At 39.4% G+C, this 576,716-nt stretch overlaps 4 protein-coding genes across 5 annotated transcripts in view; all 4 read left to right on the forward strand.

Annotated features, from left to right (window-relative positions):
- CLDN12 (claudin 12) overlaps positions 1–925 on the forward strand; it is an 8,414-nt gene extending 7,489 nt beyond the window's left edge. Inside the window, exon 3 of the mRNA XM_058801971.1 lies at positions 1–925. This exon is cut by the window's left edge and continues 3,014 nt beyond it. The gene's annotated coding sequence lies outside the window, so the exon portion shown is untranslated.
- A 12,925-nt stretch (positions 926–13,850) lies between these two features.
- On the forward strand, positions 13,851–35,610 carry LOC131559667 (pituitary tumor-transforming gene 1 protein-interacting protein-like). Its single transcript, XM_058808087.1, has 7 exons — positions 13,851–14,025; positions 14,849–14,901; positions 16,673–16,781; positions 19,363–19,477; positions 22,986–23,051; positions 27,488–27,534; positions 34,048–35,610. Exons 1-7 carry the CDS (start codon positions 13,911–13,913, stop codon positions 34,095–34,097), a joined length of 555 nt encoding a protein of 184 aa, XP_058664070.1. The 5' UTR covers positions 13,851–13,910; the 3' UTR covers positions 34,098–35,610.
- A 17,641-nt stretch (positions 35,611–53,251) lies between these two features.
- CDK14 (cyclin dependent kinase 14) lies at positions 53,252–364,108 on the forward strand. 2 transcript variants are annotated; one of them, XM_058806840.1, is made up of 16 exons: positions 53,521–53,572; positions 60,286–60,317; positions 79,762–79,917; positions 136,461–136,706; positions 146,545–146,639; positions 157,406–157,485; positions 184,669–184,763; positions 199,762–199,824; positions 212,201–212,324; positions 231,546–231,666; positions 242,654–242,747; positions 263,961–264,024; positions 275,707–275,755; positions 297,057–297,196; positions 301,234–301,380; positions 359,884–364,108. In XM_058806840.1, exons 4-15 carry the CDS (start codon positions 136,476–136,478, stop codon positions 301,347–301,349), a joined length of 1,272 nt encoding a protein of 423 aa, XP_058662823.1. In that variant the 5' UTR covers positions 53,521–53,572; positions 60,286–60,317; positions 79,762–79,917; positions 136,461–136,475; the 3' UTR covers positions 301,350–301,380; positions 359,884–364,108. The 2 variants fall into 2 exon arrangements, with proteins under 2 accessions (XP_058662815.1, XP_058662823.1); XM_058806832.1 differs by lacking the exon at positions 79,762–79,917 and having other exon boundaries at positions 53,252–53,572.
- Positions 364,109–397,672: 33,564 nt separating this feature from the next.
- On the forward strand, positions 397,673–400,001 carry FZD1 (frizzled class receptor 1). Its single transcript, XM_058803410.1, has one exon. It carries the CDS (start codon positions 397,913–397,915, stop codon positions 399,662–399,664), a length of 1,752 nt encoding a protein of 583 aa, XP_058659393.1. The 5' UTR covers positions 397,673–397,912; the 3' UTR covers positions 399,665–400,001.
- The last annotated feature ends 176,715 nt before the right edge of the window (positions 400,002–576,716 follow it).

The raw sequence follows: 576,716 nt of genomic DNA on the forward strand, positions 1-576,716 counted from the left end.
ATGTGTTGGCCAGTAAATGTTACAGTCAGCATCTGATACACTCTTTGAGCCTGAATTTGTGAAGTATTTTGATCATTTTTAAGAATTGATGAATGTGTCTCTTGGTGACTTAAAAGGAGCTGAATTTTCAGCGTCTCCAGAACAAGAATAACAGCCTGGCAAACTGTTGCTTTTTACAAGAATATAAGTTTAGCCAGTGTTGTTCTTCTCTGTGCACTTTAATAGCAGATGCCTCTGACAGCTCTTTTGTATTCTGACTTTGATTTTTATGCACAGAACTTTTAATTAGTATTTGCTGCTGCCTAAGCTGATAACTTGTTGGTTTGAAAATTGTGTCTTTCCAAAAGCCAGAGATGAATGAGTTATGAAAAGAAGGGCTCCAGAAGATAATTGTTTCCAGCATAGGTTTCAGTTAGCAAGAAGACTCTTTCATCATGTTCTATCACCGAAGCATAGCTGGTTTTCTTTCATCAATGCTGTTAATATGTTTCTGCTGAATCCTAAGTGAAGTTACCTGGAAGTGCTGTGCTGTATTTCCTTTGTTACAGGGAGACATGGCCAACCTGTGACACTTGAGCTGAGTGCCACTCCAACTTCCTTTTTTTTGCTAAGGTTGCCATCGTGCCCAGCACCAGGGCTGGGGAGTGACAGGCCTCCCTGGACTGGGAGGGAGCACATGTCCTGCAGGTATGCCTGCCAGGGAACAGCCTTTGGGGAGCAGTTAGCACCCCTGCCTCTGACCAGCTGCACCTTCCTGGGCACTGCTGTGTGCAGGACAAGCACTTGGGGTCTGAACAGAAAGATTTTTATTGTACCTTGTGCAGTAAAGGTTGGGTGCTCTGGATTACAGGAACCTGTCTTTTTTCAAGTAGTTCCTGTCCAACTTCTTTAAATTGTGTTAAGTGTTGGTTCTTTTTATGTGAAACAGATGATATGTATTTTTAATAAAAGAGTCTCATACAGATGCAGTGTATTTTGATTAATTTTGTTGAAAACAGTAGCTGCTAGAATATGAAAGACTTTATCTTTCAATATTGATCACCAGATCAGGTGACCACTGTGGATCACCAGAGTATTTTGAACCTTAACTGGTTTAAAATGTGTGTACTGCATTTTAGCTGCCTAATTTTATAGAACTCCTGCTTTGAGCGAAACAAAACAATTTTTTTAAGCATCACAAAACCCAAACCAGCCCTTCTGAAAAGGGAGGATAAGCCAAACTCCTGCCCTCCCATCTGCTGTGCAGGATGTGCTGTCAGCTCGAGGATGTGCTGCCTCCTGACCTGTGAAAGTCATTTGGGCATCCCAGGGACTCATGGCACTCTGGAAGGATGGTAGTGGTTCTTGATGCTTCACTTCTGTTGTGTGCTGCTCCTGGCTACTACAGCTCAGCAGGTTACAGTGACTCAGTACTGAGCTGTGGAATCCTCTGAATCCTTCCCCCTCAGGGAAATCCCCAGGGCATTGGAAAGATACCATAGAGCTTTCCCCACTAGGTGGACAGAAAGGACTTCCCCATGGAGTCTTGCACAACACCTTGATTCACCCCATTCCTTTCCCCATATATCTCACATTCTCATAGTTTCTCCTTTCCCTGTTTGCTCACTGGTTGTGGTATCCCTGGTGGCAGCCCCATCTTCCCTGTAGGCTGATGCCCTTTGCCCAGGCCCTTGTGCCACCCTGGTGCTCTCAAACCCTTGGCCACTGACCCCACACTTCACCTTGTGCACCCCACATGGCTTTGTCCTAGAGGTGTTTTGTCCCTGGTTCCCTTTGGCGTGGTGGATGCAATAAACCTCGCTGGATCTGGCCATACCAAAGGCCCTTCTGCCTCTCTTCACTGAGCTAGCCATGGTGAGTGTGGGCTTGAGTGCCCTGCCTGAACCCTTCCCCAGGCAGCTTTTCCACAGGAGATGCTTACTGGGGAATAGCTATAGGTAAAACAGCGACCACTGCTACACTGAGCCCTTCCCCATTGTTAAGGGCAAAATACAAAATCCCTTTGAGCATTAAAAATGCTGATACCATAGTTCAAGTTCACAAAACATGAATTATTTTGCAGAATACAGTGACACTTAGTGCTGGTAATTCCTCAGGATTTCTAGTCTTCCCAGCTGGCATTCTAGGAGATTTGGGTTTTATCTGTTTTGGGAAATAGATTGTATGAGAACTGTTCTTGTGCAGTAGGCACAGTAAAAAGCAGTTGTCTCAGTACCACAGCTCATCTGAGGGGGTGGAAAAATAATTTTATAATCTCTGCTTCAGTGGGTTGATTTCCTTCTTTGCTGTCACTTTCAGACAGGCCTCCTCTATCTTTGATCTGGTATAAACCCAGGGCTGGTTGGATGTTGGCGTAAATACCAGAACGCAGAGAACTCAGTTTCTCCCAAAATGTGGGAGTGACTCATTTTTTTCATATTAAAATTCCTATAAAACTACCCTACCTATTTGTGCTCATTGGAAACAAATGTCTTGGCAGCTTTTTCCCTTGTTTTATTTCACAGGACTTGAGTTCACGTGTGTGGTTCATTAGGTGTGTAATGTTACTTACTTATCCTTCATGTACCTACTGAGCAGCAGTGCACCTCAGAAGCAGCATAAGCTTTCCTGTAAGATTTTTGTTCCATTGCTGCATCATTATTCATCAAGAGGGACATACAGAGGCCTCAATGGAGGGTAAGAAGTTTTTACTGTTTTCAAAAATGCTTTTTATCTCTGTACCAAAGAGTCAATTTGGTTACTCAGGCTGGGCAGTATGGGGCCCTTGTCTTCTGGGTGTGGCAGATGCAAGGAGATGTAAAGGCTGAGAAAGGGCAATAGAAATTATGGTGAGCTGTAGTGTATGAGTTACTGATTGTTTTGAGGAGAGACCAGACAACTGGACTTCCAAAAGCTGTTGTTGTCCTAGTTTCTGTTCTAACAAAGAGAAAAATATGTAATGAAAGCTCTAAGTATTTGAATAAGCTTTATGTGACATCCAAGACTCCTAGAGGAATACAAGCAAACCTGCAAAAACACAGCATGCAAGTACTGCCCAGGCAGGATGGGGACCAGACATTGACCCAAGTGCTCAGTAGCACTTCTTAGCTATATGCCATGCCTGCTGTGTAGCCATCACTGGCAAGGCTGACATTTCAGCACCAAAGCTTGGTGCTCTCCAGTCTCTCTGTGATCTTACCACCCCATATTACAGCCCATCCACCAGTCAGAGGGTCTGTAACCATTGATACTGCTGTAGTTTTCTTGCCAAAGCCACAATATATTTGTAAGCAAATGTGTAAGATCAGGTTCAAATTCACATTGGAGTTTAAATAAATACTAGCAGTTATGTAAAAAATAAGTTGTTTCCTAAAACAGGTCCTGGATCTATCTTACATTACTGAAGACCCTTTGTGACTGATTATTCAAGAGGCTGCAGCATGTGATTTTTTTGATGGGCTTAAGCAGATGTAAGTATAGTCTGCTACCAGGAGATGAAATCATGTCTTATTGCTCCTTTTGCTGGTTATCTTTTCTGCTTATTTAGTTTTCAGCCCCCCAGGTGGCTAATCTGGTCTGCCTCCTGGTCACAAGCTCTCCTGCCAACACGAAGGAGGCAGTGGGAGTATGTGAGTGGAAGAAGGGCGAGATGGCAGTCTTAGGTTGATTCTTCATGAAGCCTTACTTTGATACCTTTGTTTTCTCACTGAGTGAGCAATTTGCATAAGAAAGATTCTGTTAATTTGAAAATTTTTCAAGGTGGTTTGATTTTATCAATCCTAGAAGTCGTTTAAAAATGCTGCATTTGGAGAAAAACACAGAACATTTATTAGCCAGACCAAAAAAAAAATCATGTTTCAAAACATCTCAAAGTTTGTTCCTTTGTTTCTTTCATTTCATCCTAATTCACTCAGAAAAGCAGTATGGCAAGAAAAAAAGGTAATGAAGCACAAAAAGGAGTTGACTTCTATTGAATTTGAAGATCACACTGCTTTAGACTATGTATGTTTGCAGAAACTGATGATGATATTAGTAAGAAAAGAGCTAATTTTTAGTAGATTAATAGTGCCAGATAGTAAGGTATTTACATTAGTTTATAGCTAGATGTGAATAGCTTAGTGTTATCTCTAGGACTCAGCACCATGGATTGCTATCATTTCACTGTTTTGACTCTAATCCAGTCAGCAACAATAAAATGCTCAGGTTTTTTCTACTGTTTTGCCATGGTGTTCTGTAGACAGGCTGAATTTCCTGGCAAAACTGTTGTCTCGGGAAGCAGCTGGAAGGAATTGCATTCTCACAAAATGGGCTTAGTGGAGGGCATCTTTTCTATAGTACTGTTTCAGGTAAGTGAGATTGCACAAATTTAGCTGCCTTATGTTGCTGCCTATTCTGTTTGATTCAATTGTACATCTCCCAGGGAAGGCCTTGAGAACAAAAGTCCAATCATAAAAAAAAACACATTCACCTTTCTGCTCTTTGTTAGGCTTGTGGTGGGGGCACATTCAGATCTAACTTGTTACCTGCAACTCTGACCAAATGCTGTTGACCTCCACAGCTGCAGAGGTGAGGACATTTCCCTTGCAAATACAAGGGAGAGTCAGCTGAAAAGCTGGGAAGGAGCTGGCTCTGCAAGCTTCATGGCACACTGTGACACTGGCAGCCACAACACGAGGTTTCTGTGCTGTGGCTGAGCTGAGATGCTGGTGGGGCTTTCAGCAGTTCCTGTGTCAGCTGTTATGGAGCTCATCATTCATTAAGCTGCAGCAGTCCCAGTTAGTTTGCATGTGTGGCTGCACCTCAGTTAGCCAGGAGTTATGAGAACCCTGAGAACCGCTAATCTTGGCAGCTGATGCCTGCAAGCCTCACTTGAGCGGTCCTCTGGGAGCTGTCATTCTCTCAGGCTCTCAGCACTAATCTGCTTAGAGCTGCTACAGAAGATCTTGAACACTTGGCAGAGCAGAATTTGCTCAGAGTGAATTTCACTATTCATGGTAAGATTCAAACACATCACAAACACTTTTTGCTTTGAAACTCACTAAAAGAACTCAAAAAGGTCTTATTAGACAAAAAACATGAAAACAACATGATTTGATAAAATATGACTCTGAGCTTCTTGTGTGTGCATACAAAAGTACTAAACCCTGCAGCTTTTGACTCTCCAGTCAGCCAAGTAGATTACTATTTCTAGAGAAAAAAAGTTGCCTTTCAGTTTCTGTCCCTAGAAAATTGTCCTTTTCTTCTAACAGCTTTTCTGTACACCAGTCATCCAAGTTGATTACCATTTCTAGAGAAAGGAGGTTGCCTTTGACAGTTTCTGTCCCTAGAAAATTGTCCTTTTCTTCTAACAGCCTTTCTGTACACCATACCTGTCTTTGTTTCATGGATGGCTTCACTCCCTAAAGAATTTCGGAGTCCTTCTCCTGCTTTCCTAGCATGGGCAAGTCAGTTCTCTAGGTCCAGAAGTCCACAGCAGCCCTCCAGGAACCATTTTTTACAAGACAATATCTCAGGTGACATCTCATTATTTTTGTAGGGCCCCAAAAATGGCATATGGGACTGCAGAAGCTCCTGTATGGTCTGTCAAAGATAAGCCTAGATCTGCTTGAAAATTATTGTAAGTTAGCAAACTAAAATTGGTCATGTTTCCTGGGTTGGTTCTGGAAAATATTTTTCTTACAGCTATTTTTACAGTGTTTTGCATTTCATCTTGATATTAGTCTTTACTGAAATACTTCAACACATTTTCTGGGGTTTATTTCTGGCTCTGGTGTCACATCTTTCTAAAGATGTAACATCTTTCTAAAACTTATGATTAAACATAAATTCCTAATGGTAGGGTGTGGGATCTCAGCACCTCAGGACTGATGTGCAGAGTGACCGAGACCACCCTTTTGGGGCTCGGGAGTCCTGGAATGTTGCCAGAAGTGTCTGGTGGCTGGACTTTGATCCTACACAGGAAACGACACCTGTATGAGGATGGGAGGATTTCACTGGGTAAATGGTGAAGGGATAAGTTAATTAGAGGTGAAACACAGGGTTTAAGATTTCTGTACAGGGGGATCTAAAGAAGTAAGATGGAGGAATTGGGGCGTGTCCTGTCCTTTTTCTTCTTGGCCTCCATCTTCTGTGGTGATGTTGGCACTTTGGGATTGGTTATTACTAGAAGTGCACTGGTTAATAAGGGTAAAAGGTATTGGGGAAAATTGATAAATATTGTATACGTAATTTTGAGTATAAAGATAGGTGACTGCCCCTGGGGCTCGCAGTGTGCTCATGGCTGGCTGCTGTGCAGACCTCTGTTGGGCTGAGAGAAAATCTTTTAGATAAACAATTAATAAACACCGAGACCGAGAAAAGATCTGGAGCCTCTTCTCGTCCTTTGAAGCGCGGGCTGTCCAAGGCCACCCCGGGCCTTTCCAGGTCATTTAAACAGCCAAGAAACCGACAATAGGGAGCTATCAATTTGTTTTCCTGAGTTCTTAAAGTTTCTTCTAAGCCTTTAAATTATTATTACATTTCCTGAAAATACTGTCTGTCTCCAACTACTGTGTCTGTTGTGTCTCTTATCACTTGTCCAAAGTGCACAACTCTGGCTGGACATAAGAAGGTAAAATGTAGGAGAAGGCAGGATTTCCTTTTCCATTGGCAGAGGCATGGAGGAAAATATCAGAAATTTGGACATAGAGTTTAAATTGGAAATTTCCACTCAGTATATGACCCCTCTATAAACAAGTCTGTCACTCACTGCCTAGAATGAAATTATCTGTAAATCAAAATAAGGATTTGATCACAGTTGTGTTGAAAATATCTGAGATGTAAAGGCAGACATTTGTACACTCCCAGATTCCCAACATTACAGTTCAGTATCACAAGCAAGGAGATTTGGACAGGATGCTGTGTTCATGGGAGCATTTGTAAAGCTGCAACTTTCTAAAACAGTAGTTATCTGCTTTGGTTAATACAGGTAAAACTAAGCAGGGTAATCAGCAGTATCTTCTCTGTACCCTGATTTCTTCATAGCAGCAACATATAAGTACTTGCTACAGTCAAATTTCCAGATGAGGTAATTTGGGGATATGTGCTGGAATTATACATTCCCATTTTTAAATAAGGCTGGGAATTTTATATTGCATATGACAGAAGGGATTCCTTTTCTGTGATGGTGTAGAATTGGTATTACATGAAATTCCTGGGCAATAATTAGAAACAGATACTATTTCTTAATTGGTCTAAATTAAAGTGATGGAGAGTGGAAGATAGCCCAAAGACACAACAGGATGTTTTGGTATTAGGATTCTTGAATTACTTAAGTTGATCCAAGAAGCAAATTATATTAACACTGTGTTAAAAAAAAAAAAAAAGAACAGAGATATATGAGATCTCAGTACAAGTTTTTGCAAGCTATATGGCATTCTGAACCACATCCAAGTCTACAGCAGGGGAAAGGAAAGTTGAAGTGCTGACAAGGCAGGAAATACACAGTATTAAGGAAAAGATCCAATGTCCAAGTGAAACAGTCTGTTAACTCATATGATATAGATTGTGAAATGCCAAGAGAAAATCTGGTCCTCTCACAGTTTATAAAATGGACTAAATAAGAGCAGCTGTGTAGGTAAATAATTATCCCATACTTTGGCATTAAAATGTTGGCTGATTTTTGCCAGTTTTTTGACAATGGAACTCTTTCACATGCAAGATAAGTCCTGGGAAATACCAGCCAAAGGATATTATCTGTCAGTTTGTTAAACCAATAATGGAGTTAGTAATTTCTGGAATGCAACAGAACCCTGCTTTTGTTGGGCTGTTGTTTTGTAACTCTCCCCTTCACCTTATCCCAAGTAACTGTTGCACTACAATGTCTCTCTTGCCCAGGTATGACTGAGGCAAGACAAAATAAAGAAAAGCCAATGGTAAATACAAAACATGCAATTAAGTATCATTACATTAATTAATTCTGGGAAAAAGTGCAGAATCTTGGAAACAGATTTCTCAAGAGAGCAAGAGCAATTTAAAAGAGCATGACCTGCATGGCATTATATCCATGTTCCCAGGAAAAACCTGTGCTCAGTTAAATCTCAAGACAGACCAATCACAAGCTGCCTATCTTACTTCATAGCTGGATGCTGTTCTGCAAGGTTTTAATTACAGAGGTGCTGTGACAAAAGCTTTGGTATCCAAGTTTAGTGTGAGATAAATGGATGAAATTCAAGCTGTCCTTTAGTTGTAATTGTGGTGTAGCTGGGTCCTAGGGGTGTCCCTGTGTGCACACTCAGTGCCCCCAACTCTTTAATTCCCTGGGTGCTCCAGGAATTCCTCAGCTAGTCCCTGCACAGAAGAGACACACAGCTGAGCAAAGGCAAGGTGACAGACTTGGCTCCTCCTCAGCTCCACAATAAAAGGATCTGTCTAACTATTGCAAAAGATTTTCAGGTGAGGAATTCAGACAGTCCTGAGGGTTCCTCCCTAGCAGCTCCTGCTGGTTCCAAGACAATTTTATACACCTCCTGGGTGAAGAATCTGGCCCTTTCAGACCCTCCTGGTGGTTCCTGCTGCAGAACTGCTGGGATTGCATGCAGGTAGGATGCATGCAAATTTTAGAAACTGTTCTTGTAAATACACAGACATGGTCACACAGGGCAGTCCTTTGGCACATAGTTAATACAGCAAGATGCTTTAGTTGAAAGTACTCTATGACAATGGACAATGTACGTGCTGAAGCAGTCTCACAGGATCAGAAGCCAGCTGGCATGAGAGACAATTGAGAATTGAGCAGAGAAGCAGTTCAGGGAGTCTCCCCTGACCCAGCAACTCCTGTCACTACCCAGACTGCAACCAACCCTCCTGTTTGGGAGATCTCAGCAATAGCCTATGCCAAGGCCCCAGACACTGTTTTTCTTGAAAACTCTGTCCATTTTTAATGCAACACTGCTCAGCCAGAAAGCAAATCAGCCCTGCCATTGAAGAAATGCTGCTTTTAACAAGTAGTCTTTGTCTAAATATGTCCAATGCTTTTCAAAATAAATTAGTTAGCCCTGCTAGGAGGGATCAGTTTGGTACTTTATATATTAGAAAATTCATTACTCTTTTTTGAAATATTAGTGAGGACTAAATGTTAACAGCTGTTTATGCACTGCCAGATTTGACTGCAGTGCATTTTAGTTTGAAATAAAAGTTTGAAGCACTTGGCTTGTCATTTTGGTGATAGTAATATTACAATAGAGACTATAATTAACTAACAAAAGACTATAATTCAATTTGACTGAAATTCAGTACTATTAACCATTTTGCAGAAGAGTGCACATAAAGTTATTCTCAACTATTCCTTAAAAAACCACTTTATGTCAGAAAAACATGTAGGTCAGAAAGCAAGAATTATCACTATATGCCTTTTTTGACGAGACTAGTATTTTTATCTCTCAGTATGACCACAAGATAATTGAGTAATTATGCAGATATGCAGATACTCTTCTAAAAGTATGTTTATTCCCTAAACATTTTGTGTGGTCACCTGAGTAATGTGCAATGAAAATCAGGGAACATCAGCTGCTACCAGCACCCTTAGCAGAGACACTGAACTGCTCCTGTGTATTCCTCTAGGCTATCTCTTTGCAAGCAAAAACTCACTGAGGGTGCAAGTCTTACTTCCATAACAGCAAAACCCCACATCAGCTGAGGAGACTGACTTTCTGTAACTGTCCCAGCAGTGCTCAGTTGATCATATCTGAATTGAATAATACTATTTAAAAGCCAGTCTCTGGTTTAATCCCAGGGTTTGTCTGAAAGCTGAAACTGGGCTGTTGCATTTCTAGGAAATCCACAAAAACCTTGAATAAACCACACTGCTCTGATCTCTGCAAATACCTGCTATCTGTGTTTTTGCAGGACCAGAGCTTGGTTGTTTATGATACTTCCCACTTCTAATTATTAGCACCTCCAAGAGATCTGTTTCACCAAAGATTGTTTATGGAAGATTGGTTATTGTATGACATTGGATAAGTGGACATTGACCTGGATGATCTAATTTTCTGTATCTGACCTAGAGAGGTAGTCTGTACTCATAGTTGCACATTTTGCTCTGTAAAATGGTATTATTAATATTTTTAAGAAGACAGTTGTAGAAACCATTTTAATAAAATCTGAATAGACTCTTAAGGAAGACTATATGAAGGTGCATGTCCTTACTCAGCAGATCTGCCCCCTGTAGGTATTTAATCACTTACTACCTTAACAAAGTACTAGATCTCACACAAACCCTCTCACATGGCTTCAACAATGTCCTGAAGCCTTTATATGAAGCCATCAGACATTTAAGCTGGTCCTGGAATTGAGAAAACAAACAAACAAATAAAAGCCCATGGAGTACAATTCCTCTGCTGTGCCAGCACAAGAATTTGGTCCCCTGCTCAGTGAACCCATAGAGCATCCCTGATCTCACTGAAAAAGTAACTTCCAGTTGCATCAGTTCTCTATAGGACTACAGATACATTTTTGTTGCACGTACCACAGCACTTTTCATCTATAAGAACAAGTATTCAGGGAGAGAGAAGTACAGACTGCTTTTTGTGGGAACACTGATATAATTACAAACCAAATTGCAACCTGAACATACATTCATGGTGCAGCCAGTCACAAACCAAAAAAAGCTTTTTGAACAACATATTGCTGCAGTAAAAGTCTTTTACCAAGGTCTGTGTTCATAAGTCCAACACAGAGAAAACCCCAGTGACATTCTAATCACTTTTGTGACTCATCAGCTGAATTATTTACACATACTGCAATCAGGCAAGCTGGGTAAACTCTGCCACAGTAATGAAGTACTACTGCCACTAAGGGAATCAACTGAACACACCCAGGTTTTGTAACCCATATGTCACCTTTGAGATTGTTAGCACTTGTGATAACAGAAAATAAACAAGCTAAAAAAAGAAGACAAGATTCTGTCAGCCCAATCTGTTCCTTGTTCAGATACCCAGTGAATGGCTCATTAAGCTGCTCTCTCACAACGATGGAGCAGAGATGAGGCAAAGGGGCCAGAGGTGATGCTGAAAATGCATGAGTAGAAACACTGTTCAAAACCCCAGGCAAAATCTATAGAGCTGGAAAAAAAAAATTATCATTTGAAATATGTATAGAATTACAAAATAATCAAAATCTGTTTTAAGTTCTGAGATTTTTTTTTGCAATCTTAATATATACTGACTTGTTCCAAAGTCAGTTTCTTGGTAGATCACTTTTTCTTGTCATCTACACTCCATTTCCTGGCAATTTATGTCTGCTGAGGGAGTGGCTACCTAACCAAGAGAAAAAGTGTTTCATTACTGTAGGAATAGTTATTGGGAGAGAATTACCACAGCTGTTCATAAATTTTATTAATGGGTTTTTTTCCCCCAAAGGCATAATAAAACTAAAGCTGAGAAGATGGATGTATCCATACTTCTGAAGAGCTCTCAGCAAATTCTGTTTTCCCCTCCTCTCCCACTTGGCTGCAGCTAAATACTTCTTCTAACATAACTGTAATAGAGGCAACTCAATGAAAAATCCCAAATTCTGGAAAGCTTGGAATTTGAGCTGTTTTATGAGAAGTCACTCTTCACTGAATACATAAAAGCATCCAAAAATAAGATTTAAAAAAAAAAACAAAAGGATTTCCCCTCTGTCTCAAACATAATTCAGTGCAATCAGGTGGAATATAACATAGGCTTTGAAGAAAAAGAAAATTAGTAAGAACAGCTCTATAAAGACATTTCAAGGCCACTTTTAACTCAGTATCTCACCTAAAATAGCAGTCAGCAACAAATGCCTGAGGAAGACTGTCAGAACAAAGCAATCATATAATGCATCTTCCTCAGCAATTGCACACAACTTCAAGGAGTATGGTTCAAGGACTTTCTGAACCAGAGGTGTCTGGATACTTAATGACTGTTAACAAACATATTTATGGAAAAAAATCCAAATGTTGGGCCTAATCTAAACTTTTAATGTCCTCAATATCCAGAGTTTCACAATTTAAGGTGCTTTATTTTCTTCTAAGAACATTTTTCAGTCTTCTACATGATAATTGTCTTCAATGCTCTCTAGTTCTTCTATTAAAAAAAAAGCCCTTCTGTGTTCATTTTTTCTGTGCCTTTCAGACTTGATACACCTCTGGCATATGCCTCCCTAGCTAGAGTCTATTGAATTATTACTTGTAAACAGTTCCTTATCTTTGGCTGTCTTTGTCTGTCACCTGTGTCTCTCTACTATCTCAAGAGCCCGTTCCAAGTGAGTTCAAGAAATAAGAAAAAGAGTTTTTCAGACCATAAAGATTTATAGATTGCATATGTGGTAAAACCTGGTCTTCAGATGTCCCTGCTCATTGCAGAGTAGTGGCAATAGATGACCTTTAAAGGCTCCTTCCAACCCCAGCCATTCAAGGATTCTGCCAGCTGAAGCACACTGAAGTCATAATAATATTGTCCTATATTTAACCTCAGGTAAAAAAAATCTTTGTCTTCAAAGACATATCCCTCACTTTAGCTTTATTTTTCTAATATCCCTGAAGACCAAGAAGCAGGGACTCTAGTGCTGCTGGCAAAAATCTGAACATAACATAGACAAAATTAAATGTAAACAACTTTTTAATGCACTGGTTGAAACAATTTAAGGGAAGGGCACCTAACTCAGGTTTGATCTCTTCAGTTTTACACATTGACCTAAGCCACCAGACATACTAGCAGTTATCCTAATTCCCTCTGATTTTTTCCTGGAGCTACTCATCTCTTACCATGTAGGACTTTAGGGAGATTAATCTCTGCAGTAAGGTGAATCAGGTGTCTAAAAACAGACAGGATGGCAAGGTCAAGCACTGTGAAAAACATTCCTCTTGTTTCTTGTTAAGACTGAAGGATATTTACAAAAGCCTCTCTACCAGATCCACAAACCAATTGCAGTACTTTCTATAGCAACAATGGCCTTATTACACAAGAGTCATAAAAATGGTGCAAATAGAAGAGGAGTGTTTGAGAAGGGAGATCACAAGCAGCTGGAATCACTACTGACTGAACAATGCCATTCTTGGAAGGAATGTTTACTTCCTGCTTGAAGCAGAGTCTGAGCACTAACAAAACCTGCACTGGCACTTCAGCTGTTGATTGACAAATATCAAACTTCCAATTCCTGAATAAGTCACAGAGAAGCCAATGAAGTTCAGCAGTAGGATTGTTTGACTAAAGCAAGGTTTCTGTCACAGCATGGCAAATCACTTCATTGGTCACTAAGGACTCCGTTTGGTGCCTAGCCGCATCTAAGGCCCACTGAGATGCCCAAAATGTCTTATGGGTCCTCACCCTGCCATCTCAGAGGGTTTGGGGTCTTTCTTTTCTTCCTGTGTTGTATCTTGCAGACTCATCTGGGTGTTCTGTATATCCCTGGCACTTGAAAGAGTGTTAAATGCTTCCCAAGCCCTGAGAAGTGTGTCACCATGCAAGACCAACAACTCACTAGTCTTTTAAAATGGGAAGGTCATGGCAAATTTTCTATTTGCCTCTATCTCTTTATTAATTTCTCTGGCCAGCCCTTGTGGATGCCTTTGTTGTCTCAGTTGGCTCTGGCAGCCTTAGTTCCTCACTAAGGAACGAAACCAGGAGCCAGGAGGCAGGGCACAGGATCCTCGCCACCTCCTTGCCCTCTCACCACCCTTGCAAAAGGGCGTCACACCACACAAAGAGAGCGGAAAAGGCCCCGTGTATGTCAGATCCCGCCCTCCAGTGACTGCACAGCCCAGCCGCTCACCCTGTGCCCCGGGAGCAAGGAAGGCGCGGCCCAGCCGAGCCCCGCCCGCTTCCAGCAGGGCCGCGCCCCGGCCCGAGCCCGCTCCGCCCCGGGGCTGGCGGCGGCTGCGCGGGGCCGGGTCCCGGAGCCAGCGGGTTCTGTCCGCTGCCGTCCCGGCCATGGAGGCGGTGTGGCGGTGGCCGCTGTGGCTGCAGGGCCTGTCGCTGCTGTGGGGCCGCGCCATGGCGGGGCTGGAGCAGATCAGCACCACGGTTCCGCCGGCGCCGGCGCAGGGTAAGGAGGGGCGGGCGGCGCGGCGTCGCTCCCTTCGCTTCCCGTCCGTGCGGCCTTCCCGGACGGGCCTGGCCGGGCAGAGCGGCGCGGCGGCGGACACGGGCTCGGGCTCGCCCCGAGGCCTGCAAAGGCCCAACGGCGCCATGAGGAGAGCTCGGGGCTTGCCGTGGTGCTGTCCCCGAGCGCCATGAGGAGAGCTCGGGGCTTGCCGTGGTGCTGTGTCCGGAGCGGAGCGGTCCCGTGGGCCGGGAGGGAACAGCCCGCTCCCGGCCGAAGGACGGGCTGATGGCGCTGGGGTTTGCCCGCCTGTGGGGCCCTTAGGGTGTCCCGTCCTTGGCACAGACAGACAGCAGTCCCAGAATCGCAGGATGGGGCAGATTGGAAAGTACTACAGTGGTCTCCTGGTCCAACGTCCCTTGCTCAAGCAGGGTGATCCTAGAGCACACATTCGCCAGGGTTTGTTCAGCCCTGGGTGATGGTGAGGAGTGTGGCTCAGGAGAAGCTGACGGAGGTGCTCATCCCTTCCTGTTCTGCTGGAATCATTTATCTCTTCGCTGCTTTTGGCAGGCAGCCGGTGAAACTTCTCTGATTTAGTTGCCACCAACAGATGTGACCACAAAGGTGTGTGTCAGGTTGGCTGACATCAAATGTGGGCATCTCAAGTGCACCTGTTTTTACTGAGATTTCATTTTTTCAGTCAAAATTATTGTTTGTATCTAGGATTAGGGGGGAAAAAAAGCTTAAATATTGTGATAATTGCTTGACCTTTTGGAATAAAAATAAGTGTATAATCTCTGTATTTTGGTTTTGTTTGTTTTTCTAGCATGTTCAGCGTTTTCCCTGAAGTCCTGTGAAGAATGTCTAAAAAATGTTTCGGTAAGGTTTTTAACATCTTTTTTGATTGATAAGAATTTCCACTTTATATTAAATAAAACTGTTAGGCTTTCTTAGCTGTTTGTTTCTCATTTAACTGATAGAATCAACTGATGTGTTGCTTCCCATCTGTCACAGGTGATGCCAGCAAGCTTTCACTTAGCCAGGGTTGCTCCATGCTTTGGTCACTCAGGTGTTTCTGTGCTGTGTCTGGAGAGGACACACCGAGTCCAGGCTTCCAGTGTCAGTGTGTGCTCAGGGCTTTCATAGCTCAGCTGAGCAGGTTGATCTTGCTGCTGCCTCAGACTCATCCTCATTTTGTGCGTAGCACTTTGTTAAATGTCCGTCGAGTAAACTCAGTCTTAGGCAGTTAAAATGCCTTGCTTTTCTTGTGTTGTGCTAATGATGCACAACATTTATTTGCTAATCAATGCAAATCAATGGAAGTGCCTTTCTCTAAAGATGCTGCAAGAAGTTCCTGTAACTGAGGCAGAGTGTGCTGGTCCCTCCCCTGACTCTGTGCTGAAGACTGCCGGGCTAAGCCACTGTTGGTAGCAAAGTGTATTTCCAATGATATTGTGATAAGGCAGACGTTTAAATGTTAGAATTTGTGTTTCTTTTCTTTGCTGAAGACTTGTTTAGCTCTACAAAAGTATTGTGATAAGCATGCAGAAGGCATTAGTCCCTGCAGAGCAGAAGTGTGAGATTATTTCAAATTCAATCTTTAGATGTCACAGAAAAGAAACATTTCAGGAGTCTTAAAGTTGCTTATAAGTTTCCATTACTGGAAAACCTTTTCACCAGGGAAGATTAAAACATATCTGAACTTACCTGCTTGTTTTGTGCACATTTGGCTTTTCAAGAAAGCAGCATCTGCTACAAATTGTTTCCTTTGTATTTAATGTTTTGTAATCCATTAAGAGCAAGATAACAGGCTTTGTGTAATTGAGGATGTATGACAGAGATGTTCTTAATAGTACTGTTAGATAAAGCATAGTTCCTGGCTGAACTCTTTTTATAATGAATCCTAAAAAAAACATGTCCTGTCAGAGATTCCTATTGCTGGTATTCAAACCTATTTCACTGTTTGGGTTGTGTGGTAAATGACTTCTGAATAAGTATTTATTTTGACAGATGAGAACCAGAACCTAAGCTTGATGCTTAGAGACGGCTTCAGAAGCAGAAACGTTGTGCTGAATTTTATCTATAATACATATAAAACATGAAATTGTAAAAATATCCAGATATGTGAACATGTGCAATTAAGGTACACAGAGTACTCTGCAACTCAGACTGGATGAGACTGTATCATTCATTACCTTGCAGAAAAAGTTCCTGTAGACTTTAAAGAATTCTTTACTATTTTCTTTTTGTTGATAATCAAATGCAAGGCTGAAGTAATATTATAGGTGTGTTTTTATTCCTTAAAGATATGAGGTGTTTTAAAATTCTGAACAGTCTTCAGTCTGATTTTGTATTTGTTAATTCCAGTAATTTTAAACCCAAAGCCATTTTACCCTTAAGTATGCAGAGTACCTCAATATGTTTCCAAATATTTTCAAGCTAGTATTACTTGTAAGTACAAAATGTTCTTATTCACTATTCAGTTTAGGTTTTACTGAGAAATTGCACAAGCACTTCTGTAGAAGACAAAGCACTTCCATTTCTCCAGTGTTACATTCACATAAGAAATCTATCTTTGGAGTGGTGCACTCAATTGTTAACTGTTTTTGAAGATTAATAATTTGGGCTTTTTCTTGTTTCTTTTGCACAGTGCCTTTGGTGTTACACCAACAGCACATGCATTGATTACCCTGTGAGAAGTATTTTCCCACCGTCTTCATTGTGCTCTCTCTCAGATGCTCGATGGGGAGTTTGCTGGAGTAGGTACTAATTTTACTTTTGCTGTAGAGAATTGTTTATAAGTATGATTAAAGTCAGCTTGCTGGAGCTGTTTCCTGATAATTTATTTGGAGGTGCAGGGTGAGGAGGCAGTGGTTATGCTTTGAAGCCATAGCACCAATCAGTGTAGGTATGGTGATGGAATGGCTTTAAAACATTTTTACTTTCTTTAAGATTTCTGAAAGCATTGGATGATTTGTCTAGATCCACACTTGTATTATATTCCAATGGCAGCAGTGGACCAATACCACAGGAATAGAGTCACACAGAAATTCTTGAACGCTGTTTTTGCTTAAACAACTGAAATAACAATGTAATTGATGGGTACCAAAGGCAATGTAGATAAGGTTAAGAAGGAGCATGCATGGTGCCACTGTGGGTTGTAATCCTGCATGGTGTAATTGTTCTTCAGTTTCCATTTGCTGTGCATGTTTTACTACAAAATACACAACTGAGCACATGCTGCCATCAGGGTGAAATATTTGGAGGACTGGAACAGAGAACACCTAAGGCATGAGAAAGCTGCTTGTGTGAAGCAGGAGTACAGCTTAGTCCAGCAGAGCAAACACTTGCTGCTTTCTGTGTGTTTGTGCATGGACAGCAGGAGGCTAAAGGACAAAAACAAGTGGGGGTGAACTGTCAGTGACAATGCTGACTGGAGAAAGTTACCGTGCTTAGGGCAGAGAGATTTTGCAGTAGTCTGTATTAGGGTAGCAGAAGTAGGAGATTGCTGTTAAAGTGGAGCATGCAAGTTTCTGAGCACTACCACTTAATGCCTGCTGCAGAGTGACTAGATGAAAAAGTACAGGTGAACTTCATCAATTCTGTGTTCTTAGAGAAGGGCTTTGTGCTTTGTTTTCTGAGAACAGGCATTTGTACTTAAACTTTTGTTGGAGTTTTTTAGACTATGATAAGAATATAATTTCAGTGATAAAACTCACTTTTAAGAAAACTGGGCTTTTATTATGACATTTTAGCAGACTTTTTTCTGGAAGTGTGGAGGGCTCACTCCTGCCAGTATCTGAGTACTTCACACATCTGCTTGCTTCCTCCCTCTCTCCCATGGCCCCAGTGGGATGGAGGAAGAAAAAGCAACAAGAGCAGAAAACCTCCTTGATAGAGATAAGGGCAGTTTAAAAAGGGAAGGAAAAGGAGGGAGAGGAAAAAAACCACAATTTTTTTAACCCCCCCTCACAGGCAGACATGCTCAGCCAGTTCTCAAACAATGAGTGCCCGTTGGAATTGGCTTTCCCTTTGGAAGCCAGTTCTGCCCTCTACTTTCCTGTCCTTTACCTCAGATTTTTTTCCCTGACCATGACATTGTCTGGTGGCCAGTTTGGCTCAAGCATTCTGTCTGCATCCCCTCCTGACCTCTCTCACTCTCTTGCCTGTGGTCCAGCCCTACTCACTGGGGGGAACAAAGGGAAGGGGGCAGGGGACAGGTGGGAAGATATTTTGGTGCTCTTCAAGCCTGTTCAGCAGCAGCTGAAACATTGGTGTGTTACCAGCATGTTTGAGCCAGAAATCCAAACCCAGCATCAAACGAGCTGCTGTGAAGTAAGTTAACACTCTCAAACACACCAGGTAGAGAAACAAGTTCTTTTCTACTGATACTCATGGTGGTCTTGGCAGTTTACTGCTGCTGTGGAAATGGCTTCTATGTTTTGTGCCATTTGTGTTTCTAGATTGACTGTAGCTTAAACACAGAATGAAAACTTCATAATGGAGCACATTCTCAGTAAAAAAAAAGTAGAAAAAAAACCCAAACCAGAACAACAAAAACGCTCTCAAATATGCATTTCCTTAATAGGTTTTTTACAAATTTCAAGCAGCAATATGCAATAGGGTTATATGGTCTTATTGAGACTGTCCCTGACAAACACAGCAGGAAAATTAATTAACTTGTGAAGGTGGTGTTGATTTTTTTTTTCTTCAAGCAAATAAAATTAAGAGATGAATGTTGTTCACCATTGCTGAAAATGAAGGTGAGTAGTGCAGCTTTCAAAGTCAAAAACAAATTACTGGCTTCCAGTTACAATTTTATATGAATTACATGTGTTGACAGATTATTAATCATAGTGAAGTGAAGAACAGTGTAATACAAAGTAGCTTAATTGTGTTGGGTGTTTTCCTGAATAGTAAGCAAATGAAATAGGTACTGTTGCCAGGAGTGTAGACTGAAAACTGATGGTCTTTTCCTTCACTTTAATAGGTCCAAAAAAACATTTTTTGCTTCAGTTAAGTACTATACTTTTGAAAAAAAAAAATGTTTAAAGCAATTTTTTTGAAAAATTCTTGCTTTATGGGATAAAGTGTATTTGTTTGTAACCTGTAGGGAAGTAGCAGATTGAGAAATGTGGTTTTACTAAATGTCTGTTCAGTGTAGATTATGCATAATAGCAAAGTTTTAATGTGGTATACTGCATTTTATCTGGGGTAGCTCAACAGAATTGTGTTTTGCATATAGGGATGAAAAAGCATGTGGGAAGGAAGGGAAGAGTTATCAGAAAGATGAATGTTACTGATGGAGTCTAACAAGCTGAATATATTCATGTTTTTCAGTAAACTTTGAGGCTTTACTGATTGCTATGGCTGTGGTAGCTGGGCTCATTCTGGTGTCCCTCACAGTCTGCTGCTGTTACTGCTGTTACTGCAGAAGGCGTTCCAGGAGGAGGAGGTAAACGTGCATTTGTTTTCTTTACCAACACTGGTCCTGCCCTTCCCTATCTACCTACAAGTTTTACTCTCCTTTACTTACACTAAGAATATTTTCATTTGGAAGCAGTTTTGATCACTTTGCTTTATTTGTTTGAGAAAGATAGCAAGATAAGAGATATTTAGTGACAAGTAGTATGACACTGGAAATGATGCTGGAATGACACTGAAGTGATTTTTCTAGTGGTAACAGCGCTGATGTGTCTGACTTCAGGTAAGCTGTTGCTTTACACTTCTACATTTTACACTTTCTTCTTAACATTGGACATAAAATCTCTCAGTGACCAGGTAAATCCTTGCTTCTTCTGATAATGGTGTAAATAATTTCTTTCAAGGCAGGCTCATGGTACAGCAAAAAGGGACCAGGTGAGTAGAAAGTAACTGAGCAACAATGTCCTATATGGCACTTGGTATCCATCTTTCAGAGTTGCTCTAGGATCTGTCAGCAGTCCCTATATAAGGGATTAGCTGTCTTTGCCAATTCAAAAAGATATTCTACATGTAAGATAATACTTCTTTGCTCTAAGATACTAAGAATAATTTACTTATTTTCAAGGAAAGTAGTGCTGCAAAAGTTAAATGTTCTTGAGATCTTGGAGAACTTGTAAAATTATTTTTTAAACTGGTGTCTCTGAGTAGCTAATATTCTTAAAAGGAGGGAAGCAGTTGATGAGTAGGTAAAATAGTACTGCAGTGTGAAGTGGGACAGCACAACATGCTTCCCTTTATCAGTTAAATTTTTAAAGCTTTCTGGACAGTGTAGTTTCAGCTACCTCTGCTCTTTTTGTCTTTCAGTACTTGTATGAATAAAAGTGGGGACCTTATTTCTTGGTTTGAAATTATTCCTATAAATTTTTACAATACCTTTGACTTGTTCCTGTTTGAGATTTGGTTTTGGTTTTTTTAAAAGAACTTATGTAACTGAACATTGTTTAGTGCTGACCTTAAAGCCAGAAAAATATGGTACATCTGTGGCTTTAAAGAAATGAGAAAATAATTGTAAATAACATCTCATTCCTTTCTTTCTTCCCTGAGAAAGAAGCTTGTACCTGTTTGTTGGTAGGCTGGTATAGCAAATCTGCCCAAGTGCAAAAATGAATACTCTTTAGCCCTGTGCTGATAAGCCCTGGAGATGTAAAGAACAGGTTTATATATTACATGAGATCTGCCAGCATCCTCTGCAGAACAACTGAGTAGGCCCCTGTAGCTGACATGTCAGCAAATAAAGCTTGAATCCTGTGAAAAGAGATACTTGTGCTGGACTTCAGTTTTAGTAGCTAAGTTGTCCATCAGTACTGTAACATCTAATTCTAAAAATAGAGGGTTAGTTAAGAGTCATCTTATGGCAATATTCCAATGGTGTCAAGCTTAATCTTGTGACCCTTAGAGGATTTAAAGGTCTTGTCAATCTGGGGTCCAGCTTATTTCAGGAGGAGTCAGAATGTGTTATTACACTCAAGCCTGGTACATTATTTGCTTTAAGCCCAGTGGTTCTCAGCAGGAATTCTTTTGCTCTCTTCTTCCTTATTTTTGGGGACTCATTTTCCACAAATAAACTTTTTTTTTTTTTTTTTTTTTTTTTTTTTTTTTTTTTTTTTTGTGAATGGGAGGAAGGAAGGGTTGTGGAAATGTAGTACTAGATCTGTTTAGCTGATTCCTTTTGAGGTCTGAGCTCTAAGGTGTAACCTTGTTTTGCAGAAGTATCAGTGTTTCTTTAGGGAATTCTTAAGCTGGGGGTGTTTAGATGTTTGAGAAGCCTGAACTTAGGTTTTCCTTGAACACAGAGAATACTTCAGTGCATCAGCCCCCACATCAGTAATGTAGTTGGCTCATCTGTGTCCATCCTACCACAGGAATTCTAGGAATATTGGTGCATAGTTTTTGTTTTTTATCCTGTGATTTTGGACTTCTTAGAGTCTGGTTCCTTGTACTTGACAGTTCTATGAACAGCTATTATTTGTGAAACTACTAAATAGACTCTCAGGAACTTCTGTTGTCAACCATGTTTGTATTTGTATAATCTCAAACTTTCTGAATTTGGAAGAACAATTCATTCCAAGTATCCAGAAATCAGAATACTGTTTAATTACAGGGAAGAAATGTATTTTCTGAATCATATATCAACATTTGATTTGTTTGATGCTTTCATATTTTGCAACACCAATTGTGAAGATTATTGCATAGTTATAAGACATGAGGTCTCCAGTAAAGCAGTTTTACAGAAGGGTGCCCAAGAATGGGAGCTTTTAGTCATGCTGGACATGCTGATGTGGAGACTTGATTAGTTTTCTAAAAGAGTCTAACATTGTTTTCAAATAAAAGTGACCTGTTTGTGTTTCCTGCTCCCCCAAGTTTTTTTTAATTCTTTAGGTGGAAAAAGCTGGGACTAAGAAATTTGTTTGTGAAACATTGCATGGATTCTTAAGTACTGGCTTGTATTGAAATAAATAAAATATTGAGACAGATATATGGACTGTTTTGAGCACATGAAGGAATTGAGTTCATATTTCCAGAGCTGAATGTGTCTGAATTTTGTGTATTGAAGTGTTTGACATGCTGTAATTAACCACTGGATGTCACTCTTTCTTAACTTGGGTCTTGGTGGCTGCAGATGAGTGGTAATGCTGCTCAGGTATATTAATATTGTAAATATTCATCTCAGACATCTTCAGAACTTTATTCCCTTCTGGAAGGTGATTAGCACCTGGCAGTTGTCCATTTACTAATTACTAATTAGCAAGCATGGCAGTTGTCCATTTACTAACCCTGAAGAATGATCATAAATTCTGTCACGGAAGAACTAATAGAAAAATTGTTTGACATTTGCTTTAGAGTCCTACAAGTCTTACAGGGTCTGTCTAATGGTTAAGTGAAACTGAGCTTTCTGCAAGGCAGGACACAGAGCTAAAGTGCAGCAGAGAATTCAGTAGAGAAATCTGCACAAGCACAGCTCAGATGTACTGTGTAGGTTCAGCATTTCCCAGAGTCACACAGCTGATGCTCAGGTAAATCCTTGCTCATTCCAGAACAGACTCATTTCCTGGGGGCAGCTTGAGATTGGATGGTAATGGTTGTTGGAAAGATAAATTGTTCTGGCATCAAAGGCTTATGAGCCATCAATCATCTTCCAAAGGACAACAATGGACTTAACTGTGCACATGCAGAACAGTGACTGTTAAATGGGGTGTGACACATGGGGAAAAGGGCAGCTAGGAATCCTGCTTCTGGAACAGTCCACATCCTCTTCCTAAGAAGCTGTAAATAGTTCTGTGGAGGCTGAAGGACATATTACTGCAATGAGTACAGCATTTGGATATTATAAAATGTGAAAGGATAATTACACAAACTTGTAAATGAAACTTACTCAGCTGTGAAATTTCACATGGCTATGAAGTACTAAATAGTGATAGCTTAGCAATAAAGTTGCTTTTTCCTCCCCTTATGCTTCCCTTCCCTTATTTTTCTAACAGACTAGAGGAAGAAGAGGAGCAGATAGCTAGGAAGAGAGAGGAGAGAAGGCTACAGTCTCTTCAGAGGTAAGTCTTGACAGCTTGATATATAGCTCTACACTTCCTGATGATGTAGGAGTATTCTGCCTTTCTAAGAAATACATGGAGTACTAAACAAAGAGGCATTGTGATGTTAGGCATGACAGTGTCAGGTTTACAAAACAGCTTTATTATGAGATTGGTGAACCTGATTAGGAGCTGTATTGCTGTAAATGAACAGAGAGCAAACAAGTTGATGCTCAGTGTGGCAGGTACTATGAGTGATCTGTGCATCATTGCAAGTGTTGGCAAACATTATCCAAGAGGAGAACAGATGCAAATTTGTTTTTATAAACATCTGAATTTGTGAGCTGAAAGTGTCAGACTTGAATGTACATGAAAGGGTAAGAAATAGGTGTCCAATTCAGGAAGTATGCTCACTCACAGTTTCTCAGATAAGTTATGTTGAATATTTGCAATGGATCAGAAAAAAAGGGGAATTCTCTGCTTGTTAATCCCGTTATAACTAGTCACAGCACAGTAGGCCAAGTGCTAGTATGAATGTGCTGTTTCTCCTATAATACTTTTGTTTCTTTCTAAAGAGGAGGGATCCAGTGAGGAATATCAACAGTTTTTGTATGCCAAAACCACTTGCCTTGTGGTGAAATGTACATCTTTAATTATGCTGCTTTGTTCAGCTAAGACAGCACTTACCTGTGTTTGTTATAAAGCATAGACTTCTGACTTTGTGCATAAAGGGATGATTGTGTTCTGTAACCTTTCCACTGTGATTTGTGTATCAGCTTGGTACAGTTAATCTGTAGGAAGTCTGATGCATCTGGAGTGTAAGGTGTGCTGTGCACACACCAAGCAAGTAGTGCAACCTAGAGCTAATATCAGCTCCATTCTTGAATTTAGCTTAGGAGCAAAGATCACTGGGAGCAGGCTGCTCTGCCAGAATGATTCCTGCAGCCTTATTTAGAGCAGCATTCCTATTTCCCAGCTTGTCTCAGGAGTGTGTCTGTGAAACAGAAACTGCTTTAATTGCAGGAGCTTAGCAGCAGCCCTGGGGTGTTTCCATGTTCTGAACATGCACACCAATTGTGTGTGTGGCTGGGGGTCATGGGAAAACACGAGGACTAAGCCACTTGCAGCACCTAGAGCACCTCACCCTACCCACTGCCTGCTTCTCTAAGACCTTTGGAGAATGAATTGCTACTGGCAGGCTGTAGAACAAATTAATATTCTCAACAACCCATTTTTTACAAGCAGCCTGCAGAGGAAAACACTGCCTTGTCCTGTGTAGTCCTTCCTTTCTACTGTGAAGTTCTCACATAGTTTATGAAAATAGCTGAATAGATGTTCAGTTAAATATCAGATAAATGTTCAGATAAATATGGGAGGAAAATAGGCGCAGCATTGACCTTGTGTCTGTCTGGCTTTGTTTTTTTCTTGTCATCTTACATGTTGTTTGTCTTTTCTGTGGGATACAGCTACTTCAAATACAGCTTATATCAGCTGATGTATGGTTCATATCAGTTGGCAGTGGAAGGTGAAGAGGACTAGCCTGAGCTTCATTTCATGATTCCATTAGTGAATGGTAAAAACAAAGCTAGGAGGCCCAAGTTCTATAGTGTTCCATGGAAATATTTTTTTGTGGAAGGTTTAAGATGATTTGCAGCACCTAGTATTTTCTGTCTTTCAGGTACACTGTAAAAGTCTGCTTTTTAAGTTTAATACTTGTTTGCATTGAAATTCAGTTAATTATGGATACTTTAGTGTCTCTTTGGAAGATGCCTGTTAAAATGAAAAGTAAAGTTTGTTATGTTGGCTGTCTGCTTATTTACACAAGGCTGAAAGCAGCTGTCAGTTCAGTGAGAGGGTTGAAAATTACTGGTGATGGTTTGAGTTTGCACTTATAGTGAGGGGCATGAAGGATGTCTGAACAGGTATCTTATTGCATAGCTTTAGTCCTTTATTTGACTTCATAATCTCTAACATGAAAAATCATTTTTAAGTATGGCATTGAGTAGCGAGTCTTTTTCTATACACTCAATTATTTACAGCTTCAAATACGTGGTATATTTTTAGGTTAGATTTATATAATTTATAAATAATTATTTATTTTAGAAGTTTATAAACAAATGCTAAGCAATAAGATCTAGTGCCAAGTATAAATTGATAGAAGGAAGAACAAGGAGAGAGGCCAGGGAAAGAAAGGATGGCAGTTTATTTGTGAAGAACCAAGTATGGAAAATTATTATGTGAATTGTTAGTATTGGGAAAAATACTTCCTCAGCTTATAGCAGTGGGGACAGCTTGCATGGGAAGCCAAGACTTCAGCATGTATAAGATGGAGTAATAGCAGCAGTGTTAAGAAACAACAACTCGGAAGACTGAAGTGACTTGAGCTGATCATCATGTGAGATGTGGGTGGTACAGTAACTCTGGGTGGCTGATGCAGGGACTGCCTGTTCAGAGCTGTGTCTGGTTCCTCTGGGTTGATGTGTACCTAAGCCTTATTTACTGAGCAAGGATTTACTTGTGGGTGAAGTGATGCCTGTCAGTTTGAATGTTTCACTGATATTAATGGTTTTACCCTTCAAACTTAATTAGGTGTTTGGTGGTTTGTTTTGAATAGCCTAGGGAAGTATCCCTAACCTTTCTGAGGTTTAAAGTCTACACAGCTTGATTTTGCACCATCCCCTTCTTAAGCAGGTGCTTGCTGAATTCAGAACTGATTCACACTGGCTGCTGAAGTGTACTGAGCTACTGCAGCAATGAGTCTTCATTACTTCAGACAGGATATGCAAAACAAGGAAGAAATGCCATTAGTACCGCCTGTAATAAACTTGGTTTGAACTCACAAACTATACAGTAGAAGGATTTAGCTTTATGTTGGAGAAGGCTGCCTTAAGCAGAATTTCTCTATTCTCTTCCTGAGATCCCTTGTCCCATATAATATCTTCCTGTTATGTACCACAGAAAGCAGAAATCCTGTTATCAGCTTACCTTCAATGGGTAAATCTGTCTCCTCTTTTTTCTGTTCTCTTCAATGTCTCAATCCTGACTTTCTTCTTCTACGTGAATTTCATTACCCGACTCTCCAGCCTCTGTCAGTGCATTTTGGCCAGGTTGCTTTGTTTACTGTGCTGCCTGGGCTTAATAATGCAGGGGGATGTAAGGGACATGGGTGTCTCTGGGAAACAGTAGTGGAAGCTTTTGAGTCTGTCTGTCTTGTTTGGTTTTTCTCATTGTGCTTTATCTGCCTGCTTTCCCAGAAGTGCAATTGCTGGAAAAGGCCACTTCAGCCCTCAGCTCTGTAGGAAGCAGGATAATTGCTTCTGAGGACACACAGGGGCTGATTAGCAGTAGGAATTGTTTGGAGGTGGAATATGCATAGGGCAGATGGGATCTTTGGTGAATTAAGCTGTCAGTGCTTAACAGCTTTCTGCTGAATACGTGCAAATTGGAATCCGGCAGAAGTCACAACTTGTCTAACTGGGTTGAATTTTGACAGGGGATAGCAAAGGGTGCATATTTTTTTTTAAGTTTTTGTTAGAGGGACTTTTATTTCCCAAATTCCATTTCTTGTTTCCTCAAGGTATATAGATCCTGGCTCATACTCATTAAGCAGTTATGGTTTTTGTTTGTTTTTTAAAATAAGCAAAATAGATCCTTCCTTTGTAATATAGGAAAACTATCTGATAAAAGATGGAATTTTTTCCATTTAAACATATTTTTCCCCCTTCACCTTTGCAAAAGGGAGGGAGAAATCGACTCCTCAGACAGTTGGTGTATATGAATAATTTAAGTTTGGCAATATTAGATACAGCCTTAAAAACAGTCTTATGGTCAGACAACATAAAACCCAATTTATATTTAGCATAAAATTTTAATTTATTCTCTGCATGGATGCCATGCAGGATTTTAGAAAGTAGTAGTTTTCACTTACACTTGCTGTACATCTTAAGCAAAATAGTAATGCACCTTTTTATCCTTTTAGAATTATTATATTGAATTAGTGTTTCAAAGTATGTTCTGTGCAAAACTAAGTTTTACAATTATGCTCCCTGCTTGAAAGCATTAAGGAGTGTTCCATTTTAGTGTAGTGCCTTTTTCTTATGTATAGATGAACACCTCAGTGTGAATGTGTGCATGTATGTGGATGCTTTACTTCTATATAGAAAAGTGTTTCTTTTTATTGTCATACATCTTATGTTCGCACTAAATTCTGTTAATAAGAATTTATGGTAAGTCTTATAGACACAGTGTATGTAAATACTTACAGATGAAGTGTAAATAGAAAGATAATATATATATATAATAAATATATAACTGCTAAGTGTGATTTTTTTAAAAATTGTTATGTGATTACTAATGCTAATGTAAAAAATGCTGATGTCCTTTTTGGATGTAATTATAGTTTGCTTACAGCTCAAAAGATGTTCTGAATGTTCTTCTGATGCCTTTATTTCTTGTAGGAAACATGAAAGAAAAATGAAGCACGATGAAATACGTAAGAAGTATGGTATGTGTCATCTTGTTTTGATCCTCTGCCTAAGTTGATTCCTTTTTCCTAATGATGGATAAAATTCACAGCAGAAATTAGCTGCTTTATGAGCAGCAGAAGTAACCAAGCCCAGTTTTCTGCTGATGCCTGTCTTCTGACACCTGATTTTAGCATGTTTATGCTCCTGTTCTCTTCCTACACTAACTGTCCAACTGGGCAAGAAGACAGTGTGCTTGGGATGGGCACTTAAATAAATTGGTTAAAATAAGTGTTTTGTTCTGTCTGTTCCTAAGTAAGAAGACTGAGTTTGGGGGCTTTTTTGTTTGTTATTGAATGTGATAAATCAGCCTACTTGAACTTTGCTGCTGGAGTCATGGCTATTGAAGGAAGAGAGACTGACTAGTAGACAGCAAGCTTTTTAAATCAAGCTTGAAAAAGAAGGGTGGAGGATGCAGCCTAATGTAGGGATAAATTATTTTTTTCTTTGTTTTCAAGTGGAGCTATCCAGTTGTAGAATATCACATCACAAGACTGTAGGACCTGCTGTGTTGTGTAGGAGGCTCTTATTATGTAGGCTTGTCAGTTCTTGCACTTTTCATTTGATTTGTTCATAGGGTTAACAGTACTGTGTATTCAGAGACAGATCTGCTAAAACTCTGCTGCATTTTTTATGATGCAAATTGCACTAATGTCAGAGAAGGTGTTTCTAGGGGTCTGAACAATCACTCAAAGCTGTTAATTTTCATCCTCTTGTTAAATGATTGACAGAGTCTAGGAATGCCTTCATGAATCTGCAGCCTGCCCTTTGCCTGATGCAGAAGTGATACAGACAAACTCTGTAGGGAATTCTCTGCCTGGAGAACATTTGTAAAAGAATGATCCTTTGCTGGAATGGAGGAAAACTACACTGTGAAGCTTGAGCTACTGAGGAAAGAATGTTGTAGAAACTGGAAGTAATTTTTGTTAAACATCAGTCAAGGAAGTTGTTCTGTGGTATTTTACAGGTTAATTAACCCTGTATCTCAACCACAGTTCAGTTTCAAGAGTTGTTTGAATGGTTGACAACAATAGTCCAGATGTGAAAAAAGCAAACAAAATCCAAGCACAACATGAAACAGTACAGGCTTTTTGTGATTGTTTCTCCTTAGAAGAGACCTGACAGTCAATCTCAGCAAGTTGGAATCACTGGGAAAGATCTGGTGAAGCACTTAGGGCAATGGCTGTGTCCCCACAGTAACTTGTAGCACTCAGTGCAGATGGACCTTTGCATCTCTGGATGCAGCCCAGATGCAGTCCTGGGTGCAGAATTGCAGTTCCCATATCAGAGCCCTGCTCTGGGGTTCAGGGATGTGAAAGCTGCATCAGTTATGTTCTGCTTGTGGAACCAGTTCACTTGTCTCGGCATGGCCCTACATTTTACTGAAGACAGCTCTCTGTTCAGTGCTCTACTTCCAGAGCCTTGTGGGGTGCTTTGCTGGATCTTGTTGAAGTACTTGAGTTCCCTGAAATTTAAAACTGTATAATGAAATGCCTTGAGAATACAGACATCAAATTCAATAAATCAAGTATTGCTTGTAGCTATACTGTCCACAGTCATAGGAGAGCTAGTGTCATTTGCCTCCACTATCAATGAATAAATGAGAAACAAGTTCATACACTCATTGTGTTAATGGAAAGTGTTCCTTCTGGTAAGAAGTCAGACATACTCACTTCTTTCTGCACTTAGGTTTTTCAATGCACCTTACCTGCTCAAGATTGCAATTGGACTATAAAACTTAAATTTTATTAGCAAATTTCCATATAAAGTTTATTGACAGGTTTCCTGTATTGCCAAAACAAATATTAATTTATATTATCAGGTATATCAATTTAAGGCCTGGAATCTCATGGTTAATTTTTGTTTTATAGAAAAAATTTAACTTTCACATAATGTAATTAGCACATCCTTAAAGGATGTGTGTAATTGAGGAAAAACTAAATACAAAATATGTATAAATTTTGAAATTAAAAAATATAATTGCTGTTGAATGTAAGGGTTGCATTCTGATAATAGACAAATGGTGGTCAGAATAATTCCATGAGACTTGGGTCTCTCTTTTGTCTCATTTTTTACTGTCTAGAAAATACAGATGTTAGCATATTAAACATAATCTAATAAAAATTGCTGCAGATAATTATGGAGGCACTAGATTATTTTGCACCCTTACAGACTGCAGAGAGGATTCTCAGTTAAGCAGGCATGGCTGAGTGGCAGAATGACAATGACTTGGTTAACCTGACTGTAGATACAGATGATGATGCCCAACATTTCAGTATTTGGTTGGCTTTAAGGGTATGCCTTTTCCCATTTCATCCCCAGCTTTCCATACCCCATTTAAATGGTAATTACACATTTATAATGCACTGCAGGTGTCACTCTAGCCACAATCCTCTGGGAGCATTGGAAGCAATAGAGAGCTTTAGCAGCCAGGAGTACGCACTTTCAATTTTCTTTGTTGCACAATTTGATAGTATTTTTCATTTGCTCACATATATGAATGCAATATGATTACACAAATTATATGTTGACTCTTAGGAAAAATTTAAAGTAGAATTCGGAGTACTTTGCAGCTTGTGTAGTACACAAAGGAACTACAATTTAATTCCTGCTGCATTTGCTTCCATTGTGTATTCACTATAGCATTAGTGAGAAGCTGCTTTATTATTTATTTATTTGAGGATTTTGCAAAGTATTGGTGGAAGGATTTTTTTCATTTAATTTTTGCAAAATGATAATAATTTCATTGCTTTAGTTCTGCAAAGATTTTGATTAGCTATTTTAATGGTATGTAATCCTCTCTTGTTTATTCTATGTAAGGCTTTGGTTTTTATATTCAGTAGTTTATGACAGTAAATGTTTCTTCTGTTCAAGGTAGATACTTTGCCTTCACCTTCTTTAGTGTTCTGAATGCAAGGCAGGAGAACCTTACATTGCCAAACACTGAAAGCTATTTAGTTTATTTGTTAAGAATACAGTTGTTAATATGGGGGTCTAGAAATAAAGAGGAAAAGTTTAATAAGGGGTGAAAACATGCAGCAAACTAGGTTGGTTTTTTTGTTTTCAGCTATGCACAGTCTCTTACAAGTATTTCAGTTGTTAATTCTCTTTTTGGGCAGTGTTGATACATGATGAGAGTCAGATCTCAATGACTGGGAACATGTATAGTTAGTATACAATATAAATGAATATGCTGGAAAGAGGTATTAATTTCTTTTGACCATTGTTTTGTCATTTCATATTTACTAACATGCTTCATTATTTCCTGTAACCTGATGAAAGATACTTGACTACTATACCTTTCAAATTTTTGAGTGTTTCATAGATATGCTAAATAGCTCAAATACTAACCTCAAAATGAGGGTAAATAGAAGTAAGAACTCTTAAGTGACCTGTGTGCCAATATTCAAGTTCACCAGTGACATGCAATGGACTTGATTGCAAACAAGGCTCCTGAAGATGCAAACATCTGGTTTCTCTGAACCCCTGAGGGTAAATGACAACTTGGGTAGTGGCTCTCATGTCAGACAGGAAACAGTGGAGAGACAACTCCTGTCTGGTTCCAGGCAGCACCAGAGCTTCAGCTGAACCAAACGTGCTGCCCCATAGCATGGGCTGCCAGCCCCTCAGAGTGGCACTGACAGGGCAGCTGTGGCAGCTGACAGAAGGTTTTTGTCATGCTCCTTTTATTGTATGTCTCCCCATATAGTTTTTGTCCACTTACTGGAGCCTGATACTTCTTCAGCAAGAGTTGGTGCAAGTGATGAGCTGCTGTCTCACTCCTCTTACATAAAGTAATCTTATGATGTACTTAAAATTATGAGGATAAAAGAAATTTAACTGCTGGATACAGGCTTTAGAGCAAGGCTGAAAGCAAAGTGTATCAGGTATTGTAACCCCTGGTTATCCTCATTTGGAAGGAGGGCTTGCCATTTCTTTTGGAGTCCCTTTTTCCTGGGACATCAATTTCTCAAGTCAGAGCCAAAAATATTCACACTAGATTGACCCATAGTTCTTAAAGCCAATTTAGTTTCAGTATTTTGTGATGAAATAGGTGAGAGTACTTTTAGTTAGGCATATTAATTCCTGATTGGTGTTGATTAGATCTGTTCATTCCTAAACATAATTCAGTAAAATTAAAGCAAGTAAAGTACTACTGGGAATGGCATATGGAGTGAGAAGTAAAAATGACACATTCACTTGAAATATGAGGATTAGTTTTCTAAAATGGCTTTTAGCTGAGTGTTTTGGGACAGAGGAAGAGGAGAGTATATTCACTCCTCAGAGAAAAGTCTGCAGGCTGCGTTCATTTCGTCAGGGAATATGGTAGCACCTCTTGCCACTTTGTGGAAAGCTTCTTGAAGTTAGGTGCATTTATTTGTAAATGGAGCTTAATGAGTGCAGGGAGTTTATGCAATGGCAATTGTAGTAATAGTGGTAATTACCAGTATTGGTGCTATTTTTGGTAAATGTGTTTTGTGTTTCAAAGGACTGAAATACGGGAGTACTGCAAATTTTTTTTTTAAATTGGACTACTCAGTTGTGTTTCAGGTAACTAAATCTATGAGGAGCCATATATCCTACCTGCCAAAGTATTAACAAGTCTGGAGGAAGGGTGGGAGTGGTAACGATCTGGGATTAAATAAATGTTTCTTCTCTCTTTGAGCTGGGGTGAAATTAATGCAGGAATATTACCTGAAGGCACTGAAGGTTGAATGGCAGGCCAAGGATAAGAGAGGATTTTTTATTGTGTATTAGTTTACTTGACAGCTAGAATAGACATAGTGGACATCACAACTGCTTGTTTAAATGCATGAAAGGTAATACTAAAATCTGAGAAGTGACCACATTCTAGAAGCTTAAAAATATATAAATTTCAAAATCTGAAAATATTGTAGTTAATTTTTGGCAATTATATCATCTAAGCACATTCTTTGTAAGCAAATACTTAATTTTTTTTCCCCAAAAACAATTATAGAAATGGATAGAACCTCTGATACAAGGTACTATACCAGGCAAATAGACTATGTGTCATGTTACCTGGCTGAAGCTTTTAAGATGTTACTGGCTTACTCCTTGGACAAGTAAGGGTCATATATATGAGGGATAGTTTGGATATTAACATTTTGCAAGTTGACTGCTTGTAATCTTGTTTATTTGAGTGATTATAGGACTTTTCATATTTATTCTTTATTCCAAATATTTACTGTTCCCTATTAGGTAGTTAGTGGCAGTAACTGGTACAGTAATCAGCCCTGAGCAGTTGTGCTGCTTGACTGGCATCTTAAAATAACCTGGCAGTTCAAAGGAAGCTCACCAGCTGCACAAGGTAGGCAATAGTGTAGTCTGCCTCCAGCACCATTAGGTTTTGACTTCCAGATAAAACTGTCAATGTTCAATATCTGTGTGCAGGTACGTGTGGAAAGAGGGATGGTGTGAAAAGGACTGAGAGTTCTTACAAGGTTTGGCAGTGACTAGAAATATTTTTTTTCATTATTGTGAATCTGAACATTTGTGATTTGGAGTTGCTGGGCTGCCCTGTTCTCTGTCTCCACACCTAGACAAATGAGCTGTGGAAGAGTCCTTGTTACACATCAGTATAAAAACCTTGGCAGAAAAGGTAGCAATAGTGTTCTGTCCTTTCACAACATAAGGTCAGCCTCTACACTGTTATAGGACTCCTTTATTTTCAGTCTCCTGCCTACCCCAGGTTTAAAGTGTGGTTTAAAGTCTCTTTGAAATTATTTTCTTTGTGGAACAGCGACTGCTCAGCTGACCTATACAGAGGATGCTCTGCATATCCAGGCACTCAGCATAATTGGATGGCTTTGCAGTGCTTGCTGTGACAGTATTCTGGTATAAAGTCATTAAGAATCTTTGTGAGGGAAGCATGCTGGAACTTGGATTAAGTGATGCTCTCGTTCTGGTCCCTGGTGATTTTAGTGCACATAAGAAGTGATCTTCATTTTTTCTTAGAGATTATTGTCCTGTTGCAGATAAGCTGTAAGTGGCTGAATGTGACAGATGGTTGGGTATAATTGAAGTAGAACTAAGTCAAAGTAGCAACATCTTACATTTTAAAAGGATGATGATCTTATAGTCACTTGCATTTATAAACTGGCCGCTCGGATTCTGTTCTTCTTGAGACATCTCTATACCTGGATTTTTTTTCAACTTGACTCTCACAAGTGCATTTTTTGGGGTATTATACCTCACAGATGAGAAATTGTTTTTCTATAATAATTTTTCATAGAAAAATGTTCTCTCCCTGCTAAATCATGAAATACTTATTCGTTGTTCTTATTGTCTGAGAAATAAGAGTGGTTAAGAGCACTTCCAATTTATTATAATACTTGACTGTGGGTAATAGAGCAGCTATTACAAGAATTGCCTTTTGGATTTGTTACATGCAGTTACCAATAGCAGTGAAGTCAGTAACTCAGAGTTTTTCTGTAAAAAGAAAATGATAACTGTAGTCCCATTTTGTTTTACAGGTCTTCTCCAGGATTCTGATAACCCTTACAGCAGATTTGAGAATGAATGAAGATGGGCACCTTCCACAAGAGCTGTACTCCAGAATCCAGGAAGACAGTTTGTTTTCATTAGCCCTTTGTGCTCTTTCACTTTTGTTTTTTTCTCTCCAAAGTGTTTTTTCCTAGTTGTAAAACTAGAAGCAGCTAAAGACTTTCTGAAATAACATGTTTCTATCTCCTACATGTATGAAACTAGTTTTCTATAAATGTTTTTTGTTGTTGAAATGTTCACTGAAGTTTATCATTCCTCTTCCTAAAATGTATATTTTATTACTTGACTTAGATGGTTAATAGTCACAATAGTGTGATTTTGAGTTCAGTCTTAACTGCTACTTAAAGCAGTTGTTCTCATGTTCCTAAATAGAGATTTTATATATATATATATATATATATATATATATAACAAAAAGCAACATGGAAGTACAGCTCCACATAGCAGAAGTAGTTGATGAAAAATACATCATGCATATTCTTGTGGGTGGAGATTCTTTTGCCTGGAAAAGCATCTTCCAATAGTGTAATGTGTAAGGGCTGACAGAGAAGAGCATATTTGTCTTTTAATAATTAAATTCAGTTGTGGGAATGTTAATATGTACTTCAAATACAGTTAGCAAAATTGGAGAAAGGTTGATCTTGAAACAAGCATAGTTAGGTGTTCCTAAATTTAAGAAACATCAGCCTGTGTGAGCACTTTCTTCTGCAAACTAAATGTATATTGAAAACGAAATAGTATAAAGTTGCCCAGATTCTGCAGTTTACCAGGGCTGACCCTGGCCAGCAGCTGAAGCACTGCCCAGCTGCTTCCTCCCTCCCTTGGGGGGATGCAGGAGAGAATGGGAACAGCAAAGGGTTGAGATAAAGGCACAGTAAGAGAAGGAAAGGAGAGTAGAGGGAACAAATTCTGCCAAGGCAATTGGCACCTCCTAGAAGCAGACCTCTGCCCAGCCTCCCCTCCAGTTGTCTTGGTGAGCCTGGAATAGTTTGGGTCAGTTTTGACCAGCTGTGCCAATTGTGTCCTCTCCCAGCTTCTTGCTCCCCCCGGCCTAGTTGCTGGAGCAAGCAGAGTGGGGGGAAATGAAACCTTGATGCTGTGCAAGCAATGCTCAGCAAAAGCCAAAGCACTGGTGTGTTACCAGCACTATTGTTGCCACAAATCCAAAGCAAAGCAGCACCATAAGGGCTGCTATGAAGAAAGTTACCTCAGTCCCTGCCAGAGCCAGTACAATAAGAAGGCAGTATTTTTTTTAACCTTTTATTGTTCTTTTGATATTTCCATAATGTGATTTATTTCCTGTCTTACTTTTCATAGAGGTATTTCCTGGAGCACTTTTAGTAGCTTACCAGTATGATGTGACAAGCAAAGAGCTCTTCTGTCCCCCCAGTCTAATTGTATGTTCCTGTTTATTCTGCACACTTTAAAGCAACTCCCTTGCTGTGTATTATCTATTAAACAAATGTACAGTATTGAAGATGTTTGTGTTATTTTTGTCCACCTTCCTAAAATAAACTCTCCAACATCTTGAATATGATTCTGTTTACTTCTGTTGTTCCATACCATTTTAAATTAACTTGGTTTAAAAGAAGTTTCTAAGTATGACTTTGGAGAAGGAAAAAAATGCATTTTTGCTGGTTGTCTGTGGCAGGAATTAGATCGTGCTTGTGGGTGAGGATGTAAATTGCCATTCCTTGCAGTGTCTAAGAACCTGCTTCTGCTTAGGTTTAGTAAATAACACTTATCACTGGTTTTGGTGCAGTGTTCTTTCACTGGCTTTACCTCTTCAAACTGTTTCTCTGTACAGTTTCTGAGAAATTTATATAAAAATAGGTTTCCTACTTTTTGAATCTGTATTGTAATTACTATTAATGAAATACTGGTCTGTTTGTTTTTTCTTTTTTCTTTAACTCACATTTAGTGCTTTATTAGTAGGCACTGTGTTTAATTTCATGTTTCTTTGTCTGTCAGCTATTGTCAAACCTGAAGTATTATTCAAATGCCTGTCTTAGAAGAATGATGGTCTGTGATAAGAGTGAGTTGATAGTGTGGAAATGAAACATGCTGATGGTTTTCCCTGGAGATAACTTTTGCAAAAATGATGAAGGTCTGTCTGCTGTCTCATGACCAAGTAGTGACATTCCTGACTTAATAGAAAAGCATTTCTCTTCAGCACCTGCTAAAGTGCATGAAGGGCTGTTGTGTATTCTATCAAAAAGGGGAGGAGGGACAACCTTTCTTACAATTTCAAAGGTGGTCAAGTACTCAGAGAACCAAAATAGTTGTGGCAGTTGTGGACATGAAAAGGTAATGACTGTGGTCAAATTTACCTTATGTTTAGCCTTTATACAAAATGTTAAGCTGGACACCCAATATGGTACATTTTTGCTTACACAGTTAATACTACCAATTTAATGAGACTGTTGTGGACACCAGCTTTAGAGCTTAATAGAAAATGCAAAAATCCTCACAAAATCCCTGGACTTTTCAGATTATTTAACCTTTCTTTTCTGTGTTCATTGGAGCAAATAATTGGATGGAAAATAGCCTTATTATATTAATTAGCTTCTCTGTTTTTCTGTATGTCACTATTTCTTTCTGTGTCTTACCACAAGAAGGGTTATTTGCCTTTGTATTCAGTGTAGCCACAATTGGGAAAACAGCTATAGAAAGGTATCATTGTATCTTTGTTTCTTAGGTGTATGAACAAAGGCATTTATCATCTTGGGTGTGAGCTTCCCCTCCTCCACACTTTTTCAATAAAAGAAACAGAAGGTATGCAACATAATAACAAATTATAAGTAGGGAAACGGCATAACCTGGGCCTGAGAGTTGTGTCTCTGTTCATTGTGATTTTCTGATTTCCCCTTCATTCACAATCTATTCCCTTTCCTCTATTTACAGTTTTAGTGGTTATTGCTTGTTAATTTTAGTAGTGAAGGTATTGCTGTCTGAAAAAAAATTAAAATTTGTGTTTATCTTTCCACAGAGTACAGCTTCCAGTACTCAAAACTCAGGTGGGACAGGTTTAAGACTGATATTGCTGGGTGTAATATTTATGTAAGTGAAGAAAATTTTAGAAAATTGAAGCACGTTGTTTTTACTTGTCATAGGACAGGAACATTTTTGCCACTTCAGAAATCTTGGATTTGTTGATGACTCCATTTAGTTGTCTGTAACATGTCTTTCTTAATTGTTACTTAATTATTAAGTAGATGTACAAAAGTCATTTTGGAAAATGGTCAATTATTTTTTCTGAGGGTACCGTTACTTCAGACTCCCATACACAGAGTTCACCATATATCCTTTCAAAGTTTCTTGTTATGCCCAGCAGGTGCACAAGGAGTGGCTCTGGGCTGTGTGCCTGTGGCTTGCAACCCTAGGATGCCCCAGGTGAGCTGCTGGACATGCAGTTCTCTAGATTTGAGCCAGTCCAGAGGGAAATGGGGCAGAAACAGCTAGGATGCTTTTCTTGCTGTCTTTCTGAGTGACAGGGGCCACACAGCAACAGAGAGGATGAAAGGCACTTTGAGAAAAAGTGATGAGGAGAGGGGAAGTCAGTAGTCTGGGGAGACAGTGAAGCTGGCAGGAATTGCATGTGGCTGCTCCCACAGTGCCTGCCTGAATCTGGGCTTTATCATCTTTGGTTTTGGGGTTCTAATCAGCCAGCATCTCAGACTGCCCCTGTGCTGCAAACCATGAGCTGGGGAGGTGACACGGGTGGAAGCTTTTCAAGGCTCACACAGGCTCTCATCTTTCCAAATGCAGCAGGACCAAGCTTGCTGCTGATTGATTCATCCTTTCTGTGGGTGCTAGCACAACCACTTGAAGGACAGAGAGGAAGGAACTTGTCAAAATTATGTAGAAAGTGGCATGTCAGGACTGAAGTATAAATATCTCCAGAGTACTCCTAAAGTTGTGTTTCTGCTTGCTGGCACTTGACAGAATCCTCTGAGACCCTTCCTCAAAAGCTCCTTCGCCCAAAACTTAAAAGAAAGGGTCATGATTCTGATAACCTTCAAACAACATTGGAAACTTTAATTTATTTTAATGGCTTCACACGGTTTATACTCAATATCTGGCTGAGCAAGTACATTTAGTCTTTATTGTGACATCATTAAAGCTTTGGACTTGGCATGAGAGGATTAAATGTTTAAATGTGTAGAAGTGTACATTGGCTCTGAAACCCAGAGCTCTGTTTTGTCAACTCAGTGTTAGCTTCCTGGCTAGGCCTTGTCATGTGTGAGTTCAAGTGTTTGTCCTCAACAACACACCTTAGATATCAAGAAAAACAAACTCTGCTTTCTTTTCTCATGCTGAGTTCCTACAAGAGATGTTAAATGTCAGAGATGAGAACAAAATTCTTTGTTCCACTTTGACTCCTCGTTCCTGTTTTAAGCTGTGGTGAAGGATATGTGCAAGTAGTGAATGAGCCAAACCATCCACAAATGGGAAGAGTTGTGAAAGGAGGCAGAAGGGAAATAGTGGAAAAACACTAAAGCAGTGATCAACAAATGGTGTTCTCTTTTGCACAACTCTGATTAGATTTGCATTTTTGTATTTTATTATGTCCTGTCATCTTTAATAGAAATGAAAATATGCGACTACACTGTATTGCTACATCAGAAATTCCCAGGTTGATTCACTTGCTGCATCAATAACCAGGCTTAGTGTTTGTTTATAGGAAGGCTGTCTGAAAAGCACAAACTTTCCTTTTCCCTATCTTACATAGTTTAGAGAGAAAATAGTTAGTGGTATCCTAAGTCAACTTTCATGAAGCAGGAAGGTCAGAAGGTAAGTCTAGATCTAAAGAGACCTGCAGGTGGATTTCAGCAGCTTAACAATTTATCAGTTTTCTGACTGAATGTCTCGACCATCAGTATGTATTATTAATCAAATGGAGTGACTTTTCTCTTGCTGATATAGCAATTGCTTTTAAACAAGAAAAAGTAATAGAGGGCAGAGTTTCTGAGCTGTCACTTTGAGTTGAGTGCTGGCATGGCAGATAAATGGGTGATAGACTAAGCAAAGTCACTTTGAGAACCCTGTAAGCTTGAATCTGTTTGTGTATTAACATGTTGAAGTAAGATGCAGAAAGAAGATAAAGATATTTACAGTTGGTCCAGAGACTTGGCAGCTGTTTGTTGTTGTTGGTTTTTGCTTTCTTCTTTTCTTTTTAATGTGACCTTCAGTCCAATCTCTGCAAGGAGTTGTCAAGTAGCAACATGGCAAAAAGGATTAGGAAATATTTAATTACCCCAAGTTGATGTGGATTTTCATACCACTCTTTCTGTCACAGTTGCTAGGCTCAATACTCCTCTGACCTGCATCCCAAGGGCAACCTTTCATGTACCCCCAAAGGTCACCTGGCTTGAAATAGTATCTGGCACTTGGTGTTCTCAGAGCAGCCCTAGTTACTCATTTCCCATGCATCAATTCAGGAATCACACACACTTTTGCCCTCAAGGAGAGTCCTTTAAGTTCCCATTACTTGGTTTCATTATTTCTTTCTCCTTTTTATGAGCATCACAATTCTTTTTACCAGATGACCTAAGTTCTTAGTCCTGGCAAAAGAGGGTTTGTAACATTTCAAGGTAGTAGTCTCCATGATGACTAATTTTGCCTCTTATATTGCGGTACCATCACTTTCTTTAATGCTGCTTTCTTCTTCACATATATTCTCAAAATTCCAATAACCAAGATCACCACAGTGTGAATTCAGATCAGTTACCCTGGACAATTGAGCCTGCTGTGGCAGAGTCAGCATGGCATCTGCAAAGGGAAATCCTGCTTCCCAGACCTCCTGGCTTGTAAGAAGGTGATAGTGAGCACACAGGGAAAATCCATTTGACTCCTAATAATGTTTTTTACCACCACTGAGTAACTTATTTTAAAAGAGATGGTTTGTGACAGAGCTGAAATTGTAGCAACAAACCAGTACAGTGCTTTGATGCTGTATTTGAACAGCACACGGCCTTTGTTTTTATGATGTTTGATGCTTTATTTGAGCAGCAGGACCAAGGCTCAACCTCAGCTCATTCCTGGGACACGGTTGTTGGTATGGCTGCGTTGCTTTCATTGCAGTTGCAAAGCAAGAGGAGGCACGTGGAATTTGCATGGCACCATCTTGTCATGGCTGCATTTCCTGGCAAGCTGGTGAAGAGATGGCTCATTCAGGGCTCCCCTCAGATGCAATACCATGTGCAGAGTGGAAAAGCATTTCCATTCTTCAGTACACACCAGTGGAGATCAGATGGATTAGGAGAACCAATTTCTTTCTGGTTTTTAGTATAACTTCTTTCTGGGTCTCAGTGATATCCCCAAGTTTTCCCTCAAGGGTTACTGTTGGTCTGATGGAATTTTAGCAAAGAAAGATCCAAATGTCAGCACAGCAGTGTCATCCTCCTGAGTGTCTCTTGCTGCTGCAAGGGAGCTTCACACCTGAATAACAAAGACATTTAGAGAGTAGTTTTATAATAATTTCAAACAGACTGAACATCTGTCCTGGGTTGCTAAAATCATGACTAGCTGGTGCTCTGAGTAGCTCCTGCTGAAACACAGACTTCATGTTGGTGTTCAGTTCTGTCCTCAAAATGAGGGTAATTCACAGGACTAAAACTGGGTGTAGGTTGAGGCATGGTGAATTTGAGTCAGTGGGATCAGACAGACTATGACTTCTAAGGGGAAAATACCCAAATTATCCTGAGGTAATCAGGATCCAAGCCCATCTCTAGTTCCCCTTTTATCAAAATGCCATTCCCATCTGTGAAGAAAATAATATGGAAAAAAAAAGCCCCATGTTTCTAATAACAAACAGATCAACATAGGAATAGATTTCTAAGGCAGAACCCATCAGCTGTGATGACTCTTGCCTTTATTATATGTCCATGTTCTAGGAATATCAGGAGTACCAGCTTCATCAGACTGCGATGTGCTTGAAATTAGCAAAATAAGTGAATATTTTCCCCTGGAGCTTACCAAATATTCATATGGGTCCCTGTGTCAGAGAAGAGACTGTTTAGTGCTCCAGCATGGGGCTATGAAAGTGGAAAAGGAGAATTCAAGATTATCCCAATGCTTAATGCTGATGAGTTTGTCGCCTCATCCAAAATAGAATACAATGGTTAGCCAAAGCTGCCCAGGCTGAAGGTATTCCAAAATGGGCAATAAAATGGTTGTATGCAGGAAATCGTCTAGCACAAGGGGATTTGAGCCTCAAAATTGAAATAGTAGTGAGGGATGGTACAAACCCATCTTCACAGAGAAATTTAGAGAATCCTTTTTCCCATGGGTTAGGTTTTGACCAGATACATTTTGGTCAGAGGCTTTGCTCTGGGCTGCAGTGACATGCCTGACACTTGACTCTGGGTTTTGTCACTCTGTAGGTAAAACTGTGACTGTCTTTTTAGCTCATTTCTTTTCACTTGCACTAGTTCAGTCACTCACCCTGCATTTTGATTAGTGGCATGAAACCCCTAATCGCCCAATTAGAATGTGTAATGACACTGTAAAAATCCCTATTAAACTGAACAGAGGAATATTTTAAAAAGCTTGTAATAGTAGTCACTGGATGTGATAGTAGGAGAGGGAGGATAGATACATGAGGTTTATTACATGCAGATAACATGGTACTTTCCAAATTGAACTTCAAAGGACTATGCTGAGTTTATTAATGTAATTTCTTGTATGAAGAATTATCAGAATATAATGAATAAATTAAAAGTGCTATCTATATAGTACATTATTTGTGTAGTTTTTCAGACTGGAATTAAAAAGAACACAAAGAATTACAAGAATTTAGGCTCTTGTTTTCACATTAACATGGTATTTAAAATGCTTCTAGATACTTTGTGAAACTGTGTTATAAATCAGATTTAAAGAGAGGGAGATAGAAATCTCTCTGCTTTCATTTGGAAGAGTACAGGAAGTCAGTGATGTTTTCAGACATATATTGCTGAATTTGGCAGCACAAACACTACAGCCCTCTCCCTCAGAGGGTAAATAGGGAGTTCAGAAACCATTGGGGGAGTAAGGAAATAAATAATTGAAACACTTTGACTCCTGTTGCTCACCTACACTCGAAGGTGAGTTTTGCCCTCTATGAACCTTGAGCCAGTGTTCTGTATTTGCCACTGCTGGGGCAGGCACACAAGCCTGGGTGCCAGATCACAACAGCCATGCAGGGATGCTCCAGCTCCCTGCCCGTGGCCTGGCTGCACTACCAGAGTGCTCAGACAGTGGAAGAAAAGCACAGTGCTGGATTAATTTTTATTCATGAGGAAAGCTTTTTTTTTTTTTTTTCCAGAAGAACAGATTTTTAAACTTTGGAAAACATGGATAGACTCTGCAAATAGACAAATGTGTCAGTCATGTATTTAATGCCCTCAGGCTAGACACCAGCAAATCTGGTGATCAGACAGTCCCGGGGTGGACTTGTATCCTGAATATGATGGAATTGTTCTACAGTGTTGGTTTTGATCAGTGCATCGGTTAGCACTTCTCTTAAATGAGAATCACAGGGGAACTGTCATTTGAATGAGTACATAATTAGATCACATTGTGAAGCAAGAAAAGGAGCCATAAAACTGTCTTTTATTAAAAATTTCCTTCCTGACATTCTTTTCAGTACACCAAATAAATTAAAAATATATTTTTCCTTTTATTCCCTAGTTGCATTATCTGATGAACTCTTATTCTAAAATACAGATACATGGCTTCAGCCAAATTAAGACAGACAAAAACACACTTAATGAAGGAGAATACTGAAGCAGCAAGGAGCATAACTTGGAAACTGGGATTTGCAGCAAAAAAAGTATCAGTTATCTTTTAAAATCATTTTGAACACAGTAAGGCAAGTCTTCTCTTCAAGTTATTCTCTGAAGATCTATGATACAAAAGTGCACTCATTTACTCATCATGAAAGCTGCTCAGCTGGGTGGAAGGCTAGAAGCAGCCTGAGCTCTTTGTCATTACTGGGACCAATGTTCTTGTTGACATCAAACACAGACCATGAATCACAGCAGCTGAGCTGTTTATTTTGAAAGATAGATAATCTTTGGATAACACTGCACTACAGGAAGCCCTGCTAGGTCACTGGCTATCACTTCCCGAGGCCAATCTCTAGTCCTTGGTGTAAAAGTTGAAAAAAATAGAGTGGTGCTGTGGAATCATCCTGTTTTGAGTATACAATAAAAAAAAAAATCAAATTTAGACAGCGCCCAACACTGGACTAAGTTAAATGACAGAAAATGTTCATCTCTGTCCAGCACCTGGAGCTGCAGGTACAATGAACCTTCTGAGAACAGCAGGAGGTTGCTGTGGTTGTTGTGCCTTGGAGCACACTGGAGAAGGATCTGGTTTATAGCAATGGTTGGGCACTACAACACTGCTGGTTTGAGAGTTCAAAATTACCCAGATTCAGAGGGAAACAGCACCAAGAGTAATTCTGTCATGCAGGAAAAGAATGGCAAGAAGTTACCAAGAGGTCATATCACAGCTAAATTCCTTCCTTCATTCTGATGCAGCTGTGGATATCTGCCTGTTCATTGAATAACCCTGTCCTACACCTTCTTATCTGTTTTACCCTGAAGAATATTCAGAATATGCTCCCTTCTTTTCCTCTTGGTAGTCTCTTTTCTCTGCTGCTGCTCTTGTTACAAGGAGCTTCTTGTGACAACATCAGTTATTCTGATTTACTGGCTTTCCACCTTTCCCCTTCTTGATCCCAACAACTGAGAAATTGACTGAAATACTTTCAATCAGCATAAGGTTCTTCTATGGCAAAGTAGCTATATATGAACTGGGAGCACTAGGTGAAAAGATGGGTCTAAAACAACAGAGATTTTGTTTCATTTCATTGGTGTGGAGGAGTGAGGGCGTAGTGTCACCTCCTTTGGGATGCTTGGAGCACCACATGCAATTATGAGAGCCTTGTGTTGTGAACTCAGGAAGCTGGAATTATCAGGGGCTTTCCTTAGGACTCTATCACTCACAAACTTTTTTCTGAAAGAGATTTGTCTTAGCAGGGACTCTGTCAAGTGAAGCTTTCATTAGAAAAAAATTACTTTCCAGTGAATTTGTCTTCTGAATCACTCCTCAGAGACCTTTTTCCCTGGGTATATGCTCTTATTTATATTGTGTATCACTTTTTATAAATCTTAAAGACACATCCATTCTGGATGGCTGTAACTGCAAGAGGAATTGCAGAAATACTGTAAATATTTTAGCAAGTAATGTAGGATTATTTACTTTTTAACCTCTTACTGTAATAAACTGAACCACACAAAGTCCTCTCCATTTTACCACATTGTCTATGCTTCTCCTTATAAAGGAAAAACAAATACATATTCTGGAAATTTCTGTACAATAAACAAAGTCCTGCTAGAGTAACTTGTGAGCAGTGAATTTTGATTATATAAACTTGAAAATAAGAATGAGAATTAACTTCTTATTTTCATCAATTAGACAAAGGGTACTTAATTTCAAATTTAGGTACTTATTTCAAATTTGAGGTTAGTGGACATGAGTGTAACCAGGCTTGAAATCTCTGGGTTTTTAAACATGATATTTAAATCCTCAGTAAAATATATAACCAAAGGATGTAAATGCTGAATAAAGTTAGTTGCAATATTGCATGTGTTTTGGGATCAATTTGTTACTGATGCAAGCAGGCTCATCTTGTAGTAGTCCATGTTTACATAGAGACCAACAGTAATAATTATTTTGAGAGTTCAGTGGGGTACCAGGACCTCTAACCATTAAATTCTGAAGCCACTGTGCAGTTCTGGTTACCAGCTGTGCAGGGATGCCTCTAAGGTCTTTCTCTCTGTGTCAGACTCACTTCCTTCCGCTCAGATCTGAACCTCCTCTCTGTTAACTCCTCTTGTGTGTCCAGCTGATCATCCCAGTCCACTGCCTTCCTCTTCATATCACCCTCTCACCCATCCCTCTGCTCTGTCTCCTTGCATCCAGCCCTGGTACCTCAAAAATGCAAGTTTCCAAGAGACTGTTTGGCCCTTGGAGAGCACTCCCTCCACCCAGCACATCTCACAGAATCACAGCCACAGGATATTCTGAGCTGGAGGGACCCACAAGGATCATCAAGGCCAGCTATTAAGCAAATGGGGACCAAACTTACAGCCTTGGTGTTATTAGCACCATGCTCCATCAATATTTGCTCATGATTCCATTTTCCATCACCTTTGGAGAGATGTGTGCTTTACACACAGTCCTTTCCAGAGGCAGTGGGACCCCAGAGGGAACTGTTGCTGTGCAGCACTGGCCAAACAGTGCTCAGGCAGTGCATGGAACAGACTCTGGGTAGCTAAGCCCACAGGTGTTGTTATCTTGTTGTTATTATATTTCTTGAGTTGCATACCTTCTGGGTGGTTTCCTCACACACAACTCTTCACAGCAGTGCTACTCCTGCTTCTTTGTCAGGGCCCCTCCAAGGCTCTCCCTGGCTGGCCAAGCCACCCCCTTTTATCCCAGTTATCTTCACTAGCCACAGCTGCCCCCAATTAAGGACATCACAGCTGCAGTCCATTTAGAACAACTAGGACTGGGGCAAGGCCACTTATACAATACATATATTTTACTAGGACTCCTACTATACACAGGAGTGAGCTGAATGAAGATGCCACTGCACCTAGTGCAGAGGCTCTCTCCTCTGACTTGTTTCTTGCTAGTTTGTATGAACAACACTTCATTAAAATAACTCATGTTGCCACTGGCTCATAGGTCAACCACATTGAGTTTTCACAGTACTGTCCTGACAAGACTGTCACAAGCACCATAATTAGTTGGTGTGCCTGGAGACCATCACAAATTTGTTACAATAACCTGGGCTTTTCTCCTCTTAATTTTGCAGGAGGTCTCATCTTTTAGCATTTACTTCATACATTTTTTTAAAACAAAATGGAGGAAATTGTCACATCTAATTTTCACACAGGTCCAGGTACTTTAAATCTGGCAGCTCCTTCTTGTACAGAGTGACTTTTGCTCTTTCTTCATGCAACTAAAATCCTCTTCATTTCACAGGCTGGCTGCCACACGCTCCTAACCTTCAGTTTTGATAAAGGTTCTTTATCCAGGTTCCAAAATCTCTTTTATAGGTCATCTTTCCACCTTATCATCCTGAGTATCTCTTTTCCACTTTGTTTCTTTCTGCTGCCTCTCCACCTTCTGCTGCATTAAACACCCCCACCTTTTCTTTCCTTTTAAAACTCCTAATTACATAAATCTTTGCACTTCCTAAGTTCTGTGGTGACACCAACCCCTGCCTCTAATTAGTGTTTCCAGCTCTTCTTCAGTTGAATTTTCCTTAAAATGTCTTTATACTTTCCCCCCTAACTCCTGGAAGCAGGGCTTTAAACACAGAGCCTCTCTTTCATCTTTCTCAAAAATCACATATTGCCTGGGAGTTTTACTCCACAGTGGCCAATTTGCTGTTTCTTGTGCTTCTGACTCATTTTGCAGAGGATGGGTACTGCCATCCTTCAACTGTCACAATTTCTGTGGCCAGCCTCCATTGGAAATTTTGGCTGCAACACTTTTGTGTAGAGACCATACCTGCATTACCTGGAGGGACATCACTTCTGTGTAGTTCCTTATCACTATTTAAGCCCCTAAATGGCAACCACAGCCTTTACTTCTGCTGCACTGTAAGAAAGACCTGGACTGAGAGATCAGGAGCTCTCATTTGGGGTGATTCTGTGAAGACCAACGATATTGCAAGCTGGTAGTGAAGGACAATATTCAGTTGTGAATTTGTGGCACTTAATTTGTGCAGTAGTTTGTTACCACAGTGATAAGAACTAAATAAAACTGTAAGATGCAGGTTCTGAAACCTTCCCTCAGCAGACTGCCATGTGGGCTGGACTGTTTTTAGCTGCCTTAGGTGCTGATTTTGGGATAGAACTGAGAAGAAAGAACAAGCAATGTTTTCCTGCATGCCTGAAGTCCATCCAGATTTTCATGTTAAGAGGGTCGACCTCCATTTTGACAAAGAAGCCTTTCATGTATAATAGTTGCAAATATTTTGTATTATTTTTGAGGGAGAGTTTCTCTCTCCACAGGGAGATAACATTCCCATTATGCTCTGTCCTACAGATTCAAGCAGTCCAAAAGGGTACAGAGAAATATGAGTAAATGGAGTTCATCTGCTTCTATAGCATGTTTGTTTATAGTCATTACAAATTATTTTACTAGTTAAGAAATGGGGAAAAAATAGCAGAGCAAGAGGAAGTTGGGATATTTTAGAAATAAAGCAGGGTTGATATTTCAAGCTTGTTTCCAAGAGATATCAGTATATGGGTTTTTAATTTTGCACATAGTGCTTAAATATTCACACCTAGAATCAATATAGGCTTTGTGTGCCTGTGTGTTTTCAAAATCATGGCTTACCTACAAGAGGACCCTTGTCCATGAGAAATTTCCTCAGGCTGTGTATGCCAGTTATCACATTTTCCCAGCCCAAATCACTTGGGCTTTGTATGTGTAGAGGCACAGACTTCTGAGTTGCACACATAATGCTACAGTGCTGATGAGATTTTGCTGTGAAGAAAACTTGTGCTGTTACAGTAAACACCCTTTATTCAATATTTCTGATAAAATTACATAATGCACACTTGCTTTTTAAGTGCATCTAGGTGGATCAACCTCAGCCTTCCTGCTGTTTCATTTTGCATCATTTTCATAATGAGTATTTGCTGAATATTTAGGTGACTCCAAAACATTCATATCTAAAATCACAATGATTGGGGCCATTGCATATTAAGTCCCATTTCCCCTTTTATCAAGATAGCATAAGAAAATGAGCTCACTAAAAGGTGTTTCTGCTTATTTCACAGGAACAGCATTCAGTGTCAATGCTATGTTGCTAGATAGCCAGGTGATTTTAAACTGGAAAGCACCTCAGCCCATTCCTGCAAACCTAGCTTACCTATACTTGCCCAGCAGAATCTCTGAGATGACACCATTTATATAGAAACATATATTGTAAAGTATTTCAGCTCATAATAATAATGCTACTTTGTTTGTTTGAAGTGTGTAGGTTTCTGATACATTGTCATTCATGTTGGGGTGGTTTTTTCTGTTTTTCTGCACACTGTATCCTCAGTGGGATTTTTCCACATCTATGTGTACTAGGTCTGGCTGGAATAGAGTTAATTCTCCTCATGGCAGCTCGTATGATGCTGTGTTTTGGATTTGTGACCAAAACAATGCTGCTGTATAGACTCTTTTTATTGCTGGGCAGCATTTGTTCAGCATCAAGGCTGCCTCTGTTTGTCCTGCTACCCAACCAGTGAATAGAGCAGGGGTGCACAAGAGGTGAGGAAGGGATACAGGCGACCCAAACTGTGCCAAGCAATGTTCCATGCCATATAACAATATTCAGCAGTGCAGTGGAGAGGAGTGCAGTTTAGGAAGGCCAGCTGTCTTTCGCTTCAGGAACAGGCTGGGCATCATTCTGTGGGAGATGGCAAGGCATTGCCTTTGCATCACTTTTTTCTTTTTTCTTATTCCACTTCTTTGCTTATAGAATTATCAACCCATGAGTTTTCTTGTGTTTGCTCTTACTTTTTTGTTCTGTGGCTGTGCAGTGCTCAGCTGCCTATGGGGGTTAACCCTCAACTTTGTGTGACGGCCAAGCCAAAAACAATCCATACCTTCCTGGGAAGTTAACTGCTCACAAACACCACAAGGAAGCTGCCTAACAGAGACGGGAGCTACAAGCATCAAGGTTAAAGATGCTGTGTTTCAATTGCAGCCATTTAACCCCTGATGTGATGGTGCAAAGTAAGAATGAAACAGAAACAAGTGATCCCATATGTTAATACATGAAATAAAGTGACCACGAGGGGGTACCAGAGGTGTAAAACCATGGATGGCTCAGCAGGTCACCTCTAGCCAGCAGCTGGATATCAGGCAGCAGGAAACACACTTTTTTCCTGTTGTGACTTTGGAACCCTGTGGGTGAGCCTTAACTCATCCCTTCTTACCCCACAGAGCAGGCTTTGGCAACAGCAGCCGGGCTGGAGAGGCAATACCTGGGCCTATGTGCCCTCTGTTAATCAGCAGGGATGCATGGAATATCAACAAGGGGAAAATTTCCATATGTGCATAAAAACTGGAATTTAATGATTATCACCAATAAGGCAACATAAATATATATATATTTATATATTATATCAGCTCTGAGAACTTTTTGTGGGAACAAGTTATGATGTGGATGCAGATTGCACACGTACTGTTCTGCTGTTGCCAAAGTTTAATTTTTGTCACTAATGCATTTTGCTAGCAGAGCTTAAAGGTCATGTCCCTAAGGATATGACACCATTTGTGTTAGCAGAGCCTGGCTTTCTCTTCAGATAATAGTCATCTTGGACTGAGTACCATTAGAGGACAAGTGAAAGTGAGACTGGGGAGGGGGGAAGAGGAGGGGGTGTGTTGTGTGACTGTACATCCATCTTCATCACTGGAGGGTCACGAAAGGATTGCTGTGTGTTAACAAGCAACACAGCTCCAAGCACTCAGGTCCCAGACGCTGCAGCAGAGAGATCTTTTCAAGGTGAGCAGACTGGCCTGATGCAGAATGCCTCCAGCCAGGGAGATTTATGAAAATCTACTTTATACTGGCAGCAGAAGGCCTGACAAGACAGTGCTCTCCCCAGAGAAGTTACACTGAGTATTTCATCTCCCTAGAGAGCTTTACTGCTTTCCTCCAACAGACCACTTCATGCAAGGTCTTACTCTACCCACATAACTCCAGATCAATGGCATTAACTACCTCTTCCACAAACACACACTGCTTGTTTATATGCTCCTAAAATTTCTGAAATTCAGACACTTGGCCTAGGAATGTAACTTAAGTACACTGCCTTTTGAGAGCCCCTAAGTGTTACAGGGTCAGGGGTGGGGGGCACACAACAAACACTGGGGTTTAGAGAGAGCTCAGACTACATGAAATGACCCCATAAAATCAACAGCAAGTGCCCTGAGACCTGGGGAGTGCAGAGATCAGTGTGACACCCGAGCCACCATCTCCACCACGCACCACAGATTTATTTTTCTGTCGTTTCATCTTACCCTGCGAGTGATGAACAGCGCAGCCGTGGCTGCTCCCTCTGCGGCGAGGAGGCTGCTCTGCTGGCACACCCTGAGCTCCAGGCCCATGACCAGGCTGCTCACAGCTCCAAACAATATGTTCCTGTACACAATAACGAGCAAACTGCCAGCCCTGCTCTCTCCCCTTCTTCGGAAATAACCCACACCTCAGTGTGACACACTGAAACCGTGAGGCTCTGAGACACCGAGGAGAATGCTTCCCCTTGTCCAGCTTGCAAGGGATATCTTGGCAACTATTTTTCCTGCACTTGATAATACATTTGCAGAGTGATTCAGCATGACTCAGTGTCAGCAGCAGAGGCCAGGATTTGTAGTGAATTCTTTCCAAAGCCAGGAAAGGAGATGCTTGGGTCACAAAGTAACTGCAAGCAGTTTTTGTTTAGGGTGTTTCTTTGGAGAGTTGATGTAAGAAAAGGTGCTGTAAATAATGTGCCTGGCTTTTCATAAAACAGATGCCCCATTAAAGGCAAACATGCTTTAACTTTGTAGAGGCTTGTGGAAGAAGGCAGCAAACAACAATATCATTTTGCATGTTTTTCATGGTAATTTTTTATGCCTCAAATTGAAAGACTTAAAACAGACCTGAAATTCTGTCCCTACAAGGAAGCAAAACATCATCATCAGAGTAGCTGCTATCTCTGTGGTTTCCTAATTGCATATTTCTGCTTTACTGGTTTCCTGAGATGGGTGATGGAAATACAGAGATGAGAAATAAGAACCACCAGCTTATGAGCTTGATCAAAGCTACAAAAGTGATTCCACATTCCTGAATTCAATGAATTTTCAATACTGCTGCCCTTGGAAACAGAGGAGGTTTGGGCTGGGGAGAGAACAAAGAAGGACTTTCACAGAAATATTTCTGCCAAATAAAGACCACGGTGGGAAGAATGACACAAATTGCAGGGTGCAGTTGGAGAATCTGTGCACAGCTGGAAGCTTGTCCATCCTCTGGAGGAAAAAGTCTGTGTAACATCTCTGCATCCTGAGGTTGTACAATTTTCGGGAGACAAGACCTGGGTTTCTCTCACTTGGCACCACACTGGTGTCTAATTCAGGCAAAATTTTCATTGATTTAAAAGACCCTGACATATGCTTGTAGATCATTCCCAAACAGCTGCAAAGCCAGATGCTTCTCAGAAATTTTGGGTTGCTTGTTTTTTGTGAAAGAAAGACTGCAGTAGCCTGGCAGAGACTCATCCTTCACAAGTGATAAAGTGAGAGTTTACTTAGAAATAGGAAGGAAAAAAGGGAATATTTTTCCAAATTCACTAGATGCTAGGATCCAGGCTAATTCACTAGGTAAGACAGCATCTATCAATTAAGCATGGTTAATTACAGGTTCCTAAGAAGCTCTCAGAAATGATATCCCTAATTGCTGAAAGCAAGTCACAGACTGAATTAAAGCACTGTACAAGTCTCAGCCAAACAGCAGAGCTACCTGGAGTGAATGGTGACACAGAAAATGCAAAGTGCTCAGATGTTAAATTCAGTTTCAGCTCCTGGACCAGAATATTTTATGTATGATGATGGATGGCATTTGCCTCTCCACAAAGAACAGGGGTAGTAATTTCAGATTCAGACAAAGATCAAACCATCAGCCATTATTAAGGACTTAAATGTAATTTTCTTGAAATTATTTAGTTAAACATCCTTAAACACTTGTGTTCTCCTTCCCTTTTTCCTTTTAGTACCTTTGTCTGTTTCGTCTTAATTTTTATTTCTCCTTCTTTTCCCTGTACTGCTCTCTGCAAGGTTCCAGTTTCCACCATTTCTCAATTTCCTTCCATAACATGACATAGCCAACATTGAAAATGCCATTTTAGCTCCTGTTTCAAAGATGCTAGCAGGGTCAAGAGGATTCACACTTCCAAAAACCTTTTTATCAAACTGTCTGTACATTCAGGTGTAATGCATAAGACATTTTTCCAGCACTGCTGTACTGCTTTATGGCAGGACAAGTTCCCATTATCTTGTATGCCACAAAAAGCACACGCATATTCTACATATAGTAGATCAGAGAATTGCAATGGATTTCTACCTCAAGATGCTGCATACTGTCCATCCCCGCTGCATTGTAACAGAAAGGCTCAATCCCAATCCTGGAGCACAGAGTTGCAGTTGGCTTGAACCCAACTCACCTCAACACTTGTCTAGACAAATGTGCACCTGAAACTGAGCTTAGACACCCTCTAATTCCAGCAAATTGTGTTAGGTGGCCTCATTAAAACCCAAGTTCATTTTAACCAGATAACATACATTAAAATACTATTTGAGCCACAAAGACCTGTGCTTTAAAATCTTACCTAACATATTGTTCTCCAAAAGTAACCACTTTATATTTTAGACTAGACACGACCATCCATTTTGATGGGTTAAACTGATTTATTTTTCAGTGACGTTGCTTCAATTGAGTTAACAAGCTCAAAAGGTCCCAACACTCATTAAGTCGCAGGCTAAGGCACATGAAGGTACATTATCCGGCTGTGCCTGGACACGCACGTGGGGAGGACCCCAAGTTCCAGCCTGACGGGCCGGCTGCTCTGGGTGCCCGCGGTGCCTTTCCCCGTGCCCATCGCAGCAGCACGGCCAGCGCTCCCCGCCCGCGGGCCCTGGGGGTGCCTCCTTCCCCCGCCGGCCCCGCTCAGCCCCGGCCCCGCGGCCCGGGGGCTCCGCAGCGATCCCGGAGCCGGCGCTGCAGCAGCGGGGCAAGGGCAGCCCCGGGCGGGCGCGGGCAGCCCCGGTGTCTCCGCCGCCCCTCAGCGCCGTCCCCCTCAGCCCCGGCCGGCATCGCGGCCCCGCGGGCAGCGCGCATCCCCGGGCCCGGCCCCGGCGCTCCCCCCGGCCCCCCTCACGCCCCCGCCGCCGCCGCCGCCCTTCCTCCCCGGGGCTCCCCGGCCCGCCCAGGCTCCTCCTCCTCCTTTCTCTCAGCGCACCCTCCCTCCCTTCCTCACGCCCTCCTTCCCTCCCTGCCGCCGGCGCCCGCAGCCCCCGGCCGGACTTTGCTGCCGCTGCTCCATCTGCGCTCGGCGCTGCCGCCCTGCCCGCCCTGCCCGCCGTGCCGGGGCAGCCCGGGGCACATCACGGGGCGATGAACCGGGCGGCGCGGAGCGCAGCGGCACCGGCCGCGGTGTAGGGCTCCTCTCCCGGGCCGGACCGGGGCCGTCCCGCGGCTCCTCGGGGCGCGGAGAGCCCCGGGCCGGAGGGGCGCTGTCGGTGTCTCCCCCGAGCCTGGGCAGCGGCGGCGGCGGCCGGCGGGACGGGGGGGTCGCCCCCCGATGTGTGACATGATCGACTCGCAGTCCGCCGAGAAGATCAGCAGGATGAAAAAGTTGCGCAGAACTTTATCGGAGAGCTTCGGCCGAATAGGTGAGTCCCGGGCCTGACGGCGCTGCCCGCACCCGGGGTCCCGGCAGGGAGGGCACGGCGGGCGGTGGGCTCAGCGCTGCCAGGCTGGGAACACCCCTGACGGCGCCGTCCGCGAAAAACATTTCTTGGGAAGAAAGCTCGGGAAAGAAACAATTCCGGTAGCTCCAGGAGCGCTGCATGGGTCTGCGATGGAGTGAGCCCAAAATCGGCTGGGAGGAACAAACTGTGAATGAGAGTTGGCTGACGTGCCCCCACTGCCGAAGAGAAAACTCAACAGAAAGCAGTCGGGTATTTTCATTTTGTCGCAGGTCTGCTAGTTTATTTTTGGTACGGGCTGCAGGTTGTTTTTAGTTGAAGTGTGAGATGCTGAAGCAGCGAATAGCGGCACAGTGATTTAGGGGGGCAGACAAAAGAAGTCTATCTGTCATCTGCTGGGAAGTCTTGTCGCTCTGTCACTGACATAAAGCATCCTGAGGCAGCGTCATCCGAATGCCAATGCCACCGCGTTACCTCCCGGTGCCACCACACCGTGTTTGGCTTTGACACCAGTTTATTTTGCAGTTGAATTTGTTATTGTGAACAATGCCAAAGAGTTCTGGTCTGCTTAGATTTCAGTCTTTGGCACACTGTGTTGCTTAATTCACTGCTTAAAGCATCAGTTCCCACTGACATCATCAAGGCACGGCTGAGCGGGGAGAGGAGGTACCTCGGCGGAGGTGTGGGGTGTCCCCGAGCTGGTGGCACGGGGAGCAGCCGGAGGAGGTGCTGTGACACCCGAGGGCAGATGCAGCGCCCTGTGTGTGCCTGCAGACCCTCGCCAGCCCCTCCACGCATTGCCCGTTGGGAGGGCTGGCTGGCAGGCAGGGCAGCCTGCGGAGCTGTGAGGGGCTGTGAGGCGCCTGTGCCCTGCCAGGAGCTGTGGCCTTTGGCTCTCCCCAGTGACCCTACCCAGGATCTGTGCTGGCACACTTGGGCATTTTAATTTTTCACGTGCTGTGTATGCATTCAAGCACGGCAAGCTTTTAGGAGGATGATTGTCTTTGAAACCAGGTATTTTTATTGTCCTACTCCAGGATGAAAGAGACTGAGAAAAGCTTATTCTTACTTGTAAACCAGAGAGTTTCAAGGGGAAATACAAAGTTACAGTTGTAAAGCAAGTATCAAGTCACTGTTACAAATCTTTTTGTCCCCATTTGAAAGCAGCTTTCACCTATCATCAGTCTTAAACTTGTAAAATACATTTAACTTTCTTTGATTAGAAGAAAAAAAATGAAGCAGTCAGGTGTTTGGTCTGTTACATGTCTCTGTGGATGTATAAACACAGAGACACTCTTCCACAGAGCTGTGAAAGGGTTTTACTAATGGTGGAAGTCATTAACAAAGAAAATGTTTTGAATGAGGATGCTGCTTTGTTGTAACAGTGACAGTCCTGTTAATGCCTTTTAGTGATCAAGGCCCCTCTGGCTGGTAATTTCTGCATGTTTTATTTGGCTCGGTTGGGTGATCATCTCTTCTTGTCATTTTGCACAAATTAAACAAGCTTTCAGTTTCTTTGGGAGCTCTGGCCTGGTTTTAGACACACGGATATTTATGTCTGGAAGCTCCTCCAGCCCTGTGTGTGCAGGAGTGTAGGAGTGTGGCTGGTATGTGGTTGGTTTGTTTGTTTGCTGGTGGTTGTTTTGTGATTAAAACACAGCTGCTACCAGCAAGTTTGTTCCATCTCCAGATGCTCAAATATATTGATCATCATTCTGGCAACTGCACTTTGAGCAAAAAAACTTCTAATGTATCTGTGTGAGGTTTGGAGATAGTCCACTCCCTGATACCAGAGCCACAGATAAGCCCAAGCAAAGAAACTCTAAACTTGCATACCAGGAAATCCTTGGTGCTGCACTTAACTCTTATATTGAAGTGAAGGAGAGAAAAGGGAAACCTCACTGGAAAAAGACTTCCTGGGTATCTAACATTTGGGTTTTAATGCTCTTTTTGTAGGTGCTGGTTGCTTGGTATGGTTAGCAAATTGCACATTAATTATATATTTCATTTGTAACTTTTTTAGTCATCTGCTCAGTTGTGATTTGTCATAAACAATAAATTCCTGACAGAGGTAAAGGCCAGGCTGGATGGGACTTTGAGCAACTTGGTGTGATGGAAGTTGTCCCTGCCCATGACAGGGGAGTTGGATGATCTTTAAGGTCTCCTCCAACCCAAACAATTCTGTCACTCTGTAAAAGAGTGATGATATATCAAACTTTTCCTGTTGTGCTTCAATGACTGTGTTTTTGCAGGTTTAAGTACACAACATAGTGTCATGAGCACAGTCATACAAATGATGTTAGAGTGCTGTGGTGTTTGAATCAAATAATTAGTGAGTCGAACCTTCATGGGTTGCAGTAGGAAAGATCTGGTGATCATTCTTTAAATGATAAAGCACTGTTACACCTTCCCCCAGTGTTGGCAGTATTCCATCTACCAAATGCAATTCTCTCAATACTGCAAGACCCCAAACGTTGGTACCAGATTTAGATACCCAAGTTTATGTTAAGAGAGGTGGAAATGTATCCTGATTGTCATTGGCAGTGAGCTTTCTTTTGTTAGACCTTGCAGGTTAACACTCAATAAACTGCATTTCAGACCCACTTCTTCCCACCAAGAAGTCCTCTCAATTTCAGAAGCTGTAGCTGCAATTAATTTATATATATATATATATATATATATATTTTTTTTTTTTTTTTTTTTCACAGTGCACTAAGGTATGTTAGGTAACATTTGAAGCTATTTCCCCACCATCTCTAGACAGGGTAGTTATTCCTGGGGCACAGCAGAGGCCCAAAAGGTACCAACAGCAGCCGCAGGAAGACTTGACCCATTTTCTTTACTCTGAATGGATGCTTTGCATCCACTGGCTCTCCTGGAAGAGGGTGATGAAGATCTGGCTCATCAAACAAAACTGGGCTCAGTCCTGTAACTCTTGGAGTACCTAATATTGAAAATGTTTATTTTGCTGAGTTGAGAATTGTGATGTGTGAAATTGTCCACTCAGTCAGCCTTTTCCTGAGCATTCACTTTGTTCCATTATGTGCAGATCTGGCAGAGGATGATACAGTGCTGTGGTGTGCTGGGGGAAATGTGTGTGGTCTGTGGTGCTGCAGGGTGGCTCTTTGCTGCTGAAATTGTATTCTTCCAGTCCTAGAGAAATGAACTGTCTTTGCAGCTTAAGTATCCTTTCTCCTGGCAGAAATTTTCTGGTGTTTCCAGGAGTGTCCCTCTTAAAAGTAATCTTATCATAAAGAACTAATATTGCTAAGAATCTGAAAAAAAATGCATCATTCTTTTCATTTGTAAGTTTCTGCCAGCCTATTCATTTTTATATGAACATCCATATTTGTTTAAAAAAATTGTTTCCTTGCTTACAGACTGTGTTGACCATACAAGTGAACACATCATAACTACACGTTAAGCAACTTTTAGAAATTCAGTTGACTCACTGTTTAATTTAGGATTTAAACCTTTATTAGGTTTGGTTCTTAGTTTTGCCCTTTGATAGTTATGTAATTAAATTATTAGTGAATAATTTAATAAAAGCATTAGTCATCTCTTAATTACGTGAAGAGTTCTTAGCTATGCATTTGTTGAAGCTCATATAGCACCAGAATCACATGTGAGATCACTTCAGCTCATGCCATTTAACTTCTGTTTTCTTATGAGTTTCTTTAGCCAAAAACTAACACCAGATTGCAAAGAAAGAAAGGAGGAAAGGAAGAAAGAGAGAAAACATTGCTGAGATTTATCACAGTGTGCTAAAAGCAATCCATGGCCTTTCTGAGCATCCCTGGGCTTTGTTACTAGCTCCTCACTGTTACAAAGGTTATCTCCACTAATCTCCTCTGATGTACATCCACATAGCTCACATACCTGAGATAATGAGAACTTTGTTTGTAAACAGTTTATTTTTTTCTTAAGTTCAGCAGAATTTTTTAAACAGTTTAAAAAGGAAAATATTGCATTAAGGAGAAAAAGGTATTTTTAATATAGCTTGTTCTATAAAATATGCTGCTTTGGCGTCTTCTTTGGGAGATGCTATGCAGTGAATTGGTTGAGACTGATATAATCTTAAAACAGAATCTCTTTAAATGGGTGGCCAGAACTCTCATACTCTTTTTGTGATTCTTAAAAGCCCTCTTTTAGTAAAAGGAAGGAGCTAAAGACAAGCCAAATATATGCAATGGACCACATATTCCCGTTTCTTCTTGTTCTGTTACACTGTGAATTTTGTTTAGCTATCTGTTTGGCTATTCCTGTAGTGTTCTGGTCATGTGAAAATCCTGTGTTTTGGTAAGGGAGAAAAGCATGTCAGCACAGCTTGAGTGTTATTTACTAATTTATAGCTTGTATGTCAATGTGACCTGAATGGTAATTGGGAAGATTAAAAGTGTGTTTTTTAAAAGTGTTACACAGGTTGGGGGGGTCTCCCCTTCCCTTCCCTTCCCTTCCCTTCCCTTCCCTTCCCTTCCCTTCCCTTCCCTTCCCTTCCCTTCCCTTCCCTTCCCTTCCCTTCCCTTCCCTTCCCTTCCCTTCCCTTCCCTTCCCTTCCCTTCCCTTCCCTTCCCTTCCCTTCCCTTCCCTTCCCTTCCCTTCCCTTCCCTTCCCTTCCCTTCCCTTCCCTTCCCTTCCCTTCCCTTCCCTTCCCTTCCCTTCCCTTCCCTTCCCTTCCCTTCCCTTCCCTTCCCTTCCCTTCCCTTCCCTTCCCTTCCCTTCCCTTCCCTTCCCTTCCCTTCCCTTCCCTTCCCTTCCCTTCCCTTCCCTTCCCTTCCCTTCCCTTCCCTTCCCTTCCCTTCCCTTCCCTTCCCTTCCCTTCCCTTCCCTTCCCTTCCCTTCCCTTCCCTTCCCTTCCCTTCCCTTCCCTTCCCTTCCCTTCCCTTCCCTTCCCTTCCCTTCCCTTCCCTTCCCTTCCTTCTCTCTTTCTTTCTCTTTCCTGACTCATAGTTCTGAGTACTTGGGATTTGCAGTCTGAAAATGTTTAGATCACCCTTCAAAACCATAAAAACATATTGAACTATCAAAATGTACAATGTGTGCCTCAGACCTCCTCAGCAAAACACCAGGGTTTGTTTCATTGTTTCTATCACTGAGCATGAAATCTAGATGAGTACCTGTGAAGCAGCGATCTTCAAAGGTTTGAGGGAAGCCATGTTTCGTGTCCTAAAGAAATGGGAGTTTAAAAGCAAAGGAAGGCTGGACATTCCCTGCTTTTCTGCACAAAGATAATTGGGATTTGTGCCTTGCTGCCCATGGTGGAGATTCTGAAGGTGCAGCACCGTTTGCACAGGTGGTGTTCAGTACCACCTCTGATACAGCTTCTACAGTTTTGGCATTGCTTTTGTTTTGTTTTGTTTTGCTTTTGTTTGTTTCTTGTGGGTTTTTTGTTTGCTTTTATTTTATTATTTTGTTTCATTTGGTTTTTATTTTTGCTGTGGGTTTTTTTTTGTTTGCTTGTTTTGGGGATTTTCAGTTTTTGGGGGTTTTTTTTGTGTGTGTGTGCGTTTTGATGGGGTTTTTTTCCTGGTTGTTTTTGGTTTTGAAGCTGGTAATGTAATCTGAAGACAAGATTTGAAAGATGTTTAGAAATTACTAGTGATTTGAAGGCAAAAAGAGCATCTAAAAGAGAAAATGAAGAACTGGGGTCTAGATCCTTTACCATGCTAGGTGCTTAAATATTTGTCTTCTGCAGAAATATGCAGGAGTGGAAGAAACGTTATGTTTCTTATAACTTAATGTTAATGGTGAGGAGGGACCCTTTTGGTGCAGCACTGCATGAGCTGCACGGCTGTTCATGACCTCCCTCAAACTGAAAACCTCCGAGGTTTAAACTGCAAAGAAGCCATCACCAATGCAATGGTTTATCTAATTTTAGCTCTTCAGGAGGGGGAAACAGAGAGCACTTTCAGGTCATGGCGTGCAGCACATGGAGTGCAGTCCCTCGTGGGTCTGGCTGAGAAAAAGAACCAGTCTCGTACCTTTGGACTGGCACAGTTCAGTGCAGATTTGGAAAAATTAATTTTCTTCATGTTTCAATAAAGAAATCCAGTGTGCTAAAGGAGAACTTTCCATCAGCTTAATCTTTGCTACAGGTGCAGAACTATTTGTGTCTTCATTTTCTTACTGGTTCACATATTTTCTGCACTGTTCTTCTCTCCTATGTTTGTTGATTCATTGCTTGTTAACAGCGTAAGAAAGAAATCTCTTCTGCTATAGTGCAAGTCATACTAAAAATTAAAAAAAAAAGAAAAACAGGAAAAAGGCATGTTACAATGCATACTATTTAATGAAGAGTTAGTACTTGAAAAACTGAATACATGGTTAGGTGTTTGCTATACTCTTCCTTTTTGAAGTTCAGTCAAGCTCTCCATAAAGGGTTTTCACACTTACTAGGAATTAAAATAAAAACCCAAACCCACCCTTACAAACTCTTATTTTCTTTAACCTGAGAGGATTTTTTCATAAATATGTAAATTTACTTTCTTAGAAACTCTCTGTGCTGTTCTACATTCCATTTACAGATTCACATTCTGAGTATAAAATTGTTATTCACACCAGCCTGCTCTTTCCTATTATAACAGGAAAATAATGCCCTGATTTTTTTCTTTTCTAGTGGTTTGTGTTTATTGAAATGCAGTACAGATAATAATTTGTTTTTTCTTTTTATTTTAAAGCCTTGAAGAAGGAAGATAGTGGCTTTGATGAGGTAGGTTAAACGTCTTTGTACCTTACATAGTCCAGGTATGCCTTTAGTATGTTGCAAAGAAACCCACAGATAGTAATGTTATGATGTACATGTGAATTAATACCTGCCTATTGCTCAAACATATTTTAATTTTCTGAATAACTACCAGAACAATGTGTTAGTCAAAGGGTCTGCATGGAACACTTAGGTTTTGGGTTTTTTTTAAAATGTAATACAGCTGGATGCTTTAAGAAAAGTGACCATTTAAAACTGTTCAGTGCTGAGAAATGTTGCATACAGAGAAAGTACTTCATAGAACTTTGCCCATGATAATTCCTGTAACTGTAGGCCTGTACTGTAACAGGCAGGGAAAAAAAACATCCCTCCTGAGAGAATACCTTATGTAAAGTGCTGCTGCACGGGCTTCTTGCTGAATATGTCAGCTGAGAGAGATGCTTATTATTAAATTAAAAAGAAACCCAACCCAACAGCTCAAAACCGACATCTAGTCTATTGGTAAAGCTGATACTTGATTATTCAGTCTAATCAGTTTGGGGTCTTGACCTGTCTGTGGTATGATTTGCAAGTTGACTTGTAAAATATGCTGCTCACAATTTGTGCTTGAGAGTTCCAGGTCAGTGCAAGTCATCCCAGGGAGCAAGTTTGTGCAGGAAGAGGTGGAGGCCTTGCTGTGGTGACTGGTCATATTGTAGTCAATGCTTGCCTAGTACTGCCACCATAGCTGGAAGCAAATGGAAGTATTTTCATGTGTTGATGTTGTGCTTCTGGCATTTCTTCTTCATTGCCTGCAAGCTTAAATTCTTGGCTGAATGAAGCGAGATAGATGTTGTGTAATGCCAGATTCTAGAATAAATAAATGATGATGTAATGTCCTGGATTCTGGATCAAATCAGACTCCATCTCTTTCTAAACAGATCACACTGATGCTCAAATACAGCAGTAACAATATAAATATTTCATGCTTTTCTGACATGCATTGCAAAAGCTGTAACTCACCTTGACCCATCTCAGGTCTGCAGTGAAGGTCATGGGATCGGGCTCTGTTTTCAGGAATTCCTGTTGCAGTGTGCAGTGGTCCTGACTATTTGGTCCTGACTATTTTATTTCTCTTGTAACTCTCATTGAACTTGATTCTGCCCTGAAAGTTACACCTGTGCAAATACGTGCAGATACGTGTTTAGTAAACTTTGAATTTTTGTTTTACGCATCTGGTCTGGTTCTGTTCAGTATTTTCTTCTGAAGGCTGTAGTGGTATATCTCTGGTATAACCTGCTCAGAATGTAGTAATACCTCATATTAAATGTGACTTAGAATTTAGAAGGATCTATTAAAAAGCACCGCCATATGAAGATGCCAGTTCTTCTGTCCCCTTCCCTTCCCCAGGATTGTTTATCTTCAGGTTGCATTTATTTTCTTTAAACTTGGTTTTCTGCTTTAACAGGAGACAACTTGAGCAAATTTTTGTTTAAATTCAAGAAGGTTGGGGGAGAAATAATCTTTCAAATATGTTTTTAATGGAATCTGACAGACTGTTGCAATGAGCTACTGCAGAGGCAGTAAGGGACATCTAGTGGGAAGGGTACACAAAAGAAGTTTCTTCCATTCCCTGTAAATATGGAAGAGCTTGATGTGACATTTGCATCAACTGGTTCCATAGTTTTAGGTGTCATTTCTTAGGAGAAAGAGAAGTGTCTTGAGATTTTATGTTGCCCTTATTATCTCTTCAAATTCTTCACAGTTCTTGGCAATTTTCTAGCCTAACGTGTGAATCAGAGAATAAGCTGTACCAGGTATCACTTAATTCCTTTCTTTTCAAACATCCTTCAAATCAGAAGATGAAACAGATGTTGATAACAATAATGTACCTGATTTTATAACACCTACTCCTGAGGAAGACAGAATCTGTGAGCAGAGGAGTGGGTGAACATATTGGTTTTAGGAGGCCATCCTGAAAAACACTACTAAGACCATTTGATATTAAAAAAAGCAGTCTAGTCTTCTGGCTTGTGTATGTAGTATTGCTATAACAGGGAAACAGTTATGAAGAAAGTTAATATGACAGTAAGTGGGAATATCAGACGGGAATATCAGATAAAGATAGAAGAGAGACAAGTAGTTTTCCAAGCTGTCCAAAGCTGTCAGCTTTGGGCCTCCTACTACAAAAAATTAAATAGTCAACTATTGAAGCAGAAATTTCATTTAATAAGCAGGGCATTCTCTTTGTATGGTTAGGGAAACGATGCTCTTTTATGTTGCTGACAGATGCTGTGTATCTCTTCTCAGCCTGTGTTTCCCCTTTCCTGAAGGGAGGTTGACCTGTGAAGCCAGGCTTGAACAAGGAGCAATGAACTTGCAGGGGAACTTTATGCTCTTTACAGATAGCGGTGGAGGACTCATGTTTTAGCCTTTCAAGTTGTGACCAGAACACCAGGAGGAGAAGCTGGCCAACAGGGACCTGAAATTTCTGATGGAGGAGAGGGAGTGGCATGAAGAGGAAGATGACCCTTCTAAAGCTGCAAGGTCTGCATTTGCAGCTGGATAGGGTCTCACTTTATTCTGCATATTGTAAGTGCTACATGAGGTGCTTACTTGTTTGTCTCTCAGGAACTGAGAGGGATAAATTGAGCACTTCAGTGGTTCTTAATTCTACCTGCTTTAATTGCTTGCAGTAGCTGAAAAATATATAACACTGCAGGAAGTTGTCTGTCTTTGAAGAGAAACTACTAAAAATGAAGATGTCAGACATGATAGGCAAGTGTACCACATAATTGCTTTCTGTTGGTTATGAAATTAATCTGTAAATTTGGATAAAAATTCTGGACAAATATTCTTTTTAAATACTGGACAAAAATTCTTTTTGTCCAGTAAATTAGAACCAAAAGAATCATGAGGAGTGAATCCTGTGATTAAGTTATCTATTAGGAAATACTTTTATTTGTAGAATTGTTTCAGGGATCTTACTGCTGTATTTAGTTCTACCCATAAAGTGAGAGCACAACAATAGCATGAAGGAGTAGTGTAAGATTTCTCACTTTTTAGTACCTGCTCTTGTGTTGCTTTGATTAAATTTTAAATGAAAAAAACCAGTTTTCTGTAAGTGATGCCAGCCTTTGCTTTGGTCTAGGAGAGAACACTGAATTAATCCATTTAATAGATTTAGTGGTAGCCTGCTCACTTTCCTAAGATATTGTGACATCTTCCAGAGACTTATATGAATAAAGGAGTGGATACAGAGAACTTCTACATTTCTTCTTCTACACTTCTTTCATTTAAAGCAGTAATTGTGTGGTTTTGTTTTTTCCTTTTTAACTTTTAGCCTCTTCCTTTCTGTCATACTGGTCACATTGTGGGAACTGAAACATAGGCCTGTGTCAGGACGTGCTGAAATCGGTGGGAAGGTTCTCAGTGTTTTCAGCGGTTTGTGGTTTGGTTTCCTCTGTCATGGAGTATCATGGGAGAGGGGGGCTGTTCTTGCCTCTTTTCAAAGTTTTTTGAGTAAGGCACCTTCTCCTGGTGTCCTTAAATGTACCTTATGTATTCTCTGAAAATGGCAAACTGTGAGCCACCCTCCCCCTGCAAAGTAGCTGCCCTGTTTTTCAAAGCAACCTAAGTTTCACACTCTGAGTGTGGGCTCTGGCACAGTTAGCATTTGTTTTGTTGTTTTAGCTGCAGCTCTGATTATCTACACTGAATATCGTGATAGAAAATGAACACCTCTGAGGAGCAGCACTACATAAAAAGAGCAGTCTAAAAACAAATAAGTGTTCCTTGAGTGAATGTTTTGTTTGTGTTTCAGTAGTTTGTCAAAGTTTGGATTAATAATTTCCAACTAATGCAGGATTGCTTTGATGTATTTGGACCACTGGTGTAGCAAGTCCACTCTGCCTCATAATGATGGAACCAATTTATTTTTCATTACAATGTGATCAAGGCAAATAACAAGTGGCTGAATTGTAGCATAATTTTTGGAATAACAGCCAGTGTTGATGTTGTGACTACATTCATCTCAAGGCTGGTGGTAACCTACTCCTTTAGTTAGCTGCTTGCTATTATGATTTATTTCTAAATTATTGTCAGCAGTTGCAAGCTGTTGTTCTTGTCCTTCTGTTGCTGGTTTCTCTGAGCCCTTAAATCATGTTTTAAGACCTTCAGTCATATGTGTGCACACTAAATAAATTAATATCAATGACACAATGAAATCAAAAGAAAATAATCTTCAGACTCAAAATAAACATGATTTTTGTTGATTAATGCTTCTTATAGTGAGTTTTATTGCTATTTTTTAGCCGTATTTTAATGTTAATTTTTACTGATATCAAGAGGACCTTTTTTTAAGGCCATCTTTCTTAGGAGATTGGGGTGCTGTGATTGTGCCTGCTGCATGTGTAATGCTGTCTGACTTCACCCAGTAACTTGGAAGCTGGCTGACACTAGATGCCTGGATGCTTGCTGGAAAAGCATGTGAGCTGGCTGAGGGGTAGAGATAAGCATCTCCTCTGATGGAAAAGCTGAAATGCAAGTTCTTGTGAGCATAGGAGAATGCAGCTGGAGGTGTTATGAATACTCTGACTTCAGCAAAATCCTTAATACTCATCTACTCCTTCCTGCATGCAGAGTCTCCAACTATGAGGAAGCCAAATTTCATTTATTTCACTCATGGAACAACTTCTGTGTGTTTGAAGTGGAAGTGTGTGAAAGGGGAGGGAGTTCTGCCAAGTTGCTTCTTGATTCTGTATTGTGCCTGCTCTCACAGTCTCTCTCACCCCAAATAAAAAGGCTACTCCCTCTGTGGGATGTTGGCATGAAAAATGTCTTGGTTTAAAGGACACCCATCTCTGAACCAGAACTTTTGCATAGGGATTATTTTGACTTTGAACAGTTAAAGGAAAGGGTGTAGTTGGAAAAAAGCAAAGCTTTGTAAAGCATGAACAAGAGGCATTTGAATGCCATAATGCAGGTGGCACATAATACACTAAGTAACTTCTGCATGTTTTTACTATTTGATTTCTAGTTAGCAGCTTGAGAGAGAAGTGCACATATGACAGAAAGATAAAAACCCCTTAAAACTGAATTTGGAAGAAAATGCCAGAAGTATAGGTGTCAAAGCATTTTCTAAATAGTAACGGGGAACTGGGTCAGAAAAACTTCATCTGGTAGTTAGGTTACTTTGCCAAATGTGTACAAAGGTGGTTCAAGTGTCTGAAAAATGTGTTTGCTCAGATGTTTTGTCACAGAACAAATGAGAGGAAACATAATTCTAGGCAGAAGACATCTCAGTTGCTGCTTTTGAAGTGTTGCTTGATGCATGACACAGGCAAATATTTTCTTGGTGACAAGAAGGAGGTAAAGGCTTGATAATGTAATCTGATGCTTCCTGCAGGAGGACCACCCTCTTGGGTTAGAAAGGTCTTTGTGTGTCTGATAAAGATCTTTCCAGACTGCCACCTTTGGCAGGGAAGCTGGGTGGGGATGATGTTGTCTCCTGAGCCTGTACATGACAGAGATTTCCCAGGAGATGGTTTGTGTTCCTACCACTCCTAATTCTGTGTCTTCTGTTCCCCAGTACTGTTCTCTCACACTTCTGAGGATCTGGTGTTGGTCCAGTGGTTCCCCAGCAGCAGATGGCTTAGACATCAGAGAGACATTTACTGGTCTCTGCATCTCTCTGAGGCCATTCCAACAAAATATGAATCTGAATTGTGTCCTAGCTCTTAGGACTGGTGTGTGATGCTAATGTGTGTGCATCTGTAGCAGAATAGTGCCAGCATTTCAGGCCTTAGAAAGCTGTTCTTATCTGCTTTAAGGGAAATATTGTTTTCTCTAGACTGATAATATTATTTGCAGTTGTGCTTCAGGTGAGTCTGAGAATGAAGGGCATCAATGGAAGAGAGCAAATATTGCCATTCTGCTAAAGCTTCTTACTGCATCAGCTGTGGGACAGATGTGCTTTCTGTGGGACAGAAGGGACATTGTTCTGTAAAAACCCTGGTCTGTGAAACTTCTGGTGGCTCAAAAAAGCCCAACTCTTGGGTAGCCTTGCACAACTTCTCAGAGAATTTTTATTTTTTATATGGTGATCAGGGATTCCTGTCACTTCCCTGTGCTATGTTGCACATGGAAATAAATCAGGTTCTGGAAGGCATGAGAGACACTTCAGAAACAGATCTGGGGGACCACAATGCAAGCTGTTAAGCAACTGAGAAGTGGCAGGAAAAAAGTGGCAAGAAAAACTGACCACGAAATATCTGCTTTGTTTTGCCAATTTCAAGGCTTTGAACCAAAACCTGAGACCATGTGGAAGTTTTTGAGATTTACTTGGCAGTGGCTCTTCCCATTCAGTACAGGAACTGTTATTGCTAGGGGATAGATAGACCTGGCCTTTAGGAGATGAAAGTTTGAGAACCCTCTTTAGTAGCCGAGGAAGAGCTTTAATCTTGGCACATCCCTTAAATCTGTGGAGTGGCAGTGGTTTGAATTTTTGCCTCAGCCATTGATATGTTCTGTTGTGTGCTCTGCTGCCTGTTGTGTTTGGTGGGAGTGCATCCTGTTACCTTTTAGACAGTGTGTAGTATGAACATAAGGTGGTGGTTAAGTCAAGTGTGAACCTGCTTACTCTTCCTTTTCTCTGCCTTTTTTTCTGTAGAAAAGGACAGAAGAAGGGTTCTTGTGATTAGTTGATATGCCTGTGTCCTTTGCTTAACTTTTCTTTGAGAATGGATGGAGCAAAGGAGCAGAACTTGGTCTGAATCCATGTTTGCAGCAGTGGCTGGTGAGGATTTGTCCAAAATGCTGACATATATAGCTGTGTTGTGATCTGCAGGCAAGTGTTTTAGCTATCAGAGAAACACTGCAAAATGAAGATGAATTTCCAGGCCTACTTCTCTCACTTGTGCATGTGTATTTTGGGATGTTTCTGCTCATCAGATCAGAGGGTGTATGCATTCCAGGAATGTGGAGTCTGAATGTAAGCTGTTATTATTTTGATCAAGTATGCTTACATGTAAATCCTGCTGTTTATTTTCTTGAGACATACAGGATATAGTAATTTATCGATAGATTAAATAGAGTAACAAAGCACAATATGCTTTATATGGGATACATATCTTCTTGTTCTTGGCCTTGTGGGCCATCTCCTGATTGTGAGGCAAGAAATAATCATGCCCCTTCCTTGATAGTCTTATCTCTTCTGTCTACTTTGTACTTAGACATTATTGCTTTTGTTATTTTTTTCTTCCAAGCCACACAAGAGCAGACATATGACTATATCTAAATCTTTTTCTCATGAAGGGATCTAAATGAAAATTATCAGTCTACATTTTAACTTTCCTGAGAAATTCTGCATGTATGCTGCCTCATCTGCTGTGTGTCACAATATTGCTGACAGCCATATATTTGCAGGATCTCATCCACAGTAATCAAAGTTCTGAGTCAATTGACATCTTTTGGTAATTATTTGAAAGGGATAAGAAAAAAGAGATTACAGGCTTATTCAAACAAAATGGATTTTATGTACACAAAACAATGTCATTTTGATGATATTAAGGCTTAAAGAAATTGTTATTGCCTTACAGCTATTTTTCTATATATTCTGGAATTTATCTTTTTGCCCTTCCAGCAAACTTTTCTACTTCTAAGCCAGTTGAATCAGAGTCCTGCTAGTACTTCTTCTGTTCATTTCAGGTATAGAAATTCTCCTTATCATGTTTAAAAATTCAAACTTGAATATTACAAGTTATTTAAGTATGAAATATTGGCAGTAATTTATTAAGTAAAAGTAAGTGTGAATGCTGCTGAAAACAATGATAAATGATGGAAGCAGGATTGCTGAGAGAACACATAATGCATCATAACCAATTCTAAGTAATAACTGGAATTGATTGTGTTTGGGGCCCTCTGAGGTTTTTACTTCACTTGAATTAAGTTTTTCAGTAGAATCCAGGTGTTCAGCTTCTTAAGTATGGAGCAATAAAAACATTGCTAGCATTGGAAAATGTTCATTGATGTGCCAACCCAGGAAATCCAGTGGCTTACAATATTTTTCTTATTGCCATGTACTCAGCAGGGCTTTTCTTTGTACATTAACTTTTCGAGAGCTCACATGTACAAAAAGGTGTTCTTCCATACATATTTGTTTGAGGCATCTTCCTGTTTGTTTTAGGGAGGGTAAACTTCTTTTTAATCCTCAGCACCATTTTTTAAAATGGATCTTTACCTTCCTTTGTTTCCACTGGGATGCACATTGAGACTCAGGCATGGTGATCCTGGCACTGCACCTGAGAGGGGCTTTGTGCTGTTCCTGGACTTGTTTTCTGTCATCTGTCTTGAAAATTCGACACTGAAGGAATTTGTCTGAGGTCACTTGCTGTGATCAGTTAGGTCAGATGTGCCCTTAAGCTTTGAGATCTGGAAGACTTTTCATTATGCCAGGTTATGTTGTAAGTAGTGCAGAGGATGCGTATTTTGACTTATTTTTCTTAAATACTGTGTCTACAGATGAAGAACTTTTCCTTTCTGTATTGTTAGAAGGAGAACATGTTGAAATGTGTAGAGAGCTTTATAATTAATTATTTTTATCTTTGTCTCTCCATTAACAGTTATTGTTGCTTTCTGACTGAGAAAGAAGATCTGTTTCTGACAGAGAACCAAGATCTTCACTTCTTACTTTTTTTGGAAGTTGTTCTATTAATTGTGGTTATTTTGTTTTACGTTTTTTTTTCTTTTTTTTTGGAAAACTATCTATGTACACATCTATCCCATCCTCCTAAGGGATCAGTATGTCCATCCTTTTCTTTACCTTTTGTTATTGGTAGTCCCCTTATAACAATTTCTGGTTTCTTTTCAGTTATTTCCTTTTAACCAGTGACAAAAGCTGCATCACAGTTCAAGTGCAGTGCCCATGTTGGTTAGCTCTTAGGCACAGATATGCTTCTTTGATTTCCTCTTTTTGCTTTCCTGTTTGTGCCTCTTTTCATTTAAAGCTTAGTCTCGATGTAGTTATCTACAGTCACTCTGTGCCTTTATGCTGTTTGTCCTGTTCTGAAGCTGGTGTTGTCACCTTGTCTGTGGTGACAGGGATGTTCTGAAGGCTTGCCAGATGTTGAGCCAGCTGCGGGGAAGCCCAGCCAGGGTGGGAGCCCTGTCCTGAGTGCAGTGGGCAGGAGGGGAGGCAGCAGCTGCGGGCTGCGGAGGCTGCTGGCACCGGCAGACACTGGCAGAAGCCACACAAAGTGTGCGTTGGTAACTCTCATTTATTTATTGGCCTTCTAAACAGACAGATTTATTAAATGATCTCCAACCTGCTCTCCTTTGTCCATGCCAATTACTGATGCAGTTTTGCAGTTAAAAAATAGCAATCCTTAAAAAATAGCAATGCTTGCTCAGAAAAAGCTTTTTTTAGCTTATCCATGCAAAGAATGATACAAGTTCCATTTGTCAAATTCATTATCATTCTTACAGTGTCCTGGCTTGTTCAGATGTGGGAAGTCTCTCATGACTGCAGGTTTGCTTGGTTTGGAGGGAAAATAGTTTTTTTTTTTGATTGTTTAAAAAAATAAAAAATAAAAGCAGTGATGATTTATTTTAGCTTTTCATGCACAAAGAGGAACCAGATACAAACAGGATGTTTGTTAGAGGCATCTCCTGATGACCATGGAGATGCACAGAATTCCAGAAACTAGAGGACAGCATCTGGAGAAATACTTGAGGTTTTTTTTTTTTTTCCACTTGTTTAGTTACTACTCTGGTATGGCTCATTTAAATGTGATTTGTCTGGCTGTCATCAAATCATGACAGAAGCTCAGAGAAGATGAAGGGAAATGCCTAATTTGCTTGGCCTTGTAAAAGATATGCTATAGCATTTCAGGACCTTTTTCTGTTCAAATCAGTAAGAAAATGGTATTTTTATGTTTGAAAGTAAGTTTGCAGTATCTAGGAAGCTATGAGTTAGACTGCATATATTTTTTTATATCTTAAGAACAGGTTTTTTTCAGTGGTGTGGAGAGAATGCTTAGTCATGCATTTTATATGGACATAGACAATGGGCTCAAACTATATTTGTGATTATATTCAACAACACAAAACTATGATATTCAATAAAATGTTTCTTCAAAAGTTAAAAAAAAAGTTATGAAAGAAAATTCTGTCATATTTGAACAAATACTGTCATGGAACACAAGAATCCTTTCCTTGAAATTCTGTCTTACGCATTAATTTTGACAGTGTTTTACCTGGGATGCTCTGCTAGGTTAATTCCCAGCACTAATTATTTCATTCACCCACAGGAGGGGCAGAAATGGTGCAGACTTTTACAGTCAAAGTGATGTTTCATTTTGGTATTGTCAGTTAAGCTTCAGAGAGGACACCAGTGTGAGCCCAGTGCCCTGGGACTCAGCAGAGCTCATGAGCATATTTGATGCTCACTGCTGAGGAGGTGATTTCAAGGGTCCTCTGGGGTTCAGTGGTGATGCAAGACTCTGGAGCAGATATTCTACTGTGAGTGGATCCTTATCTTGGAAGCCTGTGTGAATTGGTTTACTTTATTGTTAAGATTTGGGAGAATGCCATGGCTGTCTTCCTTGTTCAGTTTCTATTGCTTGTGAAAAATCAGAGAGAAGACCTCTTGGAGAGGAAGGTGAAAAATGGAAAATGTAATTCCTTTTCCTTGTGCCAAAGAACATAGAAGGAATATGAGATATTCAGTTGGAATATATTAGTTAAAATCTGAGTTTGCTTCTTAGCCTTCTTCAAGATTTCAAATAGATAATTAATCAGGAAGAAATTGGATTAAACTGCCATCATTCACAACCTCAGCATTCTGCCTCAGGACCACATAACTAGCACTCATGGTGTGTCACTAACAGTATGAGCCACAGTGTGAGAGACAGCAACCTCCAGAATGAACCCTGTGTCACTCACCAGGGCCTTGAGCTGGGTACAGGATGGAATTTAACTGGGTACAGGATGGAATTTTGCCTGTAGCTCAAAAAGAGGCTCAGTCTCCAAGTTCAGACCACACTGTTTATTAAAACATATTATGTTGGGAACTGACCAGCTTTGCAGAAAAGAGCCTGAGGGTCCTGGTGGACATGAAGTTGGATGTGAGTTTGCACCGTGCCCTTGCTGCAAAGGTGGGTGCTGGTATCATGGGGTGCACTGGGAGGAATGTTGCCAGCAGGTGAAGGGGAGGTGGTGCCTCCCTTCCACACAGCACTGAGGAGGCCACACCTACTGTACAGGTAGTTCTGGGCTCCTCAGTGCAAGAGGGACATGAAGAAGAGCCACTAAAGTGATTAAGGGACTGGAGCATCTCCTGTGAGAACTGGGATTGTTCAGCCTGGTGAAGAGAAGGAGCAGTGGGGGATCTTACCAATGAAGGGAGGATGTATGGAAGACAAAGTCAGGCTCTTCTCAGTGGTGCCACATGACAGGACAGGGGCATGAACTGAGACAGGGAACTGAAAACCTCTGAACATCAGGAAACACATTTTTACTGTGAGCATGACCTAGGAGAAAGAGAAATTTCCCATTAAGGTTGGGGAGTCACCATCTGTGGAGGAGCCATCTGGACAACCTGCCCATCCTGTGCACTGTGATTTAGGTGGCTCTGCTTGAGCAGATGGGTTGGACCAGATGACCTGCAGAGGAGCCTTCCAATCTCCACCATTTGTGACTTTTTGACTTTTTTACAAGCTGCTTTCTTTCTGCATTTTTGGAAGCTTTTTTGCATTGCTTGTGCCACATGCAATTGATTTGTTAGTTTTTCCATATGTGATCACCTATAATATTCTAATTGTTTCTGTAAGGAGAAGTGATTTGCTTCATCTGTGATTCCATATGGTACATTGCAAATAATCGAGGCCCAGTACTATGAACACTGTAAGAGATACTGTTTCAAACCACTTGTTTATTAAAGCTTAGAAGAAATATAATTGTGGAGATTCTCTAGAAACAGCTGTAATAAAACGTTTACCTTTAAAAACTCATTCCTATCCACTGCTCATCTGCCAAAGACACCCCTGGAATAGTCCTTCTGTTTCTTTCCCTCTCCGAATCCCAACACTTGGTGCTCCAGAGCAAGCAACACAGAGCTTATTGCTGAAGTTTGAGTTTTTTTCCTCTTACAGGAATCTGTAGTTTTACCTCTTATCAAGTGTTTCCATGAGGAATTACAAAAAAGGGGGCTCTTGTGGAATTTGTTTTTATTAACATGCGTAAAATGTGTATTTAAGCGTCGCTTCTGCCTGCTCTTCCATGAGGTCAGTTTCAAAAACTGACTCTAACCTATCCATGGAAATCACCTGTGTTTATGAACCTTTAAAAGAACCACATGCTTCCAACAGAAATAAAGAATTTTTTGCCTGGAATTATCCATTTGTAGCAAAGTCAGTCATTTTGAGGCTCCAGATTGATTTATCTGGAAAGAGGAAACATTTGCTGCCAAAAGCATTAGAGCGAAAATAAGCTTTGTCAAATAAAGGGAATTATTCACCAAGTCTTGAGTATTCCCTTTGGAAAGGACTGGGGAGGCTGAGGTGAAAAGTGAAGAACTTTTTTTCTGGTTAGTAGTGGGTCTAGGCAGTAGGGTGGGAGGGGAGATACTTTTTTAACATGTAGTTCTTTCTCCATAAACCTAGGGGAAGGGGGAATATCCCATCACACTTTCTGCTGCTGGGTGCACTTTTAAACCTTCGTTTTCACATTTGCTTCTTCCTTAAATATGTTTCTAACTTTATATATGGAGTTGTGTGGAGCAAATGCAGGCTACTTGAAGCTTCTCAATTCTTGATCTGAAGTGTGGCCCTTAAGTGCTTCTTATGGTGAATTGCTCTGCTTATAGACTTGTTCCTGAAAGGTTTCCAGTTCTGGAATTGGCATTAGCAGTAAGAAATATCCTGTGGAAAAAAAAGCTGGGGAACCCAAGTCTAGCCAGAATTATTCATTGCATTGTACCAGCTGTCAACAGGACTCTCAGTTGTAATTTTGGCTTTAACACTTTGTGGTCTAATGCTTGATTTTTAGGAAAGGGTCTGTGAGCTGATGGTGGTAGGGCTGTATTCCAAATTTGAATGGCTGTGTTGTGCCTGTAAGTTCTTTGCTTGTGCATAAAGCTGCTGTCAACATCAACAAAGCACAGCTGAACAACCACTACTTTTGAAAGAGTAGCTTACCTTTATTTTGTTTTTCTGCCTAAGACTAGTGCACAATCACATATTTTACTGTTTTAGTACTTTCTTTTTTTTCAGTTTACTCTTTAAGAGGTGAACTGCCTTATATTGGCTTGCATTTTAGAAATTGCTGCCGTTTTGTAATAGCAGGATGATGTGCATCTTGCAAACTGGTTCATGAAGCTCTGTCCTGAGCACCAGACTCCTTCAGTAGAATAGTTCAAAAGATTGTGCTCATTATGCTAGAAAATGGTACCCTTAGGGTCCTGCTTGATCAAGGTGGGGGATGCTTTAAAACTGGGCTATAATCTAGAGTGCAATAAAGCAGATTTATGGTTAATTTAAGTTTATAAGAGAAGGGAGTAAATTATGTTCACTCTTGCTGCACAGTTTTGGAAAAAAAATATGCATTAATAAACAATATGTCTGTAATTAATTAATGGTCCCCTGGACCCTGGAGACGGTTTTCTCCCAAACTAGTTAATTAGTGTGTAAAACACAAAAAAATTAATCCCAAAATTCATCATGAAAAATCAGCTATGGGTTGGTGAATTGTGGTCATTAAAGCATTTTGTTTTTCTGTTTGTGTTTTTTTTTTTTTTTTTTTTTTTTTTTTTTTTTGTCTTAATGGCCAAAGTTAACAACCAAGACAAATGGAAAACAAAGCACCAATGCTGAGGTGCATTTTGACAATTCTAATTATTGTCCTGGGCCACTAAAAGCATCATAAAGCTCTCTCTAGAATTAATGTGAGCTATAAACCTATTGTGTACTCTAGATTTCAAAATGAGTATTGATTACTATTTTTTTTTATTACTTAGGAAGATATGGGCAGGGCCTAAATATTAGAGCCCTCAAATTCATCACTCCCTATGTTTTCTGTTATCCTTCTTTAATCTTCTGCTGTGTCTGTTATTTTTCTCCCTCTCCAGATAGACTGATAAATCTCCTGAATTTGATCACTAAACCACATTTCAATAGCCTGCTGTTCTGGTAACCTAGATGGGGTCAGCATTTTCAGTACCTTTTAATAAGCAGGTTACCATGCATGTCTCAGTTGGATTCACATTATTGGTTACTGAAGTAGATTTTAGTATTTGGTTCCTAAATTCTTAGTAAAGCTTTTGCAAAGCATGAAGTGCTCTGTGCTTTGTGTGCTGACAGCTTCACTGGCTTGCAGGGAAACACATAAATTGGTCAAAAATGTGCATACTCATAGAATCAAAGCCTTAATTTGTAAAATGATACTTAATAAGAAAAATGGGCACGAGGTAGTAATTTTTCTTGTTGAAAACAATGGTTATTGCTCAGGTAAATGTTAGCAGCCTTGACTGATTGCAGACAAGAAGTGCAGAAGTGATTAACATGACAATTTACAAATCATGCCATAAATTTTTTTGTCCCTTGCAGCCACAACAGGTATACAAACTGGTCTTACAGGTTTAGTTTAGTTCTTTTGGAAGAAAAAAAGTGTGTTACAAAAAACTTGGGACAGAAAACCAAAATTCTTCCATATTTAAGTTTTCTTTATCAGGCTTCAGCCTGATACCTATTTCTTTTATATTATTAAAGTGAAGCTTTGATGCATGCATTGGTATCTCCTCCCCATCATTTTTCTCCCACACTACTAAGTCCTTTTATGTTATGCTTTAGTATGAACAGTTGAATTCTTCTTTAGGCTTCTTCTAAGAAAATGAGTTTTCTAACTTAGGCTGCATTTATCTTTGACTATATATAAACTTTAAAAAATTGGCTGGTTTTAAGGAAGTGTATGTTCAAGAGGCAGCAAAGGATATTAGAAATATCCATAATGACTTTCAATCTTTTAAGGTAATAAACACAAGTCTGCTTGCAAGCATAAGGGGAAATTTAAGGGGAAATTTGGTATTTATTCTAAGGCTATACAAAGCAGTTGTATCCAAATATGAATGCAAGTACAGAATAAATTAATTTCTGTCTCTAACACAATATATTCAAACTACGGATATCCATGTCAAGCAGGTTGGGTTTTTACTTCCTCATTGAATCCTGTCTTTATTTATATCTTATATATTTATATCTAGGATAAACTTTACCATGTTTACTTGGTATAAATGATTTCCCTCATGCTAACCACAGGGATTTGGGAGAGGAAGCTAGCAGGTATGTTGCTAGTGTGTTCTCAGCTTTTATAGATGATAGACATGCTGCCCTGCTCCTCCTCTGATTTTAAATTGACACTTTGAAATGACTTGTGGAGGTGATAGCAGAGGGAGTCAAGGATGTTTCTTCCTTTGCATGCCTTTACATGAGGTGTCACTGTTTTCTGTGCTCTCTCTTCTGCAGTCATCCAAGGTGCCCCCCAGAGTCCTTCTTGGAAAGGCTTTGCTGGAGCTGGACAACTCCAGCAGGGCAGTTATGGGACAGCTGTGTTGTAAGGAGAAAGCAAATAGAGTAGGATTGTTAAGCCTGGAAAAGACCACCAAAGAGAATTATTACAGATACACAAAACTATGTGTGATGTGGACAAGTTGAGTAAAAAAAGGAAGTAAGCAGGCAGAGGGAAGTTTTCTGTGGAGAGCTCCACAGAACTGAACTGATTTCATGTTGCTGTTTTTGCCTTGCTGCAGGGAAGGAGCTTCAGGCCTGTGAAAGCCTTGGCAGGGCTTGGGGTGGGGGTGAGTTTTTCCCCAAGATTTGGAACAGTGAAGCATGTCTGGGGACAGCAGAGCACATGTTGGAGGAGGGGACAAATGGAAAACATCTGGAGGTGGCTCTCACTGGAAGGGTATGTGCTCTCCCTCCACAGAAACCACAGAGCTTATCTGTTGAGAGACACTGGCTGAGTGGCTTCATCCAATATTGGCATCTTTGTGTTTGGAGCTAGGGGCACATAAAAATCACAGTGGTAATGTTTCTTAGGGGTAATTTTGTTAAACAATGCTACTCTTGCTGGCAAAACTCCAGGTGTAGTCTTGGCTTTGTATTGGTTCATGTTTTACAGTTTCTGATTTATCTTACTCAAATGCCTGGCATAAATAAAAGAGAAGAAAATTCTTTTTGCAGAAATGAGTTGTCTCTTACAAAAGAGCTGGAGCTGCTGACAAATCCATCGTAGAATAGCCTGGAGAGGGTAAAGAGAAGAACAGTGAAGGAAAACTGGAGTATAGTGAAGGATCTGGGTCTTTTCTAGGGAGGGGAAGATGTCTTATTACTTACACAGTATTCAAAATGTGACTTCATATTCAGGCAACACATTCTCTAGAGATTTTACAAACTCCACAAAAATGCTAATGAAAAGCAAGTGTTTTATTGTGAAGTTGTCTTCTTTCTCCCTTCTCGAATTCTTAAAAATTTGAAAATAGCTTACAACTAAACTGTTTTCTATTTAGCTTCTATTTGCATTCCTAGTCAGAGTAGTTTCACCTTACCACTTGGATTTCCTGTGCAGTATTTCCAAATGGGACCACAGGGACTTGTTGCTTTAATTTGTTTGTATTCTGTTTCCTGCAAGGCTGTATGTCTCTGTGGGCATTTTTCTTGTGTAGATGTGCATGTGTTCTTTCGGTTAATATCGGGGAAGAGTTGTGAGTAAAGGCTCCTTTACTGTAGAAGTGTAGTAGGCCTTAATTTTGAGCTGGAAAATAAACATTTAATCTATTCTTCAAAGTACTGAGATTTTAGATCCCTTTTTTTGTCTGTAACAGGATGAGAGGCCAACTCTCCTCTTCTTAAAGATCCAGCCCACTCTAGAGAAGCTGATAGTGTTTCAGCATGTGTATCACACAGCCCAGCTGCATTTTGTGATCACCAGATAATATTCTCTTTTACGAACATGAGTTGACAGCTAGGTCCAGTTTTGGTTCTGAAAAATCTTTTCTTAATGGCATCTTTCTGGAAACCATTATGCTTTTGCAAAAAAGTGGAAAATTTTTGACCAGTCTAATTTTCTGTATTTTTTATTTCTTGACTTGATACATGATAATGCTTTATATTTAATAAAGATTATGTATAACTTTTGACATAGTTTTTAAAGTTGTGCTTATCATCATCTGTATTTCAAAATCTTTTGTGTATGACAGTTCAGTTATCTTGCTTGTAGCTCTCATAGTAATATACCACAGGTTATTGTATATGCCAGCTTCATTTTTCTGCTTTGTATGTCTATTTTTGTGGAATCAGTTTCATTTCCTCTTTTGTTATGTGTTGGTGCCTATGCTTCAGAGTACTGCTTGTGTCAAATTAGCTTTTTTTTTTCATTTTATTTTCACTCTGTAGAGGTTTTGTAGTGGTGGTGCAGTTTGTGCTTCTGTTGTTTGGGGTCTGATGCTGTAGAACACCTCTGTGTGGAAAAATGGCATACAGAAAATTCATCTGAAATAAAGTACTTTGGTTAGAAGAAAGTTCAGAAGGTCGTTTTGTCTAGTCTCCCATTTGAATATTTTAGAAAATAATATTTTAGGAAATACGTAAAAAACAAGGGAGGGTGTTGTATTGGGCTAGGGTTGTAGTTTTGCTCTGAATTTAAGGAAATAGAGAAGTCCAAAATACTAGCCAATATTTTCTCCTTTATAATGACATTTTTTTCCTTCCAAAAATAAAGGTAAAATAAAAAAAGAATAGAATGTACACTTCTGTTGACATGCAGCCTCTTTCCACAGAAAAGTTATAACTTACAGTTGTAGCCCATATTTACATAACACTGGAACAGAAGCTGTAGTTACAGTAGTATTGGGAAGAGACCTGCTCTGTTTTGTCCCTGGTTGTTTAAATACTAAAATCTATTTAAAGTACCTGCAGCACTTCCTAAAGGTGCTCTGCCCAACAGCTTCCATTCACAGAGATATTTCCTGGTAATCCAGGGTTCTGAACCCTACAAGATGGGGATTCTGAAAGAACCTTACAATACAGAATCTCTTTATATTCTTAAGTATGCTCACATGAACTTGCTGTTGTATTAAATACTTTGTTTACATAGACTTTGAGAATATGATACTTCTGCTATTTCTTTTCAGCAAGTGATGAGTGTTTAAGTCTGTAACAGACATATATTTTAAGCAGCACAATAATTTCACATTTCACAAATATTTCACATTAGAGCTTTTTAGTCAAGACCTTATGTGGTGGGTTTAACCCAGACAGCAACTAAGCACCTACCAGCCCCTCCCTCCCATCCTCTTTCCCCTGCTTCTTGCAGTGGGATAAGAATTGGAAGAGTAAAAGCAACAAAACCTTTTGAGTTGAGATAAAGACTATTTAACAGTGAAGAAAAGTGAAGAAAACCCACAAGTGATGCAAAGGCAGCCACTCAGAACTTGTCGCAGGTAGAGTGATCCCAACCAGACTCCGAGCAGCAGCTACCTTGGAAAGTTCACACCCCCAGTTTTTATGGCTTTTCGTGTTATGTGTCACAGAATATCCCTTGGGTCACTTGGGGCCAGCTGTCCCAGCGGTGTCCTTGCCCACCCTCAGCCTGCATCATGGGGACAGTGTGAGAGGCAGAGGAGGTCTGGAGTCTGTGCAAGCAGCAGCAGGAATATTGCTGTGTTACCTGTTCTGCTTTGCTCATAAATACAAACACCAGAGGAGCTGCTGTGAGGAACACCAGCTCCAGGCAGCAGGGGCAGCACGCCTTACCTTGTTGCTCAGGTCAGGCTACTACAAACAGCATCGCTTAAATGTTTTGGAAGAACATTAACCTTGACTCTGCAGTGCTCTGGGGGCTGAAGCTCCTGCTCTGATGGCTCTGAGGGCACCATGTTTCCCAGAACAGCTGGGGTTTATGAAAGAAATGTTTTCTGCTGTTACTGTTAAGTGAATAATGATACCAAATGGCATTAAGCTGTCTGGTGGCACTAGAGAACCTCTAATAGTGACTGCTGTTTCTTAACACATTTTATATTAAATTTAAAAGGAAAGGTGTACACTGATGTCTGGACAGATGTATGCATGATTTTTTTATATCCTGATCACACCTCTGAATTGTGTTTCATTATGTGACTTGGAAGTTTGCTGGATCTTATCTTTGTTTGTCTGGTTTTGTTAGCATGAGTGGTATGCGGTATTTTACTTTACATCTTTGTGGCATTTCCTTGCTGGGAGAGGGCAGTCTGGAGGAAAGGTCTGAGGACACTGAAACCATCAGGAACAGCATCCTTTTTTCCTTTCATTTGTCTAGCAAAGACACATTGTCCAGGACCTCTGTAGCTGTTTACAGATCAAAAAAGAAACAGTTGATCCATTCATGCCTTCTGACATCAAGGCATCTCATGTCTTACTCACATATCTGCCTGTTTTCCCAGCAGATTCTGATGTGCTGAATAACTTCCATTCAACAGAGACTGCCTAAAGAACATGCACACAGCCATTGATATGGAGAATGCCATAAAGGGGAAATTAGAGTATGTTTTTCAGAAACATCTGCCGGAGAGGAGAGGAGAGGAGAGGAAAGGACAATTGTAAGTGGGTACACTCCATCTTTTTATCAATAGCAATGCTGGGGAGAGAATGGGAAAGGCCACAGATGGCTTCAGACACCAGTTGAAGGATCAGGATCTATTAGAGGGGTCAGCTAGATGATCATACTGCAAACAGAAACTTGGAGAGTCATTTGGAAAGATGGACTACCTCCTCCTCAGACAGTTAACTGAAATACAAGAAGATGAAGTAATTCAAGTGGAACCTAGATCTGATGTAGTCTTCTGAAATATCATATGTTTCTTGAAAATAAGGCTTTCAGGTGAAGTGAATCAGAATTTTATCATCCCCAGAGTAAAAAGTAGGAAAAGCTTAGGAAGTTAGGAAAGGTCCTGTAAGTAGAAAAATAATAGAAAAAATTATGTCGAAAAGTGATTAAGTGTAGGGGGATAGAATATAAGAAAATATAGAAAGTAATCTTACCCCCTAAAGAGTTGCAGCTTGTTAAAGATTAGGAGCAGGCCTGACTTTAACAGGCCACAGCGGTAGCAAATAAAAAGAGTGTTATAAAAGAGTGGATTGGGTGGTTGAGAGGAACTGGGGTTAGATGGCCACTGTGAGGACCAGGAAGAGTCAGTGCTTGGAGGAGCTGTCTGTGAAAAACATCAAGAAGGTATGAAACTCTTGCATTAAGGAGACAACAATATGAAACCTTTGCAGTTACAATAATGACAACAATTAGGTACTTCAAAAATGTCATTTGATCTATGAATTGGGTTTTTAACGTGAAGCTCTGAATGCGGCATGACAATGTTAGCACTCCATCTACTATGGTGATTTACTCCAATTTTTTTTATGCTGTGAGCTCTCTCATTTGGAAGCTGCAGTTGACAATGATAAATTTCTGTTCAGTGCACTAGAAAGAAAAGCAGACATTTCTGTGTCTTTGTAAGGCAACTAATTTTATATGCATTTCAACATTTACTATTCAAATAATATTGAAGTAAAGAATAGCTCCCATTAATTAATGAGAAATAAATGTTGACTGTATTTGAAGAACCTCTGCCCAGAAGGGGATTTAAACAAATTTCAAAACATGCATGCATAATCAGAAATCCATGTTTTAAAGTTGGCCATTGTAGTAGGGTTGTTTCTGCAGGTTAATTGGCATCTTTGTTCAGTAGTGCATAGATAGTACAGGTGTGAGAAGATATCTGAATGAATTAATGCTGGGATGCACAAGGATACTGAGGGGGGAAAAAAAGATGTCTTGCCCCTCAGAAAAAAAATCTGAATGCATCTGGAATTTTCTAACAGGGCAGGAAAATCTGATCCCTTTCAAGATCAAAACAAATTTGAAGGGACACAGCTGTTGGTGGCTTCCAGGCAGTTTCTGTGTCCAGTATTAGAGAAAAACTTGTTCGTAGTCAAATACCTGGAAAAGTTCATTAGTTTTCGAAATGTGATGTGAGGAAGTAGCTCGATAACTTATTGTGGGTAAATCAGTATATGAGCATATACTATAAATTCTATCAGCAGTTTGATCATCAATGCTGTCTGTGTTTTTTAGAAGGTAATTTTGTCAATATAAATTGAAATTGCATTCATTATTTCTTGGGGCATGAGATTCAAGCAAAAGAGAGTAAGAAAATGCCACTTCACAGTGTAATTTCCTACTAGTTGTGATCCTGAGAGCTTGTCTCTGGTAGATCTGATGAGGGAAGACAGTTAATTTGGCTTTCTGAAGTCTTGTTAGATTAAAGTCCTTAATGCAGAGGGATATAATTTTCTGTTTGACTTTCATCAATAACATTTGTATTTGTAGGTCAAAAGCAAGTAGTGAAAAGGAACTAAATAGTTATAAAATAGTGATTTTAAAAGTGATTCTTAAGATCTTTTTTGTAAAATTTGATCTTGCTCTTGCTCCTTCTTCCCCTTTAAGCACAAGTATCTTTTTTTTTAAACTACGAAGGCAGATTTGAGCACTTCTGTATCACTGGAAAGTACACAGAATATAGTGATTACATATTTTTGAGGGCAGGAGGTTTGGGACCGGGTCCTGCTGAGAGGAAGTGGGAAGTCCCAAGATATTTCTTTTTCTTTCTTCCCTGGCTCTTCTGGGGAATGTCAGCCATCTGAAGTGAAATCAGCATGCTCAGAAAGTAAAACTTTTGCCAAAGTAGTTCTGCAGACTGTACAATTAAGTTCTATGTGCTAGAAGAATGCAAGAGAAAATCTGAAGTATTTACTGTCACTTCCTTCAGTTTTGTAACATTACTGAGACCCCTCTAAGAAGAAGAAATGGGGTTTTTTGATGTAAAGACTTTTTCATTGCTAAGGAATAAAGTGTGGGAAAGGGAAGGAGCAAGACACTGTTATTTATTTCACCCATTAGTGAGCAATACTTTGAGGCAATAAGCAGATTCTCCTATAGCTGTGCTCAGCATGTTGGAAAACAAATAGGACAAAGCCTCCTTTCCAGCACAAAAGACAGAAAGCAGAGTAAGAGGAATAAAAAAAAAAAGTGTCTAGCCTGGCAGTGTTACCAGAGTAAAAGAATCAGGAGAGGGAAATGATGGAGAACACAAGGAAAGACTTGGAAACTGAGTTATTAGTTGGGAATGTGTGGGGAAGCTTTTAATAGCATGTCTCTTTGGGTTTTTCCTTTCTGAATCATGTCATACCATTCTTGGACAAGTCTGTGAGGGAAAATATCCTCCAACCTTTGTGGTTTACATGTGAATGGAGGCAGCTGGTGGGAGTCATGCCAGAGGTTGCTGCTCTGCTGTCCAAAGAAATTGCCTCTGAATTGCTTGCAAGGATTGAGCAAAATGGAGCTGGTACTGCTTTATGAAAAGTTTCTTTGAAAAAGGTGTTTTTGTGATTGTGGTGTTTTGTGTCTTTCAAGCACATAATGTATCAAATCAGTGCCTCATTTAAAGACTAAAGAAATATTGATACTATGTTATTGAGGGAAGTAGAATTGAAAAGGATCTCTTTCAAAAAACCCCAGTATTTGATGGCTGTCCGAGTCTGTGGTGTGGGTTGTAGGTTGTGGGGCTGTGTACAGTGTTCCCCCATCTAGAGCAAGCTAGTCAGATGATCTGCTTCTCATTCCTATTTGGAGGGTGATGTATTCAAGTAGCATTGGGATACACACTGAGTTTTGGCAAGGCCATTTATTGTCTCCACCAGTAATTGCTATGAAAAGCAGTTTATATTGATGGTAGGTTTTCAATCCCATGCCCCCTGAGCTGTCTTCAGTTGATGAGCTAATTAATTGGTGGAGAAAAATGGTGCTAATGGTGCTGAGGCCCTTGCTGCAGAGCACCATGAGCATCCTTGGATGTGGAGGTGAATCGGGTATGGGATCCTGAACACTGTTCATCGCTGGATCTGTGTCAACCCACAGCAGCTGCTGGTTTTGAACTTGGGAACACTTAGGCTTGATTGATTAACTACTAAAATGATGTTAGCAGTAGGATTTGGATATATATTAAGCACCTGATAGGAGCACATTATAAATGTACGCAGCTGCAAACTGGTGCCTGACCTAAGCAGTGCTGAGATGAATGGTATGTACTCCAGATGAGGGGAAGTGAAAAATCCTTTCTCCCATAACTGCACAGATCAGTCACATTCATGGGTGTTTGATAAACTTGTGGTTGGAGCTGCAATATATAAAATCCTTTAAGATACCTGGTTGGCAGAGTCCCAATGTCAGGGTGGAAATGTGGAGGGCTGCAGTCTGTGCATGTCCATACCTTTGCATCCTTGGTTTCTGTGCATGTGTGCAGGGTCAGCTGGGGCCACAGGTTCAGAAGCATTTGATGAACTGTAAGTCCAGATAATTCTTCGTTCTTGTGTTTCATTGCCACTGTATTCCTACAGTGTTAGAAGGTACTTTCTCCCATTGAGAAGCCTGTAATGGCAGCCAGCTGAATAAATTATTTCTTTGGCTGAAGAGGTAGAGGCTTTTGAACAGAAGTCCTGAATTCAAACCTGGGCAGCAAATGTTCCATACATGCCAAGTGCATGTTGTTTGTGCTTTCCCTCTCAGATGTGGTAATTTGTAATATAATGATGTGAAGGATTGTATTTATTTTACTCATGTTTAACTAATCTGTGTAATTTAACAGCAAGCAGGGACATAAACTTCATTAAGATCCAGATGATAAAAAAAAGTTGGCTCAGGTCCCTCCTCTCATTCTAATATTGAAAGCAAAAAGTGGCACTGGGATGCACAAAACTGTGATTAAAAAGCTGTTATTTTTTGCTGATTACTGCATTATAACCTGGGGTGATGGTGCAGTGGTGTTAGAAATGATCTTCCACTTCTGCAATCTCTGTGCTTGTCTGCTGTGTGTTTGGTTAGATTTGTGTGGTTTGTTTGCACTGGCACTTAGGATACAAGATGGTCCTTTGGCTGACCAAGTGTCTGTTCCCTGCTGCTGGGAGCAGAGTGGTGAGTGCCTCTGCTGCAGCTGGGGCAGGAACTCAAAGAAGCCAGTTGAGGTTTTTAGGTCTTCACAGAAATGAGGGGAAAAATGGCCTTTATGTGCAACTCAGAGTTTCTTTTTGGTGCCAGCTCTCATCCATTCAGAGAATTCATCAAAACGATGATGTTTGATTTGGCAGTATTTATTCAAATTTCTGATTATTTTATACTTATTAAAATTCTTTGTTGTAGTGTTAGCTTGAAGGAATTGGTAAAATTTCATTACAGCTTTTCTTATGAGATGATTGGGGAAGAGGAGTCAAAGAAACTGTTACCTGCCTGTTTCGATACTTAGGCATTTTTAAGCTGACTCTTAAATTTTGTATATTTTTTGACAAAATGATTCAATTACTTTAGAGCATCTCTGCACAACAGCAGCTCAGTGTACAATATTTGCTATTGCAGAGTCAATCCTATAATGGCGGGGAAGTTAAAAGTGCACTTAAAATTTATGTGTAAATCTTACATATGAATCTTTTGACTATTTAGATGAGAGTAAATGAATAAACATATATACCTATATATAGCAAAGCTTATTATGGTATAGACAGACAATACCTGTAAATAACCTGTAAATAACTAGGCTACACTAATGTAGATATCAGGTTCTCCTGGTTCAAGTCCCAGTTACAGAATTGTGTAGCTACCAGTGTTCTGTGCAAATGAATGTTATAATTTTGGGAAGCAGGCTACATTGCTTCTAAGGCGCAAATATGTGAATCTGTTTTGAAAAAGTTACTGTTTTTTTTATATTTAATAAGCAGTATGTGATACATAGAAAAGCATTGCATTTTGGGTTTTCTTAATGAATTTTTTTGTGTTCTTAAATTGGGGTAAGAGGTATGTGAAAATGCAAATAAAAGGTAGTGGAAGTCAGTATGAAAATGAGGGCATTTTAATTTGCTTTCTGTTTGTAAGTACAGGAAACTACCTCATCCTTAGTAAAAGAATAAAAAACAAAGGGGTTGAGATGCCTAGGAAGTTTTTGACATAAGGGCAATTTATGGAAATAATAAGCCTAATTTTGTATAATTTTATGCCCTCTAATACTGGTTTTGAAGTCAGACTTGAAAATAGCTGTGCCATCACAGGCCAAAGCTGCCCCCACTGCAGGGCGCAGAGCTCACAGAAGCAGGTGAGAATTTGGGGGGCCTGAGAGTTTGGGTCACTGCTCCACGGTTAGGAACCAATCCCAGCAGCAGCACTTGGAGGTTTTTGACACAACTTCTCTTGATGCTGGCAGCTTCTTTGAAGTTGGCCCCTAAGTCTTGTGCAAAGTCTCTTAGGCTGAGGACCTTAGGACTGCTTTGGATATGCCAAACTATTTAAATGCATCTGGTTCCACATTTAGGTAAGGACCTTACAGAGCTCGAAATGTTTTAACTACAAGCATGTATTTAAAGCTGCAAAGAGGTAATCCCAAAACTTACATCTGTGTTTTCTCTCTTTTTTTTTTTTAATACAGATATATGTAAGTTAAGCAATTCCACTGTGTCTAGTGGTTGTTGAGCGTAGCATATGCTTTGAGGAAATTTTTTAAGACTTCCAGCTCTGGAAATAAGGCTTTGAGCTGTTGCATCTAACGTCCATAACTTCATACTTTTAACTTGTGTGGGCAAGAATGTTTCATCTTTCTGGTTTACTACAGCAGCTTTTTTACTGTATAAATACCTTTAAAATTTTTCTGGCAGTTACTTCTCTGGGAAGAGTGAAAAAATGTTTAAAATGTATCAAGCTCACAGTTTAATGAATTAGTATATTTAAAGAGCTTTAGTATGAAAACTGATAGTAAGTTGTCTGTATTTGCTGTAAATAAAGGCTATTCAAATGAACTGGGGTGGTATTTGTTGTATACCAGTTATTGTCAGGAGTCAGTGATTTGTCATTTGATGCTTTGCTATAATGTGGTAAGATAGATTTTGCAGGAGATTAACATTTTTATAACATTTTTCTTATTGTCAGAGTAGAACCCTGAAAAAAGGTGTCATGTATGTATTTGATTGACTGGGTGTGAGTTCAAAATGAATTAAACCTTACACAGTGACTGAGGAAGCTGGAAAATGCTTATGTACAACATCCAGTGATTTAATTACTTAAGGCCTTTTGATGTTCAAAACTCTGACATGCACTGGGATATTTTGTATGCTGGGAACTGCCTTTAGAAACAGCAATTATCCATAGAAATCTCCTGTTGAAAATGAATGCTTTTGTTTCTGCCATATCAAATAGTTGTAGTCTCTGGAGTAGTTCTTTCTTCTTGCTTATATCCCCTTTGGAGTTAAAGTGTTGTCATGTAATTTGTAGGCAAAAGAGACATTTTTCTTCTGTGGAGTGTTTTTTTTGTACATTTGGTTCTTGATTGTGCAAGTCTCCCCAAAGATGTCTTGAAGAATGAGGTGCAGCATGACTTAAAGTATTTGACAACCTGTTGGATTGAGGTGGTTTTAGCAGGATTAGTCAAATGGCATTTGATGGCCAGAATTTTGATTAGTCATGGTGTTTCAACAAAGCTTCTCTGAGAATGACATCAACATTGTGCAGTGTGGTGAGTTGATTTTGTCTGGGCTCCAGTTGCCCACCACCCACTCTATCGCACCCATCTTCAGCAGGATGGAGGAGAGAGAAAATAAGATGGAAAACATGAAGATCAAGACAAAGGCAGTGAAATAGGGTAAAGGTCACATGCATGGAAGCAAAGGACATCAGAAGACTTTATTCTTTTCTTCCCATCAGCAGGTGATGTCCAGGGTGCTTCCCAGGAATCAGGGCTTCGGTGCTCCTGGCAGTTACTCTGGAAGACAAACATTCTGATGACAAATGGTCCCTCTCCACCACCCCTTTCTCTACCCTATTTTAGGTTTCATTGCTGAGCAGATGCCACATGGTATGGAATATCCCTTTGGTCAGCTGGGGTCAGCTGTCCTGGCTCTGCCCCCTCCCAAAATCTTGCCCAGCTCCAGCTGACAGGTAGAGGGGCTGAGGAGTTTGAGAGGCAGTGCAGATGCTGTGTGAGCACTGCTCTGCAGTAGCCAAAGAGTGTTAACACCTCACTAGCTACTGGTACAAAGCACAGCACTGTCAGGGCTGCTCTGGGAAAATGGGCTCCATCTCAGCCAGACCCAATAAATGTGGCTTTGGACTGTGAAAGCTTCCTAATCATTAGGATCTCTAGAGTTATGACATTGTTTCCCAAAGCATTATTCTAGAGAAACTGATTGATTATAGTCGCAGACATATTTTCATTAAAAATCTTAAGATTTTTTCTTCCTGGGAAACTGAGAGGCTTCAGGAGCAAAATGTAAACAATGGTTATCTGGTGCTGTGGAATACAACAGGTGCATCTGTGATTGGTCTCATCTGCTTGTTTGTAATTAATGGCCAACCACAGCAGAGTTGACTCGGACAGAGTCTGAGGCAGCTGCCTCTGTTATCATTTTTGTCCTTTTTATTCTTAGCTTAGCTAGCCTTCTGAGATGAAACTTTTCCGTCTATTCTTTTAGTATAGTTTTAATGTAATGTATATCATAAAACAATAAATCAAGCCTTCTCTAACAGAGTCAGATCTATGTCTCTTCCCTCATCCTACGACCCCTGTGACCACTGTCACAGATTGTCTTGGACAGCATACTCTTTGGTGGGTTAAAAACTGTCTGGATGTCTGGGCCCAGAGAGTGGTGGTGAATGCTGCTCCCTCCAGTCTGTGGCTCTGGTCACTAATGGGGTACCCCAAGCCTTGATACTGGGGCTAGAACTGTTTGATATCTTTAATGATGATCTGAATCAGGGATCAGTCAGTGTGCAGATGACCCCAAGCTGTGTGGAAGTTTTGATCTGCTGGAGGATAGGAAGGCTCTGCAGAGGGATCTGGACAGGCTGGATCAATGGGCCAAGGCCAGTGGTATGAGGTCATATATATAAAGGTGAAGTACCCGGTGTTTCATTTGAGTCACAACAACCCCCTGTAGTGCTACAGGATTGGGAATGAGTGGCTGGAAAGCTACCTGCTAGAAAAGAACCTTGGGGTGCTGGTCAACAGGTGGCTTAACCTGAGCCAGGGTGTGCCCAGGTGGCCAAGAAGGCCAGTGGCATCCTGGCCTGTGTCAGCAATAGTGCAGCCAGCAGGAGCAGGGCAGTGACTGCCCCCTGTACCTGGCACTGCTGAGGCTGCACCTCAAATGCTGGGCTCAGTTGTGGTACATTAAAATGATGTCCAGAGAAGGGCAACTAAGCTGGGAGAGGGCCTGGAGCACAAGACTGATGAGGAGCAGCTGAGGAAGCTGGGGGTGTTTAGCCTGGAGAAAAGGAGGCTCAGGGAAGATGTCATTGCTCTGCACTGCTGCCTGAAAAGTCTGAGGCCAGGTGTGGGGCAGCCCCTTACGCCTGGTAACAAGTGGGCAGGATGAGAGGAAATGGCCTCAAGTTGCACCAGGGGAGGTTTAGATTGCTTATTAGGAAAAATTCTTCAGATAAAAGGGTTGTCAAGCATTGGAACAGGTTGCCCAAGGAAGTGGTTGAATCACCATCCCTGAAGGTATTAAAAGATGCAAAAAGAGTAAATGTAAAAAAAAAACATTAAAAAGACTTAAAAATGTAGGTGTAATGCCTGGGGACATGGCTTAGTGATGGCCTTGCCAGTCTTACATTAACAGTTGGAATGGATGGTCCTAAAGTTCTTTTCCAACTAAATTATTCTATGATTAGATGATTCTATGTCCTAATTTTTGCAGTAAAGATTTAGCCAAGCTTACTTTGTTTTTTTATACTGGAAATTTTAATGTTGAGTATCTCCTTTTTGAACGGGCTTCTTTGCATTAAAATTGATTCTCACAACCTTCATTCATGCTCTGTTACATTAGGTGTTTTAGTACATGGAAATTCACAAAGACAGCTAGATAATAAAAATAGCATAGTCAGAAGAAAATTTAAAAGGCTGTTTCTTAATCTATTCTTAATCTGATTCAAAACAAACTGAAACAGTTCTTTCAATGGATCCACTTTCACTTATACTAGGCTTCTTTAGTGCAATAGAATGTTAATGCAGTCTATTGTGGGAGAAGTTAAGTGACTTCAGATTGGAGAATATTACATTAAAATATGGGCAAGCAAATGAGTTCTCTTTGATTTTTATTTTTGTGGTAGTTTAACACTGCTGGAGAGGAGGAGGCCAAAGGGGGCATTCCCAGTGTTCAGCTTTTCTTGGTGGTGATGTGCGTGGTATAAAATAGCAATATAGCTATGACCGCACAGTGTTGAGCTCTGCCCCCTCTCTGCAGACAGGACAGTTTCTTATATTGAAGGCTCCTACTATGAAATGAGACTGTCATTGCTTAACTTTAAAGTAGATTAAAATTAAAAGCTGCTTAAAAGTCAATGCTTCTGTTAATTCTGTTGTCCAAAAAGAATATTAGCTTCTGTTTTACAAATTGTCTTGTAGCTGTCAGTTTCATTTGTAAAGCTGTTCCTTCTGTGCTTAGCACCAGCAAGAGGCTGAAGGAAAATCCACCTCTCTGTGTCTGTGTTCAATACAGGAGAATCATGTTCAGCAAACATTTGAAAAGCATTGTATATGGTGTGTGAAACCAGAAGTAGTAGATCAATATTAAGCAAGCTGTTTCCTACAAAATATTTATACAAATAGAATTGAAGTGGATGTGGAATAATTTATTATTCATACAGGATCAGGGAGAATTTTCTGCCTACACAGTAATTCTGAGAACTGAATACTGCAGTTGAATAAAGGATTTCAAAATTGTAAAGGAAATGGGAACCTCAAAATTATTTTTTTCTCTGTGATGTGTTGGGAAGGATAAAAATGTCCAACTCCAAACTATTATGTTACCACCTGAGCAAATGACACAGTAACTCATGATCAATAAACCTCCCCTTGCCAACAAGCTCCCTTGGCACTGGCAGGAGGCAACAGCTGGATTCTAAATAGTTTTGTACAAACTGGAAAACTAGAAAAGCCTAATTTCCCGTAATGGTCACTCTGGGCATGGAATTGTGCTGTAAAATTGTGATTAGTGGGGATCTGAAGAGCTCTGTTGGTCCCTTCCTATTCAAGTGGAAAAAATCTTTCTCCTTCCCTGAATTTTTTAAAATTTTGGTACAAAACATTTTTGACATGCCAAAATATATTATACTTGCAAGGATTAGTAATTGTTTTTTAAAGAATATTTTAGGACTACAGTGAGCCTGAATGCTTTTGAACAAATTGGTTTCCAGTAGTTGTGTCCAACCTAAAACTAATTCCAGAGCTTTGCTCTGGGAGTCCCTACTGCCTGTTGTACCACAATATACACAGCATTCAAGTTGTAAGAGAAGATAAAACAGCTGTTTCATTAATTAAATACCTTGTCTTGACTGTATATGCAAAATAAATTTTAGCACTCACAATATAAAATTTACACTTGATAAAGAAAGTTGAGATGAAATGGATGTGTGAAAAACTGTCTTATTGTGAATGAAGTAAATATTGGTGCAGCAGGTCTTTGTAATATCTTTTAACTTAACTCTAAAGACTAAAATATGCCTTCTAAACCAAGATTTGCCCATATATTTTTCATTTACCTTGTTTTTTTCCCCAGTTTTGTAAAACAATGCAGAGTTCTTTCTCTGCCAGCAAGAAGCATGTATCTATTGCTTCATGAAATGGAAGCAGGTTGAGATCTCACAACAAACAGCTCCAACTATTCATTGAATTATTTTAGATAACTGCAGATGAATTATTTAATGCAGCATATACCTTTTTATAAATTAAAGTGAATGAACCAGTAAGCCTTATGTGCATCTTCGTGTTCTATTTCTGTCTTCCCATCCTTTCATCCCCACACAAATCCTAATTCTCTCACTCTCCTTTTGAAATGCCCTTTGTTTCCTTCTCTCTCTGCACATCTGGTTGTCCTGCTCTTCCCCCTTCCCCCCTCCAGCTTGATAGTCTCATTTTTAAAGCTTTGTTCTGCAAAGTACATAATTAAGCAGTAAGACATGACAGGGCATGAATATCGTTGTATTAATTGAGGGGAGAGAGAGGGAAACTGAAGGAAAACTACAGAGAAACAATACCAGCTGGCACTCCATGGGTGTATAATTTGCCATTCATTTAGGAGAAAGCTCATCCATGGGGTGGAATTTTCACTGGAAAGTGATGGCCAAGCCCATGTACCGAATGGATGCTTCTCAGGCGGGAGCTTTGCTTTGCACTTGGGGCAGCCTCACAGCTGCAGCTCCTGCTCCTTAGACCTGCTCTCATCTCTGCTGCTGGCCTTTTGTGACCGAGGGGGCTCTGCAGCCAAAAATCTATTAGCTGATCCATGGAGATGGATGGCTCTTTTAGGTGGCTGTTGCAGTGCAAGTGACATTTTTCTGCTGAGAAGTAGGTGTTAATAGTGTAATTCTGTACTTAGCTAAAGTGACTGTAGCATCTGTCCAGTGCTAGTAATTGTAACAGCTATTTTCACTTGAAAATGTGTGAAGAAAATACTAATGAGTGGTTGGCAAGGGCCTGCAAGTGTGAAGTCTCTACTGCCTATCTCTGTGCCCAAGTGGTGTACAGTAAACTTTGTCTCTGAGGGAGAAGAAAGAGGGAAAATGAAAACTCTCCCATAAGGAAAGAGCGAGCTGGTAGCAGTGACAGTGGGGAGAGCTGGGGGAAGTAACTGTGTGCACAGAGCTACCAGCCCACTGTGCTAAAACTGGAACTGCTTTTTAATTTCTGTGGATTTGATGATGTTTTAGTAATTTATACCCATCAGAGTGGAAAAATGAAAGCTGTAGTGGTGTGTGCAGTTGGGCTGGATCAGATGGAAAGATTTAAAAAGAAAAATTCAAAATGAATTGCAATTCAATCTCTTTCCTGGACTAGGCCAGTTTGCATTACAAATGCAGTCCTGAGTTGAAGTGAATCTATAGCACATGCTTACAAATATTTGAAACAAGGCTTCTGCAGGTAGATGTAATTGAGAATTAAACATGTAGTTTAAGCTTTTCATCTGTGTGCGTGTGTGAGCATAATGATACATCGCTGTCCTAGCCTGTGATAGTACAAAGTGGTAAGGATCAGAGATGCACTTCATGACAAATAATAAAGTACAGAACATTTTGTCTGTTTTCTCAGACTTTCCTTCCTCCCAGCTACTGACTGGCTTCCAAAAAAATGCCGAGGCATTGGTCAAGAGCAGTTCAAGAAATACAGAGAAGCTATTCAAAAAATCACATGAAAAATTGCTTCCTCTTCTGCACATTTTGAAGTCTGATGTAAGACATGAAAATATTTAGGTGATCTTGGTTGTTTTCTTGGGGGCACCATCTTTCCATTCATAGAAGAAGTGGCAGGCAAATATGCAGCACTAAATGTAGTTTTATTACACAGATACTGTGCAGCATGTTTATACATATATGACTTTGCATCATATAAAAAACTAATATATTTGTATACAATTGGTAAAGCTCTGGCCACTAGTTTTAATGAACAACTTTTTAATTTGAGAAAGTAGTTTTTAATGTGTGGGGTTTTTTAAAACAAGTTTTGATACTGAAGCATCAGAACGATAGTAGTAACAAAATTCTTGTGGGCAGTTGTGTTGTTCAGAAGAGATTCCAGATAAAACATTCCAGATTCTTCTTAGTAATTATCCTAGGCCAGAATAGGAACTGGGACCCACTTTGCTTTCATGCCTTTTTTCCTGGCCACTGGAAAAGACAGCCCTGTTCTAATTTTGTCTTGAAAACAAACATAATTCTGTTAACTCCATTCATCCTGTAGACCACCTTATCTCATACAGTGATTTTGATCTTCCAGAATTCTCTACATTATGGTGATTTATTTTGCCTTCTCTCTTGGAAGGAGGGCAATACTTTCATCTTCCATGCCAAGGTCTGGTGGCTGCAGCTTGTGTGCTCTGAGGTGTGTGTGCTTGCAGCTGATGTACTTGTTTTTGTTCCTCATGAGCTGGGCTTCATTCGTTTTTGGGTTTTTAGAGGCCAGCAATTGGCAGCTGTGAGCAGTGCCTGGTGAAGGTACTGAGAATTGAACACGGATATATGTGGGCAGAACATGGTACTGCTTTGAAAACTGTTCAAGTGATGTTAATGTTTGCATTCTGTTTTATACTAGGACAGCTTTGAGAAGGTTGTCTCGGTCTCTTGGGAGAAATTCTGTCATGAAGATAAATGAATAAATAGTGAAAACTCATTGAGTGACCCTACAGTAAAAAAAAGAACTTAGGCTATTTCTTGTATCTTATTTTCCTGAAGATGTTGAAATGAAGGAAACAATGGGGAAGGAAAAAAACATTTTATACTACATTTTATGGTGTTTCTGCTGCCTAGATTCTGTCACTGTTGCTTTATGGAGTACCTTACTTTGACATTTGTGTCCAAATTGAGCTAGACCCTTCTGAAACAGGGCAATTAAAAAAAACCCAACAACTTACTTTCTTCCCCCTGAGATTTAACTATGCCCACAGCACCATTAAGGAATGGATATTAAGGATTTTGACTGAAATGTCATGGAAGAAGAGTGGGAACAAGATGCATTCAGCTGGTTTTGTGACATTGACATTCTGATGCACAATGAAGTTGCAGAGCCCTGTGTATCAATCTGTCTTCCAATTAAGCATATTTAAACATTGGGAGGCTCTTGCTGCAGCTCTTATTTTTTTCATACCAATACTTCCAGTTCCCCCTTAAGACTTTTTCACCACCCTTAGGTGAGGATACCTTATTATTCTCACCTGAACAAAGGAGTGTCAGACATCCTCAGAGTCTGTGTGACTCTAAGTAACTGAATATAAAATTGTTAGATGTTTGTCCTTCAACTCCTTGTTTCTCATGTCCTCCTTTCCTTCCAGTGCTTTCCTGCATGGTGACACATGCTGTTTAATTTCTGTAATGTTTTCCATGTTTTGTCTCACTGGCTCAGAATTTCTATAAGAATTCAGAAATTCTGCTTTATTTTCCCTTTACATTTTAAGTGCTATATCCCTAAGGCTTCAGGCTTTGCAGCTTCTTCTTTATAGTGGAGAATTAAAATATCTTGTCAGTTTAATATAGTCTTGACTTGCATCAAGAAGGTTCCTGTCCAGATTTCCAAACAGACAGTGATGGGTAGCTTGCCCTTGTCTTGCATGGATAAAACCCACATTCTTACTCTGCTTTTGTTGTATCTTTGTTGCCATAAGAATAATTTCTCATTTGTTACATGGCAATATTTTGGTTTTTCCGATGTTAATGGCAATGGAAGTTCTCTCTGCCCACTTTCTGTCCATGATTAATTATTTTTTAACCTTATAATATTAATATATTTAGTGTGTTTTGTATTTATATTTTTATTTATTACACAATAAGAATGTACTTTTTATTGGAGAACTTGATCTTTATTGAAGTCATAAGGTCAAAAAGCCCATACACCAAATGTTTATGTCAGTAGCAAAATTGCTAGAATGGGTCATTGTGTTGCAATATCCTTCTGTTTGTGGAAGATTCTGGTAAACAAGAAGGATTTCAGAGACCACTAGTAAAGAATAAAATATTACTGGAACTGCAAAAATCTGTGGCAAGCTTTGGCAAATTTGATTGCATTGGGATGGATATGGAAGGATAACTGTTCAAAATAGTAATAGATATGTAAATGCTTGAAGTTTGAAATCAAAAGAACCATAGAATCAGTGTAAATGATACAGCTGAGAGAATTCTTACCTGTTTAGACAATCTGGATGAATAATAGTATTTTCCCAAATTACTGGGTTTGGAACTGCCAGTGCAGCTTTAACCCAAGTTAACAGGCAGTTGCTGCACAGTGGATCTATTTCCTGGACTGCCAAGTCTGCCTCTAACTCCGGTGTGATGCCTTTCAACAGGAAAACATGATATGGGAATGCCATATAGAGTTATGGCAGAAAGCCTAATTCAGATAAGAAATACAGCCCATGGAAGTATGAATTGGAGAAATAAAATGTGGGTAGAACACAACCTTGTCTTATGTAAATAGAAGTAGTTTTTGAGTGAAAACTAGAAAAGATTTCAAGTTCTTTATTATTTTTTACTAAAAAATCAGCTTCTTTCTCATAAGAGCAGAGTAATTAAGAAAAGCTGGAGCAACCAGTTTTCATTAAAAAAGGATTTGGCTAGAATCTTTTATTTTGTGGTTGTCTGTGTGTGTTTTGGGGTGGAGGGGTGGTGACTGAGGTTGTCTGTGGTGTGGCTGCCTTTCCCAATCACCAAGGAAAAGTAGTGAGTTTCGGTGTCAGTTTTCTAATGATATTGTGGAGCATTAGCTATTTTAAAAAGTTTAAAATCTGATGAGATGGGCAATTGTCAGAAACTGTTTCAATTTAGGCAGCTGTTCCCTGAGAGTCTTACTTTCTGAGATGTTTAGGGATGAATGTTGGTACTTTCCATCCAGTGGAAGAAACTGAAAGTCTTGCAAGTCTCTAAAGCTGTGAACTATTCCCAGTGCACATAATTTCACAGTAATACAGTGGGCAGAAATTTATGCTTGATCTCAGCTGGTTGTCTGTGCCCTGGAGCATGAAGACTGAGGTTCTTCCAATTTTTAGTCCAGTTACAGAGGCTATTAATCATTATGTTCAATCCCTTCTTGGATACTGCTAAGCTCTTTGTTCAATATGTTCTGAGCTATTGAACCTCACAGGTCAATTACACAGTGTTTATAAAACTAATTCTAGATTTTGACCAGTAATGAAAACATAACCCTCGGCGGGACCAGCTATTGCTTTTTAGTCAACTGTTGTTTTCTGTGTTACATAGGTGGGAGGAAAAAACACATCAAACTGATAAAATATTCAGATTTCATACAGAGGGAAAGGCAGCTAAGTGCAGATGAGTGTTGGAAATTTCTGTAACCCTGTCTTTGTTTCTGTTCAGGTTTCTCAGTGGTGATTTTGGGGTTAATCCTTAACAGTTTGTTGACCTCCCATGCCACAATGAGCAGTTTACTCCAGTGGATGGATGTCTGCCACCATTGCAGTGCTGGGATTTTATTCCCTCCATCTGGAGTAGAGTGATGCTCAGCATGTTTAGGTAGTGTGAGATTTCATTCTTCACTCCCCAACAAGTGAGGCAACTCCCCAGATAGAGACCTGGGATGTGATTCCTCCTGATTTTTTTCTTTCTTTATTTTTCTTCAATCTGATAATTTCATTAGCGTGATTCTGGTGATGTACTTAAAAAGAAAAAAAAAAACCAAACAAAAATTCAAAACAAAACAACAAACCCCCCTCCCAAAAAACCCTAAAACCAACCCCAATCCAAAACAAAATGTCAAAATATACAAGGAAAATAACTGAACCCCAGTATTTTATTGATTCTGCAAATGTTAGGAAAATATAGTTGCTGTTAGGATAATCGTCAATTTGTAAAAGGTTATCAGCTTCCCAGACAATTTTGTGGACTTGGGAGAAGACCATCTGGAGGAGAAATGGAGCATATCCAATGATTGCAGAGGAGAATCATCACCAGTATCATACTCAATTAATGCAAATGTTCAGCTGCTGAATTGCTGCATAAAAAGCTGACACAACAACACCTTGATTTTTACCTTGGGGAGAATTTTAATAAAACATCACCGTGTTTTGGGAATGAAATTTACCTGTCACTAGCAGCACAGGCTAAAAGTTACAAGTTTCTTTCTCTTCTAGGAAGTGTAGTAGCTGGCTAATTTTGTGTGCTATGAAATGAAAACTCTCAGTTCATGATGGTGAGTTGAATAGGCTGGGAATTTTTCCTTCTGAAATTAAAGGTGCTTCTTCTAGGACGTATTTTTCCAGCTTGAACAGGCAAATTTTACATTTCTTCTTTTGAAAGGCTGAGTGTTGAGTATCTCTGAATCAGTACATCCACATTTAGGAAAGGACCTTCCCTTTCTCCTGCATTCATTTCCCCTGACTGGCCTCTGCAGTGAGGCTGCTTGGGAGCTGGCCAGTTTCTGTTCATTATGTAGGAAAGATACCAGACTCACAAAGACTTTCATTTGTAGATATTGAAACCTTTTACAAAGCAAAATAAAAAGTTGTGTATCCTATTGTAACTAAACAGGGATTATCAGAGCTGCTTTGTGATTTTCTAAGCAAGACAAATGTATACATTCGAGTAACTAAGAAATAATGTGGAGATTTTTTTTCCTGTTAGATTCCAGCTCTCACTTGGAAATCTTTCAAGTGTAAGTAGATGAATTGGACTGAGTAGTCTAGTTAGCATCACCATCTGACTCAATACTGTGCCCTTTCAACTTCCAGGGAGTTACCAGAAGCACCCTACTGCAGGGACAGTTTTTGCAGCAGTAGAAAGAAACTCTATGGAACTATGTCATAATTCAGGTCAAGAGGGACCTGAGGAAATCTCTTATAGAACATGATCAGCTATGAAATTAGACCAGATTACTCAGATTTTTCCAATTGATCTTGAAAGCCTCCAAAGATAGAAATTGCACCACTTCTCTGAATAACCTGTGCTGATCCTTGGCTGTCAACAGAGTTGAAAAGTTTCTCCTTATGTCCCCTCTTTCATAAACAAGTTTATGCTTGTTGTTCCTTTTCCTCCCATTATACGTTATCATAAAGGGCTCATATGTGTTTTCATAACCTCCTTGTAGATAATGGGTACTGGGAAGCTGCTGTTCTCCTGAAAATGTCTCTTCTCCAGGCTAAGCAAACCCTGGACTGTCATACCCCCTTCACAGGACAGGTTCTGTAGCCCCCAGCCCAGGGTGCTCTCCATTGAACTGTTGTCAGTGCCTGGTACTGAAGGGCCCAGACTGGTGTCAGTAATGTAGATTACTGACATTCTGGTGGTCAGACAGGTGCTGAGCAGAGGTGCTGGGTCACTTCCCTGGCTCCTGTTCCAGCTACTGACCCCCACTGCTGCTGTGGGCTCTTGTGGAGCCTCAGTCTGCCACCCTCTTCAGGACTGTGTCTGCAGAACTGGCCCATGCACTCATCCACAGCACTGGAAGGAGGGGACAATGTTTGGGATCTCTTTACTCCCAGACACTGAACTTTTAAATGTCCTTGTTGAACTGCATGAAGTTTCCATCAGAACATTTCTCCAGCCTGTGCAGGACTTTCTGGATAGCAGCCCTGGATACCAACATCCCACCCCACCAGCTGCACTCTGATCCCCTCCAGGTTGTTGATAGGGGTATTAAACAGGGCGTGTCCCCAGATGGACCCCTGCAGCCCCCCATTTGTCACCAGCTTGCAGGGACAGTACAACCCATTGGCACAGCTTGCTAAACATTTTTTAGTCCAGCTAGTTGTCTACCCATCCAGAATGTTACATCTTAACTTGAATGCAGAAATGCTGTATGAGTCTGTCAAAACCTAGTTAAAGTGAGTGATGTTCACCACTCTCATGTTGTCCAGAAATCCAGTCAAGATTTGTAGCAGAGAAGACAATTTTGTTATTCAGGTAAGATTTACCCCTGCTGAATCCATGCTGTCTGTTGCCAGTCACTACCCCTGTTTTGTGCCTGGAAATATGCTCCAAGAGGATTTGCTTCATGATTTTTCCAAGGACCTAAGTGATTAATTTGTAGTTCCTTGATTGTCCTTTTGGTCTTTTCCTGAAGAAGAGTACAACAATCTTTGGTCATCAGGGACCTTCTGCAGTCTCCATTTCTAATGGGCTTCATGTCACCCAAAAGGAACAGGTCAGTACTTAGTTTAAGTCTACTTTGCAAGCATGAGTTCTTACTTCAGGCTGTCTGGAAATGCTTGAAAGAGAAAAAATATCCTTTCACTATTTCTTATAGAATTTAAAATATTTTTAGTTTCTTTCAGGTGTGATTCTTTTCCCCTGATGCCCTGTTCCTGATAGAAAATGAAGTTTACATTTATTATGGTGTTTTCAAATACAGTGAAGACATTTCCACATTTGTAACATGATTGATAATCTGCTTATGCATGTAACCACATTCTTACCTAGAAACTGCTTTGCAGCATGCCTGTCTTTTTTCTATAGCCAGAGTTTGTCAGAGGTGCTGTGGTTGCCATGAACTGTTTAGATGAGGATGCCAGGTGCTAATGCAGGATCACAGTACCAAGGAAAATTGTAAGGTTCAATGTTTGACAGCATTCCCTGTTCTTGTCCTTGGAGGGAAGGTTGGCTAAGATTCTGGGAAAAATGGCGCTGACTTTATTTTTGGTGCAGAGAAGCTGTTATGTAAATCCCTGATATCAAAAGTGTATGTGCCTTTGAAAATGATTGTGTGTGCTGGATTTTTTTTTCCTTGCTGTCTGATCTTTCTAGCATCACCTGGATCTTCAGCACCAGTAGCTGGTGTTCTGACAGAGCTTATTGCAGAGTATGAATCAGAGCCCTTAATGTTTTGTTTGTCTAAAAGAGCAACCTAGATAACATCTGTGTCTGCCCAGCTGTTTTCTTGACTCCAAGCATTACTCATTTGGCTCAACACTTGCTTCACTGACCCTGTTACTCTTAGTAGACTCTGGGGCAGGGTTCTGGAATGCCTGAGCAAATATATTTGGAGATCTTAATCTCTGTTTTGACTAATATGAGCAGTGGCCTTCAGGTATTCCACAAAAGGCTCTTTGAGTATTGCACAAAACAGAAAGGTTGGCATTTTAGGTTGGGTCTGTGCAGGACACATAGATTTATCATTACACAAACCATGCCCAGCTCTGCTTTGCCTGGAGGGGTAACTCTGTCACCCTTTGCCTGTGGGTCAGCTGCTCTGATGATGCAGGGCAGCCTGGTGGTGGTGGGGCAGAGGAGCAGCCCTGCTCAGGGAGGTGTGGGCTGCCTCCCTGCAGGCTGCTCCCCCAGCCCACCCTTGGGTGCCCCATGCTCAGAGCCACCTGTTCATGCCTCTGATATGGAGCACTAATAGTTATGTAAGTGTGGAATGAAATGAAAATAAGAAGCCTAGAATGTATTTTCCTTGTAAATAGCTGAATTGTGCTATTTCAGATTTATCAGCACGTGAAGTGGTGTAGGACTTCAACAATAGTGTGGTCACTATTCTGAGAAGCAGATGTGTAACCATAAATGATACTTGCAAGTGCAGGCTCTTAAATGTGTAGCCTTATCTTTATGTAGCCCTGCTTTGTGGTATGTACACAATGCAGGGTTGTGCACAGAGGGCCTTATATACAGATGATAGTAAGCAAATAATACATTATATTCATAACTTCTTTTCCTGTGCTTACTTAGAGTAAGAAAATTATTGTAGACCATTCAGTGATACTGATTTCCACTGGGATAAATGATGTATTATAGGAGTGCAACTGGAAATTAGGTGATTAAGTAAGCTTTATATTGGGCATGCTTAAAATATTGCCTGCTGTGGGATTGATGCAAAAATGAAAGTTGTTTAATAGTAATATATAATATAAAAACTATTTCAAGAAAGGTCAGTGGAGCAAATTGAGGAAATTTAGAAGAAAATAATCTTTTTTCCCTATTGCATAAAAATCTTTTAAGTTGTATATTTAGACAAATGTTTTGCGTTGTGGGTGCTATTTTATTTGACAAAATTTATTTTGCAAGTGGCTGACTTCTTTAAAGGCTATGTGTCAGTAAAAAGGATAGTTTTCTTCTTCAGGTCTCTGCTACATGATAAAAACTATACAAGTGTTTAGAATGCCTTTTGTTGAAGTGTTTGCAGTGTGTCATCCTCAGCTTTTAACTACCAGAGAATAAAGTGTTAATTTTGATGTGTGATTGTGAAAACCTCTGGGCCTTTTATATGAGCAGTTTCTTTGCTGGTTGCGTTTTGTGGCCGCAGTGAGTTTCTGGCTTGTTTTCACACAGGTTAAAACCTCTTTGGCACCCACAGCAAGGCCCTTCTGCTTGCTGAGTCCACTTAAAGCAAATCTCTTAAAGCTTCAGAGTATATTAAATTGTTCATTGAAGAATGACTCTTAAATATATTCATGATGGAAAGAAATTTAATGTTCATTGTTTTCCCTTTCTCTTACTCAGAACAGAAAAGTAATGGACAAGCAGGTGTCCACATTTTCTGATCCAAAGGTGTCATTTCCTTATGTGATAGGGCTCTGTGGCAGCTATTGGTTTTTCCCCAGCAGTCTGCAGGCCTTAAACTCAGGCTGGCTTTTGTCTAATGGCTGATAATGTCACCTTTATGTGAGTTAGGCTGTTTTGAAGTCTTTTAAGTCTTGCAGATAAAGAGGGTTCATACATATGGTGCTGAGCTTTGATTTCTCTGATACGACACTGCAGCATCTTTCTGCAAGTGAAACAAGGAAATTGGCATTGGGTGTGTTTTAGGATAAAGCCTTTTCATTCCTGCTTTACTTTAATCCTCAAAGTCTTAGCTTCAGAGGTCTTCAGAACCTGAATGCATCCATCTATCAGTCCTCTCCTTGCCAAAATGTTGCCATCCTTTTTAAAATGTATTTATTTTTAGAAATTATTTTTGGCATTTTTACCTTCACTGCTTTTGTCCCTTGAGCTTTGCTTTAATAAACATCTGCTAAAATTGCTTCAACCCTTTTTAATCTATCCTGTGGTTTTTTGCTAGTTTCATTGCCATCTGTTTCCCTGTGTTACGGACGAGTGCAGAATGCTCTTGTCACATGTCAGTCCATTTCACTAAATAAGGGTTCCCAGTTTGTTATGGTTTTCCTATGGCATGCCCTATCAAGTGATGGGTCTCAATAGCATGCTTTTGAGCAGGAGACTATGTAAGTTACTTGAATCAGTGACTTGGAAGGTATCACAGGTATTTGAAAGTTTCCTGTTTGCCCAGGGATGCACTGATCCCCTGGGATGCTGGCCATTTGAGTGGCTGAGAGGCAAGCAGAGGTTTGGCTGTGCCAGCTGTGCAGCAGGGAAGCAGCTGGAGCGCTGCTGGGAGCAGCTGGCAGCACTGGGCAGGGACAGAGGGGCCTCAGAGCCAGACAGGAGGGTGAGCACTTGCCTGGCTGCAGTGTTAGGGGAAGTGTCTCTGTACCTCCATTATTAACTGATTATGAAAAATGGAGCTAATGTTTTAAGGGTAAGCTCTGATATGACAAAATGATTAATGCAGAATGTAGCTTATTTGGGACTGCAGTGAAATCAGTGGAGCAGTAGAAAATTTTCTCACTATTCCTGGTTGCATCAAAACATGCTATGGAAAAGTATTTTATGTACTTATACAACTAAACTGATTTAGCATTATGCAAATAGCATGGTAGAAAAGCATTTTAAAGACAAATAAGTTAAAAAAAGTCTAAATTTTACATTTTTTAATGTTATGATAATCTTTAAAGCATTATGATTCAGAATAGTTTTGACTGGGGAAAAAAGAAGTTGAAAGTTTAGTTGGGTGGGGTAAGAAATATTCTTATGCTGAAGTTTCAAGCCAGACTGCTAACCTCGTGAATGTTGAATCAGTTTTTGACAGTAATAGTTATCTCTGCAGAATAAAGATTTTCAACAAATGGGTTTTTAAAATTCTGTAACTAGTTCATTCAGAAACTGGAAGCTAGCTGGTAGCTGAAAATCAGGATGCTTTGTTCTCATCTTCAGAGTATCTGTGAATATGAGCCCGGAGCAATGATGTGTACCAGTTCTTCAGTCTCCAAAAAATAACAATGAGGAGTGTTTCGGATTACTAATAACTGCAGACAATAATGTACTTGTTAAAAGATGAAATTTGTTTTTGTGGGTTTTCCTGTCTACTATTTTAAATGGTTGTATTTAATCAAATATCTTAAATCATAGTATCAATCCATTTTAGTTTCCTTCTACATGCTGCTTAAGACAAATGATATGGAAATAATTTCTATTTATTAGACCTTAATTGCTCAGTTTTTAATAGTAAAACATAAATTGAAAATATGAATACATATGTAACTCTTGAAGCTCATCATTCTGTATTTCTTGCTTTAAAGAAGTTGCAAACTTAATACAACACTTCTGGTTAGTCAAAACCAGTTCTTTTATTATCTGATAAAACTGATACTATATAGCCGTTTCAGGACAATCCTTTGGCACAAACTTACTATAAGTTCTAAAATCAGTTTTTCTACTTGATTAAAAGGGATGATTGTAGTTAATTTTCTCTATGGAAATAAGAAGGACAAACTTCTCTATCTGCCAGTGGCTTTTATTGTTGAAGGTAAAAAGTCTGCATAGAGACTGTGGGCTTACATCTAACAATATTCTGTAAATAAAATTCTAGTTGAGGACTCACAGCTCATCAAAGAAGCCGGCAGCTGATGGGTCTGAGAACAGGTCACCAACTTTGCACTTGGAGGTAATTTTCTTTTTATAGCACAAAGTAAAGAAAATGCTTTTAATGATATTCATCCAATGCTGCCATTTTTCAACAAAATCATGTACTTACTGCAAAATATTTTCCCATTATGACCTTTTTTGCTTCTTATGTAACTGTGTCTGATCTGTGTTTCCATTTGTGTAAAAACAAGAAACCCTACATGAATAAAAGCAATTTAAAAAAAGAAAGCACAACCCTCAGTTCATAGGGAGAAGAGTGTACCATGCAGGTTATATAAAATGTACACTGATAAGTAAAGTCATGACTTTTAGTTGTGAAGGAGGTGAAACAAAGCCTGGGGTCATATGCATTGGCTTTCCTATTTGTCTTCTGAAACCTCATTACACTTTGCAAATTTATTGCCTGTATTAATGCTGATCCACTAATGCTAATTCTTGGGAGCTCAATGAAATGCATTTCTGCTGATTTCTGACTGTCATTAGTAACCATGAAAATGTTACTTCTGTCTGGGTTTGTCAGTGCCTTTCTTTGGAGCCTTTTTCCTGTAGCTGCTACTCATGAAGGTTAAGCTAAATTTTTGGTGACTTTAAGTCAGGCAATGTTCATGTTCTATGGAAAATTTTGGGAGAAAGGGCAGTGCTAGCTCTGGGAGCAGATGAAGATTTTTTTTCATTACATGTTTAAGATGAAATATCATAGAGGAATTAAAGTTGAAATTACTTCAATTTGACTGTGGGATGTAGGTTTATAATGCTTAAGCTTGGGAGGGCCATACTTTAGAACTGCCTGCTCTAAGACTGCTTCAGCATTTTGGTATCACACATGCAGAATGTGCCCAAGCACTTTTGGAGCAGTGGTGGTTGGGGCAGTGAGCACGGGTGACACAGGTGGTGTGAGCCTCTGAGCTGGCTGGGGTGTGGTGGTCTGTAAATGTCTGTGTGTCTGAGTCTGTAGGTGTGCCCAGTTAGGGGTGCATTTGAGTAGGGAGCCAGGAAGCTCACAGACCGAATTAAACTTAAGAAGATGCTTTCTATATTTTTGTTCTATATCACAACCCTGAAATTTTTCTGGTACAAATTTTAAAAAATCCACTCTATGAAACATGTTTTAAGAATGCCTACAAGGAGCCAAGACATTATGGAGATGAAGCACTGCTGACTGACCTTGCACTACATGCAATGTCCACGCATTTCCATAATGGCATTACTTTTCCTATTAAGCTGAGTGAAATACAGCAGGTTTTGTTTGAAGTGTTTGCTCTGGTTGTGGCATGAGTGAATTCTATGGCTTTTAAAACATTGCTAGTGTTCTGTAGTCATGGCTGCTTTGCAATCAGTTTCAGTTCAGCACTTACTAAGAAACATAATTTCTTTTTTAGAGGGAATGTTATGATAGAAGCATATCTTAATGGATTGCAGTGAGTGAAGGCAATGCTTTTGGAAGGGAGATGTGAAAGGAGGTAGTAAAGATGACATGTTTATGGTATAGTGCACAATGCCTCAGATCTAATTTTATTCCATGTCTTTAATACTAATTGCTGATGCTGGTGTTAAGGCAAAGTAATAGTTTAACAGCAAACCTTGAAACCCTAAGGTTGTTCTATTGAGTGGAAGACATTAATGTGACATGGAAGGAAATCTCATTGGAATTTGATAGCAGTATAAAATTTGTATAAAAGGCCAGGACTAAATTAATCCATTAGATTTCACAGTACTTTTAACCTCAGCACCAACCTGTATTCAAATACTGTTTCTTCTGGCAGAGAAAGTGCTGTGATGCTTTTAGCAAGTTATTAAACATCTGAGCCTTAATTTTCCATCTGACAGATAAAGAAGTTAGTATTTTTCTCAGTGGATTTTGAAGATAGATTTCTTAGGGCATCTTGAAGATATTCAGATGTTAGGGTATTAGGGAGGATGGCCTTGAAAATACAAAGATGAAGTCAGACAAAAACTATTCAGTATTGCTTGCATTCCTTTGCTCCCATAGCACAAAGAGGTTTTATCCTTTCTAATGTGTTTTTTGGATTCATGTAGTTTTTTTAGCCTTTTGGTCAAAAACAATGAAATGAACCTTTGCCAAGATTAAAGTTTGGCACCTTCTTATGAAGGAGCACTTTATTTCTGATGCTTTAAGTATAAAGGCCTTCATGAGACAGTCTAAGGAAAAGCCCTTTTTCTACTACTTGGTTCTGCTCTGAAGATACTTTATTATTGTAAGACCACACATTGCACTGCAAATTACCAGGTAACTGCACCACCCTACCTTTTCCCTAGCTATAGTTGTTTACTTTAAGAATAAGGGGAGTAGTCAAAATTTATCGTATTAATATATTAGTTGGACTTATGTCAAACTTACATTAACATCTGGGTTACTTCAGAAAGTATTTACATGAATTAAAGCATGCTAGTTATATATAACGTGATTCAGGGAATGCATGTAGTACTTTAGATATAAATCTTATGTGTTTGAGTTTTTTTGGTTGTTTTTTAAGTGTTGGCTTTATTTTGAGGTGGTCTTTGTTTTCACACTATGTGTGTATTAATGGTTCTGTTTCATGTATCTTCATGGATTGGCCTCTGCTAAAGGAAGACCTGGGTTTGTGGGTTTTTAACTTTGTTTATATAATGAAGTGGGGTTTTTCAATTGTTTGATTTTAACTTGTGTTTTTAGAAATCTCCTCTTAGGTGTTTTGTTCTAGTACTAATATAAGGCTTCCTTGTCCATTGTATGGAAATGGGTTCATACCTTTAATTGGTATTCATTTTTTTATTACTTTAACTTCAGTTTTTGGTTCAAGAACATCTGTTTGATAAGGGCAGGCTTAATGTTGTTTATATTACCTGAGTTTGAAATGGAAAGTAGCAATTAAAAAATGTAAATGAATATTTCTTGAAAGTGACCTCAGGGGTGCACTTGATCTGTGTGGTTTGCTACTGTTCATGCCATATTATGCAGTTGTATATTCAATGATAGCTTGCCCCCTGCCCTCTCAAAATTTGAGCTTTAGGGGAATGCAGTTAGCATAGTCAGAAGAGAGGCTAAAGTATTAATTTAGCACAAGCAAATCTCAAGTCCAAACCCCTTGAAGTTTGAGATCATATAAAACAACATACCAACTTGGAAACTTGTATTTCCCAGGCTGGCACATGGTCTCATGAACTAAACTCCCCCTGTCTTGTGAAAGAGCATTTCTTACTTCATCTCCATTGAAATAGCTTGGGAAGTGGCAGGTCTCTGGCCTGGCATGATCCTGGGAATGATGTGTCTGCAAAGACTGCTCCATTTCTTTAGTGAAAAGGCATCTGCTACTGGCAGGGAAGAGCAAGGATAAGAAAAGGACAGTCTAACTATTCCAGTATAGGACAAGAATTTATTTCAGACCTCTGTAAATACTACTGGCAACTCTGCTGGTAATCCTATTAATAAGCAGTCCTCAGAGAGCCAACATTATTTAGCAGTACTTTTTAAAGATAGATTTGAATTGCTTGACATGTAATTGCCAGCTGTTTTTAAAAAAATACATGGTCAATAAGGCCTATCAAAAAATGGAGTCATTTTAGGTTCAGTGCTTGTTTGAAGCAGAAATAGCCCTGTCTAAAAATGAGTATAAACTTTTGAGGGTGAGATGGAGGGCACCCTTTATTCTTTATGCTGAAAAAATTTCCAAATTCTTCTGCTTGCATTCTGCTCTGCATGTTCATGAAGGAGTACAGGTACATCCTAGAGTCCATGTTGAGGCAGACAGAACTATTTTCCTGACTTGACAGCACGCGCATTCTGCAAGCCACACTGTTTGCAGCATCACTTTTCAGATGCCAGTTTTTGGGAAAGTTAAGGAGGTGTAGGAAGGATTGGCAATTTTACAAATTATACATCCTCATTTTCTCAAACACTTAGTTTGGAAAGGGTTAGACTTTATTCTCAAGGGTTTTTTTCTGCTTTTGTCATTTTATGCAGCTTTTCCTGAAACTGACATGCTGAAAATACTCTTAATTAATGCATATTGGAGACCTGATAAATCGTAACTGAAATTTTCTAGTATTTCCTATTATAAAAGCACACTGCAATTCCTTAATGGACCTGTGCATGTGCTAAAGCACAAAAAGGAACTTCCATCTGGAAAGGGACAGAGTCAGACTGCTGCTGGACTTATCCCCTCAGGATTCAGGTCATTCCCCTGTTTATTCCTCTGAATATATTCAGTGCTTCTAGTATATGAAACATAGAATATGAAATATCCTCCAAGAGAAAGGAGCCTAATAAGGAATTTGGAGGATTCAGGAAGATATTGGAAAAGCACGTTGGGGTCTATGGCTATGTGTGGGGGATGAAAGCAAGAGTGGTATGGAGGGCTAGGAGCAAAGGCAGGATCAGAAGCAATTTTCAGGGAGCTGGACAAGAGTCCAGGACTGTGGGAGAAGGTGATCTCTAGTATTTGGAGGTCCTTTAGGGGTTTCAGATCTCTCCGTGGAGTCCTCAGTCTCCCTGTTCTGTTTCAGCAAATAGGTGTGAATCTCATTCATATGCAGAGCTGATTTTGGGACAGAAGCTCTTACTGCTGTTGCTGTTTAAACTTAATTACAGAAGCCTGTGATCTAGTCCTCCTGTTAACAATATAGGTGAGAGAGATCTATATCATCAGGTATTTTAGAGGAAGAAATAATGTTACATACAATAGATTTGAACCACAATGCCTGGTTAAAATTACCTTTAGCTTTGAAGCTGTTTCTTGCATTTATTTTAATGGGTTTCAGTGTTGCCATTCCTGACAAATTAATTGCAAGTCTTATCAACTTTATACTGTTCTCAAGTGTTTAGAATTTGTCATATGTGGCAATCTTCTTAGCATTTCATAAATAACAGAGAAAGTCAATGTATGTACTGAAGGCCTACATATAATTTAATCAGGGTGTTGAGCATATCATGTAAACTACAATGCAAGTTTTTGGTTTTTGTTTGACCAAGTAGGGCAACAAGACCTGAGGGGCCTCAACACGTGAATTGGTTCTGTGCTGCTGTACTAACCTTCAGAAGTGGGGAAAGGTGGTGTCCCCCTTCCCAGACTTGTGAAAACTGTGATAAAACCCATTAGCCATCTGTGCATGTATTGTAATTGGTGGCTCGTGCTGTTGTGGGTGGTTAAAGAACAACCAGCCTTTGGTATGTTTATCTCTCAGCATACTGGTTGCACACAGGTTAATGGGACTCCCCAGGAATATAAACACTCCTGGTATAAGCATAGAGCATGAGATGTGTATTTTTATTGCAACATTTCAAATAGAAACGGTTTATTTTGGAAGTGTCAGATCTGTGTTTGGCATATGAAATTCAAAGGCAGCCATAAGACATTTTAAAGTGATCTTTTCTTGGGTTTTTTTTATACCACTGTGGCTTCCAGTGGAATCTTTGTTTGAATTCTTCTTGTCTGAATTTTTATTGCTCTAGTAATTGTTTCTGCTTGTACTATATTTTTAGATTTCAGATATTTTCTGTAATCTTTCCTGAGGATAGACAGATATTCTATTAGACATATAAGCCCTCAATATTATAAGTTCTAAAAGCATTTAAGGATTTTTTCAGTAATTTTTGTTTAAAATTTTGTCAGAGAGCAGCCATAATTTTATGCTGAAGAACCTTATGCATAAAGGCTCTCCCACTTCTGTTGGGAATCATACCTCAAAAGAGGTGTTCTGCGGCATTTACATTTCTGAGGCCTTCAAACCTTTCCTCAGTTAAACTTTAGGTTGCAGTTTATCCTTGAAACACTCTGGGGGAATCATAATTTATATGTTATCATGCTTCTCCTACTTTAAACTTCTTTTTCCACTTACTATTCAAAATTAAATGCACTATTGGTTTTATGGTAAAACTTTTGTTTTGCTCCTCATGCTGTAAGAGGTTTTGTGAACAAAAAAATTGCTTTTCTGTCTGTTAAGAGTCTAGTAGAGTGAAGACCTATTTTAATGACTAAGCTGCTAGGGCAATGCTAATTTTATTTTTAAGTATCAATTAAAAAGACATCATACTATTTGAAAGAACAACAGAATAATCAAGCATCAGTGACTCTGCTTCTTACAAGAAGTTTCTAAGGAAGTGTGTTTGCTGCTACATGGTTTAGTCCATGAGTTGTATGGCTCATGTTGTCTCATTTTTTGAGAATTTTGTTTTTTTCTAGAAAAAAAGGTAAGAGTACATTATTATCATTGTAACTGTGTGTAGATAGCCATGAGACATCTTAGATTGTGAGAATTATTGCTTCAAGGGGATTTGACTTTGTTTTATGGTAGAGTAAGAATAATTTTCATAGTAATCTTCTGTTAAATCAGTCACAAATTAAATATAGCACCAGGTTTGAGGTTTTCCCCCCACCAGAAGATTTTGCAAGTAGGTTTTGTGCATGCATGAATGGAAGAGAGATATGTTGGACACCATGGGGAGGCTGCTCATGATCAGCTTTGGAAGGTGATGATAATCAGTCCAAGAGACTGGAAAAAAGCAAACACCATCCAGGCCTTTGGAAGGGGTGGCAAGGTGGATGCAGGGAAATGCCAATCAGCCTTACCTCAGTCTCTGGAAAGGTGACGAACCTCTCAGCAGGGAGGCCATCTCTACCCAAATTTCTCTCACTGTTTGGAAGCCCCTCCCACACCTTAGTACTACAGAGAGCTCTCATGCACAACTAAATGAAGAATTTTGGAGAGTTTTTGGCTTGAAACATTGTGCTGTAAGTCCTGTAGCAGTGATTTAAGTGGAAGGAGGTGTCCATTCACTGCCTTCAGCCTGTCAGTTCTATGGAATCATTCCCCTTGTTTGTCACAGACCTTAATTTTTCCCTTTCCTCATGTAATAGGATTCTTCAGTTTGTTACAAGAGTGATAGATAGATAGAAGCTAGATAATTTAATCTATGTATTTTTTTTTTGTCATTTAACCAAAAGAAGTTTCATTTGAATTTAAATTTGGTAGACTGAAACAGCATGTTTCCTTGAAAATTTCCTTTCAAAAAATTAATGAAACAAGGTAAGGAAAATTCACTTCACCCTCTGAAATCAATATTTTGCTCCTTTTGAAATTGTGAAAGCTTTGGAGACTTCTTGTATTTTTTTATAGGCCACATATTTGCTCTTGAATAAATCTTTTGGTGTATAAATCTGTCCCAACCCTCTGCAACCACTGTGCTCCATCACATGAAAATCCATGTTCTTCTACTTAAGAAGATCATGGGACAATAGGGAGTCTATTTTAGAACACACTGTAACAGCTCTAGGGCTATAGAAAGAGATGGTCTGGGGAAGGAAAAAGCCTCTTAGGTGAAATACTCTGTGGGGATGGGTGCTCTGTGAACATTTAAGCTGCAGCAGCTGTACCACCACTAACTGTATTTTGTAGAAGTATTTTTAATAGTATGTGGAAGAGGCTTTTTTCTCTTGTCCTTTCTGAAGTTTTTTTATCTTCAGCAGCTCACTGCTCCTGAGATTCTTTCTATTTCTCACCTAAGAAGTCCTGGGAAAATAGATAAGCTGCTCAACATGCATTAAAGCTTTATCAGTTTCTGGACTGAAGTGCCCTTCAGTGAGAATGCCCAGGTGAATGCAGCCCTCTTGTCTGAGTTACTGAGATAAAAGAGGACAAGAGAAGCAGTCTGCAAGGGGGTAGACCCAGACTGTAAAGGGTTTTATAGGTCAAAACCAACCCTTTGTATTTAACCAAAGAACAGAGGAATATTAGTGCAGTGCAATACCTGCACTTCTGGTGCTTGTCTCCTGGGATGCTTGACTCAGCACTGCAGCACTTGGAGATTTGATGTGCCTTTTTGCTGGTCATCATTCTGTGCCAATTTGATTAGTAAAGAACAAAAGTGCAGGTGACTGCAGTGAAACCCTTGTCCATGAGGTAGTGCAGCCTGCTAGACAAACAGAGCTGGAAGGAGGGGAGATGATTCTTACAGCTGCCTCTCATATTTTGTCATGAGAACCAAAAATATTCTTAAATCAGGGGTTGCTTGAGTGTTTCTATTTAGAAACTTGTTTAATCTCATGTCGTGCCCCCATCTAGCTCAGTGTTTTGCTATCATCAGTTTTTCCAGTCATTGTGATTTGTGTGATGGTTCTACATCTGTCATGTGTGCTGTGTATGCCATGCAGAACTGGTAAAACATCCATTTTTGAGACTTAGAGGGGAATAGCAACTGACCCTCCAGGTAGGAGAGAAAGACATGGAAGAGGGATGAAAAAATGATGTATTAAAAAAGGTTATTTAGTTGAATTGCCAAAAATTTTGCAGTCTGGAGGGATTTTGCAATATAGATTATTTGGGTGATAAAATGGTAATGATATTTCATGCTGATATGTATAAACCAATGCACATGGAGAAATTAACTGCAGCTATGCATGTGTAATGGTGAGTCTAAACAAATTACATTATTCTGGGTAGGAATTGTAGGATCATGGGACAATAGTGTGAAAATAGTGGTTAGGTGTTAAGCAGTGCCCTGAAAAACAGGTAAACCTTCAGAAACAAGTAGGAAAAGAAAGGAGAACAAAACCATAGCTGTCATGGACTTATTGAAGGAATACTGTTTTTATAAATACATTAAATATTAAGCCTCATAAAACAGAAATGACACAGTACATGTCCTTCCTGTGCTGGACCCCAGGGCTGGGTGCAGAGTTCCAGGTGGGGTCTCTGTCCCCAGAGCAGAGCAGAGGCACAAAACCTCCCTGCCCTGCTGCCCAGGCTGCTCTGGGTGCCGCCCAGGACACGTTTGGCTCTCTGGGCTGTGAGTGCCCATGGCTGGGTCATGTCCAGCCTCTCACCCAGCAGCACCCCCAGGCCCCTCTGGGCAGGGCTGCTCTCAATCCCTTCATCCCCAGCCTGGATGGACACTGGGGGTTACCCCAGCCCAGGGGCAGCACCTTGCGCTTGATTGTGTTGAACCCCATGGGACTCCCAAGGGCCACTTCTCGAGCTTGTCCAGGTCCCTCTGGATGGATGGCATCCTGTCCTTCAGGCGTGTCAGCTGCATCACTCAGCTTGGTGTCATCAGCAAATTTGCAGAGGGTACACTTGATCCCTTCATCGATGCCATTAGTGAAGATATTTAATAACACTGGTCCCAATATGGACCCAAACCCAAAGCCTTTCATGTGAGTATCTCAAAGTGAAAATGAAGGGAGGCTAAACTCCAGTGCTTTCAAAGATGAGAATGTTGGTGCATAACATATTTAAACTTAAGAAAGAGATGAAGGTGAACTCATTGTTTTAAGTTTTAATTAATTTCTGGAAAGCTTTTTTCTCCCAACTAAAACACTGTGGATGACTTTGAAATAGGGTATCACTGAGCTTTGTCCCTCTAGGAGATCCATTGTAGCAATATATGTAACTCAAAAATGAAACATTTTCAGGGATTCATCCCTAGGATTTATACTGATTGTTATTAAAAGTTATTATTTCTTTATAATTGTCTCTAAAGACAAACTTTGTGAAGTCTGCCTCTAGTATTCATCATAAAAATGTATGCCATGGAAATGTTACTATCCTTTCCTGGTTAGTGTGGTTTTGGTTTGGTTTTTTTTTTAATTTTTTTTTGATTGCAAATATGAGTATTGTCAGCTCTCTGGGTGTCCTGTTACATTGTGGGGTGTAACCAAGCTATGCATTCTACTCCCATCTACATTACTCCTGATGAACAGTTAATAGTGGGCTGTTTGCAGCAGTGGGTTGTTGCTGCCCAGTGCACACCCAGCCCTAAGGCTGCAAGCTGGGTGTTTGATAAGGGAAAGAGGCAAACCCTTGGGTGCGAGGTCGGTTGTGTTTCTGTCTCACAAATTGACTCAGCTGTGGTAACTAAGGTAACTCAGCCTAAGGGGGTCCTCTCTGCCAATGGGCCATACAGCCCCACTGGACAGCTGTAACCACCTAGGCCATCAAAGTCTTCCCAAAATATCCTATGACTTACAGTATTACATCATTCCATTGTGAAATTCCCCACTCTGGGGAGGTGCTGGGCATTCCTGCCTGAATCTGACCAGATATAAGCTGGGCGTTTTAGGGACTTGGGACACCACTGAAGAAGCTAATCCTGGGCTACTGCTGGGGCTGGGCTGCAGAGCCACAGGTTTCAGCACGCACTCTGACATCAGCCCTGCTTGTGGTGCCAGTGACCCTGTGGATGACCAACATGCCATGCTGGGGAAGAGAACTGTGGGGGACCAGAGGAAGCAGAACCAGGCAGAACCCACAAATTATGAAGATGAGAACTTGAATGACACTAATTATGATGATTTCAATGGCTACGCTGGGAGCCTGTTCTCAAGTGGCCCCTATAAAAAAGGTGATGAGGAAACAGATGCTATTGATGTGGATTTGGAGGATGGATGAAGGCAGAAAGGAGAAGCAAACAGGAAAAAGAGAAAATAGGAGAATACCATATGGAACAACCTAAAATTCAGCAGCAGTTCTCAGACTTGAAACAGAAGTTAGCAGAGGTTACTGAGGAGGAGTGACTGAGTATTCCAGAGGCTGGTGATGCTGGGAGCTAGCATCAGAGGAATCCTCGGTATAAGAAGCTGACTCCTGTCCCTGACAGCTTCTCTGCAAAGCGTTTACAGTCAGGAGAGAATCATACTTCCATGGACCCACATGAGCCACAATTTGGGGGATTGAATACTCCATATCTAGGGGGAATGAATATGGCATACCCAGAAGGAATGACACCAGGCTTGATGACACTTGGGACAGGTGAATTGGATATGAAGAAGATTGGCCAAGCCAGGAGCACCTTGATGGATATGAAGCTAAGCCAGGTGTCAGTCTCCAGTGAGTGGCTGGACTGTAGTGGGCCTGAAAGGATATTTGACAGACTTGAATTCCATGATTCCCACACATGGAGGATATATTGATGATATGAAAAAAGCCTGCTTATTCCTGAAATCTGTCCAAGAGAGCAATCCTCACCATCCACCAGCCTGGATAGCATGAGCCCAACTAGAGGAGATCACTGCCGAACTCCCAGTGGCTTGAAACGACATCTTGAAAGGAACAGAGATGTGTCCTAAGACTGAAGATATTTGGTTGGAAGCTGCTCAGCTTCAGTCTGGAGATACAGCGAAGGCTGTTGTTGCCCAGGCTGTCCAGCACCTTCCATGGCCTTTCTGGATTTATATCAGAGCAGCAGAGCTGGAGATGGATATCTGTGCCAAGAAATGTGTCCTTGGGACAGCCCTTGAGCATGTTCCAAACTTGGTGCATTTGTGGAAAGCAGTTATAGAGCTGGGGCAGCCTGAGGATGCCAGGGCCATGCTGAGCAGGGCTGAGTGCTTTCCAGCTGGTGCTGAACCATGGCTGGTGCTGCAAGGCTGGAGACATGTGAGAATCCTCAAAGTCCTTAACAAGGCCCAGGGGAACATTCTGATGGTTTGTCACTTCTGGATTGTGGAACTCAACAGAGAGCACCAGATACAAAGTGCTGAACAATGTGATAAAGCTGGAAGTGTGTCCACAGGCCAGGCAATCGTGCCAGCTGTGATTGGGATTAGGATTGAAGAAGATCAAAACGAACCTGGATGAAAATGCAAACAGCTGTGTTGTTCACAGTGTTCTGGAGCATGCCTGAGCCATTTATGCTTATTTCTTGCAAGTTTTCCCAAGCAAGAAGAATGTGTGGTTGCAAACAGTCTACTTTGAAAAGAACCATGGGACCAGAGAATCCTTGGAGGCTCTTTTGCAGAGAGCTGTTGCTCACTGTCCCAAAGCAGAAGTGCTGTGGCTCACGGGAGCTGAATCGAAGTGGCTGGCAGGAGATGTGCCAGCAGCCAGAAGCATCTTGGCCCTGTTTTTCCAGGGCAACCCCAACAGTGAGGACATCTGGCTGGCTGCCATGAAGCTTGAGTCAGAGAACAAGGACTATGAAAGAGCAAGGAGGCAAAGGCTCACAGCAGTGCCCCCACAGCAAGGGTCTCTGTGAAATCTGTGAAGTTGGAATGGGTGCTTGAGAACGTTGCTGTAGCCCAGAAGCTCTGTCAGGAAGCCTTGAAGCACTATGAGGACTTCCCCAAACTGTGGATTATAAAAGGACAAATTGAGGAACAAAAAGAGCTCATAGAGAAACTATGGGAGGCTTTGTAATGCAAACTGTGTATGGAATCAGTCCCTAAGCCCACAAAATCTCTTATTTGTCTTAAAAGCTGCAAAACTAATTGGCACTCTGTTGCATTGTATTTTGTTTCAGACAGTAACTTTTTAAGTGATGTTCTACCAGACCAGAGAATGCATCTGGTATAGTGCAACTGTTGGTATTGCAAAGCAAGTTTAACAGCATGTTGTACTTGGAATAACTTGTCATGCATTCCATTGTGCAACATTACCACTGCTTCACTTGCCATCTTAAGATAAAAATTATTTTCTTTGCATTAAATGAATTTGTATCATTGCTGGATTGTTTTATTAAGGTTGTGTCTCCTTGTACTTTATGTATTCTAACTCAAACTCTAAATTCTCAGGTTTAAGGAAGGGGGTCATATTTTATGGTCACCTGTGACAGCAAGGATATGAACTGGGGTTGGACAGATGTTGCACCCAGCACTCAGTTTCTAGACACAACTTCTTAACTGTCTTGTTAAATAATTTCTTAATGAAAAATTATCAGTGGCTTGTGAAGTGGCTGGGTAGATGTCTAAATGACTCTCACAAGTGAGTAAATTTTCAGAAGTGTTCATGTTTTCCTTCTATATTGAGTCTGCAGTTGTCAAAATGGAAAGGATTGTATTGAGAAGCAGTGGCTCTCCTTAGCTGTGCCTTTTCTTCTATGAAGAGAAAAAGAGCTCATATGGATGTATGAAACTTTTACACATTACTGCATTTGGTTATTACTCCTTGAAGAGGAGGGAAGTATTATCTGCCTTTCTCCCTTGCTTCCTGTCTCCCATTCTCTCAGATGACTCAGTGCAGACTAATGGAAATGGGATATTACTTTCAAGTTCATTTTACTAGTCTGTAGTATGATCACACAGAACAGAAGTAACTACTGGCATTTTTTTGCTATGCCATATTACTGAATGATGGCTTGCATTTTTAGGTAATTAACCATCAGAGCTGTGACATTGTGTAATTTCTCTGGTTTAAGAGTAGCAATTTGCTACTATCTTGAAAAGCTCCAAAGATACCTCCTTATAGGTGAAGAACTGCTCCCAAGTGCCACATAGCATTTTGCAGTCTGCCCTGGGATGAAACTGTTGGCAGGACTTAAAGTACTGATAATGTGAAACTTGTACTTGCAAGTGGCTTCCAGGGAGAGTTTTAAAATCTAAATTGAACTCCATAGTTATCTGACTTTTTTTTAGTTGTTGTATTGAAGCTTTTTTTAGATTAGTTACTCTCCCACCCCCTTGGAAAAAACCCTGACCCATGCTGTATGGGGTCGTTGTGTGTTCCATCAACTCCATTCTTAATTCTAGATATCCTTTGCCAGGTTCCCCAACCCTCTCTGTGGTACCATGGGCAGCAGAGCACATATTTGTGCTTGAGCTAAGTTATGTTCAACCATAGTCTGCAAATGGTGTTGGGACTGGGGCAAGGGATGGGGCTAGCAGAGGAGAAGGAGTGGGATAACAATAATAGGAAGTCAAGCAAAAATGCTGGGAAGCCTGCATGGGTGAACAAAGACTTCCTAACAAGAGTCAAATGTGAAAAGGAATTAAATAGAAGGTAGAACTGAGAACAAGTATTGGGGAAGGAATACAGATGTATCTTCCAAGCATGCACTTACAAAAGACAAAGGCCACCTTGAATTGAATCTTTTGAGGAAGGTCAAAGACAAAGCCAACAAGAAGGGCTTTAATAAAATAAATAGATCTTTTTTTCATTTTTTTTCAATACAGTAAAAATATTTGACTTTTAATTGTGGGAAGTTTGTGTGAGTTTTATCTCACTGCAGAAAGCCCCTGCAGAGAGAGATTTAGAGAAAGTAAGATGCCTTGGCAATAATTAGCTGTATGAAGTTTAACAAGGGTGAGTGCCAGGTTTTGCATCTGGAGTGGCTCAGTCAAGTATGGACAGACTGGAGGATGACTGGAAAGCAGCCCTGCAGGAAGGGACATGGGGGTCCTGGTCAATGGTGAGTTGAATGTGAATGAGCAGTGCCCTGGCAGGCAGGAGGGCCCGCCGTGTCCTGGGGGCATCAGGCCCAGCATCGACAGCCGGCAAGGGAGGGATTGTCCCTCTGCCCTGGAGCAGCCTCACCTCCAGTGCTGGGGGCAGCTCTGGGTGCCACAATATAAGGATAGAAAGGTCCTAGAGAATGTCCAAAGGAGGACTGCAGAGATGGTGGATGACCATCTAGGGGGAAGCTGTATGTGGAGTGGCTGAGGTCACTTGGTCTGTTGAGCCTGAAGAAGAGACTGAGGGGAGACCTCACTGCAGTCCAGAACTTCCTCAAAAAAGGAAGCAGAAGGTGCTGATCTTTTCTCTGTGGTGACCAGTGACAGGACCCAAAAGAAGGGTATTAAGGTGTGGGAGAGAGGTTTTGGTTCGATATTAGGAAAAGATTCTTCAGCTAGAGGGTGGCTGGGCACTGGAACAGCTCCCCAGGGAAGTGGTCACAGCACCAGCCTGACAGAGTTCAGGAAGTGTTTGGACAACACTCTCAGACACATGGTGTGATCCTTGGGGATGGTCCTGTGCAGGGCTAGGAGTTGGACTTTATTGATCCTGGTGGGTCCTTTCTAACTCAGCATATTCTGTGATTCTATAACTTTGTAGGATGTTTGACTTGCTTTCATTCTCCCTTGGCCCAATACATTCTTTGCCTCTGGAATGCAGTTCCCTGTTTTTCTGGCTTGTCTTTTTTGCCTGTGTTTCCTCTTTCCATGGCTGTCTGCCCCTTTTCCCTTAACATGGTGCCTGCCTTTTGGCACATATTGGTCTTTGCTGGTGCTTACTCACTATCTTTTTTTTTCTTTCTCCTGAGCATCCTTCTGTCCTGTTCTTCCTCAACCTCAGACAAATTTATTGTTGACAGAATAAGGTCAAGAATTGTAAACATTGTGAAAGTATTTTCTCATAATTTCAACTGGAAATTCTTCATGTTTTCTTCTGGGCCTCACACTTGAGAGAGAGAGAGGAGAAGAAAATTTTGTTCAAGAGAGTGGAAGTCCTATTTTTTCAGGAGATCTGAAGCTGCCAATCTGGTTAGAAACCAAACTGGCAAACTGAGAAGTCTGGAGATGCCCCTGTGACTAAGGTTGGGAAAAGGAGAGGAAAAGATAACTACTACATAAGTTTGGAATCATCCTTTAGAATTTGCTAATGGCATTCAGTTTTATATGTTGCTGGTGCCACTGATGCTAGGTTCAGGTGAGAGCAAGTAAGTCAACATGTGTAAGGCTTGGTGACTATGGTGCTCAAACTCTAATGAGTTGAGTTTCAGCTCACTCTGCTTTCTTCAAAGTGGAGCTCTACAGGGGAACCCATTTCCAATGGTTCTGTGATGAGGGGCACTGGAGCCTGGGGTGTGAGCCAGGGCTGTGTTTTGCCTGCTAGTTCATTGTAGCTCATAATTACATAGAAATGAAAACTATTTCAGGATGTTGAAGATGCCATCTCAGCTGAGCTGCGTTCATCTCCTCCTGAAGGTTTCACTGATGCACACATTACTGTTCCCTATCCTAGTACAGTCTGCCCAGTGCTCCCCCAACCCCAGGAGATTTCTGGGGAGCCAGGAGCCATCTGAAGCACAGGCCAGCAGGGGTTGCTGTAGGAGTAGGAGATGGAGAAGATGCGCTGCCTCCTTTTTGGAGAAGCTCTCTCTCAGGGTTTGCCAGGGTTTGCTCCTGCTGCCCCCTTTTCCCTCCTGCCACACTCAAGCTTTCTTGGGCTGAGTAGTGGATTCCCAGCACGGAGTAAATGTCTATTGCTTACTCACAGCTTTGTGTATTTTGTGCATTTATAAATTAAATAGTAGGTTTCATCCTCAAAATGCTGAAAGTAACTTGAGTGTTCCTATTTTGACTCAATAAATTTTAAATACTTTTTAATATTTATTGTTTATGTAAAAGTGGATAGTGGTATTCATAGTGCTTGTTTCCAGGGGCCCATAGATTATTTCTATAATGTCATTTTGTCACTCTAGAACTTGCTGATATCTTTCAGGGCTGGGACAGAATTGAGAATGATTTGTTTCATCCTTTTATTGAATGTTGAGTTTTTCCCCTTAATTCCTCTGAAATCACCGTTAGCTATTTTGGCTGCAGTTCTGTGTTGGGTTGAGGCAGTGCTACACTGTAAATCAATATCTTTTCGAAAAGACTGCTGTAAATTGCCTAGATAGCATATGCATGGTTACTTTGGCTGCAATGCTGCTGCAGAGCCTGGATACTCTGCCTTTCTGGGAACTCTACAGGCAAGTCCATCATATATTTAAAAAAAAAATCTTTTTAGAAAGAGCATAGTATTGCTGATGAAATTTAGACAGAGAAATATTGTACCCTCGGTGCTTATCTGTACCTTTTATATTCTACTCCACTGGGATTACCCTGTCTTGAGGGATTTCTTTGTTTGCTGCTTTAGATTTCCCCCTTTCTTAGCTGTAGTACAGCCGTACCATTTCAGCTTGCTAGTGCAGAAAGATGTTGTGAATTCAGTTGCTGAATGAGCCTGGCCTGACTGCAAACACTAACATTGCTAGAGGGATGCCAAAGAGTTGCAGGTGAATCTGACCTGATCTGGGCAACAGCAAAACGGTAAGACGGGGCTTGTTTAAATCTCTGGGATTAATTGGGTGCTGGGGTTTCCTGTTTCAACCTGAAGCCTAGCTATCACATGCTTCCAACTTGAGCAGGATTCATTCGGTGCATGTCAGGGTGGGTTTTCTCGGGATTGCTTAACATCCAGGCAGAGGGAGGCGGTGGGAAGCTGGGAACGCCACATGAGACCTCTCGGCAGCCACCCTGGTGAGATTCCCCAGCAGTACTGCCTGCGGTTTGTAAATACCAGGGAAAAGGTAGGGGAAGGCTTAAAAGCCGTGCTTTTCTCGGTACAGCTTTGTATCTCTCTTTCTGGCAGCCTTATTTATAATTGTATTAAGAAGATAGTATGGGCAATTTTTTCCGATACATGCTTGGCTGAACGCCCTCTGGGATGAGTGAGTGAAGGACGTGATCAGCCACTTTCTCATCTCTGCTAACAAGTCTGTGCATCTTGCTATATCTGAATAAATGTCTGTAACAGTTACAGATTTGCTGGGTGGCAGAAGATAAAATTAAAATGATCCTTTATAGAAACATACTATTTCATGGACGTCAGAATATTTTTTTTGCCTTGTTAGCCTCTGTAATGATTTTATTCCTCTTGCACGCTGTCTTTATTTAATATAACAAAATGTGAGGTAGTCTTTTTAGGTAGTCATTCGTGAATGCTTATGTAGGAGTGTGTTGACAGTGGTTTGGATCTTAGAGGAATATTTCAACATATGAAAGCTTGGAGCAGCCGCATGTTCAGGGAAAGAGAGGAAGAAAAGAGCAGCAGTTACCATTAGTACAAGACAGAAAGATTAAAATGTGGCCATAGTATGGAATTATTAGAATTATTTCTGATTACTTAACTGACAGTGTGTTTCAGTTGTAGATCAAGCCATAGAAAACTAACTCTCAACAGAAATCCTTTGGAGCTAAACAAAAAAATAGTATTTCACCATATGTCCTACTATTTAAAGGAAATGAACTCTGGTGGTAACAGTAGAGTGATGAGAGATGGTTTTTGCTTTTACTAGTTAAGGACAAAAGCAAAGGGGCTTTTTTTTTTTAGAGGAGAATGCTTATCTTTATGCAGCATGTGAATTATACTCCAAGAAGAGATCAACTGTATATCAGTGTGGGATCAAATAACTAATTTGACAGGGGTTCGTGTTTTCTTTTCCTCTACTTGCCAATTAAAGGGTTCTTCTTCTTTGTCACTGAATATGATTAAGGGGTAAAGATTCAGTCCAACATCAATTATTTTATGAAGCTTTCATTATTATTTTGCTGGAGTTCCTTCTTCAAAAATGCTGTATATACTGTGATGTAAGTGATGTGAGGTGGTCAGTTCACATATATACAACCTTAATATGCGCAGTTTTTTCTCAGAAAGTAGAGATGCCTTTTGCTGTTGTTGTTGTAGAATTACCCATAATGTTTCCATTGAAAGAGTTAAAGTTGTATTATTCTTCTATGATATTGGAAGCTTTCCTTTGCTTGTATTGTTCTGTCTATTAATAAATTGCAAACCATTGTTTAATGCACAGGAATAATCCAACCACTTGTGTTTGCCTACATATTGTACAATGAATGGAAGTCCAGGCATGAAGGATTTTTTTTATAGCAAATTTAACTTGTGTTTTTCTCTTAGCATTATCTTTTCATATACTTGTATATGTGAAATTTGTTGCTTCCATCATTCTTCTACAAGTGTTTCTTCTCCCCAAGCCTAAAGTCATAATCTGTTAGCTGAGTTACTACTGTCTCTGGATTCTTGTGTTTTGGTTTTCTGAGCTTAAGAAAAGAATAATATTTCAGACATATTTTATTGATAAATAATATTCCCGGTGATAATACTTAGTAAAACACAAATCCCAAATTAACTAGCTGGAAAACTTAAAATGTGCAAAATGTGGCCAAAACTTAACACAGATGGGAAAGGGAAGAAATACATAGTTTAATAAGCAGTTACTGCCAAGTGCTCTGTGAGTATAAAGAACCTTGTGTGAACCAGTTTTGTAGTGAGGCTGGGGTCTGTTACAGCAGGAAATAAGGGATTACCTGAGGAGTGAGTGTTTGCCATAGACTCCTTAGTGACCCTGACTCTAGGAAGAAAGAAATTCAAGGAGTTGTAGCTGAGCAGGCAAAATATCAAGATCTCATCTAAGTGCAAGGTTGGCCAGCCATTGATGTCCTGTAGCAAAAATGGTCACCTATCATTTTTTCTCTTTATTTTTGTTATTTTGCTGTATAAATCTTAAACAAAACCACTACTTAAAATCTCTAAAACCCAATCTGCTCTGACAGGTTTTGACATTTTCCCCTGGCACTGTTAGCATTGGTGGGCTGTTTGGAGGTTTGATGTCTGAGCAGGTGCTGTGTCTGCCTCAGACAGGCAGTTCTGTTTTCTCCCGGAGCCCCCACAGACAAGAGCATGGGCAGAGCCATGGAGGGGCTGTGATTGGGCTGAAGAGAAGGGTGCCTGGCTGGTCCCACAGGGCAGCTCTGCTGGACTCCAGCTCTGGAGGGAAGAGGTGAGGGATTATTTTATTTTTGAAGGGAAATCTTTGAACTTCTTCCACTGGGTGTTTGCCCCTGCAGATTGCAGTAGCTGCCCTGGGTGGGTCTTTGGGGTCAGCAGGAGTTTGCTGGGGTGAGAGTGTGTGAGTACGCAGCCTGGGGCGAGTGAGAATTTGGGTGTCATGTTCAGCAGCTTAGGTATAGATGTGAGTGCAGATGTGCCCCTTAAAGGCCACAGGAACTGCTGAGCAGATCCAGACAGCTCTCTTGGGGTTATTTCCCTTTGAAGTCCCAGAAAAGCAAAAGTACTCAGCTGTCAGGGACTGCTGGGCATGGTTTGTAAATTTGGTTTGATAATACTAGCCTTAAAATGTTCCTAAGTGTTTCATGTATTGCTACAATGATAATTACAGGTTACAATCCCTGTTGAAATGAATAGGAGTATCCTAGCAAATATTACCTGAAGCAAAAGAGAGCCTCTGCAATATCAGTTCTCCAAAACCTGTTTCTGAACTAAAGAAAAGACTAGCTGGTGTTTTTAGTCTGGGAAGAAGAGGTTAATTACTATTTTCTGAACTTGAATTCGCTTAGGTCCATCCTGGCTTCCAGAATATTTTTTTCTGCTACCAGGTTAGGAAGGAGTGTACTGATCATGTTAAGAATTTGACCTTTAAGGACTTTATTTTTCTTAATACTGTTATTATAATGTTAATGTCAGGACAAGTTCTCCCAATAGCAACTCCATCAGTCCCTAAGTGCTCCTTCCACCCACATGGTGACTTCTGTGTTTTGGTGTGGTTCAGTGAACGCCTTTCTGTGGCTGCTTTTTGCTTTTGACATAAATGTTTTGTATGTTGTCAGAATTGTTGATTATATACATCTCTTTGATGTGTGGCATATTTTTCACTGATATATTTAATTCCACTCCCTAATATAAACCTACACATATTTCTGGATTTAGCAGTTTAGGAGAAAGCAAGTAGTGAAAGAGTAATTTAATATAGTACTGAACATTGAATTCAGAGGGGTGATTTTGTATTATCAACCCCATAAACACAATTTTGCCTTTGTAAAGATAACCTCTGGGCTTTCTCTCCATTGCTGGTGATCTTGCTCTTTTGTTTATCATATTCCTGGGTGGATGGGCTTCTCTGGAGTTGCTATATCAGTTCTGGACTGGCCTGCAGAGGTCATGGAAGTGTGCAGTTTTGTCTGTTAGTTGTCTTTGTTTTGGTGTGCTAGTCAGAAATAATGTGAAAAGTGTGAGATTTTTCTTTTATTTTGCAAATATTTGTAGGATTTATTGTTGGAATTTGTATACAATCATTCTAGAGCTGAACTTGCCATCTCATCCTGCTTACTGGTTCTGTTGCAGCTTCTGATTGAAAAATAACTTGATAAACTTAAACTAGATGTTACATAAATGCAAAATAACCTAAGCTAATAACAAATATCATATCAGCAAGCTTTTGATACAGTCTGTATCATTCTATCCAGGAAATTGAATAGAATTTGTCAGTTATATTTCAGTTTTGCCGTGTTGATGTTTGTAATTTAATAGTAAATTGTATAAAACTTACCTGAAGAGGAAAATACCAAATGTTGCCAAGTGAGCAGTGGGGAAGTAAAACCACTAGGAAAAGGCATAATGTCTATTTATATATTGTGAAAACTTAGCTTCACTTAATTAATTTCTGATGCTTTTCAGTCTACAGGCTTAGAGCGTTTGAACATGTCCTTCTCCATTTTATTAAATCTTTGTGTAAGTACACAGAAGATATATTTAAAACATTAGAGGGTATGTGTAAAATAAGTTTGCCCAGACTTCCCTGTAAATAGTGAGGGTTTTAATGAACAAATTGGTTCTGTTGTTAAATATTGGCTATAGAAATTTTATTTTAATGTTGTCTTGAAAAGTTCTACAGTTTAATGATGGAGTGGTTGGTTTTGCTGCTGCCTAGGAAAGTGGTGGAACCAGCCCCCTGACTTTCAAGTTGGCAAGGAATTTTCTGTGTTTGGCAAAGTAGTCCAGATACATGAAATTATATAATTACAAAATGTGATCATACTATTAGTAGGCAGCTATGCAGGGTAAGTTATGCAAGATATCTACAATCACACTCAGTTTTGTGACAATTTTGTCCTGAAAAGCTTAATGGACTGTAAGGCTGGAGGACTTCTTACATGTTGTTCTAGTGATGTGATTTTTGACCAATTTGATTCTCAAAATTTGTTGCTTGTTGAAAGTGATTAATGATGAACTCACAGCTTTGGAGGTGCAAATTGCCACCAACTTCAGAGGGCTTGGCTGCTTTGTACTGTTATAGCTTATTCTTTAAAATTCATTTGAACACAGTCATAAATCTACTATAGCACGTGTTTTGGCTTGAACACATCAAAGAAGCAGCAGTGGTATTCATTTCTCTGTTGAAATACATAGGATTTTTTTTTTTAAAAATAAGCATTATCTCTATGCTGTTCATAGAATTCTCATTATAAAATTGCAGCCATCCTTCTTATGATGAGCTCTTCTCAGTATAAGCTTGCAACCTCTCAATTTTAAGTTTTATGCATCTTGGCAAGAAAAGATATACTAGAGTGTTCTTCATATTTTGAGTAACTTAATAGGCTATAATTTTCAATTATGCTCCTGAATAAATTCTGAATTGTAGGATATGGCATGTTTTCCAGTGTAACACATTATGCACTGAGAAGCAAGTTTCATTATGCCCCCTTACACTCTTTTGCTTTGAAAGTTATTGTGGTGCTGCAAGTCTGGCAAACCTGTGGTAGCTGCTAGAAAATTCCTTTGAGACTTTTCATTCAAGTTTTATAGAATTCTGTAACCAGGTCATTTGTCTGAGGGGAAAAAACCAGAAAGAAGAAGTTAAAAAAAAGAAGTCAGGTATATATGAAATCCAAACACAGATGAGGACTTTTCATTTAATTATTTGTGAAACTGGGTTTTCTCATCCTTGTCTGAACTCTCAAACTTCCATGAAAGAAAGCAATGGCAGAAAGGTCATGGATGGCTGTTAGTAAGATTTCAGGGAGACTGAATTGGAATGTAGGTTATTCAGATCTCTGAAGATTCCTTGCACAAGAGAATAATGACAAACTTGAGGCTCTTTTTCTGCCTCTACCTTTATACTGATACTTTGTCAAATGCAGTGGTTTGGAAGATAATATGTAGAGGAACAGATCTAGAATTGCTCAGAGAGCTTATCTTTCCTTGTGACATTCATCTGCCTTGGATGCTGCATTTCTCAACCTGTAGGGTTGTTGACCTCAGGGATGAAGCAAGTAAAAGCAGGAGAGATTTCTTTCTTGGTGCTAAAATGAAACTTTGAAATGCATTAGCAGAATGAAGCAAGCAACTCCAATTACCTAGATTGTCTGGCTTTTGCTGAAGATAGTTAAAAAGGAAAAGAAAGGAAGAAAAATGAAGAAAACAGGGAAAGGAATGAAGCATGTAGACTTTTTTTAATGAAGGAAATGTTCTGAAGGAAAAAGTGCCAAACTAATTTACCATTCTAGTTTTGAATTATTTCTTGCAAAGTACTTTTAAAATATCTGCTGAAGATAATGTGAGAGTAGCATTGATTTGTTAATGAACATGCAACATGCATGCTGCTTCATTGCAATGAAGATAAAAGTTAACTGCAGACAAAAGATAGCTGCAAAAAAACTTTCCAACTGCAAATGTGTGTATTTCACAAAGATGATTACAGTAGCTATCCCCTTCATATTTTAATTTAAAAAGTGATCTTCAGCATTTATGTGAAGAGCATACATGTGCAAGGTCTGAGTAGCTGGGCTTGAGTCATAGACTGTCAGGTACATGACCAGATCTCACCCCCAGCAGTGTTTTTGTTGCAGTCCCTGCTTGTACAAGGACAATTTTTTTTTTTTTTTAGTTTCAGTCTGACATACTTGACGATAACTGTGAAAGAATCAAGAGGCTTGCTAGGGATAGGCAAAGCAGCCTAAAGGAGCTGGGTAGAACCTATTTTCAAGGCATGGAGTTGTTTACAATTTATTTTCTTAAAAACCTTACTGACAGCCTCAGAATCTAGCAAGAATAGGCATTTTGTTGTCAAGTCTCTCAAGATTTCTCACACTTGAACTTGGCAGTGGGAAGACTTTATTGCATTTATGGATATGCCTTTGATAACTTCATGCTTGGGGGAGTTTTGGAGGATAGAATAAAATTATAAACCTGTAAACTCAGAAAGACATAATATACTATTCTCACAAAACCACTAATAATGCACTTATGGAAAGATAACTGTATAAACTAGCACTAGCACATGTAGCCATCTGTTGGAGCAGGAGGCTGATATGGAAAATGGATTGAAAATATTTTTTTAATCTTTATTTTTAAATCCTGTTCATATGGTTACAGAGGAGGATAGACAACAGATACAAGTGGGTAACTAAGTAAAAGAGTATAAGAGCCACCTGTCACAATTTCTCGGGAGTGTTTATGTTCAGACACTTTCTCCACCGCCGTTCTGGTTACCAAGGCATCCTTGGCTCGTGCCTGGCGCTGGAAGCTGCCTCTGCCACAGTGATATCCCTGCTGATCCTCAACTGTGCCCTCCTGTTTGGTTTTTTGGAGGAGTGACCCTCCTACTTCTGGATACAGCAAGTCTGGACCCAGGTTAATGGAAGCAGCAGCAGCCTGGTTGCAATTTCAGGAAAGGCTTTCATGGCACATTGTGTTACACACCAGCGTGACAAATGTGAACACTGTGCAAGTAAAAGGAAGAATTTATTTGCCAGGTTTTATTGCTAACACAGTTACTGTATTTTGGGGCATCAGTACAGAAATAGAGCAAAATGCCCCTTTAAATCAGCTATGTTGAGTTTCTGTCTCTTTTCATGAGTGTTAGAGGCTGTCAGGACTTTGGTGTGACCTTTATCTGAGACCCTGTCCTTAGGTGACTCCTCCTGACATCTCTTGTCACAGAACAGAGTTTTGCTTTGAGGACATATGTAGGCTTTTATAGACCTAAAATCTATTTAGGTCTAATCCAGACTCTCTTGAAAACTGGACCTTTTTTCTCTGCAAGGAGAGGAACACCAACTTTGATGGATTAGAAACTCACTTTTCTGAAGCTAGGCTGTGCTATGAACAGAAAAAAAATTAAAAATGCTGAGCTTCTCCTTACCATGTTGAGGACACCTAAAATAATTTTCAATAATCCCTAATTTCAGGATTGTGTTTGCTTCAGAAATTACACTGGTATTTAGATGTCAAGTTAGCGGAATAAATATGTTCTATATTGCAGCTCTTGGTGTGTTGGTGGTGAAAGGAAAGAATTGTGTAACCAGTTTTAACTTCCAGTTTAAAATGTTATTTTTCTTGATGCAGGTAAAAATGTTTTCAGATTTTTATGCAACTGGGATTCCTACCCCAGGTCTGATCAGTTGGTTTTTCTGTGAGAGTGACTTTTCTCTCACTTGGCAATTCAGCACAGACATTTAATCAGCTCATTGAGTTCAGTCTTTCAGACAAACACAGAGAATTAATGTCAGAGCTTTTAGTTCAAAAATTCTCCCATCTGGCACTTCAGTGACCTTTTTATATTCGCCTTCTTCCATATGACAATGACAGTTGGTTTAACATCAGCTTTGACTTCGGAAATAAAATGGCCATTTTGGGCGAGTGCCTTTGAGATGGGCTGTGGGAGGTGTATGAGTAAGTTTGTGGTAGGTGCAGCAAGGAGCATACCATATCCCCAGATACCATTTCCAGTCTCTGAGCTCTGTTTTCAGTTGCATTTGCTAGCTCATAGCTAGCATTGCTAGCACTCTCTGTTAAATAAATATTACCCAAGAATATGAATTATAGTTCTGGGATGCAGAGAGAGGCCATCAGGAGAGGAAAAGTGTCTTATTCTACAACCATTTTTTCCTTGCATCTTCCTTTCTACCACCTCCCTATTTTTTTTTTCCCCTCTCTTACTCAAGTTCTCTTTCAGCTTCTTTTAGCTGTGCCCATCAAACGTTCAAACCAAAGGACTGGTGTAGGTGATTACAGGGAGGGGTGAGTGTGTTCAAGGACCTCTCTCAAGTGTGAGCCTGATTGCACTGGTAGCTCTGGTATGAGCTGGCTGGTGATGTCGTGCAGCATTACATGCTCTACTTCCCCTTTCACAATTTTATCCGCTCCCTTATCTCATCTCTTGCTCTTCATGGATCTTTTCCCGTATTGTAGAGTTCCCACACACTGAGCTCTCTTCTCAACCTGTGCATGTTTCTGCTTGTGGGTGCAGCAGTCATTTGCTGGCCCTCTCCTGGGGAGGATGGAGAGTGCTACCAGATGGACTGAGGAGAAGCAGGCAAGTCTTTTGTTTGAAAGGAGAAAGAGCCTCCCTATTGCTTTGTTCTGCAAAGAGAATGAATCTGCAGATAGATGCATTTTTATTTTGAACAAAGCTGCTTATAATACTCCAGAACATTCCCAAACTGTGTTTTATAAGTAGCAAATGTCAAATTCCAGGGATGCCAAAATCTGCAGATGACTTGTGTTCTCAATTGCCATGGTACCAAAGCATGGTAGAAAATAACATGCTTATAAATGGTAATAAAAACTTGTATCCAGATAGGATTTTTCCAGTGAAAATTAATGGCAGACTAACTTTCTAAGCAATTCAGCTGTTGAACCAGTAGTCACCTAACCATTTTTTTAAACATGTCTCTCAGCTAAATGCAACTGCTAAGGCTTATTGTCTGTAATAATGAGATTGTTGCACTACTTCCAGTAGGTTTTGGCACTACAAATTATAATCTATATCTTCATAACTTTTCACTTTACAAAGCCCAAGTGCTTTGCAGACTTAATTAGCACTCCCAGTTTCTGCCTGTGATAGGGATCACTGTTGTGAACAGAAAAATGGAATTGTGGAGAGGTTGAGTGACTTCCTTACCTCACATTATTTAGTACTTTTAATTCTTGATTTTCTTGCCACATGCTTGATCTTGCCTTTCCCTGTGTCTGGTCCATTCATACTACATCTTCTGGAATGGTGCAAATGGATGGAATTCAGATATTTCCTTCAGATTTTTCAGTAGCATCTTTGGATGTCTACTGTGGTATTTACCCAGCCAGTCACTTTCCCCCCCAGATTTACACAGTGGCAATAACCAATAGAAAATAGTAGATGGTTGGCAATTTAAAAAACTTTACATAAGTCTGTATCCACTGGATGACCCAAGTAAGCATTTTAGTGTTAAATGTAAGAATTAAAACCCAGATATAATGCATATTCCTGAAAGATGTGATGAAATCCAGAACAGGGTGTCTTTAGACTATACAAGCATTTTAAAGTTCTTTTCTTTTGTGTGGTGGGATGTCTGGCCTGTTCTGCCAGAATTGGTTGTTCTTCGTTGTAGGATTCTTGTTACGGAGGATATCTCTACTCATATGAATAAATTTCACTGATATGGGACAGGCTATATTTTACTAAGTACCCAAACAGGTGATTAATTCCTGGACATTCATGACTATTTTAAAATTCATGAACTGTAAGACTATAAATTACTTACATGGTTTAACTGATCAGTCTCACTCTTTCAATGTTATATGACTTTAACAGTAAATGAATTAGTCTAGCAACCTTTAATTTTAAGAATCGTATTTCTTTGGGACCTCTTAATTTTGGTGACAGTGATGAAGTGAAAGAATCTTGCATTGAAACTGTATCACAATAACTACATCTGATACACCATTTATTATTTTCACATTAATCCCAAATGCAGATAAAGGAGTACTGCTTTAAATGAGATTTAATGTGATTCAAAGAGGCATCTTTATTTAGAAATGGTTCCATGAATGATGATAGTGATTTTTATTTATTTAATGGGGCTTATGGGGCTTTACGCATGGAGGAAAATTATTCTTCTTGTGGTTTTAGTCTCTGAACTTCAGCAGTATTCTTTATGGGGGAAAAAAATTGGCTAAATGCTGACATTGTTTTGAGATATGGTAAGTACCATGTTAGGGTGGAGGCTGTAGCCCCGTGGTGCATGGTCCATACTGGCATAATGATGGCTAAGGCTCTTTATCCTAGAGCACCCTTGGTCTTCTCAAATTGACTGGGAGCCTGGGCAGGAGGAGCTGGGAGCACATCCAGTCGGTGTTGTTGTCTGTCATAGATTGTCTTCACATCCTGATCCGCAACTAAGTTACAAAGTATAAACTATGTTGTGCGTTTTTGGGCTCTAACATGAGGAGATCTTTCTTGAATATTCTGGTTCTTTTTACTTTAAATAAATAAAAAAACCACTGAGGAACACTTAAAATAACTTTTAGTATCAAGCTGCACTAACTTTTGTGGTGCCGTGTTTTGTTTTGCTTTGCATTGCCAGAATCTGCGATAGCTCAAGTAATTACTGAAACTGGCATGAATATTCTGATTTTCTAGATAAATCTTCCTTTTGTGTCTCCTTTTAAAAGTAGATGAGAGCTCTTCATGTAGCTGCAAAGTGGCTGTTTGTGCTGTAGGTTTTAAGTGGCCAATGTCTCATCATGATGTCTAATTTTGCCTTACGTTTTTCGGTTGAGACTGAGTAAATAATTATGAGCAAATATTAAAAGTAGTTTTATTTCACTAATTAGAGTATGGAGAATGTGTATAGCTTGGCAGCAGAATGTGGGACAACTTGGGGAAGTACAATTATGTATTGACATTAAGGATCCATATGTGAAAACTGTAATGGGCAGGATGCTCATAGAGAGGCGCTTCTCTTGGAGCATACCTGGGCTGACAGCGATCTCTTTTCCAAGATCTGGAAATCAGATTTGGGATCAGGAACTCCAGTCTCTTAATACTGTTGCCTTACTGAGTAGCAATAGTTATTGCTATTTTCCGGATTAAATCTTTTCCTACAAGATACCGAGTGCCCGGGCAGTTTGAGTGCTGCTTTGGAAATGTTCTTCCAAAGAGTAACTTCAAACACAAGAATTTATTTTCTGTAGGACCACTGTGTTTTTGGTGTAGAAAAGCAAATCTCCCTAAAGGGAGACTGGTATTGGAGTGTAGTGTGGCCTTTTCAGGATTTTTATCTTAGAGTCAAAGCAGAGACTTTGGGGATGAATGTTCTACAGATGAAATTTTCTGGTGTGAATACCATACATATAATTTACATTGTTTTGTCTTACTTTTTTCCCATCTAGTTTTTTTTCTTTTTTTTTTTTTTTTTATCACCTACTCCTTGTCTTGGCCCCTCTCCTGCCATTTTTGCCAACATCCATTTCTCATCGTGGTCCTCTGAGGTACTGAGATTGCTGTGAGGTGGGAACCTTAGTGCAAAGCAGCTATTTCCTCCCTTATTTTTCATGTCCAGGGCCACCTACCATGCTTTAGGCTGGAAGTGTTGATAGTCCAGTGAATTCCTCAAGCCTTTTATATCTGATATGAGGTTTGGAAGGATAGTAATATTTGCTTATTTATTGATTATGGAGCAATCCATACACAATGCAGGTATTTTTGTGTATTCCCTGTTATACGTGTAATAATTTATAGCTGTTATGTGTATTAAGTTGATTGGCTTATTTTAAAATCCTGTTTCCTGTAAAGAAGTAGTAAAGCATAAATGAGGATCCCATACCTCTGTTCCTCATATTTATGGAATCTACTGGCAAAAATACCTTATCTGAAAGAGAGATGTGTGGTTGTCTTGCCCTACTTTTAAAAGCCAAATAGTTTTGGAAATAAAAGTTCTGAGTTTACCCCTCAGAAAATTTTGCCTTGAATGTATTTTGTTGTGGGAGAAGCACTAAATCATGGCAGTAACTCCTGAAGGGGAAAGAATCACTTCAAGCATTGATGTACCTTAATGTTTACTTATATGATTACTTGTTTGAAAGAAATGACAATTAAAACTGCTTAATGACTTATGCAGTTGGCTACACAGAGGTTTCTTTAAATGCACAGTATATTCATACTGAGTTTCTTCTTCTTGATTGCATTTTATAAATCATAATTGTCATTTTGACAATTATATACATATGACAAAACAAGGTGTCACTTGTATTGTCTCTACATACATTTGAGGTCAGTACTTTTTTGAGGCTACAGTTTTGAGGCTGTGTTGGAAAAAGAGATAGTTTCCATAACTTTCTGGATCTTCATTGAGGTGACTAGGGTTGTTCTGTGTGTAAAAGAAGGGTTACTAAAAGAATAGTGCCCATCTGAAGAACCTATGACTTCTGGGGATAGAACAAATAAAATGGAGTGAAAAGAAAAGTCTGGTCTTAGAGGTGACAGAATGTACTTAGAGGGAAAATCTCACTGTCCCAGAGGATCACCCAGGAGCATCCAAAAGATTCTGGGAATGAACCCGTGTTCTTTAGGATAAATATTGTGCTTTAACTGGAAAATGGTCCTAATTCTCATATGCAAAAATAAATATGGAAATGAGAAGATGTGTTAGGCTTCTCCTGACTACCAGCAAGGAGCTACCAGGTGGTAGACACCGGTTTGCAAGTCTAACACCTTTTGATGCTAAATATTTGTACATATCCTTTGAGAAGTTAAAATTTATAAACAGCAATTATGCTGTACAAAGGAAAATTATATTTAAAAGGCTGAATTAGAATAAAAAAAAACAAACAAATCCATAATGTTCACAAAGGTGATGTGGTCAAGCTGGTGGAATCTATGATCATTTTAATGCAGAGGAAGATTTCCAAAATAAGTTATGTTTCAGTTTTGCTTAGCAAATTGTTGCTTTTCGGCATGATAAGCTGCTACAGAATAAGTTGTACCCTTAGCTTGAGCACAGGAGCAGCTGGTCAGCCCTCTTGCTGGCCAGGGGCAAAATCTGCTCTACTGTGGTAGCTTAACCTTGCTGGTGGAGGGAAACCTGACACCACCAATGAGTTTGGGTCTTTAAGCTGGTTACAGCCAGTGCTCAGGCTGATCTTTTAGAGCTGGTCCTTTTGGATTTTACAAAACAGATTTTCAGACTGTAGTTGGCTTGTCAATGGACCTGGCCTATCAATGGCAGAATATAAAACAAATGCGTAAATATTGTTTCTCTTCAGTGTTTTATAGGCAGGTTAGACAGCTTGGAAACGTGTACCCTGCAGCAGCAGCGTGAGGTTAGCTTTGCTGGCTTCAGCAGTGCACAGCAGCCATTTGGAGAGAACGCTTTGTTTCTGCCAAGGAAATATTGATATTGGTGAGAGAGGAGTGATGAATTCAAGCCCTTGTCAGCTCTGGCAGGAGATGTGCTGCAGTTGCAGATGGGCAGGGTGAGCAGCCTCTGCTTTGGCATTTGTCTGCAGTGCTGAGGCTCTTCCACAGGTGACAGCCTGTGCATCCACCAAGGTGTTTGACTTCTGAATGGGGAGCTGGTTGGTGCTCATCTTGGTTTTAGTCATTTGCAAGTTGGAAGGTGACTATTATAAGGTGATGATGGGGATTTTTATCCTACTCCAGATTCAGTCAGGTGGCCTGAAGGCTAAAGTGCCTCCCTTCAAAATCGAATTCCAAACTGTTACTGCTTCCAGCCAAGACAAAAGTGAGACAGACATACACATGGGGATTTTCCAGTGGAAAAAGAAAACAAGCAGCATTCATGGCATTATTATCTGTAGTATGTTTATAGCTGTGTATTCCAAATATTTTAATCTGCTACAGGTGCCTTGTTAACCTGAAAGGAAGAGAAGTACTGCTTTGGAACTTTTGTCCATATCTCCTACCCCTGTTTTCTAGATCACAGGGTTTCAAATGCTGAGAAATAATGATTACTGATTGCTGATTTATTTGCATCCATGTTGATTAAGCTGCTGTATTAACCGTGATTCCAATTTACATTATTTTAAAATGGCTTTGTTAGTAGCAAGCATTGCAAGAACATGGAGATGATAGTGGGAAGTATGTGGATACGTGTCAGTGCATGAGAGTTGTTTTTAGGAAAAGAAACCAATTAGTTTTACAAGAAGACTAATTAAAAACTTTGTGCTGCAGCTGTTTATCTTTTCTCTCTCTGAAGGAGCAGACCAAAATTGCGTAATTGTCTTAATTTAAGCCCAAAAAAAGAATTATCATTTGGAAAGAAGGGGATTTTTCCTTCTCTCAAGGAAGTTATAACTTGAAGTTCTAGTCTTGGAGAAATTGCTGTAGTGAGAAGAAAGGCAAACCCTTGTAATGCCTGGTTTGTGACAGTAGTGATGTCATTCATTAGAGTTGACCTGGTACATGATCATTTGGCCAGATGGCACAGTGCAGGAAACATACTTTAAATTTTTAATGTAGAAAAGAAATATTTCATCTAGTGTTACGATGAATCATTAAAAAAAAAAAAAAAAAAGCCAAACTCCACAAGGTATAGTAACCCAGTATTTCTATAAACAATTGGAGAAAGTTGGATTTCAAGGCACAAAATGCCTCTGGGAGAATGGCAAAGAAAAATTTGAGTTTTTGGAGATGCTTTGCTTTAGGAAGGAAGATCCTGATTTAGTGGTAATTTTTTTCTTTTTTTAAATATTAACTGTTTTAGGATAACAAGTTTTCAAAAATTACTATAGATTATTAAATTGTTAATATATGGAATATTAAATTGTTTTTATATGAACAGGTCAATTGACAGCAAATTAACACTGTCTATCCTTAAACATATGCAAATGTTACGGAAAAAGTAGATTTTAGATTACTTCGATTGTCTTACAATTTAGGGAGTCTCTTGGGTCTGCTTGCATCACACTTCATAACTTTTCTCTGTAGCCTGAAAGCTGAAACTATTTCTTTGATTTCCAAGTAAAAAGTCAAGTCTCTTGTGGGTGAAAACAGAAACTGAGGCCTCAAACACAACCCCTCACCAACAGTGTAATTTAAAAAATGTCATGTATTGAAATGAAAACCAGAAATGTACATGGCTGGAGTATCTAAAGCTGCTGTTCTGCTCATTTAGTTCTTTTGAACAAACCATAGCACATTTTGATAGCTCAAGCAGCAAGTGGCAGTCTTTGGAGCTTGGCAGAGTCATACTTCACAGTAACAAAGAACTGAACTTCTGTGCTTTAGTGTGCCATTAAACTGCAGTCTCACGTTTCAGTGCCTGGGAATTGATTTACTGATTTGATTTTCTGAGACATATGGTGATAATAATAATAACACTGTATAAGCATTATTTAAAAATACCATAATATACCAGTATTGAATCTTTGGAAAGCCAGCACCAGCCAGTGCACATACAAACTACCATCATTTATTTTAGTTTAGTCTCATCCAATTTTGAACAAATGGGAATCAATACTGCTTGTGGAGATCTGTGGCTAGATTGGAGAGAGAAGTGGCATTGCTGCCAAGAGCACATTGTACAAGAAAACACAAATGTATGAATTTATGTATGTCCCTCCTTGGCCTTCCTTTTCCAGGATCTTTCAGTACATTGTACAAAGATAGGCTTTTTATAGCTATTATTGTGATGTGGGTGTCCTCTATGTAAAATGCATGTGTTGTTTTTTATTTTAGCATAGAAATAGAAAGTGAATGCCTATAAAGTTCAGTGCCTTTTTTGATGCTGGCTAGGGCATGGGATAATATCAACTTTAAGCCTGTTAGAGTCAACAAATGCTGTTTTTTCTTTTCAGATATGTGTCACAAAGATGTCTACACGGAACTGCCAGGGAATGGACTCAGTGATCAAACCTCTGGATACAATTCCTGAGGATAAAAAAGTTCGGGTACAGAGGACACAGAGTAGTTTTGATCCGTTTGAGAAGCCAACTAATCAAGTGAAGAGGGTTCATTCAGAGAACAACGCCTGCATTAACTTCAAAACTTCATCTGCAGGGAAGGAATCTCCTAAAGTCAGGCGGCACTCCAGCCCCAGCTCTGTAAGTGCACAGTCCTGATAGCCCTGCATGTGCCAAATGATGGAATTAGAGGCACCAGATAAATGTTTTCTTGCTTAAGAAGGGATTGTTTACATGGAAGCAACAAAGAAAAAGGTCAAAGCTGCTATTAAATGTGTTTTTCCATATGTATTTGTGGTGTTATAAATGAAATAGGATCAGAAAATAGATCTTGAAAAAGAATATGATTATGAAATTCCTTTCAGATGTTTTTTAGGGTGTCTTACAGGATTTCTAAGCATTTTCCTCTCCTTATCCTGGTATGTCATTACAGCTGCTATAATGTTTATGCAGCAAATTTGGCAGAGGATTACTTATTTGTTAAGACAAATTCTTTCCCATGAAGTTTAAGAAACCACATGAATTGTCTTTTTGATTTTTAGATTTCAGTTTTAGAGAAACAGATCAGATTTGATGGATTTTGTTTACATTTTATAATTCTCTTTTTAAAATCAATTAGTAAAAATAACATTCATTTCCCTGTCAGAAACTCTGTGAGAGAGAGGGAAGAGAGAAAAATTACAGAGAAGGGTTTGGGACCACATAATAGTTTTATTCTCAAGTATCTTGAAAGAAACTAGATAAATAAAATGTCATGTCTTTAATGAGTAATGCCCAGAACAGATTTCCCCCAAAAGACCTTCAAAATTATTGAAAAACTATTTCTGTTATGCTTTGGGAAGAAAAATCCATAATAATGTGACCTTTGAGTTGAAAACTACAGATCTAAGTAGAATGGATGTAACACTTCAAATCTTATTCGGTGGGAAAAAATTTAAAAGGTTGATTGCCTCTTCCTTTTTCTTTTCTTTCTTTTCTTTGTTTTGCTCTATCTTCTGGACATCTTATGTCCTCCCTTCAGAAGTTTGACTGAAGCTTGTCAGACTTCTGACAGAAATGGCAGGAGATTAATTTTCTGTAGATGAGCTGTGTTTAACCCGTGTGGATTTAGCGGGTAAGATGTCACCCCTCCAGGGGACTGTCCTTTTTAGAAAAGGTTACATTTTAAAATGTAACCATCTGTAGCAAAAACAAATTTGCTTTTTTACCATCACTTGGCATTATATAGCTGCTGCCAAAGATGTCTCCAGTGTATTCCATCTGGGTCCATGACAGGGAATTCTTAACTATAAAACTTTTACAATCATTAGGAATGGAAGAATCTATTTGCATTGTGTTCACTTGTTTGTGATGCCTAATTATTTTTTGGCATGACAACTATTAATTTAAATGATTTTTTTGGGACAATCTCAAGTATTTAGTGGTATTAACTTACTCCTTATCTCTGCTGCTCCTCTTAGAAGCTATTACTAATTTGTGTTAAAGTTTTTGACATTCTCCTGTTAACGTTGAATGGTTTCAGCTGTTTTTTTTTCCAGAATTTTGAAGCAGATATTTTTGAAACTGTGCTTTTGGTATCTTGTTCTTTTCCAGAGGGCTGGCACTCTACTGCATCCATACAATCTCCCATGATCCTGGTGTTTTCTTATGTAAATGACATTCATGCTTCCTCTACTAATATGCTGCTGCTTAGAGCCCTAGCTAAACATATGCTTTTGGTAATCCTTGTCCACAGTGACTCAGACTTGCTGGATACAGGAGCTGCAAAGGAATTTCTTGAAATGCAATTCTTATTTCTCAACTTCCGGTAATTCTCTCTGATTTTTATAGCTCTGTTTGGTGGACTCAGTTCCTCCTTTTGCTTGGAGGCATTGTTAGTATTTCGGTTTTTTTTTTCACCTTTTCTCACAAGGAAGAGCATGTGGAATGATGAAAGTGTTCATGCCAATGAAAAGGAAAGAGCAGTTCACAGCAAAAGGTGGTGTTAGCCCTCTGCTGATCAGGTCACACCTGGTCCTGCCTGGCAGACCTGAGTTCAGCCATCCAAGGCAGAGACAAGAGCAAGATGCTTTATTCCTATTCCCAGAACCTGAATACATGGCTTCAGGCAGTGGATGCCCTGATGCACATTTTGAGTGATACCCATGTGGTTAGGCACAGAAATGTATCATTCTGTGGTTTTGAATTAACAAAGAGTTTATGGTTGTCTAGCAGATGCCCCTGCTACTTACTCTTGTGATCATTACATCTTTTTCTTCCAAGTCAGCTGCATACTCTCCCTTACTGAGTTCATACTTGGTTCTCTGGAAATTCTCTTTTGTATAGGTTATACCAGTCTGAACAAGCAGTTCAGTTTCTGTAAATATTCTTGAACATGTTATGCCCTCTGGGTCATATGGGCTACAGCTGTGGAGTTATTTTTCAGTTTTGGCTCTGCTTTCTGTAAGCTTTATTTTAAGATGTTCTGATAGAGATATGCTACCTTCAAATTTCTCTTTCTCTGTTTGATTAGTAGAGGAACAGAATTAGAGTTAGACTTCCATTTTGTCTTGTCTTTTCATCATTTGAAGTCCTCTGTACAGAAGGTACATGGCCAAGGCTTGCAGTTTCCATATCACTCACTGCTTCTGCTCAGGTAAAAGTCTTTTATTTGTCTCAGAAAAATAACATTTTTCAAGATGTGACCTGAAAGACCTTGTTTATAATGCCCTGGGGTGTCAGTTTCAGTTTTGATTAATCTCAGCAGCTTTATCACCTCTCTGACAGGTATCAGTTTCAGTGTTTGGTAAAGATTACAAAATACTCTGCAGGTGGTGTGTTGCCCATTTTGTGTAGTCCATACCTTTGAAATGCACTGCATTTGTGATGAGAAAGATGAAACACACACAGAGGTTTGGGGAAGCTGGAGCTCCATGATCCTCACACAGGTTGTCACTTGGAAAATAAATCTCTTGCTTTTGAACTTGAAGTATTTTTCTGCAGTTAATGTCACACATTGTTGCAACCTGGTAGAATTCCTGTTCTGTTAATTGGTGCAGTAGTGTACAGACAGAATTTAGAACTTTTTGTTTGTTTCTTCTTGTACAACAAGAATTTTTTTCAATTTTTACACTTAGAATCTTCCCACCTTCTCTGCTTACTATGAACATAAGAAAACATCTATGGGAGTGATTTCCAAACTGCTTACGCTGATTGAAATTGTATGTTGCTATGCTATGTTGCTGAATTTTCCAGCAAAAGAGAATTATTTCTTTATCACAACAGAGTAGTGGATAACCTGGAGGTAGTGAAGTAGGTATTTTCCTACCTGTGCATTGCCTGTCAGCCAATGTTAGAAGGGAATTTGGCTTGACTAACCTTTTGTCTGGTCCATCCCAACACAATATATGTGTTGTGTGTATATAAATAAAATATACATATAACTATAGCTGTGCATACTTATCCATCTCTCTGTCTTTATCTATTTTTCTAAAATTCTCATGCTGAGTCCTTTGTCTACTAAGGCAAGAAAATGCTTTTCTTTTCTCCTTAAATGAAAAAAAAGTTAATACTACATAATAAACTAGACAAAAATCACAACTGAAAAGTAAACATGTACCACTCTTCCCCAAACAGCTGGTTTTAAAAGATGGCTTGACTCTAATTATCTGAGAATTTTATTTGAGGTCCCTGCCCTTTAGACACGTGATCAAACCCTCCAGTGCAAGGTAAAGTTTTGGTGTATTGAGTTCACATTTTATACACTAAAATATTACTTTTGTACCCTATATAAATAGAATACTGCAAGCTGTATAAAGTAGCCATCTGCTCAAGATTTAGTTATGTAGTGATGCACATCAGTTTGTTATCTTTGAATAGCTTAAGCTCCCTGGTGGTGAATTTAAATATCATGCATAGGTATCGGTTCCTACCTGTCAGTTACTTTTTAAAAACAAAATCAAGCAAAATGCTAATATTCTACTAACTCAGATAAATGTAAAAATCCCAAACATTAAAATAAAAGTAATTGCAATAGGCAGTGCTTTACTGCACTGACTCTGTACTTTTTTTGGGAGAGCAGCCTTTCTTCTGTTTCTGTAACCTTTATTAATTTTCAGTTCTGATACATGCAACTTTCCTCCAAAAAGTACAAGCAAAAAAGCATGAATCCTATAATGATCCTACTGATCCTGTTAGCACATCTAAAATAAGTTGTGTAAGAAATCTAATTCTAAAATAGACACTAATGTCAGGATTTTCCCTGAAAGTTAGACGTCATTTCTGTCTACCAAAATAATCACTTGCTGTGCCAATCTTGCCTCTCTTCTTCTTCAGATGTAGGCAAGCTTCTCCAGTTAGGAACCTGTAAATTCCTAGGGGAGCTGCATCCTTCCTGGTTGATGTGTTTTATGGAGGTAGCATAATTTCAAAGCTCGGTGTAGAGAGTGGCGTGTTCTTACTGGCACAAAGGAAGCATTAATAAATCCTTAACCTAAAGGATACTCTCTAGATGAAAAGGCAGATAAAATGTGGCAGTTGAGCCAGCTCCTGTGCTCTAATAGCCTGGAGAGCAAGTGAAGAGCTTTAAAAACTGCACCCTTCACAGGGAGCTCTATGGTTGCTTCAGCCCAGGTTGCTCTTAATTTATGGCTGTGTGTTCAAAGGTTAGGAAGATGCAAGCAGCAGAAGGGGATCAGAGAGTGGGAGAACTGAGGCTGAGGCTTGGTTTGAATGCTTGAACATCTTTGTATCCTTTGAACATTGCCCTAGAAAACAGTCCCACTTTCAAGATATGGTCAAATTGGCCTATTATTATAGGTAGGATACAACCTGCAATTCGTGTGGAAACTGCATCTGGTTTTGTGAAAGAAGGTTTACTCTCATGACAAAGAGATGCTTAAAAAGTAATCATCTGTCATTCTTGTGATTTAATCTCAGTTGAGCTTCCTGGCCTATATTTTTCTTTCAAGTTTTTCTAGCAATCAATTTATTTCTTTTCAGGTGTATAACAAAGCATATATTCACTTTTGATTTTTCTTTAGTTTACAGAGGTACTGTGAAAATATTTTTCTCTTGGTGGTAGTTTTATATTGAAGTTTAATATCCCCCAGTTAAAAAAAAAAGGAGAAAAGGATCTATTTAAAACTTAGACTCAGGAGTGTGGCAGTTAAGTGTGACATTCACAAGCTGTTCTGCAGTTATGAAAAATGCATGAGAACATAACCCACACAGCTTCTATAGGAATAGTCAGGTGATTTTCAGTGTAATTTTCCATTAAAGCCTTCTTTATTACATAGATTTTGAAAAATTCTGAGAAAGTATTCACGTGGCAATGTAGTGCAGGGATTCACACTGCAAGACCTTGTTTTAAACCTATTATCTCTCCTACAGGCTGTATCAATGAAACAGCCATTTGAAACTATGTGGTCAGAAAACACAGTTTCTTCTCATTTCTTTTTTCCTTTGTTATTTTTAATACTCTCACGTCAGTTTGAACTACTAGCTTCTTCTATTTCTGTACTCAACATTTTGGCATACTCTCTCTATCTTTGTTACTATGATCTGTATTTCCTTAAGCAGAGGGGAAAAAATATCTAATCTTGGTTACTGCAAGCCATGCTGCTAAAAATGCTCACTTCTGTGCTCAGTGGTGCTCTTAGACTGATCTAGCACTGGGAAAAATGTGGGCTTATAATAAGAAAGCTGCCTAGTGAAAACTATTTTCAAGGAAAGTGGAACGTGAAGGCAAACAAAATTCCCAGTGAGTTTCCTGAGGGGCAAGATCTGCATTGCTCTGTGCTCCAGTTGCCCATGTCCTCTTGGGGATAACATGATCTACCACAACCTGTGCTGACTTTCACAGTGACTTGGGACTGTTCTTCAGAGGCATGAGGATCTTTACTGTCTTTTGTCTCAGTAATTAATTTAGCTTTCCCATTTGAGTTCTTTGAAAGATTTCTCCAGAGCATGCAAGTTCACTTTGCAGTGAGTTTTCCAGTTGTATCAATTTCTTGTTGCCTGGTTGTTTACTGCCTATTTAACTTTTTGCTTTTAGGTAGTTCAGACCTGGTCACATATGCATCTAGGTGTTGGGGTTTTTTTCTCAGCTTTGTAAGTTGGGGGGATTTTTTGGTAGCAAATGAGGAGCTCTAACATGGAGCAACAAGCCTAAGTAGTCCCAATGACGTTTAGTACATAGAAGGGTTGCCAAGCACTGGAAAAGGCTTCTCAGGGAAGTGACTGAGTCACAATCCCTGGAGATATTTAAAAGATGTGTATAGATGTGGAGCTTGAGGACATATGGGGTGGGCTTGGCAGTGTTTGGATTAGAGTTGGACTTGGTGTTTTTTAAAATTTTTTCAAAGCTAAATAATTCTGTGATTCTCTGATGGTGTTTTAGAGGGTTAAAAAGCAGTAAGAAGGAGCAGGAGGAATGGAAAAATAATAGCCATAGAAATATTGTAAGGTTACATCCTCAAAGAGAAGCTTTGAAAAAACTTACCAAAATACATGTGTTCAGCTGTAACCAGTACTCTTTTCCATTGAGAAATATTGTCTAGGTCAAAATGGGGGATTGTAAAATGTTATGTAAAATACAGGGAATTTCTTGTGAGTCTGCTGCTTGTGATGTCTGTCAGTGGCTGATGCTAGCACATCTGATGTGCTCTGGATATGTCTCACTCACTATGTGTATTTCAGTCAACCACATCCCAGGCAGACTAAGGGACTCCTGTGATTGAACAAACACAAATCTCTGTGTATATACATTCCCATGTATTTTACCCAAAGGAATAAAATACTTTAGAAGAAGAAATTGTACTTAAAAGTGGATTTTCTAGATTTGATTTTAATGTTAACATTTAATGAAAAAGCCACCAACCTTGCTGTAACAAATAGTAATTTTAAACAGAAATGGTTGTAAAGGATATCTGAATAATGAAATCCATATCTATGTAGCTGAAAAAATACCCATATGTATGAGGGACTGTAATAATAAAGGAAACTAGGGTGAAATGGTTATAGTTTTCAGCAGTCATGTGGAATTTCAAATTATTCAGATTCCTTCATTTAGATTCATTTAAGCTTAAAACTTAGGTTTTGAAAAGTTATGCATTTTTGCATTATTTCTGTCTTCAGCTCCTTTATAATCCAGAAGTAAAAGGAAATATAAGTAGTGTTGGAACTTCTTAATTTCATAGGCAATTTGTAATGAAAAGTTTGAATTAGTGTATGAGATTTCATTTTTTAAAAATGGAGAAAGTTTTGGGGAAATGGTAAAGCTGTCCCTTCATTATCTAAAATAATTGCAATATGGATGAGTGTTTTGACATTTCATTAAGAAGTATCTCACAAATTGAATAAATTCTGAGGCAAAATAATATATCTAATAATATAAACAATATTTTTTTAAAAATAAAATTTTATGAAGTGCTTTTCTCCACCACATGCCTTTAAAAATTGTAAGCCTTTAAAGATTACAAATGCAAGGAAAAATAATGTCCATTTTCACAAAGGGAGCTCTCACAGTGGAGAACTGGGCAATCCAGTGTGATGGTGCCATGGGAGCAGAGCTGCTGTAGGCTGGGCAGGGAAGGTGTCAGCCAGGGGTTGGCAACACCAGCTTTTGGGTTTGCCTGTTCTTGGTGAGGATGCAGCACTTCCAGGAGGAGAATGAGTCAAAAGTTATGACTTCTAGTCTGTGCTTCTGGCAGCTGGACTATGGAGAAACGAGCTTGAGGTTGTAGGAATAATTATTGTTGATGATTTACTGTGTGGTAATGGATTAAAGACATCCTGTTTCCTATCAAGATCTTAGGGCTTTACAAGTTGTTGTGACCTTTAGATTATGGTTTCCAGAGGTAGGGAATAAAAGCAAATCTCAGTGTGAAAATAAGAATGGATGTGAAACACATGTATGCACCCTGTCCTCTCTCTGTCTCGTTATGAGGAAGCCAACAGTGAACTATTCACTGTTAACTAGGGCAGCATTTCCACTCCAAACAAAGCTACTCACTGTGTGTTCATTGCAGCCTGCAATCTGGGAAATACTTTGCACTCCCTCTTCATTATATGCAAGACATTTAAACATCTAACCACTTCTTTTCTGAAGTTTTTTAATGTTGCATTAGTCCATAATTGGATAGCTAAATAGGAAGTCTACTTGAATAAATATTTTAGTCACCTCTATTAGTGACATCTGTAATAAAACTGTGATTTAAAAAATCCTAATTTTTTTATAACCAGGCAGAATGCCTTTTTAAGCACAGATTGGAAACCGAGACTATTACTGCCTTATCTATAATGAAGGGTTCAAAATAATGTAGCAGAAAAAAGATCTGAGTGTTTCCTTATGACAAATTTGTGTAAATCTATTAATACTTAGGAATTGGATAGCAAAATAATAATGGGTTGTTCTTTGTATTGGAGAGAGGTGAAAGGGTTCAATTTTGCAAACATGTATATGTATGCCCTTATGCCATTGAATAGGAAGCTGGAATATTGATATCAAAAAAGGTGTGTATTTGTCAAAGTGCCGGAATTTTTTGCATAGGACAAGTGAAGAATAGTTGAATAAAGAGAATGTTTGCATTTTCTGGCTAATGGTTGATAGAGTGTAGTGGCCAATTATGAGGCACCATGTCAGCTTACCTGGGATGCCTCTGCCTGTTTAAATAAAGCAATTTTTAAGGTCATTAAGTTGATTTAAAACTTTCAACCATGGCTTAGCAAGAATTTACACACAGATGTGCCCTGTACTGTAATGTTTGTTTCCTTTCAAAAGACAGATACATGGATACTTTTTGTAAATCAGACATAGGGTACCATGTGTACAGCTGCACGTGGCTCATCCCAGCTGAATTCAACCTCAGCCATGCTGGGTTTGTTTGTCTGCTTTCCTCTGTAGCATTTAGCAAGAGTATTATCAAATCAGCCACTCTGTGTGCTTTGAGTATAGTGCTGACTCTCCCAACTTTCTCTATGATCTTTTGGTTGGTTTAGGACAGGAAGAATATCTGAGCACTGCAGACTAAAACATATGTAGGTGTGCTAAGGGCAGCTGCAAGTCAGTTTTTAGCAGTGTCCATCAGGTCTTGGAGAAAAAATAAAATTCTGTTTCCCTCCAGAGAACTGGAAAGTGGGGAAATGTGGGAAAACTGAATGCACTTCAAAACAGTCAAACATTTTCTCAGAATTTCAGAATGGAAAGTTTTAATGTCAGGTGAATTTCTTTTTGCAGAATTCATTTGTTCTCTGTTAGGACTGTGCAAAGAGGGGGCAAGTATCAGTCTGTCACAAAGGCCAGCTGAGCTGTCTGGCCCTTTGAGCAAGGATCATTCCTTAACTTGGCTCAGTTTTAGACTCCTCACTTAGGCTGCAAATATTAAGGATACAGGACTTTTATCAACTGTATAAAGTGTACATTAAACTGTGATATGTTTATATCCATATCTGAAGACTCTAACCATAATTCAGAAGATGATGTCATTAAAGATGCTTTCCTGTAGCATTTTGACCACTCTGAACAATGAGTGATTTAATGGGACACTGACTACTTAGAGCAATGTTTTTGGATGGGCTTTAGTCTAAAAAAGTACGAAAGAAAAAAATTATTAAACAGCTTTACTAATCTGGTTTTGTAGGGCAGATTAAGGGTGCTGTTTAGATCTCTAAACATAGACAAGATGCTTCAGTTATTAATGGTCTATTTTCCTCTATGAAATGATATGTGTGAAAAATAAAACAGAGCCATCTCTTTGATTTAGAATAAAATCTTTTTGATAGATCCAGTGATGTAACTGCCTGGTTGATATTTGCAACTACCATCTGGGTTGTTGAACAAATAATAATGATTTTTTCCTTATTAATTATTTTTTGTTAGTTACTGCAAACCAGCATGTCTTTGAGCCTTGATAATGATATTTGGTCTCTAAAGGTTGAGTCAAAGCAGTTAATGTTATGGGTGCAATGCTGAAAGATCATCTTTTTTTGTTTTGTTTAGCCTACAAGCCCTAAGTTTGGAAAAGCAGACTCATATGAAAAACTGGAAAAACTAGGGGAAGGGTCCTATGCCACAGTATACAAAGGAAAAAGCAAGTAAGTGGTGTTTTCTTTTCTTTTAATTTTGTGAGTAAATAAAGATAAGCAGAAAGTATCAAGTGATGTTGCTGAACATGTACATAGATCTCTGTGAATCCAAGTGCTGCTGACTGCCATGTGCTCCAGTGGAAGGGGCTGAGACCATAGTGCACAGGTAGCACATTGCATACACCAGAAAAAGATGAGGTTCTTGTAAATCTGATGTTTGGTTTGCACTTCAATGTTGTGCTACTTCTTTGGTGTCCATACCAAATTCATTCCTAGGGGTAAAAGCAAAATGTGCTGTCAGGTAGAGTTTTATGATGGTCTGAGAACAATCCTGAATATGTGATAAGTTGTTCATTTTTGTTTATAATTATTAAAAAACTAATAAAACAGCATGAAGGGAATGAATGGAATTTTGGACTACTCTAGGTTTAGTTTGTTTACAATGGTTTATTTACAATTGTTGCAACTACCTCAAAATCTACTTTATACATGTCACATATTTTTTCAGCCACTTTAATGTTATTTGTTGTAGCTTTTTTATCCCCAAATGCCCTAAGGGCTTTTATATTGCATAAAATAACTCAGTAAGCACACTTCAAATATACTTCTTCAGCCAGTGCTTCCATTCAGAGCTATCCATTGTGAAGCAGCGTGCCTTGTGCCATTTGACATGTTTAATGAAGTTTTCATAATCAAATTTCTGATAATAACAAAAAAGTTGTAAAAGAAGGATTTGGTACATGTGATATCTTTATTTAAAAACTTTGGTTAGTCAATAATACATGAGACAACACTGCCATTCCAGCAGAGAATACCATGATGGTCATGGGACAGAATAACTATGTAAAAAAAGAAAATATGTCTGAACATTTTCCAGGTTCATTAACTTGGTTAGGTATTGAAAAATGATCTTTTTTCACTGAATATTTGTAATAAATTAAAATGAGGGTTCCCTCATCTTTCAATAGCTTGCTTAGGTATTGACAAGCATAATAACAGCTGATAGGAATAAAAACATGTTCTAAATGTAGAAGAAATATTCACACTTGTGCCATGCCACTGCAGGTATTGTCTTTCACTGGCAGCTTTCTTCAAGGAAAGGCTATTACTTTGTGTTGCTAATGGCTCAGTTATGCATTACCATAAGTTCCAGACATTATACATGTGTAAGTTTTTATTGGGGTCTATGTAATATGAGAAAACAGTGTAGATTTCAGCTTGTGCCTAATTACTAAAATCCTTGAGTAAAATCACAGTGAGTATCTGATGACAGTCAGTCCATATGTCTCAGCTTTTAGTAAGACTGAACTAAGGCAACAGAGCCACTGGATGTCCCATCAGTCAATGGAACAGACTGAAATTTAAAAACAAAGCAAAACCCTTCCCTGAAGCTATTGCATTAATAGTGAACATGTTATGAAATGTAGATTGGTTAGAAATACTCATTTTAGTAGAGTTGCCTGCAAATCTGAAAGATATACTTCAATGATTTTAATAGTACTTGAATAATAAATTGGAATTACTGGGCACACTGCATTCTCTATTACAAACAGCTTGTTCTGAATAAGTAGTTAGAGTTATAACAATTTTGTATGACTTTGTCCTGTTGCCTTGAAACATCTTCTGCAAGGTCTTTAAAATGTGCTCTGACAAAAAGTATGTGCAACCAGAGTGTGAATGAGACAGTATTTCTACTGTTATAGTAGTATTCTGTCACCTGTTTGAATTGGACATTTTTTTTCCCTGCTGAGAGTTGAATAATTTCCATATTATCCAGCACAACTGAGATTTGACACCTCCAGTCCAGGCTTCTGTTTCTTGAACTATAGAGACAGTCGAATTACTTCATGGCAGGAAGAGGTTGTACTTTAAGAACTTGGGAAACACTACAGGTGTTATCTGCTATTTCAAAAGGACTTGTTTGTTGAGATAATGTAGCCCTGTTACCTCTCTGTCCCCTGAGAAGGTGAGGAATCTCTGACCCATGTGGTGTCCCCACAGAAGGAAGAGCATCACTGCTGTGATGGACTCTTGGGGGATGTGGGTGAGCAGGTGTGAATGAATGCATTGGCTCTGGCCCATCCCTGCGGTGTTTCAAAGATGTGGCACTGAGGGACATATTTTAGTGGTGGGCTTGGCAGTGCTGGGTTAATGGTTGGACTCAGAGGTCTTTTCCAGCCTGAACAATTCCATGGTTACATGGCTGAGACCTGGACCTGGCTGCTGCTTTTCAAGCAGCTTTACTCTGATTGTTTATAGCTTTATTTTAAAATGATACAGGAATGGATAGAGATTTTTTTTTCCCTAGGCTTTGATTTGGGTATGTAGGGTGAGACTGTGGTATGTATCACTGTTCCTCTGCCTACAGACTCAGTGGGAATACAAATGAGCCAAAGAGGTCTGTTTATTTTGGTATGTGCCCAGTTTGACTGCTGAATGATTAAGTTCTCATGACACAATGCAAAATGCACACACATGATGGAAAAGCTGGAGCTGGTAACAATCAACAAGTGGATTTTGCTCAAAATGTTTGAGAATCCCTGACAACCAACTTTAGTGCTTGGTTTCTTTGTTTTGCCAAAATGTTTCTGAGATATTTCTTTAACAGTAGTTAAAGTTGGAACATTTAAGATTGTACTGAACTATTTTAAATGATGCTTTATACTCAGAATTATTTTGCTCAGTGTTTGTCACCAGCTGCATGTGGCAAGTGGTTGAGTTTGGGGTTTTTTATGCGTTTCCTGAGATACATTTCAGCTTTTAAAATGATTTCCCCTGCTGATCATAATGATGGAATAAAACATTCCTAATCTTAGCATGCTATTCAGAGAGTCTAAAAGATGTATACCTGCCTGAACAGACACAAAATCAGCCTTTCCTTTCCTAAGATTTAAAGTAATATGTACAGTAACTTGCTTTCAGAACAACCCTGGCTTTTTGCATCTTGGAGCAGGATAAATGGTACCAAGCCCTTGTCTTCCTATAAAACCCATTGCTTTTCTATCTTTTTGAGCATCTGTGGTTGTATTCCAGGAAAGTGAAATGAAATGGGCTAATTCCTTTTACTGGATGATGGATTTCTCTTTCTGTAGTCAGATAAAAATGAATCCCTGGGGTGAAGAAGCAGCAGAGTGAAGAGGACTGTGTTATTGAGGGAAGTGAAGCAGTATTCTCTTAGGCTGGGCTTTTTGTTTATAGGAGAAACAGCCAAGCAGTCATTTTTTTCTGGCTGACAGTTGCATCAATAGGTAAATCTATTTGATTTCATGTGTTGCACATCAGACGTGTGTAATGAAACTCATCTTGGCATGTTCATTTTCTGCTTCCATTCAGGCTAGGTTCTCATATTTTACTTAGTTGTATAAAACCACAAGAGGCTACTTACTGCATGAAATTCAGGTGACTTTGAGAGGATTTATTTTATTGTAAAATTTTGGAGAAGTGGGCAGAGTAATTTACTGATAACACTGTAAAAAATGATGCCAGTTCCATTGACTCTGTATTTGATTAACACCTTGGATGTTCGCCATACAGTAGGTGCAAAGCACTGGGTGGCCTTTGAATTCCTGTATCATTTCACTGTATGGTTGAGCTGAGGAAGTGCTGCCTGTCTGTGTATTGACATGTGTGTCTTCCTGCTGCCTCTTGAGCTTGTTTATAAATTTACCTGAACATACAGCAGTGGGATCTGGCTTGATCTGTGGCACATAAGTGTTGATGTGAGTTGAGAGTCTGGAGATGAAGCTGGTGACAGCACAAGGGAGCTGCTGCCAACCAGAGTCCCTTGCAAAGCAGTGTGGAGGCCTTGCATTCCCCCACTGGGAGCTCTGCATATTGCACTTAAGGGAAAAACCTGTGCTTTTGGCAGTTTTCTGTGTTGGCGTGCTTTCCAGCCTCTCCCACTGTGTTCAGTTGCCCTTCAAGGCAAAGAATTAAAAAAGATTGCCTCAGTTAAAGAGATGTGATCTGTGACTGCTGCTAGCACAGCATGTGTCTGTGTTTTGAGAGGCATGCCAGTGGTATCTGAACTGTGATCTTGATCTGCCTCTTGACTGTCCATGTGATTTTTCACTGTACCTTTACCTTTTTGGGCACCTTTACTGAATTGCATGTGCTCATAGTATTGCAAAAATGTGTAGAATTTGTTAAAAGCCACATCAAGATATTTTTGCCTATTTTCCCTATCATAAAATTACATAATTTCAACTTACCCTTAGTAGAACACTTGTTTTAATGAATGCTGATCCCTATCCTTTTTAACTATTAGTAGGAGAGATCAGCAGAGTGCAGAGCAGAGCACAGTAGAAGCTGGTGCTGTCAACAAGAGCTCAAAGGCTGCTGGTATAAGGCAGTCCTTTCATCCAGGCACCTCTCCCATTTCAGTTCAAAATCTGAATTTTTGTTTTCAAGGTGACTCCAGCTTGTATCCGAAGATGAAATGTATTTTTTCAGAGAGCCCAGACATTTGATATTTATGTCCATCAAAGGCAGTACCTTTTACTATTCACCTTAAAAGTCAATAGGGAGTTCATGCTGCAAAGTGGAGAGTAATCGTGCTCTGTACTGGCCTTGTTTCCATGCTGTGTTATTCTGGAGGCAGCAGGGAATCTCTGAATAATCAGGGGCACTGCCACTGTCTGTTACTGGCATGATGTATTGCAGTGTGTGCTATGAATATAGCTGACCATGATGTTTCATAAATATGTCTGTGGATGGCTGCTCACAAGAAAAGGGATGGCATGTGTATTTTGATTCTTATGTTTATGATGCTGAAACCTTCACTGAGGATGGCTGACAGGACTAATTGCTGTTCTGACTTTTGCTTTTGAAGTTGCAATTTTTTTTGCAAATAATTTTTTACTTGTCATGAGATCTCTTTGACTCTGATTATCTTTTATGCTCAATCTGCTGCAAGTGCCATAAGCTTGCAATGGTCAAGCTGCCATTTTTCAGTCATTCCCCAAGCTTTACTCTATGCCCATGTGAGGTGTTGTGTTCACAGGCTCCCTGATAAGTTTCATGTTCAACAGTCCAGTTCACAGGAAAGTTTTTATTCATGTTATGGCCAATTTATTTAGACTGATATTTCAAAATTACTCTGATTCTTATTGCCTTAATGACCTAAACTTTCCTAACCTTTTCTTTATTTCTTGAAAATTGTGTGAAATTAGTGTCCTACAAATGAAATCCTCTTTTCATCTGAGGATAACAGATGGCTGGAAAAGGAATACATATTCATGGGTTACAAAAAGGCACTTTATGGTTACCAACTAGGCTTTCTTTTCCCCCCCGCCCTCTTTTTTTAACTTATTTCCTTAACTGATTTTTGTAGGCAAGTTATGACATGGGATTACAAAATGTTTTAAAGACATCTCTAGCATTGTAAATCTTTAATAAAAATAGGAACTTAAAGTTGAATTAGATAGAAAACTAATGACAACTAGATGTTCAACTAAAATGCCAAACGGTGGAAAAATTATTAAAGTAGAATAAGTGCTAAAATAAATTACTAGGATTCTAACTACAAGATGAATCATTGACTGTATTCATCACTTACTGAGTGAATTTTTCAGCATTTAAAATAAAGATTGGGAAATTTTTTCTTCATAGTTGAAAATATAAAAATAACATCACACTGTATGTGCTGTGCTTCAACCTGAATGCAGTTTAAGGAGGGGACTTAGTATTATTACCTCTCATAGCAGGGGATAAAACTGAAGAAAGTAAGTCTATTATATTACTTACCCAGGACTGCCCTGGAAAACTTGGTAGACAAACTAGGACAGAATACAGTTACTGTACGTACATGTGCAGAGTTACTGGACAGTGCCTTATTGGCCATGAATGCATGACTGGAAGGGTAGGGAGAATACTGAATTAATTTGCCAGCTGCCATTGTGCACCATTGCATTTTCCAGTTTGCTGATCAGTGGCATCTCTCAGCAGATCCCCTGTGACTGTCACTGTGCGCAGTGGTAAGAGGCCCTTGTTTATAAGGGATAGCTCTGTTTGTCTTGCACATCTCTTTCTGCGAGCCCCAGTGGGGTGTGGGAGATGTGAGGGGAGTGCAGCAGGATGTGCTCAGCACTGCTGTGCCTGCTGCCCTTCCCAGGTCCCTCCTTCCAGCAGGCACAGGTCGAGTACAGCCCCTGTGCTTGGATGAGCTGCTGGCTAGTTTGAACTGATGTGAGCTGGGGCTAAGCTCTTATCTTACCTGCTTCTGTTCAAGTGAGGGCTGCCACACTCTTTGTACGAGACTGCCTTGACTTCTAAGTTCCAGTGACAGCACTAATTAATAATTTAAATCCTTCATCTCACGTGAAACCCTTCGATCTTCTGTTTTTTCAGCCCTAATAAATGTCAGCATTATGAAGTATCTTTAATCCACTGGCTTCTACTAAGATGAGGTAACTTTGGCCTAGGATGAGGTTAAAAGATGGTGGGATTCAAAAAGAGAAATTCAGGGCCTGTGTTAGTCCCTTGAGAATTTACATGTTTGGGCTTTAGCAGGACTGGGAGTGGCTTTTGTAAACTAGAAATATAAGTCCTTTTTAGTAAGAAAAATATATTATAAGCCATGTTTACACTGAACTGTCTTTTATGTTAATGATTAAAAGAAGTGTTTCCCTCAATGTGGAATTAGTTATTCGTTGGTAGAATAATCAGAGGTGACTAAACCTACAGTGAATGTGCCTCTGTCAGGTTTCTTCAAAGGAAATTTCTGGCAGAGCCTGATTTCATTAGGTCCCCATGGTCTGTTTGGAGTTTTAGGTGTCTGTTTATGACATCAGTATCACTACAGAGTAGATCTAATTAGGTATTCTCAAGGTTTGATCATCAAACTTTGAGATTTTCCTGTAAATGAATATTTAACAATTGCAAGTTATTTTTCTTTACAAGAATTTGTTTCTTGAAATTTGTATCACAAATTAGAGCATCATCCCAATATCTTCTACTGATTTTTCTTTGCAGAAGTGTTCCCAAGCTTAGCACTTGCACAGATTATGATCTCAACCTCAACTCCAGACAGTGGTAAAACTCAGTATTAAATAAACAGATTGAAATCAGAATTGGCAGATTTTATGTTAATTGACTCTTTTAAATGTATATATTTAGAACATTTATGTCATCTAAATATATCTGAAGAACTTGAGAAAATAGTGTTATTGTACTCTTTTGTTCTCTATGTGGCATCATCAGCTTTATCCCCAGTGAAGCCAATTAAATAATCAGTTACTTTATATTCATCAGTATATGTTCTTAATGATGTATTAAATAATTTCCAATTTTCTCTATTTTCTCATAAATGGTCATTTTTAATAAATGTATTTATTTTGGTAGTGCAGATATTTGCTGGTTTAGAAAATGCAGAATGACACATTATCTTAGCATTTTTTGTAATATCTGGCTCATTTGTTTTTTTTTATAATATGCAGACTTTTACTTTATGCTGCATAAAGCAATTTGGACTAATTTTTCTATTGCCTACGTTGCATGTATAATCAGAAAGTTATTAGAAAAATTTATAATGTTAAAGTGAGGAATTTCCATAAATTGGAAAGCTGTCCATCAGCTGCAGGTGTTTTGCCTAGACTAAAGTAGTTTTGTGTGATAATTAGAGAGGCTTTAGACTTCTGTACTTTCTCTGAAGGTGTTTCAATGAGAAAGAGAAAGCAAGTTAGCTTAGGAGGGAGGATGGCTTAGAAAATAGGAATTCTTTTGCCAATATTGTCCTTAATAGAAGCTAATGTGGCAGTTGACAGGCTGGGCATAAGATGATAAGTGTAATCTTTGACACAGTGAAGTATGCTGTTTTGAGAAGGTGTGAAATTGTTTGCTTTGGACAGTGGGTAATAGAGGTGGTTTAATGAATCCTGGATGTTAAAAGAGTCAGTGGCGTTGCCTTTTCACTGTCTAAAAGGCAGTCTGCTTGTCAGTTTCCTACTTGGCTTTGAAATAATGAAAATACTGAGCATGCTTTGAAAGTTATGGAAGACAAATGTGAAGCAATATTTGGAAGGAGTTCTGCCTAACCTTATCTGATCACTTCTGAAGTCTGCAAAGACAGGTATTGATAGATTGCAGAGGTAATTTTACCCAGTTTTCCTTTTTTCAGTGTTGTTTCTAAGGAAATTACCGTATTATTTTGACATGGCATTACAAGTTTCAGGGTGCAATTTCATGACATAGCTGGCTTGATCCCATGACACATTGCTTCTCAAAAGGTGAACCCAGTTCTTATGTATTTGTTAGCGTTTTTCCTTTTTTTAATGCCTTTATAATTTTTAAAAAGTATTATTTAACACTTTTTGGAAGAGCCAGTCTTCTCCTATTTAAGCTCCCTAAGCAGTCTCATTGTAAAGTCCAGCAGAAATGACAGCAAATACAAGTCAGTGTCAGGAGTGTGTGGCAAAGTTTAAGCAGGAGAAACCTCTACTGTGAGGCAGCCCTTAGCTCATCTTTTCAGCAGCATCTAACTGCACCCTGAGATTGCATCAGTGGGAGGATAATTAAAGGATGTGAATAAACACCCTATCTCTGTAATTGATACTTCATAATTTCTCACATCTCCAGTTTTATATGCTCCTGTTTATAGAAAATTAAATGGAAAAAAAAGATTTTAATGACTGGGTAGTAAATGAGAATAAGGAGGCTGTTATATTATGGAAATTATAGATTGATATGTTGGAGATAAATTGTATTAAAGAGGAGAATGAAATCCCAGAGGAATACTACTTGTGATTGGTTTGATTATTTTGGTAGAACTAAGAGTTGCCATGATATCTATCAAGATGATGACAGATACCGATGACAAAGGGGCAATGATAACTAAAAAGAACAGCTCACCTACTGTGTTTAACTGTGAATTCTTTGAAATGGGTTCCATACTATTGCTATTTGTGTTATATATTTCTCTTCATGAACCAGTGGAATGTAGAACTTCAGATTAAAATGAACATAAGCTACACAATGCTGTATGTTTTTTTGTCCTTCTCTTCATATGCCTGTTTCCTTAATACCTTTTTGCCCTGTTTTTTTTCATTGTATTTTACATCACCTTCCCTGAACACAGGATCTGTCCTGTTCTTTATCTGCAAAATGATCTTGCTTTTCTTTCTTAAATTCCTCCTGCAGTTATTTCATCTGTTGCAAAATATTCAAGTTTTTCAGGTATCTAAGTAATATGTATATGATAGGTAGGGTGGTGGATTGATGGAGGTATTGAAAATGACACATGTTTATGAACTGCATGTCTGTCATCAGTCCTGCTTTTAACATGGTTCATTCTCCTGTCTGAGCATGACACATGAAGTTACTTGAGGCAAGGCTTATCTTTTTCTGATGCCATAAATCCTGTTTGAATCCAAATTAAAAAATATGTAAGACAATTATAAGGGAAATCCAGGAGAGTTAAGCTGATAATTTCTTTTCAACAGTGACTAGTGGCCTGAGACTTGGACTGGTGCCAGCCTGAATATTATGACTAATTGGAAGGTGATGAGTAAACCGTCTTTTGATAACCAGGGTTTCTTAACTTGGTCAGAGTCATTGTGTAATGTTCTGTATAGGGCTAATGAGTTTTGGTAATTAAGAAAGAGGAATAATCAGAAGAAACAAGACAGTAGCCATCCGTCACTGAAGTCCTATAACTGCAAAAATTAAAAGCCTGAGGGAGAAGATGAATTCAGAGTTGGTGGTTGTTCATATCATCTTGCCTTGAAAATTTAAAACATGTTGTAAAGCCATCCCTCTTGTAGTACAGGAGAGAATTGCCTCCATGACTACAGGAGTGTAAAGGCTCCAATGTGTCCTTGAGCTTTGTGGCTGTAAAGGCGAATTTTGCTTTTACAAAAATAAATCTTAATGATAATAATAACAATAATTTTTAAAAACTGTATTATGCCTTTTTGGTAGTTTATCTTTGCCACTGCTTGTCGTACATGGGGAGTTTGTTAAAGTTTCATGATATGAGTTTGTTCTTGAAGAGGGTAATGGATACCATCTTTGTTCCATTTTTGTGAAATTTTATTTGGATTAACTGAACCAACTGGATTTTTTGCAAGGCCTGGAATGTAATTAATGTGTGGTGATAGTTTGAATGCTAAAAATGAAACAAGACAAATAGATTTTATGCAAAAATGACCTGTTAAGAACTTTTGTCTCTGGGAACACAAAATATTTTTAAACTTATAAATGAGAGCTATTATAATCTAAAAGTAGCCAGGGCCATGTAGTCAAGAATATGCCTCATGAACAATCCTGCCCTAGTGGGAAATGACCAGAATGACCTAAGAATTATTTCGTTACACAAACTTTGTAGCTTTTTGAAGGTTATACTAATGTGTATCATATTGTGGGAAGGAGGTAATCAGTGTAAATTTGGATATACTGCATGTAAAGTGATTGATGAAAATCATATGCCTTTTCTTTTGAACAGTTTGATCAAATAATGAACAGATATTTTATAAGAGAAACTTTAAATTGTGTTACTTCTTAACAAAGCTTCAGTAACAAAGCTGCGGTAGAAAGGAAGCAGACTGACTCACAGAAAACTGAGATAATTTCTTGGATTGCATCTGAGTGTGAAAATATAAAGTTGACATTATGGAAGCTATGAAGTGCTTCTTACAGTGCTGTAGATGAATCACTGGCATTGACAGGGAGAAATTGAATAAATACATGATAGGAAATAAGTTCTATTATAAGAAATACTGTTTCTTCTATAATTTTGGCTTTTCAAAATTTCTCCTTCCCCTCCCCTGTTTCCCTTTCAGGGTAAATGGAAAGCTGGTGGCATTGAAGGTGATTAGATTACAAGAAGAGGAAGGAACCCCATTTACTGCTATCAGGGAAGGTATGCACTCACAATTAGTAATGATATATGTGGGGTTTTTTATTTTGTAATTGCATTGTGCTTCTTATTTCTGTGCCATGCTATAGTGAATATCTTGAGAATTCAAATTATATGGTTATGTTCTCAGTAGGATGAAACTTTGGTGCTTCAGAAACAAAGCCTCTGGTGTGGGAGTTCTTGTTAAAGAATGCAGCTCTGCCTGTGCTTTGGCTCCTGTTAGATTTACTACACGAACAGTACTGGGGAGCATGTGTGAGGTGGGTGTGAGAAGCCACTCTGGAAGAGGAGGGAGCTGTGTAAGATGCATTTCTGGCCCGCAGGCAGCACCTAGGATGAAGGTAGATGTGATTTTTCATATATACGCAGTGTGAAGCAATGACAAGCATTTCTTGATAAAGGCAATCAAAAGATCATCGAGCAGAACTGCAGGCACTTTTGAAGCTGTGTGTGGTTTGCAACTAGCTTGTGTTTGTTTTTCCTTCCCCATGGACTCTAAGTTGTGTGGCCTGGAAATTGTTTTTATCTATGGTGCCTGGAGATTCCTGGCTTTCTGCTCCATCCTTTATCCCTCCTCGTCAGCCTCTCCTGGTCCCTAGTGACGGCTGCTTTATCTGAGCCTGTCTGTATCGAGCTCCTGTACAGAAATTGGTGGATATGCCTTCTTTGTGTGGTCCTGCTCTTTTAGAAGGTACTAAAAATGAGCCTTGGTAGAGAAATAATAAACAATTTACCATCACAGCACTGATTCAGACTCAGCTGAAATTGGTAATGAACTAAAGAGATGAAACTGCTTCGACTTTGAGGCACCCCTTAAAACTTCACTATCAGCCTAGTTCCCGGGATGAGATGAGCCAGGGAGGTACTGGAACATCAGCCCTCACAGGGTCCGCAGCTGGCCCTCCATGTGAGATGTCTGGCTTCATGACCATGAGAGCCCAGACACAGCAGCTGTAGCTCCCTTGTGCCTTGCTCCTGCAGCCATCTGTCTGCTGTATGTCTGTCTGTACAATGAGCCCATTCTGGAGTAGGCTGGGCAAAAAACCCTCATGTTTCATGTGATTGACACCCTGAAGTCACTAAACTACTGTGGATTTCCATCCCAAGACTGTGCATTTTAAAGGTGGCTCTTTCACAAAGGAGGGAAAACCGTGGGTGGCAAATTTATGAAGGAATTTCCGCGGTTCTTCTCTACTGCTTCATCTGAGTAACAATTATTGAATGATCTGACACGTTTATTCATAACAATATCTCTTTTATGTGTGAGTTGTTTGTCCCTGCAGCTGTGCTGTGATAACGAGGTGTGTAGAGGGTTACGGGTGCAGCTTTCAATATCTTTAATGCTGAGTTCAAGTTATAACAGTCTGTGTTTCAAATATGTTTATTGTTCTTCAGGTTTGTAGTTGATATGGTACTGACTTAATGAGAGAATAGTAAATACGGCTTTCTTGTGCCTTTTTGGTGACACTTAAAAGGTTTTTTAATGTGAGCTTGGTCTAGATGAAAGCTTATAGTTCTGTAACTGTCAAATTCAGTATAATCCCTTTTCCTTCATAAATAGTGTGGTGTGTGAGCTCAGTATACAGAAGTATTCATTAGGAACAAGAACAGAGATTTTTCCCACTTGCTATGTTAAAAAAATTATAAAGGCACAGTTGCATGAAAATACTTCCCATACTGTCATTGGAAAGTTTTATTTTTAGCTGTGACTACAATACTGTGGTTGAAGCCAGTTTAATAGTAGTAGAATAGCTTTAATAGTAGTAGAATAATTGTCTTGTCTAGAAAAGCTCTTGAAGTTAATAATACCAAATCAACAGTGCAGCATTGATTATGGTAGGACTGTGTGCATCCATTGTATTTTTAAGCCTTCGTCTAAGCTGAGACTAGATCCAAAGAGTATTAGGATACTAAAAAAGTTTTTTCTTGACTCTTATAGAGTCAAGAAAAACAGCCTATAAACAGCCTATAACCCAAGTGTGATCCCACCTATCCCTCTTGGATAGGTGGGATCACACTTGGGTTATAGGCTGTTTATGAGGGTTTTTTTGGGGTAAATGAAATCTCATCTCCTTGACAGTGAAATTTCTTTCAGGAGCTATCCGTATAAGTGCAATGCTGTATGTTTTATGTCATGTAGATGTCACACACACCTGATATGTAAGAAGAGGAGGGGAAAAAAATCTATATTTAATTAGGCTTTAACTTTTCTATTGTTGGTTTTGATTTTGTCAGAAACAAATATTAGGGCCAGAAAAGTAAGGAAAGCTGAATTAGAAATGCAAATTTCAGAAGGTGACCTCTCTGATGTTATGCCAGGCTGGTAGTATTTGACAGTAACACTGTGGCCACTGCAGCCTTCACTAGCAGGACCTTAGGAAGCTCCTCCTTTCCTCTTGGCAGCATCTCATCCATCTTGGACATGCTGAGTTCTGTAATGCATCCATGGCTGCTGTCAGCTACAAGGGTGGGGAGAAAAAAAGGGAAAAAATAAATGCTTCTATGAGCTCTTAAAATTATCTGATAAGTTTGATATGGAAAAACAGTGAGAATGGGACACTGTGTTAAGCTGTTTTCTCCTGATCTTTGATGATTAACTAAGGGCTCCAGTGCCATCATTTAGGCTGGGACAACTAGAACAAGGACAAATACCACTGAAGATGAGATCAACTTCTAATTTCAGTTATCTGAGGAATAGTGTTCCCATAATGGAAAAATGCATATATGATGGTATGAGCCAGAGGTCCGTTGAAGGGCATTTCTTTCCAAACTCTTTCATAATGGAGAAACCAGGCAGGTTTCATCTTGGCTTGCTCCTCATTTTCTAATTTTCCAACAATGCAAGGCAAATTCAGGCAGAAGTCTAGTTAGTTGTAAATTAAAACTACTGTTAGAAAACTGTTTAACATTTCTCCTGGCTCCTTGAGTAAAGCAGTGAGAGAAAATAGCATTTCTGCTCGGTGCTCCTGAGGGGGATGCTGTGTGATGCTAATTTGGGGGATGTTACAGCCTGAAATCCTAAGCAGTGGTTGTGCTGAGGGAATGTTGTAGCTGCCTATGTACAGGGAAGCATATTGTTACTGTTGTGACAGCAGCAGAATGAAGCTCAAAGTAAAACAAAGCTACAAAGGAAAAAGACTAGGAGAAGTGGGAAAATGGAGGAGATAAATATGGAATGTGTGGCTGTAGAGACAAGTGCTAACTTGGTTAAAGCAGTAAGTGGAAGAAAAAGTGAAAAAAAAAAAACTCCAACTGAACAAAAAAACCCCCAGTAAATCTGCATAAAGGAAATCATAGTTAATTTTAAGGCCTGGGGGAGATTTAGCTGAAGCTTCAATTAAAGCTTATAAAGTAAGTCTGCTTTTACAGCAGATAAGGGTTTGTGTCTTCTACCATCAAAGTTCCATAAATTTAAATGAAAATAGGTGAATGTGGCATATTTAGTGGTGCAGTTCAGCTCACTATTGAATTTCTAGAACAAAGTTTAGAAGTGGCCTGTGCTAAGTGTTCTTTCAACTTGGGCTGAGTTAAATGTACCAGCTTACTGTATGCAGTTTATGGGATGTTTCTGAATTTAATTCACTTAGTCTGAGATAATCTAATTTACTTTTGAAGAGCCCAAGGAGGAAAAAAAAAGAAAAAAAGGAGAAAAAAAGCACAACTGATTTGGTGTATGTACTTGAGTGGGATAAATCAATGAGATTTTCTGATAACATTTATAGGAGTGACTCAGCCCACCATTTCACTGTTGTGGGCTAAGTGTGCCTGCAACAGTGATATCCAAAACACTGTGGAGTCTGAAAGACATTTACATCCCATTTTTTCATTTAAAATAAATTCAGTAGTATACAGATTAGCAAGTTATTTGTTTTCTGTGTTAGTCAAGTTGTGGTTTGTCCTTTTACTGTAATGCTCTTTATCAACTGTTCAGAGATAGTTCAGCATCAGACTTGAAGTATTATTAAACCCTCAGCAGCCAGGAGAAAAGGTCACTGACCTTAACTTTTATCTCAGGTATTTCATTCTCTTAATTTCCTGTAGAATCATATGTTCATCTAGGCTAAATACTGAACTGTGTGGTAGATTCTAATTCTGGGAACAGCTTGATTAACAGTGCTGTAGTTATCTTCTTTTCATTTTGGGTAATAATATTGCTTTTATCCAGCATGACAACAGTTTTGCTTTTTGGATTCATATATAGACAAACATCCCTTGGATTTATCAACACCTTGCTTCTGAGGTAACTTGCTTACTGTGTTCCTTTCTTGGGTAACAAAATTCTTTCTTCCCCATCCCATTCATGAAAACTTTTTTTGCCTTTGTTTTTAATTTTCCGCTCTTGAAAATATTGCTATTCACTATAGCAATAAAACCTTATTCCAGGGTTTTGGTCTATTGAAATGTTTCATTTCCCATAGGTCTGGATGGTGTTTCAAAGCATCATCAAGTTTTGTAGCTATTTTTGTAGTTGTCATTTAACTGCCATGATTGGGCAACTTTCAGTTTGTTTTTCTTTTTTATTAATTACTGTATTCACATGTTGTAATTTATATGTATTTGTACCCATTTGTGTCACTTTTAAAGGTGCTCATGTGACAGTTTCTACATCTTTGATTTGGCAGTTTCTCAGATGATACTTTTCCATCTACTCCATTGTCAAAGGCTGTGGTCTTAATGCCATGTATGGATAGCAGCATGCAGAAATACAACATAAGTGCTCTGGAAGCATCTGCTGTATTGCATTATAAAATTACAAAGAATATAGGAATGGCTTAATGATTATTTTTTTAATTTTTAAAGAACAGTTTATCATGCATATTGAGTAAGTTTATTTTGTGGGTTGGGGGAGAACGCTTAGTGCATCTGAGTGCCAATATAGAGCATGGAAGAGAGATGCTTGACTGTTGGCCACAGAACATCTTCAGAAGTCTTCAAAGCTTTGGGTCTCTGCATCCTTATCGCACTGTATGGTAGCAGTGAGTCAAGAGGAGGCTGCCAAGATGATTAGAGGGATAGAGCAGCTTTCCTATGAGGAAGGCTGAGAGAATTGGGTTTATTCAGTCTGGAAAAGGGAAGGCTTAGGAATTACCAATTGCAGCTCTCCAGTACCTGAAGGTGCCTACAAGAAAGACAGAGAGGGACTTTTAACAAGAGCATGTGGTGACAGGACACAAGGAAATGGCTTTAAACTGACAAAGAGTGGCTATTAAGAAGAATTTCTTTACTGTGAGGGTTGTGAAGTACTGGAACAGGTTGCCCAGAGAAATTGTGGCTGTCCCATCCCTGGAAATGTTCAAGGCCAGTTTGATTGAGGCTCTGAGCAATGGGGTCTAGTGAAAGGTGTCCCTGCCTATGCCAGGGGGTTGGAACTTGATGATCTTTAAGGTCTCTTCTGACCAGGCCATTTTATGATTATAATGGAAACAAAAAATGAAAACCTGAAACAGTCTCTAAGAAAGAAATGAGTTGTGAGTTCACATTTATTCCCCAGGATTTCTATAGTCTGTGTTTTATATATGATATTTTCTATATTGTAATATATAATGTATTATCCTCAGGATATATATTTATACCAGACAGCCTCTTTGAAGATGGGAGGTTTTCTGAGGCCTCCCTTTCTGAAGTTGTCAAGCTGAAGGGGATAAATCTTTACAAAACTTATCTGTAGAAAATCAAAATGGAATAACTGCTACGAAAAGAATACAGGGAAGATCAGGAGTTTGCCAAGACAAAGCTCTTACCTGAGTGAATGTGTAATTTATTGCCTACTGTTCCTAACTGGTGCCCAATGGAAAACAGTGATTGGTGTTAACAGAGCTGCAAGCGATGTAAAGTAGCTGAGCTTTTCTATTATCCTGGAGAAACAGCAGATTCTGCACCCATACCATTGAAGGAAGAGCTCCAGAAAATTGTATTTTGACTCAGTGGGTATAATTCTTGCGACCTTATCCTGAATTATGACCTGAGTTATTGCAGGCACTCCCCAGCTCAGTGATGTGTAGCCCAATGGTCTTTACACCACGGAAGTCAACAAATGACCTCATGGCACTGGCGGGATGACTCACAGTCATAAGCCTCCTATTTTTTGTACTAGAGTAGGCCTGAAATATTGTGTGCTATAAGTCAAGGTCACAGTGAAACAATATCTGCCTGTATTCTTTGAAGAGTCATTGGTTGATCTACTGCTAGAAGGCAAACATGAAAATGGCAGTGAAAATCCTGTCTTCATCTTCCAGTAAAGAATTATTTTTTTAAATTGGAAGTTAAATCATCCACTTACATAAAGTAAATCTAGTAATTTTATTCAGGATTGGTTTGGGTGGTTTTTTGTTGTGAGGTTTTTTTTCCTAATAAGGAAGCTTAACAACTGCTTTCTTTTTAGTGATAGGAATTTGGAGGACTTTCAGATTTCCTTTACAAAGCCCAGTCAAGAAACTTGAATTTCTATAATTGAAATGAGTAAAAGCCTCACATGTATCTGGTTCAACAAGCCTCAGGGAATTTCAAAAGGTTATGTTTAAGATTATGGAGATGTAGCTATTCTGAGCGTGCGTGTCACAAGACTTACTATAGGGGGTTTGTGTCTATGGTTTGGAGCCTGAGGATAAGCTCACTCTCCCCAAAAGCCACGTTGCTTTGGAGCAGTGAAGTAAAAAAAGGAAAGGACAGTAGCTTGGCTGTAGCTTGGGGAACTTTTTCATGGCCTACAGAGCTGGCAGAGCTGGTGCCTACTGCAGGCTAAATAGCGACGGCTCAATTAGCTGTAAAGTCCCTGCAAAGCCAGTTGGGCTTGGAGTCGTAACAGCTTTGTTTTTCAGAGTTGTTAAAAATAAAACATGCAAGCCAAGAACCTTTGGGACACCGTGTCATTGGATATTTAAGGTCAAGAATATTCAAAAGTAAAGAAACTCCAGCAATTTTTATTTCTCTGTCTGGTCTCTTTCTCTTATGGGCACCCTGCAGCCTTACCCAAGCTGTCGGTTTCCTTGAGTTAAAAGATTTCTCAAATTAAGACAGGCTGGGCTTCAAAAACTACATTTGGAAAAGGATGTTCCTGGGACCTTTATCATGAAATGAAGTAAACTTTTAAAATTTCTGAGACTTTTGGAGGTTACTTGTTAAATACCCTTTCATGTTGCAAAGAAGTGGATATTATTTCTTCTTGAACATTTATAGTAGACAAATTGCTTTTTATTTCTGGAGGTTTTTTCTGAATATTTTTTTGATAGGTCACATTTTCAGCTATGTTTCATTTATGCTTTCTCCTGCACGTGCAGTTGTGTACGTCTACAAGAAGCGTGTTAGATCTTTGGCAATGTGATGTGGAGCTCTGAAGCAGCAGGAGTTTCATCTTTACTCTGCTTTGCCTCCTGCTGCTCTCTCCAGCCCTGACTGGCTGCTAATTTTTTTTACTGACAGTACTCATTTGCTTTTCCCTGAAAGCATTTGAATTGGCTGGCTGAAGCAGGTGAACTGAATTCCTTGTCATCCAAGATGAATGTGGGAGATCTGATAGTTTTCTAGTCTCATATACAGTGCAAATTATGATGTTATTTTATTCTGCTTTTTAGTGTGTCCAAATTACATTGTGCTACTTACTTCTTTTTGGTGGGCCACATGAAAGCTTCTGTCCACACAGGGTGGTCAGAAATGGTAGATTGAGAAAGTCTGTCCTGTTTGTTTTTTTGTACTTGACTATTCACAGACTGAACATAGTCTTTCCTTTCCCCCCCTCCCCCTTTATTATTTTTTAACCATCTAATAAATCAGCAGTTTTCTCAATTAGAAAACCTTCAGGAGAGCTGGGATTACATAAATATAGCATAAATTATAGTGTTTCCCTTTGAGAATCATGTTATGAATTTTAAAATATATAATGAGCTTCCATCATCTAGGAAAAGTGTTGCACTTTTCTGAGAAGTACAAATGCAAATTCCAAATTATCCCATTTCGTAGAACTGGATTTGTTCCACAGAATATTCCATCCCCTCTGTCCTCCTCCTATTCCCCCTCCAACATTTTATCTGTGGCCTGCTGAGGTGGAACATGACTGTATCAATTAAATCTTTATTCAGTACTTTTGATGTTCAGGCTGTGACCTTCTTCTGGCTTTTGTTCTTGAGCACAGTTCAAGCCAGAAGAGAATGAGGTGACACTTTGAAGATTTTTTTTTTTTTTTAATATGATCATTTTGCCAGCAAGAATTCTTTCTTCATCCTTGTTATGTTACCTTAATGGCAGACCTTTAAGGCTCTGCCCTACTTCCACTGAAGCAGTTGTCTGTGCATCCTCATTTCTCACATGGAAAGTGTTGGATAAGGGATCTTGTGCCAGTTTCTGCACTGGAAGGTTGCAAATCCATTAGTTCACGAGTGCTATTGAACCCTTTTCGGTATGGCTTTTGCTTACAGTTTCCTCTGACCTGAGTTTCAGAGCTCTCTGACTTGCTTTGTGCCCCTGGGGCTTTCTGCTTAGAGTGGACTTCTGCTCAAAAGCTGTTTCTTCTTTCCTTGTTAATGCACAAGTTGGAACTGTTGCCTTGTAGATTTTGGTCTGCTGCTCTTGTTGTCCCTGATAGTATGACAAGAAGGGTAGAAAGCACATGACAATCACAGAATTTGGAGGATACAAGAAGGCTGTCAATCCTTCATATATAATGATAATATGCATCTATAAGTCATACAGAACCTTATGCAGCCCTCATGGCTTTCTTGTTTGAGTTGAAGTTGTTGAGAGTCTGCCTTTCTATGCTGTATGCAAATTTAATCTCACAGCACATTCTGCCAGCAAAAGAATGTTACTTCTCCAAGTAACATTAGTTTTTTCCTTGTGACCATATCCCAGTTGGAGCAGATGGAATTGGTAGTGCAGAAACCAGCTTCTTAATATGAGTGGAGGTGCTGGCAAGGGATGGCATGTCTCAACTGAAACTGCTTGTAGACCCTCAGGCACCCATCCAAGTGCCAGTACCTTCCATGGCCACCTGGTGAAATAAAAATTTATCTCTGATGTTGAGGCAAAGAAATATCTGCTGAACCTAGCTAGTTCTTCTAATTGTTTTTTTCTTTATTGTATCTCCCTTTTGCAAAAGGGATAATCTAGACAACAATATCATTTACCCTTATGATGAAAGTGGTGAATTCAAATATGCACAAAGATATTTGTCTTTGTCGAGATCTCTGTGTGTGTTTTTCCATTGCTGAGTCCTGGATTTCAAAAATACCAAAGCAAGGTGGCAACTCAGTGTTCAAACCAGTTTAGTCAGCTTCAGTTTTATCCATGGTCTTCTTAACATGTAAACCTAGTAGATGACTGTGGAATCTCAGCAAAATTGGTTTCAACTTTGGGTAAAGTACAAAGTAAGGACCTTAGAAGGTTGTCTGGTTTCAGGTGTGTTACAGCTCTCCCGCTTGAAGGAGATACACCACAACATGTATGGAAAGAAGTGAATGGGTGCATATGTGTGTTCCTGTATGTTTTTAAGACTTAGAAAAACAATTAATCCTGTCCCCTAAAGAGCAAAATCCCCTGTGATGGGTCACATACTGTCTTTGATCAACCCAGAGAGTGTGTAATGTGAATTGGTCATGTACCCAGCTCTGGATAAAGTAAAAATGCTTCCTGTGAAAGTCGTCCATCTTCATCAAAAGTCATGTCTGAGACATGCCACCATCTTCTTGCTACTGATTTCAGTCATCTTGCATAAACATCATCAGAACAGTTTTGTGTATTTCTAACACAGAAAGTTCATGAATGAATTATCGTAATTCTCTTGATGTGTATGAATAATTTAAACACTGTCTTGGTTCTTCAGATGTGAATGTAGCAATGAAGATGAGCATGTGCTTCTGCTGGATCCACAACAATGGATTGTTTTCAATGCTTTTGTCCACAGCACAATAAGTACTTTTACTTCCTTTGAGAAAAATCCACTAGCATATTTTAAATTTTTAACTTATTTATCAAATTTAGCACCTTTAGTCTGTACAGATACAAGACACTCTTCTGTTTTAATATCTAACAAATCATTCCTATAGCAAAGGGAAAATAACACTTATTTTCAAATGATGGGGCCATGACATAAGTGGAGACTTGCTAGTTGAGAAGATAGGGAGCCTGAGAGGGTGAGACTACTGCAGCATTTTGTTTTGCTGCTTTTTATTCCCATCTTTTGTGGTAATGATTCAGTTCTTCCTTAAATATGTCATATATACAGGGAAGTAAAAAATCCCAGTATGGTTAAATGCTATGTATAGTTCACAGTAATTTGCTGAAAATTTTAAGCATGAATTGTTTCTAAACTTTGAAATAGATGAGAAATATTTTCAGCAGCTTACATCTTTGTACTGGCATGAAATATGGCAGCAACCACTGTAGTCATTAAGAAGCACTAATACCTTTCTCATAGGAAGGAGAAGGTCAGTTATAATCAAAACAGTGAAAAAAGTGGTAGCAAATACATCTTATTTTAAAGTTATATATGTGAGACAAAATATATTCCTTCTTTTCTGTTTCTACACAGGCTCTTTTTTATCTTTGGTCTACCTGCTGTCAGATGCTGTAGGCACAGTTGTCTGGCTGAGACCATTCCTTTGGGAGACAGCACTGCTCTTTTTTTCTCTTTTGTATTTTTCCATAGCCTGGAGATTGTGTTGCAAACACTTCAGTTCAGTTTTTCAGTTTTTGCTGGGAGAGGTGGGAGATTCTTTCAGGAATTATACAGAACTGGAATACAGGCTTCATAATGGGGTCTCTTCTTCCAGCATGGGTGGAGTTACTGCTTCCAGGCTTTATGATCAATATGAAGAGAGGAGCGTTTCAATATTAGAACTTGACCTTTGCTGTCTTCTTCAAAGCAATGAAAATGAATATCCACATTATTTTACTTCTCGGGGAGAATGTTCTCCCTGAGTAAGCAATATTCAAAAAGAAGCTGATAATGTGTTGCATTTTTCTGATGAGATGGAGGGGAACTGGATGGGTCAGAGACTGGTAATAGGATGTGTGACCTCCCACCTCTGACCCCTTTACTGAAATATAAACCATGATAGTGGAGTCTAAAAGTCATCACTATGGGATGTTCAGCTGCAGAATCTGGAACTGTGCATTTGTGAATTTTTGAGGTCTGAGCCACTTCTCACAAACTTCCACAGCTTCTCAGCTGGCAGCAGATTTAGCTGGAGCCAAGAGGGGAAAAAAGTGAACTTAAAACAAAATGAATGGAGGAAGCCTTGTAAATAAGGATATTTTAGGTGTGCTAAACCCAGTGATTTATACCTGTTCTGATCTAACTTGTTTGTAGTGTGTGTTTTGTGGTGCATGTTTCAGAGTTCCCTTAATCAGTGCTTAAGTGGTATAGACCACAGTTTTCTTTCACGGTTACTTTGGGGTGTTAGGAGGGGCTTAATGCAAATAAGGATTCTATCCTCTGGGTTTTACCTTGAGATGCTCAAAACTGGCACTGTCAATGACAGTTTATATTATTTAACTTTTTGCTTTGGACCTCATATGGAAGTTTCCTAACATCCTTTATTTTTTTCCTCTGTAGGCAATTTAAACTGCAGGTTAGTTCTTTGAAGCCTTAGTTGTACAGCTAATTACTTTAATGTACAGGTAATTAGATCCGCAGGTTTTTCTTAGCCTTATTTATCAGCTGGTTTTCCTGAGCAGAGCAATGAAAGAAGTCAAGAGGGTCGTAGGAATGTACCATCAGCTTTGCACACAGGCTGATTTCCATCTGAAAACATTCTCCCTTCCCTCATATCTCCTAGAATTGAGAGGACAAAGTACTGTAGTACATTAAATGCAACTAGTCGAGGGAAGAAAAGTAAATCAAAACTTTCAAACTAAAAAGAAAAGCTTTTTACACATTTCACGTACACATTCTCACTCATTTCCCTTTCCCCCATTTCTCTGAAATTAAGGATGCATGCTCACTCTTTTGTGTGCTCTGAGGTCTCAAAAAATGTGTTTAATAATGGCAAGAACATTTTCATGCAGGCATTCACCAGATTGTGTGAAAGTTTTATTAAGAAAACAAGATGGAAACCCCAACTATATACAACACTGTTCTCTGGACAAGATAAAAATTTGCTTTTGTTGTTTCATATCTGGTTTTCTCAGTGCAGCAGTGCCTACACTGTCTCTGCTAGGAAACTGCCAGTTCCTGAAGGGGCATCTAACTCAAAGCAAAACCCAGCAGGTTGCAGGGCCATTGACAGAAAGCTGTAAAAACTTTCCTACTTCTCTAGGTTACTTTATGTATTTCTGGTTCTAAAAGATATTTTTCAATTTGCAATTACGTGTTTCTCAGAAAGTCTTGGTTATAAAGCTGACATGGTTGAAGTACTGGCTTTGCATCCAGGTTTCTAACAGAATTAGCATTTGAATCACTTGAGGCCCTATTCACAAAACAGAGGACTATTTGCATAATCAAAAATGCTTTATTTTGCATGCCAGTGGAGAAGCAAAGGGTTGTAGCTGTGGCTCACAAACGAAATTCAAGTGATCGCATTGATGTGTGTCTGAATGCTGCTGTCTCTGTCTTGCTTGCACAAGTTAGTACAAATCTATATAAAAGCCAAAGAATAAGTTTTGGAGCAATGTATAGTCTCCATTAAAAGTCTGATGAAGCAGGCTTTGCTTAAGTTATCAGTGTAAGGATTAGATGGGCTTCCTACTCTTCCAAATGGTTATGAAGTTTGGGGCACTTATGCTGCTGGGTTGTTGCAAGACAGTGGATTTCTTTCTAAAGATATGCTCAGTAAAAAATGTATGAGCTTGGAAATGGCTTCTTGTGCTAAGGAGATCAAACTAAATAACCTATAAAAGTATATATCTGTGGATACTGTGTTCAAGACTTTACCACCTTTCTGTCAGATTTCTACCAGCAGTCCAAGAGGCTTATGAATTGCATTAATAATAGTCCCCTCTTGCCATCAGCCCATGCCTTCGTGTTTTTCATCTGTTTTTATGGCTGTGGACAAGAATGTCACTCTCAATTACACGTAAATAACTCCTGATCACAGTTCAAGAGCACAAAGCAACTTCTGACCTCTCTGAGGCAATAGGAAACCTTTGAACCTGAAAAAACCCCCTTAAATATCAGGAGATTTTATCCTTTTAATTTTTTCTTGACTGAATTTCTGATGTGTTGTTACTGTTGAATCAAGCTCTAAAGTGAAATTTGGATGGCAGAAATTTCAGTTCCACAAAGAAATTTGGTTATAGTTATTACAACTTCAGATTATTTAGCCTTAAAAAAGACTACGGTGTGATCTAGGCTTTTTCTTGCTAATGTATGTCATTTATTCAATATAAAATTTTTTGAGGCATTATATGGATTCAATTCATTTATTTAAAAATATACTAATTAAAAGCTAGCGGTCCAAATAAAAAATAAAAATAAAGTAGAGAGGTTTAATTTAAATTTAAACTATCTTCCATGATAGGTATGCTCCTGAAAAGACAATCTGCATTTTTGAGCCTTCAGTATCATACAGTACAAAATTTTATTCTGGTTTCTGTGTTTGTTGTTTGTTAACCTCTGGAGTAAAAGTATGTCTCAGATGCATCTAGATCTGGAAACTAGACTAGAAATTCCAATTATCTCGGTTCCTAGAATTGTAGGTTTCAAAATACTCCAGAGTCTAAGTGCATCATTAATAGAAATATCTCCTTTTCTGTACATTGCTTTGGAGCAATCAGCAAAAGGTGAGTTTAGTCTGGTTCATACACCCACGTTCTTTGCAGAGTTTGCTGTTTTTCTGGTTGACTGAAGTGCATAAATTTAAAGTTGATTTTCTCATTAATTTGTTTTAATTACAGAGGCCATTAACCTTGTAAAATCATTGACAGTTATGAATCTACATCTCTGAAAATTATGTAAACAAGTTTATAAAAGCTTCTCAAGTGAAATGAAAGCCAAACTGTATACAAGGACAAGGTTTTTTTAACAGCACTTGTTAAAACCCAACAAAATGTCATAAAAATACCTGCAGATAATCCTACACTCCTTCAGGACAAAGAGACTGCTGTGTTTCCTATCATGTGTAGCACTCATTGTATAGTTAACATCAAAGATGCCTTCAAGATAAGGGTATGCAACTGTAGTTTCTTCTTGGGTAAATGGTTCTTAATATTTTAGGTGTAGTTTATTGTGGCCAGAGAACGTGGGGAGAGGAATGTGTTTTCCTGCCTCAGACCAGGTTTGTTTTTGTGTGGAGATCTTGTCAGTTTGTTTCAAATATTATCAGGCTGTCATATATAAGCTTCCAAGCCAGCTGGGGGAGAGGCATTTTGATGGACCTCTCAGAGTCTGTGATCTGTCATCACTGGGGTGCTGAGCCTAAATGAGTAAGGTTCCTGTGCCTGTTTCATTGACTGATATTTCTTTTTTTTTTTTATATTTGGGAATATTTCTGTTCTGCTTTCATAAGTCTGGTGTTATTTGAAATATTGAACTTTGTTGTGAGTTTAAGGAGAATGTTTAGCCTTGTGAATGTTAGCACTTTGGCTGCCACTATTTTAATATCAGTATCTGAACTGGAATGTGCTCTTAGAGTTTTCAGTGCAACCAATTCTTGATTTTTAGCCAAAGCTTTCTGGCATGTGTTGGAACAGGGATTTAGTATTCCTTATTTATCAATTTCCCTTAGAGGTAAAGTTTGCTATTGCAGAATGTCTGATATAACATACATACACACTAACTAGCCATGCTGAAGGAGGAAAAAGATTCACTGGTGCCTGTGGGTAATAGGCTTGCTTCTGTAATTCCTGTGACCTTTTTTAGGTCAGATTGTGTTCGTTTGGGAGAAAAACTTGGCCGATAAAAATCTGGTGGCTTTGTTAAGTCATTCTTTATTTCCTTGGCATGAGGTGATGAGGCAGCAACTCGCTAGTAAAGAGCTCCAAGGACTCTACAGTGCTTGGGCTGTGTTTTCCAGAATACTAAGATGTTCTCACTTTAGTTGTAGAAACTAAAAATGTATTTGCCCTTTTGCAGTATCTCAAAATACTGTTGCAGATCAGCTATCTTCAAGAGTTGCTTGGAAAAGGATTCTTTAGAGAAAAAAATAAAAGCATTACAAAGGCGTTCAGAAACTACTTCAAAGCAATCATGGCTTTGCCATATTCCTGAACCTTGGTCTTAATGTGTGTGAAATTGTTTCTTACACTGAACTTAAAACTTCAGTGCACTTGCATTGCACTGAAGAGTGTTTTGTTTGTGTGGGATCAGTTGATGAGATGATAGTTTCATCTTTGACCCTGTGATAGTGCTACATTGATAAGGAGATTATATCCAGTAGTTTTGTGGCGTTCAGATCCCATACTGGCACCATAATCATACACTGAGTGGCCTAGTCCAGTTTGTGCTTGGTCAAATCAAATAAATAGCTGAAGTTTGGTGTTTCTCCTTGCTTGGTTTCTGCAAGTAAATAGGAGCTCATCAGGAAGAGTTTCTGCTATATTGATTGAGCCACTCAATCTGTTAGTATTTTATTTGCTTTGTCTTTCTAATTCAATATGGAAGTTATAGAGAAATACAATTTAGACGTGTTGTCTTGCTTCTTCTACATCCTGCTGCTTAAGGTGCTCTAGTTTTTTTTCAGTTCCAGTTCTCTTTAGGAACAAGAACTTTCTTCTTGTGTTTGCTTAGCAAGTCACTTTTTTGTTTGCATGTAACAATAAGCAAGAAGGATTTAAAGAGACAGCTAAAGAATCATCTGTATCTCTAGGCTTATGTACTATGTGGGATGATGAACCAGGATTTAAGCTCTTGGATTTTGGCTTGTTAGCTTGTCCTGAGCCTATGAAAGTCCCTTTGTGAAACTGGCTTTTAAGGTAGCAATTTTCATTGCAGAGGTGTAAACCTCCTGCTTTGTGTTTAACTTTGGTTTTGGATTTTTTTTTCTCGTATTGACAGCATTATAAACTCTACTTGCATTATCCATGCATTTTTGTCCCCTTTTCCCTTCTGCATTCTCTCTAGCCTTCTTGTTTCCCTTTCTGACATGCTCTAGCAGCCTGGAGAAGACTGCCCCACTGAATGCTTGGCACTGTCCATATCTGGGCAGTGGTAGGGAGGAGAACTAGGAGAAATGGAGGTTAAGAATAAATGTAGGTGTGAGGATTACACCAACTGTCACAGTGAGCTTGAAAAAATGCAAGTTCAGGGTCATTCAAAGCAGCACCAGGGTAGAAAGCAATAGTAGCAAGAAGGGAAGGGTTGATGACTTGGTCTGGGCTCAGTCAGGAGCATGTGGCATGGAGAATGGGAAATCTAATTGCACAGGCTGAGCATTTCCCACTATTTGTTCATTAGCAGGGTTGAAGAGGGGGGAGCAGAAGTGGAACACAGGACTTGGAAATGCATTCAGCCAAAATCAGGTTTGTGATTGAGATTTTGGGGAAACTGTTAGAAATTTTCTCCTGATGACACTGTCCTGTCTATAACTAATGTTGTACTCCAGAGTTCTTGGCTTAGACAGGGAGGATGGATTCTCTGGGATATTTTAGCTACTAAGTACATTTTTCCATTGACTAGATGTAAACTTTGAGAAATTGGACAAATTTTCACAGAAACTAGAAAAAGCATTTCCTTGATCTGAAGTCTTACTTTTGAAGGCCCCCTTTCAATGAATGAATTCAGAGAACTGTTTGAAAGCAAGGTCAGCCACATTAAAGACCATATTTGCTCTCTAGTTCTCTCTTGGAAAAGAGCTGACCTGTTTTGACTGGAACAAACACTGTTAGACATAAATTGGAAAAGATGAGGACATTTGTTTAAAGTCTGTTAAGGCAGTAGTGTAATTTTAGAGGAATGGGTACTTTAAGAAGCAGGGCTATCAATTTTGCTACTGTCATTGTTAATTACTATGATTCTATAAAAAGAATTTTATCTGGAAAAGCAAACGGTAAATTGCTGTAATTATAATTGATGAATGACACAAAAGGATGGAAGAACTGAGTATATTTTCAAGGGGGCTGGATATTTTGTATCTGTATGTAGTAGACAGACAAGCTGTTGAGTTGTTCTTTAAAAAATATTCTTACCACCTGTGGTGTTAATGGGTTATGCTTGAAGATCCTTTTAATGTGTTTTCTCGCATTTGTTAGGAGTGCCTTAATTATGCCATTGCTCAGAATGGCTTCCAGTATGATTTAGATCCATAGTTTAATCCATGTCATGCATCTGCACAGGTAATTTTGAATCTGTACTTGAAAATTATGGACATGTTTTTAGCAAAAGTAGGAGGATAGAAATCACTACCTTACCTCAACTAGGTCTCCTCTGAGCATCACTTAACTTTTGCACCCTGTCACTGTCAGCTATGGCTGTCATCTCCGTGAAGCTGAGACATTCCTTCAGCTCATCTTTTCTGTTCTGGAACCTCTCTGGCTCTCTATGAGGGCCAGCTGCTTTTTAAAGAAACATACTGGACTTGATATCTTTTGCTTAAATGAAAATTTTTGTTCTGTATAACACATATTTCCAAGTTGAACAATGTCCCCAACCTTTTAAAAAGCACATGCTGCTCCAGAGAGTGCCGTGATAAGAACAGGTCTCACTGTCATTTAAATGTAAATTTGCAAAGTTTGCAGTCATACTGATTTGGATATAGTTACATTCTGAGGTGAGTAAAGCAAAAATCCTGAGACTCCAAATTTTTGTTTCCTCTCTATTGCTTGCACTTTGAATTCCACTGACACTGTTGATGGGTACTATGAACTGCAAGGGTAAATGACAATTCAGTGATGGGGTGAGAACCAAGACAATACCTAGAGACCACAGGGCAAATGCAGAAGGAGGAACATATATCTGCCTTTTGTGAATTGATAGGGCCTTCACATGTGGAAAAAAACACTTATAATGTATTTTCAGAGTGTGATTGCCTAGTAGATGTCCAGCAGTGTTGGCACCAAGCGGCTTTATTGGCCATGATAGAGCATGGCTGTCCATTGCTGATATAATCTTTCAACTAACTTAGTCTGGAAAAGAATTTAACCTTCACTGGGGTTTGCTGCTATAGTGTCTGCAAACTTGCTTCATCACTATTGCTTCTTTCATGGTTGAAATTAGTTTACAAGTTACTTGATGGAATATTGCCATTTTGTAGTCTGCATGCTTAGCATATTTTTAGATGGAAAAGAAAAATAAATTACAAATGTTATTTGACATCAAAGAGATCTAGTCTGAATTAAGGTTATTTCCTGTCCTTAAACGTGTTTTAAAAATGTTCTAGATATTATTCATATATCATTCATTCTAATGTCGCTTCAGAGCCCAATAGTTCATTGTTTTGAGTTGCTTTTTAGGGCAAGTTACACAGTAACTGGACTTAATTTGCTTTATTATGACATTTTTGTTCGTTTCTTATATATACTCCATGTTTTTTCTCTTTTCAGTTACAGAGCACTATGCCTTATTTTCACTGTGATTGTTTACTAAAATAGTTGTAAAAATAGTTGTTTTCTAGCTTTCTACTGAGTCTGCCTTTCTTTAACATCTAAACCACTCCACAAGAGACACAGCAATGCTATGAGCATTCCAGCTTTATTTTCCACTTATGGGCAAAGAGGCATGTTGAGCCTCACCCACCCAGAAAAAGAAAATTGACACGATCTTTTAAAGACTCCTGTCTCGCTCCCTTTTTGAAAAATAGCAAGACATATGCCACAAGCCTTTTTTTCCTGCTGCCTGAAGTGTGTGCTGACAAATGAGTCTGCTTTTTGTGCAGTTTTATTTTTTTTTTTCTGAAGGAAATGGCCAACTGAGAAATAGAGCAAAAGTAATTTTTTTCTAAAATAGCTTTTCTGTAGAATTCCTCATTTGTGACTAGTGGCTCAAGCATGCTGGTAGGCAACTGAGTTTTGTGTCAATGCAATTTAATTATTTCCTGTGATGCTTTTCTGTCTTCTGTGTACAAAAAAAATATTCATTGCAGGTACATAAGGTTAAGTGATTTCTTGTCATATTGATGCATTGGTGAAAGTGAGTAACAAAATGCTCATTGACTTCAACAGAGCATGAGATTCGGTGCTGGTACTCGGTTATTTACTCCCCCATTTGGACAATGTAATACTAATATTGCAGATATACCATTTACATCAGAGGATCTTTATTATGGTTGCAAAGTCAATCATTCAGAAGTTGTCAGAATTAAGTTCACCTGTGAAAACTTAATTTGGTCTCTCTTCTTCTACTGTTCTTTTCTTAATTACACAACAGCACCATGTTTTCTCCTGCTGTGTGATCTCTGCCTGTGTCAGATGATGATTGATTAATTTAATTTAATGTTCTTGATGGGTGGCTCTAGCTATAGGCACCTACTGTGCATTACTAAAACACAGATGGTTTTGAAAATTTCTAGAACACTTGTCATTCTACTCTGACTACTTAAATATTTGTTCATCTTGTCAGCGCCCCACTTGCCAAGAGTCCTTTTAAATGATGATTTTGAGATGACTTTCAAATACTTGCATAATGCTGGGTAATATCAGCGTACAGTGTTGCTTGGGGTTCTGTAATAATTGGAGGCACTCTGCTGTTCTGGTAAGTGTGAATGAAGATCAAAAGTGGAAATATTCAGAAAATGAGGGACATGGTAATATTATCAGCTCGAGTGACTTAAAGTTATGCTTAGTCAGTGGTTAGGTAAGGGTAAAGATCAGGCTGATTTTCTTCTGGCTTAGACCTCGTAGAGTTTTCATCTTCTCTCATGAATGCGCAAGATCCTTCCACTGTATTTATTCCATCTGTAACAAAATTGAAGACCTGGGAACAGTTAATGGGTACAAGCACAAAAGTTGGCCACTGCAGGAGAAGTTGGGCTGTGAATTTGCAGTTTGTCAAAGTGAGATAAATGCAAGATAGATGTGAAGCAGCTGTGAACTGAAACTCTGGCTTGTCTCATGGTAGTGACATCAGGAATGGAGTTTGCATTGTGGCAGCCCCTGTAATTGTAGTCCATCTCTGTTTTGAGCACTTGGCCTAGCATTGTTTATTTTCATTTGGATTTTTGTGTAAGTAATGTTCCAAGTGTTTGAAAAAGCAAGAGGAAATCTATCTTCTATTTTCTGGTGTTGCATCTCACTCCAATGTTTCAATATATTTGCTAGCTCTCATGAACACATCCTGCTTGAACTGGAATGTTAACTGCTACTTTGAAGGGTGCTTCTCTCTGTAGGCTGAAATTGCAGGAGAATGAGCAAAACTGCCAGCTACTTTCACTGATTCCTGCTGAAAGCCATGGGAATCTTGGGTTCTTGTATGGACATCAGTGGCAAATATGTGCTAGTGTCTGCAGGTTCTTGTGTGCTTCCCCCAAAATATGTTTACTTGCCCTGTGCTCTTCATCCTGTCCCTTTTCTGTCTTGCCTATGTGCTCTTTCCACTTTCTGCATTTTTCCACCTGTGAAGGATGTTCATTTGTCCTGTGGCTTTTTTTTCTCCTTACCCAGCTGTCCTAGCTTCCACTGCGGATCACAGCCCCTCCTGCCATCTCCCCTTTTTGGTATTTCTCTTTCCTTTCACACTGCTGACAGTCAGGCTGACCCAAAGAGACAAAAGCTTTCCAAAGCTTTAACTTAACCAAATTTAGAGTAGTTTCACAGAGATGGCAAAGTGTGTATTTCTATTTTAAAGGCCTCTTCCCAGATTTTTAATCTCTACTCCAAAACACTGGGTTGAGGAGTTTGGGTTTTTTTTCAAAAGGGAAAGTTTTTCTGTGGGTTACAGAAGTTGTTACTAAAGCCTGTTTTTGAGAGATGGGAGGAACTATTTAGGTTGAAAACTTTCAAGTAATCCTAAGGTAGATACCTATTTATGTGAAGACAGTGTCTGAAATTCATCACAGTAACAGGGCTAAAAACAGCCAGGGATGGTTTTATAAATAGATTGTGTTATTATTCCTGGTCATGCTATGTGTGCATCAAAAAGTAATAGAACTGTTCCTGCTTTTACAGGCTACCTGCATTATAGAGTTGTTTTCTGTAAACACTGCATATTTTTGGTTTACACAGTTTCTTCTTTTGAATACTGAAATGGATAGGGAAGGCAAAATATGACTGGCTGCTACAAGATAGGAGTAGCATATTGTAATTGCTTTCCAAAAGAGTCTGGCTTTAATAGGATGATGTCTCATTATTTTTAACCTCCATCTGCACTTGTGTTGGAAGAGCACTGGGAACAATACACAATGCATGTATTTATATCTAGAATGTAATGAAAGAGACATTCATTTCATATGGCAGCAGTCTTCTCTATAACTGTTAGAATAATATATTGTAGTGCTTTTCAGGGCTTATTTGATCAGTCCTTCCAGTGTTTTATTCCAGTTCAATAGGCAAAGAGATTTTAGCAGGTTTGTGACTTGCCTTTTGCTTAGGGGACTACAGCTGTAACAAAAAGAACCTTTGACCGTGCCTATGCATTGCTACACACCCCCTTTTTCTGTATTTCTTCTCTAATAGCACACTACACTTTCAAGAAGGAGCAGCAAGAATAAATTTCACAAACAAAAAAAAAATTTGTTTAAAATTTCAAGTCTCTCATGAAAGCCTGAATTGAAGATGAGGAGGTAAATGAAGCTAATTTTATCCATGTAGTCCCTCCAGCAAAGCAACCTACAGTTGAAGGACTACCAAGTACTTGCAAGCATGTGAAGACTGTGTAATTTTTTGACTTAATAAAAAACTAGAATAAAGACTATTTGTTAGATCTAGAAGAGACTTTTATGAGGGTCAAATTAGCTGTAAAGAAAGCAATTGAGCTAAGCTCATGTAATAACCCATCTAAAGTTTTCTATTCTGCTTTTTATTTTTCTTTCTGTAGCTCACAAATTCTTTTGCAATTTGTTATGAAACTTCCTCCTAAAAAGTCTTCCAAGCTGAAGAGTGGCCTACCTATCTTTATTGCATTGTGTCCACTAAGATCAAATTGGAAGCTGACCAATTCTGTGTGTTTATAGGTATGCAGCTCTAAAATAAATTACTTGGGATTACATATGTGCTATAAATAATAATAATTCTGCAGAATATGTCCTGTGGTGAGAAGATGGGAAGTTTCTGGTCAGTGTGGTCTTACCTAGGATGTACAGTTTTCACTGATTTTAATTTTGCTATGTTAGGGTTCTAGGGAAGCAAAGCTATTTGCTCATAGTAAATCATTTCAGATGGGTGAACTGGAAAACAGCAAAGTGTAGATTTGGGGACTGCATTTCTGAGGAGGAAATTACTGCGTATTTATTGCTGCAAAACCAACAGAGTGCTGAATTCCTGTCTCTGTGGTAGAATTCTAAGTAACATTTTGCACACAGAAAACCCTGCTGTGTGGGAAGTGGATGAGAAGTATATGGGACGTTGTGCTCTCAGGCCAAATTTTAAAAATTGCTATGAAAGATGTATAGATTGAAAATAAGTTGCTGGGAAAGAAGCAGAACTGTAGTTTGTGCAGGCAGTGAGACACATTTGAGTGTGTTTGTTCAGAAAACATGATTATAAGAAAAAAACCTCATGAATGTTTTCTCACTAAGGATGCCTTTCCAGGAGAGCTCAGAGGCTGATCCCAATGTGTATGCAAGGAAGTTGGCACTCTGACAGAGCACCGTTGTGTCTGCAGAGTGTGACAAGCTGCAGAATTTTAAAGATAAGTTGTTTGGCTCTGAAGCACAGCAGCTTACTTGCTTTCACAGATTTGTGTTACTGACTAGAATATGTGTTCTTTGGCATGTCAGAAATCCAACAGGGCAGCAAAGATGCACAGTTGCTTTAACAGCATTAGAGAAGTGCAAGCTTCCATGGTGTGCAGTCTTCAAAAGTCTCCTGATGAGAGAAATCCTCCTGGAGTGGCAGTGAGAAAGGGTGAGCACTGCATGTGAGTAGCAGCATGAGCAATAGTTAGCATTGGTGCATGGTAATCCCAGAGGACACCCTGTTACTGAGGAAAGCAGGTATTTTTATAGTTATGTTTTTTAGAAAAATGTTGAAAATGTGGAAATATGAGAGAGCTTCATCAGCAGTTGTACGTTATGGTGCATATGAGCAGCATGAGGCTGAGTTCTGCTGCTGCTAAGAAAAGCTTCCAGGTCACTGAAATATCAGCCAGTTTGAAAATCATGGGTTATTCTTCTGTCTAAAGCTCCAGTAGAGGTTTGTGATTTTTCACAAAGTGAGATTAAAATGATACTCAGGAATTGAAAGACTGAATGGATGATCAAAGGAGCATAATTAATGTTCGAGCTTAATGTACTTACCATGTCCACAACTACTATCTTTGCTAGTGAAAGGTTCTTCTGTGTGACCTGGGAGTCAATAGTAATAGTTACTTTTGTTGAATTTATCAAACAGCTGTGAAATATTACTTTATGAGATATGGGAATAGCCTTTTTCAAAACACTCCCAAGCTGAGGCTGATCTAAAAGTCACAAGGCTTTGTTAAATGGAGTGTCAGGCTTGAGCTGATGCTGTGAACCCCGCAGGGAGCACAGCACTGATTTACTGATGCTGCTCAGGTCTTGGGTAAGACTTGGCTGCAGTCCATCTGGCTTGCCTTGCTTGTGGAGTGAGTGTACTTTAGAATCCAGCTCATCTGGGAACAGCAAAAACCTCCTTGACCAGCACAAGCGATATGGCAGCTTGCCAGGAGCTCATAATAGATGAGAGCGTTCCCTTGTTGGAAGCAAAGCCTGTGATGGTTATTCAAGCAAATGCAATGTGTTTCTTTTAAGTATGCAAATATGGTTATTAGCCCTTGATGGAAAGTGTGGAGTGTTGGTACATTTAGCAACTCAGATCATGAGCTTGTGTAAAAGTCACAGAAATCATCATCTGGGATGTTAATTGTTGAAGTATGTCAACAATTTGCCTTCCCTGGGTTTTACTATTAGAATTGGCTGTGTGGGACTGTGCAAACACAGGTGACAGAAAAAGCACCTGGCCATTCAAACCCATATAATACCTTGTCCAAAGTGTTTTGAAAATGAATTTTAACATTCCTTGCTGCTGTTCCTCCTCAGAACTCTTTGGAGAAATTAATTAAAAGTGCTGCCATCTGTTTATCTTACATTTCATAACAAGGGTAAAAAAAGAATGCCAGTACTTTTGAAGCAGCATTGTATAATTTTGTCATTAAAAATGCATATTAAGAGTACGGTAAGTACTAGTACATTGGTTCCACTTTTGGAAAAGCACTGCAACAACAATGTACAGTTGTTACAGTGCTTTTTCAACAACATTTTAGTCCTTTTATCTTAGAAGAAAACAACTCTGTGTGAAGACCATGGGTGATAATCACTGGGTGGAGATGGCCTTCTCTGATGGAATTATTTTGTTCTAGAAGTAACATCAGGCACAGCAGTACCTGACTGCTCACTGAGCTCCAGTAGCAGCTGCATTGGCAGCTTCAAAGGTAAAGTCAACCTTGTCTCAAGCTGATGCTGACAGATTCTCTGGACTCCTTTTTATTCTTTTGGATGTGGATCTCTGGGTTTTGTCTTTGAATTAATGGAGTTCATCCAAAGTTCTATCCCCTTCCTGTAAAAACTTGCCCAAAAGAGGTGGTGTAGAGGTCAAAACAGCTGAAAAGCTGTTTTTCTGGAAAAAAACCTCCATATTATAGTTCATATTTCATTTTGTTTTTAAAGTAGTCTGTGGAAGAAGAAACAGCTTACCTGTTTCATACAACTTTTTTTTCTCTTTAATTTCCCCTCCGCCCCCCCTTTTTTTTTCTTTTTAATTTCCCTCCCACCCTCTTTTTTTTTTTAAAGAAAAAAGGCAATGTTTTCATAAGACAGGCAATCTTCTTAATAGTAAGTCCTGATAGAAGAACATGTGGAATAATTCTCTTACTTTCACCAGTTATATTTGTTTTCTCACAATGTAAATTCATAGTGTAATTGGTTATTTCTGCCGTGTAAAATTCATGCAATTAAGATGATTTTGCTCTCTGTACTATATTACCTACTGTATTTCACTTGGCTTAATGGCAAAGACAGAAATTTCACCCTGCAGGTGATATTTTGTAATTCTTGTAATATATGGCAGATGCTGATTACAGAGGCTGTAAAAGGGGAGAATTGGATATTAGAGAAGATAAATAAGAGTGGGGGAGGGGACTGAAGGGAAGAGACAGTATTTGCAAAGACCTTGAGGTAAGCTGCTTTCAATGTACTGTTTAAGCTTTAATGACTCTTATAGAGATTCTAGCAACAAAGTAATGGCAAACTAGAGGAATTAAAGGCCTCAGGTGATGATCTGAACAGCAAAAGCTGACAGAGGCTATAAATACCATTGGAGTTTGACACAGGCTCTGCTAGGAGGAAGTTTTTTTTCACAGTGTCTGTGAATGTGTGGTTGATCAATAAGGTTTGAGGAAAGAGCTGGTGAAAACCTCAGTTACTTCAGGTGAAATCTTCTTATGGTTTCCCCAGGTTACAAGTTCTTGTTTCTATTAGAAGGTACCTTTCAGAACAGTTATTCTTTATCTTTTTTGTGTATCCCTACCTTTTTCCTGCAGCAATTTCTCATTGTTGTCTTTAAAAAAAACCCAACATATCCAAATCTCTGTGAGCTTTAGTTCCAAATAATTGTCCAAGTTCTAAAATGAGCATCCCTTGAAAATTGCTCACGGCTCTTTTCTGATAAAGGCCTCTATTTAATTTGTGGGATACTAACAGTTTCTAGACATGCACTGATCTCAATTCTTATTTGTAATTACAGTAGCTATTTTACAGCCCAGTGGCAACAAAGTCAGAGTACAGGAAAGACTCCTCTGTGCTGGCTGTCTAAATAGCATGAGCTTTGGAGTGCAGGCTGAAGCAAGTTCTTTTGAAATTTTTCTTCTCACCTCTTCATCCAGGTTGTAGGGTTGCCTCATTCTTGGACAAAAAGTTTCCTTGCAGGCTTGCAGTCCTGTCTTCATGATGTCTGTGATGATAGTCTCTTTGAAGCAGCTTTGTGGTATTTCCTCTTTGCTGTCTGCCTTCTGCCTAGGATGAATTTCTGAGTTTGATGCAAAGGATGCTTGTGGAGGACCACTGATGCAGCCAGATGCCATGTTGCTTTTGTGTTGCTTCCTAGAGTGATTAACTTGTCAGATTGATCTCCTAAAGACCAGAATGAGAGATATGTACTTATCTTAATTCAAAGCCAGCTGACCCCTGGAGTTACCTCAGCCTGATAGAAAACCCTGAATAGGACAGCAAGGGGTAGCAGTGCTGTGGCAGCACTGGAGCTTCCTTTGAGCACAGTAAGGGATTGAGACACACATTTGACCTTTCATTTTTTTTCTTTGACAAAAGTAGAAGGGTGAGAGAAGAAAGTTCCACATTATTCAGTTTAGAAATGTGCCACTCATTTGCATGTCTTTGTATCTATTATTTACTTGCTAGGGTGACTGATAGTCCTGCTCAGATGTGTGCATGAGATGACAAGGCACTGACAACAGAACGACATTGGTAACAACACATGGCTTGTCAGCATATATTGCTAAAATATGCCACATCTTGTGGAACATTAAATATGTAATATGGAATGAACATTAAATATGTATTAGGTTGTAAAAAAAATTAGTGAAGGAGATTACCTGAAAGTTCACTAGATAAGTCTTTGTCTTTTCTGAGAACATGAGCTAGTACCTTTAAAAAATTAGTGAGAAAATACAATGTATTTATTCTCAGGGGCTAATACAAATGATTCATTAAATCTGTTATATTTGAGAGAAGGGAGTATTATTGCTTAAAACTCTTTTCTCAGGATGGACGCTGCACTTAATTTAGACAGTGGCTCTGTTGTGTTGGATAGGAAAGATTATGCTTTGAAAAGACATGCTTGACTTTTGTCTGAGAGAAAAAAAACCTTTGAGTGTAGGAGTGCTCTTGGTGTCTTGTTGCTCTGACATGAGTGATTCACTTAGAGGAGGCTGTGTAAAGGAAGAATGTCTTGCTCCAGCTTGTTTTGGCCTCAGAGTGAGGCTGAGTTTGACCAGCAAGGAGGAGAAAATAGCATTGAATGGGAAGGTGTGATCTTCAAAAACTGGATGTGTGAAACTCATGAACATAGAAGATGCTAAAGTAAAACTATTGGTTGTCAGGTTATGAAGCTCATTTAAGTCACTAAAAAAAGAGGGCAAATCAATATAAAATGTCTGGATACTCTTAAAGATAACATGTATGTTTTGTTTTTCAGCTTCTCTTTTGAAAGGATTGAAACATGCAAACATTGTGCTGCTTCATGACATCATTCACACCAAGGAGACCTTGACACTTGTGTTTGAATATGTGGTGAGTAAAGCGACTGTATGTTCTAGATATGGTCCAGAGTGTATTAAATTTTATGGAAGTGCTCTCTTTACCATCAGTGATCTATGAATCAGGCCAAAATAACGCTTTACTTTATTCAGGGGAGTGATGGCTATGAGATTTTGCTTTGTAGTGGAGTAGGCTAAAAGCTGGGTTTAACCAGATTCAGAGATGGAGAAGTGGCTGCTAGGCTCTTGAAGGGCCTTAGACTGCTGAGTTGACTTTTCAAATGTACTCTGCTTCCTAGTTACAGTTTGTTTTTTGAAGCTTTTTCTTTATTGGTGTGATCAGGTAACTTTAAATAGGTGAGAATTATGTAGGGAAAAAACAAGACTGAAATGCTTAACAGGTAGCTCCTTGATGAAAAGCTTATATCAAGTTTAAATTGCCTTTTTTTGTGTGATTGGCTTGTGCAGAGTGTCTTTTTATAAGTGATATCAATAAAAAAAGTCTGATGCATGTAATTTAGAATTTGGGATTTTTTTAGTTTTTCCATGACTAATGCTTAACCTATTAATTAAAACTTCAATTTACATAGTAGACAGTGTAATTGTGTTGAGAGTATTACTTTCCAAAGTACCGGCCTTGGCGTCCTAATTAATCTTTTTAGTTTTTCTGAGACAAACATATGGCATTTATGTAGAGCTACTTCAGCATTTAGCTGTGGACTTATGCAATGTACTATCATAATTAACCTGCCAGTTTTCACAGATGGGTCCAAGAACATGTAATGTAAAAGGAACAAATGACTTTAGACACTGTTGTATTTTCAGTATAATATCAGCCATTGTATTATATATAAGACACTGTTTATCAAGTACAGTGATTGCTAGCATTACTCTAAATACAACTCTGCTTAAGACAGATGAAATTATTTTGTGTGTTTCTTGGGGGCAGGCCTTAATTTTTCCATGACAATGCACACAGCATCAGACAATCCTGTCTGGAGAAGCCATTCACCTTGTGTGTTTACATAAATGTGCTGTGCTGTGAGGTTGAGGGAATTCAGCTGCAGCAGCCTGCTGAGCATTTGATACAGTATGTATTCTTTTACCTCGGGTATTGGAACAGTAATAAAAATTTAATTCCTTTTTTTAAATTCAGTAATTTTCCTCCTCCTGACTTACACACTGAATTAACATAGGAAAAGCCTTGATACTTAATTTTATTTAATGGTCAGTGTATGCTTATTTGCATATCTTTACATGAATACATTTTGCAATCCCATTTATCAGCAGCTGTATTTAGCTGTATTCTTCAGAACTGGTTGAGAAATTAGATGTATAGAATATGTTTCTCCCTAAAACAGATGGACTTGCCTATTACACTAATTTCAAATGGATGGATTTTACATTTTGCTTATTACACTGATGCAAGTTTCTGGATTTTATATCGAGGAAGGTTGTTTAAGAAAAGTTGTTTAAGACTCTGGCTCGCAGCCATGCACTGACACAGATTAAGCTTCATACAGTGACACATTTTTCTGGATTCACTAAGCTGTTTTTCAGTGAGCAAACAGCCCTGCTGGAGGTTGCACCTTTTGGTTCCAATGGTGTTTGGTAGCTATTGAGGCTGTTTGAGAATCTCATTTAGTAATGGTTTCTAGCAACTGATCCAAGTAATATTTTAGTGTTTAGGCTGGTAGGCAGTCTCTCAAGGTGCTGCTGGGGAAGAAAGGAAGGATACTTTAGTCTCTCCAAACAGCATAAAGACTGTATAATAATGACATTGTAATATGCTCCTGTGCCTTGAGATGACAGAATTTATTTTAAAAAGTCTGTTTTCATTGTTTGGTAGTGTAAAGTTACAGTCTGATCAAGCAGTGAATGCTATCTGATAATGCTTGAGAATGGCCACATAGCCTGAAATGAATTCTTGTGGGTGTGCATGATACAGGCTTTAATTGCATGATTGCAAGGATCTCATTTGTTCCTTTGGTTATAAAGCTTCCATTCAGTGCATGGTGTGAATGTGCAGAGGCAAAAATTACAGTTACCCATTTAAAAGTACTAATTTTGGCTGGTTGAGTATGCAATCTAGCTGTGTAATTGGTGTTACTGAGCTCTGTATCTGTAATGTCTGGTTTGTTGTTATTTTAGCACCTGTATGTGGTTTAGCTCAATCATATGAGTAATTTGCACTGAAAGAAGTCAAAATGTTCATGTGATTAAAATTACATGGTGATGTACGTTTTTGAATGACTGAATCCTAACCTAAAAGGGATTGAATTTGATTTATTTCATAAAGGGATATCATGGAACTGATACACTATTGCCATTGATTACTACTGACCTTTTCAAACATAATAAAAGACATCTGAGTGACTTATCTTGACTAATTTAGGAATGAACAGTTAGTGATCCGAGAGTTCTCAGAAAATGGGAACTTTGGGTTACTAGATTGGAGATGATTCCTTGGGGAAAATAATACTGGTGAAATGTCTGAGGTTAACAGAGGTGTTTGTTTTCAGCATTGACCCTGAAAGAGTAGAATAAAATTTAATTTCATGTAGCAGCACCTTAAATTCCAAAATGCATTATGGTAGTAAGTTAAATGCTGAAAGCAGAATAGCTTCTGAAAGGGAACATGGCAGTAATTAAAATCTCTGAGTCCCTGAAATAAGTTTTCTTTTAAATATGTGTGTGTGTGTGTCATGTGAAGACACGACAGGTGGTCTGCAAAGCCAAGAAAAGTTAATCTTTAAAAATTCTGTCTGATAGTTGAAGACTGGGAGAAATTTATTCTCCATACCAACATTTTGGTGCTGAATGTGGAGCTGAACATTTATGTGGGAGAAAGGGAGCTTACTCTTTTTCAATGAAAGAACTTTGTAGAAAATAGTTTAGAATACAGTACCTTCTTACTAAGGCATATGTTAACTCTTACACCAGCATATTGCAAAGCATGCTTAGAGCTCAGTTTTATCACTGGATGCCTGAGAGGCATTGTTACCTGGGGAGTTTTGCGAATGAACAGCTTGGAATTTCCTCTACAAAACCTGAATGGCTGATAGTCTTTCATGTATAAATGGTAAAGAAAATTATTTCTGTATAGTTAACTGGGATGTGCTAAGCAAGACCTGAAAAAGAGATTTTGATGCTTTGCGTCTGCTGTCTGAGACTGAAGTGACTCCCCAAAGTAAAAGGTCAGTTCAGCTTCACAGTTCAGTGGCGGCATACGACTGCTCACAAAGGTTTTGTTCCCTTCCTCACCAGGCTCTGGTTGGGTGTTAGTTTAGGTGATGTTATGGGGATGGTGGCTTTAGTGCCAGTGTCACTGGTGTGGCCAGCTTTGCCCAAGGAGGTGGTGGATTTAATAGGTGAGATCTCTGAAGATGGCTTCACATCTGTTTGCTCTAAAATGATCATTAGCTGCTGCCGTTTGCTGCTTCACTTGTTTATTTAGAAGGAAGATGACTGAATTTAGAAACCTATAATTGCTGAAAGGCAATCCTAAGCAAAATATATTTGCTACAGGCTTGGTAGAATGATAATGAGGTTTTTAGTATTATGCATAATTATGTAAGTATATTATTATCAATAAATGAACCAGCAGCTCGTCCTATTCCTAGCATGTAAAGTGAGCTTGTATAGCAATACTTTGCATCATGCTTTCAATATTTATGAACTAGGTTTGCAACAAGAACAGATACTTATAATTGGAAGGATGAGTAATGAGCAATATTATGTCTGCCTCAATGGTGAAAAAGCTCCAGAGTAATCTAATAATGTAATTTAAACCCAAGCATTTTCAATTGCCTTGCCTATTTTAATATTTGTGTATGTTTTTGCTTCTAAAAATTCCTTTCCATTAAAGAAGAGCATTTAATTTTCATTGCTTCATTGCAGCAGCTAAAATAGGTTGTTATACAATGAGTTTACTCAATAAAGTTAATTAGTTACATTTCCCTCCCATTTCCTGTAACAAAAAAATAGGTGTGAGTTTCTCATTTTAAAGCTTATTGGAAATTGCCTTTATCAGAATTAAGAATTACACAGCTGAGATTTTGAATTTGTCTTGGGACAAATTTGTCTTACATAATACTTAGAAAGTATAATGTAAGAAAATGGGCAAAATTAATTATGTGCAAGGATCAAAAATTTTTCCATTGAAAAATTTCAATTTCTTATAACTTTTGATAATTTGGATTGAAGACTACTATTGTTTTTCCGTTTTTATTTATTTTATTAGGGAGCAAGTGTTGAAACCAAAGGTATGATGGCATTGCTTGTTTGTGAAAGCAAACCAAAAAAGCCACTTTTTTTTTTAGTGGGTGAGAGAGCAGGGAAAATCAGTAGTATCCCAGAGCTGCTTTTGAGCTGTTCTCACGAGGATCCTTCAGTGATGTGTCATACCTAGGGAGAAACTGGGCACAAGAAGGAAGGAGGAGTCTCCTAATCCTTGACTTCAAGTGAATCTTATTTGGAGCCTGAATTAGATGATTTTGGTGTGAAAGTAAAATGATGGGTGATTTTCTTCCCATTTGAAATCAAGGTGCCTGTCCAGCTATGGTCAGCAAGGCCTGAAAGCTGGGGAAGCTCTGCAAAAGCCAGGTGCCCTTGCTTGCTGTGAACGTGCTCGTCCTCCCTGGCAAGGAGCAACCACCCAGGGCTCCACCATGGCAGCAGCTGAATTTAGGAATTTCTGTTTACCTTGACCAGAGAAGGAGCTGCTCCCCTGTAGCTTAACCCTGACTCGTGCCCCAGGCTTGCCATAAGTTGCATTGCTTAAATTGCAGTGAAAAAGATGACAGATCAAGGCTGAGGGTAAACAGAGAGAAAGGAAATCCTGTGCTATTGAGAAGAGGCAGTAAGGGAATAGTGCTCTTGGGAAAAGCCTTGTTTTTCAAGTTTTAATGAGCAGATCAGAGACAGGTGCTGCTGATGTCCAAATCAGGCTGGAGATGCAAACAAAATAGGCTTCAGGAGGGAGGGATTGAGGTGGGATTTCAGAAGGAAAGTGTTTAGTGCTTTGCTGAGAGGTTAAGGTTCTGCCAGACATGGGAATTGGTAGGAAAGAAGGAATGAAAAAATTTATTTAATTTTAAATAAAAATACTCCTACTAGGCTAAGAAGTTTGCATATGTCTAGCAAGGGCAGATGTTACTCATGCAATATTCTTGAGCACGTGGTGTTACTCTTGGGGGTGGTGCTGTGCAGGGCCAGGAGTTGGACTTGATGGTCCTTGTGGGTTTCTTCCAACTCAGCCTGTTCTGTGGTTCTGTGATCCCGTCTTTGCTGGACTTCAACGTGTTGTGTAGACTTCATATGGAGGGCACATGCTAATCAATAGATGTATTAATAAAATTAATCAAGATTTACAATCCAACAGGATGGAAGGCTGTATGTATCTGAATAATCAATTTTTGTACAATTTATTAACAGTTGGTAAATATTGGTTAGGTTTGTGGTGTGCTGTGCATCATTTAATAATTAGCATCTATTGATTATTCTTCTTTTTATTGAGTATTAACACTTGCATTCAATGTAAGTATTTAAAAAAAACCCCAAAATAATACACACAAAAAAATCAGAGCATGAGAAACATCAAGAGTTGGGCTGACAGATGAAATACTGGAAATCCCATGAGATATTCTGCTTTCTGACAGATCCCAATTAGTTTTTTCCTAAATTACAAATAAAAGTTCAAGTGTCATTGCAGTCCCTCAAAAACACATACATGTAGTGAGATACATGTGCATAGGAAACATGCCAGTGATGAAACTCTACTTGATCCAGGTAAGGCCACCATTCTAAAGGGTAAATTTGTAAACACAAGAAAGACATGAATCAGCTGGAGACCTGAGGGGGAAAAAGACAAGCGTGAGTAAACATCGAGAATAAAGCCTTGTAAGGAAAAGTCAAAGTAAGCAGGGCTCTTAAGAGTTGGGGATAAAAAAAGGATGAGACATTTACAACCTTTAAATATATCATGGAGAAAGTCAGTGACCTATTTCTATGTGAATGGTTAAGAGGATGAAAAAGAAAATCTGAAATTACAGTAAGGAAGAAAAAGATTAAACTCACGGAATGCCCCTTTCCTGCTAACAATAATAAAGCACTTCAGAAGCTACTATGGGGTGAAGGTTTGTCTAATACTGTCAGTTTTTAAAGAACAATTCAGGCAAATAATCAACAGAATTCTGTCATTGATAATAGATAGAGGTAAGATTTTTTTAAAGTCCTTTCTATATTTATCTTTCTGCATCATAACTTTCATCAGCAAAATAATAATACTTTTAGTCTTTCAATGAAGTTAATATGCCATTGCTTTCCTGTGTCAGGAACCAAAGAAAAAATATACCAGTTTATTTTACTACTTTAAAGTTTTAAAAAATAAATTCTTCTAGTTATGTGCTTTTTGTTTATTAGTGCATATGAGGTTTTTTGTTGGACTCTTTAATAATTATTACTATGTTATAGATTTATACACAACTCTATCATCAGTAGTTCTGGTGGCATCCCACATATTCCTTATCTTTTTATTTCTGTCATGAACTGGCATTCTCTAGTTCCCTCTGTGTGGCTACAATTGAATTATCCATGGTCAGTGCCATGCCAATATTAATGTGGATACTTGACTAGTGTGGCTATATGTGGATTTTCAGCCTCCCTCCCATGTCTGAGTTCTGCTTACATGGTCCTGAAGCAAGCACTCTCACCAGGAGCTTATGGGTATCTTCCATGCACTAACAAGAAACTTTCTTGTATCTTCGAATTTTTATTATATTTATTTTTGATTGTTTGTTTGTTATATGTGCATATTGTGGTCAGTGTTGTGGAAGCTCATTGACATAACAAATTAGAGAAAAATTGCACATGCCCATCCTTGTGGGCACATGTGTTACAGCTTGCAAAAATTGTCCCAACTCTGTTCATTTTGAGGTCTCCAAGTCCATCACAGTTTGCACAAGCTGATGATTTGGTGCTAGGTTTTGATCGCACTAAACAGGAATTCCTACTTATTTTTGCAATGTCATTGTTTTGTTCAGATAATCTCACTAAATTAAGTTGGTTTTGTCTCCTTAACCTGATTTACTAAGAACACAAAGCTGATAGAATTATTAAGGTGGACAGACAATAAGGAGGAGGATAAACTGGCATCTTTAGAAAACTGTGTTTTGTTGAAGAGCTTTTAGTTCAGCAATTCTCTTCTTAGTGGTGTGTGTTTCACTTGTCTGTAAGGAACAAGATTAATCTCTGTGGAATGAACAGAGGCTTTGTATCCATAAATAAATTTATCTTTTCTAACAACAGCCAAAAATCAGACAACTGTGTATCCCTTTTTCTCTCTTGGATTTTCAGATATGTTTCTATCTGTATTACGTACTCCCCCACCACCTAGTCTCCTTTTCTATATAGTATTGTTCATGTATTTTGAAGTATGCTTATCTTTCTTGACTGTGTGAGAGATATCCAAGACACTCAAAACATCTGTTAACAGAATTGTTTTCTTTATGAGTGTCTTGTGGGGCAGTTTTTTCTTCCTTGATTCCCTAATACAGATCTTTCCCCTGCTGCTCAGCCCAGCTGGTGCTGCTGCCTGCTGCTGTTTTGCTGGAAGTTGCTTAGGTATCACCCAGAGATACCTTGTAGGGTATTTTTTGTTAGCATGGGTAACACTGTGTCATCTCATAGAGGGAAAAGATTGAATTATAGAAAGCCATGAAAATATAGAAATACATGAAAATAAAAGTCTGACATTTTTGAAGATACCAGTGACATGAAATAAGTTTAAACTGTGGCACAGTAATCTGCAGAGTGCTTAGGTTGGAGGACACACACCATTTAAAAGGAATTAGCTTTTTTTGTTCTCCTGTCACTTTAAATATTCCTGGTGCCCATCCTTTTATTGGTAAATTATATTATCGGTTTAGGAATTTGTTGGTGACAAAAGAGGAAGTATTTTAGTCGGGAAAGCTGCTAGGGCATAAATAATGTGTGCTGTCCTTTGAGCAGAGAGGAATGGCTCACAAGAGCCTGGCTGCCTCAGTGGAGCATCACAATCTGTCTGCTGCACGACGGCATCGCCGGCAGCCAAATCCTCCCGGTTTTGTTTTAATGGGAGGGCTCTCACACATTGCTGGTTCTACATGATGGGAATGAGGTTGGAAGTGCTTCCCGTTCCATTCACAAGCCCCGGGCTCTCTGTGCATTTCAGCTTCAAAAATGACAGCTGAAACCAATTAGGCGGAATTATGGGATGCCTAAGTCACATGGAGATTTATCATGACTGAGGAAGAGGAGGGAAAGAGAATGTATAGCATGGGAAGTAGAAGCGACTAATTTAATTAGAAGAGAGTGACAGTCACATTATTATGGAGAAGGGTGGGCAAAGTAGAGATCATTTCATGTCACCAGCCATGCCTTGAAAGGAAACGTCCCAGCCTTTGTCTGAACACGTTTGTGCTTGGTAGCAAAGTCTGATTTCTGAGCAGGAATAGCTGAGCAAAACAGTTGATGTCAAAGTGAAGCACAGAGCATATCTGAGGACATTTCTAGTTTGTGATTTCCTCATCTATTCATAATTAGAATTCCTTCAAGAGGAGAAGGGAAGAATCATCAACATTTGTCTTTTTTTTGCATACTCTCTCTTTTCCAGACCTAGGATGCAATGTATATAAACCTTACTTCAGCTGTATAAACATCAGCCAGAATTCTTTTCCCTTCAGCAGATGCTTATACCCAGTATGCTCACAAACATAAACCCACATGTGTCTGCTTAGAAACCAGAGTCTTGCTGAATAAAAATGACCTTCACACAATTATACACTGCCCCAAGTCTAAATCAAAACCCCAATTAATTTCTTCATGTGAGTCTGGAAGACAATATTCCATAAATAAATCATACTTTTTGTGGAGTGGTCCGGCTAGTTGATGGTATGAGGAGAAAATGAGTGGAAAATATTACAGAGAGAGTCTGAACAATTGTGCATTTTCTTTTTTTCTTTTTTTAAATTCTTGTACGACTTTGTTGATTTTTGTTTAGACTATGAGCAGTTATGTTGGAAAAGTAACTTAATCTCTCTGTCATGTTCAGGTACCTGTAGGAGTTGTGATACTTCTCTCTATCACAGGGAGGAAAATATTTGCGATTAATTTAAGTTTGGGTCAAAAATGAGCTCTGGCTGATGTGCTTCTATATTTAGTTTGGAAACAAGATGAGGTGAACCAGCATTGCTGAGCATGGGTTTTCTGTCCCTTATCCTAGGAAGCACTCTGCAGTCTCTGCTTTATCTAGAAATTGTTCCATCCACCCCAGGAAGGGTCATGGGCCTCATAATGGAGGCCTTGTTACTGGAGATGTGTACTGAGGAAAGGGTTTGTGCTTTGGTGTGCTGAGAGAAGATAACAAAAAGGCTGGACAGGGCCTTCTCAAGGAGGTGTAGCTGTGTGTGCCAGTCAAGGTGCAGCCCGTGAGCAATGATCTTCTGGCACACAGTAGTGAAATACAGTTATTTGAAGGCAAAAATGCCAAAGTCTGTCTCAAATTACCTATATTTACTTTCAGCAAAAATGGCCAAGATATCTTGCCTTTATCTGGAGAACTCTCATTTTAAATATTCAAGCTGAAGGGTATGGATTTGGAATTTATGGGATGGGTACCCTTTGTGCTGTGGGTAGCTTTGGACTATTATTTTGAGAATTGCCCCAAATTTGGTCAAGTGATAAGCTTCAGAAAAATCGTAATCTGTACTTAAGAGCTATGTCTTTGAAGATTCTTCTTCTGTTCTCAAATACTTTAGTCTCTCACTTCAGATATTGTAGCCATTCATTTCTGACAAAGTGAAATTGTTTCTGGGGAAGCCAGTAGTGGGAGAAGAGATCGAGTTGTTCACTTAAAGCATAAGAGGTTCTGCAGAAAACATTGTTTTGTTAGTGAAGTGGGAAAGGGAAACGCTTATAATTGGAGGACACCAAGATAAAGAGGGCCTGGGCAGTCTCCTTTTTTCACCCTTGTGGAAGTGCCTGTTGTGCAGCTCTGCAAGGGATTATGTGGTGAAGCATGTGGTTGTTGTTGGATTTCTCTCATTTTTTGTGAATGTGGGAACCAGGATGTCTTCTGAGGTTCCTGCTCATTCAAGGTATCATTTCAAGACAAGTTAGGTAATACTGCTGTAGAGAACTGGGTTCCACCTCTCCTGTATTGGGAATTGTCACCACCAGCTGAAATTGCTGTCATTACAGATTTCTCCTATTCAGTGTGAGATTCTCAGTCTCCTTTGCAAAAGCATTACACATTTACAGCTGTGACTGAAGCCAGTGTTGCAGAATATTTCAGATGAGGCTCTCAGCCAGGCATGAGAAGGACGCAATGATTAAGTGGATGATTATGCTTAGATTTATTGTTAATATGTATTTAAATATTACCAATGCATTTTATATTCTTTTTCAAAGTCAATAGCAACATGTCAGCTTCCCCATCTCAGAAATGAGAGCATCCAGACAGTTCCCCCTGCAGTGTCCACCAGGTGTTCTTAGCTTAGGACAAACCTCATTGCCAATCAGAGACAGCAAAAAGTAAGGGAGTGTGTGGGGGGGTGAAGGATGCACCTGAAGACCAGAATATCTTTCATTACCACCACAGTCAGTCAGAAAAAAATAGTGCCAAATACTCTGAAAAGTCAACACCAAAGCTCTTTGGACAGAATAGCCCAGATCAGTGATTCTTAGAAATTTTTTTGTCTTTGCTTGAAGTCCCTATCTGATAAAAGGAAGTAATGTCTTATGTCTCCTGCATTGCTATGAAATTATTCTGTGTTTGTAAAGCATGTCAGTAGCATAGCTATAAGCAGGGTAGGAAAGCCTGTGAGATTATTTCTGTCTTCAAATTAGAAAAAAAAGCCAGACTCTGCAAGCTGTTTGAGAATAGAAGAAAACAGCACAGCTATTTTTCAATCAAGTGTCTCCTATTCTTCAGTGAGTATGTCTAATCCTGGGATGAAAAAAAAGTATGACCTTTTAGGAGTTATCATAATATACATTTAATGGAGAAACAAAAGGTAGGATAAACCCCAATAATTCTGGACTTTCCTAGCTTTTGAGTTCTTCTCTATAGAAACTTGATTTATCTATGCTTATTGTTTTTCTGTGTAGCTATTTTGAGCAGAGGAGTGCTAATGGAATACTATTCAATATATTGTACATTTAGGTGTGGGTAAGCCGGTGGAGTGTAAAGAGCAGGAACTAGTGGGATTTTGAACTTAAACTAAAATATCAAATGTTCTGTCAGCATGGTATTACTTTGGTGATTTGTGTGTGTTGGGGGTTGACAGTATGGCTTATAGAGCTGTTAAAAACTAGCTTGAAGCAGAATTGGTCTAGCCAGGCCCACTTGGGATCAGAATGTGTTCAATTACTTGGAAGTCTCTGTTACTCCATTCCCATTATGCTGCTGCCCTGTGAGGTGGCCTGACCCTCTGAGACAGTGCAGAATGGACTGTGAAAGGTGTATTGGTTGGTCTGCTTCTTCTCTTTGTTCCAGTATAGTTTTATGTTATTACCAATATGTAATTGTATCTTGAATTTTCCTTTAGGGTATCTATTTTATTAGATCAGGGTGGTGACTGCAGCAAAGACTCCAGAGTATGGCAGGCTGTATTGGCAGCCACTCTTCCACTTGGGAAAGCACATTGTTTTCCACCTTCAAATCCAGCATGAAGAAAAAGACTCCATCTATATAGTACAAATTTCATGGAATACATTAAAAAAATGCTTTCATCCAGCTTGCTCTCGTTTTCTTTTCTAATGCTTTCCTGAAATTGTATTCGTGTTGTCTCCTTCAATGTCAGTTGTGCACACGAGCACTGGAGCAGACACTTTGGCTGCCAAAAGGGAAAACAGGTTTAGAAAGAGCTGTCTCTGCAGCACTGTCAGTTTTCCTGGCTGTACTAATGTTTAATTCAATGTGCATTCAGTCCTACCTTGGGAAAGAGGAGCAGCTGAAACTGCCTTTGCTTTGCTGCCACCTTCTTTTTTTTTAAAGTGGGGAGCAATGTACTCCAACATTATAAGCTGCTTCCACAGTTCTTCCCATAATGTTTTGTTACATGTATGAGAAAGACTCATAGTTTCATGAAAGCAAATTGTAGAAAGATTTTAACAGAAAATATATTCAATTCCTCTTCCCCATTTGAATGAAGGTTTGCTACAGATTCCTGTAGTGTGTGTGTAGGGGAAAAAATAAATGGCAAAAGACTGCAGCACAATTGACTCTGTAAGGTTTCCAGGGTTCTGAGGAAATTGCTGCTTACACTGACTTTCAGGTAGAAATATTCAATCAGTTTTTGTAGGTTTTGGTGGTTAAACTGGTGGCAGAAGGTTATATCAGGCTCCCAGTTGTCTTCATCCTTGGGGTGGGAAGAATAAGCTCATGATGGATAACAAACATGATGATTATTGATATTTCTGTATGGAGAAAATGCATCCAAATAGTAACTGAAATATAAGCATAAGAAAATGATGTTTTCCTCACCATTTGTTACAAATATATTGGAAATAAAAAATATGACTTATTGCTATTCCTTTAGTTTTGGGTCTGAATAAGATGAAAAGCTTTTGTGAATAAAAATGTGCAGTTAGTGTGGCTGGAATGGTGGGGGCTTCAGGAGGGACAGGACCTTCAGAAGAGACACTGGGTTTGTCTTCCTCTGCTCTGGTTGCTGTCAGCTGACTGGTTGCAAATCCTATAAATCAGTGGAAGGTGAAGAAGGCAGTAAACCTCCACCTACCAGGTTATCTGTTGTTCACAAAGGCTGAAAGATTGAACTGGGGGCAAATGATAATTCCTTGAGCCAGCCCGTGTGAGGGAGCGTGCTGTGCTCAGGGACCACGATGGCTGTGAGGATGGGACAGTGCTTCCCTGGCCACCCTAATGGGCTTTCTAAAGTGATATTTCAGGCGTTTCTTTAAACATCTCTTGAGCACTGTGAGTGCTAGTACTATTCAAAGACTGGCATATCTCATGAATAACAGATAACCATTAAAACAAGTGGATTCCCACAAATTTCTTATTTGACACCAGTCATCACCTGTAGTAATGGTGTTTCAGCTGATATTAGGGCAGGTTCTTGTGCTGGGATTAATACTCAGAACCTGTTAGTTTATTAAAACAAATGGCAAGGTAAGCTGATGACTTTGTTTGTTTTCTTGGTGTTCATAGAGTACAAAAACCAAAAATGTGTAATGTGGTGATGTGCACTGAAGGGTGGCTGGTTCATGGTTTATTGATGCAGTCCCAGAAAGCTTCATTACCACCACAGTCAGTCAAAACACAGGAGACAAAACTGTGCCAAATTCTATGAATGGAGTAGAGAATGGCAGAGGAATTTGTAGCTTAAGAATAAAGATTTTACAGAAATGAGGAAATAAGGAAATGAGGAAATAAGTCTCTAAACTTAAGAATCTTTATGGAAAATGCACTTCTTTGACACCAGCAATTCATGGGTAGAATATTTTTAATTAATCTGAAAATTTTCTTTGTAAATGCATTCACTAATTTGTAAACTCTAAATTGAATAATTGCTGTCTGAAATCCTGCATTTTGAAATAATGTAGTATGTAGTGTGGTTTGCCTGTTTGAGCATGCCCTCTGCCCTTGTGATACACATGCTGTTCATTTTGGGATTCAAGCAATTTACTGTAGTCAGGGCTCTTGCTCCCTTGAAGCCATGTAAGAATTTGTGAAAACTGTGCTAGTGCAGAGCCTAATCATCCTGTGCATCTTCATGTCTTTGCAATTTTAATTCCACATGCACAATGTGTTTTTTTAGTTTGTGCTTTCAGAAGCAGTTACATATAATAGTTGTGGCAAAAAAAAAAAAAAATTGTGTCTTGGGTGTGAACTCTGCTGTGTATCTGCATAACTCTGCAAAAGAAAGCTAAAGAATGCCTCCTGGTTTGGCAGATGTTGCACAGAGACACCATTCTGCTGTGTGGAAGGCAACTTTTGTCCAAAACTCTCACTTTGAAAACTGCCTGTATTTATATGGGCTCTTGTGTATGAGAGGCAGGTATTGCCAAGTAGCTTTTCAAGGAATGTTGGATGATTTTTACCAGATGTGTTCAGAAACCAGATGTGGAAGGCAGAGTCTGTCTCTGAGTATTTGCTGGTTAATCAAGTACATATTTTTACTTTTTTTATTCTGAACATAATTCCAGAAGCTGTGTTCTGCAAGCACATTAGAGAAGCAACATGCCATTTGTCTGAAACTCTGCTGCTCAAGTGTAGAAATGTAAGAGAAGAATGCAAAGAAAAGTGTTTCCATAGTAAAAACTATAAATATTTATTCATTAAAAATAACATGAATCTATGCATTGCAAACCTTCTTTTTTTCTTTTTTTTTTAAAGTGCTTTCATGGGGTTTTATGTTTGCAGGAAATATAGGTAACTACGAAATGAAAACTTAGGTTTGAATTTTCCGTTATGTTCTTTTCTAAAGTATCTGTATTTAATGGCTGTACATGTCCATATATGCTTCTTTTTGAGGTGGAAAATACCATTCAGTACTCTGATAAGCAATGCCTTTCAGCTTTATTTTCTAAACCTTTAACCCATCTTAATCTAGGATCACTATAAAATTATATTTAAAGGGCAATGCTATAATGTGGACAAGGGGAGTTGAATGTGAGATTCTCCCTTTAGGTTCATCCTCTAGATATTATCTTTGTGGTGATACTGATATTATCTTGATGGTGATACTGTCCTTACAAGTTTTAGAATGGTATTAAAATTCAGGTGATTAATTCAACAAATGCAGGGTGTTAGAAAAAATATTAATTTGCATTTGTTGAATATTCATATCAGTTATCAAGGCTGTTAAATGAAATGAGTGTAAAGGTATAAATGTGTGTTTGCACATGTGTGGCTGAAAAAAATTATCTTATTTTCCATTTGTTATGTCCACTCCTAAATAGAGGGGTATTTATTACTGCAGTCATATGGATATTAATATAGTTTTCTCCATCTGACTTTCTTTTAGCACACTGATTTATGTCAGTACATGGACAAACACCCTGGAGGGCTTCATCCAGAGAATGTGAAGGTAAGAGTCAAAAAGAGCACACATCGAAGGCAAATGCAGTAGCAGTAACTTTGCAAAAAATGTCATGTCAGTTGTTTCATAGAAACTGATTGCTAGCTAAAGGGAAAATGCCTGGCATATTAACTGTATTTTTAAATATTTATTTTCTTTGAAAATAATTACAAATTCAAGTATTTGAGCATTCCTGCAATAGAATTTCTGAGGTTTGTAAAATTGACTCAGAGCCAAAATATTTGAATGCTGTGAATGCTGTTAGCAGTGCTGGTAATCCCTCCCCTCCATTGAAACATTTGCTCTTAAGACAATACTGCCCTAAAACCCCAGGGTAAACATGCTTTAGGCTGTCAGTGCTAGATCTTCAGTTAGGTAACTTAGTGTGGGTTCATCAGGTTTGAGGGAACTGTTATTACTTCTATTAGCTGAATGTGCTGCTTTTTATATGAACGTATAAAATCTTCCTTAATCTTTTTGCACACTTTCTTGGATGAGATCAGCATTTTCATAGCTGATCTCACTTTGGAATTTTTTTTCCTTCTAAGGTAGATACTGAGAATCATCACACAGGAAAGAGAGAGTTTATTAGCAGGATTTAATGGAAAGTTAGATGAGTAGAGACTTGATCCAGTTTCTCTTTGGGAAGTCAGCCAAATTATTTTAGCATGAAATGGAAGCCAACCAGACATGCAGAATGTGTTGTGTGTGTATAGATAACTCAGATGATCTTTGTTACAATTGTCTTGCACTTGGGCATCAGTCCTATTGTTGTTCTGCTTTGGAAGTGTTTAAGTCTTCATTTGTCATACTGGGAACTTTATTCCAGGATGTAACTTACCGAAACGTAGAAGTTCATGAAACTCTCTCTCTTTTCTGGAAAAGCCAGAAGGCTGTTTGGTTAAAAAAAAAAAAATTAAAAAGAGGAAGTATTTTTTCTTCTGCACTAGCTGATCATTGTTGCACATCATGTAGCTTCATTAATTTTCCGTGTTCTTTGACTGAAAAGTGGCATCTACAACGTATGAATTTCAATAAGAATTACTGCCATCTAAAAAAAATAAGGAAAATTCCTCCTAGATATATTTGGGAATAAAAGAACCCCAAACCAAACCAATACACTCACAGACCATGAGTGTGGCACTAAAGGGGGTGAGGTAGGACCTGCTTTTCAACCCCTGAAACTTCTGAGCTTTCTTCTCTGCTCAGTTTCCTAAGCAGAGTTTCAGGTGTTAAATGTGCTTGTTAAACCAGGGGAGTTGTGTTTCATTTCCCCATGTGGATGCTTTTAACTTCATTTCTCTGAGTTTTGGGGTAAATGAAGACTGGCTATTAAGATTCTTTGTGCTGCTTCAGATTTGTAAGTCTTGATCCAAGGCTGCAGTGCTGTGTACCTCAAGGTCTGACATGCAGTAGTTGTTGCAGCCCTACAAAAAAAGACATAATAATTCAAATAATTGTACTTGTATTAAATCACATCAGGCCCAGTGAGCTTGTCTTTGAGGAGGATGGATATAAATGGATCATTTGGCTTGTTATTTTGTCACTCCTGTGAATCCTGATTTACCTGTCTTTTAAAACAGGGACCTCAGAGGGAACTGCAGCAGCAGCATTTCCCTTTCAGATTTTGCTGCATGTGTTTCTGTGACTATCTGTACCATTTGTCAGTGCTCAGAAATACCTTTGAAGCTTATAGACACACTAGAAATATTTGAGTAGCTGTGTAGAATGTACTCCTGAGGTACTGCTGGTTTAAGTTTTTAAAATTCCCAGTGGATTATTAATGAAAGTGGGGGGTGGCAGGGGGCAGAAAAGAAAAATTTTGGAAGTTGGAGCAGATGCAACTTCAATCAGCAGATGAAACATGAGCAATCCCATTGAACAATGAACTTTTTTTTCTCTTAAATGATACTGATTAAAATCAGTTATATATATTTAGAAGTCTCTCTTGCCAGGCCAGCAACAAAGGCTAGTCCTAATCATGCATTAATTACTACAACCAGGCATGATGATTTGAGGTCCTACCATTTTAATGAATGAATCGGCCTGCTTGGGAATTTCAGTGCAATACCTGCTCTCAAGGCTGAATTAAAAATAGCCCAAGAGTGATTTCTTTGGCTGGGAGGACAGAAACCTAGTCAGATATGCTAAAATTTCCCAGACCTTCACCAGCATGCCAAACTAGAAGTGCTCTTTTGTTTCAGAGGAAGTAATGTGGTTATTTCACAACCATTTCATTTTGATGCTTTGTTGTACTGTACTAAATTTGTTGACTCGTGCAGTTGGGGATCTGAGACTTTACCACCTTATTTTGGTTTTAACTTCTGGGCTAAGTTGTCTTTTTGGGTCCACAGCTGATTTCTAAGGGTTAAGCTGGGCTATATGAATTAGCCTTCTCTCCCTGCCAGCCCCTTCTTTCTAGAGGTCCTTCAGTAATTTCACTTTTAGTCAGACTTTTGGACCCTGTTTGTTCAGAATCAGTGGTTATGTGATCCCTAAATCCATTTTAAAAGCTTCCAGTTGAGCAATTATATTCCAGTAGCAATAAATTAGTCTCGGCTCTCTGGGGCTAACCTGTGGGATTAAGCCATTGATGCTCTCCCAGCATGACAAAAGACCCCCTGCCTTTTAATTTTATTCTTGAGGGAAGTATTGCCTATTGATGGATATTCCTTTCTGGCTTGTTGCCAGTTATTATGAATACAAACCCACATAAGCACACGTTTTTCTTTTCCCAAAGAATATGTACAGTAGTTCCTCTTAAACAGTATTTTATAGGAAGACAGATGCAAATTACATCTTGCCTTCTATAGGATATCTTCAGCTTAATTAGATTTCTGGATTTTCTCTGTATTTGCAATGTAAAGACAATGCTTGTTCCCTCAGGCTTACTTTTAAATGATGACTCATAAATAGAATAAAAATCTAAATTACTTTGATGGACACACATATTGTTGTCCCCTCAGGTACTGTGCTTGACATTGCCTTTCTTTGTGGTTTTAAATAGGCTATTTGCTGTCACTTAACTATTTTAAATAAAGACTGAGCAGGATATTATAAGTATGTGTAAGTATAAAGAGGAATGTCTCAGCTGACAGTTATAGAAGTCCAGGGACAATATGCTTAGGCAAATAAAACAAGTATTAGGTTTAGCATTTTTATTGGTATGTCTGTATTGACACATAATGATTCCAGGATTTTATAATTTGTGGCTGGAGGTGCAAGTCTTACAAATAATGTGAGGCTTTAAATCCTTCAGGGAATTTGTGTGTGATGCTGAGATACTGTTTTAAAAATGCCTGTCCCTGGTAATGTTAAACTAGTGATGGCATAATTGCAGTCTAGTACCTGAAACATTTTCATCAGCTTGAAGGGAAATTGGCATAAAGCAGTTATTTCAGTCCATATATTCTGCAGACTCCATTAGGTCCAAATATACAATTATTTACCTCTTTGGTGTGTAATGAATTTGCATGTCTAGCATTTATAAATGACCATGTATTCATATACTGTGTACAGTGTTGTATTTAAAGATGTTGAGGAAAAGGGTAATCAGTTAATAATTCCCTGTGTAGAACACATGGCCTCATCTTCTCCTGTCTGGTTTAAAAGATGTCTTTCTCAGTTTTTCCACAATTGAAGGCAAGCAATAAATCTTAAATACATGGCCCCACATATAATTATGTTTCTGCTGGAAGCTACTGCTGCAGCCCTGTCCATGACTGGAAATAGGAATTGATTTATGTGTGTACTGTGTGGTGCTTGCCAAGCTGTAAAATGTGCTATTGCAAACTGAGGTACAAGGTTTGCTCCTGACTCTCCCTGTGCTGTTCCTCCTGGCACAGACTACTGAAAGCTGTACTCCTGGCTGTCTTTCCCACAGATGTTGCAGCCTTTAGAGATAGTTCATGCTCAGTTGGAACATCTGGATTACTTCCTGCAGCAGGAACTCTAACGGGTCAGAGCAACTAGCTGACCCTACCAATGATATTTTTGTGTTATAATCTTCATTCTGATTTATGTCCCTTTCTGTCTGGTACAGGGCTATTTCCACCAGTCTTTTTTCTTACCTTCTTGGTTCTTCTGGGCTTTTGTTTGCAGTTGTCCATAAATAGACAACTCTGGTTTTGTAAATTCATAATTTAAGTGTCTTTTTATTTGTGCATTTCAGCATGCCCTGTGAAAATATAGCTATTCTTAGCTTCTTTTAATATTTGAAATATCACCTTTATTTTAACTTTGTGTTTTACTCCATATTACCACATTCCAAATAATGCACATAAATTCATCTTTATGCCTTGATGCATTTATTTTATAATTGAGTTTGTTTACTGTAACTCCTATTACTGGTAGAATAAGTAGAGCAAAGGCTTGCATCTGTCATGCTTGCGTTGCTTGTTTGCATCCCTGCCTTAAAAATAAATCTACTCATGAAAGCTGATTTGCTTCTTAATTAGTGATGCTGCCTTGAGATAGCTGAAGTCTTTTGAGAAAAGCATCCTGAATTTTTTCTCTCTGCCTTTTTTCTTCTACTTGCAGTGTTAGAGGTAATATTGATTTGCATGAGTATTTGACAGAAAAAACCCTCATCTTTGGCAATATAAAAAGACACTTGCACCTGACCCACTGTTCTTTAGTCCAGGAACACCAGTCTGAATGACAACAGGTTTTCAACCAGACAAAAACTGTTCCTGTCTCTTAATTGCTCTCAAAATCTTTTACTTCAGGCAACTTGGAAGCCTCCTGTAGTCTGCTGTGACCAGAGGGGGAAGGAACTCGCAGTTTGTTCTTATTCTATCTGATATTGCTGCACTGATTTGTTCTTTTCCCTGGGCATCTTTTCTCTTCCTAGGGCCAAAAAGTGTTAAGAAGAAATAGGCAGACCCTCTTGTTGAGCTTTGCATGCAGGCAACAAGAATATTCAGCCTTTTCCCAGGAGCCTTTGAGACTTCAGCTCTTACCCATCTCAATTTTGAGCCTTCCTTTCTCCTGGGAAGCAGGGTACAGCAGTCTTCTGGGCATAATGGATGGATATTTTTGAAGCAAAACCTTAACTTACTAAGCCCTACCCCCACCAGAATATTTTAAAACGTGTTTTATCACTCCAATACTGAGTCAGGGTATGTGGCAAAATGTGGATTGGGATTTGGGTACTAAGTTTCCTAGGGCAGTCCAATAATCTCTGTAAAAATATGCTTATGTTTCAGCAAAAAATATCATTAATTTCTCTAAAAACTTAAAAAAGATTTTTTTAAAGGAATGCATTAGATAATAATTAGTGACACATAGAGAGATGCTGCAACACTCTTCTGTGCTAAATGTTCAAGAAGAGGTCAGTCAACTTTATAGCAACTATATAGCTAAAAAACCCAGATATGATAAAAATACTGTATTTGTTAAATCAAGGATTTAATGGTGGTCTCCATAACATGGGATTGAAAATGTTGAAATATACTGGGTGTTAAATGATATTATCTGAAATCTTTGGAATTTAGTAATTTATGATATTTGTGTATTCCTTGCTGCACTGTAGTACTGCGAGCATTGTCCTCAACTAATGGTTGCAGTTGTTAAAGTTGAATCTGTTTTTGTCAGATGAGTAATTTTGGCATTTAATAACTAATGTGAAAATTAATAATCTGAGTCGAAGCCATAGGGTAGTTGTCATCTGATGTCTTCTGGAAGCATTAATATTTATCACTGCACTGATTACAGCTTTAGGATGGTCTGAAGCACAAAGGGTAGGGAGGCATTCAGACCGTGCAAGGATTGGGCAGCCCCTGTGTTGTATCCATATGAGGTTTACTGCACTAAAGTGGAGCTGCCTGAGCTTTGGCAGTAGCAGAGTGTTGCACACTGCCTCTTGCTAAGCAGTAGCTACATTTATTAATAATAAGATACAAACCCATGTGCTTGTTAGAAAAGCATAATAGCTGAAAAGTAGGATAAAACAATGCTGTAGGTTTTAGGTTGCAGTTATGTTAATGTAAGCTTCCCTAGCATGTTTCTGTTTTCTTTCCATTGGGTGATTGTATCAACATCTGTGGCACGGACAGGAGGTTTGTGCTCCCCCTTTTCTGTGGGGAAGCATTTGTTGGATTGCAGGGGCAGTCCTGCATCCCCATGTGGCAGAGACATGTTACACGGTGTAGGGGAAGCTGTAGTGTGTGAGCACCTGTATGTAACTAGAGAGGGGTGTCCAACCAGGAGGTTGAGTGCCATAGAAGTAAGGTGCACAGGAAATAGGCGATGAAACTGTGGTAGTAGATCCAGCTGTGATAAATTTTCATGTCACTGACTCACTGGGGTTTGAAGAAAACAGTCTTTGACTTTAAGGTGAAAACCTGCTGTGGTAGTCCTTTTAAATTTATCTATTGTTACTGGAAGCAAATCGAAACTAATGGCATGCTTTTGAAATCTCTCTCCTACTCACTAAAATTGGTCATGTTGCTGATGTGAAGTTGAATTAAAAGTGTATTTCAGCAGATATGTTAAGTAAGAAGTGATGCTGTTTAATGTGGTTGAGAAGGTGCTATTTTTCATTCCTCATTCAGTGAATAAGCAGGTGTGCAGCAGACAGAGTAATGTTATGCCAAATTAAGGTCGTCTTTTACACATGGCATAGAAAATTGATTATTTAAATTAGACTTTTTCATTATAAGACATTAAATATAGCATCAGCATTTCACTCTTCTTCATGTCAGTCTTGTCACTTAATGGTTTGATAATATGCACAAGTGTGAACGGTTAATGCAGGAGCTTCATTAGCATGTTAAAATCATGCTAGAATGTCACTTTCATAAGTGCACTTGTAATTTATTGTCTCTATGGTCTTCATGATTCACATAGGGCAAGAACACATGTATATTGTAGGGAGAACACGTCAAGATTTTTAAAATCAGTGAGGCAACAATTGTCACTCCTACCTACTTCAGCATGGAAGTGTGCTGATGAAAGGTAAAAAAGCAGATTCAATTGAATTGAATTTATTTTTACTTTTGCTATTCAGAAGGAAAAACCTGAGTCTTCCACTTACTGAACCTTAGCAGATGACTACAGCTGATCATAAGGGAGTGTCTTTACACTCAGTTAATTAAGCACACCTTCCTCATTGCAAATGACTGTAGTAGTACCCAGAGGGGACAAAAAATGATTAAAACAGCATCAAAGAGAATAGAAGTTAGCAAATTAATACATTCCAATCTCTTTCCTTTGCAGTTCTGCTGAAAATAAGTGGAAAAATCTGTATATATAATTTTTTAAGCAATGATGCAATAAATATTTCCAGTGACTGTATTTCTGTGTTACATTGCCTTGGTAGGACTCTACTCCTTTGTGTGTAAGGAATGCAGGAGCAAGTTAGAAGCCTTTATAAAAGCACTGGATTGAAGTGGATTGTTTTAAAATTCTTTTGGAGGGAACGCAGTTGATTCCAGGGAAGGCAGATATGAGGAACCTTTTTGTGAGATAAATCTTATTATAATCCTGAAAATCCTACAGATTCAAATACCTAATAATTTTTAATTCTGATTTTCCTTGTTCATGTGGATACAAATTTGTCTCAAGTCAGTTCTTTCTTCCTAGAACTTCTTCTGACGATTTAAGAAACAGAGTCTACAAAACTTTGACCTAAAAAGTGCAGTATTTCTCCAGGTATTAGAAGTGAAAAGTTCGATTTTATCTTGTGGTTATTATCCTGGTTTAGAAGAGGAAAATGAATAGCAAACCAAGAGAGATAAAAAAGATTGTGCTTGGTGAGGTTTTGACATGCCAGCATAAGTCACAGAGGGACACTTCTCATTGCTTCTGCGATAGTGCATATCACCAGGTAGTTTTATCTAATATAGTGTTTTAAAACAAGCAGTTCTAAGATTCCTGAACAGTTGAGTGAGCCCAAATGGAACTGAGTTTGGTTCTGTTTATTTCCAAGGCTGTGAGATGGCACTGTAGTGATTTCTTACCTCCTTTTGCTATTTTAAATAGCCAATAATGTACAGAAGCCTGTACTGTCCTCTGGATAATAGGGAGAACTTCACTGATTGCAAGCATGAGATGGGATGTCCTAAGTTTGGTTTCTTTTACTGGTATTTTTAGATTTGATGGCCTAATAGGACTAAATATGATTTTATTGATGCTGAATACACACATGGGAATTCAGATGACTGTGTGATTCCCAGACAGTGTGCTTTGATACATAGGGCAAGCAGGGGCATTTATGTAATCAGTGTTGGATGATAATAAAGCCTGTGTGGTATTGTGTATTTTTCAAAAGTAGCTATACTAATAGAGCAGTATGAGCTTGCTAAAGGAAAGACATTGATTCAGGTTTGCTTTCAGCTTTGTTCTGAAATGATGTTAACGCCTGTTCCAGATTATCTCAGCCTTTTTGCAGACTTTACTGCCAAGAGAGCAGAACCAAGAGTTTTGTGCATCTTCTGTAAACTAAAAAGTTCTTTGTAGCTTTCTAGTTCTGTGTAGCCTTTTACTTCTGTGTCCAGGTCCTCTATTCCCAAAATACAACATGAATTAAGAGAGCTCAAATGAAGAAAATAGTTTAGAAATCCCTCTTTGCCATCACAGAAAGTCCTAAAAAAGGCCCCCACAGGCATCATTATTCTGTCCTTTTGGCAAGCATCCTCTCTGTCATTGGGGTCCTCAGTGCCTCAGCAGAGTCTGTGTGGAAATGGTACATTTTCCAGAGAATCTTCCTAGGCATGTTGTGGATTTCTGCTTCTCACTTAGCCCAGTATCCTTTGCCAGAAACTCTCTGCCCTCTCTTGTAATGGAAGGCAACTGTGTGGAGTTATCTGAGCGCTTTACACAGATCACTTGTACGCAAGTGTTCCCCTTCATCCTTAGACTGGAAAGAGCTTTCTGAACCTAAGTCAGACAGTGTCAGCTGCTCTCAATCCCACCCTTTAGATGTGTTTTGCACAGCCTGTGTCAGTGTCTAACTCACAAGCTCCTTCAGAGGCCACCAGACAGTGAATCATTCTGCAGCACGTGGGCCACCAGGCAGCCATTGCATGTCTGCATGTAAGGCTCTGGGTTGTGCACTCACCCAGACTCGTTCAAACACCAGGAAAGCTGGGCGCTTCATCCACATAGCTACAAGTCTCTCAGGAAATGTTGCATTCTAAAACTACCGTGGCCATTTGGTCAAATGTTGCATATAGCTCAAATGGTTATCCAGGCATTACACTTGGACTGTGTAGGTGCTAACTCACCCTTTGAGGGCTTTCTCTTGTATGTTTTAAGAACTGCTAATGTTCTTTTAATATCACAGTCCATAAACCCTGAATTAGCTTTGACCTGCATGCATTTTTCTCGCTGACAATGAAAAGTCTTCATTAAAATGTTGCTCATTAAAGTGAGAGCTGCAGTCAGGGAAAAAAGGTATTTTTTAATGGCTGAAATAAATAAGCAAGACTTGAAGCCACAAGTGTTAAGATTTTTTTGTCTGAATGTAGTGTTGAGCTTCCTAATATTAAACTTTGCTGAAAACCTGACTTCTAGGAACAAATCCCTGTCCTGTTTTCTGTCTTTTTCAACACAGTGACCTTTGGTATTTTGTGAGCTTAATTTTATTATCAAAACCTTTGTTCTTATTAATAAGCTAGAAACTGTACACAAACGATGTCTTAGTTTATTTATTGCAGGTTATTCATTACCTATACAGCCATGCAAATATGACCATGCAAATATTAAAATTACCAACATGAAAGCTAACGAGTTGTGTATCTGTCTTGATTTTACCATCACAACCAACCTGTTGAAATACATGGTGAATTTGCCATTGACTGCAGCTGCCATCCTGGGGCCTTGGGAAATGGCAGTTCCATTGCCTGTACAAAACTCCCTGAAAAAAACCCAGGCTGAGGTTTCATGGTGATTGGAATTGAGTGAGGTGGTGGAAGGATGAAGTAAGATGAGAGTATGACCATGATAGGAGGTATGTCAATTTCAGACTGGGTATATGGGTAAGGATTGATGGTTCCTCATATAGGATTCATTTTTGTTCTTGAGAAGTTAATGCAGACAATCTGGGAAGAAGATGGGTTTCCTGGAGAAGGCTTTCCTCAAGATCAGGGGTGTGAACTTGACTGTGAGAGGGCAGAAGTCCTTTGTGAGGAACCAGAAACATTTTTTTCCAATTTATCTTTTCTTTTTGTGGGCTGAGAAACCGTTGGAAATGGAGAGGCCTCCCCTGGTGTTTTCTCATCCCAAGAAATCTCAAAGGACCAGTGGTTTGCAGAATGCTTTGCTGCCAGATGTTAGGCTTGTGTTCACATAAATCTTTTCACATTTAAATTACCAAATAAAAACAAAGGGGAAGAGAAAAAGAGAAAGCAAAAAACCCAATATTTGAGTTTACCCTGTAATGAATTCAGGAAGATTTTTTTTCCCCCTTCTCTTCCATGCGCTTCCTCCAAGGAGGTGTGAGTGAATTAATTAACTTTTGGGGAAGTACTTAATGAGTACAGCATGTCTACAAGTTTGGAATAAAACTACATTCCAAAGCTGTCCTCTAGAGCAGATGTTTATTCTGTTTAGCCGTGAAGTTGTTGGGCATTTTTTTTTAGCACATTATGTCAAATCATTTGACTCTTTACACTAAAGCCAAATGAAAGACATTAATAAATATATTTTGAGATATTATAAAGATTACAGGGCATGATAATTGAAATTTCTTTGCATATTTGAAAATAATGTTTGAAGTTAAATGCTATTGATTTAGCCTGGCAAACATGTTATTTTGCCCATCTTTTTATTTTAAAAAATGTATTATTTTGAAGTAATTTAATAGAATTAAATTGATATTTTCAGGCTGTAATGAAAGCTATTTCTGCTTCTTGCTCTTATTAAAATAGTTTTTATCTACCATAAATTCCACTTTAACCACAATTCAGAAAGGAATGTGCATGTTACTTATGACTTTCCTGCTATTCTTTGTTCCTGTATTTTTCTCTTAGGTTTCCTCAGCACATTGTTAGACCCTACCCTGGCAAGAAGGTGATTGATATGGCTCTTTGTGCCCTGGCTAAATAGTTCAACATAGAGTGCATTGTGTCTGCACTCAGGGAAAAAATGAAATGCAATTAAATTAATTTCACCTTCAGTTACATGATGTTTCTGTTTCTTTCATGTCAGCCTTTATTCTCTTCTATAATCAGATTTTGTAACCCTTTTTAGAATGTCTCTTCACTTCAGTAATCACTGAATAGGATGCTTGTGTTGCAAGTTAATTAGAAATTCTCATGTGCCTGAGTTGACTTTTCCCCAATCTTTGGGGTGGTTACCACGTCTTCCTAGAGAGCACATTTCACTGTCCTCTGAGCTGTGAGGCACGGAGTCCATACCTGCTCTTGGATCCTCCATGTTTAGCTTTGGAGGGCATTTTTGTGTTCACATCTAGAAACTGAAGTATTTCTCAAGATATACCAGGGAAAAGGAAGGGTCTCTGCATTGGGACAGGCTCTTCATAACTGCAAAGAAAACTCCTGGGAGTTCATTCACCCTTTGTGTTGACAAAACCCATGACGGGTAACACAGCCCTTCCCAGCAAGTGTCTGAAATGATGCAGGAAAATTATAGATATGAGAGATGGAAAGGGGAGGACAAAAGATCCTCTTCCTCCAGCTCTTTGTTCATAATTGTGAATTACAGAATACACAATAGTAATGCTTAGATTTAGGAGTAAGCATTTATAGAGTCCAGGGAAGGACTCTAAGAAACCAGGAGATGGTGAGTTAGGTTTCTGTCTAAAATTACCTTAAAGACTATTGCAAGTAGGTTTCAAAAGTCATCTTTAGGTTCAGTGAGAGTTATTTCCTAATGAAAAATACATAAGAAACTCCCATTAAAATAGACTTCAAGGGATAAAATCTATTTTACTTGCAGATTTCCTTGGGTACACAGGCATTATTGTTATACTATTAATTTCTTCTTTGTTTTAGCTTCAGCGTTCCATCCCCCAGCCTTTTCTCCCCATCCCTATCCACCCTGTACTGTTGCTGCCTATAATTAGTGAAGATACACATCTGTCTTCAGGCTACCACCTAATCTCTAAGGCCATATGGGTAAATGGAATATAATTATAATTTGGTAGAAACCAAGCCTTCTGCACATGGTTGTATTGCTCTCTTCTTTTTAAAGCAGTCAAATTGAATCTATGACATTGGAGGCTGGGTTTAGTCCTTGCAAAGTAAGTATATTTCAGATGGAAATTTCGTTGTGTTAAATTTGGGTGGGATTTAGCCAGTTTGGGAGGAATTCTGACACAATGTTACCGCAATGTGCAAGCACCCTGCATATCATGAAGAAATCACCTGTGGTTATATGCAAAATATTAACAGAGGTCATTTTTTGTCCCCCTCTTTTTCAGTTATTTTTATTTCAGTTGCTGCGAGGACTGTCTTACATCCACCAGCGTTACATTTTGCACAGGGACCTGAAACCACAGAACCTTCTGATCAGTGACACGGGGGAGTTAAAGCTGGCAGACTTTGGTAGGCAAGCAGTTAATTACAAGTATCTTATAATGTTGTAGGAATGTCAGACAGATGGTTCCATTGATTTCTCTTCCCCCCCCCCCCCACCCTATTCCTTAGACACACCTTCTTCATTGTAGATAATTGCACATTTTTCTCTTGAGTGAAGAAATTGATTATGGTCAACAAAATGCTTGGTTAAAAGGGAGCAAGTGAAAAACAAATACCTACTCCAGTTCTCTCAAGGAAGATCATGCTGAAAGTATTTCCATTTTATTTACCATGAGACCTCTGAATTAGAATTAAAAATATAAAAAAAAAAAAAAGGCAGAGAGATATGGGGAAATATAAACTGTATGAAAAGCACAATCACTTTATGGAAGCAGCTTGAGGGTTGTGAGGTCTGGATTGACTTTCATTAAATGGTCATTGCAAGAGACGGAAGGACACAAGTGTTCCTTCTGTAGAATAAAGGACACTGGGATCACCTGGATTGCTTTCAGTATCCCTTAGTTCTTTCTGGGGAAGGCTTACATGGAATATAAAGTCAGGATAAATTATCCACTGAAGTCTTAGCCTTTGGCCTATTTTTAAATGTTTAAGCCATTTTCTAGTGGCTACGCCAAGGCAAGTACTCTTTCCCCTGAAAACCATTGTGAATGCAGATGTGGAAAATGGCAATATTTTTCTTTAGTGGTTTTCACAAAAAGTTGTAGGAATTTCTTTCTTTCCTGTAGGTCAGCTTCTCAGTTACTGATTCCAGCAGTACTTTTGAAGTAAGCTGAAAATGTGACCTATTGGCTTTTAAAAAATGTCTTTTATTTTATGACTGCTATCCACATCATGCTTCACATTTCATGCAGCAGCAGTAATGAGGAAGCCTTGTGTGCTAATTGGCAATTTCACTGCTAATGTAGCTGTGAGGTTTTGTCTTTTAATTAGCGTTACTGCAATTAACAGCTCAGTGTGTATTTGCTATGCTGGAGAAGGGAACAGGACTTAAGGTGGACACAGTCCACAAGGACTTGGTTGGCCTTTGAATTGTAAGGCAATTATAGAAATAGTATTAGAAGCACTTGTCTCCTGGTTTACATATGATTCTTTGCTGTCATTTTTCAAAACTTGCTGTTTTTTGAATAAATGCTTAAAAACCCCATTCCTGCATGTTGCATTTTATTGTGAGGTTTCATATCTTAAGGATATGAAACAGGTGCATCATTCAGTGTTCTTGCAGTGAAATATGAGTTAACCCTCTGTTGAAGGTGCTGTGCTGTTTAATAATTTTGTTGTATAATTTATATGCAGAGAACCCTATGAACTAATCTGACTTCCAAATATCCCCATATTATAAATTTTTCGGGAGATTGTAACAATGGTTCTCTAGCTTTGGTGGATGCTGGAAATCATAAAAGATCTCATAAATTCTTTTGTATGTAAAATGTTTCCTACAGTGTGGGGGTGGATTGCTGAAGCTCTATGGCTTGTGTGGCTGGGGAGAGGGAGGCTGCAAACTTTTTTGTGTGTTTTTAAGAAAAAAGAAAACAACCTGCCCTTTACCAGCACTATTAAATGCATTGCTGGATGTGTGAACCAGTTAATGAACAGTTCAACTCAGACACGAGTTGACTCTGGTTGTGTTGCCTGGTGCTGCCAGAGAGCAGAGGACAAGGTGGGATGGTGGTTTGTGCCTTGCTATAGTAGGAAATGTAATTATCTATCACTTCTAATGGAATTGTTGCCTCATTGTAGCACCAGGCTGAATAGCCCAGTGATGACATGAAAGGCAGGATTTTCACAAGTGGGTGGTGGCAGGAGTTTGTGGTTGACCATTGTGCATGGTTTTGATAGAGGGACTAGAAATGTATAAGTACAGCCAGAAAGAAATACAAAGTGGTAGAGACATGAATATGTAATATTGGACAGAAGATATTTTTTCCCTTTTAAGTTTGCCTTGACATAACAGAAACATCTGTGTAATCTACTCTTATACAGGGACAGAAGATTATCTATCTCCTTTTTTTTTTAAAGCTAGATTTTCTTTCATGGCTCATGACCTCATAAAACTGAAAACCAGATGGGTTAAATTTCTCTTCCGAGAACCAAGATGAAAAATTAGAGGTGTTGAGGTCAAAGTCTGAAAGATCATGACCCCTTTCACTGGGATCATGAGAAATGAGAGCACACGTGTGTGCTGTCCGTGTGCCCCTGTGCATATTTACTATTTAAGTGCTGTATTATTATAGCCCATCCTCCAGCTTCCCAGTATGGAAAACTCTATTTAAACAAGGTGTAAACTACAGTCCTATTTCTCTTTATGCTTTTCTCCCACAAATGACTGATTTGCAATAATGTGCTTGGAAAGGAAGTCAGTTTAGATTGTATACTTGATTAATTATGTGAGGAGCAGTGTGAAAATTAGAAAGATGGTTGCTTTTCTTTCAAATGCACTCAAGGCAGGAGAGAACCTATCAAGAAATCAGTGACTTTGCTAGCATAATATAAAATCCTAGAGCAAAGGCCTTTTAGTCTCTAAGGACAAGACCTTCAGATTTTGGCTTCATAAGTTTACCAAAAATATCAGCATCATGTCTGAAGTTTTTCATTTGGCGTCAGGCTTATTTAATCTCTTCCCTGTAGGATATCAAATGCTTAAAAGCAGGCTGGTGGATCATAATTCTTGAATAAACAAGGTAAAAGAAGCTATTCATGTCTGCCAGTTCCTTGCACTGTGGCTGAAGTGGAATCTGTGAATAACTGTGGGCATGTGTTTTTCTGTAGCAGGGCTCCCAGACACACACACTTCACTGTGTGGGAGTGTCATTGTTCAGATGAACAGCAGTTTGCTTTTCTGTTCATTGTGCTCTAGCTGCTAGGAAATGAACGTTTATGAGAAGACTCAGCGGTCAAATGAAAAGGGAGAACAGAAAATAGAGGCTTTATCAAATTAAAAATGGATGAGCTATAAAAAATGGCTTTATTGAAAAGATATAATAGGGGAGACTACATCTCGAGTAATTGTTGCTGTGAAAAATAGTCCTTGAACATCATACCTGCATTCTTTTTGAAATCTAATTAAGATTCCAGAGGAAAGTAAAGTATATTAGGAGTTCTTATGGAATAAAGTGCAAGAATTATTTTTGATCCTATGGTGTGAATTTGGCTGTCTATGAGTTTATTTCCCCTCCTGCATATGTCAGTCTTAAGTAGAAATACAATATTTTAAACGTCTAATGAGTAACACCATAAGAAATTTGTCTCAGACTTCAGCAGAAAGACACATAATCCTCAGGGGCACCACACCCTGAGCTGGTAGGCATGGACAGGGAGCAGACCAGAGCCCCTGCAATCCAGAGGAAGTAGTTAGTGACCTCCTGTGCCATTCAGATCCTCACAAGTCTGTGGGTCCAGATGGGATTCATGTGAGGGTATTGAAGGGGCTGGCAGAAGAGCTCATTAAGCCACTCTCCATTAATTGATCTTTTCTCCTGGCTAGCTGGGGAGGTCCCAGATGATTGGAGGTTAGCAAATGTGAAACCCGTTTACAGGAAGGGTTGGAAGAAGGATCTCTGGGGGACTGCAGGCCTGTCAGTCTGACCTCAGGAAAGGGGCTGTAAGCATCATAGAGTCCAACTTCTCACCCTTCCCAGGACAAACCCAAGAATCACACCATGAGTGTACTGGGAAAGCCAACTGATGTCATTGTCAGACTGCTCTCTGTGATCTTTGACAGACTGTAGATTGAGGGAGGTTCTCAATAACTGGAGAAAGGTTATTGTTTTATCCATTTGCAAGAAGGCAGGTCTGGAGTACTGCAGCTGGTCAACCACTATCCCATAGGAAATGGTGGAATGAGGCTTCTTGTAGGTGTGAAGAAAGTGTTTGCCAGTTTTAGTCACAGTAAATCATGTTAGATCCATGGGATTGCCTGCTGTAATGGAATGAGGAGCTCTGCAGTGCCTTAAGAGTTGGTTACCAAGAGCCTGGTGGTGCCCTTGGGTGCACAGTGGGAGCATGAGGGATAATGGTCATAAGCTGAACACACAACTGGCTATAAGGAAAGAAATGTTTGGTATGAAAGTACTTCAGCACTGGAGCAGCCCAGAGATGTTGTGAGATCTGTTTGCTTCCCTTACTGGACTAAGCCTTGAGCAATCTGGCAGATTGAACTAGGCAAATTGTTCTTGTGTGGTTCCGTGACTCACTAAATACCTTGCTTGTTTTGTTTTGTTTCTTAATGATTGGAGATTGGTATTTAGTTATTGTATATGCTGATATAAATCAAGATTGGCTAATCGATTATGTTTGCATGCAGATTATCATACTTGATAAACTCCAGCACCAAGTCCCTAAATAGCTGACAATAATCAGGTGGGAGGTGAGTCTCACCTTCCGTGTGGGACTTTCCAAGAAGGATTTGCTCTTTTCCTGCCTTGTTTCTTATTCTCTGAAAAGAGCCTCTTGCAATCTGATATTCTGACACCTCCAAAACAATGTCGACCTTAATTCTGATCATAGCACAATTACTCTTACATATTCTTTAGTTAAAATAGTCTTTTGCTTTCTGGGTTGAAAAATACATGTTATACTTGTTATTAGATATTTTCTGATAAAAGATTTACATAGCTTTGAGGTGACACCACCCACATTTCAATGCACTGAAAATATCATCAGGTTATGCGTGTCAAGAACAAAACATTTAGACGTGACTAGCATGTGACACAGTAAAAGCACTTCTGAGACTGTGAGAGAAAGTGGCCAAGTCACTAGTAGGGCTTTGGCCTCCTCCCCTCTGAGATAACCAGCCTGCTGCTGGGGTTTACTTCTCAGGGAGTTTCTCATTTGTGAATCTTCTCTGCAGCTGCCTTTCCCTGTCATCTCTCAGAAGTAAGCTGTTTGAAGTGGGTGAATGTGAAGTTTGAAGACCTGTTAGATCTCTGTTTGGGATTGTGCAGTTATTATAAGTGCAAGTGCTTCTGTGTAATCACATCTTTTAATTAGATGCCATTCTTTTTAGTGTGTATAATGCCTTTTTCTCTGTGCTATGGCTCTAAGACAGGGTGTATAAACTATGAAGGCACCTGCCTAACCTTAGGTACCTACATAGCAGGCACACAAGTGCAAAATACAATTTCCAAGTATGGAAAAACAGGTCTAGAAGTATTGTTATCTTGAGTATATTTGAAAGGAGAGGAAAACTTGATTATTGATAATTTTCTAAATTGAAAAATTTAGAAAATACTTGAATAGATGCTTCCCCTATCTGCCCCATTTTTTGGTAATTTTAGTCCTTTAAAAAAATCTTCAAACTGCAGTAACACTACCAATAAATTCCAGTGTTGCAAGGTGAGTTGACAAGGAGCATCAGGTACTTAGTGCTTTAATGCTTGTTTCTGTAGTATGAGAGTTGCTCTTTCTCATCTGTGGGAATCTGCTTTGGAGTGGAAAAACAGCATGACATCTTCATAAAAATGTCTTTTATTTAGTCTCTCAAATAACACTAACCCTGAAGCTTTTCCCGACTACTTTTTGTTGTCTTTGGGGATCTCTGGATGAGTAAGGATCTGCAGGAGGTCTGTATTGTGGTGAAAGTCCTGCCTTAAGCTTTCAGAATTTTGTTAATATACAGTCCTCTGATGTAGTAAAAGAATCAAGTCAGTGTGATTCAACCATGCATCCTTCTAGATACATAGAATGATAAATAATAGATAGCAGGAGCAAAGAGACTTGAGGATTAAAATAAAGGGAATTATACTCAATGGACTTGCAGTTTAAAACTGTGACTGAGTATTAGGATGTTTCCAAGCATTTCCATATAGATTTTTCTGTGGAGAGCATGACAGTGGTATGTCATGAGGGACAAGGTTATTTCTGTATAGCTTACTGTTAAAATTGCTAAAACTATGTTGGTAAGTTGAAAAGAAAAAAAAGTAGGGTTTTTTTCTTCACAGTAAGAATCCCACAAGGGTTTCTTTATAATGTACTGTATAAAATTCATATGAAAAGTGAATAGCATCAAAGATTGCTTGCGTGGATAACTGTGGTGTTTTCCCATGTAAATGTTCCACAGAGTATCAGATCTTGGAGATGCTGATATAAGGAGTTGTCTCAGTGCCCAAAGAGCTGGTATGATATTGTTGGGGATTTGATGGAACTGTTAGCAAAATTCCTCTGAGAGTGCCTCTAGTTATGTAGGCTGGCTCCCTTTGGTTGCCTGGCTTTAGGTGAGACTGATTTGGGCAGCCTGACGCAGCCTTTGGGGTGAGTTGTAGGAGCTGCCTGGTCACCCCTGAGGCTGCTGGACCAACACAGCTCCTGCCCCCACAGCAGCCCTTCTGCAGGCTCCAGAGAAGGGCTAGGAGCTGTCTGGGTGCTGGTTATCAGAGGCTGCTGCAGGTAAAGAAAACCAGTTTACCCCAAACATAGGTACACAGACCCCTCTAACACCCTGCCTGAGTTGAACATGGTAAGAAAAGACATTTATGTCCCATATTCCTGCTGGAGATTGCTGTTACTCCAGGTACAGCCTGTTCCTTTCTGATAACAGCCATTGAAATCTGAAGAATTGGTTTGTTTACCCCTCAGGAAGGACAGTAGTGGGCTTCTTTGAGGACTCTAGTTGTATTAAATATCAAGCAAGGAAGATAACTTCAGTGACAATGTTGTGAAGAAATTGAAAAAAAAAGAAGTGAGAACCTGGAAAGTGAACCCCAAAGTGCTCAAACCAGAGTCAGCTTGCAGGCCTTTATAAATTACTTAATAAAGCAGTTATTTTTGTAATGAGCTGCAAATGCCTCCTGTTCCATGGAGAGCAGAAGCTGCTGTTGCTGTGTACAGTGGCAGCTGGGGCTGGAGCAGCAGGGCAGGCTGGGTGTGTTTGCCCTGGAATAGCCTTGATGGCCTGTTACTGAGTCAGGGTGAAAAGCCCTTCTGTCCACATTTTCTACACCCAGGCAAAGTAAGGCCAGAGCTCAGGAGCAGAGGTTATAGGTAGCTATGGCACCCTCAAATCTTTTTCTTGGGGGAAAAATAAGTGATGTAGGCTGCAAAAGCTGTGGGCACTGTGGAACCAGAGACATGTGGCAGGCTGCCATGTTATTTATTTTGCTTTCTGAGGATAATAGGCTTTCCCTGCACCCCCAGACCTTTCTTCTCAGTTTCTAATGCTATAACTGGCTGCTGTCAGGGAGTAGCCAAAGCTGCATCCTTCCCTTTCCCTCCCAGGAGCAAGGGCTTCATATACTGTGCTTGTGACCTTCTGCTGTGATGCCCAGACCTGTGGTGAGATGGAGAGGGAGATGGGTGGGTGGCAAAAGATTTCAAACAACAGCAGTGTAAAGGAGCATTCTGGCATTTGGTCTAAAGAATTGTTTCAGAGGTGAAGATGCAAGAGAAGGTGTGGTCTGGTGCTGCTGGAAATGTTTCTTTCTTCTCCTATTTATTTGTTTTGTTGTCTCATCATGGATCTCCATCTAATTTGCTTCATATATCTGATGGCTTTATTGAGGTAGGAGTTCAATCTATACAAAAAATTACCATGTGAGAGCACAGTAAGAATCTCTTATGGGCAGAAAATGGGTTTCATAATCTATGAAGAAAGAATAGATTTGCCATGAGTTTACTATCTGGAGACAGCAATTGCAAAAACTGTAGAGAGATTCAGCTGTATTCAACTAGGACTAACTTCTCTCTGCCAGTTGTTAATACAAAGCAGAACCACTTATTAAATGTTTGTCTATGCCAGTCTTCACTGATTGCTATTTAACAATTGAAATTAAAAATCTTTAAATAGGAGGCTTTTCAGCTTTTACTAAGGCAGATGCTGTAACTTAAGCTCTTCCCACTGAGAAGCCCTATGCAGGATTATTGACTGAAAATGTTTTATTTTTAAAAAGCATGAAGGACCTGGGGATTGGTGTGACTCACTTAATGGGTCCCTTGTTAAACGGATCTCAGATTACTTAGGGTTCAATGCAATTCTCTATTGTTACAAGTGAGAGTTATATCAAGCCTTTAAATAGGAGGAAAGCATCTTAATTATCCATTAAGGGTAATAAAGGAAGTTGGTTATGACACCATTAAAACAACTGTGATGAAAAATCTGTTTCAGTATTTTGTGCTTAAGAAGAACATGGGATTTGAATGTCATCTGTACTGCAGCTAGCTCAGTGCTGTGTTATGATGATAATCATGATTTTTTTTTAATTGCCTTGTATTGCCCACTTAAGTGTGAACTAGACTGCTACGTGACAGTGGCACAAAAGACTTTGAGAACTGTGATCTGCTCTCTGTGCAAAAGAGATCCATCCATCCGTCCATATGAATCTGTAAATGTATTAAAACAAATATTGTTTCACTTGAAAAAAGCCTTATTCAGTCATGTGATGGTTCTCTCAGTTTTATATGAGAACATTTTCCCTTCCTACACCTCTCCATATCCTTGTGGTTATCATGGTTACAAGCACCTGTATTTAAAATATCAAGCTTTCATTAAAACTTCATTGTTTTGAAGCTTTTTTGCTTCTTTCTGTTACATTAGTTACAGGGAAAAAATACTATAGAAAAAGGTACTGCTCAAGGTAAAGCTTTTGAATATAGGCCTCCAGGTAGCTCCCATAGTACTCTCTATCTTTTCTTTCTTGGTTTGACTATGATTTTGTTTTATGTTTTTTTTATTTATGAGAACATACTGTATTATATAGTGAGAAAATTATGCCAACTTTTAAAATTATTTTAATGTCATTAGTGTGTTAATAGTTATGCAGATTTATTTTACACAGGAAATAATAAGCTGTGTAGATAATATAGGTTAACTGGAAAGGTGTGGATTAAAGAAGAAAAAATTCATCATCAGTCAGAACAAAACATATTGATGTGCAAAGATTAATGTGAACAAAACTGGCAGTTCATTAAGAGAAATATGCCTTTAACATGGTCTGAAATAATTCCATAATTGAGGTGGCATTTTAAAGGAACGATGGCTCTGTAATTTATGATGTCATTTGTTTTGTCCCAGACAGTTTAAAACCTTACTTTTCGGCAACACAGTCACTTTTTATCTAGGTAATTCTTAATGTATGCATGTTTTTTTTAATTCTTTCTGAAAGACACAGTGCTGGTTGTATTAATATATTCATAGATGCATAATTTGTCCTGATATAAATTAAAATCATGCTTGCAGGGCTACCTGCTTTAAGATGAGAGTTTCCCCTGCATCAGTTAGCCTTGATGATAGCCAGAAGTGATCAGGCAGTTCTTGTCTTAGCAGTACTTAACACTTCTCCAGCAACTTCCATTTCCAAAAACTATACAAATAAATTATAGCTCCAAGTAGTTACTCTTATGTATATTACAAATAACCATCTTTTGCTTGACCTTTTGGTCTTATAATTTGAGAGACCAAAGCTAAAAAACTTAAAAGTGGGAGAATCAGGAACCAGCAGCTTTATGCCTTGGTGAGGTGGGAAAATTAACAGTGGCTTTGCACGAAGAGAAAATGGTGCTGAGTAATTTTTGGTTTACATGGTAGGGAAAATGGCAGGTTAGAGCTTCACCTGGTTAAAGGTCCTCAGGTTCTTCTCCAAACTTGGTTGTATCGCCTTTGGCTTTTCTGGCTCATAATATGTCAAATTATACAGCAAATATTTCGTGTAGTCATTGGAAATAAGGTAGCAGGAGATTTTCAGATGTAATCTCTTTTATTCCCACCCACACCCATGAATATATTCATATCCTTCTTATTGCAGCAATTTTTAAGTCACTTGAGCATCAAATTTACTTGCTTTTGTGACTATATTTGCTTTCAAGCATATGTCATTGAAATGTTTTTAAGTTATTTCTGGACCTTCCAGCTAGCTGGAAATTTGGTTCAGCTATGACCTGTCTGTAGACCTTACAAGAAAACTAAATAAATGAAAAAAAAAAAAAAAAGTAGGGGGAGGGATAAGAGAAAAGGCAGCAGATCACTGAAATATACTTTATAAACACAAATGCCTTCTCATGTAAGCTTCTTGCAATTTTGGCAGTCCTTTGCCCATTCTGTCTTAAGAGCGCTCAGGATTATCACCAGTTTAGCTACACAGGCTGTAGGCTGTGATACCAAATGAGACATGCTTATGAGTACTAACAGTTGGTTCACACATGCAAACTTGATAGAGTAAATGGTTTCCATAAAGCATGGAATGATTCCATAACAGTATGACAGCAGTAGTTTGTCGGTGGTCAAAGTACTAATAGGGATCCTTTGCTTGCAATCTACAAGTGATTTTTATTGAGCACCTCATCTAGAAGTACATCCATTGTCCCCAAGGTGAATAGATAAAAGAATGGCTTCGTTTCAGTACAAACAAGTTTTCACTTGCTTTATTAGTTACAATACAGGGTTTTGCTGTAGTCCTACTGACTGGTAGGTTACATCTGTACAGAAAGGACTAGATTGGGTTGCATAGCTCCAGCTTTGCCATTCTGGTTGAGGCATTTTAGTTTTCATTATCACTTTAGAGACAAATGCTGCATTAGGAGCAGTTGGGATTTAACTACATATTTCCAGAATTGTACTGTTAAGGAATAGCCTTAATGCCCTTCTAATGTAACTTTTTAAAAAATGAAATTGTCTGCTTTCATTTCTTCTTTTGCTCTGACAAAATTGTATTAAGAACTGAATTGATGGCTCTCCAGGAATATAGATGCCTTATTACTGATGCAAAGTCAAATAATGATTTAGATCTAAGCATATTGGAATGTCTCTCTCATAAAAGTTTTCTTATAAGATTTGTGATTCAGATAATTTAAGATGGCATATACATTGAATGAGTTTTGAGGAGCAATTTAATTGAACAGGTGAATCTGACAGTCAAGAGATTTCTGTTGTTAGATGTTGCTTTATAATATTGCTTTACAGAAGCAACAGTGCTTATATAGATTTTCTTAATGACTCCACTCTTGAAAGCAAAGTGGAAGAAATTTTGAAAATTAGTGAAATCTTCAAGTTATTTTGTAGTTATTTTGTTCTTTGTATTTAAAACAGCTTTTATGTAATGGAGACTTTTTTTCAGTCTTGTTAGTTTTGCAGCAATGTCTGTTTTCAGATCATTTTACTCTGACTTAATCCTGTGCAGTCAGATGTGACTGTAGATGCTGTGGGCGTTACCCACTATGTGAATGTATGTACCAATGTGATACCACATGCAAAATGTGCTGGACTTCTTTGGAAGAACTCCAAGACAGTGTTTTACCTACTAAGGGAACATGTAAGTTGTGAGATATCACATTGTAGCAATGACAAAAGTCAGATAAATATTTGTCTTATCTATAAATAGTCTGGCTGGGGTACTGGAAGCAGCCTGGATTAAGCTCCATGAGCTCTAGAGCAGTTTGTGCCAGGCAGGGCAGCCGTGGTTCATGAGCTGAGGGTGGATGGGGGACCAGATGCAGCTGCATTCTGCAGAGGAGATGTGTGCTGAGGTGACACCTTGGCTGGGAAAGGAGGCCTTCAAACCCACTTGCACTGGCTCTGCAGTACAGGGTCAAGGATCTGGTGGATACTAGCCATGGAATTGTGGCATTTGTACATAAGTTAGACCTTGTATTGTAAGAGTTGGTGGTTTCAGCACCCATGGGGTGACAGCTTTTCAAATTTACAGATTCTACTCCTGCAGGGTAATGTCAAATGGCAGCGAGGTTTGATTTGTAAACAAAATACTTGTTAGATCTACTTTTAAAAAATATTTTGTCTATAGAAATTACTTAAATACTTGCTTTTCAATGTAGCTCTGTTCTTGTTAAACTATTTATCCTAGACAAATTCAAGTAAATTTTCAGCTACTTGATTAGGCTTTAATAGCTGACCATGACTTGAGATAGGCCCTGCATCAAAGTTGTCCAGATATTTAAGAGCTAGACAGGACATGATGGATCAGCAAAACTGGTCCCACTGGAATAAATCTCTCCATTAATAACATCCCAGTAGCCATGCTGCTGTTGCTGGCTTTTGTCCAGCCCTGCAGGGTTCACTTCAGTGAGTTTTGGACCCCTCCAACAGGTGGAGAGAGCAGTACCTGGCACTGCCAGTGCTGTATGGTCAGTTAAGAGACAAAATTACCTGAGGGTAAGAAACGGGGATTAGATGTTCAAACATGAAACTGTCAGTGAAACCTAGCTTTTGTGTTTCTGTGTGGATGACTGTGAGTCACTACAGTAGCACCAAATTGTGCTTATTAAACAGTTCTTCAGCTGACAGGTTTCATACAACGTGAAACTAAAAGGACTTGAATGGTACTGATGCCCTGTATAAAATTGAGTTGCATCTGATAGGTGTTCAGTTCTCTTTGCACCTGGGTAGAGGGGAAGGCAGTTTGTCTATGTGATGATTTTCTAAAAGAGATAAGTCTTGGAGAGCCTGTTTATTTCTTTACTGCTATGTTGCATTTAACCTGTCTCATGCCATACAAATGATAGGATACAAATATCTATCAAATGATAAGTTATTCAGGTACCAGTTGGAAAGGATTGGTTCATTTTTACTTGAATGCCAGATGGAGTCATCCAGAAATGACCCTTGCTCTCCTGCTTTTAGTTATAAATGTAGAGATCACAGTAAATTGTTAGCTTCAAACACAATAGCCTGAAGTAGCTTGTTAGCTTCTGTGTTTGGTGCTTGATGGACTGTTACACTTCACCAAATGGGGCATCCATAGCTCTCAGTTTGTCTCCATACAACACTGCTCTCCTGAATATTTTTTTTTTTGGTCTTTTCTGATTCCTTTGATTTGTTAATGGAAAATCCTAATGGTGATGAAACATTTATACCTCAAACCTGTGTGAAAATGGTCTGTTACCTTTCTTGTCTTCAGCAAGTTCATTGGTCATGTCTTAAAATTCCACATGTAAATTATTACTATTACACAAATAATTGTTCAGTATTGATTAGGCTCATTCATTCATAGCTGCTTCCCTGTTTTTTCTCTTTTCTCAAGGAATATTAAAATATCCTCAGATGTATTAGCTCTCATTTTCAGTGAAGAATTATTTTCTGCCTGTTTGTCCTTCTAGAACTTCCTCCCTGCACTCTGCAGATCTTTCTAATTTAAAACCATCTGTTCAGCAATTGTTAACTCTTTGCTTCAAACCTAATAACTTCACTGTGAAATGAGTAATTCTGACATTTTCACTTACAGCCTTATTAGTACAGTGGCATGTTCCTACTGGGGCTTTTATAGAAGTAGAGGATATCATCTTCTTGTAGACTTTTTATGAAACAAGAAATTGATAAGTAAAAATCCGGAATCTGGAAAGAAAGATTTAAATCAACCACCTGTTTGGGCTATTGTGAGCATGTGTACCATGTCCATAAGGAATCCAGGTCTTTTCTGTAATGCAGAAATTATCTTTGATGTCAAACTGCTTGCTGTCCTTGAGTGCTGCTAGCTTTTACATCTATGTGAATGTTTATAATGTTGATGCAGTTTGTTTCCTTTTTTTTCCCCTACCCACACAGTTACTTTTGTACCTCCAGACTAGTAGAGGCACTTTGAACATATTCATGCTGACCCAGAATGCCATGGGAGTATTTATGTTTTCCTGGTGTCAAAAGTGAAGTGTATATTTCTTTTGTATTTCTGTGCCACTTTTTGCACAGTACCCAATTTTTAGTATGGTTTTTTCCTGCTTATAGACAAGGAATAAATTTCTCAGTCATAGTATACGTTCAAAATCAGTGTGCCTTTTTTCAAAATATATTGGAAATTATTTATAAGTATTTTAAAGCAAAGAAATAAACATATTTACAGCTATGATAGCTCTCAAACAAATAAACCAAAGGGACCTTATAATATACAACCAATATTTGAGCTCTTTCTTGTATCCCTTTTTTCTATTCCCTATGATCCTTTGGGAGGCACAGGGGGCAGAGGAGAAAGGTTATGAAAAGATGATGCTGGATTTGTTGGAAAGGGGCAAACACTTTTCATGAGTGCTAGAGTCATTCTTTCTGGTAGCAGGAAAAGTATTTGTGTCTCCCCATTCTGTAACTTGTGTTTGTCAGCTGACAGTTGAGTCCTATTCACAGACTGGAATAATTATCATCTGTGTTACAGTAAGTGATTGTCTGAAGACTTACATGAGATAAGACTTGTAGGGGAAAATAATCTTTTATTACAACAGCTGATAACAGCTGGAAAAACCAGACAGGCTGAGAGGCACACATGCCTTTTGTCTTACTTCTCTCTCTCCCTTGAAAACTGACTCCTGCACTCCAGTTTGGAAGACTAGTCATTGCTCAAGTGCATTTTGGGAATACTAATTTGAAACCCTAATTAGTCTTTCTCTGATTGTGAGTAACTTTTATAAATGAACAGCACTATCATAAGCTAATGGCTATATTAGGACCAGGACATAGGATGTTGTAGGTAATTTATCTTACTTGAGAGGAATTTAACTCAGGTGCTCAGGTAAAGCTTCATGCTGGAGACAGATGCATTCAGATAAACAGCAGAGGGACCTAAAGGCTGCAGGGCACTTTTGATTGCCAGCACTGGCTTCTGGGTTAGAGTGTTGACCACTTCATTGAAGCAGTGTCAGTGTCTTCACCCATTTTACTTTTTTTTTTTTTTGCTGTCATTCAGGTATTCACTGAATAAATGTGCTTCTGTTGGAAAACAAGCAGCTGAGTAAATAGGTTAAGCTGACAGTTCATGATCTACAACAGAATACATTAGCAAAATTTTAATATTATTACTGACTCAGTTGCAGTTCAATAAGCCATTTACTTCAAACTAAGTAATCGTTAAATAAACAAAACAGGAAGCTATAAAAGGAAACACATAAAGAAGTTGAATCAAGGAAAAGCAACAAGAAGAACACCTTATTTTTTAGTATCCTTGCTAGAGCCTTTTAAAATACATCTAAATCAAAATAATATGCTGCTCAACACTTTTAAGGTATAATAGAAAAGGAAACCATGCACATGGCTGCTAAGCCTTTGTTTTTGCAGACATGACTGGTTTTCTCATTTGCAGAATCATATTTGCTGTGAACAAAGCTTCCGATTGTCATATGAAGTTGACAAGGAAGCTATCCTGCAGCTAGAGAGGTATCAAATATTAATATTTGTGCTTATGTAACCAAAGGTGTGTGTTTTGGATAAGTCTTGAGTCTGGATGTAGCTAAATCCTCTTGTAAAAGCCTAATACAATTTAAAAATTAGTGATAAATCAGTGCAGTATGTTTTGTCAATAACTGATCCTAGGTAAAATCAGATACATCCTCTGAGTCTAAGATAGAGCCAGATGAGGCAGAGACAATTGTGTTTACCAAGCAAGAAAATTTCTTCTTAAAAAAATAAAAAAGGTGGGGTTTTTTTTATAAGTTCAGAGTAGGAGCAGCAGGGGATTTTCTGTGTTAAAGACATAAACATACATAGGCATAGATCATTCACTCTATATTTTAAATACCATGCTTCCCAGGATATCCTGAGCTGTTGTTTAATGAATGAGTTAAAATTAAGTTGTGGTTTGTGCCACAGAGCAGCTAGATGATGTTGTGCAAGCCTTGCAGTATGTAATGCATAGAACAGTTTCTTCTTTCATTTTGGGTAAATAATGGTCATAAGAAGTCAGTGCCTGGAGAACATTAAACAGTGTCTGTCCTTTCCATAATTACACACAAGTTCCCCAGTGGGTCTGACACAACCTTAATTTTAATAACTGGGCCTTATCTTTGGATTCCTTCTTTGGATTCCTTCTCTCAAAATAGGGCTGCAACAGCAGGGCATGTTCTGACCTTTATCTTTATAAGACACGGGGATTGGAGGGGAGTTCTCTGCTTGTCAGGAAATCCTTCCTCCACCTCCCCAGGCTGAAAGAGTGCTCAGGCAGCAATATGTAAATATTGTGTGCTCACCTCGTGATCTGCCACTTACCTTTTGGCTTTAATGCACATGGGCCATTAAGGTTTGAAGTTTTGATGATCCCCTATAAGCTCTGTTTTTTTAAAATGAGATTGTCATTCTTCCTGTAGTGTAACCATGGAAACAGACAGGGAACCCTTAAAGAAAGTGATCGAACATGCTGTGCTAATTAATCCTACCCTTCAGTTTTCTTTCAGCTGAAGGATGTGCTTAAATAAATTTTGCATGAGTAAGCATATTTGGATATGCAAAGGGGTATAAAATATATAGCAAGTTTTCTTGCAGAAGGATATCTGGAAAAACCCTGGTAACTGTCATCTATTTGTATCTGGATCATCAAAACAATAAATGTAGTATCTTGGTGTTTTTCACATATATATTTGGAAAGAATTCGCTTTAGATGGTGAATATATCTGAAAGATTATTTTTTCCATATCTCATGTGTGATGAGACACATTTGCATTAATTTTGAGTGAAAGTGTTCATTACTGCTAAATGCATTCTTTATGCAGAGCAGAGAATTATTCAGAAAAAGCAGAGGCTGCTCCCTCCTTGTGAGAAAGCATCTCCTCTGAGGCATTAGCCTGATTCAGGTCCTGTCAGTCCTGCACAAGGGGAGTGAGTGGCTAACTGAACAGTGGGACTGTGCCAGATTTTCCCCTTCCAAATTTTAGCTTTTGTAAATATTTCGCTTGGTTGTTCACTCCTGCTTTCCATTTTCCCATTTACTTTCCAAAGCAGTGTATGTGGCCAGCTAGGAAACCAATTGGCCACAAGTTAAAACATGTGGCCTGTACTCATAAGCCTTTCGTTATGGTTTAACTGAAACTGGAGCACCTCTTAACCTGGTGCTGCTGTCTGATACCAATGTAGGGCCTCAGCTTGCTTTTACAAATTAGGATTTTGTTTAAATGTTTCTCAATTCCATTAATGATCCTCTCATAACTGAGAAACCAGATGCAGTGGCCAACCTCAAATGAAACTTTCATAGTGTTTGGGGAGTGAAGAACGGATTAAAGAAAAACATTTTGTTGTCCAGCAGGCTGGGACTCACCCAAAAGGGCCATTCTTTGAAAATAGGACAGATTTTCATTAACCTGGAATGAATTAGAGCTGGAGAAGATCTAGAAGCAGTATATTGAGGAAACAGCATGAGTGGCATTCCCAGCTGGAAGGGAGGACTGGTTCCAGGCTGAGCAGTGATAGGAGAGGAGAAAAGGTGTGCTTGGGCTGACTGTCACTCCTGCAGAGCTGCATCCTTGTCAGTAAAGGGGAGGAAGCCAGCTGGGAACCATGGTTATGGTGTTATTATTTGCAACATCATTTCTGGTATGAAAAGTCACGTACTCATTTCTCTCTACATGGGAGGTTTCTGGAATGTGTGGATCAATTTGTGCCATGAAAATTTGAGTTTGTCATCCCACAAGCTCTAAAGTTTTTGATAGTTTTGCCCAATATACATGATGTGGCTTCTTCAAGAGGCCTTTCCCCCTGCTTAGTTATGCCTCTTTTCCTGTGAAAGCTTGGTAGAAGATTAGAATTTGCCAACAAATTTAGTATTCCTCAGGCAAGGCTAATGGGGAAGACACAGGAAGGCAAAAAGGATGGAATCATTCACCGTCCAGACTTCTCAAATCCTTTCATAATTTTTATATTGCTTAGTAGTAGTAGGTCCATGTCCACAAATACAGGGAATACTGTTTCAGTTTAGTCACATGGGATATTGATGCTCAGAAACTCAGGCTTGCTAATGGTCCTGTGTGCCAGGAATAAGAGCTGCTCACCAGTTAGAGCTGCTGGTGGTTTCTGGTTTTGTAGAAGCAAAAACCTTACTCTGGAGGCAGAGACACTGTGGAACATGCGATGTGACCTCTCCTCTGGCCTCTTTGGGGCTGTAGCTGGCCAGCCCTGGATTGTTTTTGTAAGCCAAATTGTTCATCAAGCTGATGGATGTGTGCACAAGCCTTAAAGAGGTGGAGGTCTGCAAATTTAAAAAATAGGTATTCATGTTTCAAATGTAATTTTTAAAAGAATGGATCATAGCATACAATTTGTATTATTCCCCTACACTGCTCTAATTGCTATAATCAGCTGATAATGCAATCTGCTGGCAAGTTTGGCCATCATTACTATGGAGATGTATTCACTGACAGTAAATGTCCATAAATAGCTTTTCTAGTGTATTAAGAAGAAAGGGGCAAAGGACTCTCTTCTGCACACTTTCAGGAATTCTTATGTTGTTTATTCCTTTCTGAGTGTATGACTTTGTTTCTTTGTTTCTGTAAGGTGTAAACCATGACCTTCTCTTATAGTAAATCCGTTTATTTTCTGAAAGGAAAATCTGTAGATCAAAAAGACACAAAAAACCACCCAGTACTGCATTCTCCTGATTTTCATTACTTGTGCATGTCCAATGTTCCCAGCAAGGAAATGGATGTTCTCAAGGCAGTAGCTAGGGTCAGATAGTTTGGAAAAAGCATTTGAAGGCCCATGATAGGAAGAGTCACCTTAGCCCTGAAGATCTTTTTCCATTTTCTGGAGGAGAGAGTCGTCTGTAGGAGAAACATACTTGTAAACTTCTTGGTTTAGCATATGACGATCTCTGTTTTACATAGATTGTGTAGCAATGTGAATTATTTTAAATGACTGACAGGCTTAAAATACAATTATTGTAACTATTATATCTTTAGTAGGCCACATATTTTATTGAAATGGTTTCTAAAATTGGAGCACTGCCAATATGCAGTTCTTGAGAGTGAGGAATTTTTCACATACAATTTTCTGCTGTATTGCTTCAATTTTAATATTTATTTGAATGGTAATGTGTAACTGTGTCTACAGCTTTCAAACGTAAACTTGAATAAGCAGACTGGGCTTTGCAAGCTGTTGAAGGTTTCCTAGGCTTCCCTAAGAAGCCAAATCTCATCTGTGGCATCATTTGTCTGGGAGTTTCCTTTTCGTTTTCTTTTTCTAAATAACCCTGAAATGGAAGACTATTCATGCCTCAGGATGAGCAGTTAACGGCAATTAAAATCTTTGTTTATTTGTCTTTTATTTAGGTATACCACAGTATATATTTGCATTTCCCCTGGGCCTGTGGTTGTCATTATGAAAAGCATATTTTATTATCCCTTCATAATATTTGCAGCTCTGTTCAGCCAGGTACTTAATGATAGATGCTACCATTAAGTAAAGTACTCCAGTTCTAGAAGAAAACACTCTTGCAACATGCCTGTCACATGACATGATAGGTGCTCATACATCCTTTTAGATTGTAACTGTACAGCAAAGCATTTCTTTGCTTTGTTTACATTAATTTATTTGTGTTTACCCCACAGGTCTTGCAAGAGCTAAATCAGTTCCTAGTCATACATATTCTAATGAAGTGGTAACCCTATGGTACAGGCCTCCAGATGTCCTTCTGGGATCAACAGAATATTCCACCTGCCTTGACATGTGGTAAGTGTAGATGAGAAGACCCCATGTAGATGCTTTAGCTCTTGGTTTTTTGGACAATTAAACCAAGTATGTAGTGGGATCATTGGTACAGGTTAAAAAATGTATGTGTAGTGACATGTGTGGTTCATGCAGTATCTCCTGAAGGAATCCCCTCCTGCCACCCCACTGGCTGGCAGCTGCTGCCAGCTGTTGACACAGAATTCACAGAATCACTTGGCTGGAAGAGACCTTAAAGATCATTGAGTCTAACCCAGCCCTAACACCTCAACTAAACCATGGCCACATCCAGTCTTCTTTTAAACACATCCAGGGATGGTGACTCCAGCACCTCCCTGAGCAGACCATTCCAGTACTTTATCACTCTTTCTGTGAAAAACTTTTTCCTAATATCCAACCTATTTTTCCCTTGGCACAGCTTAACACTGTGTCCCCTTGTTCTGTCAGTTGCTGCCTGGAGAAAGAGGCCAACCCCACCTGACCCCAACCACCTTTCAGGAAGGTGTACAGAGTGATAAGGGCACCTCTGAGTCTCCTTTTCTCCAGGCTAAACACCCCCAGCTCCCTCAGCTGTTCCTGACAGGGTTTGTGTTCCCAGCCTTGTTGCTTCCTCTGGATGAGCTCAAGCATCTCAAGGTCCTTCCCAAGCTGAGGGGCCAGACCTGGACACAGCACTCAAGGTGTGGCCTCACCAGTGCCGAGTACAGGCGTAGAATGACCTCCCTGCTCCTGCTGGCCACACTATTCCTGACACAGGCCTGGATGCCCTTGGTGCTTTGCAAGAGACTGTAGTCTGACTTTTGTAGCCTAAGTGTGGTACTTTCCTATGATATGACGCTTGTTTTGCAAGAGATTGACTGTCATCATGCTCACTTGTAGCAAGGAGAAAACCAGAATTCTGTCTGTGAGCACAAAACCTCAGTTCTTAATCTACTTTATTTGATAGCAGTAGATATTGTTGAATAGTTCTCTTTCAAACCTAAACATTTTATTTAGACTTGCAGATTTAGAAGAGTAGATTGATTTGTACAATATATATATATCACCTTGCTCATTTTTGATTACATTATTTAGCTCTCTGTTGAACAAGGAAGGTATTTGGTTTTTTGACTATTAAAAACCAAACTGGAAGTCCTTCATTTATTCTGTAGGTTTTGAGGTGATAGGATCTCTGTAATCTGTACAAATTCTGAAATATGAAAAAAAACCCTCTTCCTTACAAAGAAAATAAGATGCTCTGGAATATGTTTGGGTTTTGTTTGGTTCCTTGCTTGCTTTGAGGTTTTTTTTAGGTTGGTTAGTTTTGTTTTGGTTTTTTAAATGCATGTTTGACTTTTTAAACCTCATTCATTTGAGAAAAAAATATACATCTCATTCATTTGAGAAAAAATTATACTGAGGAATTTTCAGAAAAATGCAATAATTATTTTGCAGTTCATGGAAATATCTTTAATACACACAAACCAAAGATACACTAATAATAATATTAAAATCTAGAGGTAACTGTAAGATAAGGTTAAAAGCACCTTATGTTTTCATATGGTGTGTGAATAATATTTTTAAGGTAATCTTGCAGTGTAATATTGAAACTGAAGACCTAGCAGGAAAAGTTTTTGGCTGGGAAAGGGAACTAAATATGAGGTTGTTTTTAGTCCTGTACCTGAAATCAGAGATTATGGGAAGAAAACAGGTTTTCCTGAAAATCTTGACTCCTGGGGGCATGATTTAGAAATCACAAGATTGTTGCATCTGAAGAGGTTACAGAGTATAATACTAGAGTATCTAACACTGAAATGGGTGGTTAGTATAACTGGGCCCTGGCTGCTGCACTTCCCTGAGCTCTAAGGGAAGCTGAACAGGAGGTAAGGAAGGGACAGTGAGGAAACTCCAAATGTGGCCACTGTGATATTACAAGTGTGCCAGAGAGACAAAGGCAGCATCTTCTGTATCAATTCCCTGGTTTTCCTCAGACCATTCTCCACTTCACAGGTCTAAAATAATTTCCTCCTGCCTCTCAGTTTCTCATCTATCCTAAAACTGTCCTGTTTTCCTAAATGCCAGGTTCAACCTGGTGTCTTCACAGATTGCATGCAATCTCTGCAGCCCATCTGCTCCTGATGTTCTACAATCACCTCTTTTCCAAGTAGTACCTCAGATGCCCTCAGCAAGAGGCTCAGCTTGCTTGGGGTGAGCCAAGACAAGGATGGAGATAGCTGGGAGAGATAAACAGTCCTTTCTGCTCACTTTGTCATAGTTCTCTCTACATTTGTTCAGTTCTTGAGTCACACGTATTTGTGTGTCTGCACACACATGAGTCAGCTTGTCAATTACAGAGACTATACAGAAACTGCTGAACAAAAGTATTAATACTTTAATAGAGCAAACTGCTCAAAAAAGCACTTCAAAATGTTTTCTTTTAGATAAAAGCAATATTTTTTTAACTTTAAAATATTTTTTAAACTTTTCCCAGTTTAAAAAACACTGCACTGTGAAACTGAACAAAGGATTTTAAAACATTTTTATTGTTGCTGAAAATTTTTCCACAAATAAAAATTATTTTCTCCAAAGTTCAATAGCTTGTCAAAAATAGATCTTTTAACATTCCCCCCAGTGATGATTTTAGTAAAATTAGAAGGTCCAATCAAAACATGTGGTGTTCCTGTAATAAACATTAAGTCATGTAGCTAATTAAAAGCATTTAAAAGTTACTACACCTGCAGACTGAGCATGTCCTTCATAATGTTTATATTCAAATTACATGGGCAGCAGGGAAGATCAGGTAAGGAGTTTAAATGCTGATGGTAGACCGGTGCTACTTCTGCAATCCCGGTCATTATTTTGTTTTCTGATAAAAATGACTGAAGTATTGGAGAAGAACACAATAGTTACATCTTCAATGATATCAAGAAATGATGTTCTCTTGCACAGAGCATTTTGTAGAAGCCTGAAAACAATCCAGGTGCTCAGGGGTCAGAGGTGGTGTGCTCTGTTTCAGATGAAAAACAATGTCAAATTCCTCTTGTGCTCAATTTTTAGCCCTTACAATATTTTTCTGCCCTGTACAGTGTGAGGAACTGTGAACGGCTTAGGAAAAAGGGACCTGGTAATACAGTTTCTTTCAGATGGCAGCAATTTGTGCAGGGGCTCAGCCTCTGCCACAGCAGAAGTCAGATGAGAGCAGATGTGTTCTGTGTGTGACAGAAGAGCTTTAGATTTTACTTCTGTGCTTTTCTGGCTTGTGTGTGAGACAGCACTTGCAGTCTGATGGTGAGAGGTGTAGCTGCCTGCTCAGGTCACTTGTGCTTGCTTGGCACATCTGACAGGGAGCTCGGCTGGAGCCCGGCAGCCTCGGGGCTGTGCTCACACAATGCTTGTACAGAGCTGAGCCATAATTACATTAAAGCCATTTAGTGGCTTCCCAGAGTGGGAGGAAGGGAGACGTGGAGAAACCTGTCTACCATCAGATTCCAAGATAATTTGGTAATTTGTTATCAAAAGTGTGTTTGTAGCATTAGCATTTTTATGCAATTACTGGCATTATGTCCTTATGGCAGATAGTGTGTGCTCTCCTGTGTCGTTGTTGATGATCTACATGATGACAAAACTAGGCAGCTACTTCACTAAATATTTAAATAATGTTAAGGTAGAAAGCACAGCTGTTTCCTCTATTTAGAGAAAAGAAAAAAAAAAATAAGGTCACAGGGCTTTTTCTATAGCCATGATAAATGACATTTCATGGTGGCTCCCCAGGAACAGAAAGTGAGGCTCCCACAGAGTGGAAGACCAGCTGCATGAAAAAGGAGTCCAAATATTAACCACTGGACAGTGGCTGGGAAGCAGGTGGCAGAGGCTGCAGGCTATTTTTACACTTCATTTGCTGGTGTAGAGAATTAGAATAGTAACTAAAAGCTAATGATCCACATGCAGTGTTACATTCTCCTGCATTCTTTTTTTAAATAGCCACTGGCATTAAAATAATATTAATGAAGATGTACATGCAATAGTGGTGTCAGGCTGGTGATGGAAATCAGTGTGTCAGGCTTTGTGATTTACTGCTGACAGCATTTGATACAGCAGCATTATATGAATGTATTATACTACCCACAACTGCATCAAAGAGTTGTGATAACCTTTGATATAGCTTTTTTTTCCCCCCTTGATGAGGACTTACTAGTGCCTAGGAAAATGGTTTTGCATTGCCTCTGGTGTAACTTGTCCTAATCCTTGAATTTTACAGTCCTTTGAAAGTCAATGCAAGGAAAATAAGCTTCAACACATAAAGGGTTTATGGATTACTAAAACCCATATATAAGTAACACAGAAACATAGGGGAAAAATCCCTAAATTAACCAATTCTATTTGTTCCTTACGGGAAGAATATAATATTCATAAATGAGGCAATTTAAAGAGGCTATTCAATCCATTTGATTCTGGTAATGCATGCACTGCTGCTACATCTGGGTTGCTTACATCAAGAAGTCACTAGGGATATTTTATTTTGAAGTGCAGCTGTCTTTATACTGTGTTTGCTAACAGCTGGCATTTTTTTTCGCATATTATGTTGTTTTGTTTATAAAAAATACACTCTGAGTTACAGTACCTAAGCAGTAATGGCCTGGGATATATTTTAAATTCACATTTATTAACTAGCATCAGCTATGTTTAGTATTGCAGAAGAAATAAATTAGAAAGTAGGCCAGTAAAATGCTACAAAATTGCTTCTTAAATCACCCGTATTTAACTTTGTTACATCTAGGTTGTTATACACGATTTCAAATCTCAGCTTAATTTAGGGAAACCTGTTCATATGGAGGTTTTCTATCCTATTATTAGAAAAATAAATGGTATGTGGGAACACACCACTTTTCCCACATAGCCTGCTAAGAGTGTGGATTTGAGTGCTCACTACAATTCCAAGCATTTTTTCATGAATATTTGACCAATGAAGACCTGCAACCGTAATTAAGACATTCATTACATAAAAATGGATTTTGTCTTAGACACAAATGCACCAAATTATGGTTTTTACACGGGGGACATTACAAAGGCATTTTTATCCTGTTTCTCTTGTAAAAGGTTTGCAGTGAGAGCAGTAGTCCCAGTCCCAATATGCCCTGAAGAAATACTTCTTGGGGCCTGAGAGAAAACAGCACGGGGCAAATTAGCTCTCTTGCCCTTGATGTTCCTCAGGACTATGACTTCCACTCCAAAGAAATGCTAATGTGTAGGATTAGGGTAGTATTGCAGTGACTGTAAAGGTATGGTTAATTTCTCTTGCTGTCAGCGAGTTCTTCTAAAGTTTTATCAGCTGAATTAGCTTTTGATTGGAAAATTCTGTAGGCTCATATTCATAGAAATGCTGTGTGTGAGGAACTGTCTGGGTCTGTAGTTATGGGAAGCACATTTCAGTCCCTGAAATGCTGAAATCTGAAAACGACTTTTGTCCATTTGCAACATCAGGTTTGCTGTTAACTTTTTCATTTGTAGAAATACATTTCATGTGTGTAAGGAAAGTAAATTATGAAAGTATCTGGATGCAGAAAAGAAAACCGGGAAGTACATGTTCAACAAGAAAGTGTCTCCTGGCAAAATGTTGCTCAAGTTTGAGGAGTATTTTATTTTCTTCTTATTTTGACTCTGCTTTTATAGAACAAATGAGTCCAATAGAAAGAATCCCACAAGAAGGGATCATGTAGGTTTTAATCCTTCATGAATATAGTATTTCTTAATATAGAAACTGAGTATTATTACAAAGCAAAAAAAATTCTGGAGCTTTTATTTCTAGGTATTCAGTGACACATGCAAGAACATGACCACTCTATTCTCTTGAAATTACAATTACTTCAAGTCTGACTGTAAAGAAATACCTTGAGTTATCAAGTAAATTAGTTATTATTCATTGCATATGATACCTGCACAAATTTTAATGTTTTTTGTCATCATGTAAGGGGAATTTTTGTTCACTCAATACCTCTGATGTGACAACTGCTGTTTGCCTTATTGCCGCTGTATTTTTATCAGGCTGTATCATCCATTAGATGTTATTTCTTATATATCAAAGAAAGACAAATTCCAACCAACTTCAGCTTCAGTATGCCAGCAGTCTGCTGCAGCAGAAATAAATCAGATTTTGTCACTAAAGGAGAAAAGAGTCCCTTGCTTTACATTCCTTTCCCCCAAAATTTGTTTTCATCATTGTGTTCATAAGAAGGATGATAAAGAAACATGACCTTTTTTCCCTGAATAAATCAGACAAGATAAAAATCTCTTTGCCCTTACAACATGTATATTACTAGGAGTTTATGGAAGATGCTACAGTATTGCATCTTGGTGACAAATCCATAAAAAAGTAAAGCAGCAGGATTTTGAAGGAGAGTGTGTGTTGGTTTTGTGGGGTTTTGTTTGTGTTTTTATTTGTTTGTCAGTTTGCTTTTTAATTCTGATATATTTAACATTACAAACAGTGTGTAGTTTGGGAAGCTTGAATGAAAACTCTGTAGTTCCTTTGAATTTCAGAAATCTCACCAGGGATTACTGAAAGGAATTACTTGGCTTTCATAAAATGCCTTCCCCCTCTGAAGCCAAACCCTGCACACAGAAAACAGGCTTAATGACTAGATAAAAATATCGTGTGAAGACCCAGCATAGGTTTTCACTGCAAAGATCATGCTGAATATTATCACCTGCACTGAGCCTGCTACAACGCAGATCTGTTCAAAGCAGAACATTCAACATTTTAAAACATATATAGTAAGAAATACTGGGTTTCTATATACTTGATTTAAGTATAAACTAAAACTTGGTTTGGAAACAGCTCCTCTTTCTGGAGTGAGTCTGTATTTTCTTTTATGGCTCCGTCTAGAAAAGTTATTATATTAACTGAAGGAACCTTCCCTTTATATTGTGCCTTACCAAAGCTGTTATGCTTCTTTTTGTTTGTTTTACAGTATTCAATACAGATTTGCTGGAGATTCTTGTAGCAATAAGAATTTTTGTTACACAGAGACAGGAATGTGAATCCCTAAGCCAAACACATAAGACCAATCCACCAAGTAAGGAAGTTAATTTTAAGGGAATACCCTTCTGAATTATAAAAGTTGTGCAGAAAAAAAACCCCAAAAACAACAAAAAAAGGAGGCTTCTGAGGGGTTCAACTTCCTTTTTACAGGCTCATTTACTATGTCAATTCAAATGCAAGAGAAGCCATTCAGCTGCGCTAGTAACTCTTACTCTGTGTAAGGCTGTACAGCGACAGCCAGAGTCCCAGGAAATTAAGCAGGACAATAGAAGAGCAATATTAGGTGGCATGGCCATGTATGGTCTCATCAATATATCAATAGGTTTAGTCATGCTTTTTGTCATCAGAGAGTAAACCACCCATTTCAGCATTATATGGCTGTCACTTTTACTTGGCAAGTTTATCCTATGCCTGAACAGCATTTCAGCATTTGGCTTACTCATCCAAACTCAGAAGTCCTATAAAGAGAGTAGGAAAACTCCAACTGAATACACCAAAATTTGTTAAAGTAATATTCTTTTGTCAAAAATTATTTATATGTGCTTCCTGAAAATGTCATTGTAGGCTGAATGTGCACAAATTTACCTAAATAACATACCCTTGGAAATGCATGCACCTTAAAGCTTCTATTTCATATTTTAAGAAGTAATCTTTGTGTCATTGAACTAGAGCTGGGACTGGTGTGTGAGATCATCCTGTCCACTCTGCTGTTAATGCAAGTGTTTCCTGAAGAATATTTTTAAGTATTTCAGCTTGTCTGGTTTTACATGACTGTAACTGGGCTTCAAGTCCATTGGGAGGCTGGGATATAGCACAATTATTAATTGTGTTTCCCTAACACTCACCCTAAAATTTCTATTTCCTAAAGGCATTCTGCTATTTCTAGTTACACTATTTTGGACCTACCTACCATTCTGGGAATCATTAAAATCCTAATCAGTTCTTCCCTGTCCTTCGTTTTGCATAATTTTAAATACAGAGTCATCACATTCTCCCTTGCCCCTTGGGTTTTCTTGTAGCCAAGGATGACATAATTTTCTTAATTTTTTCCTCAAGACCCAGTTTTTCTGACATTATAATAGTTTTTGCTTTGTTTAAAAACCTCTCTAAACTGTTTAAAGTTTGTGAGGTCTACAAAAGCAAGACAAAATTTCAAGGCCTTGCAGAGGTGTTATTATTTTCTCATTTGCAGTGTGTGCACTTACAGTTTGCAATGCAGGGATCCTATTACAGACTCAAGTTTCTACTTACCGTGATCCTAAAATTCACCAATACCACTATACATCTAAAATACCATCCAGCCTTCTTCAAGCCTTTATGTGCTGTTATGGCTTTCTGGGTCTTACCTATCCATTTCCTAGTTCCATGCCACACTTTTTCTGTATTACTATTTTCCTTTTTTTTTTTTTTGTATTAATTTAAACTTCTCTTTCTATTGACCTACTTGTCAATGTGCTGAACACCATAACCTTTGAAACCAATCATAACCTTAATTTTCAAGTGGGCTGAAGAGAGCAGCAGTCTTCCAACTCAAATCTTGAAGTTTGCTTATGATTTTGCTCCCCAATGATTATAATACCCTTTTGATTTTTGTATTAGGTATTTGTTTAACTCCAGCACTCTTTTATTTCAGCTTGTCACTAAAAGGAATTCTAGGCTGCACAAGAGTTCAAGACATATAATAGGATATAGGATGTATATAATAGTATTCTTCTTTCCAAGCAGGAAATTTTTCTTCAGTTTTGCTTGCTGTTCTTACTTGGTGTTTTTTTTTTTTTTTGCTTATACTTGTGTCAGAACCAGTAGAAGTGGACAAATTTATAAATAATGTAAAACAATGCAAAATTTGGCAGAATCTTCCTGCTGCCCTTACCACATTTCTGTTCAAACAGCTAGATGAAGATTCTCTGCAGATTTGTATATGCTCTCAAGTGATATGCTGATTTAATCAAATACCAGTTTTCAGGTTGCAGGAATAGAACTGTGATCCTCTTTTCTTTAGTCTAAGCTCAGTTGTTTTATTGCTCATCTTGAATAAATGGCTCCTGGGTAAAATCTTGAATTTTTCCTTGCCTGAGATGCTGGTACTGTTTATAAGCATTTGACAAAGATATATTGTGCCTATCTGTGCCTAATGAAGCCCTAACCAGACTAAATGATGAATGGCAGTTTAATCAATTCAGTTCATTTAGTAACCCACAGAAGCATATGGAACATAAATTTTAACCTCTCTTTTATAAACACCTGATTTATTCTAAAATTTGCCTGCAACTGTGCTTTCTTAAAGTTTTCTTCAACTTTTCTATGCCATGACAAGCTTCACTTAGTGTATCTAAGCTCTGGATGATAGAATAAGAAAATGGTGATGTATATTTAATTTTCTTCAAAAAATTGACTATCAACCCTCATTGTCCTAGAATGTAAAATTGTTTCATTATTGAGTATTTGTCAAAGCCTGAGAGATGAGTAAAGCACAGGTTATTTACTGATACTTTTAGTTAAGTGGTATCTATAAGTACTCAGCTCCAGTCTTAACAAAAACATGCAACCTGTTTTCATTAAGTTGTTTTATTCTAGAACCACTTCCTCTCTAATATATGCACACAAATCCTAAAATTAAATGCTGTTTTCTGAATGCATCATCATGATGCATAAGCAATGAAAAAGTATGTAATTACTACATTCCAAATAACTTACTTCTAAAAACAAAGTTAAATTAGAGGTTATTGCTGGGATTTTTCTGATGCAGAAACAAAACTCTCAATTTCAGGGGGAGGTGGTGCTGTAGTTAGTGTTGCAAATTCCTACTTAATTTTGATATATGTTTTGGGGATTTAAACATATTACTTTGAGTGAAGAGTGGTTTTGTGTGGTTGCTTACACAGATGTGGTTGTACAGCATATGTGGGTGTTAGCATATGAAAGTTGTAGAAAAATGTATGCAGAAAAATGCAATTGAAGACGTTGAAATATATAATCAAATTCTGCATCCTATTGATAGCCAAAAGGGAAGTTTCCTCTTAAAATTATTTTTGCTGAGGGAACAAGGAACTCTTGAGCTGTTTTCATCTGGAAAAGATGCAAGTGCAAGTTTGTAATTTGCTTTCCTTTTGAGATGCAGGAAGTTCACAGTTTATCTGGAATTTCAGATGGAGTCACAAAAGCTTTCCTCAACCTTTGAGAATGCATTCTTTGTGTTGTAGTTAGCGAACCTCAGATATTTTTAGTGTCCGATTTCCCAGTACTTCTGCCACTTGCTGAACTCAGTGGGATGAGGGGGACTGGTGTGGAGTAGCTTGTGTGGGAAGCCGAGGACAGGAGCTGTAAAGGAGGTGGCTGCTGTGGGGAGAGGAAGGAGCCCATGGAGGACCAGGCAGGACCCATTGCCAGGACCCCTCATCCCATTGCAGGACCCCTCAGCCAGAGCTTCTGGGGAATGGGGTCAGCAGCTGTGGGCTTTGAGCTGCTTTCAGTTCTGCTGGAAGAGGGGAGAAGAAAGTCCAAGCAAGTACATCCCCGAGCATTTGGGTGGTAGTTAAGCTCAGTGCCTGTGAGCAGCCACGTGCCCTTCTCCTTTTTACTCACCTTTTCCCAGATTCTCCTCCTCTTATGCTAAATGTGCTTCCATGTCCTTGGTCTGTCCCTGTTCAGCTTCTCATTCCCACATCTCCAGAGTTTCTTTGGGAGCATGACTATTCTGCTTGGGAAGCACAAATACAGAAATCAGCAGCTGTGCCTTATTGGTCTCAACACTCACCAACCATACTCCTGCTACCTCTACACCTTTCTTCAAGCACCTGAGAAGTGTTCATTTGTATACACTGATTTTAGCAAATGCACCTGTCTGTCCTTCCACCTGGCATCAATTAAAAAAAATATTTAAAGGCTGGTAAAGGATACAAAAACATTGTTGTTGGCTTTTTGGTCTATAAGAAATCTTTCTAACTTTGCCTTTATTTTTTCCTTTTGTAGGGGTGTGGGTTGTATCTTTGTAGAAATGATTCAAGGGGTCGCTGCTTTTCCAGGAATGAAAGACATTCAAGATCAACTTGAAAGGATATTTCTGGTGAGTTTTTATTGAAGTAAGATTAAAATGATCAATTAATAACTGTTCACATATTTCTTTGTGTTAGGAATTAAACTACTGATAGAGCCAAGGATCAGAAGCCCGGTCCACAGGCTAGATACAGTTTACTTGATATATTTTGTAAAAAGTTCTGTTTATAATTTTTTCACTTTTTTGTTTGTTTTTTTAAACAAGGAGGCTTATGCAATTGTGGAAAATCTTTCCAAATGCAAGGTAATGGAAATCCAGACAATTTGTCATCCTCACTTTGCAGAGGACAGCTCTGGATGGGTTTATTGATCTTCTACTAATATTGTAGTGTTAATGCCAAGTATTTTTTGTTATATAGATGTATAAAGGAAAAGCAAAATAGGAAATAGGAGAGAAACAGAATAGGAATTTTGAAATCATGCTTAGATTCAGCGGGGGTCCTTGACTACTGCTTCTGCAGCCTGGTTCAGGCCTTCATGTGGGCTGCTCAAAGGCACTGATGACACATCTACATTGGCAGTGAAATAAAAGATAATTTGTCTCAAGAGTAATGATAATTTATACATTTTTCTACACAGGGTTGTGGTTTTCTTTGTTCACTTGGGATTTTATTTTCATTTGCTCTTTCTTCTTTTGTGCTCTGGGTTTGGCCAGAGCGAAACAAAAGGGTTTGACCCTAACAAAAGGTTCAGGAACAATTTTTCTTGGCCCCCAATAAAGGTTTATATCTACTCTGTGCCCTGCTGGGAGCTGTACTGTTGTGGAGTGGGTTTGTTCAGGGAAGGCACTGCTGACCAGAGTGGCTCCTGGTACTGCTGGGTGGTCATCAGGGAAAGTATTGTTGGAGCAGCATTTGCCCCTAACGTGTCAATCTCTGCCTTGCTTCTGACCATAAATTTAGAAGGGAAACATGAGCATACCCTTGCTCTCAAAGGTTATTATGTCAGTAGTCATTTATTTCAAATGCAGAGTATTTATTTGGTATTCTTTCTTGGTCCACGGGGAGAGGAAGAAAGTCTTTCATAATACGTTTTAAAAATTTACATTCTTGACTTTATTCAGCCTTGCTTGCACTGTATCGCTTTTGTTGGGACATCGGGGAATTTAGCAAATGCTTTTAGGAATGACTCATAAAAAGTATCTCTCTAAAACAAGGCCTTACTTGATTGTGATATAAATATAACTCATTTTCTGGAAAATATTTGATTTTTCCACCCTGTTGGCTAATACCCTGAAAGTTCTGTGCTGTGAAAGAATTGCTATGCTGCAACATGGACTGGGGGCAGCAGTTCTGAGCAGTTCCTGTGATGTGTCTCATTGCTTTGTTTGTTTGCCAGCTTGTATATTTTAAGCTAGCTACTTCTGAGCCAGATTCTGGCTTTTGTTTTTTAAACTAATTGTGCTTTTCATTTATTAATTTGAAATTTTCTCCTTATTTATAGAACATGAAATTTTGAAAGTATTAATTCCTCCTTGGAGCTTCATCTCATTTATTGCAGTAAAATCTTATTGACTGTTTTTTTGCTGTTGAAATTGAGGGCATTTGTAACAGCAGAAATCAGGTTCTTCCTTTAGTGGGATCTTATTTGCAATTTATTGTATGAGATTGTAAGATATAGTGCAAAAAAGTGATAGTGATGGGTGTATCATATAAATCTATTTTTGTATGCCTTCTGTAAACCTTTTATGTACTTCTATTTTTTACCTCTATCCTCACAACTATTTGAATGTAAAAATGTCAAGATTAATGCAATCTAGGATGAATTTTGAGTCCTGCCAATTATTTTAAATTTTGTTTTTAAACTGCAATTGCAAATACTGAGAAGAGTGTTGAAATAACAAGTGATAATTTATTCATACTTTCTTTAATTTGATCTTTTGCAAGCCATCAAATAAATAAATAAAATTTTGGTCAGGATGTTTTATGGTCCATGGCAAATCAGAGTTAATTTTAAATACCAATTAATTAGGCTTTCTAATGGTAGTATCTAGTTACCATTAGCTAAATAGTTTCAATGGGTGCCTTCCTAATGTACTCTAAGCATCATTAAGGCTTGAAGTTATCTATTTAAAAGTTACAAGCCAGAGGATTATTCTTGTTTGGTTTTGTATTTGAACAGAGGGATTTAATTCATTAATTCTCCAGTGAATCATAGATAGTAGGGTAGTTAATAGCACTGAAGGAGAAAAGGAATCAGGTTGTTTTACCAGATAACCAATATGATTGACTCCCACACAGTGAGCGCTTGCACTGCTGTGAAAGAAACACATCAGCCATAAAAAGCCTTTTGCAGACAGAGTTCCCAAAGTTCACGTTTTCAGCATCCACCAGTGAGAGTTGCCTTATAACAGAGAGCTCTCTTCTGAAAATGGTGGAAGGCACAGCCCACCTTCACTCTGATCCAGTAATCCCGTTGTTCACACCTTGTACACAACTTGGAACAAAAAGGAACATTAATCTTTGTCGTATCTGCTGTTGCTAGTCATAGGTACATGTCCTTAGTGTGTTAGGAGCCAGGTTGCAGCTCTTAGGGAATTGGTTACATTGTAGTAGGAAAACTGGAAAAAATATAAGAAATAGTAGCCAAGAAAAATGAATGAAATTTAACATGAATAACATTTTAAAAATCTTAAATGGCTGTTTGATTTCCTATTGTTTAGAGGCCATTATTATGTAAATGAAATTAAAATACATTTTATGTGTGTTCTTTTGACGATTATGAAGTTGAAGTCAGAGAGATTCTCTAAATGTTTTTGTGTATCTCTACTGCTGGCTTCTTCACATATCTACATAGCAAAAATAGATGCAACACAACACACCACATATGTTTGTTCCTCATTATGAATGGTGTTTATTTACGTTTCATAACAGCTTAATTAAGTGATTGTTTGTAGTAGATTGAGAACAGCGGTTGATCTTTCAGTTTTGTTTAAAGGACTTTGCTCTTTAAGCTTGTCTCTCCTGACTTCTATTGATTCAATTTGGGGGTTTTTGAAAGGTAATACACCCTGATTCTCTATTTCTGTTACAGCAGCTGTTTTTAATAAGCGTACTCAGGTTCTATTACAACCACAGGCCTCAGTAAAATAGCAAGGGTTTATACACAGGATCTGTTCTCAGAATCAGACCAGCACTTGGAGATGTTGATAAATAAGCAGCTGCAAGTTGTTATTGTTACACTTTGGATCTGATAATGCAAATTCTTTTTTCTGCCTAAAATTAAAAGTGTTGATAAGCTCTTTTAAAAAAACTGTGCTTACCAAATGGGACTCACATGTATAAGCAGGTTGCTTTCCCAGAGAGGTTTAACAGTGAATAAAGTGCCTTAATGCAGAGGTGTTTTGGTTTAATCATGTAGTATATGATTACATTTTCGGTCCTGCTTTTTTCCTGCATGTTGAAACTGGGGTTACTTTCTGGGTTGAAATGTGTCATAGAAAATAAGAGAGGAAAGTGTAGTATCATAGAATTTAATCATAAAATCATTAAGGTTGAGTCTAGCCTTTGACTGAATACCACCTTGTCAACTAAACAAAACCATTAAATGCCCTGTCCAGTCATTTCCTGAACCCTTCCAGGGATGGCAACTCCAGAACCTCCCTGGACAGCCAGTTCCAATGCTTGACAACAATTTCAGTGAAGAAATTCTTGCTGATGTCCAGCTTTAACCTCCTTGGGCGCAGCTTGAGGCCATTTCCTTTTGCTCTGTCACTGGTTTTTGCTATTACAGCCTGTAAGAACTAACAAGTCCCTTGCCTCAAAGTATTAAACGATTGATGTGTCATCATCATTTCCTGCAGACTTTTTGCTTTGCCATTCTCTGAGACAAGCAGCTTGGGTTTTTGTTGCAAGGTGCTAGGTCTGATGGACTGAAGACATGAAGTGGCAATCTTAGCATTTCTATTTCGTCTTGCAATAGGTGCACAAGACAGGATGAAACTTTGATCAAGTGCACATTGAGCAGTAAAATCATGAGAATAGGAAAAATGTGTGGCAATGTGTTGATTCAAAATAAAATTACACAAAATTGGGAAATAGCATTTGGCTTCTGATAAGGAATAGCTAAGATCTTTATCAGTAGTTTATTCCTGTTCATCATTTGTTAGCATACATATCTCTATACGCAAACTTTGAGGTTTTCACATCAAGGAGAATGTGCCATTGTAAATATAAAATTTAGTTATGTCTAGATGTTCAAGCTGCACCAAATGCCTTCAAGCTAGCCCCATACCATGGAAAAATTGACAGCTCCTTGGATCTGGTGATGATCAGTATGAATTAGTTGAGTGTTAAAGCTGATTACGCTGAGCAGCCTGAAGTATGCTTGTGCATGCCACGCTGGAGATATCAACTTGGTTACAGCTCTGATTTTTATATAAACATGTGCTTTTATACTTGCTGCTCTTAACAGATTCAAAACAGACCAGAGTTGAATCTCTTGTGTTAGCTAAATTTTTCTTTGGCAGAGATTTATTTTTTTTTAAGTGGGAAGGTATTTCTGTCTTTCTGTCTTTTCTATCTTACAGGAGCTTTCTGAGAGCCACAATTGATCAAAGTGAATTTTCCTCCCAGGCTCTGAAGCCTTCCCCATAAGGGAATAATCTGTGCATCGCCTGAACTTTAGCCTTGGTGCCACTACACTGCAAATTAGATTTCACTGCAAGAATAATATACAAAGAGCTCTCCTGGTACTTTGTAGCTCTCTGCACAGGCAGGACAATGGCATTTAAAGGCTGGTTTGTCTGAAAATGGATATTCTCTCTGCAAACATGGTTGTGGGAAGCATGTGCACCGCAGCAGCATCACACTGCAGGTAGGGTGTCACAGCAGGAGTGGGAAGTGGCAGCCAGAGCTTCTCTATTTCCTGACACACATATTGAATAAGCTGAGGACTCCTCTCTGATATTGGATGCTGTTGCTCTGTTTGGTATCATAACACACAGTACTAAAAAGTAATTAAAAGGGAGCAGTATGCATTGAGCTCAGCAGCCTCATCTGCCAAAGGGCAGCACTAGAAATGCCAGATTTCCACATGGAGCTGTGCAGCAAAACACAAGAGTTTGCCATTTCAGATAGCTATGGAAAATTACATTTTCATTTCAATGGGAATGGAAATGCTTCTCCCATTATTGAAGATCTTAAAGGCTAGCAATATTATTTTTATACATATTTGCACATATACTTGTGATATACAAGCCTGAATGCAAGCTAGTAGTGTTTCCTCCACGTCTGATGTTAACAGGCATTAGTGAAGCTGCAAAGCTTACTTCCTGTAGTTCTGTATCTGAAGGTTTGCTTCATGTCACTGACATCCTCTGAAGCCTGGGATAATGCTTTTTGAGAGCTTTTAAGCTTATGATGGACCCAAAGAAAATGTGCTTTCTGGTACATTGTATTAGTAGCATCTTTTGGGAAGCTAGCAATGCTAAACCCAAGGGAAGAGTACTTTAAACCATTGGATTTTGAAGTTCATCTGTGTAATCAGCTACTTAGTCAAATCTATTGGTCTTTTTTCCCATTTCATTATTTAAAATATGTTTTTCTTTCACTCAGTAAATACTTTGGCTCTAAAACACAGGTCATTCATCTCTGATGGAATACATGTAACTGTGAGGCTGAACGTGGGCTGAAATTTTGTGTTGTGTAGGCAGAGTGTCTATGGTGCCATCTATTCTTCTGGTTGGATGAATCTATTGTAATATAAATGTAATATTGTTCTTGCTTAGAGGGCAAAGTTTGTGTTTTCCTCCCATGTCTTTCCATTTGCTTCCCACCAATGACTTCATGAGGAAAATGAGGGGGGGTTTGAAACTAATTAATTAGAAACATGCTGCTGACTTCTATCTAACACAATATGTAAGTAGAGAAGTGCAATCCTGCTAATAAATCTACCTCTCCTTTGCATTATGACAACAAGATGAAAAATATTTTACTTCTTTTCAGCACCACTGAAAATTAATTACATAAATAGCAGGATTCTCTACCTGTGGGTCTTCTCTTTGAAGCTGTTAGCACTTACTCAGTATTTTACTATACTTGCCTGCAGGTTTTGCACTGATACCACTTTTACAAGGTTCCTCTCTGGGCTTTATGTCTTATGCCAAACTTCAAATGAAAGTAATTCTAAACTAGGCAAGTATGAGTGAAATTAACCTTTGAAATGAACTTTAAAAAACAAAGTAAAATCTTCTATGTGTTCATGCTTTGTAAAGGATTCTGGTAATATTTCAGATTTCTTTTTGGAGTTTCAGCTCGGTTTTTGATCTCTGATTGCGCTATATTGTTTTGTCTATTACTGTGTGAGTAGAGTTTTTCCCATATAACAGGGCACAAGGTAAATTATGCTAATTTGCATTCACTTTTTGTGCAGAGCTCCCATCCTCACCATGTCTGAGTATCAATAGTCTGTGCTGTTTTTGCCTTATACCATTAAACCCATATGGTCCTGGGAAAACAAACTTGGCCTAGGATTTAAAACCAGCAATCTTGTAAAAACATAGGACACTTTCTGCAGGAGTATTGCCTATGTGTGTTAGGAAAGGAGACTTTAAAAAATATGTATCTCACACTCTGCTAACATTTCTTTTAGAAATTGGGGCACTCAATCTCACATTTATCTATGTTTAAAGTCATAAAAACACCCACCAGTGTATCATGGACACTTTCCAGGGGAGCTACCAGCTGGCAGCAGAACAGAAGAAAAGGAGAGGAAATAATAAATTAATGTGTAAGCCCATCTTTTTGCTTTGAGGGTTGGCTGGATTTCAGGCCAGCCAGTCACACACCCTCATGCACATAGGTGTCATCTGCCTGCAAGATGTTCCTGTCCAGCCTGGTAAATTCTGAGCAAAACCCTGAGCATGGCTGGGCTGGCATTGCAAGAGTGTGGGTTATTATCATCTTGGTAGTGCAAAACATGAGGAGTTATTGGCTATCAGAAAAAGAAAACAAATTAAGGCATGGTTCAGTGGAAAACAATGGCTTTGTGGTTTTCTTTGGAATCAGAATGTTTACTTTCTGTCGTATTTCACTTGCTGAATGAGAAATGGGCTATAATTATAAGGAAGCATTGTTTCTTTTCCAGACTTGCCTCTAGCCTTTGAGATGGTGTTTACAGACAATACATTAAAAAAAATGTGATGAGACTCAGCTGGTGCAAATCAGTACCTGGTGTAAATCTACATCTTTGCAAAGAAACAATATTCATTGCACTTGAATCTTCCCTTTTCCCTTTCTTCTTTCACTTGTGTCTGAATTGCACACTGCTTGTCAAAAGTGAGTTTTCTGTGTAGCATCTTGATGGCCAAAACTGTTGTTTATGATCTGTAGCAGAAGTTGAAACATCCTTAAGGTTAAAAATGTCTAAAAATCAATGTGAGGCTGTTTTACATGGTGATTTTGGAGATGGGTTATGAGAATCAGAGATTGATATGTCTTGCCTGTTGACACACGTTTCTTTATAGACTTCAAGAATAATAGCCAATTTCTTCTGTCCTCCTTAGAGCTACTAAAAGTAAATGGTTCTCTCTGTCATGGTGTCTGGGGAAAACTGCCCCTTCAGCCCATGCACACACTTTGAGGTACCATTTGCAGTAAGCCTAATTTGAGTAAAGTTAGGCTTTATTACCTATTTCAATGTTTCCATTATCAATGCCCAAAACTAGGTATTAATTTAGCAAGATGCTGAGCATTTGCCATAAGATTGTCTTCAATTCTCATTTTCACAAGCTGCTGATCCATAGTGAGCTCAATGCAAATTTTGAGGTAAGCTTAGTGATTTCAGGAAGCTTCAAGTTTTCAAGGGGCAAACATTAGTACACCTTGATTAGGATGGCTGCTTTTCTATTTCATTAAATGGCTATGGTTCAATAACTTCGGCTTAAAATTTTCATATGTTGAAAAATTTTTACAACCTCATCCAGGTTTTAATTATACATATAAAAATGCTGTCACACAATTTCTGTGTGTCCACTATTTGTGTGTTGCCACTTCTTATGAGACTGAGAAAAGAAAATCCTACTGACAAAATCAGTATTAATAAGTAGGAAAAGGGAAAAGAAAGGGAAATTAAATGTATTCTGCTACATATGAAAATGTGAAAAAAAAGAAAGTCTTCAGAAGATCCTGAGTATAGGAGAATTACCTGACTAGGATCTTAATGCAATTGGTATTCTCAAATGAGTGTGAAATAAACAGAGCAGGTTATGAGCAGTGCAGTATTATGTTTTGTTCTTTTGCTTTGGTTCTCCCTTCCACAATCTTCTAAGCTCTGAGTTTAAGGTGATTCGGAGGCTAAAGCAGAGCAGGAATCTCCAACTGTCAGTTGCAGGAAGAGAAATGTTCTGTGCTTGCTGTTTGTCCTTAGAGTGTGCATGTATATCACTGTGCAGCTGTATTTCTGGCAACCGAGGTCTGTTCCCAAGTACATCACAGAAAGCCAACAATATATTTTGTGACACTGTAGTGAGAGTTCTTCACAGTGCTTTCTCAGGGCAGAATAGGACCCAAATGGCTGCAGTGCAAATTCTCAGACCTGTTGGTGATGGAGCAGAACAGCATAAGGTAAATATTTAGCAGAAAATGTAGTGTGCTACAGCAGGTATGTTCTCACATAAATATGATTACCCTGATGAGTACAAATCAAAGAAGATTTTTAGCATCTGACTTAAAACATTGGAAGATTGCAGTTGGACTTTTGTATTTTTTAATAGGTGAGAAATCAGTTGACTTTGTAAGCTTTCAATTTGATTAAACTTTATTACATTATAAAGAGGGGTTTATTACTTTAGAATAATGCCTGCTTCCTTTCACAGATATTTTAAAATATTCTAAATCTACTTCTTTTTCAAAATGGTGTTATTAAAATTATAACTCATTTTCATCTTAGAACAGATTATATTTGCATTTTCAACCTATATATCCTGAGTGTGATTGTATTATAATAGCTGGTAGTTGTGCTGTTCTCATAAGAGAAACAAAAGTACATAAACTTTGTATCTCTGAATTGGCCCTTCATGAAAATCAGAGGAAAAGCAGCCAAGGATTTTATCAATTCTTTAAGTATCCTTCACATCTCATCTTGGTATGCATCCATAAAACATATTGCCCTAATTACTTAAAAAAAGACCTTAATAATTTGGATGTTGGAGATGCTGTGCATTTTGGGATAATCTGCCCTGGTCTGATGAGTGAGATTTGTGGTTGATGATATTGCTATGCTGCTGAGCCAGCTCATTGCAGTATGTTAGCATTCCTCCTTCCTCTTGCAAAGGGAGGGTGGGGATGAGGCCCTGCTGACCTCACTGCATCATATCACTTTATCAGCTGCTCAGCAGTTCAGAGCAGTTTAAACTGTACCCAGGGAAAATATTCTTTTGTTTGTTTAATGGGTTTTTTCATGAAAACTCTGCAATACCATATTCCATAAAAAAATTCAGACCAGTGAATGTAGCTGAAAACTAAGGGTAGTGAAACACTTGTTTGCTACTAAAGTCATCTCTTCACTGGACTACATTTACTTTCAGTAAAATGTACTTTTGGTGCAGCTTCCTACCACTTCTGCTTTATAGTATCTTCTTCTTGCTAATGTTCTCATGGTTTTGTTGCTCTTGTGGCCTTTTAAATAGCTTGATGATAACATTGTGCTGCTCATCTGCATTCCTCACATACTCCAAGAGATCAGCTGTGCCTACAGGGTTGAGAGGTTGATTTTTCTCTCTGATAACTTGCATAGTTGATTGTCCAAGTTTCATTGGTGTAGTATCTCCCTTTCTTCTATTTCAGTGAGGTCTTTCAAATTTACCCCCAAAATACCTTGTAATAGCAGAGTTGTCATGTTAAAGATTAAAATTGTCATTTCACTGTTGTAGTATCTGATGCCCCATCATTTTTGAGCCTTCATGTCATCAATATTTCAGGCCATGCATTTCTATGGACTTCAATGTACTGGGAACAGAGCATAAGAAATTGTTACTCCAATCTTCCCCCTCCTGTCTCTCATTATTGACTACCAATGGTACTGAAGCTCATTCTCATATATCTGTGCAAATTTTCTTTTTTTAATTTCTGTATCCTATTTATTTAGTTACCTGTTTCTCTCTCTGGATTGCTTTTTTTTCTGTTTTTCTGGGAAAAAAAAATGGAGCATGATATACAGGTGTTAAGTAGCTCAAATCATTTGAGAATTTACTGTAATTCACTCACAATTCACTAATTATTTCAGTGCAAGCCCCCTCAGTTCATGTTGGAGCTGCAGGCAGTATGTTCCCCGAACACTGAGTCCTCTCAGCTCCTTTCTCCAGTGAGCAGAGAGGATCAGTTGCAGCAGCTCCATTTTGCCCTAAAGCAGGGCTGCCAAGAGCAGGATCTGCCACTGCAGTGCCCTGCAGGCAGTGTAAGGTTTAACTGGAGACAGGAGGTGACTACAGCCTAGTGCCTCCTGCTTGGTGCTTTTGCCAGCTCAGAAGTCATGGACAAAGTTACCCAGTGCACCAATGTCAGAGCAAACAAGATGGTTCGCTGAAGCTGGCAGTGCTGCTGCCCCTCCCAGCTGAGACAGACCAGCTTTCATCTTCATTTAAATAAGCAAAGTGAAAACTCAGGCTGCCATCTGCTTAAGGCCACAACTGCTAAATGAGTGATAAATGGTTAAATCACAGCTTCCAATTTTTGAAAAATTTTATCATCCCAACATTCTGTACTCTTTCAAAACCCATTTCTGATCTCAATGTTTGGGCATGTACCTCATGGTGTCAGGGCAGTGAACCCCTTCCTTTCAATGGGTTTGCTAGGAAATAGGTGAAGAAAGTGTCAGGACAATGGGTAGATGTTTCCGCAAAGAATTCACTGGAAATTTCCAAAGTGCTCTGAGTGAGGTGTGCTGGCTCTCTAGGCTGCACTGGAGGATGCAGGTTCTGTTCAGCCAGTCCTCCCACAGATCTTACCATCCTCTGGTGAGAATGCATAACTCCCTGGGATTCTGCACTGACCCAACTTAAAATGTCTCAGCTGCTTTTACAGCCACTCTCTCTCCATCAGACGTAGGCTGACATTTCCCCCATTTATAGGAAGAAAATATTTCTGTACTTCCATTTTTCATTTTTCTTGCTTGTTCTGTGCCTGTGATTCAGAAGGATAGTATAAAACTATTTTCTTTTGTAGCAGCAAAATACTGCTGTTTGGAGTGAATACCGCAAGCATCATGCTGTGTTTTGTTGAAGGAGGCACACTTCCAACTGTATCACTTGAAATGGATTTTAAGTGATAAGGTTAGACATTTTTTAAAGGGATTTGATTTGGGATTTCTGATAAGGTTCAGTGTAGGAATCAGCTGGATATTTAGACATCCAAGAAGAGTACTCTTATCTATCTATATAGCCATCACAACTGGAGCTCATTATTAATGCCCTCACTGTTTCAGAAACATTGTACCACCTGAACCTGCACATTCTTCAAATGGCAGTGTGACTGGCAGCCTTCCTTTTCTGCAGATTGTCACTTTAAAAACTTGACAAAATACCCACTGCATCACTGAGCTCCATGTGGCTTCACAAATCCATTCAAAATTGAGATTATTACAAGACCAAGACCTTAATTGGCAAAATAAGGAGCTGGAAAACTTCTAGATCAGATTCGAATGTCGTGCTGTTCTGTGATGCTGAGTACCAGGCTTCATGTATAGGTCTCAGTGTATGTTACCTCCCCTGGTTTTTTAGATGAGAAAAAGAATTTTCATGATACTTTTTTTTTCCTCCAGACAGTGAGCTCAGCTCTAGTATTCTCTCTCCTTAGCACAACAGCTTTCCTCTGCAAGTATATTTCTATCCCATAAGCAGCACGTGTCACAAGCTTCTGTTGTGCTGTGCTTGTGCTGCTCCTGGGGCGTGGGGAGTGGTGAGCCTGGTGTGGTGTCAGAACCAGGCACAATCCTTCCTCTGACGTGCTGGGACTGGGCACCAGGCCAGAGACAAAGCATTCCAGCATCAGAGAAGTGCATTGTGCATTCACTGCTTAGGCGTGGAGGTTTGTTCTGAGGGAACCTTGATTGGTTCCTGTGAAAACCAGTGGGTCAGAGAAAATCCATGTGGAGAAAGGATGTGATCCCAAATGGTCTGGTCTTGTTTAAGCAGTTGTAGTTAAATGACACCATAGTGAAGAAACGTAATTTTATTTTAAATAAAAAGGTTTTTCTTGCTGTTTTTATGATTATTCATAGGAATATGCATACTTTGGTCTCTTAATTATTTCAATAAGCTTTCCAGCTGAATGGCAGCTTTAAGCCCTTAAGTATCCTGATGCAACAGCGTAGCTTGGCCTGTGACAATGGGATTGGATACTACAACACCAGGTAGGAATTCATATGTGTTAACTGAGCCAGTTTTATGGTCTTCAAAAAGACCATAAAGCCAGCTTTATGATCCAAGGGGAGCATTGCTTTTCTGATTAGCCAGCATTTCCAAAAAACCCTGTACAGTGCATACCTGGAATTCAAATGAGCCAGCTGCTGAGCCAGCACAGCAGGGCTTCTGGAAGTACATTTCAGAAAAGCTTCCCACAAGGTTCTGGCTTTTATTTTTATTCCCCTTTTTCAGTTTAAAGAAAATAAGTCAGTAAAAAAATTAGAAATAAATCTTTAAAGAGCATGTTTAGGAGAGGACTGTCTGTTTGGGTGGGTTGTTCCAAAGGCTTTGCAGCCTTGACAGGATAGGAAATGGAAAATGCAGAGCCTATCACTATCTGTACAGAGTAAATCAGAGCAGATTTTAAAGAATATGTAAACAAGCATGACTTGTGAGCCACAGGGTCCCTTCTGGCAGAAAATTGGTGGCTTTGCAGTGAAAAAATCCATTCTGTTTGCTCCCAAGCAGTGAGGAAGAGACCTTCCAGCACAGCTAGCAGCAGCAGCTGCTTCTTCCCATGTATTAACACCAATCCCTTCTTCAGTGAAATCATTCCCTCTCTGTAACCTTACTTGAGAGCTCACAAGCTCTGTCAATGTCAGAAGACCAAACTTCTCTCCTTGTAGAGGGGGAGAGAAATCTTTTGAGGTTAGCTTGAGTCTTCTACATGAATTTTCTTCCCAGTCTTTTCCTGATCCACAGCCTTGAGGTCTACAAAAGCTTTTCTCTTTTAATAAGGATCAGTTTCATCCTGTTGAGGTCTTTTATAGTTTCTGCAGCTCCAAAGCACATACCAGAGAACCTAAGTCTAGTTTAATGTCAGAATTTTAAAATTCTGATTATGGGAATTTTTGCTGATGGAAGGAGACTCCTGAGCAGAGGTGGCTGGGAAAGATGAAAGGACAGGTTCTCTGTTCTGCTTTTAGCAGTTCAACATGGAGCATCTCTCACAAAGGAGCCATCTTTTCACTTTGGTGCTAAACAATCTCCTTTTACCATATTCATCATCGTTTAACTAGCTTTTGATTTGGCAAAATTGCTGCATGGTTGTGCTGGTGTGAGGGAAAGTGCAGTCTCTGTCAGGAGTTTCCTTTTTCCTTTTTTGCTGCTAATTTCAGATTATGTCTCTACATCCTAGGCCCCTCTTACTTTCAAAATAAATTTGCCAAATCCTTTTTTCTAGTTCTTTTTTAGCATTCATCTCATTCACGTAAATATTTTAGTAAGAATCACTAAATTAAAAAACCAGTTTCTTCCACCATGTGAACTTTTATGAATGCTCTGAGTTACTAAAATAGGGCCTTATGATGATATGTGCTGACTCCCTGTAGGAAGAGGATGTCACAGTCCTGCATGAGTTGTTTCACCCTTGCTTTTTCTCGTTGTGAAATTTAGATTAAATACTCCAGTTCTGTGCTGATTCCAGTTCAGTTTGGATTATGGGCAGAATTTGTTTCTAAAAGTCATCTCATCAAATCACAGGAACAGACCTGTCCAAGTGTAGTAAGCATTTAGTAGTTACCTTTTGGAGTAACCAAAACCCTTCCCTGAGTGAACATTTAAGGACCCTGGCATGTCAAACCCCCGTGGTGCTCTGTTGGAGGGTTTCATTTCCTCTTGTGCTGATGCTCTGCAGAGCTGTGTGTGCCGTGAGGGCTGCCCAGCTCCTCCTCGTGCCAGCTGTCTGGTGCAGGGTGAGTGGGCAGAGCTGGGCTGGCTGTGGGCACCCTCCAGTGCCGCTGCCCTCCTCACCCTGGCACAGCTGCACTGCTGCCCCTGCCAGGCTCCCCAGAAAGGTGCCTCTGGTCACTGTGGCCGTGAGGAGAATGATGAATTTGCTTGTGCTGCAAATGGTATGGAAACAGTGTTGGAATAAATTTAACTTCGCAACGCAGACAGCTACTAAAATATTGTTTATGTACATAAGTAAGGATGGAAAAAATCACATATTAAAAAGGTTTCCTGGCAAGACTTCACTGTGTTTTGCCTCATGGGGAAAGGAAGTTAAGAACAGTTGGGCCCTCTACTGTTTCAAGTACCTCATTTTTCATCCTTGACAGAGCCAAAGCAAAAATATTACTTGAGCTTGACGTTTTTGTTTTTTTTTTTTAATGAATATGTGTTATTAGAATTTTGTGGGAATATTTTGCTTCCTTCATGCATACTGGCACATCACCCCAAGGTTTTAGAATACAGCTTCATGTATTGAATCACTTCTTATGCTTAAAGGAAGTGGTTCAATTACCCACATATAATGGAATGATGATATTCCACTTAATGTCTGAGTCAGGCTTTTTTTGAGCCTCATTCTGTTCTTACTGCTTCTTTTTTCACCTTAAAGAATAAGCTCCAATAACTTGCATATTTTCACAAAACAGCATCACTTTCCTTACAGCAAGAACAGGTTTATGGGGTTGGTGTGGAGGTGCCTTTTCTCTTTTCTGTTGCTCTTGCTTCCCAACCTCATAATCTGTGCAGCAGGTACTTCATAAGACTAGTGAAAGAATTTAATACCTTTTTGTTTGGTTGGTTTTTTTTGGTTAAGACCATGTTTAGATCATTTACAAAATAACTTGTAAAATAAATACTCCAACCAGTTTGTTTTCTAACCAGCCTTGTTTTCTCTTAAATCCATAATTCTGATTTAATTTCCTGATTGAATGCAGTTCAAATAAAAAATATTCTTTTGCACATTATCATTATGCATATAAAATGGTGGCTGTTGAATTTTTTTTCCTTCTGCCATATATTGTCATTGCAAGGGTTTTTTTCATGATTCTGGTAGCATTTGCATATAAGGAAGCAAACAAAATTACCACCTCTTTTATGCATAAAACTAAGAATAAGAATTTGAAATTCTGTATTTGTGTGCAAAGTGTTTAACATTTTGTTCTGAAGAGGAATCATACAAGTTATGTTTTCTGTATCCTTAATCAGTTGCATTACATTTTTTATATTTTTAATCTGTTTCACTGGTATTTAATTTCTTATCTGTGTGGGAATAATGAAGGGATATTTTGTTGACAGTTGACTGAAAAAAACACAGAAAGATTGCTATGTAAGAAAAATAATTTTATTAAAATATGGTTTTCAGGTTCTGAACAAGGCCCTTATTGCTTTCCACATGGGAAGACACTGCCTAGATTACACAATCTTACTTCAGTTGTTTTAGCTTTGAACTGACATGGATTCCTGGTCTAGGAACTATGTGCAATTTTTGCTACTCATTTAATGAAGTAAGGCTTCAATATTCTAAATCTCAAGGACAATGAATAGGCATGTGGTATTTACTTTTCACATATCCAAATAAATAATTTCTTGCCAATTTAACAAAAATGAAGTTACTTTTTCACTGCAGCTGTGAACCATGGAACTTCCACAACATTCCCAAGGGTAAAATGTGTTTGGCCCCTAACAAAGCTGTAAGTGCATTACGCAAATTCATAGATTTACGGTTTTTCCTTATGGAAACTGAACAGCAAAACCAAACCTCCAAACTCCTGATGTGAAGAAATGAAATAAATGATTGGTGTTGAGGCAGTTCCATTTCTGGCTCTGTGTTTTGGACATTAAACTTGACACTCAGCTGTCACCGTTGTGCCCAGCAGGGAGCCAAGGGAAGCCTCGCTGCAGTTGTCAGTCAGCAGACTCTGACTCAAAATGCAGAATACACAAATAGTTACTGGATGCTTTTTCTAACCTATATTGGTTATACTGAAACCAAATGCTAAGTTGAAGGATGAAGTTCATTCTTTGGTTTTCACTGCTGTCTGTACTTTGTGCTCACTGGCATTGTTGGGCTGTAACACAGAACTTTTCCAGATTGTGAAGAGGATGTGGTTCAGATCCACCTGAGTCTGCTCCTCAGGAGGGGAATGTGGCTGTAGGTGGATCATCTGGACAAATGGCTTAGCACCATTGCTCTTCCAGAGCAGAAATTCTGTGTCCAGAGGTGGCTCTGAGAGTGATGGAAAAACCCTGGAGCTCACGCTGCTCCTCAAGAGGCAAATATAAAGCAGTAATGTACTTTCCCCTAATGGAATGGAAAGCACCTAGGTTTTTTACTAAGTTTAAAACTTCATTAGGTATTTCTGTTTCCAAAGAACAGAACAAATTTTTGTTGAAAAACCAAACATCTGAAACCTCCAAATCTCACTCAACAGAAAGGGATTGCTGATTTGGAAATGGTCTGCAATGCTTATTCTCTTCCTCTTTTGATTGAGTTCAGTTCCTCAAAGAGCTGCAGTCTCCCATGGTACATCACAGCCAAGGATTCACTAAATGCAGTATATTTTACCCAGGAAACAAGAGGACTGGAAAAAAAATCTTGAACATCCTTAAAAGGTACAATAAAATAAGAAAACATTTTTATATCCAGCTTGTAACTTTTCCTGGTTAAAATTTTAGGGCATTTTTAAACAATCCACTCTTCTTTTAAAAGGAAAAAATTGCATTCCACTGAAATTTTTTTTTTACACTAAATTTTAGTTGTTCATCAAGCTGACCTAACTTTAAAAAAATTAAAATTCTGCATATGATTTAGCCTGATTTCCATAACTCTTGTCTAAGGAAAGGCAGCTCATTTGCATTCTGCTCTTGTCTTCCATTCTGCTCTGGATAATACCACAGGCTGCAGGTTCTTTGTCTTGTTGAAGTCCAAACCATCACCCCTCTTGAGGATCATCAGCTCTAACAAGGGTTAAAGTATATCAGTATATAGAAGTAATTTGCAGCTTTGTCTATTCAAAACTTGTAGTGTAAAAGGAAATGTTTTTCTTTATTAATTATGCCAGCAATCGGGAAAGAGCTGGTAGGAAAGATTTGCACTGCTGCTCATCTAATAGATGGCAGTAACGTGGGATGGTTTTGCATTTGAAGCAGAACACAGGACAACATGACTAATTGTGTTGGTAGAGTGGTGCAAAGCTCACTGTAAATTAATTATTCCCTTGTACACCAGGGAATGGTGACTCCTTGCAAAACCAGATGCTAAACCCCAAATTTTTCTTATGTTAAAAAAATAAGGTAATTCAGTAGCCCTTGATGCATTCTTGTTGCATTTCCCAGGAAATCTTTCTATATCATGCTTGTGTATGGAGATTTGAACAGCAGGTTCTGTTTTTATGACTTTCTGCCAAACCCTAATGGTATCAACTGGCAGTACAGGTATTTCATCCTCAGTATCCTGACGTATTGTAAATCAGTTATTTTTATATAAATAGACTTCTTATCCTACAAATGGAATTAGAATCTGGTCCTGATTTTTAATAGCAAGTTTCTAATGAGAACATCATTTTATATGCTTTGTCAGAGAACAAAAAGATCCCAGAATGTTATCTGTGGTGTGGAACAGCAGAACCCCAGTAGATTTTGGAGTCTTCTTTGCAGAAACCATAATCACCATGGAAAACATTAAATCCATTCCAAATATGAGAATTTTCGATTAGTCTTGTGCTAGTAATTAAATTTAAAGAAAATAGGCTATTGAACCATGCAAGCTGAATGCTTACTTTACTGAGAAGCAAATTGTCAGTAGAGAAAGCAAATAAGTTAGTCTTATTTTTCAAGCAGTTCTGAATGCTAAATAAAAGTTTATTTCCAGTATTAAGTTGGAGCTTGATTGCTGTGACAGCAGGGGTGATTTTTATGGTTTTGGAAGATGAAACAGAAAGAAAAAGATAAATATAGAGTTAAAATATAGAGGAGGCAGAACTCCTGGTGTCATGATTAGGATGAGAAGTGGTGGACCATGAAAGCTGGGGCTAGGAGGTCACCTGTGAAAGAACAGCTCCCGGTGTTCAGCTGCTGTCTGGGTCTGGGTAATCAGTCTTCACTGCTAAGTGACAGAGTATTCCACTAAAAGCAGAAGACTAGTGGGTTCTGCCTTTCCTTTTCCATGTTGGTGCCTTAATTCTCTCTTGTAAGCTGCAAAACAAGGCAGATTCTTCTCTACTGTGGTGTTAAGTGTGAACCCCACTTTGCTTTGTTTACAGCAGATGTCAAAACTCGTTGCTTTGGATTGCTTAATCCCACTCATCAAAATGGGATTGGTTGCTGCTCAGGAGAATCACTTACAAAGGGATGCTTACAAATCTCTTTATGTAGAATTACCTGTGGGCAGGGACTGTCTCATCTTATCCAAAAGCACAGTTCTTTCTTTCACTGCTGCCCTCTCCTCCTTGTTTGTTGGTTGTCACATATTGTGAATTTTTGTGTTACATGTGCTAAAAAATTGTGTGGGAGGATGATCTTTATAGTGTTTGTACCATCCATTAAAATAAGGTGTTTGGATCCTTTCCTGAACTACCAAGTGTCTCTACCTCAAAAATGGTTGGCATTGAGATGCTAGAAAACTCTCAGTTGTTTTCAGCCTGACTGCTGCCCTTGAGAGAAGGTATAAATATTGCAGGTGCTTTGACTACTCCAATGCACAGAACTTGCTCATAGCTGGTTCCTAGATACTGTGGTGGCAGATGTGCTAAAATATTAGTGAAGAAATGGATTGGAAAACTAGTGAAACAAGAAACACAATCAAGAATGATTCCTTTAAACAGTGAGAGTTACAGATTTTGTTAGCTGGTTTTAATTTTTATCTGTGCAGTCTCATAGCTGCCTCTGTCTCATCTAAATTAAGAGGCGAATAAGAACACACTTTTAGAGGAATGTGGATAATGTTTTTAATATCCAGAACAAATATATTCATAACAAATACATCTTATTTAATAAGAGAATATTCCTTTGATTCACTAAGAGGGGTTGCAAAGTTGAGAACCTTATTTCTTAATTTAAATTGATGCAAGAATCTCTGTTTTTGATCCACGGGCTCCCTCTCCTGGTCTGGAGGTGCTTGGCACCAGGAGCTTGATTAATACAGAAGGTAAGTGGAAGTTATTTGTAAATTGATTTTGTGACACAGTGTCGAGGATGTCTCCAAACTTCCTCAATGTTTAATGAGAGCATTGTGCTCTCGCTAACAGCAATAATGAGATGAACACGGGTGTTGTGGTGAATCAGGGCTGCAGGGCCAAGTTTATCTTATTCAAGTGGCAATTAAGACATATCACAAGGACTGAAAGCAATGTGCTACAAACAATATTTACAAATAAAATCGGTGAATTTGCATACCTAAATAGCTGTGTGAATGTATACTCTATAGCTGCACTGATACTGTCACCTTTGTCACCTTAGTTCTCTGCTTTCACCTTCTACTGATCATACCACATCCAGGTTGGACTGTTTGCCTATTGTATATGATTGTAGAGAAAAATATATTTAGATTAATATTCTTAGATTAGGAACATGACTATTTTAAACTGCTCAACAAATTTGAGACCTTAGACTCATAAAGCAAAGCTCATAAGTAAAAATTATATCTATTTTAGAGTTCATTTACTTTTGTCTCAAGTTTTTAAGTTCATTTCTAAATTTAATTTCATAAATTTCTGGGACAGTTTAAGAAAAACTTTTTGTGTTTTACCTTGCCATTCCTGCTTCTAAGAATTTTTTTCAGCTTGAATTTATCAATGTGAAGAAATGTTTACATACCTTAAGGAATGAAACAGGTGTTCTAGAGTGGTGTACTTCCTCTAATGCTCCTAAGTCATGTGTATATTGCAGCAAACAAAATTTTAAAATATCTCTTCAGTTCCAAATGATTTGGAGTAGATGTTGTTTTTTCACATTTTTTGTACCAAAGATTTTCATGCTAACTTTGGGCTTGCTTTATATAATGTAAGTGACCACAGAATGTCACAAGGACTCAAGATATGCATGTCCAAAAGATTTATTCAGATGACCTGCAGTGCAGATAGGGGCAGAGCTGGGAGGGGCTTTTGTACATTGATAATGCAAAACAAGCACCAGACTAATGTGAATTACTTTCACTCAGAATATCAACCTTTTATTCCAGGGCCTGAGCTTTTAATAGATATTCAAAAGAATCTAACATTTTCATTCATGTTAAAAATTGAGTGCAAGTTTTTGAAAAGAAAGATCCTACTAGTGAAATATTAAATTCCACAGTTTGTTCAGAAATGTGTTTCTAGAGCTGGTAATTTAAGTGTTTCTCCTGGCTTTACTTTAAGCAAGTCTTGACAGTTACTTGCCATGAAGAAAACCAGGTTTGGGAGAACTACTTAGAGCAGTTCTCTCCCTTTGATTGCTGCTTGTGTCAAGGGCATGGAGAGTGAACCTCTCACATGAACAGAGAATATGAGATGCATGTGAGAAGTGTAAATACTTTGATGCTGTAAGTTGGTGTGACTTACATTACAAGAAGGAGGAGAGTTGAAGTAAATAGAGACAAAGCATAATGCACGAGTCAAAGTCTATCTCCTAAGAATTTACTATTTTTATGTGTACTGCAGCCATGTTAAAATAAAAGCACTTTGCTATGCATTCTTGTTCATGCCACACTCTTGATAATCCTCTTTACCATCTGTGTAAATCTTCTATCCTAGCATCTATTTATATCTGTTTGTCTTATCTAAATTTCTGAGGATTGAAATTATTTCTGAGCTAAGTTATCTAGCCTCTGTAACCAATACTCTCAGATAGCTTGATCCTTGTCAATGAAAAGTAGCTTTAACATCTATTGGTTAAAGAGGCAGTGTGACAGGAACATTGCACTCCCATTCTGCTTTATAGACTCCACTGGTACCTTGGAAATGCTGTAAGCATTTAACCTTTTGTACTTTCTTCCTCTTCATCCCCCAGTGAAGAAGCCTATTTGAAGTTTGGATTGTGCTTTCTACAGTGCTATGACTTAAGTCTTTTCCATTAAATCAACATTTTTTAAATTAATTTTTTTTTTTTTGTGTACAGGTACTTGGAACACCCAACGAAGATACGTGGCCTGGAGTCCATTCTTTACCCCATTTCAAACCAGGTAGGTTGAAGCACCAAGTTCCTCCAAATTCCCTCTCTGGAAGTACACAACAGAGATAATTACATCCCTGACGACAAGAGACCAAAATGACCTGGTGTGCAGTGTGTGAACCATGATGATCTTCTTCCAGTTGTTTACTTTTATTGTGCTCAGGGTGGAAGATTTTCTTTTGTTTAATTTCTTCCCATTCTGTTTTGTTTTCTTCTGTTTGTTGCAGCATGATCCCTGACCTGCTTGCATTCCTCAACCACTGAGAACTGTACCTTTCAGGCTGCTAGTGTGCTGATTCTCTATTAGGATTACTTTTCCAGCAGAGCACACCAAACTTTGACAAATATTAAAGGAAACTAAAGAGTAAAGAAAAGAAATTGTGAAAGCTGAAGTTATTACTAGATCATCTATTAGTATCTTTCTGCAAAGATACTAATTTTAATTTTTTAATATTTGTTGTATTTGCAGTTGTCATACTATACAACCATCCTTGAAAAACTGTTTCACCATCTGATACCTTTTTGTGAGGGGGAGCACTTTTTCTCCTAGAGAGCAGGAAGATGTGGGCAGCTTCATTATGCCATGCTATGTATGCATGTTTATGTTTGCAATATATATTGTATGTATGTAGTATGTATGTAATATATATATATAGTCTAGTGAACTTCTGAGTGGGACTCTTAGATGGTTTTTTAAACATGGCAAAGCAGTAGAATGAGTAGGCAGGAGATGAGGCAGAGGAATTGTAAAGGACAAATAGATCTAGATAGCTCCCAAAATAAGAGAGAGAAAAACAAATTTATTGTAGGGTTTACTCTGATAGCCTTGAAAAATAGGAATGCAGACAGCTCTCTTGCACATTGCTTTTTAGTCTCTGTCCTACTGCTGCCTTACTGCTGTATAGTGAAATCACACTCTAGTGCTCTCTAGTGAATTAGTAGAAACTTTAACAGTCATTCACTGAAATACTAAAAATACTGCAGTGTTCTCCCCTTAAACTCTGTGTCATTAAGTTTACAAGGTTTTGTGTTTCTCATTCTTGGTACTGATTAAATGATATAGAATCCTTACAGAAATGTAGTGGTGTGTAAAAACAGCCCGAAAACATTGGTTTTAGCAAGAATAGTAAAGAGAAGGAAAAGGCCTGAAGGTGTCAGTGACTGCTCTTTGGGTTGGTTTGTTTTTCTTTTTCTGTGAGGTACAGGAAAGTTTTGAACAGTAGATGGCAGCCAAGAAATGTCCTGGTTTCGTTTTTCGGTTTGGCTTCCAAGTGTGTCGGGGGATGTGGGTTTATTACCACAGAAGAACATCAGGAAATAAATCCACTGTAGGCACATCATTAAATCTAATTTTTATACAGGCATTGTGTTAGAATTGCTCTTTTTCTCCATCCCAGACTATGGATTTTTTCAGCTATGAATACATAATTTTTATACAAATGCAGAATGGGGACAGCAAGAAAGTGCCTCCAAGACAGAAAATGGTCACTCAGTATTTTCACCATTTCTGCATGGTGTGGCCTTTGTTTTCTGAGATCCTTTCCACATCTGTGAAGTATGTAGATTTGTAAGGCAGAGTAATTTCTATTCTTGCTGGCAATAATTTAAACTTTTTAGGGCCTGTTAATATAAAGCACTGAGCTCCGTAATTCTCTTACACTGTGGTGGTCTGGGAGCACTCAAAAAATAAAATCCCTGCTCTGTACACATAATGTGTTGTGCATCCTCTATCCTTGATGACCTTGCTAAAAGGATTTTTTGTTTGCCTTATGATTCCTTATTTGCTGTTTTTAGAAATTACAGCAATAGGAAGCATCATCTAACTGGACAACCAAAACTGGCTTGCATACCCCAAAACTGATTTATGCTGGTAAATGTGGAATTGTTAGAGCAGCAAAACACATCCCTCTGGGATCATTCTGGGGCACCAGCACCTAAGGTATGCTCTGCAAAAAATGCTCTGACCTATGAGCTGGGCTGGAATAAACATGATTTGCTCTGGCCTTTAGGGTTGTTGGAGATGTTTGGTCATGGACACCAGGTTCTCTGTCCTTCTTTAAAATGTGCTTTCCTTCATGCTGTTCTGTGCACAAAAGCTTTCTGGCTATGGTAAGGCTGCTGCATCGTCTTCTACAGGTGCTCAAACACCCATGCTCCTCTCCCTGATGGTCTGAAATTGCTCTTACACTCCAGCTTTCCTGACTGACTTCTTAGGAGCAAAAATGAAAGTTGAAGCTTTAATCATACATTTAACAGTTGGACTCAGTGGTCCATGTGGGTTCCTTCCAGCTCAGAATATTATGTGATTCTTTGGAGATGACTTAATCTGTTCCTTTTCCTAGCAAAAGAGTGAAGTATCCTGAAATGTCTTGCCAAATCTGAACCAATTCCATTATTCTTGAAGATTTGTGAAATTACTGTATTTAAATATATGAGATATGGGGTTAAGTAACTCCTGTGCTTTGCATGTGTTAGTAAGTTTTAAAACTGATAGCTGCTAACAGTAATTGTGATAAATTGAGAAGTGCAGAGAGCATTGGTAAGGATGGCAACATTCACTCAGGCAAGGCTTTAATTCTATAAACTTGAGCATAAAACAAAAGCATTTGAACAGAAAGTATCAGTGATAAATGATTATTATAGTTTTTAAAATGTTGAGCACATTAAATGCCTGTGGATTTGGGAGAACTATTGAGAGTCGACACAGAATTTCATTGCATTTCTTGTTTGCATACAGATTTCAATAACTAATTTTCACACTGTGCTTTGATAAGGCACAGTCTTGTGCTGCAGAGAGCTAATCACAGCTTACTCGGAGAAACATGTCTGAGAAACTTGCTATTAGTCTCTACTACAGTGGCCAAGGGTCTTGATTATTGTGGAAAGCATCCAGTGCTTTAAAAACTATGATCTCTGATATCTTAATATGTGGGAACATTTCTAAGCCTGAATAATAAATATGTTCCTAAGGCTAGTTATGGATGGCTCTAGGTCATTTAAACCCCTGACCTAGGTGATTTTAACAGCTTATAATCGTGAAAATAAAATGGTTGTAGTTTTGTTTGCCATTTAAAAAGTCAGAAAACAACTTGTATTTTATCTGCCTGCGTTGAGATTTCTTACTGTCTTACAAATGCTCCAAGTAATATATAAGACACTTAAAGCTAAAAAATACTTCAGGACTATTGCAGTAACTTTGGGTTACCTCTGTGATTCCCTTTGAAGCTGTTATGGATGCCATAATCTTGAGAGGGTCCTTCTGTACAAGGAATCATCATTTCATTGGTCTCATCACCAAAGAATCCCAGACATTCTGGATGGCTGTGACAGTAATTATCTGCCCTCAAACAAGAAAACAGTTTGAGGGAATTATGAAAGAGTGCTAGTTGCTGGTTCAATAAAATCTTGATGTTTCAACAAAATCTTGATGTTTCCTCCACACAACCATTGTCTCTGTCCAACAACCCTGTTTCAGGCTGTTGGACAGAGACAATGATGAACATGTCTAGATTTGGAGAACATGTTTTCACTATTCACTCTTTTGTTGCAATACTTTAGGAAATATGTAGATTTGCGGAGCTGAAACAGATTCAAACACCAATCATATCCTGTATCTCCAGTAATTCATTAAAGTAGACAAGACATTAACCATGGCTTATCTATATGAGTAGTGAAGCAGTATTCCCAAACAAGCTGCTTCCTTGCCAGTCTTGTGTCCAAGTCTTCCTGATTTTTTGAGCATTATGTTCTTCATGTTATTAAATCTCCCTTTTTTTTTTAGTCTGGAGTCCTATCAACTTTTCCTCTCCAGCCATTTCTCCTGCATTGAGTCTTGTCCAAATAAATGAGCAGGATAAGCCTTTGGATAAATATCTACACTTAAGTCAAGTTTTCACTTTTCTGACATTCTCAGTGAGTGTTTGGGACTGATGCTGTGTAACCCCCATCCTGGGAAGTTAAGTAGAATTTATCAGGAGGAACTTTCAGTGAGTAAAATGGGAGAAGGTCAGATATGGTCTCAATAGAAGATAAATGAAGTGTCCATGGCGAAGAAGAGATGGTAATGGTCAAGGAGAGGAAGGAACTTGTTAGGAAGGGGGAAAAAACATGAGAATGCTTTGTAATGTTCACTGTGCATCAGTTTCTTCACAATACTGTTTCTAGGTGAAAGAAAGTTAAATATTTATTCTTGGCCTGATGGTGTAGGAGCCTGAACCTCACAAGTGATATTTGTGAGCCTGAACCTCACAAATATTCCACAAGTGATCAGATACAATGGAGGGTAATACACCTGAAAAGGTGCCTTTATGAGACAATGGAAACATCTGCTGAGCACTGATTTTTAAAAGAGAATCCTTAAAGCCAGGATGAAAAGAGGTAAGAGAGAGTCTCTCCTTAAAGAGAAAGCAGAACACAAAAAGTGAGAAAAAAAGCATTCATAGGAAATTGTACATAACATGGATTTTGACTGATGGGTACTTCGTGGATTTATTAAAAACTCACAAATCTATGATAGACAAAAGCACTGCAGAGCTGGTGTTCTAACTCAAGATCTCTACTTCCCAGGTGATCAATAAATATAGATTTGGTTTAGAAATATGATCTGCCTACATGCATCTTAACAGCTGATTGACAGCCAGATATTTTCCAAAAGATTAAGTCTTCATTTAGAGTAGGGCTGGACTGAAAGACTGAACTCCTTTGGCACAAACACATGAACATCCTGTACGTGAGAGCATATGGCTTTTCAAACTTCCGTAACAGTTTTTCCTATAGAGTTTCTCCAAAGCCTGTCAACATTTTGTTACCTGCTGAGTCAACATCTTGCTTGTTTACCTCTGCATTGGTACCAGGGAGTGCTCCCAGGCAATGTGGGAGCCTCTGCTGTGAGAGTGTCAGAGCAGCCTCAGGATTGCCTTTACCTCATGACAATTAGCACTTGCAAATAATTAATTCCTGGGCATTAGGCAGCTTCCTTAGGGTTAGGAAGTTGGTGTGGGCCAGGGGCTGTTCCCTGTTCCCATCTCCTGTGTTGGAGGATGGAAGAGGGAGGTGCTGCAGCAGTGCTACAGGACAGGGATGGTGTCTCAGCCAAACAGTCTCAAACTCATTTAAATTTCTGGTGTAGATGTAGTCTTCAAGGGTTTGAGTACTTGAAGGAGGGCAATTTGCAAAGGAGAATTAATTTTGAATTCCTCCCCCTCTTTTACCAAAACAAAACTGTATTATTTAGTGTTTCTTCAATCTGTGGTATCCACAACCCAAGGGAAGCAGAGTTGTCAGTGTTTTCACCATTCTTTAAACAAAATTACATTAGGCTGAAAAGTTGAAGTGACTTATTATGTGTGCAGGGGAGGCAAGGTGAGCTCTGCTGAAAGGTGGAACCATTTAATGTAGGACTCCAATGCTTCAGACAATGATGGGTATTAAAATTACATTTTCTACTCATGTTCAGGAGGGAATCTAGAAAACAGCACATATCTTCCTCTTTACACAAACTGTGCTCTTCTAAAGCAAATAGGAGGGAGAAGAGGGGACAGGATGGAGGGGAGGGAGCTGTAATTTTTCTCAAGATGTTTGGCATTCAAAATTCCAAAGTCTAGCTCATGTATTTGGTAAAACTCTGGTTATAATTGAACTTCAGCAAAAACTCCAATTGCTGCAAATATGACAGTGCTTGACAATTTTCTTGTCAATATGGATGCTTGCCTTTATATCTTTAGCTAACATAGTTTGAATAATTTTAGCACTGAATCTCTACTAAAAATGGTACATGTCTTATATATCACAATACAGTGTTAGTCACATTAGAGTTTAAATTAAATATAAAGAAAACTCTTTCAGAGAAAGAATGAATTAGACTTTTCAAAATATTAATTATGGTGATGTTTAAATATTTGCATTTAAGCTAATCACATTTGGCTTTAAATAGAGAAGAACATTAATCAAGGAATGCATATTAGCCATCATGTTTTGATTAGCAACATAAAAAATGCCTTGAAGTCAAACTGCATTTTAAGTTCTTTGGTTTAGACTAGAAGCTGATTATCAATGCTGTTAAAAAGAAGCTAAAAATCAAAATGTAGTCTGCCTCTAATTCGTTCTGTAGCTTTTCTTGTCTATCCTAGGTCCTTTTAAAGCAAACATGGCAAAGGTATAACAGTTCATGTGTTTTTCTGACTGATAAAAGTGGAAAAAACCCTCATCTTGTTTTATGTCACTTAAAATGCAAGTGCTTATTTTTTTCAATTCTCACAGCAGCCCAGTATTGCTGCAGTGGTCTGCTAATAAGCTCACTAGTGAGTTCTGCTGAAACTGGCTTCTGTTTGAACCTGCCCTTGATGCAGGGCTCTCAGATGGAGCCTGTTTATCAGGCAGATAATGATGTTTGCACTGCAAATCCACTGAACATGTGGGTTGTGAACACAAGTGAGTATGCACATATAACAGGGATGCTGTAGGGTGGTTGTCTAAAGGAAGAGAGAAGGAAAAGAGAGAGAAATAGGAGGAGAGAAAAGGAAGAAAGAGGAAGAGAAGAAAGAAAGAGAAAGAAGGAAGGAAAGAAAAAGAAAAGAATGAAAGAAAAAGGGCGGAAGGAAGGAATTCTTTTTCTAAGACCACTTAGTACTGCTGAGTGCAATGGATGATCTTTCTGTCCAGGCTTTTTTTTTTTCCCCCTAGACATTCAAACTGGCCAGAATTTGGAAGCTGTTGTTTTAAAAACACAATTTTTTTGATGCATCAAGTTGGTCAAATTAACAAGCCCAAAAAATTCCCTCCCTCTCTTCCTCAGGTTGCTCATTTCTGCTTCCATTTTGCAGTTGTAACTCCAGCAGCCTCTTGGTGCTAGTTTGTGGGGCACAGTCCCAAAAACTTCCTTGGCAAAGGAGGCATTGAGTGAGCTGTGCTGCAAGGACTGAGGCAAAGAGCAGCTCAGGTCCTTGTGCTGCCAGAAGAAGGTTTGTGCAGCTGCCCCACTCACCAGGTCTGAGCAGGGTGTGTGCAGTGCCCAGCAGAACAGTGACCCTTGCTTCTGAGCTGGTTCTGAGGCTGTGGGAGGCACATGTCAGCCTTGTTCTCTTGGACATCCTGAGAGTAAAAATTATGCTACGTCTTTCCAGTAACAAATAGGAATACTCTGTGTTAGCTCTTATTTATGTAGTCCTATACAGGCATCTCTTTACACTGCATTTAGTTGTGGACATGCCACTTCTAAGAAGCAAATAGTAAACACTCTAGGGTGCTGTGCAATTTAAACTAAACTAAAAATCTCTTCCTTCTTTTGTTTCACATAAGCAAAAATTCACCTTTTCCTAGGTGAAATACAGCACCCTTCTCATCCCTAGGTGAAAAGCCAGCTCTGTAACAGTGAGACATAGCTGGTAGTGAGGATGATAACTGCATCTCTGGGATAAAAATGCAGTGAATCAAATTTTGTTTCCTGAATTTGTTCCCAAAAGATTGGCAAATATTGAAGTGTTTGCATACAGGAAATTAAAATCACAATTTTTACTTTAAATTTCAGTTGTGCTTACTGTGTTGTCCTTCCAGAGTTTTCATTTAAAAGCCCACATTTAATAATAATGTATAAAAATTTGAACTCTCGTATATATATTCCTACAATTTGAAGTGTAAAAATTCAAAATACATCTGAGATCAAATCCTGATCTGTAAACATACATTTTTTAATTTTCATACAGTTTCTTTAATGTCAGCCTGATGAGAGTGAGCAGCTGCCTCAGCACGAGGGTGCACCTTGTGTTCCTGAGAATGGTGTGCACATGCTGGAGGATGGCTGTGTGGGTGGGTGACCATGGGAGTGTCTGCATGAAATTTTCACATGTGCATGTTTGCTTTCCAGTTCTGAGGGAGAGGTATTTTTTGCTACACATAGTTTCCTCCACAAGGTTGGACTGAGATTGTGATTGTCAGCGTTGTCTCTCAGTATGTCAGGCAAAGATTTCTTTTGTGGGGGAGCATTCATGGTAATTCTGCAGAATTCCCAGTCTCATATACAGACTTATATTACTGTTCTTTATGAACATATCAGTCGTAGCTTCTGAAAAAAGAAATATCAAAGCTGTATGCTTGAAAGTATCATAGAATGTAATTTTGTGCAGTTGGTCACAGTCAGGTACGTATAGCTTTAGATTTGGTTTTATTGCATCCATGGAGCAGTAAAGGACTGAAGCATTCAAACAGGTGTGTGAGAGTTGTTCACTCTGAAAAGTGACTCAGAAGCAAACTTGGGGATGTAATTGTGAGACTGAATTCTGGTTCTGTGAAAAATCAGCAAAAGCAAGAGACACTAAGATAAAAATTTTGAAGTTAAGTTACCTCTTTTTTGCTTGGGGTGGCAAGTTTGGTGGTTTTAGGTATATAATTTTGTGGTTTTATAGTTTCATGAAAAACTGCACCATAATGGAGCAGCTCAAGGACAAGATTATTGTAGCTTCTCTGTTCTGGCAACTCTGAAACCAAAATCAGCTGGTTTCACTGCTTTTTTATTCTCTAATGGATGAATTCAGAAGAATACTGTGAGCTGGCACATACATGGAGCTGGACTTAATTAACACAATAGTCCCATCTAATTATCTTGTCCCTGAAAGTTAGTAAGACTGGTTGGAGCCATGACCACAAAATTATGTAGAAAAATGTGAGCTGTTCTTTTATCAATGCGTGGTTCTTTTCTGCATAAAGCATGTGAAGAAAGCAGCCTCTAATCTGCTTGAGTAGAGAGGAAAGGGTTGATACCAATAGTTAGGAGAAGCAGGGTTTGCAGTCACAGCATATTCAATGGAGTTTGAAAGGAAGGACTATGGAATAAACCTTTGCCTCTCCACAGACAGGGTTTTGCCCTCTCCATGTCTTCCCCACCAGAATTCTCTCTTCCTGCCTGATAAATATGTAAGGTACTTACTTTAAAAGGTGTTTGGACTGGAACTGTAGAGAGCAAAGGAAGATCCCTTTGAGAAGTTTGTTTTGCTCATGTGTGTCCCTTATAGCATTTCCATCACTGCTTCCAGTGTATCATTTTTTCAGTAACAATTCATCTGGCATAGCAATAGTTTTCCAGGTTTTTTTGCAGAGCTGGACCAGATCTTTGGGCATAAAAGCCTTAAGGCAATTTGGCCAAGTGGTTAACTCTGGGGCTTTCCTCCCACAGTAAAAATAGCTTAAATTAATTAAAATAAATACCAGATCACTCTGGTCAAGAAAATGTGTTGTGTATGATACTTCTCAAATGTTGTAAGTGGATGCAGCTCTGTTGAAGTCAGTGTTGCTGTGCCAGTTTGAACCAGCTCAGTATCTGACCAAAACATATTGCAGAATGACAGATAAAATCAAAATCTGTTTCTCTCTAGGTCCAGGTTACCTTTTCAGCACTGCTTCAAGTCAGTTCAATTCTCTTTCCACACAGATTTTTCTGCAGCAAAACAGATTAATGTGCAAATTTGCAGTTTATTAGCTGAACTCCCATGTGTATCTCAGACATGTTATTACACAGCACTGTCCAGCTGCATTTTATTTTTCAGTCCCTTGTCATAAATGAATTGACAGTGTTATGGTTGGACAATTTACTTAATACAGAAGGTCTTTATTTTTTCCCCAATTTTTATACGTATCTATTTCCATATATTTATTTAATTCCTATTTGCAAACTAAAATTGAAGGGTTATAGTCCTGTAGCTTCCAGTTTCCAGTACACTTGTCACACATATCTAAAACGGAGTGATTTCATTTCTTTAACTGCATCAGTATGGTTAAAGCAACAAATCCTGTAAATGTGGTCTGCAGACACAGTTTTCAGGTCTGCTGATTATCAGTAACTTCCAGTAGTGAATTCAATAAGATCTGAAGCAACTGCATTTGTTTTTTTACTTAAAGGGGCAAAAAACCTAAAAAATAGGTATAACAAAGAAAATCAAGGCATCCACATTGATGCTAGGAATTTGCTTCTGCCTTGGTTTTGGCATCTTTAGAACTGACTGTATATGAAGTGTACATGACAACTTTAGAAATGATACAAGCAAGTATACAAATACAGGAATTTGAACACAACTCCTTTGAAGTTACATTTACAGCTGTTTTTCACAGCAAGACGCATGCATACCTGTGTGTATATATATATATAAAATACTATTGCAGCTGTACAGTGGGTCTGTTAAGTGTCAGGCCCATGGGTGGAGAGGAAGCAAATTTTTTTTTCCTTAGATTCTATGGAGTATTTTGTGAGTTTAGAACTTCTACACAGCAACTAATGCAATCACATTAGGGTAGTTGGCCAGGGTGAGTACCAGTCTACATGGCAGGATTTCTGTGCCACTGGTCTCCATGGAAAATGTTGCTCTGTTCTCCAGTAGAAGTTTGATGGGGTCTCTGGTGTCGAGATGACCCCGAGGTGTTAGCAAGTCTTTTTCCCAGCCCTGAGATTGAAGAAGACAACAGAATTCCTTGGCTCTCATTCTCAAGGCTGTTTATTTGCTCTTCTCTAATACATTGTCTTTCTCCGACCTGCTGAGATCTGTCCAGCGTGTCGGTTCGTGCCGCACTGACTGCCTTGGGGTGGTGTTAGCTTTTTATACTAAAAACTGTGTGTACATTATTTGCAATAATTTTCCAGTACCTATCACCTATGTTAGACAGTTTATCTCTAAACCAATCCAAAAGTGCCAACATCACAGCAGAAGATGGAGGACAACAAGAAGAAAGAGAAAGACAGAACATGCCCAAATGCCTCTATCTTGCCTCCTGAACCTCCATTCTAAAACCCCCAAAATTCTATTTTTTCACCCTGTGATAAATTCACTAACATTCTACTCAAACTCCTGTGGCTTGGGCATCTTCACACAAAGTTGGTAGTTTTTTCCAAGGGCTAAAATCAAAGGCACAGGTGTCTTTGACTCTGTGCCGAGGTCTCCAAGCCCTCTGTCAGGGTTCTGAGTCCTCCAGGGCAGTCAGAGGAATTTCCTGGGTTCTGACAGAACTCATCTTTTGCTGCCTGAGGGGCACTTAACTCCTGTTGAAGAGGCTAATGAAGGACAGACCCTTCATTTCTGCACCAGCTTACAGAGCATCTTCCTTTTTCAGCTAGAGTCCCACTGCAGATCAAGCATCTTCTTAGATATGAGAGGAAAAATCCTTCTAGCTGAACTGAAGAACTTAATGTTGGAGTAAATAAACTGTCATTGTTACTTCCGCTCATTATTTATATGTGTTCTTTAGAAAATGGACTCTTATGTGTCCACCACATTCTGTGTGCCCCTGTGTGTCACAGAGACCCACACTTACTCTTACTCATCCTGAGAAGCATAAAAATATGACAGTGAGGCTTCTTTGTCATGAAAAGAAAAAACTAGATTTCAGGCTTCTATTTTCCCATAGCATAATTGTGAAACTTTCCATTTCTGGTGATGCCACAGTAAATGAGCTTTAGGTTGTGCTGGTTTGGTTTGATTTGGTTTAACAAGTTGGGGGCTTTTTTGGTTTTGGTGTTTTGTTTTGGCATATTTTTTTTTCCTCTGTTTGTATGGCAATTGTTCATAGGTTAGTTTTCTTTCCTTGTCTTAGGACTTGAGCTGCAGAAGATGCATAGAAATTATGAAATTATGAAAATTGACAGTAAATAAATATTTTTTAAATATAAACCCTGGGTTTAGTGAATAATTGAATATACCCCTTTTTCTTACAGAACGGTTTACACAGTACGGCCCTAAAAACCTTAGACAAGCATGGAATAAGTAAGTATTTTTTTTAATTGCACTTTTGACTCTTCAATGGTATATTGAAGTTATCATATCTAACTCAGAAGGGCTCTATTCTTTTCAAATAATCCATATTTGAATTGCCAGTTTCTTGTAAATAGGAAGGAACTGCATAGGATAATATTTTCTTCTTGGGGCTGTTGGCAAGTGTATTGAGCTCATGGAGAAATATTGTGTTATTGCTTTGGGCCATCAGTTTTGAATCTTGTTTTCTCTGTTCATCTATAAAATCAGGAAACTTTTAAATAATGTGTTTCTAATCCACTTTTGAGTGTTGTTCCCACATGATCATTCCCTGTTGCCAGGTGCATCTGGCTATTGCTGTGACCATACTGTTGTAATCTTAATTATGAATGGAAAAACCTACTGTAAATTCACCACACTTTCTTTTATTTCCCCTTTCAATTTTTCCTTAATTTGCTCACATTTCCATCATATGGACGTTGGTATAAAGATATCATGCTCAAAGTCCAGAAAGTTGCCTCATGAGCGTTCAGATTGAATAACACACTAGCAGCATTATTCTAAATAATCATCTGTGTGAAGTTTGCTAAAAGATTTCTCAGCACATGTAGAATCTTTGTAGACAGGATATTTGGACTGCACTCTCTTGAGCAATTAATAGCTTTTATAGTTTGAAGAAAGCATACAGAGTTTGAATTGGATGATTTCAGCTATGTCAGCAACTCGTCTTGCCAGAAAACCTGTTTGAATTTTTCTCCACTCTGTTTTGACCAGAAGTTTTGAGCAAGGCTGAGCCTTTGCTGTACCACCATTTCTCTTTTCTTTCTGGTACTAATTCAAAATTTTATTTTTGCTACTACCTGGCTGTCTTGTTGGAAATTTACCAGAGAGTTCAAGAGATTAATCAGGAGGAGACTGTAACATCTCCAAGTTCACCACTGAAACTGAAGGTACAAAATGTTTTGGTGAAGAAGCTTCCTTATTGTAAAGGAAAAAAAAAGTTATTAATAGAGTAGAAATCAAATTTCTTTATCAATATTCTTATTTATTAGCAATGAAATGTGTCTACAACTGCATAATCCATACTGTGGTCACTTTTCCAAAATGTGATTAAGTTTATATTCACTTTGCCATTCTATTAATTTTTTCTCTTTCTGCTCCTTCCCAAACCCATTTGTTCCAGGGTTTTCATTTTAAAAACCAACCAACAAACAAATAGAACAAAATCACAACAAACAAACAAAAACCCACAAAAAAACCCCCACCCCACCTTTTGAAATTGTGGTTGACAATTGAAGGAGGAAGAATCTCTTAATATAGCAGGATTGTTGTTATAAAACTTTTGTTATTAGTTGTTGAATGTAATACCATCAATGTTTGTCCTTTGAGTCAAAACCTGTACTTGTGTGCTGCCAGGCATCTTCCATGGCCCTGTGCTCACGTTGCAGAACTCCTGGGTCCTCCTTGGTTAGCAGGAACTTCCCAGTTCCTGCAATGAGAAATAAAACTGGCACTGAAACCAACTCAGGCCTCCACAAAGGCATTAAGGGTCACTAGCCTGCATTGATTGACTTTCAGTATTCTATAGAAAAGTTCCTGGCTTATCCAGTTCAATCTAGGACCCTAATTTGGTGGCTTTCATGGATGAGGCCATCTCCTGTTTACTGCAGAGGGAACAACAGAAAGATTAACTCATATTTAGCTTTTGTAAATATCTCAGATAATTTTGCCAGTTGTGATCCTTGCAGACATCTTAAAATGTTTGACTGTACCTCAATCTTACTGCTTGGAATACAATTCAATTTCCTGAAAGTCACAGCTTTCCTTTTAAAAATTAAATCACTATAATGGCCTGTATCCCATCCTTTTACAATCGCAAAAATTGCAAGTTGATTTTTTCTTTAAAAGTAGTTAGTGAAATTCAAAAGCTTGGAAGAAGCAATTATATTACAACATAGGCAATTAGATCTGGATTGGGAAAGAAGGACAAGGAAACTAATATTGATTTCAATGTGTTTGCTTGGAGGCATATATTTGCCTAAGTAATGTGAATAGATACTGGCATGCCATTCCATCCATCCTGCAGGCCTGGACTGAAGTCTTTTTTCTGTATTTTAACAGCAGTTAGACTATCAAAATACAGCAGTTATGTATTAATAAGTACAATAATTGGTTTGAATTTGAAAAGTTGCTGTCTTATATTTCCTTCAAGACTACTGCATGAAATTTCTCTATTCAAAAATACCACAAAAAAGAACAAAACCCAGTTTGCTTGAAACAGCTTCAGTCTCTAAGATTTCATAATTGACACAAGTTCTGATCACATCACAGGCTGATTCAAATAAGACCAGAGCTTTTTAAATTCTATGAAACCTCTTCAAAAATATTTATACATTTTCAATGCTCTATACATAAAGGATTTGCAATTTTTCAGCTTAAATGAAGGGATTGAAAGCAATGACAATACATACAGTTCAGTGCTTCATATGGGTATTTCTACTATCATAGGAAATATTCAATGCCTCAAAATTATGTATCATTTACATTTGAAATGTGAAGGGCTTTCTCTTTTTCCAGTGTAAATCTTTATCTGTGTGCTGTATTAGAGGGCTGCTTGCTTGCACAGCTGTAGTTAAGGATGTATAAACATTTCTATTAGAGACATCAAATTCCCAGGGGTTTGTAATCCAACTGTAAAACTTAACACAGGGATACACTGATTCATTCCAGAAATTTTCTTTCTTTCTTATCACGTTTCAAAAAGCAGCAGTCTCCAGTCTTAAGTTAAAAAACCTTTTCAACTTCCTGATTTAATTTGTGGAAGATTTTTGGTGACACAAAATATGTCACGTACTTACTTATATTAAAGGCAATGAACATGAGACCTAAAATGGGGATAAAAGCATACAGACTTTTGTTTTTAAATATGCATTGGTTTTGGTACAGATTTCCTCTCAACATTGCAGTAGCTTTGAAAGATACACCTCAAAGAGCAGTGTTTATGGTCTTGTAAGGATTTACATGTATGATTAAACTTCTACTGATGCAAACTCCCACTGCTGCATTTTATAGGGGAGGAACTGCAATGCAAAAAAAATTAAAGAATTTTCACATAGAAACTGTACAGCAGTGACATTGAACTTCATGCTCCTGGATTGGAAGAGAACAGCTTTAACTTTCTAAACACAATGAAGTTTCACTATCTCCTGTTCCATCTTGCAGGCACAGGCTGATCCTTGTTCTTGTTTAAAAATATGGTTTGAGGTCATGGCACGTAAGGGTGGGAATATGGGTTTAGAAGCCTTCAAAGAGGCTTTTACCTCAAAATGTACATTTTAATTCAATTTATGTAAGGGGAGTTTAGTAGGAGGAAGAATAACACTCTTCCAGTATCTGTAAAACCAGCTTCATGTCTGTAAGGCCAAAGGAAGAGAGGCAAAAACCTCCAACCCCAAACCTTCCCAAAAGTAACACACAGTAGTTTGAGGGCAAAATAATTGCACCTGACCAACATCAGCTTCCACAAGATGATTTTAAAGGCAGAGCAGGATGATGGAAAGATATTGGATACAAGTCAATTGTGGTTTAATTCCTGGTTTAACTGGAAATTATTCAAAAGCCCGGAATTTAACAGCAATGACAAAGTGAAACCTAGCAGGATCATTATATGTTAGATCCCTTAAATTCTTAAAATAGAATTGGTTAATATTAGAGGCTACTTTGGGAAGTGTTTGAGACAAATAAAATAACTTTTACTTACAGTAAAATAACTTTTACTTACAGTAAATTACTTACAGTAAAATAACTTTTACTTACAGTAAATTAAGTTCTTTGGAGGCTTTAGCACTGACTTTCTTTACTGGTTGTCAAACTACTTAAAGAATGTAGAGAATTTATTAGATAAGCATTACCACAAAATGTATAAATTCCATCTTATAAAGTTAAGAAACAAAATTTGCATTGATGTTTGCTTCTATCTAGTACGAAGCTTCACCTCTATAGCATGACATAACATACTGTGGAATGTAATTATAAAATACTGGCCTAAAGAGAACTAAGATGTGGTAAACTGATCTTCCTATAGACCTCACAATTATATTTCCACTTTTTTTCCTGAACTTTTCTGTTCAATTATCTCTACACAATAAAAACCAAGAACAGCTCTGCCTCCAGAATGCAATGCAACCTCCTTCAATTTGCAAAAGCTTCTCCACAATAATAAACCCTTACAGAAGAATAACAAAAGAGAACTAATTATCCTTGTGTATATTTGGTAGGATATGAAAAGCTTTTTCAGATCCTTCTGCCATAATGGGCTGTATTGTGAGAAATTAGGTTGGAAAGAAAAGGTGCAGTTGAAAACAAATTCTGCTCTGCATAAATAGGACTAGTACTTTGTAATTCCCCAACATGGGTTATTTATTATATAAATAACACTTTATTCTCACAACCAGTCCCACTGCTGAGGAGTCCTTCCTTTAACAAGATGGCCTCTGTACTTGAGGCCTCCCTTTCTGAGGCCAGGGTGTTTAAAAGTTGCATTCCATGATGGACTGCCCTATTTTGGGAATGTTATTCAGTGAAAACTTCCTGAAGAAAGCAAAGGGAGTGAATAGAGACAAGCCCATGTAGCTTGAGTCTGTGTCTTGTTTCAAGCATTGCTTCAAGAAATTGGTTAAAGCTGAGACTTGGGAAGCATTTTTGGCTTGGGATTCTGTTGTTTGGGTTTTTAAGAAAATCTTTGCCTTAGCTGAGTTTTGATTAAAGAAAGAGTGCTCTCCTAATTGTCACTTTTATCTCTTTGCCTCCTGTCCCTTCACCCGCTCATTGTAACATAGCCCGTAGTACCACTGAAGGAATACTCAAGCTCTCCAGCACAATAGAAACAAAAAGCTTTAGTGTTGTGGTTGTGGAAACCTTTCTGAAGGATAAACCCAAGAAGCAGTAAGGATGTCAGGCAGTACCGAGAGAGGTGTGCTCGTGTCCTGGGGCCAGGAGGAGCTACGGATCACGCTGGGGCAGCAGGGGTGGGTACTGGAGAAAAGATGAAAATATTTTTTGAAGTATTTTTAAAAAGGCGTATAAACCTGCCTCTGCCTCCTGAAGGTCTGCAGCGATGCTGTTGCGCTGGAAACAAAAAGCATTTTGTATTTTCGGGTTTTTTTTCTCTATTTCCCATGAAACAGGCGGTTGCCCGAGGGGGTGTGGGGAGTCATGTCGCGACATGCCCCGCGATAGAGGCGCGGCCCCCCGCCCCTCCTCCCGCCGCTGCAGTGCCGCTGTCCGCCAGGGGGCGCCCGCAGCCCAGCAGCGTCGCCTGTTGTTTATTTCTCTGCTTAGCGGGGTTTATTGATTAATTCATTATCATTTAAACGGTAAAATTAATTTTTATAAATTATAAATTAATTTCGGGGTGGTGGAGGCTGCTTGTTTTTACATCAGCGCCTCTTCCTGCGCCCATCAGCGCTGTTTTGTGTGCGCGGAGCTCCGCGCTGTGCTGAGCCCCCCGCGCCGCGGGGATTGTCAACTCGCGGTGCGGAATTACGGGATGCTGATTGAAGCCAAGGCTGAGAAACATCTCCGCGGTTCCTCCACTTATCCTTTCGCCAAGCTGAAAAATCCTTCCTGATTTATATTCCAATCTTTTTTCAAATTGGAGCAACCGTAAAGTGCTATAATGTTATACCTTTTCAAACCTAGGGGGAAGACTATTCCTAACAGACCTCATTGATACCATGTTTATCCTGACAGTCAATTTATTCTTGCTTTATTCTAAATTCCCCCTCTTTTGTGTTGCTAAGCTTTAGGTTTTGTGTTACATCCTCTTGTCCCAGTTAAAAATACTAATAAACCTCCTAAACTGGACCACAAAAGATTTTGTCATTTTTGTTTCACAGCACTAATAACTCAATGCTGCTGCTTTACTAAAATTACATTGTTACTGCTCTGTACCCTTTCCCATCCATGATAGCAGTGGAAATACAGCCCCAATGTACATCGATGTTCCTTGTGTTCTGCAACATTTAATCCAGTATCTGGCATTGGACTAGAGTTTGTTTGCATTGTTAATTCTGGACCTATCTATATTTGGGGTTATTTTTCTGTGGAAATAATTGTTTGTAGTGTTCTATGCTCTGTCTTATTTTTAGATTTTCTGCCCACATGTCTCAATACTGTTAGTTTCTTTGTACTAATGTCTTTGTCTTTTGTGGTTATTTCAGCATTTAGCATCATCTAGGAGTTGATTCAGTATGCAGGGTATCCCTTAGTCCAGGTCATTAATAAAGATGTTAAATAAAACTGTGACTAACGCTAATCCCTCTGGCACACAGCTGGACACTTCCCTTCCAACTCAGCACATTGCCACTCATCATTACCCTTTGCTTATGGTCTGCCAGCCAGTTTTCAGTGCTTGAGATAGTGTATCACATCCCAGGTCTTCAGAGTTTGTCCACAGAGCAAGATTTTTTAATAGAAATTGCATCAAACATTATCTTTTGTTGTTTTGTTCCACCAATTATTAAGTCCACTTTAAAAAATAATTTATGTGATGCTTTTTTCATTAGTTACCTCTTCTTTTGATTGCCATTTTGTCTTATTTCTTCTGAAATCTAAGTTTGTGTCCATATTGTCTTATGTTTCTGTTGTCTGTACTTTCCTTCTATATTGTGTGTCAGTGTCCAACAAATATTTGCCAAACTTCTTTTATGTGAAAACCAGAAAGGAAGTATGGGCATATATTTGTATTTTTTAAGTCTAGTACCATACTTTAGAATGCAGAGCAAAATTAGATAATGTTACAGTAGCATATCTACAGTAATAAGCCTGTGAAGAGAAATGAGGAGAGAGAACTGGCTATTCTTGTGTAGAATTCCTGGAAAGACTTTTAAAGGATGCCTTACATTTGTTTGCTATCCTCACTAATTCCTTAAGAATTCCTTTGGATATTGAGACATATATCAGATAGACATGTTTATTTGGTGTTTCCAGGTATGACTTTTTTCCGATGTATGTTCTTCATTAGTGTTTTTGAGTACTTTCTGATAAGCTCTTCAGATGTTTCCAGTTGTTCTTTCTCCTTGCATTTCTACATGCCAATGTTTTATTAATTTCTCAGAATTATGTTTTTGGTAGTCTGTTACTCATATGCTGCCATGGTGTCTGTGTTCATTTCTTGGTTTGAAGTCTAATACTTTCTGATCAGAGGCACCAGGCATCATTATATCCTCACATTCTGAATCCTACCCTCTTGCTTGAGTTCTGTGCTGTTAGTTTATCTGCTGAAATCTCTCTTCTCCAGATAATGACATTGCTGACAAAATTGAGTCTCTGAGATATGTTTTAAAAATATTTGTATAAGGAATTAAAGACATACTGTGAAAGTAGTCATATAAATAAAGTAGACCTTGCTGCTGGCTTCCTCATTATTTGCATGTAGCCATTAAAGGCAAGATTCTTCCAAAAGGAGAGTGAAAATGATAGGCAACTTGAGAACTGGGTTGGCATTCAAAAGTGCTTAGTGCTAAGCAACTGCTCTTGGATCATGTGGCTTGATATTATCCTCTGCTGTTTGTTCTGTATTACTGATAATTTTTCTTTAACTGAGGAGTTCCTTTGGTTCTCATCTTAGGGTCTCAGAAACATAGATAATTTTGAGAGATGATGCAGACAGGCAGTAAGTATAAAAATATGAATAATGTTCCTGGGTTTTGTCACCCCTGCAGATGGTTTAAGCCAATCTCAGAACTCATGCTGTTCATCCCTGTTGCCAGCCAGAGACTTATGACAATAGTTAAGATTTCTGCAGTGATGTAAACATCATAAACTGTCTTTGCCTTAGGCAAATACTGACTTTTATGAGGATTTCATGGAGGGTTTTTAGTGTTATTTTGACCACCACATTTTCCATGGCAAGATCACTGGTATTCAGGTATTGCCATTCATGAACATCTCCTCCAACTGTCTCTCAAAATTCATCCAAGAAAATCTTAATCACTTCCTTTCCTGCATTTTTGGGTGTGGTGCCTCGTGTATCTGCCTAAAGATTTCTGACATCTTGCCTGCCATATAGTACAGAGAAATGAGAATTTTTGCTTTTTCATGCAGGTTTTCCCTTTTTTTTTTTTTTAATTAGTGTCACAGAAACACATATCACTGTAGGAGACTGGTGAAAACAGTGATTTTTTCATAACTTTAAGTTATTTGCTAGCCAAACAGTTTAACACTTAAATTTAATGATTTCTTTAAATGAAACTAGCTAAGAAAATTCTGAGCTATTGTTTGGGGATTTGTGAAAGATGCTGGTTGCAAGCAGGTCATCATGTATATGTGTTCAGTGCCTGCTTGACCCGTGTCAGAATGGGGAGATGGAGACTCTCAGCCTGCTGCTGCATTGAACCAGAGAGGCTGGATTGTGTGTCTGCAGCAGCACACTGTGAATAACGAGCCCCAGCGCAGGGCTGGTGCACCTGCCATTGCTGCAGGGCAGAGAGGCAAGTGGTTCCAAAGGGAACTGACCTTTTTCTTGCAGGCACTGAGTCAATCCCATATCCTAAGGCACACATTCTGCGTTAAAATTATTATAGCTCTCCTGGCATTAGGCTGAACAACACACTCTGGTGAAAATCTATGGAAAAAACCCCCAAAATATGATGTTGATGGTAGTTTGTTTATTGTTTTGAATTAAGTCTTTATAGGAAATATATTCTGTAATTTTGAAAAGCATCAGTAAAGTTAAATTGTCCTCTGATAAAGATGAATTTAATTAAAGTTTAAAATAAAATTTTGAAATCTTTTTTCCTGAATTAGCAGCTCACTAGATAGCAAAATACAAATGACAATGTTTATCACTAAATGTGACTCACAAATGGCTGGCATCCTTTTAAATTCTGTAATATTGTGTATATCCACTGGCTGCTACCTCAGCTGAATTTCTATCCCTAAGATCTGATTTACAAATAGACAACTTTCTGTTAAATTATTCACATCTCATAATAATTGATGTAACAGAGTTGATCTTATGCTGGAGAATATTTGATCATAAATTCAATGAAAACAGCCACCATCTTTGTGATGTTTGTCCAGCTAAATCCTTCAGTGAATAAAATAATAAAGATGCCAGCTGTGTTTGTTTTATGATCACTGCTGCAATAGGAGGCTGAAAATACAAATGAATAAAGGACCTAATTTTTCATGTTGGATTTATAAACTCAGAATCCTACTGCGAAGAATTTAAATTGAAAAAGTAAATTTTTTACTTCTGTCACATTCTTATAAATGCATTGTTTCCTTTTGTGTCCCTATTGTTTGGGAATACAGAATAATTTCAAAAGATTGATACTGTTTGGATATGTGTGGTACAGATATTAGGTTATCCATGGTCTCTGGTAAGGAAACCTTGTAAAAGTAGGTTAAATTTATGCTTTTCACTCCAACATCATTGCATGTTAAGAATGGACCGTCACTTTTGTGTTGCCTTCTTTGGTTTAATTTTATGGCAGTTTTAAAGTTCTATTTATTACTATGTACTGTTTGTGTGCCCCAAACTAATTTCACCACCCTGACATAAAAAAATCATGCTGTGGATCATTATTGGCCTTCCTGCAGCATTATGACTTTTGCAGAATGCTGTTGCATTCCTTTTATTTCTTTCATATTTGATCCTTACAGTGCCCTTGAGTCAAGCTTTATTCGGCAACCATGAGGGCATGAATTTTCCTGAGATGTTGACAGACAGTGTTTGGTGAATATCATTTTTCTGTCAGCTACAGCCCATGTCTGTGCTGCAAACTAAAGCAGAGCCAGGGACTGTCTGCTGGCCCCGAGGCCATGTGAGAGGCCTTGGCTGCAGCTGTGCTGAGCAGCACTGGGGCATGCATCCCCTGTGGCCTTGATGTGGTCCCCGTGCAGCTGCAGGTGCAGTTATTGCTTTGGGGTAGTTCAGCCTCAGGTTTTTACATCAAAATTTCCAGAATAAAGTAACACACGTGTGGCAGACCATAGGAGTTGTGTTCTAGCGTAATAAATGGCGTACCTTGCTTGTAGGAGCGCAGAACCTGCTGCATTTTGGGAATGGTCCCTGGCATGGGAATGGTCCCTGGGCTGTGTGCAGGAGTGAGTTTGGAGCATGCTGCTGACATGGGCAAAGTGATTCAGGGGCAATGTGGACACCCAGTAGCTGAGCAGTCAGGCTCTTTGACTGCCCCTGTGAATTCAATTCAGCAATAAGGCTTCAGCAGAGAGATTCCTACTGTTCCCTGTGCGCACCTGAACATATTCCTGGTGAAGCTCCCTGCTTGCACTGTTCTGCTAGGATTCTTTGTCACTTAGGCCTAAAGTCTTAGGAAAAGAAAAATAAGAAATATCCCAAACTATGCATCCAGAATGATATATACATTTTACCTTTTTTTTTTTTCTTTCCAGCTTTTCCAAGATACTTTCTTGTCTTCCCAACCAACTTTATCATTCTGATCTTGATTATCATAATAGACTTCTCACATCCTCTGCTGATCAACATCCTTATTCAGATCATATAACAAGCAACCAGTAAATTCAATTTTGGTTTTTTGTGTATTGTTTAATTCTCTTCCCAACACTGGCTGATTTACTCCATTATTTTTGAGCCCCTTCTTATCCTTTTCAAAATCCTCCATAATTTTGCCTCTTCCTCTCTTTCTTTCCAAAGCTCCTGTTCCCTGTTTTTATGTCAGTGATCTCTTTCTCATATTTAACCCTTCTCATGTCCCTTAGATAGTTCAGGCAGACTCAGAACTGCTGCTTTCCTTTCTGGGAATCAGATGGGGTTATGCCCAGATAGTGAATTTATCAGTTGTTTGTGGTCCTTGACTTCAGGCTTCTTGTTCTCAGTTTGGAATCTGCTAAGACTTGACAGCCTCAAATATCTGCTTTTGCAAAAGCTTAATATTCTTTTAACACCCTAAAATGAGACCCAGATGTTTATTTACCTGCCCATCCAGTTCAGTGACAGCACACATGACCGGAGCTTCATGGATTCCAAGCAACCAGCAAATTCAATTTTGGTTTTTTGTGTGTGCAATTCCATGTGTGCAATACCCTTTGAGAATCCACTTGCTTTTTTTCATTGTTAGAAGTGGCCCAAACTCTGCTGGCAGTCAATTTTTAGTGATAGCTGGCTCTTTGGGAAATCTGACCTTTAGTGGTCACTTTTATAGATAAAAATTTTGATTTTAGCTCTTAAATCACCTATGCTGATTTATGCCTAAATAGCAGTAACTCCCTGCTTAGCTGTCTCTCTTTCATGATGCTTTGACAGGATAGAATTTGCAAAAATAGTTCAGGGTTGAGTTCTTCCCTACTGCAAGCCAATTTCTGAGTGTCAGCACTACATCTTCGTACATATATGAGTACAGGCACTTAAGATCCTTGTATTTCAGTAATTGGTGACTAAAATAGATGGAGTTTGTGACTTGATGATTCACCTCCAAGATGTTTATGGATAAAAAACATAAACACATATGTTAAATTCATGCAACTCTTTAGAAGGACATTTCAATACAGGTAAGTGTGGATATGTAGTGTTCCCCTTTAAAAAAAAATAAAAATAATGTTACGTTGTCTCCAAATTGAGTACTAGAGAGATCGCTGTTTTCTCCTTTCATGGTGGTCCCTGCATAAGAAACCTAGGAGTTTTTTTCCCTCATTCAAGTCCAAAGTCAAGTTCATACGTTAACACAAGCATATTTGTCTCTTAACAAGTTTTACTGCCTTTGGTGTCAGACACTGGATTTTCAGCCTGACTGGTTCTCCCTACTCAAAGAAGACCTAAAGTTCACTTTAGAAAGTTTCTGTCTGCATTAATGTAAAGAGAAAGTGGTGTGCTAAATCAGGAGAGTGGCTCTGGAGGAGGAACGGCGCTTTCTGCGCCGCAGTGCTGGTGTGAAGGTGGTGTCCCGCCCTGTGCCACCTGGACCAAGTGCCCGAGGGTCAGGGAGCTGCAGCTAGCTCTATGTGATGCAAGTCTGCACAAATACAGACATAATAATACCTAATTAAGTGTTCTTGACTGCATAGCTAGACTATATTGCCCATATGCCCTCATTACCACCATTTCAGTCTCTTCCTCTCAATATTTACTAGTCCTGCATCATTTCCCTCTCGTGCCTTAGCTTAGGAGCATGGTTGCAAAAATACCAGGATGCCTGCTTTTACGTAATTGCTCAGTCTCGTTGGGTTCAGCCAGGCAACTCATCTGCATAAAGTTAAATACATGCATGTGCCTGGGGTCTGCCTTCCTGAGCTTTCCAGGCTTGGGGCATTCTCTCTGCCTCCAAATCTCTCTCCGCCTTTAATGAGCTGTATAAATAAATACAAAGTACTCCTGTTAGTTCCATAGCCACAAAAATATATTTTATTAGCTGAGAGGTATACAGTAATAGAAAAGATCAGACCCATGCAGTGTTTTAGGCAGCAGTGGGAGGACAGGGCAAGTAGCTGCTTCCAAGTGGTTGATGGATCTGAGGCCCCAGCAAGACAGATTTGTAGGTTAACTCTGATAAATGATCTTTGGCTTCACTGACTAAAGGAAGGTCACCCTTCTCAGGGCACTGCCTGCATGCTGCAACCTTTTAGCAAATTCTTGTTAAAGTACTGAGCAAACAAACCAGTTCTTATTTACATTAGAATGAAATTAAAACTTCTTAAACCCAAGACGATAAAATATCAGACAAAAGGGTAGAGATTCATAGAGCAGTATTAATGTTTATTTACTAGCACTTAGTTCTGTCTTTGTTTGTTTTCTAAAGGTAATAGGTCCAGGAAGACAGCTGGAAAAGGGAAAATAAGGAAGATTTTGTTTACTTCCCTAATGGGTGCACCCAGTTGACAAATTTGAAAATCAGAGCTTTTTTCTTTTTCTTCAGAATATCTTTTGCATGGATTTATTTGGAGAGAAGCAATTCAGGTTGTCAAAGGTGGCATGAGGGAAAACACAGAGCTTTGACTGCATTGTGTGCCAAAGGTTTAATTCAGCTATTTCTGTGTTGGAGGCTGGGGGCTTATTCCCTCCTTTTTTTTTTTTTCTTTTTCACCTATGTCCAGCCAGTGAGGAAATAAATATATGAGAAAGAATACTATGGAATGTTAACTCCACTGCTATATTTTTCTTCCTTTTATCATGCCCCAAGATTCACTGAAGATGATATAAATTCACCGTGCCTTATTTTAAAAAGCATAACAGAAAGGCATTCTTCCTTTAAGAGTCAGACTGTAAAAGGTGATTTTCTTTCACTCAGTTTGGTTTAAGCCTGTAAAAAGCATTAAGTGAAAAATCTGATATATTTGTTAGGGCATTTACTGCATTACTAACTTATATTTTCAGTTCTCACTGAAAGGTTTATAGAGAACATAAACCTTGAAGAGTTTTGTTCAGGATTAAAGTTATATTTTCTCCATTTTCTGGTGAAATAATAGCTCATAAAATGATTGAGGTGTTAGTAATTATTTTTAGCTCTGTTTATTTTCCGAGGTTATTCTGTTCAGCTTTCTGAGGTGCACACAGACAGCCTTTAAAAAACATTCACCTTGATCAGAGGATTCATGCCATTTAAAGAATTTCAGAATAATCAAAAGCTTCTGACTAGATGTCACCACTGTGTTGTTTTTCTTCATTAATTGCACTTACAGCAAAGATCTTCCAGTAATCTATGAATCTAGCATATTCAGTAGTGGTCTGTTGTGGTGTAAGTAATGTACTATGTCTTCAATAATTAGTATCTTTAATACTGGCCTAATTGGGATGCTGACAGAATTAAAACAGTTGATTGGTGGTGCCATGTAAAATCAAAAAGAAGTAATTGCTAAATTCTTTCTGGGACAAAATAGTAAGGCATGTTCTAATTAAAATTTTTTAGGAAATACTTTTTATGGGAAATACCTGTATCTAAGAGAAACTGCTGGAAACTGAATGAAATAATGTAATTTACTTAAGGTAGTCTTCTTTTAGTTTCATTACTTAGTTCTGATTTTAAACAGTAGCAAAACACTGTACCCAGCAATCATGCTGCCTAGGCTATACAATGCCAGAATTCCTAAGAATTAAGGAAGTTTTGTGATCATATCACACAACACCACATTCTCAATAGCTTAGGGTATGTTATCACTGCCCATACATTGTATGTTTGCTGTTTAAATAAACTCTTCTTCTGTTTAGTGTCTTCATTTGATACTCTTGCTTCATTTGATACTCCAGCATATGTTATTATGGCAAAAAGATGATGAGCATCAAATGTAAACCTAACTCTGTGTCAGAATTGGAAGAAACAAGTAGGAAAAACATCTGCAATGTTGTCAATGAACAGTATAAGCAATCTTCCCACCCAAATCTCTCTCAAGTTGATGCTGAGTTTCTTTGGAAGGTTTCATAGCTCAGCATATTTATTCTGAGGCATCAGAGCGAGAGCTAGCCCAGGTAGGTCTCACAGAACTCAGGATACTTTTAGGTCTGTTGTACATTGACTTGTTCTCCTTCAGCATAGCTTTTAAACATCAAATCAACCAAAATCAGTTTTTAGAAGGGGTGTGTTCTGTAATGGTGGTAATGTTCTGCTTCTTCTATGAAGCAGACCAACCAAGCTGGAAATCACAAGCATCATTGTTTTAAAGAAATACAGAAATACATCTGAAACAAACACTAAAACACACCAAATCTACTGCAAAAGAGCCAGGGAGAAATAGACTCATCTAAGTTTTTGTCTTGAGTTGCATTAGGTGATGACACAAATAATCAAGTTCTAATTGAGTATAATGACTATTGTCAAAAGTGAATTGTCTTGAGAGGTTAAATCACTTCATTGTCTAGCTTAGGTGTGACCAAACTGAGTCTCTGAAACCTAATCTGACTCATGAGCAGTTTAAGCTTCTTAATTCTCTGTTCTGAGAAGTTCAGGAGCTGCAACTGTAATTTTGGTTTACCTACTGGGTCAGTAGATTCTTTTAAAAAATTACCAAGTATATGCCATTATATACCTAGGGCTAAATCTATATTAATCAAAACAGAAAACCTAGTTGTCTATATTGTTAGAACCTTCATTTGTTACGTTCACCTTTTTTCCTGAAATGCTATTGCAGCATCTTGGCTGCTTTCCAACTCATGGCATCTGGGCAAATGTCAAATGAGAATTTGTTCAGACAGGCCAGGGTTCTCATTACCTTCCTGGAATGCACTGAATGAACTTCCCTCCACAGCTTTCCAAATGGGGAAAGCTCTGACCTCTGCTACGTTGGCATTAACAGCAATGCCAAGGAATCAACACTGACACTGTTATTTTCTGTTCCGTATCAGTGAATACTTATCATTGGTTGTCATGGCTTTTATTGTAGTAATAAATATTTTGACCACCTTTCCAGTACTTCAGTGGATAAGACTTCTGATGCCTGTAATATGGTAATATAACTAAAGGGGATCAAACTAATTTTTAAATTTCCAAAGAAATCATATCTTACACCACAGGGAAATCACGGTGGCCTGAAGACTGTGGCATGCGGTGTTGTGCAGAGCAAGGACAGACACTGGGAGCAGTACAACCATGTCATACATGTTAGAGCCAGTGCAGGCTTTTTCCCAGCCTGGCTCATCCAAGAGCGAGTCATTGTGCTCACGTGACAATCTTGATTCTTTTCAGGTGCTGAGTGTACAATTAAAGCAATGGCCAAGGGAGTCTGGAGACTGGATTTTCCCATCCTGTATGTCTAGAGAGCTCAGTGTTTCTGAGTCTAAACTGTTGCAAACATCTCAATTTGGGAAGAGCAAGAGGGGCATTGGGTCTTTGGAGACATGTCTTTTCTAGGGAGAGTGCACAACCCAGGACTGCTGTTGGCAGCCCCATGCAGGTGTGTGGTACAGTCCCAACAGTGACATGTCACACTGCCTCTGTTTGATTGCATTATTTACTCTGTAGTTTGGCTTGAGGTACCTCTATATTGTGCTGTAGAGCAAATTCTGCATTTTGTGATTGATCAGCAACAAGTAAAACACTGCTTGAGTGAGCCTTCAAATTATTTTGTCTTACTTTGTTCATCAGTTTAAGTCTTCAATACTCTTTGTGTAAAACACTGAAAAAATGGTAACATCTTTGCTCTGTTCTATTCTCATCTTGATATACTCCTTTATGCCTTCATCTGTATCAAAAGCTAAAAGCCTGGCATCAAAACTTGTGTTCAGTTGTTGTGGTGGTTTCTTGATGGCTAAATAAACCCTCCCGAGCTCCGAGGAGGCACGGGGCCCGTTCGGGAAGCGGCTCCTGCACGCTGGAGCTGGCACGGCGGCTCTTTGAAGACAGTGGGTGTTCTCTGCGTGGTGGCAACAACAGAAAGGCTGCTGGAGCTCCTAAAGAGGAAATGCTGCTCAGGTAGGCCGTGCTCTGATTTGTGTTTCACATAGCTGCTGCTGCTGCAGGATCATGTGGAGATTCAGAGGTATAAGCTGTCAAGGCACACGTGGGCGTTTCTGTATCAGCTGCTAGAGGACAACGCATTTGCAAAGTGTTAACTGCAATGCACGGTGTTGTACGGTTGTGTGCAGAGCTCAGGAGAGGCTAGAGCCTGGCATGAGGGCAAAAGGCTGCTGTCCTCAAGCAGCCTTGGGTGAAAACGTCCCCATACAACCACTGTGTCAGGGCCTTGGAAGGTGAGCTAGTACAGGGACTGGGCAGGAGCCCTGTCATTGAGGGACCAGAGCATCCTCTGTGAGATGAGCTGTGAGCGCTGCCGCCTGCCCTGCCTGATTCACACCAATTTGTTACTTCTCTTCATACCATTAAACTTTAAGCTTTGCTAAATGGTGTGATTGTTTAGGTTAACTGTGGTTTTGTCTTTCAGCACTTCAGGTTGCAGGAGTTTGCTTAGAATAAAGAAAGCTGAATTTCCAAAGGGAACTAGGTGCCTCACTCCTCTAGGCCATGCTATAAATGCCAGTTGAGAAATGAATTAATGATACACTGCAAGAATCATATCTTCACATGGAAAATGTGCACAGTAAATTATTTTTGCTTTGGGAAGTATTTACCTCATGCTGCTAGGAGCATATAGACAGCTTATTATCTCCATTTGTTTTAATGCCCATTTGTCTTAATTATTAATGTGAATTTGAACTGCCTTCTTCATTGCATTTAAAAGCAAATCACCCCAAGTTCAGAAGTTCACTGCACATGCCCCAAACTTTTTTTTCTTAAGAGCTTAAACCAAACTTCAGTGATCTTAGTCATGTTCTGCTTGACCAAATACTGACCTTCCTCTGCAGTAGAAAGACATTTAAGCCTGTTTTCTGAAATTAAATCAAATTCTTGTAATCCAGTGAGATTTACAACTGCTCAAGTCTAGTCAGATTCATATATATTTCAAGTAAGACAGGTTCATATGGTGTTTGTTTTTCTTGAGCTAAGGCGGTATATAGCATTTGGGATTAAACTGAAAATCAATGTGTTTCACAAATGTCATCAGAGTAGGTGTGTAAAAATATTCCCAGTATTTCTCAAATCTAATATTTTCTAATATCTACATATTATTTAATGCTCATTGCCAAAGGTTTCTCTGTATTCTGCCGTACACCACATTTTCTGAAAGTATGTATGCTGTCATGGCTAGTAACTATTCCTCAGTGATTAGTGTGACAGTAAGTGAAGCGTGAATATTGAGACTTGCCGTATCATGCATGCCAAGTTCCTATATGGCCCAACTGCTGTGAGACAAAACATGCTATTATGTTTTAGACACAAAGCCATATTGTATGAAATTCCATCCTGTCTTGTACTGAAAGAGGTGTGTTTAAAAATGAAATATTTTTTTTCTTCGATTCTTTTTGTTAACTTCTGTATTAGGTATTTAACTACTGAGCCCCATCAGAAAATTTAGCCTTTGTCTCTATTGAGGAATCAGGTTTCAAACTTAAATCAGACAAATTGTTGATGTTTTAAAGAGAATATTGGCAAAAAAAAAAAGGAGAGAAACAAAGCAATCGTTCCAATGTTCCAGACACTGACGTTATGCTCTAAATAGGGTTTTCTAAACAATTCTGATGTAGCAGATGTAACTTTAATACATGATCATACAGTACCTTTTTCACAAGTAAAGAATAGCTTGTCTTTAAACAAAGCAGCAAAATTAGTCATGCATTCCATAAAGGCATTGGTTTTTAATACTGACAACCTCAGGAGCCCACATCCATGTGGTTTTTGTAGTGGCCATTGATTTCCAGAAGTGACCTTTGCAGAAGACAAGAGTTTTGGAGATGAATTTTTTCATTGTTGAGCAAAGCTCCATAAACAAAATTAGAATTTTAATGTAGAACTTAAAAGATACAGCTGAGCTAGGGGAAAGTGGTGATTTGATCCATGAGTTACTCAGATGATCTTTGGCCTGTGTTACACAAGAGGTGACACTTGATCGTTGTGGTCCCTCCTGAGTTTGAAATCTATAAATGCTTGGAAACATAATCCTAATAATGTAGCAACTGGAATCTTCAAAGCACTGACAAACAAGTAGCACCAACCCCACAGCCCCAGCACTACTTGGAAGGTGATCAGGGAAGATAGATCTAATAATAATAGCAGATTGAAATATTTTTGCACATTGTGCAATGAATTTAGTCTTCTTTCTATTTATTAACTATAAAACTGGTACCAATTATGACTGATTTTTCATAATTATTTAATTAGTTGATGTGATTATTTTGCAGCCCTAGATATTTTGTTGGGTTTTTATTATATTAAATATATAGTGTGCTGATTATTTGATGTTTATCTTTGGTTTCTCAACTGATTTCAGTAAATATGTATCTTTTTTTGTCTAAACTGGGAAGGTGACGGGCTTTCTACACTGTTCCTCTTCAAAACCTGTTCTGTTTATATTAGTTTTTCTGAATTTCTGGCAGAAAGATCTTAGCAGTATGCCAGATAGACTGGTGACCATTAATGCAGTCAAAATGTCAGCATCAGTCTGTTCAAGGAGCTGCAGATGGCATCCAAAATTTCACCTGCAAGTCAGAATCTGTTGGTGTTTGAATGTTATTTTCTTTGGCTTTGCTTTGCCTCACCTAATTAGCATCTCCACTATATGTATGGATCAACTAAGGAATGGTATAATTCTTATATTGTAGGGTAATATTTCACTATTTAAGTGACTGAATTTTCTGAATTAACAGTAATTCTCATTCAAGACAGAGCAGGTTTACTATAGTTCCTAAAATCTTGCAGGTACCTCTGTAGGGAAAATTTACATTGGTGAAATGGTATGACACAATCTCTGAACGATTCATTGGTGCAGGGGGGATTAGGACTCAGGGCTCACAGATTCAATATAATCACCATTCCATGGAAGTTTTGGATGTGTAGAAGAATTAATACAAATTATCCTTGAATATTTGCCACTCCTTTTCCTTTTCTTTGTTAATAATAACTTTTGTCTTGATATCTTGCTGTGTTCTGTAATGAAGTTATCTGTAATTGTCACAAAAGCCTACTGAACATTTTCAACAATCTGGTAGTTCAAATAGTCTGGAATTATTCTAATTTAAATGCAATTTATGAGCAATGAGTCTTTCATTCAAGGTGTTTTTCTTTTGTCACAAACTGAAAATGCAAACAGAAAAAGATGTGCCCATCAGACACACTGGAGTTCATCATCTGTTTAACCTGAAATAGCAATTTTGAAATCTAATCCTGGGAATTCAGTAAGATTATGGGTGATGAGATACAATGCCTTAAAGTGGTCAGCACTCCTAAGCAATTCATCCCTGGGTACTTTCTGGACGTAAATCCTGCCAGTTCTCAAGAAGAGATCAGATAGGCACAGTATTCAAATTTCCATCTAGCATACAGTTGCTAGAAATTAAAATGACAGCCAGTGGCATACTTTTTGAATGATTGCAGATATCAGCATATCATGCATATGCCAGTACATAATTTAGGATAGATGCTTTTGACTTTTATTTTTTTTTTAATTTAAAATTAATATCTGAAATTAGGGGTTTTTTTTCACACTGATGATGGTATGGACAGGGACAAAAGGTTGTGTATATGACATTTGTAACTTAAATCTCTCACTGTAGTGATCTTTTTTATTTATTTAGTGTTTTCAGTGTTGTCTGTTCTTTGTTGAAGAAACAATTTTCACCTGTGCCTATACTGTTTCATATAAATCATGCCATGTCAATCCAATAAAAGAGTAATGCTGCTTAATCCACCTTCTTGATTTTTTTTCTGGAAAGTCAGCTTGAGCTGAAAAAAATTAATATTTGCAAGAAACGTGCTGTAGGATTATTGATTTTAGAGGAAAACATAATCTTTTTCAAAGACTGAGTTATTTTGGACTGCAGTCTAATATCTACTGGTTTTGAGAAACCAGTGCATTGAAAAACCTTTTATAGAATTTGGCATTTACCCAGTAAGACATCTTTACTGAGCAAAGGCATGGTTGAATTTATGAAGTTTCCTAGTAATAACAGCAACATGATGTCAACAAGATTCAGCATGTATTTTTTTGACTGCATATTACAAAAAGCTTGGTGGCTGTGGAAATTTAGGAGGTAACTGTAGCTTCCTAGACCCAGGCCACATCTTGCTGATTACCATTTTACTGTCTCCACTTCAAGTCTATTACTTTTTAGATTATATTTTCTTATAATATTCCCAAGGATTTAGGTCCCAGTGAAACAGTAAGTTTTCTCAGTTTCTGTAGGAAGCTTAGAAAAGATAACTCACTTAAATTTAATGTTTGCATTGCATTAACACTTAATGAGAAGTCAATTCCCTGCCACGTGAATGTATGAACAAATAAGAAGTCACTATTTCCTGAAAGACAAATGTCTTTGTAAAACATGATGAATCTGTTGCATGTTAAGCATCGCTGGATTTTAAAATTTTATACTTCCTTAAGTTGTGTGAATGTTGATGTTATCGTAAGCTTGGGTTTCATGTGTTCAGATGGTAATAAGCATTTGTTTCCAGCACTGTAAATTTTCAGTTTGTCAGTATGCTCAGTAAAATGTAAATGGATGAATCAAAACAGTTGCTTTCAAGATGCTGTTGCTCATGATGCTTTAGCATACTAGGCAGGGCATATGTGATATGGTGTATTATATGCTCTGTAGTTGTAAAATTTGTATGAATTTTGAGCTGTCAATACAGAAATGATTAATCAAATCCCTAACCTAAGGAGCACTTTTCCTGGTAGCACTCCTGGCTATTTAAAACTTGGTGTTTCAACTGTGCTGGCTGGAGATGGAATTAGAAACAGAATAATTACACTTTTTTCCAGAAAACCCTTCTTGTTTGTGTTTCAGGCTGAGCTGTGTGAACCATGCAGAAGATCTAGCTTCCAAACTACTCCAGTGTTTCCCAAAGAACAGATTGTCAGCACAGGCAGCTCTGAGCCACGAGTACTTCAGTGATCTGCCCCCACGGCTATGGGAGTTAACTGATAGTGAGTATAACCACCTCCAAATGGATCAGAAACAAAGATTCTAGTTCAGGCAGATGCATGTGTGTGTGCTAGCCCCCACATACAGACAGCCTCATGGACACACAGAGCCACACACAGAATACGTGACTGCAATTGTGTAGATTGAAATTACATAGTTAGCTTGACACTGGACAAAATGGATTCTTTTTTTTTTTTTTTTTTTTTCTGCTATCTCTGCTCTGCAGTCTGCAGCCTGCTATCTTTGTATTTGATTATGTGTGGAGCCAATAGAATTCTCTGAATTGTCATAAAGCAAAAGGAAAAATGCAATTTACATATTTAGTGCTTTTCACTTATAACATACAGTAATTCTTAACTAGCTGCAGCGCACAGGATAAAAATCAAGCTGTGTTTGATTCACAGAATCTCTGTGTGTTCTAACAGTAACCTTCTTTAAGAAAGGACTTGGCATTCAGAAGTCTGGGAAACACAAAGTAAACAATCAGTTAATTTGCTGAATTAACTGAAGAGGATAGCAGATGATATTCTTAGCTAAGAATGTTTTCACTATTTTCATACATCCTTTTGCTTCCTTTATTAAACTGAATGCATTCCAGTTGGCTTGGCAGAAATCCTATCCTATCGTCATGTATGCTGCCAATTATCTTTTTAGTAATTTAAAATCATTTATATTGTATGTCTGCATGTTGTTTTTCAGCATTAAAAGCACACAGCTATTTATTCTAGGGAAAAAAATAGTATCAGGAATGATATTTTTTATTCAGAGAAGATTCTATTATTATAAAAAGGTTTCACAAGGGAATAACAGTCAGCATTTTGCTTTAACTCAATATGGTGAAGAGATGCTTGCATTACAGCATTGTATGTTCTTTTCTGTTTTCAAACATGCATCCATTAGCTAAATATCTATATCCAGTACCTCAAGGCAGAAAGTTCAGAGATGCAACAATGGAACATATGTGTGTAACTATGGCTGATTTAAAAGCTTGCTTCTAAAAACCAAGCTCTCTTTTTGAATATTCATCCACAGTAGAATCTGTTTACAGTTGTGTCGGTACAAAAACTTTTGTCTTCCTGAAGTTTATCTTTTCCATCCTCAACAGCTGTAGTAGTCACATTTTGAGCTGGTTCTGTGGCTTGGCTATCCAAGTACCTACTCCCAGCTCTGCTCTGAAGAGCACTCTCCCATTTTTAGAATATGAAGATTAAACCAAAATATCACCAATAATTTATGTCCATCACTGTCATAGACTGTGTTCTGGCACAGCAAAAAGATTCCCAGTTTCCTTCTCTGCCATGGTGACCCACCACTGTTTGCTGGCTCTGGTACTTGATAAGCAGAAAATTTAAATGTCCAGTGTAAGTTAAGGCAGCTGCTGTTGAAAGTCTGCCTTTGCAGAAACTGATGTAGAGATTCTTTTCTTCAGAACTAATGAAACATCAAGAATGCCAGTTCATTTATCCAGTTTCCACCAAATGGAAAACAAAAATCACTCTGCAGTGGTGACATCTCAATCCTTATGACTGTGTGATTTAGTCTAGCCAGGATTTTGAATTCTGAATTCTGCAGTAGCACTTTTCTGTTAATATGGACTTATTACCCACTTGCCACTTAGTTTATCAGTCAGTGGTTAAATCCAGTTCTATCAGTGAAGTAAATGCCTACACATTATCACTCTGCAGCAGGCTGCCAACAGAGACAGTCTTGTCCTAGTCATTAACAAGCACAATGTATGCAGAACACCAGAGGGGAATTAAAACCACAAAAAATACCTCAGGGTGGTATTTTTAATATGAGAATTTAATTTGTAATTTCACAGATTAAGAATTTTGGCTGCATTAATCCTTTTATCAGCTCACAGCAGGTTATTTGCAGAAGCATAACCATAAGGCGATATTCATTGGCAGAAACACGTCTTTGCATAACGTTAAACATCAGGAGCAGTGAAACCTTTTGAAGGGGGGAGAATAAAGATGAAAAATCATTATATTTTAAAGCAAGGTTCTTCTAAATGCCTCCAGTAAAATTTTGAGTTACAGAAAGACTATTTCTGTGTCTAGGAGATAATCATTATGAAGCATAAATCCAGATGCAAGAAAGGACAATCCCAGTATCAAATACTACAATAATTTCTATTTAGTATGACTTGGATATACTTGTAAACATATTTACAAAACAAAGAAGTCATATACTTTAGAGAGTTGGGAAAATGTTTACTGTGTAAGTGAAATTACCAGTTTTTGTGGTTCTAGTTCTTTTTGCTAATATTTTACATCAAGAAACACTATTGATAGTTAATTAAATATAGTTATAAACATATCAAGTCTTTATGTAGAAAAAAATTAGTGCTTTCTAATTTGCACACCACCATTGATTTTGCAAATCTCTGTAGTGAGTAGGATTCATCATGGAATATATTTTTGTCTAACGCTGAATTGTAAATTTTGGGATTTAGCACTTAAAACAAGGGAAAGACTCATATGGGGGTAGAAAAGCAAACAGGATGAATCAGTCAAGTGATTTTCTATCAGAAAATTGTTTTTTCGGAATCACAATATTTCACAACAATATGGTGATTCTGCCTACACTGAAAAAGTAAAAATGAAGTGTTTGACTTTCTATTCTCGTTTTGACCTTTAGTACTATGTATTTGTATTCTCTGTAATACTTTACAGTATATTTTTAATTAGGGTTTATTTTAAAAATGTGTGCAAAGTTAGTTTATGTGAGAAGCACAGTTTTGCTTGTCTTACTTGGTTTAGTTTCAAGGCATAATTTCAGCTGGGTTGGAAGTTCAATTTCCAGATAAGCTCTGTCTAAAAGGTAGCCACTTTCAGTTTTTGAAAATAATACATTAAAAACATAAGAGCAATGCAGTTCTGTTAAAAACACCTTGTCTAGGAATACAATGCAATTTATGATGCAGCATAGCTTTCATTCATCTGAAAATTGAGCAGTAATCTATAGATGAATCCCTTTTACTAAATATGTGTACTTGTTATTTTCTATTTAAAAATCATTCCTCCCATTTCTACTTTTATATTTGAGAACTCATACTCTTTTATTTGCATAAAATATCTGTCATTAACAATGTGTGTTACCAAGGATAACAGAATAGGAAATGCAAGTTGAGATGTCAAACTGCAGTGGGAAGGTCTGTGCCTAAAGCAATAGCCAGGTCTTTTAAAGACATATAGATGAAAAAAGTAGTTCCAGAAATTTACAGATATGCCAGTTGCTAGTGCAAAACAGAAAACTCTTATGGTCCTGATTAGTTCTTTAGCATTTCACAATGGAATCATGCAGTGGCAGCTCTCACGAGGACATTGTTCAATGGAGGTTTGTTTTCAGGATATATTAAAAGTCATTGATTTTTCCTCATCAGATTGAGGCATTCTAAGTAAAAATGAGTTTTCATATTATCAGTATGTTAGTTCTTAACCATTTGCACTTGGACTGATGTGATTATTATCATCATGTCTCCTAATAACTGGTTGCTTGGTGTGACATTGAAGTTGTCAACGTTTTTCTAGCTCATGCAAAAGGGGATTGCTTCACGTAAAAGATTTTTGAGTTCTTGAGATATTTTTAACAAACCTAGTTGTCTTTGGTAATTCAAAAAAGAAAGTCAAACTAGTTCAGTTCTGATATCAAGATTCTGAAGATGTAATATGCGATATCAAATTATTGAAAAACCTTGCTGCATGTTTTACCTTTTTATTTCTAAGTTCTCTCAGCAGAAATTTGAAAGTGGAAGTTATTAATTGTATGGTGGTGTAGAGGACAAATAAACACACACAGTTTGGAAACAGGTTTTTTTTGAAGTTGTATGCAGCTAAGAATGCTTGCACCATACAATTTCCATCATAATGCATTCAGCTTCTTTCCATTCAGATTTTGTGCACTGCTTACTGGCAGAAATAGGTGGTATATGTATTTAATGTGTTGTGTTTGTCCTATATATTAATTATTGTTAAATTCCTGCTTTTACTGCAAAAAGAAACCAAAATTTCTGAACTGACACTCTTTTTTACAGTGTCTTCTATTTTTACTGTACCGAATGTAAGATTACAGCCAGAGACTGGAGAAAGCATGAGAGCCTTTGGAAAAAACAATAGTTATGGCAAAGGTGTATCAAACAGCAAACATTGAAGAATACCTATGTTCACAACTGATAATGCAGGTAAGAAGTGATTATTGGAAAGGATATCTTTGAAAATGTTCATTAGTCATCTTTAGAGAAACAAAGTACAAAACTCAATTGCACGTCCATATGCAGGCTGATACTCTGGTTTTGCAGTTTTGCAGTCCACAGGAAGAGTGTAAGCACTCAGGAATGAGTGTCACTGACGAGTTGAAAATACTGCAGAAGTTGGTGCTGGTATATTAAATAATAGTTTGCCTCTAATTTGGACTGATACTTTTTCCCCCTGGTAAAATAGGAAGAGAGAAAATACCTCTTGCAAGTTCTGTTGTTAAATTTTGGAGTAAGGAGGAGAAATTCTATGATTTAAGGTCCCTCACAACCCTAACCATTGTATGATTCTGTTATCTAGTAGGCTGCAAGTCTTGGTAGCAGAAGGATGTTCATGATAAAGGGGTGCTGTCACGTTAGTGGTTATGATCTGTACCACTGGATCAACTAATACTAGTTTTGTTCAACCATTGTTATTCAGCAGTGCAATAGTGTGCATTATGACTTCTGGTATTTTAAGAGCAGAGCAGAACTTGGGAAGGCCAGGTGAACAGAGAGGCCACTTCTCAAATTACAGCAAGGGGATGGTGGAGTTATACCATGTCTTCTGCCCATTGTCTTCTGCCCATGTGCACCAGCCCGGTGTTTGTTGAGAGGGATTTAATACTTGGCAGACTCTTCCAGATTAGCAGTATTTCTTTATATAGCTGCTTTGCTTATTATGCTTCTCTAAATCTTTTCATACCACAGTGTTTCACGAAACACCTTAAGAGCAGGTTCTTTTCATTCAAAAAATCAAGGCCTGCCATTTTTTTGTGTGTGTTTGTTTTTAAAGACATGGTTGCTTTTGCATGTTGAGTCCATTTCAACAGTTTGTTGCAGAAGTTCTAGGAGCTGACATAAATGCACATGCTGCTCTTATATCTATTTGAAGGTATGGTCTCCTATAAATGTAGTTGATATTCACATGATGTTTATATTTAGTTAAGTCTGCTTTATACAGTATCATACATAACTTTCTCTAATGAATTACATTTGGGTTTACTGTTGAATGCTTATGTAAAACTGGGTTTTTTAACCCTGTGATGTTGTAGAGTCTTTGCCTGACAGGCAGTAACTACTGAAAAACTGGAATGAATAGATTTCGGTGCTGACAGCCTGGCCCAGTTTTTGCACAAGCTCTTCGCCAACAAACCATTTAAGATTCTCTAATGTCAGAAATGAGGCTGCCTCAGAGCAGTCTGTTTACATCCTTATTGACAAGCTAATCCCTACTTTTTCCTGGGGCTGTGTCCCTGCAGACATCTCTTCAACCTTGTCTGTTCTAACGTGACATATCATCCATCTAAAGTATATTTAGAATGTGCCCATCTGTGCTAAAGACCTTTTGTGTAGAAGCTTATGTACAGAATCTCAGTTCTCATGTACAGAATCTCCTTTCTCTTGCTTCCAAATAAATGCAATTTTTTATTTATAAAATATGCAATGAAAGGTTTTTGCAGATGAGCATGTAAAATAGTGCAAAAGAACCATTGGATAATTCTTACTGAATATCTATTTGAGCAGGTACGAATTACTGGTTTAAATTTTTATATATGAACAGAAAGAGAAAACCATATCTACCCTCTACATGCATCACTATATTGTTATGGCTGCTCAGCCACAGTTTTAATACAGAATAGCATGTTCATTGTGAAGGGTCTGAAACCACTTAGCAAGTGTTGTGATGTGTACATTATTGATTACATTTTTCCACTATGGCTTGCGACTTTGTTCTGTTAGGTGCTTACTGTGCAATGACATATCAGCTCCCTGCTGTAGTATTTGACTTGTGCCATGAGATGGGGACCAGCAGGCAATCCTGGAAGAGTATTAGGACCAAACAGAGGTCCTTGTACCATGTGGAGAGCTGGAGATTAATGACATGAAACTAAAATTCTTAGGGAAGTAGGAGGACATGAACAATGGATTTGAGTGAGGAATTATTAGAATGGGTGGAATCCTTTAAAGGGCTGAGACTACCAAGCAAGTAGAGGTGTGAGTCAGTGTGGAAAATGAAAGGAGTTGGGAAAAGAGACTGGAGATTTGGTAGTGTGAAAAGAAGATCTGGTGAATGGCAGGTGGCTGTGATTTCAAGCAGTAGAGTAGTGACTAGCAAGCAGGATGTTCAGTCAGTGAAATGGATAAGTTTGAGTCAGTCACTCCTGCAGAAGATTAGAGCTGCAGTCAGCAGGAGCGTAGCATTAGGGAAGGGGTATTTATTACAATATATTCTCTCAGAGTCTCCATTCACAAGGCTCAGTGAAGCAAAGTGATGCATGAATAGCAAAAGGAAAGATAGCAGTAGCTCTTCAGGGCCATGAAGTTGACAGGTAAACAAGGCAAGTAGAGTTAGAGAGGTGGAGGCAAACAGTACAAGATGTTAAAATGTCAACAAGCATGATCACATAACATCCCAACTTGTGGGATAAAGAAAAATTAGAAGGGTCAAATATTGCAAGGAAATAGATCTGATTATCAAAAAAACCCTCGACAACCATAGCAAACAAATATTTCTAACTTGTCTCCTGGACAAGGTAAGCACATATGTGTTTCACTCAACTTTGTGGGTTGACTTTATGCATATATAGAGGTGGCAGGGAAGTTAGGAAGGGCTGGAATTTTGAGGTGTTCCAGTATCCTTCAGGAAGCTGTGAAAGAGAAAAATCTGTATATAGTTATTCACTAAATCCTCTAACATGTGTAAAGGAAAGGTTTTATTTTTTATATATTTTTATGCATTTATACATCATAAAGGAATTTATTAGAGAAACCCACAAAGAAACATAAACAAGGAACCATCTTCAACCGCCTCCAGAACCTGGTGCTGAAGAAAATTCTACTCTTATGTCCTTCCTCCCTTCCTCCCTCCCCCGCTAATTTCCCTGGTTTGGGGGTAAAATAGGAATTAAAATTGAGAGACCCAATAAAGATCTTGTACCAAGGCTTTCTGTGATAAGAAGTTATCACCTCCTGCCTTTCTCTCACATACTTGCTAGATGTTACTGCCTTGATAGTGCACCCACTGAATTAAATCCACGTTTGGAAGACAAAAAGATTAGGGGAGGAATGGCTGAGACATCATCTGCTGACTTTGGGAGCAGCAGTCTCTAGCAGATTGGTGAAGGAGAGGGACTAAAGGCAGTAAATTTGTAATTGGCTCCATCATTGATTACAGCTTGTCTTAAGCCCTCAGAAACTGGTACATCTCTAAGAATTTCTGCTGTCTTTAAAATACTGTGGTACTTCAGCTGCCTGTCTACAACTCACAAATCAACTTACCACTTGAAAATGCAGTAGCCTAGGACATGTTTCTGAAAACTTAGATGACATCTGTCAGAATTGGACTTCTAATGGGTCTTTGTAGACCACACTGTGTCATTGTCTTGGGCTCCAAGAAGAGACAACACATTTATTCCAGTACCCATGGGGAAAATCCTGACATTTGCACTTAGCAAGGTCAATGCTGAGGCTGCTCTCTACTGGAGAAAATTAGCAAATATGTGGTGGTAATGAGCATCACCACACACAGAAAAATCTGTCAGCACTGAATTAGATGGGGCCTTTTGACCATATCTACGCATCTTTAATGTTTTGTGATAAAGTAAAATGTTTTTCTTTTGTGCCTGATGGTTTCCATTGATATTTTTTTCTCCATGGGGAGGAAGCATCTCTGTAGAACCATTCCTCATCTCTGCATGTCTTGTTGAGTTGTACTGTATATACTAAAGTCATCCATCTTTACAGATCTGTTTTATTGAGACAAGAAACTCTAGAGCTCTGTTTTCATTTGGCTAGTGGAATACATGGCTAAAGCTTGCTCCTCTCTGGAAAGGATGAGTCAAATAGTAATTGAAAAGACAAGGCATTACCTGATACCAGATAGCACGTGACGTTTTCTTGTGGTGATTTATAATCCCCAGCTCCCATTGGTGGGCCAGAGACACGAGATGTGTTTCTGGCCTATTGTCTGCTTCCTGGAGCCAGCAGGGACAGCTTCATTCAGGATGGTAACACCATATGCTTTTAAAGTATTTAACCTGTATTACCATAATGAGATCCCCTGGCTTTCTAAATCTCTTTGACAATTCACTGAAGCAAAACAAAAAGTGGCCTTTATTTGTATTGCTTCACCACATGCACATGCATCCCAGCAATCCTGAGTGTCAGTCACAGGGTGCTGAATTCTTTCTTCTGTGTCCATTTAAGCCAGGGACTGACAGCAGCCTGGCCAATTGAGGGGAGGATGGCGTCATTCGGGCCAGCTCAGCTGTGCAGAGCAGAGTAAAGCTGCAGAGGTGACACTTACCACTCTAAAGGCAAGAAGTGCTGGTTATTTATTTGGTTGCTTATCAGTGGGTGTGTTCAGCAGCACAGAATCATTTTGGAAAATTACTTTTTTCTCTTTGCTAGCCAGAGAGGTGACTGTTGTTGCACCCCTATCCAAATAGTTTCATTTTTGTTTGTCATCCGTTTTACATGTATAAATTGTTTAAGAGTGTCTCTTCAGCCCTGCTGTGTGGGAACACAATTTTTGCCTGCCTTGCCCTAGTCAAGCCACAGGGAAGCTGCAGTCCAGCTGTGTGTGTGTCCAGCAATCAGTACTGAAAAATCATTTTCATTCACTACTCCCCTGAATTTATTCTGTTCGGGGTACCCCAATGTTGCTAAAACACTGTGGAAAACTATATACTGTGCATCTAAGTCTTCATCTCTGCAGCTTCAGGGGATAAAACTGTAGTAATTACAGTGGAGAAAGGTCTGCATAAAAGAGAAATTCTAGACTGAGAGACTGCAGATCAGCCAGATTTTGTCACTGTTGATTTAATCAAAAGCTCAAAGTAGCCAGTAGTGCTTTATATGTGTGAAATCTCAAAATTCAGTGTAAAACCAGATTGGGAGAGAAAAGCAGAGCTATAAAAGCACAGCAGTAGCCAATTTAATTTTTTAATGCATTTTTTAATAGATGGATTCAGATAGATGTGTATAAACAGTCATTGTGCTGCTGCAGTTGAAAAGATGGAAGCCTAAGCACTGAAGATGGGAGGTTTAAATTTCTCTTGCATCTTTTAGTGCCAGACAGTGTCTATACATGAATGTTGAGGGTCAGTTTAATTATTTAACTAATACTGGATTTGCATAAATTGGCTTTCCTGAAAAGGCTAATAAGATGCAGTTGTGGTGGGCAGCTGAAAGCAATTTGGGTTTGAGTCCAGTAATGACAGTACTAAGCACAGTTGAAATTGTAACATCAATTTTGTAAAATGTTAAATTAGTATTAAGCTGTGAAAGATAACTGCAGAATCCAAGATATTTTTTGGCTCTCTGGTACTTTTAGTGCCATTATTTTCTTATGTTAACAACATAATGGCTTTATGAGACTGTTCCAGCTGTGCTTTACTTAATACTGAAGAATAAGATCACCATACTGTTGGAATATACCCTAAATATAACACACAAGGGAAAAATTCCAGGCATTGGTCTACATTTTCCTTGTGATATCTATTATCTTATTTCTATTGATATAAAATGAAAGTTATAGACTGAATTTTGCCCTCTATTCAACCATAAAGAAAATCCCCCCATATTCTCTGGACTCTGCACAGTGAGTGAAATGGACTGGACTGAGCAAGCAGCTGTCCAGTGCAAGGCTGTTTTTGTATAAACTGCCCATCTGGCCTAAGTGACGTGTGGGGGCTGAGGATGGAAGAACTGTCCCTCAGGTCCCCAGGTATGCCCCAGTAAAGGAAATCCACCACCAAATCAAGGAGCTCATAAGGTTCACACAATATATTTATTGGTGTTTTCGTGTCAGTACTGTAACAGGTCACCTTGTCTCCTGTCATGTGAAATGCAGTCACTTAATTGCACTCCTTGTAAGTAGTAGAATGCACAATCTCTTGATTTGCTTTATAAAAAGAGTGGGTAACATAATGCACAGAGGTATGGAAAGTGAATTGGGAGGGATGGTCTCACCAAGGAAGCTGAACAGCTGTCCTGATGAAAGCCTGTCCAGCCTGGAGAGTGAAAGCCCAGGAGAGCATCTATGCCTGGAAATAAGCACACTGAAACAAGTAGGCATGATCAGGATTTCCAAAATAATGGGAGTCTCTTTAGGAAAAAAGAAGGAAGCAGAACAGAGAGGGGAGGTCATCACATTTTATTGTCATTTACTCCACTTGGTAGAACAAGTATTTCAATCCTCCATTGCTAGGAGATATTGATTTCTTCCCTGCAGTTATATACTCTATGTCATTTGGTGTGAAAGTAGTGCCTACATATTTATTGACGTTATTTTTTTAAATTGCAATGTGTCATGGCCAAATCAGCTTCAGAGCTGGAGGAAGGAAAACAAAGTGTTACTATTATTATGGATAACTTTTTGGAAGGACAATGCTGTATCTCCTTGTACTATGGCATAGTATGGAGCCTATTTTCAGTTCATTTCTAATGCATGATAACTTGTCTTCAGCACTGTGAAGATTCATTTTCAAATAATTTTTAGTGTAGAGGTTTGTAATTTTACAGTCATTTATGCGGCAGGAAAGATATTAGTGATATTTGCATGAACTCATGCTCAGTTGCAGTGCTGTTTATCTGTCTTTCCAGTTTGTTTGCTCATAAATTTAGGAGACAAAAGGCGGAATCCTCAGTGCCATGAGTGTGCTATATTGCATTATTAATATTAGGATAGCAAGCAATTCCCACTAGACAGTCTTTGTGGTCTGCTCATGCTTAAGAAGTGTCTGGGCATGAAAGGCCGTGTGAGTTGCAGCGGGCCACTAGTCTGGGATGACATTTGAATGCGCGGAGGACAATGTCTCCATGACAATGACTGGGAGGGAGGCACAGGCGGGGCTCCGCTCTCCCTGCTCTCCCATGGACAGTCACCTCTCCTTTAGGATTATTCCCTCACGTGACTCCTCAGTTGGGCTTTGTCTCAGAGGAATGTGGAACCACTGGAGGGGAGAAACTGAGGTTTCCAGACAAAGCAGAGGCTTCCAGTGCTGACACACAGCCCATAACCCAGAGAGACAGCAAAGCTAATGAGAGGCATTGCCTCTCAGGCACCATTTGCAGCATTCAGACTTCACAGAGCATTTTACTTTCAGCCAAATTGCAAACAAAAAAATGAAATTTTGTATTTCCATATACCAGAATCTTTTCTGTGAAGGACAAGCTTTGTGGTGCCAGTTTTCATCTGTAGCTTATATTGCCTGATTCTCCATGAAATAAACAAACTAAACCAGCCACAGCAATATTGGGTATTAGGGCACCACCCATTAAAGTAAATGTGCACTGAATACTTCTTGTTGTGGGAAGATTCTTGCCTTAAAATGTAGCAATAGTTTACAATTCAACTAATAAAATATATTTATTTATTCTTCCCCATAAGTGGGATGAGGATGGATGTTTTTCCTACATCCTCCTAGTGTTAACTGTTAAGTCTCAGGAGGAAAACTCAAAAAAATACTAAATGCTCATTTAATAAAGATATCTAATGTAGAAGAATAGCCCTGGAACAGTATATTTGGATATTTTAAGAAGTGGAAACAAAATTGAGTATTTTCATAATTTTTTGGCCTGTTATAAATTATTAATGTTGTTTTGGGCCATATATGTATTTTGAATGAGTAATTATGGGCGATCGTTCTCTGCCATTAGTAACCTAGATTTTAATTCTGTACAGCCACCTCTGCAACCCTCTTTTGATATTAATATAAAGTCTAATCGTGCACTATATTTTCTGACTTTTTTATTGTAACAGTAAAATCACACCCTTTTTATTTAAGTCTTCTCCCTGAAATTTTTATTTTACAATTGCTTTTAGTACCTTTCTTGTTCAATCTGTGCATTACATGTGTATCAAAATCTTATAGTTAGCTTATAGTCTGAAGGGAAATAAAATCCACACAATAAATCTCTCCTTGTGTGCTTGAAAGATTCAGCACTGAGTAATCTGTCACATCATAAAAGGAGCAAAATCAAAACAACTGAGTCATTATCATGACTCTGCTTGGTTTCAGCCCATGAAGTGACATCTAGACTCTGCAGATACTGTATTTGTCGTTTTATGTATCTGTGTGCAAACATTTGTCGATACAGAGGTGTAAATGTTGCCAGCATTTAAATTAGGTTAAAAGTGCTATTTATGGTTACATCAACAACAAAAAATATTCATAATCATCCCTAGGTGAAGCTTCTCATTTAACAAGCTTACAGCTCCTAATTAATTCTGTAAAGAACGCCATTTGGCAGAGCAGAATTATGAGGTTTGCATATTGATAGTGGCAGGGAAAAATATATCTGTTTTCTATTTATATGGTAAAATTAACTTCTGTTCTTTTGAAAATGGCACATCTCAAAGGTATTGCTTTCAAAATGGTCTCAGGGTGTAAAGAAAGCAGTAATAACAGCACCAGGCATTCAGTTCTGTCCTAATTTTCCCACCAGTTTTTCAGTGGTTCAGCTGTCTGAGAGACTTAAAGTATTCTCATTAGGTCTCTGCAGAGGCTGCCTGCTCGCTGCTCCATCCCGAGCTGCCTCTCTCGCTCCCCCTCTCCCACTCTCCCCTTTTTCTCCCCTCCTGCCTTGGGAGTGAGTGTGAAGATCATTTGCTGGTGTGATTGGCAGGTTAGAGCATTCGATCAGATGAGTTCCTCTTAGTGCAGGTCAAAAAGGCTGGTTAGCAGGAGCTGTCGAAAAATGCCAGCAGCATTCGAAATGGGAAATGTCATGACTTCGAGGCAGGGGGTGCCACCTGGAACAGAAAGCCCCCAGCTCATTAGCAAGTTACAGGATGCAAGCTTAACTGGAGGGAGCAGAGGAGGAAAGATAATACCCAATAGGGAAAATTATTGTGAAGTGGAATTGATTTCATGTATAATTTGTTTATCACTAGAGGGGACAAATGCTGTCCTCCTGACATGTGTGGAGGAGTGTGGACTATGAATGAAGCAATTTAGCATAATCTCCAGGTTGAGCTCTGGATTTAAAGAATGCCAACTTCTTTCTTCCCAGCTGTGGATGTGATCAGGTCATGTTGTATTAATTTAACCTGACATACTCTCAAATGGTTTATCAGGGCAATTTTAGCAATTTAACAGAACACAGCAGATATGAGCTGCATTCATTATTAACATGGGGCAGTGGTTTGTCTTCTGGATGAAGTGGGGTTGGGCGTTTACTGCAAGCTCCTGTTGTAAAAAAGACATGTTCCTCTTGCAAGTTGAATTATAAAAGGACTCATTTTTAATGCTTAGTTGGATTGCATAAAATCAGAATGCAATTTTGGTTTCATGATATAATTTTATTTGCAAGAAAGCCTATATACCGTTAGAAAGTATGGATTTAAAAATAAATAAAGTATTCAGGCTTACTGTATAAAATTTAATCTGAAATGAAGACTACAGGGTCTGCTGCCTGTCAGGGACTTATAGAATGCACATATAAAATATCAGCATTACAAAATGCTTAGTCTTCTCCAAGATATCCTGTAGTGGTAAAATTGCAGGCAAACTCTTCATCCCAGGCAGTTTAACAAGCTCCTGGCAATTAATATTGCTAGCCATTCATTTGCTTCACTGGTCTGTATTTTAGTGTAAAAGGCATATTGCATATCAGTAGAAATGGCTGCATAGATTTTTCTCCCCCCCCACACACACACAGAGTTTTTTTCAGAAATGTTAAGAAAATAAGATGAGGTCATGGTACCTGCCACACTGTTTTATCATGGTATCTTTGTGCAGCTTTTTGTCTAGTTCTGCTCCTCCTGAAGACAATGGGAGTATTCCATGGACTTCAATGGGAGTACAGCTGGCTCCCTTATAAAAACTAATATAGACTCAACAATACCATCTCAGACTGAGAAAATGGAACTTAAAAGTTGAAAGGACTCTTGAGAGCTATTTTTCAAACTGTATCCCTTCTTGTTAAGGAATTTTGTCTTTTATATATATTAAACTCATACTTTTCTCAGAAGTTTGGAGCTTGTGCTTAAGCAGTCTCTTGGTTGGGTCCTGAGGAATGTTTGCTTACTGTTCAGATCCTTGGCTTTTTTCAGCTTTCATTTTCTTCTATCAAAGTTTTTAAGTTGGTAATGGAGTAGCTAGCATTTGCTTTATTGAGTAACAGGCTGTTGAATTTCCCTTTCTCCACTGAATGTGAATCAGAATCAGATTTTTAAAGGGAGTTTCTTAATCAAAATATTTGTACAGAGGCTTACAGATGAGTGTTTTCTATTTGGTATTTCATGTAAAAAGCTCAGATTAACAGCCTGGTAGTTTGCAAAAAAGAAGTTACTAAAGCACCATAAAAAGGGCATTCTTTACCTTCCAGATACCTTTTTAGTGTTAAGTTCTTTCAGATAGGCACTGTGAACACTGGCTGCTGTAGTCTGCACTAATGAACACACAGGCTCAGTCCTTTGCAAAGCTGAATAAAGAGAGCAAAATATCGGAATAAAATATCCTCTGTGCAGATTCTGTGGTAGACTTTTTCCCACCTTGGGCAGCTCTGCAGATTCCCAACTAGTATTTAAGTATTTAAGAAAAAAACTGGAAACAAATTTGAAAAGTTCAAAAATTATTCATTACTTAATATCTGCTCTGGTACTTGGTTTGCGGGAGTGATGTGCATTTAAATTATGTGTATGGAGTTGGAAAATGAGGCTTCTGTTGGGAAAAGAGAGTAAACTGGACAATCTCCAAGTCTGTTAGCTCCATGGACTAAGGGCAAGGATCGGTAGGCACTGGACAGACCTGCTAGATTTTAACCCTGAGGAATATCTGGGGGATCTGTGGTGGCTGTAGTGTCTGTCTGCATCTGGCAACAGCTGCTTGGACACGAGAAGGATGTTATGGCTAGGAAATCTGGCAGGTGCAAATAGGCTCATTTCTAGAACTCTGTGTGACACAGGTTAGAGACCTGTGCATGTCCTTGGTTCATGACCAAAGGTGTCACTCAGAATTAGAAAAAGCAGTCAAACAACTAATATTTCCCACATATTTACATTTTCTGCCAAGAAAAAGAATTGTAGTCTAAAACAGAAACTCTTCATCACTCTTCATTTTTTAACAAACTTCTGGTTTTTCAAAACTGATACCAGTACTTGCCTAACTTCTAGGGACTAGATAATTCAATGATGAATAGTAGCCAGGAAGGAATTAGTAGGAAATTCCTTACTGCCCCTCAAAACCTACTATTTTTGCAGTTGTTTGTTATTTATTCAAATCCTGACTTCTCTATTCTAAATAAAAACTGGTTTGTTCCTTGACTCTCTAGGGAAGGTCAGGCAGAAGCAATGAGTGGGAAAATCACATGTATACCACCTGATTTTCATATGTTTTCTCCCCCGAATTTTTGAGGAATCACTGGAACTTACTAGTGTATATTCTGTGACATTACCAATCTTTGTGAAACACTTTTTGGGTGAGAAGGAGCTCTAGCACATGGTCCGTATTCCATCAGTGACTCCTTTTATCATTACTTGTGTATAAAAACACTTTTTTTATGAATTGCCTTTGTCTTTTTAGAAAGTGGATATGTTGAGAGTGTTGGAAAAATTGAGTGAGCCCTGAGGTCATCTAAATAACTCCATGTAATGTGAGCAGGTGTTGATGAAATCTGGTTCAATCAGTAGCATTTCAACTTTTGCTTTATGTATTATATTTCAAATTAAATAGAGCAGTATAAATCAATCCATAAATTGAACCTGGGATTGGGTCATACCCCTTTTTAAATGTATGTGTGTAGTTCTTGACTTTGATATTGTTCACTTTTTATTCTTCTTTTTCATTTGGGCTGCAGTAAAAGGATTTATCTCTAAAAATTATTTTCTAACATTTTGCCTCACCACCATGTTGGGTTTTTTTACTAAGTCTTTCCCCCCTATATTAAATATATCACAAATTATTTACATTTAATACTAAATCTTTAAGGAGGTACATTTAGATAGATTGAGCATATTGAATATTTCTTGACCTGATCCTGTCAAAATCCTTGACCAGAAACTTTGTGCATATGTTTTGATTTTGATTTTCTTAGTAGCTGGAGCATTGCTTTTGGGTCATTAACCCTTGCCATCTTTCCTCAGATGACATAAAATCTGAGATTTTCTGAATTTTCAAGTCCTGGAGTTGCTTTTTTTATGTAGGCTGTCCTCCTCTCCCCAAAATCATCTCCAAATTTTCTGGGAAACAATGTTCTGTACCAGCTTGTGTGGAAAGTAGAATTGCTAATGAGTCGCAGCACTGCTCCTGTCACCAGACAGCAGGACAGGCATCTCTCCTCCATCCAGACTCCTAAATGCAGGCAGAGAAACTGTAGCACCCCTACCTAGAGATTTAGAAAGATGTTTGAAATGTGCCTCAATGGAGCAGACTGATTGAGAAACTGAATTCTCTTTCCATGAGTTCCTGGGGAAGGAAGGGAGCAAACACAATGCAGTCTAAACACATGGGCCCTCATAGAATCATCAGAGCTGGAAAAAACTTCTTCAGGGTCTGGGCTGGAGGAAGCAACGCTGGGCAAAATCTCATCTGTGTGGTGTTTCTCACCCATTTGACTTTCATGGAAACAAGCACAGCTTCTTGCTAGCAAACATCAACATTTTCAGCTCATATCTATTGAGAGATGCTCTGTTTTAAATTTCTGTTGTTAATCCACTGTGTGTTGTGATCACAATAATGCACAGAAGTAAAACAAACATCCCCCACCCCCAAACGTCCTCCCCTAAGAAAACAAAATCCCAGACCATGGTGATAAAACAGATCATTAAGAGTTTCAGTAACAGCCTGTCAGCTTGGCTCTAAGTGTGTTTTTGCCTGCCATTAAAGACCATATAGATCCACAAATTTGATATGGTCTAGACATAAAGGGAGGGGGAAAGGATTTTAGAAACATTTTATCCACCTTACTCTTCAACATTAAGATTATTTTTTCACAACAGTGTTTTTACTCTAGTGTTTGAACTAAAAAAAAATGGCAGTTTTAAAATTCTTAAATATTTTACAAGCTTAAAGCAAATGTAGCATATTTGTAAATGGATGCTCCAAAAAGTGAAAACAGGATTGTTAATATGTGAACATAAGCAAAATGAGTTGTTACCTGACCTTCTTTCTGAAGTTTTGCTGTTTCTCCTCCTTATCTCTTTCTTTGTTTATTGAGTTTATTTGTTATATTATGCCTGAAACGTGGAATATAAAATCCATAATTCACAGATCCTACTCACCTTGTTCATGGAAGGCCCTACCATGGAAAAAAAGGTCAGACAGGAGGAATGAGTGGGAAAATCACATATTCATCATTGGATTTTTATTTGTTTTCTCCCCCAGATTTTCCAGGGGGAAGATTCCAGGAGAATCACTGGAACTTGTTAGTGTGTATTTCATGGCTCTGGCAAAATGCTGCATAAGAATGAGGAACCTCAGTGCTGTCTGTGTTTGGCCCTTTTGGCGCAGTGTTAACACACATTCCCCCAGAACACACATACACAGCCCTGGCCCTGCCATGCATTCTTTGCAAAAGCCAGTGATTTCTTTGCTCCGGGTGCACATTCAGATGGGAAGGAGATTGGAATGTGGAGACACTTAGCTTTGTTGTCTCCTGCTTTTGTATATGCACTATGCACATTTATGATGGAAAGGTGTCCAGTAGGTCCCAAACTTTCTGAAAGGCAAGAGAATTTCAACAGATGCAAAGCCTATAGGTAAACAGAGAGTGCTGTCAACCCTGCCTTCATTTATATAAGCCAGAAAACGGATAAGGGCAGAATTGAGGTCATATTTTGCCTTTTAAGGTAAATAATCCATGTCAGAGTCCCAAAGCTTCCCATCTCAGCAATGATAAACATGAGCTGGATCTGTCACACCTTATCCCTGTGAGACCCCACTGCATGCAGTGGGTCATGGTATATGTTTGTGTTGTGGGGAGGAGGGAGGAATAGTGTGTCAAGTGCTTTACATCTGCGTAACCTGAACATTTTGTGTTGTTCAAATACATGCATTCTGGTGCTAATGGAAACAGAGATCACTTATCACCATATCTAAGGAATTAGAAATGTATATTCATGACTCCCTGTTACCCAAATAGGATGTCCATCATTCTGCATTAATGACATAGCTCTATTCTGCTCATTTCATTTTTCTTTATGTTTTACCCAGCTGAATAGCTCAGTGCTGCCATGGGGTCCTGTATCGTATGGCAGACTTTGCCTTTTGAACTGCCCACATCACAGTTTGCTGCAGCTCCCTATCTCCACCGTCATTCTTTTTCTTTACTCTAAATGTTTCCAAGGAGGAAGAAAAGAAAGAAAGAAAAGATTAAATTAAAAAAAAAAAGAAAGGCAGGGGACTGGGGGGGGAAGGAGGGGAGAAAGAGACTGCTGTGGAAAAATAAAAGTTTAAAAGAAAACCAGAATGAATGCTTCACTTGTTGGCTTTTAGCACAATTACCATACCTTAGGAAATATGCAGGGAATAGTTAATTATGACTAAATGAGCTCCTTTTAGAGTTGATGGCAGGCCCCAGCATCCAACTGTCAGTGTTGTGAAAGATTGAATTAAAAGGCTGCTCCCCCTGTCAGCCGATAGGATGGTCTGCTGGGGGAAAACAGACAGTGAAAAGATAGCTGGGCTGGAGCAGCCTCAGCAAGAGAAACACGTTTGGCATTTGCATACTGCTCCTGCAAAGGGCTTTAGTCCAAATAAAGGAGGAGATTTCAGTATTGTCAGCCCAGGCTTTGTTCGGTGTGAAGAGCAGAAGGAAATCTGATGAAGGGGCCTTTCTGGAGCCCTTGCACACAGACTGGAGGTTGTTCTAGTAAAGTTATGTACTTTGGGATTGTTTACACACTGTTGTCTGTTTGAAGATCTCCTAAACTGAAAGACTCAAAGTATTCTTCTTTGCTAATACAAAAGTGTGGAATTTGTGTGGAAAAATTACTTACACTGCAGACCTGAACAAGTTCTTTTCATTATCTTCAGAAAATACCCAAAAGTTCCTTTTTTTGGTGTAGACAAGGTCCCCAATATTTCTTGGCTGAACTCATATATCACAAAGTTATTTCAGACTAAAAGAAAAAAGGAAGAATTATGTTCTCAAAATGCAGAGAGCACAAAAATTAAGATACTCTTCAGGCTTGAGGCAGACAATCTTGCTGCCTTCTCCAGCACAGTTCTTTTTTAACAAGTAGACAGTTTCATACCAACTAAAAACAGTGTTTTGAAATTTAGTTGGGATAAAGTCTTGTGTCTCTGCTAAGATCTCTTCTATACTTTCTAGTCTTTTTTCTCACCTGAGAAAGCCAGAAGCCTCAAACCTCTTTTGTATTTAATCTACAGCAGACCCAGTCCATGCCTTAGAGCTTTTCCAGCTAAAATAGCTGATTAGTGTTTAAAAAACTCCAAAACTATTTAAAGGTGGTGGCAGGCAAATTGCTCCTCCTTAGAATGACTATCCACTTACAGTGTTTACTGCCAGCTTCCAAGGTTTTCACATGGGACAAAGAGCACATCTCAGAGATAGGATTAATATTTAGACACCAAATAGGTCATCTAACAGCACAGCACCTGAAATAGATGCCTTTTGCTATTTGCTGCTGCAAATTTGTGTGTGTGATTGTCATAGTCTTAATGATTTTAGCTAGTACTTAATTATTTATTTGGATGGTAATACTCATGGAAATGGTGTGTGTATATATATATATATATATATACACACACATATAATGCTCTCTCTCGCTCTCTCTCTATATATATATGTATGCATGTATGTATGTATGATTTTTTTCCAGAAATGTGTCTGTACATACTTAGCTCATTTTCTCATCAGCTTTGTAACTAACAGTCATTGTAAAGCAACATGTATTTATTGCTAATGCTTTGTGAGTGTTAGGGTGAGCAATATCCTGGCCTGACTAGAGCTTGAATTTTCTCTATTAAAACAAGTACTGTCTTTAAGGTTTGGTGAAATTCTGGGGAAGAAGATGAAGCAATTTCTAAGATACCAAAGAATGATGCTGGGTATACCTGTATGGATATATTTGTGTTTCCCCTACAGTTGCTTAAGGGTTATAATTAAGGAAAAAAATTACAATCCTGTTAATATTAATAAATTAGTCCACATATGATGAAATTTGGCTCTCAGTTATACATGCTCTGACTTGTTTGGGCTGGTTATTTTTAACCTGAAATGCTTCTTTATGCTCACTCAGAGACAGACATGGATGTTTCAGCTAAGATTTTTTTTCCAGCTAGTGATACATGTGAATCATTTAATACTTAATCATCTATTAGCCTTATTTTCCCCCACATGGTTGTCATAAATTCTCACAGAAACACAGGCAGAAGCAAGTCTGCAATCAATAGGCCACAGGGCACCTCCAGTCCTCAGATTGCTGGTGCAACTTGAAAATCAGTTTTTAGAAAGGGGAGGTGGTTGATGGAAAATGTGCCATATCCTGTTGCTTGCTGAGCATCATCTGGGTTCAAGAAAAGCCTGAATGAATTTCAGCATCTCCCTTTTTCTTCCACGCTACAAAAAGCTTGAAGGGGAGATCAAATTTTGGTAAAAACAGGAGCTGAACTGAGGCATCAGTGTGCAGTTCACGGCTTCTCTTATTAGTTTAATTTATTCCTTAAAGCATTTACCTTTTTCCAGCTGAAATGAGTAGTAGAAAATGAGGTACAATATTTTACGAGGATTATTTACCAAATGATATTTACTGCTTGGAAACATAGCAGTGCAATCTCTAAAGTAGTTTTTGACTGCCTAAAGAGACAAGCAGCTTGAATCCAGCCTGGGTATAATGTAGTATGCAATTTCACAACAGTTACTTTTATATTAACTCATAAGTTTTTATTGCTTCATAAGAAAAAGGTAGCATCATCCTACAGTGCTTAGCTCCTCTAGGAGATAAAGTCCTGTGACTTTCTCATGTGCTGGCCATCTTTGTGCAGCTTTCACTGGCTATAAAGAACTCATAGTCCAAAACACTGCTGGGAAAACAAGGATGGACCATGGTAGTAATAAACATGTCATTTAAACCTTACAGGAAAATGAATGTGATTTATTCAAACATCCCTTCTAAAGTTCAGCTGATCATAATATTTTAGTAACACAAAGAGGAAAATCTTCTAACGCTCCCATTCCTGGGCTCTGTTCCCACTGAAGGCAGCAGGAGCTGCACATACAGATCCAGAGGGCTTGCAACTTGAATAGCATCTAATATGGAGTTGAACAGTTTTAAAAAAACAGAAACTGGGCTCACTCCAAGGCTTGCAGTCTGCGTGCAGTGAAGTGGTGTTTTCACTTTTCATCTCTTGCTCTTTGTTTCCCAGCACCGGTGCAATCTCCAATTAGAGCCCACCCTTTGTTAGCAGCAGCCTCATCCCGCTCTGGGTTTTTCCTGTGAGAAGCGTGTCAGAATTTGGGGGGACTAAATATCCTCCTTTGTTGGAGAGCTTGTCAAGCACCGCGCTCTGCCCGCTTTCCCACCAGGAAGGTCAGGCCGCTGGGGGGCCGCTCTATTTTCCGAAATGATCCCTACTGTCTGTCCATGCTGTCTGACAGATTGAAACAGTTGTCTGTGTCACTGCTTTCAATGCTTTTTAAATGCCTCACTTTCCTTGAAAGATGTAAAATATGTCGGCAGTGGGGGGAAAAATGTAAAAGGAACTATACTTTTTCTTGCTTAAAGAAGCATTGGGTTTTCTTTTCTAAAGTAAACTTAATTTTGTTTAAAATATAAGATGACTTAGGGGGGAAAAAAACTAAACACCAGCTAATCTGGAAGACTGGATAAGTCACAGCTTACATATTCTATTTCTGAAACCTTATTTTAAAACGAGGGCAATAAAATTATTAAACACACATTCATTCAGTAGCTGAAGTAAAATAGTAAATTTTCTTTGTTCACTTATAATTCAGTTTAATATATTTTGATCTGAGGTATGTATAAAGCCTGAAGAAATTGGTACTATGCTGAGCCTTCAATACTCTCCAGATAATTGAACTAATTAAATCTTTACCAACATTAGCACAACTCCAGCATTCCTTGGACAGTGGTTAATTACTGCATGAACATGGCAAGCTTAAACTAAACAGATGAAAATAGAATCCTGTGGAATGGGTATTGAGTTTATTCTTTATTCATCTTTTGATAAGGTTTAATTAAAACTGCCTCTCTCCATTGTGGTGAGAATGAATGTGCTTGTTTTCTTAGTGAAAGCCAAATTATTCACTTCAGCCATGGTTCAATAATCAAAGGGTTTGCAAAGTTTTGGGTTATATTGTAGCTGTGGAGATATAATTGCTGCAATTCTCTATGAAGGCTTTATCTTTTTATTACATTGTCTTTTATTTTTTACTTTATTTAGTAAATTAGAGCATCCATTTTCTGATTCACTATTTTAATGTGCTTTAAGCAGGTCGTTTTTGTCAACAGAGAGTGAGCTGATGAAAATAAAATTTAAAATAAAATATTGTTTTTAATAATTGGTAGGCAAAAAATTAGTTTCCAAATAAATCTATATTCCAGTCTTTTAGAGTAATACAAAAAGTAAAATTTAAGCACATAGCACATAGATGTCTTTATGAAGTGCTGAATTTTAATAAAGGACTGGTCATTTCTTTTTTTGACAGTAACAGGAGGGTGGGCATGGTGACTCCCCATGCTTAGACAGTGGCTAATTGATCACTGAGCAAAAATTGTTGAAAGAAACAGTGATGGCTCATAATGTTAGAATACACAAGATTGCAAAGTGACTTGAGCTGCTTACCTTGTGTATGAGCTGCAATCTTCCGCACCAGTGATACAATGGAAAAACAAATCCTTGAGAGATATGAAATTTTGAGCAAGAGCACTGGGGTGCAATTGAAGGAGAATGAGAAGCATTTGTGAGTAGGTATGTATACATGCAGCCTGGCATCCCTTGTGTTGCCATGGACTTGCCTTTCCTCTTGGAAAGCTGTAGATCTGAGCTTCAGCTCTCATGTTGCAAATGCACATGAATTCTTTGAGAAATAACACAGCAGGTAGGACATGGATCAGTGCTGCTTTAAAAGGAAGTGTCCCACTCTCTTTTCATACAGTTCTGCAGGTGACTTTGATGGACCACCAAAAGGGTCATAGGACAAGTTGCAGAGTTTTATTTGTATTCTGGTATCTCATTCTGATGTGGTTTGGGATGAAATTCTGGCAGAACCTTGGTTTCCTGACAGACTTTTCCATTCCCATTTATAAAATATTAATTTCACTTTCTGTGATTTATCAAGCAACTATGCCATTGTTCTGTCTTGGGCTCATGTTGTCATTAGGGGATTCCAGGCTGGCACAGTAGTTTTGATTTAAGGGAGAAAAATCTGTTTCCTTTTTATTTTGTTATTCCAAGAGTTGTTTCTTTTAGAGTGAATTTCACTGGGTAATAAAAAATTTAAGACTGCGAGTGAACCAAAGGCAAAAATAAGCTGAGGAGGGAGTCTCTTGAACCATGGAGATGCACTTAGCTGGTAGTTCTTTCTCCTTTTTGGGTGGTAGTGTGCTGGGTGCACGTCATGTGAATCCAGAGCTACTTGGAGTCACTGGACAAAGGGCAGTCTGCTGGGGAGCTGCAGTCAGAAATGTGTTGCTCATGTTCTTTGTCATGGAGGAACAGTCCCAGCTGATGCTGTTAAGATTCTGTAGGTGCAGCCTTTTACTTAGACTTTAGTGAAGTCAAGATTTGGTCTGCTCTATTTCTGGAGGTATGGGAATGTGCGTGGTCTGGAAGAGGGCAACCCTCCATGTGAGCTGTGCCTTGAGTGTGTGCATATGGTCAGTCCTGTTCTAATGGTGAAAGTTGTGTTCTACTTCCCTGCTGACAGAATTTCCTTCCTAAATATGTTAAATTAGGTCATCTCTGAGACCAGACATCCCCTTCAGTTTTTTGGGGCTTTGGGGCTTTCTCCCAAATATACCTTACATATTTTGTGAAATTTAGTTTTATTTGGCATGAAGAAAATAGAAATGGAAGAACTGTTAATTTGTCTGAGCTCCTTTGTGCTACTTTTTGCCTTTTAAAGCATTGGAAATACATTTCTGAATTATTATAAGGGCTTTAATGTATTTCATATGAATAACTCTCTGTTAGAGGTGTGTTTACAGCATAGAGAGATTTTCCAGCATTTACTACAATTATGCCATGATTCCACAATCATTGAGATGGGGTCTGTGCACTCCTGCTTTCCCAGCAGCAGAAATTTGATCTGGATTGAGAAGGGATACCTGATCTCATTTGAGCAGAGCACGGTGGCTCCATGCTGGTCACTGGGAACCACCACAAAGCCTGCTGGTTCAAGGTTAACCAATCAATTCAGAGGTTTTTATCAGATTTGAAACAACAGAGTTAGATTGCCCTGGGTCAGCATGATTTTCACTCAATCATAGGAGCTTTGAAGCTGGATTTGTAGCCCTGTCACACATACTTCTGTCAATCAGATTTTCCTGAACTCTTAACTGAAAAAAATTATCTTCTAACACTTGGTTACATTAAAATAATTTTGCTGGATAATTTATTTTTAAATTGTGATAATAATCTTGAATCGCATAGGAAAAACCTGATGTCCTGGAAATTAGAAAAGGTTTCTAGCTGGGGTTGCTGAAAAAACTGCTTGCTTAAGAGATCATAATCTAATCTGATTGGATTGAAAGATTTGAAAGTATCTTCTTTAAATGTGAAGAGAGAATATGTTGCATACTAATTATTTATTTTTATATGTGAGTTAATACCCATTAGCGTTTTTTAATATGGGCTGTTTTTTATGGGCTGTTGACAGCTTTGCATACCATCCTTAACTTAAGGAGATTCTTTAAAACTTGGATAATACCAGGCATACCATGTGTTTATTAAAGAGGTTTTTAGCCCTCCCCAGCCATCATTAGGTAAAGCATGCCTTCTGAGGAGCAAGAGGACAAAATGGACAACTGTGACTTTTGACTGCATTGATTCATTTTGACGTAATGTGATTAATTTTTTTAATCTAATGATGAGACTCCTTCCTGTTTATCAAACATAAACAAGAATAATTCTGCTCGCTTCCTTTTTTTTTTTTTTTTTTTTTTTTTTTTTTGCATAAAAGATCCAGGAGTGCAAAAAGGTGATTCCCTAAAAGCAAGCCCATGTATAATTTACAGGGCTACCACAAAGAAATCCTAAGGACTTGCACCTTACCAAGACCATTATTAACTTGCCTCCAGCCACAATATTTGTATGGTAATATATTATCATCTTTGCTATCAAGTACTACTTGATCCAATACAATCTCATGTTTTCTTTTCTTTATAGTTGCTATGTCATGGTGATCAGTCTGTGTATTTGCTGTCAACTTTGTTATTCCTTCTTCTTAGCAAGTTCTTCATTATCTGCAGAATGTGGTTGGTCACTAGGCTGAAGTGCACAATAAGGCCTTGACATTGCAGTGTTTAAAAATTTGCTGTATCTTTGACGCTAGAAATTTTGGTCTTTGTTTAGGAATGTGTTCTGTTTATTGTGGAAGAGAAGTGTCATTATTTTACATTTGTCTTTTATTGTGGAAGAGAAGTGTCATTATTTTACATTTGTCTTAGGATGTGGCTCCCCTGGCTCAGAGCAAGGCTAGGTTCAGTCACCCTAAATACCATGCAATAGTATATTGAGTAATACTCCTTCTTGCAGAGATCTCAGGCCACATGTTCAGCTTTGCAGCCTGCTACCCCCTCTGCACACAATCTGGTTTTATTGAGGTAACTGGCCAGCCTTTCCATTCAGAACTCATTTCTGCCTGTTCAATGATACTTAAATGCTCCAGTCATATTAATTTGTAGATGGGAGTCTTGAGTAATTATTGAATTGCTATATCTTAAAAGAAATTCTAGGGGCCTTATGCAGACAGATAGGAAAATAGCATGTAGATAAAAAGTATATTGCTTCAGGAGAAATGTTAATGCACAGTTTCAGACAACCCCATGAATGCATATTATTAATGAACTTCATAATATTATTAAGAACTTAAAACTGAGACAGAAGTAAATTACATCTATTGAGCTTTCTTAACTCTAATTATGTGAGAAGTCTTAAAAAAATATAACCAATTTTTGGGGCTAGAAAGTACTGGTTCTAATCACTTCTATGGAGCAGTGTAGAGACTACTCATTTGCTCACCTCCTTCAATGAAGGCAATCAAGGTCCAAGCCTGATTGGCTTGGACACTGATGCAAAGAACTGCTTATGATGAACAGGAGAGGTGGCAGATGGGAAGATTTTAGTCCCTTTTTTTGGGAATGTTGCTAGAAATGTCCTTGTATCTATAGAAGACCCTGCTTTAAGTACTGTGTTAAAGAGGCTGTATTCACTGTTTTAACTATATTGGACTTGATTCTCTGAATGAGTAAACAGCAAGTGATACCATTTTTGACAGGTTAAAGAATGGTACCAAAGGGAGGAGGTGCACAAGCTTGAGTAAAAACAGAATCCACAGGCATGCTCCTGATTAAGTCATGAAGGTTCACAGAAAGATATCCACTTCTTTGCCTCTGTTTCTCTATGTGGTCTTTGTTATTGCAGATATTTCAGTCTCTACCTATGAAGAGATCTGGGCAGCTGACTAGAAGATAATACTAAAAAGATTTCAAAGTCAGGATGCTTCAGGGAACTTTGGGTTTTTTTCTCCCAGAATATACCCAGAAGGCTTAGTACCCAGGCTGAGCAGTAGCCTTGCCCATTATGCACAGTGCATTACTGGAAAAGAAAAGAAAACAAAAACCCCAACAAACTAAACCAACCAAATAAACAAGTTAAAGAAAGGTCCTGTTCAAATGAATAGCATTCATTTCTGGAAGAGCTGGGTAGTTTGAAATGAACTGGCATGTGGTAACTAGCATGACAGCATGAAGCTATCTCTGATTGCCATCACCCATCTCAAAGGCTCAGAATCTAATTGAGATAAGCAAATATAATGGCAGAAAAAAGCACAGAAAGGAAGATGACCTTATGATAAACTTGGATGCAGAGTAGGCCTTTTCAAAGGAGCAGGGTGAAACAGGTTTTCAAATTCAGAAGCAGAGAAGGCATGTTCTGAGGTATCGTGGAGGGTGCTTGACAGAGGCCTTCTTAAATGTATATTTTGCTGTATATTTTGCTGTCACATGAAACTTTGTACAGGTTTGTCTGAGTGATTTGTCATTAAAGGGCTTCTAAAGATTTTTTTCTCAGAGTCTATATAAACTACTTTTTGAACACATCTTGAAACCTGTCACTAATTTTTAACTGTTCCTCAGGCCAAAAACTTACACCCCCTGCAACCTCCCACCAAATTTGCAGACACCATTTTCTTAATGAAAGGAATCCAGAGGTGGGAGTTGAACCTTTCCATGTTCCTTGGGGTTTTACACAATGTTTCATCATCCCAAGGAAATCTGGTACTCTTAAGTGAAGAATCAAATCTCAAAGCACTGCACAAGTAAATGAAATCTCTTTTGCACACTAGGGACCTTTTCATCATAGTTTTGTGTTTCAGGGGATTTCACAGCCTTTACTTGAGGGAAACAAATATTCAAATCCCAGTTAGACCAGAATAGAGGAAATATGCCAGGTTCAATTACCACTGGAATTAGCAGCCTATGAGAATTTTTCCATTCATATCTTCACCATCTTTTTCATGAAGTTCTGCATAAGCTGTTCCAGGGACATGAGAGCACAGAAGAGGGGTGACCACTGTAGAACTAATCAGAAGACAGAATCTCCCAATGGTCTCAAAAAGTGCAGAAGCCCTGAGCAGCATGCTTCAGATGAAGTCTCTCACTTTTTAAAATCTTCATTTCTATGAATTTTCTGAAAGCAAAAATCACCTACAAGTATATTTATTTTATATTTATATTCATTTTGTATTTTATATTTATATTCATTTTGTATTTGTATTCATATTGGTATAATTATAGTTATAGTTATACATAGTTATAGTTATAGTTATACATAGTTATAGTTATAGTTATAGTTGTATTTATATTCAATCTTTTTTAGTGAATTTGCAATAACCATTTTTCTAATTTTTATTATTAGTTTGAATTAGATTAAACATATGAAAAGCATCGTTTACTACTTGGTGTTGAATGTCCTTCACACCTAGAAAATAAGCAGACAATTTATTATCCATTAAAAGCAAAATCAAATGAGCAGAAAATACTTTTGCAATATTTTGTATGTATGTATATATATATATATATATATATATATATATATATATATATATATATATGTATATATGCAAATGAATGCCACAAGAGAGATGGTGATGTCCCTACATAGGTAACATCTACGGATGATGATAGCCAAAGAACAAATTAGTCAGTTTAGACTCTGTTTTCTGCGGTTCCTCTGTTTGAAGTTGGTGCAGTGTAGCAGTATTTCACTGACTGTGGCACAGAGCGCAGATTTTCTGGGCATTAGAAGCTCTGTGTAAACCTGCTGACTGCACGTGGAATGTGGATAACTCTGACATTTTCAAATATGTAGTATTCTAGATGCTGTGTAGCTTCAGGGGCTTCTGACATATTTTATCTGTTTCTTTGTCCTTAGAGACTGATGGATGGGAATGTGATTAGCTTCCACACTTATTAGCTCACCTGCTAAACCCACTCCCAGTCTGTAGCATTTTTAGAATACCCTGTCTACAAGATGTTGCAGCCAACTCTAGTGTGTTGTGTCCTTGTTTCTGAGGCACTGCTAAATACTTAGTATTGGCCCTCCTCTTTCTTTTCCTCCTCTTTGCTATCTACTGTGGCTTCCTTTGGTAGCTGAGGTGGACTTTTTCTCAGTGCCAAGCTCCATCTCTATGCAAAGAGAAATACGTTGGGAGAAAAAGTTGACATTCACTGAAAATTGCAAAGAATATTTCTACTTAATTTTTTTTTTCACCTTTGCTTCGTATAATGGGACTCAGATTTTTACTAAAATAATATAAAGGCTGACTTCAATCACTGATATTGCCTGCTTTAAAGAGGTAAAAAATGTTATCTCAGGAAATCAGCAGTGCAGCACAGTGGGAGGGTAGACCCAACCTCCATTTGTGTAAGAAATGTGAGTTCTGATTCTTCTCACACTTACTGCAGGACCGGGAGGAAAAGCTCTACTGAAGTCAGTGAAGTTGCACCAGTTTAAAAATAACATGAGGTGAGAAAAGAATCAAGCCCCAGGGTGTTTCAAAGCTATGTGCTGAATCACTGAATCATAAAAAATAGGGCAGGAAGAGCCTCGAGAGGTCATCCAGTCTATCCTGCCTTCCCCAAGGCAGAATCAGCTCTATCTGTGTCATTCTGACAGATGTTTGACTAACCTGTTTTTAAAAACATCCAATAATAGTGATGCCACCACCTCCTCTGTGTAGCCTGTCCCAGAGCCTTTCTGTCCTTACTGTTAGACACCAACAAAGACTTGGCTGTTCCTGCTGTGGTTCAAATCCATAGTTACTTCTATTTGCTGCTGACATGAAGAACAGTTGAGTATGCAAAAGCCATTTTAAATTTATAAACACTCACTGAATATTCTGAGTTGGAAGGGACCCACAAGGACCATCAACTCTTTCAGCAATATCCTGTAGTGGGACTGAACCCACAAGCTTGGTGTCATTAGCACTGTGCTCTAACCAACTAAGTTAAACTTCAGTCCTCTGTAGATTATAAAGTGACCTTGTTTTGTCAGTCTTCATTGAGTATTTTGGCGTTTTGAACTCTTTAAGACAGTGGTGGAGGACAGAGGGTTTGTTTGAGGTTTAGGAAAGATGGATTGAAGGAAACACATGAAGAAGCAAATTCCTACCCGGCACTAAGAGTGTCTTTGGACAAGTGAGAGGATGTTCTTCCAGTAGAAGAAATAGTTTAACAATATAGACCTGTAATAAAGCCAACCTTTCCAAGGGTGTTCCTATCAGAAGAAAAATTGGTCTTGGGGCTTTCAGCAAGCAACTTGTTTAGGGTAAAATATTCACTAGAATTATAAAAGCCCTCTAAATCCCTCTGTGATGGCGGTCCTTCAGATCAAGGCCATGGTTTCATATCAATATTATTAAGTGACAGTGATTTTTCATCAAGAGTGTAGATACCTATGAGGTTCAATTCACATTGTAATGTAGCTGTTCTGAAATAGATTCACATGTAACACATAACACAGATTTGGCTTATTGTAACCATAATTCCTGGGAGGAAGAGTATTTGATAGCACTAAGTAATGTTTCTCTTCAAATACTATTTGGAGAAAAATACTGTTTCAATAAATGTTTGATTATGTAAAAATAAGGTTTTTAAAATGCAGGTATGGTCTTTATTTCTGTTGTCAATTTATTTTTTTTATTCTGTTACCAAATTATCCTGATTTATCATGAGGCTTTATGTTAGGGATTGTTACACTGCTATCAAAGCTGTAGAAGGTAAAGTAAAACCTATTTTACCCAGTAACAAACCACTAATGGTCAACAGTGACCACTTTTGCATCAAAAATTTCAGGTATCTTTGGTTCTATCTTCATGATTTGCAGTGTAGTTCAGGAAAATGAGTGGTCCAGTGTATACTACTGAGCTAAAACTTGTTGGAAATGGGTCAGAGCAGCAACTGCATTGTGGAGCAGATTGCCCCTGATTCTCAAGCGGAATTGTACCAGCTTAGCCCTGTGCCTCTATCTAATCCTCCTTCCTACTAATTAATGCAGTGACAATATCATCCAGAAAATTCAGCAGTTTAAACCTCTCTTATGTTTACACTTGCTTAATATACAATGATGTAATTTTTTTTTTAAAGAAATAGTAAATCTTTTGAATGTCATACAGATTGTACTACCAAGATGTGTCAGTACAGGCCATTCAGACCACTTTTTTTGTGTCCAATCGAATGTAGGTTTCCTTCATTTTTATTTTAAAAACTACATCAGAGCGTATTTTTTACATCATTATAATGAAAATAATCTTAAAGCTTGGAAGAGATTTTGTAATTCTCTGCTGTTTTGTCTGTTTTGCTCCACGAGCATTTTTCTTCTCGTTGACCTAACTGTACAAATCTGTAATGAAAAAATATTGATTGAGTCTTAGAGTAGGGGACTGCAATGTCACAATTTCACGCTCAGTTGTTGGCTAACAAGGCTCTGTAGTTTTTATTTAGAGAGGCCCAGTTGCAAAAACAAAACTGAGGAATTGTGTCAGCCCCAGCTGCCAAGGGTACAGAGCAAGCGGCTTAGGGGGCTCTGGGGTTCCAGGCGAGCGGGGAATTGTCTCTGCCCAGCATGGAAGGGATAGAGCTAGACAGACACTGTTGTGTGCAAGATACAGACTGACCCCAGCAATTCATAAATCCAAAAAATTACAACATTTTCTGCTTATCAGTAAATGGAGTAGACACTCAGCTGTGTAATTAACCCTTTGAAGGTTTGGCCATGGTGCAGCTCTTTTGAAAGCTCTTTTTTGAATGCCTCCCTCATAACATCCTGTGCATATCTTGGGTGCCCAGGTACTTCTGGCTCTCTGTTATTAAATATTTAATATATCCCTTCTAAGGAGGGTTTTTCCTTGTTCTTATATTTCATATTTACTTGTTTATAACATGTCTTCACATGTGTGACCTAAAACATTCTACTAAATTTTCTGAGCTGGTATAACTGCTTCAGGTAGAGATCATGGAATATATGAAAGGAAAGTAAGCCAGATATCCATGGCTCAATTTCAGGCAAAGCTATGATTTTAATTGGTGGAAAACTGTTTGAAAAAGTCAGCTGTCAAAATTGCTCAAAAATTCCAAGCTTTTATTTTATCTCCATATAGGCTTTACATGAGGCATCAAGTTACAGGTTACAGATAATTTTAAATACTTAACCTCTTTATTTTTATTGTTTTATTAGTGCTCTGTTTTAATAACTCCCATATTGATAGAGCCTTCTGTGACTAATTCTTAAATTGTAAATACAGATTTGGAACTCTGCCTCTGCACACCACCACAAAAAATCATTGCAGCTTCAAAAAACAATAGGAAAACAGCAGACAGCTACTGCAATGATGCCAAGACAAGATGAAATAGACAGACCCATGTAACACTGTTCACATTTTTGTTTTTCTCTTTTTTTTTTTTCTTTTTCTTTTCCTTTTTAATGGAGCTGTGTCTGACTTTACTCTCTTTGGGTTTTTAACAGCCTTATCAAAGTATGCCACTTCTGTCTTGTCAGGCAAAGTTGTATATGGTGAGTGCATTTTTAACCCTGACCCCAGTTCCTCCCTAAAAAGAATTCCACATATTTCTTCAAAAGACACTTGTAAGATTTCTTGATGCAGAGTCCCTCAGTCTCTGCATGCATATACAGATATGCATGCATAGCAGAAGTTCTTATGCCCACAGACATTTCCATTTGTTTCATACTCATGTCACTTAAAATCAGATTAAAGAATTTTAGAAAATACCTATTTGGAATAATGACCTACGTCATTACTGATACTTTTTCAGGTCAAGTTCAATCCTTTATGCAAAATTTTTCAAGCTCAGGAATGTGTTGCTCGCCCTATAGGATAGACAGCTATCTAGTTAGCTGAACAAAAACACCAGGCAGTATGTTATTTCTGATCCTGTGTTGCAGAGCATATTGTTTTCCTTTTAATTAAATTGTTCCTTGGTGTTCTACCCTTAAGATTGTGTGCTTGCATTTCATTATCACTTGTTATTCAAACTTGCATCTCATTTGAAATTTGCAAACCTAGCAGGTTTTTTCCTATCTTTGTTATAAATTATTACTTCATTTCCCATCTCATCTGTTAAGAGTGCAGCCTATTTTTAATGGTGTTTTCTCATGTGCAATGTTTCTCGAGCTCTGGATTCAGTCAACTTCGACTTCATTTCCCCCCACAAAGCTTGCTAGATCTCCATGATTTTATTACTTTTGATTTACTTTCCTTATGTGGCTTCCATCCTGATTTGCTGTTTTCCTTCTGCTGCCATAGAGCACTTCTGTTAAAAACTCCTCCTTCTGGTTCAAAATAAATGAAAAGGAAGGAAGTAATATGAGATTTATGGAGTGAAAAGTACGCTGGTTTGTTTAAGAGGGGGCAAAAGTGTAGTTGGTTCCTGTCAGCAAAGAAAGAAGCTTCTAGCACATAGTAATTTTTTATTTTATCCACTCTGAAAAGGCTAAGAAATCTGTACAGCTTGTAGCAATCTGTACAGCTTGTAACCAAACTAGGTACAATGTACTCAGCTTCCTATTAAATAATTATTATTAGTCTGCTTACAGTATGTTTAAGTAACTATCAGTCTCTGTCAGTCTGCTACTAAGCTTCACAGTAAATTGCTTTGATATTTGGATAATTTTGTTTGTTCTCCATTTGTCTGGAATGAGAATAAAGTTAGTCCCATCTTTTCCCCTCAATCCTGCCCTTCATTCCCACCATGTGTGTTTATGGGATGCTTAAAATTAACCATGGAGAGGCGGAGGGAACAGCTGAAACCAAGACTCTGGCTAGAAGCTGCAGGAATTTCAAAAGGAGTCCCCAAGTGCTGTTTCACTCTTCAAATGATGGTTCTTTATCAAGACTGAGACTGAATCATAGAAAACTATTCTTATGTTTTACACTCTGGCTTTTCCAGTTCTGAAAGCCAGCTGTGAAGTGTACATCTTGAATGCACGCCCATGTGCACATACTTTACATATTCATTCTGAATTTACCATGCTGTTTTTACAGCCCCACTGCAGGCCTCTATGGAAAGACCACCTCAGGAGCTGGATGCAATGGAGAGGGCTGGGACATGGCTGCATGTGCCCATTTAGCCCTCATTTGGCATTGTTCTTGGTGGCTGGAGCTGCCCTGAAGCCCTCGATGAGCCTGAACTTCTCTTCCTGCTCAGGCAGAAATGTGAATGAAAGCAGCTTCATTCAGCATTGCCATGAATGGCAGTACTGCTGAAGCCAGTGTCATGGGTAGAGCACGTCTTCACAGAGAGAGCTTTACCAGCCTGATGAGAAGGGTATGGTGGAGAGAGTGATCCTGCTGCTGTTGAACTCAGAGAAGGAGTCAAACGTCAGGCAGAGGAGTCCATGCCAAATGTTATCTGCCTGTACACCAGGGATCTGTCCTCCATGGGATCACCTACAGAGCCTTGGAGGCAGATTGGGTGATAGCTGGGAGGTGAGGAGAAATTATGGGTTTGCAGCTATGTGGACCAACCAGCCATTCTTCATTTCCCACAGGGTGGAAAGTAGGAGGAGGCTTTTGTCTCCAGAGCAGTGTGATCCTCAACTGTGCCAGTTTCTATGTTTGTCACTCAGAGTGAGAGCAGTCTTGTATAACTCTGGTTATACAGGCTCAGTCCTCTTTTATTTGGCTAGCTATTCAGTTATTAGAAATTTTCAGGTTAAAAAAATATTTTGGGGAGAGAAGTCTTCATTATGTCTTTAAGTGGCACAGGAATTCAGCACGAAAGATTTCATAAAATGTCATGTATTAGAGATGATAAAGCTTTAACCTAAAACCAGAAAAAAGCATGTGATAGAAATATTTATTGCAGCAAACATATGCAATTTAAAAATTACAAAATATATGGATAAAACCTGGTTGTGTAGAACCAGATTGTAAAGATGATAAACATTTACACACATACCTCAGGACTGACAAAAATGGCAATCACATTTCTTATCAATGTCCTTATCCATTTAAGGAAAATGCCTGCATATGGTGTTAAAGTCTGTGAACACTATATTAAATATTCAGCAAACATTATATGTTGGCAATAGAAACCACATATTTAGGCTTGTGGTTTGAATTATGGTTACAGTGCAACATTGATCTTGCAGGTCGTTTGGCTGTGGAGATTGTCCTCTCAAATGAAAAACAGCACCATTTTCTGACAAATATTATCTGGCACCTTTACATTGCTGTTAACTGAAAACACAAATGCTTGCTCAGGTGTCAGGTTCACTGAAAGATGTAGACTAACATTATGGATGGTATCACAGGAGGAAATAAATAGGAATTTAGGACTCTTTCTCAGTTTTTCAAGAATTTTTTCCCATAGTGAAGCATCTGGAATTAAACAGGGGGATCTTCCTTCATCATTTAATCTCTGCTACAGTAACTGTGAGGAGCATGGGCATGATGAGAATTCAACATGATCTGTCATCTAGAGCTATCTTTAACTCAGACTCTTCCATATATAGGAACATCTGCCTCAAGCACTCTCATCCTAGTGTCCTCATAAGTGAGAGTATTTCTTGGTGTGGGAGGAGAGGAGGTATAATGGGAGGAAATATGTATAAAAAGCTGCTTTCTCAGCTTTGCCATATAAGTAGAAGAATTGACTTAAGCTTTGTACATTGCTTCCAAGTCTTGACTCTGCCTTCAGCTTTCAATATTTCACATTCCTGAGAATGGCTAAGCATGCAGACATCCCCAGCACCCCTGGCTGGGGAGGTGCAGTTTGGGTCACCCACCTACACTGGAGACCATCAGCCAGCTAGATAAACAATGAAAGCACTTTACAGCATCTGTGATAGTCAAAGGTAATAACTGGGCATTTGAGATTTGTAACACACTACTGAAAAAGGTTTAATTACTATTGACAAATATTTTTCTTTCTGATGATGGATTTAGAGGCTGTCACAGATGACCAGAACAGTTTTCCTTGTTTGTATACTGCTGTAAGATTTTTATCTACTGTGGTCAATACATATTCTTTTCATAAAGTAGTTAAAAAATGCAATTTGTAGGACATGAATTGATGTTGAATTAAATCCCAGGATTAGATATTGATTAGTCGTTATTGTCAAGGTGTTCATGAACTCCAGCTTCAAAAGTATCAAGATTAAGGATTCATAGGAAAATGCATACAATTAAACATGAAATTTAATGTAAAAGTACATGTAGATAACTACACTACAACTTTAAAATAATGTTCTAGGGTTAATAACTACATTTCTCAAAAAATAGCTGAGTGAGCTCACAGGACAGGTAGATTATACTGAGTACTCCCAGGATATCAGGGTTAGGTGTTTCCCAAACTGGACTTTTCAAGGTTCCTACAAACATGAAAACATTCGTATCAAGGCAGACTAAAAGTTCATCAAGATGAATGTTTTGTCCCTGACAGTTGCCATTGGCAAGTGGCAGGGAAAGGAGCAGAGGAGAGCACAAACACATAATACTGTGTTTTCAGTCTGCCTCACAAGAAATTTTTGGTGTAGAAACTACCAAGGATTGAATCTGGAGATTTTTAGATCACATAACCATTCTCATATCCTTTACCAAACCAATCTGTTTCTATTTTTTGTCTTCCTCTGACCCACTTAACACTCTGGGCTAAGCTTTTCCCCAGTACTTCCAATTCTGTAGGAAAAAACCTATGTTTTTGAGAATAAAGCCATTTGTGGATAATTTAAAAAATGTTTAGGATAGTAGCATTAACCTACAGTACCAAGTTTCACACTTATGGTAGGTATAGGGCATGTCCCTCAAAACACCTGAACTTTCATGTGAAACATTGTCATGATTTCACATCTTTTCTGTCTGATCTGAATAATTACTGTTTTCTGATGCTTTTTTGTCTATGTTAAACAAGAGAAAAGAAGTTCCTCTCTGCACCTTTTTTCCTGTGCTAAAAGAAAACAAGCAAAATTTGTAAAACATGCCAAACCCTTTCTCAGTGTGGTCCTGCCTGGTGATCCATGACTTGGGGAGCGAAAAAGAAAACAAAGGCAAAATGTACTTCAAACTGCCACTTGCTAAATGTACAATGAAGAGAATATTTTTATTTAAAAGAGAGCAGCTGAGCAGCAGTTATTTAATCCATGCTTGAGGGATGGTGGGGAAATGGGTATTTTTGTGAACTCTCTTCAATGACTCCTGTGCAGCTTCATGGCCATGGCTCCAGCAGAAACCAGAACTATAATAACAACATTGCAATAGGCCAGAGTTATGTTGCAAGCATTTTCAGAGTTATACTTCACAGTCACATCCAGTTTGATTGCTTCCAGACCTAAGACATAAAGCTTGTTCAAAAAAAATAATTAAAAAAGACAATCCCTCAAAAAATCCTTTATCTAGCTGAAAAGAACTTTCATGTTGAATAGCATGATGAATTTGCATTCTATAGACTTTAATTAAACAGCCCCTTTTTTTGGAAGTATTATTCCTGTTGCTGTCATCAGCATTTGTTTTGTAACAATGCAAAAGGGACAGTGAACTGTGCTAAGAAATCCTCTTCTTCTGGAACTGAGTAAGTTCCTTTGTGTGAAACTTGTGTGCAGAAATGTGTGCACACACCTAGAGGATGTACTTAGCCTTCAGATAATCTATTGCATTTATAAATTTAGTCTCCCTAAAGTGTATGGGTGAAAATAGAAACGTGCTTTTGTTTGTATACTCGGGGAAAAAAGCTAATTATATGTGTAAGTGAAGTGTAAATATTAAATATTTGGTCACATGGCATTCATTTCACTGCTTTCTTTGCATAACCTACCTTTTTGGTTGCCTTGCCATTTGCAAATTACAGAACCATCCCTGTTTCTGATGGTAACACCTCTAGCCCTGAGCTTACCACTGTACTGACCAAGCAACATCAACTCTAATGCAGAAGAAAATTAAATAACTCCCAAATAATCTAAAGTCACAAATGTTGAGAGTGATTTGTTGGGTTTTTTAAAGGATGGCAACTTGAGTCCACCCATACTAATGCTTCCTACCCATACAGCTGAAAGCAAACGATGAGCCCATTTCAAAGTGTGGAAATTCCACTTACTAATTGCTTGTTCTTGACAACGTGGAGTGTTTGACCTCGACTCTGAGGTATTTCTGCATAGACAGAATTGCCATGTCTGGTCCCAGACTGAATTATTTAGAAGCCATGTCTGAAGCTGTCAGCCTGCAGAGCAGCTCTGTCGCTGCAAGACTTTCTTTTCCTTCCTAACTCTCCCAGACATGCAGCAGGATTTCTTACCAAATCAGAAGAGCAGGTAGGGAAGCCCGTGGGAAGCAGAAGATGAGAATGCAAAGGGTAACAAAAAAATAAGGGAAACATGAAGACTCAGGTTTTTGTTTAGGAATGTTCAATAATGTTTCAAAAAGATTTGTAGATGTGTGCAAATATGATCAACACTTTTAGAAAGAATATAGAATCAAAGGTTTAGCTTTTTCTTTGTGTAATCAATACATGTAGAATTTTTCCAAATCCACAGCTATTCATTTGTTAAAAACACATAAAAAGCACAAAGAACTTTTCCAATGTATTACGAAGATTAAGATTGCTGTGAAAATATTCTGCTACCTGCCTAAATTATTGCAAATACTGTAAAGGGAAGGAAAGACTGTTTTGCAGATGGAAATTATTTTGTTAATGTCTGTACCTCTGTTTTGAAAGCCTGAATATGCTTCTTCTAAAGATCTCAGTAGGCCTGGCCTATATGTGCATAAGTATATAATTTAGTTTTATTTATTTTGAAATTAAACAAGTGCATAAATTCCCAGCTCAGGTGGAGATTCCTAATCAGCAATTCTCTCTGTAATTTTAGAAAAGAAATTATGGGAGCTTTGTGAAAGAAAACAATGTGCCAAGTAATGAAATCATTATGAGCTAATTGCAAGTTAACTACTCTAAGCTAGGTCCTGGTTGCCCTACTCCTCTAATATGGGTCAGTAATTATATATGAAATCCTGCTACCAGCATAACCTAATAATTATAACCAGGATGTTTTTAACATAGAATTATTGAAGAGTTCTCAATTTTCCAGTTCTGTAGCCTAAAATGGGAGCTTTGTACAGGGCAGTGCTCTGAATCATCCCTCTGGTCACTTGAAAAGTGGAGCTTGTAGTGGTGCGTGTTGCTAATTACAGCATTTTGGATGTAATTATCATGCTTACAGGATGACTCTTGAGGCCCACTGGTCTGCGTGTATTGATTTTCTAGCTGGTTGACCTATCAAGTGGAAAAGTGGTTATGCCCCACAGAAAATAAGGGAAGGAGTCATCTGTTATGTGCCCAGTAATGTTGCAGAAGAAGCTGTGGAAGTTGGGAATTCAGATACGCAGACTTAGGGCTGTCTGTGTGTCACTTCTCAGCTCCTGCTCTGCTCTACAAGCTGCAGGAAACTGATCTCTAACCTGTGAATAATACGAGAAGAAGGGACTGATGGGAGGCAAATATGTACTGTACCATGGTTTTGCAGTAGAGTACGTGGCAAATAGGATTTCAAAGTGAAATGGTGACAGAATTTCTCATAATTCTAGTGAAAAATTCTTTTTCAGATATGTTTTTCTTATGACTCTTTGCCCCTTCCATTTTGTCAAGAACTTTTATGTCCTTTGAAAGATCAGTCCTTAAGATTAATTTTTTTTACAAAGATAAAGCTGTGGTCCTATTCTTACAAGAAAATAAGATAGCATTTGGAGATTAATTTTTTTTCTCAAAGACTGTGGCTCAGAAGAGCAATCACAAGGCTGAAAGCCATGGGAAACTTTCCACTTTTTCATATGTCTGCCACCAACTGCCCTTAATCTTTTTCATCTATTCAGACATGCACAAAGATAATTCACTTAAGACTGAGAAGCCGTTTGTAAAGCAGGTGAAGCATTATTTGATGGGTAGACTAAGACAGGCAGCCCTGGTGTGATCCTCTCCGATCGTAAGTACATCACTTAAGGCAGCGGTGCCCTGGTGTTCCCTCTTGTGGGAGGGAGGAGATTGGTGCTTGGGCAGCAATATTGATGTAGAAAACTGCAGAAACAGCAGGGCCAGAGCTGGGGACCAGACCCAGGTCAGCAGCAGTGAAGCTGAGGAGAGACCTTGGCACTGCCAGGGGTATTCATCCGCATTTATTCTTCAGTCTTGGCAACTCTTGCCTGCCCAGTGTAGGGGAAGCCTTTCCCAGGAAAGCAGGAAGAAATGGTCCTGCATCAAAGATTTTCTGCTTAAAATAAAACAAAACTGGAGAAGTCCAAAGAGACAAAGCCCATTCACGCTGAGCTCTGGTGGCTCAGAAACCTCTCAGTGGCTCAGGTGTATTTGGGCCATTGGTTAAGAAGAGAGAGCTTCAGTGTGGGAAGAGCTGAAGTGGAGGAGGATGCCTTCAAGTGAATGTGTGTGTCCAGGAAGATTGGGTAATGACTGGGTTAGGGCAGGATGGTAATTGGCTGTGAAAAATAACTGCAAATGCATGTGTAAGTGAATGCCAGGCATGAAGGGTTTTGTGAGGAAGAGATTAAAGGGCTTACTGTGCAAGTGGGTGTTGGTATTTATGGTAAGGAGAAAGGGAGGTTTGTAATTTACTTGTGCTTAAGGTGGTAACTTTTTTTTGACAGTTTTGCAATCTTTGCCAGGGTCAGCAATTTTTGAAGTGATCCCCATGAACAGAAAGACTTCAGAACTTTTCAGAGGAAACTTGAAGGTCACAGAGTCCTGCTGGTTCAGATATTTGGGATGCTTTAGTCTGAATCACACCATTCGGTTTCTTTCAGCAGCTCATACTTCATAACTGTACAGTTTGCAAACAGGATGCTTTCTCCTTTTTTATTCTTTGCACCTACATTTCTTATTTTCTACTGCTGAAAGTGATTACCAGTAATTGTAAAATTGTGGAAACAATTTTGAAACAGCATAAAATTGTTACAGTGTAATTGGCCATTTGACTTTGTAGACAGATGTAGTTTGATAAACCCTTGTTGCCTCCATACCTCTGCTAGCTTTCAGCTTGCACAAGATTGCTAGAAATAGGAGACATTGTTTAGTGTCTTGGTCATCTCATTTTGTTGCATATTTCAGCCAGAATAAATTCTCTGTTGCCCTACCCATTTCCTTGTTTCCTAACACAAGATGTCAGGGCAGTAACTTGCTGTGGTTGTTGTTGCTGTTGTTATTGGGAAGTGCAGTTTTCTCCATCTGGTTGAAGCACCCTAACAATGAGAATTACAAATCTCTGGATTCTGTGGATTCTATACAACATGATATATATGACATTCAATATCCTGTAACTGTCCTCTGAAACAGGCAGATTTGGGAGAGATTTGTGTCTACCCACAAATCAGAATTATGTGTTTGCTACCTATCTATCCCTATTTTAGCATTATCTTAAATACAGCAACTGATTTCACCAAAGTGAAATTTCATGAGGAGATATGGAAAAGCATTTCATGGGAAACTATTGACATATGTATACAAGGACAGACATTTATGTATAGTAGTGTGTAGGATTCAGGAAATGTGAACATCTGGTTTCTCTTAATAGTCTTTTCTACTATTTAATTAATAAGAATTATATTTATCTCATTCATGTCTGACCTGAAGAATTAATGAAATCTAGTTCTCTCTCAAGTCAACACATCTCCACTGTGTATACATATTCGACGGGTCTTTGTGAACATAGTAAATCCATCTATTTAAAAGGACAGTGTGAAATTCTGTATTAAACCGTGGTCTGCTACACACATGTCCATTCTCCTTTTATTTTCTTTGAACACAGAACACAGTAAAATGTATTGTACAGTGTACCAGTTTGATATCACTTTGACAGACATGATGTGACCTTACAGACACACTCCAATGTACTCTAATCCGTGGTCTCCCAGCTCCCACTCTGCAGGATTTTTGCCATGTTGATGGAACCCTGTGCTTTCACAGAGCAGCTGCAGTGACCCTTCGCCCTGCTCACTGCTGACAGCTGCCTACCATGTGTGGAGGAAACCTCACAGACTAAAATCTCCCTCATAAAGCAAAGATCTTTAGATAAGCATGCAGGCCTGATCATGCTACTACTTTAAAAATAAATAGTTTAAACCCAGAACTTTTGGTGTGGTGCTAAAAGAGTGGTAGCTAAATATTCAAGGCATTCTGCTTGGTAAAAATAATGGATATGTGACACAGTGTCTCCTTTTAAAAACAGAAAGAAGAAAACTTCAGTATAAACAATGAAAGGTATCCTAAGTGTAAACAATCTGCATAATAAATGAGTTGATCTGTCTGTTAGGACAGGTTTGACTTGCTAAACAAGGCTCATCAAGTTCTTCTGGTTTATGTTTAAGAACAGTGTCATAACTGTCAGAAGTCAGAAAAACATCCATCCAATAATTCATGTATCAAACGAGGAAAGTTTATTTAATCTGAATTGTAGCGTTTACCCACACGGGGTACTTACTTCTATCAGGATTTTTATTTAGGAAAAAATAAAACAGAATCAAAGCAAGAGTTTAAAATAAAAGTGAAGAACAAAGTTGGGCATGATGTTTAATCTTTTTTTAATATTAAAACTTGAAATAATTATTAGGTAAAAACAGATTGACATTGTACTCTTAAGGCATTTCTTCACATACAGTACCAAGAATTATATCACTGCTAATGTTTTCCTGCTGAGCTGCTGTCATCTTTTGTCTTGCTGTCGTGGTGTTACATTGATGTACCTTCCCCATTTGGGTAGAGGTCATTATCCTTGTGCCCACTGCATTGCCTCTGCTGTGCAGGTTAACTGCTTGAGGTCTTTTATCTAGACAAATGTTTTACCAGAGCTTTTGCTCCATGATGACACAAACTGTTCCTCAGAGGTCAAATCCAGATGAATTAGCAATGCTGTGATAGCATGTTCCCTGGATATTCACACACTCATTCAGAGACCCAGGGGAGTTAAGGTACCAGCTTTGTGAAATGAATAAAAATAATTACTAAAATGTCCTTTATTTTCAAGACCTTCTTCTCCCAGGAAAATACTTGTATGTTGTCTTTATTTAGTATTTGTGTCACTGTAGAACTGGCTTGTCAAAAGAATGCCATTTTACAATCAAGTTTGACAAATGTATGGTAATCATAATAGCCAATTTTTACCAATAAATTGTGTGCATAATAAGCACAAATCACAGTTCAAACATTTTTTATATGCTAGCTAATTCTATCAATATCTTATTTTTAAAAAGCAGCTTTGAGACTATTAGCCATTCCCTGGGCATTTCTGGTAGTTTCTTTCTGTTCATGAATGATAATCAAGAGGCAAAATAACAAGTGAGAAAATGCCCTAAAGCTTGCTCAGCAAGGCTCAAATTTTACAACATCTAGTTTTTGCTATCAATTATAGGTTAAAAGGTCTAACAAGTACTTTTCACCATGCTCAGAATTTCAGCCTTCAGCATTCAGATTTTGTCAGCCTTGTCCCAAACAGGAAAGGACGTGTACAAGAGCTAATCCTCTGGATCTCTTCATAGGAATTTGAATGCATTCCTTGAATTGTGAAATAGTATTTGATAAGACCTTGCTGAACAAAAGTGATGAGCACTGTAATTTGTCATACATATAAAAGGTTTACTTATTCTGATGTTCATACAAAACTCAATTTAGAAACATAGCTGAAAAATTATTTAGCTTTAGGGATGTGATTAAGACCTACTGAAGCAAATGAAGAAAGGAAGTTTCTGGAGTGCTGATGTGGGGACTAGGAATCCTTCTCTGAATCTGGACTAAATTTCCTTTAAAGATTTAAAGTTTAGAATGACAGAAGCAGGACCAAGGTCACTTGCCTTCCCAGAGATCTAAAAGGTATCAATGTGTAGTAGGATTTCAGTATTTATTGCTTTAGCTGCAAATATTTAATTTATGTTGAAAATACCAATACACAAATTTAACTCAGTAATTCCCATCTCTTCCTGTCTCCCACTGGGAAAACCACGTTGGCTTCAAACAAGCTCTCTGTGGGTACTGGCCTCTTTGCATGGAGCCCCTGAAAGGGTCAGGACTACAGTAGTTAGAAAAAAAAGGTCATTTTTATCCATGTGTGTGCATAAAAGCAGAAATATATATATATATCTCAAGGTATGTCTTGTTGCCTTAGAACTTGAAACAAAGAGCACCTCTGAGCTTTGGAGCCAAGAGTTAGTGGTCACGGGTGATAGCTGCAGTCATGTTAGGAATACATCTGCTGCACAGAGAGCCTCGGGGAACACTGCTGTTTGAATGGGCAATATATTCATTTTTCGTTCCTTAGAGTGGTTAGGATTTGGGGCTGGGTTTTTTTAAGTCGATCTTACATGGTAGTACATACATAAAAAGTCTTAAATGTTGTTTGTATGAAAGCATTGGGAGCCAGAGAAAAATCAAATTGTTCTTCAGTCTGAATTATGATTTAAGTCTGTCAAAGACTTAGGTTTTGGGACCAGTTTCACTCTGGAGTGGAGGAAGATTCTCAGCTGAATAGGAACTGATTTAATTAGTGCTTAAATTAATGAGTGATGTCTTTTCTCTGTCTGCTGTCCCTACTGGGGATTAGGCACAGTCTGCCAGGAAGGATACAGGGCTCATCTGAAGTATTGAGGCAATGAGGATGCAGCAAGGGTATAGAGAACTGGCATTTTTATTTTTCAGTTAGGGCAATTAGTTGCATTAGCTTAATCATGTCCACATAGCTTGGTTCGCTATGAAATTTTCTGCTATGGTGCTACAAAACGATCAAAGACTGACACTAGAATTTGATTTTTGTTTGTTGTATGAGTTCATTTAGAGTATGCCAGAGGCTGCTGCAGCCAGTGAACCTAAAAAAATGCCTGTTGGATATCTATTTAGCAGCAGGCTCCAGTTTTTTCAACACTGTCTCCATGTAACCTTTTAATCTAGTTCTTGTCTTTGACTTTTCATATTTTATATATTTAACCCCTTGATGCAGATATTTTGCATTAAGTGCTTTAGAAATCCTGATTTACTGCCTCAAGGGATTAACCAGAATTCCAGTATTCTTGCTTTATCTACATTCATTTACACAGACCATTTATTTCTAATAAATACATTGGCCAGATCATATTTCTCTGCAAACTCTAAGCCCTGAAAATAAATTTATGCAGTGACATAATGAAAATAATAAAAACTGTCTTGCATATTGCTCTTATTCTTGCTTTAAATATCACCTTCCAAAGGCACAGTGGGTTTATATTCTCCAAGTAAACACCACGTTTGAGGTTCATGCTGCAAAGCTCTAATTTTTAGTTGACTTCTAAGGGAATTTAATCAAACTACAGGATATATGATTCAAAGCAAAAAATGTAATTAAGAAAAATCTTTTTCTGTAGGCAAAGAGCAGCTTGTTTTCATTAATTTTATGAAGAATGTTGTTTTTCTTGGCTGAAAACTCAAACTCATGGGACAAAGGAAGATTTATGGGGTGATCCGCAAAATCACACAGGTTTTGTGTTGCAATGCTGTTTATGCAGTGACCACTAGAGTCCCTATAGTTGAAAGTTTATCAGTATTTCTTTTTATAAATCTCTATTTTCAGAAAGGGCTTTTATTCAGAGATTAGCTTTGAGCTAAATACATGCACACAAAGGCTTAGTGTATATGTCCTGTGGTAAGCATGTATATTTTAATGTAAACAATTTATAATATTTTAAGGTCTTATATTACAAGGAAAAATTGAACTGAAGTAAGAACAGCTATTTAGATCTTCTATTCGTGTACTGCTTGTGCTTCTTTGTCATTATGCTTTATTTAAACAAATGGCAAACTCTCCAGCAGATGCTGAAAGCCACTAGTATGGGAGATCAGAGACATGATGTCTCTTGCCCTACTCCTTCAAGGTGTCAATGCCCCTTGTGAGGTGCCTGGGCTGAAGATCTATGTGTCATATAAAGTTTTCATCTTTGTGATCATTAGAGTGGAGGTGCAGAACCAGACACACAGCCGGGTTATTGGGTGGCACTTTGACTTATTTCTCCCTTCTGAGTTTTGACCCATTCTATTTGAAGTTCAAATTCAGCTTTAACTTTGACATACGTATTTTTAAAACAAATAATGAGTTTATTTAGTTAACTGTATCAAATGAAATACCTTTTGTATCTTTAAAAATGTCACTTCACGAAGATCAGTAGTTCACCAACAGTAATGAAACAACAATCTTAACAGAATGCTCTTTCATTCCCCGTAATGTCAGCAAGAGTGTCTGCTTGTTTAATGTTGTAGTAAACAGAAAAGTTCATGGTTCAGTGCTTAAGACTCTGAGCTGTCTCCCCAACTGTTCCTGGCTGCCAGTACTTTACTTACTCAACAGGAAACTAATTTAATTAGTACAAAGAACAGGCCAGTACAGATGCCTGTATGAAATTCTTTCAGTTTTTAGAAGGCATATGCTAAACTCCCTACATTAGATGGAAAAACAGAGATTGTAACATTTACACAATGAAATACCTGTTGACCTGTATTATCAAAGGTTGCTGTATCAAATTATGTTACTGTGGTCTTGCAACATCAAACCAGACAAAATATTTCAGTTGAAAGGCAAAGAAACTGACAGTAAATTTGAGACAAGCTTATGTTCTTATTAGGAATCTCTCCATCCTATATGTGACTAACTGGGAAGATGTACCATTAGTTCTTAGCAATACTGTCTGCTTCTAAAGTCTGCTTCATAAAATTTATTAAAGTGGTAAATTCAAACAGTACTTAGTAAATACCAAAATTAAGGTTTCAAATTTAATTTCGTCCACCTGTGGTTTATGCACTCATCTACAGTTTTCATTTGTCAGGATCATATGCTCTTATTTCTTTGGGCCCTCAAATCACGTTTCAGTATGATAATGGATTGTGAACACAGATGGATAGTTAATGTTTCCTTTCATCTTCATCATTCAGTGTTTCATCCTGTGCATTATGGCTATAGCATCCATAATCTGAACCAGATATGGAATCATTCGTTTCCATGGTGGCTTTTCTCTCTTTTAGTTCTTTGCCAGCCACTTTCACAGTACCCCCATGAGCTGACACGGTATGAAGGTGTCCGTTTTCTGCACTAGGAGCTGAAGTACAAGTATTAAAATGGCAATTGTTAAAAATTAATCAATTATTCTTGCCTGATTTTTCAGAGCTCCTTGCATCCTTTAGTGCTCAATATGTTCAGATTGGATTTCATTCTGCATTGACCTCAGTTGGAGCAGTGAATGCTCAGCATATCTGCAGCCCCAGCCAGGATCCATCTTGGATTACAAAGAAAATCAGAGCTGCCAAGTGAATTTCTGTTTAAAAAAAAAAATTCTCTAGTATTGTAGGAGCTCTGATAATAGTTTTCTAGCACCATGTAAGGACTATGGCTACTGAAACTTAGTTATTTTTTCTTGTCTGTCCATTCAACTTACCTTCCTTCTTCCACAATAAAGGAATTGAGGGTCTTATTTTCAATAAATCTCTTTGTCTTACAAAAGCAGCATATAGTTTGAGCAGCAAATGTGGCAAAGGTTTCTCTGGAGACAAGAAAATGACCATGTGTTAAAGACTACTACAGGTGTAGAAGGGATTAGATATAGTGCACAAGCATTTTAACTTTCCAGAGTTTTAAGTTCCCGAATATTCAGAAACTGATACCGTGGAAGAGGTTTTGGTGCAAAGAATCATACTGATACCTTCTCACTGATACCTTCTTTCACCCTCAGTGAGATGTGTTACCAGTGGGATTCCTATCTTTCAACCCTCAGTGTGAGGTCAGTAGGCAGCAGTAGGAGGTGATTATGCTCTGTGTCAGGCTGACACGAGAGAAAACACAGCGCATTGTGCAAACAAGCTTACCTGCTGTTTGTTGGGCAGGAGATAATGTTGTGTGACCCAGGAACAATAGGTCCTCCTGCTGCTGCCGAAGAGACAGGCAGCCTCCTGGCTGTTTGCTCTCTGCTGCCTGCCCACTGCCTCTCCGTGCCTCCCTCTGCCCTTCTTCCTGGCAGTCACATCCCTATTCCCCACCCTGGTGCTTCAGCCTGTTTCCTCTCTCCTTATCAATAAGGAGTCAGCCATGGAATTATGCTCAATAATGCCTGTTCGGATTACTGTGTGTTTAACTTGAAAGGCATTTTTAATATTGATCTGGTGCTTAGCAACCTCATATTATGCCACTGCCCAAAAAAACCCACCAAAATTATATTTGCAAGGATGGGAAGAAGAGTCCACCCCTAACTTTATCAAAGTTAAATGTTATGGAAGTTGGTTCTTTCTCTTTGAACATGTTATTCTTCTGATTGTTTTGTTTGCCTGCCTGTCCTGGTCAAAGATTAAATGACTGAGAACATGGCAAATCCTGGCTTTCTCATTTAACCACTATTAATCACTTGACATTGCATTCAGAGTCAGTTTGCACAAGATATGTGAAAAGCAAGAGCCTCACTCGCATGCTGGCTTAACAGCCAGCAACATTTTCCCCTCCCATCTGCTGTTCATTATTATTTAAAAACAAGTCAGGAGACAGAATTGGATTAGCAGAGTGGGTGGCACCAGTGGAAAACAAGCTCTGTGTTGGCAGTCACCCTGCCAAGTTCATGTGAAATTGCCCATTTTAGTTGGCAGCTTCAGCTCAGCTTGGTGTGATGAGGTATGGGCCTAGAGGGTAAGAATCTATTTCCATATTATAGCAGCTTCTGCTGAGAAACCTCAGAGTTTGTAGCTGTGTGCCTGCCTGGCTTTGGCTGCAGGCTCCCCTCCTGGACTGCTCTGCCACATGGGGCTCTGGCCATGGTCTCAGCATTTCTCCAAGGTCCCCTCAGCAGCTCTCCCTGTGTGCTCATACTCAGGCTGCCCCCCAGCTACTCCATTGCTCCCAAGCCATAAGCATGTTGAGTGTCAAGAAGCAATATAGGGAAGCTCATAACCCTCTCATTTGTGGCACCCACAGAATCAAAGGAGAGGAATCAAGCCCTTGCTTTGACTTGTAAGGGTCAGTAGTTTCTCAAAACAGCAGGGATATGTATTTTATGATTGAAAAATAAATAACAGTGTGTGTAATTTACACATTGACTCAAAACTCAATCACCTCATAAACAGGCATTTACAAATGAAAAATTAACTTCTTTAAATTAATAAAAATTCCCTGTTTCAAGTATTAGTGATCTAGAATTTCCCAGGATATGATTTCAGGGTCCAGTGTTGTCTATTGTAATTCTGCATAAAGGAAGTTTTGGTGCCTTGCATTGAAATCCATGTGACAGGGATACCACCAACTAAGTCAATTCTGTAAAATAAGCTCAAAGATATTTCAGGAACCAGACTGCCCCTAAGTCCCTCAGCTGTGATTAGTGAGTTAACAATAACATTTCTTATTTCAGAAATCTTTTTCATCCTCTACTTACTATAGAAGGAAAATAATTAAAATAACTCTATGCAAAGCCCTTTCAAAGCACAAAGAAAGTATCTTTCTGAGTTTACAGTACCCTTATTGTCAGTTATTACTTGACAGGATAAAAATGTTTGAGAAGGGAGAGTTACAGGCTGTTGACATGCCTTTAAACTATTTATTATAATTCCCAGAATTTCCTATGCATTTTTTGATATTTTTTTTTCCTTTGGACACTCTCTACTGCTACATATTACTTTAGATAGCTTTGTTTTGGGGATAGTGAAGAAATCTTGCAGAGAAATCTTGCTATTGGGAGTATATGATCCTCTTCTGTGCAATATGTGAAACAGAAAACCTTATTCCTGTTAAACCTTGCTATCACAGCCTGTGCATGGTAACACCCCTGGTCTACAATAGTTTGACAAAGGTGGACAAAACATGATGCCATTACAAACCCCCAGCCACTTAAATGAGGAGATGAGTTGCACCTTGGAAGATGAGAGTTGGTGCACAGGTCTGCAGTGGGAGCTTTTTATACATTCTATGATTGTTGTTGCCATCTTCCTGTTCTTTATTCAGCAAGGATGGGCTGAGAGAAATGTCAGGAAAGGGGCAAATATGTCCCAGTCAATGATCAAAAAGTAGCACCCTTGAAAAGGTGTGTATTTATCACCCAATGGCTGCAAAATTTGAACACAATGTACCAGTGAGGTGGTTAGGTGGTATTGCTATTAATGTATCAAGCTAAAGACCTGTGTTTTGGAAGGATTTATTTCTGTGATGAACTCAATTTTAGAAGTCCTACTGTGGGTGAGAGATGTGATCAATCCAGTAGCAGTGCCTTTGTTACTGCCTATGCAGAGGCCGGAGCACATCACTTAGGCACAAAGAGGCAGCTCAGTTCTTTGTTCATTCTTTATGCATGAGCTAGTTACTCATTTCTCCATACATAACTGCTATCATTCTTCATACCTAAACTGTATTTTGTTTCTGGATGAACTTAAAAGGCTTTTTGGAAGGGTCTAATAATCAGAAGCCTGTACTTTAAGGTGAAAAGGGCTAATGAGATACAGAAAGCCACACTATCTATTTGTAGAGAGCAATCCAGCATTCTCCTGGTGCATCTATTTCACCTCCTTTTGCTATTTAAACCCAGAGCATGTCAGTTACAGAAGTGCTGGGTATCACTGTATAATTGTTACCTGTCCATCTGCTCTGCTCTTTCTTTCTCTTCTTTCCTGTAACAATTTTCAGCCTCATATCTTTGATATCTTTTGTAGATACAATTTACACTTTACATTACTCAACTGGAAACAAGCTAATCAGGTGGATTGAGCTTCAGTTGCCACAAACAAACCAGAACTTACTGCAGTGCTGTGCTGTTCAGTAATGCTAGAGAAGTTTCAGTTTAAAAAAAATCATAAATGAATTTATGTGCCCACCCAGATTTATTTTAATTAAAATCATCCATGAGTCTTGGCTGTTGCTTTGACTACTAAGTACTTACAAATAAGCTTAATAGACATGTTTGTTTTTTCCTCAGCTGTAAAAATATATATTCTGCTATGATTGTTTTTTATCTGATTTATTTAAATAGAGTTAGGTAAAGATGCAGTTTATAGGGAAGGTTAAAGGGTCAAAATCGTATTTAATTAACTTATACCCACTTGGGAAGCAGCCAAGGTAAAAGAATGCAGTGAAAGTAAGCTTCAAATAATATGAAATCTTTGAAAAGGACTAACCACCTTTGGTGAAAGGCTTTCCTGTTCTTAACATTGTGTCATTTAAACTATTTAAATGAGCTATGCAAAACCTTACTTTTATAATGGAGCTTCAAAAAAAAGATTAAGTATTTCTTGCAGTTACAAGAAAACCAATGCTTATAGCACTTTTGTAAGAAAAGCCTTTAGTGCTCCATCTTACCATGATCCCTGTCTTTGCATACCACAAAATGCACAGTATGTTGCACCTGATTTGACATCTGCTGTTTCTGCCACAAGCCTCTCTTGTATGCGAGACTGTTTTTTAAAAACATTCTTAGGTCTTTTAAAAAACAAAAGGGAAGGGAGAAGCCTCTCCCTGTAATATCTGAAAGTTCAAAGACTGTAGATCCTGCTTGGTTTCTAAAAGTTGTGTCTGAGAGGAACCTCATGCTAGATTTCCCAAACCATGCAAAATACCTGAACATCTTAGTCATACATAGTGGAAAAGGTTCTTACCCCAACCAGAGTGGGAACTCTGAGAAATAAAATCACTGAGCTGCTTTGTGATCTCCTTATGTACTAGATAGAATATTCTCATTGCTGTAGTGATGCTCTGTAGAGGTGCTAATTCTGGAACATTTTTTCCACTTAATGCCACAGAGACTGCACTGGGGAAATATTTCTGTTTCAGTGCTCCATATAGTTTTGTATGTAAAAATGGAACTGGCAGGGAAGAAAGCAGCTGGCCTGAAGCTGCCAGTAACTATTTCTAATGTCACAGATTTTCAGCAGAAATCCCAAGTGGGAGCTGTATAGGTGAAAGGCCTGCATAGCAGTATTCAGCAAGTATCAGCACATCCTCTAGGGAATGGGCATGATGACAAGCAATATCTCATAAAGACACCATTGCATTTCCTAAACTGGGATTTTTTTTCTCCTCTGTTCCATTCTGGTCTCAAGAACTCTTAGGTTGGGAAACAACTGAGGCTTGAAAATGTCAACTGCAAAGACTTCCTGATATCTGTGTCAATAAATACCACTGTACAACATGCATGGTATGGGTGGACACACAGATTAAGAACTTAGGAGATAATCATATTTGGAAATGTATTCCAAAATTTAAATACATCTATTACTTAAACTTGCCATTAATATAATATACTATACTATAATAATGGAAAAGATCCTTCTGCTTCAGCAAATGAAGTCTGCTTTCTGCCTAATTTATATGTGCTCAAGTGTTTTAGTGCTGTCCTAAAAAAATGTATTTTAATTGACATGACCACTTTGCCATGATGCTCAGTCTCTCAAAAGTCACAACAGCAAACAGAATGCATAACCAGATGGTGTTTAACTAGAAGGATCTTTACTATCCCGAATGCAGCTGCAATAATCTCTATTCTGTCAAGCTAAAAACAAAGGCATTCATAACTCCACATTCCAGATTAGAAATTCTTTGCTGGTTTGAAAAGTACTTTCTAGGAAGAACGCAAATGGAAATAAAAATGCAGGTGAGAAATGGATTTTTTTTTTTTCTTTTGTTTATCCATCCCTCTTTTTTTTTTTCTTCCTTCTGCACCTGAACACTCACCCTGTCTTCTCAAAAAAAAAAAAAAAAGATGTAACTTAATTCCAAGCTGCCTGTAGGTACTTGCAGGCTAGTAGAATGATTGTGGTACTGATAAACATTTGCACATTGTTTTCTTAATGCTTAGCATTTATCTGTGGGGTCTGAGGTAGTTTCTGAGGTAGTTTATAGTGTTGTGATCCCTTGCAGAGGCATTTTTAAATTTCAAGGAATCTTTGTTAGAACAAAATGGTCCACACCCATCTCTAGACTGTCCCAGATCTACTCTGCACTGATTAAACCAGCAGCATTAAATTTGCTCCAAGATTACTTAGCTTTCAAGAAGCAACTTGACTAATAATATTAACAATCACATGTATACAAAATGCCCTGTTTTGAAATACCTGCAGATACTTTATTTTTTCAATGAGGCAGGGTTTAATTTTTGGGAGGAGGTAAATGCTAATGAGTCATATGCAAGTATTTAGTCTTTCATGTGTCATTTTGTCGAGCAGACTTTGCTTTGGGGATAAAAGCATTTCCCATGGCAGGGAAAAGCAAGAATAAATTTCTGATTCAGTTCTCTGAAGAGATACACTTCTTGTTATGTTAGATGAGGGGGAGTGGAAGTAGATGGTCAAACACATCATCTAATTTGGGTTCTGAGTTGGTCAGCTGTTGTGTTGCAGATAATATAAATAAATAAATAAATAAATGTGCTTAGGTTTGAGCTGATAAATGGCACTGTTAAGAGCAGCTACCATCATTCCTGACGCTGGCAGTCAATAACTTTCATTTGTGGTATTTGGAGGGCACAGTTGATCTGCTGTCCCTGAACTCTAGGGTTATATTCTTCCTTCAAAGCTAGATAGTGACCTATAAAGAATCAGATGCTTTTCTATCCTGTCTGAATTCTCTGAATTCTGGTTAAATATGACTTGAAGCCTCACAAACTGTTAAACATCTCCTTAATATGTTGGCAGGCCAACATATTTTTGCTAAAAAAAATAAAACCAACCAAAAAAATTCAAATAACTTCCAGTCAGAGGCATGGGCTCTCAGCCATCTCTTGTTTGCTGCTCCCTTGAAACATGTACCGGAGATTATCCTTATTAGGCCATCTTACGGGTATTCCCAGAGCTTTTGAGTATGGTTTTCTTCCTTTTTAATTAGTAGGTCATTAAGTGACAACTTCTGTCTGCTCCTCTAAGTGGCTGGCTAAGGCAGATTTCACAGTGTTTCCAGATACCTGAAAATAATTAGTCATTTGTGAGTTGGGAGGTGGCTTCAGATTTTAGAATGAAGCTTTGTTCTTCATAATGCACTGGGGAATGCTGCTGATTAAAAATAAGGATGTTATTCCATCGTTTTGTCTTTGCAAACCAGAACAGTGTGATAAATTTCTGTCTAGCTCTATCCGGGCAGTTCCTTCTTACTCCCTCACCAGTTTTCAATCCCATTAGCTGTGATGAAGCTAGTTGGAAGTTTGGCATTACCTGGATCACTTCATTATCAAGTTCCACATTAAAATGTCACTTTTGATACCTTTAGTGAGACAGTGTACAGAGTTCTACAGAAAATTTTACAATATGAGTGACAGGGGCACAAGTGGCAGGGCAGGAACAAGGAAATAGGTTTGCAGCAGGGGGAATTCCTTGAGCTGGCTCTGCCACAAATGGCAGAAGGGTACCACAGCTAAGCTCACTCACACCCAGCTGCTTGTAGTTGAATCTCCCATCCCTTGACTGTTTAGCTCTACAAGAGAGTTTAGCAATGAGCAAATCTCTCAGCAGCCTCTGGAGCTCCTTTTGTCCAGAGATGGCTTCAAACCAATAATAAACCTGTTAACCAAGGCATTAATGCCTTTATAAAATTTTCCAACAGGTATTTCCTCTCTCAGTTCTGTTATACACAACTGTAACAGATAAGCTTTTCTTTCTTTACTTTTTTTTTTTTTTTGCTTTCAGATATTTTAATTCAGGTGTCTACAAATTTTGTTCAGGCATAGCATTTACTTATCTGTTTCAGAGATGAGAGCTGGTGCTACCACTGAGATAAGGATCTCATTGTGTCAAACACTGGCAAAAATTGTAGGTTTAGGTTCTCTCATTATAGATCCAGCGAGACAGCATTTCTCCAATTCACATTCAGTCAATTCCTCTTTGGAAAATTTTTTTGCAAGTTATCAGGGTGAGAAGCACAGCACTTTAGACACATCACATTAATCAGATAGGAAAAGGTTGGAGGAAGTTGTAGGGATTTGGATGTTTGTCAGGTTTGAGAAGTATATTCTTGCAAACAACTAGCACTAATATTTTTCTGTTCTTGATGTGTACCAAAACCCTCAATTTGTGTTTTTGTTTTTAATAAGGTTTCTATGGCTTTGCATGCAAACTATATTAAGATCAATAACACTGCTATTTTTGTAGTATCTTCATCTGAAGTACTAGTTTTCCCAGAGCTCACTCACAGAGGGCTGTGCTTAATTCTCAAAAACTAGAAGACATGTAGTAGATTCAGTCCTGGCCACTTTTCATGTGAAGCCTTATTCAAATGGTAATTGTGAAGGGCTTTGAGGACTTTGTTCTCAACTCAAAGAAAAAGCTTCAGCTGTGGGCAGATAGGGTAGGAAAGATTTTTTTGCTGAAAGACTTGTAGAAAACTAATTTGGAAGTTACCACAGCCACTCAAAAGTTAAAAGTATACCTACAAATTAACTGTGAAACCAATCACATTATCAAATAACTTGGGAAATTAATACCATGTATAAAATATATTACAGTAAAGATCAGGCTTGTTGTATTCCTTTTTTTGTCCTCACAAGACAAAAGTGAAGGAATTAATGATAATATTTTGTAGAGACCTGTGTGCAAAGTATGCATGGTTGGTTTGCAATTATTGATATGCATATATGCTACTTAGCAGCTGGTGTGTAATTTAAGGGTAAGTGTTGGCTCTTCAGAATCAACCTCCCACACTGGACTATTGGGTGCACATTCACCAAGTCAGGTGATGCAGGACTTTCATTTTGAACTCATACTGTGCATAAAGGTACAATTTGGAAAACTCACAATAAAGGTTTCAAGTACTACCAATGTTGCAACTGTTCTAATATTGCATTTTTGATAAATTTGACTGTATTTACATAATTTGAAATATTGGTGGCTCCAGCTAAAACAGGGCACTAATTTTGAAGACACTAAACCCAGAGGCTGGGACATAAACCAGGGCCCTTGTTACAAAACAGGTTGCAGTGGGATGAAATCACTTGCCTACAGTCACATTCAGCAGCAAAGCCAAAATCTTGGTTTCTGTTTTCCAGCCCCATGTCCACAGTGCCACAGACATCTCACCTTTCAAATATTATGTTACTTATTTAAATGATGCTCAGAAAATAATTTAGCTTATAATTGTATTACTATTCTGGTTTTTATTTTCTTACTAGCTTACGGTGTTTGTCTAGCACTCACTTCTTTTAGGGTCATCTCTTCGCACCCACCCTGAAATTGCAGTCAACTCCCACACGCAAATCTATTTAGAGTTGCAGGGCTCTGCTTAGAGGCAAAGTCAATCTGTGAAAAATTCTTTGTGGAGAGAGGAATTGGTAACGCAGCAATATGTCCATAAGGATCTGTATTATGATTTATATGTTAGAACTGTGACAAATGCACAGCAAATGGCATCACCTTAGAGTCTGGGAAATCCCTGGTGTATAAGAATAACAGTGCAGTAACTAAGACACAAGAGAAGAAAACAGAAGAAGTTAACCAGTTAATCCTGTGTTACTTATTTGTCAAATATGGTTTACTGCTAAGTACTCGTGGCACTTATAATTATAATGTGTAAGAACCCTGTACAATGCTGCATCTGTGAAAGAGTAGTAGCCAACAACTGCCAAGATGTTCTAGAGGTGTCATTTAAGCATTTAATGAAATTAAGTAGCTAAAGAAATATTAAATGAATTGGAAAAGATGTGGCCTGTGTGAGGGGAGAAAGGTGAAGATATTCTTTGTATTGAATTATGCCCCATCCTATGAACAAGACTGGAAGTCACATTTATAGTGTGTTTTGCAAAGGGGATTACACCTGATATTTTGGCCACACACATAACTTGCACATATTTTGCTACAGCTTCTTTCTTTCTTTAGATACAGGGGTGCAGAATCCTGAGTTGACACTATAAACTGACTTTGTCAACATGGACTTTGACAGAAACTGAAATTAAACTACAATAATTCAGCCCTATTCAGCTCCTGAAAGTTGCTTTGTAGACAAATAACAGGGAAGAAGATACTTGGCTTCAGTGCTATTTCAGGAGTATCGCAAATTCACTACGTTCCTGTGCATTACAAGGCTTCTGAGTTCAGGAATCACTAACCAGCCTATAGTTGAAATTGTTTTCTTCAAACCCTTCTCAGTTTGTCAAAAAATCCTAGTTTTTCTAGTGTGTCTCTTTTTCTTCTTCTTCTACTTTTTTTTTTTTTTTTTTTAATAAATTTTTAATAGCAGCCATAAGTCTTGCCTCTCCTGTGTATTTTGGGGCATGGATAACTAGATAAAACTAAAGCCCAGCAGAAAGCAATTTAAGAAACCTTATATTTAGCCTTAGTGAATAGTATTCCTTAGGAAATCACAAACAAGGTATAGTCCATCGAAGAAAAGCTTCCAACAAAGCCAGGCTGTATACTGAGATAATCTTTGAACTAGCACCTCTGAAGATACACAGAGCAACTTTACAGGCATCAATCTACTGAGCCTTGTCCATGGGGTAATTCTGAGCCTGAGCTAACAACACTGCAGATCATTTATTTTTCATATATAAGAACAAATGCATTTCTTTTAAATTTCACGGAAGTAAAACTTCCCTGCGAAGGAAGGCACACTATACAGTGTGACAATTACATATTTTAAAGCATGTATTTATAGAAATGCCTTTATATGCTCATCCTTTCTACACACAATCAGACTCATACATACACATTTTTTGTATGTTTGCATTTGTGCACATATATCACAGACATAGATAAAAAATAGAACATGTATGCACGTATATGTGTATATATATTTGAAGGGGAAAAAGGATTTATGGCAGTTGGCCAGATTTAATTTGTCTGCTTGTATTTAGCACTTAAGGGCTTATATACTCAGTTTGCTCAAAAGAGTGAAGAAGTACTCCTTGCTTATGCCTCAAATCAGAAATGCGTGAAGTGCAGCTGCAGAGATAATACATTCTCCCCAAAGGCTTTGGCTGAGCAAATTAGGTGTCAATGGGGTGCCTGCGCAGGCAGTACTCTCTCTAATTAGTCTCTTGAGCCTAGTTGGTGGCAGGTATAAGATGATCTAATCAATTGGTCTGTGTCTGATGGTACGTGTAAAAATCCTGGCAGGCAGAGCTGTCTCCCACAGGTCACTCACCTGCACAGCAGGAACGCTCATTTTCATTTTTCATCTCTTCCATCACATGATGCTGACAGTTGGTTTTAAGGAAATTGAATCCAAAAAATATCTAGTTCATAGGGCATGTAGGTCAAAATAAAGTTGCATTATGGGTACTGGTGATCCAATTAATTAATATTTATAGCAACAAGTTGCACGTAGATATTATCTGAGTGCAAATAGTATTGCTAATGTTGGGTTGGCTTTTTAAAATGATTTCTCTAACAAAGGTAGGAATAAAAGGTGTGGGGAAAATCACCTGTTAATACTGTACTTTTTTTTCAGAGAGGATGAACAGTATCTGTAGTGTCTGCATGTGTGGTGGAGGGAGAAGCAGGAAGAGTATTATTGTTGATGATCTTAAATACCTCCATGCTTCAGCTCATAAAGAATACAGTATCTCCAGCTGTCAGCTCACATTTTTATTTTAAAACTGGAATACTCTTATAATACTGCTGCATCAGCTGCCACATAAATAGACCTGCACTCTGAGTGTGCTTTGCATGCTAAAGACTCCGCAGGAGCACAGCTCCACCCGATGTGATAATTTATACAGAAATTAAAAGTACCTAGAGAAGGATGCTGATGCTGCCAAAAGGAACATGTATTGAACTGGTATTTTTACAGGACAGGACGTTCTTTCACTAATTAAAATAAAGAAAAATATTTGGGATTTAATCACCTTCCTCTGCCTCATGCCTTGAGAGTATGATTAATGTTTAAATTACAGGCTTTGGTATGCCTTTCTAGAACCACTGTAACATCAACAGCTACTGCATTCTGAAGCTGGCATCTGCTGTTTTTAAGGTGGATTAACACTCTATCCTCCTCAGGGTCTGCGACAAACAGAATATATGCAGCAGAATTTTCCTCTAGGTAACAAACATAGAAATGAGTCACTTCATGTAGATCACTTAATATTTCAAGTACATCATTAACTTACTTGTAGAAAGCTATTAGATTTAGTAGAGTTGTCACAAAAACACAAAGTACCCGGTTCTGTGGTGAAAAAAGTTGATTTTTAAGGCAATCTTCAATGTTTCAGTGTTTGTTGTTGATTGTTTGTTTGGGATTTGTTGTTTTGGTTTGATTTTTAAGGAGATATGAAAGAATCCTACTTTGCTCTTGGGAAATTACAGGTTGTAAATATTCCATTTAACAATTTACAATTTTATAAGCAAAGCTGTGACCAGAGGCCATAAACATAATTTGCCAAGTCAGCAGGCAAAACTTTGATTTGTATGATGAGGGAAATGTATAAATTCTAAGCAAGGATATTTCTAAAATATATCTTTAAAAATGCAAACATGGAATATAAAGCCATCTGGGAACTGAATGGCAACACTGTGTAGAGGGCCCTGCCTTGGATCTTTGTGGTGTGAACAACTGATGTTTCATTTCAAGAGCCACTCTGAAGAAACAATGCTTTTTTAATAAAAAGATTGGTTCACATCGGTATAAAATTTTCTGGGGTTTTTTGTAGATTTTCTACTGTGGATAAAGAGATGCTCTCCCTGTTTCTCCAGTTTAGGAGAGTTGTCTGTTTAATGTCTCATTTTAAACCAAATTAAATGTGAAGAGTAAGTGCACAATGATTAGAGCACTCCTCTGACAAGTGGCATATCTGTGTTCAGCAGAAGAGAAAGCTGGCACTGCACCCCAGCTCTCTGAGGCAGGGGAAGGGACTTCACCTGCTGACTCCACTTTTGAATTGACAATACACATTCAGAGAATTCGGGATTCAGGTACAAGCATTATCTATTCCTAAGCACCACACTTGTTGTGTCATGTAAGGATTTCAAACTCAGGAGAAACACCTTGGCAGGCAGAGCTGAGGGTTCAGAACACCCTGTGCATTCTGGCACTGCTGTGAGCAGGGGGTCTGTCATGCAGGCTGCCTTCCCAAACCAGGCCTGTTGCACATTTCAACACTGCAGAGACTGAGACCACCATACTGTTCCCTGGTTCCAGCTGCACTGGGTCCTTTAGCTTTCCCCAGCCAGAGCCATTAGTGAAATGTGGCATCAAATCATGTTCTTTTCCAGTGATCTAATCTAAATCTGGAGCCTGTGCAGAAAGTGGAGGGTGGTGTTGCCCACCATACACAGTGTCTAAGCTTCACAAGAAACCAGTTACAGCCCTGGCACGGCAGGAGCCAGCAAAGCTGGAGCTGGTAGAGTTGTGATCTTATAACTGTGATCTGCCTTACACTGAGCCAGAGCAGGAAACCTGTAACTCCTGCTACCCTTTCTTAGTTTTCAGTGTTCTGCCTGCAGTGTGCTTTGGTGCTGGCAGTAGTCCAGTGTGCAAAGATGCTTTTTCCCCCCATGTGTTATAGGGTAGCAGCTCTCAGTTTATTAATTTCTAAAGAATCTCTTAATGTTCTAAGGCTTGATTCTGGAAGTGCTAGGCTCCTAATGAAGGTATTCCCCATTTCACAAGCTCAGGCCCTGCCCTGGAGAATGTGTCATCAGCTTTGCCTACAAAGCCAAACTTGAAACCAGGCAATGTAGTGTTGTTACTGGGATATTGTAGCATAATCCCAGGAGAAGTGTGATACTTACCTCATTTAGATACTGTCCTGAGGTCCAGTGATAGAAAGGAAAAGTTCTCTGTAATTAAACTGCAGTTATTCTCAAATGAGCAATGACCCTCTGAGCAATTAGATAACTACTGGAAAAACATGCATCCAGAGACTTTGCTATCCTTATAATTTTATTACCTGTCTCAGACGTCCCTGCTGCTTATGCCAGTCTCTGGAACTCCAGTAATTTGGGTTTAGCTTGAAATTAGGCCAGCTATTCTGGACCTGGGCAGATGCAGCTTCCAACTTGCAAGCCTGCTTTCCACAACTGGAGTGTGGGTGGCAGTGGGGGCAAATGCAACCTCAGCATTGGAAGGAGCTTTGGGAGTTCAGTTGCTTCTTTCCAAGAAGGAGGTCCTAAAAAGAACACCCCTGAAAAGTGCTCATTAAGGAAGGGAAATCTGAAATTTGGGGAATATTATCACTGGTGTTTCATCACTGAGCAGTTGTGAATCTCTGCACGTTCCAAATATTGCTTTCCTTTTTAAGCTTTTGAAGGTAAACTAAATGCATCAGCTCAAATGTATTCCTTGAAACAAGATTTATTGGCATTTCAGCCAAGCTTCTAGACATTGGGGAAAGTGGGACTTTCATGTGGAATAGACAGTCCACACAAGCTCCAGACACATTTAGAAAACAACCCAAGAAGGACTCTAGAGGTAGTAGACTAAGCTGCAAGAGGGCCCAAGATGCTTAAGAAAAGACTTTCATTAATCCAATTCAGGTATCCTGGTGCTGAAAGAATAGAAGAAGAGCTCTCAAGAATCATGACAGGAACCCTGGAAATTACAGAAGTTAAGATATTGCATAGACATTGGGGTGCTTTGTTGAAAGCCACAATGAAAGTGCTATGCTTGAAACTGCAGTTCAAAACCAATGTCTTGTTTTTCTGCTGCTTTTGAAATGAGGACTAGACTAGATTCACTGGCACCTGCATCCAGTTTGATTTAAATAGTTTTAGGACATGCTAATACAAACCAGTTCCATGCTCAATGAATATTTCAGCATTCTTTTTTTTAAGGACTGAAATTCCTTCACATCTGACTGTCTTCCTGCAACAGCATTTTAAAAATGTATCAGGTCTGTGGTTCTAGTCTTGGAGAACTTAACAAATATATTTTCAGAATTTCTCAGAAAGTCTCACTTTATTACTTGACATAAAATTCTACTTGGAGATTTATTAAGAGTTAAATGTGTTAATTATAAAATCCTTTCAGTGGCTTCAGTTCATCCAGTTCATCTAGCCTTCATTCAGCCTTCACGTGGCTCTTCTTGCAGTTATTGGATACTTTGTTTTCCTGTCCCACATTCTCAGCCTGCCTCCTGTTTTGTGTAAACCTCAGAAACATAAGGATACCTTCGTGCAAGTGCAGCCATTGCTTTGAGCTTCATCAGTAGAGTGAAAAACAACATAAGTGAAGCTATTGATGGTGTTTATTTTTATATTTGAAAGGAGAGTTTGCAATTATCTGCCTAGATAATAGAAATACACTGAAATAAAGGTAAATACATTTAGACACAGCACATCAAGCTCCATAACCTGGGTATATTTGCAGAAATGTTTCTGATTTGCTTCAAGGTGCCCCAAACAACTCTCAGAAAGGAAAACTGAGGAGACCTTTTCAAAAACTACTTACGAGCATTGTTATGGAGGAGATCACTAGGGAGAAAGGGGGCAAAAAAAGAAAGGGGCAAAAAAAGCTTGTAAACTCCTGAAGCACTGCCAGCATTTTTAGCAACCTTCCTTTGCATTCAGGGGGTGTGACCACCTTTAGAAGAGATGACTGGTTACAGCTGTCTATAATTTTCCATGGAGAATGTCAGTGCTAATGGTACCTGTGATGATTAGCTCTTGGGGCACAGACACATGAATATGGATTAATATATCTCACTTAGGTGACCACCCTGAAAACACTGGTGTTTTAAGTTCCTTTTCCTGAGGTACGAGTTCTAAACATGCTTTGGAAGTCTGCCCTTCACTCTGAGCTGGCATCTTCATAACTGGCTTTGGCCTAAACTATATTTTACCAAGTGAAAAACAAAATGCAATTCATGAGGCTTATTATAATTTATATTGTTTCCTTACAGGATTAAATTTACCAGGTTGGAGGAGGGAAACAAAAACCTAATGAGGAGGCCGACACCAGGAAGGAACCGCGGCCTGTTTCCTTTCTGTCTCTATGGTGGATTTCATTCAAAAGAAAATGGAAGCTGGCAAGACCCTGTTTTTCCCTGCAATTTATTTAAAACCTTGCACGCATTTGGATACCTTGTGATTTCAGAGAACTATGTGAAGATTAAGCTTTTGCTTACTGATACATGGCATGTACTCTTTCAGTCTTTTGTGTTTGATTTTATTTGATTTTCCACTGCAGCGCTGCATCTTTGTAAGGATTTTTATGCTTTCACCAGCAATGTCTTAAATACTTACAGACAACACATTTGGTGTTCACACTCCTTCAGTAACAACTGTACAAAAAGAGCCAACAGTGGCATAAAAGACTGTGTGTTTTCTTTGAGGGTTGTGCATAGTTTGCAACCAACGGGAAGACTATTTCTTCCCAGGGCAAGCCCAACTTGTCCGATCAGTTGACAATTACAACACTTGCCACTCTTCCTCAAGTGTTGTTGGGTTATTTCTTTTTTCATTATCCCCTCAGACCATTCATATCCATTTAAAAACATGGCAATAATTGCATGTTTACTTAAGTACTCTAAATTTGGTTACTCTGCTTAGGCTATGTAGCATGCCAGTTTTCAAAATAGGCCTGTGAGAAGGACAAAGCAAAACTTATGAGATGTATGCAGCTGACAGATACACAGTGAGTTCCTTATGGTTTTATTCTCTTCAAGAATGTCTCTTTTTTATGGGTCTTGGCTAACATCTCTATGTTTTTCTTCACACTAGTTACTTTTTGGAATATTTTCTTGAAAACAGAGATGATGAAACTGTTCTGTTTAATTCAAGGCAGATACTGAGGTACAGAAAAACTTCCTTTGAATGAGCCATTAAATCTAGCTGTGTTACTTTGCCATGTACAAAGCAAGGTGGAGAATTCTCCTCATCCCAGACTGTTTGCTGTTCCACACCAAAGCACCTTTTGAGTTATTTAACAGAGGTATTCTGAGCTGATTGCAAGGCACTACATGAACCTTAGTCTTTAGATAGCTTTTCTGAATGAATCATTCAAATGCAAACTTTGCAAGAAACTAAGATGTGTGTGTGATTTTAGAAAAGGAAGCCCCTGCTACATTTTGGTTGGGGAGAGCATTGTGTTCAGGGGTGTGGAAAAACTGCCCTGTTTACAACTTTGCATTCAGCGAGGGCAAGGTATGGTGCAAAAATCACTGTTGAGTTATAGTCCTGCTTGGACAGAAGCACTTGCTAGGCAATATTATTCTACACATAATTTTGACATCCTTTGCTTGCTGGATGCATTGAATTACATTTTAAGGAAGTGTGGTAATGCTTTGGTTAGCTTTCAGTGTTTAAAAAGGAGGGGGAAAGGATTTGTGCTACTGCCATCTTATTAAACTCCAGCAGTGTTTAATAAGAAAAAGACACCAAATAAGGCAAATCCTTGAATGCACAAGCAGCTACAAAAGGTCTCTTAATGAACTAGGACAGGAGTCTGCATTTTCAAACTGAACCGTGGAAATATTCTCAATATTTGCACAGCCATTAAAAGACAATTTTCCCCACTGACATCTCTGTTTCAGGATCTTCGAAAAGCCATCTGAAAGCCACTTTCAGTCACAATCACATTTAGAACTTACTACAGTTCTTCCCCTGTGTTTATAGGGGGAAAAGTGACCACTGAACTTTTGAATTTATCACACACTGAAACTGCCTTAGACGTGGTTTGTTTGGGTTTCATGTTTCCTTTTTTTTGTAAGAGAAAAGTCTTTTATACATTATCTTTGCTACTTAAATTGTGTGCAGTTTGATGATTAAAATTAGCTATTTTTAGAAAAAAAAACTTGCTGCAAAATCTGAAGAATTTTTGAAATCATAACAAAGATTTTGATTAGGAATATAAGGGTAGTTTCATAGATGCTTCTACTTGACAGCTTAAATTTGAAGGCAAGCAATTACACTGCTCAACTAACCATCTGAAGGTTTAATATAGAGTAATTCCCCAATTGTTCCCACGAGCCTAGCACATTACTATCCATAGTGACTCATGTACAGTGTTTGCTTAAGGTATGTGTATGTGCGTATGTGTGTGAACACACATGTGCACATGAGATTATCCTTTCTGCCCCATTCCCACTTCTAAGCAACCACTGAAATAAAGCTGATCCAGAAGTCTTCAAACTCAATTAACTGCCAGAATGAAAGTTCATAAATATCTAGGTTTCTAAATAGCAACTTAATCTTCAGCAGTAATGAAGTTATCTCACCTGCTGATCATTAAGGAGTGACCAGGGTCTCTTACGCCTGCACCCACTTTCCGGGCACCCCGACTGCCTGTGGTGGCTTGGTTTTGCTGCTCTCCCATGGGGGCTCTGGGCCCTGGGGAATTCTCCTGGCATGAAGGCAACCTAGGCTCAGCAGGATGGTGCTTTTCACGTGAGCACTGCAAATTATTCTTCTGTAACATCAGATCTGCTGGGAAAAAATCAAGTTTTTTTTGAGATAGTAGAAGCTCCTTTGCCCAGGGAACAGCTGACACTACAGCCTTATTTCACTCTTCTCCCTTCCAGCAGAGCCCTTACCTGCACAGTTAGCCTGACACCTATCAGACAGCTGCTCACCCAGACAGTTGCCCACCTGTCCAGCTGTTTTCACCACTGCTCTTCTCAGTGTTCAGAATGGACTGTTTAAACCCTGTCAATGCCCTTGAGACAGCTTCAGCAAAGATCAGTAGTGTTACTCTCTTTTTCTCTCATCCTTCTGAAATCAGTTCCCCAAAGAATCTTCAAAGACGCAAGAAGTAGCCCAGCCTTCCAGATGTGGGTGCCTGGAACGTGATGTTTTACATTGTCAAGGTTGTCACGTTGTTGAAGTCAAAAGTTGGCTTCAGTGACCAGTAGTCTTTGGGGCACAGTCCTGGAGAAACTGTGGGATTTGCTCAGAGTGAGTAGCCAGCAGCAGCTTAACTTGCATTTTCCTACCACTTGGCTGAGATCCAGTAGGTCTGTCCTGGTAATACTTGAGAGGGTGCGGCTTTGCTGCAAGATGGGAGAGCAGCAACAGGGCAGCAGGTATAGCAGGCAGATAAAAGTGGGAGGGCATGTTCTAACTCTCTATGGGATCTAATATTAATTTAATGGGGAAGGGAAGATGGTGATAGATTTGGTCTGCATGATACAGAGAGTCCTTACAAGTTCAAGTTCACAGAACCTAAATTTACAAGTCAACCAGCTGGAGATTGTTCAGTCTTCTCTCATGCTGGGTTCAGTTCAACTTGAATCCACGCCCATCAGGCACCACCCCAGACAGGACACTCCAATAGTTCTGACATTACATTGCTTTACTGTATGGGGTCCTACATCAGTTGGGTCCTTTTAATTCTCACTCTTACTTTTAATCAGAACCATGGCTTAGGACAAGTCATCAGTACAACAGTCAAAATTCAATCTGCAGTAGACAGAGGCACAGGGGATTTTGCTTTCTCTTTGGTGCATAGGGGCTCTGCACTTCAGACTCCTGGGAAGTTAGGATAAATAAATATATACGCTTGGGTTGGTGGGTTATGTACACCCTGTGTCAGTGCACACAACCAAATGTGTAGTCAATGCTCAATATATGAATATACAAAAAGATGAATATACAAAATATTCATCTGTGACTATTACTGGGTTTGTAATCTTTGTTATATAAAAGGTTTAGGCTGTACAGACTAAGGAGCAAAATGCAGATACCCCCTATAAAACAGAAGTAGGTTGCATTACTGAGCATAACAATACTCTCCCCTACCAGCATTTAGGTGGAGTGACTGTATGTTACTGCCTTGCATTCTTCACATAAGCAAAAAATCTAAAAGTAAAGGATGCACTAATAATTCCCATCCCCCAAAATGCATTTCCATGGTGCTGCATACAAAATTCCTCCTTGCCAGCTGCCATGCGGATTTTTGTATGGTGCACTAAGAGGTATTCTTTTTTTAACAAATAAAAAAGGGGAGGGCTGGTACATGAAAACAATGTTAATGTAATTAAATATATATATACTTCAGAAGAACAGCATCGTAAACAGTACAATAAAATAAATGTCGCATTATTTGTTACACCTTGTAATTTGTCTGTATTATGAAAGATGTAATGGTTTGTCAGCTGTAACTGTTGTTTTCTTGTAACATCATATTGAATAAAGTGTAGCAGAATCTCTCTTCTCCTTTGTATATGTGATCTAGACCTAACCCAAGGAATAAAGCCTTTCTTTTCCTCTTTGTTCTCCAAAAACCAAACAAGGAAATGGTTGTAAACAAGAGATTTTTAAGGAATGAAAAGTACTTGGGAGTAGGCAGACACTAGACAGTAAAATGTACAAAAGATTAGGTACTGATTCAGTCAAACATGAGGTTCATCAAAACTACAAGGCAGTGCTCACTACACAGGGCGAGATTCTTTGCATTTCTGTCTGTAATGGTACATTAATGGTTTGGTGTCTCTTTCTGTTTTGTTATGTATGTGACAAGAGACTTCTTTACAGCACACTGGAATTTAACCAAAGTAGTAAAAAAGCCAGTATTCTGAAAAAAAAAAACCCCAAAACAACAGGTCTGATTTAAATATGTCATTGTATAGAAGATGAAGTCTGGCATATTACAACTTCTCTTGAAATAGAAAACTGATAATTCTGGTAGAAAATCAGGCAAAACACACAATACGCATTTTCCACAACTTTGATGTGAAGTGTGATTTATCCTTGTTCGTACTTGATTATGCGTTTCAATCAGTGAACATATGCTGCCTTGATTCTTTGTCTATTTGTGCATCATAGATTAGATAAGCAAGTGCTTGCTCACACTATATATTATCAATATGTGTGTTCAGTATTTTTTCCTCCTTTCCATTGCTTCTAACTTTTTTGGTACCAGCGTCTCGCTAGGACCTATTTTTAGACAATGAATGCTAAATCAATGCAGTTTCATAGACTTAGTTAGAATATTTGCCTGAAATGTTAGAATATGCTGGTTTAGCAAACACAAGAGTCTATAGGAGTAATTTTGATCTGGGATGGGGGATAGCTGGAGAGCAAGTGATCGTACTGTGTAGGCTGATGGGACAGCAGTCCTAGCCTAGAATATGAATAATGGAGGACCTAGATTTTAGTCCTGGCTCCAGCTGATTAGAAATACTTGAAGATAAAAGGGTTTTCCTTGGAGCTAGCACAATATAAGCTTGAATGTGGGTCTTCAGCGTCACAGGTTTTATCCAGTAGAAGAATGTTCTGGCCCTGACGTGATCACAGAGCACTTCAGGAGAAGAATCCTCATTTTTAATCTAGAAAGTTGCTGCAGAATGACATCAGCTGCACCCAGAGGGCATTGCACAAAAACAAACAATGCATGTTCATCTATTTATATTTTACCCTCAGTTCTCACTGGCTAGGACAGGTTTAGGAAGGTGTTGCCTTTTTATAGTCTAGATGAATAATTTGTAATCCTGACTCATTACCTGTATGGCAACTTTAACCTACAAATCCCTCCGATACAAATGAGGACCAAGAATTATTACCTAAAAAGGTTTGTATGTTTGAACACAGGGTACCAGGAAGCATGTTCAGAGTCAGCCTTTAATTATGTAGTATAATCCTTAAAGCTGTCTCCTGACCCCCTTGGCTGCACTCCTAGCCTGTTTAGCTCCAAGGTTTTCTTCCTAAGCTAGCCTGGCTGCTATGGCAAAGCAAGAGATGCATTTAGCTAGAATGGCAGCCACCCCTCCCCCAAGAAAAGAAAAACCAGAGGGAAGGTGTTGAAGCAACCCTGTGCCACTGGGTTAACACATACAGTTTCTCAATAATGCCTCTTCTTGTAAACCTCTGCAAAGCAAACCCTACAGCAGTGGAAGGGCTTGCTGCTACCAGTGGGGGGTGGTGTTATGGACATTAGATTTGAGAGGCTTATATAGCGCATGGGCGAGGATAAAGGGATACAAATCAGAGAGGGGGGAAAAAAACCCCAAACCAACTGAAGAGAGTTTAAAAAAAAATATGCAGGGCCAAGTATTTACTGTTCATTTCCCTTGTGAGTGGTGTTATATATTGTCTGCAGTGAGTCATGCTGAGAGCAAGCCAGGCACAATAATAGCTGAGAGCAGTCCTGCAGCCCCTTCGTTATTGCTTCTGCCCGCTGATACTGAGTTGGGCAAAAGAAAGTGATTCCAGAAATGTTCCTTTCTTTTTTTTTCCCTTTTCTCTTGTTTCCCAGAGGACCCAGTAGTGATTGCTGGGGCTGTACTACCTTGAAAGAACTGCTAAATTAAAATCAAACATTTTAAAATTAATTTTTCACGGATCCATATGGTGATTCACATAAAAGACGTAAGAGCTCTAAGTCCTATACCAGATACTGCAGCGCTGTATATCCCAGTAATGTCTTGAAGCCTAAGGAGATTCATGATATCATAGAAACATTTCAACCTCTTCTTTCAACTAGAATTAGGACTATAGTGTAGGTGTTATATAGGACTAGAGGGTAGGTGTTAATCTTACAATCCAGCTAATTATAAATTTGTTCCCAGCTTTCACCTGAGGAGCTTAGAGATATTCATGCATCAAAGAAATGAACTGTATCCACAGCTCTGGAATATACCATACAGATATAAAGATCCATATTTTTGTAGAACAAAAAAAAAAAAAAACCACACCCCAAAACCCAAGGTACAGATTCAATTTTTTATTTTCAAAACTTTGCATGGGCAAAACCACCTGAAAGGGTATTTCACTTGGTGTTTGGTGAAGACTGAACACTGAAGATACCTTTTTAGAACAGTTTCTTGCAACAACAAAGTGTAATTTCTGTGTTCAAGTCCTGTTTCACAGCACAGACAGCTCCAAAGTCATGCCAAAGTGTTGTGCTCTAACAGGACTGTAGGGTTGTTCATTGACCAAATTCCCAGCATCATATCAGTGCAGTGTGGAGCAGGAGAAACTGCATGTACCAGCATTTGCTGGGAAATACTGTAAACATGAACGGCCACTTGTCTGCATCAGGAGATACAACTTTCAGAGACCATCTCAGATGTTCTTCTTTAATCTCATTTTTTTCCCGTAACACACAATATAGACAGCAAAGGAGGAGTGAGTTTCTGCAGGGAAGGTTGTACTCTACAGCAACCCTACACAGGTTAATTTGGAACACAACTGCCTCCTTGGTGGGGATGTGAATCACCTAAGAGCTGCACTTCTGGTCTCCCACATCCACTAGGTTCTCTCCAGAAATGCCTGTTTGCATCTGAGCAACGTACACATTTTCACTGCTGGCTGTTTAGTTTGCACTCATGCACGCAGAGTGACTAACATGGAATAGTAGGAACCTGTAATTCTGAGAGCAGCTCCTTTAGTGGCCAGAGGTGCCCCACTCTTCTGCCAGTCCAGAGACAGCAGTGAGTGAGCAAAATGAGGATTTGCTGCTCCATAGCTTCAGCCACTCTTCCAAGCTCTTCTTGGATACATCTGTTGGTGCATCAGGACTGGAGGTGGAGGAAGCAGGAGAGAAGGCATGAGATAGATATGTGTGCTGTCTGGGGGCAAGCTCATGAACCTGGCAGTATTTATGATACGGTCACAAGCAAGTTCCGGTGTTTTAGAATATTCCCTTTTTTCAGAAATTTCCGACATGTTCACCCTACTGCTAGCTGGGCCTTTCTTTTATGACCCACACATGAGAAAGAGGCATTTGGATATCCTTTCCCCAAGCACTTGCAGTTTAGATTTATGACAACCAATTGATCAAAGGAAAGGGGAGAATCTCAGAGGGTTTCAGATGAGCCCTTACAAGCCCCTAAATATGAGGAAGTGTACTATACACTCACCACCTGTAATAACACAGCTTTGAACACCCCATTGTGTTTCTGCAGTGTTAGCCAGCAGGGTTCCCTATGACAGCACTGCCGAAGTAAACAATACCCAGTTTTTGGGAGAGAATGCTCATGAAAAACCCCAGTTTGGCAGCAGTGCCAGGTGGGCTGAAGGAGTCACAGTTTAACCAGGGAAAGAAAGGAGCCGGGGCCTGGGAATAACATCAGCTCTTACTGAAGGCCTGATGAGGCTGAAGCCAAAGCCACTGCGTCCCTTGCTCCTTGTCAGTGCTGTATCTAAAAAACACCAAACCATCGGTGGCTCACTGGGATCTCCCAGCCCCTTCCCCCAACAGACCGTGTTAGCTCTACAGGAACTTCATGGTGAGAAACCACAGCACCCTTCCAAACACTGGGCCCGGTGATTCCCACACCTGCAACTCAAGCTGCTGAGCTGCTTTGCACCGAAATGTTTTGACTGCAGGAATCTGTCTGGCAGGAGGGAGTGCCAGGAAGGAACAAGGAGCACATTCAGGTGCGCTGGCTGTGCTGACACCCCTGATATGCCCGGTGTGCGCAGACAAGCTTTCGATCCCCACAGGCTCCGTGGACACGGGGAGGGCCGCTGGGAGGCCAGAGCCCGAAGCACCGTTCGCGGGCAGTCCCACGGAGGTGAAGCTCCGTCCCGCCGCTGCCCGGTTCCGCCCGGCGGCCGAGGGGGCTCCGGGGACCGCCACGTGCCGCCACCGCAGGGCGGGAAGGGGGCGGGAAGGGCCGGGCTGTGTCTGCGCCCGCTGGGAAACGGGGAACTCTGGCGCCAACACGAGGGAAAAACAGCTCCGGAGTGTCCGCTGCGGAGCGGGAGGAGCACGGAATGCCGAGCGGGGCAGGGCGCGGCCGCCGCTGGGCTTGGCGCGGCAGAGCAGCCGTGCTGCCATGAGAGGCGGGATCGGGGCGGGTCAGGCTTCTCACTGAGATTTTCCGGAGGTTGTAGGAAATGCCGCTAGGAAGGGGGGGTGGGCGTCTCGTCCCCGTTCTCAGCCACGGCTCCAGGCTGTCGAGCACAGTGGGTGCGGGGTGCTGGGACAATCCAGGCCCCTCGCTCTCCTCACGGCGTCCCGAGCGGCCCCAGCCTGGCCCTCAGCACTGCTCCTGCTCCTCCCTCAGCAGCGCTCCCTCAGCAGCGCTCCCTCAGCGCCGCTCTCTCAGCACCGCTCCTCAGCACCGCTCCCTCAGCACCGCTCCCTCAGCACCGCTCCCTCAGCAGCGCTCCTGCTCCTCCCTCAGCACTGCTCCTGCCCGCCGACATCCCGCCGTCCTGGGACCACGCGGGACCCCGACCTCGCCTCTTTCCCACAGCCATCCAAACGCAGCCACCTCCAGGGTTCCATAGAATCCAGGGAATCATAGAATGCCTGGGTTGGAAATGGCCTTGGAGATCATCCTCTGCCCGTAGACAGGGACTTCTTCCACTAGACCAGACCAGGGGGCTCAAAGTTCCATCCACCCGGGTCTTGAACACTTTTAGGAATGGGGCAGCTCCAGCTTTTCTGGGCAGCCTGTTCCATCATTTTAGCACATCTGAAAGTACTTTGCTACATCCATCAGTTCATGTGCAACACCTTCAATCTTGTGTACTGTACTGCCTTAAATCCCTGATCTGCCTTCAGGTAGATCCATGCAGCAGCTGGAGCAGCAACTGGGCTTTGGACTGGTGTGTGAAGATGGAATTGGAGGTTGTCATCAATAAAACACAGTGTCAAACTCATACTTGCCCCAGATGGTGATCTTTTATTAATTTCTTCAATACAGAAAGAGAAAAAAATGCAAGCAAGTTCTTTTAAAGGTATCTCTGGAGCCTGAGTTAGAGAAAATGGCCTTAGGTGGATTTTTTCTGCCTTTTTTTTGTTATTTCGTAACGTGGACATTTACTACAAAGAGAGAAAGAAAATGTGTTATTTAATCTCTCTTGAATCTCTGCCTGGCTTATCTTCACACATATGATCTCTTTTGTTCTCTGGTAGTAATCACCTAAACAACTGATTAACAGATGATCAGCCTGTACTGTTCCAATCTGCAGGATGCAATACAAGGGAAAAACGGGGAAATCTACACTGGTTATTTTTCTTTCATACCTTAGTACTCTACTGTCCCAACAAAGAAATCGGGGTTGTAGGAGCATACACTTTTTTTTTTATTTTTAAGTGTCCCTCAGCACTTACACAAATCCCCCAGAGCTCTCCCTGCACCTTCTTTCAATTAAATTGCTTTCCTTAACTTAATCTGTGACTGTTTGATTAGAGCTGGTTGGAAGTTTTTCACAACAAAGCAAGGTTATTCAGCAGCTTTGAAACCCAGTGATTTATCAGGAGAAAAAGACTTATCTTTCAATTAACTTCTTTCACCTGTGGATTGCCAGGAGCTCAGGTTTCTCAGCCCAGTGACAGGATTCCATTTGAATGCCTGTGGGGCTGGAGACCTCAGGGATCTTTGGATTTTTGCCACAAAGCTAGGAGCCAATGCAATTCTCCAGTGTGTGCAGCTATGGGACCCTGCAGTTGCCAGAAATCATTGATTATTTTGGTTTCAGACTCCATGGGCTTATGTCATGAAACTCTCCAAACTGCCATCTCCAGATATTTCAGTATTTCAGTTTAGACACCATATTTCAATGTTCATGGTTTTGCTTTTAGTTTGGAGTGAAGGATTTCTAGAAAACATTTTGCCATGATAGAATGAATTACTGATCATCATTAGCAATGAAACCTACCAAGAGGGAATAACAAGCTTCACTGGTAGGAGAAGGCACTTGGTAAATTCAGACTACCACTAAGAAAATAATGACTTGATAGCTCATCCTACCATTTAGGCAGGGGAGATCTGGTTTTAATCTGGTTTGAGATCTGTTGGAATCCTGGAAACCCTGAAATACTCTCCTTTTTTTGTCTTTTTGCATTGATTTCAGTACCATGAGGACTTTGTCCAGGATGGCTTGCTGAGATAGACACAGCAGTTTAAACACAGATTGGAACTCTGTCTGGATTCCACTTTGTGAATGTTGATGGCTTATGCAAGTAGGAAGTCAAGCTTGATAGTCTTATAATTTGTTAATTATATAAGTTGCCACAGCTACATGGTTTACCGATGGAAAAATGTTAATTTTCCCCTGTTTTAACATATTTTACAGATTTTACTGGTACCGTTGTTTCATCACAGTTCTGGTTTTTTACCTGGAGGTGATGACAGGGTTTTTGTCTACTTTGAATACAGATATATGCATTTCTGGGGAAAAGGAATGTGATTATCTAAGTACTGCAGTTCAAAAAAAAAGGAATCCAAACTCTTCTTTATGCTTGGTGTTACATCACTTGAAACAGCACCCTATCTCAAGATCTTCTGAGGACAGAAACTGCATCATAGCAGAAAGATTCAAATCTTAACTTCCATTAGCATAAAGGTCCCATTTGTTGTCTTGGCAAAATCAACAGCTACTAGGCTTAAAACCTGTTCTCATTACAGGATTAAATGCTATCATGTGTAACTTCAGTACCAAAGGAAAAAAAATGCCATCTGTAGGAGGTCATTATTTAACAAAAATTTATCTCCACTCTGTTAATTGTTGTGCTAAGAAACCTTTAATGGAAAGACCCTGAAGTAGGACATAGAGGTTAAACTGAAATCATTCACATTTTATTTTGTTTGTACTCAAAATTGGTTGCAGCCTTTGCTTTCTGCTGTGATTTGTCTCTAATCAGCATTCCCGCTGTTCTGAAAAATTGATTTGAATTCCACGTTGATACGGGAGATGCATATAAACAGATCTCCGCTCTCCTCCTGTGAGGGCAATTTATGCAAAATAAGTTTAGGGGCTCTGGGATTTAAAGTTTACTGACTTTTGTCTATGGGAACTGGAGTGCCACTTTGCACATCGTGAACATTGTCTGTGAATTACCTGCCTTGAGGGGGATTGTTAGCACATGAATCAAAACTGTCTGACTAATGTAGAACATCTCAAACAAAAGGATTAGACAATAGCTGAGACAAACCAAGATGCATTTTAAATCAGCTCAAGTTAAATTAGGTGCTTTTTAGTCTAATACTGCTCTTAAGTATAAAGTTGAACACTGGCTGTGAGAATAGGCTGATTCTTGTTTTGCTACAGAGATGCCATCTATTTATCCTTGAAAGCAGTCTTTACCCATGGAAATGGTACTTGCTCAGCTCTGTGCTTAATTCATAAAGGCAGAGCACTCTATTCCTCTGTGCCACAGTCCATAGTGATTCTCGTTTGATTATGTGCATAACACTCTAAGGAATGAGACAATTGTGCACACATATTTTCTTGTATTTTTATATTGAAAAAGAGTGGTTTTTTTTCAGATGCTCCAGAGTTACATTCTGCTCCTACTTAGAGATATTTTCAGCAGCAGCCTCAAAATGAAGTTTGTCCTTGAGAATCCTGCTACAAAGGCACCCACACCTAAACTCAGATCCAATGCTCTGGGATGTGAGATATTGCAAATTCTGTGTTGCATCACTTCCAAACTCTGCAGTAAAACTCTCACCAATCTCGGTTTGCTGAATTCTCCCTTTGGGTGTAAAGAGGCCTACCATGCATTGGGTATAAGGGCCTAACGTGCTGCCTGCCTCCATCTCCAAACCTGGAACTATGGGAATCTGAGAGAGAGAAAACTGAGTTGTTTCAACCAGTTCTGATCCTACTGAAATGGGAGCTTAATCAGAATTTGGCCCTTAAGTGTAGTGAAGGCACAGAGTTTGCTGCAAAGAGGGTGCCCTGTGTTGGTTGTTCAAAAGGACTAGTGGGGTGGTATTCAATAGATGCCAGTTGCCTGCCACACTGTTTTATCACTCCCCTCCTCAGGGGGACTGGGAGGGAGAAAATAAGATGGAAAAAACTCCTGGGTCAAGTTAAAGGCACTTTAATAAAGCAAAAACAAAGGCCATGCAGAGAAGCAAAGGAAAGTGAGATTTATTCTCTATTTCTCATCAGTGTTCAGACACTTCCCAGGAAGCAGGGCTTCAGTGTGTAGCAGCTCTTCTGGAAGATAAACTTCACAATGACAAATGCCCACCCTTTCTCTTGGCTTTTACTGCTGAGCAGATGCAATATGGTATGGAATATCCCTTTGGTCACTTGGGGTAGGCTGTCCTGGCTGTGTCCCTTCCCAACTTGTGCCCCTCCCAGCCCACTCTAGGAGGCAGATTGTTGGAGAGGCAGTGCAAATGCTGTGTGAGCACTGCTCTGCAGTAGCCAAAGAGTGTTAATCAACACCTCACTATCTATTGGTACAAAGCACAGCACTGTCAGGGCTGCTCTGGGAAAATGGGCTCCATCTCAGCCAGACCCAATACAACCGGGCAACAATTTTATTCTGGGCAACAGCTTTTGGAACTAGAAATGCTGAGGAACCAGATTAATGTTCTCAGCAAAAAAATAGCAATACTTCTCATTTTAACCAGACCTGCGTGAATGACTGGTTCTATTTGGGGGAAAACTGTGCTGGCCATGTTTTAAAGAAAATGGGGAAAATATTTTTGGATATACATGAAACTGGAGTTTTTCAGACTGTCAGATAAGGAAGGCTTTTTTACAGGTTGAATAAATATTTCATATTGATCTGGGATCTCTAGAGGGCATGAAAGCAATGTAAAAATAAACTCATTCAGGATGACTGGAACAATATTCACAAAATTGAGGAGGACATATTCCCTGCTGCACCCAGTAGTGCAAACTTTGACTTTTTAGGTAAGAGACTCCAACTGCTCCATAATCCCCAGGTTTTCCTCTCAGAAAAAGTGTCCTAACTGCCAGGCTGTCCTAACCATACCACACGGACAGATCAAGTGAAACTTCTGCAATTGATGTTGCCTGAGAAAGTAGCTCTGCTGGAATCAAGGCTGCTGAGCAGCCTGTGTGCCATGGGGTGGGACAGGTAAAACAGCAGAAGCTGTGGTGGTGGGCACTGCCTCGTGTCCCTGCTCCACCACCAACCCTCCCCTGCTCCCCGTGTTCTGAGAGATGTAGAGCTCTCAGCCACTTGAAGGCATTGGTGTTTATGGTGAAGAAAATTCACTGTGGCTGCAGAGATACAAAGGGAGCCTCTCTTGAATGCTGATGTGTCCAACCTCATGTAACTCATGAACATTCACTGAGTAAGAAAATAGGTGATGATTATGGTCTGGGCTGGTGTCTAGTGTACTCATATGAATTTTCCATTCTCTGCTTCCAAGTATCTTCAAGGCAAAAAAAATTGAACTTCCCACCTAGAATCAGTATCATTGTGAAGTAGGTAGGAGACCCATGATTCTAAGACCCAGTTTTAAATAAGGTAGGAAAAGGAGTGGATATTAACCTCCAGTCTCACAGGATGTAGTTAGTATGACATACGGTACTCTTTTCCCATTTTCTGTTGTTTCAGAAATTGTTTTCAAGACAGTTTGTAAGTCTTGCATGAAAAGTTAAAGCAAGGAACTATTGCAAAATCACCAAAATAATAATTTCTATATTTTATTTCAGGTGAAACTGCTGACTAAATTTGACTTGATGTTACAAGTGTTTGCACCTTTCTGTGACTAAATGATTCCTTGCACAGTCTGTGCTCAGCTCTAGCTTGAGCTCTGCTGTTAGTTCACCCTCCTTGTATTGTGCTTTGGGAGCATTTAAGAAACCTACTCCCTCATGGAGCCACAGCCTGCTCTGCAGGGATGGGTGGACATACTGGCCATGCAATTGTACTCATTTTTCCAGTGAACTGGTTTCATGGTAAACACCTGAGGCTCTAAAGCAATGTGACTTCAGTCTTCCCTTTCCAAAACCCTCATCAAACAGCTGTTGTCTATATAGATAGTCTCTCTGGCAAATGTTGCATTTGCTCTATAATCTACAGAAAATCTAGCAATTGATCTCTGAGCAGTGTTACTAAAAAGCTACTTTGTTTTCACTCAGAGTGTGTAAATGGCTTTTTGACAGGTTTGACTTCTGGGCAGGTCCTGGTTGAAAGTGCTGTCATCAGCATTGCTTTCCCTCCTGGCCTGTCACAGGCAAGCCATCCTGTGATTGAACAGCAGCCTGCAACTGTCAGTATCCATTACTGGACTTCTTAGCTGCTGTCCATTGCTTGTCAGAATACTGGAAGTAGTGCTGGGCCAGAGGCAGATCTTCAGCTTCAAAATGTAGATCTTATGAATGCACATCCTGGGGACATTTTGAGCCATGAACAACGAAACTGTACTGCTTGCTTGCACCCTGGTGCTCTCCACCCACACTTAAGATGTCACATCCTGCTGGAGGATTTTTACATGAAAATTTGTGCTACCCTGTGGTTCCCCATCCTCTTCTTTCCTGCAAACCTAGCTTCTTATTAAAGCTCTCATTGAAAGTGTGAACTCAGCTGGGAGGAGGGTGTCTGTCTGTTTTTCCAACTTGCACATCTCAAAGCACAAGAGAGATGGGTGATTTGGCTCTTGCCCTCTTAACAGCTACAGCCTCAGAGAACCACAGGAGGTGTTTCCAGCTCTGCTGCCTGCACTCCTCATCCAACAAAAGAGCAGGTTTTTTACCTCTCTCCTGATGCCGCCACTTTTTCTGAACCACCCCACATGAAGGCCCTCCTTGTGTCACTATCTGTTTTTAGTTTTTCCTCAGCTTCCTTGTGTGGCTTTGCCACATGGAGACCCACAAGTAGGGCAGCTATGCTCCTATGAATGCCCCCAAGAACTCAGCTTCTGACTGCATGGGAGTCTCAAGAGACCAAGCCCACAAGGGTGTGGAGAGCGCTCAACATTTTCCAGGGTTTAGTGTGCACCATGGCTGTCTCCTGCCTATCAAAATGGCCTTAATTTGCAGCACAAAAGTTCTCCAGTCCTCCAACCCCAAACCTGGCTGCCAGTATCTGAGGAAAGATATGTGACTAAAGAAAGCCCATAGAAATATCTCTTCTAAGTAGTCTTCCAGCTCTCAACAGTGTCCAACCATCCTGAGCTGAAGGTGGGAGCCTGTCAGGGGACAGTGAATGCCTTTTTACTGCCCCATGAGACAGCAGCCTAGGTAAAATTGTCAGAAGGAGCCATAGCAAACTAACCAGAGCATGCCTGTCCCTCAGTGCCAAACGCCATACCTAGCCCTGCTGAACATATTGCTTGGCTTGGATACTCTCCTTGTCCTTTACATCTGGATATCTGAGCTATAGAAGCTTCTTCCTGTAGTGTTGTGCTCTTGAAAGAAACCTGGACTTGAAAAAAAAATGGAACATCATATTTATTAGGTCATCTTTAATTTGGGACATCAGTGAGAGTTTTTGTAATGCTCCAATAGCTTTTTTCTGCCTGAAGTCTAGTTCCCTGTATTTCCCAGCTGTAGCTCACATGTGCCTCTTTATTTAGTGCCATCAGTGGATATACTTAATGAGCAGAATCTTTCTTTTGGTTTGTGCTGGATATTTCTAATTGACAAAGCCTCTTCTTAGTGGTCTCTAATTATCTGTTTTATATGGTCACCCTGTGGATAGCACAAGCCCATACCATGCAATAGACTAGAGATCAGGCTGGAGATCATGCAAAGACATAAACATGCTGAGAGGAAAATGAGCTGCCACCCATGTCTATTTGAACTCTAATTCTTTACCTTGATATTCCCATTGTCCTGTGTTGCAGGTCTTACTGGCAGGGATATTTCTAAATCCCACAGTCCTGGTTCTCTGTTTTTCTCTATCTGTTGTAAAGCAGAAGTATTTTTGCTATAGTTAGCCCCAAGATGTATAAATAAAACTGGAAAAAAAAAAAAGGAAACACGCCTTGAAACATTTATCTTTAATAATAGTGATTTTTGTAGAGTCAAAAAGATCTCTTTTTTTATCTATCTACTGTGTTAGCTCTTATCTAGGTTTATAGGTTGTTTTGCATTACCCTGCTTGTGAGCCTGCTTCAGCAAGGCCCAAATAGTTGTTAATCATTTGTGCTTTATTATCAGATGGTTACTGCCCAATAAAGTATTGTCACTTCATTCTCTGCTGCTTTCCTCACCTCCATTTCTTCAGAAAAACAAGTACCACTATCCTTCCAGAAGTCTTGCCTGTAACTCTGGTCACATTTGTGCATGTTATGTCTTCTGAAATGTCTGTTTAGAGAAGTTCTTCTCTAGCAGCAAGTGAACTTTGCAATACTCAATTATGCTGCACACTGTATCTCCCCACTGCAATTCATTCCACTCTAAAGCAAGAACTAACCTACTGAGATGCTTGTTTCTGGCTGGGCTTGGAGTTATTGGGATCCTCAGGAACAATAACTTGCTGCAAAAAGTTTGGTGAAAAAGCAAACCAGCTACATGCCTGGAGTCGATCAGGGAGAGCAGTAATAACTGAGCTGGTTTTGCAATGCAGCCAGCACTGGAACGGACAGCCTGAGGCTGGAAGTGCTCTAGGGAAGGTGTGTGTGTCCTCTTCAGGCTTTATCACTCAGCTGAGATTTTCAGATGGATAAGAAGAGCAAAATCAATCAGCTGTGGAATTCTTACTGAGGATGAAATGTGTTGAATCCCTATCACTGTGGAAATTAAGGAACTGGTGGTGTCTGTGTATAAACCAGATATAAGACAACCTGTCCAGCCCAAATGATTTCTTGAGAGCCCTTCCAGCCCAAATTTCTGACTGAATCTGGGAAAGTTGCTGAGTGTTTAAACTATGCTAACAGGGAACATTAAGAGGCATGGCAATTGCTCAAGATGTTTCTACTGATTGTTTTGTAAGTCACACACTTTTGTGACTGAACTCAGAAACAAGCTCCATCTTTAAATAGCCAACAAACAAGAAAATTGTCCCTTAACGTAGGAGCATGGACAATCTGTTCTTAGAGATGAACACTGCAGTCTGGTTTCCAAAGCTACTCATCCTTTGCTTGGATATAGATACTGCTCATGAAATTGGAGCTAAGGTCAGCAGCCAAAAAATGTAGCTGCTTGGGATTAGCTTTTCAACTCTAGGCTATCAGTACTGATTACTTTTGCAGATATTTTATTAATGTTCAGGAAAAGAGGACTAGAATATACCCTACACTTCCAAGCATACACCCCCTTGTTATAAAAGCATATTATGGGAGATATTTCTGCTTAGACTTCATTTACCAAAACAAGATTTTAATTTTAAGTGTCATAGACAGTTATAGTGTATTCTGTGCTGGTTTGGGTTTATTTTCCTGGTTGCCATTTATTTCATCATATTGCCTGGGAGTCCAAGACACAGCCAGGCAGATCTGCTGAACACATGAATACTAAGGCAGTGGTTTCCCTAGTAACAATAACCATGTAACAGCTCTCACAACTTCCTGCCCTTCCTTACGGGATTTGTTTGTGTGTTTCTCACTGGTTTAGATAGAGGAGGCACCAAAATTGAGGCTGGCTAAAAGGCACTCAGGATGAGCTTACTGGAAGTAGGGAGAGTTGAAAAAATGCTGCATTTGCAAGTGGTGTCATTACAGAGTCTGGCTTTGGTTTGTTTTATGGGAATAATCCCGGGGGCATGCTCTAGCTGTCTCAGAGCATGGGCTGAACAGACTCTACCACAACTCAGATTCTTACTTCAGAATGTTTTTTTTACAAATGTAACTATTGTCATAATGGATTAAGTGCAGCTTTGAGTCAGTAATCAATTAATGGAAAGCAGAGCGGGTTAACAAGTACAGATCTTAAGTATGCAGCCTCAGTGCAGGACTTACTGCTAGTACTTGAGAGAAGGTGAATTAAGCAGCATTTGGGAACATGTACTTCTGGGTTCAGACTGCTAGCAGGGGGTTGTCTGACTGGCATGCTCTTGCTGTGGAAGAAAAGGGGAGATTCATTCTCTAATACATTGCAAAGTATTCCTCAAAGAAAGTAACTATTGCGCTGTTCAGGTGGAGGATTCTGGTAGGTATGTTATGTATGATCATTAAATTGGGTTATCGTTTTAGTCTTCTAATCAACCAGCCTATTTACAGCTCATTCTAAAGCAGGTGAAGAAATCTGCAGTACTAAACCCAGGTATTAAATCTGCTTCTTCAGGCATTGAAATGCCTGTATTTCATTAGCCATTGTTCATGTATGTATATTGAGTGTTGTGGCTACTTGTGCATCATTTTTTACATCAAAAATTACTTTTGCTGAAAAATAAAGGTTGGTATTATCTGTCAGTTCTCTGTAAAGCTGCATCATAAGATTGATCTGTTCCTGAACAAGCTGAAATGATTTCGTATTTTGCTAGAAGGAAGAACTGATAAGGGCCAAACGGCAATCAGCTGTGAGTTTACTGTTAAGATAATAAACATGAACAGACACTGTGCAGAGATCAGCCATGCTTTCCTTTTTCCAGATATTTGACCACAATGAAATCATGACATTATCTTAAAGCTGACATATGTAACTCTAGTCATATAGATATTTACAGCTAAAAATGATAAGCTTGATCCTGAGAGATGCTAGGTATACCCATCCTTGCTGCTTTTAATGGCAGTTCTGGGTGGTTCAGAGCCTTTGGATCAGATTAAGATCATCTCAACAAATCATAGTGAGGAAGACAGAGAGGAAATGGCTATGAGAAAACCAAAGAGAGGCTAAGATTTTATCCTTATCACACAGAGGTGAGGTGCCTCAGATCAATGTACTGATTCTCTTCTCAGACTATATCAAATATCAGGACTTGCCAATGTTCTTTAATTCAGGGAGACCATAGAAAGAAGCATGAGCACATTTGCAATTAGCACTTCCACTGTCCCAGCAGGCAGAACTCCCACTATCACAACACTGTCTTCCCAGGTACTATATTTTAGAGCAGTTTAGACTCCATTTAACTGGGGTCTTTGGTAAACCAGCTGTATTGGAATTCTTATCACCCAAAATCCACTTCAACCTGTGTGCAATATGATTTTGGCAGAGAACAATACAGTTTTGGGCTCCCAGGATCACTGACAGTAATGAAATAATGTTGTCTTCTAAGTTGAACATACGTTAAATTCAGTCATGCAAAAACACATAATATTCTTAGATAGTAAGAAGGAAAGAGTTAGTAAAATCTACCTTTTGATTTTACAATTGTCCTGAAGGCACAGTCTTCCAAATTATTGTACACTTTTGAGACTTCTTTCTATGTTTCTGTTTGCAGAATAAACTTTGTAATTAATACTAACTAATTAAATAAAACCAGCAGGTTTACATGTCTAATGGCACGTACACATCAGCAGCAATCCTATAAACATATATACAGATATGTGCGTTAATTCAGATGAGTACAGGACAGGAGTATGGCTGTGTTCAGTGCTGAAAATCATAATCCAGCTCCTAATTATGTACATGGTTGCCTATGCTGATTTAAGGCAGGATATTAATTCCATATTCTAACTGTACATCAATGGACCTAAAGACTGTAAATTGCCAACGCTAAATCAGATGTGTAATAGAAAATTTAAAACATTTACAATTTTGTCAAATATGAAAACATTCTTGTTTTCACAGGGGTGTAATGTGGATCTTACAGTGTAACAAGAGCTATGAGTAATTTAAAAATATGTAATATCCTTTGCATATCACAGATACTTTTCTCATGAATAAGGAACTGTTCACTGTAAGAAGGCTTTTATATGACTCCGGCTTGTTTCTCAGTCTATTTCCAGGCTAAATTTACTGTAAAGAGAGAAGTTTTGCATCTGCCTATGACAGTTCTCGAGTGTATTGAGGTCAGCTTCCATTCTCCTTGTCTCTGATGCCTGCCTGTATAAACACAAATTCCATTTCCATCCTATTATTTTTCTAATCAAGGGTTTGTCATGCAAAAGAAGATCTGAGGTGACTGTGTTTTCCATTATGCAAAACATTCCATGATGATAATATCTTCAGGATAGTCTTATAAAGGTGCCCTGCCCAAAGACATCAAAAATGAGAGCACTAAAATGGTAGACAAATCCTGCATAATTTGCCCTCTCATTTAACATTCAGGCCACAGAGTTCACCCTAATTTGCCATACACATTTCCTCTGACATCCTCGATCTGTACATATGGTAAAAATAAGAATTGGCAGCTTTCACTGAATAGATTTCTGTTAAGTGCTTATCAAAAGAAGAAGAAGAAAGAGGCTGTAAAATGCAGTCATATTTAGTACATCCTTCGATTTCTTTTGCTTTCTCTGCTAAACTCACACTTAGTTAAATCTACAGTCAATGAAATTTACCTTTTGAGCTCAAGTTGCTTCCATTCAGAACAAAGTAAATATACGCCAGCAAAGAAAACCTGATATTTCTTAGAAATTCTCTTTCCTTTCGTATGCCAAATCCCAACAGGCAGGGATCCACAGAAAGGGAGTTTATTTTCTAAATCCTTTGAACACAAAGCTCTTACATTTTCTAGGACAAGATGTTTTCCTAGACAATCTCAATATTGTATCTTTGTATTATTAATACTTTTGTCATAAAGATGAATACACATTTATTTTATTGTATATATTTAATTTCCATTAGATGTCATTTCAATTATTCAAATATGAATTGGCTTACAGTCTCCTGTGAAGACTTGTGTCTGAGTCTTCACAAGCACATCATATTTCTGCAGTGTCTGTGTATTTGATTTATCTGTTCTCTCTTACTGTGCAGATGTGTGCATTGTATGTGCAGATGTGCTAAATATATAGGTAAGTGAATCTGCATTGACTCCTTTGTTTGCAAAAACTTCTGAATTTGTGGGGCATTTTTACAAGTTTTCTATGGTGATAATTGTTTATGCCTATTTCTGCAGCCAGACAGATACATTTTAGGGCTGTAGAAAACATAGGCATTTAAATTATAATCCAAAACAGATAAATGGTCCTTTTCTTCTCTGGCTTTGTAGCATGTCCTTGTAGATCTGGGGAACACTATGCCATTGCTGATCTTTCCAGTTCAGGGATGATATTAGCTTTTAGGCCTTGAATGCTTTTTTTTCTTTTTCCCTTATGTATTGATATGGCCTGGTGTATCATCATCATTATAATCTTTTTCATTAAAGTCAATCCCCTGCCTTGATTTCCTAACTCAGTCTCTGATATTTCGAAGTGTCTTCTATTTCTAACTGCAACATTTGAAAGAGTTGTCTCCAGTCCTTTTCACAATTTTATCTCTTTTACTGGAACTGTTCTTAGTCCATGAAGTTACAATAAATTTGAGAAAAACCCCATATGGATTGTAGATGTATTATCCTTATTGATCCATAATCTCATCACCTACTGTGCAGCATTTCTGACTAAGGTACATGACTGTTTTAATTCATCTTTACTGAACCACTGATGCTGATGTGGATATAACTACATGTAGGATTAGACTTCTCTGTAACATCCCTTATGTTACATGTCAGCACAGTATGTACTCTTTCTTCTCCAAGATTCAGCCATCTCATCTTCTTGGAACTAGTTTTAAGTTCAAGCTTACAATACCGATTTTCCAACATGGCAAAAAATGCTTTCATTAAACCAGACAAACTTGCCAGTAATCACATATTTATATTTACTGAAAAGCTTTGCTATGGATCTTTCAAAATTATGCCCTCCAAGGCATCTCACAGCAACATTCATCTTCATGATTGAAAATGAGTGTGATTCCAGCTTGTCTGTTCCTAAATCAGACTTGGACTTACCCAATTGCTTGACATTTCTTACTTCACTACAGGAGTCTTAACACACACCTTTTATAATTACAGTTACCTGAAACTCCATATATCCACACTCTCTATATTGTATCCACTCAAGCCAGTTGTTTTCCTCCAAAAGCTTTAACCCATTTTTATTACTCCCCTCCCATCAGTTGCCAAGAATGATAATTTGATCAATAAAGCTTGTGTCTGCTGTGAAGTCACAGCATTTCTGGCCATCTGCTTCCTCTGGGCCTTAATCTGTTGGTAAATGTATTCAGGATTATTTTTTCCACCGGTGACTAAGGTCTCTGTAGTTAGCTGGATGAGCAGGATCTTTCCCTGAAGCTGGTAGAGGTATTGCCTTTGGCTGCTTACCTGCAACCTCCTTGTCTTCCTTTATGTATCTGTTTTGGCCTCTTTGCTACTTGCACTGACAGCTTTCAACAGCTTGACCTTTCTGTTCGTGCAGCTATCCCACATCTGATTACTTTGCTGTTCTCCTCACTTTTCTTTGTTGGCGAGTAAGTAGAAACAACAATCAATCAACATAGCTACCAGGACCTTTCAAGTCAGTGATGCAAATATATTTTGTACTTAAAAAAAAATAAAACAAAGCGCAATCAGGATTATTGGACCAAGGCCCAGCTTATCACAGCTGTATGCACAGCTACTAGAGCCACATTTATGCTATTTTTTGAAGTCTGGTTTCTTCAAAGTAGTCCCTGAAGCCCGAGTTTCCATCTTCATGGGAGAGGACACTGCTTCCGAAAACCATCCCATATGCATTAACATGCCATGTTATGCAATCAGATTTAAAATTCTTGGTTGCACAGGCAGTTTTATGAAGCCTGAAAGCCAGCATAGGTCATCAAGTCTGCTCTATGGATCTCCATGGTTTAGCAGCAACTGTTTGGACAAGAGCTTGCTGCATACATTGCCTTTCCTGCCATTGCAACCTCCAATAGCTGCTGCTTCTCTCCTTCTGCTGGTGTTCCAAAAAGCAAGCCAGCATGGCACTGGATGTGCAGAGCTAAAATGCTGACAGCACTATCTGCACTCTTTTCTCCCCAGGGATTCTAACCCTAACTGAAAATGAATGGGAAAACTGCATGCCCAGATCAGCTACCAGAGTATAACAGATTACAGGTTACTGTGCAGCTGCTGATCTGTGTAATCTGCTCATTCTTTGCTTGTAGAAAATGCAAAGGAAACAGGGATATGAAACTGTAAAATCTTGTATGCCTAGGACTGCAGGCAGTTCTTTTTTTGTGTATGTGACCACAACACAGCTACAGAGTTGCAGCCTTTAGAATGCACAACTCCAGGCAGGTGTTCATTCCAAGAGCTTTTCAGATATCCCCATGTTTTTATTAATTCTCCTTGACTACTTCTACTTGCTCTCCCTAACTGCCCAGATCCAGTGAAACAGCCAGGCTTTCTGAGCCAAACCACAGCACAGCTCCATCACGCTCAGTCTCACAGTACTGCTATCCCTGCTCAGAACTGAGCATCTTCTGACCAGGGCAGCTCAAACTCCAATGTTCCCCATGCACGAGCACAGAACTAAGAGGTGAAGCATAAATGAGAGGACATATTCTGCCTTCATGCTGGATGAATGTGGGCTGGCTCTGTAAGAGAGCATATTCTACCTGCTGAGTACCAAGGGGATCAAGTTCCACAGTACATTCCCTGGAGGGAATGGTTGCACTTAGCTGAATGTGTGAACAGAGCTGTGCTTTCTGGTTCACTATCAAGACTTATCTAGAAGAGTGTACATTCCTTTAATTAAAAAAGAAAAAGTGTTTATTTAATTCTACTTTCTACTGCAGAAACATATGATAGTGGAAATTATGGATTTTGGTGCCTGCCAGGTCCCTGATACCCTTATGTGTTTTAGAATCTCGGCAATTAGAGAATTCATGTGGTAATTCCTCCATTATACTTTTCACATTAATATATTTTCTTCTGAATTGTTTAGTCAAATTAATTGCATTGAGCCTTATTTTGGGTATACTTAGCATACTTCTAAAGAGACTTATTAACCTACCAAATTTTATCTCATTTAAGAATTGCCTTAATAACAACATTCAGGAAAGCTGGTTCATGATCTGATATGGTGATAGCTCCAATTTTTATGTGTTGTGTTGTCAGGCTGCTTGTGATATAATAGAAAAGATCTACTCTTGGCTAGGGAGAGATGAGATGTGAAGTTTTCTCTGCTGGAGTGCATATGCCTTCAGACATCAAAGCTTTTAAAATTTCCCATACATCAGACTGGAAACTGGACATTTTATCACCTGGGGTGCTGCCTGCTCCCCACTGCTTTGTCTGCCCAGCAGCTCCCCAGGGCTGGAGCAAAAGCTGTTCACATCAGAGGCCAGAAGTGAAGGCATACTCCTGGCTACAGCTGTGGGCGTCCACTGACAGTGAACAGATGCCAGAACAAAAAAATCTAACAAACCAACCAAAAAAAAAAAACCACTCTGTTTTTCTTAGGAATTTTACTGTGACAACAATGCTCATAGAAGCAGCAGCTCTGTCCTGGGCAATTATAAACCAAACACCTGCAGGAGACATTTCTTCATTCTTTAAAGGCTCTGACCTTCAACTTCAGATCTCTCTCTTCTCCAGCATGGCATGGAAATAAGCTGTAACTGTGGATACTAACAGTCTGTATTCTAATGACTCTTGTTATAAAATAGGATAGATTCATACAAAATGGGAATGTCCACACACCCAATTTCTTTATCATTAGTCTACAGCAACATGAGAGAGCTACGCATAACGAGCTCAGAGGCTACATGGTCTGCATAGAACTGGTCAGGGAGCAGCAATGAGAAAGTCATGGCTGTCTCCTGTGGATGCAAAAGGGGTCTCTGAACAATGTCAGCTATGAGCAATGTCACATATTAATTTGGTAGGGTGACATTTTTATTTATTTTTATTGGGTGGTTATCCGCTTGTGAGAAATACAGGCCAAGAGTTGGGTCTGGGAAAACAAATTATGTCTGGAATTTATCTTGATAAAATATAAAAGCAGATTATGTTCCTAGGGCTAAAAGTTGTTAGCATGAGATCGTGAGTTCCTTAGTTCTTTAATGCTTTAAGGAAAGAGAGAAGGAGACTTTTAAAAGAAAAAACTAAAGTAGTGAAATAATGACTATGTACATGCAGAGAGAATTGGTGGATTAGGCTTGTAGGTACTTCTGCAAGATATTGTTGCTGATTTTAGGTGTCATGTGCTTTACCTTAGTCAAAAAGCAGTTATTACAAGTGCTGCAGTAAATAACTCTCCCCATGGTTTGTCTTCTTGTTTCTAAAAGATCATCTGAGTCTCTTGCACTGTTGAGGTCTAGAAGAACGGGAAAAAAATGTGGGAGATAATCCTTTTAAAAGTAAAGTACATGCTGAAGGAAATCTCATTTTCATGTGCAGTCAGAAGCAGCCCAAGTGCCATTGTCTATACACAATCCAAAGGAAGAGCAAGTGAAATATTTGGATACATGCTAAAGGCTGTGTATCTATGAAACTTCCACTTCAAATCCTAGCCAAATCTTCTTTTACCAGCTTGAGATAAATAAACACCCAACACTAATCAGCAAAGTTAAATTCCTAGGTTTTTTCAACCTTGTTTTTAATAGAACAATTCCATATCTAAGTTCTTGTCCAACAGTTACGCCAAATATGTTACAACGTAGTTAAATTTGAATCCTGAGGATTCAAATTCTTGGCCTACACCTGAGTTTTCATGTTGATGATCATCATTGTCAACCAACTGTGTCTGGTCAAATTTCTTTTATCAAGACCTTTTTTAATTTATGTATTCATTGAGGATTTGCTGCACAATAGGACAAACATCCATTCACAGTGGCATGTTCTCAACTTCATTGATTAGGCTTGTTGAGAAGCAGTTAGGACTCCTACCCACGATATAAAAGGGGCAGAGTTTGTGTCTCCTCTTACAACATTTCATCTTTACCAAGGGCTGTTCCTTCTCCCATGAAGAGCTGCTCTGCTGTGTGAGTAGTGGCACTGGGAGATACCCTTCATAGTAGATGTAGCACAGGTTATCTGGTTAATTCATTTCAGTCCTTATGTCCAGTCCAGGGTTTTTCAGTGGCAGGCAGCTGTCTCCTCACAGCAACAGAGGGGTACAGCCCCTTCAAAAACAGTGCTCTCTAACCCACACTGGTAGAGACTGTACACCACTGACCTTGGAGTTTCCCTTCGTATTAGCTGATAACATGTGAGCTGCTTGCATGGTCTGATGCCTAATTTAAATTACTATTGACAATGGCATGCTGAAATGTTAGTTAGAGCATAAAAGGGAGGCAGGGAGAGGAAACTGGTGATGAATCAAGTTAAGTAAATATATAAATATCATTTCTCATCTTGATTGCTTTTCAGGTAAGAGAATAGATATTAAGAAATTTGCATGCTGCTATGAGAGAGTTTAAGGTGATAGCTTAATGGACTAATACTGTGGTGTTAAATAAATCTGTTGTCAACATACATAGCAGAGGGGAGGTGTTAAATGATGGCCTCAAGTCCTGCTGCCCCTCTTTTCAGGGAAAGAGTCAACATCAAGGTGACTCAAGGTCTTTTCTACTCCTAAGCCCCTCAATTTCCCTTTGCAGTACTGGAAGGACCAAAACAACAGAGATTTCTCCCCATATTTGCCACCTCAGTAGCTGGTCCAGCTATGACTAGATTTTTTATTTCAAGTCAGAATAACTAATGATTAAATTTTCTTTGGGAAGGTGCAGTCTGAGCTGCAGTTTCATGATTTCTTCATGCCCATTAAAGCTGGGCTGTTGCTGACAGGAACCATTCCCTCCTCTCCTCTGCTGGCACTAGCACCCCTGCAGCCATGCCAAGGGCTGGAGAAGGGAATTGCTGCAACTGGAGCTACAGTGGGCTTTGCTGGTTAGCTTTCCTCAGCTGGGCCAGCACATTGCTCTGCTTCTCTCCACTGCCCTGCAGGTGCCTCTGTGGGAGAAGCAGCAGGAGTGGGTACGGTGTGGGACCACCTCCCTCAGGGGGCTTAAAACAACTGTGATTCCCCCAAAGCTTTCCAGGAAAAACAGGCCTCAGGAAAAAAGAATGTGTGTGCCAGCTTTAGGTTAAATTCCCTTTCCTATCACAGATTTCTTACCTGACTTTGAACAGGTCATTTTAATCTCTCTGCCTTAGATTTCCTTCTCCAAAACAAAGACAAAGCAGTACTTTTATCTTTTACAACAAGCACATTAGAGATTTTGAGGTGCTGAGGTGCCCAGGTACTCTGGGAATAGGAGCACAGAAAGACTTTTGATAGGTCTGCAAATATTTTTAAAGTGCTTCTGCCTCAAGTTTCTATTTTTAATTGCAGTAATTTAGACAGAATTTGTATTGCACAATTATGGTCTTCGTAGCTTAACATGTTGTAAGTATCCCTGCTTTTGGCAAATCACTGGTATAACTGAATTCCAGATCATAGAATTCAGGGTGTAAACCTGAGATATATGACAAAGGATGGAAATGGTTTTTTCAGGCTTTAAAAAGCATTTTCACTGTGTGTCAAGTTTCAGTAACTTTTAGTACCATCACTCAAAAACAGAGTGAGCAAGCACTCCATGGTGAAAACACCAGCTGTGCTCTATTTTACATGCAGTTACCTTTCAATCAGTCATACCATAGCATTTACTTGCTCCATCTGAACCTCTGCCTGATCTGAGGTCGATTCAAGCTCATCTGACCTGACATTGTCATTTTTTTCCAGCAGAGCTAATGTGTGGTTTTGTTTGTGACCAGACCCATCACTTACAGGTCTTCAAGCTAATATCCTAGTTTTAACACAGAGCAGACAGAGTGGTTGTTTGGTCCACAATCACTTTTCCAGAAATGGGTGATAGTATTGCATCAATACTGTCATTGTGATTCTCTTCCTAGCTTAAAAAGCTCTGCTTGCAGCATAAGATTTGAAATGTTTAATCTGAAAAAATACATTTGGTGTAGCCATAACAAGTGGTAGAATATCTGTTTTGCCTCAGAATTTGAGATTAGAATGTCTATGTTTATAGCTAAAGGAGGATACCACTAGAATTAAATATTTAGTAAGGTGGTGATAAAATTACAAGGGGGGATTTTCATTCAAGAAGAAGTCAGTCTTCTATTTACAAAACTCAAATGAGAGATTACAGACTAGTTATTCTCAGATACATCATCCAGCCCTGGCAATCTGATTCTAAAGGGCTGATTACCAGAAAGCACAGATGCAAGTACTTCTTACACGTAAGGTGTCTGAAAGATGCTGAGACCAGGGATATTCAAAGTCATTGGTCTCATTCTGCAACCACTTTACCACATACTCTTTTTTTGACCTTGGAAATGCATTTAATTTCTCTGCATTTAAGTTCCTGCATTTAGAAAACGGGGATTAAGAACATAGATGCAAAGGTGCTCTAAGTTTATTGATATTTGCAGCTTTCAGAGCTTTAATGGATAGCACCATACAAAGGCAAAAAGTTCTTTTCATTTTACTGAAGTGATCCATTTTTCAGCTGGCTGTACTGTTGTACTGCAAATCTTCAGTGAGTGAGAACTTGCCAGTTTGAAGAAACAACTGATTTAACTAAATGGTTTTTCAAAGGCACAACATAGAAAAATTGGTGCAACCCCATCATAGAGATAAATTTATATCAGGCTGAGTGCCTCATATTGATTAAGCTTATGTCAGCAAGGAATCAACTTGCTAATGCCATGAAAGGCACTTTTAAACTGAAATAAGAGTGTCTACACAAGGGATTAGTTTAATATTGGCATTCTTTTTCCCCAACTAAGACAAGCCTTTAAGTCTCATATCCCTAGTGCTATGCATTGTGAATTTAAAAAAAACAAAAAAAGGTATTAAAAATGGCATAGCAGACATGGCAAAAACCAATTAGTGCCTGTCCTTGGTACTCAGAGCACTACATTGGCTCACAATTAGGCTTGCTATGTTTTGAAGCATCTTTAAGCTTGCTTCTATTGAACACAATATGTGGGAACATTGTTCTGTCACATTATTTTAATGTTCAAGCAATGCTGACATATCCCAGAGATGTGAGTTCAAGGCTGTGGTTTCATGGCAGCCTAATTTCTATGGCAGGCTGGCTGCCACTATGAAGTCACAAATACATTACTTGTGAGAAGGAAGGAAAAGTGCCTCCCAAACCAGTTTGGTGGATGCTTTTGCTTGCTATAGCAACAGTGTGGACAAAGTTTAGGATGAGCTGCTCCTAACCCTTTCTCTAAAAGGAGAACCCAGACTTCCAGCTCGGAATTGCAATCACAAATGTACTTGTAACAATGTAAGTGTAGGCACAGTGAAGACTTTTAAGTAAATATTTAATACAGTCTGCATTTTTAAAAAGTCATGATGTATTCAAAGAAGGAGGGAGCTCTACAGCTGTAAAAAAAAAAAAAAAAAAAAAAAAAAAAGAAATAGAAACCACAATGGCTTTGCAGAAACATTAACTAATTAATAGTTATCCTCATAGCTAGACTATATCTGCCTAGCTATTATAAATGGCAGAGGAACAGACAATGTCCAAAAGAATCACCATCAGCAAAGTACTTCCTGAGATTTAAGAATGATTTCAACATTAATTGATATCAACAAGTAAGAACCAGAAGCTAGATATCCTGTCTTTTCCCTTTCCATCCCTTCCTAACGCTTTCTATTTAGGGTTCATATTTTATGCATATCCTTCCTCATGAATTAAAGAGCTCCAAAAACTGAAGAATAACCATGAAGTCCCTCTCACTTTCCAGGTAGAATATGTAAGGATGGGCATGACTGAACCTTGTTTGCAATGGTGTGACCACCACTGAGAGTCGAAGTGGGAAAAGGAGGTGTTTTCATCTGAAAATACAGAAATACATAAGCATGTCAGAATCTTCTGGATGTCAGAGATTCAGTCAGCCAAATGTTGCAGTAGCTGTGTCTCCTGGATATGGGCTCATTCCTGCTGAGCAGGTTCAAGGCTGAGGTTTTTCTGCAGTGGGATACAGCTGCAGTGGGCTGTGGCTGCTGAGAGCAGCCATCCCTGACATGACTGGGATCAGGCCAGTGTGACACTTTAAGATAAGGAAGCAAACTTCTATAGGCTCTGTATTCAGCATGTGGACAGCTGAGGGGAACAGAAGACTGGGACACTGAGGTGACATGGCTTATGCTCATGGTCTTCAGTGCTGGGAACCCTCAGACACTTTTCTTAATGCCAGCAATACCGGACGAAAGTATACAGAATTAGAGTCTTCATCCCTGAGATGGCAAATGTGTGGATTTGCATAGACAAGTCCAAATCCAGTCAAAATGATACAATCTTATTACTCATCCATAAAAACAGAAACGCCACAAGGTCCAAAAGCAAAGAGTCCAGATGCACCCACTGTCATGGGATAGGTTCACATTCTGATCGGGATACTGGGGAAGGAGAGACTTAGACAATTTGCAGTTGGGCTAAATGTTATGCCTGCATATTTGAGCATTACAGAATGACAACCTGTGACAATAGAAAATTAAATTCCATCATCCTGAATGTAACACTCCCTATAGTGAACCTTGAGATTTTTATGAAGTGCTCCTTTTTCTCCTCCTTGAAGACTATGGGATTGGGCTAAGGATGGTTTTTCTGGGTTCCACATGGGATATTGGAGTGCTGCAGTGTTGAGCAGTCTCTCTGCAGCCAGGGTCAAAGAGTAGGGGAAATGCCAACTAGAAAAGCCAGCTGCAGAATTGGAGGAAGGTCTAGAAAACTACTCCTGTCCATACTTAAGATAATCCCTTTCACACAAACAGCCTAAATTTTCCAAAAACAATTTCTTTCAAAATAGAGCTGACCCCTCCTGTATGATGAAGAATGTATTTAGGGGAGAAGGGTCTACAAGCAAATCCTTGGGGCACATTCCTTTCAGTCTTGCTGGGCATTCTGCCTCTGTTTACATTGGTTAAATATTTAAAGCTATCTTTACAAAGAAAAGCAAAAGCCCAAAAATTTGTTTTAAAGGGAAAGTCAAGATTGTCCTTTAACGTGTACCAAGCTGCATTCCACTGAAAAAGGCAGATGCAGGCTGAGAAATACTCCTGCTCTGATCTCATCCTGCTCACTCTCTAAATAGCATTAATGGAAAATACGCACACAGCTAAAAGACATAGAAAAACAACTTTCCTCCACTCTATCTCCGCACCTCACACACACATCTTTTCAATTTGTGTATCTTGAAATAGTAATGCAGCAAATATGATCTGAATCTCATTTACATCAGTGGAAATGGGGAGTCATTTCTTTAAAAGGAACGTACTTGAAGCACAGCAAGAGCAGCATGAGGCCAGAAGTAAGAGCTCATCACATAATTTCTCCTTGCATCACAGCTTTATGAAGCTCTACTCCTTTCCCTTGTATCTGTGAAATCAGCAGGTCTGCTCCTGGGAGTAAGGATTGCCATCTTAGGCCCTTAAATCAGCCTCTCTGCGTTTGAAGAACAAGAGAGAGTCTGTGTTTTCAGGCACTGTATGTAACTGTAGAAGAACTTGCTCAAGAAAGGGAAATAAAAAGAGAGTAAAAATGTTCGCATTCTCTGAACAAAATGAGCTGTGATCTGCAATTGCCCTTTTAAGAGTTGTGACTTTTTCTTGTTCTCCGGAAAACTTCTGGCAGCAGCAGCCGGGCTGCAGCCCCTGCGCCTCTCACCCCAGCGCAGAACATGTCAGGGAAGGCAGGCAACATACGGCTTTAATTTGCAAGGGATCATCTACATTTCTTCTGAACAGAAAAGAAAACCAAATCAAATCTCCACATACTCCATCTATCTTGAATAAACAGCATAAAGGAAAAAATGCTGTGGGTACTGGGAGGAAGAGATTCTTTGTAGTCTGCTTTGACTGTGCATACCTCTTCTCCTCATGCCTCTTTAAAACATAAAATCCTTGTAAAGGGGGCCTGACTTACACCAATGCTGGCCAAAAATTGCTCACCCATGCTACCTGGTAGCACCTTCATGTTACAATAGGTATCACTCAGCAGGAATAAATTCTATTTCTCTTGTTCCCACAACCCCCAAATAGAAATAAAAGTACAATTTTTAACCTAAATTGACAATTACAAACTAATACAGCCAATTAAGAAAAGGCATATAGAGAGGCAAGTGGGATGAATTTGAGGGTAAGCTGACCTGGGCCACCCAATGGTCAGAGAATTACTTGGTCTCTTGTCAAATGCTTGTTAGTAACAACTGCCTCTGCACTGAGGTGACTTTCTGGGCACTTGGCTGCAGAGCCTTGAGATCCTTTGCTGCAGAAAGTGTTCTGGCTGCTGACTGAACCATCCCTAAGGTTTGTGTTCAGCTCCTACTGATTTTCTTTGCCAATTGCTGCATGTGTTTGTTATTTTTGTCAGCACAGGCATACTTCCAAAAGTCTTCTAGATGTTCCAAGAAATGTCGAAGGCAGGCTTTTAAATTTTAAGGATTTAAAATCCTAGTCTCAAGACTAGGTCTGTGAGGCACTATGCCCATGGTCCTGAGGCAGATGGCTATGTCATTGGCATGTTGCAAACTGAGAAGTATCTTACCATGCAAATGTTAAATCTGCTTGGGAGACTTGTCCAGGTACCTTCTCTCCAGAATTTTGGTTTGTAGACCTCCATGTCAACTTCTAGGGTTGAACACCTTACTTAAAGGAGCATGTAATATCTGGATTAGGGATTTTATAATCCAAAATATATAGTAGTTTTAATATGGCAATGTAAGGGTGTACCCTTGTTTCACCTTACAATGTGGGGTGTGTGACACTGTTATCATCTCTCCTTCATTGCATTGCATTTAGAACCTTTGTACTGATTCTCCTTCATTTCACTGCTTTTACAATCCTTGCAGTGATTTTTCAGCAAGTGTCCCTGTCTGTGCATTGTGAGGACTTGATGTGATGTGTACTGCCAGTACTCAGAGCTGAAATGAGACCCACCTGAGATGTGAATGTATACTGTCTCATTTGGAAACTCGCAAGAAACTTCACTAATTTAGTATACACATAGCTGCCCACCACAGATTACAGATTTTAATCCCTCTATCTATCCAAATCTCAAAAATCCTTTCTTTCCATACAGAACTGATTGCTTTGCACACAAAAAATATTGTGTTCTTATCAGCCAAGATTCATGCTTACCATGAGGCAAAAATCAACTTTTAATTTATCCCACTGAATTATAACAATCTTACTTTTAACCCTTTATATGACATCTAAATAATGAAACCTTAACTCAACTGAAAACCTAATTATTTAAACATAACTTTTGCTTTAATTTGGTGGACAAACATAATTTATGTTATCATCTTGGTTTACATTTCATTCATTTGGGTACTCATTAGCCTTCCTACATGTACATTTGTCCTTATATTTGGATTCTCTGTATGTAGCATAGGTCTGTGAGATAAAGCTGAATAATTTCCTCTAGGGAAACAAGTTTTCCTTAAGTGCTGTGGAATGGAAGCATTCACTCTATCCTATTTCTGCCAGTCGCATAGAGGAAAACAAGAAAATCCTGTGATGACTTTTTGCTTTGTTTCTTTACAAAATTAAAGATTTACATAATGACTTTTGTTTTTCCAGACAATCCCCCATCTCCCATAACATGTACAGCAAGCACAAACCAGCACTCTAAGGATAGTATTGGTACATAAAGAATGTAAGAGGCCAAATCTCTGCCTACCTACCAGAGCCCTAAGTTCCCTAATGGCTACTATACCTAGTAACATCTGCATATTGTTTTGAAGTAAAAGCTGAAATTTCTCTTTATTATTATTTAATGCCCAAATTTTTGTTTCTTTTAGAATGGAAGATTGTCTTTCCGTGGCAAGGGGAAAGAGTGCCTGTGCTTTAAAAAATACACGATGTGTCTTCATGAGAACAAGATTACTGTCACATTGACCTGAGCAAAGGTGGCATCCAGTCCAATCTCCTCTCTCCAACTGTCACCCATGACGGACACCTAATGAATCATTAAAAGAACAAGGGAGACACACAGGAATAATTTCCTGTGGATATGATATGCAGTACTGGGCTTGCATGAAGAAGTTGCATATTTTGTGTAGGCCAAGACATATACGTGGGAAAGTAAGACAGACTTTTGGTCACACTATTCTGTGGGTTAAAATCACCTTTCAGTTAAGAGCAATTGCTTACCATTTCCTAAGATATTTATTAATTAAGCCTGCTCTGAAAGGAAGAAGATGGTAGCTTTAGAATAGAGAGGATATTGATGATGTTAATGATGGGAAAAATAGCATTTATTAGCTTAGCAGAAACAAGAGACAATTACCTTACAGTGTGTTTGGAGAGGGTAAGTGGGAGGGGGCAGTATTATAAGTTGAAGTAGTAGAAATGATAATGTACTGTCAGACCAACATCTCTACTGAGTCCAATGTTTCGGGCAGAGTTAGGAAACCTATGTGCACTTCTGTGAGCCAAGTTCTGTAGTTTCCCCTAGGGATCAGGTCTGAAAGGAGTGGGAGAATATCTGTTTTGTGAGAAAGACTCCCTCACAAACAGCACAGTGGTTTGTTTGGTGTATGGAGATGGCCTCCAGTAGTTCATGCTGCTCGTTTTCAGCAGCAGAACTACAAGGAATGCAGCTGTGCACTGGATGAAGTACAGCCCTGGAACATCAATGTAAGACCAGGGTGTGCTGGTGATTTGATGGCAGGGGATGTTCACTGCTGTAGTAGTGCATGGGCCTCAAAACACATCTTGCACTTCTTGCTCAGGCACGGTTTAAACTGATCTGTTGTTTTGGGCCACAAAGGATTATGCTTTAATGATGAGTTTTGTGGTTTGGGGTGTTTGAAATGTAGGACAAGTGCTTCTGGGAAGATTCTTTCCACACAGGATTTTCTTCTGTTATGTGAAAAATCACTACACAGTTAAAATGAGCAAGTCCTAGAAACTTTTCTGAACTTACCAGCTCTTGACCCTTGTTCTTCTTCCCACAATACCACCTCCACCCCATTTCAACTTTTTCTTTCTGGTCTTATTGATACATCTGAACTTAAAGTAGTCTTTCTCAAGCTGCGTTTAGCTTTTAGCTAATTACTGCATTTAGATAGTTACTGCTTCAAAACCAAAAAAAAACAAAAAAAATTTAGCTTGTTAATCCAAAAACGTGTCTAGTTTTTCTTCTGTACTAGTTGTTCTGAAAAAATGAATTATGTATATGTACAAACCTTGTCTGTATACACCGGTCTTTCTCCTAGAACAATCTTCTAGGTTGTTAGAGATGGTGTTTTTTGGTTTGAGAAATGTTTCCTTAATATTTCAAATGCAGACCCCAGTAGGTAGAATTTAAATCAACTGATGATGCACTTGGGCATCTTAATTACCTCTGCTGGATTGTGTGATGTGTCCCCAGGTCTAAAGAGGACAGGCAAAAAGCCAAGGAGGCTACCCAAGACCAGTCAGAAGTTCACACTCATTGTGAATGAGTGTGTCTATGAGAAAGAGCATGGATAATACTTATTCTGATCTCAAGATCCAGTGTTCAGTCTTTTTAGGATGAACAGAAAAACAATACTGCTATTTAGGGCTGAATATAAATAGCTTTTGTGCTAGAAAGAAGCAAATAATTTTAATTACTGATGTAGATCTGAAAAATCTGTAGCTTCAAACTATAAATACAACATTTAAGGAATCAAACTGTTCAGCAGAAGATGGAAAAAGGTATTTGTGCATATAATTTTTGAACTATGGTCCTCTGAAAAGAGAGTTCTTGACAGAACTCAATGAACCTCAGTAAACAAGGACATCAGCAATCGACATTTTTAAGGATGTGCAATTTCTAAACATGATCCCACTCCTGCAGTTGTTACACAGCACAGATTTTGCTATTAATTAGTTTGAATGTGGGACAGTTCTGCTGGGAGAAAGAAAGTGGCCTAAATAGCAGGGTCCAAATTTTATCTGTAGCTATCCAAGAAATACGATGTCTTTTATTAACCCTTGCCACCTCTGACAGCTAGAAATAAATGCTGGAGCTGTCTTAACTACTAATGGATTTTTGGAGTTCAATTAGCGTGTAAGGGGGAAAGGGTGGGAGCATGCTGCAGAGAAGGAAGACAGCTGGTGAGAGAAGTTCCATGCCTGGTTCAGCTCCGAATGGTAGAGTGAACCTTCAGGCAAACATGAAAACATTTGCACACACGACAGAGAGCCTTAATTACTGAATGTCTGGAGAACAGGGCAGGGTTCCTCTCTCCAGGAGCACACTTTATTATTCTTATTCAGTTCCAATGAGTACAGTAAATCCCCTATTCAGCCTTCATCGTTTTTCTGGGCGATGCATTTCGGGAGAGCCAACAGGACCTCCATTCTGTTTGTGCAATGGGGCTTCAGGCATATAAAAATGGCTACTGCTGGCGGTCACTGTATGCCAATTCACCCCCTCCCAAATAATACAGCAAGAATTTTCCAAAAACCCTGACGGGAGGTATTGCAAGTTACACTGCATTCGACTTCAGTCACACTGGAATAGTTGCCCACTACGCAGAGGGAGGAAGGGAAATGGGAAAGCCCTATTGGGATTATTTTCGTGTGTCGGGCTGCTGCTGCGGACGCGCTGCGAGGAAGGCGCAGATAACACGCTGGCAATAGCTCGCTAGCGAGTTACTTTGTGTCTCTGGGGAAAGGCGAGTTTCAGCCACTCCAGTGTCACCGTGCGTGCCATGTGCGACATCGCGGTCTGTGCCTTCAGGGACGGAGCACTGCCGCGGATCCCTGCTGCAATCCTGCCCTTTGCTGCGTGCCAAACATCGATTCCCCGGCCGGGATTAGCCCGGCCGCTTGCACGCCGAGGGGCACCGGGGATGACGGGCTCCGGCCCAGTCCGGGTGCGCCGCTCAGCAGCTCCAACAATCGTCATCAGCGGGGAATCCAAAACCAGCCCCGGGACAGCGGGACCGGCGCGCTGCCGACCGAGCGGCACAGCCCCGTCCCCTCGATCACCGCCCCGCGGCGGGGCCCCTTCCCCAGCGCCGCCCCCGCCGCCTTTGTGCGCGGCGCGGGGCAGCCCCGGGCCCGCCTGCGCCCGCCCCCGGCTGAGGCGTTGGGAGACGGTCCCTTACGCAGGAAAGTTCGGCGTCGGTTTCAAGGCTCCTCCCTCCGGTGAAGCAGACTGCGGGGCGCCTGGAAACCGGTCGGAGGGAGCGCGGCGCGGCGAGGCGAGGGGCGCGGGCTCGAGGGGCCGGCACAAATGGTCAGGCGGCGGCGGCGGAGGCGGCGGCGGCGGCCCTAGTCGGAGGCGCGGAGGACGCTGCCGCCGGTGCGGGCAGAGCTGCGCGCTGCGCTCCGCGGCCGCGTGAGTGGCGGCCGGGGCTGCCCCGTCCCTGCCCGCCGCTCCCTTCATGAGTCGCAAGTTCGGGCCGGGAGGAGCAGCGGCGGCGGCGGCGGCGGCGGGGCGGCGGGAGCCCGGCAGGGCAGGCGGCACCGACTGAGCATGGCCGAGCGGCGCGGGCCGGCGGTGAGCGGCGGCGGGGAAGTTGGCAGCGGCCGGTGCCCGCGGCTGCCGCTGCTGCTGGTGCTGCTGTGGGCGGCGGCGCTCCCGGCCGGGGGGCAGCTGCCGGCGTCGCAGTACAACGGCGAGCGGGGCATCTCCATCCCTGACCACGGCTACTGCCAGCCCATCTCCATCCCTCTCTGCACTGACATCGCCTACAACCAGACCATCATGCCCAACCTGCTGGGCCACACCAACCAGGAGGACGCGGGGCTGGAGGTGCACCAGTTCTACCCGCTGGTGAAGGTGCAGTGCTCGGCCGAGCTCAAGTTCTTCCTGTGCTCCATGTACGCGCCGGTGTGCACCGTGCTGGAGCAGGCCCTGCCGCCCTGCCGCTCCCTCTGCGAGCGGGCCCGCCAGGGCTGCGAGGCCCTCATGAACAAGTTCGGCTTCCAGTGGCCCGACACGCTGCGCTGCGAAAAGTTCCCGGTGCACGGGGCTGGCGAGCTCTGCGTGGGGCAGAACGCCTCCGAGCGCGGCACCCCCACGCCCGCCCTGCGCCCCGAGAGCTGGACCAGCAACCCGCACCGCGGGGGCGGCGGCGCCGGGGGCCCGGGGCCCGGCGAGCCCCGCGGGCGCTTCACCTGCCCGCGGGCGCTGAAGGTGCCCTCGTACCTCAACTACCGCTTCCTGGGAGAGAAGGACTGCGGGGCGCCCTGCGAGCCCGGCCGCCTCTACGGGCTCATGTACTTCGGGCCCGAGGAGCTGCGCTTCTCCCGCACCTGGATCGGCATCTGGTCCGTGCTCTGCTGTGCCTCTACCCTCTTCACCGTCCTCACCTACTTGGTGGACATGAAGCGATTCAGCTACCCCGAGCGGCCCATCATCTTCCTCTCGGGCTGCTACACGGCGGTGGCCGTGGCCTACATCGCCGGCTTCCTCCTGGAGGAGAGGGTGGTCTGCAACGAGCGCTTTGCCGAGGACGGCTCCCGCACAGTGGCGCAGGGCACGAAGCGGGAGGGCTGCACCATCCTCTTCATGATGCTCTACTTCTTTGGCATGGCCAGCTCCATCTGGTGGGTCATTCTCTCCCTTACCTGGTTCCTTGCTGCTGGCATGAAGTGGGGCCATGAGGCCATTGAGGCCAACTCCCAGTACTTTCATCTGGCCGCCTGGGCCGTGCCGGCCATCAAGACCATCACCATCCTTGCCCTGGGACAAGTGGATGGCGACGTCCTCAGCGGCGTCTGCTTTGTGGGCATCAACAACGTGGATGCCCTGAGGGGCTTCGTGCTGGCCCCCTTGTTCGTCTACCTGTTCATCGGTACCTCTTTCCTGCTGGCTGGCTTTGTGTCCCTCTTCAGGATCCGGACCATCATGAAGCATGACGGCACCAAGACAGAAAAGCTGGAGAAGCTCATGGTGAGGATAGGCATCTTCAGCGTCCTCTACACGGTGCCGGCCACCATCGTCATTGCCTGCTATTTTTACGAGCAAGCTTTTAGGGAACAGTGGGAGAGGAGCTGGGTCACGCAGAGCTGTAAGAGTTATGCCATTCCCTGCCCCAACAACCACAGCGGCCACCACCCGCCCATGAGCCCCGACTTCACTGTCTTCATGATCAAGTATCTCATGACCTTAATCGTGGGCATCACCTCGGGCTTCTGGATCTGGTCTGGGAAAACCCTGAACTCCTGGAGGAAGTTTTACACCAGGCTCACCAACAGCAAGCAGGGCGAGACCACGGTCTGAGACCTCTGCTTGCCAGGCTAGGGAGATGCGGGCAGGCGGAGGACTGAGGCTCTGCCTCGGGAAGCAGCTCCTTATCCAGCCTGGGCAAACTTTTGGGACTGCGAGTGGCTTCCGCAGGCGGCGGGGATTGGAGGACGAGCTAGGGGGACCCCAGTGCTGGGATCTCCGGGCTCTGCCCGCCCCGTGCTGCTCGGGCTGTCTCCTGTAGGAGCTGAACGCACTGTCAGGTTGGGGGAGAGGGATGTAAATAGCCTCTGTAAGATTTTGTAAGTATATTTGTATTTAAATTACAAAAAAACTCACTTTTTTTTTTTTTTTAATTATTTAGGACACTTCTAACCCGTTTGCGGATTTTACTTCCTCGCTTATCACCTCCCCCCCCCCCCCCCCCCCCGCTTTTTTTTTTAATTTAAAGGAAAAAAAGGCTTTGGATTTTTATTTCGTAGGGAAGGATGGGTAAAGCTGCCGGTAAAAGAATCGAAAACAAATCCCCTTCTTCTCCCCCCCCCACAGGTTTTGTAATGGCTTTGCTTGGAATTTCAGCTGCATGAGCAGGAGGGCCCGGAGCGGGGCTGCGGCCGGGGGCGCCTCCTGACCCGGGCTGGGTCCCGGTCCCGGTCCCGGTCCCGGCCCGCCCGCGGTAGCGCGGAGGTGGGGATGGGGATGGGGATGGGGAGGGAGGAGCGCCGCTTCCCCCGCGGCCCCGGCCCCGTCTGGGGAGCACCGACCCCGCCCGGTCCCGTACGGGGAGCACGGAGAAGTGCCCGAGCACGGCGCAGGGACGGCGCTGCGCCCCGGGGCCTCTCTGGGGGTACAGGGAGCAGCCGTGCCCGGGGCTCGGGGCGGGCCGCTGTGAGCGGGGAGAGCCCCTCGCGGGGGCTCGGGAGCGGCTGGCCCGGTTCGGTGTACGGCTGGGGTTTATTCACACCGGCTGCACCTGTAGCACCTCCGAGGGCTCGGGAGGTGGATGGCGGCAGAGGTACGCCGACATTCCCTCCTGCTGGGGCTTTTTTCCAAGCCCACTTTCCAGTGCGGGGGCGCCCCGCGGGTGCTCCCACCGCCGCCCGGCCCGGTCCCTCCCCGCCGGGCTGTGCCGGCTGGGGTCAGCAGGATCAGGAAATACGGGCTCCGTGAAAAGAGCCTCATCGGAATAAAACGCAGCGTTCACTTTGGGGCTTTTGTTTGTTTCCTCCCTGCCCCCTAGTTATGTTCATACACCGACTCTTCATACGGGAAGCATTGGAGCCATTGCTCTGAATTTTAATTCGTTGAGATTTAAATCATTACACATTATGAGGGTGTGATGATTTTTGCCAGTAGTAAAAACAATGGAAAGGAAAACAGTAAAGCAGAATGCTTAAGCGTTCTGGTGAGATGTGAGACCTGAAAGAGCCTCTGCTGTCTTTTTCCCCTCTTTTTTCGGTACAGATATAACATTGCATACTGCAAGGATAAAATACCATGTGTGCAGTATATCAGCTACCTTGTATGCTCCTGGGTGTGTGGGATTGTGTTTCTAATACGTTAAAAAAGTTAAAAGACGAAATTGTAACTTTCAACAGATGCATTTGAATATGTAGACCTCTGTATGAAAAACAGCAGAATGCTTCTCTCCTGATTGTATTGTTTTAAACTTTTCTTTATATTACAAATGCCTGTATTTAGGTTCATAAACATTAACTATGGCTACCATACCCTGAAATGCAAAATTATTTTAATTTGGTATGCATTTATTTCTGTTCATTATCACAAGATCATCTATATTTATAGAGGAATAGAAATTTATATATATTAAATACCATATTTTTAATTTCTCTGAAATAAATTGAGGTTTTGTACAAAAGTAGCTTGTCCTTTTACGTATTCCTCTAACTCCTGCTGTGTGAGAGCAGTGTATATACTACAAGATGTGTGGGATTCCTTTTTTCTTTTCTTATGTTGAGTTCACAGTAACAAGCTGGAATTCAGTGTAGGAATTCATTGTGCATTTTGGTTTTTATCTCTGGGCCAGTCTAGATTAATCCTTCAAAAGAAGTAATGTAAACTGTTCAAGATCTCTGACAGGGTATGGTCAATGGTGTGAAATCCAAGAAGAGATCTGCTATATGGCAGGAGAAGAAAGAAGCTCACCAGTTATTTTTTGGTGAGTTTGGTGGGGGTTTGTGGTTTTTTTTCTTTTATTTTTTTGGTTGCAGAAAAGAGTTCTCACAACTTAGCCTTTCTTCTCATTTTCTTTTTTATTAAAATTTAAAAAAACCCCTCAGTGCTTAAAATAACACTAATTATGTTGCAATATTGTCAGAATGTTTTAAGTAGTAAAATAGATTTATTTCCTGAATTTTGACTGTTTGGTTAATCCAGAGTTAAATGTTCGTGGAAGCATTTCAGCTTTATGGAAAGCACACACATTCTTGAACCTTTCAAAGCAATATAATTTTTTTTCTCTTTTTTCTGTAACTCACTGTTTGACGTGCCATTCGGTAAGTGTGGGTTTATTAGGGTTATACTGGTTAATTATCCAACTTGATTTTTGATTTTTAGTGTTATAAGCTAGTAAAGCATTTCTCTCTGTAGATCTGGAGACCGATACAAATTATTTTTGGCTTGTTTACTTTATTCAAATCGTGATGCATAAACAGGTATAAGGAAGTAAGGGAAGCTTAACAGAATTTCTCTAAGGTGAGACAAGGGGGCAGGGTTTTCTCATTATTTTAAAATTTGTTCTACACAAACATAATTCCTGCTTTCTCGGATATTTGGACATTTATCTCATTTTTTTTCCCTCTTCAAGTTTTGGGGTTTTTTTTTTCCTTTTTTGGGGGCTATTTTGGCATTTAAAATTGTGCTGATCAGCACTCTGCTAATGAACTGAAGTACAAGCCATTCACTTTCATTGCAATGGAATTCTTTTTGGTCAGTGTATAATTACATTGCAGCCCTTTTGGCTAATCTTGTTTTCTTGCAACAATGTATGTTATCTATTTATGGGTGGGGGAACACATTTATTTGTAACAGAGATGTTGCAATTATGGTAAAGGTAGGAAGACCAATTTTTAAAAACACTTCTCAGAAATGAATAATGGATTTTTTTTCTACAAGAAGTAAAACGTCAGTATTTACAGTTCATGATTTGCAGCAGATATGGATCCCCTTCAGTTCTCTGGGTTTTTGGGGTTTTTTTCAGAACTAAAGCTCCATGTTCAATCTTGGTTATTTTAATAAATATACTAGAGAGTGCAATATGTTCATAAATTTGTTGAAAGAGCACCCCCTGCTTTTTTGTTTGCTATTTGGTTTGCTATAAAAATTTTGTTGCAATTTCTGTGACCCTTCACGGGGCAGTAATTTGCAAAGGTCACAGTCATCACTGAATGCTGTGGCACTGTCTGTGTGGCTCATCCACCTTTTTATGTTTGATTTCTCAACACATAATGGTATTTCAGATGCTTTATTAGTAAGATTCAAAAATGTCTTTTGCATGGGGCCTCAGTAATGGTTTACTGTTAAAAGGAAATCTATCCATTGCTCCAGGGGTTTTAGATGGCAGTTTTTACAACATAGTCTGGGTGATTGATGTGCCATGGTAACCAGAGAAAGTATCAATATACAGTAAGTAGAAAGTATCAGCATATGAAGAAGCAGTTTTCCCCACTTCTCTTGTCCCTGACAAAGTTACTATAAGAACAAATTTGATAAAACAAATTTTTTTGGACTGAAGTTCGTGTTTAGGCATTCCATACTCAGCAGCTTTCCTTTCTCTCATGGGATATATTTATATCCTGAAATGAAGGGACACTCAAAATCACCATTCCCCTGAAGAGGGCTGTAGCCTGAAGAGCTGGGTATGTTGATTTACTGTTCATCCTTCAGTAACAGTAATGCTCTTTAATGTAGTGGCAAATTTGTGGTATTGGAATGAAATTGTATGCCGTTTCCATAACAAATCCTATTGGGAAGGAGTAGGATTTCTGATTTGTTCATACAGTAATGCCCAAAAATCTCTGGTATATGCACATATTTGTGCGTGTTTCTGTTGTGTTTGGTTTTGTTTTTTCTTCAATAGAGGGGCAAGACAAGACTGAAAGCTAGTGGGGCTCAAATCTGCCCTCTGGATGATGCCCACCCTTCTGCTGCCATCCCTTTGCACTTTTTAAAAAAATTGTTATTCAAAGGGATGATAACTAGGTCTGAGAAGAGACTGCTGTTTATTTACGTGATGAGTATTTTTCAAAATAGGTTATTTGGGCTAGTATCTCATCAGTCTTTTGCCAATCCCAGTCATGAGAGACAACCTCCAGACTGACACTGTAGTTCTATTTTTAAAAGGTGTGCACCCTGAAGCTGAGCAGAGAAAGTAATCCTGAGTTTGTCATGATGCACTATAAAATTATTGAGAGTACTCTTGCAACAAGTTTGTATTTGTGTGGCATAATCTTCAACTCCAGTGCTGCATGGCCTCAGAAGGAGCTTCAGCTAGCAAAACTCAAGACTGAAGAGGTGCTAAATCAAACATTTTAACACCTATAAAAATAAGGAAACTGAGGCACAGCTCTGTTTTTGTCATACCCTCTAGTTCTCAGGAGCTGGAATTGCATTTTATTTGGTACATGTTTCCAATGACAGCACTACATGACTGGCAATACTGTGCAAAATCTGAATATGAGTCTCACCCTCCCTTTTAATGGTCCTAGATTGTATTGGTTGCTGTTTGCATTGCTGGACCCAGAGCATCATTGCTCTGCATGTTGTGCAAACTTGGGGTCAATGGATCATATGGATCCTGATTTCAAATATTGATTCAAAAATGCAACTCAGTAATGTGCTTAGACCCATTAGAAGAGAGGGATGCTCTTGTGTCCATAGCTGTGAGAGTTTTTCATATTTGTAAATCTCTTGCGTCTGTGGTCCAGTTGAGCTGTAAGGCTTAGGCAATGATTCACACTCATATGGAGAAAGAGAACTTAGTTTTTTCTTGCTTTGAACTGACCCCTTTGCTGTTTCTGTGTTTACAGCACAAAAGAGAAATGCTTTGTTATGAAGCTCCTGATCAATTTTGAAATAGTAGTACTTTAATAATAGTAGTAATTTTAAAATGGGATTGCAGGTTTAGGAAGAAAGACTTGTCTTACAGCTGAGACCTTGGTTTCCACAGTTTAGTTTTTAGAAGTCTGCAAACATTTTAAGACGTGAAATAGCTTCTTAAGGACAAAATAAGCATGCCAGGATTAGGTCCTGGACGCATTTCAAGCATTATGAGCCCCATATTCATTTGTGGATGATTAAACAGCATCACCACCCAGCGATGCTGTTAAAGCAGACTAGATAAGCCCTGTAAGAAAAAAGGCATAATTGCATTTACATGCCAACTTAAATTCATTCTGCACCTTTTGTCATTTGGGGTCACTAAATGGAGAAACAAATGTAATTTCTGTCATGTGGGAGAGATTTCAGTGAATTAGCAAAATAGACCTTAGTAAACAATATGTAAGTGCAAGTGTAACATCTTCCAGATAAAAGCAATACCACTTTGATAATTCAATTGTAGACAATACTTAAAAAAACTAAATACTTTAAAACATGCTGAATTTGTAGGCCATGACAACTGTGTTTCAGAACCCAACTTGTGTTTATTCTAAAATGCCAGTGTAACCACATCAGAGAGTCTTCCAGGCATGAGGTCTTGCCCTTGTTTGCATTCAAATCAGCAGCATTAAATTGCTTATCTTGAGGTTGAGTAAATAAACTCTAGTTTTCCACTCAGACAACACTTAATGAAGACCTAGACCCACATTCAGCTACCAACCTCTCATGAAGTGAGATCCCCACAAGCCTTGCCTTGTGCCTGTATCCTAAGGCTTTGTGGCAGTGTGTGAAAAGTATTGTCCATGTCTGAGCTTCACCAAGGTGAAAACTTCACAATAGCGATTTAACTGATGGAAACATGCTGCATTGGAGGCTTCTGTCAGCCACCATGTAAAGTATTTTTGATGGGTTGTCTTAGAAATAACTTCTTCAGAAGTGCTGAAGTAATAGACTTTTATTTGCAATTAGCTGTCATTTGGATGGTTGCATTATTAGTGGTCTGCACCATTTAATAAGGTGTTATTCTGGGCTAACACAATGCTACCCTATGTCAAAAGGGCAGCATGTTTGGTGGAATTCATCCTCCTTAGAGTATCACTAGCATCCTTTTGGGTGAAAAAGAAGGGTTTTTTTGGTCAAGTTCTAGTATATCTTGGCTAATATTAATTACTTTCTGCAACACAAATTTAAAAATATTTATAGTGTAGTTTAATGACAAAGACCACAAGTAAAATGAAAATGTCCTGTATCCCTCAGGGGGGATGTCATGATGCTGTTTTGTTGCATACTTGTTTGCATAACTGTTTTACATCCTGTGACTCAGTGTTAGTCTCACTGGCTGTGTTTACCCGTGAGACTGAAAGTATGGCTCAGTGATGCTCTGTGGCTACTCATGATGTCTTTTTCAGGTTGAGTACTATTGCTTTGTTACTGGTAACTTTGTTTGAGCTCCACTGCCACTACAGAACACTACAGGACTGCCAGCCACAGGACTGTGCAGTCCCTTTGAGCAGCACAAGAACATGCCAGCCCCCACCTGGCACCTTGCCCACCTCTGGTTCTGTGCCTGTAGCTCCACTGGGCTCTGGTCTGTCACTCTCACTCAGAGGCAGTGTTGGCCTTTCCTGCAAACTCCACTAATATCCTGCTGTCAGCAGCACTGCTGAGGCTGTGCTGAATTGGCTCATTTTCCTGGCTGCCCAAGCCATGTGCTGGCATCATCTTTTGTTTTTCCCCCCACCTACCTAGGGTGGAGACTATCCTGGCTGCTCTTAATCCCTGCATTTGGTGGAGGAAGTTACGGGCAGTTTGTGCTATTACAACATCCCCATCCCACTGCTGCTCTCTTGCCTGTTACTCTCAGGTAACTCCTCTGGAAGTTTCCTTGCTCCAGCCATTGTCAGAATATAACTTGGACAGATCCCCATTTATTGTTGAGAATTGACTGTGCAGTGTGCATCATGTTCATCATGAAATCATTGCTGTTCACACAGAGAAGTTACTTACTCTCAAGGTGTTTGACAGTTTATTCATGACATTTCACTTTTAAATACAAGCACAAATACTATCCCAAAGGAGCTGGTCTTAATACTGAGAATACAGAGTGGGCAGGTAAGAATTTTCCAGTTGTTCAAATTAAAATATTACTGCCCATTGTGGTAAATTCACTCCATGTGAAATGAGAAGGAAAGGCTGCAACACACCTTTATGATTGCCTTCAGGAAAATGAGTGTTTCATTTATAGCCTACTCATCTACAACTGCATCTAAATAGGAAATAATAATAAAAAAGCCGACACACCTCGAGGTGGGTTTCTCAAAATATTTATGTGAATGAAAAAATTGCAGGAAAACCAGCTCATCACAAAGTCAGATTTTGCAATGACTCTTGTTAACTTCTCAGTACTTATTTTTTCTATAATGGTGAAAGCTTTGCTTTTATTTTCTGTGAATGAGGAGAGTAATTAGTCTCCTCTTAGCATGAAGCGGTCTCTTAAAAGACTACAAGTAGTTTATTTATTTACTTCTTAATTAAGAAAATAGCTATTCTAATTCTGAGGGAAGTAAAAGAAAATTTTGCAACCTGCTTAAAGGTTTAGCATTTTGTAGGATTGGGCACTTCACTGTTAACAAAATTAATAGAAGCAAGTGGTGCTCAGTTATAAGAAAATGGATTCCAACCAATTCCAGTAAAGCATTGCAACTGGGATGACTTAACTTTGGTGTCGGAGCACCACCTCCACTTCCTGACACACAGATTTGCAGTTCTGGAATGGTGAAGCACACCAGCTGTCAGCCCACGTGTGACAGCAAATGGGGAGTGCTGTGCTGAGCACTGCTCAGTCCCTGGTGTTTTGCTGGGGCTGCTCTCCCCAGGTGTGAGGACATGGAGGAGAGAGATGGAAACCAGGGCCTGGGAAGGCAGCTGGCTGTGGTGTGCAGGCAAGGAAAGGGCAAGAGAGGCAGGAGGGGGAGGAGGGGCTGCAGGTTTGAGATGTTGAACTGGGAACTTGTGGCAGTGCAGGATTTGTTCTTCTCTTGCCAGTGGTAGCTGAAGAGCACCATAACTCAGATGTGGAAGGGAATGGCTTTGCAGAGGATGCAGAAACCATGGGCAGGCCCTCCAGCACATGGCCCAGAGCCATGGAAGGTGGAGGCAGGGCAACAGCTTGTCTGGGTGTTTCAGAATGCCAACAAGACAAACCATTGTTGTTGCATCGTGGAAGAGGGACAAGCAGAGTGGGCTGCAAAGCTGGGGCTGGGGTGGTGCTGGGATGGGGAGCAGGGCAAGGCGAGGAGCCCAGCAGAGCCAGCTTTCTCTGGATGGCAGCCACAAGGCCTCCACAGGTTTCCCTGGATTCTGTTCTCCACTCCAAGAATAAAAATCTCCCTGCGGGGGAAATGGAAAGGAAATTGTGTGGTAGGCTTTGCTATGTTTCCAGCCGACTATTTCCATAGAAGTGGGCAACTGGGCCCAGTGTTTTTTAAGATATCTTTACAGTAAGAGTAAAATCCCAGCTCTGCTGAAGGTAACAGGCAATTGTGAGCCTCCCGTTGGCCTCCTGAGGGCTGTAATTTCATCTTGGCTTCAAGATGCATTAGGAAGTGCATGGAGATCCTGGGAACAGAAAAGGGGAAAGCCAAAAATAAAAATTTTTCATCCAGAAGTTGTTTATAGTTAGTTAGTTTCATCAGAATTCAAAATGTTTTCAGTCTTTTTCTGACCCTATTTACTAAGGTTATGTAGGTACTATCCAGGGGCAGACATTATCTAAACATCTGAGTACTTCAGTACCTCAGTCCTCTGTTTTGTAAAAAAAAGAGATTTACTTTCTCAAAAATGATCAGTTACCAAATACTTGTTTTGATTTTAGTGTCCTTTAAAAAAAAGGTTAAAATCTCTGTTTAAAATTGGGTTACTTTTACTTCTCTGTGTGCTGATAATCTGAATGTCTAGCAGGATTTTCTACTATCATTTGGTTTTACAATTCTTTGCAAAAATCACATGTTATATTTTCTCGGAAGTGTTGTTTTCTTGCACCAGTTCTGGAAATAGCTTTTCTGTGGCAGCAAGTGAGTGGATGTGTACCATTTGTGAAGGCAGCCTGGAGAGCAGGCACAGGCAAACTGCAAAACAACTTAATTTGTGGAATTAACACTTCACGTTGACACCCATTAAAAATATTCAGAGATTGACTCAGCCTGCCCATGTTGCACAAATAACATGCTTGGCTCTGAATGATTCAAGATCTTATCTGCTCTCAGCACAAGTTCACTGCGGAGGGCCTGATCCTGTTCTCATTAACCTACAAAGGAGTTTTGCTGCGGACTTCAAAGAGAATTACATGAGCAGCATTTGCAATGAAGCACACACAGTTCCTGTATCTTTTCCCTTTTTTCTTTCTCTTTTTAAAAAATTATTTTCCAAACTACAACAAAACAAAACAAAACAAAAAAAAAGGCTAGGAAGCAGTCAAAATAAACTTGCTATCTGTTGAGCCGTGTTGCTGCTTGAGAGGTCTGCTTGTTTGGAGTCCTTAAGTGCAAATTTAGAGTAGAAACCAGAAATAGCTGAGAAGGGTTTGGTTATATTTGTATCTGAGTACCCTCCATTCCCATCATCTCCATAATGGGAGCCTTGCACAGCCCATTGTATTTCTTTGCACCTTGCACAAGTATTTGCACAGACGTGGAGCAGAGCTGGTGTGTGCAGCCACTGATCGTGTATCCATGCAAACAGCAGAGCCTGGGGGGCACTGCACACAGCTCCCCTAAGCCCTGGGAAGGGAACCATGTTCCTTCTTTGTTTGCCTGTGCACAGCTTTTGAAAAGGAGGAGACACATATGGAGGAGGGGTGGGATAGAGCAACCATTGGGGATTTTGTTTGGTTTTCCGTTTCTTCCATGCTGTCATATTAAATAAGAGAATGAGTTCACCCATAGTTTGCCCTTATGTTTTTATTGGTTTATAGAAGAAAAGCCTTGTGACTCTACAAGGATGCTGGATCCTTTGGCAGAGGGAGCAGCAAGCATCTTGCTCAGCCATTCAACACACTTCAGGTGTTCTAAAAACCCTCTGTGGTAGAAGGGCATGGTACTCCAAATGCATCACCCACAGCGGTGTACAGTAGTGGTGCAGAGGAACCATCCCTCCCATGGAGGCCCAGAGAGACTCTGTCTCTACTGTCCCATTTCCTCCATCTCCAGGCCACAGCCACAGCATCTGCCTCAGTTCAGATGCTGATCTCTGCTGCCCGTTTGCCTATGAATAAGCCAAACAAAGATCTGCTGCTACCTGAAATCCAACAGTAATGAGATGGTGACAAACTCAGGTACTTACTCCCATTGTTTCCCAAATTCAAACCTTTAGACTTCAGTTTTGTAAAAAAATGAGATTGGTTTCTCAAGAATGATGCATTCCTGTTTCCTATTCACTGAAGCTTGCTTACCTGGTTTCAAAGCTATGAAGTCATGCTCTGTGGGGGATGCTCTGTGCTGTCCTGAGGGAGCAAACATGAATGAGCTTGCTTCTAGTCTTTGAGGGATCTTTCCCCCCTGCCCTACTGTTGCCCTGTTTGATTCTCAGTCAGCCTTGCCAACTCCTCCCCATGCCAGAAGATGGTTTCCTTACCCCCATGCTGCAAACAGCCTCTTCCCTCCTGGCTGTGGGCAGGCATCTCTCCAAGGTGTTTCCTTCTCACTTTGGCAAGTCTTCCAACAGAAGAATTGAGGCAAATGACATGTGGGGACATGAATCTCTCTTCTTTTCTCCACCACAGCTACCTACTGGAAACTTTGCTGTTCTCCAGTGGGTCCTGATGAGTGTCACTATCTCAGCCTGTATCGCTCTCCCCAATTATTTATTGAAATACAGTGGGAATCTGTCTGCAGTTCAGGCTTAGCATGCCAAGTGGACTGAAGTTTTGGGTCCACATGTCTGCTCTAAGGCCAACAGAGTAGGAATAGGAGTGAAATTTTCTGTGTCTCCCTTGTATATCCTGAAAAATAGGTTATTCTGAGGATGTGTCCACTCTTTTTTCCCAAATAAACTGCTAGGCATCTGAGGTTTCTTGTAATGCAAGATGGGAAGAAATGTGAAATTGAAAAGTTTCTGAGAACATGTAAGTGACCTGTTTTCCAAGCCTTACTAGGTGACCTCTTTAAGGTTCTTGCCCTCTGTGCTGTCTTCTTTGTGGTGTCAGGAGAACCCCAAAACCTTTCTGGAAGATTGTTTGGATGGTTCTGCTCTGAGTTCCTCTGGTGGGTGGCATCAGGGAGGTTCGTGGGGAGGCCCACAGGGGGCTCTAGGTGCTGGTATGAAGGCTGGGGGCAGCAGCCTGGCTGTCAGACACCACAGGGTGCAGTAGTTAGTTGGGACTGCTGCAGGGGTGAGCAGAAATGAGTCCTGCCCTGCTGCCTCTCTTCCTGTCCAGACTGAAAAGGGTGTAAGGAAGGACAGCACACAAACGTGACAATAGTTAGTTTAAAAAGCCTTGATGTTCTTCTGTGGTGCTCCTAATGGAAAAGAATGATTTTAGATAATCACAAAAACATGTCCTGTGGCAAAAAGCAATCCCTACTACCTTTGAGTCTATTTAGAAGATGACATGCCCTTGGAAAATGCTTCAATAGCCACCAAAATGCCCAATGCATGTTAACGATCTAACCAATAAGTTATAGGTTCCTTTTTTTTTTTTTTTGATTCACTGAAGAACATTGACAAAACTGCAAACATATGTTTCTGCTGCTAAAGCTTAGTCTTATCACAGTTTGAAAATGTGGAAAATCAATTACATGCTTGGAATTGCTCCCTTTATTGCTATAAAAGAATTTCTTCATTCTTTCAGGATAGTGTACACTTGGTAACATCTACTGCTAACAGGCTGTTAGGACTTTCTGCTAAATTAATGCACTACAAGTAAACTAAACAGAAGGCCAGTGGAATGCTAAACATCCACTTTCTCCTCTGTTGTGGCTGTGCTGCAGCTTGGGATCCCTCAGCCTTGTTGCTACAACATCTGGACAACATTTGGGGCTGTCTCTCAAGTGCACGGGTGTGCACCTCCGGTGAATTTTAACTTTCAACATCTCTCTGCCTCTAATCTATATTTAATGTTTCATGACTAGTAGTCAAAGAAACTTCAGCTAAATATCAGCTTGGAATGAAAATGATCCTTGGGAAAACACTAATTTTCAGCATTCACCAGCAAAGTATCTGTGACAGAGACATTCCCTGGAGATTTGTAGCCCATTCTCTCACAGTAATAATAATTAAGACTCGTGATTACTGTGCCCACATAATCAAAGATCGCTCCATAAAATGTACTCCCTAAAGGGACGAATTCCCTGCTCCTAACTGGATGTCAGTCAGAGGGATCAGCACCCCCAGGGATCTGGAGTCTTTGCTTGCCCTTTTCATTACCGTGTTGTTAGCATTGTGTTACTTCATATTCTTCTCAATGCAAATGAGTAGGTAATCATGTGTAAATCGTGCCCTCCAGAAGGCACATGTAGTGAGGTTTTTTTCCCCCAAATCTACCACAGGGATTTCTCACATGGAACATAATTACATCTCTGCCATATGGGCTCATTTATATTCTATTACAGGTTAAGCTAATACAACTCAGAAATATTCTAAAAATACCTCAAAGTATTTTGAGCACTGTCAAAACACTTGTCATTTCTTTCTTGCCTGTTTGATTGTGAATGACTTTATATTTATTTAGAGATCCACAGTGCCAACTAACTTCAGAAAAACAATATCAGACCAGTCTGTGTTGCCCAGTGTCCAAAAAATACTTTAAATTCTCTCTCTCTTAAATCCATCTTCAGTAAGGGCAAATAGGTGGGTGAACAATGAGACAGAAAAGCCTCTAAGACATATTTACCTGCAGCAACACCTCAGTGGGTTTTCAATTTCCCAGGAGGAAAGGAACCTCCATTTCAGTTATGTAGGTTTATGATCATTTGGCTGGATCAGGTGTTTGGGGTAATTACACTGACAAAGCCATATGTGCACTTTAGCCATTATAAAACTACAAACCTCTCTGCCCACAGAGGCAGGGCTACTGTGGAAATAACTGTTGCCTAAAAAAATTTATGGTAAAATAAGAATAGGTCATCTTTAAAACGGGAGCCACTAAAGGTTATACGATATTTTTTTCAGAAATGAGGTACTAGATATTAATATGTTATTTTCCAATTTCAGGGAAAATATTTTATGTTACTATTCAGTTTTATTTGACAAGATATTTTAATCATTATTACTTCACTATTTTTAAAATAGTTTTTAAAACTAATACCACTGACATCTCTGGATAAAGTCTGAGTCTACTGCAATCAATCCTTATTTTATTCTTTTGAATCATACATTCAGTATTTTGCCCTTTGAAATTTGATCAGGTTTTCTTTATTCCCCTAGCTAAGAAGAAAACATGTAGAAGGTAATATGCAGGTAGGAATGTTAGGGCAGGGGATGGGAGGGGACCTCACTGGACTTGCACACGATACTTCAGATGATACTTTGCAAAAGCAGTGACTTGACTTTTGTTCCAAAGAGATGCTTGTAAGAAATTGGACCAGTGTTGAAAACAGCAGCTGTATGTATCCTATAACCAGGAGATAAAATTCAGTCCTGGTTTATAAAGTCTTTTGAGGTTTTCAGTGATGGAAAATTCTATGTAGCTATAAAATCCATTCTGTAACTATGAAATAAATTCTGATACATTTCTAGACCTGAATAATTTATTTCAGAGTGCTACCAAAAAGTGCTTGCTTTTTTTTTTCTTTCTGATTTTATTATATGATAGCATAACCTTTTAGATTATTCAACACTTGAATACTAAACTCAACCTTTCCTGAATGCTCTTTATGTGTTTTCAGAGAATAATTGTTGCTAACATCTTCTTGCTCAGACTTCTGTGCAACAAAGTTTGTAAGCAGCTAACTTTAAGTGTATGAAAATCCCCCCTGAAGTCAGACACATGTATTTTTCTGGATCAAAGCTACAATGTCTGTTATTGTGCAATCATGTCAGACTCAGAGGAGAGTTTCAGTGGAGTTTACCTTTGTTCCTGTAAGACATCTTTCAAAATCAGCAGAAACAACAGGGTTTTGGTCAGAGCTGTGCACTGGTCATTGCTGGATAAGGAGAACAGTCTGACTGTGTTTTTACTGTAGAAGGGAAAAATTCAGCCCAACTATGAGTTTATTACCAAGAAGAGTATTTTTCCAGCCTTCAAAATTCCTGCAACAGCATAAAGGACACTGCAGTGATTTCATACATTGAGAAAGCATTAAAAAAAGAGTGGTCTCCTGGGCTGTAGAACAAAGAGAAACAAATTTCAAATCTCAGACCTAGCTCCATTAACTAATGCTTTAATTCATCTGTCATAGATGTTTGATTAAAGAACTGCTATAAAATTTCTTTTGCAAGTTCTATAGCCCTGATTGTGTAAAGGCATCCTGTGCCCTTGGAAAAACCATCTCTCCTTACTTGTGCAAAAGGGTGTCCCTTCACACAACTCCACAGCTTGCTTCCTTTTTCTTCAGGCAAGGTTTTTCATTTTCATTCCCCAATTTCATTTATTGTAAAATAACAGTGGTCACTGTGCCTGCTGCACTGAGATTGCTGCATTCTTGTCATGGCTTTATGCTCATCCCTGGGCATCCACCACTGCCCATTGCTGCACCTCAGAGTGGTGGCACAAGGTGACAGGCACTGACATCCCCGTGTCACACCACACCATGAGCAGGGGCAGCAGAGGTGGCCACCAAAGCAGGTAACAGCATTCCCAAATATTCTGCACAACAAATTTTCCAAGAGAGGGGATGACTGCTAATGTGCCCTCCTAGGGTTCTCCTTTGTTAATTGCAAGCTGGAAGCAGCAATTGCATTGCATATATATATATATATGCATATACATATATGCATTACACATTTGTCAGCCATATGCCAGTATGTCAATATTTTCCTTCAGACAGTGGGCTGCCATGGATTTTCAGCGGAGATATCTAGCTGGTGCTGCATGTATATGCTCAGTTCTGTGTTCTGGGGGAGGTTTTTATTTGCAGTTGGTTCCTGGATGTAAAGTTCTGGCCTGCACTAGAAAAGGATGCATTTCATCATGCATATGATTTTCAGGAATAAGTAAATCAAGAGCTTTTGTATGAAAATGATTCCTAATATAACATTTTAAATAAATAATTCCTGGATATTTAAATCATTTCATGATTAAGTTTGGATCTTCCTTGTCATTTGATGAATAAATGTGAAATTCTTTAGCTGTCTAATGTGATCTACTGTCTGCTAATACCCAGCTCTCTGAAACCCTTTGTAAATCATTATAGTTTGCATCATCTGTTTGGCTAACACATAGTGTCTGCTAACACACAGTGTCTGCTTTCCAAAACTGTGTAGATGATAATCTATTTTAATACCTGTACAAATCAATTAAATTTATTTTGTGCACTGTTCACTAGCTGCCAAATTGGGTGGAGAATAGAAACACTTAGCAGGGGAATCAGACTCTACATAAACATGCATTAGATGAGCCTTGCAATCTGAGCGGGGGAGGATGTGAAATTTAGCATTTTATTTCCTCATCTACAAACAGATTTTAAAAAATGGCTTCCAGAAACAAAAATATAGGGCAGAATTGTGTAGCCCTTACTCATGTTGCTGAGCAGATTCATTCTGGATTTATCCCACTGGAGTTTAATACTATCTCCTCCAGGGCGGCTGAAAGGACGCAGAGCTGAGGCACTTTGATGCTGAGTCTGGCGCAGAATGTGGGCAGCATTTCTTCAAACCTCCTCAAGGGCCAGACTTCTGACTCCTCTTCGCTGCTTCTGGGCACCATTGCTCCAGGACCCTGTAAATATCCTAACTAACTTGTGGCAAAACTGGTGGGTGTGCTGAAGTACCTGGTGGATTCTGCTAGAGGATTTGGATTCAGTCTTCAAGCCTGTATATCCCAGCTTTCAAGCCTTCATTTTAAACTGAGTGAATTTCATAATTTGCAAAATGAAGCTTTCTTTAAATAAAAAATATCTACCTCCATTTCCCCCTCACACCTAGTCTCTCTTGAGAAAATGTAGTTGCACTGGGAAAATTTAAAATTGACTTCAACCATAATGCTTTTTACTCACGACAAAAATCCATATTTAAGCACTGTCACAGATGGATTCAAGAATAAATTGCTAAACACATTTCAAAATATAGGGATAGGAGGATGGAAATCAGTGCCAAGAAAAGTGCTGTAAGGCAAAGTGTCTATCAAGTGAGTGCTGCTGCTAAAATTTTGCAGCATAAAACACTACAGACAAGGTGATTGTCAGAGGGAAGATGGATAGAGTCCCAGTATTACAATAGTATTCCTGATTGCAGGTAGTTGAGGACAGTTTTAATTTTAGAAAGAGCAGTTTAGCCTTTGTTCACTTGGTCTCTCACTTGTGAAAAAAAAAAAAAGAATTTCTCTCCTCACATACATTCATAATCTCTGTTAAAATACTCCATGGTATAAAACTCTTTGGGTAGGAGAGAATACCAAGCAAAAATGAGTAAGTATCTTAAGATTGTTCCTCTCAAAAGGAAGCATTATAAGCCCATACCCTTCTAGTTCTTTTGGAGAAGAATTTTCTGGGTAATGTAGAAAGAGGGCAGACAAGTTTTTTATATAAAGGTAAATGTACCAAAATTCTTTCAATTGATTGAGAATTTTTATTACAGGCATGGTCTGATTTTCCACTAGTTTGTATCATGCATGACTGTTTGCACCAATGAAAAGAAATTGTTAAGTGATCTACATTTTTACTGTGCCCTTGTTTAGCAGTAAAGATCATAATATGAAAGGTACATTCAAGACGTACATGCAGTTACCAGGATAATTATTATCCTCAAAAAATTAATGTGATTTGAATTTAAATGAGCATTGAAATGAATTTCAAATGACAGAAGAAGCAGTGTCATGTCTTCAGTTCCTGGTGAGGAACAAGAGCTCTAATGTGGCAGCTCGTGGCTCAGAAGCCAGTGTCATATTGGCCATGAAGCCTCAAATGACAATGACCTCCATCACTGCTCACTGTGTGAGCTGGACTCGACCTGGTGACCTAGAGGCTGAAAGGCCACACATTTTCTTTTGTTTTGTGTGCCATTCACTAATAGATACTCTTTTAAATTCTATCCAAGCTCTTATATGCTACACACCAGGGTAGCTGAATGCTTTCAATAGAAATTTTCTTTAAGGGACAGAATGTGACAAGCCTCAGGTGTTATTTCCAGTTTTCCTTTCTCTTCCTGTACATGGACATTTCTGGAAAGTTACAGACTCTGCATTTTTTTTTTTTTTTCATTTTTCTAATGGAAGTGGCTTAGGGAGCTTGTCAAACACACAGAGCTCTTCAAATCATGTCTGCAGCATTGACTCTGTTTCCTGGAAAGATCTCTGTCTTGCATAAAAGACATTATTCTTTGTTACAGAGAGATCCTTCATGACAAAGTAATTCAATAGTCAAGTACATTCCTTGCATCTAAAAATTTTTAAGCTATTTAATGGAAGCATGAATCTGAAGAGAATCTCTATAGTCAGTCAATGTAGTGAGTGGTCTGACAATGTTTACAAAACAGTTCATGTAACTGATGGGAAACAAGGGGGCTGAAAGTTACAGTTTCCATAGGCTGTCATTTTCTTGATGGATAGACTTGCACTACCATAATTTTTCATATGTGTAAATCATACATAATCACATATATTTTTACACATCTTTCCTATTTCTTATGCTTGAGTCAAAGTTAGTGCCCAGCTCTGCACATTCATCTGCACTGAATAGAAGAGGTTGAACTCAGGTTGGAATTTAGCACTGTGAGCTTGGTCCTGTCTCCATCAATATAAGGTTAACAGAAAAAAGTGTGAGCTTTGACTATTATTGCATATTTAGAAAAAAAATGCATGAATTTTAGCTGTGGGATCAATTCACAGAGGAATGAGAATAACCCTTAGGATCTTCTACTACAAGTGATATTTAAGGTATTTAATGCTAGTTAAAGCTCTGTGCTATGGTGACACCAGTTGCAGGTCATTATTCAAAGTCTGACTTTCAGAAAGACATGGGGCATGTATGTGTGCAGTGTCTTAAGGCATATAATGTGCAGGTGGAAATAATATGGGGACAAGGAGGCAAAAGCTGAGACTGTGACCCCACTGATTTATCGCTCTCACTACAAGAGCTGGACAGGAAAACTTCACTGTAAGTCATCCTGACTGCACTTGAGGGCATGATGTGCTGAACTGACTACTAATGGCCTGTTTTAATTCTGACAATTTTGAGTCTGGGTAGTGATGGAAATAATCCTGTCTGGGACAGGAGAAAGCTGGAGGTGTGTGGTGCACTGCAACATGGGTGTCCATGTCACTGACACCACCTGTCATGGGATCCTGAGTCCCTGGGGGGGGACAACAACCCCGGTGCCATCTGACAGCAGGGATGGTTCACTGGCTGGCAGTAGGTGCTCAGCACTGCTATGCTATCAGTAATCCCCACAAGAATGAATTTTTCAGTTTACAGTATATATTGCTTTTATCTTCCAGACCAGATTGCTTTAGTTTCTTGTAGAAAGGCAACTTAAAAAAAATCAAAACCAACCAAACAAAAAAACCCCACAGAAAATGAAAATTAAATAATTTAAAAAGAAGTTGCTGGTCAGTGAAGAGGAAGAAACCATCTTGCTCTAGTACTGTTTTGCATCTGCACTGAAACACAAGACAGCAGCTGTCTCAGAGCTGCCTCCACAGCAAGGAAAGACATTCATGTACATTTAAAGATTCAGTGCACAGAAAGCAGAATGACGACATCTCCTCTCATTTCCATGCCCAGCAACATGCACTCCAACACACAGCTATGCTTATTCTACAATATCCCTTTATTTTCCTTTATCTCTGCTTTTCTACCCCCTTCCTTCCTCAAGCCCTTCTTTGAGCTTCATATTTTCTTGTGTTTAATTTGAATCTTATGTTCTTCAGTGAACAAATCCTTCTCCCTTTGTCTCTCATCAGAGCCTTCATTGCTTTACATCCACTGGGAAGAACTGATCCAGTTATCTCCCAAATTATATTTCAAAAATCTGCAAGCCTGTCTTCACAGATAAACTGGAGAGCGCCCCAACCAGTATAAATACAGGACACAGCCTTTTCTGCTACTTTCAGCAGTGGATGATGGTTACCCAGTTTTACTATAACATCAGTTGCTACCAGAGGGAACAGTATGCCCTACCATTTCCAATATTCATTGGTCATATGCCCTACCATTCCCAATATTCAGTCATTATATGGTGATTGTTATTGTCTGTTATTTATATTATTATACTTATATAAGTAGCAATTAGCCCACTCAGAACTTGATATCTCCTGTTCAAACAGAGAAGATTGTTTCACTCCCAGACTTCTCATGAGCTAAATATAAGACAGGAGAAAATAGATATGCCCAGCAAGCAGCTCAGATACCATGGGAAATGGTTATTGATGCAATGAGCTACAGCAATGCCTTGTTATAATTTCTGCAGTCTCCTTTCTGGCTGCAGAAGGCAGAAACCTCTCTTGTTGGATTTTGTTTTGTTTGAAGAGTAACATGCTCTCCCTTGGTCAGATCTATACCTTCCTTATACCTCTGCATCTGATCCAAGTGAATGTAGCAATGCATCCCTTCCTGGAAAGGAGATGCATTTTCCTTAAGCAGCAAATGCAGTGCCTTCAGCAAAATGTTGACTATCTAATTTCCTCTCAGTAGAAGTATTAGAGTAAATATAAAGCAGCCATGTCCCTGGACGGCAGGGTGCTTCACTCAAGCAACACTTCTTCAACAGTTTGTGATATCTCCATTTTACTGTCATCATGAGTTCTGTAGGCTGGGACAACACTGCTAGCACCCTAGTAGTCCTGCAAAGGTACTTAGGGATAAGCTGCCAAAGAACATCTTACTGCATTAATGTAATGGTGTGTACATTTGCTTTACTTGGTCTCACATAATCCATCAAAATCTTCATGAATAGAAAAGGTTGAATCAGCCTTACTGGTAGAAATTACATTCCCACTGTTATCTCCCTGACAAATCAACCACTTCACTGCTGAGGGGTCCATATTCCTTTGATTTACAAGGTGCTTGGTGAAATTACACTTCCTGGGAAAGTAGAGGTTTAAAACCATTGGGCAGAGAAAGTATCCAGTCAGAAGCTCTGCTTGTGTTTGCTTTTGGTTTGCTGTTCGTATCAAAATTCCTGCTCTATTAGAGGAAATTGAGAGAAGGAAAAAGAAAGCAAGGAACAGTTAAAAGGATGTGAATCTCATCTTCCTTTAAACACTCCTTATTAGGGAGGAGATTGTTTAGTTGTTTATGATTTTCAGTTTTTCAAAAGGAAGATGTTGAACTCTAGAGTACATTCAGTGCCAGGCACTGAAGTTACTGTTTCTCACCATCAGATAGATAAACTCAGGAGCAAGGCTGTGGAAGCAGACTGCAGGACCACCCTAACCAAGCCCCCTAAGGACTGCTCAGACAAACATCTGCCACAATGGGGTTAGCATGAGCTGCCTGGCTTTGGATCCAGGGCCTGGACCCCTCCTTGTCCCTTCTGTGATTACAGATGGGATAGTTCAATTAATATTGCTCCCCTGAATTCCCATGGCTGCTTCTGCGCTCCCCACTTCATCCCTAGCCTTAGAGTGCCTGCTGTAATTAACTGTGGGCCACTGACATACTTTATGACATAGAAGAAATTTTGGTAGTGAGAAAAGTGGTTCCTGCCAACACTAAATTTTTATCAAAATTAACAAAAGCTATTCTGTAAATAAATCCCCACTTGCAGGTGCTGTGAGTGAGGATTTTTCAGTGTGAGACGAGAAGGCTTCAGGGAGCCTCTTGGACAAGGTGAAGGTCAGTGCTTGGACACTGCCTGGCCCTTGGCATCCTCAGCAGCCCGGGGCTGGCACATTCCAGCTTAATAATGGCTTCCCCAGCTGGGAAGAGCTGTGTGAGAAGAAAATGGTTCTGGAAGTCACATGCTCAGGACTGACATCCACACACACACCCCTAGAAAATATTTGAAAAATATTGTGCTATCTCAGACTCAGCCCAGAAGTCAGGGTAGGGTGAAGTGGCTTAAATACCCTTTCCTTCTCTTCAGTAAAGAAGCAACAGGAGAGCACATGCTTCATATAAGACATCCACTGTTTCCTACCTTTCTTATTGCTTCTTTACTGTGCCCATTTCTTGCCTGGGTTTCATGTTTCACCTGGTCTTTGCCAGAAAACAATTGAAGAAAAAGAGCAGGACTTCTGTGCCTTTTGGTGCATTTTAGCTAGATATTCATCACAACTGAACAAAAGCTGTCCTTTTTGGAGTTGAATGATCTTTCATGTCTAACATCCATTTTAATACATTGCAGTTGTGTTTCTCAATTTTAAAACCACTTAGGATGGCTTCACTGGCAGCTTTTCAGAAAAAGAAAGTTATTTGAGTGTTCAGAGGAAGAGTTACATTTCCCGATCTGATATTTTTTCAGTCCTCATCACAAACTGTCATTTTTCTAACTCAAAAATCTGAAGTAGTTTAACTATTTAAACAGTGTTTCGTATATTCCATGGACAGCTGGTATAATACCATGAATAGAGAGCAAAATCAACAGAAATTGATCCAGGTCCTAGTTTTGTGACATATCTCTCATCCACACCTGATTGTAAGAAGCCTCAAGTCCTAAATAGATCCTCTGGCACCATTTCAAGATAAATAAATGAAATTAGCTCTGTACCTTCTGTACTATTCTTATTTTACTAGTCCGATTTATTGAGAATAAAGTTTAAATTGCCTGGAGGAAATTACTCAGATTAAATTACTACTCAGGAAAACTTTGGGATAGCAACAGCCTCCTTGTTTGAAGTTTACACAGCGAAATGAAGTCCTGTGCCATATCTAGGAGACTTTGAAGCCCAGAACTATCACTAGCAAATGTTAGTGTTGTGAATCTGCTCTCTACCACCTGGGTAAGAAACTCCTTCCCTGGCTTTCTCACTCTTGTTTTTCTCCTGGCTTACCACAGATAAGCTTTGAGTACCTGCTGTGTCATGACCTCGATGGTAGAAGATGTTTGCATGGAGAACAACAACCTCTGGGCAGTGGCTGCCTCCTTACTTGTCTGTCTGTCTGTCTGCCTTCTCCTCCCTGATTTCCAAAGAAGCCTTTGCCTGCTGCCAAACCCTCCTTTAGCTTTTTCATCCAGACCACTTAACAAAATGTCTTCCTGTGGGCATTTACATAAGGAATTCTCTGGAGTGGGAATCAGGATAGCCCTTCAACCAGCCCCTCATGCCTGCATTTTGTGTCACCACACTGGGCTGAAGACTTCAAAGCATGCTCAACCCTTTGCATGTACTCCTTGCCCTGTCTTATTTTTGACCTTTCCCCTGAGAGACAGATCTGCTAGTGATGAAGAGATAATTCAGATCATTTGGTCTCCTGGGACCCCCACTAAGGGGAAGAATAACAATTCATCAGCAGCTTTCCTGATCTGCATAGGAAATTCAGGCTCCTTTTCTGCTGACCCTAGTGACTTGCCATATACGGCTGTAAAACTTTATGCTTTTAATCCAGAAAGGCAGCTGGAATTTTCAGCCATAGGCTGTCAAATGTCATATTCATAACACATTGGATTATATGATAATAACAGAATAATTCTTTTAATAAAATATTTAAGACATATTGAAATAGAAGCTTTTGTGAAACAGATATGTCCAAATTTTACAGCATCAGAGCAAGAGAACACATTGTTATTGGTAATTCAGCAGATCTGTCCTAGTAGTGTTACACACACAGTCATGACCTCAGATTCCAGTGGAAACCACCAGGCCATTCATCTGGAAACTGATGCTGAAAATCTGCCACTTCATGATGCCCTTACAGTGGGACATCACTTACCTTTTTCTCTTTTGCTTAGCAGGCCTAGTATATGCAAAAATAAAATTACTATGTGAATGTGAACTGAAAAGGATTGTTTAGATCACTAAGCCCAGCTACTTGTTACTGCATTTGGCCAGTTAATAGATGCTCAGTCACAAAGGAGCCACAAAAATCTTGCCAGCTCCCTGCGACAACTTGCAGATCTATAGCAAAAGGTCCAAATGCTTTTTTATACATCACAGAGACAGCTGGGGGATCAAGGTTTTTCACTGCTGATTTCAGTTTTCATTAGCAGTTATGATGTTAGTTATTTGTCAGATGATCCTAACCATTCTACCACATTATCCTACAGATAAAGGTAGGTAATTCAATCACCTCCACCAATCTGATTTTGGAGAAAATTCCTTTGCTGCCCCAGATCTGTCAAGTGGCAGATATAATCTTCTGGATATCCCTGAAAGGCACTTGAGATATTTATATTTCAGTAAAATCACCAATATGCATCCTGTCCTGTCTCTGGTTGAGATCTATCTCTTATACTCCAGATGGGAGCCAAAAAAAATCACAACAGTGAAGTTGGTGGGAAGAAAGGAAATAAAAGGTCTTTATAAAGGCCAAGAAAAATGTGAGACATGAGGTTATGTAGCTGGGGTGTAAATGAACACAATGAACAAATGCCTCCTTCTTTAGAAGACAAAGGACAAAAGGACTTATCACAAGTTTAAACTTCTCAGCCTACCTCTCAGTCCCATTCAAAAAACTCTAAGTGTTTTACAACTCATTTAAGGATTTTTGCATCTCTTGGCTGGTCAGGAGTTCAACTTTTCTCTGCCCATCAGTTTGAAAATATGTTCCCATAACCTATGGGTCTGCTTTGCACTTTATTTGTTATACTCTTAAACAGAAGAAATTCTTTCTTTCACTCATTATACAGGACAGACACTGTACAACTTTCATGCCTTTAGCAGAATTTTCTTTCCTTCATCCATTTTCTTTCAAAACATGTTATGTTCCCAAGCACATACCTGGCTGGTTTAATTGCATAAAAAAAGACTGTCACCTGCTTTATTTAGTGATCTGCTTCTATAAAGGTGGATATACTCACACTGGAGGACCTCAGAGGCTGCTGAGCTGCTGTCACACAGCCTGTGCCCACAGGGATGGTTGTTAAACAATGTCCAGCTGTTCCCATTCGCACACACAAGGAACACAGTCGGATGAGATGCGCAGGAGCTTGTCTCTCCCCACACTGAATCAGAACAAGATGCTCACTGACCTTTCCACAAGTGACCTTCAGTCCTTAATCAGGAGGATATCTTCCCTGAAAACACACACAAGCTGACAAACAGCCACATTCACTGGCCATAAGTGTAGTAATGATAATTCAAATGTTTCACTTTGATTGCAAGTAAGAACTATGCATATGTAGTATGTATAGATACAGATATTTCTTGCTTTTGGGCCTCCCTAAAATAGTTCATAGAGTTAAAAAATAGGACTTTAAATAAGCCCTAGCCCAGTTTAATTGTATTTTATGCAATTTTTATTTTGCAATTTTATGATGCCATGTCTTTAGAAATGCTGTGGCAATCTATAGAGGAATATAGTTTCATTACTTTTAACAATGCTGTGCATAAGACAAAACCAAATTTGAGGAATTTTTTCAGTTGCTGTTAATAAAGGATGGAAGAGCCCAGTGTCTAGATAATAACTTACAGCTGTTGAGAAGCTATTTCAGTCAGTCAGTGCATACACCATGTTCACAGTCTCCAAATACCTGTGGTCTGGCCACTCACTTCAGTCTGCTGGTTATTCAGCTAGAATAATCTACCCTTAGCTACTCCTTCCACCCCTCCACCCCAACAAGAATCAAATGGAGAGCCGTTTAAAGAAATCCAGACTCATCTTCTGGGGACCCCTGTGACCCCAAGCCAGAGCCTCCCCATAGCTTTGCCCTGCAGGTTTGGGCAGGTTGTGACAGGGGTGGCTGTCACAGCAGGTTCAATCCCACTGGGGACCAGGGCTAGGGGAAGTGTCACCAGCAAAGGGATGGGGAGAGGTGTGTCCCCAGTGCTCTGTGCTGGGTGATCCCACACAGAGCCCAGCATGTAAATTCTGGAGTTCACCCACCCAGCACGGGCAGGAGGAGAGGGAGCAATAGAGGGAGGTAGCATATTTTTTATATAGAAATTTATTTCTTTGTGGGCAAGAATCCCTGGGTTTTTTTCCTGCTAAATTAGGGGAAGTTTCACATCCTGATATGAATGCAGCCTGGCACTGGATGTTTGATTGTTTAATTATGATTTTTTTATTTTACAAAAAAATTATTTTCATTTAATTTGATCATTACCTCCAAAATTGCCTCATGCCTTTAATATATAAGTTAGTCTTATTCCTGAAATGCAGCACATCTTTCTAACGAGCCCCACAGATAATTTTATATGCTTACTTCTGCCAATTATTTTTTTTTTTCTGGGTTTTTTAGGGAGGAGGTTCATTGTTTGCTTGGTGCAGGATTTCATAAGGCTTCTTTTGAACCAGTTCTTTTAATGAGCATTGAAACCAGTCTAGGAAACCATGATAGAAGGTAAATCCCTTTCTTAAACAAAAAATATCACAGCTGAGTTATCTGCTGCCTCTGCTGGGGTTGGTAGGGTTGGTAGGGTTGTTATGCTTTTGTATACGAATTGCTTTGGGATAATAATGTTTTCTACTTGCCTATACATTTTTCATCAGACAAATCAGGAAAAAGGTTGTATCATAAAGATCTGTAACTGTAGCTGCTTTCCTGTCCCATAGCTGCAAGGTAAAGATGAGATATGTTCTCATACTTAGAGAAAAAGGGTCAGAGTTAGAGGGGAAAAAGAGCATGAAAGTGCAAAGCAAGTAGCTAGCCCCTAAAGCAGGTGCTAACAAGACCTTCTTGACAACCACAGAGCTTTGTGCATAGCAGAGGAAAAGTTACAGCTGAAAGAAAAGGAGCAGGCGAGGAATAGCATTGTACTGTATCTGCCTGGGATTACAGCAGCTGAATGAGTCATTGTTATAAAATATGGGCAGCAGAGCATCCTTTCAAGTCTCTCAACACAGACTGAATGTGGTTTTGCCCAAGATGACAAAATTCTTTTTGATTGAATGGTTGTCCATATTTTGAAATGAAATGCATGTGGGGCCATTAGCTCAGCTCCCCGTCGAAGGCAGCCCTGCCATATGTTTGGCAGTGTTTGAAGCACCTGGCATCCTCCAGAACACACAGTCACATTTGAATGGGGATAAATATTGAACTGTCTCACAGCTTTCTCTTCCAACTCCAGGGTAGGTAATTTTTATTTAAAAAAAAATTCATAGCACAATACAAAATGATAGGCAAAAATTTATGTGCATAAAGTGTTTTATAAAAGCAGAAAGGAAGAGCAGGACACAACTGGCAGGGATCCTGGACTCCTCCTGTGTCTGTGGAGAACAGGATGGGCAGGGACATAGATTTCTTTCTTTGTCTAAAGGCTTCAGGGACTGGAGAGTGCAAAAAACACAAATAATAATTTGTTCTTTTATTATGGATTTATCACAGTATTATTAAAGCTAATATGCTGTTTCTCAGCCTGAAATAATCACTCCCACAAGTCCCATCCATATCAAATTTTCTTCTTTTTAATACCATTAAGAAACTGATATGTTTAGCTGCATGTTGAGATCAGTCATGTCCTTTGGCTGAAAAATGAGCAAGTTATTTTGTCATCAAATAAGGTTTAAATGTTTGGTGACCCATAAATCTGAATTTTAAAAAATAGGAATATCACATGTTCTTGTGCTTCTCCTGATGCCTTTCTGATGCTGGGCCATTTTTAGGGTTTATTTTTTTTAGTATGAACACAGATTTATGGTATGTTTTGTGGTTTAAAGAGCTATTGATTACATGGGGCACAGTTAGAGCAGTCTCATTAGATCTACCACTGAAAGGTGAACTCACACAGGAACAGGTGAAAGCAAAGACTAGGACAATACTCAGAGAACAGAAACCCCATCACATGACAGAATTAAAAAGGACTTTGCTAGTTTTATGTTGCAAAGGAAACTCTTGGAGAAGGCACCATTTATTTCTCTAAGCATGTCCCCAGGAGCAAAAGGATGTTTCTTCTGAAGGGCACTGAGACATATGGATATAAACTGTGTGAATACATTCACATTGGACACAAAAAGGCAATGAAAGGAGCAAGAGCCTCAGCAGGACTTCTAGGAAGTTACTGGGGCCTAAAACCACAGTTTGAAGCTACTTTTTGAGAACTGTGTTCATGCCGTGTAATGATATGGTTGTCTACACTAGCAGGTAAATGACTTTGATGAGAAAAGAAAGTACCTTCTTTAATCACTTTTATCAGCATTCCTAATACCACAAATGCCTTCCAAAATAGATTGATGAGGAATACTGAGGGTTTCCCAACACACTTTCTTTCTGGTCATAGTGCAGCATTTATTCTTTTCTTTTAAATACAGTGCAAAGGTGGAAATGAGCTGAGTGTTTATGTTGTTTCACTCCTTCTGAGAATCATTTTCAGATCCCACTTGAATAATTTTTCTGCCTACAGCTGCCTCCACAAACATATCAGTGGGTGGACTCCATCTAAGAAATCCTTGTGCTTCTGCCAGGATTTCTTTTCTATTCCAGCTCCCCACCTTTTAAAGAAATTATAAGCAGTGCATACCAATAATGATTCAGAAAGGATGCTGGGACAAAGGAGTTTCTGACAGAGTTTTGTCAGCTAATGTGGATGCCAGCTCTGCAAGAGGAACATAGCAGTTTGTCTTTCTAGATAGCTATTATGACTGTTTTGATTTTTTTGTTTGTAGCATTAATCTTTGGTGATCCATATTCCATAGAGTGTTGAAATACAAATCAACAAAAAAGGCAGCCATTTTTGGTGCTGTATTTTTAATCTGAAAATAGGCAAACTGTTACAATTCAAATGAAAATCTGCTAAAATGGAGGAGTAGCACATAATCCACATAAACCATTTTTGGTCCTGCTGTGCACTGATGAGCATTACCATGGGAAGGTGTGTGTTGCCCACCTTGCTCACTGTGCCTCTCACGGGAGATCCTGCAGGAATGCTGAAAAAGCAGGACCAGAAAAGTGTAGGGATAACTGCGCACTCATGTACTAGCACCAAGCACTACTAGAACTCCATAAAAATGAAAATAAAACAAGGGTATGGTGATGTGATAAAACTACAACTCTGCATATCAATGTTTCATTCATAAGAGGAGATTGAACCTCTGTGGAATTACACTGCTCACTGCCATGAAATAGCTGTTGCACTAACAAAAGCTAAGCAAGGTCATTATCTGCATTTCCAAGTATTTGAAAAATAAAATGGAATAGCCTTTTCATCTATATATGTTATTTTTGTTCTTCAGAAACTCTAATAACAGCAGCCTCAGATTGTTATTTTCTTGTCCTTATGGTACCAAAGAAGAAATATACCCTTTGAAAACACACCAAAATAAAAACAGCATGAAGGCGGAATTCCTGAGGCTGGTAGCCTGTAAAAAGAGCTACTATCTGTGTTCAGGTGCCAGGAGAAAAAAAATACATTCCACACTGTCCTATCATCTCTGCTTAGGCTCCAACCCTCAGCTGTACCAGATCTGAATGTTTTGCACAATCCATATTTCACATGGATAGGTCAATAATCACACCAGATGGTATCACATGTATATATCAGATCACATTGTCTACTCCATAGCTGCTATATAATGCATAAGAGTTTTGGTACAATAAATTACTAGTATATTGAACTGAACATTTTCTCCATCATTTTTTCAAATCACTATCTTTAAGGGATTTCAGGAGAGGTTTAGAAAAATTTGTACATTTTGCTAATAGTTTGTGGGTTTCTCTGATTAGATTCCTTGAAAGGAATAGGTGGGGAAATGCTTCACTGTTTTGACTCAAGGTTTTTTTGTTTACAAAGAAAAATTATGATAAAAGATGTGAATTTCTTCAGTATGTAAGGTCTCAGATGCCATCACTGGCTTGAACATTTCTGATTCTCACTTCAAGGGTTGGCTTGCAGGAAATGTGCTGCTTCTCCCTGGCCACAGCACTGCTTTAGCTTTGTTCTGCTGCAGTTAAATTGCTACCTGGGCATGTTTGTATTGTTGCATGGGCATGGTGACCTTTAGTAGTAAATCATTTTGACTGGGCCAGATTGGGTTGAATGGCAAGGAACAAACACATGCATCTTTGTTTTCAATTTAGATAATTTAAAGTTTGGCTGTAGGAAAGCAAACTGTGTGTTTATATTTCATTACCCCAACTTTGGTGCATCTAGATTGTGGATTAAAATATATAAAAAGATACATATTTATTTACATGCATTTGTATGTGTATGTTTATGCATGTGTGCAGCAAAACTCATGCACAAATGGATGTGCATTACATACATGGTAATAATATAGCTCCATCAATAGGAAGACATGGGGACATCTATTCTAAGTCAGCCGCGTGGGTCCCTCTGAGATCTTTGGGGAGACACAGCCAGTTCCAGAGGGTGATCTAGGCTCATCAATTCAAAATGAGAGGCTGCCTGCTGAGAAATCCTATGTGACTAATTCTGAGCAAACAAGTAGCATTCAGGATGCTAAAGTTAGGGACAGGAAACCCAAACCAACTGTGGTCCCAAAACAACACTCTTTTATGGAGCTGACTGATCAAGCACTACTTCTGGTTCCTGCTCTTGTTTTTTGTGGTGGTGATAATAGTGACAGAGGATACCACCAAGTTAGAAAATATGTTTTCCACTTTAAATTAGAAAGTTCTGTGGGTTTTTTAACGGTTAGGGTAGTTATTAAAGAGGAAATTGTTCACGTTGCCAATTCATTTTTTTGTTTGTTCGTTTAATTTTCTTCTTAAAATATCTTTGAAACATATAATTGTAAAAATGTGACCTGATCACTGAAATCACTGGGTGGACTTTAAAATCATAAGGGTGTAAGGAAAAGGAAGGAGAAGAATTCATGAGATCTACAGTAAAGAGAATTATTAATCTGCTGAAATATGTACCTCTGTTACTATTAGTTCTGTGAAAAACTGATTTCCCATGTTATAATGTGCCTCCTAAAACTGAAAAATAGGAATGGGTGTGGAAACCTAAATTTGCAGAGCATATGAGCACTTCAATCTCTTAAGAAAACATGTAGAGAATAAAATGCAAATTAGGTCTGGAAAAAAAATGCAAACCCATAAGAGAATCAAAATTAAACCCCCAAAATAATTTGTCCCGGTTCAATGGTGAGATTTGGCAATAACACCTCTGGGAGCTTCTGAAAGGAAAACTCAGATTCTTGGTTTAATGTGTAGCACAGAGATTGCCTTGAATAAAAATTTTATTTCTGCCTTTCCAGAACATTTTTATAGCCAAATTCCAGCACTGTCTGAGAGAATGTTTGTATTTCTCTACAGTGATAGTTTGAATCAATATTTCATCCTAAAAATAAGGAAAATAATTCTGATGAAGGTCTTTGCTTAAGTAAAACAAGTGGAGAACTTGCTGTGTCTAATGCAGGCTTGCTCCTGAACTACTGTAAAATAGCAAGCAGTGCTTTGCAAAATTTGAAGGACAGGGTAAGTGCACTAAAAGATATGATAACTGCATTTTTGGAGATAGTAATAATCTGGTAAAAAAAATCATTGACTAAGTTAGGGCCACTTTACTGTTATCTTGGATGAGAGGGTTTAGGGCTGTAGCAATTTGCAAAGCTAATCGAGTTCAGTGATCCGCAGGCTGTGACCTTTGACAACCCTCCTGGTGATGGGAAGAACAGAGCTTCTGGATGCCAGGAAGATAAGAAGGTTGGGAAGGCAGCTGGGTCTGCAAGAAAAAGCAACCAAAACTCCATTCTGTGAGGTTAGTAAATATGTCTTTTGTTTAGGTAGATGATGGATAAATTGGATGCATTAGCACCTAATTTTCCGAAGTTGCTCTTGAATTAATATGCTTCACTTTCACACAGGCTAAACCAAGAAACTGTGACAATTTTCATAGCTTCAAAGTGATATTGCTTTCTAAATTAGATAAACAGAACTTCCAAAAATTATGTCAACTATGTGTCAAGTTGGCATTAAAAAAGAGAAACACCCTATGTCAGTGTCATTGAAATAAACAAGTTAACAGCTAGTCGTAAAGGCCATGAAGGGAGTAATTTAGGAGAATATGAGTTCCTGACTCCGGAATTCCAGTTCTCTGACCCAAACAACAGCACTCCCACACACTGGGGAATGTGAGTATGAAATAAGCATGGGAGTGCCAGAGCTGGAAAGCTGTATCAAAAAAGGCCAAAGACACAGGAAAATGCAGATTTGGATCTGAATTTAAAATTAACCACTCTGGCCTCTGTCTAAAATTAAGTCCCACTCCCCTGAGTTTTGGGCAGAGCTCAGCATATGGCAGGGAAGTCATTGAGAAGAGGCAAAAGAAATGGCAATAGACACTCTGGATGGCAAGAGAGGCAATGCTGGAGCTGAAAGATGCTGCTGAAGACAGGGATTGTTTTCAAGGCAACTGGAGGCAGAGAAGGACTTGGAGAATTGAAAGGGGATGAATAAAGTGGAAAGAACTTATGTTTCATGATTCCGTCAAAACATTGCTCAGTTTAAGAGATTAAGGCAGGTTTGGCAGAGAATTGCTCTAAAATTAAAATATGGAAAATGAATGCTGCTTTTAATTTTGCAGAAATGAATCCCAGAGACTATTCAGATATCAGTGTAATTTTTTAACCAAGCTGCTCTATTCTGAAAGCACATACACCTCTCAGTCTCCCCAGGGAGATAAGTTTATTGTTTACTCTGGTTCCAACCTCAGGATAAAACAGATAGAGAAATGAACTACAAGTTGCTTGTATGAACAACCTCATGTCCAAACCTCTAGAGCTTTATCCATCACTGGTGATACACAGCCTTAAAACAAAACACTTGATGGAGTGTAGAAACAATTATTAACATTTATCATTGCTTTGGTGTACTGACTTCACTGAGCTGATAGTAATAATAATGATGATAACAAACTTAAAAAGATTTATGGAGGCCAAATACTTGTTTCTTTTTACTAAGATCTTCAATGTATCTCTGCCATTTTTGGAAGCCATCATTTTTGTGAAAATTCTTTCTTAAAGGCTTTTATTTTTTTACTTTGTTAATGGTCTTGGGATTAATACAGCTAATGAGATAGAAAAAAATCTTTATGTGGTATTACAATTGAAAAAGAAGCCAGCCTTCCCTTGTTGTTAGAAAGTATGTCCATCATGGTTTCATAAAAATGCATCTCGCTGTATAAAAACCAGTCAGATGAAGTGCTCTGGTTGCAGCTGCAATTGTAATGGGGAGCGACACACCCTCCAAAGTCAGAAAAAAACTAAAGAAAAGACTATCTCAAATTCTTTTAAAAGTCAAATGTGGATTCAGGTTTGCAGTTAGAAGCCAAACACAGGAGGACATCACCATGGAGTTTGGGAATTTTCCATTTGGAATTTCTATTTTACAGCAGATTCATCTCTCTGTAATGCAACTACAAGCAAACATTGACACGAATACCAAAGAGACAGGAAAGATCCAGATCCGTGCCTGAAGTTTACATTTGCCTCATTTCTGGTCTCCTGATAGAGGGACAACCATAACACAAGCAGTTCATAGATGATCTGGAGCCAGTGCTATGTCTTCCTCCTCTTTTTTCCCTTTCCCTCTTATTTTCTTTCAATCCAAGCCTGGCTGAAAGATATGACTCCTGCTGTGAAAACAGTGTATGTCATCAGATTTCTTAACAAATTTTCTTCCATGATTTATGGTCATGGAAAGGAGTTTGAAGACTTTCTGAAAGACATCCTCCTTAGTTCTTCCTTCAATCCCTTTGGAAGGCTTGGGCTGGAAAAACTAGCCCCTTGAGAAAAAAATAAGAAAAATTACAGGAAATTGTTTCTTTTAGAATAAAAATAGAGAAAAGGATGGAATAATGTCTAAAAAGATGTTATTACTGATTTATTTTATTGCTGCATTTACTGTTTCATTTCAGTGGTTTAAACCACATTCAACAACGAACAGAACTCCCAGTGAAATGATTAGGTATTTCCAGTGCATTTATTCTCCAACTAAACTTTCCAATGTTATGGCAACTATAATTCCAATATTTTTTGAGCCAAATTTATACTTCACTGCATGTATTACATTACTGTGAGTGCATGTATGGGGATGTTATGTACGTTTTCAAGCTTTTAATTTAGAAATGTGGGGGTTTTGTATTAGAGCTCAAGATACCTATTATTTCAGACCTGTATGGTTAACATTCCCTTTAGTTTACAAGACAATATGGCAATACTCTCCAGTTTATTTTTCCCCAGTTCTGTTTCATAAAGGAACTGTCAGGGAAAATTACGGGTTTTTAATGGGTAGAAAATCTCCCTTTAAAGCACTCCCTTTAAAGCACCTAATTTCGTTTTTTAACTATATTTTTGTATTTTCTACACACATGTAGGAGCTATTGGTGTACTCCTTATCATTAAAGCAAAATAAAATTATTACTACATGTATTTCAATCATTCCTCAATTTTTTTAATTAAAAAAAATGAAGAAAATTTGGTGAGTTTTTTTTTCATGAGAATTTTATATCCTTAGCACATATAAGAACTCCAGGTCTCCTTCAGGGCCACAGTAGTTTATTTACAAAATTACCTGTTCATCTTTCAGGAGTCATACCATTATCTTTAAATATCATGTTACAACCAATTTCTTCCACCATCACCCAAATGCTATAAAATTTGGGAAAAAACTTCAACTCTACACCAGAACTTCAGTCATGACCAAATGTATTATATGTTTAGAAAGAACATTCTAATGATTCAAAGAGGAAGGACTGCGTTTTTTAGTGGTACAGAATGAGAATCCCAAGTAAAGGGCTGGAAGAAACATCACATAGAGGAGTTACCATATAATGCAGCTGTTGACAGAACAGCTGGGCCTTGTGGCAATGGAGTTGCTGTTGAGCAGAAGCAAGACAATGAACAGATTTTCAAACTATTTAAAACTTACATCAAAGCAGGTAGTCTTCACAAAAGAAGTCTTCTCTGGCAAATGCAGTCTACACAATTGAGGTATGACCACAATTGAGGCTGTTGTTTGGATTTTACAAAAATCCTTTATTGCTTTTCAATTAGTACATTTTGGTGGGACAGAAAGAAAAAGGTGCTGCTGCAAGGGGAAAGCACATTCAAGACTGCACTACTTGTTTTATGGAACAGTGTTTTTCTCATCACAAAACCAAAAAAAAATCTAGATCTTCATTCTGCTACATAAAGGTCAAGAGGTTTTGTCAAAGATTCTCAGGTATCAGAATTATCCCAAATGTATGCAGCAGGGCTGCTGCCTGTCAGTAAAATATTTGATGTGAAAGATTTATCTGTGTTTTTCAGTTTTTTATCCTGAACTAACAGAGATATAACATGGATCAAGCAACTAATACCAGACATTTGTGTTATGTCATCCAACATCCACTTGACAGCTCACAATTTCCCACTTAGTCAAGTTCCTTTGTCACATAAGTGGCGTATGGGAAGAAAATGCTTTGCCAGTTTCAAAAACCCCAATCTAAACAAGCTTATGCAGTGATAGGGTTTAAAAGTGTGTGTCCTATTTACATGCCATTCATTCTTTTCAGGTTTATTCCTAAGAGGGATCCTGCATTACACATACACACAACTTGAGCTCTATAACCTTTTCCAAGACAGCTTCTGCAGCCCTGTCTGGTTGCTTTCTTTGTAGGCACCAAGTCCTCAGATTCACAAGAAATTGGCAGCCTTTCATGCCAACATTCACAATTCCAGTTAAACTCTCAGTTCTTTGTCACAATATACATTTCTCATTTAGATTATTCTCATCAAATTCTGCAGATGGAAGCTGCAGGGTATTTGCATGTATTCTGAGGAATACAAGCCAGGATTTTTATTGTTACTTCTCAAGGTTTCTCCTCATCATTCTTCAGTCCCTCATGCACTTTGTGTAGTGGTAAAGTGACAGTTGCTGAGCTGGGTTTTTAAAATGCATGTCTATCTGTCAGTTCCAATGTGTCTCACAGTGGCATGCATTAACTTATCATGCTTGAAAGTACAAAAAGATTATGCTGCAGTGAAATGTTAACAAGGTCATATCATATACACACTAGCTCATTGCACTTTTCTTCCTTTCATTGCTCCTGTTAGGCATTATTCCATGTCATGCATAAATAACGTTGCTCTAGAGAGAAAGTCAGTGTGCTTTATATTACTGGTGCTGCCATACCAACTTCTGGAGTGAATGTCAGAACATGGCACTTGCTAAATTATTGGTACCTAGCCATCAAAGACAGGTAGAGTGGAGGAATACAGGTGTTCATGAATAGATTACTTTCTGCTTTGCATTGCCACAGGAGCAGCCAAATTGAGGTAGTTTTCATAAAAATGAGGGCAAATCATTGTCTAGCACCATGCATCCAATTTTAAGGGACTTATGTGCAGACTGTACTGGGCAAACCATGGGGAAGGTCAGAAAAACAGAACTAGTGGGCAATTTGTGCACCAAGGAAATATTTCACAATGAGAAAGTTTCAGCTACTCTGACAGAGAGCCTGGGATAAATATTTTTCCCTCAATAAGGTTCTGCAGTGCTATGGTGAACGTGCCAGTACATCTGCTGAAAGACCTCAGCTCCTCCCTACTGCTCTGCGCCCAAAGATCACCCCCAGCACCTTGGACCTCTACAGAGACCCAGCTCCAGGTTTTGCAACTGACACCATTTGGTTTCTCTGAAATCTGTCTGTGTGGGCTATCTGGGCCTGCTGCCTGCTTCCCACCCTTTTTTATTCCCTCCAGATGGAAAACTGTGAATTTTAGGCTAGATATTCCTAGCAGGTGTTTGGTAAGGGATTCGCTTCAGTCTTTGACCCCCAAATAAATTACCACCCACGTGCAAATTTCAGATTTAATTGTAAGTAAATCTAACATGGTCCATGAGCTTTTGCTTTAATGTCTGTCACAGTCTTTTTTTACCTGTGTATTTTTTCACATCTATGTACATTTATCAGGAAATCTTATTTTGTCCAGGCCTAGATTAAGTCAAAGTTATCAATAACAAATACTTCATTCCCATGGGTAGCAAGCAGCAACAATGGTCAATTACAAATGGACCCATAGGGTGAAAGGGCATAGGGTGAAAAGGAATAGAGAAAATTTTTTTGTTAGTAGAGAACAAAACCACCTGCTGTATTATTATGACTAATACCAGAAATACTGCTTGGTTTATTTCAGCTTTAATGGATATTTTTGCACAAGGGGACAGTCATTTTAGTTTACTTGATAATTATGAGAAAGGAAATCTAATGCAAAATCAAGTTCAAGTCAATTGCAAGATTAATCAGTTTAAAGCACAGTTGCAGATAACACAGGTTCCCCACCACAAGCACATCTGTGTCCAGTCCTAGACCCCCTGAACTTGCTGTTATCACTATCCAGCAATGTTTGCTATTATAACAGCAAAGAAAATTTTAATGTTGACTGCATGAAACACAGATGAGTCACTTTGGCAATGTAATTCATACAGGGTTTGGTGGTCTTTGTACCAAACTTTGATTCACTGCTTGTAACACTATGAGGCTTTAATAAATCTACAAGATAATTAACATGGACATGAATAGATATGTAGAGAGAGATCTATTGCTGTTCTCTGTTAGGCTGCTAGCAATAGCTGATATTTATAGCTCTCAGTTTGAAGGAGAGAAATCTCTGTTTCTGACTCCAGAAAGATGGAAATTCCTGGAATGGAAGACTGTGAAATAGGCAGCAACTCCTCTGGGTGTGGCATCCTTCTGTGGGATTTCATTTCTTCCCTGAGACCATGAGGTAAAGCCATTTTAAACTCAGGACTTCTATTTCATTGTAAATCCCAAACACCAAATGATGCCCTCTGGGGTAAACCAGAGAATGACAAATGATGCAGGTGTTTTAGGAATCAAAGCCCTCAGCTCAGGAGAAACCATCACCTCATGAGGGCTCAGAGGAGAAGCAGCCACACTTTTCCTCCTTGCCGTAGATATCCTCACTGACACAAAGCAGGGTCACGTTGGGCTTGACCAGGAGATGAAGTTTTTGGGACTTAGTGTCTCATGAGCAGAGTTATAGTGGGACTGTGGTAGGAGTAGAGCCCTGAAAGCTCAGGAGTATTTGGGATGAGGAATTTCTCATGATGAAGCAGCCAAGCCACAGATTGACGTTTGTTCTTCAGACAAACCATGAGACAGTTCAGTATGGAGCCTGGCAGTTTTCTGATGTGCCTTGGACTTCAATTTACTGCAAATTCTTCTTAGATGACTTCACAAAAAACTCTTCAGCTCAGTCAGAGCTATCACTTTCAGATCAAAAACATTTCATCAAATCATTCTAGACCAGCTCTACCACTGAGTCTATTTGTATTGTGTTACTTTGGGGGAGTCTCAATAAAAGCAGACTATCTAATTTCACTTTAGTTTATAGCTCCTAGCATGTATGTTTGAAAAATGAAGCTTCTGTCCCCAGTACAATCCCAGTCTCAACTTTTTTTTCATTTTGGGAAGTAATATTTAAAACTATGAACCAATTGGTTTAATTTGATTTGCATTTAGGTCATCAAGATATCAGAAATGGACTTCAATTTTGCTGTGAAATTGTTCAGATTTTGAAAAAATCTCCTCTGGAAAAGTACCAAAGGCTATTTTTTCTAGTTTCTAATGTAGACATTTTCAGCTACTCAGAGAGTGCTAAAATTAATCCATACTTTCAAATCAGGAAATGTTATTCCTCCAATGAATTATCTATGAATAATTAAAGGCAATTACAAATTTTTGTCTTGCATCTTCTATTCATCCTTTCCACCTAAGCTCTTCAAATTTCCAGCTTAACTTCTCCCATGGAGCAGCCATGGTGGTCCTACTAGATGTTTTGTTTGGATGGGCAAGAACACAGCTGAGTCCTTCAAAAGAGCTTGAACAAGAGGATAAGATGTATGAACCTGAATTTCCCAGGACTCTCTGCACTCTGTTTCAGGGTTTCCTCGAGGAGAACTCCACATGTGGCTACTGGACTAACCAAAAATAATGTTGGCACATGCAGACATGTACCATCACCAAAATAATTTAATCAGGAATTAAAATCTGCTGTGTGCGCTGTCACTTTTTACACGGTCACTGTTGCTTCACAAAGTTTTGCCTTGTATGTGACTTGCTACTCCATGCCAGTTTTAACTGCAGGCCATTACTCCCTTGTTTTATAAACTGCCATTTTACTTGATATATTTAACTAAAGGCTAATGATGCTTGCCATTTCTGTAGTATGACTAATGCCTTTGTACTTGGACTCAGACTCCCAGATAACCTCTGGAAATATATTCATTTCTGTCATTCCTACAGTGAAGAGGATTATTAGCAAAATGCAAAATTTCATCTCTTTTACAAGGGGGAATTCAGCACATAGTCTGATATACTTATGACTTCAAGAAAGCAACAAAACTGGGGAAGGTTTATTTTTTGTTGTGAAGGTGATGTTTGATTGCTGTTGAATACTTTTCATGTATTTTTAATAGTTAGAATTCAATATTCACTGAAGGATCAAAGCACAACAGGCCAAATATTACTCTCAGATGTATATGTTTGGCTCATATTTTTTCTGGGATCATCTGAAATTCAAGGCACAGCCTTTTGCAATGGGCACTTTGTAACCTGGTGGAAATGAGGAGCTGCTGCTCCACTAGGCAGCAATATCCCCCTGGGGGTCTCTCAGTGTACAACCTGGTTCCAGTGGTACCACTGGGCTCATGTCCAGCTCCCAAAGAGGGAGGAAACAGGCAGAAAAAAGAAATGGACTTTTCTGGTGTATTGCGTTTTTTAAAACTGCCTCAGTTTCACAATCCCTCATGCTAGCTCCTCACAGCTTCTGCCAAAGCAGCTCCCCCTCATTTTTTGCACCTTCCACACCCTCTTATTTCCCATCTTTTAATCTTTTACAACTTCACCTGTTGTAATCAAATCCCACAGTGCAGTCCTGGTGGTGCCAGGCACTGGGGTGTCTAAGCTCTCCAGGCTCTGCCCTGGGCGCTGGGTGAGTCCCCCTTGTCCTGCCAGGCAGTGCAGGGACCTGTGCCACGACAGCTGCCCACAGGCCCAGTTCCACACCCAACACATCCATCTGGCAGGGGCTGCAGGGATTCCTGTTTGGACTAACACCACTTCTCCTACCATGCCAGTTAGTGCACTCAGTCCTGCGTTTGCTGGGTGGGCTGCTCAGACACAGCTGCCCCTTGTAAATCCCTCTGATTTTGCTGTATTAGCCCAGTGATGCCCAGTGGTTAAAGACAGCAAAGCCTGACTTTGAATCTATCAACTGGGACATTCATCTGGGACAAAAAAAAGACAGGAACTTCACCTCACCATCTTCCAGTGCATCTTTAAATGCATTTTAACTCTATCACAAGTATTATTGGAGCATGGCTGACTCCAGATTTTCTTCTCCACTGTAAACCCGGAAACATAAAGTCATTGTAAGAGTCACTTCCTTTCTAATCAAATAATTTTTAATTTATCCATGCATGGTCAAGAAGAAAAAGCAATTTTCCATACATTTATTCCAGACTAAGATGGTGGCCATGTCTTTGTGCAGATCTTGATTCACATCCCCTGGAGCAGAAAAGGAAATTGAACATGATTTCTCACATTCTAGGTCAGTGTACTAAATCTATGGCTGTGAACTGAAAGCAGGTATCCTCATCACGTTAAGGAAATAATAAATTATATGCCTAGAAATTGGCAAGAGTAATGCTGAAAGGTTTTGCCTGTCTGGTTTTTGGGCCATGGGTGTCTCCTTGCTGCATTGTCTGGCATCAATTGCCCTGTGAGCTGCCTGTCACTGAGACAGCAAATGCGCTCAGCTCAGGGCTGCAAGTCTCAGTGCCAGGGAGGTGTTAACATTACACTCAAAATTCTTGTAGCATCCAGGTCCTCTCTGGGGTGCTCTCATGAGTTGGGTTGGGTGAGCAAGTAAAGAATCTCTTTTTCTTTCACTTGTGAATTTTGAGGTCACCTAAAACTGTGGGCTAATTTAGCCAAAGGTCCAGCTTGAAATGGGCCACCAGTGGAGGATGTGTGCCTCTCTGCTGCTGCTGCTGCTGAGCAGGAGATGAGCAGCAGGGAAGAATATGTCCTGCAACAGTAGCCCTAAGGCCAGCCTTGCAGTCAACATTTGGGAGTGATATGGGAATAATGGCGTGTGGAAATAAAAGTAGGCCAAATATTGAGTGAACATCTGGCATGGGTGCTTTCAAACCATCATCTGTGCTTCATTCTGCTTGCCAGCACACATCATTAACTTTTAATGTAAAGAACAAACAAATGTGTTTGTGAGCAGGATGATTATCCTCCATACATTTTTTCCATCTCTAAACATGTTAATTATGGTTTACCCTAAAATACTCATTAATGTTAACATTCTAAGCAAATATTTCTGTAACTTGGAGATCTCATGAGAACAGTTTGATTTTTTTCCAAGCATTTGAGGGGCTTGTGTTTATTACACCTAAATATTTATATGCACCCTGCTGTGCTGTCACCATTCCCAAATGTTCCCAAGGTGTTACTCTATACCACTCTCTTCCTCAGTTTCACAATAAGCCTACCATTCAGGATCTCTGTGCAAAGCAGATGGCTATTTTCACCTCCCAGATGAGGATACTATTTACTTTATTTGGAATAAAAACCATTGAGAGGCCAGGAGAACATGAGGAAAATTGCCATAATTCAGGAACTGACTCAAATCAATTTGTTTCCTCACTGATACCAGGAATTAATTTTTTCAACTTCTGTCTTATCCTGATCTCACCATCACAACCATAAGTGTACAAACACACAGTTCCAGGATATAAGACATTTCACCTATTATCAGTTGAAATCAGAAGAATTTGCAAATTTGTTGTTCTGAAGTTAATTTTGCCTAGGGAATCACACACACAATCCTGTTCTAAAAGGTGAACAAAATGTGCACTCAAGCGTCAAAGAAATGAATGGAAATTAAAAAGTCAATTAAATTGAAGCGCTTTTTTTTGATACTGACTAGTTTTGGAAGTCTGCAATGAGAAAATGATTTATAAGGAAACATATTTTTAGAAGCCAAATGATGAAATATTGAACTAGATCTCCAATATTAAATGAAAGGTTTTCTCCAACACAGAAAAGCATATTGAGAAGATTAACATATGTTCATACAAAAGTGAAAAGACAAAGATGTTGCTTTCCAGGTCTTCATAATCCCTGAATGAATCAAATTATGCTTATTAAATTTCTGCAGTACATAGCAATTTTTGCAAATTCAAGGGTTAACAAAAAACTTTTCAAGTCGGGATAGGCCTCTAACATACTAAAGAAATTCTTCTTCTACTTGGACTCCAACAAGCCATGAAATATTTAAACACAAAAAGCTATTTCCCCAGTTACATGGCAACGTTGCAGCTTTAAATATTAAAAACAATACCAGCGTAGCATTCTAAGCATGTACAAGAGTTCATTGGCACCAGATATCTCTCAATTTCTCTTGCTGGAGTGGTAGAAAAGATACTTTATTATAAAAACAAGGAGAGACTACTGAGGAATACACTCCCCAGATTCCTTCCTATCAGAGTATGGAGAAAAGAAATATCTTTCTGATTTATCTATCTAGGTATTTATATAACACCATTCTCGAGAGTATCTGGATTTGTGGAGTGAGTGAGGCAAGAGGGACCATTTGCTTATTATGGGAATAAGGTATGCAATCCCCTGTGAGTGTGTATAACCACAGCTCAAGTAAATAGCAGCAATGATAATTTTCCAAAACATAGTGAAAAGGCAGAAATATATATATACTGAAAGCTCTTTTTTCTCAGGTCAAAAAGTGACACAAAATTATGCAAAGAGCAGGGAGTAATAGCTGGAGAGAAATTCATCCATGCAACTGTGATGGTATGTCTTGTTTGTTAAGATAATCTCCTTATCCCCAGTCAGGTGGGGAAGATATTGTGGTAAATCAATCTGGAGGCCAAAAGCCAGAATTAAATATCTCAGGATATGCCTGTTACTGAGTTCAAGTAGAGAACCTTCAGAGACAAGCACAGCCGCACAGCTGTTAATACAAGACTCCTGGCTTTCTATTTCATCTTGAAGCCTAACTCAAATACAGTTTTATATTGCCTACTTGGGTTTTGTGGTCTGTGCAGCAGCTTTCCCACTAATGTATTTTGTGCATCAGTTTCAACCTTCTACCCACCACAGTTCTCATATTTTCCTCTTCCATCTCTCTCCTTCCCTTACACTAACTTCTTCTAATTGTTTTCTCACACATTCCAATCTCTTCTAATTGTTTTCTCCTGTCTCCCCTCACAGCCAGCAGCATAAGAGATCCCTTAAATAAACAGATGACAAAATGAGGAAAAATGCCATGAAGCACATGTCTGCCTGCAAAAGGACTGTAGGAGCCTGCAGTTTTGCTCATCGTGGTTGCTCCCTTGGTGCACTTGCTGCCATATTGGTGACTGAGCAACAGAAAGGCACTGGGTCCCTCTGCCCTTTGTTGGCCCAGAAGGGCAGCATGGCCAGGGGAGATGGTTTAACTCCTTGTGTTAAACCATCAGCACCTTCTTTCTGTACTACAGTTGCGTCCCAGTTGCTGGGGCTGGGTGTGGGCCGGGCAGTGAGGAGCCATGCACACTGATGTCCTGCTTGCTGGGACCATCCCATGGCTTGATCAGCCATGGATGGGGGTTAACAAGAGAAGGAAATAACATAATTTTAAAGGACAAATCCAGGATCTGTACTAGTGACATCTGGCATTCCCTCTGCTTACATCTTATTACTATGATTGATCTGAAAGAGAACAAGGTTGACCCTTTTATTAGGCACACTTGACCTGTCTCTGTGGGCAGGTATGGGCAGAAGCATTCTGCCTGTGGCCCAGAAAAAACACTGGCTCCAGATTCATAAAGTTAAGGAAGTCCAACACTGAGCCCTCATTATACAAATGTATATTTGTGCAGTTTCTGCTCCAGATCAAGCTCACCATTGCCCAGCTCTGCAGACAGCAGGTTATGCACATCTGCCTGCCCCTGCGCATCCCTAAAGAAGTTTGAATGCCTTTCATGGGAAAAGAGGTAGTGAGGGCATGGGAAGACCCTGCCATTCTTCCTTCACCCATGTGAAGCCACAGGCACCCCCAGCGCTGGTGCAGAGCTCTTTCTGCTGCTGCTGATCCCCACGTGTCAAGGTACAACAGCTCCCAGTACTGCTCTTCTGTAACAGGGACCAGGAGCACCCACCAGTGCTCAAGGATGCTTGAGCCTTTTAATCACAATGCTTAAGATAAAGCGTCCTGTCTACGGCTGTGAAATCAGCAAAATTTCCAGTGCTTAAGAAAAAATGCATCAGAAACCAAACTTGCCTTCCTTTAGCTTTGCCTGGAACAGGCTTCACTTGTCAAGGAAGGCTACATAATCACCTCACTGCAACTTCCAGACTTTCCTGGTACAAAAATAAAAGTATGGAATGCACCTATCTGTAATACTGCAATACATGAGAGCACAGCCAGTTTGGGAATATTGTTATCTAGGCCTCATTAATAAAATAAGGCTAATGATTTGTTCATATCCAGGACAATAAGAGGACAATGTAGAGTAGCTACATTAATGCTAAGTAGATGCTTTGGGGGAAAAATGTGAGTGCTAATGGAAATTAGTTCTGTCTGCTTCAGTGTTTTGTATAAGACAGCGTGGGTGCTTTTTCTGACCAAATCAGTACATTAGGGACACAGAATTCCCTATTCTACATATTAAGATAGGAACTAGGAAATTATTCAGCTTAATGTAAGAATATATTATTACTTCAGTGCTTGAGTAACTCTCCCAATCTCATTTCCCCACATGCAATCTTTTATTCTATCTTTTCACCCTCATTTTCCAGAAGTCTTGAACTTGCTACTGTAATTATGAATGCAGACATTATTGTTGTGAAAATAACACTGTGAAAATGCTCTGTGAAGGCACTGTTTGAAATGGTTACTATTTAAAGCTGACTTAGCTCTACTTCTGCAGTGCAAAGTTATATAACATGTGCCCTTCCAGAACACTCCTGGAACATTTTAAACTAGTGGCAGAAATTTTTTTGCAGTAGTGTGGATTTTCCAGTCAGAAAGCAGACTGTGTGAGCTGTGCTTTTCTCCCCCCACGAATCCATGTGCCAATCACCAAGTAAAGTCATGGAGCTCCTTTAGTCACCTTCATGGCTATTTGGTAATCCAGCAGTGGCTATATTGTGTTTGGATTTTTTAATTAGTTTATTTGCAATTCAGCAGTATTCAGAGTCTGAACCTCCAGTTCAGAGCGAGTGTCCTGCTCCCTGTGTCCCTCTGTCCCAGCACCAGCTGACAGTCTGGGAGTCACAAGCCCCAGGTTTTCCAGCCATTTTGCTATACCAGCTGTATTGCACATGCTGACAGCTGACCTACAGACCCTGTCTAGGGTAAAACTTGGAAAAGGAGAGGGAGCTGAAAGCTGTCCAGATCCCCTGAGGTCCCATGAGCAAATGCTGGTGACCTGAAGAGTGGCAGATGAGCAACCCATGTGCCCATGGCAGCTTGAGTCACTTTGTTAGAGGGCTGCAGCATGAGCACAAGCATGGCTAAATCCAGCACATGATCTGCTGAGCAGTATCTAACGACTTAATTTTAAACTTTCATCATGTTAAAGAAACCAAAACAACAAAACTAAGAACAGATAAATGATGCACCATCAATGACAGTATTAGATTACATGACCTAGAACTCTCCTCTTTTATATAACAAAAAAGATGGCTATTTTTTCCTCCATATGATAGCCCTCTGTTACTAATATTTTGAGTATATCTGTAGTAATAAATGAAATAGAAGAGGGTCAAGCAGCTAAGTCCAAGACCTGGTGACTTAGTGCTGCTGATCCACATGCTCAAACTCTGCTTTCATTAATTTGAATGAAAATGAGGTAAGAAACACCAAGGAAAGGGCAGGGTAAGCTACACAGGAGTAGTAAACAAATATACAAATGTATGTTATGAAATGTACAAGTATATTATGAAGCCTAACATCATACAGCCTGCCTTCTCCAGGTAATCCTGATTTTTTTTCCTCTTCATGCTTTTGGCCCACATAATTTCTTATTTCCAATTCCATATCATTCAGAGATGGCTGATGCATAGGTTTAATATTATTTTTTAAAAACTAGAATTTTTGAAAACAGTTACAGTTCTCAGTTTTTCTCTTTGTCACATACCTGAATCCATGGTGAAAAGGTTCTGAGTTGTAGTTAGTCTAAGGAAAAAATGGGAGAAAATGGAAATGCACATTAGCATGTCAGTATCAGAAAAATCAGATGATATGGTGGGGAAGCAAGAAAAGAGTTTGTTCTTTTTAAAAAAAAAATAAATTACAGAGATGAAAGCAGATGGTCAAATTCAATTATTTTGAGCAATCCCAGTGCTTTGTACTGGGGCAGAGGAACTGTCAAAGTAGCTTAAAAAACAATTGTCCTTTTTTTTAAAGACTATTATTTCTCTGATAAGTTTGATTATATCACCCACAAAATTTAGATCCACAGTCTGTATTTCACAGTATTATTGTGCTCTGGACATCAGGGTTTGGGTTAAGCCTATTAATGATTACTGTTATTGCTCAAGCTCTAAAAACAGACTTTTCTTTTACACAAAGGGTCTGTCTCTGATCTTATTCTTGATTTATACACACATTAATCAGTGCTGGTTTGAGCCTCAGTTGAACTGGCAAAGTGGGGGAGCTGTGTGCAATGCCAGCCAGGCAGTAGAAGAAAAAGAAAAGATGTTAAATTTCTCTTGTGGCTGCCCTGTAAATCTGTCCCGTAAATTATTGCATCAAAGTCCCAGGGAGCTTCAGTGGTTAAAGTCTAGTCTCAAGTTTGTGGCAATATATGCCCAGGATGAATGCTTTATGGGCTTTTGAAGTGTTCATATTTCACCTCCTGGACACATTAATACATTTCTTTTTAGGCCCAGAGAGGGCCAGAGACTCAAAGACCTCTCCTGTACCCTGTGTTGCCTTCTCTGTGTTGCAAGGCACAGGAACAGCCTGCACTGCTGCCCCTTCTGTTCAGTCTCCCAAGGGGTTTTGGGCTCCACTTTCTCACTCATGCTCTTGCTATCAAAAACACCTAATTTTTCTTGAATGTTTGGGCAGATCTACTGCTCCAAAGCTTCCCCCACCCAGCCTGACCAGACTGGATCAAGAACCCTCTCTTAAATTGTGGTGCACCCTCCCTTCCTTCCTTGTGTGTCCTACACTGGGCACATCCATTGCCAGTGATCCCTTTTGATGCTGCCTTCCTCAGGTTTCTGCTTGCTGTTATGCCCAGAGTTATAAACAGACCTTGTTTCTTGACATTTGTACAGTGTGTGGTGATGGTTTTTGTTTCAGAATATTTCTGTGCCACAAGCGCTGCAAGTCCTGCTCACCAAATGCTTCCTTTTCTGCTTTGTCCACCTCTCTGTAGATATCTGGAAAACATCAGGGAGTAACTTAATGTCACTGGGGAAGCCCAGGTCTTCCTAGCACTTGATCTTCCAACCATTAGGGTTTATGCTGCTTGTGCAGTTCTCCCTTATATGTTTACTCCAGAACTCATTTTCTACAGACAGAAATGGGTACAGAAACCAGAAATGTGTTACCCTTAGCAGATAACCACCAATTTCCCCTTATAAATGAAATGTCATAAGTTGTATATTAGAGCAGAAAAATGAGGTCAAGAATTTTACTTTAATTTTTATAATGGGACAGAATTTTTCACCAGCAGCCATCTCAGGATGGCTACGCTTTGTAAGTGGTGTGAATTTTAGGGTTTTGTCTTGCACTTATCTTCTGTTTTTCAAGATGGGTGCTGCCAGTTTTGGACATGCAGAAGTTTATACTATATAATAGAACTTAAAATAAGAGTCACTTCCTTTAGTGCAGTGTTTAAATATTCATATTGTATAAACCACACGCATATCCATAATTGTTTCCAACCACAAAACTGTTTCTGCAGTTTCCTTGAAAAAAAACCCAACAAAACCTAGATATTTCATTTCAGTCTGTTAATGTTACTTTGTGAGATGTTAATGAACTAACTTAGTGGCCTTTATCAATAGTTCTCTTCTTCATGGTTTAAAAAACAAATGTATGTGCATGGTGTATTATATAAGGCAAATTCAGTAAAGACACATTGACTTTTGAATGTACTTGCAAAGCAAATTATGCAAGATTAATGCAGAGGAAGGCAGAAAGCAGAAAGGTAGCAGCATAAGAAATCTGAATATGAAAGCATCAAATTTAAATTCAGATAAATTGAGCCATTTCAATATGGTCAGGAAAAATGTACAAGAGCAAAGTCTTTCTCTCCTGCCCACCCCAGTCTGACTTCAGGGCAGTGGTGCCCAGGACACTCAGGACTGAAGGTGCTCTCAGGGCTCAGTGGCTGTGCAGAGAGAGCCTTGCTCTAGGTGGTCAGTCCTCCTTGTCTGCCATTCCAAATCAACAAGACTTATTCTATATCACAGCCAAGGAAAAGACCAAATTTTTCTTAATGCCTTGGGCACATAATGACACTATTGGGACCTCTTGCATCCTATGGAGGAGCACAGGGGAGGGATTTGGTGTCTGCCTGCCTCTCTGTGCATTAGTTACTTTTTAATTTTTCTGTGCTAGAGGCTGTGAGAATTTTGACCCAACACTACAGCCTTTTTGTCAGCACCACAATCCTCACGTGGTATCTGGATAAACTGATCTGAATACAAAAGCCTGTCCCTTGGTATAAATAGAACTGTCACAGCAGATCAGTTTTATTTATGTCAAATTAAACAAAATTCTGCTTTTTGGCTGAGAGTTAACAGCTTTCAGCCAAAAGCAAATTCTTACCTCTGAGTTATATAAACCCCTAAGTAGGCTGTTTATAATACAAATACTGGAAGGCATGCAGCTTCTATGTAGTGGTGCTTCCAGGTAATGCTAGCAGAAATATCAGTGAAGTATCACAGGAATAGCAAAATGATGCTTGATGGTGAATATGAGCACCTTGCACAGCCCTGCAAGGAGCTACCAGGCCAAAGACTGAAGCTAGGATACATTTATTTTTAGGCTCTTGGTTTTTAAGGAGAGCAAAGGAACCAAGAGGGGAAAACAGTGTCAACAGTTCACACAGACTGGCTTTTCATGTTTGGGAAAAGCTGAGCTGGACTGAAACTATAACTATGATGGGATTTAAGAGTAGGCACAATAAAGGCATCCACAATCTATACCTGTAACAAGGAAGGTCACTTCTAGGAGTTTTTGATGTAGTGAAACTTGAAAAATATATTCATTTTTGCCCAAAGGCAGAGGCTGGCATGGCAGCTTGGGGACCACAATGGTAATTGTTCCTAAGAGGCAAAAGAAAATGTTCCATAAAGTTCCAATTGCCTTTAAAGGGGAGAAACATTTGAAGGACTCTTCAGTGCTGTTCCAGGTTCAGCAGAAGGAAACCTCTCACACAGGGCTGCTTTCATCTGCAGGTGTTGCTGCAGTCAACACAAATTGCTGGAGAGAGGAATAGGTCAGGGGTGGAGGGAGGTGTTACAGTGACAGCAAACCAAAGCTGGAAAAAATAGAGCATAAAAACCAGAAAGTACAATTTTTCTGTAGAGCCCTGAGCAGTTTAGAATCCAAAAAGGGCAAAAAAAGAGGACAAATGGCAAAGAGGCATCGGGAAGATTTTTTTTCTGGGAGGTTGGTCTTTATCAGTTATTTTGTTGCATTGTTGATTAATGTAATTGGAGTATATATAACTGAAACAGAAAGGGAAATAAGACTTCTTCAGGGACCCATTAATTTCTTAAGGATAAAGTGTTTGAAGGTTCAAAGGCTTTGTAAAGCTTATTTTAAATTTAAAATTTCCATTGCCAAGGGATTGATTACCATTCTTGCTTTAGCTTTGTCAAAAAATAAGTTGATCCCAATCCTTTCAAAGTTTTATGGTGATGTACATACAATATTCAGCTAATTGTAAGAGAGGACTATCTTCTATACTCAAGGACAGCTATTTCAAAAAGGTCTGCAAATGTTCCTTCAAATGTTTGAAATCTTGGAAACTGTAGCACTTGGATCCAATGTTGGAAGTCACAGTATTTTGAGGTATCATAACGACTTTTAAGTGTTTCTTCTCATTGGAAAAAATATGTATCCTCATATATGTCAGTATTTTGGGGTATGTGAAGTACTGGATAATAATGTAATTTCAGGCAACTTAATAAAAATTACATCATCCTTAAAAATGCTCTTATGGTAGGCTGAGAGTCCTGTTTTTCTGTTAAACTTTGTTTTCTTAATGTGAACTCATCTCCCTGACTCATTTCTCTTTCCTCTAACTTGTATCTACGTTTGTATGTGTCCTGGAGCAGGGACAGACTTTTCCTGTGACAGCTACTACAGTGGGATTCTCATTTTCAATTGCAACAATTTTCAATTGCAGTATTCCTGTCACAGCAATAAGTAAAGGGTTACTTTATTTTGCTTATTTTATTAATAAAACTCTCAAACAGTACAAACTCATGCACATGTATACACACACAAAGAAATGCTTGAAAGTCTTCTTCTCATTAAAAATGTAGTTATTTCTATTATAGCAGCAGTTAAAGACCTGGACCACTTTTCCTAGTCAAATCAAAATGATTTATTCGATATCTTACACTTCACTCAGTAGGACTACAGTTCACTCTGCCATGTAATAATTTCTAAAGCTTCACTGTACATTAAAGAAGACTTTCAAAATAAAAGCCCATTTGGAACAATTTTTAATCAGAAAAAAATATTACTGTTTATTCTTAATTTTCTACTCCTCAATTGTTCTAAAATGGAGCTGTTATTAAAGATGGCAAGATGAAATTGGCTTGAGCTGCAAAATGTTTATGCACTCCAGTTTTGGATGGGTATCATGGATCCTCTTGTCTGACATAGAGAAATTGATTTCTCAAGGCAGGAAGATATGAGAACAGCAAAGGAGATAGTGTCATAAAATGTTGACAATTCTCAAGATTTTATTACTAGTCTTAAAATATTTGATTTTTCCTAAAGCCTCATCTGTGTAAAGAAGCTGTTAATGACAGCCTTAAGTCCTATTTTTGGAAAAAATATGTAGGCTTCATGATTGCAATTGCTGGCATGACTGAAAACTCAAACCCAAAGGCAAATAAAAAGCATTCAAATAAGCCATTTTGAAACAGCAAGGTTTTAAGTCTCTCTCCTGAATTTAGACAATCAGTTCACAGTATCTCTGGTGCTAGTGATGGGTAGCATCTGTCAAAGCTGCACCATGGGCATGGATTAGAGATGCAGAGAGCAGTGAGGCCAGCAGTGCCTGCTGGGGAGCCCTGAGACACCTCACACTGCCTCCACACACCAGAAAGGCTTTTATGCTTTTGTGCTTTTATGCTTTGGTTATTTTTTCAGCCAGACTGGCTGGAAACTGGTTATTTAAGCCACTGCAAGCTGAGAGCCTGAGGAAGGCAATGCTCCTGCGTGTATTCCCTGGGAAGCCACCCCATCCTCTGGAGGTGGAGGGAGGCAGTGTAAGTCTTTAAAGCTATATTAAATAGGCAAAGTCACTGTTTACAGTCAAAAGCTGCTTTTTAAGATTTTATGAGTTCTTTATTTACAGACAAGCAAACAAATTCAGGTCACCTCTTTACTCTGCTTAATGCAGGAAGGCAACCCTTCAAACAGATTTTCTTCCTCTTTTTTTCCAGCTGGAGTCATCATCATCTTGGGCATTGAATCAGGAAAAATGAGAAAGAGGGAAAGGCTGAACTTAATTAATCTGATATTTTGTATGAATCTGTCATAACAAGATATCCCACAGTGTATTCCAGTCCCCCAGCACTGCTGCAAGACAGACATCTCACCTGAAGACTCCCACAGAGAGCCCCACAGCAGGTTAAAGGGGGAAATTATTCTTTTCACCTATAGGAAAAAAATGTAAAACCCCATCACAAGCTGTGTGTTGCACTCAGGCTTTTTCAGTTTTTCCTCAACAATAGCCACATATCGTCAAGTTTGCTGGGATAAATTGTGGCTGGTCTTGAAAGCATAGCCCCCACCTCACTGGGGAGTCAATGATCATCTTGAAGAATGACTGACCTACCCTGTCAGTGCTCTGAGATGAAGATCATTCTCATGGGCTGCTGTGTCCACAGTGAGACAAAACTACATTATAGAGGAGCACAAATAAAATCTCCCTGCCACAGGCAGCTCATGGTGCAGCCAAGTGAATGCACACAGCACCAGCACAGCAACAGGCTGGGGGGAAATTTGAGAGGAGGGAGCAGAAGGAAATGCTGTTCTTGGAAAGTGTGTTCCACAAATAGAGGAAACAATGTATTTCTCTAATTCCTCATGGATCCTCCAGGTTAACTCTGATGCTAATGAGGTTTGAGCTGAGGCAAGTTACAAGAACACGGGAAAAATGTGTTGTGTGGTTGAAATTTTAAAGAAATAAAAGCAGTGCATTTTTGGCCAGGTGCAACTTGCTATTTAAGCTCTTTGGGATACTGTCACAGCAAAATTAAACTGGCATGGGTTCATATACTGATAATGGCTTGGTGAATCAGTAGGATTTTGGGATCACAAGCAGATTTCTGTTTTGCATCAAACCTCCAAAACAAGATTTATGAATTTATTACTTGCAATCTGAGCTCAGATGGCTCTTTTCTGATGGGAGGAAGTGAGTGGGGGTCTGCAAGAGCAGGGCAGAAGGCCAAGGAAAGGCATGCTGAGATGGCAGGGAGCAGCAGGCAGGGTGCAGCTGTAATTTATACACATTTACATGCACAGCACTGCAGCTGCAGCTACACGTGAGCTTGTGCTGATGCTTTTTGTTCTCCACTAAGCAGCGAGTGAGCCTTGTGTCTGTAACTAACAGCTAGAGCTGTATGGTGTCTGGCTATCAGCACCAGCAGAGCACTGTTTGTGCTGGGTTTGGCAGTGGATACAGGGCAGCCCTTTGGTCACACGCACATCTTCTCGTGCATGCCACGGTGCTCCGTGGGTCTGGAAACAGGGGATGCATCTGCAGGGCTTGGGGAAGGTGACTGTGAAAGTGGGCTGGTGGGAAGGAGTCAGGGATGAGAGCAGACAGAGGTTGGAATGGTTGATGGAGAGCCAGTTCCCATCTTACAGCAAAATACAGGAAAAGCCATGGTGAACAAGCCAGGATGCACTGATGCAGTCTTGTCTGAGGCAGAGCAACTTCTCCCTGTCACAATAGAAAGGACCAAACTGTGCCTTCTTATACTGTACCTGTTCTCATGAAAATAATGAAGTACAGTAACAGCAGAACTGAAATATTCATTGTCCCTCTGAGCAAAAGAAGAAAAAAATCTTTTAGAGAACTCTAAAACTCCAAAATGTGTACCCATGCTGACTTCAGTCAGAACCCGAACACGCTGCATTCAGAGCAACCCATGTGCTTTTTAGGCAGCTACCTACTGGTGGATGCTGCTGGCTACAGCATCTGGTGAATGAAATACACAAAAGCCTTCATCTATTTTAGTACTAAGTCTATTTCATTACTAAGATTTTCTCTATTCATTTTAGTACTAAGATTTTCTCTATTCATTTGATGCTAAACACAAAAATAAACAAGCCACGATTATATTCCACTTGCTCAATGAAGCAATCTTTAGGTGTTGACAGAGGTAAACTGTCTTCAGCCACCCCAGTCACACATGGAAGAGGCTGTCTTCTCTTTCCCACAGCTGAAGTGTCAGTACACTTACCCAAACTGCAGGAAAACAAGATGCAGTTTCCTTCCTGAGCAATTTAAACCCACATTACAAAATATTTCCAGCCCAAGATTTGGTGGGGGTGAGCCTTCCTTCTAAAATTTGCACATTCAGTAGGTAAAAGAGGGAGAAGAATTCTGTGTTGTAATGTTCCCTGTGCCAGTGTGCACTTGTGACTGTGCTATCTACATTAAATATCCATGAAAGTGGAGCTGGAATCCAGGTCTCACACAGCCCAGATCTACCTGTGAAGTTCTAGAGATATTCTGAAATTTTGCCTGCAGCAAAGGTGTCCTTTGTCATAGACTATCAAAAGGACTAAAGGACAAGAAAACTTCAGTGGCACCAATGTTAGGGCTGAAATCACCCTCAAACAGGAGCAGAAGTCAGAACCTGGATGTTTTGAGTCCCCATGAACCACCAGGGGGGTGGATTAGATGTCCAACCTGGTCCCCACTCACATCCCATGGACTCTGTGGATATAGTCCTTTGCTTTCAGGTATCTCCTACATTTTGGCATTTTATAAGTTTGCTATAACAGTACCACCTGTGATCTATACTAGTCTAAGCATTTTAATGACTTTTGGCTAAACCTTCATAGCTAATAGCTAAATTGCCAAATGCTCCATAAAACAAATATGCAAACAATTTGCTAGTTAATCATCTATCATAAAGGGACGTACACAGCTGCTGAGATATATAATTGCTGTTTCATCAGGGTTGGTCCTTTATTTACATAATTCCCTTACTGATTTTAACATAGATTTTTTTTTTTCCAGAGAAATACAGAGAGTGGGAAATGCTAACATAATGTCTCATTAAATGCAGCACGTAAAAGAGACAGTTCTGGTCACAGCTGGTGGATAACAATAGTGGCTTTCTTTGATGTATTTTTAAAAATAATTGAAGTTCGTATATCTGTATACTTGAATATCTACATATATATTTATGCATTCTTATTTACTTATACAAGGTATTTGTATCTAAAATAGATGTACAAATGTTTGTGTTAACATATTTAAATTAAGATCTGTTAACAGTGCAGAAAATAGGTCTTTTATGTAAGTGAGAAAGATAAAACATGAGCAATAAAATATAAATCAGCATTTTTTCTTTGATTCTGTTCAGTATTTTTGATTAAAGAGAATATCAGCTGCAGATAGAATCCAAGACATACAAATTAATATGTTTGCTGGCAAAGCATATTAGGTGGTTTAGTGGGGGTGTGGTTTTGTTCTTTCTGGTTTTGTTTTCTTCCAAAAAAACTCCAGTTAAAAATGTAATGCATACTTTACTACCATTTTCTAGTGAAAATGTTAGAAAAGTGTTATTGATAGCTTTCTGATTTAATGTCTCCTTTTCTTTGCAAGCTCTAGAGAATTGATGGAATTATTCTAAGCCCAGAAAACTTTTATGTTAAAATTATATCTTCTTCAGTTGTAAAAATAACAGCAGCAAGGAGAATACCTGCAATAGCCAGGGCTGCCTTCCTTCAAATGTTCTTTTATTTGAATGGGAGTCCTACACATACTGACTGGATATTGACAGTATTTGCATCAGAGAAACAAGGATATTGAGAATAAAGAAAATATAGCATGTGGTTTTTAGGTGGTGAGGGTTTGTGGGGGGTTTTGTGGGTTTTTTGTTTGTATTTTTGTTTGTGGGGATTTTTTTTATTCCCCTCTTCCCCATCATTATATATCCTGTTTTTCTAGATCTAGGTGTGAAAGACAGGAATAGGTTCTAGAAGAAGACTCCTCATTACTTTGGGTGTTACATTCATGCCTTTGGGAAGAGTTTAAGCTCTTTCCTTTGATAACTGTGCAATAAGGAAGCTGCAAAATGTCAGGACTTTCCAAATTTAGCAAAATGGTTTACTGACTTGGTAAGCTCCAGCTTTTGTGTAGGTCTGGATTTTGGAGATATTTATAAGAAAGAGATTTCCATTCCCCTATTTTGGCTCTTCACTAGTATTTTTGTTTTGATTCTTGAACTCTTATTAAATTATGTTCAGAACAATGCTGCAAGAAAAATATTGGAAAATGTGCTTTATTTTACCAAACAGTAGAGCCAATAGCTATGCTTTTTTTCCTTGCCTTAACAAAGCTTTTTGATTTTCAACAGAAAGAGCTCTCTTTCAAGTGCTAGGTAAAAGCAGTCTTCAATGCCTGACTACTTTTTTCCTCTTAGCTATAAAATATAATTTCAGCTGAAGCTGATTTGGCTACCTCTACCAACACTGGGCAGAAATCATCAACACTTCACTGGCTTACAGTCACTGTAATCTGACATGTATTCAAAAAAAGCAATTGAATGGAGGGTACAGGGGACTGTGTTTGTATCTGGTTTTTCCACGTACCTAACTTGAACATGCAGGTCTGTAAGTTACATGCCTGTAAGGTCAAACATTTGATGCTAGAGAACAATGCCAGAGCTGGCTTGGTTTGACTTTAATCTAGGCTCTTTGAAAATATTCCTCATGACAGTGTGATGTTTATGCTTGCTGTAGATCCTATGTTTGCCATAGGATCTACTTCTGTACTTACTTGCTGCTGCTGTTCCATGTCCCATGTGAATCATCCCATATGATTTGCATTCCTGAAAATTTGGGATTTTTTGGCCTCTTCTCCCCTTTGATCTCATGAAAACATCACCTCTCCCCTAAGAACTTGGGGAGTTTTGGGGATTGTTTTATATGATCAATAACTTTACAGCAGGGAAAAAAAAAATAAAAGGCAGCAGCTCTTTGTGATTTTATTTGCAGAGGGAAACATTTGTGATTTTTGACAACAAATGAGAATTATGGACTGAAACTGTTCTGTAGTGCCTTGTGTGACCCAGGACACCTTTCCCATGTCTGGATGAAGCAATCCTTCACAATCCCTCATCCACACACCAGCATTCCTGCTCTGAGCAATGTCCATCCTCTGCCCTGAAAGAGTCAGGGTGCCCACAGAAAAATGATCATGCAGTCACTTCTTGTGCAGTGCTGTCCTCTCACATGAGTAGCAGGAGAGCAGAGGGACTCGGGCATTTCCCATCTCTTCAGCACTTGACTTCACCATCTTGGTGTTCTTTCAAGAGCAGTGATTTAATTTCTTCCCTTTTAGAAAAATGCAAAGCTGAAAATGTCCAAGTCATTGTCCAGATCATCCCAGGAGGGGTAAATCTCCAGGTTTCTGGTAGTGGGTGACTTGAAGCAACAGCAATGGCATGATGTTTGAGCCATCTCCTGAAAGGACTGCCATGCTGTTTCCATCAGTGGTTTCCCAGGTATTTGCTGATAGCAGACTGTTGAGGATCGGGTCCTGGGCCCTGTGCTGGTGAAGTGTCTTACACACTAATGCTCCCCCTTCATCCTTCCTCCCCATTTATCTGTGGCCCCTCTGTTGCCTTCTCCTGCCACTTGCCTTCTTCCTCTTCTGCTTCTGCCTCTCATTAGTCATGAGTGATACAGCCAGCAGCTGGAGTCGTGGGGAGGACTTTATCCAGACTGCTCACACATGCTGGGGCTTTAAAGTTATAGAGCTGCCAGTTGGAGCAGTCTGCATTGCTGAGCCTCTCAGTCCCCATCTGAACTAGTCTCTCCTGGGCCCACATGGACAAAACAATGCTTTTCCCTCCCTTAGCCTCATTCTCAGAGCCAGGAGAATTATTTCTGCTGAAAGTTTCTCCTAGAAAGTCATCTAGAGCCATAAACCCAGCATGATTTCCTTCAGTGCTTAAAGATGGTTAAAAAATAAAAGTTCTAAGCAGCTGCAGATAAGTTCTTCTGCCTTCTCTAACAAAAAGTTAGAGTAAGGGCTCATCTCTCCTGACCTGTCCAAGTTACCAGGTACTGAGGTTTTGATTGACTACCAGACTATTACAAAGTAAGTCCTCAATATGAAGTGTGGATGCGTAGATGTGGATTTATAGGTCTTGCAGCCAAAATGTTCTAATTTTTATTTTTCTTCGTAAGGCAATGGTTTCACTCCTTTCAGTTTGTCAAGCAGTAATATGGACTTGAACCTCGGAGTCCTATCTCTTTTATTTTTTTCTTAAGCCACTGGGTCAAACTCTGCCCTTTAATGTACCCACCAAGTCCCACTAATGTCAGCTTTCCTTCAGAGGATGAAATAATATGATTCAGTCCCAGAAAGCAGACCTCAAAGTCAGAGGCTTTTATAAGCATGCTTCTTAGACCAAAGGCTTTAGCAGGTGGATTCCAAGGATTTTATTATGAAGAGCTTGACATGGAGTGCAAATTCTGAGCAATGAGGACATGCCCTTTCTCTCTGCCAGGCTGTCATCAGATGTGCCAGATGCTGAGCTACGGGTCCTCTGCCTTTGTTCCAGCTGATACTGGTGGTGGTTTATGTGCTGACAAGCAGGCTTTCAAACAAACATCATTCAGCAAATACCTTTTACAATAAATATTTTTTTTCTAGAATTAAACAGTGGGTGAGATTTGTAATACTAAGTAAAGTATATTCAGAAAAAACAAGTCCAAATACCTATAGGTCATTTAAGTGTTTTTATACATTAAAGAGGGAAATTACTACTTTATATTCAAAACCATACACTACTATGTTCTTGCACACTAGCTTATCTGTAGACTACAAATTTCAAGGAACGTTCTTACTAGTTTATGGGGCCAATTTTACATTAAATACTTAAAAGCAGTTATTTATTATATACATTATATAATATTATATATATATATATATATATATATACATACACCTGGGCTAATAAGCTAATAAAAACAACTCTCTTCAAAAAGTGAAAAATAGGTCCTAGCTTTTAGCAGTACCATTGCTACTAATAATATTCAGTGGGAAACTTCTGAGTCTTAGACTGAGATAATAGGAAAATATTTTCCTTTCTTTTCTCCCAAATATGTTCTGTTTACAATGATGTCAGATTTCTACAGGTCAACACACATCCAATGTTCTTGTAGAGCTTAGTGGAGATTGAAATGGTACCAAAAATTCTGTCTGACCATATTCTGTCAAAAGTGCTTTTCCCACCTACTGATGAATATGGTTTTGTAAATTTTTGTGGTGTTTCTTGTGGGAAATTACTATTCTGTCTGTACACAAAGTGTGAGCTGGACCCTTGGCCACTGCAAAGGGGTGAAGCCTCATGGGTTCTTTGGATCAAGGCTGATCCCCCTTAGCAGCGCCCTTTGAATAAATGCACCTTGTGTCATGTCTTGGTAAATCCTCTGAAAACCAGCTGATTTTGTTTCTCCTTCACTTTGTAGGGAGCTGAGCTCTAGGTGCAGCAGACAGAAGAAAGACCATTTGCTATCCTCTAAAGAATAGTGCTGTTTTATTAAATCATTTATGTAACAGGGGGTTGGGTCCTCTGTCTGTGAGAAAACGAGAGGGTTCACGGTGCCTCGTGAAGGAATGAGTGCAGGCAAAGCTGTTTGTTGCTGCAGTAACTGCTGAGCAAGGGGATGTTGTATTGTATGAGGAGCATGAACTGAACACAGGTTTGTGGCCAGCAATACACATTAGTCAGGAGGGGTCCTGAAGGAAGACTAATCCCATTATTGCCCCCTCTCTCATAGGTTTAATTGTTCAAAATTGCAATAGCAATAACAGCAGTTATAAAGCCTGGTGAAAAATGGATGCAATCCTTATTAATTTGTCTCTGTGTGCAATTGATGCCTTACTTGAGGTTACAGGTTTCAGAAGAGATTAGGAGATATGTTGCTCTACAGTTGTCCAGGAGGGCTGGGAAGATATTTTTCCATGTTGTTTCATCATAGTGTTCTTCTGTGACAGACACTTCACACCTCAGTGTTTTATTGGGCACAACACAGATGCTCAGCAGTGAACTCTCTCTGGGCAGCATCTCCTAGTGACATTTGTGAAAAAGCTCTGCATAGGGAATTGCCAACAAGGCAAGAGGGATGGGGCACTATCAACGCACACAGTTCCCAACAAGAACAGTAAAACACAATTAATTTTGTTGAAAGTCTTACGTAGATACAGCTAGAAAATGCAGTTTAAGGCATGGGATACCTTGTATATACATTTCTATCATTAGAAGATATAACTGGCTTGCTCTTTGCTCTGGCATGGAAAGTTATATTTTTCATGTCTGATGTGATCTTACTATAGGCTGTAAGCTGCAGGACTGTGTGCACGTCTTCAGAGAGCAGGCACTCCTCAAAGAGCTGACCTGTGTTGAGATTCCAATTTTTTACTGTTGTTTACATTCTTGTGCATATAATATTTATGTGAATGTAGAAAAAAAGATGGGTTTTGTTGAAATTGTAGACATACAGGGTGAGAAGTGGATTCTAGAAACACTCCAGCCATTTTTCTGCCCTTTCCATCCTCACATCCCTCAAAACATGCTAAATGCATGTGTCAATGTCATACCTACTGCTGGAGATTTGGTGCAAATTTAGTGCTTCATTGTCAGTATTATCAAATCTTTTCCATTACTAGTGGTGATTTTTTCACTGATTGTCAGAAATAAGCTTTCATTTTGCAGCCTCCTTGACTTGTGTTTAGCAGCGCAATCCTTAGGCTCCATCTGACAGTTCCTCTGTGATTCCCAAAATGATGATGCCCCAAGCAAAGGCGACCCACAAGAAATCCTTCATAAGCAGCTTGTTGGTGTCCTCCCCCTGCTCTCCCTGTTGGCTGCAGGGGCTGCAGCTTTCCATCCATGACACAATTCTGGTCACAGCTCTGGTGCTGGCCGTGCAGGGCAATCCTGGGCTCTCACAATTCAGTACAGTCTGTATCACCTTGAGTTGCCATCTCACGGATCATGGAATGTTAGAAGGATTTCTGACTTTGAGCCCCCACAGGCCAAGAGGAAGGAAAAGCCGGGGGAGAAAATTCTGGTGCTCTTGAATCAGCTTGCTTATCCTTTGTCACAGTGTAGAACACCAGCACCTACAAGTGGGACAGCAATGCAGGCCCTTGCCCTGTGCCCACGCTGTCCCTCGTGCCTCTCTCACACGTTCCAGTGTGCCAGGCCAGCCAAGCCTGCCTGCTCCCTCCAGAGACACCCTCAGTTAATTGCTGAATGAATGAACCCCTATCAGGGCTGGGGTTGCTAATGCTTTAATGGGCTTAAAAACAAATTTTACCCAATTCCTTCTATACTTCCTGGTTAGGGATTGAATTAGAGCTACTGAAATGCTTCCCAAGAGTTTTCCAATGGCACATTGACACATTTCCAAGATTTCACTGCCAGGAGTGAAAGGAGTCAGATGAAGTTTGGGCCAATATCAATGTTTACAGATTCTTGAGTGAGCTGAACTGAATTTGTCAACCTGAGCTGTCTGATATTCACTGCAACACCTGTCTATACAAAGACAGTTTTAGCTCTCTTGCACTCATGACTTCTTATATCTTGTCAGTCATTATGGCACACCTCTCACTTTGGAAGATCTCACAGACAACTTGTCTTTGATCATGTGGAATAGTCACGTTTTAAATGGGAAATTAAGGCAAGAAAAGTACCAAGTGGGACTCGCTTACTTACAAACATCTAAAATAGGTCAGAGCTAAATCTCTGTTAATCACCCTGGCTTCCCTTGCTAGTTTAGGGAGCAATCCACTGCACCTCAAAGCAGGTGCCAGACACCATCCAGGTCACCAGGTCCCCGGAGTGCCCCCTTCTCTCTGCTGGCCACCAAGACAGGCCAGGGTGCTCTGCTGAGGGGTGTGAATTCACACAGTGAGATGAGATAAATAGTAAAAAAATAAAATTGTTGAAAGCTGTCTTCTGGGGAAGAATACAGTGAGTCAGTACACTGGGAAGCAATTAATAGCGTTCATTGGGGATTTATTTTCTCTCCCGCCTCCTTCCCTTTTTTCTGTCCTCAGCCATATAGCTATAAATAGAGATGAGCACTTGAGTGCCTGAAGCAGTGTCATCTCACTGAAATGTACCATTCATTTCTTTATTGAAAATGCCAGTTGATTGTAATTTTCTCATTGTGACTGAACAACTGCAAAGCATTTATTAATTCTTGGACTGGCATACACAGGCAGTTAGCAGCCATGCATACTCACCACATTAATCTTCTAGACTGTGGCAGAGAGACAGATATCTTCATGCAAGGGTTGATCTGAAGGATTTGTTCATTTTAGATCCCACATCATGGATTATCTCTTTTCCCTTTTGTAAACTTCATTCATGGGAAACACAAGTTAGGAACCTGATGGGGCTGCAGGGCTGGGTCATGGCAGCCTTTGTCTCCTGTTCACACCAGTGATGTAGGACAGACCCAGGGATACCGAAAGGATGCTACATAGGCAAAGTGAGCCCTCCCAAACATGGTCCTGTGGAAGTTTCTTGTGCAGTCTTCACTTAGGAAGAAGGGTCTGGTTGTGTGTGAGACTGAGGTGGGTGGAAGTTACCTTAGGGGTCCAACAAGCATTGTAAAAGTACTCTGAGAGTTAAATCAATGCTGCTTGTCTGTTACAGCCTTTCCTTCCTCCCATAACTCATTGTGACTCAATGCAAATGTAAACCCTGGTGGAATGGAGAACACACGCAAAGTGCAACTTGAGTCAGATAAGAATAGTGTAATAAAAATTAAAATAAAGTAAAATACAATAATAATGGTAAATAAAAATAATAATGTTATTAGAAAGGAGAAAACCAAGTGATGCATAATGCAACTGTTCACTACCTGCTGACCAGTGTCAGACCCCTCTTCCCAAATCCAGATCAACCATCCTTCTGGGCAACTCTTCCCAGTTTCTATACTGGTCATGACTTTCTATCACATGGAATATCTCTCTCGTCAATCTGGGCCACCTGTCCCAGCTGTGCTCCCTCCCAGTTTCTTTTTTTCTTTTGCATTCTTCTTTTCCAGAAGAGCATGAGACAAGGAAGTTCTTGACTTGGATAAGCAGGACTTCGGAAAAAAGAAAACAAAAAATCTGTGTAATATTGTCATTCTGAATCCAAATCACTGCACTGTAACAGTTACTGAGAAGAAACTCTATCTTAGCTGAAACCAGGACAGGACACTCCTTTCTCCTTCTGCTGGATTGGTGCCCAGGTGATCAGCTGCAGTGGGTATCAACTGGATATCATGGGACCATGGGCACTGTGGCCTGGCATGTGTAGCAAAAGGAGGAAAATTATTACATTGAGCTAAGACAGAGTGAAACCACTTCCAAAAGACTATACAGGGGCCTCCAATACCCTATTTCATTAATTATTTCATGACACACACCAGTTGGTGGCCTGGTTCTTTATCTGGTGATGCGGCAACTTTCCAAGTTAATTTTGACATTTGCTGTCACTTTTGACGCACTTCAGAAGACACCTTCAGTCCTCATCCTGAAGTTTATCATCGAGGGCCTCTTACTTTTTTTTTTTTAAGAAAATCATCCAAATTAGGAAAGCAGCAATACCACAGGGCTATAACAAGCAATCACACAGCAAATTTCTATTAGAATGCAATTAATTTAATAGAAATTAATTTTAATAGAAAATTCAGGCTGATAGAAAAATAAGTAAACATTAAGTGGCACTGCAGAGGGGTAAAAGCTGTTAGAATGTGTTCAATAAATAAACTCTTTGACAAAAGGTAATCCCAAAACATTACCAGAAAAAAATCAAGAACAGAAATATTCCAGAGGCTCTCTAGGCCTGGCACTATTTTACTCAACTGGTAGCAAGTTGTGATTTTAAAGAAAATGGAAGACTAATGAGAAGTATTTTTTAAATCACTCTTTGTCTTTTCATATCCTTTTACAGCTTCATATCCTTTTACAGTTATCTTTAGCTTTATAATCCAAACATTCTAAGTTATTTGTACAATTTCAAAATATAGACTTTCTCCAATTTAAACAAACTGGACAGCAATCATAGCCCTGTATATACATTTCACATTCTTCTGTCTATTTTAATGGTGGTATCTAAAATAAAATGATAATAACTGCATTTTCAAAAAAAAACCAAAAAAAAAAACCTTCAGAGGGCTTTGAGCTAGTAAAAAGTTGAGTTCCTGTGTTCTTAGTGGACATGAAATAGAACTTTAGGATTGCAGGTATTCTATAAGAAAATACTGGTTTTGGTCACTAAAGGCAGGAAAACAGCCAGACCCTGAGCAGTGCTTGCTCTCTCAGTTGCTCTGGTCTCTTCCAGCAGTGAGTAAATGAATGAGTCATTGCCATAATCGCCTTAAGCACGCATTGGGTCCAGACAATGGGGAAATGCCTTTGGAAAAGCTCTTCCAAGCGAAGTGCTCAGCTCTCCAAAGGTCATTGCTCCTGGCCATGGATGGAGAGCTGTGTGCATGTGTTCAGCTGGAAGACCATGATATGAAGTGTTTTGCCTGGGTCTCCAAACTGAGGTTAAATGCTGTCCACAGACCATTATTCACACAAACATTTCAAAACACTTTCCAAAAGGAATTCTCTACAGTGAGGCACTGGGTCACGTTGCTCAGGGGATTTACAGGTTCCCCATCCCTGGAAGTGCTCAAGGGCAGGTTGGATGGGGTCCTGGGCAACCTGGTCTGGTAGGAGGTGTCCCTGCCCATGGTAGAAGCATTGGAACTAGATGATCTTGAAGGCCCCTTCCAGCCCAAAGCATTCTTTGATTCGATGATTTTAAATACCTCCAGGGTTGGTGAATGAATCACTTCCCTGGGCATCCTGTTCCAACACTTGGCAACCCTTTTGGTGAAGGAATTTCTCCTAGTACCGATTCTAAATCCCCCCTGGCACAAATTGAAGACATTTCTTTTTGTCCTGGGAGAAGAGGCTCATCCCCACCTCTCTACGACTTCCTTTCAGGAAACTTTAGAGAGCTGTAAGATCCCCTCTGAGCCTCCTTTTTTCCTGCCTAAACAACCCCATGTCCTGGAGCAGCTCATAAGTCTCGTACCGAATATAAATGACTCAAACACATTGTTTTAATCCACTAAATATTCTACCCTTTCTCCAAAAAGCCCTAGGTGTGGTACACAAAAGCAATTAATAAATTATTCAACTCAGTCCCATGACTTTGTGCGTTAATACATGAAGCCTCTGACCCCCTACAACAGGAATGTTTTAACAATTAAAGAGGAGTTCTGGCATAAATAGGTCAATACAGAGCTCTGCAGCCTCTTTCACCATCTGAATCTGAGTTGGTAGTCTTTCTCTCTCTAATTATAAAATCCCAGAAACTGAGGAAACACAGAGAAACCTGAAATCCTATAAATAACACATAGCAATGTTTGGCTTCTTTGGGGTTTCTCAGGTGTTGTCATGTTATGAACTGTACGGCCAGCATTCTTCATACATTAATAATCAAGAGAAGAGACATTAAAGAAGAGGAAATATGTGAATAATACAAGAGACAAGGGAAAAATAATGAAAGCAGATGTCCTTCACCTGACATTGGGCATGATCATTCTGTCCCTGTGCAAATACGTTTCTGGCTGCAGGTTTGGTAATGAGGCAGTGAGCTGCTGATGAGTGCTACTGAAGGCAGATAAAGACAGCTGCATTTCCTGATAGCTGGAGTTGGGTTTTACATACACTGCAGAATTAAGCCCTTTAAGACAACAGGCAAAAATTACAAAGGCCTCTTAGCTTCACTTTGTTATGTGGGGTTGGTGGCATTCACTGGCATTTGGAATCTGCAGTGAAAGCAGCTTGAGAAAACCAAATCTGCAGCCTCCCTGTGCAGGTCTCCCAGTCCCATCTGTCTTGGGAGGGCAGAGTCCCTGCTGTAACAACAGATCCCAGCCATCAGCAGCTACAGTGAAAAGGTGATTTTACCTGGACCATTTGTATCTTTCTCTAACCCAGAACCCCAGAGCCAACATCCTTTTTAATTGTTCTTACTCCCCTGCCATCTTTCTTCCCTGCAGTAAGAATTCCCCAGGTTCTTGCTGCTGACATTGGCTGCTGCCCAGAGGTAGACAGGCAGGATATTAAATTCATCAGCACTGGTGTGCCTGCAGCTCAATTGTGTGTTTTGCTCCTGAATGAGGCAAGACACCCTAAGATCTTTTTCACTAACCTGCCTTGCTCCCACTCCATCACATGCCTACCTACCTCTCAGCAGCACCTCCAGATAATTTTTGTACTTCGGTAGCTTTATTTACAGATAAATATTACCTAATTTGTCAGAGAACATGATTAAGGAAGAAGTCAGGTGAAGAATATATCTTCCCTGTGCCACATGTGGTATTTTGAAGATGGTAGTTCAAAATCACAGCTACTTCTTGTGTGATGCACTTAGAATTCTTTGGATGCAAAGCCCTAACCCTGAACCGTCCAACTTCATTTTGACTTTTGGTTTTGTCTGAGGATAAGCCAAACCTAATCAGACTTCATATGTCTAATATTACCTCATAAAAAAAAAAACGCAACACTATAATTAACCTAGCATAATGTGCACCCATAGAAGATCATTCATCCCAACTATCTGAGTGTTTATTGGAAAAAAAGGTAATTGCTCTTTTTTGTGCCTTCTTCACTGACTTTAGACATAAGCTGTTAGACCTCCAAAATCTGAGTTAATCTCATTCCACAGTGACTAGCTGGATATTTGGAAACTTCAAGGGATCAGATCTCACAGACCTGTGTGTTGTTCAAGTCCCTGAAACTTGCTTGTGTCCAATGTCTCAACATAACATCTGCTATAGGCCACACATTTAAACATCATTTGAAAGCAACAGGCAATGCTAACAAAGTAAGTACAGTATGAACACCAGAATAACTGTTAACAGATACATTTTTAAGAGTGGAAACCACAGGTTCCTCTTGTGTCCTCTCTAACTGAAATTTAAAGAAGAATATATTGGATACTGAATCCATATACAGAAATGAATAAAAGCTGGAGGATGAAGGGATTGAGAGCAGCCCTGCCCAGAGGGACCTGGGGGTGCTGCTGGGTGAGAGGCTGGACATGACCCAGCCATGGGCACTCACAGCCCAGAGAGCCAAACGTGCTCTGGGCGGCACCCAGAGCAGCCTGGGCAGCAGGGCAGGGAGGTTTTGTGCCTCTGCTCTGCTCTGGGGACAGAGACCCCACCTGGAACTCTGCACCCAGCCCTGGGGTCCAGCACAGGAAGGACATGGAGGACATGGAGTGAGTACACAGCAGGGCCATCAGGTTGATCAGAGGGATGGAAACACCTCTCATAAGAGGAAATGCTGAGAAAGTTAGGATTGCTCAGCCTGGAAGAGACATGGATTGGGGGTGACCTAATTGCAGCCATCCAGTACTGAAGGAAACTTACATGAAAGATGAGGCAAGACTATTTACAAGGACGTTTAGTGACAGGACAAGGGGGAATGGGTTCAAATTAGAAGAGAGCAAGTTTAGGTTCAATATTAGGAAAAGAAATGCCTTACCAAGAGGGTGGTGAGGCACTGGAACAGTTTGCTCAGGGAGGTTGTGAATGCTCCATCCCTGGAGTGTTCAAGGCCAGGCTGGATGGAGCTCTAGTCTAGTTGAAGGTATCCCTGCCCATGGTAGGGACTCTGGAACTAGATGATCTTGAATATCCCTTCCAACCCAAAATATTTTATGATTCTATGATTCTATCAAATTCTCCTTATTGGTTGATCTTTGCACATCCTATTGAATCATGCTTAATCCTACTAATGTTCAGTTAGAAGTAGTGATTAAATCTTCTTAGAAATAGAATAAATATTTTTAATTATCAGAAATAGGTCTGTGAGAAGAATATGTATGTACACAGAGAGAGAAAAATAAATGTGGGTATTACTCTGGATGCCAGCACAACCATGATCATTACTGGGAGTCAGATTCTTGGGAAACTGCCATTTTTATTTAGAAATAGGTTTGAACTTTAGAAATGGAATGCAGATTTGGGGGCATTTTTTTGGCACAATGCATATTAGGGTTTGGGTTTGACCAACTACAGAAACAGAGTCCAGCAACAAGTATCTATTTACAGGCTAAATATGGATTTGTACAAATAAATGACAGATTACATATAAGCACTCATCCATTCTAATCTGTCAAAAACCAGTTCTGACTTACTTGGCAAGTGTGTTTTTGAAGCCCAGCTGTAAATATTATCCTTTTCCCATCTAGCCTTAAATAACATGCAAACAAAATAAACTTCCATCTTTCTATTTGAGTGAAGAAATATATCTTTGTCATATTGAAACACTTGGACTGTGACTGTGTTTTTGTGTGACATGCAGGGACTCCATTCTGGCAGAGGATGGGAAGGTGTCAGGAATGCCAAGTGGAGACCACAAAAGTCTCAACACAATATTTTTGGCTGACCCATCTGAAATCTCATGTGGATCCTTAAGTACTGAACTCCTTGGATTTGGAATTTGTTCCTTCCTAGTCAGCTCAAGCAGAAACTCCAGCAGTCTCTTAAGTTAAATTTGTATTAACAGGACAATAGTTTCTGTCTTCATATGCACAGACTTTATGGGGTTTTTATGGACAATTATAGTCTGTGGATAAGCTACCTTTTTTTGCATGTACAAAAAGGTTCATGTAATACCTCTTCTGTATACTGTTAAGAGACTTATTATTTCAGTATTTTGCTTTCTTCTCTAACTTCATGTCATGCCTCAAAAATATTTATATCCTCCTTTTGTGAGTCATATGCTTCAAAGTTGGAAAAAAAACATGACAGTTGGTAAGCTCTCCTAGCAGTAATCCATTAATAAAATGGCTACAGATTTCTGTCCAATATGCAGCCCATTAGCTGGAACTGCTCTGCCGTGCAGAGCTATGGATGTTTTCTACATGATGAGAGAAGATCCCTGCATTTTGTTCATGCTGAATAGACAAAGGAAAGAACTGTTCAATTTTCTGCTACAAGAAAAGCCCAGTGTATCATCATCCTGTACTTGGGAAAATTTGATCCTTAGGCACTACTGAAAATAGATTCCATGCAAAGCATGAACTTGGTGACACAAGCATGTCTGATTACATCTCTGCGTTCATGCTCCGTGTGGTTCATCAGCTCTCATCTGTGAGTACACCAACTTCCAAGACCTTGTGCTGCATCTAACTAGAATTGCATTATTTCTTCCCTTTTTCCCCTCATGAATGTAGTTTGAAGAGTAGTCATTATGGGTTTTATCCTTCTTTGTAGCAGCACTCTGCTGACAGTAGTCATTGAATTAATGAGAACAGGTGTCTTTTTGTATGTTCTCCCTCCTATTCACCCTGTTCTCCCACCCCCCCAATCCCTTTCTTTGAATGGAGATCTGCTATTTCTTTTTTCATGAAGAATGTGCTGGTTTTCATCTCAATTAGTATGTAGCATTAAAAGAGATTTGTAAGGCGTTGTTACCTGAAGCTCCCCTACTCACTGAAAACACTGTTATGTACACATCATGTAACCTATGCTAAAACATAGCATCCCAAACTGGAGTGCATCATATTTTATTGATGAGACATGAAGGTGAATTCAAGTTATGGAATATAGATTTGCAAAGGCACCTCTCCACCAATATCCCAGCAAGGAGCACAAGAGGATCATGATCATGAAAGTATGAAAGTGACCATGGAAGCATGATAGCTTAGTTTTCATTATCTTTCACTAAAGCAGAGGAATATCAAAGTGGATGGATGTCAGCATTAAAAATCACAACAGAGAAAAGGAAGGCATTTTGATTGTATATTTGATTGCTTTTTTAAAAGCTTAAGGAGTATTTAGAAAGAAAGGCAGCATTAGAATGGGCTGGAGAAATCTGCAAGATGAGATTGTGTTTGGTTCAGGTGATGCTAAAGAGCATGAAAATGAACATCCGATTTTTTCAGTGAAAGTTTTGTGTTAGGACAGTAGGCTGTAAATAATGCATTCATAAGCCCACAAATATTGTCTAGGAGTCTAAATAGTCCAACAGGAGAAAGAAATTTCTTGGAAGCAGTGAGGCAGAAGAACAGTACTTCTAGCAGGTAATCGCTTGGTTCATAAGAATCAATATTATCTGCAAGTTACTGAGCTTGTATTTTGGGAAAATGTTTGCTAGTTTTCACTTGATAATACTTAGTATGCCGGGGTTTCAGTAGGACAAGAATATTTTCTTGTACCTTGAGTAAGAGCCAAAAATAATTTAGAAATCCATGGTATTTATAAAGAATATGATCTCTGCTATCTTGATAATAAAATACCAAAAGAAAATTTTCTGCTTTATTTTTGGACTTTGATTTTTATTTTTGCATTTTTTAATTCCTGCAGTTATGAATTACTTTCAAACGAATATAAATAATACCAGTTCTCTTTCAATTTAAGTAATTTTGTTAGTGACTAGAAAAATGAAACTGTCCAGTTCCAAAACAATAGAGTTTTAAATGGCGGTGATGAAAAACAGTGAACTAAACTTCATGTTCAAAGTAGAAATTAACAATAGGTGACAATTTCCAAGGTTGATTTGATGAAGTCATAAGCTAGTCCCCTTTTTCATCTTCTGTTTTTTTCATATCCTGAGTTTGAGTTTTCCTTGAACTGTCTGGACTGAATTTAGCTCACCAACGTGTTTTAATGGGCAAGTATACAAAATAAAGGTAATATACAGGAAGGTACATGGCCAGAGAAGGCAGAGGCAAAAGGCTTCAACATTATGGCTTTCAGCTGCTCTTTTGAAAGCCCTGAAAAGCAGAGCATACACACTGCAAAATTCCACTGTAAGTCTTCTGTGAATTTAACCTGGTTTAGAGCCATGGGGCAACTCCAGCTTTTCTCTGCACCAGTGCTGGGTGTGACCCTGCGTGGTTACAGCGGTGCTGTCACTGCCTGGGAGCAGGGGCTGTGTTTGTGCCACAGGAGGTGGCACCAGGCCCTGCTCCTCAGGAGTCTGGCAGGGAGGAAGCTCTCTGCCTCTTCTGTCCTTCCCTGGTGCAAAGCACAAGGAGTGGGAGCTGAAGGCCTTGTGTGTTCGTGGCAGTGACAAACAAGCACAGCCCTTGGCTCACGAGTGTCACAAATAAGTATTAAATTCCCTCTCCCCAAGGAGCATTCACCGTCACTTTCCACTTTCCTTCTTCCAATGGGAAGTCTACTTCCTACAGGGGTCTTTCCTGGATAGAACTACTTCTATAAAAAGAAAGATAAAATACACACTGAGAAGCCCCAGAATTTGTCCCATTGCCAATATTTCCCCCCAGATCTTCAGCTATCAGGGTATACATATATATTTTCCCTCACTATAAAAGGTTAGATTTTGAATTCACATGGAATTTTCAGATCCTGCTTGGATAAAGTGAATGTTGAAAATCAGAAATAAGTATTGTGTGCTTCAGATTAAATCCTTTTAGGTCATTTACATGGTAAATATTAATAGCTGGGATATAAATTACATTTGCTGTCTGATTGCACCGTAATAACTGCCTGGTCTGTACCAGACAATTAAATGCATCATGCAAGGACTTAATTGGCACTATAAAACTTTTTATAAATCTTTGACATTAGTCATGTTTTTCTGAACTTTTGCTCATTTTATGAGCTATATAAACACAGGCAGATCCAGACCTTTGCTTTAGCTCATTCCTGACTTTTTCCCAAATTTTTGAGCTTTGATTTTGTAATTCCTTTTAAAATCTTCATTTTGGAAAGTTTCACACATATTTTTAAGAATAAAGTTATTTTCAAACACTGTAAAAACATTTTAGCTGAAATCTCAAGAGAATCTGTTAATTTAGGGTAATTGATTATTGATTCTGGGCAGATGCATCAGAGTAGTGTATTACATTACATTGTACATTACATTGTAGATTAAAACCAAAACCTTTGAGGACAAAATCCTTTAAGATTGATAGCAACTTAGTCAACATTTTCTAATGCCACTTTAAGAAACTGCTCTTTAGAATTATTTCTGAAATATGTAAACAAAAGATGTTCCTTTCGGTTGTGCTGAAATATGTATGACAAGAAGGAGTGAAATGGAATGGAAGAAGATCTGATTTACTTCATTTTTTATAGCTGTGGATAGTATGACCAAGTTATATAAATAAATGACTCACTGCAGAAAGGTTTGAATTTTATAAGCCAGCCCAAAAAATTCCAACAGTTTTAGTTAAAATTGATGGCTTTTTCAAAGGCAGATCTATCATGTCTGGAAGTATTGCAGGCAGGTCTTTTTTTTTGATGTTTTTAAACTCAGATATGTGCATTTTGTCTTAATGTCTAACGCCCAGAGACATGTGTATTAAAAAACTATCAGCTTAATATAACATGTAATGTAATTAAAACCACCCAGAACACAATTAAAGGTTATTCCAGTTATTAAATGAGGTAGGTCACAGTGCTACAGAGTAAGCTCATCCCTAATCTAAATGATCAGAAAGCTACATCATCTGCTCTAAATACATATGTGCACATCTTGGCACACAGTAGAGCAGTGTCCAGAGTGGATGAGCACACAGCAACAAAAAACAAGCCTATGGTGGGCTCAAGAAGAGAGACTATGTGGCTCCAAAAGGATTATACTTCACATATTTTCATCTTTTTTTTATGTGTTTTATTTTTATTTTGTTTTATGTGTTTTATTTTTATTCTCCAGTCAATTAGTACAATTATTTTCAAAGAATTCTATCAATTTACTGTAAATGAATCAAAAATTAAACTGTATTTTTCCCTGTGAATTAATTACAGCCTGTTGAGTAGAAATATATAATTAAATCAAAAATATAATTATTAATAATTCAGCTATTATTTTTAAAAATACACAAGTAGTATGTAGTATCATATTAGTAAAAATTGGTACTTTTCTATGTCCTCTTTTGCCCTCAAGAATTGACCTCGTTCTTTATGGCTGGATGTATAAGAAGACATAACTACTTACAACATCCTGAGATGTAGCAAAACCAAAGAAATAGCTTGAATGGACATCAGTGCTAAGATCCCATGATAAAAAGCTATATTTGTAAAGCTGTTAATTGTGGTGTCTAAAGGATGCATAAGGATCAAAATTACTGCCAATAATGACACATACCTCAGAGCATCCTCACTTCTCTAAAATCTCCTGGTCTGTTGTTCTTGTAACTCAATTGCTCCAAGTCAATTAGAACTTCAAGGGCACATGTTTTCAAAAACAAAATAAAGTCTACAGTAGCATTCACAGGCAGGTGCACTGTGTATGGTAGTAATTGCAGAACCACTCTTTCCCTTGACCTCTACAATTCAACAAATAAGAAATCATTCTGCTCCACAACTCAGTGCCTAACTCCTTGGTGCCCCTGCTAAAGAGGATACTAGGGCTTTGCATCAATGCAAGATGGGGTTACTCTGAGTACTAAAACAATTGTGTTCTAGAAAACAGACTGTGCTCATTGCACACGCAATTAAAGGTGTTTCAAAGCCATCAGTTCAAAAGATGCATGGGGCTGTAATCTGTCCTGAATTGCACCAGTTCATGCACAGTGACACAGACATACAGGCCTCTGATCCAGCAGAACGAAAATGTGCCGAGGAATGAATACCCTGATTTGGCTGGGAGGATCTCTGCTTGTTTTACAGCCATTAGGAGGAAAATCATTCCTCTTCTGATCTACTGAGAAATGGTTTCCTTCTGATAGAAAGTGCTAACTGAACTATTTTTATGTGGACTCTGAGTTAGTGAAATGTGAAATATTTGCTGAAGATGAAGCTGAGTCAACAAAACTCATTGCATTCAAAATATACTGCCGTGTGGGTGTTTTTCTCCTGAAATATTAAGAACTGAGAAGCTAATGCTTTTATCCAACATGCCATCCAGTCATCTGAACAATTACTTGCTTAAAGCAAATGACATCTAGATACTGGAGAGAGATAAAGTTAAAAGTCAATTCATTAAAAATACTTTTCTCCTCAGTAAATGGTTTTTGAAGTAAATTGAACATAAATGGTAGGAAGGAAGAAGAAAAATGTGAAATTTTATCATACCATTTTAAGTTTGATTATGTCACAGAGAAAGCAAATGGCAACAGAGTATAAAGGAATCTAATCCATAAAGGAAGAGAAAAAGGTTAAAGAAGTCAACAGTAATTAAATGGTGATTGAAGCTGAAAGAAAATTGATCTGTGTTAGCTGAAGGCCATTCTTGCCTTTTGGGATGTTATGCATCAGTGAAGAGGGGAAAGAAAGGTTTTTCTTGTTTTGATATGGAAATATATGTCACATCTTCTTAGCCTATGGTGCTGTGACTCAAAACTGCACTGAGTTTCTGGTACACTGATTCCAGTGTCCTACCCATGCTTGTGGGTATTGTGCAAAGATAAGATGCTCTAACAAAGCTTGGCAAGGTCAAAAGGCATGGGAGCTTCAGCAGTTTGCATGTAGTTTTGTCCTGGGGCAAAAAATAAAAGCAGCCTGAAGCAAATGAATCTAAATAGGGGTAGCACTGACACATCTATGGAAAAGCTGTGCAATATCCATGACTTGGGATGCAGTGATCCACCTTCCATTCAAGTGCCTGGCAGTTTGGCCAAATCTTCTGGAGGGACACTTGGAGGTGCTGACATTAATTGATGTTATAGGAATATATATTGACACTGAATCATATAGAGAAGTTTTTTAAAAGTCAACAATGCTACCAAGTACTTAAAGTTTTGGTTAAATTCTTCAGAGGCCATATTTAATAAATTTCTGCCAGGACATGAAGAAATGAAGCTAAATCTGTGACTAACATAAATGCTGTCAATTACAAAAGCATAACTAATGCCACTGTGGTTTCCAGGTCAGGTGAGAATGCACTTTATAGAAACCTTTCATTCTTCCAAAGATCAGTGCCACTTCCAGGTGCCAGGGCCTTGTAAGATGGGTCACAGATCCTGCTGTGAAATGTGGAACACAGGCTACAACCAAGGCTCTGCACTACATGGATAGCTTGTGGCAGAAGAAAAAAATTAACTGTGATGAATAGTTATAAACACAGCAATATTTGTTGGTTGTAGACCAAATCATATTGTGACTGTTTTGTCACAATCTCTGTTGACATCACTGGGAGTACTGAGTGTGTAATGAGTCTGTAGAGCATGTTTGGCCACAGTTACCAATATTTATCAAGTAAATTTATGAAGTGGATTAAAACAAGAAGATCAAATAATTTTCATTAGTTGAAGAGTAACAGACAGCCACTAAACATTCTGAGCTTCAAGTTTTTATGAGTTATTTGTCACTAGAGAGAGTTGTAGATATATACAATTAATATCATTTATGTTAAAAATACATTCCTTCCCTCAGTGAAGAACTAGGACAAATAACAAATAAAGCATAACAGCCTTTTCTCTCATAAACCACTATTGGGAATCTTTCCCTTCTGTAGTGAATGTGGCCTGAGCAGTCTGCCATCACCTTATTTGAGCTTGTCAAATATAACAAGGATAAGAATAATTTCAGATGTCCACTTCAAGCTTCCATGTGTAGGAGATGTAGGATAGAAACATTTTTCATGTACTTTGAGACCAGGTTGAGTGTCAGTGTTCATGTTTTCTCCAATTAAGATGGCAAGTTTTCACTTCTATAATTCCTTGGTTTTCTAATAATTTGGTTGTAAATTGAAGCCATTCACTTGAGCGCAAAAAATATCTGATAAATGACAGTTCAACAAGTAACTTTGAGCTTATTTCAGTTAAAAGTAGTTTAAATCTTGAGTGTTTTCTGGTGGTCAAAGAAAAATTGCTTCCTTATCACTCTTTAGTGATGAGCTGTAAGTAGACTACTGCATTCTATCTAGCCAGCCACTCCAGGTGTAGGCTTAATTATGCTGCTGTGTTTTAATTCTGCAGATCGCTTTGACCACTCCAGTTATTTCTTAAGCAGCAAAATTTCCTTTGCATATCCTAGTGTTGTAAGTCCAACTTCCAACCAGTTTTTAGGACACCAAGTCCTTTAGGACACCCAGTTCCTTTTTGCCTTGCCACAGTTCACACTGAAGTCAGAGTATTCCAGAACCTATTGTTGAAAGCATATCCACCATCATTTTCTCCCATAAGAAAGACATAATAGACTCACTATAAGCTATGAGGTCTAATTAGGATTAATTCAATATTAAGTTCCCACACTTAGAGATTAAAGCCACAGGAATATTTTATACTGAAATTGGTATACCTAGGGCTAGTGAGACATGAAAATCTTAGTGCTTGAATTTTAGGCATCCTGAAACTTCAGGTATACATTTCTGTTGAGGCTATCCAAGAAGAGCACTGTGCAAATGGAGACAGTTGTGCTGGCACCTTTTGGGCACAGGAGATTGTGTGCAATGCCAGCACGGTCAGGCATGGAGGTGAGGAGGGCTCTGTGCAGCTCAAGCACAGGGTGCCTTTGGCCACCCTGTGTACAAATCACACAGAGCCACTTGTTTATTCCCTGCCTGTCAGCCCCCACAGCTCACTCTTAGCTTCTATCAGCCTGCAGTGCAATTGTCCTTTGAGGTTTAAAATAGCTCCCATTTGCTATGCACAGGTGGTCTGAGGCTGTACAGAGTGTACAAATGATCCCCAGCACCTCTGGCACCAGGGTTTCAATTCATCTGTCTAAATGCAATCACCTACTGTGCTGGCAGACACATCTGAGCTGTCACCCTGGGCTGGCTGTGCAGTCCATGGGATGTGCTGTAGACCTCTAAAGTGGGTCAGATGAATCATTCCCCAGAAACTCTCTCTTCTCTCTGCTGAGCTTAAGAGGAACTGAGAATGACTAATTCAGATGCAAGCATCTACATTGCAAATGTTTAAGTTTAGGTGATGTAAAACTCAAGAACAAAGATGAGTTAAAATGATAGGCAGCAATTCAGTGGGAGTTTTGAGAGTCTCAGTATAATATGAACATTGGATTCAGGTGCCTAAGTAGTAGTCAGTGATATAAATCTCTTTGCTGAATCAGCCCTTTGACCTAAATTCAAAGACACACAAATAACAGAATTTGGAGTTTTGAATGAGAGGTCCAATTCTCCCCTCGGTACCTCAGAGAAGGTTGCCAGACCCAGGAGGCAGCACACCAAGGCTGGCCAGACTCTGCAGCAGAGCCTTAGACCCTGAACAACCTTCTGAAGGCCTGCATTTATACTGCTTCTGTCAGAGGACCCAGATCTATCCTCTATGTCCCTAAAGATTGGTGTCTGGACAAAATATTATTTCAGTATCTCCTTCTGTCTTCTGATTCTGCTCAATCCAGTTTCAAGCTAAAAATCCACTGAGTTCTGGCAGAATCCTCACCATGGTCACGGTGTGTTTGGATCCATACCTTCCAATGTGCTCCCTAAAGATCAGGTTACAGTGTCTTGTGGAATGAGCAAAAAGCAAAAACACATTCCTTTTTTTGTCAAAGTTCTTCTTCTTTGTGTTGATTCTTTGAGCTATAAGGATGGTCAGTGTGGCTCTGCAGCCTGCAGCACTCATTGTTTGAGCATTCACAGCTGAGTGCTGCTGCTGTCCTGACAGCCACATGTGTGTTATTGAGTTGTCATGGAACTGTAACAGAGGGAGATGCAGGTGATGAGACCAAACACCAAACCTCCCTTCCAAAATAAATGTTCTGTCACCTAGGCAACACTTTTAAAAAGCCTTGAGAAAAGGAACATCTTCAATGAGAAGAGATGAAAGGGATGTTGTCCAAAAATAGGCTGACTTTTGATTAGGGCATGGATACAGACCTGAATTATTCCTTCAGTTGTTCTCTGCGCAAAACCACTTTGTGTAAGAATTATCTGATAGTGCCTAATTCCATACAGTGTATCAATTAGCATAGCTAGATAATCTCTCCTTTGTATGGCACGAGGCCATCCTTCTTCTTCAGAAAACCGAAATCATATCTGTAGTAAGAAAATACAATAATAAATTCTGGATATAAAAATGCAGTAGGGTCAGCACACCAATTAAAATGTGTTTTAAAGAGTAGGACTTTCTGAAACTCTGTAGGACTACTAGTTGATCCTGATACAGGAGGAAAAAATCAGTTCAGAAAAGGTAAATTAATTGTTTGCATCAATGTTCACTATGGAAGAAACTAAGGACTTTTACACTCTGGAAGGATTTTTTTGTTTTTGTTTTTTGGGGTTTGGGTTATTGGTTTTTTGTTGCTTGTTTGGGTTTGGCTTGGGGATTTTTTGGGGGGATGAGTAGAGCATCTCCTTGAAATTGAAATTTCTGCAAAAAAGGATAAGGAACAAATGGTCAGTTGAACAGTAAGAAAAACTGCCAAGAGCAGATGTTATTCAGGTTGTTGTTCTAGGACAATGCAAGGATGCAACAGTGGGACTATATTAGCAAGGGTGTGTAATTTCTTGCCTGAAATTGCCTTAGCAGCAGAACTGAAGAGAGACAAATGGGGTGTCAGTTTTTAGAAGTTATTCCAGGGAAGATCTGAGGAACTGCAGGCCTGCAAGATTGACATCTATAGAGGGTACATCAGTAGCATGTTTAATAAGAATAGAAATAATGCTCATCTGGAACTACTCCATGTCTTTGTCCGTGGAAGTATTGCTTTATAAATGTAGAATTCTTTAAAAAATAAAAAAACATGTAGATAAGGGTGACCTGGTAGGCACAATCTACTTGGATTTCCAAAAAGCTTTTTACAAAATCCCTCAGTAAAGATTTAGCTTTTAAGAAAACTAAACATCTGGGGGATGTTTAAAGGGGAATTTTTTGTTTAGATGAATATCTGAATGAAAGACAGAAAACAGAGGTTAGGAGTAAATGTTTGGTTTCACGTTGAAATGAACTCACCAGAAGAATTCTGCAGGGACTGTTTGATATATTTAAAATGTTCTTCAAAAGGAATGAGCACTAAAGTCAAGTTTGCTAATTATGCTTTGTTACCCTGAATATCAAAGGACAAAGCCCAAATGTAAAGGACTCACTGAACAACTGGGCAATAAAATGGTAAAAGAAATTCACTGTTAATAAATGTATAGTGATGGGCATGAGAAAATTCTAACTTCATCTAGAAAATGGTGGGCTCTGAGATGATCTCACCACTCAGGAACAAGATCTAGGTATGGAGGTGGGTAACTATGAAAGTGTCATGTAAATATGAATTAGTGGTCAGAAAAGCAATTCAGACATTAAGAATCTTTTTGAAAGGAGCAAGACAAGAACATCTCTATGCCACTATATAAAACCACGATTTACCAATGTCCTAAAACTCTACAAATTTTGATCTCTTTGTCCCAAAATGGTTTCAGTGTATCTAAACAGGTTCTTGGTGATGAGGCCTGAAAATGTTAGACCTGGCATCTAGAGCTAGATAGAGGATGTTTCCCCACAGACTCTTCCAGTGTCAGACCTAGTGGGTGTGCAATGCAGGCAGATGGAGCTGAAAATACCTAAAAGCTGAATGTGGGGCCTAATGCAATGTACCATACAGACTTGTGATGTTCTTGTTGTACAGGGACACAAGTGTACATCCACTGCTGGATGCAGAAAACAGAGCTACACTGACATTTGATCTGAAGTAGTAATGTCATACTTATATTTTAAATTATTTAGTGTTGATATATGTTCTGAAGTGGATGGTTTGTAAACTAGGGGTTTGAGGACTCTAAACCTCTCCTTGGGGTAGGAAGCTGGTGGATGGAAGTTGTGAGAATTACTGTTTGCACAGTAGCTCCTAAGTCAGTTCTCCTTTTCAGCTTTTCAGAAATAATGTTGGCAGTTTCACAGTGGAAAAGGCAAAGACTGAAAGGACTCTTCAATGAGACAAAAGGGTGTCTGAAGGCCAAGATTAACAGATTGGATGAGCTGCAGTAAAGTTTGCTCCTCAGCTCTCTCTACATTACTTAGTTTGCATATAGATGGAACATTCAGCTATGCAATAAATGCTTGTGTGGTGTCTTCTGCATGCAAATCCAACATCAGCAAAATCCAGAATCATGTGTTCTGCTTGTTGCAAAGAGAACCATATATTTTCCTCAGCAATATAAGATATTATCCTGGATATCTCACCTTCAAATATCTGTAATGTTCTGTTGTGTTTCACTTTCCATTTTAATGAAGTATAAGATGCTTCACTTTCCCTGTCCCATCATCCTCTCCAATTCTACTGAGCCAAAGTTCCAGAAATACTTAACTGCCAGAATACAGAAGTTGAGGGAGGATTTTTAAAATTGTTTAATATAATTCCATACCTGCCAATACTGTCCTTTGCTTTTGTCCTAACATATACATAATGGTGTATTTACCATTAGAAATGGAAATTATTTCTTCTGTGCTAATCAGTGTAAAACCATAACCAGCTAGTTGGAGCCATTGTTTTCCAAACTTTGATCTAGCACAAGTAATCCCTTCTAGAGTTCATATATAGAAAAGAAATATGCACTTAATTTTGAGCACAAGAGTGACCCCAGTGACTGTAACTGTGTCTGAAATAACAGAACTCCCCAGATTTCTGCCCAGAAGTTTTTATGGCATGGGACCACAATTCCTTTATATTTTCACTTGTCACATTGCTCAGAAACCATACAGTCAGGGTTTGGCTCTGACTTATGTTTTCCAGATTCTTGTAGCCTTATTTTATGGGGGGATGGTTTGCTTTGATATGAAATAAATTACCCTTAGAGGAAGGTACCACTTACCACAGTTGTTAGCTGCTGATCCTTGTAAGGCCATGAATATTTGTTGACTAAGCAGGATTTCCTAATGATAATGACTTCTGTCATAATAAAAGTCTTCAATAATAAACCCTAGACCACATAAAAGAATAGAAAATACAAATCATTTTCATTTCATGTGTTTTTGATAAGGATATAGTAAAACTTAGCCTCTGATTAATTCACAAGAGGTAATGCAACAAGCATAAAAAGCAAGTTCTAAATAGTAGATGACCAAATTGTCTTGCATCCAAACGTGATTCCAAATGGTTTAATTCTGGTGAGAAAACAGTTAATACATGGTCCCCTTATAAAATTATAAGGTCAAAAGTTTTTAACAAAAGGAAGTAGTTGCAACACAAACCTTAATTATGAATCTCATTACCAAAGCATGTTACAAAACACAAAACTATGAATAAACTTAGAAAATAATTTCACAGATTAAGGGGAGAGTCCACCAAGTCCTATTAAACCCAAATACTTGGATATAATTTTCAGCTACTGTAGTCCATGATTCATAGATTGGCAAGGAGCAGAAGGATGTAGCAGTGAAAGAATTGTCATCTGAGCATCTTTGCCCAGACAGTGTCAAAGACAAAATAACGAAGTTTATGGTCTCCTAGTTACAAGGAGTACTAGTCAAAGTTTCTTCTAAGTGTAAACAGAACAGGTCTAAATCACCTTTCTTAGGTGGCCAACCACTTTGGAAAAGAAAAAAAAATAAGAAGGAAAAAAATAAAGACTTTTAACAATCTTTTAAGGACATGTTACATCCTAGGTAAGTAGTTGCAATGGCCTAGCTAAGCAATCCAACATTTTTTGTTAATATTACTATATTAACAAAAAATAAAGGGCTTGGGTTCCTCCCACTCCCTGCACACTGACCTGCTCTCCTGCTATAAGTGTTTTTGGAGAGCAATTACGATCTAAAGAAACACTTTGTTCTGGAATGAACTCTTTTATTCACAGTGAAACATGCCTGAATTTTACAGATCTCCACCAAAAAAAAGTTTTTTTGTGAATAGTTGGTGAAAGAAGCCTAAGGAAAATGTGTACCTAATCCTATTAACTGACTTAATTTAGAATTATTAAAAGCCTTGATACACAGGAATTAACACAATCTTTCTAGCAGGGTGTGATGTAATCTATTTTTGTTCCTCAGCTAGCAGATGGCTTACCTTTAAGTAATTTCCAATATGTTAGGAGATCAAAAGCCATCCTTATGCCATGGAGGCAGTAATCGTTTCTCTCTGCTGGGGGTTGCTTGGTACTGTGGTGGGGATATGCAAAAGCTGCTGGCATTTCCAAGCATAGGAGGCCGACATTTCTTCAGACTTTGAAGTTAATAATCCTTCAGAAGTTGAAAAACTGAGAGATTTTCAAACCCCTTTTAATGTTCTATATGCCATGTGCTAAAGTAAATATCTGTAAGTAATCACAGTGGGCTGGTGTGAGGCAGGCTGCGCGCAGGAGTGGGAGCGTGCTGGGCTCCCTGTCCCGCTGCGGCAGCACCATTCTGCCTGCTGAGGGCCTGCCTGGGGGGCACAGTCACCCTGGGGGCCCCACATCATCTCACTGCACACCAGAATGCCCACTGTCACCCTGGGGGCCCCACATCATCTCACTGCACACCAGAATGCCCACTGTCACCCTGGGGGCCCCACATCATCTCACTGCACACCAAAATGCCCACTGTCACGCTGGGGGCCCACATTAGCTCAGTGCACACCAAAATGCCCACTGTCACCCTGGGGGCCCCACGTCATCTCACTGCACACCAGAATGCCCACTGTCACCCTGAGGGCACCTCATCAGCTCAGTGCACACCAGAATGCCCACTGTCACCCTGGGGGCCCACATTAGCTCAGTGCACACCAGAATGCCCACTGTCACCCTGGGGGCCCACATTAGCTCAGTGCACACCAGAATGCCCACTGCAGCTGGACCTGTAACCCCAGAGCAGCCCTGCACACATCCTCAGAGCATCCCTGGGCTGTGCTCTCCCGTGCCCAGTCCCTGCTGGTGGAACTTGTGGAAGCACCGTGCCACAGGTTCACTCTGCAGAGAGAGGTGTTTGGTTTTCCTGCAAACAGGAGAGCCAGCCCTAAAATGCTGTTAGCAGTTGGGTTCAGACAGCAAAGAGGAGGTGATCAGGATTGCTCACGACAGGTCACTGCACAGCTTTCAAAGCAGACACTTTAAATTGCCTGGTATCTATCATTATATCAACCTCAGATTCCTGTATAGATAGTTTTAAATCCCTCTTGGGTTCACTGTGCTCCAGTCGTGACAAAAACACCATCCTGCCTGGGAAAGAAGAGCACCCACCCAGCAAGGAGCAGTGAACAGGCCAGACCCTTATTTGGAGCAGGAGGCCCAGACATTTTTAATAAAGAATGTCAGGTCTTCCAAAAATTTGTCTACTGGGCACATTTCTGGCTTCTGACCACATTATATTTATCTGCTAATCACAGTTTTTGATCTTCTTTAATTAAAAATAGTAGTTGACATTACAGTTACTCTCTCAATATGATTCAGTGGTTGGAAATTTCAAATCAACTTCTTCTATGGACAAATCATGCAAAAATTAGTACTCAGAAATAATAATGACTAATAATAATAATAATGACTAACAATAATAATTAGGGTCTGTATTTAGGTATTGCTAATACTGACTCATTAAAATACTTATATCATTTAAATCAACTCTGAAATTAAGTTAACCTATACAAAGGCCTAAGATTACAGAAATAACTTCAATATTTAATTTAATATTAAATTAAAAACAATACTTTGGTGAAATATATTTATTCTTGAAATTTTAAGAAAGTCCCACTACTCAGGAGTAAGATTTCGATGACTGAACACCTGAAAAAATGTTTGCTTTTGCCAGCTGGAGCTTCTCCACAGGTGCAGAGAAGGTTTTTGTTGCATTTGGATTTAGGCAAGACACTCATTCAAGCTGAAAAACTGATCGCATACTAAAAAAACAGGAAAGCTTGTTTTTTACTTTCAGTCTATGAATAAAAAATGGGTGATCGAGACTCAGATGTATTAGTTTAAACTCTTAAAAAGTAGAAGGTTGAGAAAGCCTACGGGCATTAAGAAAATGCAGACTGTAATACCATAATTGATTTCAACACAGTTTGATAACAAAAATGATGAGTTTCTAGAACATTCTAAATACCAAGAAACATTTTTACAGCAGTGTTCTGCAAGCACACCAAACCAATTTATAGGCTACTCCTGCACCAAAGAGCATTCATCTGGTTGGTAGGGAGTATCATATACTGCTTTATGTGCATAGGACAATGAAAAAACCCTCAACCGTGTAAGATGCTCATTATGCCATACTATCATCACAAAAATTATGCATCAGACACACCCACAGCACAGCAGATATTGCCTGGGTGGTCTGAGGCACCCACCAAAACCACCTGGAAGTCAAACCTGATGTGTGCCTGCCTGGGGAGGCAGCTGGGTGCCCTTGCCCAGGTGCAGGGAGCAGAGCCTGCTGCAGTGGGGCAGTGCTGGCACAGGGGAACCCTGGCTGCCCATCCTGTTATGAGTAGAAAAGCTGCTCATTTTTTTAAACGGTTGCAGAGTTAACAGGTTGGGTTACTTGCTGCCAGAGTGGAGTTCTAACTGTTTGTTATTGTAATCACCTGTCATTTTCGTTAACTACCTGTGGTTGATGGTTCAGAATTCCCCCTTTTGTTGAGTGACACCCTGCTGCTTCCTGGAGGATGACACCCAGAAGGTGAAGAAGAGGGGACATCGAGTGAAATGCAAATTACATTGGATCCAGCATGCAACAGGAGAAACCCCTCACCTAACCTAGCCAAAAAACCCTGAAAACAATGAGCCTACACAAAACTGATGAATCAAAGTGATGTCTAGACGTGAGAAACTGAACCTAGTATCCACTAAGACCCTTTTTACCTCTCACCCTGACAACAGAGCCCTGGAAAATGTTATAGAAAGACTCTGAAAATGTTAAGGTTTGTGTTTTCCCAGATCACTGCACCTGCGTAAGCAGTATGATAAATGATATAATTTTTAGATGTGATGATTTTTTAGTAATTAAGTATAATTATTATATAATCATAAGAAGAATCATGAGAAACTATGTTGGAAATTTAAGAGGGACTATGCTTAGCTGAAATCTATGTATACAATAGAACAATATAGTTTTAATAATTAACATGAAAGTTATATAACGATAGAATTTAAAACACATTCATCTCGAATGTATGGTCGGAGTCAGATTTGAGTCGAATACTCCTGATTTCCAGAGCTCTTAATAAAAAGCACCGACATAATCATTTTCGTGATTATGTGTTTCTGAATGCTAACAACTCTGACCTAAAAGATGTTGGCTAGACAGAGGACCTCAAATGTTGAACCAAAAAGCAGCGATGTCTTGATGCCCTCATGAGGATGGAGCCCCCAGCTCTGCCCACAGACCAGTGGACAAAGCTGCACTTTTCCTCCTCCTCTGAGTCACTCCTGAGAGCAGTGGCGGTGTGTGCGTGTGAGCGTGGACCTGTCAGTTCTCTCCACCTGAGCTGATCACTTTTAAAAAAGCATTAAAAAGGAGAAAGGTCTCCTGCCCGTGTTTATTTCAATCCCAGCCCCACAGTGGGATGGAGGGGCAGGTGCAGGGCTGCCTCAGTCCCGTGACTGGGGCAAGGCTGAGGCTGCCATGGCTGCACACCCAGTGCACAGCGGATCAGGAGGGCTCATTAGCTGCTCTCTGCCGAATTCAAGCAAGTGCAGAAGCCTTTTTTCACTGTTTAACTCCCCCAGCAGGAGAACTGACTCAAAGAAAGGTTAGGGCATGACCACATCAGGGTTCTGTAGTGAAAAGAAAGAAATTATACTGAAAGCATGGCCGGGAGCATCACCTTGGTCCAATTTACTTCTGCCAAGGTTGCAGTGAATGAGGCAACAATTCCAATGTGTTCACAGGCTCAGGAATCAACTCCGTTTGTCCAAGCACGAATGCAGGGAATATCAAATATATCTGGGTTAGTGTTCAGCAACTGATTGCTAGGAATGGGAAAGAAATGTTGCCAAGGATACTCTTTATTTGCAATCATAAAAAGTCCCTCATAAATAGTCTACTATTTGGGACATATGGTAAAGTCTGGTTTATCTGATAAAACTAGAGATAAAGACATAACAAAACAGGAGTTGCTGATAACCATTTTTTAAAATTAATTGTTGCAGTAACAGGTTCCTTACATCTTGCAACAGTGCCAGCGGGAGAAGCACAGCCCCCTTACTCAGGAGCCTGGAGTTCTCACCCCATAGCCTGGGGAAGCCTAGGGAAAAGCACCGGGCTCAGCTGTAGCTAATCCTGTCCTTTTTCTTCCTGACTTCTTTTCCTGAGACAGTAATTCCCTGTGCATGATTTACCTATCTTCTCCAGTACTCCTGCAGCTGGAGTGTCTGTACACCACCATCCCTTGCAAGCCTTCTCTACCTGCCCCCTTGTGCATAAGGATTTGTCATACCCTGTTTTTGGGTGATCTGGGTGTATCCTCCTACCCAGCTGCTGCTTCTCTCCCTCTGTGGTCTCACCTGTTTGCTTGTCTTTTACTCACTCATACTTTATACACATCAGTACTTTTTGTCCAATGCTGTTCACCTGTCAGTCTTCAGAGCTGAAAACTCTCTGGTTTATCCTTATTTTTAAGTTAAGAAACTGAGGCTCAGAGCAGGAATATAATTTATTTAACGTAAACAAGGATTCTGGTGCTTTAGTCAGTAACCTCTACTTCCTCCCTAAGGTCTCCACTTTTAATAAAATAAGCCTTTACTTTGCCTTCAGTATCATTCTTATTAATGAGAAACCTGCTCCTAGGGGAAAGCTAGAATTAACTTGTAGTCTCACTGGTCAATGCTCATAAAAATAAATCTTTTCATTCAAGTGGAATCTAAATACAGGTTTGAGCAACTAATAATGTGCTGTGTGACCACAGAAGGAAAAATAGTCAGCCACCCCACCCTAGGAAGACACCCTTGTATAATCAGGGGAAATCAAGTAAGATTGTCTTTGTTGGCACATATCTTGCAGGAATATCTAGTGCAGAGCAGTCCCTTTCAGGCATGGCAACATGGGAAATCAAAAATCTAAGTTAGCAATAGGTATCTGAAGAGGAGTATGAATCTTGTAGCCATTAAAATAGAAGGGAAAATCTTCTCTCTGATTTGCACTTGCATTTCTATTGGGTATTCCGTGCTCTTTCCATTAGCTAAGATAGACTGGATGCCCAAAGGAAATAAACTGAGTCCACAGTAGGCTGTAAACAGGGAATAGCCAGGATCCATGCCAATTTAAAAAATGAGCACGTCCTCAGGTTTGTAGCTCAGTGTCTAGGATTCAAATCCCTGTCTGAGCACACATTTGCAAAATACAGACACCTTAGCAATGCTTCCCAGGTATACTTGCTGCCTGAAATATGAACTGAGGAGCAAATTCAAGCTGGCATATTAGCAAAAGCAGAAGACACCAGTTTCCTCCAAGCACAGCTCAGGGAACAGTTATGCATAAAAACCTCTCTGATACATAATCCAGTGTAGGCCAATGGTACACAAGCCATCCCATCCCATGGTGTCTGGACATAAAGGGCTTGTCAAAATGAATATGAAATGACTACTATGTGTCTGTATACGTAGGAAAAAAAGCATAGCACAGCAGTGACTGCACAGCACTTTCTGTATTCCTACTGTGTACCAGGCAAAGATTTTTCAGTTCATGCATCATTCACAACTTGCTACAGGGATTTCACAAAGCCAGTACATATCCTTTACACAAAGAAAAGGGGGAGGGGGAAAGAATAGATTTAGAAAATAAGAAATTCTGAAAGTATATCTGCTGGATGAGTAGTTAGTGTCGGGGACACTAACAATACACAAAGCTTAGCAAGAAGCAAAATAAACAAGTAAACAGTGAAATCACCCCTACCCTGTCCAAGGCACTGAGAAGCAGAGAGTTACCTCTGATATTGTGGTGTGTCTTCTCAGAGTAGAGAGAGTGAGCAACTGCCAAGGTGTTTTCTTCCTCTTTCCCCATCAAGTATTTGCACCATTTGGCACACCACAGGAGAGGGAAAAGAAGACTCCATATAAGAAATTGTGTGGGGAAATCAACTCTCTCAGCTCCAGCAATTTACGACATAAATGTCTCATCTCAAATTCTTATTTAGACTCTTTTAAAGTAGGAGGAAAGAGGTCTCTCCAAGGGCCATATCTTTCTTCTCTGTACAGAGGGGTACACAGATGGACAGTGGATAAGCATTATGGCATTTGCTCTTTAGACAGGACACCCACCTTCTCAACCAGGTCAACAGCAAAACCTCTCTTGCTGAAAAATTCTCATCTTTTCAGCAGAAGAGCATCTGTATGGAGCAGACAGGGGCATCTATAATGTTCTTACTCACCAATGGGTATATATGGACAGAGAAACAAAGGGATAAAGTCCCTTGTATTAAAAGCAATTCAGAAGGCAAATTTGCAGCTAGGAAGTTTGAATTCAGCGGCAAGACAGAGAAGATTAATATAGATCTGGATAATAATTTCTGTTTGGACCCTTTTTTGGGGTTGAAACAACAAAATTAAGGAATTCTTTGGTGCAAACAATTTGTGAAGCAGACGCAGTGCCATGAAGAGAAAATATGCCAAAACCTTTTCATCCTCAGTTCCCCCCAAAGTTTGTTAAGACATTACAATAATATCTAGTATCATTAAGGGCTACAGTTATTGCCTGATGTTGTATTCCTTGAGGCACCATCCTAAATCCACTATTTAAGTAAAATAAGCTAAAGAGAAAATTTTGAAGGGCTTCATATAGCATTTATATTACCATGAGTTCTCTGCCATAAGCAGTGGTTAAAAAGTAGTTTATAGATACTATATTACACACAAGGCAGTAATACAGCATAGTGCCAAGGCCAGATCTAATCTAGAAATGTGTTTTAACTCTGAAATGAATACTGTAATGCAGACTGCCTGCTAGTTCAGTTCCAACCATATTTTATCTCCTGGGGTTCTGAGCTGATTGTAGCAGAAAAAGGTGCCAAGACAGTCTCTGATATTAAAATATATGGGTTACATATGCACCAAGTTTTATATGCCGTTTAGACTTAAATATCAACAGCATAAGGCAAGTTGGGATGTAAACTGTTTTCAGATGTGCCTATGGGCTTGAGTGGAAAAGAAAATATTAATGGCATTCAAACTGATGGCAGGCAGGATCCAGAAGGTGAGCTACAAAGTTCTGAAGGGGAGCTGCTGTGTTTCTCAAAAGCCATAACCTTGACATTGAGGTTAGCTCTATTTCTCCCTTACACAGTAACGTGTTGCATTATGGCTGTCTAAATATTCCTAGAAGCCTTTCAGAGATTTTGTGACCCAGATGTGGATTATGTCTAACACTAACTATGTACATTCTGGAGATGATTACGCTGGGAGCTTTTGGATTCCATTCTGCACGTGTAGCACTGAAAAGAAACTTGACTTGTACTTATGAAATTCCTTTTGACCATAAGAAAAACAGAAGGAAACTCCCTTTGGAGACTTCCATAATGGGAAACAGGAAACAGGGCTGTGGAGTGGAAAGTTTGCAGCACAGGAAAAACAATGGACTATATAAACATAAGTCCTGTTATCAGATACTCTGCAATGGCCTTGCAATAGGTCTAAAGTTGAAAATACACAGTGGTTTGTGTTTTCATTCAGATATAAAGATTTCTTTATGGGCTATTCTGGTTCCTGTTGAACTCAAGTGGTATTTTGATACTGACAAATGGGCATAGGTTAAAGCATAGGGATAATGGTTTAAAAAAGACAGTATTTATGACAGTTTTCAGCATCTTGACTTGTTTTTGCTCCTTGTTTTTCATATCTTCACAGGCAAAGCAGTGCGATTGAAACTATGAATTTCAATGATAGCATCCAAATATCAAACCCAGGATCCTTGCATTTCAAAGTTCCATCCATGACTTTAATTTCTCTGCAGGACTGATAAAAGGCCAATTTTTTCATGAGCACTGGAGACTTTGTTCTAGGGACAGTACTATATGTTCTTGCTTAGACCTCAGTCAAGGACTCTCTTCCAAGGCTTCCCTCAAAAGAGGAAAACACAGAGTATGCCACAGTCTGGCTGCTTGACTACAGAGGAAGAACTTGATTATTTATTTGGAATATTTCTACAGTACACCAGAGGTCAATGATGGTAGATATTCTGGTCGCAGGTCCTATTTAAAACAATTTAAAACCAGTCACCAATTTCCAGGGAGCAGAGCTTCTTTGGCTCTCAGGGAAAAACAAAGAAATCTGCAGACAGCTTATGCTATGTTACATTTATACTTTATAGTCTATGTTGCAACAAAATACCTAGAACAGAAAGGAACCCATCCAGAAGCTGCCCTGTTTTAAACTTAAGATTAAAAGAGTTTTACAGATTCATTTTATCACCAGTCATCCTACTAAAAAGCTTTCTAACTCCTTTTTACTGATGATAAAGTCTCTAAGACACAAAAGTTTTATCCTTGTTCCACAGGTTTTTTGGTACTGCAAATGGGATAGGAAAGGCCTCTGAATAAATATAAATGTTGATATTGATGTGGCCACTAGTGCCATTAATAACATAATGGAACAATGCATGCATCATTTCAAAGTTTTAAAAACATTCCTTATAAAATGCCTGTTTCTCTGCACTGCTTGTAAATTGAGACTACCTTGGGCAAATGCTGTAAACACCAGATTTAGATCAGATGAATTCCACCCTTCACTTTTCCTTGCCAAGTACATCCTAAAACACAAGAGGGTCACTTGCATGGTTTCATGGTTTTACCCTGGAAAAGGTTAGATCCAGCTCAGCCTTCTCTGTAGCACTGGCTGGTTTCTACAGAGACAGGGAGGCTGAAGATGGAGCAGGACAGGACAAGCTCTCTTATGCACCTGCATAAAGTATTTGAGAAAGAATATATTCTTCTCCAGGTGGGATATCCACAACCTGGACTTTCCCTGCCTTCAGTAACAGAGTAAAGTGGAGTCTATTGCATGCTCCTTCCTCTCAGATTCCGTATGACTGCCACAGTGAGAATTGGATATTGCTGTTGGAGTCTCTAAACTGATTAAGACCTGGTGAGAGAGACTGTGTTATTGATTAGACATACTGAATGTATAACTTCTCTTTTATCTTTAGAGATTCTTCACAGATCTTTTGTTATTCCTCTGTTTGAAATCACATAGTTGGAGTACATCAATATCTTCCACTTTGCTACAGCCAACACCAAAAATTTTTAAAAAGTCTCTTTTGCCTCAAGAATCAGAAATTAAATATTTTTATACCCTCTAGAAAATTATCTCTTTCATCTCAAAGCAACTTCACTGGCAATGTTTGGATCTGATAATCGGATGACAACCATTTTGAAAGATACATCCTCAAGTGAATGAGTAATGTAATTTCTGTGTAGCACAAAAGATATTTTCCCAAAATGGTACGAACCACTCTGGATGATCTTTACTATTTTTAAATAATGTGATTCAATCAAAGCTGTTTGGTTTAATAAGAACACGAGTGAATTAGTTAAGCAGAATTAAAAAATAATTGTTTATCATACAAATATTAAGTTTGCCCTTTCACCCTACCCTTACTCACAGGGTGTTCCATCCATGCCTGGGAACTGACTTCCAGTGTCCCTTGGGTATCCTCTGCCTTGGTGGCCACCCCCAGACAGGAGGTCTCTGCTGAAGGAGGTTCTGTTTTCCCTGGCTCAGCTAGTAGGGTTTCCACTCCCTGTGCCTGGGAAAAGACCTTTTATCTGTGATGCTCAGTCATACTGAGGCTCAGGGTTGATCAAAAATCCTCTTCCTGGCTTCTATTTTCAGTTTCTTTCTTTTTCAGAGTCTGTGCAAATGAGGAACTGATTGGTTATGTGAAGAGAGAACAGACAAAAAGGGCATCTGCCCTTTTGGTCACCCCTTACTCCACACTGTTCTGGATGGTTCTCCCAAAATAGTGGTTGAAAAGAGATGATTATGCTGTGCATAATCACACAGGCAAGGGTTTCAATTTGTCAGAGTATTCTCTGCGTTTTCTAGTTCTGCAGTTCTGTGGAGGTTTTCCTAAATGAGCTGTGGCTGAGGGAAGTACAAAAATTAACTGCCTCTCTTCAGGATATAAGGTGTGAAATTAAAGCCATCAGAAAGAGGAAGCCACGCTTACAACAACCAAAGGCTCAACTTCTGTCAGCTCAGCACAGAGCTCTCCCCACCATTGTCTGCCCTTGGAATTAGATTCCAGTTGCATTTTCTGAAGTACCTCATTGACTACAGCTTAAATTTTCCTTGTGTATGATTTGAAAAGCCTGGCTATACTTTCTGTTCACCCCAGCCACATCATTTTCAATGACTCCTTTATTCTGGAATTAATGACAGAGCATACTTTGTGGTCCTGTTGTACAGATCCTAGGAACAACTGACTTCAGACTGCTCTAGTCATTGAGGAGAGATAGGACCTCGACAGCATAATTCATCTTTCCTGTCTCAAACAGCTGGTTTAGGATGGAATAAATCACCCTCTGGAAGTGTATCTCTCCCCATTGACAATTAAGAGACCCTAATGAGTGGCAGAGAATAACCACCTAACTTCAGAGACATGAAATCCTGGAAAAAGAAAAGAAGGACTTACAAACACTCTGGAATGGAGATACAATCAAATGAAATGCAATTGAATGAAAAAAAAAAAGATAATTGGGAAATTTTGTGACTACAAGATAATGGACTGGGAGGAAATGAGGTGCAGTGCAAAGGACCAAAAGAGGCCAAAACTAAGCTCACAGATGTTGCAAAAGCAGGGGAACAAATCAAGGAGGAAGACACAACTTGCAGGGGAAGATATGAGGGACATGGCATGGATGCTTAAAAAAAAATCTTGGCCAAAGTGAAAGCTATCAAAAGGCATGGCATGCCACCAAGTGCACGGACTTGCACCAAAGCATGCCCAATTCATCCCCATTGAAATTGCAAGATTTCGTTTCCCTTCCCCTTTCAGGGGAAGAGATATGAGATGAAGGCCAATGGATCTCATCATAAACAGGAAAGTGAACAAAGCATTTGGGCTGCATTCCCTAACTGCAAGGGGACTCCAGAAAAATGCTAGCATTCACAAACTTTGTGTCTTCAAAGAAAAGCTGATTTTCTTTAAGGACTGAAGAAAAATGTTATTGAAATGCTACTTTGTTAATACCTTAGAAGTAGAAAGAAAGAAATATCCTAGGGACAACATTAAATACAAGCTGGTAGCTGCAAGCAGGAGGAACCCCAAGCTATACCTCTTAACTTTTAAGGTTCCTTTAATTTGCATGGTAGGATTATGTTAGAAATAAGATAGTATTTTGGAACTCTTTATGAAATCAACAGTAGAATAAAAATCAGGGTAATCAAACCTTTCATTTCAGATCATAAATTATTCAGAGCATAAACATCTGGCATCCTCCACCCAGTCAGAACCCAGGATAAGATTGCATTCCTTTCCTAAAAGTGGCTGGATCATGTATGCAACTTGGTACCCTGTGAGAGATGTGGGGAGAGAACCTAAAATGGGGCTTCTGGTCAGTGGCATAATTGCTGCTTCTTTATGCTGAAGTACAAGTCCAAAGCATGGCAAGAAGTCTTATGAAATTTATTCAAAACATGGACTTGTTAGCCACAGAAGAATGCCTCCCAGAAAATTTACTTTGTTCCTTCTGCCCATCTGATCAGAAAAACAACTTGTTCCCCAAGAAATTTATAAAAAGAAACACTGAAAACTTATGAAAAAGTTTTCAAGAAAATTGAGGATAAATAAACTCAGAAAAAGAATTCTCTACCTCTGTGTGCAAGGTGTTTTTTTATTGAAAGTTGTGAACTTCTCAGAGTGAAAAACAGATGACAGAATAACCTGTTTGTAATGTGTTGCACAGATTTGACTTCTAGCATCATTACTTGATTTTTAAGTTTTCTGCTTTTAAACTAATCATTATTGCAAGGATGTCAGTACAGCTCATTTTCCTTATCCAATGGGAGGACTGGCAAAGTTGAGGGAAATGGTGATTAGGAGACCAGGTGGTGATGCTGCAATTGAGCTCATTCTTAGTGTTCAGTGTTGCTTAGACCCACAACTGTTACCTGTTCTGGGACAGGAAAGGTTGTGCATGTATGCAGGAACAAGAGATGACTTAGAGACAACAAGTGCTGCAGAATAATTCATGTCAAGAAAACACAGGAGAAGGAAAATACCCCAAAACTTACTAATTTAAAGTCACACTTGTTTTTTTAAAAGAAAATTTGCAATGAGTGATGTCTTACAGTGATTAGCTTAGTCACTCTTTATAACATGATAAAATGCTTTTCAATTATGGGTTTTCCATCCCTCATCCCTGAATATTTCCTTCATTCCTGAATATCTGGAGCGACTGGAGTCCCTGTTGTCTTGAAAGAGCACTTTACATTTAGCAGTATTTTACATGCTGTCCTCATCAACTGAAGCCCTAATAAAGCCATCAGCTCCTCACATAGGTGGATGTGTGCTTTAGACTCATTGACACAAAGGGTAAGTGCTGTTACTTTTAGATTATCACTGTCTTGAATTACTTTTAGATTATTACTGACTTGAAGCAATGCATAAGGCAAACTGCACTGCAAATGGATGCATGTATTTAGCAGTTACCTTATTTGTTAAACAGAAATTAGATGCTCAGAGTGCACAGACTGAGCTAAGCACTGGAAATATCATCAAGGAAGTGCAGAAGCTAGATGCTTAAATAAAGTCTTCTGGATTGTCCCTAACATAATTGGCACTGTCACTACCTCTGGTCCTTTTAGGTATGTCCAATTGCTTGAAACTGCACATATTTGGGGTTTTTTCATGGAACCATATTTTCTCACCTCCACCCCCAATCAACAGTGACTATTTAAAGCAAGAAGAAATACTTCTGTGTTTTTTGGCTGGAGTCACTGCTGCCCCACTGAGCATCACAGGAGGCATCAGGGCCATGGCTGTGCCCAGGGTAGCTCTCTGCTGCAGAGCTTCCCTCTGCAAACTGACCCCAAGGAGGCTGTTCTTCTATCAAAGAGCTGAAGCAACAGGTGTAGTGGCAAAGATGACAAGCCTTTACCACCTTCATCTCTGAGAAAAGCAGCAGCATAATGAAGATAAATAGGAATTTTAGAGACAGGTAATCACATGATAACAGATCCTTGTTATTTAATACCACCAGAGCTATTTCAAATAGTGTTAGGACTTGTCTGTGCCCACCAGGATCAAGTTCTGCTAATCAGTGATCTGTGAATGTGCATGGTTCATTAGGGCCCTGAGAACAGCTGTCCGTGTCTGCTCAGGATCACATTACAGGATATCATTAACCTGGATTCTATATCCGCTTCAAAGCTTTTGTTACAACTAACTCATAATTCTTTTCCTTCTTTTTTTCAAATTCTCCTGGAAACCAGCGGAGCTAAAGACTAAGGTTTCTGTTTTACCTGCTTCTGTTCAGTATCATTTTAACATGCATTCGAAAGAAAGCTGTAAATATAATGTTCATTGTAACTAGTGCAATAAAATACAGAATAGTTTCATGCATCATACACATGTCTGTGCTCAAGCTTTACAGTTGAATCATTTTAGAGGAACTACTTAAATCTACTCTAATCTCCTACTGCCTGTAAAATATGTAAAAATGCATGTATAAAAAACCACATTGTATATTTTAGAGCAAGCTTTCCAGTTTACTTCGGTAACTTTTATCTGATAAAATAATGCATTGGTCTGGCTATTACTGCATGGCTTAAGAAGAGTTCCGGAAACATAAGGCTCAACAGCTCCTTCCCATGAACTGTACTCTAATTATGGTATGGGCTGCTTGATTTTAAATGTTTCCCACTACAATAAGAAATTTATAGGGCATTTCTACATTTTTATGAAGAAAAAAAAAAGGTGGTGCTATTTTATTTCTTTTTTTTTGAGGCAATTTGCTGCTTTCTACTTTTTCTTCTTTCTTAATTCTAAAAGGGATTCAATAATTCAAAGAAGATGGATTCAAATTGATGTCACTGGGAGCTGGAGTAAAAAATCAAATCAATCAACATATTAATAGCTGAATTTTATTCAATTATAATCACTATTATTCTCCCAGAGCATCTAAACACTTCTAAACTAGATTAATGAATCATTTAGGCAAATAACAATACCCAAATTCAGTAGTCATTATGAATAATTACACTAGCAAAAAGGCAGAAAATAATGCTCTAACAGAGCCATTGCTGTCTACAGCAAATGTGAGTTTATAATATCCTGTTCTACTCATGTCAGCCATTAGGCAATTACTGATTAATAGGTTTGTTATTAGACACTAGGCCTGATTTTTCACTGCTGTTCTTATAAACAGATTTCTTACATTGAATATATTCAAAATCTACTTATTTTACATGGAGTAGGATTAGGTTCCTAAAACAGCTAGTTTATAAAATAGTATAAAATGTATAAAATAGTAAGTTTATGAACTAGAACAGTTTATAAAATAGTAAGATTAATTAATTAAGATTCATTAATAAAATATTAATGCAAACTTGAAATATCTGGATACAGTATGATGTTTAAGCTAAGGCTCTGGGGCAAAAAAGTGTTTCTGAAAGAAACTTTACGGATATTGTGGCCAAAAATCCATCTCTTGTAACAGGACCTACTGAAAATCCAGATTTGATGTATGCCAGTTATTTGGGTAGCATTCCAAATGGAGTGGCTCTGAAGTGAGGCTGTCAATCCATACCTAGACACCAAAGCAAATTGATCAGTTGCCTCCAGGAGAAGTTTGTAAAACATCTGCAAGAGGAGTGGGACTGGTCCCCTCATCATTAAATAAACATTCTTCCTCTGAGTCCCTCAACATACTCTAATGGAGTCATGCCTTACAATTAAAAAAGGCCCATATTTATAAAACCATTTACACAGAAGCAAAGGCTGCCTGAAACAAAACAATGCAACCATGGAGCTTTGAGGTCTCATTTATGGAGCCCAGGTCTGTTTCAGGGTCTTGATTGTCCCTTTTTTTTTCTGAAAAAGCTTTTCCCTAGGGATGACTTTAGATTGTGATAGTAGGACATGGAAGCCTGAAAATTTTGGCCAAAACCATTTAGCTTTCTGTAGCCTGAGTCCAAAAATGTTAACGCTCCTGCTCTGGCATGGATGCTTAATAATATAAGTGAGCAGAATTAAACACAGTTGTGTATGCTGTGCCCTTAAACCTCTGGCTGTGAAAATGTGTTCATTTTTGCTCTGTATAAATGATGTGCTATATACATTTTCTTAGCAAAAGACAGGGAAAATAATACTCAGATTTTAAACAATTTCAGATGATTTTTGCTTAGAAGAAAAGTGCATTTGTCTTTAAAAAACGAAGGTGCTGAGGACTGCCTTTGACAGAAACAGCTTCGTGGGAACTCTCAGATGCTGACACACTGACCCTCAGTGCTTGGCTGCAGGTACTAAAAGCCCCATTTGAATGTTCCCCTCTAAGCATTCCTGCTTGCAAGCAGCTGAAATGCCCCTCAGGGGCTGCCAGCACAATCTGGCAGGACACCAGACCATCCCTAAAACAACCATGCACTCCCTGAGGGTGGTCCTGGGCTGGCAGACTGCCGGACCCGGGGATAACAGGGTGGGGAGCTCCACTCATCCTGGGACACTGGGGAAAGAAAAGGCCAGGTGGGATTTTTCTGGTCAGTTGCTGGATCTTGCAGATTGCTCAGCTCCCTGATGATATCCTAGTAGGAAAATTTCTTTGGCAAAATTTTCTTTTTGGTGTTCACCGTCTGCCAGCCCATGATGGCAATTTAGATTGAGCAAAAAAATTAAGCTGAAACCAATTTATCACTGGAGTATTATATTAAAGCAAAACAAACAAAAAAATCATTGGTAGGCAAATTAGTTTAGTTACAATGGCCTGCAGGTACTGCAGAGCTGGAAGGCTTGTGGCTTGGGTTGGGATGGCTTCCTCCCAGCTGGAAATGTTGCCACAACAATGGGAAGAGGATTGTGGGTCATATTATATTAAACAAACTTCTATTCTGGTTGTAATAGCTCCACACAGAGCACAGCCAACACACAGGGCCAGAAGGGCAGCCTGGGCAGAGGTTTGGGCGCTTCTGAGCTGAGTGAAGGCACATGCAAGCTGTGCGAGTGAAGCAACCAACAGACATCTCTAAGTATTTATCAGCATGGCTGGAGAAACTCCATCTCCCTGCCTGTCTAGAGATTATCTCCCCGGAGTTAGCAGATGTAAAGGTTGTATGTGACATTTGCATGCCAGCCATTGGGGTGAAAGGTCCCATACTGTTAAAGCCATAGCACTGAAATTCCTGCCTGAGCTGTGTCTTGGCTGTAAAATTGGGTAAGCAATAAAAAATTAGATCCATGACTTCTTTGTTTATTCATGAATCATTGCTTAGCACTAATAATGCTTATTAATGAAAACACATAATATCAAGCCATCTGGTAAGAAAAGGTATGTTTCAAAGGATTAATAAACTACAAATTATTCCTCTGAAACAAAATACAACACATGAGGTACTGATGTTTTTTCACAAAAGATTCATTATTTAGCCCTGTTCAATGGCTGCTATTGAAATTCTGGCAGGACCTCAGTTTTCTTTTGCAACACTGGGGAAGAATTAATGTTGGAATCTGCTGGCAGAACAAATCACAGCAATGCACTTGATGTATTTTTCAAAAGCATTCACTTTAATATAGGAATCTTTCTATCTGACATGGCTTAGTGAGTGAATGGTAATTAAAGGTAATCATTCAAATCATTTAGTGTAATTTTTTTCAAATTCTTTTTCCAACTGAATAATAGCCCTGCTGTAAAAGGGAATGTTTCTACACCAGCTTGCTTTTGATAAAGCAATAACAAGAGACATAACAAAATGCTGTGATGAAAACAAAGTCACAGCTCAGAGCCTTTTCTTACAGCTTTTGTTGCAGCTGTGGCTCAAATTATAGGACTTTTCCACACTCTTAACTCTGGCTCTAATTTACAGTAAGTAGTTTTACCATGGACATCTGGAAATATGTGATTTTTCTTTCATCATATTGATTTATATGACTGTAATTATGACTATCATGGTGTCAGGGAAAAATACTAGTTGTCCTGTTACCTGCTTGGACTTGTTATGTTGTGCAAACTCCTGTAGCGCTTTTCCCAAAAAAGAAAGCACATCTGCATCCTGGCTCCTTTGTCCTGTCTGGTCTGTCCTGAGCATGCAGGAGCTGAGGCACAGAGGGACAGGCAAATGTTTCAGGCTGCCTGTGATGACAGCAGCATGGGCCACCATGGGAAGCCTGGTTGGATGAAGAACCAGGCTTTAGACGTTTCTTTGTGAAAATGTAAACCCTTCCACCCCTGTGAAATCAGGGCCAAAGAAGAGAGCGGCTCCTTCAAGTTGTTCCTCTAGCCAGAGCATTGAGCAGATCCAAATATCCCCAGGCTCCTCAACACTTGAATTCTAGATCCAGATCTGGACACACCTTTTGCATTTTAGGCTCATTTGTGAGTATGCAGAAGCAGTGGTACCCCACTGATCCAACATTCGCAGCTACAGTCACAGAGACATTGAAACACAGCAAAGACAACTCCCCAATGCAGTTGAATTCCCAAAGAAGGGACTCAAGCTGCTGCTTTGGAAGCAGCTAAGGAGGACTTTCAGATGTCCCTGTCCTTTGTACCAGCCTGCCAGTCATTTCTTTTCATCATTAAACTCAGCAAGGATTATTAACACAGTAACTGGCTCACCTTCACCTGTGTAACAAAATGTCCTATAACAATTGCATTGAATTCTTTGAAGATTCAGAACAGGAACAATCTCTTCTACTCTTGACCTGTGATCTTTATTGTCCTTAAATCAAGAAAAGCCATTATGAGAAAAGATTGCTCTGGGACTACTTGGGGAAACTGGTGCAGAAACTGGGGTATGCATAAAGCCTTCACTTCTCACAGGAAGCAAACCACTCTGCTGTGAGAGAAAACCATTAGAGTTTATTTGGTTTAATTGACATATTTGCATGTTTGGCATGAAAGGGCCCGGTGTGGGTTAATTTTTATTCTGTCATCCTGTGAAAATGAGATTCATATGGCTTTCCTGTTTCCATCAGCATACATTTTGACTGTTTGTCTTCTGGGCTTGGACATAGATCTATAGTTTCTGTGAGCTGAATAAAGCCTAGTCACTGGATGAGAAAGATACTCTTGCATGTAGTGAGGGAAAAGAATCTGTGAGTGTGAAGTGCCACAGAATCTTGGTGTGGCACAGTGACCCTTGTGAAGGGTTTATCCACTGCTCACAGAGCAGCCTGCTTCTTTGGGCAATATTTAATGCTATGTTAATGAGTTCTGTTTGCAAGTCATTAGGGTCTTAAACCTCAGGAACTGGGAACTGCTGGAGACTCATGCAGAGCCACTTGGCTCAGAAATGTCGTCCCATAGGTAGGACTTTATCACCAGGGGGACGAGCAGAAGATGCTGCCTGTGGCTTCTGTGCTCTGACAGTTTTGTGTATCAGCTGCTCCATGTCAGCTGCTGATGCATAGCCCAGTTCCTAAAGAAGCCCAGCCATGGGATAATTGATATTTGTGCCACCACTCCAGTTTCTGCCCACCCATGTCTTGTCAAAACGATTTTTCAAGATGTGACATATTTCAACCAAGTTCACAACGGGGTAAATTCTCAAAGATCATTAATTCCTACAAAGTAATTTAATTGGGAAATCATCTACATTAAAATAAAAGAAAAAGAGAAACTGTGCCAGAGTCCTGACAAAGTTCCTCAAGCAAGGAGTTCCCACCTTCCTAGATACCAAAGGCATGAATACTGTGGGACCTACAAATGCTGTTCCACACTGTTTCTCTCTTCTTTACATGTGTGAAATACATAAACTAAGTAGAAAGTGGCTGTTTAAAGTGGCTAAGGGCATCCATTAACTTGCCAAGTATATTTACTGCACATCTAAAAATGGTTGCTAGGATAACTAAAATGTTTATTGGCAGAATATGAGTAGAGAATTTTATAAAATGTTTGCTTCTGGACAATAAAAAGGAGGAAAGGGTGATGATTGTACTTCTGAAGCTCTGTAACACAAAAGTTTGCTCAGCCCTAAATCCCAGCCCATTTGTAATGTTATATAAATGTCATGCATTCCATGTCTGAGTAGAAGTCAAGCTAAAGACACATGACATCTGCTCCAGATGAAAGTAATTCATGCTCACAATGTAATTCCACATATATAACAACTTCCTCAACTTTTTTTTGCAGTTTCCAAGGGGGCATATGGAGGGAATGTCAGTGTAACAGTATTGGCTTGTGAAGAGAGCTTGGAATTCAAATTCCCCTTGTGAAGGTGAGGGTTAATAACTCCATTACTACTGTCTTGTGAAGAATTATCCATTTGTCACAGACACAGATAAGTGAGAGATTTTTTTTACACTGAATTGTATATTTGAAAATGTGACTTTGCATATTTCTCTTGTGCAAAAAATTCTAGGCTTTAAGCTTCTAGGCTTTAAGTGGAAGCAATGCCACAGCACTGCTCAGTCACAGTGCTCTTCATCAGCTTAGTACTTCTCAAGCACATGGAAATCCAGTCCACATGTACAGTGCTCTGCAACAGATTTTGGCTTCCCAGCCCTTTAAGGAAACATTCCCTCACAACACACAGCCTTGCTGGGATCAGTGCCTGCATATTTTACACCTTTTATGTTACTGCAGTAGTTAAATCTATGCAGTCTTTCCTTTGGCACCCGAGTCAGTTAATCTAGAGACATAAATTCATAAGGGCTCAATGCTCATCTAATAAAAAAGTTAGTCTCTGCCCCAGTAGCATTTACTGCATCATCACTTTTCTTACAAGACATGAATTTTTCAACAGCTTGTGAAAAGTTGTGAACAGAGCCTTAATTAAAACCACATTCAGCAGAAAGGTATCTTATGTTATGAGTGAAGGAAAGATGTGGGTAATATTAAGCAGCTGTTAAAATACACAATTAAGTCAAGCTAATTGTTATTACTGGCAGCCTCAGTGACAGATGAGCAGTGAAACGCTTGACTGAACAGGCCTTTGGTCAAACAACTGATGTTGCACAGCTATTCTGCAGTAGGCTCCTGACCCCCATTGAATACAGAGATGTAATACTGACAGCCAGATAAACAATGGAATTTGTATGAGTATCAAAAGCATTGTCCTTCCTCCTGTTCTTCCTGGAACGCACCGGCTGTCTGAATCCAGGCCTGAGAAACCCTAATGAGGGCTCACAGGTCTGAGGGACAGGAACCACAAAGGCACTCTGATCTCCTGACACGGATTCACAACCTCTGCCAGTAATACCCATTCAAAAACTCATGGCTGAACTGGAACACAGCCCATTAAACAGACATTCAGTCTTGATTTTACAGATATTAGGGATAAGTTTTCTAAGCATTTTCCCAGAAGTTCTAAAGATTCTGAAAGTTTCAAAATACAGGTGACAAAGCCAACATAAAAATTTCTTGTCTTCTCTTCCCAGCCTCTGGCTACTTCTGCTCACTGTGATGTTGCTCCCTCACTTGTGACAGTGCAACCCTTTGTAGACCCATGCTATAAACCAGATCGCTGTAATGATTAAAAAAGCCCATGGGAAACTCTCAATTTGACTTAATTACAGAAGAAACATTTTGTTAACTGCCTTTTTATAGGCTGAGGCATTAATACAAACTTGATTTATTCTTGTTCCACATGACTTGCAGTTACTTACATGCAGGGCATGTATAAAATGCCACCTTTCTGCTATGGAAAGGTTTTACAACCACAGCAGCTGTACTGCTCTCACTCACTCACTAAGAAGAGAGAGAGGAAATTTCACTGTAACTGTCAATTAACAAATTACTGGAAGGGTGAAAATCAAATATAATCATTTAAGCAGCAGGACAAGAACATGGAAGATCACTGATTGAGAGAGCAAATTTTATGCCAAATCATAAGCAAATTATTTCAGTCAATATCTCACTTTTCTTTTTAGTTTAGAACTGGAGGTTCTGGCACCTTCCCTTTGTGAATCTTCTCTGTTGACATCCTAGGAGCTTTTCTGAGGCTTGTAGGAACCTAAGGAAGAGTAATTTCCTTACAGAGTCAGCCACAGGATTATTTTACAGTGTTTGAGCCTACCTGGGGTTGCCAAGCAGTTCCAAAGAAAAACCAGGCCTCCTTTTTTCCTTGGAGGTCTGTGTAACTTTTGCATTTGGAGGGCTTTCACATCAGCTGATTTGGCAATCATGCCTGGAAATAAAATGTCCAAAGGAAGCATTTTCTGCTTCAAACTCTGCTCCTTGGCCAGTATGATGACAAGGCACCTGCACTGCCTCTGTGACCATGGTCACAGTGGTTTTCAGGTGAAGGGAGAGACAAGAATGTTGACTCCATGTTCAGAAGGCTTGATTTATTATTTTATTTTATATATATTACATTATAAGTATACAAAGAAAAGGAGGACAGATTTCCTCAGAAGGCTAAGCTAAGAATAGAAAAGAATGAATAACAAAGATCTGTGTCTCGGACAGAGAGTCCAAGCTATCTGGTCTGTGTTTGGCCATTAATTGTAAACATACAAGATGACCCAATCAGCAGCAGATAACCATTGTTTACATCTTGTTTCTGAGGCCCCAGCTTCTCAGAAGGGAGAAAAATCCCAAGAAAAGATTTTTCACAAAAGACGTCTGTGACACTGCCTCCACTGCTGTTCATCGGGAGCACCCTTGTGCATGTGGGAACAGGTTGTCTTCAGCAGCCACACCAACATACAGGAATTTTCTCTAGAAGAAACTTAGCCTCTTGTCAAATTGTCTCTTTTACACCTCCAATGAATGAGGACTTGTTAGTCCCCATGTCTCTGGAGGCATTTACTGCATGCACACCCCATGGCTGAAGAGATGGAAAGTGAACTTTTGTGTGCTGGGGCTCTGAAAGGTGCTCATATACATGGTGATGGGCATGTTGGAGGAATTGAATAGGACAGAATATGCTGCCAGCTCTGTTTGAAATTGCTTTCTTCCCAGTGAGGTGGTTCTGATTGTGCCTTCATCCTGTGCAAAGACATTATCATTCATTTAATGCAGTTTAAAGTGCAAAGATAAGAGTACAGTCTCTGTGTGGGGGACTCATCTAAGGCTGCAGTTCATTTCTGAACTGGTCAGCAAACAAGAGCAGTTACTGGAGGGAATACAAGTGAACAATGTAGACCAAGCCTGATGAGATCTATAGATGAATCATTCTCTTTTCTAATCTCTTCCTTTAAAGAGAAAAGAAAGGAATAAGACTGGAAATAAAGCACTAGTTTTTTAACAGTGTGTGCAATTAACTATTGAAACTGCTTGCTATGGATTGTCCTTCATTTGAAGGCTTTCAAACAAAGCAGAATGTCTTTCTAAAAAGGTTCAAATAGAATCAGCCTTGATGGCAGTATCTCTATGTTGTGTGAGGGCTCAGATGAGATTTCTGTTACAACACTCCTGGCCTTAGACTCCCAGTTAGTCTCACTTTAGTTGCTCTCCCTCTGCATGGCAGGGAAGGGGTTTCTAATTAGACAGTGAAGCAATAATTTAGCTCTTAGAGATTATACATATATATATATATATATATATATATATATAGCTGCAGTTTTAGTTTTAGTTTTAGTTTTAATGGTAGACTCATACAAAAAACTCCTGTATCTCCATCATGTCTTTGTCTTTGCTTTACTTATGGTGATTGCATTTTTAAGATTCCAGCTCCTGTGACTAAAGCCAGCATCAAGAATAGAGGGAAGGTCTTTGTTCTAAATCCACTAGGATAAAATATCAGACACAAATGAGCTCAAAAATAAATCATATGAAGATGCACAGCAAGGTCAGAGATTTTAATTCATGTGTGTGGCTCAAGTAATGGAACTTTGCTGGCTATTGTTATCTCCCCATTATGATCTTAAAGTGATGCTTTTTAAATAATCACTTAGTGCTTAAACTGAGGCACTTGATGTCATTTTGGACACCTGAAATTGCTAAGAGCTGCATTGGTTGGCATGTACAGCACAGGGCCATGGAGAAGGCTTGTTCTCTTGCACAATGACAGCAGGAAGGCAGGCAGGGGAGGCAGGAGGAGGCTCTTCCCAACACCTGAGCTTCACCATGGAGTTACTCACACAGAAATTCACTTCTCTGCTGTTTAATAGATGAAGCATATTGGCTTTGTTGTTTTTTAAATTCAAAAGCATAATGATTTAAGAAAGAAAATAAGTATGAGATGAAGACTTCAGATGGCCTGCACTGGTCTGTCTTCATTAATTTAAGATAGGTTTATATTATGTTATCTGAGAACTTATCCCATAACACTTAATTACTCAAATAACATCTGTGATAGGCAAATGATTCCAAGAGAACTGAAGTGAAGCCAGGGCTGTCAGTGAACCTTCCCCATGGTAATTTAAGCTACTGTTCTGGTCTCTTTTCAGTGTTATTTATGGCTGGTTAATTTGACTACCACAAAGAGAGTACATAAACCCAGCCTTTAAAAGATCTATTCCAGATAGCAGATTATCTTGGAGGTAACAGTGCTTCAACATTTTGTCAAAATACCAAGCTGGTCCTGTGGGAGGCTTGAAAATATTTCCTCCCCTTTGAGGTTTTAGTTCTGCTCAATGTGACCTGCACAGCAAACACTTTGAGACGAGGGTGTAGAGTTTGAGCTTACATTTCAATCTTACTGCAATTATAATAATTAGAAGGATCTGACACTGGTCTCTGTTTTCTTTCTGAATATTAATCCTGTTCATTGTCACTTGTAAGCATTGACCAGCATTCTAAATGTGTTAATTAACTGTAATTTTATTAATAGCCATCCCAAAGAAAAGGCATAAGTCTAAGACAATTGCCTGCATCTACTTTCAAAAATCCAAATTCAGATCCCTTTTCAAAAGATCCCTATTTTGACATGTTAGGCTGAAGTACACAATGTGTGTGTCCTAGCCTTCAGGCTTATCTGGAATCTACATCTGAATAATGTTAGGCTTTCAGCCTCTACATTTAAGAAAAATTTTATGTCTCTAAAAGGTCATGATCTAACAGCAGAACGCAGAAAATAAATCAGGGCAGCTGTCACTATCATTTGGTCAGAAATGAATGCTAAAATTCCAAAAACTGATATCTAGAAGTTGGAAATTAGATAAAAGAAAATAGAATAACAGTAGAAAACAGTTTTAAAAGTTTTTTAGGTATGTGAGGTATTTTTTAGTGAATAAATTGTTAATGGAAATTTCCTCTTTCACAAACTGTTAAAAATTGTGGTGATTCCTTATTGTTTTTTCCATAAACTTGATTGGGGGTTGGGTTTGTGGAGGTGGGAGTGGGGGTGTTTTGTGTTTTTTTAGTGTTTACTGACAATTTATGACTCATAGGAAGGCCTATAGTGTGCAGTTAGGTGGTATTGCACTGTTTTATCCTTGATTAGGAAAATATATTCATGTACACTTGAAAATTTCCTTACTTCAAGCAATATTATCCAAGAAAACAAATCCCAAATGCTTTGGTCTTCTTGCATTGAGGGCAAAACTCATAAGTTAACGCTTACAAAATGTACCTTGGTGTTCTTAATGTAATTTATAACGCTCAGATATTTCAAATATCCTGTCATCAACTGCATCTCTGTTGATCTCTGTTGAATTCTTTTTTTTTTTTTTTTAATGAAACTTCTGCTATTGCAGAGCACTTCATCCCAGAAACACCAGCCATTTTCTGTTCCATCCTCAAGTTGTTAATCTCTTTTAAAGGAAATGTTTAAATAAATGCTTATGTTTCCATTTTCTTTTTTTGGGGCTGTGTCCAGGAGATGTACTGATGCTGGCTACACAGAACACTTTCTCTGCAGCACCAAAGATCATCTGATCATGTCCATTCAAACATAAACCAGTTACATACAGCTCCCCACACATCTTCTCTGGGCACAGAAACACCGAGAAAACTTATACCCAAAGAAAATGAGAAAAATCATTATTGACCACTGGATAAGCAATGTGAAGAAATCTGATCATAAACATATAACCACCCAGCAGACCTCAGCAGAAGAAATAAGGACAATCTGCCTTAAAACACATGAATGTGATTCATTAAATTTAGTTATTTATCGGGTAAGTGACTAATGTAAATTTTCCTCAGAATTTCTTGATAAGTAATGGAGAAAGATGGACTCTTCCACATATCATCCTATTTCAATGTAAATGTTTATAGTAGGTGGGATGAATAACACTCTAAAGATGTATATCTTCATATAGACTCCGTCCAAAGAGGCTAGATAATTCATCTAGACTAGGCACCTAAATTGCAGATAACTAAAGGTAAGGGAGTTGGATCTTGCCCAATACCTGGCTGAACAAAGAATATTTCTCAAGTTACTTAGAAAATGTATGTCACAGTGCTGAAGAGGGCTTCTGATTACTCACAATCCTTTGTGGGCCTCATAACCTGCTGTGCTTTGTCCAGGAGCAGCTGCAGAACAGACTGTGCAGAAACTGCCACAACAGGGCATCCCATGTTTGTTAGAGAGGACAAAGCACCTGAGTGCTGGGTCTGGAGCTTACCTGAAACTCCCAGATGGACCTGAACTAACCAAGCATGGCTCAGACATGCTCTTAATTCTGCTCCTTTGGGGAAGAGGACTTGTCAGCAGTAACAGCAGTGGACTTCTAGTGCCATGGTGCTGAGCAAGCAAGCACCCAGAGCCCTGGAGAGGTGTCTCAGACCTGCTCTTCCCAAAGTTCTGAGGCCCTGTTAATGGAAACACAGGGAGGACCAAAAACCCGTGTGCTACATGAAACAAATCCATATCCCACTCTGCACTCCTTCTCTCTTCTCTGAAAGTATTGAGACAGAATCCCTAAGGGAGAGCTTTTTCTGTTGGGAGGGATTGCTTTCCCTATCCTGCCTACCTACAGAAGTTTTTCTCATTAAAACACACAGACCCACTGATGGCCTCATTTAACAGTTCAGACAGGTTTATTGATTTGTTTTAGTAGGCCTTAGACCCTCATAGTTCTTGCAATGTGTGAGGATGTGATGAGAATGATGTCTGCACGGTCCTTCTGTCCCCAGAGGGGCTGCCTGAGGAGCTCTGCCCCAGCAGCAGAAACCTTTTGCTTTCAGTGATATTCATTTCCTCATCACCAGGGAAATTATCCATATCATTTCTGCTGACTTTCCCCTAGACTGGTGACTGCCAAAGATGAACCTTTTCATTCAATGCATTCTTAGGGTACCTTCTGTGTGCCAGTGCTGTAGGGACATCATGTTTTTAAATGCCAGGCTTGAGCTGGTTGGGTTGAAATTTGCCTTGAGCCTCAGGCTCAAGAATTTCCAATCATTTTTACCAACTCAAAGTAAGAATGAGAGTGGGGAGAAATCATTCTTGCCCATGTGGAAAACAAGTCTGTCAAGTCTTTATTTAGGATAATCTCATTCTGCCACACTTTACCAGGAGGACCAGAAACCAGGCCTGTGGGAGAATGCCTTCCCATCCAGGATCACACATGGCATTAGGCTATTTAATGGGCTCCCAGGAGCAGGACTGGCAGGGAGCTGATGAAAGCAGCTTCCCAATATAGGTCAAGCTTCAAACAGACACATGCAGAGGTCCTGTGTGAAAGCAGCAAAGAGAAACATCTCTAAGAAATATTTTGACAAGTTACTTTTTAGTCTTTCCTCACCATTAGTAGCACTCTTAATAATTCATATAGAGGTAATGAAGACCTTAGATGATGGGATGATTCAGTCTTATTTTTTTTGCAAATTTAGTTTTTACTGAGATTAGGAAATCATACACAGAATAAAAGTTAAAAGACTGCCATCAAGATGAAAATTTCAGTAATTCAGTGTGAACACTGAAGCTGCCAGTGCAAGCTTAATTGTGCTTCTTTGGTGTGTTTACATTATGACAGCCTTTATTTACAAGAATCATGGATTACTTCATGGTGAGGTAACCATCTCTGTGGCACTGATAGTTGGGAGTTTTTCTCACAAAGCCTCTCCTGTGGAGCAAGACAAAGGGAGGGACTCTCAAAGGCTGTCCTTATAGCCATGTCACTGCTGTCACTTCCAGGCCTTGAGCAGTCCTCACTCAGCAGCTGAGTGTGGACCTTGGCTCAGAGAAAGACAGGGAACTGTATTTTGTGTGTGAAAGAATATTCTGAATAAGGCAGGGAGATTCCAGGAAGATGGGAGGAGGATTTTCAGCTTGTCAAGAGATAAGGAGGTTTGATACTATTATGGAGAGCTAGAACTTTACTCCTTTTCCTGAGGAATTTTGTCAGTACAAATGAAGCAATGGGTTTAGAATACCTTGGTAGCCTCCTAGCAGCAAGGAAGTCAAAACAAAGCCACAAAAGCAGATGTACTGGCTGTATCTGCTTTTTATTGCACCGTATCACATTCATACAAAATATTCTTGCATGCATACTCACTATTCTATTCACAAGGTCTAACATACATGGCCATTTGCTGCAGGGTCAGTCTAGGCTGACTTAAGCCTTCATATTTGGTGAAGCCAAAAAAAGGGGGGAACTTTAGGTTTGATCTTAAAGTTGAAGGAAAGCTCAGAATAGCATTATGTATTACAGGACATAATAAACCAATTCTGAGTTAGATTCTGCTTAAATTGACCAAGTTTCAGTTTCAGGCAGAGTCTGTACTTTTATTCAACTGCTGTTTTTAAAAATGGACTATTTGTTCTTTTTCTACCAACATAGACTTCCAGATTTTCTAGCATTCATGAGTATCTTTGAGTGAACACTTATTCATGCATTAAAAACATGCATTATATAGAGGCATGTTTTTAACATAACCATTGTCACATAGATAGCTGCCAGAAGAATCTTTGAGGAGGTGCAGATAGAAGTACTGGAGTATGTTGATATTCTAACCAGCTAATTCATCTAATCTTGATAGTATTTGGAAACACCTTGCCCATTTTCCAAGGGAGAAAAAAGCTCAAACCGAGACAGCTGGTGCCTGTCTCAGTCTGTGTAAGGATGCAAAACTAGGAAGCAGTCAAAAAAGCAGGGATGCTCCCTTTTCACTTGAACACGTGGTTACTGGTTATTAGTCAGTGCCTGGAGCAGGAAGAGTAAGAATTCATTCAGTTTTGGAATATCACCTAGCAACAGTGTCTGGGAAACCATTGCTCTGAGGGTTTTCCACTGTATTTTGTTTTTCAAATACAAGGTAAGAGTGTGCAAAGTCTCACATGAGATCAAAATCTAAGAAAGTCAACATTCAGCATCCACCTAGCCCTGTAACAGGATCCATAAAAATAGGCTGCCTTAGACTACTCAAATTATATAGGGAAATTATGTTCCCCAAACATTTGTGTGGATAAAGTCAGTTTCACTTAAAAGTTCACTGGAAGTTAGTGGTGCACACAACATTAAATCAGACTGGATTTAAAAAATGCTTCAACAGGAAAAAATGCATCCAGGCATCTCACAGATCCATGCTGGCATTATACTACCAGAGAAACAGAGGGTTACTGTAAAACAGCAAAATGAAATTATTTAAACTGGAATTTGACCAGGACATGTTTTAAGATCTGGTTTATGGAGAGATGTGTCTACCTGAATTCAGGTGCAAGCAAGATCACATGCCAAACTCAATAGTATGGATTTCATTTAACAGTAGAATGTGAGTTAGAGACATAGAAAGATGTAGAAAAGAGAGTAGAGAGAATACAAGAGAGAGATAGATCAGGCAGAAGCGGTCACCATCTGTGGATCTGTCCTGTTGGTCCTTCTTCACCTTGGTCTCCTTGGTGGGGGGGTATTGAAGCAATTAAAAACTTTTCACTATTGATTTACACAATTGTCTTATTCTATTGGTTAAATAATTCCCTCATTTCTAATGTTAATTAGTTCTTTTGAATCAGTGGGTTGTCTGAGTCCATGGGTTTCTTTAAGCTGGTGGGTTGTGCCAGACCTCACTCCTGCCAGAACTCACAGCCAACTTCAGCACAGCTACTGAGCTGACTTTCCTTGTGGATTCTTTGTGTCCATTATCAGTGCTCCCCCAGCTCTGTTTACCTCCCCCTGGGCCTGAGATAATGCTCAGACAATAGTATCCCCTTTATTTCATCTCAGGTTCCCATCAGGTAGCTTAAGTGTACAGTCCAAGTTCCAGGAATCCGTAGAGGCACATTGGGGTGGGGGAGTTAGGTGGGAGAGGGGCTGGGAAGCCCTTGGTGGTCACAGATGCCATCTGTGCCATAACTTGGGTGATCTCTGTCTGGCCAGCAGCATGGGTGTGGGTAGCTGCCCCTCCACAGTTTACCACAGCCCCTGACTGGATGCATTCCCTGGAAGTGCAGCCAGACCTCACCAGGGCTGCAGCCAGAGCTATCCTGCTGCTCCATTCCATGCTTATCCCAAATCCTACTGTGGTCTTAGCAGTGTTTGAGACCAGAAATTGAGAAGCCCTTACAATACCCTTACAACAAGTCAACTTCTACTACAGAAAATATTACTATTTTGAGGTATAATCCTAAACATTCTGCAGAAAGTTTTTGGGATGTGGATGGTTTTCTTTCCGCTTCGCTTGTTCTAATAGCCATTGGATTTTTTTAAAAAAATGTTTCATTTAGATTTCATTTCAAAAACAGATCAGAGCATTCCCACAGAGCACTCCCACACCAGGTCATTGTCCAGGCTGCTGGAGAAAAAATGGTCTGTATCTATCACATAAGCATCTTCATGTGAATGTGATAAAGAAATATAGACCGAATATTTGATGCATTTTTTCTGTTCTCCAAAATTTAATCTTGCTTCTGTGTAAAAAGTAGGCCACATATTGTGAATGTCTCACCATTATCCCATGGAGACAAAATGTGTAACAGTGTGTTTTGACTTGGATGCCTGTAGGAGTTTCTGCATACTTCTCCTTTTTTCTTTCACATACACAGGCACTATTTATTCTTCAAATAGCCTAATGTGTTAGAGGGGTTTTAAAACCACTGTGATCCAAAGAAGCAGTTACAAATTTGTCTGTATTGTTTATATGGCAAATTATCATAATGAATTTTTCAATTAAATGTAATAATGATAGCAAATGAACTGACAAATGAAATGCTTAGGCAAATAAAGAAGTGCTTTGAAATGCAGAAGTATTTGGAGTCAGCTGAGGGAGAATAAACAATTCTAGAGTATAAGTTTATGAGAAAGAGAGTGACTGGACCTTGCTCAGAAAAGTCCCCTGTCCAAACCCACTCTAATAAACTCCAAGCACACCAGGCCATAACATAAAGTGGTTGCTGCCACGGGTTCAGGTGAAATCAAATGCAAGCCATCAACTCCAGCTCACAAAGGAGAAGCTAATAGGCAGTCAGTGAGAAAACACACAGAAGTTTAGAGCAACAATCTTCAAAATTGTGGACAGATGTATCAAAATAAGGAGGCAGTCTTTCTATTGACCTTTTGATTATGACAGTTTGGCACATTTAGGCAGGGCAGGGAGGCCTCCCTTGGTGCAGAATAAAGACAGTGGTGCCATCTTCCTTCTGTGAACTGGGCAATGAACCTTTAGTTTTGACCAGTGATAATGGTAATCCCACAGTGGTGCCCAGAGCCTCTGCCAAGTCATCATCTTCTACCAGAATGTCTGCACATCATGTATCCTCCTCTCCCCAGAATTAAACTTCATGTAACAAGTAAACTTTGTACACAGGAAACCACAGCAATATTTAAAATAAGTAAGTGTTCAAATACGGGATTTGTCTTGTCAGCTCAACTAGCCTGTGGTTTAGTCAGCTCTACCTGAGCTCATGGCCCTCAGTTTCTAGCACCATCAATAGTGAGAAATAAACACTTTTATAACATCTTCTCCTTACTAGACAACTACTTTAAACTGAAATGAATTGTATCTAAAAGTGTTTATTTTCCTGTTTTAATTTAAAAAGATTAGGTAACTAACTCAAGCATATATACAGAATACCAAAACGCTGGTATGTAGTCACATATTGACATTATTTTGGGTGTATTTAAATAGTTTAAATAGAATCCTTAATAGAATTTTTAGAGGTACCTTGGGTACTGTTTGCCTCTTTAGCCACTTTCAACATGTATGTGTATGTATCAGAAACCTTTGTCTGATCCTGAGAGTGCAGCTCTGACTTCACTGAATATCCAGATCTCCTGAGGTCAGTGAGTGAGGTGGGTAAAGAGGGAATGCTGGGTTATGCCTATAATACTTACATTTTCTCACCTTTCATGACTCCTATGTAACTAGGGATCACGTGGCAAAAAGAGATTTTCTAATCATACACTATTTCCCAATATGGTCCTTGGCCTCTGCTGTGCTGGTCCAAAAACCACAAGTCAATGTTTATTTTAACGTCCCCAGAATGTAAACCAATTCAAAAATACAAAGATAAAGAGGGGATATCACCAGCTAAATAGCAAAGTGATAAACACCCAATGACGTTAGAAGGCTTTTTGCAGGGTACCAAAGGGAGTTAAATCTCACTGGGCTGCATTACAAAACAGTAACTCCTTTAAGCTGAAAGAAAGAGAATAAAATAAATCATCCTGATGGCATTTATTTACTTGTAGCATTTCTCTCAGCTTCCTGGGTTGATTATCAGGATCTCATGGAGAAGTCAAGTCTGTCAAAAGCAAGAGACAAACATGGGATAGAGCCCCTGGTCTTGTTTATACCATGTTTTCACTGACAAAAAAGTGGAGGGTGTTTTACCTCTGGAAGGTAAAGCTCATGTTAATTGAATACTGCAAAACTACAGTGGAGACAATATCTTACATCCTAACACCAAATCTCTTTCCCATCAGAAATTTTTCAGGAAAGGCTCTGATGGCCACTGCAAAAAGTCCTGCTTGCTGGAAGGGCTGTCTTGTGTCTTCACAACAGTCTTGCTAAGGAGATAAGTGTGTCCTGTCATTCAGCATCCAGCTTTTTTCTCTGGTTCTTACTCCAGAGTTTTCTGTCTGAGAAGAACCTCAGGGAAGGACTGTTATTTTCTGAGAGGTAATTTGGAAAAGACAACCACAAGCAGAGAAGTTACATTCAATAATGTAATTGCTGTGTGTTAGTTGTTTTTACCAAAACAAATTAAGCAATAGAAACTTCCATGCTTTTGTTTCAGAGAAAGTCAAGATAATTAGTTCTGTGAGCTTTCCAGGCCTGCTTCCCCACTTGTTGTAGGGCTGTGTGCCACGGGTACTGTTACAATACAAGTGGAATTTTGTCTCATGTAGAGATGATTTTACTGACTTCAGAGGTGAGAGAAGGGGATGGTCTCTGGCTGCAGACACAGGGCAGACAAAGGGTAAAGGGGAAACAAAATACGTCCTCCTCCCTCAGAGGTTACAGCACAACTGTTGTCCAGGCAGCTCTTGATGGAGAGGAGGAGGGAGAAAGATATCTATTATTGTTCCCCCTTGTTAGATGAGGGTGTGGATAATATCTCCTTTGAGTATTTCCTATGGAGGTTTGCATGCTGCACATGCATTTTATCAGACACGACCCTAAAGGCACAGCACGTATCTTGCAAAAGTTGTGTTCAGCCATGGCTGCTGGAATTTGTGTGCTGATTAATTTTTGAGGACAAAGAGGATTAGAAATGATAAAATCTTGCATTTCTGTAGGATCATTCTTGAAGTACCAAAAAGACATTAATTAAGCCTCCCAATAGACCTGTGCATAGTGAAGCAAAATCCAGTAGAAACAGATTAAAGGTCCTGTTTTCAAACTTGCTTCCCAAAGTATCTTTAGTTACAGTAATTTTATGCATTCACATTTTCAAGCATTTGACACAGACTTTTACTTGACCATGCAAGGAAGCCTCAGAAAACATCTCAGCAATACATCTTCTGGGTCATAACCACAAAAAATGCTTCTTCCCTCTTACAAAAGTTATTCCAAGTCAGAGAGAAGTTTATTGATAACTGAAAATCCACCTTGAAAATAATCTATTTTGAACTTACCGCTAGGAAGGTTTATTTTAAGTTTCAGAGGAATGTGCCAGTGCTTATTTTAGGAGCTTATTCCTTCCCCTCTTTCTGGCTAAATAGGATTTTTGTCTTGAGCAACACAGTCCTCAGGCAGGGGGCTATGGGGCTAGTGAGCCCCAACCAAAGGTATGTGCTCATCTGTCTGGGGAAATCCTTTTGGCAGGTTCATTCCCTTGACCTGCTGTGTAAAGTGCCCAAGACCACATCTCAGCATCCAGGCACTCCTGAGCCCTTGTGTGTTGTAGGTGGGAGAAAGACAAAAAACTATAACAGATAATGGTTCACAAACAACTTGGCCTGAAAGGTCTCACTGATTTTACATTCTTCTGAATCAAACTGGCAAATGTGAAAAGAGCACGATAAATTCACTCTTCATAGTGTTTTTCTTTTTTCCATGGTTTCAGTGATGTAATCCTGCATGAGCTCACTGAAACAGGTTGCATAATGTTTGGCTCCCCATTTTGAAGTCTGTAACTATTATACTAGTATCTATGTAATTTATTTCTGGTTTTTCTCTAGCATTAGGTAAAGAAGAGGCTCAGTTTTCCCTGATAAAAGTAATTGTTTTCCATGGAAGGATCCACTTTCTATTTGACTCCCTTCAATCTCATGGAATTACAAACTTGTAGGATTAAAGGATTTTCTAACTCTAATTAATACATCTGATTACTAAAAGAATTGGTACAGAAACTAAGATTAAAAACAGATAAATGTATTTCCATTAGTACCAATGTAATTGAAAAATAAGGGAAAATAAGATGGAGCCTAAAGAAGGTGTTTCAAAATTCATTTATCATATTTTTAAATTACTGAAAACTGACACTACCCTATGCCCAGATTTTGCAATCCACTTTCTTTCTGTCTAGACAGAGGGGCTTTTTTTCTGTATTGGCTTGGAATTTTCTAGAGTTACCAGGTACCCTTCAAGCCAGATACTGCTAAGCAGGCCATATGGAAACCACTGAGTTGTTCGTGAGTGATATCTGACGCTATGGGAAGTATCAGCAACTATGTGAACATGGATTTTGATATATATATATACACACACATATATGCACCATGACTCTTCTTTGCTATCCTAGAAATGCTGCACGATGACACAGCTGCCCTAGTGAACAAAAGCTACCTTATTAATGCCAAGGGAATTTGCCAGGCCTTTCGTTGCGTGGTCTGGCTTTTAATGGGGTAAACTCCTGCTGCTGGCTTTGCCCCTGATTTGCCCAGATAGCTCAGCCAGCCAGCAGTGCTGTCACTGGTGCAGGGACCCAGGGCAGTGGCACCAGGGGCACAGCGCACATCCAGCCCCATCTGACCTGGGACCTGCTGCTATCTCCTGAGGTCTGGCTCTGCAGCAGCACGGCCAGAGCTGCCGCTGCACTCAGCTGTGCCCCAGGGCTGCAAGGCACTCACCCAGAAAGTCTAGACAAAGGTGGAAAATCCTAAAAATCTGCTCTGACTGGATTTTCTTTTAGATAAAGGAGACCAGTCCAGGAGACCTTGGCTTGCAGTCACATTAGGAAAACTGGGCTTTTACTAGTACAGTTTTTTTCACTTGAAGGGCAAACTGATTTTACTACACCAGTGCAAAGAAATCCTGCTTGTCCAACAGACCAAGTGTACTTCATTCCCACAATGTGCAGGAATTCCTGTACCAGTGAAGCATTTCCAGTTTAAGTACAGCCTGTGTTTTATGTTGTTCATCTCCAAAACAGTAGAAAACACCTCTCAAAAAGGGCATGGTAAGAATTTCATCAGTAAATGAGAAGTGGTTTCAGATCATCACAGAGAAAGTCTGATTGCATAAAGGATTATATATCAATATTATATAATCTCTTTCGAGGGTTTATGGCTTTATAAAAGCATGGAATGAAAAATGGTTCTGGCTTGCAAACAAAAAGTGACTGCTTTGAGTGCTTTAAAATGGTGCTTTACTAATTTGTTAAAAACCAAACATAAATCTGTGTAATACCTATGAGACACACATTTCTCAGTTCAAAAATTGTAAAGAGCATTTCTAATTGTCACCATGATTTTACAGATTTTCTTCTGTCATCCTGGACAAGGATGTATTTCATCATGTATTTCAGTTTCTTGTTATTGAATCTACATATGGCACATACTAGTTCTTTATGAACATGGAAATTCAGGAAGACAACACAGAACATTTACTCATTTTAATAAAAGAGACAGATCAGAATAAAATATGTAATTATTTATTTAAAGCCTAAAAAACAAATCAGTCATTTATTTTCATGAGCACAGGCTGCCATATGACATTTGTTTTGTAGGATGACTCATATATTTGGACTTTATACCAAACCATGAATGTCTAGTCTGTCTTAGAATTTCCTATGTACTGCAAATGCTGTTGAAAGTATTTCCAAATTCCAATTGCTTTTAAGAATTGCAATTACCTGAAAGATCCCAAGTGAAGAATAAAGTGAAAGAATGGGAGAGATCACTGACTATGCTTGACAATTTTCCTGTTATTGGCAAGGCCAAATACAGCCAAGAAATAACAACATTTTTACAGAGAGTAACTCAGATTGTGCCCAAGAATGTAAAATTATGGCCATTGTATATTGAGAGATCCGAAGTGTGACTCTTTGTTTGCTTCCTGAGACACCGGTGGACTCCTGCATTCCCTCTGCCATGCTCCAGAGCAGCATTAACAGCAATGCCAGACCTGCAGTGACCGCTGCAGGGTTACCTGTGGGCCACCAAGGAGGCAACCCCTCAGCCTCATCCTTCTTGTACCCATTGGAGGAGGAAGCAGGAGAGGAGCACACACTACTCCTGTCCTTGCCACTGCTACTGTCCCTGGGTGTTTGCCTGGCACACATTTCCCAGGGCTCCTCTCAGAGGTGGATCACTGCCTTGCTGGCATGAAGGACACACATCTGACCACACAACCAAGCTTCTGCTGGGTGTGGTTGGTCAGGACATAGCAATTAACCCCTTTAATAAAGGCAGTATCTGTGGGTCAGTGGGGTTAAATTAACTGAAGCACAGTTTCAGCCTTAATTAGCCCTGGGCATTGGATTACACTGTTTTTTAAGGCCCTGCTCTTCTCTGATTTGGCAGTGACTTTCATTGAAAAGAGGTCTGTTGTCAGACACTCTAATCCATTCAATAAGAACAAACTCACCTGGTTAAGCCTAACTACATAAACAGATTAGGCAGCTGTCATGCACCAGCAGGCATTGTATAATGTGAGATGACACGAGATGATAAACAGCATACATACTGTTTGGAAATTTCTATCTCTTTAGGTTGAGATTAAATACTTATGGAACACACAAAGGCTGATTTTTATTTGGCTATTGTCTGTTTCTCCAGGACAAACACTCATGCACTAATTCATCACACATGTTCCATTCTTTCAAGCTTCACGCACACCTTGTTCACTGTGGGTCAGATTCTCTTCTCAGCCACTCTCTCTGCAAACCATCGGAAATCAATGGATGTGGAAGTGATTCACAAGCAATGCAAACAGAGACATGATGTTTTTTTTTTAAACTGGGTAAAGGCTTTAGGGATTATAAGCATGAATTTCAGCAGAATTTGGGCTATGACACAATGACTTTTCAAGAGGACTTAAGAAAAATGGATCTACATCCTCTTGCCATATGCTTTCTGCTATGAACACCTGGTTCCAGTGAGATCTCACTGTGGGATATTCTGTAATGCAAAAATGTGTTTAGTGACTTTTGCTCAGAGAAAGGTTTGGTCACAGACCCTTCATCCTCAGCATTACATGTACATAAGGCTCCAGTCTGTACACTCCACGTCTGGGGATAATTAAATATCTGCAACCAACCAGGAGGCATTGATCTTAGCAGGAATAACAGCTAGGCTGCAGACAGACATATTGGAGTTTGTTGTGAGATCTGGGTGAGATGGAGCAGCACAGAAGAGAACCCATGGCACAGAAAACAGCACAATATATCATGTACTAATGGTATCATTTTTTTGCTGACTACTTAGCCAGTCATTCTTTCCTCTGAAACCATAGCCTTTGGCAATTAAAGTAAGGCAAATATACAATTTTTCCTTAAGCAGTCACTGAAATTTAAACCTGTTCATTGACAAAATTTATTCATGACCTCTGGTAATTTCTTACTTAATGGACTGAAACTTGAAGGTTTATATGTCTTCTTTCAGAAATAATATATATTCTGGATGTATACACATAATGAATATACATTATTGTAGCTCCAGTTTTAAGGTCTTGATTTCCCTAAGTGGCTAATGTTTCTGCCTTTCAGAAATTAGATGTCCACTAGTTTTGGAATCTAAAAGCCTTCTGAGGAAAATCAAGTTGAATACACAGAATTTGAGGTTCTCACAGTATAGGCTCTATTTTATGAGCTTTTGCCTCTCATCATCTGGCAATCCACTTCTCACATTTTTTGTATATATGAGTGTCTCATGCTTGCCAGTCACCCTAACCAGCTTTTACCCCAGTGATAGAGAAGGTCACTCCTGGCATTGCCACATAAAATCCTTTTATCCAAAAACTATATAATGGGCAAGTCCATTAGTATTTAAATCAAATAAGAGCATCCTGTTGCCATTTTTTTCTATCCAAAACAGCTGAATGGGTGCTGTACCTGATATAATAAATATATCAAGGAGGAAGAAGAATGAGGAAACAACAGAATTAGTTTGGTAGAAGTTTCCTGGAGATGCAGATGCTCTCCATGGGGTAGAGAGCTATAAAATAGCCTGAGCATGAAGGTTTGCAATGGGGAGGGCTGAGACTAGGCAAGTGGCAAAAATGTTTGTCCAAGCTGGGCATTAACACGCTCAGACAGCAGAGTGACCAAAAAGGGGAATTTTCTGGGATTCAGAGCTCCCTGTCTGAAAAGACTGAGGTGTGGAGCTACAGCAGAGAGATCAGATAAAGAGAAACCATCAGACAAAGCTTGGACTACTTATGTTGGGAAGCCCTGGGAAAGTGTTCAGGTTGTCAGGTACACAGCAGGGACAATCAAGGAGGAAAAGCTTCAGGAGTGGATACTACTCATGTAATTGGGCCTGGAGCACAAGTTTGATTTTCAAAAGAGTCATAGTACTTAGCTGTGTAGTTTTTTGTATCAGAGACATAAGACTTTGAGATTTTGGAACCAGGTTGAGCATGTCTATCCATCCCTCCATATGACCAGAGGTGTTCAGGATGAAAGAGCTTCTGGTAGCATACCTTTTTTAAAGGCAGACAACTGTAAAAAATTTCCTCTATGATGCTGCTTAACTGGATTTCTGTAACTTTCCAAACACACTGCCAAGACCAACACTCCTTGAAAATATTTGGCACAGCAGGGATGGTGGCCTCTGAAGTGAAGAAAATGGACGTTCTTTTAAATGGACATTAACTCTGAAACCCAATAATGCTAGATTAACCTTAGGCACAAATTTTGAAGTCTGACTTCTTCCCAATCAAAATATTAAAAAAATTAGAAAAATTTGTGCAAACTGCAAGACCACCAGTCCATTGTGGCTTTGTGAAGTAGGTGGAAGGGACCTACTGAAATAAGCTTGGATGACTGAGAAAATTTTTTTCTCTTCCTGTTACAAGCTGGATTAGCTGCAAGCACAACATGGCATTAAGGGAGATATTCAGGGGCCCAAACATAGGTAACCAGTGTAATTTCAGATAATTTCTGGTGAGCTGATAGGTGTATATGGGAAACCCATGACTTTCTACAGCAAAGCACAAGACAAAACTGTGCTGGACATATATGTTTACTCAAATCACCCCCTAGGAGTGTTCCAGTGGAACTGTCATGGCAGTTTGCCCTTCATGCTTTTAGAAATCCATCCCTGAATAGCTTCAATGTGTCTCCAAAGGTGCTTAACAGGGCTGAGGTGAACTGGTGCATGGCTTCAGCAGCATAGCTATGTGAATAAATTCTAGCATGCAGCTTTTATACCTCAAACACTGTGGATGTATGCACCAAACCCTACTGCTCTCCACCAGGGCTGGGAGATGAACAAGCCCTTTCTCTTGTGAGGGAGATCTGACCCACTGCCACCCCACATTTGCCCTTCACGCGCTCGTTCCAGCAGAGCCTTCTCTCCCCAGAGACTTCAGCTGCCTCACATCTGCTTGCTTAACCACTCTACCAAATGCATTAAATGCTCCAGCCTGACATAGCTACATATAATGAGATGTCAGACATTTTGTTTAATGCCAGGAGTGGTCTAAGCAAATTTCCACAACTGCCTTGGCAAAGATTAAGATCACAGGGGCAGGTGGCTCCACTTTGCTGCCTGGTGCCTGTGGTGCTGTGAGATGCCCTCTCCTGTCCCACCTGCATGGATGGGATGTGTGGCTGAGCCCAGGGCGAGCTCCAGCTCCAGCCAGCTGCCTTCCCTGTGCAGGGAGCCAGCTCTTGGGTGCTTCTGGTGCTAAGGCTCAGTGTGGGATGAAAGCAATCTTGTCAGTCAGGGAGAGAAGTGTTATTACTCAGATCAAAGTCAGGATTTTTTCCTGTTTTGAGTCACAGCTAGAATTATTGCGCTGTATCTTCCCTGTCATATTAAAAGTTTTGAGTGACTTTAACTCAAAATAAAATACTTCAACTAGTGCAATTAATGCTTTTAACACATTTGAGAATTTAAAATTATTATCCTTGTCTGTGGCATAAGAGTGGGGGAGAAAAAAAAAAGGAAGAGAGACTGAGATTCTAACTTTATTCCAAGCATTAAACCATGTATAAATTGTAAGGATTCTGGACAAGGGGATTATAATGTGATCTCAAATTATTAAAAGGGTTTAACACACTAAGAGAGTTCGCAGCCTTTGGCGCTGCTAACATAGAATGTTTCAGTAATGCTTAAACAACTTTTCTGCAGATTCTCCTTTTTTTTCTTTGATCATATTTCCATCTTCATAGAAGTAAAGGGAAAAGTTACAAGCATAACACCAGAATGCCTGGGCAGGCTAGATACTAAAACAAAGGACCCTGGCTTCAAATCATGTCATTTAATTGTCTTCCAGTTGCCTCTCAGCTATCAAAATGCTCAGCTATTGAAAGCTAAGACATGTTGCCTTGCTGTTTAAGAAATAGGGTGAAGTACTTATCTGGCTTTCCATAGCATTTGCCACTGGGAAAGATCAAGAACTGCCCCAGCTATATAAACCAAAATAATGTCAAACCCAAAAGAGCCAAAGTAGATGATTAGGAAGAAAACCCATCACATCCATACACCTCTGTGCAGACAAGCAAAGAGGAAGCAGAAAGCAGGAGACTTCTGCCTCAGAATTTCCCCTGGAGAAGGTGACTATTATCAGATATAGAGGAGAGGCCACTATGTGGGAAGTGGGGATCAGCAATTGAAGCCACAGCCAGGCTGAGTCTTAAGGAGGCCAGCACAGCTCCACTGGCAGGGTAGCTGCTGGCCCAGCAAAAGGAAAGTGGTTCAAAACCTCAAGGCAAGATGAGCAGTAACTGGGCAGCCTGAGTAAACTCCTCTATCTGAGGGCAGGGCAAGCAAGTCAGATGGAAATTTCCACCCCAAGCAGTCCATGGGGGAACTTGGGCAATAGGACCCTGCAGGGCTCAAACACAACCTCTGCTTTGTTCATGTTATCAAAAGAGTGCAGGAACAGATTCTGGAACTCTGGAAAATTCACAGTTGGGGCAAGATGTAGAGGAGCAAGGGCAAGAAGACATCTGCAACCAGAAAGCCCCAGTGAAGCCACCATGTCATTCACTGCAGAAGGGCCTGAGCACATGGAGCATGGGACAATTTTGAAAAACTGAGAGCTCTTTTAGACGTTGGATTTGAAGATCTGGACATACAATTGTCTTTGCTGTCTTTATTTCACCAAACATCTTGCACAATGACCACAATGAACACCTGTAGTAGTTTTCTACCTCTTTTCTGCAAGACATTCAAGCACAGGGGGATACCAGCACTGAAACCTTTCCTCTGTCCTTCATAAAAGAAGTGCTGGGCCATCACAAAACAGTGTAGCTTATCTTTCTATAGCTATCATTCATTAGTGTGGCACCTTGCTTTCCTCTGATTCATGGTTACATCTTTCAAAATGAGGCCAGTGACAGCATGGACAATGACTGAACACACAGGTGTTTCATTGTATAGTATGCTGAACAAGAAGTACACCTTTGTGGAATACATCTTCTCTGTGGTTCCAAAGCTTAAAGCAAATATGAATAAATTTAACTCTGCTTCACTTCCTAGGGAGGCAGATTTCTCTCTGTTTTGTAGAGAGGCAAAGCTAGGCACAAAGGGCAAGATTTTCAAAGACATTGAAGTGCCTGAAGATGGAAAAATGCCTTTTGGGATTTGCAAAAGTGCTTATGCAGAGTAGGTACCTGCCTCCCACTGAGATCAGTGTTTTAAATCTGTTCAACAGATGCAAATCTGACAGCTGGCTCTGTTAGAACAATATTTGCTGAGGGTAAACCAACTGCACACAACAGAGAACAGAGACAGGACCCATGCTCTGCTTTCCTCCTGACACAGAGCTGGCATGACTTTCACATGATACAGAGATCTTGTACTTCTGTGCACAAGGGGCTTCTATCCACCATTGTTCATACTCTGCCATGCTTGGCTGCTCTTTTGCCATAACCTCACCATCTCCAGGAGCTCCTACAAGTTGCTCAGGGTAACATTCTGCTTTTTTTCCTAAAGCAACTCCCCTCAGCAATCTTGTCAGACTTTTCCTGCAGCAGACATTCAGCATTCAGTCACAGATTTGCCTTCTGTTTGAAATAGCTGCATCATCTTTTAATGTCTGAAGACCTAAATAATTGTTAATGCATCTATTTCAGATATCCAAGCCCTCGTGGCCTCAGAAAAGAATATCCAGAGGCATCTGGGCTTGGTCTATGGAGAGATGCATACAATTCCATCACCTGATGATGATTTTCCACAGGGAGTTAGCAACTGAACTAGGAAGAATGAATCCACAAAAAGACTGGGATAGCTAACATAAAGGTTCACATACCAGCAAAATCCCAGTTGTTTACTTTGTCTGTGGACATGCTGTGAACTCCTTCACCTGCTGCTGCCATTTCATACTGCAGTTTGACACCTGCGTGCTGCCAAGTCTGTCACTGACACTACACCCATGTCTGTCATTGGGAGCTGGAAGGTTCAAGCCTGGAGGTGTGTTCAGGGCACAGCAGGCATATGTCTGCAAAATCATGCAGAGCACTTGGACAGCAGCCCTTGCTCAAAACCATGTCCAAGCAGCTCCTGCCTGCAGCTCTATTGACACCACTCCCTTTCAGAGATGGATAAGATTCAGGTTCCTTCAACAGAAAGGATTCAAGCCAACATGTTCCATCTCCAGCTAAAGGACAATCGAGCAGGCAGCCAGAGTATACAAGAAGGAACATCACTCTGGAGCTAAGCAGACAGTAAGGGGGACTCCCAAAGTCCTGTGCCTGACCTGCAGCCTGTGTACTTTGACCACTGGCAATTTAATGCAGCATTCAGCTTTGTGATAGTAATTTGTATGTTATGTGTGATTTGAGATAAACATGCATCTCTACATATGGTCTGGGCCAAAAGAGCATTTTCATATGGAAAGAGTGAAAACAATGAGACAGCTTTGGTGCTGTGCCTTTTTTGTGTGCTTGCAAGCAGGAGTTTGCTGGCTTGAGGGCTTGTGTTATTGACACAGCTAAACCTGCTCCAAGCCAGGCAGGCTGGGCCCTCAGTGCTGTAACCCTGAGCAGGATGCTCACTGGTGGAAAGCACACTCTGGGAGTGAGGAGTGAAAACAACAATTGAAAAACAGCCTACAGCAAAATTCATTACCTGTGGATTCAGTGCTAAGGTTCTGGGGTTATACATGCTGTTCAGTATTTTATCTGCAGTCAAACCAGATATGTGAGCTCCCAAGAAAACATCTCTCTGTCACGAAAAGACTGATGCTTCATATTTAGATAGAGAAGGAAAGGCAAATAAATTTAGGAAAACATTCTATTCCTCACTGAGGACTTTTGTGGTAATTGAAACAAACCCCAAAGAATATTGGGAAGAGATGCTCCTCAGCACATGCACGTGGTCTGGCTCAGCACTGGGTTCAAAGGCAAGCACATTGCTGGTGCACAGCATGGTGTGCCTGGGAACAGGCTGGCAAGCCTTCCTCCTTTGTTCAGTCACTCTGTGGCTCAAAGGAAGTTTGTAGGACTGAGAATTCAATATTGAAAAATAAGCAAAGAACTTTAATTACATACTCATCACTGTATTTTATAAATGTCAAAGAGACACTGTCAAATTCAAAACACATTTGAAAACACAATTTTGCTATTGATATTCTTTGTTTTAAAAGCCAGAGAAAATTTAAGACATATTTACTTTTCTCTGTCAATAGAGTTTATTCATTGTTAAGCATTTATACATTTAATTAATTCGAAAAGCAACATAAGTTTGTTCTCCATTCCTCCTCTCTTTGTACCACTTTCTGTTTACTGGAAGCAAACAGAAGAAAAGCTTTTAAATTTCTTAATCCTTTATGGTTATGATCTTTAAAACTTCCTAAAGGAAAAACTTGTTTGTTTATGTCGAGCTCTCTGTCTATACCTATACACATTAGAGAGAGGGAAATACAGAAAATTTATTGTGAATTTGCATGACCTGATGGCCACATAGCTTCCATGCTCTAGAAGACTCTAGTCATCAGCAGAGAGGACAATTCACAGCAAAGCAGGAGGGGAAAACAATTGCCCAAGTTCAGTGCCTGACCCGAGCAGGTGATAATTAATTAAGGTAAGGTAGGTAACAAAATCCTCCAAGATTTATTAAAGCATTGGCTAACAAAAGTCCCTCAAAGAAAAACACTTCTCAACATAAATTCAAGTGCTAGCACCTGATTTGCAGCACATGTGCTGATTCAACATCAGAAAAGCTGTGATCAATTCTTCTTTATTCATGTTGCTTACAGATGATTATAGCAAAAAATCTGTTCCCAATCTAGTTCCAGTCAAAATGACAGAACATTTTTTTGATTTGATGATACTAAGAGACATTAAGTGATATAAATTGGGCAATTTCATCTTCCAAAGAGAGAGCCATGACAATTTTGGCAGTTTTATATAGGGACAGTTTAAAATAGGGCCCTGTATTAATCACTCTCAGAACTGGTTCTTTGGTGATCTCCCCTGGCTGCCTCCCCTCTGCCACCAGCTCAGTGCAGCAGTTTCTCAGCAGGGCAGGCTGTTGGTGGCTCCCAGCCGTGAGGAACATGTACATCAGGATGTTTCTCAACTCTTCTTATTAAAGATTCTACAAGTTTGCCCCAGGCAGGGGACTGTATAATTTTGCTGACGAGCAGTACATGCTGCTCTGAGGGCAGCACTCCCTGCTACCCTCCCCTGTTGGCTGCAAATGGGTCCCAGCATCATCAGAGTCTTCAGGTGGACTTCATCAGTTGTAGTCATCTTATCAGCCAGGCACAGCCTCTCCTAATGGCTTGATAAATATTCTGGTATCCCTATATCACTATCAAGAGATTCAAATCATGCCCAGTACTTACTGCTGCTATTACTACAGAGTTGCTGCCAATGACTCTTTCACTTATCTCTGTAACCAGAGACACTGAATAGTTCTTTTTATGTCTCCACTCCCGGTCACTGACAGCAAAACTCATACAGAACTGTCCTCCACCTGGATGGGAAAGCACACTGCCCTTGTGAAATTTTAAGAAAATAATCATTCTATGTAAGAAATGCATTCCCACAATCCCATCCTTAGCATTCTAATGCAAATGTGTACTGCACCTGATTTTTTTAAATTTCTGACATAGAAATTAAAAAATCAGTCAAAAAACTGTATGTCCAGCTCTCTCACAAAGTCACTTTGTGCTTTCTATGGGCCTCAAAGCATATGTGAGCAAAATAATTTATATTGTTACTTTTACACACCCTGCATCCCAAGCTAACTAAATATGTATGATACATATTTTGGCTTCAGCCAGAGGAATATGACGGCTGTCTTAGTGATTTGCAACCTTTCTCTCATACAAAACCTTCATCTTTAATCCTTCTGCCATCCATCTGGGCTCTAAGATGTTTTTCTACAAATAAAATAGTCTGCTTGGGATTCTATGCTCTAACATCAAATCGGGGGAAGAATGAGGCAACAAATTAAGCAGACTTTGCTGTCATTTAACAATATTCAAGTAAAATCCTTGAAGATTAAATCATCCCCAGTACAAGGAGGATTTACATACAACTTGTGGTACTGTATAGATTGCCTCCAGCTTTCCTGAGATAACCAGGGCAGTTAAGATGAAGATGTTTGGGTTTCCATTTTTTTTTCAAAAAAAAAAAAAAAAAAAGGAAAACCACAAATCTCCACAAATCTTCATCTTTTTAAAAGAGAAAGTTTCAGAATGGCCTTACATTCATCTTAGAAGGACTGAGAGGTGCACCACATAGCACGGGAGGCAAAGGCAAAATGGTCTTTGTAGTGTACCCTGATATGGAAACAATGAGGAGATGGTTTAGAGAGATTCGAGAAGGGCAAAGCAGAATTGCGGTGTGGGAGAGAAAAAGGGAGATGAACCAAGATAGGAAATTAAAGGAAAAACTGAGTCAGGGAAGAGAAAAAAGAAATTGGAAAAGATGGGAATGAGTCTAGAAAAGAACATGTAAGATTGAAGCAAAAGAAAATACAAAACATTGATGAAAAACTAAGTTTTAAATTGAAGAATTTTCAAGTTTATGTTAGACTAGCACAACAAACCATGGACCTCAGCACATGACAGCATGTGGACACATGCCATGGGAAGATGACTGACAGGTTAATCAACTGACATCATGAGAAGCAGACACATAGAAGAAAATTATATTTAACCTGACAGAGTAATTACTTTCATCATCCCTCATACAGGTCCCCTCAGGCAGAAACCTGACTCCCAGACCAAAAGATAGGGAGAAGTACCACCACAGACAGAAGTATTTTTCTCCCTTGTTACATTCTGAGGCATTTCTTCCATTCTTCTAGTCAGAAAATCATGAGAACAGAATGTATTCTATGATCAACATGTAGCCAGGATGAGTATTTCCAGCACCAGAGAATCATTTAATAACATCTGCAATCAAGATGTCTTGGGAGGAGGTTTTTTTTTTAAATCTGCACCCTCTGCAATCCTTGCGGTTGATATAGAAAGCCGTTTATATTACGCTGGATTTTCACTTAAAGACTGAAAACAGGCACTGGTATAACCAATCCTTCCTTTCTTCCAAGGATTCCTGTTATGATGGGACACAGTTTTGAGAGAGGAAAAAAACTGCAACTACTGTATGGGAAGTCCCCCTAAGTTTTGACTACTTTGTGCTCTTCAGATGCAGACCCCATTTAAACACTGGGAGCCATAATTCAATGATTTGAAGTGATAACCTTTGACATGCCACGTTCAGTTTGAGTTCTGGTAGCATCTTTCACTTTCACCAGAGTTTAAGACCTGTCTTTGATTATAATTACATTAGCTAGCAGGGGAAGTGATGCAATATTGTGAAGTTCCTCAAAGGAAAAAATACTATCATTTCTGTGCACAAATGAAGCACCTGCAATTTTTTCCAAATTCAGCTTGTGATGTAAAATGTGTATTTGCCTTCAGAACAGTGAGGTTAAATCAGCTTGTGTACAAGGATCTGTCTTAATGATGACTTTGGTTTGTATGCTCAGGCAAGTGACATCTCCCAGCTGGGGAATGTCCCACACATATTTGAGGCTTTTGTTTTGTGCAAGGTTTAAGTGACTGAGCAGAAGTGTGACAACACTGAGGCTGCCCACATTTCCACCACAACAGCCTCATGCACAGCCTCCCATATTGCCAGGCACAGGTGCTGCGTGAGGAAACACCATGCATTTTAGAACCAGCCTCAGCCTGGTTCCTCACTCACACAAGGCTCCTGTGCCTGTGCAGATAGGGACACCTCATTGCCTTGCACTCTGCCAACTCCTCCCACACACCCTGGCCCTCCCAGCCCTGCCTGCGCTGCCCAAAGAGATCCTCAGCTCTCCCCACCCTGAGCTGGTGCCACAGTGGCTTGACTTGAGATGCAGACAGACAAGGAAGTCTTGCCTAGGTAGAAGGCACCACCACCACCAGAGCAAGTCAGCTAGGCTCTGGGATAAACAAAACTCAGCTTCTTTCCTCACCCTCCAGCCCTCTTAAGAAATTCCTTCTGAATAATGAAATAGAGAAAAACACCCTTCATATGAGACTTTTTGTGCTATCAGACACTACAGAACTGCAGAGTAGTAGGATTTTCTTTGATGCCCCCTCCCACCACCTGCATCTAAGTTTGGCCTTTATAATCACACAGATCAGCCTTTCAGAACAGGGGGAGAGGGACTCAGTGGCAAATTACAAACCACAGCAGGATATTTTCTCCACAAAACTGTTCTCAACCTCAGGGTGATCAGCCAAGCCTTTGGAAACATGCATCACCAGTCAACATGTAATGGCAAAATCTGACAGTACAGAGTGTTTGGCTGTTTACTCAGAGAATATATTTGAATAATGAGTACGTCCAAGAAACCATGCTGCTGCTGCGCTCATGGAAATAAGAGCAAAAGCCTAACTTTGCCAATAAATTATGTGTTGCAATTTTTTTTTTTCCTGAGAGCTCTGTGTGTTCCAGGAATAAAGAGCTAGTAAAAAAGCTCTTTACTCAGACAAGTGATAACTTGGTAAACAGAAGTTCCAGCTCAGAAGTCAAATGTGAGGACAAGCAGAAGTATCTTGTTTGTAAAATGTGCAAATACAGGCAGCAGATCCTTTTCCAGAAAAGAAAAGGTATGGAGGACATACAGGACACTCAGCACATAACTGTCCTTTCATCAGAGAAGTTATTTCCAAAAATTTTGAACCCTAAGTATGAATACTTACTGGGACAGAGAGCATTTTCTCTACTTCTGTTGGCTTCAGCTTAAGTCTCTCTCCAGGACTGAGGTGTAACATTGCTGAAATTCTCTGGCATTTGCTTGAAGGCCCGAAAGGTGCACTCTCTTTCCTTTTCCATAAAAACATCCACAATGAGCTTTTTGTGGGGCCTCATGCTCTTTTCCTGTTCAAAACCTGTTTGCTATGTGAATTTCTTGGGTTTGACACCTCCGATTTCCTACACAGCTGGTAAGTGGAATTTACCCATTTGTGATCCAAGAGGCAGCTCCTAGAGACAGTCAAAGTCTTTTGAATGCAGCAATTTACTGTTTTCCAAGGAAACTTCTTAGACAGTTTTTCACTAAACATATTGTTCCTTATAGACTTTTTCACTAAACATATTGTTCCTTATAGACTTTTAGCCTCTTTCCTTACCTTTTACTCATGAGTAATCCCCCTCCCCTGCATTGCTTCTAGATGACTGTCTTCCTTCTAGCTTCTACATGAGGCAGTCAAGAGTAGTCTCAGTGTCCTTCCTTATTACTTTCCTTTTCTAGCACTTCTCACCCAGACCAAATGCAGAGGGAGAAAGATATTTGTCACTGACAAATATTTCCATTTTGTTCCTTGCCTTGCACAGCTCATTGTGCCTGGGGCCATGCCTCGAGCTGCTGGCACAGCTGCAGAGCAGAGCAGAGCATGCATGAGTAGCCAGGGTAGTTCCCACAGTTGTTGGGAAGCCTCCAGCTCCGGTTTGATGGGATGGATATAGATCTATGTTGCTCACATAGTCCTGGCAAGTGCAGCTTCTAATGCCTCTTCAGAGACATATTATCACACTCTGCTTCCCTCCTGGCCTCTGAAGACACCCTGCACAGTTTTAATGACCTGAATGTAAGCTGTAGCACTGTATACAAAACCTTACTGTTCACCTTCCCCTCCTACTTCACAGATAAATCTGATAAAATAAGGTGCTGAAGGTTTGTCTCTGACGGGAGCTATGAGTCATTGCACTTTCAAAGGTGACCCTTGTTTTGTAAGTATCTCTGTTCAGAAGACTACTTCAAGATTTGGAGTTATTTTTTATGCCACTCATGCAGACTGTGGTCTCTATATGCTGATGTCAAGGCATTTTTCCTGAATAAAAGCTTACAGAAATTAGATTGTTTCCTTATGCCAGAGGACATTCAGCATCGTCTAGCCCATTTCATTGTACTTCATATTCATCTCCAACTGTGGTTCTCGTTTATATAATCTTCCTGTGTGGCCTCTCCTAGGCTTCCTTACATGGCTGCTATCACAGCCTGCCAAGCTGGGCTCTACTGGATGGCTGGTGCTAATGGACTTGAACACTTTCTGTCATCCAGTGGTACATTGGCTCTGAAAATGAGAATATGGATTGCTTAGGAAAAAAATTATCTGACTGATTATTTTTAGTTTACTCTTCTGGTGCACTGGGTGAAGCAGCTTGCAAAAGACATGATTACTGCTGAGCAAGAACAATGAAGAAGTATTATTTGTGTGCAGACTTCCCCACAGACTCTATCTTTGACGCCAGCTTAAAATGTTCCCAGTCAGTGATGCATGGAAAATGTTCAGGATGCAGTAGACAGTTCTAAAAACACCAGAACCAATCACCTGGGAAACAAGAAAAACAGAAAGTCAAGTCAAAAAGTATTTCAGCTATTGAACAAACACCACCCACCTCTAAGTGAGTGGCTAGCAGCCTGAAGCAATATGTGTAAATCCTTTTTAGGAGTTCCAATTTTTACTTTTTTTTAATGTAAGGGAGAGAATCATTTCCTCTCATATTCTGTGTGTGATGCTTAAAATCTGCTGTGCAATGGTAAAACTTACAGACTCCATCCCATGTTATTCAATATAATTTTTAAGTTGATGTTGAAATGTGTTTGAGAATCGAGTAGGATAGAAATAAGAATTAATCTAACTTGATAGAAAAATTCAAACATTAGGCTCAAAATTGAGAACAAATGAGAGGTATGCTTCTCATACTTTGCCCTTAGTCCCAGGGAATCTGGAGCCCTGCTAAATAATCAGTAACAGGTATTGCAGTTCTGAAAATTTAAACCAAAGACTGAGAAGAAGATAAGGCAAGGTCTGAGCTATTTCATATGTTACCTACAGAGCCAGTTACATCTCCGTTTCTTAGACCACTTCAGGAAGCCATTTCTCTTCAAGTAATACTATTAATTAGCATTCTTTTATAATAGAAGTTTCCAATTCCATACAGAACAGGCCCAGATAAAGGGGTCCTTAGTGTGAACGCTTTATTTTGCTTAATGCAAATATTCATGGAACATTAAAATATCTGTGAGACATTCCATACAAGTAATCAGCTTAAAAGAAGAGATGAAACTGGTGTCAGGCTACTGCACAGGCAGTGAGAAAACTGGCTATCAGTGCACCATGCTTACCTACAGGCTCTCTTGATATTGACTAGATAAAAGTGTTTGGGTGCCTTGGAGCGGGGTGGCAAACATATCTGGGGTGAGTTTGTGCTTTTCTGTTATCGTAGACAGAACAGAACATAGTCTCAAGAGTGATTTGCATGCATCTCCATGACCATGTATGGCCAAAGTTTTAAATCATTTGTTTCATTCCTGAGTGCCTCTGATTCTGGTATTTTGGGGGCAGTGGAGAGGTTATAAGCACTGAGCCCATCTGATAATTAGGCTCCTAAGAAAGCCATTCATTTGAATTTTCAGAATGGAGGCAACCCAAAAACCATGGCACTTATGGAAAATGTATTTTTAAATGTATAACAACTGTGTTTTGGTTTATTTCAAAATGTGTGTACAAATCACAGTAGAGAATTGCCCCTTCATTAACACCAGTAAAAGTAATGATAATAAACCTTAGGTGTTGTTTCTAAAAGGGAATTGCTCAAGGTTAAGAGAGGTAACCTTTGAACTGGTGTAAGTTTTCAAACCGGAAAGATTAAAAGGTGAAAGTTGAAAAGTATATATTTTAAATAGCACCAGATGGCTGTGGGCTGAGTTCAAACTGCTGTGCAGTTAAAGCACATGCACTCACCAGGACCCCATGGGTGAATTACAGCCTCAGTGTACGCCGAGGGTCTCCATTATCTGACATATACCTAGGCCTGCTCAGTATTCAGCCAGGGACAACTTTTCTTTCTTAATGACTGTTGGATGAATAGGGCCAATTCTTCAGCCACAATAGCCATTCCCAGGGCCTGTGATGGGAGCAGAGTGCATATCCAAGGACAGAGATTAGTTCACAGCCCAATGGTTTTCAACATTTTTGATTTGTGAACCCCTTATTAATTCACTTGGAGAAGTGGAAACCCCAGTGAAAATTAACACGTGCGGATTGCTACAGAGTATTTATGAGCTTGGTTTCCACAGGTACCTTTTCCAAACAATTTCAAAGTTCTTTGCAGACCCCAGACTGAGACCATCTCTGAAAAAAGCCTCTTTCACATTCTATCTAGATCTCCCTTCACAAAACTTAGTAGTTTACCTTAAAAAATCCTCTCCTAGTTTTACTACTACCAAAATGAATGCAGCTGTACAGATTTGACTTTACCTTGCAAGCTGATTTGAAGGTTAACCTAATCTCTTTTGCTTTTTAGTTCTCACATTTATATGTCAGCAGATATTTGGTTTGTTTCCTCCTGCTCTCCTCAGTCATTTTTCTCTAAGACAGCTGTGCAAAACTAGCTGTAAATTATACAGTAATCCCTTTTTTTCTGGACTTGTGGTGTGGCATTCTCTTATCAGCTTGTTATCTAATCTGAAATAATCTTTTCCCATATGGGAAGCGTTCCTTATGTTGATCAATTAGATTTATTGCCTATTAAATTGACAGTTAACTTGGAATAATAATCACAACGAGAAATCCAGATTTTATGCTATGTGGCCTCAATTCTTTCCAGATCAGCCTTAATTCCCTGATTTCTTATAGTCTTATCCTTGCTTAGGCTGCTGAAGATGTCTCTTCCATCTGCTGCAGCGACCCCTTAAAATATGAAGTCAGAACTGAGAGTAAAGAGCAGCATTCTTACAAGTTGTGCAAGCTATTACACTTTTTAAAATATTCTTTTTTTGTCTCCCTGCTTATTTCATTTTTGTGATTCTTTGATTGCAAGCACATCGAAAAGAGTCGACTTGTATCACTGTATTTGTATCTCAGGCAACAACAAAGTCTTTGAGCACTGCGGGAATATAAATATTAAAGAAGGAGAAGAATTATTCCTAGGATGAGGGTCTTTTTTAAAACATGTCTGTGCTCTCCATCACTCCTCTGACATGATAGGGTTCACTAGCAGGTGAACAATGCAACATGAAGCCATAAAAGCACCACATTTTTCATAAAAATCAAATTTGTTGAGAGGAAAGCTGTGGCCTTTTTCAGAAAACAACACAGATAGAAAGAGTTATTATTTCCTGCAAAATGATAAAATCTGTGAGTTTAGAAGTAGAAATCTTATACCTCAAAAAATTCACATTATTTGTGAAATTAAAGCTGGTTTTCTTTTGTTTTGCACATCTCTTCAATTCCTAACAGTATTTTGTAGTACATGCATCAGGCTTGCATGCTTCATAACCTTATCAAACTGTTCCCTGTATTTTACCAGCCTGTGTATTAATTTCACCAGTTCTTGTCACACAGAATTAAAATAAAGTAAGGAATTCTATTTGTAGCTAGAATTTTTGGCAGCCCAACGTAGTCCTTACTTGTGTATTTGCATAGAAGTTTGGTTATTGTCACATGTCTAAACAATCTGATTTTAACCCTTCAACTTTTCCAATAATATAATTATTTTGGTAAATCCACGTATTTTGCTTTCAGATGTTCCATGACAAGAATTTTGATGCTATTTGAAGCATGAATTAAGCCATAAGTTACTTGATTCTGAGCAATTCAGGGGTTTTCTCTGTTCTATTCACTGTGGTTCAATGTGTTGTACACGCCAGTGTAACAGAAAGTGTTTTCTGCACACCTTTAGGACAAATTACATTTATTGATGAGATAAGAGATACATTTACTCATAGAGATACATTATAGGAGATACATTATAAGAGATACATTTACTCATAGAAATCCTACCACTGGTTTTTGTTATTCTTCTAAGAAATGTTCTCACACACACACACAGAGAGAGAGAGAGAATAAAACAACAAAAACAAAATCACTGAAAACAAACAAAAACAACAAGAACAACAAAAACAATTCTAGGCAGCCAAATCATTAAAATCACAATTATAAATAAATCTATATCTTCATTATTATTTGAATTTGTATCAGTGTTTGTACTGGGAGTAAGCCTGGAGTAACTCCCCTAAAATGGAGTTTCATACCCAAAATAAAATCACAGTAAAATCTTAATCTAGTCCTGTATCTCACAGTACAGAGGTGAATATATGCATGATACATATTTTTATATGATTTTAGGAACTCTAATACTTTATCATAATAATAATCCATATATTGTGTTATTCCCTATAGAATTTGTTAACTAATTCTGTCTTTTGGAGGAAGAAAAGGCTTATGCCTTAAGATTAAAATAATTTGTGTAGAATAGTAATCAGAGAGTTTAGCTAAAGTTAGCATGCATCCCTCATATCACAAATGTGGTTTCAAGGTTATCCAACAACTGAATAGAGCCAGATTTGACCTTCTAAAGAAATCAGCTATGACAGAAAGGATAGCAACATTGAATTCTATTGTCAAGCTCATTTTTCACATAACTATATTGCTAAAACATCTAAGATGCTTTTCAAACTGAGCATGCCTTAAAACTTGTACAACTTATTTTTTTTCCCTGACTTTATGTATGCAAATGAAGACAGACTTGTTAGCAAGCTGTCATTTACTGGTAGGTAAATCCTAGATCCCTGCTATGTGAACCCTCTGACATCAACATTAGGCAAACTGTTCCCCAAGGCTATATAAATGTGTTTGCTTCCTTTTTTAAAAGAAAACCATTTGATACAGCTGAAGAGATTTTATACAGCATCTTCTGACACTTCATGTAGATGCTTTAATTATTTTAATACTTCATGGCTGCATCAACATACCTTTCTACTAGTGCAAGATAATGTGCTTTCCAAGGTTTCTACAGCTTCAAGTTTGTACTGGAAGTCCTCCTTGCAAAACTGTGTACAGGACATTAGGATAACTAGGTCAAGAAGATGATTGGTCATTGCATTTTAAAATCCCTGCCCAGAGCTTCTTTGATTTTTTTTTCTGGTTCCTGCAAATCTGCACTGTGGCAAATTTCCAGTATCCCCTGTCAAACTGCACTATCTCCTTGATGCTGTCTGCTTGCTGCAGAAGCTTCTGGTAAAAGCTTTATAGCTCCACCCTCATGCAACACCTACACTTCAGACCAACAGACAGAACCGTGATTCTTCAGGTGCATGGGAACAAGTGCAAATAACAGGTGAAATTTTCTACCTTGCATTCTGTCCACCTCACCTACTTATCCACAAAATGTATAGAGGAGAAACATTTTACATGATACGAGGACATAAGGGATAGCTATAACTGAATTTGCTTCACCATCGTCTGTTGGAGAGGCCCTGAAATTGCCGACTTGGGACAGCCCATTCCATTTCACTTGGAAACTGATAGTACCAAAATTCACGCTGATTTTTAATTCCTACTTTAATGGGACACATGCCAACATCAAAACTTGGCTAGCATTGTGGATACCTCGATTTATGTGCATGTGTTACCTGTTAGATTAACCTGAATTTTCACTGGCACAAATTTGAAGCTAAATCAATTAGCATTACACAAACAAAACATTTCAACTATTGATCAAGAATACTAAAAAGAAAAGTGAAGTAAGCACAATGACAGCATCCCAAAATCATTGAGTCTGGAAGGGATCTCTGCAGATCATCTGGTTGAGCCCCTCTGCTCAGAGCAGGATCAGATAGAGCGAGTTGATCGGGATTATGTCCAGTTGGGCTTTGGAGATGCCCAGAGATGGACACATCCCAACCCCTCTCACAAACATGTTCCACTGTTTGATCACCCTCACAGTAAAAAATAAGTGTTTCTTCTTGACATTCATGTCACTTGCCTCAATTCCAGGTGAGCTTTGGCTTTCCTAGCCCCATACCAACACACTTAGACAGCATCTCTGTAGTCCTCCTTGGAAAACCAACTCTGGTTCCATTCGCTTGTAAAATTTATTTTTATGTTTGAGTTTCATCAGGAGCTCCTTGCTCATCCATGCAGGCCTCCTTGATTTCCACTCTCTGGGTTAGACCTTTTTTAAGTTTGGTGGATCCTTGAAAAGCAACACTCTTCCGACAGCTTCAAATAGTGGGATGAATCTCTTCTTCAAAGTGCCATTCACTATTTCTCTGGGACGTTATTTAGCTATGACAGGTGGCAATAGATCACGTCTAGCCTCTGCCGGAGGTGGTATTTCAGATCATATTTTCTGAGGCTGCAGTCAGCCTTAATAACCAAGGCAGCACCTAAGAAGCTCTTTGTCTCTTAAATACCGTATTGCAAAGCAAATTTATAACATTAATAGAAGATGTGAGGGAAGGAAAGAAAGGCAGAAATTCAAAACTCCAGCACCTCTCAAGGGTGCATTCTCTGTCCAAGATGGATCTCTTCCCACCTCTCTTGCTTTTCTTTTGCTTTATCCTTATCTCTGGCCCTTGGGAGTGCAGGTTTAAGATTTACATGAAGTATGACTCCGTCTTCCCTGATAGCTAGCATCAGATTTCTTCTTCCTACAGCCTCTGGGAAACCTACCTTAGTTTACATTCCAAAAATATTCCTTAATTAGCACATTCCTTCAGCTCCACTGGCTTTCTTGCTCTTTGTAACAATTCAAGACCATTACAGTGGTTTTTGAATCATACCTCAGAACTGTTAATTTTCCATACTTCTCTTAGCTTTCATAATATCTAGGTCACTGTGGGGTTTTGATATGTGACCTCTTAATAAGGAAGATAGCTAACATGGCATTTAAGTACTTTGTCAATGTAACTGTCTGGAAATTGTAATCCACAGTGACCTATGGCTTGGGTGAAGGCAAACCATGACTCTCCTGTTTAAGGAGTACAAATTCTAACTCTACATCTCAGAATGGTTCTTTATTGGGTTTCTTAATCAAAATCCAAATATACAATTTTTAATACATTAATTTTGTCTAATTTCACATCAAAGGGCCTTTCTGAATGCTGTTAATTGTCTTTGAAGGTATTACATGATTGAGCTAAGCAAGCCACATTTTTGCTATATTCATTTAACTACAGAAGTGTGTCAAAGAAGGAAAGAAAAGAAAATGGGATTATGAATACTTTTTAGATGGCTGACATGTTTATTATTGAAATTGATTACATCTGATTTTTTGTGACTGTTAGCTTATAAATATCCAATGTTTTCATTTCTTGTGATTTTATTACTAATCTCTTAATATTTGTTTTTCCTCTAAGCTCTGCTCTTAATGTTGCAGAATTGCTGGCAAATCCCCACTTTTCAGAAAAAACAAAAAAAAGCCCATCTATTTTGCATTGCCTCAGAAGTCTCATTACTTATCGTTTTTAGTAGTATGATTTTTAAATGTCTTGTGACAATTGAGGACATTATATTCTTTTAAAGCCCAAAACACTCACTCCATATGTGACCACATCTTAAATAGTACTTGTTATAGATTTAACCACAGATAAATTAATAATGGTAATAATAGAAGCATTATCATAGCATTTTTGAACACTAATCATAGGTCAGGTTGACATTATATGATAATGTCTTTCCTCTGAAAACCTTATGACACAGACAGATTGAAGCAAAAGGCAGCAGTGAAATAGTGGTGGTGAGCACGGTAGGCACAGCAGCAACAACATCACAACTGGTAATTTTTGTGGGCATCCAAAGAGAAAAATTCTAAGGTGCAAAAAGAAGGAAAAGGAAGGGGAGAAAAAGGTTCTAATAGCTAAATAATTTGGATGCATGAATGAACTCAAGTTAAAGAGAGAAAAGGGGAAAGAACATTTCCCTGTTAAATGATTACCATTTGGGCTGGTAGACCAAGCGTTCCATATTCCTCCTTCTATAGGACAGAATAAAATCTTGGGGGTTGATTGCACAGCTGCAATATCATGGCAAAGCCCCTGGAGTCAGAGCTGGGACATCTTGACATCTCTCCCATTTTTAGAGTCTTGGAGGAAGTTTACTCTTTGTGAAAGGCATCTGAATTCTGGGGCTTTTCATGGCTTGTCTCCTGCTGCTATAAAATGAAAAACATGATCTGCTTTTTGCCTCGTGGAGCAGTATCAGAATCTTCAAACCATTCTGGAGTTGCTCCTTACTGGAAAGAGGAGCCATTCCTTGGGAGGTGGCTACTGCATTCTCCACTTGTCTGCATGACTGTTTCGTTTGAATGATATCCCACTGTCTTTCCCCATAAAACAACTTCAACTTGCTGCATAGCCCACTAATTAAATGGGATTCATCATCAATTAACCAGAAACACAAAACTTCTGTGTGGGTACCTATCTTGTCCATCTTGCCTAGGAGTATGTATCTGAGGAAACCTGAGTGTCTCTGTCTCCTTGCCATGAAAATGGGCCAGGTGTTCCCAGTGTGGCCTTTAGACCAGTTGTTCCTCGCTGTTTTCCTTCCACATCCACCCCTTTTCCTTCGCTTTCTGGCACTACAGCAGTGTTGAACAGCAGCCATTGAGGGCTCCAGCCAGATTTTTCTCAGTGAAATACCTTCTGCGGGGTAAAAAAACAGGGAAAAAAGCAACAGCAAATGGATCAGCCTTTCATGTTCCTCCCCAATGCCCTCACCTGCACCCAAGCCCTTCACTTCAGCTGCCACCAAAGCACACCACCTCTGGATGCAGAATTCCAGTCCTGGCTCAAGTACCAGTCTCCAAGCTTCTGGCCCAGCTTTAGGAATGTGTTTTTAATATTCATTGTTCACTTTGTCTGCTACAGATGTGCACAGTGCAATTATTATAATGCTTTGCACATGTGGTGTTATGAAATGTGTGCCTTTCAAGTCAGGCCAGTTATTTTTTTTTCCCTGTAACCCAAATATGTTATTTCTACCTATGTTTCAGTTTGCCACACATTTAAAAAAGAATACAAAAAACTTTATTATAAAGATTAAACTAACAACTGTGTAGCCAAAAAAGAGCAGACCCATTTTATTCATAAAAGAAAAGGTTTTTTTCATTTGCATGCTTGGATTTTTTTTTCTTGTACTTCTGCTCCTCAACACAGACACAGATGCTCACACAAACATCCATCTAAATGAAAAATATATGCACATAAGGACAATTCCTACTGTATGGAAGGAAATCTTTCCTTAGCTGGGAAGCCATGCTCTATCCAAACATTCTCATCTCCATCAAGTGATGTCCTTGTTTTAATCCCCTTCAAGCTTAACCATTTCAGCTTACTGTAGTCAATGGTAAAGCATCATCCCTTCCTCTGAAATCAGTCAGTCGTCAGACAGTTGCTGGGCCTCATCAGTCCTTCTCAGTTTCTCACTTCCATGGGATGCAGCTGAAGTAGATTGTAACTGGATGCCATTTGAGGGCCTTGGTGGCTCTGAAAGAGTATGGGATCCCTTGGGATAACAGTGCCTTCCTGAAAAGGTTAAGTAATCAACAAATCAATGTGGAAACGCATGGAAAGCCTGAATGGAGGACACATATCTTACATCAGAGACAGGCACAGATCCTTTGAAACAGAAGCTAATTGCTGCAGCCCTCATTGCATTTCCATCTATCCAGTCTGTCCAGATCCCTCCTTAGAACCCTCCTATCCTCGAGCAGAACAACTCTCACATCTAATTTGGTGTTGTCTGCAAGGTGGTAGGTTTAGGCTTCTTTCCAAGGTGAAAATGGGCAAAGAGTGGGACACAAGATTTAGATCCGTTCATCCGGGTCTCTTTCCAGCACAGCCTTAACCTGTGTCAGCGATATACACTGTATCTGAGCTGGGTGTAACAGTGCAACAGCAGCGGCTGCTTTCTGAGGCTTTAAAGGCCAACACTGAATTAATAAGGCAACTATACTAATTATCTTTATATGTTTTCATTGATCCATATTGCTTAAAGATACATCACTGCCAGACAAACTAGCAGCAATTTCCAAAACTAATTTCTCAAAACAACAAAAGAGCTTTGAATACATACACACCTCAACAAAAGTGAATGTTACTGAACGTTTGAATAATGAACAGGGCCAAAATCAAGTGGGCTAAACAAGGACAGCTGATCTCTGTCTAGAGACAAAAATGAACTCATTCATAAAGAACATCATATTTAAACTTAGCGAGATGAGGTGCAGGAAAGACGGATGGTACTACACCTTACAAGGGAGACTGCAGTCACAGCAGCAGATAACCCGCATCAAGATGGCTCAGTCTTTATTGCTGACATAAAAAGCACCAGGACACAGACCTGCTGTTATCCCATGGTTATCCATACTGCTAAATATGAGCACAGTATCTGGAAGTTGGGTCACGCCTTTGGCACATTCCAGCAGATCCTCAGTATGGCTCACAAGTGAACATGGGCCAAGGACCAATCCCCACAGTCAGTTTGGATGCAGTCATTGGGGTTTGGAGAGAAGGAGAGTTCAGTGCTATGGGCATGAGCCATGCCCTTTCAATTGGCCAGGGAAAATTTCCTAGTACAGATGTAGCCACCAAAGTCTTTGGCATAGGAGCCAGTGAACTCTGAAGGTCTTTGGTTCCAAAGAGGAGAATCCTGTATATAACTAAAATACATTTATATATCTAAAATAAATTTAATTATATACCAGTTAAACAGCAAGCCATAGTGAACCTCAATTTGTTTGATGTTGTGGTTTTTTTCAGTCAATTGCCTAAAACTTCAGGTCTTTTTCTGAAGCATGTCCAGGCTTCTTTGCTCTGGAAATCTCAGAGGATCAATCTCCCTGAGGAGATTTTCAGTACACCTCCATTCAGACTGGGCAGGCACATCTTTCATGCTGTGTTTTGATATTTCCCCATCTTCTGGCTGAATGCAAGAAGCAGGAAAGCTGCTCAGAACTTAATTTAAAAGGTAAACTGAGCTCTTTTGAATTTAAAAAACCTCAGGATGGATCTTCTTTTATCAGAGCCAGCTTATCCATCCCTAATTCAGAGAGAAACGTAGGGGTTCAGATCAAAACTTTTTGATCTGGCTTCAGATGTTCTCAGAGTTCAGGGGTATTGGATCTCAGGTTTTGGTGGGGGTCCACCCATGATCTCCAGCGCCCATCTCCTACCTGTCTATTCTCTTACAAGTACATTTCTTCTTTCTAGCCTCCCTCCCCCTTCATTGTTCTTCCAAGATTAAAGCTTTTCTATTATTATCATTATAAACATAATTCCTATAAGAGATAAGTAGCTCCCCAGAGTATCTTATTAATCCTAGCTAAGATAACATTTTGAAAGTAGACAGGAAAAGAGATTTATAAAGAGCAAGAGAAGGCAGTTGCAGATCAGCACAGCAGGGGCAGAATTTCCTACCCTGTCTGAGCCTGTTTACAAAGAAGAGTGGGTTAAAAATTGCCCTGCATGTGAAGTCACACACCAGTGTACATGTAACCACCCTGATGAGTCTGAGACTTAATTCTATCTCCCAGTATGTCCAATATTGTAATCTTGCTGTGCATTGGAATGGCCACCACTGTATTTTTTGTCTTGTGTGCAGACCCTTGTACACACAAAGCTATTTGTGGCTTTAATGTCCCCTGATTGAGCATGAGTGTTGCTTGTGGATTCATAAAGGCAAGAAAGGTTTTACCTCAGGAATGGGAAACTCATGGAAGTGCACCAATATGCCAGAATGTGAACTGGGATTTGCTGGGATTTCTCAGTTAGTACCAATATTAATTTCTAAATATATACAGAAAATTCAAACTATATAGTGTTATCCCAACACTCTGAGGTTAAAAAAAACCCAACAGTTGTGATGGGCAAAAGGAATAGACAATATCCACAAAGCCAGCAATTCAGTGGTGATGTATTTAGTCTTAACAGTCTTATAAAGTATTTTTGTTAGTGCAGCTACAGTGATATGACACAGTTCAAATTGCACATCACAATTAAAGTGATGTATACACAAATTTTATAGTACTTAACGCCTTCTCTGGTCTTACCCTCAGCTTTCCACTGACACTTGATGTCCAAAAACTGATGTTGTCCATTTGTGCAGGGCACAGAGAGGATTAACATGAGTCTTAAGTATCCCAAATCCTTTGCTAGGAGGAGTATGATGTTGCCACTGAATGCTTCTTCCTCCCTTTCTGAGATTTTCTAGGCAGCATTTTTATGTTTGCTCACATGTTGTGCACTTTGCTCTTCATCATCAATCCGTGTTGTATCTCCAAGTACTCTCTATTTATGGTGTCTTTTACATACAGGGGACACTTCCAGGTTCTTATGGTTACCCCTGAGACTGATTTACATTACATCCAAGGTTGTATTTGTTTGCTGAACACCAACTAGCCCAAATTTATAGCCCTCAGGTCCTCTGTATCTGCCTTTGTCTGTGCTAACAGGTGTTAAAACTCAGAGTTATTCCAAGCCAAGCAAGAGCAATAACCAAGCAGGTAACACCCCCTCCCGCAATAGGTAATTGCTGTTACAAGCTGAATCAAACCTCCAGGTGGGCCAAGACAAGTCCAGACAAAGCCAAAGAGGTTTATGCTGGTAGCCTAATGCAAAGCCATACCTCTTTTAATCAATGGAAACAGCAGATTTACTGAGACAAAGGCTACAGACAATTCTCTCTGTCTGGCCTCTAGTGTTTTTTCTGACTTCTGACTTCCCAAGACAACCTGGAGAGATAGCTTCGTCCTTTGGAAACCATAAAACATATATAAAATATACTGTCACCTTAATACAGTGGAATTAGAGCACAGTGATAGGAATGAACCAATCATTGTAATTTTTTCAAATGAGAATCTCTGGTTTGGAATGAACCAAAGAAGTTAAATCTGAGGAAATATATTTTTCTGGGAAATGTCATAGAAGACTTAGGAAAACCTTATCTAAAAAGCTTTTAACAATCAAGTGAAGGAAATATTTATTCTCTCCCAGATATGAATGCTGAGAAGCACCAGCATGGTGGAATATCTTAAAGTGATTCATCCTATTGCGTATTTAATTTTTCTTAAAACCAGGAACATAATAATCCACTCAAAATGGGAGGATTACCTTTCAGATACATAAACAGATAAGAAATAATTTCATTATTAAAGTACTGAGAAAATAATATCATTCTCAGAGACTAGATGAACATTGATAAAGCCTACTTATTCCGGACTGAGCTTGTGGGGCAAAATACTCTCTGATATTCACCACAAGCAAAGATTATAGAGAACATAACATATTGAAATCTAAATTAATCCTGCTTATTGACTGATAATATGCCCTGGTCCTGGGGGAATATGCCTAATTTATTACTTTTTAAATTGTTTGGATTCCTTTAGGATGAGCAACTCCCCAATTGATTTTCATTGGCTATGTGGGGAAAGGAGTCATTAAATATGAATAGGGATTATTTTCTTTTGAAAGAGTATTGCAAAAATTTCACATTCAGCCAGTGCTGTTTAGCTTATATGCTTTTTCATACTGTAAGGAAGAGTGATAATTTGGAGCACAGACTCTAAAAATGAAAATGAAAATAAGATGCTTTGTATTGTTTTCTAGCAGCCAGCTATTGTCCTCTGAGTTTTCCTCTGTTTTATGCCACTCTCCTACAGAACACATGCAGTACAGACTGAAAGAGTTGTGCTGGTACAGGAGGAGGGAGGGGATCTATCACAAAATAGGAAAAATGGGGGACAATAGAAAATATTTTACTGTAAAGTCTTAAAGGGCAACTTAGCCAGGGGGTGTTACTTGATATAACCCTTGAGGCTGACCTAGTTTTATTAAGGGTTCTTGGCCCTGACTGTAGATTGGCACCCTACCATGTTTAACATTGTGCTCATAATGTAGTCTTAAGAAAGACACTTTGTTAATTAAAAAAAAAATAAAAAGGCAAAAAACCACTTAATAATAGAATAATAAAAATAATTACAAAAATGCAGTTCCTGACCTAGACAGTCTTTCTGCAAAGGCATTTCTCACCTCTTCTCCTACTGCCTTTTTACATTTCCCTTTGATGGAACCTAGAGGCCCCTACTCAGTCCAACTGTCACAAGGTGTCATTTCTCTACTTTATTTATGTGCTCATCCTATTTCTGTTACACTGGATTCTATCAGGTCTTTAAAGGGGTGAGCATGCAAAACATGCAAATAGTGGGTGCTGTGCATACAAGAGCCATTGGCATTGTCGTTTGCACTTCATTCTTATTTCTTCTCCAATATCAATCATTGATAAAACTGTACTCTCACACCTATATAAGAAATTCCAGTGTCCAGCAGTCTAATTCTCTATGTACCTAATAGGATTATGCTCCTATTACAAAATATCACTTTAGCTTAGCAGTGAGGAGGCATTAGACAACTGTCTTGTATCTCTCTTTTGTCTTCAATAAAACCTTCATGGAAATCCTATGAAATTTGGTAATTTTTTGTATTATCTGCCTAGAGACTGCCTAGGAAGGAACAAAGGCTTCTCACTGGAACTACTGTTCCCTTCTACTGTTTGTAAATACTAACTATTCAAGTCAGCATGAACCCAGGCATGACAAGGGAAAATCCTTTCCTGAATTTGGCCTGATGGATGATGTTTCCCACTCCAAGACAACATTCATTGCCTTTCACAGAATTTTTGCACAATGCACTATGTGTTCCTCCATAGGAACCAACACTGTCTGCAGTAAAAGGGAGAAAACAGATATGCTTTGTCATACAGCCTCTTCTCCTCACACTCTGTCCTCAAGTGGAACAAGACATGAAGTCCAAATTAACATACATGTGACAGATAAACCTTTAGGTAACGACTACGACTGGGTTGGTTGGAGTCTTTTGGAGAGATTTTTGGTTTGCTTTTTTTTGTGTGTGTGTGTGTCATTGGAGTTTTTTGCCTGGGGAGAGGGGATCCCTTACCAGGTTACAACATTAGCTTGTGGCTCCCCTGTCAGAACAGACTGTGCCAGGGATTTGCTGTTTCCCTGACAAATGATGCCCAGCTTAGGGCATATCTCTGGGAGCCCTGTAGGGAGCAACTTGCATCCTGAAGCTGCAACAATTCAGTGTTGTCTTTCATTCCAGCCCAGGGTTCACTTCTATGTCTTTCCAGGATAGAAGACCAGAGGTTTGAAAGTGTTCAGACACACATCATCTAAACTCTAAAACTATACTGATAGGGTGGAAGGATGTTCTACATATCTTTCCTCTGCATCTAGCTCTATGAAGTCTGTCAGTGAAATGAAAAATAATTACATTACATCACTCGCAAGTGAAATTTGAAGAAAGGTGAATGCAGTGGCAAAGGACTGAATCCATCCTGTGCCTCACTGACAGATCCATGGCCTATATAAAATCATAAAATAGTCTGGGCTGGAAGGGAGCCTTAAAGGGCATTTATTCCAACTCCCCAGAAGGAGCAGGGTCATCTTCAACCAGATCAGGTCACTCAGAGCCCCATCCAGCCCAGCCTTGAATATTCCCAGGGATTCAGCATCTCCCACCTCCCTTGGAATAGTCAAAGATGCAGACACTATGGAAGGAGCAGAAAAATGGACCAGGCATAAAGGGGTCCTTCTCTAAATGTGCCCTTCCAGCTTCCCACAACATACAGTTCAGGGAATTTCTGAGCCAGATCTAATAGCTACAGGTTTCTGATGATGAACATTTTCCTTGTGTTAATTTGACTCCATGCTTTCCTGAACACAATGCCATGGTACTCTGCAGTAACAAGTTCAATGAGTTAATTATACATCTTGTACAATGATCAGGGCATGAAAGTTTTTGGAATTAAAGACCACGATTACAGTAAAGGTAAAGAAAGATGCATTTTTTACTTGAAAATGTGTCATAATATATATTAATGTAATTAATTACATTTTATTCACACAGGCTGGTCTTTGTCACCTAATAGAAACAATAACACAATTTAATGTTATACAGACAGTAAAATTTTCAAATGTCTCAAAAAGACTTGTGATTTCATATTTTATTTTGCAAAACTGCATAAAGCTCATTTTCTCTCTTTCACAAAATGCAATTTCATTTGAAGCATGACAGATTGGTAGATCTTCATACCAAATAGTCAGCAAAAGTTTTTGTTAAACTTTCTGCAAGATGAGAAAACACAAATTAGGTTTGTAACTGTTCATCAGATAGATTCTGAATCTGTAAAATACAAAATAGCTATTTGAAATTCTGCCTTTATATCTCCTGCATAGAGTGCTTTTGTCTTTGACCTATTTAAAATAAAAATTTCCCATATAAGCTGTAAAACATAAAAGCTGCTGTTGACTGTCCTCAGACTTCACATAAATTCTAGCCACACTGTATTAGAGACTTAGTGCTATGATGTTTAGGCATCATAACATGATTATAATACAAGCTGTTGAGGTTTGGGGTCAAGGTTCCCCAAAGTTCTTGTTTTGTCAAATGATCTTTGCAGCATTTACATATCATAAGCATGTTTAGAATTAAATGCTTCAATTAAATCAACAACTTGGTTTTGCCCTCTGGGGTGATAAACAACCAAAATGAGATGTGTTTTTTTCTCTGTCCGCAGCAAGAGGGTTAGAAAGAGAGAGGGAGCAACAATAAAGAAAGTTTGTTCTGATAAAAGCCATAGTTTCAGTTTTACTCTAAGTTTTATTCTGATTGGCAGCTTTGTGGTCTGTCTTACCAATTACTGGAAGCACTGCCAACAAAACAGGGCAAGTTTTGCACAAGAACTTTTCCCACCCTCATTTCTACCATTCTGGTTCAGTGAACCTCATTCTTATTTTCCTTGCTCAGTTGTGTCATGGAGCTGTGTTTTTACCATCCTCAAGACAATTCCAAGATTTTCTCAGAGATTAAAGGAATCAGAAGCTTATCGTTTATTGGAGACCTACACTCCAGAGTGCAGCAGACAGGAGGATAACTCCAGCAGAAGAAATATATTCTGCTTCCTGAGCAGCCTCACTGGTCCACCTACTGTCCTCACTGATTCCTATAGTGCAAAGATACTTCTATTAAATGTAATGATATTAAATGGACCTGATGCGATTTAACACATTTATGAGACTCTTTCATGTCTCACTGTAGGAGGTGGATATTTAAACCCTAGTCCTCACTGAACCTGAAAGCATTAATAATCCCCTTCTCTTTGGCCCATATGCAGGCTCATTACAGTTGCTCTTTATAGTTATCTATTTTCTCTTAGGCCCTTATGCAGAGAAGAATCTCTATAGAGGAAAAAGCTTAAGCACTTGATTAACTTTAAATACATTGAAGTCAGTGCTCAAAGTTAAGCAGGTGCTTAATATTTTCTTGAATCAGGGCCTCCCAGCCTAGGGTTTCTGTCTCTACTGGTTTAAAAAATAATGGTCTAGAATTTGCTTCTCCACTCAACTTCATTGATGCAAATCTGGGGAATCCATTTAGATTAGAGAGCTTTGTTCATCGTTGCCTTGTATTTTATACAGTCATCTAGAAAAATGGGTGTCAAACATCACTGCTGGGGAATAGTAGACTTTAAATAAACTTTGCATTCACGTTTGCCACAGTTATAGAAGACATGGTTGAACATCAGCAGGAACACCAGAGGAAGCTGCAACTCGGAGGTGATGGTGGAACACCAGCATAAAATAAGAGAGCAGGATGAGGCTGAAGTGACTCCTCATGACTTGACTGAGTGAACTGCCTCCAGACCAATGAGTTGGATAGAAAGGGACTGAGCAGGGGCAGAGAGATATATAGGCAGTGATGAAGACCACCTTCCCTACCCTCTTTCTCTCTAGTTCCTCAAGAATGAGGAGGGCCTTTGTGCTTCAAGGGAGCAATACCTAAAATCCTGCCTACATCCAGCTCCTTTCCCCAGGTATGCAATGGATAATACCCTTGCAGAACTCATTTCAACAGCTTCTTAAATCTGCTTTCATGAGGGACAATAAATATCCTTTTATATCCTAACTTGTTTGGATATTCCCAGTTTCTGGGGGGAAAAAAAAAAGATCAAGTGCTGTGCTTCTTTGCTCATGAATCATGTCAGCCTGGTCTCCATAACATTCTGGGACACAAGGTCAGTCAGGAGTCATCCCTTTTCCCTTTCTTAAGACACTATTTCCTAAGAATCTGAATTCCAGCAACAGCCAATCTATTATTCATCTACACCCACTGGTAACCTGCGGAATTGTCTGAGGGTGTAGATCAAGCCTACATCCATGAAATGGTGTCTGACTTTGCCTTTGCTGGGCAAGACCTGAAGCCCTAGACCTGAATCATGTCCCTGCTGCCAGAGATGTTTGCTTGGTCCATGACTGCAGATGTGTACTCCAGAGTTTCAGCTGCCCCTTCACCTTTAGCCTTCATTGCTGATGTTTAATGTATGAGGTGAAAAGGATTTCAGGCACACTTAATGAACTTTGAGGGTAATTATATAGTAGCAAGGGCAAATGCACAGTCTCATTTTTTCATCTTCAAGAGTGTCTCTGGAGTTTGGGACATGCCAGAAGAATATTCACCAAGAGACATTAGCCTGCAGAATGGACAGACTGAAGCCATGGGGCCAGCCCTTCCACCACCATCAAACAGCTCTATTTCACAGTGTCAGCCAAGCATCCCAGTTAGAAGATGTCATCACCTGTCACTGATAAAATGGGATTTAAGAGCATTGATTTGCAGGCTAAATAAAAGGACAATGACAGCAGATGGGAGGAAGGTTGTGGGGATTATCCTAAAACCTGGATTATTCTCAGGACCAGCCAGGTACAGCATAAGTACTACCTATGGAGTCTCAGGTTCAGTGTAGATGTAGTTCCTGGGAGCAGGGAATCTGCCATACAAATTGCAGAGCTAACATTATCACAGCCTATGCACAGCACATGTGTCTCTTACAGCTAGAAATAGTTAACAGACACAGAATGAGCACATGCAGAGCTGGTAGATATGCCCAATTGAATGAATCAGTTTATATATTCAGTTTATATATTTAATCCTTCTTAAACAGGTTTATCCTCCAAAGAGTTTCTCATTTCTTCTTCTTTTCCATGATTTAGCAGCCAGCAATCTTACAGCCCTACTGTGCTTAGAAGGGGGTTCCAATTTTTTTATTTCTAACAAGGTTTCCAGCAGATTTTGAATGTCATACAAGTATTCTATTTGCACATTAACTTCCTTCAGACTGAACACATCCAGAGCTAAATTATTATCCTTGAGATCCATAAAGGCAAAAGCGCCATCACTCCCTGCTCAGTGATGGCAGCATCAGTCCTGGGCAAGATATAACAGCCACTTTTCTTCTGAACATCTACATTTCAGAAACATTTAAATATTTATTCTTTTATTTCCTGACAAGGAGACTCACCAACTGCTGTCATTTTATAGAAGACCCAGAGCCACATGTACAGGAACAATCCAAAAGTTCAAATGTGCATGGTTTAGGCAGCTCAAGTTAAAGCAGTTGAGCTTGGACTCTCAAGTCTATAGATTTGAAAACCTATGAGCCTGGAAGAAAAAAGCTTAACTAAGAATGGCTGTGAAATTTGAACATTCTACCAGGTAACAAGATTAGTTGTTGAGCACTTTGGGACAAAGAACTGAAAAGGAACAATACTCCAACTGTAAGAAAAATGAGGAGTAATTCATTAGTAATTCACAATAACTCCTGGAGGACAGGGACCTGCTGCAATCCTGATCAATAAATGGAATACTTATCCTTTGACCATGCTTCATGTGAAACCAATTTTAATGTGAAATTCTTTATCTGGTAACATTTTATATGCGAGCTGATTCAATTTTCTGCACAGACATGCAGCAAGCCACTGAAGAAGCAGCAAATGCTAACAAAGATTATTTCAATCTGCAGCTGGAAGTAAGGGTATCATCTGTCCCACTGCATGATGAGCTCATCATCCTGAGGGAAATGAACACCATACAACACTGCCTTGTAAAGGCTTTGGATGGCACTTTCATCCAAAAACAACAAACAAAAATTTGGCATGGTTTCTGTCCTACAGAACATCATCATCAATCATTTAGATCAAACATCAATATAACCATTAGATAATTGCATATCCAATGACATACATTCATGAAAAGATACAGGCCATATGCTGATTGGAAATTATTATATAGTAAAATCTGATACTTATTTATACTAACCTTTGCCATTTTCTTGCAAAAACCACAATTATCCTTCCAACACAGAGATATGTTTGGTGTGATATTTGTCCATGAGAATTCAGTATATTTCATTAAATAATCTTGTAATAATATTAAACACATTTGATATACTTGGCAATATGTAGGATGATATAAATCAACCATGTCAATCATCAGCATAAATTCTGAGGCACCACAGGGATCATCCTGGTTCAACTGACATCCTCAGCCATCTGATGATACACACCAAATCCCATAATACAACCCCACAGTGATACTTATTGCAAACCTCCAACAAAGGAGGTTTGGACAAAAAAAACCCTAAAACCAAAACACAACAAAATCAAACTAAAAGCACTGTACTTGAGAACTGAATTTAAAAAATTTTCAAAAATGGAAAAAAATCCAACAATCCAAACCAGAAGAAAGAGTGAGAACTTAACTGAAAAGTCATCTAGGTATTAAAAAAAAATTAGAAAGCACTGTAGTGACAATTATACCAAAAAAGGTAACAGCTGGAAAGAAAGTAATTCTCATAAGACAAAAAGAAAATAGGGTACAAGAATATTTCCATCTCCCATGAATCAAAATGATGCTCAGATCTGGGTTTGTTATCAGCAGCTGCAGCAGACAATCCTGTGGCACAGGAGATGTATATCATCAAGAAGACATTTGATGAACCAAGAAGCAAGTATGAAGCAGCTGTTCTTCAACACACAGCCATGTAATTCCTGAGCTTCTCACCATCACCATCATATCCATCCATCCATCTCTCCATTTCATCCATCCATCCATGACTCAACTTGGATTTCTTCTCATAAGTACTACTGACCTGCTTACAGAACACTTACAGGATTTAAAACTTCACCACTCTTGTGTAGAATTTTCCATTTTACTCATTCAGACCTCCAACTTAATGAAATTTGGGTAACTGATGTGTCAGGCTGTATAGTTGAACTACTTGGCCTCTCCGTAAAGATGAAAAAATGATAAATTTCACTGAAGACATGTAGGTAAAGATACTGTTAGATTATATTAGATTAGGTGCTTCCCTCTTTCCACTGACTGTATCAAAATGAAGGAACCTCCAGATACTAATCCAGGGCCATTAATTGAGAATTTTACTTCATATAGGAAACAAAAAAGATTTAATACTTCTGTCTGCTCCATTTACCCCTAGTGAAATAGAGTCTCAGTAGACTTCCTCACCATGCCTGAAGAGGAAAAATACTTTGCTAGGGTCTTTCACCTACTATTTGGCACACAGCAAATGAGCTCTTAGCCTCATTGAGTCAATATTTCTTTGTCCCAAAAGATTTATGTAGCTGCCAGGCCATGGGAATTTGTAATAATCCACATTGCCTGCTAAAGCAGAGCCACTGGCAGTCAGGATGGCCATAGACAGGACCAGAAGAAGGAGCACTACCATGTACCCTGACTGATGCTGCTGAGACTCCAGCACAGCAAAGAATTTAATCCCTTTTCATGGAATAGCTTTCATTTCTGTAACCAAAGACTACTGCAAGAAATTCATAATAGAAGTACTATATATGGAGTATCTCTACATACTATGTGAAGTATAATAGTTCTTCCTTTTCAGACTACACCAGAAATTAATCCAAATTACAGAATTTCCCTGATCTTTCCAGGGAAGCCCATGATTTCATCTTTAATACTGTCCTAACATGATCTCTCTACCTTGATATGGTGGATAGTGTCACCCTTCTCATTAAAGCACAAAAAAAATCTAAGGACAGCTGCTCTATAACAAGATTCAGAGGTGCGGCAAATGGGAAAGTGAAGTCAAATTCCTTTTGTTTTGATATAAAAGGAAAACTTAATTGAGAAAGAGGAAACTCTTTAATATAAGTATTTTTTTCTAAAGGAAGAAAACACTTCAAGAAAAATGACCCTCCTATATCAGGTATTTCAATTTATATTCTATACCTGTTATAAGACCAACAAAAATGAAGGAAATCAGTTGATTTTCACCTGTTCCAGGGAAATCTGAATAATTTAATGAGAACTGTTGTCCATGAGCACACACTCACTATAAAGAGTACAGAATGAACTTATCTAAACTTTTTATCTGTCAAATCTCTGGTGTCCAGGAATTTAGATTCTTCCAGAGTTAACTCTGAAAGTTGTTCTGAAAATGTAATTTATAAATTTTTGCCCACTCTTGCTGTGAAAAAATCAGAAGTTACATCTGTAACACTTCTAGGCATTGAAAAGGTGACTCACCTCTTTTGGTTTCAGTAGCCATGTTTTGAAGGAAAATGGAACTGCATACTTGGCAATGGTAAGGAATGCAACAGGGTATTTTTAAATGAGGGCTTGAGTTGCTTTAGTGTTAAAAATTTTGTAATAAGTCCTTGCAGTTAGATATTGTATTCAGATAAGATTTTGGCTTTATTCTTCTTGTATTTTTGTGTTTGTAGAGGTGAAGGAGTCCAAAAAAGTAATGAGGACACAGTTTAAAGTCACAAATTAATACTACTCTTTGCCACTTGTGTAAAACAAGCTCCTCAGTAGAAGCAGACTCTGAGCTGTTTCAGCACGATGCTGCTCTCCATCCCATGTGAAAGGTCTGTGTCTGACACCAGACAAGGTCACAGGGTTAGAGAAAGCACTGCCTGCAATGGCCACAAAGCATTCAGCCACTAAGGATGAAGAGCAGTTCCCTGCCCAGATTTATAACCTCCCCTGCTGTTTCAACAGCTGAACACTGCCATATGCTTCAAAGGAAAATGGTCCCCCACATTTCGGGCTGAAGGGGGAAAAAGTGATGCAATGGAAAACAAAGCAGCAAGAAAAAGCCTGGTGCTGAGCACAAGAAAATGTTTTCAGAAAGCAAACAAAGGTTAGCTACACGTTGATACAGCACAGAGTTGGGTGAATTAATGAGATGTCGACAGTGGTTTAGCCCTGTAGACAAGGCGAAATTCTAGCGGGAGCAGCACACTTTATGTTCATCATTGATAGCTTGGTTAGAAAGCATCCTTAAGCAAGTATAGCACTGAGAATGTGTGATACTATACACAGCTAATGATACAGAATATTTATGTGTTTGATTGCTTGTTTATTGGTCTTTGGTAGTTTGTGACATAGGACAGCAGCTGGGAGGCAAATCAACTATAGAGGCCTGCATCACAGTCACTGAGCAGACAACAGTTCAGAAAAATAGGATTCCAGTTCTCCCTATGGTTTTGGTGAACATGGGAAATTCTCTTCCCCAGTGTCTGACTGCACTTTTATGCATACTCTCGGTTTCTAAAGAGATCCCTGTGCTTTTGCTAAAGATTCAGCTCATGCCATCCATCACTGAGGTGGAGTAACAGCCCCAGACTAGGAGCTCTGTGCTACAGGAATAAGGAAATGGTTCTGGCTTGGTCATCATTTTCCTTCCTGGCAGCTGATACACTGTGGAAATTTCCATATTGTGGAAATGCTGCCTAAGAAAGGCAAAAGACACTGGTATGAATAAGAAGTACTGAAATGTACCATTTTCAATCCTATTTTATAGGAGCCAGGGAAATAATTCGTGCTCCCCTTTTATTTCCTCTCTGTCTTCAGTAGTATTCAACTACTTAGAAGCAGAGGAATCATTTATATTTAGCACAGCTTCTATTCTAAAGCTCACAGATTAGTAAAGTTAACATAGATCACTCCATACTGCTGTCTGCACAGCTGGATATGTCAGATAGAATAGGGTTTATCTTTTCTAAGATGAGCTTAAATCCATAGTGTCTTTCTTATTTACACCAACCACAGCACAACACTGTTCCTGTAAAGAAGGTCAGTTTTAGTGTGGCCATGTTCTTAGTGCAACCCTACAGGTGCACAAATTTCAATAAATTGCTTCAGTATACCCTCAGATCTGAGTGTCCACCTTCAAGCCACAGGATTTGTTTGATTATAAGTAAAAATTCATTTACATTTGAATCATGACACCTACAGGTAATGACTCATTAATAGCACCTTATGCTCCTCTGATCAAAAGGAATGCCCCCTTCCATTACAAAAATATCTGTTTACCAGGGCCCTAGATGTGTGGAATTAGGAACATGGGCTTTGCTTACACAGAGAGATAGAGTCACATCCAGAGACTTTTTAAAGGTTTGTTCTTTGCAAAAAAAAAATTTAAATCTAGGAAAGTCACTCTCACTGTATTGAGGGTGCCACTCAATATTTCTCCCTAGATCAAGGTGAGATGGAATGGATGCTGAAGGAGAAAATGTTGCTGTGCTTTACAGAGCACCATGCAGTTACGAAGGGTGGGATTTAGATCACAGCTTAGGACAAAAATTTTCAGGTCCATGCAGGTAGCCATCCACACGCCATCTAGAGAACAGGCTCTCACTGTGCTCTAGGGAGATTTGGTCAGGACAGTCAACAGCCTCTCAGGAGTGGCTCAGCTGATGAACCACTGTGGCAGAAATCTGTACCAAAATCTATGTACCTGGTACCAAGTGGGATGCTCAGAGTAACCCAGGACACCTGTGTGGGGGTAGCAGACATTACACTCCACATCATGCTGCTGCATTTGAGGTTGTCACCCATCATCTTTCTTTTGGAGGACCTTTTACAAAACTAAACACCTCTCAGTAAGTAACTTCCTCATTTTGGGTGCTGTCTATTTTAGATTGGACTGAATCATCCTTTAGGCTGCACTGACTGTTTTGGGTTGATCTCTATCAGCTCTCATGAGAGTTTAGTGCACATATCGAATATCATCTGCAGACATCAAATGTCAATGCTAGAGTTAGCAAGCTGAATCCTGTCCTAAGGCACTGTGTGCTGCAGACATGACATAACTGTGTACTCCTAATTTTCCATTATTCGTGGGCAGATTTCCTGGTTCACAAAATTCACCTGCTTTACAGGTGAGGATGTACCCAAGCAGCCTCCACTTGGAGACAGCTCTGGTCCATCAGAGTGTATTACTTTGCTTTCAAACCCATAGGAGGTCAGACTACTGCTCTGGAACCTGATCTACATGCTTGTTCACTGCTGTACCCCAGGAATAAAGACTCTACAGACCCCTAGGAGATGGATAACATAGTTCAGAGCCAGAAAAGCTGGGTCTTATCTCAGGGTGGCTATTGAAGAGAAACAGGACCCTACATGTACCACCATGGTCAGGTATTGGTTGCACTGACTCACCACTCCCTTAACATTGTTATTACGCAATGATATTCCATTTAGACATTATGCAAGTCATTACACCCTAAAAAGTTATTTCAAATTGGAATTCTCTTCCTAGCTCATGCAAAAGGCCTGTTTACTTAGACTGGCTTGACCTTTAATTCCACAGCTTCCTCTGCTTTCTTCTGTGGTCTTCACATAAGTCCTCCCAACCCTTCTATTACTATATGCATCTCTTGTCTGTTTTGATGAATTTTATTTAAGCCTTTTAGTTCTGAGGTTCCCAAAACAGGGGGCACAAACATCCAAGAGGACTGTGTCTACACTGTATGAATCAGGCCATTAATGCTGATTCCTGGCTCTATTTTGGTAGAATTTTTTTAACTTAAGTTGATTTGACATAGATTTTTACCTCAGTGATTGTCCATGAGTATTTCAAAATTAGTTTCCTGCAGGGAATATTTTTAATTAGCTAAGTCTTTCAATTTAAAAGTTAATCTTACAAAGCTAATCTTGAACACCAAAGTTCCTTAGGACAAAAGAAAAATAAGTGCTAGAGACATAGAATCATGGAATCATTTTGATTGGATCCTATCCAGCCCCATAGTCTTTTGTCCGTCTAAATGGTGTAGCAAGTCATTGACCATTTACCCTTGGATTGTGGGGCTTTCATTCTGCCTCCTGTCCCTGTCTTCCAGCTCAGGGGACTGGGTACCCAGGGAACAACTGTGCTTATCATTAATGACTCAGGCAAAGAAGGCATTGTCAATAAAGGATGGGGATTCTCCTTCTCTTCTTTTGTTGCTGATATATTGCTAGAAACATTTTTATTGACTTTTATAGCAATAGCCAATTAAGTCCTAACTGGGCTTTGGCCCCTCTAATTTTCTCCCTGCATAACCTCACTACATCCTTGTAGTCCTTCTGAGTTTTCTGCTCCTTCTTCCAGAGGCCACAGACTCTCCTTTTTTTCTTGACTTCCAGCCAAACTCTGTGTCCAGTAAGGCTGCTCTTCTTTCCTGCCAGCTTGTCTCTAGGCACATGGGGACAAGCTGCTCCTGTGCCTTTAGGATTTCTTCCTTGAAAAATGTCCAGCCTTCCTGGACTCCTTTGCCTTTCAGGACTGTCTCCCAAGGGATTCTGTCAACCAGGCTCCTGCACAGCCCAAGGTCTGCCCTCCAGGAGTCTAAGGCAGCAGTTCTCTGACCCTCTGCTCACTTCTCCAAGAATCAAAATTTCTATCATTTCATGATCATGTCCCAAATGGCCTCCAAACATCACATAACCCACCAGTTCTTCTCTGTTCACAAAAAAAAAAGGTTGAGAAGAGCAGCATTTCACAGCAGAGCTTGGTGGCAGTCTGTGTATCCTAAGGATGTATAAGGTTTTTAATAGTTAATTTAGAAACTGGCCTTCTTTTAACTTAAGTCTAAAGTATTTGCACAGTCAGGGTGGACACAGTAGATAGGTGGATAAGTAGATATTTTTAAAGTGGAAGAAATAAAATTTCTTGCAGTGACCTTTTGAAGCATTTCATGTTCAGATTTGATTCATAATCAGGAATAATCACGAATTATTCTCATATTCTTTATCTCATTATTTAAAGGAAAACATATCAAATGTCAAGTAATTGCATCTGTACCAGAAGGTAATTTTATATTCCTTGTTATGTGAGACAGAATAATAATTTCTCTGTTCTTTCCAAATGAAATTTGGTGATAGAGCATTAGTCAATTAATAAGTCAATATATGACCATATTCACTAACAGTTTAAGAGGAACTTCTGGCAGTCCTTACACAAACAATACCCTCTACCTGGAACAAGGTAAAAAGCAAAGTTACTGTGCTTGTGAACCATTAATTTGAAAAAGTCTCTGGGTGTCTCAAAGTAAACTCGAGCAAGTCCAATAGAGTATGATCAGCAGAGATGGGTAACTGAGAGGGGACAGAAAATGGAGCTTCCAGCACAATGGAAATAAATTGTTAGCCACCTACTGAGGCCTGTGAAGCTGGCAAGAGCTAGGAGAGATCAAAAACACACAATGAAGTGAGATCCTTCTGTGCTTGAATTTATAAAGTGATGCTTACTGAAAGAACATTTTATGGTTTTAAGAAAAGAGGCAAAATGTTTCAGAGATACTGTATTTTAACATATCTCTGAGAGCCTTACCGAAAACATGAAATCAAATTGGTTAGTGAAGCAGGATTGAGGAGTGCAGGTGAAGTGTCTGAATGCTGAATAATGTCTGCAAGTGACATTACAGCTCAGTATTTTTTGGGACAATGACCCAAGAACTGCAGTATCAATAAACACAGTTAGCAGTGAAGCAGGGGGATGAGGACAAAACAGAATTTCAGAGATTTAAACGTGGGCAGAAAACAATAAATTATTAAACAGAAATTATTTCTAAAAGAATGAAGCCCTGAAAGGTCATTTTAACTGATAATCTCCCCAGTACAGAGACCTCCTTTCCTTAGGTGGTTATATGAAGTGGAGAAAAATGCAGTCTTAATCCTGAACAGAAGTTAACCATGGCAGTAAAAATACTATTAATGGCAGCAACCTTGATTCAGGAGGAGAGATAAAGTTGAAGGATAATGAAAATGCCAGACTGGTCATGTCATGAGTAGCAAATCCATAAATGTGTGATCTGAATAGTGTTCATCTGAAGGGAGAAACTGGGGCAAACTTGAGCAAACTTAATTAGGGAGCAATTAAACCCTACCTATAGGATAAATAGATAAAAATGTTGTAATAAAAAAACCTCGCTGCTTTACATTTCCTCTTTCAGAAGAAATATGACAATATATTATATCAATTTAAATGCTTTTATTTCACTGGCTGTCAAAAAGTGCTCGAGCAGCCAGGTGAAAATTACCACCAGGTGAAAGACAGGGGAGCTGGCAGAGAGCTGCCCAGGCCCTGGGGCGCATTGCCAGGGGAGGCAGGAGGGAGAGGTGTGCAGGAGAGGTTTCACAGCCTCCCCTTTGCTGTGAGCCATTCAGGAGGGTGCAGGTTGGAGCAAGTCCTGCTCACTGCCTCGCACACCTCAGGTCCTGCACTGCGGGAATCTCAGTCAGGCAAGACAGCATGAGCCAGGGGCTGAGTGCCAGGGCACACTGCTCATGATAGAACCATCTACTTTATGATTTTGGAATTATTTTAAAGACAGCTGGCAAAGGAATGCTCCTAAATCCTCATCGTGTTAATTGGTTTTTTAACAGGGCAATCCCCATTATTTATAAAATGTGGTTTCCCTAACAGCCCACTGAATAATCTGTAAAAAAAAAAACCACATCCCTCTCATGCTTGAGATTCATGCATCAAAGCAAAAGGTGAGGTTTGATGAAGTCAACATGCACAGCATAATGAGTACAGCCCTGCATCAGCAAGGTTTCCTGCAGGAGATAACTATGGCCAGAAAACCATTGTAGCAGTTGCCGTTCATAAGAGGGAGGAAGAATGATTCACAAACAAGTCCTGTAGGTTGCCTACAGGAGCACCACAGGGAGGAGTCCTGTTACTCATTATGCTGTGTGTCAGCTCCAATGAGGCCAGAAGCACAGCAGAACAATGGTGGTGACATCTTGGGTGGCCAAAAGTTTCTTACATTGTTTTCACATTCACTGTGTGACGCAACCACCCGCAACAATTGGGCACTTGAAATGTTCTCAGAAACGAAAGGAAGCTTTTGGGGCCGCCTGTAAGAGGCTTACTCCCCATATAAATGATGTGACTTGCACCACAATTACACATAAATGCACAAATACATCTTCACCAGCACAGAGAGAGAGTATCTGTGTATACATCTTCACAGAACACAGGAGAGAGTATCTGTTTTCAGCACTTTCCCAGCTCATCGCCCAGAAGAGCAGTGGGAAGAATACACAGGCTTATACCATGGTTGTCTCCTGTCCCTTTTATTTGTATTTAATTTTGCAGGGACAAGGTTCATTTTGCAGACAGTCCCAAGAAGGAAAATTCTCTTATTCCGCCTTTTGTTATTGTAAATGCATGTGGAGCATGTTGTATGGTTTTTCAGGCTGTATGGAATGAAGCAAAAAGGAGTTTTCAATCTTTTAATGCTCCGTGCTTGGGGAAGAGGCATAAGAAAATGGTCCATGGAGATCCTATATTATTATTATTTGAGAGATTTTTATTTTTCAGGCCTGGTCAGGTTTTATGACTGGCACATTTCCGAGAAGGCACCTCTGAAGCATGAGCTTTATAATGATTTCTCCTTGCGCTATTTATCTCACTCTCCCAGTTGCAATGCATTTATCCTCACACGGACAGAAGCATGACAGGAAAGGAGAGGACACATCAAAGAGATTTTGCCAAACAGAGGAATATGGATTTCCCACTCCCCTCCCTGAAGGATATTTTCAAGAAGATGCAAGGTTTTCCAATGCACAAATATATTAGCAGTGCAAAGCAAACAGGAAAGGCTGTAACATTTGCTGAGCTTCTACTGAACTGGCTTGGACTGTGTGTAGAGGGGGAGAAGGATCTGGGGCCTGGCAGTTTGCCCTGAAATTCACGGAGGTTACAGGGTCCCCTGTGCTTCCCCAGTAACTTTTCTTCCACCTACTGCAACCCAGAAAATAATGTGCTCTCCATCCAAAATGGAAAACACAAAACAGTCAATTCCCATCTGATTTTTGCAGTATCTAGACTTGCTGGATGACTTGTTCCCTCCATTTCCTTCCAGCTATGTAGCACAGCAGTTACTTTCAGCATCTCTCTGCTGGAACATTGGCAGAATAAATAATAGACATATTTCTCAGCAATCCCAACTCCTTTCTTTAAATACTCACGCCACAGATTTTTCAACACAACATTTGTGGAGGTGACACTGTTATTTATATAAGAACATATTAATTCTGAGATGGGATATGGGACTTTAAAAAAGTTATTACACAATGTGGTGGCAGGGAAAGACAGCTGAACACAGTCTACTAAACAGTAAAATGTTGGAACTTACAAGCTTTTTTCCAAGTCAGAAAAAAGCCAGATTTTTACACTTTAATATAATGTCCATTAAAAAAGGCCTATTTTGCAGCCAGGGCATTTAACTAGGGCTTGGTAGATTTGGGATTCATGCCTGGCTCTGTCTAAATCTGCAAGCCATTTGACTCCTCTGTGCCTCAGTTTCTCTTTCTGTGCAGCAGTACTGAGGCTGCACAGAGAAATTGTCAGGATGCAGTCACTGTAATGTGGGGGGCGCACATAATTATTTAATTTACAGTAATTTCTGACAACTAGAAGTAAGAAGTGGGATTGAACATAAGACTTACTATATATGCATAGAAGAGTATTCAGCATGTTAATTACTCAGAAGAAAAAAAAATAAAGCAGTACTCACTGCTTCCCTGGTAAAAATATGTCACAGTAGAGATTTCTTCAGAATTTTAAATAAGACAAGGATAAACAGGAAAATCTTAGTCATTGTTGTGATGAAATAGCTTCACTCTATGAACTAACATCTAACCTCATTTTAAAAAGTCAAGGACAGAGACAAAATGGAATTGTGTATGATGGTCAAACATGACCACAGTGTGAGAGTGGTCACAGAAGCAATGCCTGGCTGTCTGGCCAGCAGGGCCAGGCAAGCTCAGCAGAACAATAAAGTAACAGAAATTGGAGCTACACTCATCTGTAGACTAAGCTAAACATGAACTGGGACTTCAGGTCTCTTAGTTTTGCTGTGATGCCAAGCTCTGGGCTCCAAAACCATAAAAGATGCAGATTTGGCTGACAGTGGGTGCCCCAGGTGGGAGTGGGGATGGCTCAGCCCAGCTCCTGCTGGGCCTCGCAGTGAACACAAGCTGAGGAAGGAACCAGCTCTCAGGCCCTCCAGATGAGGCAACTCCATCACCCACCCTCCAGCCTGCTAACCCAAACCTAATCCCTGAGAAAAGGTATGGCCTGTCCCCCTCCCTGCACCCTCCAGGGAGGCATGCCCTGGTGTGGACATGCACTGAGGGATACTTTCTAATCTATTCATCAAGGAAAGGCAAAAGGTTTCCTTTCACCCTCGTTGGTCCTGGCTGCTGATGCACTCTGGTGCTCTGGTTCTAGTCAGGCACATTCTCAGGCTCTGCCCTCAGGGCTGCTTGGCAGCAACACTGAGAGAAGGCAGTGCAGCAGGGCATCTGTGATTTGGGGTCATCACTTCCCCAGGGCCACTGAGGCTACAGCTCTCCTGGTACCTTCAGTAGATCTATATGCAGATTCTTCAGAGGAAAATATGTGGGAATCTGTTCAAGGGAAATGCTGAACAAAAGTAGCCCAATTAGGAGAAATCTCTTTGCCAAGCCAATCCAAAACCAGAGCAGAAAGATTTTGCAACCACTCAGGATATGCTGGTTTCTCTGCTCCATCAGTCCTCTTTATTTGGGTCAGCTACATCCCAACACAATGGTAAGCTCTCCTAAAATTTCTATTGATATATTCAACACACAGCTCATATATGCTTTTCTTTTTTTTTTTTTTTTTTTTTTAATGTAGTCCACAGTGTTCTGGACTACATTAAAATAACTTTGTCCTCACTGGGGACATCTCTGGTTACTCCCTTCTAGTTTAGTTCCTCATTTGTGTCCAGACAGGAAAGGGGTTTAAACCAGAAACCTGAATCTTCAGGGAGAATGCAGACCGGGGACTTGAACTGCCCTCTTGACTAAATGATCCTGCAACCTCAGACCTCTCTCCAGAGGAGACATGGGGATCACCATAGTCATGGTTTACTGTCAGCTACCTGTCCTGGTGTTCCTCTTTGCCTCAACACCATGGTCCTGAACTTACAGCTTAGCTGAAACAAGCAAAAGAGAAATCATGCTAGTTTTCCCTGTGTCCATGCTAACCAGGATTTCAAATACCTTTGTTTCTGCAAGGGATTTAAGCCATTCCTCCAGATCCCTCTTGAAGTGCAGTGTGTTAAATTTCAAAGGCACATTAGGTTTTCTTCCTGTCTCTGGTGTCCAAACAGGATGACTCTGCATAAAAGGATGTCCACAAATGAGAAAATAGGACCAGGTCCACTGATACCATTAGCTTATGCATGAGAGAGCTGAGCAGGCAGTTTATCTGCTGTTCCCTTGTATTTAGGCCAACTCTAACTTTTGGCACTTGTCCCAGCATAGATGAAAACATTTTGGGTATTAACAAGGTATAACTGGAGTTGAAAGCATGAGAACTGCAAGAGACACCCTATATTCCCTGGATGTTTTTCCATCTCAGCTGGAACAAGCAGATCTAAGTCTCATCCCTTTACTCCACTAAAGTGGTTCAAATCAGAATGGAGAAGGAAAAAAAAAGGCAAAACAAAACAAAAATAAAACCATAAAGCCATATTTAAAACCATAGCCTGTAGATAAACAGTTATTAGGAAAACAAAGCACTTGAAGGTAGTGTTTAACTTTGAAGGTGGTCAGTTCTCTGAAAGATCCAGATGTTTCTTGGAACTTGCTCAGAAATAGGTACCAGTGGTTTTGAGCCTCCTGGCAAACCAGTATAACCATTACAGACTCCATCAACTGGGCTGCAGCTCTTCCATCTGCACTGCCAGGAGCAGAGCCATTCATTCACCCAGCCCCAGCTGTCAGATCTTCAGCAGCAGGAGCCCCTCTCTGGAGCTCCTGTGAACGTCCAGTTGCACACCCTCCTCATCTGAGAGCACATTTCTGACTGTGTGTGTGGACTTCTGCACTGTTCAGAGCATGAACCACATGAATTTCAGCTGGTCATCCTGATGCTGTTTGGGTTTTGCCTTTTTTCCTATGTTCTTTGTATTCTTCACACATATATTTGTAACTCTGTCACCTACTGTATTAGTAGCTAGTTTTCCCAGTTCTTTCCATGGCCTTTCCTTCAGCAGAAAGACAAAATAAACCCCAGAGCTCCAAGCCCTGGGGGTACAAGGCCCCTGTCCTATCTTGTTTCATCCTGGGAGCAAAGGCTGGGAACAACCCTTTGGGATACATTTCATGGACAAAATGCAATTAGTGCTGATGGGGGGGCTCCAGAGAAGGAGCCTGACCTGTGGGAGAATTGCATCACCAGTTGTCCTCCTACTTGTGCTTTTTATCAATTACGCCAATTTCCTAAACTTCCTGATTTCCTATAAAAATGTACTCACCCCTGGGGGTGGTGGGATTCTGTGGATATCTTTCCATAACTGCCTCTGAAGGCTTTCAAATAAAGATCCCCTTTTATATTATCCCCTTAATAAAATTATCTCGAGTTTCATTTCCAAGGTGAGCAAAAGGCAACAATCCATTTCTCCAAACACCTTAGACATGATTAGGACTTTGTCTGATATACAGAATCATAACTCTGCCTTTGATACTCAGGCTTCCACTTGGAAACCCTGGTCCCAAATAATTTGTAAGTAACTGGCAGAAACAAATTGATATAAAACACGAGACTAAAATAAATTATAATGTCAAGTTAACAGAAATGCAGAGGTACTCCTGCTGGCAGGAAAGGATCTCAGGGTGAGCCCACGAGATGGAGGGTTACTTTGTGGGCATGTTTGGAGGTCTTAAGCACCTCAGGGCATTCTGGCAGACTCCACTGAGGAACTCCAGCAGTGGGAACACCTTTTTACCTCTCCTGCCCCCTTTATAAAAAGACACATTAATCTCCTCCATGCATTTAAGGCAGCATTTATTAGCTGCATTGAAACAGTTCACCTTGAGATTTGGTTCAAACACAGCAAGTCCCCTGAGGTTTTTCCCCAGCTGTTAAGGAAAAGAAAATTATTTGAACACTCACTTCAGGAAAGCTGCAGACAAAGGCATTGCCTCTTCCCAGATGTGGATTCTGCCTGACTTTAAAGTGAATCTATTGAGCCATACTGAGACCATTCTGCATATTCTGTCATTATGTTAAACTGTTAATTGTCCTACTTTCCAACATAATGTGCATTAGAGTCATTAAGATACACTGCTGTGGCAGGTTCTTCTCTCTAGTTATCCAGTCTAGTTAAAAAAGCCGTATTATCTGAGTCTCTGAGGTCTTTTCACCTGTCCTGAGAAAACTTATCATTTATTCTAATGGAGGCAGAAATCAGGCTCAAGATGTTCCCCCGGCATGAAGAAAGATTCACAGGTGAAAAGCATTAAATAATAATGGATACCCAAATACTTTAATCTTTTAAATTTTAAGGGAACATAGTCACTTTTCTATGGAAGCTGCAGCTGCACTTCAAAGTGTTATAGTGCACTTCAGCTGACCAGCTCCATACTGACAAGCTCATGCATGTCTGGAATAAACAGTAGCATTCTTTCAATGGTTAAAATCTGTAGATAAATGTTGGGGTTAGTTTGTTTTCTCTGGAATAGCAGAACTTTTCCAAAACACTCTCTGCTCCAGTCCTGTTCATGCCCTCCCAGTTTTAATACAGCACAGTCCACTAACAGAGATATTCCATACCACTAATAGGGATTTCAAGGGTACTGAAATAAATCTTCTGTGCCTTCCTCAGATGAGATTAGAATCTACCCCTAAATTCATAGTTCAGCATTAGCTCAATATTCAAGTTTTGCTTTCATTTTTTAACTAGAAAGTCTGTTATGTCCCCACAATTCTCCTGGCTGGTTCACAACTAGAGAAATACATAAGAGGTCAGAAAATTTATTTCACTGCTTCAACAAGAAATTAATATAATTGATTAGCCACAGTATCTCAAGGCTTAGATCCATGCTTTGCAGAAGAAATTCATAATATCCTGAAAGTTTAAATCCTGAAATATCATTTCGCTGCAGTGAATAAGACCAAATCAGCTATTTGCTGCAGTCAGTAAAGATTGAGCACAGTGAACAGAATGATAAGCCTGGCTCGCTGTCAGCACTGTAACGAAAGCAGCAAACCATGACAAGGTTAATCCCTGCCATTAAGAGTGACTATAACACACCTTGTTGATATTAATAAGGTCTTTGAGCTTTATTTTATAAAAGGCTTAATAAGTCATAGCGGGAAGTTGACCCAAATATGCTGCTGATGCTTTTCTGTCATTGAATGATATGCCTACTTTGCTACTGGTAGAGTAGGATGCTCTGTAGATCCTGCTCCTTAATCAGAGATTAAAGCAGCTATCGTGGTTTAGATATGGAAAACTCTAAGAAACAGAGTGTGTCTTACAGAGTTTTATAGTGCCATTCAAGACCCACAGCACAGCCTATGGAACTCACAATCAGGATCACAGCCTCTGTACCCCTTCTTTCCTGCATTTCATTTCTCTGCTATAAAAATGAAATATTGTCAGCATTATACTTTTACTTAATCCATTCCTTTATTGCTAGTAAGATGGGAGGATCTTTAATGGCTACTCCACTGAAATCTAGCCAGACTAAAACCCCTAACAGAGAAAACCATGTGCTTGAGCAGTCACCCAAGAAGAATAAACTATCAAAGCTCTTAGCAAATTGCAACCGAGGAGTGGTTTTATGTGCAGAATTTAAAGACAAAATGCAAATGTTTCCTAACAAATGGTATATTCAGTGCTCTTAGGGTTTTCAGTGCTCCTCGGGTTTGAGCGCTTTGTTAATTTTTCCCTGGAGTCTTACTGGGTGTTCTCCCTGTTCAAAACTGTTCCACAAGCAGTCATGCAAGTAGGCTGCAGATTGTTCACAAGTAATTTAAAGGATGTGTCAACAAACTGTCAGCTAAGATCTGTTATCTGGTAGTAACTGAATGCATCAGACACATTATATTCTACTGGGTTTTCCCCCTGTAGTTAAATTACTGGTGTATATTCACATCAGTTTTAAGGTGCAAGAACAAAGTTATTCCTGACTTGTCCACCAGCCACTTAAAGGAGAGCTTCCCAGAAGGAACAGTGAAGCCAAGTTGTCATCCTCAACAAAACTTCCCCAAAAAGTCATCACTTCAGTACTGCAGGGTAGTAAAGTAAAATCTTGTTATGGGTAGGCACTGAGAAGAGCAGCAGCAGCACAGCAGCTATATTCTCCCAAAGCTCCTTGCTGCAGTTTTACCCTAGCTCACTTGTATGTCACTCACTCTCCTTCTCCATTTAATTGTGAGAGCTCTACAGACATGTGGTGTATCACATAATGTTTAATGCAATTGGGTGCAACTTGTGGCCATGCAAATATTAAATTTACTGGCAAATTAAATACCTACCAACAATCATGAGTGTTTTACTGTGAAAATGAACAAAAAAGTGAAGATTACTAGAGCTGAGAAGAAACCTCAGGTTGTGTTTGTTTCTCTGTTTGTTTTTAGACAAGCAACATCCTTGGCAAGCTTAGCCCAGCAGGTAGCGAAAGACCACACAGCCACTTTCCCCTGCTCTGAGGGTGTTGGGCTACAGAACTGATAAAAAGAAAAAAGAGTAAAATCTGTGGGTTGAGATAAAGACAGTTTAATAGGACAGAAAAGGATGAGATAACAATAATAGAATTAGAATGGAGTAAACAAGTGATTGCTCACCACACAGCAATTGATACCCACCAGCTCCTGAGCAACAGCCTCTTACTTTGCCCCTCATTTATATATTTAGCCTGATGCCATATAACATGGAAAATCCCATTGGCCAATCTGGATCAGCTGACCTGGTTGTGTTTCCTCCCAGTTTCTTGTGCTCCCCAGCCTACAACCTGGTGTGATAGTGGGGGAAGCTGCCAAGTCCATGACTAAGTGTAAAAACTGCTTAGTGACGACTGAATCATCAATGTGTTATCAACATTATTCTCATACTAAATTTAAATAATAGCATTATAACAGCAACTAGGAAGAAAATTAACTTTATCCTAGCCAAAACTAGGACAGTAGTTGAAAGAAAAGCTTCAACTTCTTGCTTGACAAATCAGAAGTAAAGCTAGCACACAAAGGAGACTGGACAACCTTAGTCAGGTTAATGTTTTCTCACATCCTATTATTGCATGTTAGCATTCTCTTACTCTTGATGTGTTGTTTTTGATTTATCCCCTCCCTAACAGAAAGTCAAAACATCTTTTCTGATGTGTTTTTTGCTTCTGTCTCATTACTCCTGCTCTATGGCAAGCAGGTTATAATTATGGCCTTATTATAAAGAAAGGCTTCTGAATTGTATTTCTGAGCAGTTTCTAAAGCTGTGTGATCGGTCTTTGTCTCCAGGGGAGCCCACTTCAGCCCAATCTCATAGTGCCATTAACAGAAGCCATAAATGCCCATTTCTTGGGACACTCAGCAAACACAAAATCAAGGACTGCATATACCAGATAGGGAATGGCAGCTTCAATGCCCTTTGCTTCCTTGGCTTGCTACTAGCAATCTTTGATTCTGAATGTGTGAAAAATTGAGTGCAAAATGCCACAAATCATCGCTAAAATATTTATGAACACAAAGACGTAACAATAAGCTTTCTGATGCTGTTATCATGATGAGTAGCACCATGTATGTGACCTCAGCACAGCTCACTCGGTGCCACTGTAATTTCTGTTCAAAAATTATTCGTCCCAGAAAAAGGTCATGCCATCTCAGTGGGTTGTCATGAATTTCCCAGGCAATGTGTGAGCACACATTTGAATTTAATGAAAAAAGCCCACTCCCATAAGTTAATGATAGAGGTTGTTACAAGGCCTAAGCAAAGCAATTATTTTTAACTACAAGCCAACAAAACATTCCCTTTGTTTGTTTTTCTCAGAGTTATCCTTGACTTTCAGAGCTGGAAGACAGCTACAGGCATGAGGGCAGCCAAACTGGTCAAGGAGGAGCTGCAATTAGCTTCTAAAGGCCCTCTGAGTAGCATAGGCAGTGCATGGACAAACACCCCTCCTGAGGCTTTGGGGAGGAATAAGGTACCCCTCTGAACATTTCAAACAGGATCTGCCCCCAAGTTCACCTGCTAAATCAAAGGCAAGTCCTGGTGGGGAACAAGCAGGAAATGAGACAGTGCCAAAGATAAGGTTATAAAGGAAGCTTTGGGGGGAACAGCATGAGCAGCCAATAACTGGAGACCACATCTGCCTGATGGAAATCCAGTAAGATTTATGTTTCCCAGATAGTGCTGAAGAACAAAGAGAAATGCTTAGAGATATGCAGGAACGTGGGTTTTCAGCATGCACATGGAGCAGTCCTGTAAAAAAGAAGGCTTCTTGCCATGCCCAGAAGTGGGAGCAAGCAGAGGGGAGGAAAATGTGCAATTGTATTATCCTCTTGCTGTGCATAGAAGTAAAGTTTTGTTGAAAATAACCCCTTTTTTTCAGAGATGCTTTATGCAGATGTCAAACATTTAGGCTGCTGTGCTAACCCAAACAACAAAAAGGCAGAAATGACCCCCAAATCATGTACTAAGAAGATTCAAACTAAGTAGAGTCACTCTGGCTTAAATGCAGATTGCTTCATCACCCTCATGGATTCATCACATCTTGCTTCTGCTCCAGCCTTCACACCAGGTGAGGTGTACAGAGGTGTGCAATGGTAGCTTGAGATCTCTGTATCCTCTCCATGGAGTCTGATTGTATCTTCTGATGTAGAGGAATCCTTAGCTCAACTCATGAAACACATTCATTAGCTTGGTTGGTTCTCCTGCTGCTCCTGGTGCTGGGTTTCCTGACACTGCCAGCCCTGCAGGAGTGATGAGGCTGCTCCCCAAGGCAGCTTCCACAGCTGCTGGTGGCAGCCTTGCTCACAAGTCCAGTGTCAGGCTTCCAAGGGTGAGAAGAAAGGAAAAGAGGTGGAAAACGAAACTTAGGAAGAAAATTTTAATATAAATTTAAAAATGGGGGAAAAAAGAGTAAAACGGAGAGCAGAAAAAGTTGTGTGAAGGGAGACTAAGAAAATAAGATACCATTCCATTTTAAATTTTAGTCCTCTTCTTTATCTCTCACCTGTTTCTTTTTAAACATTGCATAATTTCTGTGACACAGAATAGCCAACACTATACTCTTGTGCTTTCGCACCTTCAGGTATAATGCCTGAGACCTGTATTTTTTTGTCATCACAAACCAATCAAAAATAAGAACAGTATGGCAAAAGAAGTGGGGTAGGGTTTGTGTTGTGATGCAATAGTCTTGCAGAACGCCTAAGGCTTCCAAGCTATCTTAGAGAAACCTGGAGTGTCACATCTGTTCTTCAGCAATTTCTTACAAATTGAGGACAATATAGCCTTTCTCTTGTCCAGAAAACTTGTTGTAAGAACTCTTTCTCTTTTTTTTGTCCCTCAAAGTTTCTGATATAATGTGGCATGGGAGAAATAAACTTATGCCCACACTGGGGACACATGGGTGCCATACAAGGTGGAGCATTCACACACATGCAGATTGCAAAGCTGGTCCTGGATCACTCTGCCTGAAAGCCACCATCAAATGCTTCTTAATGCCCCATCTCAACTTAGATTGACTAAGTAGTCAAAAGTCTGATTTTAGTTATTTTGATGGAAATTGAGCTAATTTTTTTGTGGGTCATATAATTACTCCAAAAATGAAGGTAGAAGAATTTCTTCAAAATTTCACCCAGAAATACTTCCAGCTGAGATAGACACAATATAGTTTAAAAAGTTGATTGTAATATTAGGTTGTGATGCCCATAAAAATTACTTTTAATTCCCTTCTTTGATCTTCAAAGTCAGTTTGTCATTGGTCTATCTCAGGTTTTGGGTTCTCTTCCCAGTATTTATTACATGTTGAATTTTCTGTAGATTAAAAGGTTTGTTCTTGTTAATCTGTTTTCTACTGGTTTAATGGATTGGGCATAACAAATTCAAAGATGGTCCTTATTCTCAGACCCCAAAATATGTGCTTAAAAGTATACAAAACATTCTAATCATACTGCTCTATTGTTCCCAATTAAAAGTCTATTTTTCCTTGATGTAAAAAGGGAACAGTTAAATATCAGCATTCATATCAAATGAATCTTACTCCAGCAAATTTAGCAGAGACTTAAATAATAAGATACGTTACACTTCAGCGTAAAATTATCAGAAAACTGATGAAAATTGCAAAGTTGGGCAGTTTATTCTAATTTGATAATACTGGTCATGCAAATCCAAGTCATTGGAAAAGATGATGCCAAAGAAAACCTCCTGATAAAATCTGCCACTATTCAAGCTGACATAAAGCAAACATAGTAAATATAGTGCCATGTATTTCTTAAACAAAGCAAGGCATATCTCAAAATTTGCTGCATATCTCAGGTCATACCACAGGAGATTTACTACAAACTTACTGGAAGGTTTGTAGCTGTAACCTGAGAGGATGTGCAGCCTTCCCTTCTCTAAGCATTGTGTGCCTGAGGGAGGTTTTGTTGACTTGAATAGCTTTTCTCCCAGCTGGTACCAGCCTAAGTGAAAGAATCAAGCTCTGCATGTAGACATTCTGCTGCTTAACTAAAAACCTGAGGGAAAATTGGGTGATAGCATTCGTCATATTTTCTCCACCCCTAAATGTTCCAAGATATGATCAAATGCAATGCAGGATGCTTAATCTTACTTGCATATTTTCCCATCATTCTATTCAAGATGCTGAAAAAAAAGTTGCATGAAGCAAGTCTCTCATTTTGTGGATAACAAATGTAAACTATTTGAAGGTGTGTTCAAGGACAGCTCTGCTCATTTGAGACTTCCTTTGGTGGTACAGGTTTGCAGCTTTTCCAGCCTCAATTGTTATGCAGGACATTGAAAGCTAGTGAAAATTTCATAATATTTGTACTTGAGAGACATGAGTGTAGTAGTACAAGTCTGATTACTTTGCTTTAAAAAGATGTTAATGCTAAGAATTATTTTTTTAAGTGTAATTCATTTCTGGCTTGTGATGACTTGCAGAGTGGTTAGTTACTGCTTGGAGGCAAAAATTGTGGCACAGAGGTCATTAAAAAAAAGAAAGATTTAGGGAGTGCAAAAAAGGGCAAGGTTTGTTTTTTTTCTTTAGATCTGGTTACTTTTTCCAGAAGAGGATGCATTTTTATAGCATGCATAAAGCAGAAATACTTATCTTGAAGCAAAACCACAGTTTTCCTTTCTGTTTTTGGAATCAACCATTTGATTGCCCTATAATATTGTTAGACTGATCTTTCATTGTTGCTAGTTTCTATTGCAATGCTTTCCCTGCCATTGAACTGGAAATTTTAAGGTTGTTTTTCTTAATATTGTAGGTAATTCTCAGCTCTCCCTCAAACTCTGTTGATGATGCACAAAGAAAATTTCATGAAGAAAATGTGGTGAAGCTATAAGAAAAATTGAGAAAAAATCTAAATATTTTTTCTTTTTTAGTTGTATTAACATCATATTCCCTCAAAATAGTCTTGACTGTGACACCTGCCATGTTAATCCAGAACATTATCTCTCATCAATATCATCCCAAACTTGACTGCCTCCTGTTTCCCAGGAAACCTATAAGGAACTGTTAGAAACAAAAACACCTTGTAAAATGTGATCCAACAAAGTGAGTGAGGCTTTTAGGTGGGCACCTCATCCAACCATAAACTCTTGGTGTCTCTGGGTCTGGATTGAAGGCACTTGAGACAGTAATTCATGGTTGGACTCAGGTGTTTATTATTTCTTATCAGTAAAACAGTCTCATTACTGTGAGCTCAGCAGCTTTTCATTGGAAGGCACAAAATGGCCAACAAACTCTTGTTACAAGGTCTTTTAAAGCTGAACTATCCAATTAAGAAAAGACATCTAGATTATTTTCCCTTTTAACCCAATAAAGACCCCCCCAATGAAGACTTCTCTGCCCAGTTACAACATGCCACCCATGAAGAAGGAGGAAGAAGAAGCATGAAGAAGAAGCCCAGGATGACACCCTGTGCCCTCCATCTTGCTTCCATCCACTACATACTAAAAATCCCAAAACCTAAATTTCTTACCAAGTGATGCATCTACACTACTCTCTACAATCTACTTCACACCTCAGTGGATTCTGGTCTATCTTGAAGTTTAGGAAATTTCTCCATGAATGAGGGTCAAAGCCAGCGCTCCCCTGGGGGTGAGGCACCCCAGAGCAGACAGAGAAATATTCCCACTGCCCTGGGTTTCCACAATAAACCAAGCAAACAAATTTGCTGTGTCAGAGACCTGATTAGAAATGGGATTTGCTACTGCCTTCCTGAATGCTGGTAAAACATGGAGGCAGAGAACAGGACTGTTACATCAACTTAGTTAATGGAAACCAAGGGAAGCACATTTTCTCAAATATATGAGAGCCCAAAGAGTTTGTTTTTTTAATGGGAAACATAAATAATCATGTTTCTTGGTGTAAAATAAAGGTGTTGAATTTTGAGAATTTAACGAGAAAAAATGTGTGTTTCTCGTTTAAGTGCTCAGACTCCTACCCAGAAAAAAAACCCTTGTAGTAGATATTAATCAATCCATCTGGATTGTATGCAATTAAAAATTTGCTTTATTTTATTTTTTAGTCTTCTTCACACAAAAAGGCATTTTTCTCCATCTTTTTCTGTTTAATCCAAAGTTTAAATCAAGATGGTTGACAATGGCAGAGAGCCCTGCCTTCATCCCAGAGCACCTGTTTTTTCTCAGGTTTCCATCCACCAAGAACTCACTTTTCAGTGAGTCCACCCTCAGTAAACTGAAGAAAAATGAAGCCATTGGAGATTAACCTGACTTCTTGATATCTCAAAGTAGTTACTTTTATTAATTTGATTGATTCATTGATTGATTTAAGGCTAAAGCCTGTATGAAAAACTTGGTTCTAAGAGGCTCTGAAATAGATTTTGCTTTAATTAGGCACTTGCCTCTCCCAGGAAAACAGATATGCATTCACAGATACTTTCTGCATTGCTAGGGTCTTCCTCACTGCTGGCAAAGGCTCCTCCATTGCAGGATTGTTTTATGTGAGTATGGGATGAGCTACATATATTATAATTTTTTATTTTGCCTTTCCCCACGTATTTCATATGTACCTTACTATCACCCAGGGATGGCCATACCAGGTCATATCAAAAGTCCAGTAGTTCATTATCCTCTGTGATTGGAGCCAAAAGTAGATGATTAATATAAAATTTTATATTTAAGGACAGCATGGAGCATTACATTCCCATTATATACTCTCAGTTTTCGGTTTTCTGTTACTCAGAGAAGTCAGCATGACTTTAAAAATAGAGATAAATGCACACAGAGGACTTTTAGTCATTAAACTTGTTTTAATCTCTGAGCATTCCAGATTTGGGTGACTTGGAAGGATAAGTAGAAACACAGGTCTCTGCTGCCACTATGGGAAAAAGGAGGAGAGCTAACTTGGGCATATTTTATTTATGTAAACAAAATTCTGCCAAATATACATATGCTTCCTCCTGTACTTTTTAAAGGGATATAAAATGTCAGATGAAAATGTATTTCTTAAAGGGGACTGAAATGCACAGAGTTCCCACATAACAGGCCAAAGTTGCACTCCCATGCACCCAAGAAGTTGTAGGCAATGGGGAAAGAAGTGTCACCAATATGTTACATCAGATTTTCGCTGTTAAGTTTCTAATGCCCTGAAGTTGAAAAGATCAGGGGAAAAACCTTATTTCTACAATCACTATCAGTAGGTTGCCTGACAGATTAATTGAATTTCCTTGAATTAAGTGTTCTGACCTGGTTCATAAACTAAAACTTCATTATATTCTGATTTCTCCCTCCAGAGCTCATCTTCCAAACATGTAATGTTAATAAAATTGTTTTTCTCTTTTTAATGGCAGTACCTCCCACTAACTGTCAAAACTGTTCCTTACCAATTACAGTTCATATTCTCAGAGGTGCATGAGTTGTCATGTTACACACACACAAGCCTTTATCCCCCTTCCCCTTTTATACACAAGCCTTTTATTTCCCTCCTCCTCTTTTCCATGCAGCTCTGAGGGGACGAATTCCATCACTGAGACCCCAGGGATGATGCACATGGAGGGAACAGAGTGCAGAGCACCAATCTAAAGTGTGATGTACTCGCTCAGCTGAGCACTTGGCTTCACAGCACAGGTGTCAGCCAGGAACTAAGGATTTGTGTTGGGCCAGAGAAAAGAAAGGTAAAAGATGCTGAACTATGCTTTCTGCATATAATTCAGTATATCTGGATTAAGCCAAGAGCTCTAAATAGCCCTCAAGTCCAGATGGTGAGAATATTAATGTATGTATTGATGTAGAATTTTGAACAACAAACCCAACAACAAACAGCTGTTTCAGTTCAGGAGATGTGCTGGAATCCCTCAAGTTTTCATTTTTATCTTCTTGCCTTGTTCCAGGAAGCACAGGGCTTGAACTCAGAAGGCCGAGCTTATTTTATGTCCTTGGCATGGAATTTACATCTATGCCCAAATGATAATTTATATTTATCAAACATGGAAAGAACAGAGATACTAAAGCAGAATATATATTCCTGTAAATTCTTCAGGGATTACACAGGGTGTCTGTCAGAAGCCTTTAAACTCTGTTATTACTAGAATAATTTCATAGGCCCATGTATCCAGCTGCCCGCTCTCTTGATTTTATCGAGAATCTCCCGGTAGCAGACACAACATTCTCTTCTGGCATCTGGAGATTACATGACAATTTCCACTTTCATTTATAATGAAAAAAAGCTCCCAAGTTCACAAAGAAGATCTTGAAACTAGGAACAAAATATAAGCATCAAATAAAAAGACCACATTTAAAAAAAAATATTTTGAAGTCTGTCTTACCAGGTTCTGAAGGCATCCCTTATGGTTTCAGGCTGGTGATTATTGCAAGCCATTAAGGCTTAGCTCTGAGGCTGGCTCTGACCCCTGCAAAATTGTACAGAGCTGGGATTTAGGATCTTGGCTCTTGGTCTGACTAATCTAGGAAATAAAAGACATGTAATAAGGAGGAAAGTACAGCTAGGGAAACAAGACATCTAGCACTCAATGAGGGACAAAGCCAAAGCGAGGGATGAGCGCTCAGCAGAGACAGAATTGGTGTCGGTATCTTGGTCGCAGTGCACCTGGCTGGGCTCCTCACCAGCCATTAATCACTTTGGGATTCTACAAGATAAAGAGACTTCCCTGAACACCAGTTATCAATACTGAACCATGCAGATCTGTTTTCACAGCTGGATGCCCTGATGCCTGCAGCTAGTGCTGCTTCAAGCAGTGCTCATTCAAGCCACCTGCCAATGCAGCTCCACAGATCAGCCAAATGCCAGGATTGAAAGCAGTGTCTATGCCTTAAAATTAGTTTCTTTGCAATTTAAATTAGATACATCAACCTAATGTTTGATGTCCTTAGTGACAGTTTGAAGGACATCCCAAAAAAAGAAAATCCTGTCCAGACAGCACCGGTACTTTATACATTGACAATAAATCTCCCCATATCTTAATTTGCAGTGTCAGGAAAAATAGCAAAACTTTAGGAAAGGTAATTAATTTCTACACTGATAAGAATCTCTTTTGTAAAAAAGAAAAATATTTCACTCTTTTCAGATTAAAACCATTCTGAAAGAGCTTATCTCAAAACCCCTCTCCCCATTTCATTAAGTGCCAAGATTTTATCAGGCTGAGTCAGGTGAAGACCAAGGGGCAGGAGAGCCCTTCACAGAGGAGACAGGTAAAAATGCAAACTTCCTGTTACCCAGCTTGCAGCAAAAGGGACTTTGCCTGCTTTTAGCCTTCCTCTGGTAGTTTTATTATTTGCATGTCTAGGAGTGACCTCTTTCCTCCTTCACAGAGGGTGCTGATTGGAGGAGCCTGCTTTGGAGGATGAGGAAGGCATTCTTCCAGCTTGGCCTGTATAGACCCTCAGCTCATCCCATCCTCTTCCTCACAGCACAAAGGCACAGTTACTAAAGCATATTAAAGCACAGCACTCTTACTAAAGCTTTCACAGAGCCATGTAGCTCAACACACTTGCAGTTGCTGCCCAAACTGGAGTTCAGTGCAGCACCACAGACTCTGGACATGGAGAGGGGCAGTGTGCACAGGTCTGTTTATTGTACCACCCTGGTGGAAACTCAGTGAACTCATGCCCTGGAGCAACTAGGAAAATAGCTGGTGCATCAGTTTAATAAACTTGAAGCCTATGTTGTCTTCAGTTGCATATGTTTGGATCAGTGACTTACTGTTCAATCCATTTCTAATGTGTTACTGGAAACTGCACATATATTTCACCAGGTTTGAAAACACAGCTATGTACTATATTTACTGCCACTCAGCACTTTTTCTCTGGATCCTCATCCATTTCCAGGCACTGCAATATCCTCTTTGCCCTTGTCCAGTTTGAAAGTTAACAGAGCTTTAATTCAATGAGTGGCAACAGCAGAGTCCTGCCCCTCCCCATCACAGAGCATAACCAGAGACAGCAGGCAGGGCACAAATTCTGAGCAAGAGCTGCTAATTATCTTGTGGTCATTCATAAGCAGCACCCAAGTCAAACTTATGACACAGGTTCTTTGCCCAGTCTTTTAAAGGACTTGATTTCATTCCCAAAGGCTTCCAGGACTCAGCTTCTCAGCCTGTCTATCCCCTGCTATGCTGACAACTATTTTTTCCTCATCCGTGTATTCAAAGCAGAAGCTAAGAATGCAAAGGTTATTCACTTCCAAAAGCCTCTCTCCATGGACAGGTCTGTGATGTCTCTCATGATGAATAGCACCATGCTGGCATGCAAATGTGCTAAATGTAACCAAGGAAACAGGGTCCTTACTTAATACCATACACTTCTCAGAGCATTTGCTGGAGGCAGAATAGCATTTCTGGTATCTGTATGCTGTCACTCACCTCTGGGAATGCAATGTAAAAATAATTATATATGTACAATGAGGAATAGGAAAGAAATGTGCTCTATGTAAATACAGCCAGACAGTCCTCTCAATGAATGAACTGATTTCATCAGGAAGTCTGATGAGCAGAATAACAGTACTGATTTGGTTTTTATTCCCAGTAGAAAGCAGAATAGATTCACAGGAAATATACCACTGCTTAGGCCATCTAGGTAAAATTTCTTGTTAAAATGTGTCTGGCCACATGGTAAGGTCTAACATGCAGACAAGATTATGGCATGCATGGACATCAGTGCTATCTGAAACAAGCAAAAAAACAAACTTGAAATTTTGAGACATTCTAAATAATAGAGGGGTGGAGAAGAAGAATTATTACTGAATAAAAGCTTGATGCTGCCCTGATCTGCCAGTCATCCATAATAAACTCAGACAAGTGCCTGCTGAAGGAGATTATCTGGGACATGAACCAGGGAATGTGAGCTGTGAAGGAACCTGAAAAGAGGTAAAACTTACACCTGGGTTTGCATGATGCTCGTGGTCTCTGTGGATGCCCTC

Source organism: Ammospiza caudacuta, chromosome 1 (genome assembly GCF_027887145.1).
Source record: "Ammospiza caudacuta isolate bAmmCau1 chromosome 1, bAmmCau1.pri, whole genome shotgun sequence".
Taxonomy (NCBI): Eukaryota; Metazoa; Chordata; class Aves; order Passeriformes; family Passerellidae; genus Ammospiza; species Ammospiza caudacuta.

What these genes read in the sequence shown, in the direction of transcription:
- LOC131559667 (XM_058808087.1), top strand. Translation starts at nt 13,911, where the DNA reads ATGGAGGCGGTGTGGCGGTGGCCGCTGTGGCTGCAGGGCCTGTCGCTG. An exon ending in TCCGCCGGCGCCGGCGCAGG is followed by an intron (nt 14,026 to 14,848) that starts GTAAGGAGGGGC and finishes TTGTTTTTCTAG; the next exon opens with CATGTTCAGCGTTTTCCCTG. An exon ending in AATGTCTAAAAAATGTTTCG is followed by an intron (nt 14,902 to 16,672) that starts GTAAGGTTTTTA and finishes TCTTTTGCACAG; the next exon opens with TGCCTTTGGTGTTACACCAA.
- CDK14 (XM_058806832.1), top strand. Translation starts at nt 53,482, where the DNA reads ATGTGTGACATGATCGACTCGCAGTCCGCCGAGAAGATCAGCAGGATG. An exon ending in CACTTGTGTTTGAATATGTG is followed by an intron (nt 184,764 to 199,761) that starts GTGAGTAAAGCG and finishes ACTTTCTTTTAG; the next exon opens with CACACTGATTTATGTCAGTA. An exon ending in GTTAAAGCTGGCAGACTTTG is followed by an intron (nt 212,325 to 231,545) that starts GTAGGCAAGCAG and finishes TTTACCCCACAG; the next exon opens with GTCTTGCAAGAGCTAAATCA.
- FZD1 (XM_058803410.1), top strand. Translation starts at nt 397,913, where the DNA reads ATGGCCGAGCGGCGCGGGCCGGCGGTGAGCGGCGGCGGGGAAGTTGGC.